This window comes from Oryctolagus cuniculus, chromosome 12 (assembly GCF_051225735.1).
Source record: "Oryctolagus cuniculus isolate XC-2025 breed Fujian yellow rabbit chromosome 12, ASM5122573v1, whole genome shotgun sequence".
NCBI classification, from domain to species: domain Eukaryota; kingdom Metazoa; phylum Chordata; class Mammalia; order Lagomorpha; family Leporidae; genus Oryctolagus; species Oryctolagus cuniculus.
In genome coordinates, this window is record NC_142878.1 from 10,345,516 (window position 1) to 10,912,943 (window position 567,428).

General features: G+C 54.4%; 6 protein-coding genes and 8 long non-coding RNA genes across 39 annotated transcripts; 5 read left to right on the forward strand and 9 right to left on the reverse strand.

Moving 5' to 3' along the window:
* Window positions 1-56,020: 56,020 nt before the first annotated feature.
* On the reverse strand, window positions 56,021-117,447 carry CHSY1 (chondroitin sulfate synthase 1). Its single transcript, XM_051822270.2, has 3 exons — window positions 116,668-117,447; window positions 101,903-102,398; window positions 56,021-58,886 (listed from the first exon to the last, which is right to left on the reverse strand). Exons 1-3 carry the CDS (start codon window positions 116,985-116,987, stop codon window positions 57,294-57,296), a joined length of 2,409 nt encoding a protein of 802 aa, XP_051678230.1. The 5' UTR covers window positions 116,988-117,447; the 3' UTR covers window positions 56,021-57,293.
* Window positions 117,448-118,540: 1,093 nt separating this feature from the next.
* On the forward strand, window positions 118,541-123,614 carry LOC138844529 (uncharacterized). Of its 3 annotated transcripts, XR_011380436.2 has the most exons (7): window positions 118,541-118,992; window positions 119,098-119,301; window positions 119,401-119,527; window positions 120,502-120,816; window positions 121,054-121,536; window positions 121,681-121,995; window positions 122,893-123,614. It is a non-coding gene; the product is annotated as an uncharacterized LOC138844529 (long non-coding RNA). The 3 variants fall into 3 exon arrangements; XR_011380435.2 differs by having other exon boundaries at window positions 118,573-118,992; window positions 119,442-119,527; window positions 121,681-122,938; XR_011380434.1 differs by having other exon boundaries at window positions 118,854-118,992; window positions 121,681-122,938.
* On the reverse strand, window positions 122,604-135,919 carry SELENOS (selenoprotein S). Of its 3 annotated transcripts, XM_070053318.2 has the most exons (7): window positions 135,785-135,919; window positions 135,319-135,453; window positions 134,298-134,404; window positions 131,271-131,360; window positions 131,095-131,173; window positions 122,875-122,937; window positions 122,604-122,650 (listed from the first exon to the last, which is right to left on the reverse strand). In XM_070053318.2, exons 1-7 carry the CDS (start codon window positions 135,858-135,860, stop codon window positions 122,646-122,648), a joined length of 555 nt encoding a protein of 184 aa, XP_069909419.1. In that variant the 5' UTR covers window positions 135,861-135,919; the 3' UTR covers window positions 122,604-122,645. The 3 variants fall into 3 exon arrangements, with proteins under 3 accessions (XP_069909419.1, XP_069909418.1, XP_051678237.2); XM_070053317.2 differs by lacking the exon at window positions 122,604-122,650 and having other exon boundaries at window positions 122,822-122,937; XM_051822277.3 differs by lacking the exons at window positions 122,604-122,650; window positions 122,875-122,937 and adding an exon at window positions 128,903-129,482.
* Window positions 135,920-141,786: 5,867 nt separating this feature from the next.
* SNRPA1 (small nuclear ribonucleoprotein polypeptide A') lies at window positions 141,787-154,946 on the reverse strand. 4 transcript variants are annotated; one of them, XM_070053320.2, is made up of 9 exons: window positions 154,775-154,944; window positions 152,785-152,932; window positions 151,584-151,662; window positions 149,439-149,485; window positions 147,722-147,824; window positions 147,099-147,178; window positions 146,638-146,713; window positions 146,000-146,093; window positions 141,787-142,053 (listed from the first exon to the last, which is right to left on the reverse strand). In XM_070053320.2, exons 1-9 carry the CDS (start codon window positions 154,854-154,856, stop codon window positions 141,995-141,997), a joined length of 768 nt encoding a protein of 255 aa, XP_069909421.1. In that variant the 5' UTR covers window positions 154,857-154,944; the 3' UTR covers window positions 141,787-141,994. The 4 variants fall into 4 exon arrangements, 2 of the variants coding, with proteins under 2 accessions (XP_069909421.1, XP_089167298.1); XM_089311172.1 differs by lacking the exon at window positions 154,775-154,944 and adding an exon at window positions 153,046-153,669; XR_016218745.1 differs by lacking the exon at window positions 147,099-147,178 and having other exon boundaries at window positions 154,775-154,941.
* Window positions 154,947-158,452: 3,506 nt separating this feature from the next.
* On the reverse strand, window positions 158,453-327,892 carry PCSK6 (proprotein convertase subtilisin/kexin type 6). 2 transcript variants are annotated; one of them, XM_008269785.4, is made up of 22 exons: window positions 327,297-327,892; window positions 286,641-286,745; window positions 271,441-271,551; window positions 270,868-271,011; window positions 269,112-269,188; window positions 267,209-267,297; window positions 237,948-238,120; window positions 232,692-232,904; window positions 229,333-229,433; window positions 227,667-227,770; window positions 226,100-226,217; window positions 215,077-215,265; window positions 210,702-210,838; window positions 185,871-186,050; window positions 185,671-185,709; window positions 181,566-181,668; window positions 178,894-179,090; window positions 177,120-177,207; window positions 174,769-174,872; window positions 166,009-166,138; window positions 161,170-161,282; window positions 158,453-159,818 (listed from the first exon to the last, which is right to left on the reverse strand). In XM_008269785.4, exons 1-22 carry the CDS (start codon window positions 327,585-327,587, stop codon window positions 159,721-159,723), a joined length of 2,904 nt encoding a protein of 967 aa, XP_008268007.2. In that variant the 5' UTR covers window positions 327,588-327,892; the 3' UTR covers window positions 158,453-159,720. The 2 variants fall into 2 exon arrangements, with proteins under 2 accessions (XP_008268007.2, XP_051678229.1); XM_051822269.3 differs by lacking the exon at window positions 185,671-185,709 and having other exon boundaries at window positions 327,297-327,721.
* On the forward strand, window positions 327,825-332,225 carry LOC127483734 (uncharacterized). The gene is made up of 4 exons (XR_016218746.1): window positions 327,825-327,964; window positions 328,506-328,968; window positions 329,222-329,454; window positions 331,000-332,225. It is a non-coding gene; the product is annotated as an uncharacterized LOC127483734 (long non-coding RNA).
* A 1,462-nt stretch (window positions 332,226-333,687) lies between these two features.
* LOC138844531 (uncharacterized) lies at window positions 333,688-335,647 on the forward strand. Its single transcript, XR_011380438.2, has 2 exons — window positions 333,688-334,291; window positions 334,526-335,647. It is a non-coding gene; the product is annotated as an uncharacterized LOC138844531 (long non-coding RNA).
* Window positions 335,648-353,395: 17,748 nt separating this feature from the next.
* On the reverse strand, window positions 353,396-370,741 carry LOC138844532 (uncharacterized). Its single transcript, XR_011380439.2, has 3 exons — window positions 370,304-370,741; window positions 367,051-367,220; window positions 353,396-353,992 (listed from the first exon to the last, which is right to left on the reverse strand). It is a non-coding gene; the product is annotated as an uncharacterized LOC138844532 (long non-coding RNA).
* An 11,029-nt stretch (window positions 370,742-381,770) lies between these two features.
* Window positions 381,771-387,222, reverse strand: LOC149122935 (uncharacterized). The gene is made up of 2 exons (XR_016218747.1): window positions 382,323-387,222; window positions 381,771-382,169 (listed from the first exon to the last, which is right to left on the reverse strand). It is a non-coding gene; the product is annotated as an uncharacterized LOC149122935 (long non-coding RNA).
* Window positions 387,223-387,800: 578 nt separating this feature from the next.
* Window positions 387,801-404,481, forward strand: LOC149122936 (uncharacterized). The gene is made up of 3 exons (XR_016218748.1): window positions 387,801-392,647; window positions 394,104-395,443; window positions 401,572-404,481. It is a non-coding gene; the product is annotated as an uncharacterized LOC149122936 (long non-coding RNA).
* A 31,986-nt stretch (window positions 404,482-436,467) lies between these two features.
* TM2D3 (TM2 domain containing 3) lies at window positions 436,468-447,599 on the reverse strand. 15 transcript variants are annotated; one of them, XR_016218749.1, is made up of 8 exons: window positions 447,496-447,599; window positions 447,095-447,172; window positions 446,235-446,392; window positions 444,653-444,830; window positions 443,222-443,297; window positions 441,049-441,324; window positions 439,565-440,074; window positions 438,503-439,013 (listed from the first exon to the last, which is right to left on the reverse strand). XR_016218749.1 is itself a non-coding variant. In XM_008269784.5 (6 exons), exons 1-6 carry the CDS (start codon window positions 447,584-447,586, stop codon window positions 441,159-441,161), a joined length of 744 nt encoding a protein of 247 aa, XP_008268006.3. In that variant the 5' UTR covers window positions 447,587-447,599; the 3' UTR covers window positions 441,013-441,158. The 15 variants fall into 15 exon arrangements, 5 of the variants coding, with proteins under 5 accessions (XP_008268006.3, XP_051678239.2, XP_089167300.1 ...); XR_011380442.2 differs by having other exon boundaries at window positions 436,468-440,074; window positions 444,653-444,827; XR_007910364.3 differs by having other exon boundaries at window positions 437,468-440,074.
* A 959-nt stretch (window positions 447,600-448,558) lies between these two features.
* TARS3 (threonyl-tRNA synthetase 3) lies at window positions 448,559-501,079 on the reverse strand. Its single transcript, XM_051822271.3, has 19 exons — window positions 500,655-501,079; window positions 498,997-499,065; window positions 496,870-497,063; window positions 491,646-491,769; window positions 488,651-488,772; window positions 486,522-486,639; window positions 484,717-484,781; window positions 482,492-482,570; window positions 481,798-481,944; window positions 479,959-480,057; window positions 476,219-476,385; window positions 472,870-473,032; window positions 468,303-468,440; window positions 464,560-464,637; window positions 464,376-464,476; window positions 455,639-455,743; window positions 451,924-451,996; window positions 450,292-450,406; window positions 448,559-449,069 (listed from the first exon to the last, which is right to left on the reverse strand). The coding sequence occupies exons 1-19, from the start codon at window positions 500,922-500,924 to the stop codon at window positions 448,921-448,923; spliced, it is 2,376 nt and encodes a 791-aa protein (XP_051678231.2). The 5' UTR covers window positions 500,925-501,079; the 3' UTR covers window positions 448,559-448,920.
* A 375-nt stretch (window positions 501,080-501,454) lies between these two features.
* On the forward strand, window positions 501,455-523,464 carry LOC138844599 (uncharacterized). 4 transcript variants are annotated; one of them, XR_011380559.2, is made up of 6 exons: window positions 501,455-501,886; window positions 505,771-505,925; window positions 506,204-506,301; window positions 507,096-508,461; window positions 513,231-513,345; window positions 522,910-523,464. It is a non-coding gene; the product is annotated as an uncharacterized LOC138844599 (long non-coding RNA). The 4 variants fall into 4 exon arrangements; XR_011380560.2 differs by having other exon boundaries at window positions 507,229-508,461; XR_016218755.1 differs by lacking the exon at window positions 501,455-501,886 and having other exon boundaries at window positions 501,900-505,925.
* Window positions 523,465-527,648: 4,184 nt separating this feature from the next.
* On the reverse strand, window positions 527,649-534,898 carry LOC103351286 (uncharacterized). The gene is made up of 3 exons (XR_011380558.2): window positions 534,780-534,898; window positions 529,290-529,433; window positions 527,649-528,620 (listed from the first exon to the last, which is right to left on the reverse strand). It is a non-coding gene; the product is annotated as an uncharacterized LOC103351286 (long non-coding RNA).
* Between the last annotated feature and the right edge of the window lie 32,530 nt (window positions 534,899-567,428).

The following is a 567,428-nucleotide window of genomic DNA, read 5'->3' on the forward strand; positions in this document are numbered from 1 at the left end:
CCGGGACCACTGTGATGACCACCGTCAACTCCCAGCTGCCTGCTCCTCTGCTCCCTCCCTGCCCAGAACTGGGTCAGGGTCTTCCTGAGAGAGGAAGAGGGAAAAGAGAGGGCGCCCCGCCACCCCTCCCCCACCCCAGCACTATGGCTGAACAGGTGCAGCACTACGGGGATGAGCGCTCGTTTCCCCTCCCCCCCCCCCCCCGGCAGCCTCCGGTCTCACAGAAGGCAGCAGAACGTGCCGAGGGGCTGGCTTGTGTCCGAGGCTTTGGCGCGGGTCCCAGGGAGCGGCCTTGCTCTAGGTGGGTGCCGTCAGGACGGGGTGTTCTGTGATCGGGCGCCTCGATGATGAGCATCGTGCCTGCAGCAAGAGAAGAACACCCCCGCCCCCCACGCGGCCCCAGGAGGACGTTGGCAGCTGCGTGGCTGGATCAGACGCCGTCACGGGGTGGTCTTGCTCTGCCCACTCCCTTGTGGCCGGGGGTCCTCTTGCCTGATGCTGGTGCTCCGTGCAGGCATCGGTGTCCGTGGGACACCAAGGTGCGCCTGGGCGGGCAGGTGGCTCCTGACAACACAAGGCCGGGGCCAGGGGCCAGGACAGCTCCTGGAGGCCGGGTGGCTTTTCTCCTGGGCAGGGTGGCCCGTGAGGCCCTGTCCCGCGTGTCCCCTGAGCTCTGCACCCTCCAGCCTCTGTGCCTCCCACGCGCTCCTCCTCCCTCAGCCCCCAGCCCGCAGCGCCCAACTCCCACTCGGCCCCGTGTCCCCGGGAGCAGCTCTCCTGGCGCCAGCCCCTGTCTGTCCACTGGTGTGACTATGCCCCCCTCAGGCCATAGTCGCCCCCAGAGCCAAGACATCTTCCCTGGGGCTCAGCACTACACAAGGAGGGGTCTCCCAAAAGTTCATGGAAAATGAATTTTAGGAAAATACTGAGTGGATTTCAAGGTTTTGTTTTTTTTTTTTTTTTTCATAAAACAAAATACGCTGATTTTGTAATTGCCTTCTTTTCTTTTTTTTTTTTTTTCTTTTTGACAGGCAGACAATGAGAGAGAGAGACAGAGAGAAAGGTCTTCCTTTGCCGTTGGTTCACTCCCCAATGGCTGCTGCACTGCGCTGATCCGAAGTCAGGAGCCAGGTGCCTCCTCTGGTCTCCCATGGGGTGCAGGGCCCAAGAACCTGGGCCATCCTCCACTGCACTCCTGGGTCACAGCAGAGAGCTGGCCTGGAAGAGGAGCAACCGGGACAGAATCCGGTGCCCCGACCGGGACTAGAACCCGGGGTGCCAGTGCCACAGGCGGAGGATTAGCCTAGTGAGCCGCCAGCCTGTAATTGCATTCTTACACAGAGTGTTTGAAGGCCTATCATCTTCCCAGCACCTATTTTGGTGCCTGGCATTGAATGACTACTAAATAACACTACTGAAGAGAGAACTGGGCCACCAGCTTCCCTGGGAGCACTGTCGGCAGAGCGGTGTGCGAGGGTGTGTGGGAGTCGGGGTAGAGACGTTGATAGATTAGTGATGTCTGCCCTGGGCATGGAGCTGGTGGTAAGTGGGACAGGTACCCACACCAGGAGACACCCTCTCCAAATCCAGCCTGGATCATTCTCCCCAGTGGCACACAGAAGAGCTGCCCCTATCCCCACAAATTGCATTTGAATGTTTGAGAGATCCTCTGATAAAGTTAACAAAAGCATTGTCACTTTTCTCCTAAACGGGCCTGGAGCAGAAACCCCAGGCTGATTCTGCCTGGACAGCAGGGTTTTGCTTGGAACGGCCATCCGAGTTAGACCCCTGGCCTCTTGCCAACATCAGGGAATTGTTTTTAGTTCTCTTCAAAGCCCTGTGCCCTCATCGGGCCTCAGTGTCGCTCCCCCTCTTCGTGGAGGAACGACACAGGACCCTGCGTTGTTCTTTCGTCTGCTCGGCCCTCCCCGGGTTTGCTGCTGGTTCTTCCCGGGTTGGCTACCGACCCTTCCACCTCCGTGGAAGGGCGGTTCCCCCTGCCACTTTCCCCACTTCCGCGGGGGAGCGGCACACCGCCGGCCGGCTCTCTCGGGGGCTGCACAGGTGTTCCTTCAGATGTTCCTGGTGCATGTTGTCTCTCTCCTCCTTTATAGTCCTCTTCCACCAATCCCAACTCTGCTACCCACACGCCGAGTACTCTGCTCTCCTCCATTCAGGAGCAGGTCCTGCTGTTCATTGGTTGAACTGGAGGCAGCTGTGTAGAAACTGTTTCCTCCTCTCCCAGCGCCATATTGTGGGAGAGCAGATGCATAGAATAAGTCTTAATTCCAGTAACAGTCTAGTCCGAGTTGCTCCCCACACCTCAGTAGGCAAACTCCACCAATTTCCAATTCCAGGCAGCTTCACCCTTAGATGCATTTGGAGTCATTGCCAGTTTGAAGCCGAGTGAGCAAGCGGTGACGCGGAGCAGGCCGAGGGCTGCGGCACTGGGGACGGCCCCTGCCAACCTGTAGGCAACAAATAAGAGCGTGTGGGTATCCCAGTCTGCCCTTCTGTCGGCACCTGGAAGCCAGGCAGCCCCGGGTACACTGGCCTCACTTGAGAACCTGTGCCTGCAGCACACACGCCCTCCTCTGCCCAGGGTCACGGAATCACCCCCTGAGCAGCACGGACAGTGCCTCCCCATGGGGCCAGTTATCGGTGGGCCCAGCAGGGCCCCCGCTTCCAGGCAAACTCTCCAGCTGGTGGGCTCAGCCACCCTGCGTGGGGGTCCACACACACCTCAGTGCTGGCCCCTCGGCAGGTGCTCCAGGAGGCAGCAGCCGGCATCCAGGCAAGGGCCGGGATGCTCAGACCTGTGGCGTGGAGGACGCTACCCAGGGGCGGAGTCTCTCCTGTAACCACACAGCCCCTTACGGAGTCAACCGCAGCCACCATCGGCCCTCCTAGCGGGGTAGAGTCTTCCCCTGAGCCACTGACTGCCAAAGTGTCCCACGCCCACAGAGCTGACGCCAGCACTTAGATGGCTTGGCATCGGATGCCACTTTGATGGCGTCTCCCCAGGAGGCCGCAGGGTGGCCCGGGTCCTGCCCGTGTGTCACGACTGGGAGATGTCGGAAGCTGACTCACAGGGTTACGCTCACAGCAGACCCGCAATGGAAAGCAGTCAGCAGTGAGCAGGGCTCTTCTCCAGAGGCTGAGCGGAGCTGATTCCCTGGGAGGGAAGGGGGCTGCAAGGCCAGAAAGCCAAGTGATCGGTGCCTGGGGAGCAGCTCAAAGAGTGGGGAGTCGGCCGAGGCCCCATCTCCAGTCCAAGTGGAGCCCCCTGGACCTGCCGGATAATCTAAGCCACTCCTAACTGCCCCCTGCCCCGGCCAGGGGCCGCCTCTTCCATGCCAGCTTCCCAGGTTTGCGTTCAATAGCGACCCCCTTCCCGACCGACGTCCTGCACCTGCAGCTAGTGTGTGAGCCCATAAAGCAGACACATGGGGAGGCAGCCTCCCGGGCACCCGCACCCCTCCCCTGCAGGCTGCCCCCCACACCTTCCCCTCCTCCTCCTCCTCGCCACCCTCCTGCCCATGAGATGCCGCCTGGTCCCAGAGTCCCCTGCAATCCCATCAGCCCCTCTGTGTTCAAGGCTTCCTGGGCCTGCCCTGATTAGTGCCGCAAGCCTGGTGGCTTAACCTGTAGCTGCTGGGGCTCGAGGTGCGCTCATGCAGGCACTGCCCCGGGCACGCCCCCAGGGTCTCAGGGGCTTCTGTTCTGTATACCGTGGCCCCTGCCCTGTCCTGTGAAGGCCTCGGCCCTGGACTTGGAGCCCACCGAGATCTTGTCTTGAGGTCCCTCACCCTGCCTCCAAATAAGGTCCCCTTCGCAGGTCCCAGGGCCGTGCCACCATGCAGCCCAGTGGAGGGGCCGACCTTCCTCCTGATTGTATCGGAAGCAGCTGATCGATTCCCTGGCAGGCAGGAGTGCCTGATCAAAGGGCCCATTCCCAGGGTACCTCCGACAGGGGCCGCAGCACATGGAGGAAATAACTGTTTTCCATTTCGAGTTGACTGCATTCTAGCAAATGGCTATTTTTTCAAAACCAATCTTGTCATTTAGTGTCACGTGGCCAGCTGGCTGATTGGCTTCTACCAACGCTAATCAAAGTCCTTATCCACTCACGAACACTGGGTTTGACCTCTCTAAGGCTCCCTGACCCCAGTGCCCAAGCGTCAGTGCCCCCCCGTCCCATCCAGACCCAGCGCCCCTCCCTTCCTGTCCACGCTGGACGCCAGCAGAAGTCACGCCCATCATGGGAGCCAGGACTTGAGGCCACCCAAAGCAACCCTCGAGGGGGCCAAAGCCAGTGCTGGGATTGTCGGGAGGCACACGGAGGGCTGGGGCCCGTATCTCCTGTTAGGGTCTAAATTCATGAGCTGAAGTTTCAGCACCCAGCACCCCGGCATGTGACTGCCTCTGGGGGTGAAGTCTTTGGGGAGGAAATGAAGTCGTGGGGGCCCTAGTCCAGTGTGACTACTCCCTTTCAGAAGAGATTACGGCACAGACTCAGACGGAAGGAGACAGACATGCACCTGCCAAGGAGACAGGCCTCCAGGAAGCCCCTGGCCAACACGCCGGTCTCCAGCTGAGCTCCTTGATCTGTGAGGGAACACACGTGTGTTGTTGGGGCCACACCAGGCTGCCGTGGACAAGAGTCTGTGCCCCTCAAAGCCCCCGTGTCCCAGTCACAGCCCCCTGTGCGACAGCAAAGGCAGATGGGGTGGAGTCCTTGGGAGAATGAAGACACTTGGCTCATTTTCTATTTTTTTTTTTAAGATTCGTTTATTTATTTGAAAGCCATAGTTACAGAGAGAGAGACAGGAGAGACAGAGAGATCTTCCACCTGCTGGTTTGCCACCCAAATGGCCAGAATGGCTGGAACTGGGCCAGGATAAAGCCAGGAGCCAGGAGCTTCTTCCGGGTCTCCCACATGGGTGCCCAAGGACTTGGTCATCCTTTGCTGCTTTCCCAGGTGCATTAGCAGGGAGCCGGAACAGAAACAGAGCAGCCAGGACTAGCACTGCCCCCATATGGGACGCCAGCCCTGCAGATGGTGGATCGACCCACTGTGCCACACACTGGCCCCTGGCTCACGTTCAGAGTCAGGCGTTTGCTGTGCAGACACCTGATCCGCCGCCGCCTTGCTCGGGAACTCCAGGGCTGTGAGAAGGGACTTGGATGAAGCCGCCCAGTCTGGTGTGATGTGTCCACACAGCAGCCCCAGCTGTCACCGTGTCAGGACGCTCATGTGATCAAGGCAAAGGCCCAGGGTTATGGGAGCACACCAGGGTGATGGGAGGACACCAGGGTGATGGGAGGACACCAGGGTGATGGGAGCACCAGGGTGATGGTAGCACACAAGGGTGATGGGAGCACCAGGGTGATGGACACACCAGGTGATGGGAGCACACCAGGGTGATGGACACACCAGGGTGATGGGAGCACACCAGGGTGATGGGAGCACCAGGGTGATGGGAGCACACCAGGGTGATGGGAGCACCAGGGTGATGGGAGCACACCAGGGTGATGGGCACACCAGGGTGATGGGAGCACACCAGGGTGATGGGAGCACCAGGGTGATGGGAGCACACCAGGGTGATGGACACACCAGGGTGATGGGAGCACACCAGGGTGATGGACACACCAGGGTGATGGGAGCACACCAGCGTGATGGGAGCACCAGGGTGATGGGAGCACCAGGGTGATGGGAGCACACCAGGGTGATGGACACACCAGGGTGATGGGAGCACACCAGCGTGATGGGAGCACCAGGGTGATGGGAGCACCAGGGTGATGGGAGCACACCAGGGTGATGGACACACCAGGGTGATGAGAGCACCAGGGTGATGGGAGGATACCAGGGTGATGGACATACCAGGGTGATGAGAGGACACTGGGGTGATGGACACATCAGGGTCATGGGAGGACACCAGGGTGATGGGAGCACCAGGGTGATGGACACACCAGGGTGATGGGAGGACACCAGGGTGATGGGACCACCAGGGTGATGGACACACCAGGGTGATGGGAGCACCAGGGTGATGGGAGCACACCAAGGTGATGGACACACCAGGGTGATGGGAGCACACCAGGGTGATGGGAGCACACCAGGGTGATGGACACACCAGGGTGATGGGAGCACCAGGGTGACGGGAGCACACCAGGGTGATGGGAGCACACCAGGGTGATGGGAGCACACCAGTTCCTCACGCCCTGGGGAAGATGGGGCTTCTACACGGTGGAGACTGCAGGCCTGGAGCTCCTGGTGGGCAGGTGGTCCTGAGTGTAGCCCACACAGCACTGAGGGTGGGGCTCGCCCCTCTGCACCGGCTCTGACTCACCCCAGGGCCTCGCGGTGAGCAGGCAGCAAATCGCCCTTGCTGGAGGGGGGGGGCTGAGTTTCTGTCCCTTCCCGCCAACAGGGCCCCGAGGAGATCAGAGGGCCCCACGCCAGGCCTCTCACGCCGAGCAGAGCCCAGCGGGGCCAGCTCAGCTGCGGGGCCAGCCCGCCGCCGGGCCCGTGCACACAACCGCTGCGTGTCGCTCCGCCTCACTGCCCCGGCCGGTGCAGCCCCCTCTGTCTCGCACCTCCTGCCCCCCAACGAGGCCCCTGCTGCTGGTCCTTAGTGCCCCGCCACACCAGCACCACCTCAGCCCTGCGCCCACACCGGCGGCCACCCTGCCTTCCTGGCTCCAGCCCAGAAACCGCCCCAGGTCCTCCACCCTCAGCCTTATCCTTTCGCACCAGGGTGAGGCTTGGAGTCTGCCATGTTCAGGGGCCAGGGGCAGGAATCAGAGTTCTTCCTCCGTCCCCCTTGCACAGGCCCCACCCCCATATTCTCCCCAACCTGTGGACCCCCCCAGGGGCCACAGTAACACCTGTGTGTGCTACCTGCCCCACGGGACACAGAGCTGTTTCCACGGGCCCTTAGTGGGGCCCCAGTGGCACATGGCTGCCCTGAAGGGTCAGCCCCACCCGCTCCAGGAATCCCTGCCCACTGTTGCTATTCTGGAAGGTTCAGAACCTGAGGGAGGAGCAGAGATCCGGGGGTCCCTGGATGTGTGCCTGGATGGAGGTCCCACCCTCTGGTCCCAGCCTCCTGTCTAACACCAGCCCTCGGGGGCTCATGTCCTCCCAACCCAGCCCCTGCCGCCCCTGACAGTCCGGCCCTGATGGTGCTGCCGCCCCCACCACCACCACCACACACAGGTATGGGAGCCCCTCCTGGGCTCCGACCTCCCCACCTGGGAGTGGAAGAACCGTCTTCATTCCCTCCCCCGCCCCACCCCGGCCTTTCTTGGAGCATTGGAGGCACCTGGATGGAAGGGGGTGCCTGTCTCTTGGGGTCCAGGGAACCAAGGCTCCCAGGGCACAGGAGGCCGCTGTCTCCGCTCAGCTCCGGCCAGCAAGCAGTGAACAGCAGCGGTGTGGGGACCACAGCACCTGTCTTGGAAGCTCAGCCCACTCGGCCTGGGCCTGCAGCCAGCTCCGCCCTCCTCCAGCTGGGCCAGGAGGCATGGGGCCAGGCAGACAGCGCACCCAAAGCCCCTGCCCCAGGGTCCACAATCCCCACCCAAACAACACTGGCCTGTCCTCCCTGGGGAAGCCACCCCCTGTGGCGTTCATTGAGAAGTGGCCGTGGAGAGCTGGGTGGAGCCGAACCTGTGGCCTCGAGGCCTCTCCCAGTGGCAGGTGGAGTGTGGGGTGAGAGGAGATGGGACAGCCCCGGGCTGGGCACCCACACGCTCCCACCAAAATTCCTCATCTGAACCAGGCCTTCCACGTCTTCACAAAAATGTATTTATTAAGGAAGGAGGAAAGAAAGCATGGGTTAAAAATAGCTTGGGCTATAATTTGCGAATATTTTTGCATACAGTGTGTGAGGGCGCCTTTGTACCCACACCGTGGGTGTGAAGGTGTGGGGGGCCGCATGCAACACCTCACTGCTGCGACCCCGGGGCACCCCGAGCCCATCGGGACAGGGCCTGCCTCTCTCTCCAGCTACTGGGCACATTCGGGAGGCTCACATCAGTCAGAGCCGTTTATTGAAGGTGATTGGTAAATCCTGGGTGACGAGATGCCCAGAGAAAGAGGAAGCCAGCCGGGGGGGTCCAGGAGGGGAGAGCATGAACCAGGCGGGGCTCTGGGGTCCCTGCCCGTTGCAGATGCGTCACAAGGGCTCCATGAGGAGTGAGCAGGCAGCGGTGGCAGTGGGGACGGGATCCAACTAAGCCTTGGACAGGCTGAATGTATGTGGCCCCCCCCAAACCAGACGCCGAAGCCCAGCCCCCACGGGATGGTGTCGGGGGTGGGGCCTCCGGTAGCTCTCCGTCCCGGGTACAGCGTCGAGTGCCTGTCTCGCAATGGGAGACAGGGAGTAAGCCTCCGTGTGTCCCCTGGTGGAACAGTCACGCAGAGAGGCCACAACCCGGAAAAGCACAGAATGGGAACCGATGGTAGCGTGAGGGTTCCGGAACCGTGGCTGCCTTTCTTTGTCTCTTGATAGTTTCTGCACAAACAGCAGCTTGACAATGGTGACAAACATGTGAGAGTCGCTCACGGGGGCTGGTGTCATGGCCCCGTGGGTTGAGATGCTGCTTGCACCACTGGCATCCCATATCTGAGTGCAGGTTCAAGTCCTGACCCAGCTCCCTGCAAATGCACCTGGGAAAAGCAGTGCAAGATAGCCTACGTGCTTGGGCCCTTACACCCACGGGGGAGACCTGGAAGACACTCCTGGCTCCTGGCTTCGGCCTGAACCAGAGCTGGCTTTTGTGACTATCTGGGGAGTGAACCAGCAGATGGAAGATCTCTCTCTCTCTCTCTCTCTCTCTCTCTCTCTCTCTCTCCCCCCTCTCTCCCCCACCCCCCATCACCCTGCCATTCAAATACATGCAATTTTCTTTTTAAAAAGTCACTTAGGGCCGGCGCCGTGGCTCAATAGGCTAATCCTCCACCTTGCGGCGCCGGCACACCCGGTTCTAGTCCCGGTCGGGGCGCCGGATTCTGTCCCGGTTGCCCCTCTTCCAGGCCAGCTCTCTGCTATGGCCAGGGAGTGCAGTGGAGGATGGCCCAGGTGCTTGGGCCCTGCACCCCATGGGAGACCAGGAGAAGCACCTGGATCCTGGCTCCTGCCATCGGATCAGCGCGGTGCGCCGGCTGCAGCGGCGGCCATTGGAGGGTGAACCAACGGCAAGGGAAGACCTTTCTCTCTCTGTCTCTCTCACTGTCCACTCTGCCTGTCAAAAAACAAAAAACAAAACAAAAAAAAAAAAAAAGTCACTTAGTGTCCCAAGGACACATTGTTTTGCATCGTGTACACGATTTTCAAATCTTGCTACGTTGCTTTTGGCTGGGAGAAGTCAGAGATGAAGGCATTGGTTCCGTGGTCCCAGGAAACAGTGTTGGAGGCAGCGCCGAGGGGGCCTTGGACAATCACCGAGTCCAAGCACCTGCAGAGCACGTGGGTGCCCTCCGCGAAGATGCCTCGGAACTTCATGACTTACTAACTGATGCCCCAAACCTTGCAAAATCCTCCACCCCAAAAACAAGCTGTCACTCAACATTTGGAAAAGCGAGGCCCTGGTACCCAAGGCCTTGTCTCCGTCAGCAAGCTCAGCCGTTCTCCCAATGGCCTCGTGCACAGATCCTGAGGCTGCCCCTCCTCGGCCAGGGGCAGGGTCCTGGCACACAGGCCCAGGCTGACCAAGGGCTGTGGCTCCGGGCAGGTGTCTTGGGTGGTTGATTTATATTTGGTCCAGCCCAGATCACTGAGCGAGAGCCAGAGGTACAAGAACAGCTTGGAGCTGCCAGGGAGGTGCCAGGGCCATCAGCAGCTGCCCCTGGGTCTCCCAGGTCCTGTGGGAGCCATGAAAGGTGGCCAGTGTCAGGCGCCACTCACCCACTGGGTGCTGGAGGAAGTGACCTGTTGACAATAGCCCGCCGACCTCGGGCTCTTAACCTTTGGGACATGGGCTGGGTCCCAGCCATGGGGACACGGTCACTGATACTTTTCCTGCCACCCAAAATCCCCACTCCTTAATGCAGCATCCAGGCTCCCCAGGGTGTGACCTGTCCCCAACTCACTCTGCTCTGGTGCCCCCTCTGCACCTGCCTGCAATGCACCCCGGTTCTTTCTCCCTTCTAGAGCCTGCTCACCCCAACTCGGCTTGATCGCCGCCCCCCGTCTTGAGCACCCCAAGCCCCTCTCACCTGCTCCCCAGAGGACTCCCCACCTCCCACTCACAGCCCTCGCCTTTCCCAGGGGATGACTAGACCTGCTGGCTTCTAGACCTGGGGGCTGGACGTGCGCCTGTGGCCCAGCCGGACCTGCACCTGCCAGGAGCATTAGAAGAGGAGGGGAGTTAGTGTCAGCCCAGGCCGTGGCTGTCCGTTGCTGGCAGGAGCTCCCTGTTCGGGGCCCAGGTGCCCCTGTAAATGGGGGGTGTGCAGCTGGGGACAACAGCACACTACCTTGTTCTAGGGCACAGCTTAAAGAGCCCAGAGTGAAAAGCTCAGGTTGGCCCAGGGAGTGTCTATCAGTCCCTCACCCTGCCTCCCAGGAAAGTAGTCTGGGGCAGTTTTAGGGTGCAGGGCTGGGCTGGGCAACGCAGGTATCCCAGATCCAGCCCAGGCCAGTCTGGGGTCTGCGGGCCCCACCCACCCCTGTCCTAGGCAGTGCGGGTCCCAGCAAAGCCTGGGCCCGGGGAGCTGAGGAGGACAATGCCGGAAGAAAGGCCGCACTTCCAGGCCCGGGGCCAGGGCTTCTGAGAGCTCAGGGCAGCCCCTCCCTATGCATTCGTTTGCTCCACACTTGCAGGGCGTGTCCAATGTGCAGCGGAGAGACGGGCAGCTGGAGGAGGTGGCCCGAGTCCAGCATGTTCACCAGAAACAGGATTTCACCAGGAGGGGCAGCCCAAGTCCAAGGGCAATGTCAAGGAGGCCGGTAGTGAACCAGGCTGGACTCCCCGTCCCGCAGGGCATGTGTGGCCTCAGCTCCCGGCCATGCTCTCCTGGAGAGGTCGGGGCCAGAGACTGTCGGGCCTCCGAGGCTCATGACGCACCCTTTCCAGCTGTGATGTTCAGCTGGGCTGCTGCGGAAGCCCCAGGGAGCTCCGAGAGGCGCCGACCGCGCTCCAGCTGGAGGACCGGCTCCATGGGGCTGGGGCGCAGACACAGGAGGGCAGCAGAGCGGGGTTGAGGCCAGCACGTGAGATCTTTGGGGTGGAGCAGGTCTGAGTTCGGGAGATTTTTTTTTTTTTTTTTGACATGCAGAGTGGACAGTGAAAGAGAGAGAGACAGAGAGAAAGGTCTTCCTTTGCCGTTGGTTCACCCTCCAGTGGCCGCCGCGGTCAGCGCGCTGCGGCCGGCGCACCGCGCTGATCCGATGGCAGGAGCCAGGAGCCAGGTGCTTCTCCTGGTCTCCCATGGGGTGCAGGGCCCAAGCACTTGGGCCATCCTCCACTGCACTCCCGGGCCACAGCAGAGAGCTGGCCTGGAAGAGGGGCAACCGGGACAGAATCCGGCGCCCCGACCGGGACTAGAACCGGGTGTGCCGGCGCCGCAAGGCGGAGGATTAGCCTAGTGAGCCGCGGCGCCGGCCTCGGGAGATTTTTTAATACAAAATTTTTTTTCAGATTTTTCATGGATATACACTCTCTGTACCCACGTATGGGGTTCCGTAGGATACTCCTCAACGTGTACAGCGCGCATAATGATCCAGTCAGCGTGGTTAGCATCTCCAGCTCCTGCGACGTGCTGGAAACCTTCGGCCTCTTCTGGTTATTTTGAAGTGCGTCGTGGAGAACTGCAGACCTACTGTGTGCAGGGCGCCAGACCTCATGCCTCCTCACTCCCTGTTTCCTCTGCACGTCTACACGATCCACAACCCCAGCTCCCACCCACGAGTGAGGCCCTATCACCTTTGTCCAAAGGAGGCCCCAGAAGAAACCCCAGCTCTGGTCCTCAGTGTCTGTCTGCACAGTAGGCTGACATGGACCATCCAGGCAGGGTGTGAGGCTGGACCAGGAGACAGGAGTAACGTGCCTGGCACGCAGCGGGCTCCCACTGAGTGGGTAGGAACTGTGCACGCCTTCCCCTCTCCCGCGCCCTGCAGCAAAGGGTGTCCAGAATTGGAGGCAGCAGGACCAAGCATGACCCGCAACCCCGTCCTAACCTGGACGGGTTTTGCGAGCCTCGGCTTCCCCGTCTGTAACATGGGGGCAGTCAGGTCCGTGCCGAGGTGCTGGGGGCAGCAGCAGCCCAGCGCCCTCCCCAGTGGACCTGCCAGAGGCAGCGCCTCCCGCAGAGCGGCGCGCCAACGGGTGCACAGCGCAGGCTTGCAGAGGTGACCTGCCACCACACTGGTGGTCTTCCCAGGGAGGTGGAAGCCGTTATTGTAGAAATAGCCGCTTTCATGTCCCACGGTGTGGGCCAGGAGGCCACCCCTGAGCTGTGGTTTCAGCCGCTTCTGCAGGGCCCCTGGTGGCTCAACCCCGTGCTGATGTTTATCGGTGAATTCAACGGCAGCGATGGGGAGGCAAGGCCTCGACTCCAGCATTCGCCCACACCCTGGCAATGCCGGGAAGGGCCATTTCTGAGCACCCCGGGGGCGGGGCCACAGTGTCGGCCGCCGTCTGGGCCAAGCTCTGGAGAGATCCGGATCCTGAGCCACACCAGGAGGCACTCCCAGGCGCTCCCGCTCCTCCCAGCTGCCCAGGAGCCATCCCCTCCTGCTCCGCGCTTTTCCCTTTTCCCCGGCCCCCAGCGCAGGCAGCCCCAAGGAGCACGCGGAAGGCGAAGGTCTTGCCAAGGCCCCCCACCCCACCCGGGGAGCCCCTGCCCGCCCCAGTGCCTCTCTGGCCCTCCCTGTACCGCTCTGACTCCTTGAGAGGAGAGCCGGTACCCGCCCTCCCGCCTCCAGCGCCTGCCTGGGGAAGACCCTCAGGGCAGCTCCCCTGCTCCAGCCCTCGGGCCCCAGGCTGTGAGGGGAGGAGCTAGGAGGTCACAGATCCGGGGTCAGGTGGCCAGGCCTGCAGGGGCTCAGCAGGGGAAAGAGGGACGAGAGCTACCGGGCGCCTGCGCGGCGGAGACCAGGGCTGCTGTCTCCAGGACTCCCCATCAGACGGGGGCCCAGGACGCCAGCACATCTCCACCGGGGCCCCCTTCAGCTCGAGGCCACCATGGGGAGCGGAGGCCACACTGAACGGAGCTCCCTGTGCCCTCTGCAGCCTCAGAGCTGGGCGTCCTTTGTGGCTCGGAGCGGGGGTCTCAGCCTGGGGGCTGACTGCGGCACTCACGCGCACCTGGTCTCAAGCAGGCTTCCCAGTCTACCTAAGGCGAGTGCCAGCAAGCAGTGCATGCCAGGAGCGGGGGGCAGCCTGAGCCTCTGCACCTCTGAGCACCACAGGCCCCCATCCCTGGCCCAGCATCCGTCAGACAGCTGACTCCACTCTGCGGAAGGAAGAGGGGCCCCAGAGAGGCTTAGCCACCCTCCTGGGGGTTGCACAGGATCGCCCAGCCGTGAGCCGCTGGTCCTCACGTCTCCCCCAGGCTAACACTTTGCAAACTTTTGCTTACAAACTTTTTCTTAAATACAGTAGAGTGCTGGCCCTGCAGTGCGACACGGGCATCCCATATGGGCGCCGGTTCAAGTCCCAGCTGCCTCACTTCCGATCCAGCTCCCTGCTAATGGCCTGGGAAAGCAGCGGAAGATGGCCCAAGTGCTTGGGTCCCTGCACCCGTGTGGGAGACCGGATGAAGCTGCTGGCTCCTGGCTTCAGCTTGGCCCAGCCCCAGCCAATGCAGCCAACTGGGGAGTGAACCTGTGAACAGAAGATCTCTCTCGATCTCTCCATCTCTCCCTCTCTTTGTTAACTCTGCCTTCCAAAAAAATAATCTTTAAGAAAAATAAATAAAATCGAACACGGACATTCCCCCTGTCGACCTTCAGCAGGCTTGGGGTACGCCTGAGCCTGGCCCGCTGTGCTTGAGAGCTGTTCTGGGTCCAGTATCCTGGGGGCCAGGCGCCAAGGCCGACGGGCGCTGCTCCCCACACTGCCCAGCTCGCCCACGCCCCGCAGCCTGCAGCCCGCTGGCCCCGATGAGCAGTGCATTCCTGGTCTGACAGCGGCCGGGGGACAAACGGAGCCTCCTCTTGTAATCGCCCATGAGTTTCCCCTTGGAGGAGCTGACCTTGAACTTACAGGGAACAAAGACCCCTTTGTGACGGGCTCTTGGGAAGGGAGATGGGGGTAGGCCGGGGGCGGGGACTGCATAAATAATATGAGAGGCAGCAACCCCAATTCTATTCTGTAAGCTCTCTTGTGAATATGAAATAAAAACCACTTTCTTTCGAAAGCGGCTCTGGGGCCAAGTTTCCCCAGCCGGGATGTGGAGGCCCAGGGTCCCCAGGACAGTCGCTGCGGTGTGGGGGCAGCTGGGCTGCGGGGAGCATGTGGGGCTGCTCTGCCAGGCCCCCACCCCCGGCCCAGGCGAGACATCAGCAAACCTGGCATGAGTCAGGTTTTCTCCAGCTGTGGGAAGCCCAAGTGTGCAGGAGAAACAGCTGTCACTTCTGCACGGCTTGGAGCTCTCTCCCCTCCCTCCCTCGCCAATCTCGGCCCTGCACGTCGCCCGCGCGCCCCTCCAGCCACTTCCTGCCAAGGCTCCCAGCAGAAAGGCCGGCCCTGAGGCCCCTGCAGGAGCTGGGCAGAGCGGGCGGCAGGGAGGCGGCTACAGCCGTCTTCCCCACCTCTGCAAGGGAGGACCGGCCTGGCCCGCTGCTGGCAACTGCTTCCCAGGCTGTATGTCCGTCAGCCACGGGGGCTGCTCGCTTCCGCCTCTGGCAGACCCCACCCTTTCCTTGAGTGACGGCATGTGTCACCTCCTTGGGGAAGCCCTCCCAGACTCAGTCGCTCAGCACTCTGATACTCAACACAAGGCCCTGTGGCTTTGCCCCTTCTCTGCGCTGAAGTCGACTTTGGCCCTCACGGAGGACGTCATTCAGCCCTGTGCCCCAGCCCAGCACGAGGGCAGGGGTGGGGGGCCGGGTGAGCACAGGCCTCAGGGCTTCTCACCAAGTACGTACACTTGCAGGGGACAGCCCTCTTTCAGCAGCAAGCCACCTTCTCTAAGACAACGGGTAAGTGGGGGACTTATAGAATCCTGTATCTGAGCCAGCTGAGTAGACAGCTTCAGGCACGGCTCGATCCAGGGCCTCTCTCTCCCTTGGCCTTGGCAGGCCACCCCACAGGGGAGGATCTAGAGATGTACATGCTGCCGGCCCAGCAACCGGTTGAAGGACAGTCCGTCTGTCCCCAGAGCTGGCAAGCACCCACACACACCTCACCAAGGCAGGGCACCCAAAGATAAATCTCCCCTGGGAACACGAATTCTCTGGCAAGTCTTGGGAGGCAGAGGTCAGAAAAGGGGCGCTCAGGAGGTGCTGGGACTTCTGCCTCCACTGCCCGGACACCCCAGGGTGGCCCTGGGCCTGAGCTCCCTAATCCCCCCCGGATGACTGCTCTGGACACCGTCGGCTTCCGGAAGCGGTGAGCGCTCACAGCACAGCCCTGGCCTGGGCCCAGACCCTAGCTCGACTCTGGTGGCTGCTGGCGTCCCCTCCACGTGCTGGGGTGTGACAGAGTGCTCTGAGCCCTGGATAACGGGGTGGGGGGTGACCCACAGACCAGGGGCCTGCGCCCAAAGGGGCCAGCGCCGAAGCCGACACTGTCCTGCACCCAGCAGGGCCGTCGGCCTCACAGCGGTCACGTGGTCCCCAGGACGCCCGCCCCCTTCCGTTTTGCTCGCAGTGTGGGTGGGGCTGCGTGTCAGGAGGAGGGTACGCCTGCTTGTGTTTCAATCTTGGTGTAATGAAATGACCTCAACCAACACTAGGAGACCAAGATGATCTTTTTCTTTTTAATTTTTTTTATTTGACAGGTAGAGTTATAGACAGTGAGAGAGAGAGACGGAGAGAGAGAGAGAGAAAGAAAGGTCTTCCCTCCGTTGGTTCACTTCCCAAATGACCGCTATGGTCGGCACTGTGCCAATCCAAAGCCAGAAGCCAGGTGCCTCTTCCTGGTCTCCCATGGGGTGCAGGGCCCAAGCACTTGGGCCATCCTCCACTGCCCTCCCGGGCCACAGCAGAGAGCTGGACTGGAAGAAGAGCAACTAGGACTAGAACCTGGGCTGTCGGCGCCGCAGGCGGAGGATTAGCCAAGTGAGCCACGGTGCTGGCCTGATCTTTTTTTTTTTTTTCTTTTTTAAATATTTATTTATTTGAGAGGCAGAGTTACAGACAGAGTTAGGGAGAGAGAGGTCTTCCATCCACTGGCTCACTCCCCAAATGGCAGCAATGGCCAGGGCTGGGCCAGGCCAAAGGCCAGCGCCTGGGACTCAGACCTCCTGTGCTGCTTTCCCAGGCGCCTCAGCAGGGAGCTGGATGAGAAGTGGTGCAGCCAGCGCTGCAGGCGGCAGCTTAACGCTCTGTGCCACAGTGCCGGGCCCCAAGCCAGCCTGTCCCTCCGGAACGGGCACAGAGGGGCCGCCCTCATTCTGTGATGACGTAACCAGTGCCTCTGAGAGCCAGCAGGTGAGTTAGTGGCTGGACTGGCCCAGAAGGTGCAGCTGGGGCACGGGGTCTGAGCCAGGATTCACTTCCCAGCAGATCTGACCCTAGAAAGCCCTTCTCCAGGGCCTATGACAACAGGACAGGACAAGGCTTGGGTGGGGGCTTGGGGGGCAGGGTCCCCCATTCCACTCGGCGGAGGTTGCCCCCACCCAACACCTGTGAATGGGGCCCAAGAATGAGTTTCTGCTGCTATGACCTTGAACGCTAATGGGGGATGGGGGGTTGAAGGAGTGAGAGAGGGGAGGAGGGGACCGCTCCACCCTCCCCGTCAGGGCCAGCTTAGCTGGAGCCAGCAGAGGGACAGACTCCAGGGAGCCACACACACCTCCGAGCGCAGGCAGGGGCTGTTGTCCTGAGGCCTGAGCCAGCGCCCAGGTAAAGCCGACTCCTCAGCCTGGCCAGCCGCAGGTGGGCCCGTGGGAGGTGGGTGGGGCGGGGCTGTGGCCTTCTTAGCAAGGAGCTGTGGCCACAGGCTGGCCTGGCCCTCAAGTCGCCGGCCTCCCCGCTCGCCCTGGACACGTGGGGCACAGGGCCCGGTGCCCGGCCAGCAGGAGGGCAGGATCTACTGACCAGCAAAGACCGCATTTATTTTATTTTATTTTTTTACTTTTCAGGGTTGTCCCCACCAAAATGAAGGCTGCTATTTAGCCAGCAGCCACTAAAAATAAATAGTTAAACACCACATGTGTGCAGCCCAGCCAGGCCAGCCACAGCCTGAGGCACGCTGCGTCCCGCAGCCGGACGGGCACAGCACCCGCACGCCCCAGCAGCACCCTGCTGTGCAGCAACTGGGGAGACAGCCACTGCCCAGAGAGGAAGGGCCGAAGGCGACGCGAGGGGAGGCTCAGGGTCACCCTGGCCGTGCTGTGTGTCGCAGGGCAGCTACAGCCACGCGGGCTCCACAGCCACCCCAGACAGCACGGCCCTGGCCACGGCCGAGGTCAGAAGCCGCAGGCAGCAGGGGTCCACTGTGCAGGGGAGGCCTGGCTCCCAGCTGGGCGAGGGCCAGCCTGGACAGGAGAAAACCCCCACCCTGGAAGCCACCCTCTGCTGTGTCCCAGCCCCATACTCCCAGGCTCAGCTGTGTCCCGAGGGAACCGGGAATCAGAGCCTAGGGGCAGGGACTGGGAGAGACAGACAGAGGAGGGAGAAAGAGAAGGACTGGGAGAGACAGAGACAGAGAGAGAAATAGGAGAGAAAGAGCGTCAGAGAGAGGAGAGACAGGGAGCAGGAGAGAGAGGCGGGAGGGCACTGGCCCCCGGCCCAGACAGAGCCCGGGACAGCCAGGAACAAGGGAGCCCGGGGCTCCTGCCTGCCCAGCGTCTCCCTCTCCAGCTCCTACAGCACCCGTGGCCCCCGCTGACCACACTCTGGGGCTGCCTGGACGACCTTCTGGCCGAGAGAGTAGGGCCTAGAGTCACCCAGCCCTCCTGGGTGGGCTTGGAAGGAGCTCCTCTGGCCGGGCTTCTGCCAGCCTGGGGCGCCGGCGATGCGGTTCCCAGTGCGCCCGCGGCGGTTCTGTGAATAGCACCACTGTCTTCCACTGTGTTTTCGGGGACTAAAATACTATCGATCTGTGAGGCGTGAATGTTGGAAGCACGCCTCAAGGTGTGTGAGCCCGCTTTGTCCCCTGTTTTCCTTTCAGAAGTGTGACGAAAGGGTCACGCAGCCCACGTGGCCAGGACCCACCTGCACCTGCGGCTCCTGAGGGCCCCTGGGGGCTCCGTGGGTGCCCTGCTTGGAACACAGCCGGGCTCTCGTGGACTCTGGCACAGACCCCAGGGCCCAGAGGCAGCGCCTGCAGCTCTCAGAGTGAGACCTGGGGCTCTGCTGCCCCGTGGGAGTCGCTGAGCCCAGGGCCCTGAGCACCAGTGTAGGCTAGCACAGGAGGGGACAGCCGAGCTGGGCTGAGCAGCCCGGGGCAGGTGCTCAGCCCCGGAAGGACTGGCTGGGATCCCAGCAGCAGGGCCAGCTTGGGGCAGTAGGAGCCGGTAGCACTGAGAGACGTGGTAAGTGAGGCTGATCCCGATCCCTGATCCCGATCCCTGATCCCTGACCCCTTATCCCTGATCCCTGGCTAAGGGTCGTTTTTTGAAAGGCAGAGAGAAAAAGAAAGAGAAACAGAGATAGACAGAGGGAGATCTTTTTATCCGCTGGTTCGCTCCCCTGCAAGCCTGCTATAGCCAGAAGCCAGAAACTCCATCCAGGTCTCCTATGGGATACTGCTTTCCCAGGCCATGGCAAAGAGCTGGATGGGAAGTGGAGCAGCCAGGGCTCGAACCGGCGCCCATATGGGATGCCAGCACAGCAGGCAACGGCTTTATCCGCTACGCCACAGCGCCGGCCCCAGGGAGGTTTCTTAGGGAGGAATGGCTACCTGGAACAGGAGTCAAAGTCGGCAGCCCTAAATTTGAAGAACAAATGGAAATGGGAGGAAAAACAGCAGCCAAACCCCAGGTAGTGACGTCACGGTCAGGCGGTCTCCAGCAAGGCACCAGGACAAGCCCAGAGAGGAAGAAGCCTCTTCAAGCAACAGTGTTGGGTGTGCACCTGCAGGAGAACGAACTTGGACCCCTACCGCACATCGTACACAGCAGCGATCCAAAATGGGGCAAAGGAGCTGGCGCCATGGCTCACTTGGCTAATCCTCCGCCTGCAGCACCGGCATCCCATATGGGCGCCGGGTTCTAGTCTCGGTTGCTCCTCTTCCAGTCCAGCTCTCTGCTGCGGCCCGGGAAGGCAGTGGAGGATGGCCCAAGTGCTTCGGCCCTGTACCCGCATGGGAGACCAGGAAGAGGCACCTGGCTCCTGGCTTTGGATTGGCACAGCACTGGCACTAACAGCCATTTGGGGAGTGAACCAACGGAGGGAAGACCTTGCTCTCTGTCTCTCTCTCTCACTGTCTATAACTCTACCTGCCAAATGAATAAATAAAAAAAAAAATGGGGCAAAGACCTAAATGTAAGAGCTAAAACTAAAAGCCTCTTAGAAGCCACAGGCACGAGCCTCCTTGACCTTCTGGAGTAGGCACTGGCTGGGGACAGGTGCTTCCACAGCAGCAGAAGGGGAAGACCAAGCGCCACCCTCAGAGTGAAGCACTTTTGTGTTCCAAGACGCCATCAGGAGGTGGAATGGTTTAAGTGGCCAGGCGCTACCGTGTGTTTTCAGACCATGCATTGCACGAGGGATTCACTTCTAGAATATATAAAGAATTTTTAAAACTCAACAATAAAGAGACTAATCACCAAGTATAAAAATGGCCAGGGCCGGAAGTGGGCACTTAACCCAGCAGTTAGCCTCTGTGTCCCAGCCCGGAGCTCCGAGGTCCAGCTCTCATTCTGGCTTCTGACTCAGCTGCCGCTAACGCAGACCCCGGGAGGCTCGAGCTAGTGGGTTCCCGCCACCCACGTGGAGGACCTGGCTGCTGCTCCTGGCTCTTGGCCCAACCTCAACCGTTGCAAGCATTTGGAGAATGAACTAGTGGATGGAAGAGTTCTCTCTTTCTGTCTCTTTCTTCCTCCTCCATCCTTCCTCCCTCTTTCTCAAATAAATAAGCAAATGGCCAGAGGATTTGAATAGACGTTTCTCTAAAAAAAAAAAAAAAAAAAGATATTTGAATGACCAGTAAACACCTGACAAATCGTTAGAGAAAAGACATCAAACCCACAATGAAGACTACCAAAACGACCACAATGCTTAAGGCCAGCTGACAGGTGCTGGTGAGAATCTGGAGAAGCTGCAACCCTGGAGGAATGCAAAAGAGGCCAACTACCTGGAAAAGCAGGTGGTACCCCTCAGGAGGAGTCTCCACAGGACCAGCAACTTCATGCCCAGGGAAAAGTTACAACGTTCACTCATGCAAAGTCGCACACCTGAATCGGCACAGCAGAATTAGTCACAATAGCCCAGAGGTGAAAACAACCCAAATGCCACTCCGCTGATGAATGGACCCTTGAAAGCCTGGCAAACTCATACAGCGAGCTGTTACTCAGGTATAAAAAGGAAGCAGCTCTGGCCTGCTGCAGTACAAACGAATGGGCCTTGATGGGAGAAACCAGACACAAAAGCCCCGTACTGTAAGGTGCCTTTATATGAAATGCCCACGACAGGCAGGTGCTTGGTGACACGGGCCAGGACTGCCCTGGGCTGGGAGGACTGAGAGCTGACGGTGGCAGGTGTGTTTCTCAGATGGTGAAGTCCCATAGAAGTGGACAGAGGGACACGGCCGGATGGCGGCTACCAGGGCGTCTCTCTGAGCAGCCATTCATGACCCCGCTACCTGCATAAGAGCGAAGGCAGCCAGGTGAGCAACCACACGGTCCGATCTTAGTGCAGAATTCGGTCACAGTGACGCCTGCGCAGCCTGGTGTATCTCCTAAAAACCACTGCATTTATGACTGCAAATGGTGAATTTTACAGACTATGAATTGCATCTCAGTAAAAAAAAAAAAAAAAAAAAAAAAAAAGCCCAAGCATCTGCAAAAAATAAAACTTGGGCAACTACAAGATTTTCCGTGACATTCAGTTTCTTGATTTGTCCTTTAATGACTTAAAATTAAAAAAATTTTTTTTAAAGGCAAAGAGACAGACCTACAGACAGGCAGAAATCTCCCATCGGCTGGTTCACTCCCCGAACACTGGCCTGGACCGGGAGCTTGGGGTCCCAGTGCTTGGGCCATCACCTGTGCCTTCCGCAGTGCCCGTCAGCAGGAAGCTGGAATTGGGAGTAGAGCAGGACTCGAACCAGGCACCCCCACACGGTCCGCAGGCGTTCCCGGCTGTGGCTTACCTGCTGCAGCAAATAGCCCTGAAATTAGTGATTCTGAAAGAACACGCTTCGGTTTTTGAAGACGCTATTTCAGGTTAGTACAATATTCCCCAAACTACAATCTGCGCCCACCTGGAGGTTTGCACCCCCGAGAAGCCGTGCGCTTCAAACACAGGCAGACACTGCGGCAGGTGCACAGGGCGAAGTGACTGGTCTTGCTCCCGCCACTGCGCCATGGGTGCTTCGTCAAACCCGCAGGCTGAACGGAGGACTCTGCGGTGCCCAGAGCTCGGAGACAGGAACTGTGCCCAAAGCAGCTCCCTGTCCCCCACCACCGACTTCAGAAAGCGCATTTCTGAGCCAATTGGATACCTGGGAGTTCTCCAAATCGAGTTTTGTGTCAGATGCAAAGTCTATTAAAGGAAAAGAACTAAAATCCCATTCATTTGTAGCACATGCAACACTCACAGGAGCCCTACCAGTGGTTTAGGATTTAAGACCACGAGTTTTTCCATGGGTGGAGTATTTTATCCTGGTGCTCTCACACACGCACACGTACACACACACACATGCACACGTACACACACACACACACGCACACATGCACGCACACACACTCACTCATCCAACTGGGTCGGTTTCGTTATTGTTGGATTCCTTCGCATGCGTTGTCTTATAGCCTGGAGCCAGGCAGGCGGCTCGCTCTGCCCAGCCCTTCCTCTCTATTTCCCTCGAGCTTCTGGACTTTTCCTTTTGTTCCTTTCTCCGGACACCCTAATGAGGTCAGTGCTGCAGTCCCCATTTTGCAACTCAGAAGAAGAGAGGCCCAAAGAGGGGCGAGACTCGTCAGAGTGCCAGCAGCAGGGGACGCAGCCTGGAAGCCAGTCCTGCTGAGCCCCAGTTCTCAGCGCCCCACTCAGGGCCCCAGGAAGGCCCCGGCTGCCAGCCTCTCTCCCTGGAACTGCTCTGCACGGGGGCCGGGGCCCAGCTCAGGAAGAAGCCGGAAACTCCGTCCCACGGAGGTGCTGAGAGCCGCACCAGCCTCCCCTCCCGAGTGCTGGACAGGGTGTGCTCCTCAGGCGGCTGCCACTGTCTGCACTCACAGCCCTGCACCCCCACATCACCGCGGGAGGCTCCCCAGACAGGAGCTGGGGCCAGCACAGCCTCAAGGTCCATTGGAGCAGCCGATGCGTAGGGAAACCCCAGCGCCCGGGCAGCTGGGAGCAGCCTCCTTCCACCTGGCCTCTGCCTGGCCGGGGCCCGGGCAGGGAGCAAGGCCTCTCGCAGACTCCAGAGTCTTCCTTGGACTGGACCGACCGGGTTTAACACAAGGGGACCCCAGAGAGTTCCTGCACAAATGGAATTCAAAGATCATTTTGGTGCAAAAAAATCTTGAATCCACGCATAGTTCTCCCGTAACACCCTTTCCCCATGAATTTCCAGAAGAGCCGAGTTTCTCGTTCTTGTCCTCCGGGGTGTCCCAACTCATCAGGATCCTTCTGCACACAGAGCCCTGAGGAAGGGGCCATCTGACCAAAACAAAAACAGAAGGGGGGTGGTCTCAGCTTCCACTTCAGCTCAGCCGGGGTGTGGGCACAGGAAGCGACGTCGGCGTAACAGGACGAAGCAATAAAAGGGGCTTCGGCAGGAAACAAGGGGCTCGCCATTCTGCAGGCGCGACCCTTGGAGTGGCGCCTGGAACAGGGCCCGGGGCCCGTGCGCAGCAGGAATGGACGGTGGGATGCCGGCGCGAGGCGGACAAAGCCCCGGTACTGGGTGCCAGCAGAGAGAGACGAGCACAGCAGGAGGACAGCCCCAGCCTCCACCACGCGGTGCCGTGCAAGGGTTGGGGCTGGCGCCGGGCACCCCAGCTAGAGCCAGTGGTGCACAGGACAGGGTTGTAGCTCTGTATCAGCGGCTCCGAGTGAACAGCTCGCTGGCTGTCCCCGTGATGGGAGCGTTTAAGGGGGCGCCACCAGCCCAGGGCGCCTTTTCTGTGTCTTCCTCCTTGAGAGCCGCTTGTTAATAATGCTTAGCATCCAGACCCCTAGCGGCAAGGGAGGCAGGAAATGCACCTTTGAAAGGAACACCCCACGGGAGGGCCCCAGGGATGCCAGCGGCCCCCGCCAGCCTCCTCCGCCCGTGCTTCTAGAAGGTTCCCCACAGAAACCCACACACGAGGCCTGCCTGGGGCGCTGCAGGACTGTTAGCGACTGAGCCCCGGTGGATCCCGAGTGGGAGTCAGGGAGCTAGCAAACTGACAAGAGGGTGGGCTGGCCCCCAGAGGGCCTGGAAATTGCTGATTTGTAGCTGCAAGAGGGGGAAGAATGCCTGCCTAAGTGGTTAATTAGGAAAAGAAGTGGCTAATAAGGCCAAGATTACAGTTTCCTTGAGCGCGACCATTAAGGCGCTGATTCACTATCAGCTGGAACGAGGGAGACTCGAGGCCCAGCAGCCTTGGAGGCAATTTCTTGAAAGGCTAACTGTTCATCAGAAATAACAAGAAACACATCCAAGATACGCCAGCTACATCTGTGGCTGCTAATTAGACAGACAAAGCTGTGCACTTTCACGCCCCAGCAGAGCTGGACGGGCGCCCGCCGGCTCCAAGCAGCCAGCGCGGCAGGCGGAGGCTGAAGCAAAGCATCACGGGACCAGGGCCTGCTCGGCCCCTGCAGCTGCTCCGGCGTCTGGCGCGGAGTGCAGGGCATGCAGGTCACCTGAGCCCCGTTCCTATTTCCCAGTGGCCACCTATGGCACAAGCTGCTGCAGACAGAGCGTGTCCCCCGCCCCAGCCACACACACCCCTCCGTACGCTGCAACCTGAGCTGCAGGTGTGGCTGCACGAGACAGGGCCTTTGCAGAAGGTAGTTACGGCTAGAGGAGGTCCCAGAGTGTGGCCTTGATCCTCCAGGACCAGTGTCTTTGGAAGAGAGAGGCCTCTCTCTCTGCCTCGTGAGGACACAGCAGGAGCCAGCCCTGACAGCGCCTCCAGCCTGCACGCCAGCCTCCAGGACTGTGGGACAAGAAATGTCGGCTGTGTAAGCCACCGCCCGCTCTGTGGTCTTCGGACAGACAAAGCGGACTAACAGACAAGCTAAATGGCCATTCAGGTGGCAGTGGGCAGCGTGAAGAGCCCTTCTGTGTGGCCCTGTGCCCCAGCTGGGTCTCTTCCAGCCCCCACGGCCACACTCTAAAGGCCCCAGGCTTGCTCCTCGGGCAGGGTTAGACAAGGGCACTGGGAGTGAGGCACGCTGGCCGCTGCCCAGGGGCCCCATCATAGTCCCGGGGGAGCCGGAGCCAGGGCTGGGGGGACAGGGCTGGGCTTTGCTGCGGGGGGCACCTGAACCCCCGGCTCATCTGCAACAGGGGTCCACTCTGCACCTGGGTGGTGCCCACTGCTGCGTGTAGGTCAGGGCTGTCCCCAAGGAAGGGCAGGTGCAGCTCACGACCCTGTCACCTGTAGCAAGGCACTAAGAGGGTGGAGACTTGATTCAGTTGGGGTGCTGAGGGGGCGGGGCCCTTGGGAGGTGAGCAGGAGGAGATGAGGTCATCAGGGCGGCGCCTCCTAGGATTGACTCCTGGTGACCTTGCAGAAAGAGGAGGAGAGACCGGAAGACACACGCGTGTACTCGCCACACACAGGGAGGTAGGGCCCCTCCAAGCTTGGACTGGAACCATAGCCAAAACAAACCTCTTCATAAAGCAGCCTGCTTCCGGAATGTCATCACGGTAATGGCAAAGGGACCAAGACAGAGCCCCCGGGCTACAGGGGGCCTGGCTGGGGGTTGGGGGGAGTGACTCGACCTCTGACCTCTCCATGGCCTCAAGTCCAAGGTTAATCCCTGCAGGGAAGCAGGCTTACAGAATACAGACAGAATTCCCAACATTCAACAGCAAAAAAACAAACAACAACAACAAAAAACAAACAAACAAAAAAAAAAAAAAACAAAAAACAAGCAATCCAACTCAAACACGGGCCAGGATTTGAATAGAGGTTTCCCCAAAGAAGATAAATGAACGATCAAGTAGATTAAAAGCCGTTCAATGCCACCTAACATTAGGGACTGCACATCAAAGTGACAGTGAGGCCGCCTCATCCCTGTCAGGGTGGCTACTACCGAAACTGAACAGGAAGCAGCGAGTGTGGGCACGGTCGTGGGAAAACCAGAATCCTTGTGTAAACGTAAAACGGTGCAGTCAGGCCGGCGCCGCGGCTCACTAGGCTAATCCTCCGACTTGCGGTGCCGGCACACCGGGTTCTAGTCCTGGTCGGGGCGCCGGATTCTGTCCCAGTTGCCCCTCTTCCAGGCCAGCTCTCTGCTGTGGCCAGGGAGTGCAGTGGAGGATGGCCCAAGTGCTTGGGCCCTGCACCCCATGGGAGACCAGGAGAAGCACCTGGCTCCTGCCTTAGGATCGGCACGGTGCGCCGGCCGTGGCGGCCATTGGAGGGTGAACCAACGGCAAAAGGAAGACCTTTCTCTCTGTCTCTCTCTCTCTCACTGTCCACTCTGCCTGTCAAAAAAAAAAAAAAAAAAAAAACAAAAAAAAAAAAACAACGGTGCAGTCAAAGCTAGGAGAGTGGGTCAGCAGCCCTGCACGCCAGAGGACTGCGAGGGACATGTACGCCACCGTTCTAGCTGACAGCCGTCAAGGTCATCTACAAGTGCGCCTGCCTGGCGAGGAGTCTGTCTCCCGAGAGGCACCCAGCAAGGCGTCCCAAGGAGGAGGGTGCTACCCTAAGGCTGGCCACTTTGTGGCTCCAGGCAGGCAGGGCCCTCTTGGGGAGTGTCCTGGGCCCAGGGAGGGAGGGGCCACTCAGCGACAGCCCCACCCCAGCCCCTCGTTCCCACAGGGAACCGCCCTTGTCCCCTGGCAGGCCCTCAGGGCACACCCAGGGAGGGGGCTCCCTCGATGCCAACCTCTGTCTGCCTGATGGGGCGAGACCTGAAGGAGCCTTGCTTTCCTCCTCTGTGGAATGGGCCGACAGTCACAAGCCAGCATGCCCAGGAGGGGTGCTGGGGCCAAGTGGCCCAGAGGCATGGGCCTGCTGCACAAACAGGGGGGCTGTGTCTGCAGCAGGGGGTGCACACTGGGGGGCACTGACGGGGCCCTGGGAGCAGGATGCGTGGGGCCGAGAGGACAGGCACACCCGGCCTCCTTGCCCTGCACAGCCCATGGCCGGGGCGACTCCTGGCCACACTCACACTGGCTGTCACACCTGCCCTTTGGGCAGAAGGCAAGGACTGATCACACCGTGTGTGTGTGTGTGTGTGTGTGCGCGCGCACCCCCACCCACCACCGTGCGCAGATGCTCAGCACCCTGAGAGTGCATGGCTGTGTGCTTCTCTGCATTGTATGCGTGTGCTGTGTGCATCTGTGTACATGTTGTGTTCATTTTGTGCACTGTGCCGTGTGCATATGCTGTGTGCCTGTGTGAGGCATACACGCCTGTGTTGTGGGCATGTACGCTTGCACATGTGTGCAGTGTATGATGTGTGTGTGCACCCTCTGTGCCTGAGTGAATGGCTTCTTTTTTTTTTTTATTTTTTGACAGGCAGAGTGGACAGTGAGAGAGAGAGACAGAGAGAGAAAGGTCTTCCTTTGCCGTTGGTTCACCCTCCAATGGCCGCTGCGGCTGGTGCACCACGCTGATCCGAAGGCAGGAGCCAGGTACTTCTCCTGGTCTCCCATGGGGTGCAGGGCCCAAGCACTTGGGCCATCCTCCACTGCCTTCCCGGGCCACAGCAGAGAGCTGGCCTGGAAGAGGGGCAACCGGGACTAGAACCCGGTGTGACGGCGCCGCAAGGCAGAGGATTAGCCTAGTGAGCCGCGGCGCCGGCCTGTGAATGGCTTCTTTAGCACACATGTTGTTTCCACTTGATCTGGCCACTTAACCCCGGGGCCTGGGGGACATCGCTCCTGCTGGCTATCGTGCCCATCCCCTGGGGCCAGCACAGCAGTGACCATCGTCATCATCTCAGGGCCGGCAGGACCAGCACCCCGGAGCCCCAGTTTTCCAGGGGAGCAGGGACAGGTTCAGTGGCCACAGAGGTCCCCTGAGGAGGGCTCGGCCGGGCTCCCAGCGCCTGACCGGCCAGCTCGGAGGGAACACCTCTGCTCAGAGCTCTTGTCTTATCACATGGGCCGTGGACTCGGCCACCTGACCCTACTGGCCTTGTGAGGGTCCAGCTGTCCCGGAAGTCTCTGTGTGCGTCCTTGATTTGTGGCATCAGCTGTCCCGGAGCAGACCCCGAGCCAGCCTCCCTGCCCAAGAGCCCCGGGGTCCTGGGGGTCGGGGCCTGAGTCCTGGTGTGCTCCTGGCGGCCAGGTGATTTGTGTCCCCCCAACCGAAGATCTGACAGCCGACACGGGCTGGGTTCTGCCCTGTCACACGGGCAGTCAAACTCCGGGACTCTGCTCTGGCGCTTTGGGGTGAGAGAGGTTTCCAGGTTGGTCGTTTCTGGCTCGTGGTTCCTCTAAACAGGCTCCTTTTCATAGACTTGATCCGACCTCAGGGCCTTGACCTCAGATCGTGAGTAATTTCACGGGCAGATGCAGAAATAGGGCAGCTCACCCAGGAGCCAATGCCTGACGTCCCAGCACTCGTTCCTCAACACGGAGACGGCTCTCCCAGGGGTCCACTCCACGAGAGCAGCCACGGCCGAGGTACCGATGTGGCCCTGGGGGCGCTGGGCCTGAGCTGGAGGAGGGGCCACCCTGACTTGACTAAGAGCCGGGGACCTGCACAGGGCGAGGTGACTTCATCAGCATGGTCACAGTCTGGCAGCTCCAGCCCCCTGCCCACCCCCTGCTGTAGGAAAAATGACCTCACCCTGCGCGGGCTCGGGGGGCTGCTGGCGCTGGCTGCCAGGGCACAGGGGGCTTTTACGACAGCCGGGCACTGAGCACTGAGCTGGCCAATGAGGAAACACACACACTCCCGGCGCTGCCAGCCCCTGCCGTCTCCAGGGCCTAACAAGGTACAGATGGAAAAACAGCAAGCCAGCCAAGAGCGGCGTCGGCGGAGTGCGTGGCGTGACGTGGTGTGTGTGTTCTGTGTGTATTGTCTCTGTGTGTGTACATGTATTGTGTGTATATATTGCTATGTATGTGCGTGTTATGTGTATGCATGTTGTGTGTGCTGTGCTAGGTGTGTATATGTGTGTGTTGTGTATATGTGTGTTGTGCTGTGTTCAGTGTGTGTGCACTGGGGGCCGCGCTTGGCTCGAGTCTGCTTGAGGCTATGGGTCCCAAGGTCTCAAAGGGGCTTCGACCTTTCAGACTGGTTCCCCTGCACCCCGCTGTCCCCACGGGATCCCGACACCCTCCGGGCGGAGCTGTCTGTCCCCGTGAGCAGAACAGCTCCACCTCGGAGCTGAGCCCACCCCCCGGGCCCTTTCTGTCTGCGGCAGGATAACTCAGGGCTCTCCCAAGGTGGCAGCCCCCTGAGGTCCACCGTGGCCTGAAAATATATCATGGACAATTCCAGAAATAGACAATTCCTCAGTTTCAAATGGCATGCTGCTCCGGGAGGTGGGGTGAGATCTGGGGCTGTGCCACCCAGGACGAGCCCCACGCGCCCGCACGGTGTCGCCACACCCACGAGACTCGCAGGAGCCGGCCGGCGGTCAGACCAGCCTTCCAGCAAGGCAGAGCTGGCGTCCAGCCTCTGTGGCCCCCCAGTGCTGCTGGGCACCACCCACTGTTTCAGGCATCCCTGGGGGTCCTGGAATGTGTCCCCACACACGAGGGGGACCCTGTGCCTCAGCATAGTACAAAGTGTTTGGTTAGTGTGTGTGTGTGTGTGTGTGTATATAAATATAATATTTGCATGTGAAGTGAAAATGGCAAAATGTTCAAAATCATTAATAAAAACAACCAGGTGCTTTGTTTTCTTTCCCTTTTTTAATGATTTATTTATTTGAAAAGTACACAGAGAGAGGGAGAGAGAGAGATCTTCCATCCGCTGGTTCACTTCCCAGATGGCCACAGTGCCCAGGGCTGGGCCAGGCTGAAGTCAGGACCCCGGGTGGGCGCAGGGGCTGAGCGCCTGGGTCACCCTTCACTGCTTTCCCAGGCACATTAGCAGGGAGCTGGGCCGGAAGTGGAGTGGCAGGGACTCGCTGCGCTGCCACGCTGGCCCCCGGCTTTGCTTTCTGACTGGGCGATTCCGTGTGCTCAATGGCAGCCCTGGGCCGGGTGTTTCAGGCTCGCTATGCATGATGGGACAGGTGCAGAAGAGAGCGCGCACCTGCGCTGCTGACGTCCAGGGGAGCTGCCAGACTCAGGAGAAAACAGCCTGGCGAGCCACGGCCGCAAGTGGCAAGAGCCGGGCTTCCTGAGAGAGGGGCGCTTCTGTTTTGTATTGTTTTTTTTTTTTTTTAATTCTGTATGTTCTTTTTTCTTTTTTTTAAGATTTTTTTGTTTATTTATTTGAAAGGCAGAGTTACAGAGGGTGAGAGAGAGAGAGAGGGAGGTCTTCCATCCTCTGGTTCACTTCCCAAATGGCCAAAACAGCCGGAGCTGCACCAATCCGAAGCCAGGAGCCAGGAGCTTCCTCCAGGTCTCCCTTATGGGTGCAGGGGGCCCAAGGACTTGGGCCATCTTCTACTGCTTTCCCAGGCCACAGCAGAGAGCTGGATGGGAAGTGGAGCACCTGGGACTCGAACCGGGGCCCGTATGGGATGCCGCTGCTGTAGGCGGGAGCTTAGCCCACTGCGCCACAGCCCTGGCCCCAGGAGATGACAGCTCTTGCTTTTATGCATTGGTGCCGCAGGTTCAGCCACCGCTTGGGACATCTGCATCCCACACTGGAGTGCCTTGTTCCAGTCCTGGCTGCTCTGCGCTTCCAACCCTCTCCCTGCTAACGCCCCTGGGAGGCAGTAGAGGATGGCCCAAGCACTTGGGCTCCTGTCACCCACGTGGGAGGCCCGGATGGAGTTCCTGGCTCCAGGCTTCAGCTTGGTCCAGTACTGGATGTTGCAGGCATTGAGGAAGTGAACCAACAGATGGAAGATCTCCTCTCTCTCTCTCTCTCTCTCTCTCTCTCTCTCTCTGCCTCTCCCTCTGTCACTCTGCCTTTCAAATTCATAAATCAATTTCTGAAAAAAAGTAAAAAAGGCTCAGGGGACACAGCTGGGTCCACAAACAACAAGGTTGGACAGGAAGTGCACAAGGCCCAGTCATCCGTACAAGGTGTGTCCACCGTGGGAGCAGGGGCTGGCAGAGGGGAGGCGAGTGGACGCTGAGACCCTGGCCCTGGTCCCTCTGCCCTGCCCTAGCCCAGGCGATGGGGAAGACCACCTGGGACCACTGGAATCAGGAGAGGAGAGAGTTGGCCCTGCAGCCTCATCCTGCTGGGGTGGCCAGCATGGCCGCTGAGCTGGCTGTCTCCACGCTGCCCCTCCAGCGTCCCCCCGGGTGTCCCTGGTCCCAGTGGCAGTCCAAGCAGCGGGTAGGGGGCAGGGAGCGAGGGCGAAGGCTGGGCCCTGATGGGACTTGGGGCTATTTCCCCACGGCAGCCTCACCAGCAGGAAGTCCCGCGGTGACATCGCACGGTGACATCCCGCGGTGACATCCCGCGGTGAGGGAGACAGCTGCGGTCTGCAATCCCAGAGCCCAGGCTTTGCTCCAAGTCAGTTCTGGGAGCCCAGGAGGGACACGGGGTGGGTGACCAGCGTTCCTGGTCTTGACCTGATTTGTAACGCCTGATGTATTCGTTTCCAACTTGAACACCAGGTCATGAGGGCACAGAACACCCCTGGAATATTCCCTGATTAAAAAAAGTGGGTTGAGTAGGCCTTCCTGAAAGAAATGGCTTGGGAATTATTTGACTCTCTCCCCCTTGGACCTAGCCCACACCTGGGGCTCCCGAAATCTGTATGGACATCTGTGGGGAACGCTGGAGCGAATGGGTTCTGTAGCATCGTTGTGTGGGCAAGCAATGGCTTTGCCAACCCCGCAGCCCGCTCAGCTTCCAAGCTGCAGTTCCAACTCCTCGGTCCGGCCCTACACCTTAGACTAAACAGCAGCGGAAGGCAGCCAGGCAGCTCCTGCTCGGCTGTGCAAAGCCCCGGGCCCACCACCGGGAGCTGGGGTTCTGTGGCCTTTGCCTGCCTGTACAGGGCAGCTCCCTGGAGGCCCCACACCCCCTGGCAACCTGGCACCTTGACACAGGTCACGAAAATCCTCCGGAGATGTCAGATGGAGCGTGTGGGGAACCCGTCTGCCAGGCCGGTGCGAGGCGGTTTGATTTACGACGTGCGGCCCTGTCCTCTGAGAACAAGCCAGAGCGCGGGTACAAGATGGTTTTGTTCAGGCCTGGGATTTAGGGGACTGACCCTGCGCACCGCAAGCATCCACTGTACAGCGTCAGGGCCTGCAGCCCAACCCCCGCCCTCCAGCACCCTGCCCAGGGCCCCTGGGGGAGGCTGCAGCCCCGCCCCTGCTTTCCAGCACCCTGCCCAGGGCCCCTGGGGGAGGCTGCAGCCCTGCCCCCGCCCTCCAGCACCCTGCCCAGGGCCTCTCGGGGGAGGCTGATTCTCACTGGCTCTTCTGCAGGTGAGGGGAGTCTTATTCCTGCTGGGGTGGAGACTTGGCAGCCTGGGGGTGTGGGGCCGGGGCAGGCAGGTGGAGGCAGACCACCTTGACTGAGCAGCCTGGCTGGCGAAGGGCCTGGGGAATCGCTCTGCCTCTCACCTGCCTCTGTCGGGGGCTGTGGGTGAGACCGACGACATCAGCCACATGGGAAGCTTGGCCTCTAAGGGGCTGGGCACTGGCCGGCAGTGTCTCCACGGGCACTCGCGCCAGGTCACCCCACCGTGCCGACCGCTGTCGCAGCTGTGACTGTCCCTCTGCTGGCTTCCTACTAACGTAGAAGGGTGTGGCTCCTCCCCTTTTACACTTAGAGTGCAAGGGAAGCAGGGACATGGAGCGAATGAGAGCAGATTCCCTGGTGTCTGGTGGGGGGATGGGTGAAAGATGCACGGGTATACAGACGAGTGGATGGGTAGATAGTGGTTGGATGAGTGGATGGCGGATGGATGGGTAGATGGTGGCTGGCCGGGTAGGTGGGTGTGTAGATGGGTTAGTGGATAGGTAGAAGGAGGATGAGGCCGGCGCCGTGGCTCACTAAGCTAATCCTCCGCCTTGCGGTGCTGGCACACCGGGTTCTAGTCCCGGTCGGGGCGCCAGATTCTGTCCCGGTTGCCCCTCTTCCAGGCCAGCTCTCTGCTGTGGCCCAGGAGTGCAGTGGAGGATGGCCCAGGTGCTTGGGCCCTGCACCCCATGGGAGACCAGGATAAGCACCTGGCTCCTGCCATCGGATCAGCGCGGTGCGCCGGCCGCGGCGGCCATTGGAGGGTGAACCAACAGCAAAGAAAAACCTTTCTCTCTGTCTCTCACTGTCCACTCTGCCTGTCAAAAAAAAAAAAGGAGGATGAATAAGTGGGTAGTGGATGGATGAGTGGGTAACAGATGGTTGATGGATGGGCAGATGGGCGGGTAGGTGGTAGATGGTGGGTAGAAGGATGGATGGTAGATGGATAGGTGGATGGGTAGGTGGGTGGATGGTAGATAGATGGGTGTGTGGGTGGGTAGATGGGTGGCAGGTGGATGGGTAGGTGGGTGGGTAAGTAGAGGGTAGATGGTGGGTGAATGGGTATATAGGCAGATGGCGGATGGGTGGTGGGTGGATGGATAGGTGGGTGGATGGGTAGGTGGGTGGGTGATGGGTGGATGGATGGGTGGGTGATGGGTGAGTATAGGGTGGGTGGTGGGTGAATGGGTATATAGGTAGATGGATGGGTGGTGGGTGGATGGGTAGGTGGGTGGTGGGTGGGCGGGTGTATAGGCAGATGGCAGATGGGTGGTGGGCGAGTATAGGGTGGATGGTGGGTAGAAGCCAAGTGCAGAAGGAAGACTTGCCTCCACCTGTCCGCCATCACAGGGGCAGGCAGCACCCAGTCCGAATCCTCAGTTCCCGGTCTTCTTTCTTGTCCCTGGCCCTCCTTGCTGGTCTCGCCAGTCACACTGGAGGCACGTGACCCAGACAGTCTCTGGGCCCCAGGGTCAGGGAATGTCCATCCTAGCCATCACAGTGGAGGGGCGGGGCAGGGCGGGGCGTGGCCAGCAAAGCAGCAGGGTGCGGGGAGTCTCTCCCCAGCCCCCAGCAGGAGCCTCCGACCCCTCAGTGTCCTCCCACCTGCAGTGCCGGAGGCAGAACTGAGAAAACGCACTTCCCAGCCTCCTTTGCAGCCACAGGGCCTGACTCCACCCATCAGGTTCAACCTCCTGAGCCATCCCGCTCCCTCCCCAGCCCCCTGCGCAGCCTGCGCACAGCAGGGTCAGGGGAGCAGGCTCCATCCCGAGGAGGCTCCCAGGGCAGGGCTGCCCACACAGGGACCTCAGGTGGCAGCGAAGCCGAGCTCTGGGCGCAGGCACCCGGTGACACCTGGGCTCCGTGGGTGACAGCGGTTTCCTCCCTGCAGTCTGGGGGGCCCTACAGAGTCAGACTGACTTGTGACCTGCTACTGAAGCTTTCCATTATAATGGAAATGATGTTAAGAATGCGCCTGATTTCTAAGACCCCAGAACAGAGAGGAAGGAAGGGCCAGACCCAGACTCCCGCTGGTGAGGCCCATAAATCCGTCCCCATCAGCCTGCTCGCCTTTCCTTTTTTTTAAGATTTATGTATTTATTCGAAGGCAGAATTACAGACAGAGAAGGCGAGACAGAGAGTTAGAGATCTTCCATCTACTGATTCACTACCCAAACGGCTGCCATGGCCAGGGCTGGGCCAGGTCAAAGCCAGGAGCCTACAGCTCCATCTGGGTCTCCCATGTGGAAGGCAGGGGCCCGAGTCCCTGGACCATCCTCCACTTGCTTCCCCAGGTGCATTAGCAGGGAGCTGGGTTGCAAGTGGAGCAGCCGGGACTCGAACCGGCACTCATATAGGATGCTGGCGACACAGGTGGCGGCCTGCCCCACTGAGCAGCAACGCCGATCCCGGCTTTTCTGCTGCTTACTGTCAGATGCAACCTAACCAGCCTGGATCGGGTGGCTGGCGGTGGGGAGCTGCAGGAACGGACTGAGAGGAGCAGGCAGGGCAGATGGTGAGGATGCTAGGGGGCAGACCTGCTACGCGGTGGCAAAGCAGTTGCCCAAGTCGTCACGGGCTGCATTAAAGTGATACTGATAATAGAGCTATCCTGTGTAGGGCTGGGCCAGAGGGCTTTAGCTATGGTTTATCTCAACTAGAACTGAAGGAGGGAGGGAAGGAGGGAGGGCGGGCACAGACCGGAGGCTGATCCAGTCTTTGCTGTAACAGCCAAGGTGTCAACCGGGGCCCCAGACTCCCACCAGCAGGAAGCAGGAAGCAGGAAGCAGGGAGCTGGGTCGGAGGAGCAGCTGAGACCCGAGCTGGTGCTAACTGGCTGCACCCTGACAAAGGCCCCTGTTGCTGCAGCCTCTTATTCCCGCCCCAGTAATGCGACTGTGGGTGGGAGTGCAGGGCACACAGCCACAGGGAGCCCTGTGGGGGCCTTGGCGGAGCAGCAGGGTGGGCCTTGGGCTGCCTGTGCTGGGGGACACAATCCTGGGTGAGTGTCTTGAACCCCGCGCGGCTCGCCTGTGAAATGAGGGCGCGGAGTCTGCCCCTGCTGGGACGCGAGACCCCACACGCGTGTCCGCTGTTGTCACAGATGTTGCTTCGGGAAGGGGTGAGGAGCCCGTGAAACTGCACAACCAAGGGGAGGGGCGGTGAGGGGTGGGACTCTCCTGACCTAAGAAGCACCCCCACCTTGCGCCCGGCACTGTTTGTTCGAGGGCGAGCCAGTTCCCAGGAAGCGGTTTGGGTTTGGTCTGACATTTGTTCTGAGTGATCACACATAGGCTCCCACCCTGCGCCCAAGGGGAAATGAAACTGTGCCCCTCATCACGTCCTGCGTAGGCCTCTGCTGCGGCCATGACCTCCCACTGAGGCGGCCAAAGTACAGGACCCGGGTTCCGGACGAGGCCCTGCAGCCGGCCACGGTGGGGACGCTTGCCCGGGGAGGGCCCAGAGCCCCCTGCCCCTGAGACTGCCCCCTGGACTTGGTGCCCCTGGTCCTTTGTCCCTGTGGTGTCCCTGGGGGGCTCACTGCACCTGAGCTGCGCCCAGCACACCCCTCCCCTGCAGGGGCTGGCCACCCTGGCTAGGCCACGGGTCTGGGCCCAGATGCCACTTCTCAGGGCCACTTCCGGGGCCTGGCCACAGCCAGCTCCGCCCACCTCGTCCCCTGAGAGGCAGCTGAGGGTTCCTGACATGGGGCAGCAGCCCCGGCTGCGGTAGTCCCCACCGAACGTGCAGGCTTGGAGACAAGAGAGACCCCCGCTGGCCCTGGCCCACACCACAGCCACTTGATCTGGCCAGAAACAGCACCCAGATAACCTTATCAGTGAGATAGCCGTGCAGCCTTCCCGTCTGCCCCAGCCCCACCCACAGCGATGGAACCTTCCAGAAACACTAAGGCTGGCGCCGTCCGGGCTGTCCGAGGGCTGGGAGCATTTCCTGCCCATTCTCTTTGTAAGAAGTACAAGAAACATGTCTCAGAAGATACATCTGCCACTCTAAGCCACAGCAAAGCGATCCACCCTCTCACTGGGAAATCTCGTCTCCAGGGTCTTAAGGCAATAGTTAAAAGAAAGAGGAAAAGCTAATAAAGCTACCCACTGGGGGCTCGTCTCACGTGCCCGGCCTGGCCCTGGGCACAACCCTCTGTCCAGCAACAGGAGGGAGGAGAGCGTGGCCGTCCTCGGTAGCTGGCAAAGGTGCACAAAGCAGCCGCCCAGCTATGGTGAACACGCCCATGAGTGCCCTGCCCCCCACCCCTGCCCTGCCCCTCCTCCCTCCCTCTTTCCTTTTCTTCAGCTCTCTCTCTCCTCTCTCTGTCTCTCTCCTCTCTCTGTCTCTCTCCTTTCTCTCTCCTGTCTCTCTCTCTCTCCTCTCTCTCTCGTCTCTCTCTCCTTTCTCTCTCCTCTCTCTCTATCCTCTCTCCTGTCTCTCTCTCTCTTCTCTCCTCTCTCTCTCCTGTCTCTCTCTCCTTTCTCTCTCCTCTCTCTCTCTCTCCTCTCTCCCCTCTCTCGCCTCTCTCTGTCCTCTCTCCCTTGCTCACTCTCCTCTCTCTCTCTCCTCTCTCTTACCTCTCTCTCTTCTCTCTCTTACCTCTCTCTCTTCTCTTTATCTCCCTCCCTCCCTCTCTCCTCTCTCTCCTCTCTCTCTCTCCCTGCCCACCCCCTTTCCCTAGACCAAGGCCTTCGGGATTCCCATCTGGCCTCAAGAGGCAAGGAGGACGCGTCCAGAGTGCCCCCCTCCCCGGTGCGCGGAGCTGGGTAAATGCACCGAGCCCGCCTCCCAGCCTTCCTCCCTGCTGTGGCCTGGGAAGGCAGTGGAGGATGGTCCCAGTGCTTGGCCCCTGCACCCACGTGGGAGACCTGAAGGAAGCTCCAGGCTCCTGGCTTCATATCAGTGCAGCTCTGTTGTGGCCATTTGGGGAGTGAACCAGTGGATGGAAGACTTTCCTCTCTGTCTCTCCATCTCTCTCTCTGTAACTGTACCTCTCAAATAAATGAAAATTAAAAAAAATAATAAACTCAAAACTGGCCTCTCCCCTACCCATCCCCCGAAGACTGCCTCAGGATCAAAGTCTTTCTGTAGGGGTTTCCAAATGTTTAACTCACCTATCAGAGCAAGAAGCCCGTATCTCATTGGCTCACAGGACCTTTAATTAGATGACACCAGGATTATAACAGGTGCAACTGGCAGACATGAGTCTGGGGACAAACGCACAGTCTTGGGGTGGCTCGGCATGCTTTATGGGGTGCACGGGCTAGGAGGGCCCGCTCACAGCCTCTGCACAGGTGCACAGCTTACCTAACGGGGATCATTCTTCATGACAACTTCTGGAAGAACTAAAACTCACTATTGGATTTTTGAAAAGCAGTGTCATGCAGCCTGTGTATAGTATCACAGATTTTCAACACACAGCACGACACCATGTTTTCACTGGACTTTTTTTAAAGATTTATTTATTTATTTGAAATGCAGAGATACAGAGAGACAAAGGCAGAGAGGGAGAGGAGAGAGATCTTCCATCCGCTGGTTCACTCTCCAATTGGCCACAATGGCCGGAGCTGCGCCAGTCCGAAGCCAGGAGCCAGGAGCTTCTTCCAGGTCTCCCACGTGGGTGCAGGGGTCCAAGGACTTGAGCCATCTTCCACTGCTTTCCCAGGCCACAGCAGAGACCTGGATCGGAAGTGGAGCAGCTGGGACTCACTCTAACCGGTGCCCATAAGGGATGCCAGCGCGCAGACCAGAACTTTAGCTCAATGTGCCACAGCGCTGCCCCTCAACATTTTATTGTGAACGTCTTCCCCACAGCAGGGTCCCGGGCTGGGGGGCTGGGAGGAGAGGGTGTGGCAGCGTTTTGCTTCCTGTTCCTCGTGGAGATCCCCAGGGGTCCCACGCACACCTCCAGCGCCCTGTTGGCATCTGGTGTCCTGTGCCCCAGTATGAGACCGGGAGCCCTGGTCTTACCCATCTTTGCTCCCCAGTGTGGGGCACAGAGAAGCTGCCTAGAAGGGTGGAATTGAAGGGAGCTGGGCAGGTGGGTAGCAGGGGGCTCAGTCTCCTGGTTCCCAGTGCCATGTATGGGCCAGCGCCTGGCACAGTGGGGCCTCGGCCAAGGCCTCCAGGTCTTCTGATCCCACTCCCCACAGCAGAGGGAGAGGGAAGGGCTCTGATGTGGCCCAAACTGAAAGCGGTGACAGCGGTGACACCCAGCTGCAAGGCCCTCTGTCCCAAGGACCTTGTTCATTCAGACTGTAAAGTACTAACTCTCCCCATTTCACAGATGGGATAACTGAGGCTTGGAGCTATGAGGTGCTTGCTTCCCGGACCTGACTCAGGCCTGCCTGGAGCGCATATCCCCCCTCCCACCCCAGGGAACCAACAAAGGGGCCCCAGGCCCCTGCGGGGGGGATGTGGTCACAGTCACAGCTGAGAGGCAGCCACAGGCAGCCTGGGCCCCGGGCTTGTGCCTCCACCACTGCCTCCGCCCACACTGCGGCTCAGAGCCTGCCTGGACCGCTGGGTCCCACGGCGAAAGGAGGGGCCCTCTGTTCTCACCCACAGAGCAGGCCCAGCGGCGGTCTAAGCCACACTAGAGATGGGGGCTCCGAGCACTGAGGGCACCCGGCTCCCCCAGGTCCTCCGTGGGCGTCCTGCCCGCTCAGCTCTCAGGAGCTCCAGCCACGGGCAACACACGACTCCCCGTCTTTCTTTGCTTTGCGACTAAACATTCCCCAGCTTTCAAAAAAACCTTGTCTTCGAGCCAGTGATGCAGGCACATGCCCCAGGCACAAGCCCAGCTCCCCAGTGTGGGGGAACCCCCCCCAGGGGCTCCATTTCCACGAACACCCCTCCCCCCACTAGCCTCTGTCAGCTGTGGGGTCGCCCAGGAACTGGGCCCAGCTTCCAGTGAAATCTGGGAAGGACCGGGGTCTTTGTCCCCCGCAGCCGCCACCCAGGCTGTGCCACAGGCGAGGGGTGCAGCCTCCACGTGCGTGCATCAGGCCTGCGTCCCCTCACCCAGTACAGGACTCCATCGCCATCCTCCAGGCGGGTCCCCTCCCCACATCTCCCCCCAGCTCCCAGCTCCCACCTTGTTCCTTCCAAGGATCCAGCCCCCCCATCCCACTGCTGCTGCCCCCCACCCCGGGACCGAATCCCCAAAGCCAGCACTCCCCCCCCCGGAAAGGCCAGCGCTGCTTCCGATGCCGGGAGGCGGCTTCCCCTTCCTGGCTGGGGGTGAGAGCCCCCCAGGGAGGGCACCACACAGCAAACCAACAGCAGGCGGCCTCCAGCTCACTTTTTCCGTGGTCACCCACCTTTCCACCTCCTCCACTGGAGGCCCCCTGCAGCCCCCAGGGCTCCTCCGCCGGCCCCCCAGGGGTGTGGATGGAACATGCGGTCCTGGGCAGGGCAGGGGTTTCCGGTGTGGCCCCGGTGGGCTCACATCACACAGGCACAGCCAGCAGGCATGTGTGACGCAGGCTCAGGGGGAGGGCGGTAGGGGTGGAGGTCGGGGCTTGGAAACCAGACACCTGGAAAATGAGCTCCCCGCTGCACCCCGGGGAACCCTGAATCGTGGGGTTCCCTAGAGGGAGCGGCCCCCAGGCCAGTGAGAGAGAGAAGACAGCACATGGAGCTGAGTGTGTGAACCCATTAGGCCACTGAGCCCAGAACTGGGACGCAGATAGAGAACCTAAGGGCTGGAGGAATGTTTATTGCTTCGGAAAGTCCACACTTGGCACATTCCAAACTAAGACAACGCATTGACAGGTTCACCAAGGGGCCATCCTGCACACACACACACGAACGCACACATATGCACACACACTCAAGCACACACGCACACGCACACGCACACTACCAGGGTCCCTGTGGCGCTCTGCATCTCCCCCAACAGGGGCCCTGCCCGCTGTTCAGACAGAAGGAAGCCTGGCTTGACCCCAGCTCCCACTCGCTTTCCCCCCCACCTTGCTGTCCCCCCTAACCAGTGGCCTCCTCGTCTTCTTCGAACCCTAAAACCTAACACAGTGGCGCTGAACTCCAGGATGCAGGCGAACCCAAGGCCACGCACCTTCGAGGACGCCCATCTCTCTCCCTCCCCGTCCGTGGTTGACCATGGCTCGCCCCTACTCCCGCCCACGTGGGCAGCTCCCGCCCACAGCTGCCCCTCACGGCCTCCTCCACAACCTTTGAGGTCATTCGGCTCAGCCGCAGCCTCCTCCGACTCTCCCGCACTTGCACAGCCTCGTCAGTCCTAGTGGAAAACGGCCGGAGGTTCCCTGTGTGCAGGCGCTTCTACGGAGCTAGCCGCCTCCCCGCCTTCTTGGAACCCTAAAACCCTAAGAGCCGAACCCTGGGTATCCGTGAAGTGTGGAAAGGCGGGAAGGGGCGCCTGAATCACGTTGCCAGCGACAGAAACCCCAGTCAGAGCAGGCAGCAGCAGAGGCAGTGAGTCTGCCGGCTCATGCAGCTGCCGCAGCCAGGGGGCGCCGCCTCCAGGTACAGCTGCATCCAGGAACCCAGGCGTGGAGGAAGAGGCCACCACAGCCCGGGCTGATCTCAGACCAGCTGGGCAGGCCAGGCACAAAGACACATTTCTGCAGAGCAGTGTCAGGGTCTGGTTGGCTGGGGTCACACGCCCACGCCGTGGGCCGACCCCTGACCCCCGTGGTGGGGTGAGCTGCTTCCAGATACAGCTGCATCCACCCCTTGGCGGGGGGCGCCAGCGAGGAGCAAGCCGGGGTCACAGGCACTGACGTGGCTGCGTCCGGGACAGCTCCCAGCAGAACCCCCTGTGCAGGTGGAGGAGGGCAGCCCCTGCCTAGAGCCATCTGCGGCTACGACAGTGGGGGCTGCAGCCATGGCATCCGCGAGGCTGGGAGAAGCAGGGGTGATGGGGGAGCGGCTGCTGGCTCAAAGCACTCCTGCAGGGAGAGGCAGGGATGGCGTGCAGTGGGTGGGCGCCACCCCACAGACCGCCTGGGGAGCCCCCCGGGCTCCTCCCCTCCAGCATTGGCCTCTCTCTTTGCCTTCCATCAAAGGCCCTCATTTAAGGGGGGCAGGGTGGGGACGGGTGGGCATCTGGCAGAGTGGTTAAGCTGCCACTTGAACACCTGCGTCCCACACTGGAGCGCCCAGGTTCAAGTCCCAGATCTGTCGCTGATCCCAGCCTCCTGCGAACACACCCCCTGGGAAGCAGCAGGTGGTGTCCCAAGTGCTTGGCTGCCTGCTGCCTTCCTGGAGACCTGGGCTGAGTTCTAGGCCCCTGGCTTCAGCCTGGCCCATTCTGGACTGTGGCGGGCATTAGGGGAATGAACCTGCAGATGGAAGATTGATCTCTCTGTCTTTCTGCCTTCCAAATAAATTAAAAAAAAATAAATTAAATAAAAAGTTATTTATTATTTGTTTAAATAACAAATTTTTAAAAAATAAATTAAAATAACAAGTGTGGCAGAGGACGAGGAGAGCCGGGGTGTGCACAGCCTCGGCAGAAATGCTTACAATCACCGTGAGAAACAGCACTTGTTCCTCAAAGAAGTCAAAACAGAGTTACCAGAAGATCCAGCAATCCCACGTCTGGGGACACAGCCCAGACCGCTGGCAGCAGCGTCCCAGAGAGGTCTCTGTGCACCCACGCTCACAGCAATCTCACTCACACTATCCCACGGGCAGAAGCCACGCAAGTGTCCACAGGCCGAAGCCACACGAATGTCCACGGGTGGAAGCCACGCAGGTGTCCACGGGCGGAAGCCATGCGAGTGAGTGGCTGAGCAAAACGTCCACGCGATGGAATGTTACCCAGTCTCCAAAAGGGACAGAATTCTGAGTCCGCCACAACCTGAAGCAGCCTGAGCCCCCTGGGCCGGGTGCCACCGTGTGCAGGAGCCGCGGTGTGAGAGGCGGCGCTGCAGGCAAGCGGGAGCCACGCGAGGTTCCTGAGTGGGCTTGCGGCAGGGTGAGCCCGTGGTTCTCCAAGGTTTCTGAGCGTGTGGCTAAGACGGGAAGGGGGGAAGGGAGGGGGCTGCTCGTGGGAGGCACAGGGTGCACGACCTCTGAGGCAGGTGCTGAGCCCGCCGGCCTCGGGGCCATTTCCAGCTACCAGCAGCCCCCTGAGCGAGAGGGGACGTCTCCTACTTCCTGCCTGCTCCCCAGAGCCCGGGGCGGGGACCCAGGTGTCCTGTGGCAGACCAGCTACAGATACAAAGACGAACTTCTTCTGCAGGAGGAAACCGGCCAGAGGCCAGGCCAGAGGGAGCAGCAGGGACAAAGGCAGCACCTGCAGGGAGGGAAACAGGACACCTCCTGGGAGCCCCCGGGCTCTGCCCGTCCAGCGGCCGCAGATGACCGCCAGAGCACAGGGCCTGCTCTGGCTGGGACACTGCCCGGCCCCGGAGGAGCAGGACAGGGGCGTGTCCCAGCTCTGAGGCCAGTCCTCGCCAGGCCTCTCTCTCCGCTCTGAGGATGCTTTCCAAGGCCCCAGTCCAGCTGTCCCAACGCTAAGGAGGTGCCGAAACCTCAAGCCCCAGAGACTGGCTGCAGCCAGGTGGCACAGCACTGGGCCAGAGAGTGGGAGAGGGCAGGGGACGGAGCAGGGGGCTCTCCTCCACCACAAGGAAGAAGGGTCTTGATGGTGGTGGGGGGTGGGCCTCTTCCAGGTCTCCCACATCGGGGCCATCCTCTGCTGCTTTCCCAGGCCATCCACAGGAAGCTGGACCAGAAGTGGAACAGCCGCAGCCGGGACTTGAACCGGCGCCCAGACGTCCCCCGCTTCTGCGCTGTTCTTATTGGCTTCCTCTTAATGGCTCCCAGTGCTTTACACGTTCTTAATGTAAAACCTTTGTCAGTTACACACGTGGCGAATACTTCCCCCAACCTCTGCCTTGTTTTTCTTCCTGTATGCTGTCTTCTGATGTAGAGAGCGAGGTCACATCCTGACGCAGCCGCGTTAGGGAGGAAATAGTGAGGTCAGAGCAGGTGTTCCGACCAGCAGGTGAGACAGCTGCAGCCACACTGGAGGAGCTGGGTTTGACCCCTGGCTCCAGCTTCCCGCCAGTGCGGGAGGTGGTGGTGATGGCTCAGGTAACGGCTCCCCCTACCCACGAGAGAGGCCTGCATCATGCTCCTGGCGTCCAGGTCTGCCTCTGGCTCCCCCTTGGCCATTGTAGCCAGGTAGGGGAGTGGCCCCGTGGATGGGAGCTCTTGTCTGTCTGTCTCTCAGCCTCTCAAAAAATATAATCAAAGTAGGAAGATATTGTTTTCAAATGCATTATTTTTTAAAATTTTTTGACAGGCAGAGTGGACAGTGAGAGACAGAGAGACAGAGAGAAAGGCCTTCCTTTGCCGTTGGTTCACCCTCCAATGGCTGCTGCGGCCGGCGCACTGCGCTGATCTGAAGCCAGGAGCCAGGTGCTTCCTCCTGGTCTCCCATGGGGTGCAGGGCCCAAGCACTTGGGCCATCCTCCACTGCACTCCCTGGCCACAGCAGAGAGCTGGCCTGGAAGAGGAGCAACCGGGACAGAATCCGGCGCCCCAACCGGGACTAGAACCTGGTGTGCTGGTGCCGCTAGGCAGAGGATTAGCCTAGTGAGCCGCAGCGCCGGCCTCAAATGCATTTTTAATGCCCCTAATAATCACACTGTAAAGTTGAAAAATCCTAAGCTGGGGCCCATCTGAACACACAGGTATTGGTCTGTTCCTTTGTGATTAGCAGGTGTTTGGAGTTTGGCTTAAGAAACCTTTCCTTATCCCAGAGTTGAGAAGGTATCTACTGTGCACCTTCCTGCCTGCAAGCTTCATCGCCTCACCGTCACAGATCCCTCACCCACCTGTACTTGTTTTTTTAAAGATGTATTCACTTGAAAGGCAGAACTGGTGGGGTGGGGGAGAGAGAGGAGAGAGGAGAGGGAGAGAGAGAGAATCTTCCAGCCACTTGGTCACTCCCCAAATGGCCACAATGGCCAGAGCTGGGCCAGGCTAAAGCTGGGATCCAGAAGCTTCATCCGGCTCTCCCAGGTGGGTGGCGGGGGCCTAAGTTCTTGGAGCATCATGCACTGCTTTCTCAGGTGCATGAACAGGGAGCGGGATCAGAAGTGAGCAGCCAGGACTGGACCCAGCGCCCATATGGGATGCCAGCATTGCAGGTGGCAGCTTAACTTGGTGTGTCACAACACTAGCCCCCTATAACTAATTAAAAGAAGAGATTTCTTTATTCATTTGAAAGCAGAGAGAAATAGAGAGAGGTCTTCCATCCACTGGTTCACTCCCCAAATGGCCACAACAGCCAGGGTTGGGCCAGACTGAAGCCAGGAGCCAGGGGCTTCTTCCAGGCCTCCCACATGGGTACAGGGGCCTGAGCACTTGGGCCATCCTCTGCTGCTTTCCCAGGCCATAGCAGAGAGCTGGATCGGAAGTGGAGCATCTGGGGCATGAACTGACACCCATATAGGATGTCAGTGTCACGGGCAGGCAGTAACAGAACCCACTGTGCCACAGCGCCAACCCCGTGTAGCTACTTCTGTAGCTGGTGTAAGGTGGGGGTCATTACAATTGTCCCAGCACCACCTGCTGACCCTGCCACACACCAGGACGCCACCTGTCACACTTGGTACCCACAGACACAGGTGTCTCGGCTCTCCAGGCTGCCGCGTGCACCTGCCTGCCTGTCCCAGGTTTTGTTCCAGAGCAAAGCACACTCCCCCTCATTGCCCGTTGCTCCCTCCCTGAGGCCGCCGGCTAAGAGACGCCAGTGATCTCAGAGCCGGTCCCCGCAAGGCACGATGGTCACTGTGGATACAGGTGGGAAAGCCACACATCCGAGACAAGACAGGGAAGTCAGCTAGTGCGTGGCGGCCGTAACATGAGATAAAGGCTCGCACGGGAAGATGACAGCGATGCACTGGGCTTCCCGCGCCTGGCGCCCTCCTGGGGTGCTGGGGGGGTCTTGGGAGCTGCAGGGACATCAGCCAGACTCCACACGCGCCGGTGTGCCTGGCAGGCCCAGAAGGCGGCAAATGAACATGGCACAGGGCCCCTGCAGCCTGCGCAAGGACAGGCCTCGGCCCGGCGAAGCAAGGGCAGGAGCCACCGCCCGGCTCCCAGTGTCGGGACGGGTGAGCAGTTACTTGCCATTGGCAGGTCACCTGCTGGCCACGGAAGGGGTAAATGGCGGGGACGGACTCCCTGCCTGGCGCCGGGGAGGGGGGAGGAGCTGACAGCGTGGGGGAGGGGCGGGTTTCATCACCCGCTCTTCCGGCATAGCTGGGATGAGCCTGTGGCTTCCTCTCTGTTAACGTGATGAATCCTGACTCGTGTTTGAAGGGTGTGGCCACCCCACATTCCTGCCACAGGCCCCACAAGCTGCTGGACCCCACAGCTCCTGTGTTGTAGAGGGTTTTCTGTCTGTGCTCCTAAAAGATGGGGATCTTTTCCTGGGCTGTTTTTGTCAATTATTGGAGTGAAACCAGCCTTCCGAACATTCGAGATGTAGTCACTCCTCCATTTCCTAGCAGGGTCTCTGCAGCATTGGTGTTATCTCTTTATCGAATATTTTTTGTTAAATATTTATTTATTTAAAAGGCAGAGTTACAGAGAGAGAGAGAGAGAGAGAGAGAGAGAGGTCTTCCATCTGCTGGTTCACTACCCAATTAGCTGCAATGGCTAGAACTACACTAATCTGAAGCCAGGAGCCAGGAGCTTCTTCCAGGTCTCCCATGTGGGAACAGGAGCCCAAGGTCTTGGGACATCTTCTACTGCTTTCCCAGGCCATAGCAGAGAGCTGGATTGGAAGTGGAGCAGCCAGGACTTGAACCAGTGCCCATATGGGATGTTGGCACTGCAGGTGGTGGCTTTACCTGCTACGCCACAACGCCAGCCCCGTAGCTGCTGTGAGTTCAGCTCAGGGTCTGCTTCTATCGCTGGGTTTCTCTCTGCACTACAGGTCTCACTTCCTCACATGTCCACTTGGCGAAGGTTAAGAGTCTCACGTGGCAGGCGGGCCACGGTGGACCCACACAGGAAGCTCCGGGCAGGTGCTGCAGCCCACAGGACGTGGGGCAGCGAAGCCCCAGCCAGGGGCTGGAGCTGTGACCAAAACCCTGTCTAGGGCGCCAAGGAGGTCTTGACCGAGAGGGATACCGCGCACCAGGCTCTGTTTTTTTTTTCTGTAGTCCTTTGTGGAGCTTCGCTTTTGGTTTCGGCCTTGAACTTGAATAGGTGACAAGTCTCTGCTCCTAACAGAAGGCCCGGTCGGGGTATCCACGGAGATCCCAAGGTGTCTGTGAAGCCTCCCTAAGGTGAGTGGGTCTCCACCGCCAAACCCGCCGGCCCTGGCTCCGCCGCCGGAGCATCCGGGACTCTGAGGAGCTTTTCCCAGCCCCCGCCCTCCCTGCTGGCTCCCTTAGAGTTTCCCAGACACGAACTCGGCAGGGAGCCAGTGGAGACTGGGCTGGGGTTAGTGTGCACCTGGCGAGCGGCAGCCTCAGGCACCGTTCACTTCCAGCTGCTGGGAGAGCTCGCAGCCCCACCCGGGACAGCGCACACCCGAAGCCAGCAGCACGGGGCTCCCTGAGCACTGAGCCCCCCACCCCCACCCCCACCCCGGGGAAAGGGCAGACTCCCCGATGCAGTGCCATCCTCCCACGAGTCCAGTTCCCCCAGTTCTGCCTGACCCTGGTTATGCTCCGGGCCCTTCACCAGTGCTGCCAGTGTGTGCTACAGCTGTCACTGGGTCCATGTGGTCGCCATCTGTGCGAGGCTGAGCCCGACACCAGCTACTCCGCCACCCTGGAGCTGGAGCCTTCTGAGTACTGCGTGTTTTGAAAAATCATGTTCTCAGGGGCCGGCGCAGTGGCGTAGCGGGTAAAGCCACCGCCTGCAGTGCCGGCATCCCATATGGGCGCTGGTTCGGGTCCCAGCTGCTCCTCTTCCCATCTAGCTCTCTGCTATGGCCTGGGAAAGCAGTGGAGGATGGCCCAAGTCCTTGGGCCCCTGCACCCACGTGGGAGACGTGGAGGAAACTCCTGGCTCCTGGTTTTGGATCGGCACAGCTCCAGCCATCGCAGCCATCTGAGGAGTGAACCAGTGGATGGAGGAGCTCTCTCTTTCTCTGCCTCTCCTTCTCTCTCTGTGTTACTCTGACTTCCAAATAAAAAAAAAAAAAAAGGCACAGACAAGTTTCAAAGACAGGCCGAGTGCCCGGGTGCTTGGGTTCTCCTACAGTTCTGAAGACACCCCGCCCGTGACACAGGCCTGCCACTGCCACTGCCCCGCCCTCTGCGAGACGTCACTGGCTCACGGCTGAGCTCCCCCTATGCACACGCACCGTGCTCCCCCCACTCCCACACTTACCATGCTCCCCCTGCCCCCCATGAACAAGTACCATCATCCCCCACCCCCACACGCACATGTTCTGTGCTCCCCCCAACCCCTAGGCACATGCACTGTGCTCCCCCCAACCCCTAGGCACATGCACTGTGCTCCCCCACGCACTGTGCTCCCCTAGCCCCCCCACATGCACCATGCTCCCCCCACCCCCACACATGCCGTGCTCCCTCTGCCCCCCATGCACAAGTACCATCATCCCCCCACTCCCACATGCACTGTGCTCCTCCCTGCCCCCATGCACAGATACTGTGCTCCCCACCATGCACATGCACCATGCTCCCCCCAACCCCACACATACCGTGCTCCCTCTGCCCTCCATGCACATGCACCATGTTCCCCCCACCCCCACATGCACTGTGCTCCTCCCTGCCCCCCACGCACAGGTACTGTGCTCCCCCGCCCTCCACGCACATGCACCGTGTTCCCCTCACCCCTACATGCACCATGTTCCCCCTGCCCCCCCTGCACAGTGTTCCCCCAGCCCCTGCTCCTGACACGCACTGTGCTCCCCAACCCCCCACTCTGAGACAAGGTCGATCTGGTGTGGATTTCTGATCTGTAATTTATCAGCCTGTGACTTCGGCTGTGTCACCCAAGCTCACCCAAGGGGCTTCCTCCCCTTGACGGTGAACCGAGGTCAAGGACACGCATCCGCAGAGACTGAGCCGCAGTGAACGGAGGCACCCGCGCGAGGGGCCCGGCGGTGAATGGAGGCACCCGCGCGAGGGGCCGGGCGGTGAACGGAGGCACCCGTGCGAGGTGCCTGGCACCCAGAACTGCTTCCTAAAGGTGAACTTCGGGGTCCCAGAGGAAGGCGCTCCCGTCTGTGGAGCAAGATGCTTGTTCTCACACTGAACCATTTGACAGTTCTCACCCAAAAACCGGACGTCCCGAACTGTCTATCAAGGCCTTCCAACTGAGCTCTAATCCCCCACTGGCCGCACACCCTGAGCTACCAGCCCCCCGGAGGGGCACGAAGATGAGACAGCCTTGGCATGGCTGGTGTGGCAGCCGGGGACCTGGCAGGCGGAAACACAAAGTCCCCGTGGAGACCCGGAACCTGCAGCAGGAGAGGAAGGGGCTGGGCTGGGGGAGGGGCTGCCGACCCTTGATGCTGCTGAGATGCCCAGAGGGCGGGCGTGAGTGGAACGGTGGCTGCCCCCGCTGGGGCTGTGCCCAGGGCGCCAGGGGCTCTTCCAGGCTCAGCACACACGGGCAGATCTCTGTCTGCCAGGGCCTTCCTGGTCTCCTCCTCAGGCCGGGAGAGGGTGTGCCGAGGAGGTGGCAGAGGCGGGAGGCTGGGCAGGCAGAGGCGGAGGGCGGCCAGCCAGGCAGGAAGCCTGGGCTTGAACCAGCGTCTGAGCAGTGGGACTGGGCAGATGTTTTTGCTTTTTAAGGAAGAGGCTCAGCGGAGAGGCAGGAAGCGGGCAGGACGTGGCCCTGATGGTGCGGCTTTCTTGACGGGTGACGGGGTAGGAGGAGGGGCCGACCCTGGACGTTAGCTACGAGGGATCCGTGGGGTCTGATGACTCACCGCATGTGGGTTTGCAGTTGTGAGCAGCCGGCATTGCGGGCTGCGGCGGCACAGCGGCGAGTGACACCATCACTCAAATGGAGGCATGGCAGAGGGCTCATCAGTCTCGGGCATGAGGGTACCTGTGCCCATTTCACAGAGGAGCGAGCCCCACTCCTGCACGCGAGAGTTGTTCGCCCACAGCCACGCAGCTGCAGGCTGGCTGGCGCGGCGCCCGGCCGGCATCTGGGCAGCTGAGCAGAACCAGGGCTGTGCCGGTGAACCCGCCTTGGAGAAAGCCTACTTTGAAGACTTTGCCATTTCCTGCGGTGTAAATACCGCCCCTCTGCCAATTTCGGGTCAGCAGCCTGATGTCACCGAGTTCGATCTCCGGGCCAGGCTCTGTGCGCCAGTCCCGGCTGGCTCCGCCCACCACCGACTCAGCCGGCCTGGGTTCTGAGTCCTTTCTGCTGCCATGGCGCCGAGCCCGCCAGCCACAGGCAGCCCCGGGGCTGGGGATCTTTATTCCCAGCCCTTCGTCCCAGACTTCCTGGGTTTACATAACCACAGCTTGGGGTTTTAAATGGGACACAACGTGGGGACATTCACAGGCCGGGAAATTCCCTGTCCCTCCTTGGGTCCCCAAGCCCCAGCAGCTGCCGCTCTGGGATGGCCACTGGAGTTAACTGTCCTGAGCCGCCCAGCCAGGTGGACGGACAATCTGCACACAGGAAACCCGGCGGCTGCCTGGCACCTGCAGGTAGGGCCCGCCCAGGGAGCCGCAGCCGGGCAGAGCGCCTGAACTAGCAGTAACAGGTACCTGCGGCCGGCTCAGAACCCCAGCACCACGATGTCTCGTTCCCAGTAGCAGCTGCGCTCCCTTAGGGCACCGTCTGCGAGCAGACTGGGTTTGCAGAGCACCGTCTTCACAGAGACGAGCCACTGGAGGACACCTGGCGCGTGTTCCTGCCAGCCCTGAGATGCCTGCGTGGCCCCAGTCTTGTGGCTTAGGGCACTTTCCTGCTCACTTGAAGCAAGCAGCCAGGACACGAGGGCAGTGGAGACTTGGGGACGAGGCACCGGGGTGGAACGCAGCCATGCCGTGACACACTCACCGCCCCCAACGCCCCGGGGGCGGCTGGCTGTGGCAGCAGGGACTGGCAGGGAAAGGCCACAGCAGCTGGCCCTCCGCCAGGGCTGAGTGGACAAGTGGCGCCCCAGGTCATTAGTTCAGGGCCATTAGCTACAGGGAGGTTCCGAATCTGGCAGGAGGTGGAAGCCAGTGTCTTTGCTCTGGGACAGACCTGGCCACAGGGAGCCAGGCTCTGGGCAGGCAGAGCGGCCAGGCTGTCCAGCAACTGCTGGCGCACCCACGGGAAACCAGCTGGGGCTGGACAGGGCCTTGTAGTCCGCCCAGCTGACGGAACATTCGTGTCACCTCCTCCCGAGGACGTGGCCCAGACAGCGACAGCGCTGACGAGCTGCGGGGAACCCGGGCCTGGCTGGGGTTTGCTGGAAGGCTCGTGAATCCTGTCGCAAACCGCTCGTGACCCAGCGGCTCCGTGGACACAGCTCCCACACACAGGACAGGGCCTCCCCTCGCCCCTTCCTGCCATCAAATGCACCACCTTCCCATGATCACCTGCTCCTCTTGTAACAGAGTCCCCAAACCCACCCACAGCCAAACACTTGGGACCGGCACCAAGCCTCCCAAGCAACGTGAAAGCCAGCTCATCACACACCGCACCGGGCCCGCCTGGAGCCCACGCGTGCGGTCAGTGGCTTCGTCTTTTGTACCAAATCCCATTCCCATCTGTGTGCAGACGCACACGTCTTTTCCCACCAGAACCCCCTCCTGGCTGTGCGGAGCGACGCCGTTGCCCCCAGCGGCCCCCTCTCGCCCAGGCTGGAAGGAGCCGCTCTTATCTGGAGCCGGCCACTTCCAGGCTGCCCTGCGACGCTGGCCTGGGAGCGGCGTGCACCTCAGTGCTCCAGAGGCCGTCTGTCTGGAACTCGCCTCTTCGCGCACCCTGAGTCATCGGCACGTCTGTCTGCCCTCTTCCTCACTTTGTCGTGACTCAAGGTTTGCAGCCGCGGAGCTGGCCCCCGGGGAGGTGGCGGGGAAAACCGCGTGCTGTGTCCCAGCAGCACGGCTAGAAAGCCATGCACTGCTCACGCTCATTTTTATAAGGGTGTATTTTTAACAGGGTTTATTAGAACGGCTGGGGGTTACGAAATGTCAGTGTCCACCAAATAAAACACCAGACGACTTCTCATGTAGAAAAGGCCAAACCCCAAGTGGAAAGGTGACTCTGGAAGTCTACCAGATGGCCCAAAGCCTGAGCCGGGCCCTGCTCATGGGCAGCTGCCTGAGGTGTCCTTCAGGACGGGCTGGGGGTGGGAGAGGAGGCTCGGTCCTCACGGAGCAGGCAGCCGGCAGGGGTGGTCTTACACGTCTCACAACGCCTTTTACCAGGAAGGGGAAGAAACGCAAGACGCCAAGTGGCTTTGCACCATCCACCTACAAATTTGTGCCGCGGCCCCTGTAGGAATCGGCCAGGGTGGCAGCAGACTGGCCGCAGGGGAAGGCATTGTGGGTCTTTCTTCTCCATCTCCCACACAGTCGTCCCTTGGTGTCACTGGCCACTGCCAGCTCTAGGAGCCGCCGTGGATGACAAAACCTGTGGACGCTCCAGTCCCGTGCCTACAGCGGCACAGTATTGGCACAGGACCCTCGCCAGGTGTTAGAGTGGTGTGGTTACCCTGTCACTTACAGTGGGAGGACTGCATTCATTCAGGAACCCAAAATGCTCCCTTCATGGCACTGATGGCGATCAACTCTCCTGTGAGGTCAGGAAGGGTTCCCCCGGGCTGCGCTGGGCTGCGCTGGCAGCTCCCGACCCTGGCTGGGGCAAGATGCCGCCGCCACCCCTCACTCAGAACTCAGCCTTCCCCGGCCTGGCACGGCTTCCTTTCTTCTCCCGGAGAAGCTGGGATGCCCCCAGTGACTTTTTGTTTATTTAACAGATTTATGTATTTGAAGCTGGCGCCGCAGCTCACTAGGCTAATCTTCCGCCTTGCGGCACCGGCACACCGGGTTCTAGTCCCGGTCGGGGCGCCGGATTCTGTCCCGGTTGCCCCTCTTCCAGGCCAGCTCTCTGCTGTGGCCAGGGAGTGCAGTGGAGGATGGCCCAAGTGCTTGGGCCCTGCACCCCATGGGAGACCAGGAGAAGTACCTGCCTCCTGCCATCGGATCAGCGCGGTGTACCGGCCGCAGCGCACTGGCCGCGGTGGCCATTGGAGGGTGAACCAACGGCAAAAGGAAGACCTCTCTCTCTGTCTCTCTCTCTTTCACTGTCCACTCTGCCTGTCAAAAAAAAAAAAAAAAAGATTTATGTATTTGAAATGCAGAGTGAGAGAGAGAGAGACTTTTTTACACGCAGGTTCACTCCCCCAAACAGCTGCAGGCGCCAGACCAAAGCCAGGAGCCAGGAACTCCATCCGGGCCTCCCCACGCGGGCGCAGGGGCCCAAGCACTTGGGCCATCCTCTCTCTGCGGCTTCAACAAGCGGGTTAGCAGGAAGCTGGATTGGAAGCGGAGCAGCTGGGGCTGAAACCAGTGCTTCCATACATCCGGGGTGTCAGCACCGCAGGTCACTGCAGGCCACAGCTTAGCCCGCTGCGCCCCGGGTGCTAAGTCGTGACAAATCAGAAGGGCGGCTCAGGAGCCCACCGACTTCGCCTCTCGTGGGTCTGCGTCACGGAGACCAAGTCATCACAGCCAGGCCAGCTTCTTTTCCCTCGACTCCCCAGCAGGCCTACTTTGCACTATTAGGTGATTCGATCAATTTCTTTCTACATCTTCTCATTAAAAATAGGCAGTCAGGTGTAACGGACTCCTCTTTCCATTAAGTGCAGCCGGAATGGTCTTTCAAGGACAAAACCTCACCTCTGTCTGTATTAATAGGAGACAAAGACCTTTACCCCTGCCGGATAACTAAGTTTACGGTAAATGCGACCCACTACAAAACCCCTGACAATGGGTAGGGAGTGGCCGCGGGTCACCAAAGCCCCGGACCCTGCCCGGTGGGCTCTGGCCCTGCCCGGTAGGCCCTGGCCCTGCCCGGTGGGCCCTGGGGCTCCTGGCTGCAGATTTACACCCCTCACCGCTACACAAGACCACACAAAATGCTGTGGCACAGAGACGCGTGCAGGAGCCCACGCGGGGAGCTGCCGCAACTCCATCACTGCACATGCCCTGGACAGTCACTGCTTCAACAGGTGTGGGGCGAGGACTCCCAGGGCAGGACAGGAGGTGACTGGACAGCAGGCCGAGAAAGCGCTGTGGGGCCCCTGGAGGCAGGTGGCAGCCCTGTACGGCCACCTCAGCCGCACGCCCCGCAGCTGGCTGCTGGCTGGAAGCACAAGCTGCTGGAGGCAGATTACAGGGCAGGGGGCAGCCTCACCCGCAGGGCATGGGCAGGGACCTCCGCGGGTGGCCACAGCCCTGCAGGGGCCCTGCCCACCTGGAGGCGGGGTCTCCACACAGCCCCCAGCAGCAGGAAGCCTGCCACGCCCTCTGAGCCACGTGCTGTCCTTGAGGGAGGTGGGGTGACTTGGACTCACTGGAACGCACATGACCCCTGATCGTGGAGCAACAAACAGCAGGTGACAGGAGACCCCGGTGCCCAGGTGAGCACAGGAAGGGGCTGGCACAGTGGGTTAAGCCACTGTCTGCAATGCCAGCATCCCATACGGGTGCCAGTTTGAGACCCGGCTGCTTCTCTTCGGATCCAGCTCCCTGCTGATGTGTCTGGGAAAGCAGTAGAAGCCCAAGCGCTTGGATCCCTGCCCCCACGTGGGAGACCCGGAGGAGCTCCTGGCTTCTGGTTCCGGCCTGGCCCAGCCCCAGACGTTGCAGCCATCTGGGGAGTGACCCAGTGCATGGAAGGCCTCTCTCCCTCTCTCCCTCCCCCCTCAAAATGCTAATGGCACAGGAAAAAGGTGAACTGTGTTTCCCTCAGCGTGAGGCAACAGCCGGACTCATGGCGAGGGAGCGTCCCGGGCCTGCAGGGGGTGAGGGCGTGTTCACCGCATCCGCCATCCAGGAAAGGGACTCGCATGTCCACCCCGGGCTGAGGCGCGGCCCAGATCTGGGGGCTTTTGTGAAACAGGCTGTGGTCAGACTGGGTGGGAAGGTGGCTGAGCCGCCCTGAGCCCTCGATGGCTGGGGCCTGGCAGAGGCGCTGAGGGGCGGGGAAGGCACGGGCTCCGACCCCGCAGGCTTCCTCGGTCCCCCTCGTGCGGGGTGAGCTGCTCCCCGCTTTTCAGTCACAGTCACAATCAAGTCCTAACGCTGAAATGCGGCGAACAGGTTTCCTGGTGTGTGGGATTGTGGGCCAAGCCACTGTCTTTTAACATCTGTACTAAAAGGCAGGAGAAACAAAGCAGGAAGCAGCAGATACACGAAGCGGAGGGACAGAGCTGTCTGAACTTAAGGGCAAGAGAGGACTTGTTCCAGGCCTGGAGCTGGGGCCACAGGTCTTCGCCCGCCCGATGGCCGTGGACTGCATGGGAGGCTGGGGGAATTCCCTCAGGAGGGACACAAGTGAGGACAGCACCCAGCGGTGTAAGCACTCCTGCTCCCGACAGCCAGGGGCCTGCTGGGAACCAGACCCCGGAGACCCAGGAGACCCAGGAGACCCCGGAGACCCAGGCCTGCCCTCCAGGGCTCTCGTGAGGAAGACACCCCCACACGGCCCCAGGATTGCATCCGAATGACCGCACGTACACAGAGTCCAGGGTGGCGTCCAGGAGAAGAGATCTGGCCAGAGGGCGAGTGTGTGACATGGCAGAGGTGTGTGGCGGAGGCGCCCTGCCGAGCGGGGACAACAGATGAGGGGGAGGGGACGGGGCTCAGGCTCGGGAGCCAGAGGGACTGAGTCCCAGTTGTGGCCAGAGTGAGGACACGGAGCGACCACAACGCCACTGGGAAGAGTGGAACCCATAGGCCAACAAGCAGCTGCCAGGCTCGGCGTGGCGGGGGGCGGGCCATTCCTGCAGACACAGCCCGGGTGGGAGGCCACGTCTCCACAGGTGCCAACAGTGACATCAGCGAGAGCAGGCACAGGGCAGTGACCGCTGAGCTGACCAGCGTCCCCAGGACACACCCCATCCCGGATCCCTGGCTGGCGAGACAGTAACTGGATATACCTTGTGCCCGACGCCCCTGCTGCTTTCTACCAAGAAAGAACTCAAGACTCCCACCAAGTAAACGGCAATTGGGCTGCGTGGGGGCTGTTCCCTCTGTGAGCATGACGTCACTGGGCCCTAACCATCGGGCTGCAGGAGGACCGTCCCCTCCGTGTGACGTCACTGGGCCCTAACCATAGGGCTGCAGGAGGGCCATCCCCTCTGTGAGCGTGACGTCACTGGGCCCTAACCATCGGGCTGTGTGAGGGCCGTTCCTTCCGTGAGCGTGACGTCACTGGGCCCTAACCATCGGGCTACAGGAGGGCCGTCCTCCCTCCGTGAGCGTGACGTCACTGGGCCCTAACCATCGGGCTGCAGGAGGGCCATCCCCTCTGTGAGCGTGACGTCACCGGGCCCTCATCACCCATCCCAGGGGTGCAGGAGGGCTGTCCCCCCTCCACCGTGAGCGTGACGTCACCGGGCCCTCATCACCCATCCCAGGGGTGCGGTTTCTGTCCCCCAAACCTGACGACCTCGGCATCCAAGGTCTCGCTGTTCTGGACTCCTGGGTTACATACACAGCAGCTGCGTGCAACTCCTCCTCTAGACCACATGGCCCCAAGAGCGTCACGAGAGGCGCTTGCCGAATGCTGGCGTCTCGGTGCCCGGGCAGCGGGACGGGGCCTGGTGCTGGTCTGCAGCCCTCTGCTGCAGGGAACACGGAGCCCGCAAACTGAGGCGGAGCAAACGAGGACCAGTTCACCCGGACACAGGAGGAAGCCACAGGCTGCCCGCCCCGCCCCGCCCCGCCAGCTCCGTGAACCTGCGCTTGCGCGTGTAACACGCGTCTGCGGCTCAGAGCGAGTAAGGACTAAGGAGACAAGACGGCTCTTCAAAGTACCACAGAAAAATACTGTTCACTGGTTTATTCGTCCCAATGAGCAAGTGGCTATGTACAAATAAGCGGATCTCCAATGGTGTGTATTAAAATGGCAAGCCGATCACCGTTTGGAACCTATGTGAAAAACAGAAATTTATTAAGGCACATTTGATCTGTGAGTGTCAAACAAACGAGCTTTCCGGTGCGATGACAGAGTCGTTTCACTTTTGTCCCCGAAACACGTGAGCACCAAAATTGTCGAAGAACACTTCACGTTTAGTGGAACAGCGAGGAAGGCCAGAGCGCGGGAGGGAGGCTCCGGAGATGGGTTTACGCCGTAAGACGCGCCGCCCACCCGCCGGCACATAAATACTACGGACTAACAGACACTCGGCAAGGCGGAGCTCCAGCCCACGGGTATTAAATAAATTAAAGGTATCGGAGAGACAAAGGAGACAACAAAACAGTCATGGAGAGTGGAACCATCGCCACCGTCAGGTGCAGACAGGATGCAGTGAACAAAGCCGGACATTTCCCCACATGTTCATTAGGGCTTCTTTTTAAGCTTGCGTAAGTTAGGTTTATTACAATAATTCTTCTCTGTCATCCTAAATATTAATATTTTAACCCTTTACACAGAAGGGTCAGGAAGAAGGGAAAAAAACCACCAAATCCTTCTTGAAGCCGCACGCTGGGCTCGTGGCAGCCGGCAGGGCCGCCGGCCACTGTGCCCGCTGCGCTCCCGCGGACACCGGATTCTGGCAAAGCTCTCCTGGAGACGGCGGCACAGCCACAGTCGCATTTCCTCATCTCACGACTGCAACACGAGATGGCTTTAAGAAAACAAAACAAAACTGCTGTAAAAAAAAAAAATCAAAAAACAGAAAAACAAAAAAACACAAAAGGTAGAATCTGTGCAATTTTAAGTCACAACAGAACATTTGCGAGTTACAGTGTCGTGTTGCGATAATACTCTGCAGGAATGGTCACGTTTTCTGCCATCGACCAGTAGCGAGGAGGCTGAAAAGGAAGTGTAAAACAAAAACAGAAACAAAACCCAGTTTCGCTCAGCAGGTGCACTTCAAGTCAGGGTTAAGCAGGCGGCTACGTAACGTTCAGCAAGAAGACGTGTTCAAAGGCAAACACTGATCACATTGTTTTGTTCCAAAAGCTCAATCATAAAGGAGTCCTATGTAAGAAAAACACTTGTAAAATATATCCTTGTATGGACTTCAAAAACTGATCATACAAAAACGTCTGAAAAATAAATTAGATAATTAAAACGCCCTCCCGCAGAGCGGCCGTCAGGCTGTCCTCCAAGAGCCGCTGTTATTGCTGCTTTTACTGTAGCTCGGGTCGTTTTTCTCCAGCCACATCTCGGCCAGCTGCTGTGTGGACCCATACGTCGATGCTTTGGACCCCAAGCACATCTTGTACTGTTTGGGGTCCAGGTTGGGGTCGCAGAAGACAGGGTGGTGGACGTGCACGACGCCGACTTCCTGGCTCCGGAACGTCTTCAGACCTGCCTGGACCACCTTGTTGAAAAGGTCCACGTCCTCCAGCCCCCAGCCTTGGATGGAGACGTCGAAGCCGCCCACGCGCACGAGGTCCCCCTTATAGATACAGGTGATGCCAAACCCGTAGTTCCTCCAGAAGCCGGTCTTCTGCGTGAAGGCAAAATGGTTGTCGCTGGGAACTTTCCCGTTATAAACAATCTTTGGGTCGTACTGGCTGAAGATGATCGGGAAGTAGATCTGCTGGCCCAGAACTGTGTTGGCGCGGCACCGCTGCAGGAACTCCGCGGTGAACACGAGGTCCACGTCGCAGAAGAAGAGCAGCGATTCGTTGCTGAACTGGGAGGACCCCACTTCCAGGGCCAGCGCGCGGGAGAACTCGCCGGCCACGGGCAGGACCTGCATGTCGGCCTTCGGGTACTTGGCGCGGTAGTCCCGCATCAGCTCCACCTGCTTGGCCTTGTCGGGGTTGGAGTCGGAGTTGAAGAGCAGAACCACCAGCTTCACGTTCTGGTTGGGAATGAGACACGTCTTCTCGAAGTTGCCCATGAACCTCACGAACATGTCGAAGCGGCCCGACAGCGGGATCAGGATGTTGATCTTGGTCTCTCTGGGCTCCCTGTGCTCCGCCTTCGAGCCGGGCAGCTGGAAGGGCACGAGCCTCTTGAGGGAGTTGGAGAGGAAGGACAGGGAGCCGGACTCCTGGTTGATCTTGTCGGCCAGCTCCCTGGCGTCCAGCTCCTCGTGCTCCACGAACTGCAGCCGGCTGAAGGTCTGCTGCAGGTAGGCGTGCCTCCTCACGGGCACCGTCATCTTCTTGCCCTTGTGCTTCTTGTACAGCAGCAGCAGGTCCAGGATGTACTCGGCCCCGTAGGTGGGGTGCACGCGCCGGTAGCCGTACTGGATCTCCTTGAAGTCGATGATGCGCCCGCGGGTCTTGGCGTTGGCGTTGATCATCTCCATCACCTGCATGACGATGTCGTCCAGGGCCTCCCTCTGCGCCGAGTCCATGCCTCTCCGAGGGGGCTGGCCGTCGGCGGCCGAGTACAGGTACTTGCCCGTCAGGAACTCCCACTCCAGGATCTCCTCGCGCTGGCGGGCCTGGAAGCGCATGAAGGACGGCGGCATGCCCAGCTGCAGGTCCTCCTTGTGGACCTCGGTGTTGCTGTAGCGGCTCATCAGCACCACCTCCCGGTGCAGCTGGATGGTGCGGTGGCGCAGCTCGGCGATCTTGCGGCTGAGCAGGTAGCTGTGCAGTCTGTACTGGTAGGGGGGGTTCTTGTTGGGGTGCAGCGTGATGGCTCGGTGGATTTTGCTGTTATGGAGGTCTCTGATGTACCCCTTCTTGTTCTGCTCGTAATTCTCATAAAAAAGCTGCTGCATCTGTTGAGGGAGAAAAACAAAAACAACGATTTCAGTCGCACACGGCAGGGCGTCCCCTACACTGCCGAACGCTGCAAGCAGAACCGGAGCACCAGAACGCCTTCTGAAGCAGCCAGGGCATGCCAAGGGCCCTCGATAAAGCCACGATCACAGCCTGGCGGGAGGAGGGCAGACGTTAGTGCTGAATGGGACTTCGAGGGCCAGAGCTGGCCAGTGTGACCCTGCAGGCAAACAGGTGCGAGGAGGCTTCCCATCAAGGAAACGCTGAAGACGGGAAACCCGAGTGACAGCACAGCAGGTGAGACAGGGTGCGCAGGGCCAGGGCTGGCACGGCTCCCTGTCCTCCATGCACTCCCTCCGAGGCAGCCGTGTCGGCTCGGGGAGCGCGGCCCAAGCCAAGGCGCTCAGCAGAAGCCAGCACTGTCAGGGTGAAGTGGGGCTCCACAGACCCGCGCCTCCCCGCAGACGACAGTGCGGTGACGTGTCACCCACCCGGGGCCTCTGCGCAGCCAGGGCTGGGCCTACTGGCTCAGCCCGGGGCCCCAGCACCCACCCGGGGCCTGCTTCCTGGGGATGCTGAGCGGGAGGGTGCAGGAAGAATGGGCTCCGATTCCAGCCACGCCTCCCCTGTGCTGTGACACAGGCGGGATCAGCGGCCCACAGGGTCAGAGACGCAGAGCGTCTGCACAGCCTTCCTCCGTGAGGAATCCGCACGGCAAAATCCACCGGACAACGGCGTCTGATCAGCCCTGGGCCTTTCCTCTGTGGTCTGTGGTTTTGGATTTTATTCCTATTGTTAAATGCTAACTCTCTGTGAGCGAGCTGGATTTGGGCTATTTATCTGCCTTTGGACAGACATATGTTTGATAGCCCCCAATTATTGCAATTACAACGGAAAAACAGATCAGCTAGTACACCCGCTTTCCTAATTCTACACAATAAGCTACCAATAAATAAAAGCTCCACGAGTGGAGAAGGGAAACGCTCCCAAAGCAGAGCTTAAAAGAAAACAGGGAGCCAGGCTGACCACCGCCGGCCGGCTCCCGCTGGACCCGTCAGGGCTCGCCTGCGTAGGAACTGGGTGGAGCCCCAGTGCCCTCGTTAGAGTCTCATCTCTGATGGTCACATGGGAGGCACAGGTGTGAATTAGCCACCAAAATCAGTGCCAGATCTCACAACCAATTAGAAAGTGAGGTCAGTTTTATTTTTGCTCTTTTTTTAAAAAAAAAAAATTATTTATTTGAAAGGCAGAGTTACAGAGAGGGAGAAATGAGAGAGAGATTAGAGAGAGAGAGAGGAAGAGAGAGGGAGAGGAAGAAGGAGGGAGAGAGAGAGGCGGGGGGGGCGGAGATTGACTGATCTTCCATCTGCTGGTTCACTCCCCAAATGGCTACAATGGCTGGGACTGGGCCAGGCTGACACCAGGAGCCAGGTGTTTCATCTGGGTCTCCCACATGTGTGCAGGGGCCCAAGCACTTGGGTCATTGTCTGCTGCTTTCCCAGGCGCATTAGCAGGAAGCTGGATTGGAAGTGGAGCAGCTGGGACTGAAACCAGCACCCATATGGGATCCGGTGCTGCAGGCCGCAGCTTAACCCAGTACACCACAGTGCCGGCCTGGTTTCTGTTCTGGTTTGGTTTGGTTTTTAAACACAGCATACCCAAGCTGGGGGATGCACACCAACGCTGACTCTCACACGTGCTAAGAGGAACCAGGGCGCTGCGGGACCACGTGTGGCGGGAACTGTGCACCTCCCCACAGGGAAGCCAAGCTCAAACCTGCACTGGCAGGGGCCTTGGAAGAGGGGACCTGGGGCTTCCTGGGAGGGCGGGAGTGGCCGGCGACAATGCCAGCATGGGACAGAACTCCTGCCACAGGCCTACACGACCACCTGACTCGTCTTTTCACATGAAAGGAATTTCATGAAGTTCCCGCCCGAAGCACCTCTGCTGTCCGGTTTCCAGCTGGGCTGGTTCTTGGGTACAAACTGCACGCTACAAGGTGACAAGCGAGGACGACCACGCTCCCGATCTGGCTTCGGCCTGGCCCAGCCCTGACTTGTGGGCATGGGAGGGATGAGCCAGCAAATGGGAGACCGTCTGCCTTTCAAACTACTCACAACACGTCCCACACACAGACACAAATCCAGTGAAACAGGGAGGTCCTCCGCGGATGCAGAACGCCTGACACTCGGGCCAGGGCGTGGTCTGCAGACCCTGCTCGCTGCCCCTGACGGCGCCACACCCTGCCCTCGAGCCTCAGAACCTGCTCCCAGGTGCCGAGAAGGCGCCTCCTGTGTCACGGCGCTCGGCCTCAGAGCTCTGACCAGCCAACTGTGGGTGCCACGGGACCCTGCAGGGTGTCTGGTGACACCTACTCAGGGCCTGCCACGGACCGAGATGCTCACGAGGCGCCCGAGGAACCAGCGACAAGGGCCATGAGGCAGTGCAGTGCAGGACGCCCAGCCGAGGGCAGCTGACAAGGACCGACGGGCACGGGCAGCCGGCCCAGGGAACCGCGTGCCTGACAACTAAGGACAGGGGCACCTTCCAGACAGGTGTGCAGCCGCCCTGCTTCTCTCCCCAGGAGACCACCAAGATGGCGGCCCTTGATCCTCGGCTGTCCGCACCAGGCTCCTAGTGGGGGCCCCAGACTTCCTGTGAGCTTCAGCACTTCTCAGGAATGTGTCTCTCAGAGTATCTTGGAGGCCGCCCAGGGCCACCACTCATGGCGAGGGACGGTGGTCAGGCTCCACCCTGGGCATGCAGCACCATGCCAAGGACGCCAGGGCGGAGCGGTCCCCTGGCACGGGGCTGTCGCAGGGGCTCTGGCTCAGCTACAGAAGGGTGACTAAAAGGGCCACCATGCTGCCAGCCATGGCTTTATACAGAGATGCACCGGGGGACAGGTGCACCATGGTGCTGTAGCCATGTCTTATACAGAGATGCACTGGGGTCAGGTGCACCACGGTGCTGTAGCCATGTCTTATACAGAGATGCACTGGGGACAGGTGCACCACGGTGCTGCAGCCGTGTCCTATACAGAGATGCACTGGGGTCAGGTGCACCACGGTGCTGTAGCCGTGGTCTTAATCAGAGATGCACTGGGGACAGGTGCACCACGGTGCTGTAGCCGTGGTCTTAATCAGAGATGCACTGGGGTCAGGTGCACCACGGTGCTGTAGCCGTGGTCTTATACAGAGATGCACTGGGGACAGGTGCACCACGGTGCTGTAGCCGTGGTCTTATACAGAGATGCACTGGGGACAGGTGCACCACGGTGCTGTAGCCGTGGTCTTAATCAGAGATGCACTGGGGACAGGTGCACCACGGTGCTGTAGCCGTGGTCTTAATCAGAGACGCACTGGGGTCAGGTGCACCATGGTGCTGTAGCCGTGGTCTTATACAGAGATGCACCGGGGGACAGGTGCGCCACGGTGCTGCAGCCGTGTCTTATACAGAGATGCACTGGGGACAGGTGCACCACGGTGCTGTAGCCGTGGTCTTATACAGAGATGCACTGGGGGACTGGTGCGTAGGGGTGGGGAGGGGGAATGTGGGAGAATGTGGACAGAAAGTTCAGGCCGAGCCTGGGCCTGGGTCTGAGTGCCCCCAACAGTCACTTCCTAGGCCTCCCAGCGGGACCACAACATGAGCACTTCACACAGAGCAGCTGCCCATCGGACACCCTGGATGCAATACAAGTAACCTGTGATGATTCCAAGAAAAGCCTAAGGACACGTCACGGAAGTAGTTCCCTTCCCGAAGGAGCCACCTGGACTTCAGGAACAGGTGAGCAGATCCCCGGGACGGGGAGTAGAAGCGCTACACGCACTCCAGCCATGCCCTGGTGCTGGCGTGCCCACCAGCGTCAGGAGGTCAACAACTCTTCCATAAAATAAATAGGTAAGAAGATGAGAGTCCTAACGGTCTGTTTTCCTTTTTCTTTTTAAATTTAGGCAGAGACAGATAGATGCAGGAGGGTGGTGGGAGCGGTGCCAGCACCCCTATACCTGGTGGTTCACTCCAGCGCTGCAACAGCCAGGGCTGGGCCAGGTCAAGGCCAGGAGTCCAATCTGGTCTTCCACGTCATGGCAGGGACCCAGTCACTTGCGCTATCACCTGCTGCCTCCCAGGGTGCATTTCAGCAGGAAGCTGGCAGCAGGGGTGGAGCCGGGACTTGGACCCACACACTCTGATTTGGCGTGCAGGTGTCTCAAGCAGCGTCTGGAGCAACGTGCCAAACGCCCACCCCATGGCAGTTCATTTAGAACTCCAGGAGCCACAAACATGTAGTGAATTCTGTATCACAGAAAACAGTCTGAGTAGTATCAAGCTGAGATACATCACCACAGGCCTCTCAGTGCTGATGTGGCGCATTATTCAACAGGAGCTCCGCAGGGCACGCACTCGGCTTAGCAGTTAAAGCGCCCGAGTTCCAGTCCAGCGTCGCCCTCATCCTAGCCCCTCTGGCTTCAAGGAAGAGGTGACGGCTCAAGTGGGGCCCCAGACTGAGGCCCCGCTCCTGGGCTCAGCCTTGGCCACTGCAGGCACTGAGGGGAGTAAACCAGCAGACGGAGGAGTTCTCTCTCTCTCTCTCTCTCTCTCTCTGCTTCTCAGGCAAATGTTACCAGTACCGTGCTCACAGTCACACGCTGCACCCACTCACACTGCTCGGTGCCGGGCAGGCCGCCCATGGAGAAGCGGGAGGCAGAGTCAGTGCGCACAGGCTGTTTCACGGTCACAAGGCTAGGCCTCGTTTTCTACAAGCCGCACTGAAGGACCTCTAGGGTGTAGGGCGCACACGGCAGCGCCGGCTTTCTCCCCAGTGTCCATCGAGCCAGCCTTTGACCTTGGCTCCACAAAGAATCTCCGTGACCTTCGACTCTGGCGAAGCCACCTCACCTACACGCGATGTGTCAGGACCCTGCGTCACTGCCCGGTGAATCTGAGAGGGGCTGACACCAGGTCAGCCTATTCCCAGGAACTTCCAGCCCAGCTGGGAATCACCCTCAACGGGCACATCGGATCTTCCCCCCCCTCATTAGCAAACATCCGCTGGAACAAAGGCAGGCTTTCTTCTCTGCTGGCTGTGCCGGGCGGGCGGGCTGTCCCTCACGGAGTCCGCAGTCCGGCCATCAGCTGGCCACCACGCTGCTCGAGAGCCTCACCGAGATACACGCAGCGCTCCCCTCGCTACGTGATGCCGAGTCCCTCGTCCTGCTGTCTGAAGACTTTTTCAAAGAAAATACGGCTTCACTAACGTCCAGACGCCATCACCGCCGGCCGTTCCCACAGCGTTTCTGAGTCTTTACAGCGACGTTAACGTGGCCACAGGCAGCGTTCCCAGGTAGCTGAGAGGAGTCTGTTTACAATTAAGCCAGGATCACCCTCCTCTACGGTTACCCTACGTGCCCCTCCCAGGTCGCCCCTAATTAGTTTCCTGTAGGCTCTGCCAGATTTCATCTAATTAAGTGCAAAGATTAGGTGCTCTGCATTTTAAAGACTCCATTCATAAAACTAAGTGTTTCAGGAGAATGAGGCTGGGACGCTAGTGGTGAAAAATCAAAGCGTATCAATGAGTTTAACGGCTGGTGTCCAATTCTGGAATCTACACACCCGTCAGAGAAGTCTGACCCCTTTCAAAATGATGGAGAATGAAGCTTGGCAGAGTCAGGCACACATGGCCAGGGGTCAGTGAAGGCTTCTGCGTCAGGCCGAGTGACCCGGCTGAAGCACCTGATTCCGCACGTGAGCTCTCCTGGTTGGAGCAATCACAGCTCCAGGGGAGGACGCAAACCTGCCCCCAGCGAGGCCCACGCCTGGCTCTGCGCGCAGCTCTCCAGCCACCACCTTCCCTTAAAGGTGGGGGGGGGGGAGGGCATCACGCTGAACTGGTCCATGCGAAACAGCCTTTCAATGAACAGGGTCCAGTGTAAATGTGGCCCCAAATGTTGCCTGAACACTGGTGAAAGGCACTGCTCCAGGTAGTGCAAACTCAAAGGCCACCTGCAGAGGAGAAGCACAAAGCCAACCAGGGCAGCTGGGCGGCGAGGGCGGCAGGGAGCTGTCTGCCCGCGGAAGGCAAGCCCAGGGTCCAAGCCCCTGCTGGTCTGCTCACAGCAACACAACATGGGCCAGGAACCAATGTCGCACTTGACCGAAAAAACCTCCACATGATTAAATAATTCAAGCTTTGGTCTGCCGGGACTGCCAAAAAGCAAACCAAGACAAAAATAAAACCAAAAACAAACTCCCAGCACCCAGGTGGGTACCCGCCGGGAAGGGGAAGTGGGGGGAACGCGGGCCCTGGGCGGTCACGGCGCAGCTGGACCTGGCTCCTCTGTGGAAAGTCTCCCAGTTTTCCCTGTGTTAGCAAGGAGCTCAAATGATGTGGGGCAGGGGGAGGGCAGGGAGACAGCGAATGAGAACTACGAGTTCATCTCCTTCTAGGACTTTTTCTCTCATCTGCACTCCTTCACTGTAGCCCCCAAGTCTACATAAAGATACTTTAGGCCACTGTAATTCCCAGCACAGGCCCAGGGGTCTTCCCAATACAACCCCCCTCCCCCACCCACCCAGCACTAGAGATTCAAGCAGCTTTGGAGTTAAGGCCTGAGGACGACGCATAGGACAAGCCACAGGCACTCTAAGGCTGCGTAGGGAGGGAGCAAGGCCCAGGAGGGAGCGGAACAAGAGCCCCCCCACCCCTCAGCCCTGTGCCCTGGCCCTGAGCCTTCCAGAAAACAGCACCCGTTTTAAGTGGGGCTCAAGCTTCATTCCATGCATTAAAAATCAGAACCATCGATAGCTGGGGTTGAGCACCTACAGGGGTGTTTGTAGTAAGTATCACAGTTTTGGGCAGGAGCCCTGTGGCACCCAGGTCTCCCGTCAGTCCCATCCAGGGTGTCCAGGGCGGGGGTGGGTCCTCACTTCACAGCACACAATGGGATGGCTCTCAGTCCTCCTTCACAAAGATCAGAGGGGACTGGGGAAGGGAGGCAGGGAGTGGTCTCCTGGGAGTGAGCGGAACCATACAGCTTTAAATTCCACAGGGTCAGATTCCCAGAGAAGTAAAACAGAACACAGGCAACCAACAAAGGCACAAAGGCAATCAACACAGCGCAGGAAAGCTAGGCTTTCCCACATACTGCTGGAGGAACTGGACGTCACGGGGGAGAAACAGAAATGCAGACACACATAAAACACATATAAGGCACATAGCAATATGTACGTATGGATGCACGTTTTCCACAGCCAGACTGTACCAAACTATCTCAACATGGATCACAGACCTAAACACAACGTGCAAAACATGAAACTGGGGAAAGCGCAGATGACCCTGGGTTTGGGGATGGCTTTTTCGATGCAATGCCAAGAACACGATCCATGAAAGAAAGAACTGACGAACTGGAGCTCACTAAGACTTAAACGTTCTGTCTTGTAGAAGACAACGTGAAGAGATGGAGGAGGTAAGTCACACACTGGTAGCAAATAGTCACAAACACCAGATAAAAGACGTGGCCAAAATATACGCAGACCTGCTAGAACTCAGAAACAACCCAATTAAGAAGCAGCAGGAGCCAGCACTGTGACAGGGGGTTAAGCTGCCATCTGCAGTGCCGGCATCCCATATGGGCGCTGGTTCAAGTCCTGGCTGCTCCACTTCTGATCCACCTCCCTGATAACGCGCCTGGGAAAGCAGTGGAAGATGACCCTGGTGCTTGGATGGCCGTACCCACATGGGAGACCCAAATGAAGCTCCGGGCTTCGGCTCAGTCCAGCCCCGGCCACCGGTTACTCACAACACTGAACATTTGGTGCAGTGGGTTACACCACCACGTGCAATGCCGGCGTCCCATGTTGCAGCGTCAGTTTGAAGCCCAGCTCCTCCACTTCTGGTCCAGCTCCCTGCTAATGTGCCTGGCAAAGAAACGGATGATGGCTCAAGTACTTCAGTCCCTGTCACCTACGTGGGCGGAATTCCTAGCTCCTGGCTTTGGCCTGGCCCTGCTCCAGCTGTTGTGGCCGTTCAGGGAGTGACCCAGTGGACGGAGTATCTCTCTGTCACTCTGCTGTCCAAATTAATTAATTATTTAAAAAACATACCCTTACCACACAATGCAGCAATTGTGTTCCTTGTTATTCACCCAAAGGAGCTGAAAATTTATCTCCACACAAAAACCTGCACACAGACACAGTAGCAGCCTTGTTCATACTTTCCAAAACTCAGAGGGAACCAGGACGTCCTCCAGCAGGTGACTGGGAAAGTGAGCTGGGGACACTCAGGTACTGGAACATTGTGCAGCACAGCACAAAGACACGGTGGAAACTGACGTGCACGTTTCTAAGTGAAAGCAGCCGTGAAAGGCTGCTCACGGCAAGACCCCAACTCACAACATCTGGAGAAGGCAACACTGTGCAGACACAAGACCAGGGCTGTCGGGGGTTAGGGGCCGAGACAGAGGGAACAGGCCGTGGGGCACAGCGGTGGAAACTGTCATCACGCACTGTCATCACAGCGGACGCTGCAGCCACCACGTGAGCATGCGCCGTCCACACTGCTCGGACTGCCCCACCGGGGCGGCTGGACCTGCACCTGTCATCACACACCGTCCAGGTCCACAGCGTGCACGGCATCAGGAGTGAGCCCTGCACGGCATCAGGAGTGAGCCCTGCGGTCACAGTGGACGCTGCAGCCACCAGGTGAGCATGCGCCGTCCACGCTGCTCGGACTGCCCCCACCGGGGCGGCTGGACCTGCACGGGAATCTGGACTTCTCACTGTTTTGCAGTGAACCTAAAACTGCTCCAACAAAATCTTTTGTAAAACCAAACCTATTAGAAAAAAAAATCCTCAAATTATTTAAGTACATTCTAGGGAAAACTATTAGTTAATCCTTTTCCCCTGGCTCCTTATTTATAATCAGTCCTGTTGTTCCTTCCTTCATCCGCGCATCCACTCACTCGCTGCTCTTACTAAACAAGCCTTTGGGTCACACAGAATACGTTAAATTTCCGATTCCTTGTGGAAGTGCAAGTAAGTGACAATCCACGGAATGATCTTCTGTCTGAGAGACAACAGACCAAACCATAAAGCCTGAAAAAGAAGGAGAACTGAAGCGTCACTTTGGGACACCTTGCTACTCTGCCTCTATACACACACACACACACACACACATACACACACACACACACACACACTCATTTCAAACTCACGATGGCAAACATTGTTTCAGGTGCCTGACCCAAGCAATTGCCCTGGTCCCGCTGAGCAGATGAACTCACAGACATTACCTCTCATCTACAGACAAGGACAAGACTGATCACAGGTAACAATGCAAGCAGTTCCAGCCAAAACTTAAATAGTATAACCAAAAAGAAGCACAACGCTCAACAAACAGAAGAGCTCAGACTTCAGAGAACACACACGGCTCCCCTGAGCCCGCCAGACCCCAACAGCCCATCAGCAGTCGGGGCAGCCCAGCCAGAGGCAATGCAGATTCACCGGCCAACCTCCACCTCCGACAAACATGGCCACAACTACAAGAACAAGACTTAAAATATGGACGACTGAAGCTGGGGTGTGGCATAGCTGGCTAAGCCACTGTCTGTGGCGCCAGCATCCCATATAGGTGCAGGTTCGTGTCCCACTTCTGGTCCAGCTCTGCTAATGGCCCGGGAAGAGCAGCAGTAGATGGCTAAAGTGTTTTGGCCTCTGCCACCCACACGAGAGACTCAGATGAAGGTCCTGGCTCCTGGCTTTGGTCAGTCTCCTTCTCCCTCTCTCTCAACTCTGACCTCCAAATAAACAAATAAATCTTAAAAAAATATACAAATGATCAACATCCAAAGGTGCAAGAAGAAAAAGCATGCTTTTAAAAGAGGGACCTGGGGCCGGCGCTGCGGCATGGCGGGTGAAGCCTCTGCCTGCAGTGCCAGCATCCCATATGGGCACTGGTTCTAGTCCCGGCTGCTCCACTTCCGACCCAGCTCTCTGCTGTGGCCTGGGAAAGCAGTAGAAGAGGGCCCAAGGACTTGGGCCCCGGCACCCAGGTGGGAGACCCGGAAGAAGCTCCTGGCTCCTGGCTTTGGATTGGCGCAGCTCTGACTGTTGCAGCCAACTGGAGAGTGAACCAGCGGATGTAAGACCTCTCTCTCTCTGCCTCTCCTTCTGTTTGTATGTAACTCTGACTTTCAAATAAATAAATAAATCTTAAAAAAAAAAAAAAAAAAAAAAAAAAGAGGGTCCGTGAGAATTCCCGGCAACTTACAGATTACACCTTAACAGTGCGGCTAGGCTGGGGGCAGGTCTCAGGTGGAGCGCGCAGCACAGCCTGGCACGTCACATGCCCTCCAACAGCCATTACCCCCAGGATAAAATGTTCACGCTGAGAATCTGGTATGAGGAATGGAATGTCATCCTACATTTCCAAAATAACCCGCCGCCCTTCCTTTAGCCAGCGGCAGGCGTCCTGTCTGGAGCTAACCCTCCGGGGCTCGGGCGGAGCTCAGTGGCAAGCTGCAGCCCCACAGCAATCTCTCCGCCTGGGCGCAAGGCAAAGTACACGCATGTGCACTTTCACAGCCCACTGGGTAAGGGAGTTTCGACGTGAGAACTCTGAACTAGCACGCTAGCCCCGTGGAGCCGAATCTCCGCACACAGAGCTGGGGAGCTGTCCCCTATTCAACCCACAAGCACAACACAACCCAGCCCCACTGTGCTAGAGAAGACGGTCTGGGGACAGCACCATCTCCACACTGGGCTGGTGTGTACCTTCAGGAACCTTCCCTCCTGAGAAAACCCACTCGGGGCTGCAGGTGAGCAGGTGCGGGCGATGGGGCCCGGAAAGGCAGGGCCAGCACCTGGGGTTTCCAGCACCGAGCTGGCTGCGTCCTTCCTTCCCACGCCCACAGCACTTCCGGGCAGTCGGCCGCCCCAACTCGGCCCAGTACCAAGACAGACTGGGGTCCCAAGGCCGCCTGGCAACCTGCAAGTGGAAGTGACTCAAAGTGACTCTGGGGGCCAGTGCTGTGGCGAAGCGGGTAAAGCCACTGCCTGCAGTGCTGGCATCCCATGTGGGCGTCAGTTCTAGTCTCGGCTGCTCCACTTCCAGTCCAGCTCTCTGCTGTGGCCTGGGGAAGCAGTAGAAGATGGCCCAAGTCCTTGGGCCTCTGCACCCAGGTGGGAGACCTGGAAGAAGCTCCTGGCTCCTGGCTTCAGATCGGCATAGCTCTGGCTATTGCGGCCATCTGGGGAGTGAGCCAGCGGATGGAAGAACCTTTCACTGCTCTGCTTCTCTCTCTGCCTCTCCTCTCTCTGGGTGTAACTCTTTCAAATAAATAAAACACCTTTATAAAAAAAAAAAAAAGTGACCCTGCATGTGGTTGAGTCTCTGGAAAGTCATCACAGGTAACAGCAGAGCTAAGTGATCTTCAAGTTGGAAACATGAAAACAGTTCCCAAAATTAAGGCCGGGTTTCTGTTTTATTAGTAACATTAACACGCGGACTGCCAGGTACTATAAACGGAAAGAAAACGGAATAAAAGCTTCATTCAAAGTGAACCGATCTCAGCACATCCCCTCCTGTCTCTCTCAGGCGTCCACACTGCCCGCGTCCCGCCTGGGCACCACGGCGGACACTCTCCTTGATGGGCGAGGCAGCCGTGCCCGGCAGTGTTTCAACGACACCGCACAGCTGCGTTTCATATCCTAACTCCTGAACCAGATCGAGCTCTGGCCGTCCTCTGCTCACCGATCTTCCCTCGGAGCCCATGTTTCCCTTTGATGTTCTGCTCCACAAAGTGAAGGGGCATCACCATCACCCTCCAGTGGCGCCAGCTCCGAGAGAACACCACTGCAGGGGACTGGACGGATGGCGACCAGGGCCGCGGCCTGCGCGGGACGAACCTTGGACATCCAGGGTTATCTCCAAGTCCCTGCACAAACATGTTCTGATCTTGCCTCAATTTCCAAGTTAAAGTACAAACTGGAACTCTGTGTACTGTGAGTGTGTGTATCTGTGTGTGTATACGAGTGCATGGATGTGTGTGCATGTGTGTGTGCACTGGGGAGAAGGGAGACAGCGAGAGCTGTGAAGGGTGGGCAGAGAAACAGTCCTGGTCTAGAAAGTCAAAATTCTGCACTCTAGGATCCACGTCTGCAACAGCTGCAAACCGAGCACCGCAGGAACAGACCCAGACGCGTCTTCCCATGCAGACTGCTGCCACGCAATAGAGGCCCCACGTGAGCACGGCGCTCTCAGGCGCATCCGGGAAGCCTGCCCCACGTGACTCTCCGAAGGCTGCCGTGACGAAATGGTGACGGCACCTATGCCTGCTATTTTAAATCCCTTTTTATTTTATTTTTTTAAATTTTTTTATTTGACAGGTCGAGTTATAGGCAGAGAGAGAGAGAGAGAGAGAGAGAGAGAGAGAGAGAGAGAGAGAGAGAAAGGTCTTCCTTCGTTGGTTCACTCCCCAAATAGCTGCTATGGCCAGCGCTGCGCCGATCCAAAGCCAGGAGCCAGGTGCTTCTCCTGGTCTCCCATGGGGTGCAGGGCCCAAGCACCTGGGCCATCCTCCACTGCACTCCTGGGCCACAGCAGAGAGCTGGCCTGGAAGAGGGGCAACCGGGACAGAATCTGGTGCCCCAACCAGGATTAGAACCCGGTGTGCCAGCACCGCAGGTGGAGGATTAGCCAAGTGTGCCACGGCGCTGGCCCCCATCCCTTTTTATTATTACAGAACAATATACATTCATTATAAAATACAGAAAAGGGAGAACTGCTCTTAGTCCCACTTTGCCATTGGGAAAACATTCATTCCAACGCACCTACACACAGACACACACAGGCAGCAAAACTAATTTCACTCCACAATGCCACCGGGCACTCACAGGTGTGCCCACCAGGACCTCAGGCCCGAGGGATGATTCCAGTTCTGGTCTATGTTCCCGACACGGTCAGTAACAACTGCTAAATAAAATCAAACTATTCTATGGCCAATCAGGACTTCAATCAAAAGGGAAAAAAACAAAAGACTAAAACTACAAGCTACAAGAACAAAAATCTCACGTGAGAAAAGGCCAAGGCTGACAGTGAACGAGTAGTTATGTCATCAACCAAAAGCTCCAAGTATAATTTTTTTTTTCTTAAAAAGTTGGGGCTGGGGGGAGGGGAGCAGCAGCAGAGATAATCATAGATTCAGACTGCCAGTATAAATTATGTGTGAATGCAAAAAGTCGATGACATTTATGTAAAATAAGCACGCTTACATGTGTAGCAGTCGTAAGCCCCATACGTGTGAATTATACTGGAAGAAATGAAAACCTCATTCTCTCCAGTCTCATTCTCTTAGGGCCAAGTGTCGCACGGCACTGTGCCCTCGCAAAAACAGTCACTATCTCACGGTCCACTGGTAGCAACATAGCCCAGCAAAGCCACTGACCCTCCTGTCACCCAGCAGTACCACATCCTGAGGTGCAGGACTGAGATGGCAAATCACAGGACTGGCCAACACAGCAACCCAGCCGCGATTTACATACGACCGCTCCGGTTTCTTTCCAGATGCATCCCTCCAAGGCGCAGGATGCTGCACTGAGGGTATGAGACCCAGCAGCTCCTAGAACAGTGCCTCACTCACAAGCACGCACCCACGCAACAGCAAGTGCACGTTCTGCTAAACTGTGCATAAATCTGACAGCAAGCCCATCAGAACAGCCTTCTTTCAGGGATCAAATTAAACTGATTGAACTGTGATAACTAACAAGACATTTCAATGTCCCCCCAGATGTGAGATTTTTTAAAAAGATTTATTTATGTAAAAGGAACAGTGGCAGAGAGCGAAGGAGGGGGAAGGGAGAGGAGAGGGAGAGGAGATGAGAGGAGATCTTCCCTCTGCTGCTTCACTCCCCAAATGGCTGTAACAGCCGGGGCTGGGCCAAGCCGAAGCCAAGAGCCGGGAACACCATTCGAGTCTCCTACATGGTGAGGGAGGCCCAAGTATTTGGGCCGTCCTCTGCTGCCTTCCCAGGAGCATTGGCAGGGGCTGGATTAGAAGCAGAGCAGCTGAGACACGAACTGATGCTCGGATATGGGAGGCCAGCGCTGTCACAGGTGGCAGCTTAACCCACCGCACGGCAACACCGGCCCCCAAACGCAACTTTAATCACAGCTGCGTTCCCGAACTCAGTGTTATGCCAGGGATAAAGCTCAAAGCCACGCAACAGAAACGTAAACGGAGGCACCCTAAGAGAAGTGTCCCCAACTGGACTGATCTGGAGTTTGTAGTGTATTTTGAGACTAACCCCAAGTCTTCATTATATCTCCTATTATAGTCAGAATGATTTTCCAGGAGAAAAATTTAGATCAAGCCTCAGGATACCCCCAATTTGGCATTTATATAATGTGAAATTATGAATTTATATAATGTTGAACTATAACACAGTGAACATAAAACCAAAACTGCAAATAGAATATCTTAATGACCGGTTGCCAACCACCAAGAATTCTTGCCAGTGGAAACGTTTGTTAGAAGTCTATTCCCATCTCAAATTAGGGGCTGTTTAACCTAAAAGTCCATTAAATTGCACTGTGCAATTGTATTTTTTAAACATCTGATCTCGGTCGCTACCATGAATTCAGATGCCCTCGCTTGCAAGCTGGGAAACGAAACTCAAAGCATGGGAGAGAGGAAAGCTGACGCCACCAGACTGCGGTCATGGCCAGTGTCTGTCCTCCCTCCCCATGCTGACCGATCGTGGCCTGGCTCCGGGAGTCCAGCCTCCTGCCTGCTTAGACACAACCACACCCCCTGGTCCCCCCCAGTGGCTTGTGAGCTGAAATGTGTGCCCCTGAAGACCAGCTTTGGGCTCTGCCTCCATGGCTCTCCCCCAGCACAGTACCCATACACCCACCTCCACCTAGGGCTAAGCTGCAGGAGATGTGGGGGTGGGAAGCCAAACCGCAGAGCCTGAGGCCCCTCTGGGCACAAGGAACAGAGTCCCCTGCCGTCCAGGGACCCCTGACAGCCATCCTAGATTGTTCCTCTGCCGGCACATTAACATTTACACGCTGGGTACCGCTCAGCGGCCCGCTGGAGCGGGTTACCTTTTGGCACGTCACACACATTAGACATTTCCCTGCTGTGGTAAACACGTGAGCTTGTGAGCAGTCTGTGACTCCAACGCCGGCTCTCGGTCTCACAGAAAGAGCACGGGCAACCTCTACTCTGAGCAGCATCCCACACAGCACTTCACACAGCAGCAGGCAGCCCTCGTGAAAAGCCGGCTTTGAGGAACTGGGCCACTTGTCCACGAAACGCTGAGCATCAGGCCCAGGCTCTAACAGCCCGGCTGTGGCCTAGAGCAGGGGTCAGCACACTAGGCCCAAGTTCAGCACTGGCTGGCCGGAATTGGCACTGTGGCACAGTGGGTAAAGTTGCTGCCTGCGACACCGGCATCCCACATGGGCGCCAGTTTCATGTCCCATCTGCTCCATTTTCAATCCAGCCCCTCGCCCCGGCCAATATCTGAGTGCTGGCTCAAGTCCTGGCTGCTCCCCTTCTGATCCAACTATCTGCTTATGTGCCTGGGAGACAGTGAAAGATGCCCCAGGTACTTAAGATCCTGCCACCCGTGTGGGAGACCAGGATGGAGTTCCCGGCTCCTGGCTTCAATCTGGCCCAGCTGTGGCTATTGCAGCCATTTGGGAAGTTACATCCGTGGAGAACAGATCTCTCTCTGCTCTTTCAAATAAATAAATCACTTAAAAATTAGCCAATCATTTCAAAATGAAACTCTTATTAAGTTCTCTGAGAAAATACACAGGGATGGGCATTTGGTACGGTGGTTAAGGTGCCACTGGGACACACCATCACCGTATCAGGGTGCCTGGTCTGGGACCAGGTTCTAACTCCTTTCCCAGCTCCTGCTATGCGCACCCCAGGAGACAACGACCACGACAAGTAATTGGGTCCCTGCCAGCACTCGGGACACTGAGTGCCTGTCGCTGGCCAGCCCAGCCGTGGCTGTTGTGGGTGCAAACCAGCAGACTGGAGAGCTCTGCTTCTCCCTCTGCCCTTACAGATAAATAAAAGGAAGTAAGTTTTTTAAAGATATGTCTGGGGTAATCACAGCCTCAGGACTATCACCTTTTGTACGTTCAATGCATCGATGCCTCTCCTCCCATAACAAACAAGATGCTAAGTTAAACGGAAACTCGGAACACAGCACCAAGCTCGGCGTGGCCTCACTCTTCGTGGCCTGTACCCATTTCATTTCACTTTGGTTTTGTGCGTAAAAGGCAGTTCCGAGAAACTAAAAGCAGACATGGCGCTCCCCAAAATAGAACCCACAGAGACCACGCAGAGCCAAGTGTGTGCATTGCATCGCTGCTTCTGACCGGGATGCCAGCTGCTCGGCGCCTGGACGTCCTGAGTCACAGAGCCCGCGGAAGCCCTGCTCTGGGTGAGGCGCAGGTGAGAACGGCTTCCCGCACACAGCTCCTTCCACGCCGCACACGCTTGCCGACGCCAAGCACAAGTGCACAGGTTTCCCGCAGTCTCGGGAAGGCCGCTTTCGCTTCTAACTGACATGTGGTAGCCGTGCGTGTTGGGGTACACACAGTGTGACAATCTGACACACGCATACAACCTCTGATGGCCAAATCAGGCCAGCTGGCGTCTTGGCGTCCGGTTGGGAGCCTGACTCCTCTCCCCTAGTTCTCAGACACAAACTAAGCACCTGCGCGTGCAGTCAGAACGCTGCGCTCACAGTCCCCCCCCCCCAAACACCTCTCACCATCCTGTGCCAGGACGGCCGTCCAGGCCGAGGGAGCAGAACGGGGTGGCCACGGGCAGTCACGCACGAGCCAGCTGACGTGCGGGGTTACTTTACGGAGCTTCCCTTTCCTGAGCCTCAAGGAACAAAGTAACAGAAGTCTTCACACAGAAACGGCGCGAGTGCGACGTCTTCACACAGAAACGGCGCGAGTGCGACGTCTTCACACAGAAACGCCGCGAGTGCGACGCCGTCACACGGAGGGCGACAGGCTCAAGCCTGCTGGCCTCTCACAGGCTGTGTGACGCAAGTCTGCTGGGCTGACAGTCGTCCAAGACTGATCCCGTGTGCGATAAAAAAATGGCACTAACGGAGGGTCTTGGCTGCTCTCCCCATCAGGTTGGGGGACCCAGGCCAGGATGCAGCTCCTGAATCTTCCCAACACACCCACCAGCTGGGCCCCTGGCTCTGGCTTCTCCTCACACCTCGCCTGCCCGTCCTGGCTGCCTCTCAGCCTGGGGCGTGTCGGTCAATGTGGAACTCGGGCCCCTCGCTGGGACCAGCTCAATCCCCCAGACTGCTCCGTGGAGCTCCTGGGTCCCCTGCTTCCCCCACCAGGTCAACTGCAGCAACTCGGGGCAGGGGTGGCGGGTGGGCAGCAGGTCCGCCCACACCACACACACGCCACTTTGGCCTCCCTGGGGCACTCCCGCCCACCTGAGACTCAGACCTTCCTGCCTCACCCAGCCCTGGGCCACCCTGGAGCACACCCCTGGCAAAAATCCCCTCTATGAAGAAAGTTACAGGGCTGGTGGTTGGAGAGAGCCGCCCACTGCTCCCACACCCCAGCTGTCCACGACCAGGACGTGATGGCACTGGGCAGCAGGAGCCGCACGGCTCCCGAGCAGCGAGGTGGGGGCGAGGGAGGAGAGAGAGGAGGCACAGACTGATGCCTGAGCGTGGGCTGGTGTGCAGGCCCAGCCTGGCTCCTTCCTGTCCTAACCCACTTGCTCAGCAGGGAAGTGGGCTCCTCCTCCAGCAGGGCTCCAGGCGGGGGCGGGGCAGGAAGTGGGAGGAGCTAGGTCTTAGGAGGCTGCAGGAGGATGACCTGAGGTCAGCAGCGCCAGCAGTGAGATGGCAGGCAGGTGTTCCCTAGGCAAGTTATTCTCAGAGGCAACCTTCAGGGGGCAGCAGGCCAGCCAGGGACAGACCGTGGCCTAGGCTCACCACTACCCTCCGGCCTCTGGACACCCTCCGGCTTTCAGCATAGGCAGACTGCCTGGTGTGGCGGAGGCTGCAGCAAAGGCGGACATGCAGGGCTGAGGGTCCTCGGGTCTGCTGGCAGCATTGGGGTGTAGACGGCATAAGGGACTACAAGGGAGGCATCTTTAAAAAAACAAAACAAAACACTTTAAAAGGGTTGATTCAGGGGCTGGCGTTGTGGCACAGAGGGTTAAGCTGCCAGGTGCCAATGGCAGCATCCCACATGGGCACTGGTTCAAGTCCCAGCTGTTCCACTTCTGATCCAACTCCCTGCTAATATACTTGGGAAAGCAGAGGAAGATGGTGCAAGTGCTTGGGCCCCTGCCCCCACCTGGGAGACGTGAATCGAGTTCCAGGCGCTTTAGCCTGGCCCAGCCCCTGGCATTGTGGCCATTTGGACAGTGAACCAGTGAATGGGAACTCTCTCTTTCCCTCCCTCCGTCCTCCTCCTCTGTAACTCTGCCTTTCAAATAAATAAATAATAAATCCTTTTGAAAAGGTATATTCATTAATCATACTTTGTGCTGTCAGAGATAAAGGTTACAAAACCAGGACAAACAATGTAAAAGCCCTATTTAACAGAAACTATATGCAAGGGAAAAAAAGATATTGGTGAGATAAATTGCTTTTGCATTTTAGAGAGCTTTTTTAAAAAAATTATTTATTTAGAAGAGTTACACAGAGATGGAGAGACAGAGAAAAAGAGATGAATTCCATCCAAGGATTCAATCCCCAGATGGCTAAAACAGCCAGGGCTAAACCAGGCTAAAGCCAGAAGCCAGGAGCTTCATCCAGGTCTCCCATGTGGCTGGCCAGGGACCAAACACTTGGGCCGTCTTCCGCTGCTTTTCCCAGGCCATTAGCAGGGAGGAGGATCGGAAGTGGAGCAGCTGGGACACGAACTAGTGCCCACACAGGATGCTGGCGTCAGAGGCCACGGCTTACCCCACGGTAGCACGCAGCCCTCCAGGTAACTTTTTGTAAACACACCACGAATCAGCTGTCATCGGGACATACGCGGTCTTGGGGCTAGCGTCCATCCTTCGAACGTCCACTTCGCACTATTAAAAGCTACTTGTTCACGGAAGAAAACATCTCTAGTGCTGGTCAGCATATAAAAACGGGAATCTGACAGCGGGTAGAGCAGCAGCTGCTTTCAAGTAAACAGAAGGAGTGCACAGATCCGTTCTGTCAACAGTCGTTTACACCTAAATCCAAGCTGTAAAGGAGGACGTGCAGGGTCCCAGGGGCTGCACCTGCCTGGGCAGGGCGGGCGGCCGCAGGGCAGCCTCCCACCCACAGCCAAACCCCCAGGTGACGGACGAGACAGACACCACCTACCTTCAGTACAAACACTTCCCACCCGCACTCAGGCTACGTCCGAGAAACGAATGGTTAATTCAAGTAACAATCACCAGTGGGTGCTAAAATGAGTGGATGAAGGCCAGAGGAGGAACAGGTTATCTCACAGTCTCAAAACATCTCCCTTTAAGAGACTGTATCCATCACAGACTAGGAAAGCCGCCACGGAGCAGAGAAACCCAGCAGTGGTCAGGTAACACGGCCAGCAGGGAGCCGCTAAACGCTGTGCCAGCGAAGGGCACAGCACCAGGCTGCGCGGCACCGGGCCACGCAACTGCCTGCACTTTCTAACGGCAAAGACAAGGCCAAGGCAAGAGCACACCAAGTGTGTCGACTACACACTGCACCCTGCACACCCGAGGCATCAGCTCTCTGCCAGGGAGACGTCACTGGGACAGCTGCTACGCCGTGAGGTCAGCGTCAGTCATTCCCCACCTTGACCGCTGTGCGGTGTTCAGGAAACCGAACGCTTTGGTTCTGAGAGAGCGCCCGCTGAGTGTTGTGGGCAAAAACGAACATGACGGTTCAGGAAACACTAGAGTGCGCGTGCAGAGAACAGGACAAGGCTGACGCCGCGTGTTAATCAGGGCTCGGGGCTCAGGGCAGTTGCTTTCTGTTATGTTTAAAATGATTTCAAGGAGCCGGCGTTGCGGCTTCCCGGGTAAAGCCACCACGGTGCTGGCATCCCACATGGGCTCCGGTTTAAGTCCTGGCCACTCTACTTCGATCCAGTCCCTGCTAATGCTCCTGGGAAAGCAGTAGAAGATGCTCCAAGTCCTTGGGCCCCCGCACCCACAAGGGAGACTCAGAAGCAGCTCTGGCCGTTGCAGCCACGTGGGGAGTGAACCAGCAGATGGAAGATCGCTCTCTCTCTGCCTCTCTGTAACTCTGCCTTTCAAATAAAGTTTAAAATTCTCAAAAATCAGGAGCTTGATTTGACAGTAAGAAGAGGTGAAACTACAATAAGAAATGCATTTAAAAATTCAAGAAAATAAAATGATTTCAAGATTTTAAAAAATTCATTTGAAAAAGAGCAGTTAAAAATGACCATCTGGAGGAGGGATGAACACTGCCACTTGGCAAGCATCACGGTAATTAATTTCTGCAAAACTGTGTACTCCATTCACCAACAAATAAATCATGTAATTATGGAAAGAAACTTTTTTAATGTCCTTTCCTCGGAGATTCTGAGAAATGTAAAGCAAGAAGCTTTTGATCTGCAATCTGTTTCATTAAGACTAAAGTTTCAATATTTTGTCTTTTGGATTTTTTTTCCTTTTTTTAAAAAGTAATCAATATGCCAGTGCCGCAGCTCAACAGGCTAATCTCCGCCTAGCGGCGCCAGCACACTGGGTTCCAGTCCCGGTCGGGGCACCAGATTCTGTCCCGGTTGCCCCTCTTCCAGGCCAGCTCTCTGCTGTGGCCCAGGAGTGCAGTGGAGGATGGCCCAAGTGCTTGGGCCCTGCACCTGCATGGGAGACCAGGAGAAGCACCTGGCTCCTGCCTTCAGATCAGTGTGGTGCGCCGGCCGCGGCGGCCATTGGAGGGTGAACCAACGGCAAAAGGAACACCTTTCTGTCTCTCTCTCTCACTGTCCACTCTGTCAAAAAAAAAAAAAAAAAAAAGTAATCAATATGGCAATGCCTCATTACATGCTCTGAGGCTTCCTAGACAAAAACCTGCTACTATTTCTGTCTCAGTTCACCCTTTTTGCTGCCTGTGCTGTGGGCGTGACACCCATTTATTATAGCCAACAATTTACAGTGCCCCTTAGTTACCAAATTACCACCATCCACACGGATGATTCAGGGAAAACCAAGACACACCTCTCACACCAGCACCCTCACGGCTCTTCAGGAACAGCGGCCTCTTCCACTTCCCTTCACTAAACAAGCTGCTTATCGATCCAGACTGCCCCAGCCCTGACCACGAGGGAAACACACGGCGCCAGCAGACGCGGACGTGCCGGGAACCGCGGCGCCAACACGGCCGTGAGCCTGCCGTTCACGAAGCCCGAGTCTGCACTCCGACGTGTCGGCACACAGCCCGCGCAGGCCTGTCCTGCTCGCCGGCAAGCACCTTGGTCCTAGACACGGCTTCGGGACTCGCCCGGCCCCCCCTGCCCTGCCCCGGCCCCGTTCTCTCTCGAGCACTTCTGGCCAGGAACGCGCTCCATGCTGGACGCCTCTGCAAGGGCGTGCTGCTTCTCGTCCACGCTTCAGAGCAGCTGCGTGACGAAGGCGGAGGCTGAATTTCAAACCCAAACCCGTGTGTGCTCTCCCTTCCTGCCCTCCCAGGGCAGTCCCTCCTCCCAGGCAGGAGGGACGGTGCAGCAGACAGGGCCGAGGCCACACAGGCTGCGATGGCTCCCGAGCCACGGGGTGACATTAGAGCATGTATAAAATGAAGTCTCAGGTCAGCTGCGGGCCAAATCCAGGAGTTTGTTTTTAAAGACTCCTGCGATCCACTCCTGATGGCGGGGCGGGGCGGGTGCTCCCAGCAGGCAGGCGCGGCTCCTGTTGCCCGGTGGGTGCGGCACCCAGGGGGCGTGAAGCCGGCGCGTGTCAGTGTGTGGTCACTGCTGCCGCGTGCTCCCCGTGGAAAGGACTGAGAGGAGCACCCGGGGATGGACCTGACAGCCCCTCGGGAGGGAAACGGACAGTGCAGGCTAGGCAGCTGGCGCAGACGGCGGTGCTGGCCCACGGCGCACACTGGCTGCGAGCAAACGGGGCGGATGAAACAGACTCTGTAACTCGTGAGAACTGCGGGCGGCATCCTCACTTTCTCCCCAACATATGCAGACCCCAGGGCTGCAGGCAGTGGACAAGGGCCCCCTTGGCTTGGGGTACAGCTGGAAGCAGTTCTCTGGTGCGTATTACGTTTCTTTTCTCATTATGAATCCTAAAAACTCACAGAGGCTGGCACTGTGGAGTCACGGGTAAAGCTGCCGGCTGCAGAGCTGCCATTCCATATGGGTGCCCGTTTGAGTCCCGGCTGCTCCACTTCCAAGCCAGCTCCCTGCGAATGCTCCTGAGAAAGCAGCGCAAGAAGTCCAAGTCGCTGGACCCCGGCACCTGCGTGGGAGACTTGGAAGAAGCTCCTGGCTCCAGATCGGCCCAGCTATGGCTGTTGTGGCCATTTGGGAAGTATACCAGTGGATGGAAGACCTCTGTCTCCTCTCTTTCTTTCTCTTCCTCTCTGTAACTCTGCCTTTCAAACAAATAAATCTTAAAAAAAATAAAAAGATCTCACAGACGTACGCAATGCTCTCTCGTCATGCACACAGGGAAACACGCTTCACTCCCTCTCCCAAACCTCAGGTAAAAGCAACCGCAGCTCACGCCCCGCTTCTCCACGGTCCACCGCAGCCAAGCTGCTCCCTGCCACCCCAGGGGAGCCTGGCTCCAGCGTCACACTAAAGAGAAACAGGGCCAGACGCCGCAGCACATGAAGCAGCGACACCTGCCGCAGGTGAGGCCTCCCAAGCTCCCTGAGACAGCGCGGGTTTCTCAGTTCTCTCCTGACGGATGCTTTTTACATTAACAGCATTTTTGGACAAGAAGGAAAATAACTACTCACCACCTAAAATGGGACTAAAAGGCTTTTCTCCTGTAACTCATTTTTGGCTGAGAGGAGAGGAAGGCAAACCTTCGCTGTGGAAGTGGAGCCGCTGCGTGCCCCGGGCTCAGCCACCCACGGCGGTGTCAACAGCAATGTCCCTCCACCCCCAGTGCCTTACACAGCATTCCACGTCCACGCTAGCAGGACACGCTTCATACTTACGTGCTCTCTGTACGTGTCCACATAACAAACTTGTGTACGCTACTGTATTAACCTCAAAACGACCTAGATGACTGGCACACAGGAAACAGATCTTCAAAGACAAGACTACCAAGTGGAAATACTGTCGGATTCACCGACAGGTTTTTTAAGCACTTTTGAAACGAAGGCTGTGCTGCCCTGTGGTGCAGCTGGACATCACCTGGGCCGAGCAACTGGAATTCAAAGCCCCCTACGAGATGTATTTCGGCTTCCTAACCTCCCGCCCCAACCACTTTCTTGAAGAAAAATGGCACCATGGGGTCGAGCCAGGCAGGGTCCTGTAACGGGGTGAGGACAGGCACCATCCTCCAGTGTGCGTGTCAGAGCCTGCAAAGAGCGAGGGGGTAGCACAGTGGGGCCCAATGGAGGCCTCAGGGCCGGAGTCCATCAGACAAGCGCGGGGTGGGGTGGGGGTGGCGGGCACCACAGAGCAGGAGATTGCTCACCAGGAGAGGAAACTGACGCAACTCCTCCTCTGCAGGCAGTGGACGCTGCTTTCTCAACCCTCAAGAGAGCTCCACGGGGCCGGGCTGTGGCGCAGTGGGTTAACGCCCTGGCCTGAAGCGCCGGCATCCCATATGGCGCCGGTTCTCGTCCCAGCTGCTCCTCTTCCAATCCAGCTCTCTGCTGTAGTCTGGGATAGCAGTGGAGGATGGCCCAACTCCTTGGGCCCTTGCACCCACGTGGGAGACGTGGAGGAAGCTCCTGGCTCCTAGCTTCGGATGGGCGCAGCTCCAGCCGTTGCAGCCATGTGGGGAGTAAACCAGCAGATGGAAGACCTCTCTGTCTCTACCTCTCTCTGTAACTCTGTCTTTCAAATGAATAAAAATCTTTGAAAAGAGAGGGAGAGAGCTCCAAACACAGAAGGCGATAACAGAACTCTTTGGTGTTGACGTGGATTTGGGGGTTTAGCCTGACTTCAGATACACACTCACATTTCCCCTGCTCAGGTCACTGAACAGGCCGGGGCACAGCGACACCCCAGGGGCCATGAGCACACCGGGGGACTAGATCCTGGCTTCTACATAATTCCACTGAAAGGAACCAGAGATGGCGGTCTGCAGGGCTGGGGCGAGGTGGAGGAAGAAGCACCCACGCCGGAGAGGAAGAAAGTGCCCAAGGAAAGGCGTGGACAGAGCACAAAGGCAGAGGCCAGCCAGCAAGGGATGACTAGACACAGAGCAGCGACGTCTGAGATGGAAACCCCGACGTCCACGCACGTGCACGCTTGTGCACGCACACACGCGTGGACAGAAACGGGAGCCACATTCACCTCACCAAACAGAAGGAGCACCCAGGTCTGGCGACCATCAGGGCATGAACTGACTGAGACAAGAGACAAGGACGGGTGCAGCAGGTGCGTGCAGCAGGTGCGTGCGAGCGAGAGGGGGGACAGAACACTCACGGTCTCTACGCACCTCCCCACAGCGACGCTCATTTATTGCAGAGGGCAGAAACCGAACAGATGCAAACCGTGGCTGTCAGAATGGAACCCGGCATCACTTCTGTGACACTTCTGGCCCAAATGCGCACTCTGAATCCAACCATGAGGAACAGGAGGTCCAAACTGGTGACCATCCACTGGTCCGGAATCTGCAACAGTATTATGCTCACCAAAGAACAAGTCCAAAGACCTGCTGCAGACTGAGAAGAACAGAGATCTAACACTGAGATTTAAAATGCCGCCATTTTTAAAAAAGATTTATTTTATTTATTTAAAAGGCAGAGTTAGAGAGAGAGAGGGAGGGAGGGAGGGAGGGATTCTTCCATTCTTTGGTTCACTCCCCAAACTGCTACAACAGCCAGGGCTGAGCCAGGCTGAGCCAGAAGCCAGGAGCTTCTCCGAGGTCTCCCAGGTGGGTGCAGGGGCCCACACACTTGGACCATCCTGCGTTGCTTTCCCAGGTGCATTAGCAGGGACCTGGATTGGAAGTGGAGCAGACAGGACTTGAACTGGTGCCCATATGGGATGCTGGTGCTGCAGGCAGTGGCTTATCCCACTCCACCACAATGACGGCCCCCAAAATGCTGTCCATTTCAAGAGAACTTCATCTTTCACACAGGTTTACAGAAAAATAACACACACACATATACCTGTAAGCCATGAAGCTTTTTCTATTTTAAGGAGCAAGAGCTGAGCAAAACTTTCATCACTGACGCGCAGTGGACTGGAAAACGTTACCTCAGCTCAGTGTGCCCCAGGAAGAAAACTGCTAAACAAAAATAGCAAACATGCAGTCGGCTGCTGTGCGACAGGAGACGTGTTTACATGAGGTGACCAAGGGGGACAAGACAGCAGACACTAAGTCTGCCGGACTTCCAAGTCCCCGAGTGGGATCACAGTCAAATCAGAAGCTGCTCCGCGCACGGGCAATTTCAGAGACCACAGACGATGTTCATCAGCGGGGTGGGGGGCGGGGAATGTGGGCCTATCAGTGCTGAAGACAGCTCCACGGGCGGGCGCTCTGGTGCAGCTGGGACCCCACGTCCCACCCGGGAGTGCCACTCCGAGTCCCGGCTCCCCTGCTGCCGGACCAGGTTCCTGCTGAAGCTCTTGGAAAGGCAGAGGACGACAGTCCAGGAGGGTGACAAGAAAAAACTCCTGGTTCCCTGTCCCTCACACAGAGGCCTGGACGGAGCTCCTGCTTCCTGGCCCAGGCCTGGCCCAGCCTGGCTGCTGTAGCCACCGGGGGAGTGAGCTCACCTATAGAAGATCTCTCTCTCTCCTTGTGACTCTGCCTGTCAAAAATCTTTTTAAAAAGTCAACAGACTATCTGAATACTCCAAGCAGACAATTCTAGGGCAGGCGTTTGGCACAAAGGTTAGGCTGCCACTTGGGTCGCCGTGTCTCATCCTGCAGGGCCTCGATTCGAATCCCAGCTCTGCATCCGATCCCAGCTTCCTGCTAATGCACACCCTGGGCGGCGCTGATGGCTTGAGTACTTGGTTCCTGCTGCCCACACAGGAGACCCGGATGGAGTTCCAGGCTCTCGGCTTCAGCCTGGCCCAGCTCTGGCTGTTGTGCACGTTTCGGGAGTGAACCAGTGGATGAAAGGTTTCCTCTCTCACTTTCTCGCTGCTTTTCAAATAAATAAAATGGGGTAATAAAAATGTTAAAAAGAACCCTAAAATAAAATGGCATCTGGTCTCAGGACAAGGAGTCCCTGTTCCACAGGCCACATCTGCTCTGGGGACAGACAGCAGGGCAGCGTGTCCATCTGCTGTTGTGAGTGGTGTTTAAAAACATGGCACATCGTACCCACCCCCACAGCACACAGGGCACCTACTCCACGCGTACAGGCGCCATGCGCCCCTTGTTCCAGAGAGCATTGGGCAGAGCAAGGTCGCACCAGCCTCACCACACAGGTGTCTCCCTCTGCCATCTCGAAACAAAACTATCGTGTGTTCTGAACTGGGAGCGTGCTGTAACTTGAATACAAGCCCCTAAACTTTACCACGTGAACGATGTAGAGAGACTTGAAAATGCCAGGTGAAGACAATTAGGAGACAGAGCTCAGCGCTTACAGAGTTCCCCAGAGCACACGACCCACACAGACCCACGGTGCCAGGACAGCGACCTGGCACTCGAGAGACCGCAGGAAGACGGAGGGCGACGCACGGTGCCAGGACAGTGACCTGGCGCTCGGGAGACCGCAGGAAGACGGAGGGCGACGCACGGTGCCAGGACAGCGACCTGGCGCTCGAGAGACCGCAGGAAGACGGAGGGTGACGCGCAGAGTTCAGCGGAGCTGCCAGGGCGGAGTCTTCTGCAGCTTCAAAATCAGACGAAAGTACGTTCGTTCAACGTAAGTTTTTGTAATCAAAATAATTGTCAACAGTAAACAGAATTAGAACATGCTTATGACACGTTTGTAAGTCACTGCCATGCAAGCTTGGGCCTGTCTTCTCATCCCTTGCGTGTGACCCTGCTATTTGTCACATCCCACATAGGTGCCTGGGTCCCTTCTCACACACCTGTAAGTCTGGGACAGTCCCTTTCACACGGCTCTAGGTAACGGTGACCACGCACGTGAACCTCCGCCTGCCACCTGGCTGGGTTTCCTGTGACACTCTCCTCCTGGCCTGCTGAGGCTCCCCTGAGATGTACTACGGCACACGTGCTCTCCCGAGATGTATGATGTCACAGTGCTCTCCTGGTACGTATGACGTCACACTGCTCACGGGGATGTATGATGTCACACTGCTCTCCTGAGATGTATGACGTCACACTGCTCTCCCGAGATGTATGACGTCACACTGCTCTCCTGAGATGTATGAAGTCACACCACTCTCCTGGTGTGTATGATGTCACAGTGCTCTCCCGAGATGTATGACGTCACACCGCTCTCCTGGTGTGTATGATGTCACACTGCTCTCCTGGGATGTATGACGTGACACTGCTCTCCTGGGATGTATGACGTGACACTGCTCTCCCGAGATGTATGACGTCACAGTGCTCTCCCGAGATGTATGATGTCACAGTGCTCTCCTGCTATGTATGACATCACAGTGCTCTCCTGCTATGAATGACATCACACTGCTCTCCTGGTATGTATGACGTCACAGTGCTCTCCTGAGATGTATGACGTCACAGTGCTCTCCTGAGATGTATGACATCACAGAGCTCGTCCGAGATGTATGACGTCACACTGCTCTCCTGGTATGTATGACGTCACACTGCTCTCCTGGTATGTATGACGTCACACTGCTCTCCTGAGATGTTCTATGTTACACTGCTCTCCTGGGATGTATGACGTCACACTGCTCTCCTGGTATGTATGACGTCACACTGCTCTCCTGAGATGTTCTATGTTACACTGCTCTCCTGGGATGTATGACGTCACACTGCTCTCCTGGTATGTATGACGTCACACTGCTCTCCTGAGATGTATGATGTCACACTGCTCTCCCGGGATGTATGACGTCACAGTGCTCTCCTGGGATGTATAACGTGACACTGCTCTCCTGGGATGTATGATGTCACATGCTCTCCTGGTGTGTATGACGTCACACTGCTCTCCTGGTGTGTATGACGTCACACTGCTCTCCTGAGATGTTCTATGTTACACTGCTCTCCTGGGATGTATGATGTCACACGCTCTCCTGGGATGTATGACGTCAAAGTGCTCTTCTGAGATGTTCTATGTTACACTGCTCTCCTGTTGGCAACAAGTCCCATGGAAGAAGGAGATCCTCATCTTACTCATTTTGGATCCTCTCTGGCTAAAAGAAGGGGAGTATTTTTTATTTTACATTTGTCTGCACTGTTTCTATTTTATGATGATAAAAACATATTCTCCCAAGTATCCATTCTCTGCAAGAATACACCTAAATACACCTAATTACACCACAGCATTCTATTAAACTGAGAAGGGGAGGGAGTGGGAATGTCCACAAGAAAGCGAGGGGCCAGGATGTTCACAGGCTCTGCTATGTGACCACAGCCCACTCAGCCACTGATTCTGGCCACACCCCTCCACGCACCCCGGCCCCTCAGGCCCTCCCTGGAGCCTGTGTAACCCCGACCCCGGCTTCCACACCAGTCCAGGAGCTCTGCATGGGGTCACCCTGAGCTGCCGGCCCAGAAGGCCCATGCTCATGGCTCTGGGTGCTGTCTCCATGGAGAATAAGGAAATAGCCCATCGTGCACAGGCATACACCCCACAAGGGCAGGGGCCCCGTCTGGGGTTCACCTCCCAGCTCTCCGGTGCTGACCTCAGCGCCTGGCACACGTATTCACTGAAAATCTACTGTGGTGAGTGTTGAATGAATCACAGAAATACATAAATATAGGGCTGTGGCACAGCAGGTTAAGCTACTGCCTGTGACACCAGCATCCCATATGGGCGCCAGTTCAAGTCCTGGCTGTTCCACTCCTGATCCAGCTCCCTGCTAATGTGCTTGGGCCCCTGAACCCACATGGGAGACCTGGACAGAGATCCAGGACCCCGCCTTCAGCTTGGCCTAGCCCCAGCTGTGGCAGCCATTTGGGGAGTGAACCAGCAGACGGAAAAGAACTCTACCTCTGCCTTTCCAGTAAGTAAATCTTAACAAAAATGCACAATACACACGTCCGTCATCTGATAAGGTCCGCAATGGCGAGGCTGAGCCTGTGCACCCTCCTGGGGCCCCTGCCACAGCCCCAGCCGCACACAGCAGGCACTGTCACCTGTGGGGTGGGCCCGTGGATGAGCAGGTCATGCACACCTCTCCACGCTCTTTCTCGGCTGAAGTCCTCTGCACGAAACATTGAACATGATCATCTCCAAGCTGCTCAGGCGTGTCTCACAGACTTCTGCGTGACAGTTAAGGTCAAGCACTACGTGTCAATGCTCCAGGTGCCAAGGCACATGAACAGTCATAAAAAGAACAGAAAGAGAGGCGGAAAAATCAAACCCAACCTCAAAGATCAGTACAACTATTCTCCATACCCTCAGGATACCGCATAAACATGACCAAGCTTAATACTTTTAAAACACCAAAATGGAAGAACCACTTGTCCAAATTACAAAGTTAGAAACATTGTACCAAATAAACACGCCTGCATCAGGAGTCTCTTCCGAAGACAGAAATGAGATGCCAGTAGGTAACCAGGACCCAGGGCACTGACAACGCCGGCTGCTGCTGGGAGGCTGTGGAGCCCCTGGAACTCTCGGCCACTGCTGCTGGGAGCGCGCAAGGGTGCACCCGCGCTGGACGACCGACCGCCTGGCCGCTTCCTGCAGAGCCAGATGGTCTCACAGACGGTCCAGCGACCGCACTCCTAGATGTTTACCCAACTGATTTACAAGCTTATGTCCACACAAATACACACATGCGGGTGTTTACAGCAGCTCCGGTCACAGTCGCCCCACACTGAAGCAGCCACGGTGCTCTTCAGTAGCCGAGCAAATACGGCCAGCTGCACCGCGCACCATCACTCAGTGACAGGAGAGAAATAAACGGGGCGTGGATAAGTAAATGCACATTCCCAAGTGAAAGGAGCCAGTCTGGAAAAAGCCGTGTGATTCCAATTACATGACACTCCAGAAAAGGCAAACCTAAGAGGCAATAAAACCTTAATGGTGCCAAGGGCTCAGGGGGTGGTGTGCGTGTGTGCGTGTGTGTGTGTGTGTGTGTGGCGGTGAGCACTGTAGGAGGGAACCACAGAGATTTCTCAGGCTGCAAAATTATTCTGTGTGCAATCGGAATGGTGGCTACATGACAGAGGACTTCACAGTACAGAGTCAGCCCTAACATATACGCAAGTTATTTAAAAAAAAAAAAAAACACTGGGGAAGCCTGGGATCCCAGGACGGAACAGACAGGGACAAAACCATCTGAGTCGCAGTGAAACGCCCCAGTGCAGGGGCTGGGAGAGGAGGCTGCAGGACCCGAGCAGAGACTACGAGACGAAAGGCAAGCTAGTCCACGTGGGCACAGCACTGCGTTTCCCATGGCAACGCACGTGAACAACCCCGAAGCCGCAAATCACACTGGACCGAAGAATTAAGTCAATGCAGGCAGGCGGTGAAGCCGGCGTGTCCGGAGGGTGGAGCAGCCGGACTGTCCACGTGGTGACGATAGCGCTGCAGCAGCGTCGAGTCGTGTTTACCTCCATGCAGGCCGGGCCACGTAAATATTTACAGGTACGTGCAGACGCCCGGCTCAGGACAGACGCACTCCCCTGCCCTGCCCCTGAGGAGGCCTGGAAGCAAACAGCACCCCAACAGCGACGAGCACACGCAGCACCGGAGCCTGGTCTCACACGGAGCCTGTGTTCTGTGAAGATTCCAGCCGGGGGCAGGGAACACACAGGGTGAGCCCACAGCATCTTCTGGCGCCAGAAAACAGGACGTGTGGAGAAAAGAAGGCAGGTGCAGCTGACAGAGTTCCCAACAACCAGAGCTGGGGGAACTTTCGCAACAAAATACGGCACTGTACAGCCAAGTAAGTATGTGCAGCTCCACACTGAGCAAACCACTGAACGGACAGACGGGGGTAACGGACGAGTCTCCCGGAGAGCAACTCTGAACTGAACAGCTGTCCCAGGCCCGAGGGCTGCAGACAGCGCCCTCTGCGCGGGCTGCACCAGAGACTCCCTTCCCCAGGGCAGCCTATGCAGAACAGGGAGCAACCTCCAACAGCAGGGTACCAGGGGCTCAAGGCCAACGCCCACAGCAATGAATCCCGTCCCAGCTCCTACCCGAAAATGGCGTTTTATCTCTGTGGTCTTCCTCCCCACACCCAGTAATTCCAGGGTAGGCACAAGGAAGCATCAGACACGTCCCAGTAGAGGGGCATTTCACAGAACACCTGACCAGCACGCCTCGAAACTGCCAAGGTCACCCTCACGGAAAGCCTAAGAAACTGCCACAGGCGAGGGGCAGCAGGAGCAGACGGCAGGTCAACGCGCAGATCATCGGAACAAAGCAGACCTTACCTGCGCGATTCTGCAAATCCACAGCTTCTCCCGCGGGTCAGCAAGCCTTGGACCAGTGGTCTCAGAGTGTGGTCCCGGGCCCGTGGCACCAGCACTCGGGCTCCTCCCAGGCCTGCTGAACCAGACCCACTGGGGCAGGGCCAGGCCTCAGGTGACTGTCTGAGTGCACGGTGGCGCTGACTCCTGACAGGGATGGTGGGACCCCAGAGGCAGGTGGTGCAGAGGCCGCTGGCCCAGGGACCACAGCTGCAGAATCCCTGCTTCAGACAGACCAGCGAGAACGGCCGTGACGCAGTGCTTACCGCACACCAGCTACTCGCACAACTGAGCGTGGGAAGTTTCTCGTGTCCCACACCAGTGACAGGAGTGTTGCTTGGGCCACACAGCTCCAGGGCGGGACTTGGAGACTCCGCCTGGCACTCCCGGAGGCTGTGTTCTGGGGAGCACACCGCATCCATCGCCAGCCAGGGACTCGGGAAACAGCAATGTCTCCTCTCACAGCTCAGGAGACGACGAGTCTGAGACCCAGATCCAGCCCTGGCTGCTCCGGCTCCCTGAGGCCAGTGGAGTCCTGGGCTTGCAGCCACACCCTCTGCCTCTGCAGCTCTCCTAAGAGCACTCGTGACAGCCTTCAGAGCCCACTTGGATGGCCCGGAGGAGGAGCCTCCCCCCTAGACCCTCAGTTTCAATACATCTGAAAGACCCTTTGCTAATAAGCCGGTAACATCTACCAACGTCCAGATTAGCATTTGCTATCTCTGGGTGGCCATCATTCAACCGGCCACCTAGAAGTCAAAATGATGGCAGAGAATTAAGACTTCTTAACAGGGACATGTCAGGCTATTTTTCTGTCTTAGGGTCGCCACAGAATCCCACAGAAATTTAACTATACATGGAATCTTTTCATCCCCTGCTACCTCAAATCCAATCACACAGCTAACAGACACCACTGTCAAGGCCAGAGAACCCAGAGGCTTCTCCTAGAAGACCCCAGCTAGCATCTTTAAAGAGACTCTGGAGGGATTTTAGGACTAGGCTGAAGACTTTTTTTCCTTTCTGGTAATTTATTTGAGAGACAGGCAAAGAGTAAGAGAGTGCTCCCATACACATACAGGACCCCACATGCCTGCAATGACTGGCGCTTTGCCAGGCCGAAGTCAGGAGCCAGGAGTGCGATTCAGGTCTCCCATATCAGTGTCAGGGACCCAAGTCCTTCAGCCATCACTGCTGTCCTCTAGGGTCTGCACTGGAGGGACGGCTGGGAACTGAAAGCCAGGTTCTCTGACGTGAGACAGGCGCATCTTAACCGCTAGGCCTAACACCCAGGCCTGAAGATTTCTGGAGAAACTGATTCAGAACACGAAGGCTTCCTAAGAGAAAGCCTGGGAACCGGAGACCAAAACATCTCTCATCCGTCCTTAGGTTACAATGCACTACCTTTAACCCAGCTGAACCACGGCTTGGCAAGACTCCAACAAACACCGGCCAAGTACATGAGCTCCAACTGTTATCACCTGAACATTATCTTAAACATATGAGCACAGTACAACTACCCCACCAAACCCAGAAACGCAAGAACCACAGGAAGTCTCCCTTTGGCTAAAATTGTCCACAACCGAACTTCACCGGTTCTTTTCAAGTGAATACCAGCAATATTTACAATAAAGATTTGCTCTTAGAGTCTACTGCACTAATACCTAAGAAGAGAGGGTGGCCACGGCAGCGACTCCCAGGCCCTGTGGTCTCACCCCTACACTCAAGTCTGAAGCTCCGTCGTCACAAGCAGCGCTGCCCTGCTGGACAAACTGAGCCGAGAAGAGCAAACAGGCTCGTGAGAACACAGTTCAGACGGGTTTTCTCGCTACACCAAAAGCAAACAGATCCTTTGAGATGGCTCAAAAGCAATTTTTTTACTAGAAAGCTGAATCAACGTTCGGCTGTCCCGGCCTCCTGGGATTCAGCGACTCCTGTCTTCCCGGTGTCCGTTCGGAAAAGCCAGTGATCCACTCTCACAGTCAGAAAGTGGCCCCGAGTGCCTGGGGGAGGCCGAGCCTTCCGTCTCGCAGGAGGCTTACAGACAACGCTGACGAAAAGGCCGAGTGCCAGGAACAGCCCGCCAGCTCCCGCTAAGGCTGGAGAGGGGTGTCTGGGGGTGCGTGCCGCTCTGAAGGGAAGGCGACAGCTCCCGCTAAGGCTGGAGAGGGGTGTCTGGGGGTGCGTGCCGCTCTGAAGAGAAGGCCGCTTTGCTTTTTAGAAGAATCAAACACATGCCACTGTCGATCGATAAGTGAACATGGAACTGTGCAAGTACAACCTCCAGCACAGGGCCCAGATCCCAGGATCCAGATCCTGCTCCAACCAGCCGCACTCGGCTTCCGCCCCGGAGCCTGGCGTCCTGGGCTCAGCCTGCTCCGGTGCTGTCCCCCAGCCCTCGCTCCTCCAAGGTAACATCCACTCTGCTAACACCCCCACGCCACCACCTCCCACGGCCACTGTGACGAGCCCCCGGCCTGTTCTGGCTGCTCTGACACAATGCCACAGATCGGTCATTTCCACAGTTCGTCCCTCCTGCCCCTGCAGTCGGTTAGTCCAGGGTCGGAGGCTGAGGACCTTCCTGCCACGGCAGCCACGGCAGAAAACGGGGGCAGGGGCGGGCAGAGGGGGCTGCTCTCATGTCAACTACTCATCTGCTCCGAGGGCATAACTGAGAGGACACAATCACCTCTTACAAGGACCCATCTTGCAGCACTGTCACGCTGTTCCCAGCACGTGAGCCTCGGGGACACATTCAACCCAGAGCCGCGAGGGTTCAAACACTGCGCATTCCACTTAGATGACCGTCAGTCATGCGGCTCTCCCGTCTCACCAGCCTCCAGGGCTCAGCCCTAGGACCTTCCTTCCCTCAATCCCTCCTCTCCCTGAGTGACATCACCTGTCTCTGGCCTTCACCACACCCGTGTGCTGATAACTCCCACTCGATCCCTAGTCTCCCTCTGCCCTGGCGATGCCACCCCTCCAGCTGCTCCAGCAACTTGTGTCCTCGGCCTGCAACTCACCCAGTCACCTGGTCCCAGCCACCCTCCCTGCACTCACTCTGCTCCCCGGGCGGTTCCGCTCTATGACCAGCCTGAGGGGGCCCTTACTGCAAACGCTCAGCTCCCCACTAGCTCTGTCCTGACCCCAGAGCCTTCCTGGCTCCCTCAGCCTCACCCAAAGCCCACATCGTGGACACACCTCACAAGCCCTGGCGGCCTCGCTCCTGCACTTTGGTCGCCAGCCTCCTGATACTGACCCTGCCCATCCAGTACCTCTGCCTGCCTGGCCCCAAATGGTCCCTCCCACATGGGACCAAGGCTCGCCCTTGCGCTCTCAGCTGGACTGGCCGCCTCCACTCCCCGTCACGCTACCCCACAGCATGCTGGCGTCTGCAGAGGACACAGTACACCTGCCATGAAACGTTCTTCTCCTGATTTCCTGACATCCCCACGGAGAAGCAGACACACGGGGGGAGCAGGAGAGCTGCTGTAGTCTCCAGCCCGGGGCAGGGCCTGCATCCAGCAGACACACAGCTTCATTCTTAAAGAGTGATGGTTTGTTTTATGTGGGGTATTTCAATGTCCACGCTCATCTCTCCCTAATAAAACACGCAGAATTCTAAATTAGTACAGGGTCAATTTATAAACACCTCGACAGCAAACAGGCATTCCTTAAACGCCTTGAATAAACCACATCGCTGTAACCAAGAGTGAGTCTGTGTCTCTGAACTCCGCGCTCCTGGTGTGGGAGAACACACTGATATACCAGAGGATGCCTCCGGTACCTTCCCAAGTCAGGGGTATTTTTTAGAAAGGGAAAAGCTTCAGAACTAAGTGCCAGACATCAAAGAAAATAATTAGTGCCGATTTCTCTACCCCTTCTCGGAGAAAACAGCAGAATGTGGTTGTGGCAGCCAGACACTGCGGGGTTAACTGCCGGTGCCGGGGGGCGCGCTATTACCATTAAATTGCTAAGCAAATGCTGAAAGGTCCTTCCAGCCAGGGAAAAGGGCCCTGGAACAGGAGCATTACGAATTTCTGTAGTCATAACACGGTGCATTATAAGCTTGCTCAAATGCTAAGCTCTTTATGAGGGCGAGAAGTCCGCAGCGCTGCCAAACAAAGGCCTTTCTGTCTGCGGTTTCCTCGAAGTCACCAAGTGCACATCACATCCTGCACAATGTCCACTGACAGCCACAGAGGGCCCAGTCTTGCACGGCGCTGCCCAGCTTCCCCCGAGCCAGCAGCCGGCACGACACAGCGGCTGGCCTGGTGACATCACTTCTGTGTCCAGGAGGTCATCTCTGGGTTCTAACGGCTTTGAATCTGCAATCATCTTAGGTTTCCAGAAGAGCTGTGGAGGCAGCAGACAGGTGTGCCCTCCTCCCCTTCCTCTAGCGTTGGAGTCACAGGAAAACGAACACATGGGGACAGCTTCACTCCCACGTGGCCAGCTTCCCCACCACCATCCCCCCACCTCCCGGCCATCACGATGTCGCCTCGGCCTCCACTGGACTCTCCCCGCTTCCCAGGATCTTGGGACTTTTGAGGGCCCCTGGCCAGGTATCTTCTAGAATGCCCCACACCTCAGGTTTCTCTCAAGTTCTGTCCTGCGTGGACCGGGTGGTGGGCTGGGGAAGGGCCCTCCCCCACCCAGCGGGGAGTCTGCAGTCACAGGCCTTATTGAGTGCTCAGGGTGTGGGTTCCAACGGCAGCCAGGTTTCTCAGATACTCGAGGATCACCCTTCTGACCCCTGCTGTAACCCCTGGGGGCTCACCCTGCCTGGCACTCGCTATAACAGGGTCACAGGTTCCTGAAACCATTCAGCAACACTGGTAGTTCCTACCTGTGTCCCACTTTTAAGAGAACAGGCCCGAGGATTTAGGTAACCTGCGTGAAGCTGAATGAACACTGACTCAAGGCCAGGCCTACTGGAGCCACACAAGCAGCCAGGCCACCCCTGGCCCACCCACAACGTGTGTGTCACTGGGACCCGTCTCTCACGGCTGACACCTTGTTACTCCACCCAGGCACACTCATCCCCGAGCTGTCAACACGCCCCACACTTCCTCCACCTTCTGTCTCTGCAGCCCACCAAGCTCCATGAGACCGGAAGACGGCAGACTTTGCTTCCTGCACTGCTGCGGCCCCGACTAGACCAAGTGCTGCTAAATAAACATATTTGATAAATGGACATGTTGTAACCACCTGGCTGGAAGTCTTTCTAAGTTTTTTTTTTTTTTAAAGATTTATTTATTTATTGAAAGGCAGAGTTAGAGAGAGACTGAGATCTTCCATCCACTGTTCACTCCCCAAATGGCCACAACAGCCAGGGCTGGGCCAGGCTGAAGCCAGGAGCTTCTTCTGGCTCTCCCACATGAGTGCAGGGGCCCAAGCCCTTGGCCCATCTTCCACTCCTTTCCCAGGTGCATTAGCAGAGAGCTGGATTGGAAGTGGAGCAGCTGGGACTTGAACTGGTGCCCTTATGGGATGCCGGCACTGCAGACGGTGGCTCTACCATTTATGCCACAGCACCGGCCTCATCTGTCTGATTTTTAAAGCACAACACTCTGACTTCTTAAACAGAATCTTATAAGGGGACACTCAGGAGTAATCACCTAACCACAAAGGATGGACTCAGGTGACGTCAATGAAAGTGGCAGAGTTTTAAAGACCTCCACACATCCTGTCTTCCAGAAGAGTAAGGACAACAGTGGCAAACACTGTCAGAGGCGACCATCTCCGACTCCGGATTGTAGGTAACAGTCTGAATGATCCGGAGCACACCCAGGCAAGAAAAACGGCAGAATGATCAACACTGAGCCTTGTGCCGTTTTTAACTTGCTCTATCCCATCCCCCGTTTTCCTCATCTGCCCTGGCTGTGAAAACCCAAGTCGGGATCACAATGAGAGAGGACGGCGCAGAAGCCGTGAGAAGGGTTACAGGGGCCTGGAGCTCCTCCCAAGTCCATTCCCAGACTGACTCTGAGAGCTCCCTGGAAGCCCTCACCTGCAGGGCTGCCCCAACTGACCCGACTCAGTCTCCTGCTGCGTCTCTGGGGGCGCGGACAGAAAGCTGTCTGCCAAAGCCCATCACAGGCAACTGCTGAACACTGCACTGCTCCAGAGGACGGCTAACAGAGCAAAGAGGCTAGAGAAGGCTTCAGAAGGAAAGCGGGGTGAGCTGTGCATGTGGGAGAGAAGGCTTCAGAAGGAAAGCGGGGTGAGCTGTGCATGTGGGAGAGAAGGCTTCAGAAGGAAAGCAGGGTGAGCTGTGCATGTGGGACTCTGCAAAGCTCCAAGACATTCCTGAGACCCTGGAAGGTCGCAGGTGAGCGCGGGGTGGTCAGCAGGCTCAGGGTTGGGAAGACCCTAAGCCCCCACCTGACTTTGAGGCGCAGCTAAAGCAGGAAGTGACGGCGAAGGCGCAGCGTCCTCCACCCCGCAAGTGTGGAGGGCATGAGCCAGCAGGCACAGGGTTCCTCTGCCAAAACCAGGAGGCATCTCGCTTCCAGGCAACTAAGGAGGCCTCTGAGCACGAAGCAAAGCCAGTGGAAACTTTGGACACCACACACACAGGGGAAGAACGAAGTCGGAGAAGTCACCCACAGACGGCTCCACCACCAAACCCTGGGCAAGGGACAGAATCTCACTTCCAGAGGTAGCGCCACATCAACTCCCGGCTCCCAACTAAAACTTGAGACAGCAAAGAAACAAGAATGTACGGCTCACTCACAGGGGGAAAAAGAAACCAATAAAGAATCAGGAATTATTACTTATTTATTTTAAAGAATCCAAAAGAAACTATGCAGCTGAAAAGTGTGACTTCTGAAAGAAAACCTCACAAAGGATTTAAGCAGATAGAACATCGGTGCCCCTGCGGAAGTCAACTGAGATGATCCAGTCTCAGGAACAGAAAGGAAGGAGGAGGAGGAGGTAACAGAGCGGGCACACCAGGATGGCATTCCGGAAGGAGGCGGGGCGGCGGAGAGAGAGAAGGGTGGAAGCAGTATCTAAAGCAACAGTAGCTGAGGCTTTCTCCACACTAAGGAAAGCAAGCAAGCTATACCCCTGAGAAGCTCAACAAACTCCAAGAATGACAGACTCCAAGACACACCGCAGCACAGCGAGAATCTGAAAGCAGCGAGAGTCCGGCAATCACACCCGAGGGAGCCCAGTGAGTTAACAACTGACTGGCTGTCAGAAACTATGGGTGGGCACGGGGCACGGGTGTTCCGCCCAGCACTTCAGCCATCGAGGGTCTGAGCAATCCTGGGGTATGGGTCGAGATGCCGGGGTCACTCAGGGCCACCAGGCCACTTCTGAGCAGCGCACAGGAAGGCAAAGAGCCCTGCCCTGAGGTCTCTGTGGAGGTGTGACCCCACCTGCTGCTGACTGTTGTCCTAACAAAGTGGACTCCAGGTCTCTGACCCTCCAGGTGGCCTTGAGGGCCGAGGCAGGCCTGCAGGTGGCGACTCCCACACCTGTGCCTCCAGGTGTTTGCTGCCTGCCAAAGAAAGGCTCCCCACCGCCAGCCACCTGCCCGTGGTCCTGGCTCTGCTCCTGACCCCAGCTTCCTGTTAACGCATGGTTGCCACGGCTCAAACACTTGGGTCCCTGCCACCCACATGGGAGACTTGAACTCAGTGCCAGGCTCCCATGGGGGGTGCACTAGTGGATGGCAGCTCTTTTCTGTCTTTCAAATAAATAAAAAACAAGTGAAACCAAGGATGCCAAAAAGCCTCCGTTCAAAGTGCTAATAGAAAATGACTATTAACCACAAATTCCATATCCAAAAAACTAACTTTAAAAGTGAAAATCAGCGAGATGTGGATAGCACATATCGTATGCTACCATTCGTGCACAAGAGAAAGCACACAACTTCACTGCGTGTACATGGTGCTGCACCCCACACGGTCCCTCTGCAGGGACACACACATGGTGACTGACTACAGATTTACCCTTGTAGACCCTTTGCACTTTCCAGTTTTTTAAAAAGATTTTATTTATTTGAAAGGAGAAGTTAACAGAGAGAGAGAGACAGACAGATCTTCTATCCACTGGTTTATTTCTCAGATGGCTGCAACAGCCAGGGCTGGGCCAGACCAAAGCCAGGTGCCAGGAGCTTCTTCCAGGTCTCCCACGTGGGTGTGGGGGCCCAAGTACTTGGACCATCTTTCACTGCTTTTCCAGGCACCTTAGCAGGGAGGTGGATTGAAGTGGAGCAGCCAGATCTCAAACTGGCATCATATGGGATACCAGTGCTACAGGCGGTGGCTTAACCCATTACACCACAACCTGCCCCTGCACTTGTGAATTTTGAACCGTATGATGGCATTAGCTATTAGAGACAACAACTTCTTTAAAGGTGTCAAATCCACCTTTGGCATCTCCGGATTTCATTAGTAATATGTAGTGCTGGCTGTTCAACTGTCCAGTTTGTGAAAACCCGATCAACTCCACATTTACTGTCCATGTGCCTTTCTGTAGACACAGTATATACCAGTAAGAGTTAAAATAAACAGGGGCAGGCATTTGGCCAGTAGTTAAGATGCCCACATTTCACTCTGGGGTGCCTGGGTTCGAGTCCCAGTTCCAGCTCCCAACTCCAGCTTCCTGCCAGTGCAGACACTGGGAAGCAGCAGGTGATGGCTCAATTGATTAGGTCCCTGCTACCCAAAAGGGCGACTTGGAGTGATTAGCTCCTGGCCCAGCCCTGGCTGCTGCGGACATCTCAGAAGTGAACTCACAAATGGGAGTTCATTCTCTCTCTAAAATTTTATTAATAATAATGTTTAAAATAAAATGAATAGAATACTTAGGTGACATTTTCATCATCTTTTATTAACAGGGTAGTGTAGTATTTCATATGTTTGCCCAAACAGAACAAATTACTGCTTCAATTATTTTTCTTTTTTTTTTTAAGATTTATTTATTTATTTATTTATTTGAAAGACAAGAGTTACAGAGAGGCAAAGAGAGAGAGAGAGGTTTTCCATCCGCTGGCTCACTCCCCAAATGGCCACAATGGCTGGAACTGGGTCTCCTATGTGGGTGCGGGGGCCCAAGATCTTGGGCCATCTTCTACCGCTTTCCAAAGCCACAGCAGAGAGCTGGATCAGAAGTGGAGCAGCTGGGAGTTGAACTGGTGCCCATATGGAATGCCACACCGCAGACGGTGGCTTTACCCGCTATGCCATGGCGCCAGCCCCAAGGCAAAACTTAAATACGCAGAAAACACACAGACAAAATCTTTGTGGGCCAGAGAAGGAAGAACGTCTTTTCAACCAGGCACACTGAGTACAAGCCCTAAGGAAAGAAGGACCAATAAGACCACACTCGGAGTGTGGTGTGCACAGAATAGAACCCCACAATGCAGAACGGTAAATGACACCAGGCCTGGATTCACAGAGGAACAGAAATCCCACGACGGCAGCGAAAAGACAAGACGCTGCCTGGGTTAGACACTGCACCCAGAACAAGGCACTCTGACAAAGCCATCAGTCAACGTCGTAAGTGGACACGGGGCCAAGACTGACAGCAGGCAGCCCACCGCAGCAGGGAGACACCCCCACAGCGGGCGGCCACCGGGCACAGCCCCTGGAGAGCGAGTTGCAGGACCCAGGGAAGACTCTGTCATCAAAGGCACTCAGGAGGACCACAAAGCAGCCGGGACCCCCGACTGCCACAGCCCCATTAGCGCCTGGCTGCTGCTGTCCCTGACACAGCCCCCAAGGCAGGGAGACAGAACCACCAGGGCTGGTCGCCTCAGCCACGAGGCCATTACAGGGAGCACCAAGCACCCAGACAAGATGACGCCAGGCGGCCCACGCAGAGCGTCACAAACCCTTGGGGATGACTCTGTAACGGAAGGCAGCCTCCAACCCTCGCAGCCCCTGGTCGACACTTTCTAACTACATCTGGGCACGGATCCTGCGTCAAAGTTCTTGATAAAACAAGATCCTGGCTCTGCTGATGTCTACCCAGTGGTGCCCGAGTTATAACAACGCGACTGCACTAAGGTCTTACCCTCTGCAGTTCCAGCAAGGCTAGCTTCTCTCGATCAGGGTCGGGGACAGCACTCCAAAATACACAAAGCATTACGTAACTTCGCCATAATGAACTATGTTAATGCGGTAACTGCTTAATTAAGAATGGGGACAAGGCAGGGATACTGCCAGCTGCATTCTGCACAACACGGCACAAAACCCCCAACGGCTGCCTCTGCTGCACAGGCCTCACCCGCGGCCTCCTGGCTGGGGCGGCCATCCGTGCGGGCGTGGAGGCTGAGACACAGCGAGTTTAGGGCTCCCTCGGATCAACATGCTGGCCTTTGACTGTGGCTTGGCGAATTTATGATTTTAAATAACATGAAAACGTACACTTGACAAAGCATACACCTCCCTCAACGTTCCCACAAGAGAAACAGCCATTAAGAGACGTTCACAAGCCCATGTTGGGGAGAGGCAGGTGCAGGTGCGCAAACTCGCTCCACACTCCGGCGCTTCAGAAACGCAACCCAGGAAAAGCCAACCGCTCTCCCGCGAAGGGCATGGTTTCTCGGGGAAAGGCCTGGGGACCCTGCGACGCTCACGAGGACCCGTCTGTCGCCCTCCACACAGCACAGCCCCAGGACTCTCACTGCTGCTGGATCCTGCCACTGCAGGTAAGGGGTGCGTAGCTGCCAGCAGACACGGGGGGCGTCCTGCGCTCGCCCACCCTCCCGCAGCTGATGAGGACAGAGGTCTCCTGGGGCTTCCGGGAGGCGCCATGCTTTGTCTACCACGTGACTCGGAGAGTGCCCGTCGTCCACTCCGAGAGGGACAGCTGACCCGCACAGCCAGAGGTGACGACTGTCTCCAGTCAAGGCCCACGGCACACGCAAAGCCAGAGGCTGCCGGCTTCTTGACATCACTACTCGTTTTGGACATTCAAAACACGCGCGTTTCCACTCTGTGTGGGTCAGCACGAGCGGAAAATGGTCAGGGGTTGGGGGCTGAGAGGAGGGGACGTCCTACACTCTCCTGCAGAAGTCCGGGCAGACAGCTTTCTGGGTAACCACGAAAACATGGCCGTGGGCAGCAGCAGAGCGCCCCTCTTCCTTAGGCGCTCAACGCTACTACTCATTGTCGTACCGAGACGACGTAGGGCAGGCAAGCGCTAGCCAGGAAAAGGCAGTAACAGGAATTCACACTTAGAGAAATTAAGAACGCACAGAAATTCAGCACCCACTTTAAGCCCTGACCGTGATCTTGCCCCCAGCTCTCCATGACCGATGCGAAGGCCTTGTCAAAGTCGGCAGTTTGTTCCCATAATGGAGAATTCTGTTCTTACCTCGTAGGACCAGACGCACTGCACCCCTGCGAACCTCCGCACACACCGGCCCACCTCCACGTCCTCGTGGGTGGTGTACATCTCGCGGAGACACTTGCCGACGTGGGGCACCACCCTGCGCAGCACCTCCCGGCTCAGGATCACGCCGGGGCCCCCCATGCAGAAGTTCTCCCCCGGCTCCAGGGCCAGCTTCCCCAGCTCGTCCGTGGTGCCCAGGCCCGTCTGCCCCAGGAACAGGGGCTCGCTGCTGTTCAGGCTCCGCAGGAAGCTCTCCAGGCGGTCTCCCTTGATGTAGACGTCGTCATCCGCCCTCATGAACCACTCATACTTGTCCAGGTAGTGGTCGTGCATGTACTTGAGCATCATGAAGGACTTCTTCTGGGGCGGGTAGGAGTCGTCCACGCCCCGCAGTGGCACCACCGGGATCGGCACAGAGGTGTCTGAGCCCTCACTGGAGAAGAACTCGACTTTCCCAGGAATTGTCTTGGACCACGTCCTGGAATTGAAATAAGCACTGGTTAGAGAGCAGCTTACGTCGAGCCTCTTACTTCCAGAAACTCACGTTGGCTCATTCTGAATCGCGGTGCGAGAGCTTCACCTACCCGATCTACCTGCTTCCTCCTGACAGCACCCCAGGCTACCAGGCAAAGCCCAGCTGCAAAGTCCAGTTTTAAAAGAATCCCAACCAAAGGCTTAGTTAAAGGCAAAACCCAAATTGCCAGGGCAGTAAGAGCTAGTTAGGCAGGTTCATGATACCATCAACTCCCTACCCACAAAGCCCCTCGGCTCTGTAAAGCCAGCACCACCACCACCACCACCACCAACAACAACAACAAAAAGCAAGCTGTTCATTCAACATTTCCTCTGAAAGCTCGTTAAGTGCCAAGTGTGCACTAAGAGGGGCGCAGAGAACACAAACATGACCCCAACACACACGCAGCTGACACCAGGTCGTTAGAAGACGCACACTCGCGGACATGTGGCAATGAACGGAGACAAGTTCTCCAAGGGAGAAGGACACGGGGCAAACCACGCCCACGGCTGTGGGAACGTCTCCACAGCAGGGTGCGGGTTGGTCCACAACGCAGGGGTGGGGCGAGGTAACACAGAGATGGAGGTGAACTCTGCAGGGCCCGTGAGTCCTGATGCCACTGAAGCCACAGGACCACAAGACGGGTGGAGGAGCTGGGATGCAGTGATGTGCACTCTGAGGACCCAGGACTGAACCGGGGGCTGCAGGGCCAGAGTGAAGAGAGCGGGGGAGAGGCGTGAGCTGCTGCCGGCGCCCAGCCCAGGGTGGGGGGAGCTCCGGCCGCCGAGGGAGCACACAGAGGAAAGCCCCTAGCACCTCCTGCTGAACACCGGGAGGCAGGGGTGCTGCACCCTCCCTGCACTCTCTGCAGCCTGCGTGTTACCAGCTGCAACACTCCATCCGCACACGCTGCTCCCAGGGGGAAAAGGAAGGAGCAGTAAACTTGGCTTTAAGGAAGTCACAAATGGGGCCGGTGTTGTGGCACAGCAGGTAAAGCTGCCACCTGCAACACCAGAATCCCATGTGGGTGCCGGTTCGAGTCCCGGCTGTTCCACTGCCAATCCAGCTCCCTGCTAATGTGCCTGGGAAAGCAGCTGAGGATGGCCCAAGTCCTAGGGCCCCTGTACCCAGTGGGAGACCCAGAAGAAGCTCCTGGCTCCTGGCTTCGGCAAGGCCCAACCCTGGCTGTTGCCGTCACTTGGGGAGTAAATCAGCAAACGAAGATCTCTCTCTCTGTCACTCTGATTTTCAAATAAATAAATAAATCTTTTTTAAAAAATCACAAACGTATGGTTCTCATCATCCCAAATGATGCTCTCCTCAATGTATTTTTATTTTACTTAACTGTCACAATTGTATTTATTATGGTGCAAAAGTGATTTGAAGGACCAACTCACACCTACTTATGTTTTAAGGGAAGAAGGAGAGCATGCCCGTCTGTTGGTTCAAGTGGCCAGGCTGCAGCCAGAGCCAGGAATGCCACCAGCTCTCCCAGCGGGGCGGCTGGAACTCAATTCCAGGAGCTATCACCAGTCCTCCAAGGCTCTGACTGGCAGGAAGCTGGAGTCAGGGCCAGCGCCAGGAATTCCAGGCACCCTAAGGGCTGGGATAAGAACTCGCCCTCACTGTCTCTTCAGTGGAAAATCTGGGAAGAGGCACATTAGGGAGGTGGGTGGAAAAAGATAACTGCCAATTTTTACTCTTACATCTCTATATTGAGGAAAATTAATAAGCACCATATTGCTTGTTTTTCAAAAAAATTGCAACTGTCATCAAATATATCTAACATGAAATGTACCATCCCAAGCACTGTAAGGGTTCAGCTCAGTGTTGCCACGTACACACACACTGCTGGAGGCGTCACTACAGTCTAGCCACGGATCCGCTCTCCACCTTGCGAAACTGACATTCTAAAACAGCGGGCCACTTCAGTGCTGTCTGTACTCACACTGTGCAGACTTCATTTTTTTTTTTCTAAAGATTTACTTATTTGAAAGAGTTACGGGGGTGGGGAGGGAGAGAGAGCGAGAGAGCAGCCTTCTATCCGTTGGTTCACTTTCCAAATGGCTGCAATGGCCGGAGCTGAGCCAATCTAAAGCCAGGAGCCAAGAGCTTCTGCCAGGTCTCCCACGTGGGTGCAGGGGCCCAAGCACTTGGGCCATCTTCTACTGCTTTCCCAGATGCATTAGCAGGGAGCCGGCTCAGAACTGGAGCAGCCAGACTCGAACCGGCGCCCATATGGGATGCTGGCACTGCAGGCTGGGGCTTTAACCCACTGCGCCATAACACTGGCCCCACACTGTATTACTTTTGTAAGTAATTTTGTAAGTATTAATTGTAAGTTAAAAACAACTTACAATGGTGTATTTGGAGAATAAATGCCTTTTATTTCTCTTCCTAAGCCAAATATAAGGAACACAATGCAACTGCAAACTCACTCGAGCAGAGGGCAAGCTTCATGGGCTTCAACCTTCTGCCAAATGGACTTCCCAGAAAGCCCCAGGTCGCACACGAATCCTCACCACACCTAGGGTGTTGGCTGGAAGACGTCTCATTGTTTCTTCCACCAATAACAAAGTAAAAGAAAAAAGAGAACCGGGAAAATGCGTCCTGTGAGCTGCGGAGGGAGAAACCCTCGCCTCAGGACGAACGTGTTACTGCTTTCCCACGGTGTCTGCGGACCTTAAATGGACCCGTATATTCTTAGGGCACTGAGAGAGCTCCTTAACCAAGAAACCGGAAGCACTGGCACGCCCAGAGCCCTGTGCTCTGCCACCCAACCCTCCGGAGACCTGGCCCCCTCAAGGCCAGGAACCCCAGTTCCCCTCGCTTCTTGTGAAATGTTTGTGTTTGGCAGTCACAACAATTCTTTGGAAATGTAAATAAGTTCAATGCTTGGCCAATCAATGCGTGGAATGAACACTGCCCACTCATGGGCAGGGGCCTGGAGGTGGCCTGCGTGTGACTACGCAAGGGCAGAAACCCCGTCTCTTCTTTTTTGGCAAATTCCCAGACAAGCTCCTCACCGCCTTCCATCCGCCGCAGTAATACTTCCTGCTAGTCCGCCGTGTAGCAACCAGCTTCCCGCACGAGAAAACAACGACCAAGAAACAGAACTGACAGGCACCCTGGAGCGGTGCTTCTGAGCTGCAGTTCAAAGCTGAAGGGGCCATTACCTTACGATTTTAAAAGGTGGTGGATACATCAACTTAACTTCGGCCTATCGCAAGTTCACACCACGTTTCTGAACTTACAGGTGAACGATTAAACAGACCGTGTCAGAGCGGTACTAAAATAGCCAACTGAGAAGCCACAAAAGCACTGAAGCGCCCGGCGTCTGGGCCTGCAGCAGGTGAGGCGGTGCTGGCCTTCGCAGCCTCGCAGGAGGTGGGGGGAGCGTGGCTCCAGACTCAGGCTGCTTCGGGGAGAACCCTCGTCCCCCGTGGTGGGGCTCCGGGCTGCAGGAGCCTTTCCGTGAACGGGGGACGACAGCGCCCACCTCACTGGGTGGCCAGGACCAGACCAGCCACTCCCTGTCAGGGCTCGAAGGCCTGCCCGGCACAGAGGACTGGAGTTTGCAGATAAATACGGTAGTGAAAGAAGGGGCTGCGAGAGGGAGAGCCCCACAGGACAGCTGGCCTGCGACTGCTCACGGAGTGAAGGGCCTGTGAGTGTCTCTCACACGTCTGGCCGACAGCCTGACCCCAAGCTTCGCGCCGTTACAGTTTTCGGGCAGTACCGCAGGGTGCAAGGCTAACAAGACCTTACATTTCAGAGAAAGTGCTTTCACTTCTAACAGCAGACTCTTTCGTACCCAACTGAGGACTAAGGTTCACTTAGGCCAGGCCCTAGGCCCAGCCACAGACACAGGCGCAGAGGGACACATCAGCAGCACGGCCGCGGTGGACACAGGCGAGGCTGCAGCCGGGACTCGCGATGCTGCAATGGGTCTGAGAAGAGACGCCAATCACCTTAGAAACAGACAAACTCCCCTCAGAAAGCCTTAGGATTCTGAGTTCGACGGCGATTCCACCCAGCTACCATGTGCTGCCTTCCAAGCAACCCAGGGGACCTCATGCTGCCCGTCTGTTCTGCACGACTGGTGGTTCGATAGAAATCTCTGGATAAAGTCACCGCCTGCAGTGCCAGCATCCCATATGGACGCTGGTTTGAGTCCCAGGTGCTCCACTTCCCATCCAGCTCTCTGCTGTGGCCTGGGAAAGCCCAAGTCCTTGGGCCCCTGCACCCGCGTGGGAGACCTGGAAGAAGCTCCTGGCTCGTGGCTTCAGACTTGTGCAGCTCTGGCCGTTGCAGCCAACTGGGGAGAGAACCAGTGGATGGAAGACCTTTCTCTCTCTCTCTCTCTCTCTCTCTCTCTGCCTCTCCTCGCTCTGTGTAACTCTGACTTTCAAATAAATAAATAAACCCTTAAAAAACAAAAAGAAATTATGATCTTTTCAATTATGGTAGCTTCAGCTCACCCGGCTGCACAAATGGAGCACGTTCTGGAACGTGAGCCATACCTGGTTCCTCTGCTAGGGAGCGGGATGCGGTAGACGCACTGCCGAGGGAGCGGGCTGCTCCGGCTCCTGCGATGGACGCAGGTTGGGTTCCCTGATTTTCGTAAGCAAACGGCGACTTTGCTTACCAGAAACCATAGCACCCGTGCAGGGAAGCTCCCTTTCTAACAGCCTGAGAGCCGGATAAGACACCCCAACAGGAGGCAGCTGTGCCGAGCTCCGCCGCTGCAGGGTCCGAGAGCCAGGCCTGCCCCACGAGACACGAGGGTGCAGGCACCAGCAGGCAGTCACTGGCCTGGTGAGCAGGCCCATGGTGGGAGGTGGGGGGCTCAGCTGCAGCCTGCATTTCTCTACTCGGTCACTCCAGGAAAAACCACACAGAACACTCTTCTGTACAAGACCCCATCATCCATATCACGAATGTCTATCACTTATGGGTAAGTTTTAAAAGCAGGGAGCAGGGGCCAGTGCTATGGAGTAGCAGGCTAAGCCTCCGCCTATAGCGCCGGCATCCCACATGGGCACTGGTTCATGTCCAGGCTGCTCCTCTTCCAATCCAGCTCTCTGCTAATGGCCTAGGAAAGCAGAAAAAGATGGCCCAAGTGCTTGGGTACCTGCACCCGTGTGGGAGACCCAGAGGAAGCTCCGGGCTTTGGTTCGGCCCAGAGCAGTAAAGACTTGTGGCTGGATTACTGAGGAGGCAACGTGACACAAACAAAAATAAAATAACCTCCCATTGCACCCGAAGCACTCACTGTCATCCTTTGTGTTTTCCACATTTCCTGCCAGGGAGGGGTGTATTTAGAGCTAGAAAAAAGCTACCTGGGGGAAACAAGCAACCAAACAATACAAATATTAACGAGATTTTACTTTCGCAAAAAAAATAAATAACAGAACTGCTTTATGCAACAGGCACAAAACTGAAAGAAACACAGAGTAGATGGAGCTTCCTGGTTTTGAGTGTCCCTGCGTACACTAACTTTTCTCAGTGAGTTTCCCCACGGCACTGCACTCGTGTCAGACGGTCCCAGGATGAAAAGGTGCACCACTCAGAAGGTGGAACCAGGGAACGGAACACATGGTTTTGCCTTTGTAGAACTGACTGTATTTCTATTCTCCCTATACAGAAAGGATTTAAGGCTACTTAGTGGAAATGCATCCAGGTTGAGAAGATAAGAAAACAGGTCTAAGAGAAACAACCCCAGAGCAAGGCACACAGGACAGCATCACAGGGGGCGCTGCCCCATCCCACTGCACACGCAGGGCAGGCGCGCTCGGCAGGTGCCCCTCGAACTGGAGGCACTCGTCTGCCACCGGGTGACCACATCTGTGCTCAGGGTGCCTCGCAAGCGACCAGGGAGAATCACAGGACCTGGGCCTGCCGCTCAGCCCCAGATGTGAACACGTCACTGTTCCTGCCACTCGAGGAACTCCCACTGCCCCCACACCAGGGCTCAGCACACAGAACTCGGCAGGCTCCTTGCAGGAAGCGGCCTCAGCTCATTCCCCAAACATGGCGCGCAGGGTGCCATCCTGCTGCCCGTCGGAGCAGCCCTGGCAGCTCCTGGCCGGCCGGCAGGATGTGGCCAGCGTCGCTCAGCCCATCAGCCCGGTGCTTTGCCTCAGTACCAACCAGGAGCCGGGCAGTGTGTTCAGTACAGCCCTCCTGAGAGTGTGGTTTCTGGCTAAGCGGTTTCCTCTTTCGAAACCTTTAACTGTCTCCCTGTGTATGTCCTTAGGACATGAACGATCCCAAGTACTTTTTGCAAGCAGGAGGGAAAGCAGAGATCCTGAAATCCACCACACTACTGCCAGTCCCGGAACACAGGCGCGAGGGGTCGGCAAGCCTTACAGAGCGCCCACCTTCCCCACCAAGCAGCTGCTGGGCGGTTACTGCTTCCCACAACGGCGGCCTGGCCACTAGCCCACAAAGCACTTCCAGGGCATTGCGACCTAAGAGGCACCTGCCCTGGGAGCCCAGGTTCCCAGCAAACAATGGGATACTGAACCGCAGAGACCACAGACCCGCCCACCCTGAAAGTGACAATGAACAGTGCAGGGTCAGTGACAGCCGGCTCCCAGGGCGCCAGGTGTGGGGAGCTACCTCTCATCACCTGCACGTGGCGGCTGCACACGCTAGCATGGAATAAACATGCAACGAATTCTCAGCGACAGACACCAACAAAATCGAATTCTAAGAGGGAAAAAATCGGAGTTGTTTGAACAACAGAACTTCCCTGGACTTAGCCTGGCCTACCCCTCTGCAAATCACTTCCGGGTGGAGGCACTACCTGGTGTGAATCCGGCTAAACACCGGCCAACGGCTGCCCTGGACCGGACACTGAATGCGTTGCTGTGTGAGGAATCATTATCCACACTGTGCAGAGGAAACGAGGCTACCAGGCTTGGGGCCATAAAGCGAACTAAGGAGCTCGGGAGCCTGGATGCCGATGGCTGAGTCTAACTGGGCTTTTCCATCCCACACTTGTCCCTGGGTTATCACCCACATTTCTTTGCCAGTCTCTCAGCCACTGCTGATAAGGCTGCGGAAGTGTGGCTGATAAGGCTGGCAGCCTGACAGGCACTTCAACCACTTCCACAGGGCCTTTGTCTGCCTGGCCTGCACGAAAACCCGGGCAAGGCTGGCCAGTCAAGGACCTCCTCAGTGTCTGGGCCCGATGGACCTGAAGGCCAGATGCAGACGCTGGCTTCCGTCACCCTAAGTCAGCATCTGCGTCGCTGTCCCAGAGCACATCTGCCCCCTGCCCGTGGCCACCATCACAAAGACATGCCACCGCCCACGGCCTTTCCAGCGCCGGCCAACTCACAGAGCCACTCCCTCCAGGGCACTGGCGCCCACGATTTCAATCACCCCCGGCTTTCTGGCTCGTAAGAACCAAATGGTGGACAGCAAATCAGAGCAAAGTGCACCTCACTTTAAATCATCCACAAACACATTTGTCTGTAGAATAAATGCTGTGGCTATCTGTCCACACTTCAGAAATGACACTCAATCAAGGTAAGCAGACAGCTTCTAGGACTTTTACATTATAACCCGGTGTCTGGGTCCTCAGCTGCTGTCTAGAACCAATGGCCAACGACGGGCGGAGACACTTTCACACTGGGAGCAGTGACAGCAGGGGCAGTGCCACTCCAGGGCCGGAGGCACATGCACCCGCGAGGGCTGGCCCTCCTGGGAAGGCGGCGGCCCGTCTGGTTCTGGGGTCTCCAGGGCCCACGCTACTGCCGTGCATAGCCCTGGAGCCAAGATGCACCCTGAGGAAGCCAGGAAGCAGGCCACAGGAGTCAGCCTCTGGGCCGGTGAGAGGACGTCCAGCCCATGGGCCGTAGAAGCCCCATGAAAGCATTTGGTCTGGAACCACAGGCGGAACTCGAAATTCAACCAATCTACAGCAGGCGGATTTTTAGGTTGTTAATTTTGTAGAGCCCGTGAATGATGCTATAAGTGGCCATCTGCAGAGAAAAGACTCCCCACCCCTGCGTGATAATGCTGTTGGCTGATCCTCCAAACACAAATCCTGCCCCATCGCTCTCCTGCGGGAATGCGTGACAGCCAGGTTCCGCGGCCTGGCCCCCAGCATCCCTGCCTGCCACCGCCCACCGCCCACTGCCCACCGCCCAGGCCCCATGAGCGGTGTTTCTTGCTTGCTCCCATCCACACAGAGTGCGCCTTCTTTCTTCTGCACCCCCACAGGTACTGCACAGCCCCATCTTCCAGGGACGATGCACTCGGCGGCAACGGGGGCCTGGTGTCAGTCATCTACTTTCCGTAACGAGCATGTTAATCAACAAGACGGGGGGAAGTAAAACGGCCGGTGTGACGGGAACACGCCAGTGCGATCTGTGCACAACCATGGCTGCCCTGGAACGTTCCGCGTGAGGCCACCGAAGTCCGGAACCACGGCCACGCGCATCGAGACCTCGGTTCCACTCTTCATCTTCCACGGGACACGCGCAGCCTGGAATGGGCCGTGTTCCACAAGTTCTCCCGCAGGTTGCTTGGCTGGACTTTCCACGTCGAAGCTGTCTACGCAGATGTGTGCCAAGCTGCATTCCATCCAGGAAAGTGAGTACCACTCTGAACTGTTTCAAGATAAACACGGTTTACTTAGCCAAGCAACAGGAAGTGGAGCTGAGGCTGATAAGGCAGCCAGCAGGAGCTCATTCAGGTCGGTAAAAGGAAGAGTCTGGAAGCCTGGGGAGGGGGCAGCATCCTGAAACAGGGCTCCTGCGTCTGCGGCGCGGGTCTCTCAGCTGGCCTCCCACAGGTCCCTGCAGGCCGACGCTGACCCCAGCGCTGCCCTGCGACCCTCCCGGGCAGACGGAAACCATCACCTGCTCCCAAGAAAGGGCAAATCCTTCCCATTCCCAGCCCAGCAGAGGTAAGAACCAAAACCAGTCGCAGGGGCCGGATGAGCTCAGGGCTCTGCGTACAGATGTGGGCTAAGAAGCCAAGTATGCAGGCTTTTTCAATTTTATTAAAATGTTGATTATTTTTAAAATCTAAATAGCATCAAAACTCTCCTGGCAAAAACAGGTTAAGTGTGGCCAAGAAACATTCGAGATAGAGGAAAAACAAAAAGGAACTTGTCTACCGGATATTAAAGTATTATTCAACCTCCAATAATTCCAATGGGTGGTACTGGCACAAGAACAGACAGAAAGCTCAATGGGACGTAACAGGAAGTCCAAAGGCATACCCAGGAATTCGGACCATGAAGATGGCGTTTCGAAATGGTAGGGAAATGACAGCTTAGTCAGCAGATGCTGCTCAGACAGTGCGCTCCCTGGGGTAGGGGTGAGGCTGAGTCCTCCCCTTTCTAAAAGGACAAATGCTACCTTCAGACCTCTCCCGAGGCAGTGACCTTGTGAGTGAGGTGGGGGTGAGGGGAGCTAAACCAGACAGGGAAAGCCACGCACGGCCCGAGTTACACAGATGTTTAACCGCTGAGAACAAACATTCTAAATGGGGGGAAATATGAATTGCAACTAGTAACTCGAAACACAACCAACTCCAGGGTCTTCACTCCTTGCCCCTGCCTGGCGTAAAAAAATACTTCTGCAGGAGCGTGGTGCCATCCCAAAGGAAAATCAGCTAAGCTACAAGCGGAGGGGTCACAACGATTTATTTTGTGTTTACCGGTAGAACCCCAGCCACTACCTCCCTTTCCCACGTCAAACCCTCTGCGGCTCTTCTCGTTCTTAGACTAACACTGCCTGGCGGGGACACCACCAGGCCGCCCTTTCTCGGACTGGGCTTCCCGGAGCTCCCTTCCAAGCTGGCTCCTGCCCTGTAACTTGCCAGCTCCACCCTTCAGCCCTGCGAGCTCACCAGTGACGGTCCCAACTGGCCGCTGGCTGTCAGACCTCAGCCCCAGTGCCATGGTCTCCGCCGCCCTTGTGAACACCCAGCACCAGGAGGACGCCGCCCTGCCCTGCCGCTGTCCTATTTTCTCCACAGCACCCGTCAGCAGCCAAAACCCTCTTTCTCGTGGCTCCCCCCACCCCCCCAAGAAAGCAGCTCCAGTGTTGTTCTGTCCCCGGCACTCGGGGTCTGGACCCAAAGGGGCCTGAGCATGAACCTGCTGTACACAGTGCATCCTAACGAGCCGGGGTCGCTCCTGCGGCCCCACAGCTGTGGGGCCCACCCACTCTGCAGAACCCGTGCGGTGAGGCGGACCTGGCTGGCCTCTGACCACCCTCCAGTTCTGTTTTGCTTGCTTTGTAAAATCTGTTTCTTGTCCCCAAACAGCTATCACTGCCCTATCTCCCAGTGGCCCCTCTCCCCTCGCTGAGGACAGAAAGCGGAAGTGGGCAATGGTGGGGCTGTGACGTAGAGGGAAAGTCAAACACACACAGGCGTCTCCTGGGTGACTGAGAGCAGGGACTGTCATACACACACACACACAGGCGTCTCCTGGGTGACTGAGAGCAGGGACTGTCATACACACACACACACAGGCGTCTCCTGGGTGACTGAGAGCAGGGACTGTCATACACACACACACACAGGCATCTCCTGGGTGACTGAGAGCAGGGACTGTCATATACACACACACACAGGCGTCTCCTGGGTGAGTGTGAGAGCAGGGACTGCCATACACACACACACACACACACAGGCGTCTCCTGGGTGACTGAGAGCAGGGACTGTCACACACACACAGGCGTCTCCTGGGTGACTGAGAGCAGGGACTGTCATATACACACACACACACAGGCGTCTCCTGGGTGACTGAGAGCAGGGACTGTCATACACACACACACACACAAGCGTCTCCTGGGTGACTGAGAGAGCAGGGACTGTCACACACACACACAGGCGTCTCCTGGGTGAGTGTGAGAGCAGGGACTATCACATACACAAGCGTCTCCTGGGTGACTGAGAGCAGGGACTGTCACACACACACACACACACACAGGCGTCTCCTGGGTGAGTGTGAGAGCAGGGACTGTCACATACACAAGGCCGTCTCCTGGGTGACTGAGAGCAGGGACTGTCACACACACACAGAGGCGTCTCCTGGGTGACTGAGAGCAGGGACTGTCACACACACAGGCGTCTCCTGGGTGACTGAGAACAGGGACTGTCACACACAAGGTCGTCTCCTGGGTGAGTGTGAGAGCAGGGACTGTCACACACACACACAGGCCGTCTCCTGGGTGACTGTGAGCAGGGACTGTCACACACACACACACACACAGGCATCTCCTGGGTGACTGAGAGCAGGGACTGTCACACACACACACACAGGCGTCTCCTGGGTGACTGAGAGCAGGGACTGTCACACACACACAGGCGTCTCCTGGGTGACTGAGAGCAGGGACTGCCATATACACACACACACAGGCGTCTCCTGGGTGACTGAGAGCAGGGACTGTCACACACACACACAGGCGTCTCCTGGGTGACTGAGAGCAGGGACTGTCACACACACAGGCGTCTCCTGGGTGACTGAGAGCAGGGACTGTCACACACACACAGGCGTCTCCTGGGTGACTGAGAGCAGGGACTGTCACATACACAGGCGTCTCCTGGGTGACTGAGAGCAGGGACTGTCACACACACACACAGGCGTCTCCTGGGTGACTGAGAGCAGGGACTGTCACATACACAGGCGTCTCCTGGGTGACTGAGAGCAGGGACTGTCATACACACACACACACACACACACAGGCGTCTCCTGGGTGACTGAGAGAGCAGGGACTGTCACACACACACACAGGCGTCTCCTGGGTGAGTGTGAGAGCAGGGACTGTCACATACACAAGCGTCTCCTGGGTGACTGAGAGCAGGGACTGTCACACACACACACACAGGCGTCTCCTGGGTGACTGAGAGCAGGGACTGTCACACACAAGGCCGTCTCCTGGGTGAGTGTGAGAGCAGGGACTGACACACACACACAGGCCGTCTCCTGGGTGACTGTGAGCAGGGACTGTCACACACACACAGAGGCATCTCCTGGGTGACTGAGAGCAGGGACTGTCACACACACACAGGCGTCTCCTGGGTGACTGAGAGCAGGGACTGTCACACACACACAGGCGTCTCCTGGGTGACTGAGAGCAGGGACTGTCATATACACACACACACAGGCGTCTCCTGGGTGACTGAGAGCAGGGACTGTCACACACACAGGCCACCATCTCGGGTCCGTGTCAGTCAGGGACAGTACTATCTTACTAAAAGCAAGATGGCATGTCCTTCATCCATAAGCCAAGCAGTAGTTTGAAAGAAAGAAACTAGAGGATTTTCTCAGATTAGCACTGCATTTGCTGCTATGGGAAATGTACATCAAGTACGCCCTGTCCCCAACTAGAGCTCAGCCTTGGACCTGGACACTCAAACCTCTCTTTATCTGAACTGTGCACGGGATTTCCAATTTCGGAGCGCAGTGTGGACTTCTGGCCCAGTCTGCAAAGCGCAGCAAAACTGTAATCATAAGTTACAGCCTACAACCTCCATCCGATCCAGGCTTTCTGTAAGAGTTCCTCGGGCTAAACTCGGCCGTGCCACCTCCTGCAGCCAGTCTAAACACAGGGCCGACAGGCTGGGAGGCAGGGCGGTCTCCCCCCAGGGCTCCAAGGACCAGGCCCCGGAGAGAAAGGGAGGTATGTGAGAAAGCTGCCCAGGGCCTGGACAGGAGGCAGTACTGGCCGGCGGGAGTTCTCCCTTCTCACAAACCTCCCGACCACCTGAAAGAAAGCACACAGCGAGACAGAATCTCTCACCCCGACACGGATGAGGGCGGCGCCGTGGAGCCCGGGCCCTGGAAAACCACCTCTACGTGTGGAAGAGCAACGCGGGCTTGCACCACGTTCTCTGAGCCCTGCGGGGCTCACACGGCCCCTACTGCTTCTGAGGCACTCCGTCGCCATGAAGATGTGTTTGCTGGGGCTAAAGGACAGGAGTCATACAACCCACAGCCTGAACAGACCCCTTCGGTGGCTGTCCCCATAAGCCATGAGTTCACGGGCCAGCACCAAACCCCAGCCACGTGGCTTCCCCGCGGCACCAGGGCACGCGGCTCATCCCGTGCCTTGGCCGTTCCTCTGGTCACAACGCGCGGTCACGTAAAATCCCTGGGCGTCGTGGTGTGTCCGGCTCCTGCTTGGTGCACCAGGCGCGCTACCTGCCTTCCGGGCTTCTTAGCCGATCTTCCTGGCAGAAGGCGGGCCCTGGACCAGAAACCTGCAGGAGCAGGGGCCGATGCCCTCAGGAGGCATTCCTGGCTGCTCCTCCGCCTTCTTTCTCAATCTCACTTCCTCCCTTCAAGGCAAAGAAGATCCAACATCCGGCGCTGAAATGCCAAACTGAAGACGGTGCCGGCTACAGTGAAGAGCAGACAGTAACCGGCGAGCCTTGCTCAGCACTCCTGGTGCTCCCGGCTCGCTGCCCGAACACTCGCGCTCTCGGGCTGGCCGCAGCCCAAGCTGCAGCACACAGCCCCGTCCCTGTGCCACACGCACAGGGCGGCTTCCACACCACCTCTCCACCGAGTCTCCACTTCCCTCCCACTCCGGATTCACCCCAACACAAACCGCGCCCGCCGTCCCCAAAGCATCTCCCCGCTAACGACTTCTCTGACTAATCCCTGTTAATCCTGCAGTCACTTTTCCTGACTCACTTGGCCACCGAGGGCCCAGCGACTGGGTAACACGCACACCCCACTCGCAGGACACAGGCAGGCAAGCAAGAAGTCTCCCCCGGGTCTCCCCCGGCGTCGCGCAGCTCTGCCCCAGGGTTCTCCGTGGCTCTACTTGGCAGTGGGCACCCCCCTTCCGTCCACAGGCGCGCCTCCCACAGGGTCACTGAGAAGCTGATAAGCAAAAAGCTCTCACTGGACTAACTTACACGCGGGCTCGGGCTTTGCGCGGGTAGAGGTGGGCATTTTGGAGCAGCCACTAACCCCACCGCCACCCCGGCCACAGGCGCGTGCTGCGCGTCTTGCACAACCCTAGGAGCACGCAGGCGGTCTCAAGAAGACCGGAGAGATGCTGTCTTGCAGGTCAGCGTGAGGGGCGCACCCAAGGGGCCACCCTCGTCCACCCCACCCCCGAGCCCGTGCTCCCGGCTGCCACGCGCTCGCCACGCCCCGTCCCGCCCAGGGGGCACCCCGATCCCCCAGGAAGCCCCGGCACGCGGGGACGCTGCGCGCAGGAGGCGGTGCCCGCCTAGTGGGGCTCACCTGTATGCGGCCACGGCGCGGGTCTGCAGGTACTTCTGCGCGGTCATGACTCCCACGAAGAGAAAGTTCCTGTCGCGCGGACCGCCCTCCGGGGCCGAGCCGTGCGGCCAGAGCTGCGCCCCGCGCGCATCGCCGCGCGCCCCGCCGGCCTGGGACGCCGCCGCCTGCCCGGGCCGGCAGCCCTCGGGGCTGGCGCGGCGCCGCGGGCCCGCTCGCTTCAGCTCGGAGGCGCGCGGCAGGACGAGTCGCGAGGCCAGCACGAAGCCCACCACGAGCCCGAGCAGCACGCTGAGCCAGGCGCGCCGGCCGCGCGCGGCCATGCCCGCACCGCTCCGCCCGCCGGGCCGCCGCCGCCGCAGGCTCCGCGCGCCCTCAGCCCGCCGCCCCCGGCCGCGGAGGCCAGCCCGCCCTAGCGCCGCGAGGCCCGGCCCGGGCAGCGCCGCGGCCGCCGCGGGCCCGCCGCGCCCATCGCGGCCCCCGAGCCGCCCGCAGGCCCCGCGCCGGCGCTTTGTTCCGCACGCCCGCCCCCGCCGCCGCGGCCTGCGCCTTTAAGAGCGGACCATGCCCGGCGCGCGCTGGCGGCGGCTCGGGCGCGACGCGGCGGCGGCGGCGGCGGCGGCGGCGGCGGCTCCTCCCGCTCGCGCGCGGGGGCGCGGGGCCAGCGCGATGGCGACGGCTGTGGCAGCCGGGCCCGGACCCCTGTCCCGCCCCGCTCGCGGCCCGCGGCTGGCTCGGCTCGGCTCGCGCTGCGCCCGCCCCCGTCCTCTGCGTGGCCGGCGCCGCCGCGCGTTATGAAGCGGCCGGCGGCGGCGGCGGGCCGTGGCCCCTCTCGGGATCCGTCCGCGCCGCGCGATTGGCGCAAAAGTGAATGGGGGGCGGCTCACGTGGCCAAAGTTTGACCCAAAAAAAAAAAAAAATCCCCGCGCGCCCCGCCCACCGAGCGGCCGGGCGGAGGGGGCGCGAGGCCGCGTCGCGAGGGGCGTCCGCGGCCGGCGAGCGAGCGCCCTGGGTGCCCGCGGCCCCGACCCCGCGGTCGCGTCCCGGCCGCCTGCGCGAGGCGCGCCCCCGAGGACGCGCAGGGCCCGGAGCGCGCGCCGCGGCGCACGGGCGGGAGCGTGGTCCGCAGAGGGGGCTTCCTGGGCACCGGACGGTCCACGGAGCGCACGTTGCCCCGGCCGGGGCTGTCCTCAGATAAACCCCGCCGCCACGCCCTCGCCTGCCGCCGGGCCGACCTCCCGGCTCGGGCGCCGCGCTCCGTCCACACTGCAGCTTTGTTCCCGCCGGGCGGCCGAGCAGGCCGCCGCCTCTGGAGCTCCGGAGCGGCCCCAGGGCGGAGAGCGAGCCGGTGCACGCGGTGTGGAGCGCGGTCCGTGCGAGCAGGCGGCCGGCCGGAGGCCATCTGGAAAAAGGCCATGCCGGGGGCTACAGACAGTACAGACAGGGTTGGGATTCCGGCTTCTAGAAACTCGGCGAGGGCAGTGGAAGCTGAGAGGGGTGCATAGGGCCCGGGCGCGTGTGTAATCAGGGGGGCTTGCTACTTAGTAGCCTAAGGAAACTTGGAGAGCAGGATAGTGCCCCGCGCCGGGCAGACGAACCCAAGTTCGGGGGTGGAGAGCAGGCGTGGGTATCCCTGTCCGTGTGGCCCCGTGCTGCGCCCTTTACACACTTGACCGAGCTGTGGGAGATGGCGATGCCTTCCCGGCCACTCAGGGGTGGTCATCTTGTTCATTCTTGGGGCAATACTGCTCTCTTGGACATTTGTGACTTGCATCAAAAAATAGTCCATTACTCACCTTCCCACAGACGCCCTAAGAGGTGACCCACGTCTAAAAATAAAATACTCATTATGCAGTGAGTATAGGATCGCAGCAGTGGTCTTGGGAAAAATACAGAACATACAACCGTGAATTACAGGCTGGGAAACCGTTGGAGGAGGTCTCCAGTGGGAGCAGAGACCGCAAACGCCCAGAGCCGCCACCAGATGCCCCCGCTCAGCGACAGCCCCCCGGTTCACGGTGGTTTACAGAAAGCGCCCGGCCTGCTGGCGAGATGCAGCTTTCAGTTTCGTTACCTCCTGGGCGGCTTTGCTGTTTCCCAACCTGCTCTACACGCGTCTCCATTCTCTCTGCAGACCCCACCGGGAAGGGTGCAGGGGTGACGGGGACATGGCAGATGCCAAAGGCTTTGTCCTGATTCCTCGTGGCCGTCCCTCGGCTCCTGGGCGCAGGCTCCGTGGGGTTTTCTCTCCCGGTGTGGAAGGGTAAGCTTTTCGCCATCGCGGCTGAGCCTGACGGAGCCCCCAGGAGCAGCAGAGGAACCCATAAGGCAAGTCCTTGCAGGAAGAGCAGGCGTGGGTCAGGCTGCTTCCTGGTGGCTGGGAGAGAAGCCCTGCCCAGAGCAGCTGGTGGCTGAGCCAAAGCGGTTCCCTAGGGGACAGATCCAGATTGTTCCACGAGGGACCTGGGTCAGGAGACAGCCGGAGCAAATCCAGGGCACCAGAGACTTCCGTGGCAGTAACCCCAGGATGGCTTCGCCTCCAGAGACAGCCCGAGCTGCCAGGACCTGCAGGCCTCCTGACGCCCACCCCCAGTGCACCCACAGCCCCCTCCGTCCCTCCCTCCTTCATTTGTAAAGGTGAGGAGGAGGCGGGCTGGTTAGACTGTGGGCGCCGCACCGAGGTAAACTGAGGACTTCGGTGACTGGTGACGCTGGGGTCTTGACTGGCTGCACCAGAAACCTCTGCCACTGCCCATCTTCCTCGTGGTGTTAAGCAGCATCGTGGCTGGAAGGGGAACCAGACCAGAGCTGTGCCGGGCAGACTCCTGGCGACACACACCTCGGCCGTGCTGCGGGGCTCCAGGTCTGTGCCCTCCTGTCGGTAAACCAGATCCTGGCCCGGGCTCCTCCCTGGTGACTCCAGACTATTTAGAAATTCACTCAAAACTGCCAGAGCCACCATCTGACTTCCTCTCTCTTTTCCTGTGTGGGTCCCAAGGACACATAATTAAAACCCATCTCTACCCACTTTCTGAACATTTCCTCACGACTGCAACTTTGTCCCTACACAAGTTACTGGTTTTTTTCTTTTTTTTTTTTCTTTCCTGTTGGAGATTCACTGAGTGCCATTTACAGATATAGCATTTTGGATAATTCGCAGCGATTTCTTGGAAAGCCCTGCTAAAACCTCAATTGTTTGTGGGCAGCATGCCTCCAACGGCTGGCAGAATTTCCTGGAATCGCGCCCCAAACAGGGGTCCCTGGAAAAATGGGAATAGTTTTCTAAAACCATTCAGCGACGCCTCTTTTTTTTTTTTTTAAGATTTATTTAATTACTTGAAAGAGTTACAGAGAAAGAAAGAAGCAGAGAAAGAGAGAGAGAGAGAGAGAGAGAGGTCTTCCATTCGCTGGTTCACTCTGCAATTGGCCACAACGGCCAGAGTTGCGCCAATCTGACGCCAGGAGCCAGGAGCTTCTTCCGGGTCTCCCATGTGGGTACAGGGGCCCAAGGACTTGGGCCATCTTCTGCTGCTTTCCCAGGCCATAGCAGAGAGCTGGATCAGAAGTGGAGCAGCCGGGACTCAAACTGGCGCCCATATGGGATGCTGGCTCTGCAGGCGGTGGCTTTTACCTGCTACACCACAGTGCCGGCCCTGTCAGTGTCACCTCTTTTGAGAAAGTTATAACGACTCCTTCTTTCGGAAGCTTTTGTCCACTGCCTGCTAACACCATCTCTGGCGAGCCCTTCCTAATCCTACCCCTGACCACTAGAAAACTGACCATAAGGGCCTCGCTGACCTCCCGATTTTGCTCAGTTCTGTTTTTTTCTCTTTGCAGCATTTCCTGTGGTCAGACGCCAGGAAGGGCAAGTGACCGTGGCTTTCGGACATGCGTGGGCTTGGCACTGCTTATGCTTATTCTGTCCACTGAAGCTGTGCGTGTGTGGGGGGGTGTGTATGAGAGGGACAGAGACAAAGGGGAGAGGACACTGAGCACGAGTCTGGGTGCTGGCCGGATGGGGTGTCATTTTTCCAGAAACCCTTGGCTGCCTCGGGCGCAGGCACTCTGGGGAAGCAGCCCGAGTGGTGTTGGGAGGTGACCACCGCAGAGATCAAGGTCAAGCTTGCGTCTGAGGTCAGCCCGGACCCTAGGGTAAGCAGGGAAGCTGGCTTTTCCCATCCGTGGTGGGGAAACTGTTCATGCTTGAAGCAGTCAGCGCGAAGCCCAGCTTGCAGCCCCAGGAGCCAACCCTGCTTGGCATCAGAGCCCGGTGCTGGTCAGCTGGCTGGCAGCCGGCCCCCTGAGGGCTCGCCACAGCTGGGGACCGCGCCGGGCGCCTTGGGAGGCCCGCCAGGTGTGTGGCTCAAATGCCCTTTGCGTTTGCTCCAGGTCCAATGTAGTGAGAAATGGCTCGGGGGACACATTCGGGCTCCAAGAGGTTTAAGCTCCTGAGGGAGGCAGCAGAAATTCAGACCGATGCTGCCTCCCCGACCTCCGACGACGTGGGGACGGGAACAGTTCACACCTCGACAGCCGCAGCCGGATGCGCCCACTTCAGCCGCGGCTCACGCGCTCTCAGAAGGCTGTCACTGGGCAAGCCTCGTCCCGCGGGACAGCTTCCCCAGTGACGTCAACTGCAAGTGCGTGTCCCGCGTACCCAGCAGCCCCGCTTCTGAGCATTTGCCTTCTGAGCACGGCTGTCGTCTGCTGTGCCGTGTGTGGCAGTGCACAGTTAGCCCAAGTGTGCGCGGATAGGAGGATGGCGCAGTAAACAAGGGTGCAGCCGTCCGAGAATGAACCTCGGAGCAGCCGCAAAGCGGAGCCAGGAGGCTCTCGGCGCTGGAGTGGAAAGGGCACAGCAGACACGGCATGGTGAGGATGTGCCACAACCTACAGGGGCTGCCCAGGGAGTGGGCAGGATCCAAGGGAGGACGGAGTGGGGCTCCCCACCGCCCCAGCACTTGCAAGGATCCGACTTCTTTTTTTTGTTTGTTTTGTTTTGTTTTGTTTTGACAGGCAGAGTGGACAGTGAGAGAGAGAGAGAGAGAGAGACAGAGAGAAAGGTCTTCCTTTGCCGTTGGTTCACCAGCAGCCGGTGCATCGCGCTGATCTGAAGGTGCTTCTCCTGGTCTCCCACATGGGTGCAGGACCCAAGGACCTGGGCCATCCTCCACTGCACACCTGGGCCACAGCAGAGAGTTGGCCTGGAAGAGGGGCAACTGGGACAGAATCCGGCGCCCCAACAGGGACTAGAACCCGGTGTGCCGGTGCCACAGGCAGAGGATCAGCCTATTGAGCCACGGCGCCGGCCAGGATCTGACTTCTTATTAGGTACTTGCAGGGCCAAACGGCAGGCTTTTCCTCACATGGGAGTATCAGTGAGCAGAACACAAGGTCCCTGGGTCCTCCCACAGCTTAGCCCACTGCTCTTGGACAAACGTGGGCCCAGGGTCCATGGGTCAGAACCCAAGCCCAAAGTGCCTCTGTTCCTCTTTGCTTTGATTTAATTCTGTTCATCTGAAAGGCACGCACACACACAATTTTCCATCTGCAAGTTCACTCCCCGAATGCCCACAACAGCTGGGCTGGGCCTGTCCAAAGCCAGGAGCCTGGAACTCCATCCGGGTCTCTCCCAGGAGCGGCAGGGAACTCAGCACTCGAGCCATCCCTGCTGCCTCCCAGAGTGCACGTTAATGGGAAGCCGGAATTAAAGCAGAGCCTGCACTTGAACCCTGGCATTGGATATGGGCATCTGAACCACGGAGCCAGACGCCCGCTCCCGCCCCACTTGCTACGCACGAATCCCCAGCACTTTTTCTTTCCCATTTTGTCTCTCTCACCTTAGCGGCTGCTGATGGGGATCTGGGAGAGGCAACTGGCCAGGGCTCTGGGTACCACAACCCACCCCGTGCGTGTTCTGCCAGCGTGGGCCGTCATGATCTCTTCCTCCAGTGATGTTTATTCTTGGGCTATGTCATCCTTTACCCTTAAACACACAAAAGGGAGAATCTGTCCAGGTTTTCTCAGCTGCTTGCCGGGCGCCTTGACTGCTGCACAGGGCTGCCGCGGGCTGGGCTAGAACTTTGTGACAATGGCGCCCTCTCGAGGTTGTAGCCAGTCCCCTTTCAGTGAGAACTTCATGGACTCAGAGAACAAGGATGGTCAGACATCTTATTTTCTGATCGACCGTAGCCTATTTCTAATTTTTACCCATTCCGGCATTTCCAGAGGTGACATCCTGGTCCCGGACGTGTGGTTCGCTGGCTGCTGGCTCTGTAAGACGAGAGGAGTTGATGTGAAAAACGTCTATTTAGCATCTGCCTCTTGCCTCACGAAACTAAGGGAGAAATTCTGGGCGAGGTGGGGCTGGCGTCTGCAGGTTAGGGAGGTGCCCCCAGGTGGGCTAGGGAGCCACGGGTCTCTGCTTTCACGTGGGAGATGGGCCACTGGACCCAGAACACCAGCACTGTGAGGTTGTCTGGGGTCCTTCGAGCTGCGCGAGAGGCTTTTGTCTTCCTGCCCCTGCCTGGGGCCCCGGGCTGCAGAGGAGCTCGGCAGGCCCTGCCTGCAGGAGTTTGAGGGTCTGAAGAAGCGTGGTATGGCTGTGAAAACTGGAATCGGGGGCTGGTGTTGTGACGTAGTAGGTAAAGCCGCCGTCTACAGTGCTGCCATCCCACACGAGTGCCGATTCGAGTCCTGGCTGCTCCACTTCCCATCCGGCTCCCTGCTAATGCACTTAGGATAGCAGCGGAGGATGGCCCGAGTACTTGGGCTCCTGAACCCACGTGGGAGACCCTGAAGAAGCTCCTGGCTTGGGTCTGGCCCAGCCTCGATCACTGTGGCCATTTGGGGAGTGAACCAGCACATGGAAGAGCTCGCCCCACCCCCGCCCTGCCCCCATAACTGTGCCTTCCAAATAAATTAAAATAAATCTTAAAAAAAAAAAAAAAGGAAAACTAGGAGCCATCCAGGACACCGTCCTGTGCACACTGCCTCCGACAGCATCAAATGTGCACGCGACCCAGTGTGTTCTCCCAGCCTGGCAAATCCTCGTGTCTCACAGGGGCTGGGTGAGCATGGAGTTAGGGTGCAGTGGGAGAGGGGAGGGGGGTAAAGATCCGAGAGGTTGTTCACATCATGGGGCTTTGCTCAGCCTCCCCAAGGGCAGCGTAGAGGCACGGAGCCCACCTCTCCCCTGCGAGGGGCTGCTGACCTCCTGGAGATGTCTGTTGCCCTTTGCAATGTTCCTGAAGAGGCCACTGTCTGTGTTTGCTGGGCTGGACTTATGCACACTGTTTTCCTTGGTTACGCCCCCAGGTCCCGCCCACACCTGAGCGCAGAGGGCCCCTGAACACGGGTCCTCCTGCCTGGTGAAGGGAAAGGTGTCTCAAAAGTGACACACATGGGGCCGGTGCTGTGGCACGGCGGGTGAAGCTTCCTTCCACCTGCGATGCCAGCGTCCCCTACAGGCAGTAGTTTATATCCCGGCTGCTCCACTTCTGACCCAGCTCCCTGCTAATGGCCTGGGAGAGCAGCAGCAGATGACCCAAGTGCTTGGGCCCCTGCCACCCCCCCTCAGAGAGCTGGATGAAACTCCTGGCTCCTGGCTGTAGCCTGGCTCAGCCTTGGCCATTGTGGCTACTTGGGGGCTGATCCGGTAAATGGAAGAGCTCTCTCTCTCTCTTGCTCTGTCTCTCCCTCTCTGTAACTCTTTCAAATAAATAAATAAGTAAATCTTCAAAGTAAGAAAAGGTAACATACCTGTACTATCACAAACACCAACAGCCTGCAGACAGGCTGAGTGTCTCAACACCATTTCAGTGATACTGAAAATAACAGGAGGAAATTAAAAAAAAAATAATAATGTGTTTTCCTCCCTACATTTTCTGAATTTTGTGACATTTTCCAATTAATGCTTTATGTGGTTAAAATGAACACTTGGAGCAGGCATTTGTCGCGATGGCTAAGGCTCCACTCGGGACTCCTGCACCCACGCTACGGTGCCTGTGTTTGACTCTGCTCCACCTCCCAGCCAGTGATGGCTCGAGTGTCAGCTCACTGCCACCCACACAGGAGGCCTGGACGGAGTTCTCAGCTCCTGGGCCAGCCTCAACTGATGTAGACACTTGGGGAATAAATCAGAAGTTTTTTTTTTTTTTTTTTAAAGGACATTCATGCCACTTAACATTTGTTAAAACAAAGACATTTATGCAGCTGCAAAACATTTAATTTTGGGGGCAGGCGCTGTGGCACAGTGGGTTAAAGCCTTGGCCTACAGTTCTGGCATCCCATATGGGCGCTGGTTCAAGTCCTGGCTGCTCCTCTTCTGATCCAGCTCTGCTACGGCCTGGGAAAGCAGTAGAGGATGGCCCAGGTCCTTGGGCCCCTGCACCCATGTGGGAGACCCGGAAGAAGCTCCTGGCTCCTGGCTTTGGATCAGCACAGCTCCAGCCATAGTGGCTATTTGGAGAGTGAACCAGCAGATGGAAAATCTGTCTGTCTCTAACTCTCTGTGTAACTCTGACTTTTAAATAAATAAAATAAGTCTTTAAAAACACTTAGTTTTTAAGTAGTTAGGGGTAATGAAGCCCAGCGCTTTGCCCATGAGAGTGCAAACATCAGAAGCAAGGCTGAGATGCATCACTAGGGCGGTGCATGAGCTGGCCTGGAAGCGATCCCAGGCCAACGCCACTTCCGCTTCCCTCCTTTGTCAACGCTGGTGATGTCAAGGGAGCAAAGGTCATGGACTCCAGGATCCCACCAGCGTCACCTGTGTCATAGCCCTGGCAGGGGACAGAAACCTTGCCAGTTATTTGCTGAGATATAACTGAGATGCCATAAGCTGCACGGCTTAAAAGGTGCATTTAGGTTGCCAGCATGGTGGGACCATGGTGAGAGTCTTCTGGGTGCAGACAGTCGGCTCTTTCCACACTGGGAGGGATGTCACAGCCTGCAAGAGGTGCACTGAGGCTGCCTGCGCACGCAGTTCTTGGAATGGAACCACTCTGTCAGCGAGCCTGGGCCGGCCTGCTGGAGACGGGAAACACGCGGGACAGCCACTAGCTGCCTGCCATGAGGGAGGCCCCTGGGCCCAGCCTCCTCCAGCTGAGCCATCAACAGACCACAGAGGCAGGGTGAGGGCAGCCAAGATCAACTGCGCCCAGCCCAGCAGAATCTGGCTTGCTGCAAGTTTCTCAGAGTGGCGTGGGATGCTGGGACAGCTGACACGTCTTCCCAACCAGGGGTAGCTCCTCTCGCATGCTCATCACCAGCCCTTTTCTCTGGTGGGGTTTGCAGATTTCTCTTTTTAAAGATTTTACGTGTTTGTTTAAGTGGTAGAGTTACAGAGAGAGGGAGAGACAGACAGGAAGGTCCTCTATCCACTGGTTCACTCCCCAAATGGCTACAATGGCTGGAGCTGGGCCAGTCTGAACCCAGGAGCCAGGAGTTTCTTCCAGGTCTCCCAAGGAAGTGCAGGGGTCCAAGGACTTGGGCCACCCTCTACTGCTTTCCCAGGCCATAGCAGAGAGCTGGATCAGAAGAGGAGCAGCCGGGACTTGAACTGGCGCCCATATGGGATGCTGATGGCGCAGGCAGAAGCCCAGCCCACCACACCACAGCACCCGCCCCTTGCAGGTTTTTTTTTTTTATGATAGCGAGGAGGGGCCTGAAGTGAACTCTGAGGACGCAGCTATGGGTGTTTTTCAGGACCTGGAACAAGAACCACACACTACAGCCTATCCCTGTGGCTCAAACTGAGCATCTGCATTCCCGCAAAACCCGCATGTTACAATCCTAGCCCTGATGTGATGGTATCAGGAGGCGGGGCCTTGGGGCGGGGGTTCAGCTAAGAGTGGAGCCCTCCTAAGTGGGTTTAGTGCCCTCATAAAGGAGACCCCAGGAGCCCTCTCACTGCCGCGTGAGGATTCGAGGGAAGAGGACCCACACCAGAACCCCACCTCGCTGGCACCCCGACCTGGACTTCCATCCTCCAGAGGTAAGAAAGAAATGTCTGCAACGGAGGCACCCAGGCCGCGGTGCGTGGTCACGGCAGCGCAGGGACGGCTTTTTCGTCTCTCAATTACGTCCTAACGTCTCCACTCCTACCGTTTACAGAAGTGGCATCTGTGGCCACAGAACAAACATCAGCGAGGTCCCCCTAAGTCAAAGCACGCACCGGGGTCTGTGCCCCTTGTCCCCTGACACGGCAAGACCGCAGGGCAGGGCCCGCGTCTGGGCAGCTGACCGCCTGCCTGGAGGTCGCCAAGAATCAGAGCACACCGTCTTTCCTCCCACGCGAGTTCTCGGAGACAGCGTGGGATGGGGTATGGTTTATGCTGACATTCTCTCAAGCTGCGTGACCCCTTGGAGAGGCATTTGTTCATTCTCTGGAATCCACAGGGCCACCAACCTCTGCTGATATCAGAGTGATGGTTACCTTCTCGCTTTTTCTTCTTAAAAAAAAAAAAAAAAAAGCTATTTGAAAGGCAGGGAGAGATCTTCCATACTGATTCACTCCTCCAAATGCCGAGAGCTAGCGCTGGGCCGGGCAGAAGCCAGGAGCCTGGAACTCCATCTGGGTCTCCCAAGTGGGTGGCAGGGTTTTAAGTCCTTGGAACATCTCCTGCTGCCTTCCCAGGCGCATTAGCAGGGAGATGGCTCGGAAGTGGAGGAGCTGGGACTCGAACTACAACTCCGTTATGGAATGCCAGCATCAAAAGCAGCGGCTTGCTCTTCGTGAGACTTAACCCGGCCATTTATACACCTGAGGAGGAGGAAGCAGAGAGATGGCAAAAGGGAGAGGGGAGGAAGGGATGGCGTTGTGCGGCGCCCCTGAGGGGGAGGGAGGAACGCTCCCGGCAGCGGTGGCCAAGGGCACGCAGCCACCTACTGGACGTTCGAGTGTTCTGCCCCGTGTACCACCGCTGCTCCATGACTAGGGTGGGAGTGGGCCACACGCTCATCAGTTACAACCTAAGAGTTCAGGTCCAAGCTCTGGGCCCACGCAGCCTCTGCAAATGGCCAAGGCAGGCAATACAGCCTGGGTCTGAACTGGAGCTCATGGCTCCGGCCAGTCCCTGTGTCCCCAGAGGCCTCGGGACCCGGCCTCGCTGCTTTTGCCCGATTCCTTTTCCGCACTGGGCAGGACCCAGCCGCCCCGGCCACCTCAGTGCTTTGCTGAAAGGCACTTTCTGGACACAGCTCCCAGCTCGCTGCTCATCCCACACGGCGGTGGGCGGTGGATTCAGTGGCGAGATTACCTCCACACACCTGGGTCATCTGAGGCCCTGGGCTGACGGAAACACAAGGACTAAACAGACGGTGGTGATTAGGGCCCTGGGCCGGTGACTTAACTCCTCTAAGCTTCGCTTCCTGAACACCCTGCGAGATTGGAGTGAGGATTAAATGTAACTGTGCGTACCTGCCACGTGGGAACTCTCCTGATGCTAACCATTACACGCGAGAACAAGCTTCCCTCTGCCCGCCACTGCCTGCTCAGCTCTCCATAGCACAGCCTCCCGCCCAACACACAGCACCAGAGGAGAGCGCCTGAGGCGAGGACGTTCTGAGCCCAGGCAGCTTCTTCCCATGTGGTCACGGCCTGTGCTCTGCAGATTTACGGGGAGAATGAGGCATCCTTCGACCTTCTCCGTTTTTCTAATTTACTTTGCTTCATCACAAACTCCGGCACTGAGATTGCAATAGGGGAGCGGCTCTACGGAGTGCAAAACCCTGACCCGAGCCCCTGCTTCTAAACAGATGGAGCCACTGAACACGGGCTTTCAGCTACTGAAAATTTTTATTGGAACATCAGAGTTACTGAGATAGCCCATCTGCTGGTTCACTCTCCAAATGCCCCCAATAGCCAGCGCTGGGCCAAAAGACAGGAGCCTCATCCTGGTCTCCCACTCGGGTGGCAGGGGTCCAAACACCTGGGCCATCTGCTGCTGCTTTCCCCACGCCATGAGCAGGAAGCTGGATCAGAAGAGGAGCAGCCGGGACTTCTATCGGTGCCCATGTGGGATGCTGGTGTCACCGGTGGTGGTGTTACCTGCCACGCCACGATGCCAGCCCGTGTCCTATTTTAACAGCAACTGAACCCCAAAGGCTGGCTCCTGCAAACCCCGAGGAGTCTGCCACTGCCACCCTCACCCATTTTTGGTGAGGAGGAGCAAGAGGAAGACGTAATAATAGCTCAAGATGTTAAAGAAGGAAAAGCTATTTAGTGTCAGACAGATTCAAGTTCATAAACGGATTTAATAAGGATGCTAAAAATGTTATTCATAATTTTTAATATAGTTTTTACAAAGCTCTGTACATGAAACAAATATACAGAAATGAACCCCGTCAACTGTCTGCATCAGTAATCCTCACTGGTGGGCTCACCATTTATAAGGAAGACATCATTCAGCACAACCTGTCACAGGGACTGTCCTTCAGCAAGGACCTCGGGCGGGGGAGATCATTCCTAGGCCTCGCTTACCAGCTCTGCTGTCCAGCTAACCAGGGAATCGATGAGTGTGTCACTGTCTTCAAGTGGACTGTGACCAACGCCTGGTCCTAATGTCTACAGCCCATGACCAAGGCCCTCAAACCCACAGGTGTAACTAAGAGCAGAAATAATCCCACCTCCCCTCGGCTAGTCACTGTGAAAAGCTTGTGTAAGGCAATTGAGTTGAGGGTCAAGGAGTCACCTTGCTAATGTCAAAAGTGACACTAACAAGGTTCTTAGCCTCATCCACCAGGTGATGGGCCGCCCCTGCGTCCAGGTCTCCAGGAACAGGCTCCGCCTCCTTCGCCAGTCAAAGGGTTATAACCTGGGGTGAGAGAAAGGAAGCAGAGTGGTATTGATGGCTGGAAACCTGGGAACATTTTCTATCCAAAATAAAACCATGTGTACCAGCAGGTGCAAAGGTAAACATTAAAACCCTGCAAGAGCCCAGCAGCAGACTGCAGATGCGGATCGACTCCCATGGCCGCCTCAAGGCCCTTTACCACCGCGTTACGGAAATGCTCCAGCCTGTGTAGTGGGTGAAGTCGCCACCTGTGGGGCTGGGACCCTGTACTGGGTGCAGGTTTGAGTCCTTCCTGCTCCACTTCCGATCCAGCTCCCTGCTAATGGCCTGGGAAAAGCAGTGGAAGATGGCCCGGGTGCTGGGGACCCTGCACCCATGTAGGAGACCTGGAAGAAGCTCCTGGCTTTGGCCTGACCCAGCCCTGGACTCTGCAGCCATCTGGCGAGTAAGCCAGTGGATGGAAGATCTCTCTGTGTGTGTCTCTCCCTCTCTGTGTAACGCTGACTTCCAAAATAAAGAAATAAATGTTTTTAAATACTCCATATTGTAATTTACTTGAATTGAACTGATTTCTGGTGGGAAAACAAAACAAAACAGCCATTGGGCTTTGTGGTCCTAACACCCTGAAACACTCAGAAAACTCTGCCCCAAGCCCTCTGCAGGCACGGATTCACGTCTACGAAGACTCCTGCCACAGTGCTCAATAAAACACACACGTTCTAACGTGCTCGGTACTGGGCCATCTACACCCCTACCCAAAGTCGATGGACAACGGTGACTGGGCTGAGCGCTGCGCTCAGAGCCAGCCAGAGGGAGTTGGTTTTCTTCCTTACTCGCTGTGGAATCTTTGAGCAATAAATGGGTTTCCTCATCTGTGAAACCCAGCTAGCCCAGGACTGTGGGGAAACAGTCACGCACACAGGCATGTCACACGCGTGGCGCTTCGTACCACTCCTACTGCCCTCCCACACGTCCCCTCGTGTGCTCTGGAAACGGGCCTCCACACAGGAAGTTCTAAGGCATCCTCTGCAGACCCCTAGAGCGAGCCGGACTGCGTCCTGACAGAGCGGACCCCGCACGGCCGGCCACGTTTGTGCTGTGCTGCCTTGGGCCCGCCCCTCCCCCCAGCCTCCCCTCCGTACCAGAAGACGCTGCTCGGCCCGGCCTCGATGCTCGCTTTCTAGGGTGTTGCTCTGTTTCCTAGCCTTAACTCAGAACTCCCAGCCAGTCACAGAGGGTTGCTGATTTCTGTTTCCTGTGCAAGTCCCATCTTCCCAGACAGGAGGCTCAAGGCTGGGACGGAGACAGCGCCAGGGTACACACAGAACAGGCTCCGAGCGAACACCGGCTCACACCCTGAGCAAGCTGCCTGCGAGAAGCAAAGTGGCCCTGGCTAGGAAGCCCCAGGCCACTGCGCGCCAGCCCCATGCACTCACCCTCCTGGGCCGCGCCGGGAGGAGCCAAGGGCACGGCACCAAGGGCAGACAGACCTGGTCTCCAGGGAGGGCCCAGGAGGTCCTGCGCATCTTTTCCCTTTATCTCCCTGTACAGTCTAGCACGTGATGACCCTCAGAGACAGACCGTGTGCTTAGACGCGTGAGCGTCCCTGGCGTCTGCCAGCTCGAGCGCTTACCACCACCCCGCAGAGGCTTTTTGTCAGACTTCCGCTTCGGGACGGCCGATGAAGTGGAGGGCCCAGGGCCATCTTCCTCCTGTGGGGACAAACACGGGCGCAGCACTCATTAACCTTCTGCTCGGAACCCTGCGTCCACTGGGAGAGGGCGGCGAGGCGGGGGTGGCGGGCGCTACCTGAGGCCTCCGCGCGCTGCCTTTGTAACTTCTGCCCTCTTGCATGCTGTCCCACATCTCAATCTTCTGTCTCCTCCTCTCCTCTTCCAGCTGAGAAGGAACCAAAGTCGGAGCGTGAGAGCTCAGCCTCCAGCGTCCCCAGAGAAATTGCCCACTCTGCCCACTCGGTGACACTGTCCTGCAGACGCGTCTCCACCTGCTTCTCCCTCCCTAACTGCAGTCTGGCAGGGCGAGTGAACTCACAGACAGACCTCTGGTGTGGGGACACTACCACGGAAAGCAGCAAGTGCCATGCAACAAGGAATACTGATCCAGGCTTCTGAAACCTGGGAAGTCGTTCTCGGCAGACGCGTCGCCACCTGCTGCAGCACCTCAGGCCGTGAGCGGAGGCGTGCAGGCCTGAGTGCTGGGGAAAGACGAGCACCATGGCAACAGCGGGCCGCGTCCCAGCCGAAGACTGCGCCCGGAAGAGGTGTGCGGCAGCTGCGGACGGCCTCCCAGCACACAGCCGCGGGCCGGCCGTCCGCCCCTGCTCCCGACTCCTCCGAGTTCCCGCCAGCAGGCGTGGACTGCGACTCACGTCCACACCAGGCTCACTTAAATTTCTCATTTCCGACGGAACCCAGACCAAGCTGCAGTTGCTTCTGGATCCGACTGAAGCAAGAAGTCCCAGGGTGCGTGAAAAGACGCCTTGAAAAGCGCACACCCAGGAAATGGCTCGGTGGAGTTTCACTGCTACCCCCAGAGGCCTGAATCATGCTTCCACCAAGTGCAGGCACAGGCGGTCAGGGCGCTGCCTTGACACGCAGGTCACTGCGCTCTCCTGGCCGGCCAGCGGGAACGCCAGGCCGGAGCCACAGCCGGCTCTGGAAATGACAGGGCTGGCTGACCCGCGGGCCAGCAGGCTCGATCAGAACCACCGAGCCAGACAACCGTAAAACCTGAACTCAGCTTTTCAATTTTAGGAGGCCCACACCACAATTTCAAAGTTCTCCTTGCAAAGACTTTTCAGCTACACCAGCAAGCGGAAAGATGAAGCTGTGCTACCAACACCAAAGCCAACCCCCACCCCTGAAATCACCGAATTCCCACCCAGGCATCCCATGACTGCATGCACAGCCCAGAAAGCAAACGGCCAGTCACTGGCTGGAAACCAGAGGGGAAAAGGACTAAAACAGGACAGCTCAGAAGGCATGTCTGTTCCGCTTCCGCCACACACGGGTTAGCAGCAGATACAAGATGTCTGGAGCACCTCGGAACCTCCAGGACATGTCCGGGCAGTGGGTGGCAAGGGAGCACGGGGACAGACTTTATTTCCAGGGCACAGATGCATGTTTTTTAAGCCTCACGTGTGACTTTAAGAAGTTCAACGAATGAGGGACATTTGAAGTCAGTGAGTAAGGGGAAGGCGGCTGCCGAGGCGCGGCAACCAAGGGCCTGGTGCGCGTGGTCTTGCTCCGGCCTTTCCAGCCCGAGCAGACGGCCGTGCAGAAGCAGCACCAGCCGCCAGCAGTGGCAGAGGGGCATGGGGCCCTGGAGACTCCAGAGGGGCACCAGCAAGTCCAGAGTCCGGTCAGACGCTCTGCTGCCAAGCAGCTTCCTTCTGAAGGGACAAAGAGGGCCCGGCAACACCTGGACCCAACCGGGAAGTAGGAGTCCACACGTGGCCGTTTCAACGGCACAGACCGGGGCATGGCGGGCAGGCACCCCCCTCCCTGAGAATGCACCGCCTCTCCATCCCTCCATCTCTCCTCCTTCCCTCCACCCCACAATCCTCTCCTTCCCCCATCCCTCCATTCCCCATCCCTCCTCCCCTCCACCCTTCCATGCCTCCATCCTCTCCACCCCTCCACTCCCCATCCCTCCATCCTTCCATCCCTCCTCCCCTCCATCCTCTCCACCCCTCCACTCCCCATCCCTCTATCCTTCCATCCCTCCTCCCCTCCATCCCTCCACCCCCCACCCTCTATCCCTCCATCCTCTCCTTCCCTCCATCCTCTCCACCCCCCACCTCTCCTTCCCTCCACCCCTTCACCCCTCCACTCCCCATCCCTCCATCCTTCCATCCCTCCATCCCTTCACCCCCACCCTCCTTCCCTCCATCCTCTCCACCCCTCCACTCCCCATCCCTCCATCCTTCCATCCCTCCTCCCCTCCATCCCTCCACCCCTCCATCTCCCACCCCTCCATCCTCTCCACCCCTCCATCCTCCACCCTTCCACTCCCCATCCCTCCATCCTTCCATCCCTCCACCCTTCCATCCCCTCCACCCTCCACCCCTCCATCTCTCCATCCCTTCACCCTCCACCCCTCCATCCTCTCCACCCCTCCATCTCTCCTCCCCTCCATCCCTCCAGCTGCCTGCAGCGTCCCCTGGTTCTTCCTCGGCTTCTCTGCTGACCTCCTCTTCCAATCAAATCCTGCATCCTAAAAAATCTTCCAAAACTGTATCCTCTGCTCCCACCTGCACCTGTTAGCACGACCCTTGCTTGAGCCGTCTGCTGTCCTCCAGGGCACCCCACCTCAGGGCCCTGTGACACCAGCTCACAGGGGCTACGGGGCGAGAGGCACAGCGTGTCTGTGTGTTCTGCAGCCCGAGACCCGGCCAGGATGCTGTGGGGTGACCAGCTCTGCGGAATGCACCAAGCAGGAAACACTGGAACAAAAGCCTCCTGTCTTTAAGAGTGCACACTGCACAACCAATGCACGCTGAGCCGCACCCAGCTCGGTGGGAGGGACTGCCACAGGGACTGCTCCCAACAGGCACGGGCGAGGGGACAACCTGCTCCTGCACTGTGGCAGCCACACAGCCGTCCCTCCACGCCACAGCACGTCTGCCTTGACGGCACCTGGATTTGCAAGTGGGCCCAAAATACCCACTGCACCTGATGGAATAGGCCCCTGTCCTGAAGCTTACAAACAACAACACAGATACACTCACACACTCACACACTCACACACACACACACACACACAGAGCTGTCATGAAGCCTCAGTTTCAGACGACAGAGCAAAACCAGCTCATACCTGTCTTAGCTTTTCCTTATGCTTTTCAACTTGCGCATTGAGTTCCTCTTGCATTTTCAGGCGAGCGGCTGCTAAAGCCTCCTGCCGTCTAACGACAACATCGGGTTCTAAAACGGCAGAAAAGACTTGAGGTTCAGCACCAGGTACAATTAAGATGGAAACCCGCATGCACATAGTAGAAGCAGAAAAGGTTTTCCCACAAGCAGCTCCGTCCTCTGCGTGTATTCTGCAGCTGAGGGGCAGGGGACTGGACCATCGCCCTACACTGCATCTGCAAGCGCAGGTCTCTGAGCCCCTCCCGGCAATGCCAACTACAGGGCTGTGGGGCAGTGGCCCCGCGAGCAACACGCAGGCGGTCTGCTGGCCGCAGTGAGACTCCGTTACACAATGGGGAGTCCTCCCTAGCAGGGTGGCCCGAATCCAGCTGTCAATCAAGGACAGAGTTTTCAGAATCCTCTTCCATCGTCTCAGCAGGTCAGGCCTGCGACAGACAGAGGTGAGGGCACTCTGGGGTTCCTTGACTAGAAGTGACCACCCCCGACGAAGCCCTCTCCTCTCTGGTCTGTATGTAGCCTGCACCTTCCCCTCCGGACCAACGACAGCTGGCTCTGCACAACCGCACCGCTGGCCGACGCGACCACGACCTCCGGGCCTGGCCGGCAGGTCTGGGACGCAGTGCCTAACCAGTGCAAGCGTCACCACTCAGGGGAACTAGAAATCGGGTCTGATGGGCGATGTCGTGACAATCAAAATGTGGCGCTCCATGCTCCTTGGCATAACTCGAGTTAGGAGGCAAACCCATCAAGGGTTCATTTTAACCCGTGCCGTAAACGAACCACCACTAACAGGCGCCGCCCTGAGTGCTGTGCGTACCATCCGGCCGATTTAAAATCCCAGAAATTAAAAAAAAAAAAAAAAGAAAAAAAAAAATACACCTCCCATGCCCCCGAAATCAAGTCCAGGCTCCCACGCCCCTAACAAGGACTAACTGGTGCAGGCTAACACGGGATCGCGCACTGACCCAGCGCGGCCTCGGCGCCGGCCAGCTGCCTCTGCCGCAGGCCCCGCAGGCGGGTGGACAGCTTCTGCAGGACGGCGTAGAGGACGATGCCGCTGAACAGGATGTACCAGCCGTAGCTCGCCAGCACCGAGCCCACTGCAAGGAAGAAGACAGCCTTCAGAATCGAGAGCCGCGCCCCCGCCCGTCCGCGGACCTCGGCGGGCCAGCCCGCAGGCTACAGCGCCGGGACCCCCGAGGAGCGAGGCCTCTCAGCCCCCTGGCAGGTGACAGCGCCGGGCGTCGGAGGCCCAGGACGGACCCGAGCGGGGCCCGGGGACAGACACCCGAGGGGCTCGCCCGCCGCGCCGGGTCCCCGCCGGCGTCAGCGCCCGGCCGCCGGTTAGGCCTCCCGGGGCCAGGGCCGCGGCAGCACCGGGCCACCCACCGAACATGGCGGCGCGCTGGGCCGCGGCCCGCGGCGACTCACCCGTGACGTGCAGGAAGCGCAGCCCCTCGGTCTCCAGCGCCGGCCGCGCGGACAGCAGCTCGCCTTCTCCCTCCATGACAGCCGCCGCCGCCCGGCCGGGACGCGTCGCCTCCAGCGGGCCGCTTCCGGCTCGTCGCTGCGTACACGTGGCGCGCCGGGACGCGACCGCGATCTCGTCCAATCGCGGCTCAGCTTGTGGCAGAGGGGGCGTGGTCGGGGGCGTGGTCAGCCCCGGAGCGGCGGAAACCCGCCCAACACGTCCCGGGCGGGGCCGGGCCCGCGGTGGGTGCGAGTGGCGACTGACCCCTTTTCCCTGATTTTTTTGCTGCATGCGTGCTTTCTTCCTGCTTGGACCCTGAGGCCCAGGAAGTGAGGATGCGCGCGGAGGTGGGATTTGCGTCCGTGTCCTTGGCCCGGGCGCACTGGGCAGCGGGACTCAGGGGCTGGCGACCCCCAGCCACCGAGGGCAGCCGCCTGCTGCCGGGCAAAAAAAAACCCCGCCGACCCTCGGGGTTCTCTGGATCAGTACCACGTGGGCCAGAGTCTTCTGCACGGTCTGGCTCTTAGCAGGTGTCCTGGGGCGTCATCCACGGCTCACGTGACACCGCTCATGCCCACCGTATCCACCGATTTGGAAATTTGACCTCAAGCCGTATTTATTTTTATTTCAGAGACTTGAGCACCCCCATCCCTGGGTCGCTGCCCACATGCCCGCAGTGTCCAGGGCTTGGCCGCGGAACTCCATCCAGGTCTCCTACGTGAACGGCGGGGATCCAGCCACTTCAGCTTCCACGGGCTGCTTCCCAGGGTTCCCGAGGGCAGGAAGCTGGGCTCGGGGACCCAGGGCTGGAACCTGCGCACTGCCACGTGAGATGCAGGTGTCTTGACCACTAGGCCACACCTGCACCCCGAGGGTTTCTTTGAGAAGCAGTTGAAGCACACATACCGACTTGTATTTCAAAAGAGTCGAGGTTCAGGAGCATAACGAATTGAGAAACTAGGGAACAGGTGGTAACATCAGAGTTTGCCACCTGTCGTCACCAGGGTGACTGCAGTACAGTGAGATGAGGCACAGACCCACTGCTCTTCCTTGCTGGTGTGCAGAGTCGTTGCCCGTCCCAGCATGCCCCGGGGGCTGGGAAGCAGATTCCCACTGTGGCACTGGAGGTCACGGGCCACATCAAGTCCAGGGCCCCTTCACCTGACAGCCACCTTGAAAATGGCCTGACACCGGGAGACGGAGGGCTCTGGATGTGGGAGCAGGCCTGGGAGGCTGGCCGAGTCTGGGGAGACTGGGAAGGGGTTTACTTGGTGCCTTGATGCCTTCCTCCCACTTGCAAAGCGATGAACCTTCACTCTGCTCCAGAGTCTTCTCACTTGGCATCTTGCTGGAACTCTGATTACTCCTTGGGGTTATGGTTGCGGTGTGGAGCCCTGGGTATCCTGCATGCAGACAACAGATCAGAGTGCCTGGCCTGTTATGCTGGGAAGGACATTAGGTGTGGGGTCACTGTTCACGGAAGCCACTGGTCAAGGCCTCTCTTCTCCCCGGAAGTTTTTGCTCAGAGAAGGGCTCACAGCACCGAAGTCGGAATCAATGCTTGGGAGCACAGTTTCATTTTTCCTTGGTGACTTGGCAGGACTGGCAGCCTGGGCTCACCCTTACAGTGTAGCTGGGAAACTAAGATACTCGGAGTAGCTGCGGAGGACAGGCCCAGTGCAGACACTGGCTACTGCCGGCCTGCCCCCACCCAGTGAATTCAGTCAGCCTGCACATCACGAAGCGCGGGTGTAAGTGCTTTGTTTCCTTGTTGACCCACATGCTCGTCTGTGATGTCCGTCATCTGTGATGTCACTTGTGGGGAAAAAGTGAACGATTCTTTCACTCAGGGTTTGCAAAGTAAGATGGAAACCAACACCAACTCGTGAAAATATTTCAGATATATAAAATTACCTTTGTATATTGAGAACTGTAGCGTGTATACTTAGATACTTAGTATAATAATAGGAGTAGATTGGGTGGGTGAGGGATAAAGTTTTGTTTCAGTTCCTAACATGTTTTTCTTTTTTATTTTTATTTAGTAGAAAGGCAGAGAGAGATCTTCCATCCCTGGTTCACTCCCCAAATACCTACAACATCTGGGATAGGCAAGGCTGAAGCCAGGTGCCTGGAGCTTCGATCCAGTCTCCTGTGTGGATGGTGGAGACCCAAGAGGCTGAGCCCATTACCTGCTGCCTCCCAGGAGCACTTAGCAGGAAGCGGGGCACTAAGCCAAGCTCTCCAGCATGGGATGGGGACAGCTTCTTTGCTGCTACGCCAACACCCCGTCCTGCCAGCACTGTTCTGGGTCCCAGTGACGAAGTGACACCTTCTTCCTAGCCTTGCCCTGTGCCTGGGTGTGTCACCTCACCAAGCTTGTCCACAGCGTACGGTGACCTCAGCAAAGTTTGCTCAGTGCTAACTGCTCAGGAGTTGTTTGCAAAGGAGGACAAGCGCAGATGGCCACCAGGCCAGCGACCGCGGCAGCCTCGTGACTGGCCTCCCTTCGTCCTTCCTGGCGCCACTGCCTTGCCATGGCCTCCAGGAGCGGGGAAGGCCGTTCTCCAGCCTCCGACTCGCGCTGGGCCACGTGGCTTGCTTTGCTTAACAGCAGTGGGCAGAAGAAAGTGTGTCAGTTTGGAGGCCTTACAAAGCCTCTGGTGTTTACTTCGTGTGCCTTTGTGAGGTTGGCTCACCTGTCCAAGGAGGAGGCAGATAGAGCTGAGCCAGGCCTGCAGTGAACAGAGCCAGCTGTGAGACTGAACCTGACAGCTGGCTCTGTGTGCATAACAGGGCGTACCAGCCCCGAGCACCGTGGCGGCCTCCCACACAGCACTGTTGTGGCAGCAGCTAACCAATAAATTGCCAAACCTCACCTTTCCACAGAAGTAAACAAATGAGGTGTGGGAGCTGAGGAAGACCGCAGAGGGCCATCGAACAACGGCGTTTCTCAAACCCAACAAAGGACCCACCTCATCCAACAACACTCTCGTAGACTCCCCATGTGGCCTCTAAGTTATGCTCATTAGGTGTGCGTGTAACACCTGGTAGCTATTTCCAACATTTATAGTTCATGGGCCCACAACACTCACAATATTTTTTTTTTTGACAGGCAGAGTAGACAGTGAGAGAGTGAGAGAGAGACAGAGAGAAAGGTCTTCCTTTGCCGTTGGTTCACACTCCAATGGCCGCCGCGGCCAGCGCGCTGCAGCCGGCGCACGGCACTGATCCGATGGCAGGAGCCAGGTGCTTCTCCTGGTCTCCCATGGGGTGCAGGGCCCAAGCACTTGGGCCACCCTCCACTGCACTTCCCGGGCCACAGCAGAGAGCTGGCCTGGAAGAGGGGCAACCGGGACAGAATCCGGCGCCCCGACCGGGACTAGAACCTGGTGTGCCGGCGCCACAAGGCGGAGGATTAGCCTAGTGAGCCGCGGCGCCGGCCACTCACAATATTCTAATCAACGGAACACAGTTCCACAGAAACCAAGTTCTCCTGGACGTGGCGCGACTGTGTCCTTGTACAAGTTTCTCCTACAACTGACAGAGCCGCAGGTTCACAGCGTTCTGGGGGAAGTTGGGTTGCAGTAAACCCAATTTTTCTGGTTCTGAGTTATGCCTGGGGGCTGAGCTCTGGGCACAGCAGCCCTCATTTTTCCCTGGTCTGTCTCGCAAAACCTCAGTTGGGACGATGGCACACACAATGCCACCAGGGGGCTTGTGGGTTTTTCCTCACCAGGTCAAACTGCTCAGTCCAGATCTATTCAGGAAACAGCACCCGCGCCTCGGTCGTTGCCAAGTGACGGGGGGCAGTCGAGGCCAGGGACCCACGGTGCACTACTCCTTAGAGGTTAAGGAGTGTGAGCAGGAGGTCTCAGGACACCCACGCCTAACAGCAGGCAAGTTGTCATCATTGGGCCTGACAGCAGCGAGTCCCACTCGGCTAAGACAGCTCACAGGTGACGGAACAGACTCGGGCACCCGGCAGAGATGGCCTCCCTGCCATCTCTAACTGTGGAGAAGGGTGGGGTCATTTTTGTTGTCCTGTCAGAAGCAATAGGGAACAAGGAATGCATTAATCAGAGTTGCCACGTCCTCCCAAAAGCATTCTGGGATGCTTGGCAGGCTGTCTTCCTGGCCAGAAGCTAGGCTCCTGAAGGCCCAGTCCCTCACGTCTCGGGCGCCCCGACTGCTCCTGTAAGAGCGATCAGCTGACTGGCAATCACCAAAACCCGTTCAGCGCCGTTTACAGCAGTGCTGCCACACTTGCCATCACCCAGAGCTTGACAAAGTCCAAGGAAGTCAGAATCCCTGGCGGAGAGCCTGAGGCACCTTCCCAGAGGCCTCAGGTTCAGTCCGGGTTAAAGAACCATTCACTGGTGGACAGTGACAGTGGGGGCAGCGGCTGGCGTGGACACCTGCGGCTGCAGGAAGCATGCCAGAGAAGCCTCGATCCTCCCCGCCGTGACCCAGCGCTGGAAAACGCTGCTCCTCTGCTCACACGCGTCAGCTGATGAGCACAGCTCACCGTGCCAACAGTGTGCAAACCAACACTCATGCATGAACCTGTAGGAAGTACAGCAGCGCCCCCAGGTCTGGGGGGTGCCTGACACGCTGGATAATGCCGCTCCGCCCAAGGGCCTTCACAGCCTGTGGAGGAGGTGGGCACTTGTTGCAGCAGGCAACGTGACACTTGAGACCCGGATGTCTGTCCCACGGGAGTGCCGAAGTTCAAGGTGCAGTCCCACTTCCCATTCCAGCTTCCTGCTAATGTGTACCCTAAAAGGCAACAGTGATGGCTCAAGTGCTTGTGACCCTGCCGTCCGCTTGGGGGTCCAGGTTCCAGGAGTCGGACTGCACCAGCCTTGGCTGTGGCAGGTGTTTGGAAGGGGTGAACCAAGAGATGGAAAGATCCCTCCGAGTCGGCCTCTCTCTCTCTGCCTTTAAAATAAATTTAAAAATTATAAAGTTCATGGAAAATGCATATTCTTGGATTTCAAAAAAATTTTTGCACCAAAATAAACTTTTAATTCCATTTTCCCACAAACTTTTTGAAATGCTCTCATATAGCTTATTTTTTCCTACAAAGTCAAGAACTTTCTCCTTTTCTCTTAAAGACAGCACTTTATGGCTTCTCTCTAGCATCACTCTTGTGTTTTGGGACCTTGAGTAAAATCAAGGCTACTGGAGCACAAGCACTAAGCTACTGCAACAGCCCATCTGATAACCGAGACGGCCACTAAGCAACTAGTAGGCAGGCAGTGTACGCAACGTGGATAAGCTGGACCAAGGCTGACTCATGGCCCAGGTGCAGGACTGCTGAGATTTAACTTCGTTTATTTGAGATTTGAATTTTACGGTTATTTCTGGATTTGTCCATTTACTATTTTTGGACTGCAGTTGGCCACTGAAACTGGCTGCAGTTTGATTGTAGCTGAACCATGCAAAGCAAAACCACAGGTAACAGAGGATTCCTGAGTATAGATAAAATTTTTTCTAAATTTTTATTTGAAAGGCAGAGTTGCAGAGAGAGAGGGAGAGAAAGAGCTAGATCTTCCATCTACTGCTTCACTCCCCAAATGGCCACAATGGCCAGGGCTGGGCCAGGCCAAAGTCAGGAGCCAGGAACTCCATCCAGGCCTCTCATGTGGGTGGCAGAGGACCAAGTCCCTGGGCCATCTTCCATTTCTTTCCCAGGCGCTTAGCAGGAAGCTGGATTGGAAATGGAACAGCCGGGACTCGAACCAGTGCCCACAGGGGATGAGGACAACCCAGGCAGCAGCTTAACCTGCTGCACCACAACGCCAGCCCCAGGGATCCTGATTCGTAAGTCCCGCAGTGAGGTTGCATTTTATAAAGAATCTGGAAAAGTGAACATTTTACAGACGACAAGGAAGCCTGTCCAGGAATCCTGCCCCGTGCCAGAGCCCTTGTGCTTCACTGCAAACAAACCACAACAGGCGACTCGGCAGCACAATCAGTGGCCTTTACTTTATGATCTGTAGAAAACCGACATTCAGGCTTCAAAATTTAATTACAAAACCAGCAGCAGCAGTTTCAAGCATCAACAAAGCTGACCGGTTCCACTCTGCCGACAAACAAGGTTCTTACTCCATGTTCACCAAGCAAGACCTGGCCGGAGAGAGCCTCATCGTCATCCCACGCCGCTCTGCTCAGGATCCGTTTGTGACCGTGTCTTCCTCCATCTCTTCTTCAGCATCATCAGCGGGCCCTGAAGAAAACCATAAACCAGAAGTCACGCTAAGGCACGCTAAGTCACAGCTTCTGCACCTGACATGTGAGAGCCAGGCACGGACATGGGCAGACAGACGAGGCAGCCCTGCCTCTCGAGGCGCTCAGGCAGGGTGTCTCCTGGACAGGCACTGGGAGGCACGGCCACCTTCTAAGGAGAGGGCACAAGGGTGTCTTACAGAAGTCCAAACCTTCGTCTCTCAGCGCAGCTGACACACGTTTGTACATGGACAGAGAAAGGTCACACCTGAGTTTTATTCTTGCCACCACCACGGGCAAACAAACCGCAGCAAGCACTACAAGCCCGCTTCACTTGTTCAACAGTTACGGCCAGCGTGCGGCCAGTCACTCCTGTCCACTGCTGGGGAGATCGCGCGGTAACGGGCGCTGCTTCTACGGCTAGACCCAAAGACCCAAACCTCACTTCTAGTTGGAAACTACCAAGAAGCAAGCCCGCAAGGAAGCGCTGCTCGGCCCAGGCCTGAGACCCAGCAGTGGGCAGCAGGAGCGACTTCCCAGTCTCTTCTCCCTCCTGTGCTCCGGTTCCTATTGCAGCCCCAGCTGCCGCGTTCTGCGGGAAATCATTACGTCAGGAACCAGTCACACCACTGTCACAAAGCGCCGCTCTCAAACGGCCCCTCCCAGCTTCTGTCACCACGGAGCCCTGCGAGCCTCGCCCCATCCCACGGCTGTGGTGCGCTGCGTGGGCGCCCTCTGCCGTCCGTCTCATCTGGCCGCGTTCTCCCCGAGCGTCATTCACTACGGCCCCTTTCAAGCTCAGCTGCGCCTCATTTTTACCATGGGGCTTTTGGTCGTGCAGTTCCCTGTTCAGAAGTGTCTCTCTACCTTCGCCTAGACCAGCAGTTCTCAAACTTTTTAGTGTTAGGCCCTAGGGGCTTTTGTTTATGCATACCAGATTTATGGACACTGTTAGAAATGAAAACTGTGATCTTTTTCTTTAAAAAAAAAAAAAAAACACACTGAAACAATCTACTACATATTTTCATTAAAAATGTTATTTTCCAAAACACTGTGTGAGAAGACAAGACTATCTCAGACCCTGCACAGCTCTGTAACAGCTGACCTAACAGCACTCCAATGGGCTCTCGTGGTCCACCGGCTGTGATAGAAGCCACCCAGACATACAGCCCGAAAAGGGGGGAGCATTTTGGTAACCTTTACAGGTAATTACAGATACTCTTTTTAGACATTACACCAAAACTTGACAAACAGCAGTTTCTTCTTCTAAGATTTATTTACTTGTTTGAAAGTCAGAGCTAGAGAGGGAGAGACACAGAGACAGATCTTCCATTTGCTGGTTCACTTCCCAGATGGCCACAATGGCCAGCACTGGGCCAGGCCGAAGCCAGGAGCTTCATCTGTGTCTCCCACGTGGGTGGCAAAGGCCCAACATGGGATGCCGGCATCAAAAGCAGCAGCTTAACCCACTGCACCACACACTGGCCCAAATAGTAGTTTCTTAAAGGTCAGTTACAACGTGAAGCCCGAGGGAGCTTTGCCAACTGTCTTGCTTGAAAATGCATTCGTGTACCAGTACTGAGTAGAACTTTTACGCATGCACGGTTTTATAACATCACTTGGAAAACAGTGCTTCACTGTCTTTGCAAATACTTCCAAATACTTGGCCATTTCATCACGCAATATCAAAAAAGTCATACTGATTAATATTAGCGCTGGATTCCCCAGAAAATTCTTTAAGTGCAGTTGTCAAGGTTACAGCAGTGCACACAAGCTTTCCAAGTTTTCATTTTCGCTGGAAATCTTCAAAGCTATCATTGGCAGTAAACAGCGTAAGCGGTTTTCCGTCCTGTCTTTTTGAAGACCCTTGCTTCCCTGCTCCCACAAACGCACCAGTAGATGAAGATGTTCATCCACCCTGGGGCTGGAGCAATGTTTCATGGGTACCCAGCATGCCTGTCACCCAGTGTCCAAAGAGGGACACTCATCAAATAACTTGCATCGTTCCATGCAGGGGAAATGACAAGGCACGCCATACGTGCCCAGCAGGGAAGAACGGAGTAGCTACACCCCCATGGGCTGCTCAGGCTGAGGCATCAGTACTAATGTTAATCCACACACAAGTAACACCGCAGTGTTCTCACAGAGGTGGCGGTGACCTTGCAGACCCCTCGGGCCCAGGGATCACACAGTGAGAAGCACTGGGCTTAACAAGTGTCATTCATCATCTCGTAGTACAAACATTTATTTTCCCAGGACTTGGTCCTCAGTTTAACATTCATATCAATACTTTATGTACAAGGCCAACGCTGTGGTGCAGCGGGTAAAGCTGCCGCCTGCTGTGCTGGCATCCCATATGGGCGCTGGCTCGAGACCCAGCTGCTCCACTTCCATACAGCTCTCTGCTAAGGTGTACTAAAGCAGTAGAAGATGGCCCGAGTCCTTGGGCGCCTGCTCCCATGTGGGAGACCCAGAAGAAGCTCCTGGCTTCTGGCCTTGGATCGGCCCAGCTCTGGCTGCTGCAGCCATTGGGGGAGTGTACCAGCAATTTCTGGAAGACCTCTTTCTTTTTCTTTTTTGTTTTTGACAGACAAAGTTAGACAGTGAGAGAGAGAGAGACAGAGAGAAAGGTCTTCCTTCTGTTGGTTCAACCCCCAAATGGCTGCTACAGCTGGTGCGCTGCGCCGATCCGAAGCCAGGAGCCAGGTGCTTCCTCCTGGTCTCCCATGCGGATGCAGAGCCCAAGTACTTGGGCCGTCCTCCACTGCACTCCCGGGCCACAGCAGAGAGCTGGCCTGGAAGAGGGGCAACCAGGACAGAATCCGGCACCCTGACTGGGACTAGAACCCGGTGTGCCGGCGCCGCAAGGCGGAGGATTAGCCTAGTGAGCCGTGGCGCCGGCCTGGAAGACCTCTTTCTTTCTCTCTCTGTCTCTGCCTTTCAAATAAATAAGTAAATCTTAAAAAAAAAAAAAAAAAAAAGATACTAAGTGTCAATCAAAACAATTTTTAAGACCTGTCACAGGCGTGTACTTCTTACCTTTATGTCCCCGTGTGCAGTCTGCTGTCCGCCACACGGTAGGCGTTCGAGTGTCTGAACGGCTAACCCTCCTCAGAAACTTGTGCTGAAGCCAGGCCCGTGCTCAGCGCTCAGCGCCAGCCCTTAGCTTTGCACCCCTCCCGAGGTCGGCAGGACTGTGCCCGACTTCAGGACGAGGAAACGGGCTTGAAGACACTTGCCTAGGACGCGGCTGCCGAGGCTAAGACCTGAGCGCGGCTGCGTGGCTCAGGAGCTGTGTCCCCGACTACTGAGCGATCACCTCCGGGGGCTTCAAAAAGTTGATGGGCAATGCAGTCACCTTTTAATCCGCATTTTCCCTGTGCTTGGAGGTCCACGTTCCCACAGGTAAAGGGCCACATGGTTACCTCTACAGTTTGATTCCCTCCATGGCTATGAAATAATGCTTGCTTAAACTTGATGCAAAAAAGAATCCCCATTGTTGGGGCTGGCGTTGTGTCACAGCGAGTAAAGAGGGCCATGGTTCAAGTCCTGGCTGCTCCACTTCCGATCCACCTCCCTGCTAATAATGCTCCTGGGAACGCAGGGGAGGATGGCCCAAGTGCTTGGGTCCCGCACCCACGTGGGAGACTGGATGAAGCTCCTGGCTCCTGGTTTTGGCCTGGCCCAGCCCAGACAACTGTAGTCATGTGGGGAGTAAACCAGGAAATGGAAGATCTCTCTGTCTCTCCTTCTCTCTGTAATTCTTTCAAATAAATCAGTCTTAAATAAATAGAAAAAAAATCCCCACTGTCCTACCACTTAGCTTCCTTCTTTAGTGAGATTTCCAGGGATTTCGGACATGAGGTGACAGAGCGTCCTCGGAGGGAGCACCGCCCTGGCCGGTGCGCACTGTCTGTGGCCACACAAGGACGGAGCAGTCTTCTCACCTGGTCTGCGTTCTCTGCCAGGGATCTGCCCGGACTGCAGCAGCCCTTTCAGCCTCTCCACTTCGGCCAGGGTGGATGCGTTGGCTATAGCATTCTGGGACAGAGGACAACGGAGACAGACGGCGGGTTACAACTGACTGTCAATCACCCAGAAGACAGCTACAGAAATTCACAGCAACTTCTCAAGTTGGAACATTAAACAAATTGTATGCACACTGCAAACAACCTAGAAGCCGAGTCATACATTTCTAAAATTGGTGAATTCCTGGCTAAGTAGAGTGTCCACCTGGAATTCTATTACTGAGTAACTTAGGTGGCAACATAGAATTACGAATTCCCACTCATCACCAACAGGATTTGGTAGAAGCGGCACAGCTTTGAAAGTTAGGAAGCAAACACTGAGAGGATACCGAGGTGAAGAGCAGGTGAGCTGCCTCCACTTCGACTGGCTCATGTAGTAGTTCAAGGTAGAGTGCGGCCACATGCATGTAAGCTAGTTTTCCCTACCTAGAAATTGAGTGGAATCTCTCAGTCATGGGAAAATGCAATCTGCGACATTCAGAATGAGGTTTCTGACAGAGTTCTGGGTCCTGGTCCGCCTCGGCTCTCCCCACCCAGGCATCCCAACACTTTCTCACCTTGATTGCCTCGACATCCCCTGGAGACGGCCCACCTTTCTTTTTGTCAGCCGGCAAACCAGCCCCTGGATTAAAACTTGGGAGAGGAGAGAATGTAATTGTTAAATCCAGACCCAAAGAAGTTGCTTCTCTTACTTTCAAAAGCTTTTGAAAGTAATTCAACCAGTGTAGTATCTTATCTTTGTTAACAAGCTGATACAAGGACCCTCTCCTTCAGAAACACCACCCAGGGCATCTTCCTGGAGAAGCCAGGACGCAGGCAATCCAGGCGAGCCTGCACACTGAAACATCTGCCCGCCGGCCTGGTGGGAGTCTCGTGGTTGCACCACCAAGGGCCGTGCACTATCCGCACTCAAATGAACACCCTCTCGGCCACAGCTCTCGTTTCAGTTGGAGGAGGCAGGTGCCGGACAGAGTGTTTCTGAAGGGGAGGGAGGTGAAGTTGGACATCCGTATCTTACGTTTTGCTTCTCCTGGCAATATCCTTTGCAAGCTGTGCACCCCGTTTGCCCTTGAACATTTTCTCTGCTTCCTGACGCTCCTACAGCGACACCACACACAGAGTAATGGAATTAGCAATACCACATGCATGTAGATGCATTCCTCAGAAAACACACAAGGCAATTTTCCCGCAGCAGTCGGGGCTGGTAAAAACACCAAAAAGCCAATTTCAAATTAAAAGGACACATACTGGTCTTTTCTTCTCTGGTGAAGGTCCCTCTCCTAGTTTCAAAGAGGGGCTCACAAGGAACTAAGAAGGTTTAAAACAAACACACACACCCCCCAAAAAGAGAGAAAAATCGCCCAATGCCAGCTGCTGCAAAGTGGATCCTATCAAGGTTCCCCACTGAGACCGTGCAGCCTGTGCACCAGGTGCCCGACACTCCGCCCACTTTTCATGATCATAAAAGAGCATCAGTTCAAAGTCCTTCCATAAACACTGTTAGGAGGAAAAAGAAAACCAAACATGTTCCTCCTCCGGCTTTTTTCTTCCTTTTAATTTACAGTAATAGTAAAATGTACTGGCTTAGGCAACTTAAAAAATCAGAAACAAAGTATAGACAGACAGCTCACAACCACTTACTTTTAGCTTTACTTTCTGGAAATCCAGTACTCTGACTTGTGGAACTTTGTAAATGACATACAGTCTGTAATGCTTCTTGTTTGTTACAGGATTCCGCAGAATACTGGAGAACAGGAATAACGACACTCAGATCTCATCGCACAGCGTCCCGGAGGTCCCCGCCCCATGGAGCCTGACAGCACGGGAAAGCTCCCCACTCACACCTCAAAGCCGCACCATGGGAGTAACACTGCTGAAGGAAACGCCTTCTGCATTTGTTGTTGAAAGGTCCTTGTGACTGACTGACTGCTTAAGACCAATACAGACGCTATCGGAAAAGACTTCCTTAGTCTTAACAAATCATTTCACACCTAGAAAACATGGTACTGAGCCATAAAAAAGGATTAAGCTCTCTCTTCTGCAGAAACATAGGTGGGACTGAAGGTCTTTGTGTTAAGAGAAATAAGCCAAGCACAAAAGACAATTAGGAGACCTCACACATCATCTAAAGATCAAGTCAGTCTCAAAGAAGCTGAGCGCAGAATGAGGGCTGCCAGGGACTGGGATGGTGGCAGTGAAGGAGGGCTGGGGAGAAGCTGATGGACAACACCACACTGGGCCAGCCGGTAAATCACAGCCTGCGGCACTGGCATCCCATATGGGCACCGGTTCCCGGATGCGCCATTTCTATTTTTTAAAGATTTATTTATTTATTTGAAAGAGTTACAGAGAGAGAGAGAGAAGGAGAGGCAGAGAGAGAGAGAGAGAGACAGAGAGAGAGATCTCTTCCATACTCTGGTTCACTCCTCAAATGGCTACAATGGCTGGACCTGAGCCAATCCAAAGCCAGGAGCCAGGAGCTTCTTCCGGGTCTCCTACACGGGTGCAGGGGCCCAAGGTCTTGCGTCATCTTTCACTGCTTTCCCAGGCCACAGCAGAAAGCTGGATCCAAAGTGCAGCAGGCAGGATACGAACTGGCACCCATATGGGATGCCGGCACTACAGATGGCGGCTTTACCTGGTATGCCACGGCGCTGGGTCCCAGGGTGCTCCATTTCTGATCCAGCTTGCTGCTGATGCATCTGGGAAAGCAGCAGAAGACAGCCCAAGTGCTTGGGCCCTTGCACATATGTGGCAGACCAGGATGAAGCTCCTGGCTTTGACCTGGCCCAGCCCTGGCTGTTATGGCCATTTGAGGAGTAAACCAGAAGATAGAAGACCTCTCTCTCTCCCTCCCTTTCAAATAAACAAATATTTAAAAACAAAAACAAAAAAACCCCAAGTACTATGTTATAGTTACACAGTACAAAAAGTCAGGTATTCTATTACTGCATCAGGGTGGCTGTAGATAATACTACTAATGCACTATCTTTTTCTTAGGTTGAGAGGACAAATTTTTTGGATGTTTTCACCATAAAGAAATAATAGATGTTTGAGTATATCGAAGTGTTTGCTCTGATTTGAGCATTATACAATGTATATGTATATAAAAACATTACACAGCACCCCAGAAATATGTACAATTTTTTGTATCAGTTAAAATTTTTAAAGTATTTAAAAGAAAATATATCAAATGTAACATCTCTTGATTAGTGTAACTGTCATTCCATTCTAAATTATTTCTTTGAATTAATCAAGTGCTGTGAAATAAATTTTAAAAAATACCCCTATGATACTACCAATTTAATATGACATTTTAATAAATAATAGAATGAATTAAAAAACATCCTTCCCATACCTTAGGTACGTCAGCGATCTGAGGGAGGCCAAGGGGTCCAGGTCACCCTGTGGGGTGGAGAGCAAAGGTAAGGACAGCACGCATGCTCCCAGTGTTCTGCCGTGGGCAGGGCAGGCAGAGCGAGCAGCCGCATCGTCTTTCAGACTGCTACTGCACTAGTCCTGACCCAAAACCAGGACGTCACAGGCACTTCAGTAACTCCTACAGAATACGCCGAGTACATCTGAGCTTCTTCCTTTAAATCCAGCATCAACAGCTCTGTCTCCACGGCAGAAGAGGCCATGAAAGGTGATTTCCTACAGCAAACTCCAATGACTCAGGAGAGAAACCGCCAAAGGTGAGGTAACCCTGAGCAAGAGATTCGCACAGGGTAGTACAGCCATCTGTCTTCTAGCGCCTCCAGACGCCTGGGACCCACACAGGCCTATCACTGTGGAGGAGCGCCTTTCACCTCCGCAGTACCCCCTGCCCCCACCAAGCTCTTCAAAGAATTTCCAAGGACACGAAGCTGTACAGCTGGGGAAACAGGACCAAATTATGGGCAGAAGGCAGGGCAGTTTTTAGATCTTCCCAAACTGTCTCATAACGCAGTACCGTAAGGACAGCAAAACAAAAACCCCTATGGTCCATACCTACAAGCAACCCAGATGACAGATAGTTCTCCAAGAACCCTAACACAGGAGTGAGGGGCAGCAGCACCGCGAGCTACAAGGCCTGCGTGGCGACCACATTTGCGCAGGAAGCAGCAGAGAAGGTGAGGAGGGGGCGGCCGTGAACTTGATCGCTCCAGGACAGCCCACAGGCACTCAGCTTCACAGCAGCAGCTGCAAGACCCGCGGCCCCGTGAGCACAGGGTCTGGACCAGCCAGATGCTGGGTCCCTGCGAGACCTGCGCGGCGCGTGAGCACAGGGTCTGGACCAGCCAGATGCTGGGTCCCTGCGAGACCTGCGCGGCGCGTGAGCACAGGGTCTGGACCAGCCAGATGCTGGGTCCCTGCGAGACCTGCGCGGCGCGTGAGCACAGGGTCTGGACCAGCCAGATGCTGGGTGCCTGCAGGACAGCGCTCTCCTGAGGAGAAACTGCAGGAGGAGATCCGAGCCGAGCAAACCGGGCACGAGAGAATGAGGAACAAGGTACGGATGCAAGAGGGAGGGGAACAGAGCAGATTTCAGAGCGCAGCCTGGCAGGAAGCACGTCACAGACACCATCAGACAGCTCTCCAGCTCGGACTGGCAACCCACTGAAACAGACCCAGGAAGCAATGACGTAAGAGTGGCAACTTTCATGTCTCTCTCTAACACACACACACATCATATGAAACAGAATGACTAGGGACTGATGGGCTAAAAACACACACAAGTAGGCCAGCACTGTGGACAGCGGGTAAAGCCGCTGCCTGCAGTGCAGGCATCCCATATGGGCGCTGCATTCTCACTGCGGGGTCACGTACTCTAGAGAGAATGTCCAGGATGTGATGGGCCCGCCACGCACCAGCAAAGGCACACACAGTCCATTCCACTCCAGGAGACAGGCAAGGGAGGCAAAGGCAGGATAACCGCAAATCAAGTTAGACAACATGGACTCAGACATCCAGTGTTCAAGTGGGAAATTTAGGTTACAACGAGAACATATATGGTATCAGTTCAATTATGTAAAAGTGAAGCACACGGAGTAAGTTTTGAAAACATAAAACAGGCGGAAATCACCATGTCCGCATTCTCTCTCTCCTGCTCTCTTGGTTTCCACGTCCTTGAGGCCCGGTGTGCAGGCCACGTTCCAGCACACCTCCACGCAGAGGCCACCTGGTCAGCGCCACCACACTGGGACTACAGTTCCAGAAAATGATACAGGCTCCTCTACAACCCAGGGAGGGTAAGAGAAGCCTCCCTGGACATCAAAAGCACTAGCAATACAGAAAAAAGGTCATAAATTGGCCTACACTTGCTTTAGGCACGTCTGTCAGGGCGCCCTAACAGAATCAAAGGGAAGCCAGGGCGAGGAAAGACCCCTGCAACACTGACACCCAGAAAGGCCCAGGCACTGAATTAATTAAGCAAAGGAGGATAAGGAGAAATATTCTAGACTTCGCAAATGTTCTCTAAGAAGTATGCAGCCCTTAAACCCCTCCCCAAGATACAACTTACCAGTTCCATAAGGCTGTTGTTGGTGAGAATGAGTTCTGTGAGACAGGGCAGAGCCTGATCAAGCCCCTCACCTATACGGCTAAACAGACAGACACACTCTTAGTAAAGTGAACAACTCTACACACACCCCTGATCACAGGGTCTGACTGCAGAAGCTCCGAGACCCCTCTTGCCCTACCCCAGCTACCACTGTGGGAGAGGCGACCGAAGAGGGGACAATTCAGGCAGCTCCCTGGACTCTGCCTGGGACCCTTTCTGCTGCCACACCGGCTAGCGGAACCTGAGAAAAGGTGAGACCCCCGGGTAGGGCCTCAGCTCACTTCACTACTTCTGTGAGCAGGTGGCACAGAAACCCAAGTGCTTCTGCATTCACAGTGCAGGTACAAGACATACAACCACCCCACCAGGAAATGGCTAACCCAATAGCAGGAGGCTGGACTGGAAGTGGAGCAGGACTTGAATTCAGGCATCCTGATACGGGGTGTGTGTGTCCCAAGCAGTGCCTTAACCCGGTGCCAAGCACCCCACCACTAGTACTCTTACTGACATTCTCTACAAGTAGCCAATAAATTTTTTCCAATAAAATTTACACAGAGCTTAAGGGCTAAAACGATCCCAATTTCAGCAAATCTTCTAGAAACCAGTTTAACTGAAGAAAAGTAAAGCAGAAGGCAGGAGGTAGACATGTGATAAAAACACAATTACTGAGCTTTATAAAGCTTTTTATACAATCCCTTTGATAACTATTTTAGAAGCCAAAACATGTACAAAACAGCACACTTTTAATTAGAAATTATGAATATGTAAATATTTCTGAACATATGCAAATACGCCTAGGCCAATGTCAAAGTAACCCCTGGATCCCTGGAAAGCTGCACCCCATCTCTCATTCGAAGAAGACTGGCTCACAGGTGTGAGCCAGGCAGTTAGACACTGCGCTCCACACTCGAGCGCCCGGGTTAAACGCCCAGCTGTGGCGCCAATGCCAGCTCTGCTGCTGCTGCAGGCCCCAGGGGCTGGTGACAGCGCACGCACCCACAGCAGCCATCCGGCCGGCTCCAGCTCCCAGCTCCGGCTGGCCAGGCCTCCTGCTGCAGGAGGTGCCCGCAGAACCCTGGAATCAAGTAGGTCTACCCGGCCTCACTACAGCTTCTCAGGAGCGAGCAGCGGAGAAAAGGCCACGCTGTTCCGGCGCACTCACCATATCCTGTTGTTGTTCACCAACAACGTTTTCAGTCTTCTCAGCAGAGGAAACCCATCCAGCTTCCTGATCTCATTGTCGGAAAAATCGATAGCATCAAACTGGTCCAAGGTAGCACCCAGGTTTTCAATGACAGGAATTTTATACCCTGCGGACAGAAGGGCGGGGCGGGAGAGGCATGAACAGGACCCGAAGGGCCCTCGGGCCGCCGGCGGTGTCCAGCACCCACACCTGCCAGTGAGGAACACTGCGCGCACCCACCGCACACGAGAGCGGGCGGTCTCGAGTCCCCGGCGCCGCGAGGCTCGGCTCCAGCTGCGGACGCGCGAGGCTGACGGCAAGGACGTGCGTGAGGGGCGCCTGACGAGGCTCCGAAGAACGCTGGCGGGGCCGCCCAACGGTTCGCCTTCCGCTGCAGTAGGCCCAGGCCCTACTGTCAACGGTCCCCAACCTCTCCCACAGGCTCCCCGGACACGCTCGTGACGTCACCACAGTCCACATGCTCCCGGGGACGCTCATGACGCCACCAGAGCCCACATGCTCCCGGGGACGCTCATGACGTCACCAGTCTACAGGCTCCCCGGGACGCTCATGACGTCACCAGAGTCCACAGGCTCTCCGGACACCCTCATGACGCCACTACAGCCCTTAGGCTCCCGGGACGCGCTCATGCCGTCACCACAGCCCTTTATTTCACCTCCCCAGCGCCAATCCAGACCTGAAGGCGACGCCCTGTGAACAATTCGCCCGAAAGCCCACCGCTCTAACCGGGGCCTACTGCTGCGCTCGGTGCCCAGCGGAGGAGGGAAGGGCCGCGGCCAGGCCGTTTCCAATCCAGAGCTGCTCAGCACGGCGCGCCCACCAGACCTGGGAGCGGCCCAAGGGGCGGCTTGCTCTCGGACCGAGCCTTTCGCTACAAAATAGCAGCTCCGGGGCTTCCCCCGAAGGTCAGCGGGGAGTCCAGGCCGCGAGCACAGCCAACGGGCGCCCGCGGGCAACCTCCGGCCAGCGCCGCAGTCTCACCCCCGGGAAGCCGAGTCCGGGGCCCCCGCCCCCCATCCCCGGGAAGCCGAGTCCGGGGCCCCCGCCCCCAGAGCCCGGCCCCCGCCTCCCATCCCCGGGAAGCCGAGTCCGGGGCCCCCGCCCCCAGAGCCCGGCCCCCATCCCCTGGAAGCCGAGTCCGGGGCCCCCGTCCCCAGAGCCCGGCCCCCGCCTCCCATCCCCGGGAAGCCGAGTCCGGGCCGACGCCCCCAGAGCCCGGGAAGCCGAGCCCGGAGCCCCCGCCCCCAGAGCCCGGCCCCCATCCCCGGGAAGCAGAGTCCGGGCCCCCGCCCCCAGAGCCCGGAGCCCCCGCCCCCAGAGCCCGGCCCCCGCCTCCCATCCCCGGGAAGCCGAGTCTGAGGCCCCCGCCTCCCATCCCCGGGAAGCCGAGTCCGGGGCCCCCGCCCCCCATCCCCGGGAAGCCGAGTCCGGGGCCCCCGCCCCCAGAGCCCGGCCCCGCCCCGGGAAACCGAGCCCGGCCCCCATCCCCGGGAAGCAGAGTCTAGGCCGACGCCCCCAGAGCCCGACCTCATCCCCGGGAAGTCGAGTCCGGGGCCCCCGCCCCCCATCCCCGGGAAGCCGAGTCCGGGCCGACGCCCCCAGAGCCCGGCCCCCATCCCCGGGAAGCCGAGCCCGGCCCCCATCCCCGGGAAGCCGAGTCCGGGCCGACGCCTCTAGAGCGCCCCACGCGCCCAGGCTCGGCGAGACGGCTCCACCTCAAGGCCGCTTCCCGGAAGGGAACGATCGGGTGAGAAACCATCGGGGCCCCGCCTCCTCCCGCCCGGATCCCAGCCCAGCAGCTCCCGCCCGCCGGGGCCGCCTTCCCGCCCGCCGGGGCCGCCTTCCCGCCCGCGAGGCCCGCGCGACGCTACGCGCCGGGCCGGAAGCCAGCTCGAGGCTCCGCCGGCGGGACGGCCGCGAGGCCGCGGCGCGCGCCCCCCGCACTCACCGCGGAGGTCCAGCTCGCGGTCCCGCACGGCGTTGGTGTACTGCGCCGCCTGCTCGATCAGCTCCGCCGTCAGCTTCACCATGCTGCCGCCGCCAGCCGCCCCGCGCCGCCGCCGCCCCCGCCTGCCGCTGCCGCCGCGCGCGGAGCACACGTCCCGGCATGCCCCGCGCCGCCGCCAGGCCGCACCAATCGCAGATCGACCGCCAGCCCGAAGCAATCGAAGAGCCACGCCTCCCCGGGAGGTCGTCTCGGCCGGCGCTCCGTGCTGGCGTTGGGGACGGGCCGGGCGCGGGGTTCTCCGCCCGGGGCTTTCTGGAGTCGGGTCGGGTGGGGTGGGGTGGGGGTGGGGGGCCCCGCTTCTAGACGTCTGGGTCCGAAAGTTAGGAAAACCGGGGGAAGAGCCCCGCGGACCTCTCTCACACTAGGGCATCGCGCAGTGGGAGCGAGGGTGTGCGTGGCCGCTTGGCGCCGGCGGGGCCGGCCCCGGGAGTCAAGCCCGGGTCTGGTGGGGTTGCGGTAGGCCCGCGGGGGTCTCCCGACCTTGAGAGACTGGAAGCGTGCGTCCTGCAGCCTGCCCCGTGACGCGCGTGGCCGCCGCCGCCCTCTCCCCGCAGGCTCGGCCCGCGCCTGCAGCTCTAGATATTTGTAGTTTTTTGGATGGTACTGTAAAGGCCATTTACAGAAATTCCATTTTTAACTAACTTTTTTTTATATATATAAAAAGATTTATTTATTTGAGAGAGTCACCGAGACAGCATGAGACCTCCCATCCACTGGGTCACTCCCCAAGTGTCGGCAACGGCTGGGGCTGGTCCCATCGGAGCCAGGAGCTCCATCCAGGTCTCCCACGCGGGTGCAGGGGCCCAGGCACTGGGCCATCTTCCACTGCTTTCCCAGGCCAGAGCAGAGAGCTGGGTCGGAAGTGGAGCAGCCGGGGCTTCAGACAGCGGCTCTACCTGCTACGCCACAGTGCCAGACCCTATCTTTTTGTTCGTTTTGTTAAGATTTATTTATTTGAAAGGGAGAGACAGAGAAGGAGAGAATCTTCCATCCACTGATTCACTCCCCAAATGGCCAGAACGGCTGGGGATGGCCCAGGCCCGAGCCAGGAGCCAGGAGCTTCTTCCAGGACTCCCCCACTGGTGCAGGGAACAAGCTCTTGGCCCATCCTCTGCTGCTCTCCCAGGTGCGTTAGCAGGGAGCTGGATCGGAAGTGGAGCAGCTGGGACTCCAACCAGAGCCCACATGGGATGCAGGCGGCAGTGAAACCCACGGGACACAGCCAGCCCCTTGTATTTTACTTGCTCTTTCTTTGGCTTTTTCTTTTTGGATCCCTGTTCACACTGGCTGGGACCTGCAGCACGGCATGGAGCAGTGGTGACAGTGGACCCTCTTTGGCAGGCACCGTTTCTCAGCCAACCAAGGGGAAAGGCCCTAATCAGGCGATCGAGGGTAATGTCGCCAGGCACAGAACAAAACACAGTCGGGTAGCCCCTGCTAGGATGCCGTGAGGAGGACACAGCCACTTCCTGTGAGATTCCTGAGTCGAAACACAAGGGAACCTGACAAATCCGAATGGAGGGACTGCCCGCACACCTGGCCCCTAGCCTTGGACGCCTCCAGGTGGTGGGAGTCAAGGATCAGCGAGGGAAGGACCTTAAAGGTTCAGGGTGACTCAGTGCAACGTGTTTCCTCCCCGCAGCGTTGGCAGGGAATCACTGGGCCAAGGGTGGATGGCGGGAACACCATCTGATGGTGTCGGGGACCTTTATTTATAGGAAGCGCCCACTGAGTGTTCAGGCTCATGGGGTGTCATGTCAATGATATCGACTCAAACTGTTCAGGAAAAAGAATGTGTGCTATACTTGCAATCTTTTTATAATCTTGACTTGTGATTGTTAAAAAAAAAATAGTTCAGAGTATCCAAACTTCACTTCTAGAAAGAACCGCCAGATGGCGCTGCAGGCCACAGAGCTATTTTATTTAGCTTTTCCCCTGGTGGGTTATTTCACGTGTCTCCCTTGCTTCAGCACCCTGACAGGGGCTGAAATGAAACCATGGGTGGTTTTGTTCAGTTTGGGTATCTCTTATGAAGTTGCAAACTGAATTTTTCTTTCTGATCCATTTCTTCTGGCCAGTTTCTCAGCCTCAGCAGACTGGCGTTCCAGGCCGTCGCGTGCGTCAGCAGCAGTCTGGGAGGACAAGGATGCACATATGGGGGCCACGGGGAGGTGCCAAAGCCTCTGGGGACAAGGTCAGAAAAGCATCACCCTCTGGAACTAAAGCCAGTTTAACAGGAACACATGGTGGCTGCCACTGGCCCCGTGCAGAACCGGCTCCTGTAGCAAGCCCAGGAGGGGAGCAACCTGGCCTGTGTAGCCCAAGGCAAGCCGCGGGGCCTCCGTGAGCCAGGGTCCTGTCTGGGAAGGAATAGATCTAGGTGGTGCCCGGTCCTGACCCTTAAAATCCGTAGGCACACGCTGCCCAGCCGAGCCCTATCCCTGCCAGTCACAACAGCCCCTGTCTGTGGTCAGTCCGTCTAAACAAGGGGGTGTCCACTGTTTGGGCTTTGAGGGCAGTCATTCAGCCCAGGGCAGATTGGTCCAGCCATGGCGAAACGTTGCTCCCGAGATGGCCGTCTGGGGGCTTCTTGTAGTTGTTGCCATCTGGGACAAAAGGGGAGGTCACGTCTGACTCAGCGCCACACATGCTGGGCTGCGAGCACTCAGGGGGCAAAGCGCTCCTGTTTATCCTCGTCCGGGTCTTAGATGGTGAAGTGGTGCCCTGTGCTGGGGTCCTTAACAAGCTGCTGGGCTTTATTTCATCAGTCTCCTGGGGGAGGCTGACCCCTTCTGGCTGTTGCTCTGTCTGGGCTGCGGCACCCCGGACATGCTCACTCTCCCCTCCCTGCTCACGGTGCTGCTGGTAGACGGCTGGTGGGGCATCCGCTGACCTCTCTGCTGGTGCAGGCGTCCCTGCAGCCACATTCGGCTGCACAAGCCCAGCTACGGCGCCAGGGGAGCACCGACACAGGCAGGCTAACCGGAGTTAGCCCCGGGGGGAAGAAAGCAAGGCACAGCCAGAGCCATGAGGTCGGTGCAAGGGGTGAGGCTGGTGCCAGTTCCATGCGGGAGAGTGGTGGTCTTGTCACTCGTGTCATCACCCGCAGGTGCAGGCTATGCCAAGTGAGAAGGGCCTGCTGCAGGGCCAAGGGGGTCCAGGTGAGATTCACTGCTGGCCCCACCGCCCCTCCCCGGATCCCCAGAACAATGCCCCCCAGCCACCTCAGCAGTCCTAATTGGTGCGCTTCCTTTAGGCGCAAAGGATTTTGAGCTTCTAACCTCGCAGAGAGGCAGCCCGTGGCCCAAACAGCAGCACCTAACCCACGGGGGCAGGGGCTTCAAGCACTGTGCAGACGGCAGGCCGTGACCTGACCAATGACGCTTGGTGGCTACGGTGACAGGCTCACGGTTTGGGCCGTGGGCAGTGGCCCCGTCTCTGGGGATGGTCTAGCCCCTTCTTCCAAACTCTTCTTTGCCAAACTCGTGCCGGAACTCTGGGTTCTCCCGTTACTTTATTACATCAACACTTGCTACAACTCAGAAGACCTTCAGCGTAATGACATCAAATAAAGCCATGTCCACTTTACCTTTCTATGTGAGGGAAGAAACAGGCTCCTTTGCCACGGATGTTAACTCTTTTATTAATTTAAGGTTAACACTGTATTTGCTTTGTTGATTTCTGTTCCGGAGTTGTGGATTCAATGAACCACAGCTGGAATCCCCCCTCCCCAGCTCACAGGTGACGAGGCAAATGCACTGTGGTCCAAGGGGGAGCAGGACGAGACGGAGAAAGACGAGGCCGAAAAAATTTAAGGCAAATGTTACTCCCCTATTCAAGGGAACTGATCGAGCAGATCTGTGCATTTCAATGAAAATATATGAAATATTTGTCAAAATAATTAACATCGGTAAAAATTAGGACATGTAGCTTATAAAATACCTACATAGGTTTGGCAGCAATAAAGCCAACCGGGTCACGTAGGCAGGTAATAGACAAAGACACAGGTGCGCCCACCTTGACAACGAGTCTCCTAGGAGCAGCCAAAGGTGTTTTAAAAACGAGCCCATAAAACAGGAAGTGACGGATGACTGACAACTGAGGGGCTGCCTTGGCGTTTCGCCAAGAGGAATGGCGCGGTCGGGGCACCTGCTGGCTGGCCCCGGCTGCCTCCTTTGGCTCCTCCTCGGAAGGCTCTGCACCAGGGACAGGTGGTTGTCCAGGGCCACGAGACTCCCAGAGGCACCGGGAGAACGCGGGGAGAACACTGCAGACTGGAACCATCTCCTGATCCACGTGTGCAATTGGACTCTAAGCCACGGCCGCGGTTTCTGAAGGAGCTGACTGTGCAGAAAGACACACGCCATCTCCAGTGGTCACAGATTTTATGCCCCCAAACCAATTTTATTTACAGTCTGACCAAACCGCCCCCAGGCTCAGCAGCAGGTGTGGAGCAGTGCCCACGGGCAGCCAGGGCTCTGCGGTTGCTGGCCGGACAGCTCACCACCAAGCCGCACGGAAGCCCACGCGGGACAGGACGACCTGTGAGGCCGGGCATCTTTTCGTTCTGCTTTGGTCTTGAAGGTTCGGTAAACAGGATCCCAGAAGTGGCTGCAGAGTAGCCGGAGCTGTTTATTCCTGGAATTCCTTCTGTTCCCGTTCCGAGCTGGCCAGAAGGGGAGCCGGGAGGACACAGCCCTCCTTGAGCACCGCCGCCCACCTGATCTGGGTGCCCAGTGACGCTGCAAAGACCCGGCTCCTGGGGAGATAAAGCTGTGAGGGCAGGGCGCCGCCTTGCCACAGGCTCTGGCCGACAGTCTGGAGGAGGGTGGACGGACAGACGGCTGGCCGGCCGGGGGCCCACCCTCTGCGGCAGCCAGCACCCCCTAGCCGGCCAGGAGGCACGTGCGGCAGCAGAACTGAATGAAAAGCTTCCGCTCACACAGCCGGTTGGACTTCACCATCTCACAGAAGGTCTCGTCGGCTGGGACCCGGGAAAGGAAAGGAGGGAGAGGTCAGACGCTGGGGCTGTAATGGTTTCCACCGCTGCATGTTTGCTGGGCACCCAGGACCCACCAGGCAGGGGGACGCAGAGGGAGGCAGGCGGCCGCTTCGAGGCTCCCCTCCCATGATGCACTTGGCTGTGTGAGCCCAGCGTGGCGGCGGTGGCGCCTGGGGTAGAGGGGCTCTTGCCAAGTCTGGGGACTCACACGGACACATCTGGGGGATGGCGCAGGCTGGGCCAGAGGGGCCCTCGATGCACAGGTACATGCACCAGTCATTCAGGACAACCGCGCTGGGGGAGGCTAGGGAGAAGACTGTAGGGACGGGCATGGAGGCTGCAGCCACAGTCCAGGGGACACCCCAAATGGCGAAGGGGATGGGAGGAAGACAGCCATTAAGGCAGACGGACAAGGCTCAGTGACTAAAAACACCGTGGCTGAGGCAAAGAGGCGGGCCCTGGGCCGCTGGTTTTTGAGGATGCCGCGCCATTCACGGAGCTCGGAGTCCCTCTGGGGCCCCCCTTTCCTAGGCTGCATGCATAGCCTCAGCAGGTGACTTCCTCGCCAGGACGCTGCCTGGCCTTGCAGGGACACGATTCTGCAAGCCAGAATAAAAAGCCAGCAAGGCACGGAGGCCACCGCTGGGTCTGCGGGGCAGCCCCAAGGATCTCTGTGGGCTCCGTGCTCTGCCAGAGGAGAGGAGGGCAGTGGCAGCTCATGCCCTCGGATGCTGTGGCACAGCAGGGGTGGTGCCCAGCACTGGCCCCAGGCAGCCCCTCCCTGCTGCTGGCTGAGCCAGGATCCTCCACCTGGCCTGCAGGCCAGGTCCCTGCTCAGACCCTCCAGCTGGGCACCGTCTGTGGTCCCCTTCTGAGTTTGTTTATAACTAGCCTTGTCCCCCAGACTCCTGGAGAAGCAGGCCTCCCTGGGGACAGGGCTGAGCAGGGCCTGGACTCCGGGCTCTGTCCCCCCAGTCCCGGGGAGATGACACCCCGGGTCTCTGGCTGTGACTTCCGAGGCTGGGCCTCCTCTGGGGAAGCTGCCACACCCGGCCACACCTATGGCCTGTGGCACACGAGGGGACAGGACAAGAACAGACTACTCTGTAAGGGTCACTCAATAAACTAAGCAGCTCTGGCTGGGCTGGCGGTCAGATGCCTCAGGTCCGTGTAAGAGAGGCCTGCAGGGGAGTTAGGAAAGAGGGCAGCTGTCTTTCACAGTAGCCAGAGGCGCCGCGACGGGTGACAGGACCAGGTGCGTGCATGCCCGGGGCGTCCCTCCTCTTTCGACCCTGGGCCCGGCACCCTGGGGCCCGGCACCCTGGGGCCTCACCGTTGCTGCACGTGTGGTTGCTGATGCAGGAGCTCCCCAGCTGCGTGAAGCCGGCCTTGCACCTGCTGCAGTTCCTGCTGGAGCCCGCGCAGCTCAAGCAGTTCTCGTCACACCTGCGGGAAGAGGCGGCTCCTGCTGGCGTCTGGGGAAGAGGCCCCCACCCAGGCTTCCCCCAAAGCCCGCCTGCCCTCACTGGACCCTCTGTAACATGGGCCCAGTGTCTGCAGGTCCCTCCCACTGTGTGACCTCACCATGGGCCAGGAAGGGCCCGTGGCAAGAGCAAGGCTGAGAGCGGAGGCCAGGCCTGGGTCAGAGACTCCCTGTGGGTCAGCTGGAGGCCCCGAGAGCACTGGCGCTCGCCCCCCGCGTGACTCCCATGGCCTCTCCAGCAGCCGCCTGCTGCGACACCTGTGGGCTGTGGCCGGACTCCGCTCTGGAACGTGACCGGTGACGCCACTGCTGCCCCACTGAGCTTCCTCTGGAGCCACACGGGCCTACCATGCAGGGAAGGGCAGGGGCGGTGCCCTTCTCCTTCCCACCCCGCCTCCCTGCCCAGAGCCAGGCCCGAGGATTTTTCTGGGACCCAGGGCACGCTCATGCTCAGCCTTGTCACGTGGGGTGGCTGGGGCGCTGTGGGGCAAGTGGAGCCGCTGTGACAGAGACAAGGTGGAGCCTGACAGAAACACTGGGCCCTCGGCCGAGACTTGCAGGTTTCCTCCCACACTCCCACAGCCCCGTGCACACCGCGCTGGACCTGCTGCCTTGGCTGAGTTCAGCACCGGGGACTCGGGCTCCACAGTGCTCCTGCATGCTGCCCGCCTTCCCTGCTGCGGCCAGCAGGGGGCACAACCGGCACCACGGGTGGAGCTCTGAGAAGGGAGGCAGGGCTTGTGCCTCCGCTGTGTGAGGCTCGCAGCCAGCGATGAGCCTCTGGGCCCCGCTTCCAAAGCTGGCTCTGATCGAAAGACTGAGCTGGCCTCTCCAGGCCCCCCCCCCCCCAACATCCCCAGCCAGGATGCAGCGGGTTTTCGCTTGCAGTCTTGTAAATGTGGAAATCCCAGGGGACAACCTGTGTCTGGGAGCCTTTGCAACTTCTTCCTCCTGCAGCGAGAGCCTGCTGCCAGCCCCGCCAGGCTGCCCGGAGGGGAGGCCAGGGTCCGGGGACTCACCAGGGGTGGCTGGGGGACCCTGTCCTCATGCTCTTTTCGGGAGCACTGGGGCCCCCAACACGCTGCCCCTTCACCTTGCGGGGGCCCAGCCACAGGGGGAGACATTCCCCCAGGGGCCCCCCCAGGGTCTCTCCCAGATGGTGCCCAGCAGTGAGATGGGAGCTGGGCTGGTGAGCCACGCAGCAGGCCCTCAGTCACCTGGGACGCACTGTAACCACGGACGACACTGTGGAGGAGCTGTGTGGTCTCGGTAGGATATGGCTTACTGTCCAACAGTTCATGGAACATGTAAACAGGATGCATTTTGGTGCAAAGAAATGTAATCCATGCACAGAACGGGAGGGCGGTGGAGGATGGCCCAGGTGCTTGGGCCCTGCACCCGCCACCGTGGGAGCCCAGGAGGAACACCTGGCTCCTGGCTTCGGATAGGCGCAGTGCTGGCTGTAGCGGCCATTTTGGGGGGTGAACCAACAGAAGAAAGACCTTTCTCTCTGTCTCTAACTCTGCCTGAAAAAAAAAAAAAAAAAAAAAAAAAAAAAAAAAAAAAGAAGGGGTCTTCAAAAAGTTCCTGGACAATGCATATCATGAAGAAACTACGCATGGATTTCAAAAAATTTTTTAAAGATGTATTTATTTAAAAGTTGGAGTTACAGAGAGAGCGAGCGAGCGAGCGCATGCCAGTCCATCTACTGGCTCACTCCCCAAATGGCTGCAACAGCCAGGGCTGGGCCAGGCCAAGGCAGGAGCCCGGAACTCATCGGGTCTCCCATGTGAGTGGCAGGCGTCCAAGCATTGGGGCCTTCATCTGCTGCTCTCCCAGGTTCTCTAGCAGGGAGCTGGACAGAAAGGGCAGCAGCCAGGACTTGACCTGGTGCTCATATGGGATGCCGGCATGGCATGGATTTCAAAATTTTTTGCACCAAAGTAGAGTTATCTCTTAGCTCCATTTTCTGTAGACTTTTTTTTTTAATTTTTTAATTTTTTTATTTTTGACAGGCAGAGTGGACAGTGAGAGAGAGAGACAGAGAGAAAGGTCTTCCTTTTGCCGTTGGTTCACCCTCCAATGGCCGCTGCGGCCGGCGCGCTGCGGCCGGTGCATCGCGCTGATCCAAAGCCAGGAGCCAGGTGCTTCTCCTGGTCTCCCATGGGGTGCAGGGCCCAAGCACTTGGGCCATCCTCCACTGCACTCCCGGGCCACAGCAGAGAGGTGGCCTGGAAGAGGGGCAACCGGGACAGAATCTGGCGCCCCAACCAGGATTACAACCCGGCGTGCTGGAGCCGCAGGTGGAGGATTAGCCTAGTGAGCCACAGCGCTGGCCTTCTGTAGACTTTTGAAGTTGTGTAGTGCAAGCTCCCAGAGCTTAGTGGGGCGGCAGGTGTCCTGATTTTCTATTGCCGTAAACAAATGGCCACAAACACAGCAGCTTCCAACATCTGTCCCGGGCTCCCGCTTGTGTAGCAGAGGTCCAGGTGGGCGCAGCGAGCTGTCAGCTCGGGGTCTCACAGGGCCCGGGTGGCGGCTGGCCTGAGTGCTCATCTGGAGGCTGGGGGAGAGACCCCAGGGTCCTGGCTCCCCGGGAGAGGGATGATATCCCCCCGTAGATCCCCAGCTGCCTGGGGCTCCCGCTGCCTTCTGTCTGGGTCGTAGGCTGGCAGGGGCTCCCGAGATGCCTCTGGTTCTGCCACTTCTCCTGCACCTCCCTCACCCCAGGACATCGTGGCTGCCGTGCCCTGCCCAATTTGCGAAGGGCGGCTGTGTGCACTGCAGTGGGGCCACCTGCCCTTGGGCTGATCCAGGTGAGAGCCAGACACAGGGAGCCCCGGATCACAGGCTGTGTGGGCTTCAGGAACCCTCAGCTCGCTCCAGTCAGGGTGCAGAATGAGGCAGCAGGTGTGCTCCCCAGGGATTCTGGCCCCCCTGAGCATGGAGAGAGTGGGGCGGGATGGGGGGAGGCTGGGGCCTGAGCAGTGAGGCCAGCACCGCACAGTCACTCATTTCTCCCATGTCACCCCGGCTCGCTCTTGCAGTCACCTTCTAAGTCTTAGGGGTTCCTGCTCCTCCCCCGAGATACTGCACAGGGACTCTTCTCTGCCCAAGGCCTCAGATCCACCTGCCTTCTGCACTCCAGGCTGCTGACACAGCAGGCCTACGTGCCGGCCAGGTGCTTCCTCAGAGCTGCCAGCCTGTCTCGGGGACAGACACAGCGTCAGCCAGCATCCTAGGGCCTCTCTACCTGCGTCGGGAGAGATGCCGTGGAACCAAGCAGACCAGGCCCTTGTCATCGGGACAAGTGCACGCTGATCGTCTGTAGGGCCAGGGGACTCTGAATGACGGAAGCTTCCTGAAACACAGATGTGTCCTCCCTGTGGCGGTGGGCTGGGCTTTTCCTAGTGCTGTTTGGCCGCAGCACTGGAGCCTCCTCCAGGCTGAAGGCTTCCCCTACGTGGAAGCGAGTACCCAGGAAATGCCTGGCCGCTAATGCCCACGGAAGCGCTTATGGAGGCCAGCTACCTCCTGCTTCCCTCCTGGGGACACCACAGCTGTTGGGTGCCTGTGGGATTCCAGCTGCCATAGCTGTGGCATCCCCGAGAATCCAGGCATTTGCCATATGAGAATGACGATCTTGGTCTCTGAGTTCTCCCTTAATTCCGCACGGACCAGCAGGCTGGTTAGAATGAAAGGCTTCCTTCAGACGACTGTGCACGGGGCCCTGGGCAGGACTCTGCGAGCTGGCGCAGGGAGCAGGACGCCCCTGACCTGGCACAGGCACGTGTCCCCGACCCTCTCTGTGGGTGGCCTGAGAACAAGGACTCGGCGGCTCCTTGCTGGCTGCTGCAGGGCTGTGTTGCAGTTTTCTGTTCTGATTGTTTTAAGGAGACGGGTGCCAATCACTCGTTCTCAGAGCCAGCCTGGGCGGAGTCTATCTGCCAACGCTCAAAGGGTCGCCTCCCAGGGTGCCGGGGCTTTGAGCCTGTTTCACATAGAAGCCCCCTCGCTGGCTGCCCGCCCACCTTTGTGTCGTCTCTGTCTCGGTCACCCTGCTGCTCTTACCCTAACAAAGTCCTGGCACAATTTCCATGCAAGACAAGAGGGACCCAAAAGGAGTGGCTTCTTTCCTAACAGCAAGAGGGAACATGACACGGCCAGTCCAGGACACTGGACGGTGCGGGCGCACAGGGAGCAGTGGCCCAGGGCAGGCGAGGGTGCAGACGCCTGTGTGTGGGCTGCGGGGGCTGGGGTGGGGAGTGGCCGGGATCTTGGCACGTCCCCTGAAGACTTACATTCTTCACAGACTCTCAACGTGCCTTCCTTGATTACCAACTGTGCAAAGCAGTCCCGAGCTGGGCACAGCTGGGGTCACCAGGTGGGGTCTGTTGCTGTGTGAGTGCCACAGGGGGCACCTTGTCATTCTGCTTCCTGCCCCCCCCCCAGCTGCCACCCAGGGCCAGGCACACAGCAGGCCCTCAGCAAGTAAATATGCGCTACATGACCAAGCCCGGAGGCCACCGATGAGCTCTGTGCACAGCTTTCCCCCGCCCAGGGCACCCACGGCACTGGGGTGATTGGCACGCCCACCCCCCAGCCCCCAGTGCTCCCCTGGCCACTGCTTGGCCGGACACCGCTGAGCACCATGCCCTGGCAGTCTGGGCCTCCGCCCGGAGCCTGTACCTGCGACACACTTTGTGGGGCAAGCCCGGCATCTCCTCTGGGTAGAAGCCCTCGCCACAGGCTGGCACACATTTCCAGTCTTGGAAGTGGAAGTGTTGCGCACAGTGAATGCACTCTTCTCTGCTGGGCCCTGGGAGGTACAGGAAAAGGAGGTGTCAGGGGCAGGACCTGGGATGCTGTTCAGCCGGCCCCGCAGCTGATACCTTCCCAGGTGTCCTGCAGGGCTGGCCGGCCCCCGCCCACTCCCAGGAGCTGAGTGGTACCACCCTCCTTGCTCAGAGTGGGCATACAAGGCATGAGCCCATCCCAGGGATTGGCCCCGATCCCAAACGCTTCCTTCCTAATGGGACGGGACCCTCCTCGGCTAACGCCAGCGTGGCGGCCACTTCCCAGCCTCGGTGACCCGAGACGTGCTGTGGGCACAGAAAGCACACTGGGCGTAAGGGAGGAAGGCAAAAGCCGTGTTCCCTTTTATACGACAAGTGTTGGAAGGATCTCTTAGACACCTGGGTTAAATAGGACAGGTCAGCAAAATTATTTCCCTTCTTTTTACTTCCCAAGCTGTGGCTGCTCTGCACGCGTGTCTCCCACGTGTCAGAACACTGTGGAAGATGACCCAGAATGTGAACCAGAGGTCCTTGGGAATGGTGCTGGCAGGCATTTGGTGTGGATGCCCGGGGCCTGTTCAGCCGTGGAGGACAAGTGGCTAAGGGCAGCCCGAGGAGAGGGTCCTCCTCTGAACATAAGACCAAGGGGCATGGGGAGGAGACCTCGGCCCCAGAGTCAGGCAAGGACCTGCAGACAGGCAGCGGGGCTGCTGGCTGGTAGCGTGAGAGTTGTCTCAGGTGCTCCCTGGTCATCACAGTCCCCAGATGAGCCTCTCCCACCCTCCTCTTTGCTCTGATGGTGTCGCAGGTAGAGGTTTGGCGGCTAAGGCGGCGACAGCCCCTCTTCCTGGAGGAAAGCTGGGCTGGGCGGGGCCTCTCTGTGGCATGCAGATCCCTTGCAGAGCATCCCAAGTACTGAGGGGCACAGGACTCGGGGCCCCCGGGGCTGGCTCCGTGCCTCAGGGGCACAGCTCAGCTGTGCAGAGGATTCTGGGCTCTGCCTTTGTTGGGAAGCCCAGAAGGCCTGGGGTCTTTGAGCAGAGGGCAGAAGTGAGACCCTCTGGGGTGGCGGGCCTCTGTCACAGACCCGTCTCCCAAAGGAGGGGTGCCCTGCCTCTCTTCCTGCAGCGTGGATGACAAGCTGCCCCACACGCGGGCTTCTGTCTGGCTCATGCTGTCCTAGGGGGTCAGCTGCTCTCATGCCTTGTCCAGTCTGCCCCTTCCCCCCACTGCTAATCTCCAAGGAGCGTCCACTAGCAAGTGGGGCTGTCATTCCAGGTCTGGCCTCCGGTACCCACCACGGTCCCTCTCCTGTGCCTCACCTACTGACCCCGCCACCCTCTCTGTCTCTCCTCCGACACTAGGGGCCTTATGGCTGAGGGGCCTGTGGGGAGGGCTGGAACGCAGGCTGGTGTCTGCGCTTAGTCTAACGCTCTGTTGATTACATTTCAGTGGTCACACGTTGAGCTGGGGGGAGGGGGGGGGACAAAGGACCCTGGAGAAGGCTGGTGGCGATGGCTGCACAGCAGTGGCAGAATCCTGACAGTGCCTGCACTGCTCCCCTAAAATGGTCAGGACAGTGCACTTTATGTTATGTGCATTTTACCACAATAATTTTAAAAAGCTGATTAAACATACCTTTCCCAAGCAAACTATTTTCTCAATTACAAAAAGTTATGTTTCTAACAAAGTCTCTTCAGGAGTCTATTACATTACAAGTCTTTTTAGGCTCCAAATGCTTTAAACACATCCGTGGTCAGAAGAATAACAGCAAACCAGGCAGTGCTTATGCAGGGACAGACGCATCATTCATGGGCCAATCAACAACATGGGGCCTGGGCCAGCATCCTAGTGAATGGGGAAAAGTTGGAAGCATTCCCACTGAGATCTGGTCCCAGACAGGAATGCCCACTCTCACCATTGCGATTCAATATGGTCCTGGAAGATTTAGCTAGAGCCATTAGGCAAGAAAAAGAAATCAAAAGGATACAAATTGGGAAGGAGGAAGTCAAACTATCCCTATATGCAGATGACGTGGTTCCTTATATAGAGGATCCAAAAGATTCCACTAAGAGACTATTGGAACTCATAGAAGAGTTTGGTAAAGTAACAGGATATAAAATCAATACACAAAAATCAACAGCCTTTGTATACACAGACAATGCCATGGCTGAGAAGAACTTCTAAGATCAACCATTCACAATAGCTACAAAAAAATAAAATATGTCGGAATACATTTAACCAAGGATGTCGAAGATCTATATGATGAGAATTACAAAATATTAAAGAAAGAAATAGAAGATACAAAAATGGAAAAATCTTCTATGTTCATGGATTGGAAGAATCAATATCATCAAAATGTCCATTCTTCCAAAAGCAATTTACAGATTCAATGCAATACCATTCAAGATACCAAAGACATTCTTCTCAGATCTAGAAAACATGATGCTGAAATTCATACAGAGGCACAGGAGACCTCAAATAGCTAAAGCAATTTTGTACAACAAAAAACAAAGCCAGAGGCATCACAATATCAGATTTCAAGACATACTACAAGGCAGTTATAATCAAAACAGCCTGTTACTGGTACAAAAACAGATGGACAGACCAATGGAAAACAGAAACACCAGAAATCAATCCAAACTTCTACAACCAACTTATATTTGACCAAGGGGCTAAAACCAATCCCTGGAGCAAGAACAGTCTCTTCAACAAATGGCGATGGGAAAACTGGATTTCCACATGCAGAAGTATAAAGCAAGACCCCTACCTTACACCTTACACTCAACATGGATTAAAAATCTAAATCTATGACCCGACTCCATCAAATTATTAGAGAACATTGGAGAAACCCTGCAAGACATTGGCACAGGCAAAGAGTTCTTGGAAAAGACCCAGAGGTACATGCAGTCAAAGCCAAAATTAACAAATGGGATTACATCAACAGTCAGGGAGGCAAAAAGGCAGCTGACACAATGGGAGAAATTACAAACTATGCAATTGATAAAGGATTAATAACCAGAATCTACAAAGAGATCAAGAAACTCCACAACAACAGAACAAACAACCCAGTTAAGAGATGGGCCAAGGACTTAAGCATTTTTCAAAAGGGGAAATCCACATGGCCAACAGACACAGGAAAAAAGGTTCAGGATCAGCAGCCATCAGGGAAATGCAAATCAAAACCACAATGAGGTTTCACCTCACCCCGGTGAGAATGGCTTTCACACAGAAACCAACAGACAACAAGTGCTGGCGAGGATGGGGGGAAAAGGTACCCTAATCCACCGTTGGTGGGCATGCAAACTGGTAAAACCACTATGGAAGGTAGTTTGGAGATACCTCAGAAATCTAAATATAGACCTCAGAAATCTGAAAATAGACCTACCTACAACCCAGCCATCCCACTCCTGGGAATTTACCCAAGGGAAATGACATCGGCAAATAAAAAAGTTATATGCACCTCCATGTTTAATGCAGCTCAATTCACAATAGTGAAGACATGGAATCAACCTAAATGCCTGTCAACAGAAGACTAGATAAAGAAATTATGGGATATATACTCTATGGAATACTGCACAGTGGTAAAAAAAAAAAAAAAAAGAAATCTGGTCATTTGCAACAAAATGGATGAATTTGGAAAACATCATACTTAGTGAAATAAGCCAGTCCCAAAGGGACAAATACAACTTGTTCTCTCTGATCTCTGACAACTAACAGAGCACCTAAAAGGAAACCTGTAGAAGTGAAATTGACACTACGAGAAGCAATGACTTGAACAGCCTTTGTCTTGACTGTTGAGGAACCATTTATTATTTTATTATTTTTTACTTCTTTTTCTTTTATTCCTAATACCATTGGTTGAACTCTTTACTTAACATAGAATTAAGTGTATAAAGTCAATTGGAAATAGATCCTTGTGAAAAATATAAAGTGGGAATAAGAGAGGGAGGAGACATACAGTTCAGCACACACTCCTACGGACTTACCCCTAAGGGTAAAGCTAAAAACTTGCCATGGGACTCCAAACCCCATTAAGCTAGGTGGTACTAATGCCATCTTATGTGTTAAAGTGATCATATTAAATGTGCAATTGATCATATAGATAGCATTAAGTGTCAAAGGAATCACATAAATAAGACGAAGTGTCTGGTAATAACAATAGATAGAATTAAAAAGGAAACAATGATCCAGCAAGGGCAGCGGGCCACATAGCACTCATAGAATGACAAACGCCCTAAACAGCACTCTGGCCTCAGAATCAGCCCTTATGGCATTGAGATCTGGCTGGAAAGCCCAGGAGCACATTTCAGGCATGCAAAGCTAAGACACTGTGGCAAAATATGTTCTATATGAAAGATCTCAGTGGAAAGAAGGGGCATCAAAGAAGGAGGTACCTTTCTCTGAAGGGAGGAGAGAACTTCCACTTTGATTATGGCCCTGTCTAAATAATGTCAGAGTTTATGGACTCAAAAGGCTTCCATAGCCTTGGCAGCTCATGACAAAAGCTTTGGATAATCACTGACATTATAAATAAGAGTGTCAATTGTTAAATCAACAACAGGAGTCACTGTGCACTTGCTCCCCATGTAGGACCTCTGTCCTTAATGAGTTGTATTATGAGAATTAACTGTAAAACTTGTTCTCAAACAGTACTTTATGTGTTATGTGTGCAGGTGCAAACTATTGAAATCTATACTTAGTATCTAGTTGGTCTTCTGTATATAAAGATAATTAAAAATGAATCTTAATGAAGAATGGGATGGGAGAGGGAGTAGGAGGTGGGAAGGCAGGTATGGGGGGAAGAACCACTATCTTCCTAAATCTGTACCTATGAAATCTGTATTTATTAAATAAAAGCTTTCTTCAAAAAAAAAAAAAAAAAAAAAAGAAGAAGAAGAAGAAGAAGAACACGGGGCCCTTGATCAGAAAACAGAAGAGGGGTGGGTGTTTGGCGCAGCAGTGAAGTCGCCACCTGGGACGCCCGTGTCCCACGTTAGAGGGTCTGTGTTCAATGCCCCGCTCCGCCCCTGTCATGCTAACGTGTGCCCTGCAAAGCAGCAGGAAAAGCTTCCTGCCACGCAGATGGGAGACCAAGACTGAGCTCCAGCTCCCAGCTGCTGCTGGCCTTTGGGGAGTAAGCCAGCGAGGCGAGCTCCTGTCTCTCCCTTTCTGTCTCTCTAACTCTCAAATAAAGAAATATATATATTTTTAAAAAGCAGGAGAAACATGTTGGTTTAGGAGTCCTAAGACCAACAGCATTTTCTTGAGCAATCTGCCTCTACCTGCCACGGTGTTCTTACTTCCAGTTCACGTGGTGCTCTCTCAGGCACAGGAAGTTCACGGGCAAGGGATGACCCTCACAGGTGCCTGGGATGCTGCCCCTTGATGTGCTGTGCGTGGGCCCCCCATACCTGGAGGCCAGCTCCTAAGCAAAGCAGGTAGCTGAGAACAGGAACTTCTGAGACCCAGACCGGACAGGGAGCAAGAAGCCTGTGGGTGACTCACGGAAGGAAGTGGGGGCTCTCTCCAGGGGCTGCCTGGAGTAGACATCAGGCCCCCAGGAGGAAACGGGGAGGTAGGAGAGCTCCCCTTGCCCTGAGACCTGCAGACCGCCAGTTTATATTCCTGAAGTGATGGAGAAGTCACTGGACTGAGATGAGAAAACCTACAAGCGATAAAGCTGTGGCCATCAGACTGGGGACTAGAGAATGGATTTACTGAAATCAGGAGTTCACAGCTGCACGCCTGAATCACAGGGAGTCGAGGGACCATGTGGGGCAGGTGCTGCGGTACAGGGGGCGAAGCTGGCATTCAGGAGGCCTGCATCCCATATCCGAGGGCCTCCTCCACTTCCCTGCTAACAGGCACCCTTCCAGGCAGCAGACGGCTCAAATTCTTGGGTCCCCATCACCCACACGGGATGGATCCAAATGGAGATCCAGCTCCTGGCTTCAGCCTGGCCCAGGCCTGGCTGTTGTGGGCATTTGGGGACTGAACCAGTAGATGGAAGATAGCTCCCTCTTTCTCTCACTCTGCATTTTAAATGAATGAATGAATGAATGAATGAATTACCATAGGTAATTTTTTTAAACTAACCTGGGCTACACAGTGAGTCAAGAAATAAAGAATAAAAGCGACAGATGAAAAGAGGGCAGGTTAACTGCTAGGAAAGACTACTGAGCTGCCCGTGGCGGGACCCCAGACCCAGCTCCCTCTTGGCTTGTCCGAGGAGGGCCTGAGGAGGGCATACCTCCCACAGCGGCTGAGGGCCAGCCCGGGCCACCGCTGTGCATGCCACTTGGCCGCAGCCTTGGTGGCTCTGGCACATCCACTCCTGGACTGCACAGCTGATGGCTATGTGGGCTACAGAGCCACCTGGGGAAGGTCATGCATATCCTGTGGCATTTCCAACCAGCAGGACTGTGGCAACTGCAACTTAGCAGAGACCTACTCTTTAGATTGCTACTGAGGCCAAAGCTCAACCTAACACAGGTTTGTTAGAATGGACCAATGTGCCAGGGGCAGGACGGAGGGCTGAGAGGAAGAAACCTAACTCAAACCACACACAGCCCACATGCGTATGCTGTGCTTTAACTTCCTTGTGAACATAACTGTAAGACAAAGCCCAAAAAACAAACAACTTCTCCACTATTCTGCATAAAAACTGCTCTGGGAGGCTGGTGCTGTGGCACAGCGGGTTAAACTGCTGCACGCTGGCATTTCATATCAGAGTGCCAGTTTGAGCCCCAGCTGCTCCAATTTCCTGCTATGTGCCTGGGTGGGTACAAGTACCTGGGCCCTGCAATGCCTGTGGGAGACCCAGATGGAGTTCCTGGCTCCTGGCTTCACCTAGCCCAGCTCTGGCTATTGCAGTCATTCAGGGAGTGAACTAGTGGATGCAAGATCTTTCTCTGTCGCTCCCTCTCTTTGGTGCTCTGCCTTTCAAATAAATAATGTATTTGAATAAATAAATATATATTTGAAAGGCAGAGTTAGAGAGAGACAGGGCAGATAGAGAGAGGTCTTCCATCTGCTGGTTCACTCCCCAGATGGTTGCAATGGCTGGAGCTGTGCCAATCCGAAGCCAGGAGCCAGGAGCCTCCCCCAGGTCTCCCACCCGGGTGCAGGGCCCAAGGACCTGTGCCAGCTTCTGCTGCTTTCCAAAGCAACAGCAGAGATCCGGATCCAAAGAGGAGCAGCTGGGCCTGAACTGGAACCCACATGGGATGCCGGTACTGCAAGCTGTGGCCTGACCCACTATGCCACAGCACTGGCCCCACAATATATATTTTTAAAAATATATTTAAAAAATAAGTAATTTAGGGGCCGGCGCCGCGGCTCACTAGGCTAATCCTCTGCCTAGCGGCGCCAGCACACCGGGTTCTAGTCCCGGTCGGGGCGCCGGATTCTGTCCCGGTTGCCCCTCTTCCAGGTGAGCTCTCTGCTGTGGCCAGGGAGTGCAGTGGAGGATGGCCCAGGTGCTTGGGCCCTGCACCCCATGGGAGACCAGGAAAAGCACCTGGCTCCTGGCTCCTGCCATCGGATCAGCGCGGTGCGCCGGCCGCAGCGCGCCGACCGCGGCGGCCATTGGAGGGTGAACCAACGGCAAAGGAAGACCTTTCTCTCTGTCTCTCTCTCTCACTGTCCACTCTGCCTGTCAAAAAAAAAATAATAAAAAAATAAAAAAATAAGTAATTTAGGGCTGGGCCAAGCCAAAGTCAGGTGCCTAGAACTCCATCTGGGTCTCCCATGTGGGTACAGAGGCCCCAGAACTTGGGCCATCTTGTGCTGCTTTCCCAGGCGCGCTAGCAGGGAGTTGGATCAAAAGTGGAGAAGCCGGGACTTGAACTGGTGCCCATATGGGACGCTGGTCTCACATGCTGTGGCTTAACCTGCTGTGCCACAACACTGGCCCCAATAAAGAGCTTCAAAAAGTTGTGCTTGGGAAATATCTGTGCTATGATCTTTGTTGGGATTTAAAATACAGGTAAAGTTGTCGACAGAAGTCTTTCTTCTTTGAACAGAATGTTCACAACAGTCAAGGCAGGCGGGCAGTGTTCTAAAGCCATGCCCACCTGACCTGCTCAGCTCTCGGGATCATCAGGCTGTGTCTCAGGCAGCGCCACACCACACAGCATGGAGCTCCAAGCAACCAACTTATGGGTGATAGACACGGTCATATCCTCCAGAGCTGGGCAGCACCCACTGCTTGGCTGGGTTCCTAACAGTGGGGAACATAGGCTGCTTGCTCAGAATGGGTCTTTGCATCGTTTAGGGTTAGGGTTTTGTTTAGTTTTTGAAAGCTTGTGAACTGTGGGGAAAATGGACATCACATAAAATTTACCAGTTCAGGGACATTAACTCCATCCAGTGTTGTACAACCATCGCCACCATCCATCCACAGATCTCTTCACCTTGCAGAATTGAAACTCTGTGTCCATTAAACAGTAACTTCTCTTCCCCCTCTTCCACCAGCCCCTGGTAGGGCCTTTGTGTTTTCTTCTTGTGTTGTGTTGCCTTTGTGTTTTAACACTGCAAGCCCGTGAAGGCCCAGGGGTTTGTTTCAAGATAGCTGGCCTGCCTACCCTGGCAACCGTGGTTCTATCTGATTATCTGGCAAAATAAAGGCCTCTGTGGACAGTGAACTCACCCACGCAGGTTCGGCAGGTGTGGTGGCATTCCCCACACTGGATCAGCTCAGAATCAAAGTAGGTGCCTGGTTCACAGTCGGGAATGCAGCTGCCCCGTGCGAGGCTGTTAAAGAGAAGCGGCAGGTTTCCACATCTGTTCCAAAGCCCTAATTACATTATGATTTGCATCAAAGGCCTCTCCCCAGAAGAAATGAGTTACTGAAGGTTCCAAGCTAAGGAACGCTGGAGAAGCTGTCCTGAAGCCAGCTAGAGGCCTGGGCCTGGGCAGCAGAGCCTGCATGGAGAGGGCTAAGGCCTCCCAACCCCTCCTGCTCTGTGCTGGCTTCTCTTCTCCACTGCTGCGCCAACCTGAATCTGTACCCTAGTGGGAGAGCTAGAGCACACGGGGCATCTCCACTGCTGGCTGTCTCTGTCCAGGGCCTCCTTGAAATGTCAACAGTTACAACGTGGGAGGCCGTGTGGGCTGCAAGGGTGACCCTGCTGATGCCTCTCCCTTGCTTGAAAGCATCTGTGATTTCACAATGAACTTGAAATAAAATCCCCACTTGGGAGCTGCCCGATGTGGCTCCCATCTTCCCTTTCCTCCAGCCAGACTGCCCAGCACCCAAGCACAGACACAGACTGAGCTAGACCGCCCAGGCTGGATCTGGCCTGTGTCTGGCATGTGGCTCTAAGCCCACGTCACCCACTATGACTTCTTCATCTCCTGAGAGTTCCGGTGCCCGATGCCCACGCTCTGAACGCAGCCACTGCACACACTGCGCAAGTGCCCTGCACTGCATCTGTCGGGTCCAGAGGATCCTGCTGGGATACTGGGATTTGTCATTAGAAATATGGCTTTGCTGTCTGTCCTGGCACTCAGCTCCTAATACCCTTGGAGTATGACACATGCCTTTCTCTATGCTAATGAGATGACTGCAAGCTGAGGGCTTCCCAGGGGCCTCAGGATGGGAGCTGGTTGCCAGGGGAACCCATCTGGTTAAACTCTCAGCCCTACCACCCAGACCTGCAGGGAGCAGAGAGGAGCTGAAGGCTAAACCGACCATCCAAGGCTGATGGTGTAATCAAACGTGTTACATCATGAAACTTCCATCAAGTCCAAGGACAGGGCTCTACGAGCTTCTGGGCTGGTGCACACAGCACACCCATGTGCCAGGGGGTGGCGCCCCAGAATCCGCACAAGCGAATTCCTGACCCATCTGAACTGTGCCCTGCCTCTCTTCTCCTGGGCTGTTTACCTGTGTCCTCTGTAGCATTCTTTATAACAAGTGGGTAACTGAAGTGAAGAGCTGCCCGACTTCCATGAGCTGCTGCAGATCAACCAAACCTCTGGGCGGGCGGGTGGGTGGATGGGGGCTGCGGGAATGCTAACAACTGTGGGACAGAAGTGCAGGTGGCAGCCTGAGACTTGTGATTGGCACCTTCAGGCGGTTGGGAGGTGTGGTCTTATGGGGCTGAGTCTTTAACCTGCGGGACTTGACAACCCTTAGGGAGTGTCAGGACTGAGTGAAATTACGGGCTCCCCGGCTGGCATGTACCAGGGAATGGCTAGCCCAGTTCGATGCGTGGGGGTGAAGTGTGTGGTGCAGGGAGCAGGAGAACACCCTGGAATTCTGGTATTTCCTATCTCCTACGCCTGCATCGCAGGGAGGCGTTGGCTTGGATAGCAGGTGCCCACCCAGGGCTCTTCCTCATCAGGGCTCTGAGGGCACTGTGTGCGGCAGCTTGGTCGTGGCTTTGTGGCTGACATTCTCCTGCGAACCTGTCCTGCGTTTATCCCTCCACACAAAGTAGTGGCTGGGACTCTTGTGGTTGTAACGTGGTGGTGATGACCTTGAAGTCAGAGCTTAAAAGGATGTCAGGCAATAACAGGAAGCTCCCTGTGGACTGCAGCTGACCACATTCCCAGGGCTGCAGGCCCTCTGCATCCTGTCACTGCTGGACCCACTGCCCTTCCTACCAGGCTGGTCTTGAGCTGGGTATCTGACTCCCCTGCCCAGGGGACACACCCTGCACTCCTCTCTGCTGGGAGACAGGTCCCGAGGAGCTGCCGCCACAACGCCTTCCCTCCTTCCATGCCCAGGATCACAGAAGGAGGTGCTGACTGCTCCCAGCTGCCCCGCCAACAGGGCCAGGACAGCAGCACTGGCCTCTCCCCGGCGCCCCAGCCATAGCCCCCAGCTGAGCGCCTCCTCTCCAACAACCGGCTCGAATCAGACACAGGATTGAACAGACTTGGACTCTTTGCCCTGAAGAAAAGGTCTGGGGCCTGTGACACCACAGCTTCTAGGAGAAGCCACAACCAACCCGGCCCCGGCCCTGGCACCCCCAGGCCTCAAGGGGGCCTCACCTGAACCCGTCCTTGCACACGGTGCACTTCTCAGGCTCATCCACGCACTTCTTACAGCTCGGGTGGCATTTCAGGCAATTTTTCTGACCTGGAGAAAAACAGCATGAGGAGGAGAAGGGGAGGGGCTGTGTGGAAGGAATCCCGCCCAGCCGGCGAGCCTCCAGCGCAGGGCTGGCCGCACGCCACTTCCCGCCGTTACCAACGGCAGCACAGCCACAGCCTCTGCCCTCCCGCAAGGCCCTCAAGCAAACGCGAGGCTGGGGAGGCCGTCCTGCGCCTGGGCAGATGTGTCCTGGTCCTGCTTGGAACTGGGCCCAGTTTCCGGCTGGCTTAGTCAGGGGCAAAGCCTTAGAAAGGCGATGGGGAAGTGGACTGACACCACTGACGAGGGGTCCGTACTGAAGACCGCAGCTACACACAGTCAGACGGGAGCCTGTGCCGAGCCGTTAAAACACTGGGAAACAGGGTCACCCACTTCCCACCTGCACTTGGGGAAGCTGTCACCTGGGCTCTTCTGTTGGCACATCCATCATCAAACGCCACCCTGCACCCTCACTAAGTGGTTGGGGTGTTCCGAGTCTGAAGCTGACAGCTGCTTGCTCCCCTCTGCACAGCCCCTGCGCCCCACAGATGGGTTACACACAGCAACGGGCGCTCGGCAAGGACGCACTGGGCAAACCAGGGTTCCTGCTCTGACGAAGGAGAATCCCCGCCCTAAAGCAGGTCTGGTTAGCAGCCCAGGGTGTGAAATGCGTCCTCGTGACTTTTGGTCTCCCCAGCTTTGCATGTCTTTAAGCACGTCCTGGCTCCTTCCCCGCAGGTTAACAGTGATGCCAGGTACAGCAGGGTCCCGAGAGACCTGCCACCTGCCACCCGTCAGAGCACAAACATCAGAATGGCAGCTGCTTTTACTTGCTGGAGGACAAGCCCTCCTCAGCTTCACCCAAGCCCTTTCTATCTCTCCTGGGGTGAGGCGATTGCTGAGACAGGGCTGTGGTCCTGGCCCAGAGCCACGGCCTGTCCCACCCACTTTCCTGGGACACATGGGACGGCAGGACATCTGGCTTTGTTGTGCTGAGTTCAAGTCCTACCTCCGTCATTACCAGCTACGGGCCACTCCCTCTCGCAGCTGCAAGAGGTGGAGAACACTTCCCACCCCTCAGGACTGTGGTCCCCCCGAAGCCCAACCTGTCCCTTGTGAGCCCAATGTCCATCGGCCACAGCCCCCTGCCACTTCTGGAGGACTTCACGCCTTCTGCCTGCTCCTCAGTCCCCGTTTCAGCTCAGATGCTGGGCAGGTGCTTTCCCCCCGTGTTGACTGCCAACGCTAACAACTCAGGCCGAGTCCCCGACTCCTGCCCAGAGCCCCCAGGTCACAGAGAAGCTGAGGGCATGGTGTCTCCTGGAGACAAAACTACAGGGCATCCTCTTCTGGGGCCTGCAGAGTGAGCCCTCCTGCCAGTCACGTGTCGGCCCATCCTCCACGGCGGGCACTGACCGCAGACGCCTGCAACCCCTGGACTGCTGGGACCCAGTGAGCATCACTGCGAACTGCCCCGGCCAGGGAGTGGGCGGCAGGAGCTACAGGGGCTGAGTGCTCGGATTTCATCACCATCTCTCCCCTACCCCACTCCCCCACCATGAAAGGTTTCTACCTAAAACAACACAGCATGCAGGAAGCACAGGGCCCAGAAAACTCTCCCGGTAGAGGCGACATCAGCCCAGACCAGGCTGCTGACTCGCTGACCCTGGCGCCCAAGCACGTGTCACTTACTTTCATCAGCGTAAAACCCAGCAGGACAGAGGGTCACACAGGTGTTCATCTCCTGGTGGTGATAGAAGCCGCGCCGGCAAGACAGGCACTGCGTGGGGCTCCTGCCCGAGCACGTCTCACATCCCTTGTGGCAGCGGCGACAGCGTCTCGCTGCGGTGTCCCCAAAGTAGCCCAAAGGGCATGCGCTGACGCACTTCCTGTGGGAGCAAGGGCAGAGCAGGGCCTTTTCCACGCTGGCCCAGGCCCAGCGCTGGGGGGCCTCCCCAGCCTCAGCCGCCCCTCCGAGTAGGTGAAACTGAGGATGCAGCAGTCTGCGGGTGAAGGCTACACCAAGGGCGCCCTCAGCCTTGCGTGCCGCTGAGGGCTTCCCAGGTGCACAGCGGAGCTCTGAGGGCTCGAGCAGAATCAGGGGCCCTTCCTTCCTGAGCGGCCCCAGCGGGGCATCCTGAGGCTGCGGGGCTTCCCCCGGGCACTATAAAGCTGCTCCTTGACTTAGGAGTTTTGGGCTCTGGCAAAACCCCGTGGCAGGAGTCTCCCGGGCAGCGGGAAGAGCCAGCAGGATGAGCATCTCTGCACAGTGGCGGCCTGAGTGCAGCCATCAGCGCTCCCCAGGACACCATCAGGGCCAGGCCTGCACCCCTCCCCTCCCTGCCACACCCCCCAGCACACCACTGCACCCCTCCCCTCCCTGCCATGCCCCCCAGCACACCACTGCACCCCTCCCCTCCCTGCCACACCCCCCAGCACACCACTGCACCCCTCCCCTCCCTGCCACACCCCCCAGCACACCACTGCACCCCTCCCCTCCCTGCCACACCCCCCAGCACACCACTGCACCCCTCCCCTCCCTGCCATGCCCCCCAGCACACCACTTCACCCCTGCCCCTCCCTGCCATGCCCCCCAGCACACCACTGCACCCCTCCCCTCCCTGCCACACCCCCAGCACACCACTGCACCCCTCCCCTCCCTGTCACACCCTACTCCCAGCACACCACTGCACCCCTCCCCTCCCTGCCATGCCCCCCAGCACACCACTGCACCCCTGCCCCTCCCTGCCATGCCCCCCAGCACACCACTGCACCCCTGCCCCCCCGCCAACCCCACCCCCAGCACACCACTGCACCCCTGCCCCTCCCTGCTACGCCCCACCCCAGCGCACCACTGCACCCCTGCCCCTCCCTGTCACGCCCCACCCCCAGCACACCACTGCACCCCTGCCCCTCCCTGCCATGCCCCACCCCCAGCACACCACTGCACCCCTGCCACACCCCACCCCCAGCACACCACTGCGCCCCTGCCCCTCACTGTCACGCCCTACCCCCAGCACACCACTGCACCCCTGCCCCTCCCTGCCACGCCCACCACCCTCAGCACACCACTGCACTCCTGCCCCTTCCTGCCACGCCCCATCCCCAGCACACCACTGCGCCCCTGCCCCTCACTGTCACGCCCTACCCCCAGCACACCACTGCACCCCTCCCCTCCCTGCCACGCCCACCACCCTCAGCACACCACTGCACCCCTGCCCCTCCCCACCCCCAGCACACCACTGCACCCCTGCCTCTCCCTGCCATGCCCCCCAGCACACCACTGCACCCCTGCCCCTCCCTGCCATGCCCCCCAGCACACCACTGCACCCCTGCCCCTCCCTGCCATGCCCCCCAGCACACCACTGCACCCCTGCCCCTCCCTGCCACGCCCCCCAGCACACCACTGCACCCCTGCCCCTCCCTGTCACGCCCCACCCCCAGCACACCACTGCACCCCTGCCCCTCCCTGCCACGCCCCCCAGCACACCACTGTACCCCTGCCTCTCCCTGCCACACCCCCCAGCATACCACTGCACCCCTGCCTCTTCCTGCCATGCACTCTCCAGCACACCATTGTACCCCTGCCCCTCCCTGCCACACCCTACCCCCAGCACACCACTGCACCCCTGCTGGGGCCCTCATGGTGTGCTGCAGTGGTTCATGGGTGTGCCTGTCACCTTGGCCTCCTGGGCCAGCATGTATCGCCCCCAGAAGATGCTTGGGAAGGTCTGAAAGGAACAAATCCGTGACAGAGTGGCTGTGAAGCTGGCAGGGACAGGAATCTGAGCAGGTGACTCTGCTACAGGAGCTCGGGAGGCAGAGCGCGGGCCGGGCTGCAGGGACACCTGCCTGAGGCCCAGGCCTCCTGACGCCCTCGCTCGGGACACTCGGGGTCACGGGCTGTCTGGGGCATGGCCAGGAGAAGGCCTGTGGAGGCCACACACACACAGTCACCAGCCTGCGGGAGAGTGAGGCCCCCACAGCTGGCCCGGCTAGGCCAACAGTACTGGGCCCTGGAGTCACATCTGCCCTAAATTCCCAGGTGGGCAGCCCTGGCACGCTCAGTAACACAACGGGTAGAGGGAGGGTTATCAGCACAGGACCAAAGTGCCACAGCTCGAGCTCTCCAGATGCACACGTATGGCTTATGTGATGAGAACAGTCATGGACCCCGATGTCATCTCCCTCCCGGGATGTCACACTGATTCCTGACTGGGGCATAGGTGAGGAGAGGCTCAGAGCACCCCGATGGTGTCCTGGGGATCCCTGATGGCTGCTCTGAGCCTCTGGTCCTTTGGAGGGACCACTCAGCGGGGCACCCTGGGACCCAGGAGAGGCCAGCGGCCATGCCAGTCCGTTACCTGCTGGTCTTGAAGTTGCCCAGGCTGAAGTGCACGCAGTTCAGGCATTGGTCTGCACCGGGGCCGTCGCAGCCCTTGTTGCCGCACTCCGGATGGCACACACCTTAAAGAAAGAAGCATTTCCTTTCATCCAGAGATGCTTTCCCAGCCGAGTGCAGTCCCCCGTATCCGTGTCAGGACACTGTAACTTGGTGGGGCAGGACATGCTCCCCTTAGGTATGGTGGGTGCTGGGGCTAGAAGGCCAGGCCACAAGGTGTAGCAGCCACTCCCACAGGACCGGGTGCCAGCCCAGGGCTGAGCCTAGCCTGGCTTTGGGGTCAGAGTCTGGACAGTCTAGACAGGGGCTTCATGGGAACAGGTGAGCTAGCCAGCGAGGGTGGGCGACCAAGCCCACTGACAAGATCAGACTGTGACGTCTAGGAGAGGCCGAGCAGGGGAGGGGCGTGCAGGGCCCTGCGTCAGTCATGCTGGGACTGCCCGCGCTTCGACGTCCACTGGGACAATCAGAGCAATGCCATGTGGGGTACAATGCCATGTGGGGTGATTAGCGAAGCCACCACCAAGCCGAGCGGATCCAACATGAATCAGGCAGGGAGGGTGGATTTCATGTATTCAGGACCACTGGGCAGGTGTGCGGTGGGAAAGACAGCACCCAGCAGCAGGACGCTGGGGTGGGTGGGTGTGCACATCCTTCCAGAGAATTCCTTTTGGTTCCCCTCGCTCTAGTCCTCAGGGCTGGGTGGCCAACATCTTCCTGCAAGTCCTTACAGACCTACAGATTCTAGCGGGGGCCTGGGTGTGGCTGGAGAAGAGACAGGGATGTGTAGCAAGCCTCCCCCTTCCAGGTGCCTCCCCAGCTACGGCACAGGGCAGAGCCCTCTGCACTGGGGAAACGGGTCAGGAAAACCTTTCAAATGGATCTAAGGAGACCCAGGAAGGCTGGGCAGGGCACAATGAAGGCTCTTGAGCAGGCAACACCCAACACACCCATCACACACACACACACACACACACACATTCTGGGGGCACTGGGCTGAGGGAGACACAAGTCCTCACTCCCTGCTGCCCCAGAGGGTCTCTGCTGAGCACACACGGCCCTCCTCCTCGGCCCCTTCAGAGTCTCCAGGACCTCTCAGCATGAGGCCTGCTTATTTTGCTTCCCTCCTGGAAGCACCCCTCTGGCTGACAGCCCCAGGTCTGCACCGTGGACCCCTCCTGCCTGCCTCTGCCGCTGGTGCTCTGTGTCCCAGACACACCCGCTGCTTCCAAGCCCTTCCAGAAGCCGGGGCGCCCTCCCCGGCCTCCCAGCTCCACCGTTTCTCTCATCTGGAGTCACCTCTTGTCTCCGTGAATCTTTGTCGGTGTCACCTGGGGTCACTTACAGGGGCAGCCTCAGCGACCTGTAATCCCCGGGCCCCGGTTTTCAAGCCCCACCAAGCCTGGCCACGGGGCTCGGCCTCCCCACCCAGCGTGGCGAGGGCCTACAGCGGCTTCAGTGACGCAGTGACTTAAGGATGTCCATCCCTGTTCTCCTGCAGGATTTCCCCAAGGCTGAGGGAGGCAGCAGGCCTCTGCTGGATACACTGGACACTTCCCTTCGTGTAAAGGAGATCAGCCACAGGCTCCACACTCATCCCACGTGCGGGAGACAGGGGCTCCCTGCAGGCCACCACGTCCCAGCACCCAGAACTCACATGGCACGGGCCAGGTACGCAGGGAAAGGGCAGGTGCAGGTATCCTCACCCTACACAGGCAGAGTATTTTCTAGAAGATGCCCACAAGGGGACGGTCCTGTGGAGGCCTGGAATGGGGTTTCTAGCCCTTGGTCTCTGGGATGTGGACTTCAACCCGTCAGTCATCCTGGGGAGCTCCTTGTGAGGCTGGGTCTACCCAGCAGCCAGGGCCCTGACCCTGACCCTGACACGCAGCCAGGCTGTGGCTGCACAGGCCACATGTGGAGGGTGCCAGCAAAGCCTCCCAGCTCACAGCTCTGCACCTGAATGTCTGGAGATCAAGTCCTGTCTCCCATGAAGCCCGGGATCCAATCCAGCAGGCAGGCCTCTGGCCCAGCTGTCACTCACTCGGGGCAGCGCACGTCAGTGGCGGTGCGGTTTCTACTTGCTATTGCTTTCCCACTTCCCTCAACTCACGGGCAAGCTCCTTGAGGGCCGCTGACTTCCTGTGCCTGGCAGGAAGCTCCCAGGACATGGGGCGGCCGACAGCGGGGCCTCCTCTACACGGGGCTTCCTGGGGAACTGCACCCGAAGTCCTTTGTGGAGTGAGTTGAGGGGGTTTTAGATACACAAACAGGCAAACAAGAGAAAGCAGTGAGAATTCTGGCCGGGCTGCATCATGCCGTGCCTAGGCCGAGCTGTGGAGAGGCCAGGAGGAGGTGGTAGGTGGGCACCATCTTCGTCCACAGTCACCCCATCCGGGGGAAAGCACACTGGAACCTCAACCTAACGCTGTTAGGCCCAGTGTGGATGCAAGAGTTGGGCTGGCTGACTGGAGACAAGAAGTGCTGGCTGGAACAAGAGACCACTGTCCTCACAATGCTGGCCGCCGCCTCTGCTCCCACTCCTGGGAGTGACCCTGGCGTAGAATGCCTGATGCTGTCAGCTTCCTCAGGGTGGCTCCCTTCGCCGGGCGGCAGTTCAGCCGGGCCCTGGTGGCCCTGCAGCTGGGAGCCCCTCCCTCGCAGTGCATGACCTGGCCGGCCGCTGTCCATTCCACTGTCCACGCACACCCCCCGGCCCTCCCTCACTTCCTCTCATTCTCGTCCCTCCTGTCTGCCCTCTTCCTTGTGCTGTTTGCCCCCTCCCCGCCCCCCTGACCCACTGCTCCCTGAGACAGCCTTCTATGCTTGGGTGTAGGTGGAGCCTCTGCTGGCCTGGGCCCACGGCCCTCAGTGCGCCTTTGGCTCCTGGCGGCGCTCTGCGTCCTGGATGCCCTCGACCTTGCCTTGGCCTCTACGTGACTGCTCCCACTCCTCCTCCTGTGCCTCCCTCGCCATGGTTCTGGCTCCCTCTGTCTGAGAGGTGGGGTGCTCCCTGCTGTCACTCTCCTACCCACCCCACTTGCTGCAGACTTCAAGGGCTTCCCAAGAGCCTAGAGGGTGTCTCAGTCCCTTGGGGACCCTGTTGCTGCAGCCAGGCCGTGCTAGGCAGAGACCAGGTACACAGAGCCGCGGGACAGTGTCCTGGTGAGTTTCCAGTGTGCAAGGCTAAAGTCAGTAGCAGATTTTATACGGAAAAACCTAGTCCTTTATTAATAATTACTGAATCTTGCCAAGGCTTATAAATCACGGGGGGAAACGCAGCAGATTAATCCATACATAATTCAATGCCCTGAGTTAAAGGAATGGTAGAAGAAATTTAAAATGGAATTGACCATAATTTATGCTTGATATGTATTGGTAGATTTGTCTGTTATTATTTTTTTCAGAAGATACTAGACAACTCAAAGCATCAATTTTCTTAGCAAGCACTCATCATTTATCAAGAAGCCGCAACACTCCGCGAAGGAGAACACGTCCAACTAGAAACATCCAGTGTGGCACAAAGTGCTACAGGATGGCTGAGAGAGAGGGGAGCAGTTTTTGACCAAAAATGCTAATAAAAACTGTGCCTGGCTCTGTGGCCGGCAGTGTCCAATGCCGTTTCTGGGCTCTGTGGCTATTGAGTGCGTTGGTGGAGGAAGCTGGTGGCCCAGAGCCAGGAGCCGTTCTGGCAAGGGGACAGTGGGAGGAGGATGCGCACGTGGCATTTCTGCACCGCGTCAGCATCTTCTGCCATCAGCTCCTGGGTGCCAGCCCTCAGGCAGGTCAGATCTCTCCTGCCAGCTCCTTTCCTGGCTGTGCTCACAGAGTCTAACCCTCCAGGGCTCTCATTAGTGACCTTGTCCCTCTCAGGTTCTGGCCATGGAGAGGGTTTGGTTGGGAGAGTCAGGAGGCTGAGCCATGAGATGGGGCTCTTTGGGGGAAAGGGGGTGCCCTGGAGGTGGCCAGTTAACCAGGGGGCAAGTCCAGTCCTGGCTGGGCATACATAGGCTTGGACTCCCCACTGGGAAGACGGGAGGATACTTACTGGTCTGCAGCATACTTACTGGTCTGTAAAATATTAGGAGAGCCTTGGGTGGAAGGAGCTGTGTGAGTGCAAATTTACCATCATTATTACAACTTCCAAGCAAGAGGAGGCACAACCATACCCCCGCCTTCTGCCAGGAACAGCCCCACATCTGAAGAGCCAGAGAGGGAAACCAGAACTCCAGGAGGCTAGCCGTCTCCTCCCACTCCGGGCTGTCACCTGTGTAGTCCTCTTCGTCCTCAGGGCCCTCGGCCTGCGATGGTGACACGGCAGCCTTGGGGGGCTCCAGCTCCGGGGCTGAGAGCTCCAGCATCCGCGAGCGGGACTGATGGGCGCTGAAGGTGTGGTACGGGTGCTCGGCTGTGCCGTACAAAATGAGGCTCCATTCTTTCAACTTCCCTGGAAGACACCAAACCCGGTTACCTGCAAGAGCTCCCCGGCGCGTGCAAAGACCTCTGCCACCCACAGTAAGAAGTGTCAGGAGCTGCTGGCTCTTCCTCCCAGAGCTGGGTTCTGGTCCACTGCCTGCACTTCCTGGTTACCTGTTCACCAGGTGTGCGCGCCTACTGCCCAGGGCCACGGCGTTTTCCCCAGAAGTCTCCTTCCTGCAAGCTGGTGCTCCTGAAGCGCCTACGCTTCCTGTGTGCACCCCTCCCCCAGTCACTCAATGTGATAACCAGGCCGCACCAAGGAGCCCTGCGGGTGGCTCCTGCACCTTGGGCTCTACCTGTGCAGCCAGCCCAGGGCTGCTCAGACCCAGCTGTCCACAGGCTGGGTGCAGGGCCAACATCCTTGTGAGCAGCAGGGTAAACGGCACACGTCAGGCTCTGCGGGTGAGGACAGCACCTGGTGGAGAGCACCCAGTCTGTGCTGGGGTGGCAGGGACCCCGCCCCACTGGCTGCTTCCATGTGGGAACAAAGCCCACGCAGCTAGGTCTTCTCAGGATAAGAAGTGGGAATCCTGGCCTGCAGTTTCCAGACGAATTCTGGATGCCTAGAACACTGAGGTGCATCTGAGCGCTGGCTCACTTGCAGGCCACTGCTTTGGGGTTCCCTTCCCTAGTGTAGCGTCCTGGGCACTCAGCAAGGTGACTGTTCAGGAACCATTCCTGCGCAGATGGCACCACGGTCCTAGGACACAGTGACAGGACCCACAGCCGCCCAGCCTCGCAGGGTTTGTCTGCATCTGCATCGGCCCAACACGATACACACTCAGCCCTGTGCAGACCCCTCAGTGAGCCCGCAGGAATGACGGCTGCACCAGCTGGGGACGGGGTCTGTGTCGCTTCCTCATTCTGTCATCAGGTGTCTTGGCACCAGGATGCTTTAGGCAAGAAAAGCGCCGCTCTGACTCTTTGCTAACGGGTGTGCTTTCACGGTCACCTCTCGCTCATACTAACGACTCCACACTTTGTTCTGAACTGCAAGCCATTCGCTTGCCTGAAAACTGTTTCTGCATCGTGGGCAGCTCTGCCCGGACAACTTCACTTTCTGCTCCAATTCTTGGGCTCATCTGAGACTCCACATCCCAGAACAGAGGGCACCGGCTTGACCACATCCCACAAGCCTGTGGGCTCTCACCCCTAAGACCCAGAGTGGGCGGGATTCAGGCAGGACTGGCTCTGCATCTCACCAAGCCAGACTGTTGCAAATGGTGCTGCTGCAAACGGTGCTGGACTTGACCCAGTTACACAACGTAGCACAGAGCACCACTGCTTTGCTTTCACCATCCCCCTCGCCAACGACGGTACCAGGTCCCCAAAGCTTGCAACCGTCCGGAAGTGTCTCCCAATGTTAATGTCCTCGAAACTCAAACCCCAAATTCAAACGCTGATGGCACTTGGAGGCAGAGCCTTTGGGAAGGGATTAGGATTCAATGAGGTCACAGGGTGGGGCCCCTGTGACGGCATGAGGGGCTGTGAACCGAGAGGAGAGACCTGAGCTCGCAGGCCTGCCCCTCTCACCTCGTGACGGCCCCGCCCTGCTGGGGTGCAGACTGGGACCAGACTGGGGCCCTGCTCTTAGTGTGACAGCCAAACTGCTCCTACAAGTCACCCACGGACATCCCAAGTCGGGCCCTGTTTGCCACAGCCTCTCCTGGTAGACGAAGTCCTCCCCCAACGTGGGAAACACCTTCCTGGGCGGATGGCCTCCTAGCCTGCTTCCATTACACACACAGTGCTCATGTCTCCAACACGTTTCCACACACAGCTTCTCTGGACATCTGACAATGGCAGGATGAGGAGTGCTTTGCAGGCACACGTGTGGAAGACACAGTCCCTCGGGGGGAGCCTTCTTCCAGCCCCAGCTCCTCGGGATCCAATTTCAGCTGCATTTCAAAGCCACCACAGAATCTGGGCATGGAAATACCGAGTGATGAACTGTGATTAAGGCGGGGGTATAATGACTGCAGGACAGGGACCAGAGGCTCTGCAAACTGTCATTTGAGCTGAAATTTATTTCACCCCTGTGGAATGTCTCCACGAACACCCACAAAGGCCCGGTCACTGGAATTAGCTTCTTATTTTTAGATATAGCTTTGGGAAGACAAATAACAGGCACCACTCCAACCTCAGCATCAATGCTATGTCCTGTATGGAGGGACATACAGAATTCCCACGAGACTCACAGCAGGGTGGCCTTGGAAAGGACATGCTTGACAGTTGCCTGGCAGAGAGACAAAAAGACAGAGACAGAGAAACGTCCACCTGTTGGCTCATTCCCCACATGCCCACAACAGCCAGGGCTGGGTGAGGCTGAATTCAGGGGCCTGGAACTCCATCTAGGTCTTCCAGAGGCTCAAGCACTCGGGCCATCGTCTGCTGCCTCCCACGCATGTTAGCATAAAGTTGGACTGGAAGCAGAGCAGCCAGGACTGGAACCAGCACTCCCATACGGGATGTGGGCATCTCAAGTGATAGCATAACCTCGGTGCCACAACATCCACCCTTGTTTTTTGTTTTGTTTTGCTTATTTATTTATTTGAAAGTGAGAGTGAGAGTGAGAGTGAGAGAGAATGAGAATGAGAATGAGAATGAGAATGAGAATGAGAATGAGAATGAGAATGAGAGAGAGAGAGAGAGATCTTCCATCTGGTGGCTCACTTTCCAGCTTGCTACCATGGCCCGGGCTGGGCCAGACCAGGCTGAAGCCAGGAGCTGGGAGCTTCATCCAGGCCTCCCACATGGGTGTGGCAGGGGCCCAAGCCCTTGGGCCATCCTCAGTTGCTTTCTGAGGTGTATTAGCAGGGAGCAGCCAGGACACAAATGGGATGCCAGTGTCACACAGGCAATGGCTTTACCGGCTACACCACAGCACTGGCCCCTACCCTGGTTGTTTTTCATTCCACAAGCATGTATTACTCACATATATAAACTTAAAGATATTTGATTGGCTGGCGCCACGGCTCACTAGCCTAATCCTCTGCCTGCGGCACCAGTACTCTGAGTTCTAGCCTCGGTTGGGGCGCCGGTTCTGTCTCAGTTGCTCCTCTTCCAGTCCCATTCTCTGCTGTGGCCCGGGAAGGCAGTGGAGGTTGGCCCAAATCCTTGGGCCCTGCACCTGCATAGGAAACCAGGAGGAAGCACCTGGCTCCTGGCTTTGGATCGGCGCTGCATGCCAGCCGTAGCAGCCATTTGTGGGTGAACCAACGGAAGGAAGACCTTTCCCTCTATCTCTCTCTCTCTCTCTCACTAACTCTGTCAAAAATAATTAAATAAATAAATGAAAGAAAAAAATATATTTGATTTTGGATATCCATGAACAAAGTAGTTATGGAGTCAGAGAAAAAAACTTTTAAAAGCAGTGGGATGCAGATCTTTTGCTTAATGTTGCAGAATAAGTGATGTCCACGGATGGCTCCAATCCTGATGTGTAAGAGAGAATGCAACAAAGGTTCTGCCCACAGCCCTGGGGCCCCTGGGAGCTGTTTCTTGTGTGTTTTCCCACAGCTGTTTTACTCTTATCCAAGGGCCCCTGTGCCCCTGGATTTTCTTTTCTTTTCTTTTCTTTTCTTTTCTTTTCTTTTTTTTTTTTTTTTTTTTTTTTGACAGGCAGAGTGGACAGTGAGAGAGAGAGAGAAAGGTCTTCCTTTTCCGTTGGTTCACCCTCCAATGGCCGCTGTGGCCGGCACACTGCGCTAATCTGAAGCCAGGAGCCAGGTGCTTTTCCTGTTCTCCCATGCGGGGGCAGGGCCCAAGGACTTGGGCCATCCTCCACTGCCTTCCCGGGCCACAGCAGAGAGCTGGACTGGAAGAGGAGTAGCTGGGACAGAATCCGGTGCCCCCACCAGGACTAGAACCCGGGGTGCCGGCGCCGCAGGCGGAGGATTAGCCTAGTGAGCCGTGGTGCCGGCCGCCCCTGGTGGTGGCTTTCTCCTGCTGCGGGGGAGAAAACACTCTCTCCTGACGGGCACTCGGGGTGCTGCACGATTATGTTCTGCGATCACAAAAACTGCCACCATGGAGCCTGCGCTGCAAACTCGGCCACACAAGGAGGGACTTGGTGACGGCCACAGAGCGAGGGCCGGGGCAGCACGTGTGAATCCTGGCCCCACAGCCGACCTAGCTGTGACCCTTCGGTCTCTGCATCTATAAAGCAAGAGTGACAGGGCCAGCCAGCCCACCGAGCCGACGGGGAGACAGCACCGGCACAGCGCTGGGCACACGGGGGCTGCCCCCACCCGCGTTCCAGGATCAGGTCCTTCCCACGCTCAAGCCTGCCCATCTACAGGCAGCCAGGACTGGGGCTGGGACTGACAGCTCAGGCTAGTTTTGTATTTCTCCGATCATGCGAGAAGCTAAGCATCATTCCATGTGAATTAGAGCTGGATACCCTTCTAATGAAATGAAACATGAAGCCATTTATAAACTTGGAGATTTACCAAAAGTATTGGCTGGGAATAAGTAATGAGTTGCTAGAGACACTGAGAAGCACGCTTTCGCTGTGTTCGTAGGAGGGCGATACGGCTGGGATGAGGAGGTGTTTTGTCCAAACCTGGCTTATGTCTTTGCTCCTCACCACCTGCAAGATATTCTCGAGAACCTCCAGGGGCAGGCCAGTGCTGAGGGGGAGGGTAGGCAGGTGCCGAGTGGGGGAGGGGGGTAGGCAGGTGCCGGCTGAGGGGAGGGAGTGGGCAGGTGCTAGACTGCCTGCCTTCATGAAACACCTTCCAGTGAAGCCATCAATTTGAAATGAGACTCTGCGTTAAGTCACTCTTTCTCTAGTGATAAAGAAAAGAAACATTATTAAATACTGGAACGTGAAAAGAAGAAAATGGAAGTCCCCCAGAGTTCCGTGGGTGGTTCCCCAGGCACGTGCGTCACCGTGCCCCACCCCGAGTGTGAGGTCACACGCAGCCCATTGGAAGCTGCCTCACTTTTCCAGCTCATGTTTTCCCTGCCTGCATCAGACCGGCGGCGTCTGGCGCCTGCGCAGAGCTGTGTCTTTCTCACCCCGTGCATTAGCTTTGGTGGGAAGAAGCTTCTGCCATGCAGTACATGCTCAGTAAGTATTTGCTTAGCAAAAGAATTAGACCTTAAAACATCATTTTGGACAGGAAAATATTTCACATGAATGAAACTCTAGCGAACCAATCTCCTCTGACAGATCATGACAGACACTTGTTTTGGTTCCCTCTTCTTTAATAATAATAAACTTGCCAGACACATCACTGGCTGCAGTATGGACTGGTTTCCCCTACTAGATTTCCTGACTGAGGAACCACTGGTCAGTGAGGCACTGCCACGACTCTTCACGCATCTGGCCAAGGGACCACACCCGGTCGCCTGAGGCTTGGTTCCAAAATTGCAGGCCGCCTGGGAGAACGAGTGTCCTTCTAGGATCACACCCTGTATTCAGCCCCAGCTTGCTGGTGACTCCAGGAAGCAGACGGAGGCCGGGCACAGGACGAGCTGCAGTGACTCCTTCTGTTGCCAACAACAGGACACGTCAGGCCCAGCATCTGGCACACACGTGCCAGGCACGCTCCCCAGGGCCTTCACATCGGTCATTGCAGACTGCGAGGACAAGACACACGGGTGATGGACCAACGGCGAGAAGCAGCACGTCAGCTCGAGAGCTGCCCCAGGCCATACAGGATTCACACTCGATTCCTGCCCAGACTCAGCAAACTGCAGAACGTGGGCCCCCAGTCACCGCACTCACCAGTGAGGAGAATGCACTATGCGCTCAGCAAGCCTGCCTGAGTCTGCCGTGACCAAAACCCAGCCAGTGCCACCAACTCCTTCAGTTCCCAAGAGGCTGCTTCCAAGATGCTAAACATCAAATCCTTTGCCTTTCTTGCCATTAGATCCCCAAACCAGAGAAGAAAGAACCGCAAATCCACCTGCTTCAACATCCTGGGCCGGCACTGCCGGCACGCTGCCTGCAGATGTCAACAGCCAAGCCCTGGGGACCGCCACGGAGGATAATCTGCCATAATGCCATGGGAGGCGGCATCATTCACACGCTTCAATCCATACCACCCCTCGGTGAGTTAACGTCCTAATGAACAAACAGGATTATTTCTGGTCTTCAAAGAAAGACCACAAAGGAAGGTAAGACCAAGGATGAATTTGCCAACAGGAATGCACCAGCAATAATAAGGCTTTTCTCTGCCCAGCATTTTGAGCTAAGCCCTAAAAAGAGGGGAACTGACAGCCAGACGCCAATCTGGTGGTGGTGGGGGGTGGCAAAGGTTTTGCGAGATTAAGGACTCTGAGCTAATGCTCTGGAATTCCTTGGCTTCCTTGTCCTTAGGAGAAGTTATTAACAATGAAGAATTCATTAATCTTTCCCTTCACCTCCCACCCTTAAAATATGCAGGAAGACATGTTTAGTTGAAACACAGAAGAGAAGGGCAGGCCTAGGAAGGCAGGGTTGGTGCACATTCCAGGCCAACACTCCAGTGGCAGCTTTCCCCTGCTGAGGCCCAGGGACCTGGTCCTCTGAGGGCTGCATTCAAGTCACAAAGCTGAACACAGAGGTTGGGTGGAGGGAATGGGAAGTGAGTGCCTCCATCTACTTATAAAACAGACGGTCACACTGCAAAAGGGTGAATCATATCTCAATAAAGCATTTACTAAAAATGGTATTTATAAAATACATATACTAACTTTTATTCAATAAATTTAACACATAATTAAAAACTCGGAGGAAGGCATTTGGTGCAGAGTACGCCAACACTTGAGATGCCCGCATCCCACACCGGAATGCCTGGCTTGAGTCCCAGCTACTCCGTGCTTCTGATCCAGGGTCTTGCTACAGCACCTGGGAGGCACTGGATGATGGCTCAAGTATTTGGGTTCCTGCCACCCACGCGGGAGACCCAGATGGAGTTCTCGGCTCCTAACTTAGCCTGGCCCAGCCCTGGCTGTTGCGGGCATTTGGGGAGTGAGCCAGCAGATGGAAGCTCTCTGTCACTCCGTTTCTCAAATCATCCTTCTTATTTTTTTTTTTAATGCACCGAGTTCACATCATAGCAAGCCACAGGGAGGAGGGTGAAGGAGATGCAGGAATCGGCCTGGAAACCAGGACAAGGCAGAGGGCACAGGTGCACACGTGTGGGGTGCACATACACAGATGCCCCGCACCCTCGAGCAGATGTAGGAGAGACATGCAGAGTTGTCTCTGTGCTCTGTCAAGTGCCAGGAATAGGATCTAAGAACCCTTAGCTCCAACTGTTATTTTGGTGAAACACAGAAACAACTCTAGTAGCCTTGTCTGTCCTCAAGCGATGCATTCCAAGACCCCAGTGGCAGTAAACATGAATTTTTCTTCTTCTTTGTAACTTGATGGACAGTTTTTTGTCACCATAGGTCTTAGAAAACTCAGAACACAACTCCTGTTCTCTTAGGGAGACCTTTCACCTTTTCACTTAAAGCAAGCTCTGTATGGCTTCTCTTCGCCATGTCCGGATCACCAGGGACACCACCCTTGGCTCTGGGGCCACTGTTAGGTGAGACGGGTTCCTCAAGAGCACACGCAGCGTGCTGTGGGGAAGCACACCAAGTGGCTGAGGGCAGCTGGTGCGTTCAGTTCAGATCTGCTGGACCAAGAGAGGCGCGTGTGCTGGGAAGCGCGGAGTGACTGCACCCGCTGCAACGATGCGGTGCCACTGAGCGCCTACGCCACTGTCTACAGCACTTCCCTGTGACATCTGCAGACAGAGGCTCACTGGGTAACCCAAACCGCGGACACTGTGGACAGTCAGTAAAGCGCGATCACCTCGCCAGTACAACAATGCACACCATCCTTCTCTAAGCTCATCGGTAAGGTTAGACAGGAAACACCAGACGCCGCCTTTCAGATTCTTCAAATAAAGAGCATTCTCAACAGCCAAACGCCACAGCACGGTGATAACCAAGAGCAGTCCTCCGCCTCACTCTCCCTCAGAGCTCCCCAAGCCTTCTAGAACACCGGGAGCTGACCTGCCCAGCGTTTCCCACCGCACCGACAAACACGCTCGCAGCCACATCTAGTTTCTCAATTGCAGGCATCGCCAGTGCCTTCTCTTACACCAGGGCTGGGGACCGTCCGGCCAGTGGGCCATGGGAAACCCGCAGAACCACGAGGTGGCCCTGTCAAGGCAACCACGGGCTAATTTTTAGGCTGGTAACTGGGTATGGCCTGTGAATGACTCATCGATATCCGAAAGGGCCTGGGCAGAAGAGGCTCCCCAGCGCCGGGGAACAGGGTTCTCGCCCCACAGCACCTGCACATCTTCCCGCACCCCAGGTCTCTTCACCACAGTTCCTGCTGGGCCAGTGTTCAGCATTTCTGTTCAACCTTATTCACTGTCTGGGCGATTTCCTCAACTTTACCCTCTAAATCGTCTGTAGAATTTAAATATTTTTTTTTTACCTCATATTAAAATTTTAAAGCATTTATCTGGCTCTCCCAATGTTTTTTTTTTTTTAGAAAAGACATTTATTTATTTGAAAGACAGAGTGTCAGACACATAGAGGGAGAGAGAGGCAAAGACCTTCCACGTGCTGGCTGACTGCACAAACCAGCACTGGGCCCAGCCCAAGTCAGGAGCTTGGAACCCCATCAGGGTCTCCCACAGGGGTGGCAGCAGCCCAGGGACTCGGCCCGTCCTCCACTGCTTTCCCAGGTGCATTAGCAGGGCACTGGATCAGACGCGGAGCAGCTGGGACTTGAACCAGCATTCTGACACGGGATGCCAGCGCTACAAACGGCAGCGTAACCTGCTGTGCTGTTTTCTCACCTGCAGCGCCCTGCTCCATCTCACAGAGAAGCACTTCCTCTTCCTGGAGGCCCCCCGGCTTTCTCTGACTGACAAACTGCCCCTTTGCCTCCGAGTTCATTCTGCACTATGTTTGATTCACATTGACACTCGGAAACACTCGGATGTCTGGCGATTCTTGAGGAGGGAGGTACTAGAAGCTTTGGCTTCAGGTTCTGTGTATTCCTGGAGCAGGAATGCATTTTTGTGTGTTTCTTTCTTTCACATAAGCAAATTCAATAGCTTACACAGGAAAGGCAATGTTTCAGTACACCAGTTGGTTCCAATACAAATAATATTTACATGGTAAATGTAAAATGCCTCCCTTCTGAAACAAGAGGTCAAAAGAAAATGTAGTATCTTTGAAGTGCTGAAATTTTAAAATACCATTCAAAAATGGTTGAAATTAAGACATTTTCAAATAAATCAAGGCTGAGCAAATTTGCCACCAGCAGAGAGCGTGAAAAGAACTGGTCAGAGAAGTTCTTCAGGTGGAGGGAAATGGTCCGGGATAAAGATTCAGATCTACAGAGGAGGAAAAAGAGCGCTAGGAAGATAAATGCGTAGATAACACAGAGGTGTGGTGTTTGCTCTTGGCTCAGTTTGCTTAAGAGACAAAATACTGCTTACAGCAAGAGATACTATCCCTGTAGCACTGAGTTAATAAGCAGACAGACAAAAACACACACCACCGCCACAGCACCAAGCAAGGAAGGAGGAGGGAGGGAGACTGGAGACGGGAGGTTGAAAGTCACCCTATTACTAGTCTCTCACCTTTGTCAAGTGTCAAATCACTACAACGACTTCTCAGTAAACTGTACTCGATTAAGGATGCCTACTGAAATTCCTGGACCAACCAAAGTATGGCTAAAAAAGCAAAAGAGGAAATAAAATGGAATACTAAAAAATATTTAATTGACCCAGGGCTGGCACTGTGGCGCAGTGGGTTAATGCCCTGGCCTGAAGCGCCGGCATCCCATATGGGCACCAGTTCAAGACCCAGCTATTCCACTTCCAATCCAGCTCTCTGCTATGGCCTGGGAAAGCAGTAGAAGATGGCCCAAGTCTTTGGGCCCCTGCACCCGCATGGGAGACCCAGAAGAAGCTGCTGGTTCCTGGCTTCAGATCGGCGCAGCTCTGGCCATTGCGGCCATCTGGGGAGTGAACCAGCAGATGGAAGACCTCTTTCTTTCTCTCTGCCTCTCCTCTCTCTGTGTAACTCTGACTTTCAAATAAGTAAATAAATCTTTAAAAAATATTTAATTAACCCAAATAAGTTAGGGAAAGAGGAACAGAGTATATTATCTTTTTCGTAACAATGTCGGATTGAGTTTGTTGACACTGGGCTCAAGAGTTTTCCTAGTTATGTTCTTGAGTGAGATGTTGCAAATTCTCCATTCTCAGAGCGTGTTGTTGGGATTTGGTCCCAAGGACGTACTGGCTTCACTGGACCAGCTGGGACTGTGTCTCTTTCTGTTGTCCAGAACGTCTATGCAACACTGCCACTACTTCATCCACTTGAGAGCTTAGCATCTGCCAGTGAATCTACCTGGCACTGAATTTTCTTTTAAATCATAGAACCAATTTCATTAATTGGACCATTATAATTTTTATTTCAACATTTCAACTACATCAATTTTAAATGGTTACATTTTTCTTGGAATTTGTTGATCTCACTTTAAGATTTCAGATTTTTTTTTTTTTAATTTGAGAGGCAGAGTCACAGAGAGAGGGAGAGACAGAGAGAAAGGTCTTCCATTTGTTAGTTCACTCCCCAAATGGCCACTACAGCAGAGCTGGGCCAATCCAAAGCCAGGAGCTTCCTTGAGTCTCCCACCCAAGCACTTGGACCCCCTTCCACTGCTTTCCCAGGCCATTAGCAGGGAGCTGGATTGGAAGAGGAGCAGCCGGGACAAGAACCAGCACCCACATGGGACGTCAGTGCTGTGGGCAGAAGCTTAGCCTACCACACCACAGTGCCAGCCTCTATTGCTTTTGTTTTTGTTACAAAGTTGTTTACAGTAGCCGCACAATAATGTCAACATTTGCAGGATCTACACTAATATTCCCCAGCTCATTTCTGGAATCATATAGTGCTCTTTAGTTTTTCCCTTAATTGGTCTTCCTAGAGGTTTATCAGTTTTATCTGTTTCTTCAAAAAAATCAACTTTGCAGATGTTTTTCTATATACTTGTATGTTTATTTTCTATTTCATTACCTTCTGCTATCTTAAAAATTCTTCTTCCTGCATTCTTTGGGTTTATTTGTTGGTCTTTTTACAACATTGTAAGTTGGATGCTTGGGGCACTGAGTCTTTCCTCTTTTCTAGTATGTGCAGTGAGGGTCATGAAATTTCTCTCACCACGACTTTAGCTGCATTCTCTTTGCTTAGACATGTAATATTTTCATTATCATCCTGGTCAAAATATTTTCTAATATGAATTATGATTTTCTTCCTTTGATTCATGAGTGACATAGAATGCTTTCCAATTTTCAAATACTTTCAAAGTAAAAGGGAGGCAAAGAGACTGACTATAACATTAATGCAAATTGGGTTAAAAATGGAATTTTTGGACCACCACGGCATGGGGGCTGTCTGGCAACTACCGGTTCCTCCCCACTGTTTCCATGGGAGCGGGAATGGCATTCTGTCCGTGATCGCATTTTCAGAAATGAAGAGTTCAGTGACAAACATTAAAGTCTGCCCAGAAGGCCTGTACGCTAAACCTGTCTTCCTTCCCAGCATCAGCCACAAGATGGATTGAGCCATTGAGGGCACACTGCGAAATCTCAGCTCTGATCTGGAAATGAAGATTAGCGCAGAACAGATGTCAATAAAACAGAGGTCCATAAAACTTGCAGTAAAATGAGAACAGTTATGCTCCTAGGAAAAAGACATGAAGGAGTCACCGAACTCATGGACCACTTTATGAGGGGAAAAAGGGGATAAACAGTCACACAGGAGAGGCCAATTTCTTCCCCTTTTATCTGATTATTAAACATTTTGCTGAGTACACATAGCTGAAATTAGAGCTGATTAAAGTCATATGAGCTCTTGATTTTCAACCAGGCTCATGCTTGTGCGCACGTTCATTTACGCAGTCCTTCAACAACTACTGATTAAGCAGGTGCTGAGCTCTGGGCTCTGGGGAGAGAGGGACAAGAGACCCAGCCCGACCTGCACAGGTGACACAGAAGCACACAGCCTCGCTCTCCACAGGATGCCTTTCATCACCTACCCCCCTGCAGTGCGAAGCTCACACTTGGCTTCCCCAGGAAGCAGTCTGCAGCCAGGCTCCCGGATGGACGGAGGCTTTCCTGGGAGGTGCAATCCCAGGGCAACAAGCGGAGCCAGGCTGGGCAGGGAGGGAAGCGGAGAGGCCGTGAGAAGGTGTGTGTTCCTAACTGGCCCCAGCTTAACCCAAGAGGTGACGTCCTCCAAATGGCCCTGCGGCGCCATCGCACCTCAGACTGGCTGCTGGGAGTCTGGCTCCTGCCTCTCGCTGGGCTAACCTGGGTTATGTCACCTGCCCCCTCCAAGGAGCTATGCACCAGGGAAGACAGGTGCCAAGGCTCACCTGGGAGTGAGGAGAAAAGCCATAGACAGACCCCGTGGAGCCATTGCAGGTCTTACCTGGGGGGTGGGGGGGGGGGCAGCCATGTCAGAGCCCAGCCTTCACCTGCAGGAGGCCAGGGGAGGAGAGAAGCAGCTCGGGCCAGAGCTCGCCAGGGGGCAGGAGGCAAGGCCCGGGTCCAGCGTGGCACTTATGGACTGGTCAGTCATAGGTGCTGCAAGGGATGAAGCAGACTGCCGCCAAGGTCTGAAAAGAACCCGCTTCCCCTTCCGCAGTAGTCCACTCGAGCGGGCGCAGCGCCGTCCGGAGACGCGCGGCACAGCTGCGGGATGCAGTGCTTAACTGACACGTGGACTGGATGCCACGGAAACCTGCTGTCAAGAGATGGTTACTGCAGCTTTGGACATGGGAAAAGACAGCGACTGTGCGCGTAGACTCTCCTGCACCTGAACCTCACGCAGGCCCAGGGTAGTGGATTACACCATCTCCACCCAGCACACAAAGAAAGGGAGGCTGAGAGAGAGGTGACCAGACCAGCAGATGCTGCGGGATCACCGCAGACAGGTTCTCAAGGCCCAGGCCCAGGGTGGCGACTCCCGTGCACGTCACAGCCTGGTTTCCCATCCGCCAGCCACCTGCTGGCTCATTCAAGCTGACCAGAACGTGGGTCAGGCTTGGTCTTCATGGCTTCTCTGTGCTGCCCCAGTTTCCTCGGCAAGTTTTGGCAAAAGCCTAACAGTTCTGACCGGGCCTCTTTGATCTCGCCCCTGCTTTGACTTTCAGGTTCGTGGGAAGGAGCGAACCAAAAACGCGACGCCACGGAAGTGAAGAGGTGGAGTTGGGAGTACCGGGCTGAGCTCCAAGGAAAGCCAAGATGTGTGGGAACCTCTTTAATGGCTCTGATGCTGGGGAGTGTGCCCGGTGCACAGGCCCTGAGCAGCCAATGCAATCTGCGGCTTGCTATCTCCTTGCGGCGGTTTCGAAACAAAGCCATTGGTTAGCAAGGTTTTGTTTGGCTTGCCTGGAAAAAGCGTGGTGTAAGAAGACAGGACTCAGAGAAACGCACCTGTGGAGTTCAAGACTGGGAAGAGTTTTCCCCTGGGCCAGCTGGCAGGAAGGCAACACAGCCGCCTTCCACGCACACCCCTGGACTGCGCCATGCCAAATTGCTGGGTTCTCCAGAAGTCACTGCCAGTTTCAGCTTCCTCAAAGGGCATCTCTGGGCTAGAACTTTCCCACAAGGCAAACAGACCAGGCCTTAAGGGCTGTGGGAAAGCCTGTCCTGGTAGCAGGCAGGAAGAGGGGACACACAGGGACCGAAGCTTCCATGACCACCTAGGACAAGTCACGTTAGAAACGGTTCCCTCGGCAAGGTGGTCACAGCATGCTTAGGAGGGAGTGACCCGTCCTCACAAGACCCGCCAGACAGGAAGCAGTGCGGCCGGTGGGGGACCCCCCTCCCCAAACACAGCCAAGCGCAGAATGCCATGCATGCGCTCCTGTTCATTTTGGGGTCCCCAGAGCTTCTGTTTGTAGGCTTGCTACCCGGATACCCACCGTCCTGAACCTTCATTTCTATTTTCTCTAATTAGCACAGAGGTTAGCTAACTTTTGCTTGCTGGCTTTTGTATTTCTTTATCAACTGTCCTTGCATGTGCTGTAGTGACCTGTAGATACTCAGTATGTAGTAAGGTCACAACGCGGCACAAAGCTCTGCAGGCATCGGACACGGGGAGAAACGCTGGCAATAAAGAAGCTGTGTGCCCGTGGACGAGATTTTTAATACCAACTGTTGCTTTAATTGCTTCCCTTGACTCTTTGGCATGTTGAGAATTCAAACGATGACTGTTCACTGATTAGCAAGATTTAGTAGGGAAAACAGCTTGATTTATTAAAGAAGCAGCTAAACCCATGGCAATGAGACCTCCAATCCTCTGAGTGGGCCCTGGAAAGAAACCAACCAACGAGAGGAGAGCACCTGGTCCTTGGCGGGGATCAAGGGTACAGAGACTGAGCTCCACCACACACTGAAAGGCCCCCAGAGGACACTGCTCCCGACAGCCCGTCCAATCCCTGTGCACGTCTCATTCTGCACGACTGTGCTGGGGCTGCTCAGTCGCATGTAAGAACCGAGCACTGACATCTTCAGGAACTCTGTGACCTCGATGTTCAATACAATAGTTACTTAAAATTAAATACTATAAGCTCAGAATTAAACATGTTATATTGAAAACAAAGGTAACAAGTACATTAAAAAAAAAAAAAAAAAAAAACCCTGTCCTGGGGCCGGCACTGTGGCATAGCGGGTAAAGCTGCCGTCTGCAGTGCCGGCATCCCATATGGGAGTCCTGGCTGCTCCATTTCCGATTCAGCTCTCTGTTTTGGCCTAGGAAAGCACTGGAGGATGGCCCAAGTCCTTGGGCCCCTGCACCCACGTGGGAGACCCAGAAGAAGCTCCTGGCTTCAGATCTGCACAGCTCCGGCTGTTGCAGCCAATTGAGGAGTGAACCAGCGGATGGAAGACCTCTCTCTCTCTGCCTCTCCTTCTCTCTCTGTGTAACTCTCAAATGAATAAATATAAATAATAATAATAATAAAAAACCAACCCTGTCCTCGCTACTTTAGGAATTGCTGCCGTTATCTGCGCTTTAGGGACTGACGAGCACCTACCCTGTCTGTGCAGTGGAAGCGCTATCTACGGTGGCCACCAGGTACTTCTTTGCAACTCTGCTTTCAGTGAGGTCATGTTGGAAACTCATATTAAAGTAACTAAGTGGGAAGTCACTACACTGAGGTGTCTCTAACACCCAGTTTTCCTATATAAGCAAACCAAAAACCAATTCAGACTCATTTCCTTTAAGTGGTTAATTTAAAAGAAAACAAAACATAAGTAAAACTAATCACAGGCAGTCAACTGGGCATTAATTTTATTGTCTTAAACTTCTTTCCAAGATAGTTGAAATAAGGCAACTGCCCAAACTTTAACCAAATGACTGCTTTACTATCCTGTAAAAGCTTTCCCTTCTACCTCCAGTGTTGAGACGCCGTGGTCTGGTGCTGCCCAATCCACGAACAGCTGTTTGCTGAAATAAATTTTAAATTTTAACGTGCCTTATTTATGTTTTCACACTTGGAATCAGCCATGCTGGGACATCAACATGTGGAAATTGACAAATGCCACAAATAAGGACTTGATTTATTGTTGATCTTCTGGACTTAGAAGGCAATGAAGAACATGTTAACAGCGCAGATTAAACTCCACAGCATGTGGCATCTGCAGCCGTGGTCTGTGAACAGCATAGAAAGTGGAGGAAGCGGTCTCCCTGCGTTTGAAAACTCACGTCCAGTTCAGCAAAGAAGTTGCTCACATCTCTGGTGAACAAAGGGAGCTCCTTACACATCTTTGTTGTTTTTCTGACAAAAAACGTCAACCAATCTTTACCCGGGGTCAAGAATTGCAACTAGAGATTGGCTATGGGTACTAGAGTTTGGTAAAGCCAATGAAAGTATGAGAATCAACTGGCTATACAGAATTTACAAAACGAGTAGGCATATTTGATTGTGAATTATACACTACACACTACTTATATCAGTCAATTTATAATGAAGTCACATGACATCCATCTGTTTGCACATGGACATGGACATGGACATAATTTCCCTCCAGAACGCTGGTTAGGACAACATGGGTCTATGAACAGGAACAGGGGATGGACTACCTCAAATCACACCCAAATACACAGGCACCGTAATTACTAAGAAATGGTGCTAAGCTGAACTCCCACTTGTAACAGGGGTGGAGCAGGAGGCCACTATGGCCACAAAGCTGCCATCAGTCTGTAAGTCATGTTGGACACAGCACACCACTCTGTACGTGTTCTTGGGACCTGTTTTGGTGCCATAGTGACAGAGGTGAGCAGCTGTCAGAGAACAGAAAACCTAATACAGTTCCTATCTGGCCCTTTACAGAAAGTCTGCCAACCCCTGGGCTGGGCAGAAGTGGAAAAGGTCATCTATGAACTACTCAGGTTTGTCCAGAATATTCTAACCAGTTAAATTTGTTTGAAAGGAAGAGATAGACATGGAGAAGGAGGGAGCTCTTGTCTGCTGGTTCACTCCCCACACGCCCAACAGGCAGGGCCAGGCAGGGCCAAAGCCAGGAGCCCGGAACTCAATCCAGGGGGGTAGCAGTGGCAGGGACCAAGTACTGGAGCCATAACCTTCTGCCTCCCAGGGGGAGCGCGAGCAGGACGCTGGAATCAGGGGCAGAGCCAGGGCTCAAACCACGACACTGATGGAGGACACCGGGATTTTAAGTGGCTTCTTAACTACTACACCAAATGCCTGCCCTTAAAGTATTTTATAAATATGTTTCTAATTTTAATTTTATGGTTTTTGCCATTTTTGTTTTGCCAAACAAAAGTTTCTAATTTTATGTGGGAGCATCTATCAAGATAATTACTTCCTTCCCCTGCGGCTGGCCAGTGGTCAATGGCTTCTGCGCCACACTTGCTTCTTCCCCACCAATCTGAAAGGCTGCACTGGAAATGGAGAATTCAAGTAAGGACTGCTGTGTTGCCACATGCGGGCCTGAGAGAAGGCAGCCTGCTGGGCTAGAGTATTACATAATGCGTACATGCGTGCACACCCATGGTACATGTATGCACACAGTCACAAACACACACACCTGCACGTACATGTGTGTGCCACCCGCACCCCACACTGCTGTGGTTAGTTCCCCCAAAGGCCTAGGTGTTAAGGTTTGTTTGCTGTTAATGGCATGAGAGGGTAGAACAGGACCCACCTGTGGTATCCGAGGTGGGACCCTGGGAGGTGACTGGATTGGGTTAGGCTGTTCCAGTGGGGTCCCCATGACCAAATCGTGGTGGATTTATCAGAGACATAGGCAGACAGCCCCGTGCACTCTGTCCTGGGCTGCCTCAGGACTCTGCCAGCAAGACGGCCACCACCAGGCGTCAGATGAGCGGACTGAGCACAAACAAGACACTCTTGCCTTCCTAAGCAGCTTGTCTCAAGTATTTCATAGCAGTAACAAAGAGCTAACGATGTACATATCCACATATACACATGCATACATATCCACACACATACACATGTACACACCCACATGTATGCATATCACACATGCGCACACACGTACACATCATATACACACATATATCCACACATGTGTACATATACACACATATACAAATCCACACATGTATACATATCCATACACACGTGTACATGTCCACATATACAAACATGTATGCATATCCAACATACACACGTGTGCACACATATACATATCCACATATACACACATGTGTATATATCTGCATATACACACACACATACAGACCCGTCACACACACACACGTACACAGTGTGGGACCCTGCCTTACTCCTAGACAGATTTCCAACTGACTTCCTGTGAGTGAGAAAGTCCAAACATAAAGAAATGAAACTAGTTCTCCAGGCACACGGAGTGTTTTTCTCACACACACATGGAGAGTCGAGGACAATTTTCCCCCTCGCAGCTGACACAGAGCAACCCCTCTTTATGCTATTCAATCGACTGTGCTGTCTCAGTCTCTCTGACAGACCTTCCTTCCGACCACCGTGGAAGAAACACTCCCCAAACCTGGGGCTTTAGCAAACTTCATCAAGGACATTCTCCAATACAAAACGGAAGAAAGAGCACACCGACTCCACATCCCCACCACACTGCCCTGACAACAGCCGCATTTTCCAATCTCGCTTCCTCTACCCCCTCTCCATCCTCCATCCCCACGCCCCTGGAGTATTTTAAGGCAAATCCAAGACACTACAGTGTGCAACAACCTCATTCCTTACCACCTGCTGTCCTGATTTACAATAAAGAGAGAAGATTCTATCCATGCCTAAGGAAACACACAAGCACCAAACATCAGTCTAACCCAGTCTTGTTCCTTTGACTAATTTGCCCTCTTCCCTGAAAAGCGGAGGGAGGCCAGCAGCTTCAGCCCCAGGCCTGTCTGGTCCTGAAGCACGTGTCTGCGGACAAGTGAAGCTTCCTGCACTCAGTATCAAACTGCGACTTTCTGGGCACCCGGATGGGGACGCTCTGCTGTGCAGCCAAACTTCCCCGGGACGCGTTCTGCAGGCGGGGACCTCAGCCCACTGCCTCCACTGCTGCCCGGCCTTGCGGGCTCGCATGGCGACAGCTGCCGGGTGGGCTCGGCTCCCCCTCCCCCACTCTGCACAAAGTCAGACTGCACAGGCCTTGCCCTGGGCGTGCTCCTAGGGCTCACAGACCCAGTGCTGAGCAGAGCTCCACAGAGGTGTGGAACGGATGAAGGTGGGAACGATGAACAAAAAGCAACTGCACACGCAGCAGGGATGCAGAGCGGGACCTGCACCTGCTTTCATTCCAGAATCGCCTCCCAGAGGAGCGTGAGCCTGGGAACAGACACACCCTTCCCTTGGCCTAGGAACTGAGAGGGAGAGTGAATGACTAAGCTGCTACTCAGCTCTAGAAAATGGTTTTAAAACTAATTACAGAAGTCAAGTTCCAGTTCAGTCTGACAGGCACTGGGTATTACTGAAGCCAGCCTATCACTCAGATCACTTAATTACTTAATAATCCCCAGGCCTCCTTTGGGATTTTCAACCACTTTCACACAGCACACCATCAAACAGAGGGGTTTTTCTTTTCCTTTTTTTCTAAGCACTTAAGTTGCAGAGACTTGAGCGAGACCGAAACGAACAGCACAGAAATGAAGCCGCTCACGGCAGGAACGGGCTCTTGGCATCCTAGGACTGGCACTGCCCTTCTGCGCACGGTGCCTGTGTCTTCGGAACATAGAGGGGCCCTCACACTCACAGGCTGCCCTGACCACACAACCAGGAGGCCAGAGACCACGCCTGTTTCGGATCAGTGCTCACCTCAGGCCAGCTGGGCAGGCAATGCCGACGAGGCCTGCATTTCTCCTGGGCTCCAGAATCCAGGCTCTGGAATCTGGTGTTATTTGGAGTCGCCATCTGCTGAGGTCTCAGTATGATCTGTCCCTCAAAGCCAGGCAGCAGTTTGGTCTCCCAAGTCTCCTGTTCATGGCATCAGGAGGGTGGTGTTCAGAGGCGGGGCCCTTGGCAAGCGATGAGATGTGGTCATTAGGGTGGAGCCCCCAGGATAGAACCGTGGTGGCTTCATAGCGAGCGGGGGCAACCACACAGACATGCGCTCCGCCCCCTGTGGTGGGATGTAGGGCACTGTCATGGCTCTGCTAGCAGCAGGGTGGCCTGCACCCCACGAGGCTCCAAGACCTTGACCCACGGCACCATCAGCCCAAAAGGACCTCTTGATGAGTTTGCTGTCTCTGCTGACCATCTGCAGCGATGCAGAGCTGAGTGACCCTTCCTAGCCTGGGTGCCCAGCAGGCACCCCGGGGCTGACCTGGACATTGCACAGCCTGCCCTTCCCTCAGCATCACCACACCCCACCCCCACTCCCCAGTAGAACAATGTGCACTTGGAGCTCAGGTCCCCTCTCAGCCCAAAGGCCAGTTCTAGACCCCTGCAGGAAGCTGTCTCACCTCCCCAGCGTGGCCTCTCGGGGTGCTCTCGGCCACTCAGTCACTGGCTGACCAGTGACTGCACCAGGACAGCGCAGCCAGCGCCTCAGTGGGCTCTGAGTGGGTGCCCAGTACTTGGTCCTTAGAGCACCTTTCACCCAAGCATCCTGAGTCTCACCCGCTCCGCGACACTTCCTGGCACCACGGCCATTTCCAGAGCGCAGACTCCCCGCCAATGTCTCAACGTCCCCTGCCCTGGGCGACCTGTGGGCAAGCAAGGCCCTCCGCGGGACAGCCCTGTCCCTCAGGCTGCCTCGGCCGGAAGCCCTGCCCTGGCCTGCAGTGCGGAAGGCCCCAGCACATCTGGGCACAGTGCACTGGGGAGACTTGGCTGCAACTGCAGTGCCCCAGGGGGACTTGGAGATGCGGATGGAACCACGGTTGACCCCGGCTGTGTTCCCGAGGACGCACCAGTGCCTGGGGGGCTGAGCTGGCCCAGAAAAAGGCAGCTCTCCCCAGGGACACACGGAAGGATGCACTCACTGGGCCTCAACAGGGGCAGGGCACTGGGCCGCCCTTGCTCAGGCGTGCACAGCTCTCTGCAGGATAAAACTTGCGATGAATGAAATGACCCCGAGACCACTGCAGGGACGTGCAGGCTCCGAGAGGGCACCGGGGCCTGTGTCCCCACCCCCAAGGTCCAGTCGGCCGCAGAAGTCAGAGCTAGCAGGTTGCACGGGGTTTATTCTGCTCCCATCAGCTTTCTACAAAGACCCCGCTTCCGGCTGTGCCTGAGGACAGAGGCTGCTCAGGAAGGGACTTCATCTGGGCCACGCCCAGGAAGTCTCCCTGTTCCAACTCCACGTCCTCTGCAGCAAACTGAGCCTCCGGCCATGTGGTGCTGGTGGACAGTTCCCACTGTGCCAATGCCCTTGCCAGCATCTACGCCACACCTACATGAGCCAGCAGCAGGAGGCCCCAGGGCACAGCCAGCGCCAGAAGACCAGGCTCCATGGCAATCTGGCAGCAACAAAAGCCAGAGATGCTGTGCAGGCAGGAAGCAGGGAGCTGACGCAGCAGCACCTGGCTAGGCAGCAGAGGGTGGGCAGGTGCACAGGTGTGCAAGGGACGCAATTCTGTGCTGTGCACACTACAACCCCCAAGCTGGCTGTCTAGGCTCCAAACACTGTTTGTCGTTGTTATGTAAATGGGTCTCCCATGGCCCCTTTGCCCTGGATAAGGACCCGCTTGGTGTGTATTCCTAGCCCAGCCCTCCACTGGACTCTAGGTGGACTTGTCGCTACCTGGACTTGTCACAGCCTCTCCAACTGAACCCACTGGGACCATGCCCCTGATCTTTCCAGCCCCTGCTCCACTTGCAGTCACACGCCCAGGAAACTGTGACCATGTTCTTTGGTTGCACAGACAAAAGCTCCAGAATGGTCGACGCCCGGCTCCTCTCACGGCCCACGTCTGACGTGTCAGTAGTTCTCGACGCTGCTTTCGGAACCTGACGGCTCCTCACACCTCCAGTGCTCACAGCTCACCGCAGTGACGGCTGGCTGGCTATGCTCCCCGCCCTGTCCCTTCCCCACCCTACTCCATGCGACTCCAGCCAAGCTGTCAGGGAGCCTGCTAATACAGAAGAGCAGATCCTCTTCTCTGCTGAAAATCAGTCCCACCAAGCCCTCGCAACGGCCCACAAACCCTGTGTGATCCGGCCCACGTTCCTTCCACGAATGACCTTCTCTGCTGTGCAGCCTTGCGGGCCTTCATCTTCTGCCAGGAGCGCACCAGTAGGCTGCTGCCCCAGGGCCTCTGCGCTTGCGGAGCCCTCTGTCCTTTCTCCAGGTGTCTGCATGGCTGCTCGCTCCCTCATCTTTGACCCTTACTCAGTTGTCTCTTCCAGGGGTCGGAGCTGTGGCACAGCAGGTTAAACCGTCACCTACACTGCAGGCATCCCATATGGGCACCGGTTCGAGTCCCGGCTGCCCCTTTTCTGATCCAGCTCCCTGCTAATGTGCCTGGGAGAAGCAGATGCAAAGGCCCTGTGGTGGGTAACACCCAGGGGGAGCAAACCCTGGGGAGACTCCTCCGTGGGAAAGCAAGACGCAAGCATGGTCTGTGCCCTTTCCTATGAGCCCACGGGGCGGGGGTAGGGGTGGGGGTGGTGGACCGACCTCTGGGGGCTGCCAAAGGATACGAAGTGATGATTATTCTGGTTTCCTTTCCTGGTTGCATCGCCACCACCAGTGCCTGTCCACAGCAGGCAAGGGGCAAGAATTACCTGAGAGATACACAATCTGAAAACTATTCCACTTACAGTAACCACCAAATGAGCACACTCAGGAACAACTAACCACGGAGGCAAAGGACTGCACGCTAAAGAATCGTTGTTAAATGGGAAGGAATCCCGTGGCCACGAATTAGAAAACTCGATTTTGTTAAGATGGCAATATTCCCGCATCTACAGATTTAGTCTCCACCAACGTTTCAACTACTTTTTCTCTTTAATAAGAAATACGCAAGTTTATCCTGAAAGGCGTCAATTTGTAAGGGACCTAGAATAGCCAAAATAATCTTGAACCAGAACAAAGTTTGAGGATGCAACTTTCTGATTTCAGAATTTACTGTAAAGCTACCGCAATCAAAAGCACTGTGGTATCAGCCAAAGGACAGACACAGATGCCGGAACACAACTGGGACCCAAGGCTGCTCATTTCCCAGAGGGCACGAAGGTCACCCGAGGGGAAGAGCGGTCCTCCGGAAGGTGGTGCTGGGGTGACTCAGCCGCTTTGTGTGAGAGTGAACTTGAACCTTTACCTCACACATGTATGGAAGTGAATTCAAAACCGCATCAAAGACCTGAGGAGAAGAGCTAAAACTAATACATTCTTAGAAGGAAACGCAGGAGCGAATCTCTGTGGTCTTGGGCTAGCAATGGTTTCTTAAATTTTACCCCAAAAACACGAGCAGCAACAACAGAAAAGATAAAACTAAAAACTTTTGTGCAACGGAGGGTACCAGCATGAAAGTGAAAGCAGAAATCCACAAACAAAAACAGGAATTTGTGAGAAAAACTTACACAACTGGTAAGTACTCTTACAGCTCAACAACAAAGAAAGACCTAATTTTTTTTTTTTATTATTTGCAGGTGGAGTTATTGACAGTGAGAGAGAGACAGAGAGAAAGGTCTTCCTTCCGTTGGTTCACCCTCCAAATGGCTGCCACGGCTGGCGCTGTGCCGATCCAAAGCCAGGAGCCGATGCTTCTCCTGGTCTCCCATGCAGGTGCAGGGACTCAAGTACTTGGGCCATCCTCCACTGCCTTCCTGGGCCACAGCAGAGAGCTGGACTGGAAGAGCAGCAACCGGGACTAGAACCTGGCACCCCAACCAGGACTAGAACCCGGGGTGCCGGCGCCGCAGGCGAAGGATTAGCCAAGTGAGCCATGGTGCCAGCCCTAATTTTTTTTTAAGATTTATTTATTTATTTGAAAGAGTTATACAGAAAGAGGAGGCAGGGAGAGAGAGAGAGAGAGAGAAGAGAGAGGTCCTCCACCTGTTGTTCATTCCCCAACTGGCCCCAATGGCCGGAGCTGTGCCGATCCAAAGCCAGGAGCCAGAAGCCTCCTCTGGGTCTCCCATGTGGGAGCAGGGGGCCAAGCATGTGGGCCATCTTCTACTGCTTTTCCAGGCCATCGCTGAGAGCTGGATGGGAAGTGGAGCAGCCAGGTCTCGAACCAGCGCCCACTGCGGGTGGTGGCTTTACCTGCTATGCCACAGTGGCGGCCCCAAAATGATCTAATTTTACAACTGGCAGAACATTTGCACTGACCTCTCTCCAAAGAAGACACACGAGTAACAAGCACATGGGAAGACGCTCCGCATCACCCATCAGGAAAACGCGAATCAAAGCACAAATACCACTGCAAACCCACTACCTCGGCTGCAGCAGCAACAGTACTCAGAAACCCTCAGACAGCAAGGCGCGTCCGCGAGGACCTGGCGGGCAGGAGTGCCCACCCACTGCTCACGGGAATGAAGACAGCACAGCTGCCGCAGTCAGACTGCTGCTCCAATGTTAGAGTGACCACAGGAGCCCGCCCCTCCATTCCCTAGGCACCACGGGAAGTGAAAGCAGATGTTTACCCAAAAACACGTGTATGCACCTCCACATAAGTACCAGTCCAGACAGCTAACAGGCACGACCAACCCCGACGTCCGCCAACAGACAAAGCACAGACGACATGCCATGGTCTACCCAGGCAACAGAGACTGTGAGGCTACCACAGTCACAGGGCTGACGGCTGCTCCACGGCTGATCTGCGAAACACCGTGCCAAGGAAAGAAGCAGGCCCATCAAGTACAATGTCCCAAACAGACAAACGGTAGAGACAAGAGGTAGTCCAGGGGCTGGGAGGGGGCAGGCACAGGGCTGTGATTGTGTCATGGGTGTGGGGTCTCACTGCCGGGGATGAAAACGTTCAGGACACTGCGACTACACCAAAAGCCACAGGACTGTACAGTTTAAAATCATGGCAATGGTGAACTCTGTATCCATTCTACTTCCATAAAACAAAACAAAGACTTACCAGAGATGCTGCAAACAAAGTGGCAGAGTGGGAAGGGTTGGAATATCAAAGGCCGCGTGGAGTCCCCGGGACCACTGACCTTGCTTCTCCGGGTTGCGGACCTGGGACGGCATGTCTTGGATCTCCAAGGTCCATTCCCCATCAGCCTTTTCTCCCCAGCAGTGGACGGTCATGAACTCCCAGTTTGTGAACCCTTCGTTGGAATGATCCAGCAGCCTGCAGCAGGAGACGCAGGATTAGAAACTAGTGGGTGTGACGCCAGGTGGCAGCCCGGGGAGGGCTCTCTCCTGCCCCTCTGGCATCTGTGTGGTTCAGACAGGGTGCACCTGGGGGGGCAGCAGAGCAAGAGGAGGGGAGGCAGGGGTGCAGGTAAAACGCTGACGGTTCTTAAACTCTCCCAGCAGTTTCTCTCCTGGCATCGCACGGGGCTCACACTGCCCATAAAAGATGGGGACAGGGTGCTGTGGTCTCCTCCCTCTCACCCTAACTTAGAGACCCCAGGAGCACTGGGATGCTGCAGGCTCAGGTGCCCATAACCAGCCAAGCAGGGCTGACTTCCCTTCTGAGTTCTTCCAACCACCAGCAGGTGTTCACAGGGTCAGCACCAAACGCCCTCTGTCCCATCACCCCTCTGAGCAAAGCGTCCAGGCCCTTCCCACCGCAGGTAACCAGACCTTTACGGAGGCAGATGGAGGCTGGGCCACATCACCCTCTGGGAGTTCATGGAGAAGCCTTTCTACAGTAGGGGGTTGTGGAATGAATGACCTAGGGCCAGCTCTGGACACCTCTCTCCAGAAGCTACAGACAAGAACCAAAGAAGCGACTGCTCAGACTTGCAGGGGATAGTGTGGTCCCTCCAGGGCTTGGCCAGTTTCATTGGTCACCTCTGGGGATGAAGCTGATGCTAGTCCTGGTTGTGCTCCGACGTGGGTGGGAGGCACCCTTGGGCAAGGCATGAGAGGAGCAGGAAGAGAAGGCTCCTTCTCCTGCCTGCTGTTAGGCACCCTTGCAGGTTGTGATGAGCCCCCCAGCTGTGGTCTGAATACGGCCTGTTGTCACCAAAACTCATGCTGCACGCGGTCCTGATGTAACAGCCTGGGCAATGTGGAGCAGCCCTCATGAACAGACTGATGCCTCCTAAGTCCTTGCTCTCACAGGACTGAATTAACCACTGTTGCTACAAAGCAAGGTCCCCCAGGCTGCATCTCCTCTGCACCTGCCCTGCCTGTCCACTTCCAGCCATGAGCTGAGACATCAGAGGTCCAGCACACGTCTTTCTCCAGAGGCAGGAGCTGAAACGTCAGATGTCCTAGACAGAGCTGCAGCACGATCTTGAACTTCCAGCCTCCAGGACAGGGAGCCAGAGTAAACGTCTTTCCCCCTTAAGTACCAAGTGTGCCAGGTGTTCCCTTAGAGCCACAGAAAATGCATGGAGGCGCTTCCTTTGTCTTTGCTTTGAGGCTGGAAGGTCTTTCTTGACTGTCCCCGCCAGTCCCTGGGCCTCCAGCCTCAGTCCACATTGCATGTCTGGTTTCGGTAGAAGCAGGAAGCAGGCACTGGCACCATCTCTTCCCACACCCAGGCTCCTCCTCCATGTTCTCGCCTGAGATGCAACAAATCCAGGTTCTTCTCACCTCCTCTTTCTTCACAGCCTAATTCTCCACCTCCTGTTTGGAATTCGTTGTTAACATAGGGCTCCTAACTGTTCACCAGAAATTCAAACAGGTAAGTTGTGAGATGTGAGATTCCACATCCAACGTCGTGGAACCTGGGAACGTTCCTGCAGGGAGAACACTGGGAGTGCTTTCCCTCAGGAGCCAGCCAAGGCCAAGGCTGGGGGTCACGAGATCCCACACTGACCCCGATGCAGCCGGGACACACTGTTTTGTAAATGCCAAGCTTCTTAAGGAAGTCAACTTCCTCTTTGCGGCAAAGTGGCAGCCTGAAAGACTGCCACACTCGGTGAGGTGTGACGTGGAAAGTAACAGATCCCAGCAGAACTTCTGGATCTAACTGAGAAATCTGCCTTAGAAGAAAACAACTCCCAAGGCTCAGATGACAACCAGGTGGCCTCAGGGCACTCTTGCAAGTGCTCAGGCCTGGGCGCAGCGTGGCCTAGCCAACAGGCAGGGGCAGAGGGAGGGAAGGCAAAGCCGGCTCGGGAGGGATGCGAGGGCCCGGAGAGGTCTGTGGACCAGGCGGCTGCATCACAACAGAACAGGAGGACAGCCAGGCGGGGGCCAGGGACACTGCCGAGCACGGGTATTTACGTGATATCACGACTCCTACAGTATGCCCAACGTTTACAAATAAGTGACATGACACTCCAGACATGAGGAATAAGCCGAGGCCGAGTGGCCGGCCCCTGGGGGGCTGGCCCTGAGCTCGAGGCTCCCAGCCCACATCCTCTGGACACCACCGGCCTCCATGCCCGCCTGTCACCTGCCATCTCAGCCACGCGCCTCAGCACAGGCTCCTGGGCTCCCCACGCCACCACTGTGCCAGCTCCTAGCCTGCCTGCCATCAGGGGTCACCACCTTGGGTCTGCTGGGTGTAACTGCAGCCGGGAGAGAACGGGTACCGGAGCAGGATGCTCTGGAGAGCCCGTCGGCACCTGTGCTGGCACCAGGTCAGGGAGCGCAGGCTGCAGGGACGCAGGCTGGCCCGCCCGCCCGGCTCGAGGCCAGTGTGCACGGGGAAGGTGGGCCCAGGGCTGCAGAGCCTCCAGATCTTGAAGAAAGGCTGCAAATGTGGAATTCCTTACAACTTCAAACACAAAGAACTTCTAGGAGCCAAATGGCATCACGTTCCGGCTTGCAGCTGCACCTGCAAACTGTGCGTGCCCACGCTGGGCTCTGCTGGGCTGGGGCAGGGCAGGCCGTGCCCACATTTATGGGGGGAACAACCTTGTGCTGCTCTTGTGCCAGAAGAAGCGAACCTGGTAGGGACGGCTGTGGGGACCAAGCTCTTTTTTTCTTTTTCTTTTTTAAGGTTTAAAAGCAAGATTTATTAGAGTCAGAGACCTCCAGCCAGAGTGCCATTAGAGGGGCGGTCCAAGGGAGGAAAGACCCCGGGACCAAGCTCCTGACCCCACAAAAGCAGTGTCTGGTCTCAGGGCTGACTCCAGGCCCCCCGTGTTCTGCCAGCAGCAGAGAGGCCGGGCAGCTGGGCAGAGGCCCAGAGGCTGCGCTGCCTGTCCATTGCTCCGCCTTACATAAAGCAGCCGGGGAGAGGGGAGGCCTGTTCCAGAGTCCTGCTAATCCCTGAGGCCAACTGCGGACCAGAGCCCAGGCAAGCAAGCCAGACGGGTCCTGGGAGCCTGGGTCAGCACATGCAGTGGAGGCCATGGCCCAGCGGACAAGGCAGCCCCTGGTCTCGGGTGCTTCCTGTGGGGATGGGATCCAGTCATCAGTTCTGGTTTCCAGAAGCTGGAAATGCTGCCTTGTCTCCCTCTGTGTCTTAGTTAGCAAGAGACAAAAGGACACCCTAGTGCTCCCCTGGCCCCAACCTCCCACAGATGCCCAATTACATAAAGGCACTGAAGCACCATGGGAAACGACCCCACGGCCTTCCACAGCAACGTGGTAAGCGTCAGAGCTCAGAGTTTGTGTCTGAGCACTGGCATCTGGGGGAGAAGGCCTCAGAGGGCCTCCTGGGAGCCCCTTCCTGCACCCTGCCCAAGCCTGGATTTTCCATGGGGCACACTCCTGGCCACTGCGGAGCCCACGAACCAGTGGGGGCAGCTTCAGGAGATGCATTGTGCTCCTGTGACATGCACTCTCACCCATGTGTCTACTGCAGAGGATAAAGGTGACCCTCAAGGGGCCGGCACTGTGACGTTGGCAGGTTAAGCTGCCACCTTATATGGGTACTGGTTCAAGTCCCAGCTGCTCCATTTCCTATCTAGCTCCCTGCTCATGCGCCTGGGAAAGCAGTGGAAGACGGCCCAAGTCCTTGGCCCTCTCACCCATGTGGGAGACCTGGATGAAGCTCCTGGTTCCTGACTTTGGCCTAGCCTAGCCTCGTCATTGTGGCCACCTGGGGAGTGAACCAGCAGACAGATGTCTCCTGCTGTCTCTCCCTAGCTCTGCCTTTCAAATAAATAAAATACATCTTAAAAATTAAAAAAAAAAATAAAGATGACTCTCAACAGATGTATAAGAGCAACGAGGGCGCAGCCAGAACTCCATCAGCCTCTGCACCACACAAGAAACGAGGTGAGCAGGGCCTCTGCGGCTGCTTCCAGAACACGCGAACTTTCCAGGGCTGCTCGACACCAGGGTCCAGGGTATCCCCTTTCCGTGAGAGAGGGGGCTGCTGGCTGCTGGTAGACCCCCAAGACCCTCCCCCCACGTGCAGGGGGCCTTCCGGGACACTGTGGGCTGGACTGGATGGCACTGGTACACCCCGAATCCCATGGTGAGTCCCAGCCCGCCCAGCCCGCCCAGCCTTACCTCTTGGCCAGGAGCTGAGACTTGGTTCCTGAGGGAGAGATCAGGTGGATCTGAAGGTCTCCCCGGCGCGGGTGCGAGATGGAGATGCGAGCCACCACGTGTTCCAGGTAGACCACGCGCTGGTCCGAGTGGTCGGCGCAGGCACTGGTCAGGGCCGTGCTGCGTAGCACCTGCACTACCGGGATGCTCCTGGGGAGGAAGGGGCAGCTTAGGACGCAGCCGAGTGTCACGCACGCCGCAGCCTCCTCCTCACGCTTCCCGGTCAGATGCCCCACCTGGAGCTGCGTCACCCACCAGAAGTTGCTTACAGCTCTGCAACCTGTCCAGGGATTTCAGTAACTGGTTCTGGTGCCGGCTCAGGGCCAAGCAGACAGCTTCTAAGCAGCATTTGGCCCGCTTACTTCCGCCAAGGTTGTGGTCTACAAGGCTGTACTGTCCCACTACTTCCTTTCAGGCTGGCCTTGACTACGGAAGCACAGTGCTGAGTAATAGCAGCGGCAAACATCGGAGCAGATGTGCTGGGCTCTGGTCTCGGCGATCAGAGGCGGCACTGGGGTTGGTGGCTGGAATCCAGTGCCTCTACCTCCACGCCTTGCAAATGTGCCCATGGGGACCCCATGCAAGGATGGGGGGCCACAGTCTACTCTTCTGTGCTGACCACCCAGGTCCAGGCTGTTGCAGATGGGCCAGTCCCCAGAGCTGACCAGAGCTGGCCAGCCCCTTCCTCTCTTGTCCTGGGGTGGACACACATCCCATGATGATGGCCACAGGGGATGGAATCAAGCCCCAGTCACTCAACAAATTATTTCTACCAGGATTCCCTGACACACTCCTCACCCAAACAGGAAGAAAGTCTGTCCCCAGATGCTGCTCACATGTCCAGGCTAAGCCGTCACCTGCCTCTTGCGGGCCACGTCGCCTCTGCCCCCAACCCCAGGAGCTCCCAGTGAAGAAAGATGGCATTCTTCGGGGCAGACCTCACTGCCGCCCACAGCCTGTCAGTAACGCCCCCCCACCCCCATCCGGCTGGCGCTCAGTTTATTACAGGGCGCACGTTTCCCATTAAGCCCTGACTCGCCTCCCAGGAGGCTGCGAGTGCCCCGAGCCTCTCAGGGATGACATCGCCTGGCTCTCGTGTGCCTGAGTCATAAAAAGCAATGCAAACAGTTAGAGCAGTGATGTCATTCCCGCAGAGACTCTGTAAATATTTGCAAACATGGTTTGCACGCACCGTAAACTGATGTGGGGACGTTGCCTTCTTTCATTGCCTTCTCCCGAGTTTTACTGTCTGTGTTTATCAGTCAGCAGGACCTCAGCATGGCGGCAGATGCAGAACACAACAGAAAGCTCTAGAGAGTTCCAGGCCCTGCAGGTCCCACATACAACTCCAGGTGAAGTACGCACTGGCAGCACTAAAAATGCAAGGTGGCTGCTTCTGGTAGGGGTCTCGTGAGGGCGCAGAAACTGTAAGTCCACGCACTCAGCAATCGCTTCTCTGGCTGCCTGTCAAGACCCCAGGCCCAGGAACAAGCCCACATGCTTAGACTTCTCAGACTGGATGAGCAAGATCAGGCCAACAGAAGCAGAAGCCAAACAAAGTTGAGAGAGCGTCCTCCATGGGAGACCTGGAAGAAGCACCTGGCTCCTGGCTTCGGATCGGCGCAGCGCCAGCCGTGGCAGCCATTTGGGGAGTGAACCAACGGAGGGAAGACCTTTCTCTCTGTCTCTCTCTCTCACTGTCTATAACGCTACCTGTCCAAAAAAAAAAAAAAAAAAAAAGAGAGAGAGAGGGAGAGAGAGAGCGTGTCCTCACCCATCACACCATCACGATGTGCTAACTGGCAGGGGGGAGCAACAGACCTGGAGTCCCAGGGAAGAAACCTGTGTTGACAGGACAGGGGCTTAAGAAAGCAGAAGCAGGGTAAAGACAAGACAGGAAGACCCACCCCTCACCTGCTCTCCTCTGCACCCAGCCCAGAGCACGAGGCACAGAGAAGAAAGACCTCAATGTCTCTCCCATCTGGCTTCACGGGGGCCGACTCCCACCAAGGACTCCAGCCGGGTTCGGTCTGAGCCGCAGGGAGACTTGTTGCTGTAGCCTGCAGGGGCCGCAGTGGGCAGCACTCAGCTCCTTCAGGAGTCAACCGCTGGGCTTTCAAAGCCCAGACCTCCCCTTACCCGGGGGCGAGGAGCGGAGTGGCTTTTGGAACAAGGCTACATGTAACAGTTTTTACATGGACGGTGTAGTTCAGGTCACCAGGACTCCTCATTTCTGCCAAGTTCTAGGGGACCTGGCGGGGGGACAGAACGGACAGAAGAGCTAGCACCAGACAGTGAGGTATTCTCCTCCTCATGTGCATGACTCCCCTTCCCCCGATTTTATTTCTGCTCTTGCTGTTGAAGCCAATAAACGCCAACACAGCACATCGGGGGCTTCTAAATTTCCTTACAAAAAGCAGCAGGGGCTGCTGCCTGTAACACCAGAAGTCCGCATGGGCTGCTCCACTTCCTGTCCAGCTCCCTGCTAATGTGCTTGGGCAAGCAGCAGAGGAAGGCCCAGGTGCTTGGGCCCTGCACCCATGTGGGAGACCCGGATGAAGACCTTGGCTCCTGGCTTGGCTCTGGCAAGCCATCGCCATTGCAAGCCACTTGGGGATGAACCAGCAGGTTGAAGATCTCTCTGTAACCCTGCCTTTCAAATAAATAAATAAATCTTTAAAAAATGAAATAAAGAAAGGAAGGAAGGAAGGAGAAAGAAAGACAAACAGCAAAAGAGGAGGCAGCTTTAAAATGTTTTAAGACAGCGAGCTCAAGTTTTGCTGGTTCAGGTGGAAACTCCAGGTAGGAGGCAGGTGCTGGTGCGGGGGTTGGGATGCTACTTAGGACACCCACGTCACACCCACGCCCAGTATCAGAAGGTGGGGGCTGGAGCCCCGGATGTTTCTCATTCCAGCGTCCTGCTAACACGCACCCCGGGAGACAGTAGTGATGGCTCAAGGAATTGGATTCTTGCCACCTATGTTTGGAGACCTGCATTGAGGGCCTGGCCCAGCCTTGACTGCTGTGGGCATTTGTGGAATGAACCAAGAAATGAAGATTGCTCTGTTTCTCTCAACAGATAAATACACACACACACACACACACACACACACACACACGTATGTATATATTTTAAAGGAAAGAAACTCCAAGTAGGGACGTCAAATATCAAAAGTCCTCAGCTTAAGGATTAATTTAACTCCGAGGCAGGAAGTGAGATACTCTACGAGAACAATGGAAATTATTTCCTGTGCTACAGTCATGTCATGGTTAGACAATGTAAAGTGATCCTTTGTCACACAGATACAATGACATTATACTTTAACCATGAAAATTGATTTAGAAACATCTTAAAATTCCCAGGAAAACTGAAAACGTTCTTATGCTATTAACTTTTGCAAGAGTGCACAAAGCCATCTTTCCAGGGCTCTAAAGGAACCTGAGGGTTTCAGTGTGCCCATTGTGGGCCGAGGGAGCACTGTTCAAGCCAGGGAGACGGTGATCTGGAAAGTTCATGGAGGACAGAGACGCCGCTGCCCGCCAAGGCACATTCCAGAACTCACGACTCTGGTCCTGCAGCCGCTCTCCATTCTTCCGAACCCCTCTGGACCAGGAGCCCCTGGGAAGGCAGAGCCATTGCGACAGGCGCCGAGCACCCCAGACCACGGGCACGATAGCCGCCTCCTAGGTTTCCCCGTGGAGATATAGAAAGCTGTGAATCTACTAAGATCACCCAGTCTTGAGGGGTCAGAGTCACATGCAGAGACAGATACACATGTGCACGTGCCCGGGGGGGGGGGGGCAGGGAAGGCTGGGAGACCTCTGCTTCCCACAGCCCCTAGGCTCCCGACTGGCCACGCTGCTGTCCTGGGACGCTGCTTCAAGTCCGTGAGTCACCCTGAGACCGCTCTCCAGCTCAGCTTCCTGAACTGACCTGCACCTGTGGCAATGCTGCCCTGCCAGGCTGTAGGGAACAGCAGGGTGCCCACTCCTTACTGGACAACCCCAGCTCATGGGGGCTCAGCTGGGAAGCCTCTCTGGCTTCTAAGGGCATGAGCAGAGCATAGGGCAAAACTGGAACAGGATTTTCTTTTTTTAGGGTTTAAGGTGTTGTTTTTTAAATTTAATTGTCCTATCAATTGTACATATTTATGGGGTACAGTGTGACATTTTGATGCATGTAAACAATGTATAATGACCAAGCTAGGATAATTAGCATATCCATCATTCAAGTCTTTATTGTTCCTTTAAGCTTCTGGTCACCAATTTTCTTCAACCGATCAATACAGAACCTTGATTTACATATCCTATAATCTAATTATTTTGAGACGTCTAAGAAATGAGTGGTAACCAGTCACCCTCCTGTGCCCCAGAATGAGAACGCAGTCCCCCTAGCTACTGGTATTTTGCACCAACCTTTGCTGGCCCCTCTGCCTTCCCAGCCCCTGGTAAGTACTACTCCTCCCGCACGCTCAGTGGGACAGAACGGTGACAGCACCAAGAAGCCACAGGAGGATCTGCACGGCCGCAGCCCGAGGCTTCAGTGCCTCCTAGAGCACTGCTCTCACACGAACCTCTCAGCACGTGGTCTCAGGGTCGGAAGTAGACCGAGGACCTCACTACTCTGTGGGCCTTCTTGTCTACAATTAGTTCGCAATTACGATTATCAAATCCACAGTGCATCAATGAAGCTAGAAAAAAACTCAAAAAAAAAAAAAAAAGATAATGCAGTACATTAATTAAGACAATGCTGTCTGTGAGAGATGGGCTGTGAAGTGTGTAATACACAATATTTAAGTTTATGGCACACATTCCTTCTTGTCTGTGAAATGCCTGGGCTGTCTGTGCTGGCTTTAAACACTCCTTCCCGTTCCAGAGGTCTGACATTCAATCGGGTGGGGAGTGAAAAAGGCAATGGGATCTACAGTCAACCTCGTAATTTTTCAAGGATTCTGTATTTGCATACTCATGGACTCACTGAAGTTTTATTTGTATGCCCCAAGTCAATACTTGTGGCGCTCTCTGGTCATGTAACAGAAACGCACAGAGCGGTCCAGTGTTGGAGCTGCACACGGCACGCCCCAGCTGAGCTCAGCCAAGGTTGCGCCCTGCACCAACAAGCATTCCTTTTGCCATCAACGTGGTGCTACGCTTTGCATACATGTGTGCTGTCTGTCCAGGAGCTCACTGTTTGAAATGGCCCCCGCCTGGCACCGGAGTGCTGTCCGATGCTCCTACGTGCCAGAGGCTGGGATGTGCCTTCGGAGAAGATGAGTTCAGGCTGAGTCACAAGGCCGTGGGCTGCAGGATCAATGCTAATGAAACAACACATGGAACAGTAGGCGTCCTTAAGCACAAGCCGATAAAACAAGGGTCTGCATCGGTCAGTTGAAGAAAATGTGACCAGAGGCTTAAAGGAGGCTGACCTTGTATCTCCACGCTGGGGCCCAGGATATGACCCCCGCAGAGCGAAGGCCACAGAAGCAAAGTCCTTCTCTGTCTCCTGCTCCCCTTTCTCGTCCCCAAGGCCAGCCACAGAACTGAATTCCTCTTCCCCACACCAAGCCGCAAAGTCCAAAAACAGTTTGTCTTCCTCGCCTTTCTTTCTCGGAGCTGGCCGTGAAGACATTCTCTGGTCTACCTTGTCTGACAGGTCCTAAGACCCCCGGTCCTGCAGCACACGGGGGAAGAAGGACCCAGGAGAATCTAGACGGACAGGACTTAGTTTCTGACCAACTGCCTCACTACACAGCTGCTCCTGCTTCATCAAAGGGAAGCGTAACACAGACAGCTCACCCTGGGACTTGAGTTTTCAGCTGAAGGCTCCAGCATCACTGTAACTCGGATAGAACAAATGTGCTGTGCGTTTCTCTTTTCAACCTGTCCTGGGTGTGGGTGTGTGGCCAGTGATTCAGCAGTCACTCACTCCGTGGTGGCGATGGCTCTGGAGCTACTCGGAGTAACGTGAGCCATCGACATTACTCAAATTCAAACATTAATTTGAGAAGCAAGCAGCCTTTACCATTAGGGGTGGGGTTAACTTAGCCAGGAGGGCAAGAGCTGCTTGTTCAGCTATCCAGGGCCTGGAAGGGGTACCGAGAAGCAGAAGAAACACGGAGTCCAGTGCAGGGCTGTACAGCCTGGTCCAAGCGTTCTGGGGATTAGTAGTGGCTCAACAGGAAAAAGCAGGCAGCGGTCTCTGGGGTAGCCAGAGACGCAGAGACCAGACGTCCTAGAGGGAGGCCTGGGAAGGGCGGGAGGGAGATGGGAGAGTTGGGGCAGGCGCGTTCCTGCATAGAACAGAGGGAGCCCAAAAAAACAGTGGCTTTTAGCTTCTAAGCAGATGTCAAACCAGGCTGTGTACCTGTTCTCAACAGGCAGTCAGGTGGACATGAGTCCAATCCAACAGGTCATAAATAAGGGATCTTTAGACACAAGCCTAAAAACAAGGCTCTGTGTTCACAGGTCATCTGCAGAAAACGCAGCTGCAGCTGTTTCCTGGCTCACCTGCTGCGAACAGCTGCCAGGAGCTTCCCGTCCCCACTGGGACAAGGGCCCAGCCACGGCTGGGGGACCTCTGGGTGGCTGGGGCCAAGATGCCCTCCCATTCTGGGAGGCAGTGTGCTCATCCAGAAGGGGACATGCAGAGTGCGAGGTGGGGTACGGGTTCCTGTCCTTGGCTCAGCACTGCCTGAGTTCATGGAGGCTTGAGACAGGAGCCTGGGGTGGAAGCCCAGCCCCGGGGCAAAGTTCTGAACTTCTTTGTGCCTCAGTTTGTTCATCCATAAAATGGGGATAAAAATAGCACCTCATGCCCCACTGGGGGTCTTGAATGTGATACTCCATGGAAGACGCTTGGATCTCACTGGTGTATGGTGAGTGCCTTTATAATCATTGTCTGCTCATCAGCCACAGCCATCTACCACTATCTGTGGAGCTGGTAACTCCAGCCACCACAGGGCCAGCATCGCGGAGCAGCGAGTTAAGCTACCACCTGCAACACCAGCATCCCACACGGGTGCCAGTTGGAGTCCCAGCTGCTCCACTTCCCATCCAGCTCCCTGCTAACATGCCTGGGAAAGCAACGGAAGATGACCCAAGTACCTGGGCCCCTGCCCCCATGTGGGAGACCTGGTGGAAGCTCCTGGCTTCAGCTGGGCCCAGCCCTAGCTGGTGCGGCTACTCGGGAAGTGAACAGCAGATGTAGGCTCTTCTCCATCTCACTGTTAACTCTGCCTTTCAAATAAGCACATCATAAACACACACACACACACACACATATAAATCTATCCTGTGCAGTCTGATTTGTTGAGGTGCCAGGCCAACAGGGTGTGGGGCTACCCTGGAGTCGGGCCGTGAGCACACGTGTACTCTCTGCACCTCATGCTTGTTCACAGCACCCCTGCTGAAGCGGCGCGGGCCGCGTGCTCTTTAGTAACACACCCCCTGAGCCGGGACCTGCCACACCAGCGAGGCTTCAGACGTGCGGCTGCTGCCTTCTGTGGGCGTCACTGCTGTCCTCCAGCACCTGGCCAGGGTCTCAGGCACCGTCAGCTGCTCCGCAGCAGCCTGGGTTAAAGAAGCGGGGAAGCACCAGCCAGCAGAGCAGGAAGGGTCAAACAGGAAGCTGAATTAGCCCGGCTTCCTTTCGATTCACAGCATTAGGCCGAGCCTGGTTTTTCTTTTCACTTAAGAGGAGCTTTGAGAAAGTCCATTCATCCTCCTCTACTGACTACACACAGATTTCTAACGGCCTGGCATGGCGCTGTCGCTGGTCGTGATCCCATCTCCTGCCCTTCAGCCGCGGAAAGGTTCTGAATAAATGAGAGCCGCTGTGCCGGGGAGTTGGGTGGGGGGGAGGGGGTCTTTGATCTTCCGTGTGGGTCTGGCTGGACGCGGCAGCAGAGAGCCAGGCACCGCCTGCAGTTTCTTCCAGTGCTGTCTGCAGGACTCCCAGCGAGTCTTTCTCTTGTGCAAAAAGCTCCTGTCATCCAGTTCAAGTGGCTTCCCCTCGCACGGTGCGGTGGACCCTGCCTGTGGGGTCTCCTGCTGAGGGGCTCAGACCTCTGTTCTGGGCTGGGGGGACAAGAGGCTACCGGATCTGGGGGGCCTCAGAGCAGGGGCCCAGCCCCTCAATCTACGCCCCCACGCACCTCTACCCAGGTGGGCTCCCTGCCCTTCTCTGCACTCTGGGAGATCCAGATGGGAACAGGCCCATGCTCAACCCCTCCCAGTCTCGACATGGGCAATGTCCTGGCTCGCAGTGCACAAGGCTCCGGCTGGTCCTCAGTCACAGCACATACGGCCTCTGCTTGCATTACAGAGTGAGTGACAGCTTCCTGCTGGGGGGGACGGTCACAGCCCTGCTCCTGCCACAGCAGCCCTCCCTGCGCTGCGCTGTTGGCCTTTCTACCCCTTTGGGCCTTAGTGAGACTTGGGGTCTGCACAGCAGAGAGAGCAGCTCCGTGGACGGACTGCGTGGATGGCCGAGCGCCGATGCGGTGTAGTCACCTGGGGCGCAGTGCCTGCCATGCAGCTGCTGAGTGCAGGCAGGTACGCAGGACGGATGTGCAGCCAGGGGCCCGTGGCTCCTGTCGTCACTGCCTGGCAGGACCCATCTCGAGCCACAGCTGTGTCCCAGGAGAGGGACGCATCGCGGCTCAGGGCTGGGGCTGGAGAGAGGAGCCCCGCCTTCACCCTGCACGTGACCAGAGGGTGGACGGAGCCCCAGCCCCTCTACCATGCACATGGCAGGGCTGGCCCCAAAGCCTTCTAGGATTCCTGGACCGGATGTCGGTGAGCTCAGCTCTCTGCCTTTGGCACTGCCAGGGCACTGTTTCCCTTCCACTCAGTAAAGAGGAAAGGCACCAGGTGTACACAGGCTGTGCAGTGTACACACAGCTGCCCATGGATGGGAACAGAAAGACCCCTCCCCCGCCCCGTGCATCCTCGCTATTGCTTACTCGGCTACTCACAAGGGGCAGCAGCTGGGCCACACCTGGGCCATTCCAGAGAGGAAGCACCGGACTGGGGCTGTGACAGTGGACAGCTGGACCATGTATGTGGAGAGAGAGAGGCCAGGAGGGTAGGACACGCAGTTGTATGTGCACCCAGCCTTTCTAAGTCAAGCGATCCCAGTGGCTGGGACAAAGCTGGGTGACAACCTTGAGGGTAACTGACTACAACTATGGGGACACTCAGAAGCCGGGATTTGAATGACCACTCCCAGGCAGGCAGGGCCCATACCCTCCTCACAGCAACACTCTTCTCTCTGCAGGAACAACTGCTTTGCGGAGCTAAGCAAGTGGCTTGAGACAGAATATTCCAGAAAGTCTGAGCCTGGCCAGGGTAGAGGGGATTTTTCTTTAGAAACAGGAGTCTGATTCTTGCTTCCCCTTGGAATCTGCAGAGTCCTGATTTTCCTCAAAGGAGAGGAACAATGTCACACTGTGTGTTACCCTCAACCTGCTGTCTAGACCCTGTGTGCTTTCACTTAAAAAGCAAAATAAAATAAAAATAAAAACAGCCACTCGCCACCTAGGCACCACTCGACCATCTTAAAACGGCTTCTGGCAGGAGAAGAATGCTTCATTCAGGAGCCGCCCTGCCGGGCAGTCTGGTGGGAGGGGACAGGGCAGCCCCACAGGGTGGGAACCAGACCCGGGAGCCGGCATCGCCTTACCTGATGGCTGATTATCTGTGTTCCCTGCGTTTTCCAACAAACAAAGCCAAGGCAGGCAAAGCCTCCTTTATCTCAGAAATCCCCCCACGCCCCGCCCGACCCTGCTTCCCTCCAGATTTGCCAGTCTCTGGCCCCTCAAGGAAAACAAGGGTAAGAGGTCAAGGCTGACACTGGCCCAGTGGTAGATGTGCATGATTAGCAACAAACAAAAACACGGTGATTTTTGGAAAGGCCCTCCTTGGGGCGCTATCCAGGCATCATTCACCAGACTTTCTGAGCTCCTCCGTGGGCAAGGCGTGCATGAAACACCTGCTCAGCATTCAGTGCCAGAAGCGCCCACGAGAGAAGAGGCCGTCCGTCTATGTTTAGAGATAAGAGCGACGCCGAGCTTGGCGTCACCTCCCGCATCGTCTCTCTTGTACACACATTTTCCGAGGGTAGCAAACAGGTGCAGCCAGAAAGGCACCCCCTCTGGTCAGATGCCAAGGCCTAGGGGGCTCTCCTCTCCCTATGGCGGGGCAGCTGCAGCCACAGAATCGAGGAGGATCTCCTGGTTTCCATCGCCTCCCCTGATCCGCAGCGGGGAGCAGCTCTGAGCATCCGACTTTCTTTACGGCAGATTCTTTTTTTTTCTTTTTTTTTTTTTTAATAAAAATTTCACTGAGCAAATGTAACTGGCAGTGCCAGGGAGTGCACTAACATGGAAGAGATAAAATCAGGGCCCAGTGCCTGCTGCTCAAAAGTCTTGTTAAAAAACAACAAAACCCAGCACTCGAACTTTGAAGGCCACAGAGGACAGATAACAGTGGAGCAGAGCTGGAAATTAAGCCCCGCAGTGCCACAGAGAAGGCTCTTGGCCAGCCCTGAAAGGCCACACCGCACGCAGGTCGCCTCTGGGTGGGCACAGAGAGGACACCTGGGGCTGCTCCTCATCACACCCTGCGAGGCAGGGCAAATCTCCAGTCTGGTCAGTTGTGCTAAACATTAGGGACAGGAATTTCAAACGCAGGCCAAGGGATTTGTACTGTGATTGGCTCCCTGCCACGGATCCATCTGCCACAAAAGGGGAGGAGGCCTTGAAACGACTGTGGCTTCAGGAGCAACTTATCCCAGCTGCACCAAAGGCAGCAATGCAGACAACACAAGCGACACACGCACAGACACACACCGCCATGCACACGCACACCTGCCTCCCGCCTGTGCACATGGCACCATGTGTGTCAACACGGCCAGCCACACCACAGAACAGCAGAGTTGGGTCCAACATGTGTGACAAGTCACTGTGCAGGAACGGAGCCTCACCTGGGCCTCTTGTCCACGGTGGCCACACACATGTGCTGGGAGGGCACTGCTGTCCACTTCTTGGCTTCGAGAACCAGAGCTTCTGCATCCACCAAGCCGAATCCATAGAGATGGCTAACTGAAAAGACAGGGCCATCAGCGCCAGGCCCCCTGCCTCCTCCAGCCCCAGCTGTAGGACAGGCCCTTGGAGGGCTGCCGGGGACTCCACAAGCTCCATTCCCTCGCTCCTGAACCCCTTCGTGTAAGACGGGGCCACACACGCCCTGTTCAATTGCGCAGTGCGATGGAGAGGGCCTAGGACTCTTCGGCTGAGACCAGACAGATCTCTTTACAACAAAGGAGTTGCTGGCATGTGTACTCCCCAAATCCGAGACCAGGCAGGAGAAACCAGCCCTGGGATCCACAGCGTGCCATGCACGGACACAGTCAAGCAAGGCTGCCATGCTCATCTTGTGTGCTGTTTTCTTTGCTTGCTGAATTCTCAGGGCGTTTGGGACACGTGGTGACACACAGCACGAAGAGAGGGTGCCTGCGGACTGGCCTGACCTGGTGTTTAATTTGGCGAAGACAGGAGGGCTTCAAAGTTTAATTTACAAGGCAAGGTCGGGAAGCAGATACGATCTGTTTTCCTATTTAATTAGGCCAAAATTGAAATGTGGGGCAGCTCTTGTTACAGCATACCACTACCGCCAACATTCCTGCAGAACAAAGATGTGGCGAGGCTAGAGCAACGGCCTCCTTATTGAAAGGAATGTCCCTGCGCCCATGAAGGTAAAAATGACACTTGACCTCCACCTGACAGGTCACAATATCAGGCTGGGGGTCCTAATAGCTGGACTTGGGCTTCAGAAAAGGAGCCTTTTTTGAGTACCGCTGGTCGATTCGTCAAATCCAGCAGCCCAGTCCCGTAACTGCCTGCTCCCGAGGCTCCCCATATCTGGGATAATTAAGTTGTGACCAGGCACTGATGTCACGGTACCTGGGTCTGCGTGTCCCAGGGCAGACTGGGGCCAGAGGCCCTGTTGCCCTGCGAGTTACCTAAACAACACAGGAGTTGGCCACCAGAAGTTTCACAGTTGGAAAGTAACTTGCACAACCGTGTCAATGTCTTCTTTGTACAGATGAGGAAAACCACAAATCTACTCAGGGCTAAGAATGCAAGTTGCCCTAAGGTGGCAAACAAACATCATCTATCCTAATAATCATGGATCTGTCTTAATGTACCTTAAAAAATATAATTACCACTCACACCCATGATTAACCAGATGGAATAATGTGTCCTTTAAAACACATTCCTGATGTTGAGAGAAAGGGCGTCACCTTGAAGAGAGTCAACCGACGTCTCAGCTCTCGCAGCTCGGGGACCCACCTGCTGACGACCTTGGGGTCCTCCCTGATGCCAGTGTGAGCACCCAGGGTGCTTCTCTAAATCCCTGAGTGTGTGTGTTTAGTTCTCACAATGCACACCTAATGCTGACGGCTGCTGCTATCTGGGGATCTTGCTAAGCGATTCAAGGGAATTCACATGGCCCCTGAGCCGCGTTCCAAGGGCGCGCGGCAGCCGCACCTTTGTGCCCGGCACCGTTGACCTTCCAGTCGCTTGCCTTGAGGTGGGCCGGCCGGGAGGTCTTCACTAGCAGGTGCTGGACATCCCTCCAGGTCAGCTGGCTGCTGCAATGACACAACAACAGAGCGCTGGCCACACCGACCAGCTGAGAGGTGGTGGGTCAGCGCTGGCCGCAGGCTAGCGACTGCGTTCGCAGGGGTCTACGCCTCCAGCTCTCGGAGAGAACAGTTTCCAGCAATGAAATCCCAAGGTAAAAAAAGCCCAACCGTGAGCCGACATCCACAAGCACGGATGCCCAGCCCTGCTGCCAGGCCCTCCTGGGGTCCGTACGGGACCGACAGGCAATTTTGGAAGCAGAGAAGAAAGACTGTAATGTCATGGTAAATTGTGATTAAGTATTCGGGGCCATTCTGAGCATGATGCGTATCCTAGTAAAGCAGACTCACATCTGTACTGAATGTATGCAGTTTTTCAGTATCATTATTTCCTATGCAATTCCAGATGATACCGTTTGTGTAGTATTTTCTAGAAATGACCTAAGTATCGGGGTGCACTGTGGTAGTGACAGACCACGCATGGGGTCACGAGTCAGAGTTTTCATTTGGTTCACGGCAATCAAACTGTCTTATTGTCAATTTCTGGGCTAAAGTCCCTAGAGGAAGCTGTGGCAGCGGAACGTGTGATTTTGGTACAAATGGGAGCAAGGCTTAGGGCTCTGCTCTGCCCATTCCCAGCCCCCAGCCAGGGCAGGAGATGGCGGGGCCCTGGAGGGAGAGAGGCACTTCTCACCCATGTCGATGGCCTGAAGAGGAAGGGGACTGACACCACGGAGTGCCCTTGATCCGAAATGTGGGGGACCAGAAGGACTTCAGACTGAGGGCTTTTTAAATTTTGGAATATCTGCACAGGCCTTACTGGTTGAGCAACCTTAATGTGAAAATCAGAAAAATGAAAAAAAAAAAAAAAAAAAACAAAAAAAACAAAAAAAAACAATAAAACCTGAAGCTCACAAGGTTTTGGATTTTGGAGCACTTCAGGGCTTTGGACTAGGGATGCTCAGGCAGTACAGTGTGAATCCACTTACATGAGCAGTCCATTTCACACGGGCAGGAAGTCCAAGGGTGGCCTGGGGCAGGGTGCGATGAGTGCGAAGGCTGGAACGGTGTCTCCCTAACATTGGTCTGCTGGGGTCCTAAGCTCCAGTGCCTCAGAGTATGACTACATTTGGAGAACCTTTGGAGGGTCTTCAACAGAGTGATTAAGGGAAAAATGATGTACGAGAGTGGGCACCCATCCAGGATGGTCACTGTCCTCACATGCAATCTGGACACAGATAAGTGCAGAGGGAGGGCCATGTGAGGACTGGGAGAAGGCGGTCACCTGCAAGCCACAAAGACCAACCCTGCCGAGACCTTGACCTTGGAGTGGCAGCCTCCAGAGCTCACAGCAAACAAGGGCCTGCTGCAGAGACACCCAGGCTGAGCAGCCTGAGTGACCACAGTCAGGTTCTAACGTGGTCAAGGCTTCGATTTGGGAAGGTGCAGCAGTTCTGAAGGTGGACGGTGACAACACCGCACAGTACTAATGCCACAGACCTGTACAGCAGCAATGGTGAGTCCTACGCCACGCGTGTCTTACGTGAGACAGAAGGGCAGTGGGGACTTACTTTGCTTCTAGAGCCAGGGCAATGATGCCTGCCACCATGGGGGCCGAGACGGAGGTCCCAGTGTGGCCATCTGTGCAGCGCTGGCGCAGATCCGTGGTGACCTGGACGAGAGGGCCACAGGATGAGGTGAGGATGCAGAGGCTCATCCACTCCCAGCAGACGTCAAGGCTACGCGCTGCCAATGGGGTGGGGCCCTGGACCCCAGGAAGAGAAGGGGCCTCTGGCCGGCCACAGGCTCCTGCGGCTCTACTCTCGGTACACACGGCACAGACCTGCCATGGGTGGGAACAGGCTAACCTCAGGGAGAGCAGCAGGGGGAGGCCCAGCAGCTGCGAGCCACGCCCTGGCAGCGCTGATGAGCGACTCATTCCGTCACTGCTCAGGAGGGTGGGCAGAGAGGGGCAAGGCCAAAGGAACCCAGAGGGAGCCTCCACACGCCCTTTCCTTGCAGTGCTTGGTATCATGCCGCTGCCACTAACACGAGAGGCCCCCTGGCAAGACCACCTGCCATAGCCAACCCCCAAGTCACCCCTGACTTCAAGGCAGCTGAAAATCCCCCATCCAGGTACAGGCGCCCAGGGGGCTGTTTCTGCCTTTAGCCACAAGGTCACAGATGGGGTTCCCACCCAGACATCCTCCTCAGATAACTGACAGGTGCCACACGCCTTGCAGCTGGCCCCACTGCAGAGACAGGCAGACCTGGAGCACTCTTGACCTCATAGGGCCTGTTGAGCAGGAGGTGGCCAGCCATTCAATTTGGGGAGGGGAGGCTGTTCTGCTGGGGAGGCGGGTGACTCTGCCTTGGGGAGGGGGAGCTGTGCTGGCCCTCGCCTAGGGTGCTGACGCCAGCGGCGTGGACGAGGTGTTTTATACCTCCCTGCAGAACTGAGCCGGGGAGACTGACTCTGGGCTTAGCTATGCGAGACGGGACTGTGGCCCCAGGATCTCGGCCCTGGTGTTAACCTGGGAGAATATCCTGGGTCATGAAGGTGGGCCTGGTATGATCGCAGGACTCTTACAGGTGGAAGGAAGGCAGCAAAGCCTGACGGGGTGACGCGGGCCCTGAAGAGGGAGCCGGGGGACACAGCCAAGGCACATGTGCCCCGGAGCCAAGAACAGGCCTCAGCTGACCGCCCATGAGGAAACAGGAACCTCAGTCCTATAACCGCAGGGAACTGAATGCTGCCAGCAACCTGAAGGAGCCAACGCAGCTCCCCAGGGCCTCCAGAAGGGAACTTGGCACCGTCGGCACCTTGGTTTCTGCTCCGGGAGACTCAACGGAGAGGCCCCGCGGACGCTGCTGGGCCCGACTGCGGAGCTCTGGGCTGCAGGTCTGTGCGTTGGCTGTGTCTGTGACGCTCAGCTCTGGCAGGAATGGAAAAGTAACACCCCACCCACCCACTCTGCATCACCCCGGGGCATGAATTCTTCCAGGATAACAATCCACACCCACTCCCAAACGCAACTCCTTCCCTGGGCTTCAGTGGCTGAGTTAACCAGTGGAGAGGCTGAGCCTGCGTCACCCGGCCACAGGAAGACTGGAGCCAGAGCCCCACCCCTCCCCCTAGCCCGGTCAGCAGGGCTGAGGCACTGGGCGTGCAGGGAGCCACTAAGGGCAGGGGAACGGGGCAAGGATGCGAGCTCGCTGTCCCCAGCATCCCCCTCTGCAAACAGCACAAGGGCACGCCCTTCATGGGCACCTACAGGGCCTTGTGCTTGGTAATGGCAGTCAGCGAGAGAAAGTGGGGTGACTGGGCCAGAGCCCAGCTCCCAAGAGGCCTGAATCAACATCCTGCATCCTGGTGCTGAGCCTGGAATGTGGCTCCTGCCCAGTGGACGAGCAAACTCTCTTCTTCTAGGGGACTGGTGATAGGCCTCACAGGGGCCAGCAGTACAAGGGGTCCACTGCGAACACGGGCTCTGGTGCAACAGAGAAGCCGCCATCCTCACTGCCAGCCGAGTCCCGGACAATGACTGTACTACGGGCATCCATCCAACTACAAGCTTCTGACCCTCATGTTAGCACTTGAAGAATTTTTTAAAAAATTCTTTTCAAAAAGAGTATTTTGTAGCTATGGGGTGCACACCCACAGACACCTGCAAACAGGCACACCCTGGCATGAAGAATTAAGCAAACACAGCCTCAGGCCCGGCCTCCAGAGTTGGGAGACACGGTGCTCCCAGCACACCGTGTCTGTCCGCATGCCCTGACTTGCGTGACCAGTGGGGCGACAGGCCCCTGTCAGGCTTGGGCCCAAGCATCTGTTAAATGAGACGTGGGTATGTCCGTGTTCACGCGAGCTGGATTCCCGAGTGAGCAGGACACCCGTCAGAATCTCGGCTGCCCACCCCAGGGTGTGTGCTCCGGTGGAAAAGGAAAAGAACTTACATTAATCCTCAGTGAAGCAGCCTGGGCCACTGCCAGGCCATGGGCAGGACGATGGCGGCTGACCCCTGGCTGGCACAGAGCAAAGCAGGGGGCAGGAAGCCTGCCTGCTTCTTCCAAAAAATGTAAACCTGCAAGTAATTTCTAAAGACGTGGCTCAGGGGCCAGAGGAATGGAAAAACAACGTGAGCTATAAGACTAAAGCTTGTCTGACCAGCGCCATCGTCTCATGTTTGTTTGTTTGTTTTTTTAAAAAAAGTCTAAAATCCAGTTAGTGACTGTGCAATTAAATTCTGCATTAATTTGGGCTAGAAACCCTGCATTTCTTTTTTTTTTTTAAAGTAGGAAAATGTGTAGGGAAAAAAGCAGCACACAGTCCTCACACATACTACAACAGTTACTGTTTAAAAGATAAATCACTCTTGTTGTAACCCATGAGTCGTACTTTGGAAATTTATATTCATTAAATAAAAGATAAAAAAAAAAAAATCACTCTTGTATTCACCCAAGCAGGTGGCAGACAGAAAACTACTGCTCGAGGTAAAAGTGACCAGGGTACGGCCTGTGCGAGCAATGCAATGACTAGAAGAACATTTCTAGAATGTTCCAGAATGAAACCAAGACTTTCTCTTATGCAGTTTTACAGGTTGGAACTGCACCGGTCAGTTGGATTCCATAGGACGTGACCATGGAATTCCAGAGAACTAGAATGAGATGTGATGAGAATGGACCCCATTCTTAAATGCTATTTTTAGATCTCTGAAGCCAAAGAGGGTTTTCATGGGTTTTTGGGCAGGGAGCAGAGTGCCAGGACACAGGGGTTTACATCCAGGCCCTCACGGTTCTCTAGGGCCCTGAGATCTGGAACAATCTGGCCTCAACCTCACTCATCTTTCTGTGAAAGGCAAAAGGGGCCCCTCCCAGAGGGCTGAGGCTTGTGTTACAAACCCTCAAACTTGGCAGGAGAACTTACGATTTTCCGCTCATAAAAGGCCCCGCTGCTATAGGTGGTGGCCAGGGTGGAGGCGCACTCTTCCAGGTACCAGGGCTTGTACCCGTTCTCGGTGGTGCTGCTCACAGAGATGGTGTAGATGCTGTTGGTGTAGCCGTCACAGGAGCAGTAGTCCCCTTCTCTCCCGCCATTCCCAGACGCCCAGACAAAAATGGAGCCCAGGCCCTGCCGGCCCTAGAGGGAACAAGGACCAGGTAGTAACTCTAGCAGCCAGAACCTCACCGGCCAGGTGTCAACATGGCCAGAATCTCACCTTCTGAACGTCCATTCACAGAGGAGGACAAGGAACTGCTCAGAGTACCCAGCTGCCAGCCTCCAACAGCTTGGCTCTTTTTTTTCTTTTTTAAGATTTATTTATTTACTCAAAAGGCAGAGTTGCAGAGAGAGGCCTTCCATCTTCTAGCTCACACTGGCCAGGCTAGGCCAAAGCCAGGAGCTTCATCCAGGTCTTTCCCATGGGTGCAGGGGCCCAGAGAGTACCTGGCCCACCTTCCACTGCTGTCCCAGGTGCATCAGCAGGGAGCTGGGTCAGAAGAGGAGCAGCCGGGACTCAAACAGGTGCTCCTAGGGGGTGGCAGTGGTGCAGGTGGTGGCTTAACTTGCTGCCCTACAACACCAGCGCCGGGGGGCTGGTTTGAAGGACTCTGTCCTGGTTTTAATGACGTACCTCTGCCTGTGGCATCGGCCGTAGAAGTGGAGAGGCACGGGACTGTGGGGGACAGGGCAGGAGAGTCTGGGGGTTCCTTCTGGAAAACTCGGGTGCCAGCAGAAGCTGCTCTCCTGCAGGGCAGGCAGAACAGACCCCGTCATGACGGCGGGGGTCAAAGAGACCCAGCAGTGCCGCGGTAGCACCGAGGTTACAGATGGCGCTCAATTTCTCCAGGCTGAAAGAGCCGGTCTTGTAGGGAGAACACATTTCTGTGAAAACACAGCCGAGGAGGGAACCCTTCTTGGGGAGCAAGCTCAGCCTGCAGCAGTGGAAACGGGTCTTGGTGCAGAATGCTGGTGGCTGCACTCGGCAGTCTGATTCACACTCCTGGAGTCTCCACTTTGGACGGGTGTTGGCGTGGTCAGATATCAATGCCTGCCCAGGACACTGGCCTCACTTCTGTGCAGGCTTCTAAGCACGCATGCGTGAAAGCCAGGGTCTGAAAGACAGCAGCCAGTCAGGACAGGTTCTTCCAGGATCAATGACTTCTGATCAGACCAAGAGCCATCAACACACAAACACCTGCAAAGCGTTGGCTGGACTGGATTCACTGATGCAGCCCCTGTAGCTGGGCCTGCTGGTGGTGCTCAGGCAGCCCCAGAGCGCAGTGCCGGCATTTGTCTCCATCTGAAACCAGATCCGTGCGGTTCTTACCCAGGCCTCTGCTTTCCAAACTCCCAGGAGGCAACTAATGCTCATACCCAGCAACTGGCCATCGCAAGGCCACTCGAACCACACCCTGCAATCCTTACAGTCAGCTTGAGGGCCCGCTGTGCCCTGGACACAGCACGCTCACCTCAGAGTGTGGGTCCCCCTTCGCAGAGCACAGCCACCTGCTTAGTAGCCCAGGGGACTCCAGTGGGGACCCAAGGTTCCCGACTGTCTGCTTACTCGGCTCAGCTGCTGCACGCTGCTTCGCTCACTGCCTGCTGCATCTCTCAGAGGTCTCACCTGAGCAGGCAGCAGCTCTACAGAAAGGTCATTCACGTTCGGTCAAACAGTCCACTTTCTGGGGCCAGCACTGTGGCGCTGCCTGTGGTACCAGCATCCCATGTGAACACCAGTTTGAGTCCCAGCTGTCCCACTTCCAATCCAGCTCCCTGCTAATGTGCTTGGGAAAGTGCAGAAGATGGTCCAAGTGTTTAGACCTCACCAACCTCATGGGAAATCTGGGTGGCATTCCAGGCTCCTGGCTTTGGCCTGGCCCAGCCTGGCTATTGCGGCCATCTAGGGAGTGAATCAGCAGATGGAGGATCTCTGGTCACTCTGCCTTTCAAAATAAATTTTAAAAATTCTTTAAAAATATTTATTTATTTAATTTGAAAGGCAGAGAGAGACAGTGAAGGAGGGAAAGAGTGAGAGACTGATCTTCCATCTGCTGGTTTACTTCCCAGATGGCTGGCGCCCATATGGGATGCCAGCACTATAGATGGAGGCTTAACCTGCTACACCACAGCACTGATCCCAGTAAATATTCTTTTTTAAAAAAAGTTAATATTGGGGCCAGCGTTGTGGTGTAGCAGTAAAGCCGCCACCTGCAGTGCCAGCATCCCATATGGGCGCTGGTTTGAGTCCCGACCGCTCCACTTTTGATCCAGCTCTCTGCTATGGCCTGGGAAAGCAGTAGAAGATGGCCCAAGTTCTTGGGCCCCTTGGGCACCTGCATGGGAGACCTGGAAGAAGCTCCTGGTTTTGGATTGGCCCAACTCTGGCTGTTACAGCCATTTGAGGAGTGAACCAGCAGATGGAAGACTTCTCTCTCTGCCTCTGCCTCTGAGTAACTCTGCCTTTTCAATAAATAAATCTTTTTTTTTTTTAAGTTAATCTTCTGGAAGAAAGGCACAAAATACTATGGAAAAGGTGTGTCTGCATTTAGCTACCTGGAAGAACAGAAGCCACTTTAAAGGAACCAACATCCAGTGAAAAGGCACTTGGCCCAGCAGAGGCTGATTTCATTCCATGTGAGACTCACCCCTAGACACTGTCACTCTCAAGCCCCCTCCCCTTCAAAGTTACTTACAAACGTTGTCACTTTGCAGGGAGGAGCGGGCAGTCTTACTGCTCCAAGATGACGGCCTGCAAGGGTGCTCCCAAAACACGAGCCACCGGGAATCCTGATCCCACGTGGAGCCTGCTTGGCTCCCAGGTGATGCCCTGCCTTGAACACCCAGGGCCTTACACTGGGCACCATCTGGACAATCCCTTCTCACATGCATCACAGTACCAACAGCCTCTCTGCTTGCTTAAATGATTCCTTGAATAAAGCGAACATGGGAATGACACGGCGGGGGTGGGGGCAGAGAAAGCACCCGGATCTGAGGTGTAAGGAGATGTCCACTTTTCAGAACTCCCTCTGGTTCCTCCTGGAAGCCACAGGACAGCAGCAGCTACAGGGACGCTGCAACCTGACTACGAACCTGCGTTCTGTTCAGTGAGGCCACAACCTCCGCCTGACCAACTCGCAGCCTCAGGAGCTCCCCAGGACGCGGAGAGTCTATCCCTGAGCTCAGAAGCACGACTCGTGCCGGCTAGCGCCTGCCAGCGCCTGGACAGCCCAGAGCTCTTAGCTGCTGTGAGGTCTGAGCTCCGCTCCTGCACCACAAGCCCCGGGAGGAGCCGGGCCTCGCAAGTACCGACATTCAGCCAGGTCTCCGTGCCAAGTTATGGCTTCCAAAGGCTCCACCACCAGGCTGCACCATCCACCAGATGAAGTCAGATCTTACTGAAAACGACTACAGGTGACAAACGGGGTGGCAAGGAGGAAAAACAGATGGGGGGACGTGGCTGGCTTTGAGATCATCCAATTTCCAGGAGGATTTTCCGTGACAGCCCCAGACAGCTGCGATTTAAGGCTCCCTGTATGACATATTTTACTTCAGAATGACTAAAAAAAATTAAATGACCTCAGTATTTCAAGAAACCGTGACAAGGAGGAGGGGGACCACATGGCCCTCCTGCAACTTCCGCGCTCCCCTGACGGCCGGTCTGAAGTCAGAAGGCAAAGCTCCCCTCTCTGCACTCGCCCCAGGGAGACAGACAACCCTGAACACAACCCTAGTGCCGCAGGAAACGGGCGGGCGTCTCCTCCTGAGAGCTCACAGCCCCAGAAGGCATCTCAGGGAATCCAGTCGGGTCATCTCCTCACCAGGACGGGGTCCTGAGTGATGCGGGGTGGGAGGGGAGCGGAATAACAGAAGGATGTAAGCTGTATGTTTGGTGGCTCCCGTGGCCAGGGGCTGAGCCGAATCAGCCAAGTTCACCCTGCCCCAGCTCAGGGGCTCAGCAGCCTGCCTGAAGCCCCCATTGTGTTTTCCTGGGGCCCGGGAGGATAAAAGGAAGCTTCCAGGCATCCCAAGCTGGAGCACGGGCCACGCGGTGTGCATGCGCCGTGTGTGTCTACACCATCTCTCTTCCTTCACGGAATTTATTCGCGCATGGACTACCTGAGCGAGGACCGAGCTCCGAGGGACACAAGAGTGGATGCCCCTACTTCTGGTCACCTATTCACCTATTTCTCAGGCACACAAGCCCTGAGTGGTCAGAGGGAGACAGCAGGGAGGGGCGGCCTCCGCAGCACCGGTACTGGGGCAGGTGCGAGCGAGCAGGTGCACCTCAGCTGCTCTGGCAAGAGGCAGAGATTCCTGCGAGCCCCAACCCAGGAAGCGCCGGGAAAAGGGCAACTCGGGGCTTGGAGGAAAACCACTCGATCCCACAAAAGGAAACGGATGAACAGTGATGGAACAACGCACACAAGAAAGCAGCACACCCCGTTACTTAGAAAACAGAATCCCACACAAGACTTCAGAGGCTGTTTTTGGTACAATCCTTGCTTGATGACTTTTTTAACCATGTTTCACTCACTGTGTGTGGATTACAATATAATAAAACCTTTGAAAAATATTTTATAAATAAGAAAATGGGCACAGCCCCCCCCCCAACATGAGAGATGCCTGCCCTCCCGCAGTGGCCCTGGCCCTGCTGGCAGTCGCTGGCCACGCCTCATGTTCTGGGCTGGGCCTTGCTGGCCACCCAGGGCTGCCTGGACACTGACCGCAGCGCCGTCTGCCTGCTCCAAGAACCGTCTGTGCTCAGGGCTCCGCCTCGCCACCCACTGCTAAGAGCTCGTTCACCTCCAGCCACTTCTTCACATCCTTGTGGCTGGGCGGCAGCCAGCCATGCTGCGAGGGGCCCTGGAGTCGCACACACCCGTGGGTGGTGCACAACGTTCCACTCCGGGTATTTCTCTGGACAGGTGAGCCAAGGGCCAGCACACCCTTTCCACCTGCGGAGCCCACACAGGGACCCCTCCCACCCTCCGACACGTCACTGGCAGGACCAGGCAGATCCCAGACCCGCGTCCGGCTGCTCCCACTGGAGCAGGAGGAACCCGCCTCCCTCCCTCCCTCCAGCCCTGGCCGTGTCTGTTCTGCTTCAGGGCTCCCTCCGACCAGCGCGCCGCGGACTCCTGAGCGTTAACACTGCGCCCCCGCGGCCCTGGTTACGCACACCTTTTTAATGCCGTACTCGAAAGCCTGCTTAGCCAGGCGGCCAGGCCCGTCCACCGTCTTCCCGTCGTCGTCCGGGCCCCAGCTGGCGCTGTAGATGTCGATGTAGTTGGGGCGGATGCCCAGCGACTTGGCCTCCACCACGTCCGTGACGTCGCCGTCCAGCATGCGGATGCCTGCAAGCACAGGAGGGGCCGTCGGCGCTGGGAGGGGCGCGGCAGCCCGCACAAGAGCCTGCGCAAGGAGCTCTTCCCCGCACGGAAGCTTTGGAACGCTGGCTTCCCGCCCCAGGCTGGCTGACGTGAAGGAGCTAAAACGAGGCACAGGCTACGCCACGAAGCGCTGCCATGGTGCGGAGGCAGAAAAGGAAGCCAACGCGCCACTTCCAGAACAAACGTGCCACTTCCGGAAGGGAAGGAACAAACGGGCCACTTCCGGAAACGAAGGAAGGCGCCATTTCCAGAAGAAACGCGCCACTTCCGGAAGGGAAGGAGCAAACGGGCCACTTCCGGAAGAGAGGAAACGCGCCACTTCCGGAAGGGAAGGAACAAACACGCCACTTCCGGATACGAAGGAACAAATTAACCACTTCTGGAAGGGAACAAATGCACCACTTCCGGAAGGGAAGGAACCAACGCACTACTTCCGGAAGGGAAGGAACGCATTAGCCACTTCCGGAAGACAGGAAACGCGCCACTTCCGGAACGGAAGGAACACAGTAGCCACTTCGGGAAGAGAGGAAATGGGAGGGGAGGAAACACAGCCCCTGCGGAAGGGCCGTTCCCAGTCGCTGTTCAGTCTCCGTTCCCTTGCCGGTTCTGGTCGTGGTGTGTAAGTCACCACGAGCCTGACGGTGAGCCTTTGACTTGGTCGGCGGAAGCGCATCTGGCCTGTGGCTGAAGGGCTGGGGTCTTGATCTCAGCTCCATCTGGACTCAAGTTCCTTACAAGTGGGTGCTCCCTCATGAGCACCACAAAAGGAGAGGGGGGCTGGGTTCCCATGGGCCCCCCTGGATGCCCACCAGGGGCCGCGCCTCCTCGCCACCCCCACCCCACCAGCCAGAGGGGTCGGTAACGCTGGCGCTGACAGTGCCCAGCGCGCCCCTCCTGGGTCCTCCTGGGTGGGGAAGGCAGAAGTGATGCCCAGAAAACCCGCTGTCCCCTCAGAGGTCCCCGGGGGCCCCTCGGACACCAGGCCCAGGCCTGGGTACAGCACAATCGTCCTCTCATCAAAGCTAATCCGAAGGCTTGGAGTTCCTGAAGGCACAATGGGAAAGTGTCCTTTTTCTAAGAATAACATGTTTGTATGCTTTCTGCCCTGAATTTGGGAAACACACACCAGAGGTGAGATGTTTGCCACTTTCTTCTAGTATTTTCTCTGCTTACATAGCACAGACTTATTTCCAAACACTTTTTTCGCCACTAAACTTTATGCAGAACATTTCCCTGTGCCATTTAAAACTCTCTCCCCAAGACATGGTTGCTAACAGGTGCAGCCCCCATGCCCCACACTCCATCCAGGTAACTTTCTCTTTGGCTCACCTCACCTGCACTGGCCTACATCAACACGTGGTAGGTACTCAAAACAGGAACCTCGAATATAACAACACACCCTTGACAAACGTCCTAAAGGCTGCCTCCATAGTCTACTTCACCAGAAACCAGGAGGAAAAGAGCAAGTGTGAAGATAGGTGGCAGGCCAATCAATAACAGCTTTGCACAGCGATCTGCCAGTCCACCCCTAAAGGGTACCGGTTTTCAGTGTGGTAGGCCAAGGCTTTGTACAGATAGTAGTCATGACAGAAGCCAGCTGCAAAGAGCCCTGTCAGCTCTGCCAAGAGCTGGGCCACTAGTAATGGAACTGTCCTGGGGCTGAAGGACACCCAGGTCAGAGCTGCAGACCCTGTTGGCTCTCCCTAAGCTGAAAAAGCCCTTCACTCTACCCAGCTTCCAAATAACCATCGCTATTGAGGGCATGGCCAAGGATCAGTCACGGTGCAGGCAGGACTTTTAGAGATGCCATCTGTTCTGTACTGACCTCCTCCCAGGCCAGCTGGGTCATGGGAGTCAAGTGGCTGAGTTACTAATGAGCTCCACGCCTCCTTCATAATGTCTCTTCCAGTACTCCATGTGGAGAGAAAGGTAAGTCTGAACCTCATGAAGACCTGGCCAGGCCTTAACACCCACCTGGCTATTATGAAGCCACTCCTGTCCGTTTCTAGTTGCCTCTCAATGGGAAAACTTCCTCCTAAGTCCTTTAGTAATGATTCTGTCCTTTGTCTCAGACCCAGTGTATTTAATATGCTTGTTAGAGTTGTTGCCTCCAGACTTAACGACCATGCACGTGAAATCTCAAATAGAGACGGTTTCTACAAGCTGGCATGGTGGCCCCGAGAACCCTGCTGGAACCCTGTCTTGACCACAGGTCCCTACTTCACCCCTACCTAGCCTGAAGAAGTCAGACCAGTCATTGTGCTAACCCTGGTCAGCAGCCAGGGTTTCCATAAGCAGAGGGAAGGAATGAGGGAGCCTGGGACGCGAAGTAAGACTAAGATCTTCCCACAGCTCCCTGCTGGCATGTACAGACTAAGCAAAGCAGGAGTGTTCGTTCTTTGTGCTAAGCAGGCATGTACCTGTCTTCCCACTAGCTGGACAGGGACACGTACTCTCATATTCTTACTTCTTCCTTCGTCCTGGACTCTAGGCCAAACATTATTCCCTTTCTCCCGAACCAGATGTGTGATGAGGGACACTCAACTTAGCCTTAATTACACTGGTTTGGCCAGTGCCGCGGCTCACTAGGCTAATTCTCCACCTGTGGCGCTGGTACCCCAGATTCTGTCCCGGTTACTTCCTCTTCCAGTCCAGCTCTCTGCTGTGGCCCAGGAAGGCAGTGGAGGATGGCCCAAGTGCTTGGGCCCTGCACCCGCATGGGAGACCAGGAGGAAGCAAGCACCTGGCTCCTGGCTTTGGATTGGCGCAGCACCGGCCATAGTGGCCATTTGGGGGGTGAATCAATGGAAGGAAGACCTTTCTCTCTGTCTCTCTCTCTCATTGTCTAGCTTTGCCTGTCCAAAATAAAATAAAATAAAATAAAATAAAATAAAATAAAATGAGCAAGCTAATGAAATCTGTTTGCAAAATAGCTCCTTCTCATCATTTTGGCTGTGGCCATCTTTCCCACCATGGCTGATGTCTCCACTTTACCCATTCCTCCTCACAGTCCCAGTGCTTTTATTCCTACCATGTGTAATTAACAAATTTCAAAAGTTTCTACACGAATGGGTAACCACTGTGTCCCGAGTCATCACACAGGAACACAAGACTGCTCTTCTCCAATCAATCTGATCCAGAGTAGAGACCTTGTCCCGTGACAACGCCACACACAAGCAGGAAGTAGCCAGAAAGAAACCGGCGCCCCTTCCCCCATCTATATTCAGAGTCAGGATTGATGGAGCAAGGACCAAAGCCTCAGCTCTGCTTTGGCCTCTCACTTGCGTGACAAGCAGCCCGCCCTTGCCTGCACTCTCCTCCTGCCGGCTCAGCTCCGTCCTGCCTTGACCAGCCCTGCCCTGCCTCAGCTGCTAGACATACCACCATCTAAAGAGTCTGGCCATCAGCCTGAGCTCCCCACGCCCTCCCAAGCCACCCCACCCCAAGGTCTCCTCACTCTCGGCATCCCAGCCTTAGTCTAGACCCCCAAGCCCTTCCCAACTGCTTTGTGATACATAAGCCACTACTTTGTAAGGGCAGGTGCGCTCTCTGCTGAACATTCACCAGGAGCGGGCCCCTCCCAGGTGTATTCTTTGAATAAACCTGGTCTGGTTGTGAGTTCCTGTTCTGCCTCTTCTTTGTCTTTCTCTCCTGTCCTTACCCTAATAGCCTTACGAGACAAAAGAGGGACTCTTCCCTGAAGTTAGGGGAAGGACAGGACTCAAGGTCGGCCAGGGAGGCGAGGACAAACATCTCCCGTGAATTAAACCCTCCCATCCCATCCCTTTAATCACAGGGCCGATGCTGTGGTGCCGGGAGCTCCAGTTTGAGTCCTGGCTGCTGTGCTTCTGATCCAGTTCCCTGCTGATGTGGCTGGGACAGCAGTGCAGGACAGTCTGAGTGCGTGGGCCCCTGCCACTCATGTGGGAAACCCAGATGGAGTTCCTGGCTCCTGGCTTCGGGAGCGGCCATTCAGGGAGTGAGCCAGTAGATGGATGATCTCTTGCTCTCCTGTCTCTCCCTCTCCATGTCCCTGTGCATTTCCAATAAATACATCTTTTAAAAAATAATGACTAGGTGTGCATCTTCCCAAGTAGTATAAAAATAAATAAATAAATAAATAAATAAATGGCAATTGGGGGCTCTGTGCTGTCACTTCCAATGGATAATTGATGGGCAGAGGTCTCCAACGCCCAGCAGTGGCTCTGGCCCAGCCCACACGGATCATAAACAACCGCACCCCATGGCCGGCCAGGGTGAGGGCCTGTCTGCCTACAGGGGGTGTGAGGACTTGCTGCAGTCAGTTCTTCTCTCCTGCCAATCCATCTGACCCCGCTCTGAAGGCCCAGGTTCTCCCCATCAACGGTGGCCCTGAAACTGTGCAGCCCTGAGCCACGGAATTCACGAGTCACCGCAGGGGCCGGCGCTGTTGTGCAACGGTGAAGCCGCCACCTGTGACACCAGCATCCCATATGGGTACCGCCTCAAGTCTCAGCTGCTCCAATCCAGCTCCCTGCTAATGCACCTGGGAAAGCAGTGGAAGATGGCCCAAGTGCTTGAGCCCCTGTACCCAGATGGGAGACCGAGATAAAGCCCCTGGCTCCTGGCTTCAATCTGGCCCAACTATGGCCATTATGGTCATTTGGTGGGTGAACCAGAAGATGGAAGATCTCTCTCTCTCTGTAACTCTGCCTTTCAAATAAATAAATAAGTCTACAAAAACTGGGGGGAATGATAATTACTTCCCCCTTTGTTTAAACAAAACACTATTTGCTATGTACTAAGGATTCTACGTCACACACACTGGTTATAAAGCCTAGTAAATGAGGCCTCTACTCAACACAGAATGCGGATGTGACTCCCGCCCCGTGTCCTGCCGCCCTGGCCTCAGAGGGAGGGCTCAGGATTTTGGATGACTCACTCCCTCACCTTTCTGGTGATGCTTTCATAGCACAGCATCCTATCTTCATGTATGGGGACCTCACTCTGTGCTGGTTCTACAGGTTGTAAAAGCCCTCTCCCAGTTTAAACCCTGACTTCTCACATTGTTTGTGGTGTCTCTCAATACACAGGGGCTCGTCTTTCCAATTCAGCGAGCGCTCACGCCCCCTCTCAGGTCAGGGAGCCACAGAGGCACCAAGCTGCTCCCGGGTTTGTCGGCATCTAGCCTGAGGCTCCTTCCTTCCACAGGCTGGGCAGAGCCCTCAAGGGCTGTGACGTCAGTTCAGTGTACTCTCCCCATTGTGAATCCCAAGAGGAGAGGAAACGGGGTAACTGTGATTGCTGGCCCCCTCCAGGGCTCGGATCCAGGTACCCAGCCCCGTCCATCTCCATGACAGGGACGCTGGGCCAGGTGCCTCCAGGAGAGGGACCACAGCTGGTGCAGGATGTTGGAGGTGTGGCCAAGGGCAGCCCCTCCGAAATTCACAGCAGCTCACGTCCCGGGTAGAATCCTGGCTTCGTGTGCCCCAGGCCATGGCTCAACCATGTTTTCTGTACCTTTCTCCTGGTGAGGTGGTTGAGTTGATCCATGAAAACAGAAGTCAAGGTCCTGGCTTTTGGTGCTGCCCAATAAATGGTAGCAGCATCCTCCCCACCCTCTGTAGTGGTCAGTTTCTGTCACTACAATGAAATGCCTGAGACAAGGGATACAACAGAGGCTTATTCTGGCTCAAAGTTCTGGAGGGTCAAGTCTGCTGGTTTGGCTTCTGTGAGGGTAGTGGAGTGTGTGTGATGGACAGACCACAGGACGAGCCAAGAAGCAGAGTGAGGCTGGGCCCAGCTCCAGCTTTGCGGAAAAACCATTCAACAAGAGCCACTTCCAGGGCACGCCCCCAGGGACCCAAGGCCTCCACGGTGAGACCCACCTCCCACGCACCATAACTGGAGTCAGCCTCTAGCCTCACCCTCACTTTACCATAAGCTTATGTCTGTGGGGTTTAACAGTCTGTCTGAGTGCAGGAACCAATTCTTCTGCAAACCATAGCACCGCTGCATTCGGCGATGCACTCTTCAGGGCTGGAGACCCTGCAGCCACACAGGCGGCCAGAGCCAACTCCAATCATATAGAGGTGAAATGCAACCTGCTGTTCCAGGCCTTCTCCACACAAGTCATAAGAGCTGAACCGCTCCTTTTTGGACAAGACGAACAGGAAGCCAGAAGGCACCCAAAAATACAGAAAGACATAAAACCAAATGGATTTCCCGACACCTCTCACAATACTTCAACTTGGAAGATGACTGACGGATGTGTGGGGAAGCGAGCGTCGTGTATTTATACTTTAACGGAACATCTATTTTCCCCAACACTGACAAGTTGCCAACAGAGAAAAGGTAAATATTTTCAGTAGAAGCCTGCTGTTCCAACATTAGCTTTAAATGTGAATGGTTCTCTGGAAGTGCCAAGGAGAAGAAAAACAGTAATCGCTTCTCTAATGAAAAAAGAAAGACCCATTTGCTATAAATTGCTGGGTACAAAAATAATTCGGACAGACCATTTTGACGGCAAATTAACTCCCCATTGTCAGCAAGCTAATGGGTAGCTGTTCTGCACGCTGGCTTCAGAGCTCGGCTGGATAAACACACTTGACCTGTCTGCCGTGAGGACGAGGCTGCAGGCACGAGGAGGACGCAGCGTGGACAGGAGGAAGATGGCGGCTACGTGCTGGGGTGCGTGACCCGAGCACTCTCTGCAGCTCCGTCCCCAGCCACCGAGTCCCAGGAGTCCCTCAGGAAACACTCATACAAGGCTTGCCTCGCTCTCCGTGACGTATGCACGCCAACAAGATTCCTAAACCCAAGACTTTGTTTAAAATGCCCTGGTAGGACTTGCTGAAATGAATGATTTTAGAAGTCTCTTTATAAACACCACCACCAAAAAAAATATGCAACTCTTCTTCCCAGTGACCCATCTTTTCTCCCTTTCTCTTGCTTCTTAGTTCAACTTTCCACATAACAGGCCCACGGACGCGAGGCAGAACCATCCACCTGCAGTCGGCCCTAGGGAACAGCACGAGAGACAGCAGTTCCCCTGCACATTCTGCGGTAGCTCAACACTGACAGGCAAGGAGAGAAGAACTCACACCCACATACACACGTGCCCACACACCCATGTGCACACACACCCATGTACACATGTGCACTCACACCCACGGACACATGTGCACACACCCACCCACATACACACGTGCACTCACACCCACGTACACAAGTGCACACACCCATGTACACACATGCACACACCCACATACACACGTGCCCACACATCCATGTACACACGTGCCCACACTCACATACACATGTGCACTCACACCCACGTACAGAAGTACACACACCCACATGCACACGTGCCCACACATCCACATACACACATCCACGTACACACATGCACACACACCCACATATACACATGCACACCCACATACACATGTGCACACCCATGTACACACGTGTCCACACCCACACACACACATGCACACATACCCAGGCACACGGGTATGTGCATAAGCATACGTGAACATGCACACGCACACACAAGAACTCAGCCATCCTGTCCCGGCTGCAAACCCAGTCCACAGGAAGGCAGAGGAACGGGGTAGCTGGGCCCACTGTGTCATGGAGAAGCAATAACTTGCCTTCAGCAAATGAGTGGCAATGCGAAAGCAATGACAGTGGCAAGCAAAATTAGACTGTGGCTCCCAGAGTGTGACAAATGGGTCTCCCAGACACATTTTGCTCATTAATCCTGAGCCTATTTTAGTAAATCCACAGAGAATTCTGTTTCTAGTAAAATGACAGCATGTTCTGTGCTCTGAGCGGCTGTTCTGGGCCGAGAAAGGTCTTGGCAGCTGTTTAGAAACGCCACAGACCCAGAGGCTGTCTCAACCCTTGTTAGCACTCGAGACAGGACCCCCAGATACCCAATATGCCCCTGCAAAGAGCCTTCCCCAGCAGCCTCAGGGAGCCGTGGCTGCCCGGCTGTCAGGGCACCTCTCCAGCCACACTGCCACGTGGAGACCGGCAGTGAGTTACACGCCACATCTCTCCTGGCCTCCCTGCTCTGCCCCTCGTCTCCTGACAGAGCCACTGCTTCCCCTTCCAGGTGGAAAGGCAGCTGCGGCCAGCGATGTAGGCCATGAGCGTGTGTGCCGTGGGCTGTGGCCCTGTGATGCAGCAGTGAGCTCAGGGCGTGTGTGCCGTGGGCTGCGGCCCCGTGATGCAGCAGTGAGCTCAGGGCATGTGTGCTCTGGGCTGTGGCCCCGTGATGTAGCACTGAGCTCGCGGGCGTGTGTGCTGTGGGCTGCGGCCCCGTGATGCAGCAGTGAGCTCACGGGCGTGTGTGCTGTGGGCTGTGGCCCCGTGATGTAGCACTGAGCTCGCGGGCGTGTGTGCTGTGGGCTGTGGCCCTGTGATGTGGCAGTGAGCTCAGGGATGTGTGTGCCATGGGCTGTGGCCCTGTGATGTGGCAGTGAGCTCACAGACGTATGTGCCGCGGGCTGTGGCCCTGTGATGTGGCAGTGAGCTCAAGGGTATGTGTGTCATGGGCTGCGCCCTCAGTAGTGTAGCAGTGAGCTCGCGGGTGTGTGTGCTGTGGGCTGCGCCCTCAGTAGTGTAGCAGTGAGCTCAGGGCGTGTGTGCCATGGGCTGCGCCCTCAGTAGTGTAGCAGTGAGCTCAGGGCGTGTGTGCCATGGGCTGTGGCCCCGTGATGTAGCACTGAGCTCGCGGGTGTGTGTGCCGTGGGCTGTGGCCCCGTGATGTAGCACTGAGCTCAGGGCGTGTGTGCCGTGGGCTGTGGCCCCGTGATGTAGCACTGAGCTCGCGGGTGTGTGTGCCGTGGGCTGTGGCCTCGTGATGCGGCAGTGAGCTCATGGCCTTGTCCCAGTGAAGCCGTGGGTCATGAGCTGATGCTGGTATGAGGTGGGGTTTGTGTTAAGTTTGTCTTCTCATTTTGTATATTCTAATGCTTGGCAACTGGGGCCTGGCTGACCCTTCTAAGGCTGGCTAACTGCTAGGGATGGTAAAGAATCTGCCCAGGAGTGTGCCCTTCACATGCAAATCTGCCCACCCAGGGCCACACCCCACCACCTCCCTGGGCACACACATTCCAGGCCACTCTCCAGCTGCCCTCCTCACCCCAGGCCAGGGGCCAGACAACCAGGGACAGCCCGCTGGAACCACGGCCCCGGGCCCGCCTACCCCGCCTCTCTGGCTCTTTCCCATGGAAACACTCTAACAGCTCTCGCCCACATCTTCCTCTCACCGCCTCTGCCTCCTGACCCTACCCGGGCACGTCCCCCCAGGGCCCTGCGTGGTGTTCTGTGCCCTTGCCTCTTGGGAGTTGTGAGCAACAAGCCACCTTTGCCATCAGTGGCAGACACCTCCGCAGCTGACCGCCTTGCCAAACCTAACAACAAAAACTCTGTTCAAACCGGCCTCTTTCATCAGCAGGTCCCGTAAGTTCTTCAAAGAAGGGTAAAAACCCAAGGTGTCCAGAGACCTGGTGTCTCCCTGCTAGGAGAAGGGGGCCAGAACACAGGACACTGCCCAGGACAGCCAGTGGCAGCTTGTGACCCAGGACGGGACAGCAGGCTTCTGAGCCAGGATGGGGGCACAGGTCCCCACAGCACAGACGGACAGGGAACCCCAAGCGGATGTGCACCTATGACAGAGAAGGCAAACCCACACACTGAGGTGCCCTCTGGGGCCGACTGTGAGAAGAACACGGGACCTCGTCCCTGAGACTTGGATGGGCTTGCTTTGCTCCGCTCCTGTCTGTCTGTCTGTCTGTCTCCCACAACGACCCCTCCTCTGTATCTGCGAGGTACCCAGAGCCAGGCTCCCCTGTCCTACAGGGTGGCTGCAGCATGGGGGCCTCAGGAGGGTGTGGCCATCAGAGACCTCCAGTGCACAGGGACTGGGGCCACCGTTGTCCATTTCTGCCTTCCCTCTTTGCCTAGGGAAGCCGTGAGCCAGCACGCAGGGGCTTTTGGGGACACACTGGAGGAGGATGAAGGAGGGGGGCACCCTGGTTGCCTAATGACACGAGGTCCCCATGTTCACAACTCCCCCAAGCCCCCCGACCCATCTGGAGCCCTTCGGCCGTGGAGACGCGCCCACAGCCCAGACCGCTTCACGAGAGATGGAATTCTGCGACTCAGAATTAGCACAATTAACCCCTTTATGGGCGTGCATTACTTTCTCTGCGAGGTACTTAACGTTTTCATGTTTATGACAGGACAAACATGATTCAGTTCCCCAAGCAAAATACGGGGCCAAACACCAGCAGAGACTTGGCCGTTGCTATTTACTCTTCCTTCCCAGAAAGAAGTGCCGTAAACAGCCTGACAAGACGCGAGGGCCGTGTGGGGCCCAGGCAGGGTGCTCCTCCCCTTCCAAGCATTTGTCACGCCCCAGGGGTCCTGGCCCAGAAGTCGCCTGCCCCTGCTGACTCAGCCATGAGCCTCCTTCTGTCCCTCCAGTCGATGTTGCTTGCCCCAAGAACAGGGGGTCCCTAGAATGCCCCTCCTGCCCCAGGAAAACATGACCAATCTTGTTAAGCAACAGGTGAGAACCTTGCCAAAGACTGAGCTCCTCTTAAAGTTACAGGAGTGGGGCTGGCACAGCCGGCATCCCACATCTGAGCTCCAGTAGCAATCCGGGCTGCTCCACTTCCGATCCAGCTCTCTGCCAATGCGCCTGGGAAGGCAGCAGAAGATGGCCCAGCTACGTGGGTCCCTGCCACTCACGTGGAAAGCCCCAGTGGTGTTTTAGGCTCCTGGCTTCAGCCTGGTCTAGCACCAGCCCATGTGGCCACTTGGGGACTGAACCAGCAGATGGAGGCTCTCTGTCTGTCTCACTCTCTCTTCTCTGTCACTCTGCCTTTCAAATAAATAAAATAAACCTTTAAGAAAAAGTTACACGGGCAAGGGCATCCATGGTTGCACACTCTACTCAGGCTGAGGAAGAGGCGCACCTGGCTCCCCAGAGTCCAGCTCAGGGTGAGGCTGGGTGCCCTCAGCCTGCAGTCCTGAGCGGCCTTCACCCCCTGCAGGCGCCAGCAGGAAGGGCTCCCCAGGGAGCTCACCTCCGGGGTGAGCCTGTGATGACGATGGGAACACCAGGCAGAAGCAGACGGGATGAGAGAGCAGCAACGTCACACAGAGTAAGGAAGGAACGTGAGTGCACGCCACAGTGCTCGCAGAACACGGAGTTAAAGCTCAGAGCAGGCGCCTGGTCTGGCGGCTGGGATACCCACGTCCAGCGGCAGGGGCCCACTTCTGAAGCTCCTGACCCCAGCCTCTCACCAGTGCAGACCAAGGAGGCAGCAGGTGATGGCCCCAGTGACTGGGGTCCCAGCCACCCACAGAGAGACCTGGACTGGGTTCCCGCCTTCCAGCTCTGGGCCCAATACAGCCTGGTTGTCATGGGCATCTGGGAAGTGACCCACTGGGTGGAAACTCCTCTCTCTGTCTCTGTAATAATAAAATACAGTAAGTTTATTTGGGTGCAAAATACTTTTGAAATCCATGCATATTAGGGGAATCTTCAAAAAATGTATATTATGAAAATACTTGTACAATTTCAATTCTTTTTGCACCAAAATAAACCTATCTCTTAATTCCATTTTCCTACGACCTTACCTTGAATTTTGGTACCAAAGAGTTCCAAAGTTGTATATAGGTATGTGTAGGATCAAAATTTTTAATAAAAGGCTCAGAGCTTGACAGAGCAGAGACAGGTTCAATAAGCAGAGAGGTGAGGAAAGAAGACAGCCACTCTCCGACACAATTCCCATTGTCACTCATTTTTAGGTGAGGAGGAAGGCAAGGCCAAGTTACGCCAGAAGGAACATGGCCTTTGGTCAATAAAACAATGTACTTACACCCCACAGAGGCTTCCTTTCGGGGTGTGTGGGGCCCCTGGGCTCAGGGGCTGCTGTCCCCACCTTGTCACTGCCACATCTTAGCATCAGAGAACTACAACTGCAGGGCAGAAATCCAGGGGCCAGGTCCACAGTCCTGAGTTCACATCTCTGCTTTGCCTTCTGACAGCTGTGTGAACCTGGACGTAGCATTCAGCTCTGATTGGTGGTTTCCCTGGTATAAAATGTCACAATAATATCCAGCCCACCAAGGGTTCGGAGGGCCAGTGTTGTGGCAAGAAGGTTAAGCTGCCACCTGCAACATTAGAATCCCAGTGGGCACTGGTTCAAGCCCCGGCAGCTCCACTTCTGATCCGCCTCCCTGCTACAATATTTGGGAAAGCAGTGGAAGATGGCCCAAGTGCTCGGGTTCCTACCACCCATGTGGGAGACCCTGACGGAGTTCCAGGCCCCTGGCTTTGGTCTGGCCCAGCCATGTCTGTTGTGGTCATTTGGGGAGTGAACCAGAAGATGGAAGCGCGCACTCTCTCGCTTGCTCTCTCTCTCTCTCATTCGCTCTCTCTCTCTGTCACTCCCTCTCTTTCTATAACTTTGCCTTTCAGATAAATAATATAAAAGTTAAAAAAAAAAAAAAACCTGGAAGGTCCTGAGGATTCGCTGCTCAGAATGACCGAGTTCCTGGTGTAGCACTGGCAGCCAGCAGCAAGCTGCAATGGCCACCAACCACCATCATAATAAAGACACTAAGACGACCACACCAAGAAGGAGGGCTGAGCACGCAGCCCAGCTCTCCACAGGGACCAAATTCCTAGAAATGAAATTCGAAAGAAAAGAAAAGAACAAACCGGTCATTGGCAAGCACAACGTTCCAAGATGTGTGGGAAGCAAAAGCAGATGGCACTGGCCGGCAGCAGCAGGCAGTGCCCTGCAGGGAGACCTCTCCTGGGCAGGAGCAGTCACGGAGGTGCCGGTGCGCCGGACAGGAAGGGTCCCAAGCAGGTATCAGCGTGAGCAGTGGGGCACAGCAAGTCAGCTGCCTACTGCTCTACGCTGTAAGTGGCGGCCAGAGCCAGCCAGAGCCTCACGGTCAAACAGAGTGCTGAGGCCAGCGGCTGGGACAGTGCCCTAGGAACAGCGAGCCCACCCACCACCCTCCCAGGAGAGAAAGGCCTCCCTGCCCCACAGCACAGAAAGGCTCCTGCCGTCAGACTGGACAGCCCCCCCCACACACACACAGGGGTCTGTGGGCACAGACACGAGTGGACAACTGAGAATCAGAGCAAATATTTGAGGAGAAGCATCCAGAGAGAAGCAGATTCCAAAGCAACAGACACAAATCAGAGGAACCAGAGAGACAGGGCTGTAGAAGGAACAGAACAGACCTTCAGAGTTACGTGCCACACGTGTGCTCACAAGAGCATGAGGAGTACAGCGTCTGCAGACATCAATGGGAGGCCCCTGTTTCCTGGCGGATGGAGGAGAACCTCCTCATTCTGCCTGTGACAAAACGCCAAACTCGGGCCGGCGCCGCGGCTCACTAGGCTAATGCTCTGCCTGCGGCACCGGCACACCGGGTTCTAGTCCCGGTTGGGGTGCTGGATTCTGTCCCGGTTGCTCCTCTTCTAGTCCAGCTCTCTGCTGTGACCTGGGAAGGCAGTGGAGGATGGCCAAGGTGCTTGGGCCCTGCACCCCCATGGGAGACCAGGAAGAGGCACCTGGCTCTTGGCTTTGGATAGGCGCAGCGCGCCGGCCATGGTGGCCATCTGGGGGGTGAACCAACGGAAGGAAATCCTTTCTCTCTGTCTTTCTCTCTCACTAACTCTGCCTGTCAAAAAAAAAAAAAAAAAAAAAAAAAGCCAAACTCAGATACCATACAGGAAACACCTGCGAGAAAACTCTCAAGGGGGAGAGAGGGCTGGCTGGCTAGGACCGTGGGACAAAGTGACACAGTGACGGGTTCTCTTCCCCTTCTTTTTGTCTCATGCATCCCAGAGCTGAAGATGAAGATGCCGGCCACCCAGGAACACCCAGGGGAGCAGACAAAAAAGCCACAACAAAAGACTACTTTCTCCAGTGCAAACACCAGAGGAGGGCCAGCGCCAGGACAGAAATGGCCACATAATAACTGCTCTCCTCCTGCCAAGCACCACAGGAAAAACTGTGTACCCATCGCTATCTATGGAGGCTCCCTGGGAGGTCTACACCTCCACCCTTGGGAGGAAGCACCAGGGCGCCCTACCCGCTCTGCTGGGTGATGCCAACGTGGGTCAGAGCGAAGGGGAGCTTTAATCACCTCCAACCAAGAGGCTCCGTCTCATGGTGTCGTGGACAGCAGCCCGTGGGCCTGGTCTACCCACTGGGAACCAGGTGTCCCTCCTCCTCCCTAGACTTGCATCACGAGGCCCCACAGAGGGTCTGGATTTTTACGGTTGCCTGGAGAAAGGAGGTGACCTCCACTGGGGTGTCACTAGAGGCAGCTGGCCAGCTGGAGCCCCCCTCTCCCCGTGCTCAGCAGTCAGGAGGAACCCTGTGGCCAGCTGGAGTCCCCCTCTCCCCGTGCTTAGCAGCCAGGAGGAACCCTGTGGCCAGCTGGAGCCCCCTTCTCCCCGTGCTCAGTGGCCAGGAGGAACCCTGTGGCCAGCAGGCATCAGCAGAGGACGCACAGTGGGCCTGGAAGTCACGACGCGCTGCTCCCCACCTCGCCGTGGCAGCACGAGATGAAGCCAGCCGACACCGAAGATGTCAAGTAAGTTCCAGACGCTGCGAACCTGCCCCAGAAATGTACAGGTTTCAGGTGAAAATCATGTATCCTACCAAGAACAACTAGGAAGATCTCAATTGCATGAAAAAAGAATCAGTCATGCAGTGAGTGACGGGGTGTTCACCCGAGCTGACAAAGACTAAAGCAGCCAGGATAGAAGACTTCAGTGAGAAGTGATAAATACGCTTGAAACAAATGAGAAGACAGCTTCCACAAGCAGCAGGAGATACACGAAGAACCAAATAGAGCTATGGTGACTGAAAATACGATAATCAAAAAAGCTCAGTGGAGTCTCAATAACAGAAAGTAGGAGACAATGAGAAAAAAAGAGTGAACTGGGAAACAGAACAATGGAAACTACTCCGTCTAGGGGCTGCTGCTGCGGCGCAGAAGATCAAGCTTCCACCTGCGGTGCCCGCACCCTATATGGGTGCTGGTTCCACTCCCGGCTGCTCCACTTCCCATCCAGCTCTCTGCTATGGCCTGGGAAAGCAGCAGAAGATGGCCCATGTGCTTGGGCCTCTATGCCCATGTGAGAGACCCAGAATAAGTTCCTGGCTCCTGGCTTTGGATGGGTCCAGCTCCAGTTGTTGTAGCCATTTGGGGAGTAAACCAGCGGAAGGAAGGCCCCTCTCTCTCCCTCCTTCCTTACCTCTCTGTCTGCCTTTGCCTCTCTGTAACTCTCTGCCTTTCAAATAAATAAATTAAATAAATAAATAAATCTTTAAAAAAAAAAAAACATAATACCAACGGAAACCCCAAAAACACCATGGATAAATCAAAGTGAAGTTCCGAAAAGTGTTCAGGTAACTCACATGAGGGCAGAAAAAAAGTAAATACAGTTAACAAAAGGCAGAGAAAACAGAGTATAAAAGGGCAGACCTAAGCCCTAACATATCAATAATTACATTAAACATAAATGGGCTAAATACAGCAATGAAAAGAAAGAGATTGGTAAATATTTGGCCCAATTCAAATATAACAGCATAGGCAAGCTGAAAGTTAGAGGACGGGAAATGATATAACCATGCAGCCCCTAACCAAAGGGAAACAGGAACAACCACATTAATATCAGACAAAATAAACTTCAGAGCAAAGAAATTATCAAAGGCAGAGAGGGACCCTTAGAAGAATACTGTCATGGGATGGTATTTTTAAAGTTATTTTGAACTTAATATCTAAACCTAGCCAAATTTGTAGGGAGAAAATTAAAATGTTTTTAGCTTTCAAAGACTCAAAAAGCTTACTATCGCTTACTATATAACCATCCATATGTATAGCAACCACTCAAAAATGTCTTGAAAACATGATCTGATAGATGAGAAAATCCAGTAAAATTAAAAATCAATATAAAAGAAAGATGTGAGAAATCTGGAACTGGTCAACCTTATGGGTAAGCACAATATTTGTTGACAGATGACACAAAACTGTTGAAAAGAGCATGGAGTACTGATCCTGGATGATCTCTGCCCAGGGAGATGCCGAGAGAGCAGAGATGCACAGAGAAGCCCAAGGGTGTGAGGCTGCGGTTCTACTCAGGAGCGGGGCCAGTGCTGATCAGTGCTAGACGCTGTAGAGAAATGCTCATATATATGTATTCTTTCCAGGGTAACAAAACAGATTCAGAATGTAAAAATTTCAAGCCATTAGACCGAATGGAAACAAAGAGAGAAGAAACTCTATCAGGCAAAGGCAGGTAAGACATGTACATCTGCACTCACAAACAGGTTTTACACACACACACACATGCACAGCCAAAATACAAAGCAGGAATAAATCCAAACACATCTGAAATCTGCACCTGGGTGAATACTTTTATGAAATTTCTGCTTTAAAGAAATTCTTCAATTGTGTTAAATAAATGCAGACACATGCTGCTGACAAAACCAAGGTTAAAAATAAGGAAAAGGAAACTGATGATAAATTAACTCTGCAGATGTGACAATATTCATATGAGACAAAGTGCAAATAAAGAAACAAAAAGAACAAGACAAAGAGAAGGCTACCACACTGATGAGAGACTCATCTCACCAGGAAGAGAACCCTTCCAGGTACCTTGTAACACAGCTGTGAAGCCTACAAAGCAAAGCGAAAGACGCTGACAAAGCTGCAGCCATCACAGAATGACACCCTGTCTCAGAAACAGAGCGGTGATCGAAAGTAAGAACGATTCCAGGACTTCCGGATCAGTTTGGTCAAACGCCCAATGTGACAGATGCAGAAGCCTCCAGGTAGGCGGGGCAGAAGCTGCGGATCCCAGCCTAGCAGCGAGGTCGAGGCAAGGAAATGGGGACTGCTCTTGGAGGCAGAAGCAGCCCTGTGGGGCCTCAGGACACAGTTGCCGTGAAGGACTGAAGTCACAGCATGGACCAAGCTTTTGATTTTCCAAGAGAAACCCCGAGTTCAAATTTGTACATAAAATCTCATAATTTGTCAATGTGTTTAAAAAAAAAAAAAACCCATATAGGCCAAACAAAGCATCTGCAGGCTTAGGGCAGCCTGTGGTCCACCAGATGCAGTCGCTAATCTAACATCTACACAGCTTGTATGCTGGTGCTCACAGAATATTCGGCACAGTAGACATGATTGTGCTCAAGGTATAGAATGAAAATACTCTTCAAATAGCTAGTGGGAGGCCGGCGCTGCGGCTCACTAGGCTAATCCTCCGCCTACCGGCGCCGGCACACCGGGTTCTAGTCCCGGTCGGGGCACCGGATTCTGTGCCGGTTGCCCCTCTTCCAGGCCAGCTCTCTGCTGTGGCCAGGGAGTGCAGTGGAGGATGGCCCAGGTGCTTGGGCCCCGCACCCCATGGGAGACCAGAAAAAGCACCTGGCTCCTGGCTCCTGCCATCGGATCAGCGCGGTGCGCCAGCTGCAGCGCGCCAGCCGCGGCGGCCATTGGAGGGTGAACCAACGGCAAGAGGAAGACCTTTCTCTCTGTCTCTCTCTCTCACTGTCCACTCTGCCTGTCAAAAAAAAAAAATAAATAAATAAAATTAAAAAAAAAATAGCTAGTGGGATATTTACAAACAATGAATGTGTGTCAGGCCACAAAGAGATTTTCAATCAATCCCAAAAGGCAGATATTACATGGGATAGTCTCTGATCCTAATGCAATAAATGTTCAAATTAGCAACAACAGGAACACCACAAAAACATTTTCCATTGAAAAATTCTGTAAGTCTCTTCTAGCGGGCTGGCGCTGTGACACAGCAGGTTAAGCTGCTGCCTGTGATGCCCACATCCCATCTGGATGCAGGTTCAGGTCCCAGCTGCTCCACTTCCAATCCAGCTCCCTGTTATGTGCCTGGGAAAGCAGCAGAAGATGGCCAAAGTGCTTGGGCCCCTGCACCCACGTGGGAGACCTGGATTGTGTTCCCAGCTTCGTGCTGGCCCAGCTCTCACCTTTGCAGCCATCTGGGGAGTGAACCAGAGGATAGAAAATACCTCTCCCTCTCTCTCTCTCTTTTTCCTCTTTCTATATTTCAAATAAGTAAACAAAACATTAAAAAAAAAGGTCTGTTCTAAATAAACCTTGAGTTACAGAGAAAAATCCAAGCTGAAACTAAACCAGTGATAGGTGTTGAAAGGAAAATCTAGAAAACATTTATTTGTTTATTTATTAGAACACATATAAACCTAGAAGAACTAAACAAGCATTCCATGCAAAGAGCTAGGAAAAACCAGCAACCTTAAACGTTAAAAAGCCGAAGGAATTCCAAAACAAATAGGAATGCATGAAGCAGAAAATAAAGGAACTTAAAAAAACCTATTTCACAGGAAATAACAGATTTTCATTAATTCAGGGAAAAAGAAGAGCCCATCACAAGTAAGATTAGGAACCATTATAAATATGGAGAATGTATTTTAAAATTATGAGCATATTAATTTTATGTTATATATTTTAAAGTCTGCCGAAATGGATGAGTGTCTGGGAAGACTTAATTACTAAAATTTCCTCAGGAAAAATAAAAAAAAATATATGAATAGACCCAATCCTTTGAAAAGTCTCCAGATCCAATCAGAGTGACTGCTGAGGTCTAACACTTCCCCAACCAGGCACATCCACAACACAGGAAGTGCTTCAGAGTGCACCTGGGAAACTTCCCAGCTTCTCAAGGACAGCCGTGGTACCCAACCGGAGAGACAACACAAAAACAGGAACCAGAGTTCAGTCCATCTTACAGAGACCGCAGCCGCACGTGAAATATTAGCAGTCGAATGCACATCTGTGTACTAAAAGGACACTACTTGGGATCCAATGGAGTTTAATCCAAGAATGAAAGAAACCGCAAAGTTATAAAACCTACTGAGGCAGGGCGGGGCTGGCATTTAGTGTAGCGGTAAAGATGCAGCTCGGGAAACCTGGGTTCAAATCCCAGCTCCACTCCCAATGCCAGCTTCCTGCTACTGTGCACCCTGGGAGACAGGAGGTGGCTCAAAAGCGCAGGTCTGTGCACCCACGTGGGAGACCCGTATTGAATCTCTGGTCCCAGGTTCAGCCTTCCTCAGCCGTAGCTGTTGCAGGCATTTGGGAAGGAACGAGCAGATAAGAGGCTTCTCTCTCTTCCTCACTCTCCCTCCCTCCTTCCCATCTCTCTGCCTTTCAAATAGATAAAAATAAATACATTTTGCGAGTTAAAAAGGAAAATCTTTTAATATGATTTACTACATTAAACAGACCAAATGGTAAAACTGAAAAATAATGACCTCAACAGACTTATTTAAAAAAAAAAAAAAGAGCATGTAATAAAATTCAATTTTCATTGCTGACTGAATCTCTTGGAAAATTAGAAATATAATAAAATTTCCTTAACTTGATAAAGGGTAACTATAGAAGACCTACATAAGGTAGCCACTATTAGTATAAAACTAGAAGCATTCCTATATAAGCAAGAAATAAAACAGAACCTATAAATCTACAAACCATTGTTCAGTATTCACCAGGAGTCCCTGTATGTTGAAATAAGGTAAGAAAAAGAGAATTATCCATATTGCAAAGACAGAGCCACCTGTACCTTTACAGATAGCTAAGACTCACATCCATCTAGAAAAGCCAAGAGAATCCAGGGAACATCATTGCTCCTGTAGAGCTCAACAGGGTGGCCAGAAACAAAAACCAACCCACAGAATCAACACCTTCCCGGAACGCGCTCTAATAACCACTACTAGAGATACAATTTTGAAAGAAAAAAAAAAAAAACTAAACTAAAAACCTAGGTATAAAGCTAATCAGAGCTGCATAAGATCCACATTGAGAAAGTGCTCCAACTTTTTAAAATGATGCACAAGCCTGAATAAATGACAACACACCATGTTCCTGGGTGGGAAGGCTGCCATTGCTCCCCCAATTAATCTATAATTTCCATGCAATCCCATGCAAAATCCCAACAGGATTTTTTATGGAACTTGACAAGCAGATTCTCAAGTTCATCTGAAAGAGAAAATGTGCAACAATAGCCAAGAAATTTTTGAAAAAGAACGACAAGAGAAAATTTGTGCTGTCACTTATCAAAAAATTCTCAAAATCCAAAATTCTCCTAAATTATAATAATTCAGGGAGTGATATTGTTCAGACTTAGAAAAAAAAGGCCAATGAAACAAAAAGGATGAGCCAGCATACACAGGAATCTAGGATGTGCTAAGGTGGAAGCAGGATCACTGAGCACTAATTGGTATAGAGAACAGTCAGGTTTCTCTCCCCCATTAGTCACAGGAAAAATCCCATATGGATTATAAAGCTTAAAATGGGCGTAGCATCGCGGAGTGACAGGTTGGGCTGCCACCTGCAGTACCAGGATCCCATATGGACACCAGTTCAGGTCCCAGCTGCTCTACTTCCAATCCAGCTCCCTGCTAATGTGCCTGGGAAAGCAGCAGAAGATGGCCCAAGTCCTTGGGGCCCTGCACCCATATGTGAGACCTGGAAGAAGTTCCTGGCTCCCAGCCCCTAGTTGTGGCCATTTGGGGAGTGAACAGCAGGTGGAAGATCTCTTTCTCTCTGTCTCTACCTCTCTCTGTAACTCTGTCTTTCAAATAAATAAAATAAATCTTAAAAAAAAAAAAAAAGCTAAACATAGAAGACAAAACCATTAAGCTTTTAAGATAAACTATTGTTCCAAAATTCAGTTTCTAGAAAAAACACTTTCTTTTCTTCTTCTTTTTATTTTTTTTGACAGGCAGAGTGGACAGTGAGAGAGAGAGAGACAGAGAGAAAGGTCTTCCTTTGCCATTGGTTCACCCTCCAATGGCCGCTGCGGCTGGCGCGCTGCGGCCGGCACACCATACTGATCCGAAGGCAGGAGCCAGGTGCTTCTCCTGGTCTCCCATGGGGTGCAGGGCCCAAGTACTTGGGCCATCCTCCACTGCACTCCCGGGCCACAGCAGAGAGCTGGCCTGGAAGAGGGGCAACCGGGACAGAATCCGGCACCCTGACCGGGACTAGAACCCGGTGTGCCGGCGCCACAAGGTGGAGGATTAGTCTATTGAGCCGCGGTGCCGGCCAATCTTGGGCTTTTCTAAGCTAGATCTCAAACCCCAGACAGAAAGAAAAATTAACAAGTTTGACAGCATAAAAACGTTAACCAGATTTTTAACAAAATATTACACGTAGGAAAAAAGGGCAGAAATGAGTATGCAGCTTGGCAATTTAATAAAAATTTAAAATTTCTCTAAAATACAATTCATCAGGGATACCCCACTCTTCTCTCTGAAAGCAATGAAGATAATGCACACATCTGGATTCCTGGGGACGCATATTTCCTGATGCGGGTGCCACCAGAGGGCGTGGGGCCTGGGGAGTTTACTCTGGAGGTTATCAGGACAGTTCCACTACGTCTCTCATTGAAGTATTTGTATATGACACAACGTGTAAGAAACATGTACAGTGTTCCAAAGAAAGGCGGTTAAAGTTATTGCACTGTGTAAACATGTAGTCCACAATTTAGGCATTTGAAAATACATCCACAGATTCTTCAACACCTTTTCAGTCAGAAGATGTAGCCCACCTTCCTGCCTTGAGTGCATGGGAGACTTGTGTCTGCTTCTAACGGACAGAGGGTGGCAGAAGAGAAGGGGTGTGATTCCAGGACCAGGCCATGGCTGACGCTGCTGCTTCCTCCTGCCTTCTCTCTGGGACTGTCTGCGACGTGGAAGGCCGGCTCTTGTGCAGGCAGACGCTCAGACAGTGCAAGGAGAAAGCCACGCGTGGCGAGAATCAGAGCCTCCTGCCAACCAGCAACCAGCAAGGGTACCAAGGATGCCAGCTAACGGCCGCGTCAGGGACCTGACTTGGGAGTGGACGCTCCAGCCCCCATCAAGCTTTCTCAGTATTGTCACAGCCAACAGCCTGACTTCCATGTTGTCCGTGACCCTGAGCCACAGCCACTGAGCAGGACCAAGGTCTGTGCTGGAACAAACGTTACAAACATCTGTTAAACAGCTACATTTTGGAATGACCGACATGTAGCCATGGAGAACCAATGCACAACCAAACCGGTAAAGAAACAAACCACAAGCTTTAGTTTCAACAACAGCAGAGTTGCTCCTATCAGACTAATTCTTCTAAAGATAATCATTACAAACGCTGAAAAAATATTTATTTTAAAGAATCCAAGCTTTTAAGGGCACTGGGGAGTAACCAAAAGAAGGCAGAGCACACGGGGGTTCTGGGAAGAAGGGATGTCACCAGACTTTTCCCGAGGGAGCTCCCATTCCTCTCAGCACAGAGGGTAGAACCCAGGAAAGTGTAACGTTATCCCCCTGGGGAATCGCAGACGCTGGAAACCAAGGGAGAACTCGGACAGGAGAGGAGGACATGCAAACCGCCCGAAACCACTCAGCTGCCCCTAAACGGTCCACGTGTGGGCAAAAGCGAACAAGTCCAGGAGGAAAACAACAGCTGAAAGACAGAAGGAGCCGAGCAGAGATTCCAGCTGCTGCCCATTGCAGGGACCCAGTATGGGGTGTGTGCTGCTAGGTCAAAGGTCTTGGTAAACATTCCACTGAAATACCAAGGGATCATGGTATAGGAGTAAAGATTCTGCGCCTGGGCTAAGGGATATTCCTTAAGGCTAAGGGGAAATCGAAAGAAACCAACTGTAAAAAAAAAAAAAAAAAAAAAAAAAAAAAAACCAGAACAAATTCCAATGTAACTATTAGAACAAAATTCAACCATATTCAAAGAAACAGAATCCAAAGATTACACAATGTAACATAACAATGCCAAATGTATAATAAAAAATTACTAGACCCGTGCAAAGGAACAGGAATATGTACCCCATTGTAAAGAGCAGAATCAATCATCAGAAACCTAGTTACTGTGATCAGTACAAAAGACTTTATGTCTTACAGGCGTGCTAAAGAGTTTAAAATAAAAGATAGATACAACAGGTGAAGAGATGGGGAAATTCAGGAGAGATTGGAAACAGTAAAAAAGAGAAAAAAGAGCCAAATGTAAATCATAAGACAGCAAAGTGCCATCTGTGAGATCTTAAAGAATCTTGGGATGGAATTAAGGATGGACTTGACTGAAGAATGTGTTAGTGAACCTGAAGAAAGTCTGATATCAATCATCTAATTTGAAGCACACAGAGAAACAAAAGATTCTTTTTTCAAAGATTTATTTACTTATTTGAAAGTCAGAATTATAGAGATAGGGAGAGATGGGGGAGAGAGAGAGAGAGAGAGAGAGAGAACAAACTTCCACCAGTTGGTTCACTCCCCAAATAGCTGCAATGGCTGGGGCTGGGCCAGGCTGAAGCCAGGAGTCAAGAGCTTCTTCTGGGTCTCCCACATAAGTGCAGGGGCCCAAGCACCTGGGCTATCTTCCTCTGCTTTTCCAGGCCACTGTAGCAGGAAACTGGATGGGAAGTGGAACAGCAGGGTCTCAAACTGATGCTCATATGGGATGCTGGCACTGCAGGTGGTGGCTTTACCCACTGCACCACAATGCTGGCCCAGAAACAAAAGATTTAAAAAAATAGACACGTGAGGTGTCAAGCAGTCTAACAACTAACTGGTTCCGAGGGAAATGAGAGGAAAATGGAATGAAAAAAATCTGTGAAGGAATATTGACAAAAATGTTTCCAAATTCAAGGGAAAGAGAGCCCACTAAGAAACACAGCAAACCCCAAGAATCATATTCAGAGAAGTACACAAAAGGACATTGTAGTCAAAGGCACAAATAAAAGAAAGAAAAAAATAACATTATAAAAGCTGTTCATAAAAAAGAAGAAAAGGAAACCCAAATGCCATTACATAAAAGAAATGAGGATAATGGCTGACTTGGCACAAGACACAATGCTCCCCAGTAGACGATGGAGCAGCAACTTTAAAACATGCTCAGCAAAAATTCTTCCAGAAATGAAGAAAAAGCAAAGACAATTATAAACAAACCTGAGAGAATTTTTTCACCAGGATATCTGCACTTCAAAAACCACTGAACGGAATTCTTCAGGCTGAAGAAAAATGGAAACAGGATGGAAACCTGAAGCTGGGGAAATTCAGAGTGGAACATAGGTGGGAACGTGTGTTTCCTTTCACGACTAAGTTAAAGTTACCTGAGTATTTAAAGCAAGAATAACAGCAAGGCACTACGGTTTTATAACATATGACGTACAGTGTTACAGGACACAGTAAGTGTGAATTGAAATCATCTGTTTGAGATTCATATATTGTACATAAAATAATATACAGGGTGAACATCTGTGATACGAAAATCTGAAATCTGGGTCCGGCACTGTGGCGCAATAGGTTAATCCTCCTTCTGTGGCTCTGTCATCCCATAGGGGCGCCTGTTCTAGTCCCGGCTGCTCCTCTTCTGATCCAGCTCTCTACTATGGCTGGGGAAGGCAGTAGAAGATGGCCCAAGCCCTTGGGCCCCTGCTCCCTCATGAGAGACCCAGAGGAAGCTCTTGGCTCCTGGCTCTTGATCAGTTCAGCTCCGGCCATGGCAGCCATTGGGGAAGTGAATCAGCAGGTGGAAGACCTCTTTCTCTCTGTCTCTCCCTCTCACTGTCTGTAACTCTACTTCTGGACATGCAAACAGGGAAGAGGAGGGGAGGGAAAAGGAGGGGAAGGGAGGAGAGTTAAGGGGAAGGGGAAGGGAGGGGAGGGGAGGGGAAGGGGGGGAGGGGAGGGGAGGAGAGGGAAAGGAATCTGAAATACTCTGGAATCCAAAACTTTCTTGAGTGCTGCTGTTATGCTACAATCGGGAACTTCCACATCTGCTCTCCTGTGATGGGTCACACGCAAAAGGCAGGTGCTGTGGTGTAGCAGGGTAAGCCACTGCCTGCGGTGCTGGTATCCATATGGGTGCTAGTTCAAGTCCGTCTCTTCCACTTCCAATCCAGTTCCCTGTTAATGGCCTGGGAAAGCAGTGGAAGATGGCCCAAGTACTTGGGTCCCTGAACCCATGTGGGAGACCTGGAAGACGCTCCTGGCTTTGGCATCACCCAGCCCTGGGTGCTGTGGCCATTTGGGAAATGAAACAGTGGATGGAAAACCTCTCTGTGTGTGTTGCTTTCTCTCTCTCTCTGTCACACACACACACACACACACACTCTGTAACTCTACATTTCAAAATAAATAAATCTTTTAAAAACAAGGGCAGGCGCGCTAAAAATGTATAAAATTACCTTAATTCTATGTGTATAACTTATATGTGAAGCAAAATGGAATTTTGTGTTTAGATTTGAGTCTAATTCCCAAGATATTTTATTATACATACGAAAATATTCCAAAAATCTGAAAGAAAGCTCAAATCTGAAATACTTCTTGCTCCCAAGAATTTTGGACAAGGGATAGTCAACTATTAATCCCAGAAAAACTGGGAAAAATCAGGATAAACATTATAGCCTCTTGAGCAAAAAAGTAAAAGGAAAAAAATGACAGAAAGAAGTTAGCTCCAAGGCCAGCTCCAGGGGCATTCAGAGGGATTCCCTGCCTGCGCTAGCACACTGGAAGGGAGGCCATGCCATGCTGCCCCCCCCAGCCCCCAAAGGCTGCCTCACACAGGGGTGGGCTTAGAAGGCGTGGCAGGAGGGAGGGGTGGCTGCCTGCGTGCAGAGACTAAAGCCATGTCCAGCAGCTTTGAGGCCACACACTATCTATCGGTCCTTGAGTCAAAGCCAGCCTCCACATCACACCTGCGTTCCTGCGTCATGGCCTCAGCCCCAGGCTCCCTTTGCCCCCAGCTCCATGTTCCACAGCCTGCTGATTTCTCCACATCCTGTCCCGACAGTGGAATCCTTCCGTGCAGAGCTCGGGCAGGCCCTGTGTGTCTGCCTTCACGGAGCGCCTGCCTTGAGGCTCCTGGGTTCCCTATCTGCCCCTCTCATTTCAGACTTTGTTCCCCTACGGTCTTCCCCAAGACACACGCGGAGTTCCTGGAGGCCCCGACTGCGTCTGTCATCTTTCTTTCCTCCCTCAGTGTATCCGCAAAGAATATGCTCAAAGGGCACGTGGACACATTCAGTGTATTAATTTAAAACATTCCTGTTGGGGCCAGTGTTGTGGCTCAGCAGTTCAAGCTGCCACCTGTGACGCCAGCACCCTGTCAGAGCACCTGTTTGAGTCCCAGCTACTCTGCTTCCAATCCAGTTTCCTGTAAATGTGCCTGGAAGGAAGATGGCCTGAGTACTTGGGCACCTGCCACCCATGTGGGACACCCGGCTGGAATTCCTGGCTTTGGCCTGGCCATCTGGGGAGTGAGCCAGCCCATGGATGGTCTCGGTGTCTGTCTGTCTGTCTGTCTCTCTCGATTTGCCTTTTTTTGGTGTTTAAATCCCTGTTCCCAAGCCCAGCAAGGGGAGGTGCTCGCCACAGACTCCGGGAAGCCTGGGTCTCCACTCCTGAGTGGAGGTGGAGCTGCCCGATGAGCAGTTCTCTGGGAGGTTCTGCAGTGCGTCTCTTCCCTGGACCGCCTCACTCTTCCCTGCCTGCATCACCCCGAGTCCTGCCACTAATGCTCCTCCAATGCCACCTGCAGGCACAGCCTCTGGGGGTCTGTCACTCTGAAGACAACATCTGCAAGGTCCGAGACGGGGGCTAGGAGTCTGCTTCGAACAGTGTCCAGCTGATGTCCTGGCTGCCAGCCAGGGGCACATCTAGGACTGCCAGGATTTGGAGGAGCAAAGCTCACACAACCCCATTATGGACCGAACACAACTTGGTTCCCCCAACTCAGGGAGACATTTAAACCCCAAAGTCTTATGTTAACCGTTAATGGATTGGGAGCAGTGTTGGGGTGCCGTAGGTTAAGCTGCCACCTGTGACACTGGTGTTCCCTATCCCCTATGAGGTCAGTTCAAGTCCTGGCTGCTCTGCTTCCAATCCAGCTCCCTGCTAATGCACCTGGGAAAGCAGCAGAAGATGGACCATCTACGTGGGCCCCTGCCACTCACGTGGAGTCCCAGGTGGAGCTCCTGGCTCCTGGCTTCAGCCTGGTCCAGCGCCGGCTGTTGCAGCCATTTGAGGAGTAAACCAGCAGAAAGATCTCTCCCTATCTCTCCATCTCTGTCACTGTGTTTCAAGTACATAAAAATAAATGTTTAAGAAGCCAGCTAGAGGGCCGGTGTTGCGGCTAACTAGGCTAATCCTCCGACTTGCGGCGCCGGCACACCGGGTTCTAGTCCCGGTCAGGGCGCCGGATTCTGTCCTGGTTGCCCCTCTTCCAGGCCAGCTCTCTGCTATGGCCCGGGAGTGCAGTGGAGGATGGCCCAGGTGCTTGGGCCCTGCACCCGCATGGGAGACCAGGAGAAGCACCTGGCTCCTGCCATCAGATCAGCGCGGTGCGCCGGCCGCGGCGGCCATTGGAGGGCAAAAGGAAGACCTTTCTCTCTGTCTCTGTCTCTCTCACTGTCCACTCTGCCTGTCAAAAAAAAAAAAAAAAAAAAAAAAAAAAAAGCCAGCTAGTGGGTTAATGCTTTAACAGTGGATTAGAGTCAAGTCATAATCTAAATTTGACAGCTGGGAGGTGGGCCCAGGGGTAGGTCTTTTGGTCCTGGGGGCTTATCCTTGGCAGGTAGCTCTCGAGAGAGGACTGGGTATTCCAGCTGAGTTTCCTGGGTTGCCATGGGACGGCCCCTCTGCACCTGCTCTGCCACCATCAGCATCCATCAGCCAGACCATGGAGCCAGCTGATCTTGAACACTGAACTTCCAAACCACTGACAGAAGTAAGCCTTGTCCTCAGGAAGATCTCAGGTACTCTCATTAAAGTAACGAAAAGCTAACCAACGGAAGCCCAAAGCTGGGCTCCACCCCTCACTCAAAGCAACACGAACATCTTCGTTCTCTCTCCTGCGGGTTCCTGCATCAGGGAGCGAGGAGGCCAGCGGCTCCCTGCAGGCCAGGCTCCGAGTCCACGCTCACACACGTGGTGTCCGACTTCAGCGCCACAAGAAAGCCATGTCACTGCCACTTTCCCCAAAAATGCAGAAAGCTTATGCAGAGCTAGTTTGTGTATCGTCCAAGGGCACACAGCCGGGGTGGTGGGAATGGGGAAGGGGAGTGGTGCTCAGGTCAGCCTGATTCCACCGCACATGGGAAGGCTTCTTAGGGTTTCTCGCTCATCATCAAGGCTCCAGGGAGCACCCCTACATCTCCAGAGGACTGAGGCCATCAGCTGAGACTCCTGATTTGAACCCAGACTCAAGGACACGCCCTTGGGGCTGACACCTGTCACAAAGAACCACAGATCCTGGCTCCTTCAAAGATCACCCAGGGAAAAGTAAGTAAAAGCCTGGGACCCTCTTTCTAAACACAACTAAAGAAATCCCCCAAGGACTGAATGGCCCAGCAACCCCCGGGCCCAACCCCCAGCCTTGTGCTGCTTGTGAGCAGAGCTGAGAGGCGGCAGCCCAGCTGTCCCTGGAGTGTGTATGAGAGCGGCCACGCCTCTCAGGTGAGGTCAGCAAGCGCTGGGCTCCCTGGCATCTCAGCCCCTCCCTACAGAGCTTCTGGCTAAAGCAGAGGGGCAGGGACAGAAGAAGTAGGTCAGCAGGTTCAAGTGGGAGTCGGGACTTAGAAAGAAAGGAAGACTGTAAATCTATAGGGGAAGAGACAGAGGGCCAGCCAAGGGCTAGGAGCAGGAGAGAACCATCACGGCCATTTAGGGGGGTATCTGACAGTCAAGAGGCCAGGCTAGCAGACCCAGAGGAGAAAAAGAGGGGGCCTTTCTCAGGGGAGCTGTGATGGCTTTGCAGGCAAAGCTGTGAGAAACTCCTTTCTCTGGGCCCCAGCACGTGTGCTGCCTGGGCCCCAGCACATGTGGCCTTGCTGCTGCTGGTCCAGGGGTTTGGCATGGCCATGGCTGAAGGACATGAGGCTGCTGAGCCTGCAAGAAGGGCACTCTATGGCCCCCGGGGCCCCAGGCCGCTCAGCTCCCAGGCTGCACGCCCCAGCCTTACCTCCGATTTTCGCGTTGTACGCTATGCCCACGATGCAGTACGAGTTGTTGGCTGAAGCAGCGACTTCTCCCGCACAGCGAGTGCCGTGTCTAAAGCAAAGGAGCAAACACGGTGAGGACCCAGCCCAGCAAATCCTAGAAAACTGCATGCATTGGCAACAAGAGTCAGCTGTCCCCAGATCCCACTGCCTTTCTCGTCGCCACCCTCAGCTGGGAGGGAGCATCAGGCCGTGCTGTGCGAGCTGCACACACCTGTGCATGGGCTGTCTCTTGCAGGACGCCTCCCCTCGCCCTTCAGTCGGGAGCAGGGCACCTGCTCTCATACTCTTGGCCCTGGACTTGTCCCCTGCCTCTCGTCACTTCTGCTCATGGGGCAGGGACCGTGCTCCGTCAGCTCTGTGTCTCTTGGGACTGACAACATGACATTTGGCACACGCAGGTGTAGCATCAATGCCTGCCTACCTGATGGCATGAAAGAACAAACCAGCACTGATGTCTCAGGTCTCGCCGCTGTGTACCTAGGGCGCCCCTCATCCCCCAGGACGGTCCCCTCAGCACTCCTACTGCCGTGTAAGCAGGAGCTAAGGAACCATGGACACTCCATAGCAGGGAAGAAATTACCAGAATAACCTATCGCTGTGCTCAGTAATGACTCCATTCTCAATGTGCCACCTTGGGTCAATTTCTCCCATGGAGGCCGAAAAATGGGTAAATTCAAACAGCACGTCTCTGAGAAGAGTCCACGGGGACCGAATCATTGATTCAAGTTTAAAGCCGCCTTTAAAAACGGGTCCCCGTCTGGCCCTCTGGAGGGTCTCAGCTGTCATTCCCTTCAACTTGCTTGGCCCTGGAGCTAGGGCCGGACACAGGGCACACGGCTCCATTCGATCCCGCCCTTCAAGGGTCACTGCGTAGGCGCCGGATCACTCCTCCCTGCTCCTGCGGCCCCAGGCGGCCTCCCGGTGGGAGGGCAAGGGCACCCTGAGACGTGAGGCAGGCAGGCAGCCCTGGCAGTGGCCTATGCGGGCCCACACGGTGTCACGCAGGCCTGAGTCAGATCAACCTCGGCTAAGGGACGCTGGTGGGAGGGCCGGGCTAGCACCTGCTCCAGAACTGGGGGAAGAATGCAAGGGCGCTTGGGATTTTCCTCTAAACATTTTCAGAAGAACGCTAAGGGCTCAGGGCTTGGGGTCTACTGGCAGAGAAAGAACAAGCTAGCTGCACACGTGCGCATCCAGGGCTGGGGCTGCCCAAGTCCCTTTACAAAAGGACGGGCCCGCAACGACCCCCACAGCGCCCTGGGCAGCCGCTGCGCGGATCCCTCACCTGCCCTCTCCCCAAACCTCACACCAGTCCCAGGAAAGAGGGCGGCAGCTCCTGGGACAGCCTCTAAGACACAGAGTCCCAGCAACGTCCCCCAGTGGGCAGGAGGCCCCGGCCAGTGAGTGACAGAGCTGGGGTTGGTCCAGCATCACTCAGGGACCCTCTACCTGGCTCAAGAGGTCCAGGATGGTGTCACCAACACTCAGGCCCGTGACCCGTGTGCTCCAACACACCACGGCTGTCTTACCCCAGCCAGCCATGGAGACCTCCTCGACCTCCACGTTATTCTTTCTTGAACTACTTCAACACGGTTGGAAACAAGAAACAACCTCCATTTCTAGCTGAGCAGCAGAGGCTGCACCCCTGCAGGAAGAGGCCGGCTCCGCAGAAGCCTCAGTGGCCTGAAGGCTGGTGTGGATGTGGCTTCCAGCTCCCGGATAAAACCCCACCGGACAGCGCCCAGGCAGGTGGAGATGCGCCCTCCGCCCCAGCCCAAGCTGTCTCTGGGACCGCCCTGTGCAAGGTGTAGCCTGCAGGGAGAGCGGCGGGGAAGCAAGGGGAGAGGGCACAGAACGACGTACTTATTCTCATTGCTGGCGTCGTACCGCGGGGACGGGTCATAATCGTTCCCGTTGACGTCATAGCTTGCATAGGAGTCCTAGAGAGAAGACACAAAGAGGGTGAGCCAATGGCACAGCCCTTCCACAGCTCCGTCGCAGGCCTCTCTTGGGAAAGAGAGGAAACCACACACAGGGCTTTCCTCGAACTACCCTCGTCCGTGGCTTTTCTACGGTGGTAAAGCAGACACCATACGAAACTCCTCATCTCAGCGGGTGCACAGCTCGACAGCACTGCGTACACCCTGCTGTGCAACCCTCACCTCGCCCCTCTCCAGAGCTCCTCAACCTGCAAAACGGAAACCGTCCCCACACCTCCTTCCCAGGCCCTGGAGGTCACCGTTCTGTGTACATGACAGCTCTGTGTGTCTCCAGTCACTGGAATCCCACAGTGTTCGTCCTCTGTGACGAATCTGCGTCACTTAGCATGTCCCTGAGGCCCGTGCCCATGGCGGCAGGTGTCAGGCTTTCCTTCATTTTATATTTTCAATATGTATGCTTTTGTCTACATACTTTTAACAGCAGTAGCTCACATAATTTTGTATCATAGGGGCCGGCGCTGTGGCACAGCGGGTTAACGCCCTGGCCTGAAGTGCCAGCAACCCATATGGGCGCTGGTTCTAGTCCCGGCTGCTCCTCTTCTGATCCAGCTCTCTGCTGTGGCCTGGGAAAGCAATAGAAGTGCACCCACGTAGGAGACCAGGAAGAAGCTCCTGGCTTTGGATTGGCGCAGCTCCGGCTGTTGCAGCCATCTGGGGATTAAAGCAGTGGATGGACGACCTCTCTCTCTGTCTCTACCTCTCTTTGTAACTCTGTCTTTCAAATAAATAAAATAAATCTTTTAAAAAATATATCATAAAAGCTTTCTGGCTTTATTGACATAGTCTCCAAAACTCATTTTTTTTTTTAAGAATTTATGTATTTATTTGAGTCAGAGTGAGAGAGAGAGAGAGTCAGAGACAGAGAGAGACAGAGAGAGTCTTCTATCTGCTGATTCACTCCCCAAATGGATGCAATGGCCAGGGCTGGGCCAGACCAGGATGAAGCCAGGAGTTGGGAGGTGCACGTCGGGTCTCCCACTTGAGTGTAGGGGCCCTATGATGCTTTCGCAGGCACATTAGCAGGGAGCTGGATTGGAAGTAGAACACCTGGGACTCGAACCAGCTTCCGTACAGGCTGCCAGTATCACAGGTGGCAGCTTTACCCACTACACCACAGCACCAGCTATCAGATGGACACAATGTGGCTGACTACACCACCTCCGGTACCAGGCTCTTCAGAGTATCGAAGGACTTGATAATATTTACTCTCTACTGGGTTCTCTCCGTCACCCTTATGAACCCACTGAATCCACAGTGATGCTATGAGGTAGCCCCCTTTCTTGGCCCCATTTTACACCCAGCTTCCTCGGGGTCTCAGAGTGGTGCCAGGGGCTCACGTGCTAATCCTGTAACTGCTCCTATCGTTAAAGTCCACACAGTGACGGGCTCTGTGACGCGTTTAATTCCGTAAGCTCCATTCTGAGCAGTGGGTGACTCCTCAAACCCATGCTGGCTCCCTCGGCAAACCCTCTCTCCTCGGCACCTGGCCAAGCAGCTGGCAGCCTAGCGCTCGCCTGAGGAGTGGGAGGCAGACGGGCACTGGCTGCTTTCTCCAGTTGACTGCGTCTCAATGGCCCGCACAGCCGAGCCTCCAGGCATCCGCTGCATGGTGAACTTACATAGTTGGGGGCCAGGTCAGGGTGATTGCGCTCTATGCCATCATCCAGGATGGTGACCACCACGTTCTTCCCCGTGTAGCCCCTCTTCCAGGCTGCCTGCACGTTCATTTCCGACCGGCAGCGGCTGTTCCTGTCGCCACAGTGCTGCGTGTACAGAAGACACAAAGCCCCCCGACATGGACCCTCCGGATGCGGAATGGACACCCAGGGCAAACCCACAGCTTGTGCTTGCAAATAAACAGGAGCCGCCCCGGGTCCCACCTCTTCCTCCCTGGAAGCACAAACGTGGAGGGGCCCCTCCCTTTCTCTGCACCTGGCACCTGCCTGTCATCCCCCCTCCCTTCAGGGGCTCAGCCCAAGGTCTGGGGTTCCCCAGTTAGCCCTACAGACTGCATTAAGAGACCCCCCGGACTTCCACCACTTTGGAGAGAATTCACAAGGTGGCTCTCGTGCTGCCCCGCCTCGAAGGAGGGGTTTTGCACTCAAGCTGCAGCGTGACCGCCTGGAGCTGTCATGCAAAGTCAGCTGTGTTAGGGGAAGCGACCCGCGCCAGGCCAGGGCACCGCCACTCACCATGTACCACATGTTGGACCAGATGGGGTCGTTGAAGTAGAGTGCCTGCGAGTCGCTCCGCACCTGCCTCTTCACCCGGCGCTTCACTTCCTGCTGCTGCAGCCACTTCACCTGCCAGGAAGAAACGAGGGGACGGTCTGCTAGGGTCTGTGTGTGGGCCGAGCACGTCCCCAGAGGTTCACGTGCCGGAAGCCCGGTTCCCAGCGGGGCAGGTACAGGCAGCAGGACCTAGAAGAGGCGGGTGATTCCGGAAGGTAACTGGGTCACAGAGACTCCACCCTGGGGAGGATCAGTGCTCATGGAGCAAGTGAGTCTCTCGTGACTGTGGGCTGTCGCAAAGCAAGGCCACCCAGGCGCTGGGCCCCTCCTGCACGCGGCCGTTTCTCTTTCTGCTTCTTGACCACACTGGGATGCAGCCAACCAGAGACCACGCAGAAGGGCCACCTAGTCTCGGACTTTCAGCATCCAGAGCTGTGAACCAAATGGACCTTTTCTTCATCAATACCAGCTTCAGGTTTCTGTATCACGACAGAAAACGGAGTCACAGAGGCCAGCATTGTGGTGCAGCAGGTTGATCCACTGCCTGGTAACGTGCATGGGAAAGCAGTAGAAGACGCCCAAGTGCTTGGGCCCCTGCACCCACGTGGAGACCCTGATGGAGTTTCAGGCTCCTGGTTTCAGTCTGGCCCAACTCTGGCTATTGAGGCCATTTGGGGACTGAATCAATGGATGGAAGTTCTTTAACTCTGCCTTTCAGATAAAATAAACAAACCTTTTTCAAAGAGGAGGAAAATGGATTAAATCTGTTTTTAAAACAATCTCCTGATTTTCTATAGCTGTCTAAGGTGTTGTATAGCTGTGTCCTAGTAGTGTTTTGTAGCTAGTAGGGTAGGGTGCATTGTAGGGTGGAATATCTGTGTCATAATAGTGTTTTGGATGGTGAGTTCCAAGGGGACATTTTTACTTCATTTCTTAAAAAGATTTATTTATTTATTTGAAAGTCAGAGTTATAGAGAAAGCGGGAGAAACAGACAGGGATCCTATATCCTCTGGTTCACTCCCCAAATGACTACAATGGCCAGGGCTGAGCCAGGCTGAAGCCAGGAACCAGGATCTCCCACATGGGTGGCAGGGGCCCAAGCCCTTGGGCCATCCTCCGCTGTTTTTCTCAGGCCATTAGCAGGGAGCTGGACTGGAAATGGAGCCGTTGGGACACAAAGCAGTGCCCATACAGGATGCTGGCCTTACCCACTACTCCACACGCTGGCCTCCCACTTGTACTTTAGAGTGACCATATTTGAAAAGTGAGAACTTGCATGCCTTTGTAGAAGGAGAAATACCACCACTCTGTAGATTATAAAGTCATTCTACCAGCGGAAGGTGGGGGAGGAGGACTCGTGAAATTGCCAATAAACTATCTGATGACCCTTGTCCCCTCCCCCAAAGGAAATGCAGGTTTGGAGAGAGAGGGAGTGAAGGGAGGGAAGACACTGTGGCCGAACTGTCATTGGACGACGTCTCACAGTGAGGGCTTGAGCAACTAAATGCTGGAAATCCATTCATTGGAATTGCTGGCAGCCACTAGAAACGAGGTACTGAAGCATGCACAGAGAAAAATCTAGAACGGATACAGCAAACTATTAAAAGCAGCAATGCCTGGATGCTGACATTATGACAAATTCAAACATTTCTAACTGCTCTTGGGATTTTACACAATTCTTTCGACTGTCATAATCTGCCTTCACAACCAAGAGATGAAGTCTGAGAGGTGGCACAAAAGATATTTAAGAGAGGGACCAGGGGCCAGGGTGTCTGGGTCAAAACCCAGGGCCACGTTCCTGGGAAGCAGTCGGCTCTCCTCCCTGGCCTCCGTTTGTCAACCACAGACTAGGGATCATCCCTTGTTGCCAAAAGGGGTAGTATAGCCAGAGCCCAGTATTAGTGCTTGGCACACAGCCAGCATCATTGTCAGATGTCGATTTATTTATGTGTTTATCTGAAAGGTGGAGACAGGGGCCAGCGCTGTGGTCTAGCGGGTAAAGCCGCCATCTGCAGCGTCGGCATCCCATACGGGTGCCAGTTTGAGTCCCCACTGCTCCACTTCTGATCCAGCTCTCTGCTGTGGCTGGGCAAGCAGTAGAAGATGGCCCAAGTCCTTGGGCCCCTGCACCCACGTGGGAGACCCAGAAGAAGCTCCTGGCTCCTGGCTTCGGATCAGCCCAGCTCCGGCCATTGCGGCCATTTGGGGAGTGAACCAGCAGATGGAAGACCTCTATCTCTCTCTCTCTATGCCTCTGCCTCAATGTAACTCTGCCTTTCAAATAAATTTTTAAAATAAAAAAAGGCAGATATAGAGATATAGACACAGAGAAAGAGATCTCCCATCTGCTAGCTTCTTGCCCCCAAATCCACAAAAGCTCAGACGGGGCCAGGCCAAAGCCAGGAGCTGAGAACTCAGTCCAGCTTTTCCCACGGGCCTGCCACCCAAGGTGTGCATTAGAAGAAAGACGCAACTGGGGGTGGAGCTGGGACTTGAACCTCGGTACTGATGTGGGGTGCAGCCGTCCCGAGCAGTGTCTCAGTCACTAGGCCCAACACCTGTCCCCCAAAGACTGCAGAAAGGGAAGACTGCAGCCCATCTTGGAGGGCCTGGGATCAAGGCCCAGCCCCTCTGCTTTCCATCCGGCTTCCCGTTAGTGCACCTGGGAGGCAGCAGATGATGGCTCAAGTACTTGGCTTTCTGCCACCTATGTGGGAGATCAGGATGGGGCTGCTGGCTGCTGGCTCCTGCCTGGCCTAATCCTGGCTGTTGAGGCCATTTGGGGACTAAGCCAGCAGGTGGAAGATCTCGCTGTCTCTCCCTCTCTTGTCACTCTGCTTTTCCAAGGTGGAAGGAGGAGGAGCCCAAGGTGATTCAGAGTCTAGGCCAAGGCAGGGGACTTGAGGCTGGTCCCAGAAGCTAGGACAGGTGTCAGGGTAAGGAGCCACCTGAGGCCGAGAGGGCAGGGGGCTCCCCAGGAGCACTGCCAGCTCAGGACTGATGGTGGGTTGGTCGCTTCACAAAGCCTCTGCGCCAAGTCTGAGATCATTTATAATGCCCCTGGCAGGTATCTCCAGGGAACACAAAACCAGGAGAGCCTCTGTTCACAGTGGCTGCTGAGGGCAACTTGCAACTGCCCCAACTAGAGAGCTCTGACCTTGTGTAAAATACCGAGGCCTGTATCTCACAGCCTGTCCACCGTCCTGTCATAAAACCACAGGACTGCATCCCTCTTCCCAGGCTGGGCCCAGCACCCCCAGCCAGCCCCACTCGTAGGGCTGCCCACCAGGCAGAGAAGCAGGTGAGAGGGTGGCTCACCCTTACCCTCCACCCCCAATCATCTGGCATTGGCCAGAGGGCACGAGATATTCCCTGGTGGGATGGCAGAGCCCCCGGCCCCTCACTGTTGCTGGGCTCAGGTTAAGTGCCCCCCCCCCACATCCATACAGTGCTCTGAGGGGCTGTGACAGCACCAGGTCTGCAGCACGGTGCTGGGGGGTTCTTGCTGGCTTGGTTTCAGGGGCAGCCTGCTCAGTCGAAGTCTCTGGCCAAGGAAGACTCTGCCAGGCCAAGGGGGCTGAGAGATTATGTGCCAGGGATGGGGGGTTCTGGACCCCGACTCTGTGGAGGTGGAATCCAGGGGGCCAGTGCAGTCACGGAGGCGGGGTCAGTCAGTGGGCATGCGGCTTCCTTGTCCAGGCTCTTTGCCCATGCCCAGGAAAGTGCTAGGGGATCCCACACCCGACTTGCTGTGCTAGGGGATCCCACACCCGACTTCCTGCCCAGCACAAAGAATGCGGTTTCCCCGTGTCCTCCTTCCCTGATTTCTCTGGACAATGGGCATTCTGTGCGTTGTCTACCCAGCTGCTCACTCAGCTACAATGTACTGGGTATTCCTGAGTGTCTGGCACAAGGTACCTGGAATACACCTGGTCCGGTCCAGGGCCAAGGTGCCTGGCCCTGCTTCCCCAGCTCCGGCTGAACCCAAAGTCCCCCAGCCACTCTGGGGAAGGTCAGCCGTGTGCCGATGACCCAAGTCACTGCAAGTTGAACTCTCATCCAACAGAATCAGAACCTGCCCACGAGCGAGGGGCACCCTTGACAGACCCTTCAGGGTTCTCGTTTTGTGAGTGGTAATGCAGCGTGTGATGGAGGGCTATGGCCAGAGTGCAGGCGGAGAAGGACACGCATACCTTGCACGGTCAGCTCTCCGTGCGGGGAGCAGTGGCCATGCTTCCCTGTCACTCCATGTGCAAGCTGCCATCAGGGTCTCTTCACCGGGCCCCTCCCAAGCTCCCTGCGGCTCAGACCTCCTCTTAGCGGAGGAGGCATGGGGGGAGTCAGTGGTGCGCACTGATCCATGTTTCAAAGCCCCAACACCTGGGAAGCAAAGCCCTACACACGAGTTACCTATGACCGAGAGCCTGCAGCAACACAAAACGACATTGTTGTGGCTGAGGACAGACAGCAGGAGCCGGGGTTGTGCGTGGGGGCTGCCATCTTCTCGTGTGGAGACTGCTCCCTTTCCAAAGCCCTGAGACCACGGGATCGTGGGAAGGGGAGCTACTGCTAGCAAGGAAGCTCCTGCGCATTCTAGCCGATTCCCTGCGGGTTTAGGGAAAGCGTCATTAAGACATGGATTGTGGCCAGCGCCGCAGCTCACTAGGCTAATCCTCCACCTAGTGGCGCCGGCACACCGGGTTCTAGTCCCGGTCGGGGTGCCGGATTCTGTCCCAGTTGCCCCTCTTCCAGGCCAGCTCTCTGCTGTGGCCAGGGAGTGCAGTGGAGGATGGCCCAAGTGCTTGGGCCCTGCACCCGCATGGGAGACCAGGAGAAGCACCTGGCTCCCGGCTTCAGATCAGCGTGGTGCGCTGGCTGCAGCGCGCGGGCCACAGCGGCCATTGGAGGGTGAACCAATGGTAAAGGAAGACCTTTCTTTCTGTCTCTCTCTCACTGTCCACTCTGCCTGTCAAAAAAAAAAAAAAAAAAAAAGACATGGATCGTGAGAGGCACACATCTTGGATTCTCTGGGTGCGCTTGCCACACAGTAAGATGTTAGGGTGGCCAGGGGGATAGAGACACGGGAGGAGACAGAGGCAGAGGCTGGAACAGTGCAGCTGCCACAGACCGAGGCGGCTTCTCTGGCACCCTCTCCAGGAGCCTGGGAAGGACACGGCTGCCGACAGAGCAGCCCCGACTCGTGCTCGCTCACCAGGACCGTGAGATGGTCAGTTTCAGCTATGCTAAGCCCCACAGTTTGCAGTATTCATTATGGTAACCCTAGATGACCGACAGGGGTTCCAGGCACTGCCTGAATCCTGGCTGAGGCCACAGCCTGGGGGGGGAGTGTCCCCAGCCTGTGGGGGGTGTTTCCAGCCTGGGGGGGGTGTTCCCAGCCTGTGTCGGGGTGTTCCAAGCCTATGTGGGGGGTGTTCCCAGCCTGGGGGGGAGTGTCCCCAGCCTGTGGGGGGGTGTTCCCAGCCTGTGGGGGGTGTTCCCAGCCTGTGGGGGGTGTCCCCAGCCTGTGGGGGGAGTGTCCCCAGCCTGTGGGGGGTGTTCCCAGCCTATGTGGGGGGTGTTCCTCTCTTGCTGCTACTGACTGAGGAGGAGGCTGGGGCCTCCTGAGAGGGGTGGGTCCAGGTGGCCAAGGCTACAGCAGGTGCCCCGGGCTGGGGAGGGGGCTGCAGGCAGAGGCTTTTTACTGCTATTGAAAACTGGGAGCAGCAGTCCCGGTGTACTCAGGGGTGCCCCTCTCCAGCCAGAAACACCACCCATACCAAAGGCCTCCCAGACCACACCTCTCAACCTGACCACTTCTCTCCCCTGCACTCTGCTGGGCACAGGATCCCAAACCTGCTGGCATCTCCAATTAAAGCCGCCCCAAAGGGAATCTTCACTCACATCCTGCTCCTACTGGCCTTACAATGCCTCTGCTCTCCAAGTCAGAACAACCTGGAATCCCCTCTAATGACCGGGTCTCACAGAATCCCCTTGCAGTGTCAGGGTCCAGGCCCTCCACGGGTTGCCATGGCTACCATCCCCTGTATCAGGACAGTCACAGTGGCCTCTGACAGGTGCCCCTGCCTCCATCCTGCACGTGACGCCACGTGACAGATACCTGGTGTAAACTGGACCTCCTGCACCTCACAGCCCCCAGGCCACCCACAGTGCCCGGGGCCTCCTTCGCCTGCTCTGCCTCCTGGTGCGGCATCGCGGGGCAGCAGCCTCGGCTGTTTCTCCAGTCTGGGCCTTGCAATGGGAAAGCCTTTCTCTCCTCACTGGGCCGACCTGGATCTAAACTTCAGCCCTCACCATCTGGAAGCCTCCGGCGCCCAGGCTGGACAAGGCAGGCCCTCCCTCTCAGGCTCCTGGCTTTGACTGGCCCAGCCCCAGTCATTGTGGCCATTTGGGGAGTGAACCAGCAGGTGGAAGATTTCTCTCTCTCTCTCTGTTTCTCTTCTCCTCTCTCTAACTCTGCCTGCCAAGCAAATAAAAAATAAATCTAAAAAGAAAACCCTGCTCCCTGTTATGGGGTATTGAGAAGAAACTTAACCTGCTGTGGTGTTTAGAGATGGGGGCGCTGGGAGGTGACAAGGACTAGACAAGGTCATGGGGCGGCCCCTGGTCCTGGGGATGCCTCCAGCCTCCTAGGGACTGGGCGCTTGACCTTGCACCTCCGGAACCCGGAGCCAGAACGTTTAGAACTCTTCAGAATTTGTCCATCTGCTGCACTGCTCATTAGCCACAGAAAGGAGCCTGAGACACGCCCAGCAGCCCCTGCGGTGCGGGAGGCTGCGTCCCTGCGGAGACCCTCCCCCACCCCACCAGGCACTCCCATCAACACTGAGTGCACTCCCCCACAGGCAGGAGCCACTCAGCGTATGCAGGTCCCTCTCCACTGCCGGGCCCTGGCTAACGTCACACCGGGGATGTGGGGGACCGAGCTGAGCTCTCGGCCGGGGCCGTGGTCCCTGAATGAACGAAGGGTAGCCAAAGTGCTGGAAATGCCAGGAGCTGCGTGGAAAACGGTGTGGGCAGGGGTGCATAACCTCTCTCTGGTCTGGAGAGAGAGAGAGAAAACAAGCCCACTAGCCCACAACCTTCGCCAGCTCCTCCAAGGGGCCTGTATCCCCAAATGCTTACGAACCATCAAGCTACGCTGGTCTCACGGAGGAGGGAAGAGCAGACGTGACAAATGTCACTTCTGGAGGGCAGTGGGGACCAGCACCGAGAGCCAGCACTGGCTAAAGGGCTCCACTGGGCCCCTGGGGCGGGGGAGGGGGCTGTCAGGCTCCTACCTAACCCCACAACCCCTCAGTCCAAGGGCAACAGAGGAGGAAGAGAAGGTGGAGGGACCAAAGCAAAAAGAGAGATTCTAACAGCCTGAGACCCTCCCAATCACCATGGCAACTGGGAACCCAGCCCTTCCTGTCCCTCCCCCTTCCACACCTGCAGCCCAGAGAGAGAGAGAAACAGGCTGCAGACCATTTAGGGACCACCCTGTGGGAGAGCCCGGATTTGCAGTCTTTGGAAATGACAGCCCTGGTTCCCCTGGAGCTGGAGACAGGGGAGCGGGTGAGACACACCTTGGGGAAGGTCTCTTCTCTCCTCTGCCTATCACTGGCCTCCACCCACGGACACCAGGCCCAGCAGCCAGAGTCCCACTCTGCTTGCTGTGAGCCCCCTAAGTGCTTATGCTGAACGCCCAGGACCTCAGAATGGGACTGCATTTGGAGACAATTTTGGTTAAGATACCATAAGGCCACGAGGGTGGACCCCAGCCCCTCTGAGCGGTACTGGCCTCAGCAGAGGAGGTCAGCACAGACACACACAGCGGGAGGAACACGGGCGGACCCAGCGCATACACGGCCACCTTCCGTCATCTCTCCTGACCTTGGACCCCTAGCACCTGTACTCGGGAGACGACGTTTCTGTTGCGCAAACCACCACCGGGCACTGGTCAAGGCCGCCCTGGCAAATGAACACCCCTGCGAAGCCAGACCCAGCCAACACGCCCTCGTGCAGCCTCGGCCAGCACCTCCCTCGGCGTGGCTGTAGCCGCACAGAGCGCGGCTTTGTTCACACAGGCTCCCGGTCTGCTTTAACCAAGGTGGCCCACTATGTTCTTTTGAAGCATTCCTACGGAAGGCAGCTGACAGGTGACATAGCCACAGACAGAACTTGCGCACATGAACCTAATCTGTGCAAACTGAGACACAGTTCAATAAACCCTCATAAGCATCCACCTACTATTGACTCTATAGCTGCCGAGCCTGCAGGGGACTGAAAACAACCCAGACGTGCAGCGCGTTTCATTGCATCAGTGAGAGAGGGCTTGCATGTGCCTAACCAGGAGCCAAGTCAGTTCGCTTCTCACAGCCCCTCCCCACCCTGCCGCCCCAAGCCTCCCAGCGCAATCTGCAGATCCCCTGCCAGCCCTGTCTCTGTCACTCTGTCACCAGCTCCCAGACACACACCAGCCATCACTCCCACCAAACACTGCCCCGTGTGCCCTCTCTAAACCCACAACTGCTAGGGAGAGCAGACAAGCCGGAGGACTCTCCCCGGGAGCTGCAGGGGGGCTGGGGAGGAGAGTGGGGTGCAAAAAGGAGGCGTGAGGGCCATTCCAGAGGAACTTAAAAGCCAGGGCTCAGAGGCTGCAGGAGGCCAGACCAAGGAGGGTGTGGGCGGGGCCCTGTACTTCACATCACCCCTCGGGAGCAGGGCCAGCAGATTGACAGGGGCCAAGGGCGCTTGGGAGACCAGCAGTGCAATGGTCCGGGTGAGAGATGACAGATGCCTCCCTGGGTTAGGGGTGCAGGCCATGAGGGCAGGCTAGAGCCAGGCAGCTCATGGAAGCCTCCAACGGAGGGAACCATGCTGGAGGCTTCAGGCTGGCCTCGGAATTCAGAGAATGGTCTCTGAGACACAGCCGGGGTCCCTGTCGCTGATCTGGGTTTGGGACAGAACAACTTGGAGACATTCTGGAGACATCTCAGGGGACGTGCTAGGCACACAGGTAAGCTAGGAAAACAGCATCTTTTAAGGTGTATTTTAAGACTCAAAACTTTGTTGCCAACTTCTGCCAGCCACTAGGACCGGCTGGGTTGTGCTGAACACGTGAAAGGACAGCTTGTTACTTCTTCATCCCAGACACCAGGGACAGGAGTGACCGTGTCTGTGACCACTGGTTAGGACACCTGAGGTTCCCCGTCTCCCTGTGGCAGCAGCCGCCCCCGCCCAGCTCACTACAGTTCATCGCCCCCTGTGGCCCAGTCTGCTCACTTGCTGTCTCTGTGACTTTATTTGCCAGGAACTTTTTGTTTGTTTGCAGTTTGAGTGGCTCTAGCACACACAACTATCAGATAAAATTCCATCTGTGGCCGATGGAAACATCGGCTCTTTGCGTTGCATCACCGCTGGAAGAAACCTGAGCTCCGATTACACTCTGGGGGCAAAGTCCCAGCCTACAGAACAGAAGGCTCGCTCCAGTCTCGAAACCGTTTTTTGCAATTTGGGAGCTTTCAACTATGAATGGGAAGCATGGAACCAGAGGCTCCCACTGCCCCCGGAAGGAGACCCCGGGGGCCTCCCTAATCACATCTTGATCCTTCCATTCTGGCCACCAAACTGGCTGAGGAGGGAAGAGAGGAGAGGGCTGAGCCCAAGTCATCCTGCTGAAATGTAAGGTTTGGAAGACGCAGGCAGCAGCAGCTAACTATAAGCCAGCTTGGAGCAGGACCAGAACGAGTAATTTAAAAAAAATTTGTGAGCCCTTTCAGCTATTGGCTGATGCGTTGGTAGCACCCACCCTTCTCCAGACTTTTGGCAAAACAGCAAGTTAAAAACAAATGCTTTCAGTTTGGTGAAATGACAGCCCTTGGAAAACCCAGGGACTGATACAGACCTCGGAGAACACTTGAGCCGTTCTCGCCAGGATGGGCCGAGCAACCACACAATCAGCAGAATGGCCCTTTTCAAAGATGGTTAAAAAAAAAAAAAAAAAAAAAGGCACAACATTTCAAGGTAATTGGGAGTGCAAGGAGAACTATGGCAGAATTCTGGGACATGATCAGTGCCTAAATGTGTAGGCGTGAGTGTGTGTGCGCACACGTGGAAGAGTGTAGTGTGCGTGTGTGCACACGCAGAGGAGTGTCGTGTGCATGTGTGTGCACACGTGGAGGAGTGTAGTGTGTGTGTGTGTGATTAAATAAGAAAATCCTGCCTTGCCTCCTCTCCCCCAGCCCGCCCCTGTGTGTTTCGTTTTGTTTTAACAAACGCACACTCAGTTTTTAGTTGACTATGGGGAGGATCGTAAATTCTATCAGTTATTGGAGCACTCTTATACAATAGTGACTGGAGCTAATTAAAACAAAGAGCCATCTGTATTCAATCGAACTTTATCCTAAGCCCTATAACATTCATTTCCAGTTTGGTCATTCAAAGGCAATGGTAACTTTGCATTCCAATGTCCCTGAATCACGTTAACCCATCTTCGCCTTTTGTTAATAATACTAATGACAGGGCTCTCTGCAGACGTCAAGGTGCCGCACAAGCGCTCTGCTAAGGAGAGGAGACCGTTCCGATGCACTGCAATGCGAGATAACCTCCAACACCGATCGCAAACCGTTCGTTTGGACAAACGTTGAATCAGAGTGACCAGGCGCAGTAAACATTAGTCAGACTGATGGCTAATTGATTTGGTTTGCCTTAAAACTAGACTAATTTTCACCGAGGTATTTCAGTTGCAATTCTGAGTTCTTAATTGGTTCTGATGTCTATTTGCATTTCATGGGGCTACAGCTTTAATGCTTTAATGAGAACTTGGAGAAACAATCAGCCAATCCGTGGGGGCCCAGGCGGGGCTGGGCTAGCTGGGCTGTTTACCTCCCCCCATTTTTCCTGACTGGCAGAGCGCTTTGATAGCAGTCCTGCCAGGAGCTTATTAGGAAACCGCACAAAAGGGGATTTTATTCAAAGACATTTAACTGCCCCAGCCTCTGCCTAGGAAACCTACCCTTCCCTCCGTTGCCTTTCTGGGAACGCCCTGCCCACAGACCCAAGCTCACACACCCAAAACCAAGCCGGTCCGCAGCTGCAGGGGTGGGCAGGTCTGGGGCACGGTGGCACTCAAGCTTTGCCTGGAATCTGCCTCTGCTGCCTGGGCATACGTTCCTCACGCACGCACGGGTCTCTGGTCCTGCTTCTCTGGGTGCTCCCCCGTGCACAGGCCTGCTGGGCTGCTCCCCATCCCCCGCAAGGCCTTGGACCCCGCAGGTGCACAGCTGGTATTTTGAGAAGGCAAGGAAGAGCAGTAGAGTTGAGTCCCTTGGAAAGTTTTGTGGTTCAGTCACCAAGAACAGAGGATGTCGCTACAGCAGATGAAGCCACTGTATCTACTCTAGACCAGGCTGAGGACTCCAGACGCGGGAGGGGCGGGCTGCCTACACCCGGCAGATCACCTACGTGTGTGAAGACAGTGCTGCAGCGACTTCTCTCCCAGCTCAGCATTTTCCCCAGGACGACAGAGCATGGCCACTTTGGACCTCACAGAACCCAGGCCCCTCCATGATCACGCCGCACTCCTTGCCCGGATCACACGTGGATCACACGTGGCGCTCAGCCACGTGCCAGGTCTGCTTGTCCCTCTCCACTTGCCCCACTCTGTGGCAAAGAGCAACTACAATTTGTCTTTGCTCTCCAGAGGAAGAAAACGTACCAGCCCATAGGAAAAACATTTCTTCAAGTCCCATGGTGCAGGCTCAAGTACATATAATCATAACTCTTTATGATTAGATGAGTGATACATTAAAATGCCTAATAAGCACATGGTAATCCCTAAATAAACATTAAATTCCTCTTCCTTGGTATTAAGGAAAAATGCAATTAGCATAATTGGATATCTATCTCTTTGCATCTGTATGTCCATCTATCCATTCCTCACCCACCCATCCCATCCATCCATGTTTCCATCTACCAATCATCCATCCATTCAACTACCCACCCATCCATCCACCCATCCACTCACCACCCATCCATCCATTCAACTACCCACCCATCCATCCACCCATCCACTCACCACCTAGCCATCCATTCAACTACCCACCCATCCATCCACCCATCCACTCACCACCCATCCATCCATTCAACTACCCACCCATCCATCCACCCATCCACTCACCACCCATCCATCCATTCAACTACCCACCCATCCATCCACCCATCCACTCACCACCTAGCCATCCATTCAACTACCCACCCATCCATCCACCCATCCACTCACCACCCATCCATCCATTCAACTACCCACCCATCCATCCACCCATCCATCCATTCAACTACCCACCCATCCATCCACCCATCCACTCACCATCCATCCATCCATTCAACTCCCACCCATCCATCCACCCATCCACTCACCACCCATCCATAACTCATCCACCCACTCATCCATCCATCCATACCTCATCCATCCATCCATCACTCATCCATCCATCCATACCTCATCCATCCATCCATACCTCATCCATCCATCACTCATCCATCCATCCATACCTCATCCATCCATCACTCATCCACCCATCCATCCATCACTCATCCATCCATCACTCATCCACCCATCCATCCATCCATCCATCCATCCCTCATCCATCCATCCATCACTCATCCATCCATCACTCATCCACCCATCCATCACTCATCCATCCATCACTCATCCACCCATCCATCCCTCCATCACTCATCCATCCATCCCTCATCCATCCATCCTTCATCCATCCATCCCTCATCCATCCATCCACCCACCAATTCGCTCTTTCATTCATCCATTCCTCATTCGCCCACCCATCTGTCCACCTTTAAAATGAATTTAGAAACACATTCCAGCCATGTCCGCCTTTTCACAGCCCACTGCCATGAACAAGCTCCCCTGGGACCCATGGAACAATGACCCGGAGGGCGGCAAGGCAAGCAGAGTGCCCTGGGATAAACTTTTCTCCCATCCCCCGGCTTGACCAATGCAGAGGGAGCCATGACTGTCAGTGGAGTATACAAGGGACACCAAGAACCCCTTTTCCATGGAAACCTTACTACAAATGCTCTCTGGGAATAGCTGAAATGGTGTCATGTGCCAGCCAGGGAGCCCAATCTAGCACTGAGCACGTTGCTATCGAGAGAAGATAACTTCTGGGGAGGCACAGTGAGGCTATAGGCTAGGCTACTGCTTGGGATGCCGGAATCTCATACCAGAGCGCCGGCTGCTCCACTTCCAATCCAGCTCTCTGCTAATGCACCTGGAAAGCGGCAGATGAGGGCCCAAGTACCTGAGTCCCCCGCCACCCCAGTGGGAGACCCAGAGGGAGATCCTGGCTCCTGGCTTCAGCTCTGGGCGTTTGGGGAGTGAACCAAAAGAAGGAAATCTCCCTCTCCCTCTCCCCTCTACCTCTGTCACTCTGCCTTTCAACTAACTAAATTAAAAAGTGTTTTTTAAAAGAAAAGATAACTTCCACGCTGTGCTCTAAAACCACGATCTACCAAAGGCCGCCTGATGCGCGAGGGCTGCTACTGCTCCGGACGTGACCTTTGCTTTCTCTCGGGGCAGTCATCCCCTCTGTGACTGTCACATGCTTTTCTCTGGTCTGCTTAATCGTCACCCCCCCCTGTCAGCTCCACTAGCCTTGCTGTGGACAGAGCCAGCCACAAGGCAGATATTCCACAAATACCCATTGAATAGAGGAACTTACTGAAGGCTCACTGGAGCACCTTAATTTTTTAATATTTAAATTTTTAATATTAACCAACCATCTGTTGACTGATAGGTGTCAAACACTAATTTCAAACTTATGTAAGATGTATAATTAACCACTTAACAGATGTGAATTACATTAAACCTTCAAAGGTTAGCATCTGGGGGTGGGGAGGCAGCATTATGATGTAGCAGGTAAAGCTGGTTCAAGTCCCGGCTGCTCCACTTCCAATCCAGCTCCCTGCTAATGTGCCTGGGCAAGCAGCAGAAGATGGCCCAAGTGCTTGGGCCCTTGCACCCACAAGGGAGAGGTCTTCCATCTTCTGGTTCACTCCCCTAATGGCTGTAACTGCTGGAGCTGGGCCGATCTGAAGCCAGGAGCCAGGAGCTTCTTCTGGGTCTCCCACATGCATGCAGGGATCCAAGGACTTGGGCCATCTTCCGCTGTGTTCCCAGGAGTATCTCAGGGAGCTGAATGGGAAATGGAGCAGCCAGGACTAGAACCAGCACCCATATGGGAAGCTGGCATTATAGGCGGTAGCTTTACCCGCTACGCCAGAGTGCCAGCACCTAAAATAAATTTTTGAAACAAACAAACAAAAGATTAGCTTCTTTGCGAGAGTAGGGGTGGAGGTTCAGCCTAGTGGTTAAGATGCCTCTGTCCCAAATCAGAGTACCTGCGTTAGACACCTGGCTCTGGTTCCCGACTCCAACTTCCCGCTAATGCAGGCCCTGTAGGCCGCTGCGATGGCCCAGCTGTCGGGTGCCCGCCACCCATGGAGGAGCCTTGGATTGAGCTCCCAGATCCTGCTTCGATGTGGCCAGCCCCTGCCACTGCAGGCACTTGGAAACACTCAGAGGGTGGGCACTCTATTGTCTCTCTTCTGTCCTCAAATAAATATTTTTTTTAAAAAGGTTAGCCTCTTTTCAAATTTCTGTTTTACATCTCAAAGAGCACATGCATTTTAATGCAAAATAGTTACATTTACTTCCCTGGTTTAAAATGTGCAGCAACTTTTAAGATATGTGTTAAAACAACCACAAAAACATCTGTCTGATTTTGAATTTCATTACTGAAATATTTGCTAGAATTGCCTAGTGTTTTTACTTTATGGATAAGATTCACATATACACCTCTCATAATTACAGTGTATTTTGTTGGTTTTTTAAATATTGCTAGTGCTACCCTAGCATGATTGCTACTCCCAACTAGAGTGAGGAATTCAAACTCTCAATGTGACAAGGGATCTAATATTTGGAGGATGAAGGATTTGGATGGTTTGGTGCATAGCTGCACACCTGCCTTGTCTTATTCAGAGTGGGCAGTGAAAACAAACGTCCATCTCGTACCGCATTAACGTCCACCCTCAGCCATCGGTTGGACCACCAACCCACCCGCTGCGGCCCCGCGGGTACCTGGGGGTCCATTCTGAGGAAGGTGTGAGGGCCTCTGCTACTCAGGGTCGATCTCTTAAAGGTTTTGCTGTGGTAGAAATGGTAGTAGTCCTCCAGGTTGCCAATCTGGAAAAGAAGAAAAATCCATCAGCGACAGCGGGCTGACGGACAGCCTCCTGCACCCCACAGAACGGGCCCGTGCCTTTGAGGTTTAACTTGTCCGGAGAGGAAATACAACCTCCCCGCCCCACCCCCGCCATGCTTCCCACTCAGAGCCCTGCCTGGTTCAGGGTTTATGAATGGGGAAGCCGATCCAGAGCCCCGCCCCCTTGTAGATAAACAGCACGAAGCAACATTTCGCACGAAGAACATTCTTCACCAAACCCTGGGCTGAGTGCGTAACACTCAGAGCCTGGACCACACTGGCCAGGATGCTTCAGACGCGAATTAGTGTTCATTTAGGGACAAGCATCCCCAAAGTAGCTAAGTTAGTGTCAAGTCAGGTCCACACCAAAATATTCCCTTATAAACAAACCCCGTCCTCTCCACCCCATGGGTAAACTGAAATATCTAAGAATGAACACTCGGTCTCAAGTGCAACACGGGAGCCAAAGAAAACACACAGACCCATCTGCTCGGGATTGTGGGACGGTCAGGAGAGAATGGCCCAAGCGCCTGGGGCAAGGGGGAGGGGCGTCCCGCTTTCCCGCCAGGGCCAGTTTGGGGGGACTGGAGGGGAGACTGCAGGGAACCCTGAGAAGCCAGGGGGCCCAGGTGCCAGCCTTCAAGGACCTCGTCGGCTCTGCTGTGGCGCTGACTCGCCCACGTGTCTGAGACACGGCTCCCAGGGGGCTGCTTCTCATGCTAACTCGCACTGGTTGGCAGTCACCATCCTTGAACGTTTTAAGCAAAGATGGGCTCAGTGGGTTTAGTTCTTGTTCATCTGACTGTGCCCACAACCTTATCACGGGCATGCATGTAGAGGAGCAAACGGCACCCGGAGGGCCCGCTACCCTCCCAGAAACATCAGAAATAGCCCCACAGACAAGCAGAGATGACTTGTCCTGGACAGCAGGCACGTGTGCAAACTGCACACATGTGAGATGCACTTCACTCAAACCGTCCACGCCCTCATTTACTACCATTAGTCGTGTGACCATGAGCCAGGATATTCAATCCCTGTGGATCTTGATGCCTTAGCTGTGACAGAGGGGAGACCCTCCTGGAGCTATTTAAGGGCACGCTCCCAACAAGCCCTCGCCTGCCCCCCTCACTCACAGCCATTCTGTCTGCCAGGGTTGACCCAGTAGACCTGACTGGTCCAACAGAGACCTGGATGCTGCTAGAGAAGATACAGCAGGGGCACGGCCGCGTGGGTACCCTGTAGCTCTCCTTCCCAGCAACGCTGGCAACCTGCCTGCCTCCTGGTTTGGGGTTAGAAGACACCCCTGTGTCCGTGAAATAAAGAACCTCTTTTTTCACTTAGGCTGGCCCTAGTGTGTTTCTAATACAACCACAGAGCATCCAATACTGGGACAGCCAGGAGACTCCAAATAGCTATCATCTGTATAATGCCTCTAACCCGCCAGGAGCTCAACAAACAGAGCAGGCATTGGGAGCTGGGACTGTCTCTCGGCCCCTCTCTAAGCTCTCCCATTCCCCTCCCAAGATGATCTGGGTTTTGGCCAAATCTGGGTCTTCACCTAATTCAACCCTTCCCTGCTGGGTGAGCCGGTTTCGCCCTCTCTGGGTCTCAGTTTTCTCCCGACACCGAAGACCATGCTTCCAAGGATCATTTCTATAGTTCGCTCCTGAGACCAACAACGACCACCTTGCAGGGTTGCTCCAAGCTTCAGATGAGACAGACACGTGTGCGAGCCAGCAGGGCACCGGGGAGGTGAAGCCCCTGACAGCTGGGTTTCTGCAACTCAGTCTCAGTTCATTTTCTGCCATCACGAACCTCCTAAGATCGGTCCTCTTTTGCATGGGGCATTTTGATTTCTCCCCTACAGATAAGTCACCTTGCTCATTTCTTCAGCAAAGTTAATTGCCACCTACGCCCAAAGGCTCTGGTCATGGCACAGAGCTGTGTCTCATCACGTGTCTGCCTACAAGCTGCCACCCCCGTCCCTGGGAGACATTACATAAGCTTCGGTCATTCTGGGCGTTCAAGTCAATTCCTAGTCCGAGACACGGAGAACCCAGGAGCTGAATGAAATTTCCTGGCAAAGGAATCGAATTAATTGCAGAGCAGCTGACACTGGGAAGGCCCGTGTCAGGGCGGCCCCTGGAAGCCACCCAAGGAGGCATCGGGCCTTTGGGTGGCTGAGCCAGGCCAGAGGCGGCCACCCTTCCCCTGGAAGCCGATCCCAACGCTGTCCAGCCCCTGGATCGGGACAGCCAGGACCATTCTCAGAAATGGCTCACGGGGTCTGAGCTGAAGGGAGCCGTTCTTCCCCTTAAACAATCCAGGAAAGGAACAGATGGTCTCGTCCCCAGAGAGTGAACCAGGCAAACCGCATCTGGGGACAGGACTGGCCAGCTCCACATCTGTCGGGATGTACGTCCGGCCCAGGGCAGAGCTGAGGGTCTGGGGAGGGGAGGAGCTGCCCTCCTGCCTTGCAGAGCCCGCTGCTGAAGAAGCTGCAATCATCGCATTACTCTCCTGGAATCACACGGTGGTTGTCCTTCTGTGATTATCCCACATATTTTACTGTTTTCACTGATTCCAATCAGCCCAGTTTCCCCATGCCTCCTCCACGTGTGCAAACTTCCCTCCTGGTTTAAGGCTGAATGCTGCCCCACCCCATGCACGTACACTGACTTAGCCACACCCCACCAAGGGGCACATGGGTAACTTCCACCTGCTGGACGCCGCGTAACACTGCCATGATCGCAGCCCACAATATTCGTACAAGACTCTCCCTTCATCTCTTGAGTAAATTCTCACCTCTGGTTTTGTAAGTTCTACTGGAACACGGCCACACCCACCCACTCACCTGTGCAGCCCCTTCCGGTCTCTCCTCCCCAGTGCTCCCAGTCCCCCGGGCTTCTCACCGACCATCAAATCCAGAGACGCCCTCCCCCAATCTGGGAAGCAGCTCCCTCAGATCTGAGTGCTTTCAAGAGGAAAGAGGAGTCGCCGGGCTTGGCCAGGGTCACCTGGGGGATGTGGCCGCTGGCCTGGGAAACGAGGGATACCTGTCCGCCCTCTGGCCCTGACTCACAGGTTGGTATTTATGGGAAAGAGCCACAGAGACGGCCCCATACCACGGATGAGGAGACTGAGGCCAGGTTCAGTTCAAAGTCACAAGGTACAAGCCAGTAGTCTCCTCACTGTGCCTGCAGAAGAGCGAGTGACAACATTCGATACCACACGACATACAGGGGCACAAAATAGTCTGAGATGATTGCTATACTTCTGGTATGTATATACACACACACACACACACACACTTCGAGGTCAGAATGGCAGGGGCTGGACTCCTAAGGCAGCCCACCCCTACCTCTGTGTGTGTGTTCCAACACCCACAGTGGGTCCTGGGACCTTCCCACAGTCCCAGCCCTGGGTGTCCTGGGCTTACTTCTATGCATACACACCCATGGTAGAGTTTAGCTTAAATCAGGTGCAATAATAAAATGGAACCATTGTAACACTACGCCGTAATAAAAGTCTGTTGGCGTTTTTACATTATTTCTCTCTGGAACTTTCCACTTCATATTTTCAGACTGTGACCGGCCTCACATAACGAGACCATGGAAGGAACGAAACCATCACAGTAGCTGCTCCTCCCAGCTCGGCCGCCGTCCCCCGGCTGTGGCTTGGAGTGGCGTCTACACAGGTGGCGGCCGCTGCTCTGCATCCCACTTCTCAAACCAGGGTCTGAGCAGCCTACTAGCTTCCAGGGGACACCGCTGCTGGCCACCATGGTGGCCCCCATCTCCCTGGACGCTGCCTGGCCCTGCCCCACCCCCCCTTCCCAGACCCCCATCTGCTCCTCGTCAATGAATCCGGTCTAGGAGGCATTGTTTGTCAAAGTTACAACATGAAGTTCCAATATGCACTTCTGCTCTGTCGTGCCCAGGGTTAATTGGAGCCAGCCTCTTTGTGCTTTGTCAACAAACCACTCGCTCAGCATGGGATGTTCACGTCTCTCCCCGCTGATACGTCATCGTACACACTGCTTGGTAAGGCCGGTATCATCATTAAGGTCACCTTGAAAAGCCTCGGCAATTGTTCTCAAGCAGAACTTGGAAGAATCGACATGGAAGCACCCAGAGTCGAAGGTGGTTTAATGCCCTTGAACCGGACATTCAGATGACGGGGATACTGCAGAAAGTTTGTGATAAACGGAATTAAAAGGAGTTTATTTTGGTGCAAAACTCCATGCACATGCATTTTCATGAACTTTCTGAAGACCACACGGTATCCAACGTGGAAGGCACAGACCGGTGTCGAGTTGGCGAGAAACAGAACGCGCCCCCTTCCTCTCCTGTGCCCGCTGAAGTCCCCAGCCTCCACTGAGCGCGCCCAGCTCCCAGCTCCCAGAGCTGCTGACGCTCTTCCCCATGCCGAGTCCAGCTACGGGGCGCACCCTCACAACAGCCTCAGAGACAGCTACTGTGATGGACACAGGCGGTGCTCAGTGCCCGGGTCCCAGACGGGTGCTGCTGGATCAAACCCATACCCCTGGAGGGTGCGGACACCCACAGCTCGAAGCTATAGCTCGGTCACTGCCGTGGGCTCTCGACAGTCAGCACACACAGTGAACACAGGCTGTCCGAGGCTGCTTGCTGCTGCCATTTTTACAGTAAACTCGTTTTTAGGGTCGGAGGAGCACACCCTAAATAAGGATGAAAAGTCGAGTAGGGCAAACCCAGCAGCAGAAACACGGGCGCCTGTGGTCACGCGTTGCGTTTACACCAGTGTCTCCCATGCCGGACTCAACAGCGTCACCATCACTAGGCGACAGCAAGTTCTCATCATATACGCACTTGGTGGCTGAAATGCCATGACATGACATGGCAGTGTGTGTATTCAGGCGTGTGTGTGCACACATATGTACATGTGCTGGTATATATAGGCATGTATGTATGTATTCAGATGTGTGTGAGTATAAAACAGCCATGAGGACACGTATATGGTCATGTATGTACATACAGGTATGAGTATATGTATCCAGAGGTGTGCGTGTGTGAGAAACATGTACACATATGGTTGTGTGTGTGTACAGACATGCATGTGTTTATATATACATGCATATATACTAAGGTGTGTGTGTGAGAGAGAGAGGGCGTGAGTCTGGATATATGGCTGGCTCTGTGTGTGCACGTGAGTGTACAGACACGCAGGTGTTTGTATATACAGGCATGGATATATGTACTCAGGTGTGTGTGTGTGTGAGTGTACACACAGGTGTTTGCACATACATCCATGAGGATATGTACTCAGTTATGTGTGTTTGAGTCGATGTATGGCTGAGTGTGTAATGTGTGTGCATGTGAGTGTACAGACACGCAGGTGTTTGCATACACAGGCATGAGTGTATGTACTCAGGTGTGTGTGTGTGTGAGTGTACACACAGGTGTTTGCACATACATCCATGAGGATATGTACTCAGTTATGTGTGTTTGAGTCGATGTATGGCTGAGTGTGTAATGTGTGTGCATGTGAGTGTACAGACACGCAGGTGTTTGCATACACAGCCATGGGTATACGTACTCAGGTGTGTGTGTGTGTGTGTGTGTGAGTGCGGTATATGTCTGGGTGTATGTGCGTGTACTTTCACAAAGCCGTAAACCGACGGCTCTGAAGCACCACCAGGCAAGTCCTTGGTTCTCCCACCGCCCTCAGGCACAAGCTAACTCCTCCCGGGGCCACTGCCAGGCTCCACTCCTCAGAGCGCTTGGATCCGGGGCTCCCCACCTCAGAGCAGGTCAGAACGCAGGGCGGGCCTGACCGCTGAGGTCTGGGCGGCAGCTGGGACGTGGATTCGCAGCCTTTCCCCAGGAGGGGCTGAGCCAGCCCAGGGCGGAGGCGGCAGAGCACTGGCCTCTCTCAGGAGTCGGCTCTTCTGGACCAGCACAAGGCCCATCCTCCCGCCTGGGCTCTGGCCATCGTAGGCAGAAAGCATGGGCACACCAAGGTCTCCACAGCTGGCGCAGGCCTTCCTCACCCGCACTGCTCTCCTGTGGGGATGGTAAGTGAGGGACGTACCCCTCGCTCACTGTTTCTGACCCCAGCAGCACTGATGCCTCTATTCTCTCTTTAACCATCACTTTGGCTTTCACCGCCTCCACGAAGCCCTCAGAGAGCGCTTCCCAAGTGGTAACTGTACTCTCCTCCCAGAGGACATAAGTCATCTGTTAGTCCTCAGAGCCTGGCAGCCTGCAGTACTCAGGACCTCTCAAAACTGGTGAAAGCAACAGAGTTCTGGCCCCCAGCACCACTGGATGGACACAGGTGCCTTTCCCACTCCGCTCGCACACAGGGCCCAGTGCTGCGTTAGTCTTGCCTGTCGGCCTTCTGGTCCCTATCCCAGGACAGTTCAGAGGCCACGGGCAGACCACCCCCTCCCCCGTTGTGTGGGACCCCATCTCCAGCCTCTCTGAAGATATAAGGCAGGCAGCACAGGGCTCTGCACTGCACCCTTGGCCAGCACGCCCGGCCGGCCACAGAGAGGAAGGCACTGGGGCCCGCAGGTGGGGATGGACGAGAGTAAACAACTCGCAAAGCCAAACAAGGCCGAGGGGAAGCCCAGGCCAGGTGTCCACAGGAGGAGCCATTCTTGTCATGTTTTCTCTTTAAAGGGAGAGAGTAGCCGGCTTCTGCCCTCCATGCTGCTTTCTGCAGAGCAGGTGCGGGGGTGACGGATCTGGGCGGGGGCTGTCCGAGGGGCTCACGCTGCCTTCTTGAGCAGAAAGCAAACAATCAGCATTAGGCTGGAGGAGGAGCCCGCAGGCACGCGGCCCTGCGTCCACCCCAAGTGACAATCAGAGGGTTCCAAGGGCCCGCCCATGAGCGCTCCAGTGGACATGACTCCAGATGCAGGTGCAAGCCTGTCGGGCCTCGAGCTGGCAAGTGGGGCTTGGGCGGAGGCAGGGCTGGCTACGCGTGCACTCTGGAACGCAGGCTCGGAACACGACAGCCTGCCTCCCCAGGCCAGGGCGGCGAAATCCTGACGAGCAGCCACAGAACGTCACAGTTCAAGGTCTGCTCCCAGTCCATGCACTCAGTAGCTGCGCCCGCCAGTCTTCTAAGGGCCTCCACATCGGAGAGGCACGCTCGCTTGAGCTCTGTTATATAATGTGATCGACCCCAGTTGGTCTGCTTAAGGAAAACATAACTAATTAGAGCCTATAAAAACCTACACACCAAATTAGTTCTGTATTGCTCCAGTGAGTTCCGCCCCCCAAAAAAGTCTTAAACCTCGATGGCCACCAAGCCTATATTTAGCCAGCGCTGGGTTACCTGGTATTTATAATTAAGGAAGCCCAGAGAGAGAGGGAGAGAGAATGGACATTTTGTTGTTATTTTTTTTCAAGCAGGTTTTAAAAAGTGCTTCCTATTTCGGTCACATACACACACAGCAACATTCGGTTACTGCAGTAATTGCGATGCTGACCCCGGCGAGGATGACTGCACAACTGCCCGGTCTCTTAAAATTACTTTCTTCATCACGTACCCACCCGAACGGTGCAATTAAGCAGCTCGACTTCCTACAAATTCCTGAAAGTCATTAATTTTTACTTAGTAGACTTCATCCCCTCTTCCCATAAGTCACCCAACCTAGCGGCGTGACCTCTGCTGAGGGTGCCTGCCTTACCCACACAGCGTCAGCCGAGACGTCCGACGTCCACAAAAATCCAGCCATCTTACTTTGAAGATCTCTATTTTAAATCACTTACTAGGTAAAGGTTTCTTTGCAGCTGTCTGGAGTGAGACATCTCACCAGATTCCTAAATCCAATACCCCTAATCCTCCGCCTTGTGGCGCCGGCACACCGGTTCTAGTCCCGGTCGGGGCGCCGGATTCTGTCCCGGTTGCCCCTCTTCCAGGCCAGCTCTCTGCTGTGGCCAGGGAGTGCAGTGGAGGATGGCCCAAGTCCTTGGGCCCTGCACCCCATGGGAGACCAGGATAAGCACCTGGCTCCTGCCATCGGATCAGCGTGGTGCGCCGGCCGCAGCGCCGGCCGGCCATTGGAGGGTGAACCAACGGCAAAGGAAGACCTTTCTCTCTGTCTCTCTCTCTCACTGTCCACTCTGCCTGTCAAAAAAAAAAAAAAAAAAAAGAATTCGTTCATTCATGCTTTGCCTGTTTACACATAAAGTATAGGGTGGGTGTTAAACTGCTACTGGGGATGCCCACATCCCATACTCAAGGGCCTGGTTCAAGGTCCAGCTGCTCTGCTTCCAATCCAGCTTCCCGCTGATGTGCCTGGGAAGCAGCAGGTGACAGTCCAAGCGCTTGGGTTCCTACCACCCACAGGGATACCTGGATAGAGTTTGGGGCTCTATCAGCTTTGTGAGCATTTGGGGAGTGAATCAGTAGATAAACGCTCACTCCTGCTCGCTCTCTCTCTCTCTCTCTCTCTCTCTCTGCCTTTGAAATAAACAAGTAACTTTTTTTAAGAAAAAAGAGTATGAAAACCTCCTCTTATGAAAAATACCACTCTAAAGGCACCACAAAGGGCAGAGGGTGGCATGTGTGGGAAGGGACAAGCAGGGGACCTGGAGTGGCCCAGAAGAGAGCATCACTGGAGCCAGCCCACTCTGGGAGTCAGAATGCAAGCAGATGGGGAGGGAGCTCGCCGGGGGCAGGTGCAGCCGGAGGCAGGGCGGGCCAGTGACCCGCAGGGAGGCTGCTCAGTGCGCTCACACACCAGGAGCACCCGGAACAGGCTCCTCACTGTAGAGAAGACAGGGCTACAGGGAAGGCGGCACCCAGAAAGGACCTGGTGGAGTCAGAAGAATCAGGAATCCGGGTCCAACCACAGTTTTCAACCGCGAGTGTGCATGCATGTGTCTGCATGTGTGCATGCGTGTGTGCGCATGTGTGTCTCAAACGCGGTGGGGGTACAGACACACAGTCCCCCTCTCCCCTCCCAAGCAGTCCTGGAAGCAGCAAAATCCCCACAGTGATGAGCCCGAGAGCCCACATCTTGGCCTCCGAAACACCCTTTGCGGTACTGAACAGAACCAAACCCGGCATGAGGGCAGGGACACTGCAAAAGGAACCTGTAAGACTGCGTTAGGGCAGAAAGCAGGAAACTGCTCAGAGAACATGGAGACAGCTTCCAAAAGACACAGGAGCCCGGCTGGCGGGGACAAGGTGAACATCAAAACAAATACCTGTGCTAGTAGGACCATCCATCGACTTAAAGAGGAAGCCATGGTTCCTGAGCAGTGTAACTGGACCAACAAGAAACCCAAAGTTTTATAGGAGTATTTGGGTATTTCTAGAGTTTCAACGTAACTCTCCACAAAAATACTAATTATAAAAGCAAAAAACAAACAAACAAAACCACAGTGCACATCCCAGCAAGCAAAGGGACCGGCTTTGTGGCACAGCAGGTTAAGCTGCTGCCTGCAGTGCTGGCATCCCACATGGACTCTGGTTCGAGTCCCGGCTGCTCCACGCCCGAGAAAGCAGTGGAAGATGGCCCAAGTGCTCGGCCCCTGGGGACCCAGGTGGAGTTCTAGGCTCTAGGCTTCCACCTGCTCAGCCCTGGTCATCAGAGCCTTTTGGGAGGTGAACCAGCAGATGGAAGACCCTCTGTCTCTCCCTCTCTCCCTCTCTGTAACTCTGCCTTTCAAAAATACTTATAAGAACCTGGTAAAAAAAAAAAAAAAAAGTCACTTTAATCAAGCCATCAGGATGAACATCCCCAGTGAGGGAACGAACTGAAGCTGAGGTCACAGGTCGGGTGCCGCAGGAACAGAGCACTGCCTTGGGTGAGGCTCGCATCAGGGTGCACCACCCAGCCTCGCGGACAAGCCCCACACAAGAACACCGAGGTCCCAGAAGTCACGGCAAGGCTGCAGAAGCCTCCAGACCCAAGCAACCTCCCTCCTGAAGCCACACCCGTGCCTGGGGCTGAGCCTGGGGCTTGATGTGTTCTTCCTGGTGGATCTTGTGCATTCATTTTTAGTTTAGGAAACATCGCACTCACAAGCTGTTCATCTTGATTACTGAGTCTCTGGCATCCCATTCTACTTTATACTCAACGTGTGCACAAGCCTTGCCTTACACAGACACACGCCCACTAAAGAGACCTGCAGACCCAATGGAACCTGACTCTGAACACGCCCCTGCCCTGCCAACGCCACTGCTGGGCACCCCGGGAAAGCGCATGGGTGAGGCCGGGAGGGTGGGGAACAGCTGGCGGCCACACCCTGGGTTCTGTGGAGCTGCACCTCCAGATGGCCAGGGCTGCTGGGGCCAGGCCAGCAACACTCGCTCCAGGGCTCAGAGCCCGTACTGTGCTTTTCTGTAAGTTTGTGGTTGCTTTAAGAACTTCTGCAAAAAACTGTAACAGCAAAAACATAAGACCACCAGACTTCCCAGTGCCCTTTCCCAAATAAAGCTTAAACAGTCCACGATCTAGAATCATAAACCCCGTGTCGCATCGGCTCCCGGAGCCACTGCGAGAGCATCTTCCTCCAACTCCATGTTGCAAACCACCGACGGGTTTTAGGCTCATCCCACCTCTCCTTCCTGCCGTCAAGGCAGACCCTCGGAGGCCCAGGAACTGGTTTGCAGGAGAGCCAGAAGCAGGTGGGGTTGATTCCTGGAGCAGGTGACCTCAGAGGTAGGGACACAGCTGGAGGCAGGGCAGGGACCTCCGCCCCGAGGCTCCCCGCCACGTGGCTGATTGGATGGTAAGGGCAGGGGCTGGTGTCGTAGTGCAGCAGCTTAAGGTGCCCCACCACCACCATTGCTAGCATCCTGTGTGAGTGCTGGTTCAAGTCCCAGCTGCTTACTTCTGATCCAGCTCCATGCCAAAGTGCCTGGGAAGGCAGCCTGCCACCCACAGGGGAGACCTGGATGGAATTCTAGGCTCCTGGCTTTGGCCATCTGCGGAGTGTACCAGCAGATAGAAGATCTCTCTCTCTGTCTCACTCTCTCTCTCCAACTCTGCCTTTCAAATAAATTTTATATACATATATATATAAATGACGGTAAGGATATGTTTGTGCTATGTGTCCCTGCTAACTCCCCTGTGAGAGAGCAATCCCAATGCCTGCATCCTGGACAGGGACCCCACAGTGGGGAAGAAGGGGGCCAGGAACCCAGACAGCTGGACCTCCTGAAGTCTGCCACAGAATCTGGTGCTCAGGCATTGCAGGAGTTCTTATACAGGGGCCCATGGACTTGGGCCATCTAACACTGCTTTCCCAGGCCACAGCAGAGAGCTGGACCGGAAGTGGAGCAGCCAGGATTTGAACCGGTACCCATATGGGATGCTGGCACTGCAGGCAGTGGCCTTACCCGCTATGCCACAGCGCCAGCCCCAAGAGGAGCTCTTATTTTAAATGCTACCAGTGATGTGCAGCCTGCCCAAAACACACCCACAGGTTGCAGGTGGCTTGTTGTCCTTGGACCGGGAATGTAGACGCTGGGTTCAGACTGTCCTGATCCAGGAGGCCGGCTGGGTATGGAAGGAGGAGGAGGACACCTTAGCCTCAAAAAGTCTCATCTGAAAAACTCGCCAGGGAGGAGATGCTACAGCCGAGGCCAGATCTGCTCTCAGGAAGACAAAGTGAGTCTGTGATGCCAGCAGCAATGGCCACCCCCAGCCCACCTGGCCAGGCTGGCTGCGCCTTGGACCAAGAGTAAGCCCACCCTGAGTACCCTAGGGGGTGGGGTGGGGCCCAGCGGCTGCTCTCTGGGGCTGTGAGGCACAGGAAGGTCATATTGGAGGAGGCTGCAAGGTTTAAAAAAAAAAGGCAAAACACAAAAACCAGGATTTTGTTTTTATGAAAGAAATATTGGAAATTTAAACTTTAATATCTAAGACATTCTCACTGAAGAGCAGTTATCCTAAGGGAAATTAAACTGTATTTTAAAGAAATTAATTCCCCAAATTTTCACTTTCAAAATAAATCCCTGTGGCCAGCATGGTGGTGCAATGAGTAAGCTACTGCTTACAACGCCTGCATCCCATTATCAGAGCGCCAGTTTGAGTCCTGGCTGCTCCACTTCCAATGCAGCTCCCTGCTAAGGCACCTGGGAAGGCAGCAGGTGATGGGCCAAGTGCTTGGGCCCCAGACACATGTGGGACACCAGGATGAAGCTCCTGGCTCCTTGCTTCTGGCTTCGGCCTGGCCCAGCCCTGGCTGGTGCAGAGAGAACCGGTGGATGGAAGATCTCCCTCTCTGTGTCACTCTGCCTTTCAAAGAAATAAATAAACACTTGCTATAAATAGCAAAAGTGAAAGCAGCGATGAGACACCTGTGCACCCATGCTCATCACTGTGTTATTCACAGCTGCCCGGGGGGAAAAGCCACGCTAGGCTTCAGTGATGGCTGGGTGGATGCAATGGTTTTATTTTATCTACCCCGAAACTCACCTGGACTTTGATGCCATTGGGGCGGGGCTGGGAGGTGAAGCTTCTAGGGATGCACCCATCTCTGCAGGCTTCTCACTCACTCCAAGAGCAGGCTGTGCAAAGCCAAGTCCACCCCGGCACCCTGCCTCCTCCCCAGGCGCCCGCCTGCCCGCCTGCTTTCTGCCACGCGCTGGTGCTACCAGAGGCCCCCCTCCACACAGCAGCCCCCCAGTCCCAGATTTCCCAGCCTCTGGTGTTCTGTGATGGCAGCAGGAGGTGGGCGAGCCGGCGCATAAGCGACAGGTGATCTGTGAGTGGAATACCACCGAGCCTGACAAAGCAAGCGACAGTGACGCCTGCTGTGACACAGAGGAGCCCTGAGGATGTCTGGAAGGAAGCCAGCCATGAGACAAACCTTTTTTTTTTTTTTTTTTTTTTTTTTTTTGACAGGCAGAGTTAGACAGTGAGAGAGAGAGAGAGACAGAGAGAAAGGTCTTCCTTTTGCCATTGGTTCACCCCCAAGATGGCCGCTGCGGCCGGTGCACTGCGCTGATCCAAAGCCAGGAACCAGGTGCTTCTTCCTGGTCTCCCGTGGGGTGCAGGGCCCAAGCACTTGGGCCATCCTCCACTGCCTTCCCACGCCACAGCAGAGAGCTGGCTTGGAAGAGGGGCAACCGGGACAGAATCTGGCGCCCCAACCGGGCTAGAACCCGGGGTGCCGGCACCACAGGCAGAGGATTAGCCAAGTGAGCCGCGGCGCCGGCCCTAGACAAACTTGTGATTCCACTCAAGTATGCAGTCACATTCACAAAAGACAGAAAGTAGCACAGGCTTGGGTGCAGGCCAGGAGGGAGACACCTGTGCCCTCCATTGCAACTACTGGGCTTGATCCTGTGTTCGGGCTCCTGGCTCCAACTTCCTGCCAAGGCAGACCCTGCAGGCCAGGCGATGGCTCAAGTCCCTGGGAGACCTGGATTCCGGTGCCAGCCCACAGGCAGCCATGGTAGGCAGTTGGGAGTGGAGCTCTGGCAGTCTCCTCCGATCTCTGATCTTCACTTCTCTCTGCCCCTCAAATAAACAAGAAACCATGAAAAGAGCTCTGCTGGCCAACGGGACCCTCGCTGCAAGCCGCCGAGCTGGAGTCGGCGCACGGGGTGGAGTCGGCGCACGCGCAGTCGCCTCTGCCCCGGAGGCTTCTACTCTCTCGGGGTAGAAGCTGCCGCAGCTTTCTCCCCAGCTCTTTCACGGTGACATTCACAGTTCATAGAACGCTTGCCAATAAATGATTGACAGAGCTGCCACAAACAAAGGAACAGACTTAGACATGAGAAGGAAGCCCCGGGAGGAAACAGGAGGAAACAGAGCAGCCCCATCCCACTGCCCTCTCCCGGCCACCCACGATGTGCCAAGACAATGCACGCACGGCCACCTGCAGAGCAGGCACCCGGGCAGACCCAGCCAAGGGCCCTCGCCCGCGGGAGCCTCCTCCCTGACCGCTGGGCGACTCCGGCCCTGTCCTGCCCAGAGCCACCGCAGGTCCTGCAAGCAGGTGTTTCAGCCAGGGACGGGTCTCCACATGGGAGATCCCGCACTCCGAGGGCACAGCCGGGAGCAACAATCTGCCCTAAACACATCCTGAGATCAAGACAGGGGCCCGCATTCCTGGGCTTGCAAGAACGGCAGGGCGGGGCCCGGGTGAGGGCACAGGAGGGGGCAGGGGCAGCGAGGAGGGGACACCTGGCCTCACCTCGCATGGACCGCACAGGAAACTCCTGGCAGCCAGACTGCTCAGACCTGAATCCAGCTCCTCTGGGGTTTAATCAAAGAGGCACTGTGGCACGATCTCTAATGTCCCTTTGCATGCAACGGAATAACTGGACCCCACGACCAAGGCTGCTGCAGGAGGACTGAGGCGGGACATGGGTGGACTGCCCAGCTCAGGGCCGCGTGCACAGAGGCTGCTCCTCACGTGGCTTTCCTTGTGTTATTTCTTCAAGAAAGGGACAAGGGTGCCTGTCACTTCAGGACTATAATAGAGTTAGCTACAAAGTTAGATAACATCTCATTTGCCTTCAGGTTTCAATTAAAAGCCAGTGGGCTTCCTTATCTGTGGTTCCTGGAGAAATAATGGCACCTAGACCAAGGCAGGAAGGGAGGAGCCTGCCGGCCAGGCCTGCACTGGGGGGCGGGTCGTGCAGGGTGGGGGGGAGCAGAGCTTGTCCCGGCGCATGAAGGGGTGGGGGTGGCAATGCTGCACCCACCTAGGGGGCAGGCCCGGCCCCACGTCTGGCACTCAGCTGCGTTTCCCAGTTCCCCGGAGCCCACTTATTTCTCATCCATTTATTTTCACAAACTCTCCTGAGGGGAGCTTGCAGGGTATGTCTGGTCCCAGGCTGGAGCGTTTCTGAAGCCCCAGACTTGATTCTGCACGATGCATCCCTTGCCTGCCTCAGCTCTTGGCTCACAAGTCCGGAGAGACAGATTCAATCCAACCAGAGACGTGCTCCCTGGCTGCTGCCCTCCAGGTCCTACCTGACGCCCGCGCACCACCTCCTTGGCTGACAGCTGCCGTCTCCAATGTCCTCACTGACCAAGGCTCACGGTGCAGGCTGCCCTGCCCCGGAGTCGAAGACCCCAGGGCCACCTTCCTCGCAGCCCCGGGGTTTGGACCGGCCTGTGCATCACAGCACCATGCCAAGGACCCCTTGTATGCCTCCTGCTCACTGGGCCATCTGTCCTCACTGCCTTCCACTCTAAGAGCCCTGCCTCCCCTGGCCCAGTGCCCATGGAACCCCCAGATGTAGCCCCCATCTGCTCCTGACTCCCCAGTCCTCACCCAGCCTCCCCACTGGCTACTCCTATCACACCCTCAGGAATCCCCTGGGGTGGGGGTGGGGAAGAAAGCCACAGACAGAGAAAGAAAACCCTCCCTGACAACGCTTTGATAAACAGCCCCTGTCTGGCTTTCTCAGGCCTGCTGCCCAGGTGAGATTCCGTGGTCTCCCCTTCACCCTTAGAAAGTCCGGGGCTGTGCAGCAAGGCCCTGCCAGGCCCCCACGGCTCTCAGATCTCCCCTGAGGCTCCTGCTCCCATGTGCACACTGCCTGCTGCGGTCACTCGAACCCCTCCCCATGCTCCTCAGTGCCATTGTCAACAAATCCACCTCGGCCAATGCCACTTTGCAAGGGCTGGCGTTATGGTGCAGCGGGTTAAGTCTCCACTTGCAGTGCCGGCATCCCATACTGGAGCGCCGTTTCAAGGCCTGACCTCTCTACTTCTGATCCAGCTTCCTGCCCGGGAAAGCAGCAGAAGATGGCCCACATACCTGGGCTTCTGCCACCCACATGGAAGACCTAGCTAGAACTCCTGGCCCACCAGGGATGGCGCTGTAGTGCAGCAGGTTAAAGCCCCAGCCTGGGGCGCCGGCATCCCATATGGGCACCGGTTTGAGTCCCAGCTGCTCCTCTTCCAATCCAGCTCTCTGCTATGGACTGGGAAAGCAGTAGAAGATGGCCCAAGTCCTTGGGCCCCTGCAGCTGTGTGGGAGACCTGGAAGAAGCTCCTGGCTCCTGGTTTGGATCAGCTCAGCTCTGGCCACCGCGGTCATCTGGGGAGTGAACCAGCAGAATGGAAGACCTCTCTCTCTCTGCCTCTTACTTCTCTGTAACTCCTCTTTCAAACTAAATAAGATAATTTAAAAAAAAAAAAAAAAAAAAAACCTCCTGGCCCAGCCCTGGCTGTTGCAACCATTTCAGGAGTGAACCAGAGGATGGAAGATCCTCTCTGTGTCTCTCCCTCTCTATCACTCTCAAATAAATAAATCCTAAAAGAAAAAAAATACTACTTTGCCACCAAAGTAATGACCCTCCCGATACCTTGATTTTCTCCCCACCCCCTCCTATGCCAGTTGCCATGATCACCTACTCAGCCAAGCCCCCCACACCAAAGCCCCACCACCACCAGGTCTCATGGCAGCCTTGTCAGCACCTGCCCCTTGGTCCATCCCACTCCACCTGCTCCTTCAGTTCAGCGTGGTCCCTTTTGGGAGCTGTGTCAATCAGCTTCTCCTAACGCCCTCCCCTCTGCACCCTTGCTTTCCTGGTCCTCCCATAATGGGCCATCCTGAGACACAGCGACACTGGCTCCCTCTCAGCGGCCACACAGAGCCCTCACAGCCCAGCCCCTCAGCAGCCTCCTCTGTGGATCTTGCCTCATCACCTCTCAGACAACTCTCTCCTGTGCCCTCCCAAGAGGGGCCTCCCCCCTGGGCAGCCTAACCTCCCTCTGCGCTCTCCCCAGAGGCTGCTCCACTCCTCCCACCCTCCTCCTGCTGTGTTAATGCTGCTCCCTCCGCCCAGGCCCTTCCCTGCCTTTACCACGTCCTCACGCACCAGGGCCAGCCCAGTACTTGCTCCTCCTAACCAGTACCCTGATCCCAGGGCCCACAGGGCTACCTCAACAACAGGGGGTCACCAGGACCACAGCCAAGGGCAGGGACGGGACGGGAGCCGCTCCGTCCAGGCCTGCTGTGCACCCAGGACAGGGAACAGCATCCTCCCCCGAGGACACAGGCTTGGTTTCCAAAGACCGAGCCAGCACCAGGATTCCAGGCAAACGCCCCAAAAGCCAAAGAACTGATGTCTGAGGCAGCGATGCAATTAAGCTACAGGTCATGCACACAAAGAGAACTGTAAATGCCACACTTCTGAGCAAATGCAGTCACTAACATAACTCGTAACTCAGGGTCCAAGATAATAGCACAGAGGGTTTCAAAACAGGACCGGGGTATCACAGAAACGCTCCTCAGGACAGCTCAGGGTAGGGGGGACCCAGACCCCAGGGCTTCCATCAGAAGGGGCAGTGCTGGCCAGCCAGGAGATTAAGCGGCCAACGAAAAAGTGACAGGGATGGGCAAAGGGGATGGCAGAGTGAGGAGCGGGGTTCTACAAAACAGAAAGTAAATCTGCACCAATAGAGAAAACAAAGTTAAGATTTATATATTTATTTGAAAGGCAGAGAGAGAGAGAAAGAGAGAGAGAGAGAGAGAGAGAGAGAGAGAGATCATCTGCTGGTTTACTTCTTAAATGGTTGTAATGGCCAGGGCTGGGCCAGGCTGAAGCCAGGAGTCAGGAGCTCCATCCAGGTCTCCCACATAGGTGACAAGGACCCAAGGACTTAGGCCATCTTGCACTGCTCTCCCAGGCATGTTAGCAGGGAGCTGGATTGCAATTAGAATAGCCAGGACTCCAACCTAGGCTCATGGGATACTGGCATTGAAGACGGCAGCTTAACCAGCCGTGCCACAATGCCAGCCCTAGGAGAGAAACTTTAGAAGCCAGAAGCAGTTCTTCAAGAATCTAGCCAGAGGGGCAGGGATTTCATGCCGTGGTTAAGATGCCACTTGGGCCACCTGCCTCCAACAGCAGAGTGCCTGGCTCTGAGCCACAGCTCTGCTCCCAGTTCCAGCCTCCAGAGAATGTGTACCCTGCGAGGCAGCAGGTGACAGCTCAAGTAGTCGAGTCCCTGACCCCATCTGTTCACTCCACTGGGCTCCTGGTTTTTCCCTGACCCAGCATCTGACGTTGTGATCATCTGGAGAGTGAACCTGCAGTTGGGAGACCTGTGTCTGCTGTCTCTCTGCCTTTCAAACAAATAACTGAAATAAAAAGCATTAAAAAAAAAAATCTCATCCTAGTTGAAAAAAATAAAAACCAACAAGAGAAAAAACCCCATCGCAACATTGATAAAAACAGAGAAAGCAGAGAAGTAAAATTTTAAGTCAAGAGAGAGGTAACCACAGATAACACAGAGATTTAAAGAATAAGTTGCCATTGCCAACAGTAATATATTTGAAAACTTAGACAACATGAGCAAATTCCTAGAAAATTCTTACTTGTGAAAATGAAGAAAAAATACTTATAGGACTAGTCAGACTTTCTCCTAAGGAAACCGAAGCAGTAGTTAAATGCCTCTCTCTCACACAAATCAGGCCTAGACAGTTTTACAAGTAAGCACTACCTAAATTTCAAAGAGTAGCTCATTCTCACCTTGTACAAACTCTTCCATAGAAAAGTAAAATTTTATGAAGCTATAATAACTTCAACATTAAAATAGACACGGATGCAGTAAGAAGGGAAAATGACAGGTTCACCTTAGCAATGAATATCGAAACTGGACTCCCAACTAGAATATTAGAAAACCAAACTCAGCAATGAATAAAAAAGATAATCTACAAAGACTGAGGTAAGTTTATTCCAGAAATGAATAATAGTTTAACATTAGAAAATCAACCAATATAATTCATTCCTTGAACAGACTAAAGATGAGGCAGGGGTCGCCGCCTGCAGTGCCGGCATCCCATACGGGCGCAGATTTGAGTCCTGGCTGCTCCACTTCTGATCCAGCTCTCTGCTATGGCCTGAGAAAGCAGTAGAAGATGGCCCAGGCACTTGGGCCCCTACATCCACATGGGAGACCTGGAAGAAGTTCTTGGCTCCTGGCTTGGGATCCGCATAGCTCCGGCCATTGTGGCCACTTAGGGAGTGAATCAGCAGATGGAAGACCTTTCTCTCTGTCTCTCCCTCTCACTGTCTGTAACTCTACTTGTCAAATAAATAAATAAAATCTTTTGTAAAAGGGGAGGGGGAGTTTATAACAAGGAAGCTGGATATGAGGTCAATATTTTTTAAATTGCATTTCTGTCTACTATTAAAAACTGTTAGAAAGATTAAGATATTTCTAGAGTTAACAAAAGATGTATATGTCATATATAGAGAAAACTTCAAATCCTTTATTAATAATTCAAGGAAACTTAAATAAAAAAGAGCTATACCATGTTCATGGATTGGAAGATTCCCCATCTCATAAAGAGATGTCAAATAGATTTATGTATTAAGGAAAACTTCAGTCAAAATCTCAAGGGTTTTTGTGTGTCTGCTTGTTTTATGGAATTTGCCAAATCAATTCAAAGTCAACATGGAAGAACAAAGGGTCAAGAATAGTCTTCGAACACCTACAAAAGAACAAGATTTGCTCAATCAGATTTCAAGGTTGATTATAAAGCCATTGCTAAACCAAAAACTCTAGAGACCCTGGGATGGCTTAAATAAAAAGGTTTATTGAGCCATTACAGATGCTAGCCAGCAAAGTTCCCACAAAGTCCAGCAATAAGGCCAGGTAGCAGTTGACAAAGTGTGTGCCAGACCCTGAGCTAAGAGTACTTTGGGTAAGGAAAGCATAATTTGTTGACACTGAACCTATGCTGGCTACAGATAAGAGGGTTAGATAACACCCAGCAGCCCATAGAAGCACTTCCGGATTGCTGGGGGTTAGAAGTCTGGAAGGTGTGGCCATGATGGGATTACTCCTGATGAAAACTCCGGAATGTTTCCCAGGCTGTTAACTGATTAACTTCTCTTATCTTTCCCCCTCCACCCTGCAGCCTTTGTAATTAAATTTAGGACATGTGAGAATTTCTTCTTTATCACTGCACCACTGCAGTCTGTGAGGCACTGGGTCAGAGACAGACCCATTTAACTCAGGGAACAGAGAAGAGACAGAGCCCAGCAAACACAGCCTTTGGTGGATGACAGCGTCGCGGTGAAAGGCAGCGCTGATTAGCTGACGGTGTGGGAAAGGTAGCTATTCACCGGTGAACAGAAGAGCTAAGTCCCTCCCACACATCCACACACACCCATCTGAGGGAGATGGAGCAGGCAAGGGTGAGAATCAGACTGAAGCCTGCAGAGGAGCAGACAGCAGTGGGCTGGGGCTCCCCTCTTCACGCCTCTTAGTCAACGTTCCAACTTCCTCCACCTGGCTCTGGGCCCCAGGTATCTGAATCACCCCTGCTGGGCTCCTGTTCCCTCCTGCTGTGGGCCGGTTTGGTAAGAGAGGAAGGTGGGGCTGGCCTATTTCCTTCCCTGGCCCCTCCCTACGGGGTCATTCCAGGCCAGGCCAGCTGAGTTTCATCCTGAAGACCCCTGCGCTCTGGGTCCCACAACATTCCTCTCCCCCTTCCTTTCAAAACAAGAGGTAGAAGCAACTGTGCTGTTAACCGACCCATTGACTTCTCTGAACCCTGCACAGGCCTTCGGGAAAAGTCCATCTGCAAACCTCTCTCACAGTGCCCAGGTTGGAGCCTGCACTCTCTTTCTTGCTGAGAGCTTGACTAACAAGTTCCTGCCCCTGCAAGTGTAGAGAGAGAGAGACAGACAGACAGGGACCCACCAGGAGAGAGTCAGGGTAACCACAACAGTTTGGACTATATGGGAATCCACAGCATTCGTGATTAGGCACAGTGATTGAAGCAGCCACTTGGGGAGTCTTGCGGGGGGTGGGAGGCCTTGGCAGGCTGGGAGACCAGCGTGGCGACAGCGCTTACAAAAGTTGTAAGGTCACGTAGATTCTTCACATTGCCCTAGACAATGACTTAAACAATTCAAAATGGAATTAGAAGATACATTTATTTTGATGCAAACACACAAGGGATCCTCCTAATGTTCATGAAAAATGTATATGATGGAAAAATCATGCATGGGCAAGGGGAGGCATCCTCTCTATCCTGCCGATGATCAAGGGAGACTCCCATGCCTGGGTTCCCCAATCGCACGGGAACTGGGGCATCCTCAGTACCAGAGAGGCTGGGCAGGGCTCGGAGCAGCAAAGGTCAGCAGCCTGGTCAAAAGTTGGCTGACACACAGAAGCTGGGAGCCACTGCCTGCTGGGCACAGCCACAGCAGGGCCTCACAAAGCCGGACGCGGTGCCCACGGCCAGAGGGAGGGTGAGGTCCCTCCAGGGATGGCCCCGCAAGGGCCATAGTGCATGCAAGGAGCCTTCCCTCACATTTCTCTCGGAGACCTCAGTAGCCACTTCGCAGGCAGGCCCACCGGTGGCCCCTGGACAGGAGTCCTGACCCTGCATTGCTCCTCTACACCAGACCTGACAACAGACAGAATCCTTCTGACCTTGGGGGTCAGGGGATTTCTTACACAAGATCAGAGGAAGCACCCCCATGAGAAAAGACACTGGTGCCCTCCAGGGTTGGGCAGGGAGGGGGTGGGCTCGAGGACCCTTACTCTAAGACATTCCCACCACAAGAGAGCAGCATGGTGTTACTGGCAAGTGTGCATATGGTACGCTCTAAGGGAGCCATCCAACTTCTAAAAATAAGTATCATTTCTGATATCCTAAGTGAGGAGATAAAGTGGAATTCTTTGAAATTAAAACCAGAGAAGGCATGGGTGGAATAAAGAACAAATAGAAAACAGGTACAACTACAGTGGACGGAGACCCCCGAAGCCAGCAGTCACTGCGAATGCGAGTGTCTAGATCAGGTACAAGAGGACGCCATAGCCCACTGGAGAAAAGCAGGACTCTTGGCTGAAAAGGACACCATGGAGAAAGCGGAAAACAACCCCCAGGGTGGGAGAAAGTCTTTGCAGACCATCATTGCTAAGGGAGTCAAATCTAGGATACACAACAGTAAAAGCCAGAGAGCCCAACTGACAGTGGGTGAGAGAGCTGAACAGACTTCTCTCTTAAAAAGATACACAAATGACCAATAAGAGCATGAAAAAAGAGAGGCTCGGCACCATTAGCAACCAGGAAATACAAGTCCAGACCACGCAGAGCTGCCATTTCACACTCACCGGGATGGGCTCAATGATAACAACTGAGATGAGGGGTGAGGGCCTGGAGAAGCCAGAGCCGCCCTGGGATCCACCCTGGGATCCGCCCTGGGATCCACCCTGGCAGCAGCTAACCCTTTAAACCTACAGTTGCCACACGACCCAGCAACCCCACTAAAAGAAGACCACACATTCACACAGCAGCTGGCCCGCGGATGTCCCCAGCAGTGTTATACGCCGCTACCAAAAAGGCAGAGACAGCAGAAATAGTCATCCATCGGCGAACAGACAAACAAGATACTCACACACCAGCCTGTTTAGACAGCAGAAGATTATTTGGCAACAAAACAAAAACTACTAGTAAATGCACTTCACACGGATGAACCTCGCACACCTGCTAAGTGAAAGACATCAGTCACAAAAAGGCCACATGTTATATGATCTATGTATGCAATGGTCAGATTTAGAATAAGCAAATCCGGAGACAGCAAGTAGATGAGCGGTTGCCCCGGGCTGAGGGAGAGGGACGGCTAATGGGCTGGGTGTTTCTTTTGGGGGTGAGGAAAAAAGTCCCCAAATTCATCATAGTTATGGTCACACAACTCTGTGGATACCCCAGAAATCACTGGATTGTATCACACCTACAAAAGAACAAGATTTGCTCTATCAGATTTCAAGGTTTATTATAAAGCCTTGTGCTGGCTGCTGGGACCAAGCAGGCAAACTATGGCTATTTACATATTTTATTATCTTTAATACATTTTATTTTGCCTCTTAAAGCACATTAAGTATTTAATTAGCATTATCTGCTTTTCCAACAACGACATTCTATTTGTCTTTATAATTTAATTAGTATAATCTCTGTATTTGTTTGCCCCTTCAGTCAGTTTAACACTTTCTCCTTTTCATTACGAAATATTTTGTTTCCTTCCAAGGTTTCCCCTCACTGGGTCCTTATTTTAACTCAGGCTCACTGTCCTGGGTGCTTTAAGATGATTTTATTTCAGAAAAATGTCCCATCTTCCTTTTAGAACTCAGCCCCTCTTCTCACTTTACCGTTGTCCCCTATTTGAGCCGATCGTCTTTTCATTTCTATGATGCGTTGTGTTCCAAGTTTCATATCCCTCCGGCACTCATTTTAATAGAATTAGGAGAATCTATAAATAAAAGCAGCTTCTTAGAATACTGCCTTCATTCTCCTCCCCCTCTCCTGCCTGAAACTGACCAGCGGCCCCTGGCGAGGAGCCCCCTCCTCCAAGGAGGGGGGCCAGTGTGGCTCCAGGGCATCTGGGCTGGCGCAGCCCCTGGCTGACCCAGGGACCCAGCTCCAACTCGGGACACCGTCCATCCGCCGGGGCACTGGCAAGAATGGCTGCTGGTCCCTCCCTTCAGTTTGACAACTCAAGAGAGTCTGAAATCCTACAGAAAATCAATACTAATTCAGATCCTGACACTAGAGAAACCCCACAGAGCAAGACCAAGGAGACAATTAACAGGCAGGCCGCCCAGACACCCGGGTACCTGCAGACCCGCCTCTGCTCCCCTCCTTGGGGGGGGTCTGGGAACCCCGGGACTCTGCCCTGTTCTTCACCAGGTCAGCTGCCCCCTGGGGCCGGAACTCTACTCAGGGACACACAGAGATCCTTCCAGAGGCCCGTGGGACCCACAACACAGCTGGCAAGAGAAGATGCGCCCTAACCCTGATCCCACTTCTTCAATGACATCATTCGCCCCCACTGAACCCCTAAGGCACTGAATCCTCAGCACGGGACCCCTTCCCCACCCATCCCACCCCCAACAGCTCTGACTCCCGACTCCTTACTAGGAAAACCGTGGAACACGCGGTGAGCCTGGAGGATGCCATAACCAGGGACCTGCTCACTAAGACCCCCCTCCCTCCCCCCACTCCTCACCTGTCAATCTTGGGCTTGGTGATTTCCAGTAGGAACTGCGCATCAGCGCATGCCCCTCTAAATACGTCATTCTCAAGACTCCATATATGCGCTTTTGAGGTCAAATTTACGCGCAATGAACTGAGCAAACACACGAACTGGTGTGGCCCAGGTCACTCCCAAGATCCAGAAGGCAGCTCCCTGTCATCCCAGTCAACCCTCTCCCCCATCCACAGTTAGTTTCTACTCTGCACAGATCGGTTCTGCCTGTTCTAGAACTCCTGCAGATGGAACCATCAAGCTCTTGCGTGAGGCTCCCTTCATCGGGCATCGTGTGTGAGATTCATCCACCTGACCCTCTTTACTGCTGAATAAGGGACACGCTCACTGGACCACTCGCATCTGGCCCCTGGACAGACCTCAGAAACTTACAATGTGATAAACAAGCTCAATTACCCAAGGAACCCCATAATCCTCTGGGAAAAAGAATGTCACAGAGGCAGCAGCCAGGTTCTCAGATCCCAGCAGGGGACAGCAGCCTGGTTCGTGCTCTGATCTGATCGATAGGAGCACTTGTTGGCTTCATTCCCTCATCAAAGCCTCACACCCAGGCAGGGCGGCCGCAGCCCCAGCTCCTGCTGGCCAGGGGGAGGCCCGGTCACATCGGTCAGCACACCATCTTCTGCTGTGAGAGGCTGCCGCAGCCATCACACGGGGCTCAAAGACCTTGGGACGAAAGGATCAGGTAGGTGCACTGTTCCCAGTGATCTCTGCAGCATCCGTTTCACGCCCATGCTGTGTGCAGACACATGGCCCGGCAATCTCATTCCCGCAGCCTGGTGGCACAACCCAAGTAAAACTCAGACACCACGGGAAGAGGAGCCCCTGCTCCAAGCGTCCTCGGCTTCGAGGGACAGAAAGACCCCTTGAGGGCAGTGCCTGGCTATGGAAAGGTGCTCCCCGCCCCAGAGGAGGTCAGTGCTTGGGGGAGACCCAGGAGGAGGCTGAGCAGCCGCCTGGCACCAAGACAAGCCCCGGCTGGCACAGCTGTCGGCACAGAGCAAGCACAAAGTGCCATGAGCAACGGACTTCAGGAAAGGGAGCGCTTGCTAGAAAGGAGAAGCCACTTGAATAAGAAAAATAAATCGGCCTTACACAGGATTTTCTGTAGCTCTCTGCAGCCATGGAGGGAAGACACATCCAGGGCCCTTTGAGGGTGGGAAGCAGAGTGGAAAGGGGGCGGGCCTCCAGCCCCGGGTCCTGGAAATGCATTCACACTCAGCTCGGGCTGGACCGCCGCCCAGAGGGTTCCTCCATCCTGGTTCCCCCAGCACGGTCTTTTCGAGCACGTGTCTCCACGCGACACAGCGTGAGAAGGAATCAGTTTGCTTTCACTGTTCCCACTGTGAGCAGATTATCAGAACAAGCTAGAAAACCGCGTTCCTCTAGACACCCCAGCAGCGAGGAAGTACTGACAAGTTCATCTGGCACAAGGACACGAAACTCTGCAGGCACGAGAGCTCCCACAAACGGGCTTGTACGTCTTGTGCTGAGATGAAGGGCCGTGAGAGCACAGAACTGGCCAAGCGGGGCCACGTGCATGTGTCCGAGCCACAGACCGCAGCCTGGCTTCGTGCTGGGGCTGACGCTGCCCCACGTCTGAAATGAGAAACGGAGAGATGTGCACACGGAGAATGCCTCAGCTCAGTCAGAAAGGGGTAATCTGAGAGCTGGATAGAAACACAGCTTCTTTTCCTTATTTTCAGTAGACACTGGACTTAGGGGGACACACATCGGGACTTTGTTTGCCTAAGTTAAAAAATACTGCAGAGGATCAAGATGTGGGTTAGTCGAGTGCACTCATGGCCAAAAATGGACTTATTTTTCTGTGTTCAAATCTGTCCCCAGACAGACACACCTAAATAAACTGCAACTGGGACAAGGAGGCCCGGACCTGGGCACGTGGGTCTCACAGGCACAAAACCACAGTTTCAGCTGTGTGCTGGTGGAAAGCTGACCCCGCTCCGTGGCCGGCATCCCTGGGTGCGCGGCCCCCCGCCGCCTGGCCCAACTTTCTAACTCAGTGCCTGCACCGTGCCCCGCTTCACACTGGCTTTCGATAAATATTTGTGCATCAGAGCCCCAGCCAAGGAGTGCCCCTGCCGCTGACACCCTCAGGGCTGAGATCTGCACGTCCTGACGCTCCCAGCACTGTCCCTCCCCTGACTGGGCTGACTCTCCCACTGCCCCGGTCCTGTACCCTGCAAGGCTGGACCTCCGGCCACAGCACGGGAGGCACCAGAAGGAAGCCGCATCTGCCACCGCTCCGGCTCCCGTGGGCCTCTGCCAACACTCGCTCATCCCCTTGTCCCTGCAGCACAGGGTGGGCCAGCAGCGCCCTGTCCCTGGTAGACCCCTGGGTAGACCCCTGGTACCTCGCGCCCCCTTTGGGGACTCCCTCACCTCTGCTCGCTCCTCTGTAAGCAGCGCTTCTGTGAGACTCTCACTCAGGGTCCCTCTGCCCAAACACCAGCTCCCTTCCTGTTCCTGTCTCCAGAAACCCTGGCACCCATCAGGCCTGGTCACACAGGCTTCCTGTACCTCCCAGCGGAAAGTCGGCCCCTCTCCCCTCTGATGTCCTAAAGCGCTGGAATCCCATCTCCTTCATCATGATTTCTCTGGCGATGCTCACTTAACTTCTCATCTGCCGTAGGGAGGACCCTGTCATTCCTCTCTGAGTGACACAGTGACAAGTCCAAAGCCTTGCACACAAATGGCACTGCAGTTTTTACTTAAAAAAAAAAAATAACAAAAACCAGCAGGCAAGCAGACCCTCTAACAGAGTTCAAAGCAAAGTGACAGATGGGAGATCTGTAACATACTCTAAAACAAGGGATTAACACCCATAACACCCACAATAGAGACAAGTACCTACAAATCAAGATAAAGGACAAACAGTCCAACTGGAGAAAATGGGCACAGAATATAAATCAGCAACTCAAAGAAGAATTAAAAGGGCTATTAAATACAAGAGACATTCAACTTTCATAGTGATCAGAATAAAAGCAAATCAAACAACCATCTGATCTGACTCTTTTTCACCTAAATCAATAACCATCAATAACCTCCACCCGACGTTGGGTACCCCGTCCCCATCACACAGTGACAGCGGCAGCCTGGAGAGCCACACTCACTCACACTCACACTCACGACGTCCTGGGCGTGCACATGCTCTACCTCCGTGGCTGCCCAACCTGTGGAGCTAGACCGTCCCAGTTCAAATACTGGCCCTGCACTGAGAAGCTGCATGACCATGGACAGGTCACCCAACCCGTCTGCTTCGGCTTCCTCGTAATCACTGGCACCCACTTCACAGGGCTTCTAAGAAGGTTAATGAGTCGATACAAGGAATGCACCGGGAAAATTACCCGGGAGCTGGCAAGGCCCAGAGAGGTTACCTGTGAGCGCCACTCATCACTGTTTTTGCTACTGTTTCTCCTACAGAAATTCTAATCCATGTGCACTGAGAGGCCGAAGGAGGATGATCGCTGGAACATTGCTACTAATATGAAACAAACTGCAGGCAAATCAAAGGAACATTCATAAACCATGTAACAAAATGTCGCATCCATAAAAAGGCTATAAAACTATTTAAAGCTGTTTAAAAAGAATGAAGTAGATCTCTATGCACCAGCAAGGAAGGATGGGAGGAGGGGACGAAGGAGATCGGGGGTTTTTCCTCCTTAATATCTGCCTGAGTTCTTTACATTGGGGGGCGCATTTGTAGAAGACGTGTCACTTTACAAAATAAAACTGCTCAATAAAATCCTTACAAATTAAACTGAACCAACATTATCAAATCATGGACCTCTTCGAGACCAGTGATACAGGATGAAGAGCCACAGAAAAGTGGGTCGGGCGTGTCACCCGGGGCGCAGGGCGTGTCAGGGCAACGCCGCATCACCTTCCTGCACAGGCCTGACCATCCAGCCCAGAGGCAACACCTCCGCCTCCCCAGGAAGTCACAAAGAATCCGTGACCTAAATGTCAGGGACAGAGTAGGTCGGTCAGGGACCAGCCGTGCAATGACATACAGAGCAGCCATTAAAAATTACACCATAAATAGTTAGCAACTTGGGAGGAATGAATCGCAAAGTTGTACAATCCTATTTGCATATGGCATCTGTGTTTGTGTATGCTTGCATGTATATGAGCAGGAGCGCGCGCGTGCACACACACACACACACACACACCAACAAAAACCAAAAGATGCACAGGGCTGATCACTGGGTGGTGGATAGTGGATGGTTTTTGTAGTTTTCTCTATTTTACGCATCCCGAATTTTCTGTACACACAGCGTTTCTGTATTATGCCGAGAAAAATCAAGTAAGGTCATCAGTTTCATTCCGTGGCTGTGCCACCTCCGTGCAGCCTGGCTCCCCGCTGGGCCCTCCCGCTCCTCTGAGGCCCTACCTTCTGCTCTGATGCTCGGGTCCATGAGTTCTAGCTCCTCCCTGGGCGGGGAAGCACACACACAGGCTCTGGTAGGCTAGGGAGGGGCAACAAGCAAGACCCCTGCCCTTGTGAGTCTCAGATGCCAACGTCAAGAACGCTGGCTGAGAGCCCTCAGCAAGTCACCCCCACTCTAGCTGGTGGCACAGGGACCTGGCCCAGCCAGTCAGAAACCCCACTCAAGCTCCCCGGCCGCTCCCTTCCCGAAAGGCGGTGGACTTGGGCTACAAGGAAGGCCTGTTGGCTCATCTGCTTAATGAGGTTAATTCTAGTGATGGGCAGTGACCATCAGCAGTGCCTAGCAGATAAATACAGACGACACAGGAGCAGCTGGGCAGCATTCGTGGAGGGGATGCTGGCATTCTTTATATTATTTTTCAAGAGACAGAAGAACAGACAAAAACAGACAGAGACATCCTCTGGTTCACTTTCCAAATGCCTACAACGTAGGAGCTGGAGCTGGGAGCTGGGAGCTGAGTCCAGGTCTCCCTGGTGGTGGCAGGGACCCAGTCATTTGAGCCATCACCTGCTGCCTCCCAGCATGCACATGGGCAGGAAGCTGGGATTGGGAGCCAGGGTCAGGAACGAAGCCCACAGATTCCGGTAGAGGAGTCCCTAACCACTAGGCCACACACCCAGGAAACACAGTCCCAAGTGGGGCAGAGAGACCTGGGCTTTTTTTATTTTTTATTTTTTTGAGAGGCAAATTTATAGAGAGGGAGAGACAGAGACAGAGAGAGAGAGAGATCTTCCATTCGCTGATTCACTCCGCAAACGGCCAGAGCTGGGCTGATCCAAAGCCAGGAGTTTCTTCTGGGTCTCCCACATGGCTGCAGGGGCCCAAGGACTTGGGCCATCTTCCATTGCTTTCCCAGGCCATAGCAGAGAGCTGGATCGGAAATGGAGCAGCTGGGACTTGAACTGGTACCCACTTGGGATGCTGGTGCCACAGGCGGAGGCATAGCCTACTGCACCACACGCCAGCCCCGGACCTGGACTTCTTCACACAGGCAGAGCCTGACACGGGCAGACTGCACCTGAGACCCTGGGTGTGCCCACACCTGCCACGGGGTCATCTCCCCATCCCCTGGGGCTTCCCCAGTCCCCCGTCTCGTTCTTTATTTGACTTTCTTTCTCCTTCTTCTGCCCACCCAGGGGCCGGGAGCCGACCCCTGACTTCACCGAATGCCACCAGGATTCGGCACGCAGCCAGATTTGCAGGTTCTGCCACAGAGCAGCCCTGTGGTGCGGGAGACCCTGAAACCACTAAGTAAGAATCGGTCCCACGGACCATGTGGCTCAACTTCAAGGTGCCAAAGATGCCACAGAGTGGGAACCTTAATTGGTATCTAGCCATAGAAAAGCACCACAAACGTGTGTACCCACCAACCCAGGGGTCAGCAAGAGAGGCAAGAATAAAATCAACATTCGCCCCTCGCTCATGCTCTGAGGATCACTGAGTAGAATTACAAAATCACAGGGATAAAAAACCTGGAGGTTTCTAACTCGCTAAACCTGCCAAGGCCGGCGCTGTGGCACAGCGGGTTAAACTGCCGCCTGTAGTGCCAGTATCCTATATGGGTGCCGGTTTGAGTCCTGGCTGCTCCACTTCCAATCCAGCTCCCTGCTAATTTGCCTGGGAAAGCAGTGGAAGATGGCCCAAGTCCTTGAACCCCTGCACCCAAGTGGGAGACCCGGAAGAAGCTCCTGGCTCCTGGATTTGGATCAGCTCAGCTCTGGCCACTGTGGCCATTTAGGGAGTAAACCAGCAAATGGAGGACCTCTCTCTCTTTCTCTCTCTCTCTGCCTCTCCTTCTCTCTGTGTATAACTCTTTCAAATAATAAACAGATCTTTTAAAAAATATAAAAAATAAACCTTCCGTGCATCAGAATCGTGTTGGGCCCAAGGAAACACAAAGGAACAAGGCATACGCTGACCACGAGGTGCTGTGGCTGATGGGGAGACAGACACTGTCACGCGCCACAGCCCAGCCCCTCGGAGGGGCTCCCGGGCCAGTGCTCAGCCCTGCTGGGCAGCACACAAATACAAACGCTCCATCTCCCCTAATCCCAGAAGAGAACAAAATTCTCTAGACAGACCACCCAGGGGAACAGCACCCAGGTCAGAACAGAGCTACAAAAGGCCAAAAGCAGATGGCAAGAGTCCAGAACCGCCAGGTCTGGCTTTGCTGGAGACGTGACCAAGGTGAGGGTTCCGGGCTGAGGACAGAACAGGAAGGTACAGATGGAGCATCCTTCGCTCTGCCCGAGCCCCTGCCGACTTCAATGTGGAGAACGCACAGCACTGGGGCTTGGGGCTCTGCACAACCATGGCCAGCAGTGCAGGGACGGTCTGCAAGGGCAGCCAGAGGCCATCACAAGAGGGTGCGAGCAAGAAGGTGCAGCCGGGGCCAGAGGAGCTGGACGCAGGCCGGCCAGGACTTGTGGCAGGGAGACGTGGGCTGAGGGGAGAGAGAGTCCACGGTAACAACCCTGTTCCCAGCCTGGACGACAGGGGATGGGGGTAGGACTCCTTCCCCTGCAGTCCTCTCCTACCAGGCCTGGTCGGCAGACACGGGACCCTTATGGGACTAGAGGGCAGCACCCTCCCCACCCCTAACCACCCTCCCAGCTTGTGCCCCGGGAGAGCCTGCAGTGGGCAAGGCGGCTCGTTTGACGACGGCTGCTGGGCTCCTGCAGGGGGACAGTCTGGGAGGCAGGGTGGTCGTGGGTGTGGTCATGGACTGGGACATGCAGCCCAACACTTCGCCTTGACCCAAGGCCTGCGTTAATGCTCATGCTTCCGTGAGCGCCTTCTTGGGGTGGCTGACGTGGGCAAGGGACGTGAGGCATACGGGGTGACTGTGATGGGACGGGGGCGCGGGGAGTCCTGCCCCACTGCCAGGCGAGGAGGAGCTGGCTGAGTGAACCAAGGAGACCACCCCAGAGCTCTCGCCAGGGCATCTGGAAACCAGAGCCAGGATCGCTGACCTCCAACCCCGACTTCCCCACCCTGTGGCGACAGCAGCATGGCCAATGCTCACAGCTCCAGGAGGCTGATCCGTGCAGGTCATGCCTTCCCATGGGGAAGACGAGGACCCCATAGTGCCTCCATGGGCCACAGGCAAACGGCAGAGGCTCAGGGAGGGCAGAGGGCTGGCACGGTCAGCCCTGGCCTGACCCAAGCCAGCAGGTGGGTCTGTGCACAGCCAGGCAGGGCAGCACGTCGCTCCGGGCTGTGGGTCCCTGTGGAACGCAGTTTGTTTGTGCCCAAGCGACTCAGGGGGAGACAATGAGACTGTTTCTTCCTCTCCACGGTGCCACCGACTCGACACTGAGGGCATTGATGGGCTGGTTACCATGGAAACCCGAGGCTGCCAATCCCATCCCACGGAGCATGAGGCTCCCGACAACTGACGGCCATTCATCCCTGTCCTCGAGACCGGCCTGCGGGCCTGGGCCTGCCAGCGGGGCACCAGAGCCCGACTCGGAGAACAGGAGCTCTAGGAGGTCAGGGGCACCCGGTCCCACTGGGGTGACGGGGCCCACGAGGTCTGGAGCTGAGCGGATCCAGTCCCAGAGAGGGTGCCCTCCCACACAAGCACACCCGCAGGAAGGGCCCACGGAGGGGGCCCCCCGAAAGGCAAGGCGTTCAGGTCAGAAGGCAGCGGGTGGAGGGGCGCGGTCACTGACGCCAGCGTGCAGGAGCTCACCAAGGGGCTCTGGGGAGGCAGGGCCACACCCTTCTTATTGCTGAGGGCCAGCGGGAGCGAGAGCACGTGACAAACTTGCTCAGGGAACAAATGCACGTCCCCCAGCTGCAGGCTGACCCGGTGTGGTGGCCTGGCTCCCTGGAACCGACCCGAGGCAGCGGCCAGAAGGCCACCTTGGGACAGACTCGCCCAGGAACCCAGAGCCCGGGGCCAACACAGGCCGCCGGCGATGGCTGTCCGAGGGACAGCAGAGGGGCTGCAGCGGCCTGGGCAGGCCCACGTGGAGCCAGCCATGGGGCAGAGCCGAGGATGAGGGGCCCACCCCGCGGATCAGGGAAAGCCATCCTGGGGGAAAGAGCAGCATAAGAAAGCCTAGCAGAGAACAAGAGAGTGAAGAGGCTCAGCAGAGCTGCAGCTGGTACCGGAGCAGAGGTGGCAGAGCAGAGGCACGAGGGGCCCCAGCGCGCTGGTGGGCAGTGGCAGGGAGAAGCAGGGGCACCTGTCGGCCACCTGAAAGCCAAGGGGATGGGCGTGGCTACCGACCAACAGCTGGGGAGATGGGAACAGGCGGAGGTGAGGGTGGCTCCCAGCCTCTGCTTGGCACCAGGGGAACACAGAGGTCCCTCTCTGCAGACAGGGGCCCACGTGAGGAGGGATCCACAGCGAGAAATGAGTCCGGGGGCTGCCATTCTGATGCAGCAATCAAGCCATCACCTGCGATGCCAGCATCCCACCTGAGCACAGGTTAAAGTCCCAGTGCTCCACGGCCAAACCCTAGCTCTCTGCTACTGCACCGGGGAAAGTAGCAGCAAACGGTCCAGGGGATTGAGCCCCTGCTACCCTCTGGCTCCTGGCTCCGGCCTGGCCCACATGGCCATTTGAAGAGTGAACCAACGTATGGAAGATCTCCCTCTGTCCTTCTTTCTATGCAAATCTGCCCTTCAAATAAATATTTTTAAAAAAATGATTAGCCCTGTAGATGATGAATGGTTTGAGCAGTTGGGAGAACTGGAGGATGCTGGGGAGTTTTCTTCCTCTTGGAGAAGAGAGATTAAGTTTCGACACTGATGAAGTGTCTGAGTATCCCCAGCAGAGAATCGCTGGAGAGTGGGCACCAGCGGCCGGGGCGGGTCCACACAGGTTCATCTGTCAATCAACTGCTCATCTCAGAATGGAAAGGTTCACCTGTGTCTGAGGACCAGGAACGAGTGCCACCTGCCAACGGTGACAGCTGTGAACTGGAGGATGGGTTAACGTCCCTGGCTTGTCCCAGCCCAACTGCACCTGAGGCCTCACCACCCCTCAGTGGGCTGGACACGAGGGTCCGTGAGCAAGAGCCCTCACACAAGAAGCAGTGGCTAGGCTGAGGAGTGCTATGGCCAAGAGGGAGACAGGCACCCGGGGCAGCACAGTGTGGACACTGCGTGGGTGCCAGGTGCTGGGAGACAGGCACCCGGGGCAGCACAGTGTGGACACTGCGTGGGTGCCAGGTGCTGGGAGACAGGCACCCGGGGCAGCACAGTGTGGACACTGCGTGGGTGCCAGGTGCTGGGAGACAGGCACCCGGGGCAGCACAGTGTGGACACTGCGTGGGTGCCAGGTGTTGGGAGACAGGCACCCGGGGCAGCACAGTGTGGACACTGCGTGGATGCCAGGTGCTGGGAGACAGGTGCCTGGGGCAGCACAGTGTGGACACTGCGTGGGTGCCAGGTGCTGGGAGACAGGAACCGGGGGCAGCAGTGTGGACACTGTGTGGGTGCCAGGTGCTGGGAGACAGGCACCCGGGGCAGCACAGTGTGGACACTGCGTGGGTGCCAGGTGCTGGGAGACAGGAACCAGGGGCAGCAGTGTGGACACTACGTGGGTGCCAGGTGCTGGGAGACAGGCACCTGGGGCAGCACAATGTGGACACTGCGTGGGTGCCAGGTGCTGGGAGACAGGCACCCGGGGCAGCACAGTGTGGACACTGCGTGGGTGCCAGGTGCTGGGAGACAGGCACCCGGGGCAGCACAGTGTGGACACTGCGTGGGTGCCAGGTGCTGGGAGACAGGCACCCGGGGCAGCACAGCGTGGACATTGCGTGGGTGCCAGGTGCTGGGAGAGGGCAAGGAGGGTGTATACAGCCTGGGCTGCGCCAAGGAGGGTCAGAGGAACCACTTTTCAGACAGTAAAATCCTTGCAGAGGCTCTAAGTCCCCCAGGAACTCAGAGCTGGCAGACCCGGAGCACGGGAGCAGCCCATGGACAAAGCCTGGCTCCACCCACTACAGCCCTTGACTCAAGAGGGCCGGCCACTCAGTTAAAACCCTGTCCACTTAAAGCTGTGATCTCGGCACAGATGCCACATGGGAGGGTCGGGGCCAACAAGCCTCACCAGCCCACTCTCGTCTGTGTCCCCAGGTCCCACAGGGGGCCACTCCAGGTCACCTGTGCACAGCATTGGCCAGAAATCGCCGAGACCCAGGACGCGGGGGTCACTAGTCTGGGCTCCCTCTTGTCCCTAGCAAGCCCCCAACCCTCTGGCGGATCCATTTCTGGCCCGTGAGTTAACACCCGGTGAAGGCCCCAGCGTGCTGCGCGCCGTAGGAACTGGCTGTCTTTAGCAGGGAAGACGGGAAGTCTCCCGGGCTGACAAATGAATTCCACAGACCCACCTGAAACGCCGGGCCAGGTCCGTCCCACTCCGCAGCTATTTTAAGTACAACTATTTAAGGCAAGTTCAACATCGTTTAAGGCTCTTAGATCTTTTAGGGCCCTGGCAGCTGGCCCACCTTTTTATGTTCAGACGCAGAACCAACAAATTAGCTCAATACCCCAGGCAAAGCAAAAATGCAAGGGGAAGTATGGTGTCTAAGTGCCACCCTCAAGGTAAACATCACTCCCAGGAGCTGCTGCGCACACGGGGCCTCACTGCCATTCTCGTACATACACAGCTTGTCTTGTCCCAGAGGCATCAGGGCCCCTTCTGCCGAGAGATGACTCCATGGAGAGATGGGCAGAGCAGCGGGGAGGGCAACGAGCAGGAGCCACGGGTCCAGCTCTGTCCGAAGAGCCGTGCGATCTGCAGCCACGCACTGCTTCTCAAGGCCACCATTTCCTTGACAAGTGGATCCGCGCAGCCTGGGAGGTCCAGGGCTTGCTCAGCCAGGGCCCAGAGGCGCTTGTGTATCTAGATGCAGGCTTCGGGTGGTCCAGGACCACCGAGGGGGGTGTGTGTGTGTACAATGTCCATTTCCTCTTTTTCTCCTTGAACACCTGATACACATTGGTATAAACGTGTGTATACAAATCCATGCATGTATATGAATGTACATATGCTTCTGTGTATGCACACGTATCTATAGCCATATGCCACACACACTGACACAAATAAAAAATGCACAGTGCCTAAATATAATCTTATATATACTCTACATATATTCATATTCATATAGGAATACATATATAGTTGTTCCTTGGAATCTGAGAGAAACAACGCAGATACCAAGACCCGGGGGTGATCAAGCCTCCTATTAAAATGGTGCAGTATTTGCATAGAACGTATGCACACACTTCAAACCTCCTCGAGATGATCTGTAAGACCTGGTCCAGTGAAAAGGCTGTGTCAACAGCTGTTAACGCCGGGCTGTTCAGGAAGAGCCACAAGAAAGCGTCTGTGTATTTTCAGTCCTGCCGCATTTTATTTTTTAACGTTTCTGATCTATGGTTGGCTGAAGGGGAGGCTGGGGAACCCGCGGATAAGGAGGGCTGATATACACACCAACACACGAGGGGCTTCCGAAAGTCCACGGGACACAGAATTAAAGGGTACATTCATTTTGGAGCAAAGAAAACTCCCGAAGTCCACGGGCAGTTCTCCCACTGTGTATGTGTTTCGTGACCTTTTTGAAGAGCCCTCGTAGGCACGGACTTCAAATTTTTCACCCCAAAATTAGCTCACCTTTTAATTCCACAGTCCATGAAAGTTCTGGCCTCCCTGTACGTGTGTCTGTTGTGAATAAGAACAGTGCAGTTCAAGTTCTCCTCCCAGTCTCTGCCTCTCATTCCCCCCTCAGAGGTGTGCAGGAGACTCGCTGGGGCCGAGGTGGCTGCCCCACCAACTCCCAGGGCAGCTCGCTGTCACCTCTCAGGGTTTCCTCTTCACTAAACTCCCCACCCATATACTTCTCCATTTTTCTACCAGGCATTTATATTTTTCTTAATGATATATAGTTTTTAAAATAATCTATATACTAATCTGTACAAATCTTTCTTCAGTATTACTTTTTAATACAGATTTGTTTATTTGAAAGACAGAAAGCGGGAGAAGGAGAGAGGTAAGGGAGGGGGAGAGGGAGAGAGAAAAAGAGAGAAGGAGAGAGGAGGAGAGAGAAGGAGAGAGAAGGAGAGAGAGGGAGAGAGATGTTCCATCCACTGGTTTACTCCCCAAAGAGCCACAACAGCCGGGATTGGGCCAGGCCAAAGCCAGGAGCTTGGGTCTCCCATGTGGGTGCAGGGACCCAAGCACTTCAGCCATCTTCCACTTCTTCCCCAGGTGCATTAGCAGGGAGCTAGAATGGAAGCGGAGCAGCTGGGACTGGAACTGGTGCTCAGATGGGATGCTGGCACTGCAGGCAGTGGCTTAACCTGCTACACCACAGCGCCAGCCCCTATTTCTTGCTTTTTAACTTTGTTACAATACCTTTGTTTATATAAAACTTCTAAAAGCATCAATTGTTTCCTTTGTTTATTTGTTTCCTCTGGTACCTTTTCTTTCCTAATGTCATAAAGGTATCCCACACGGAGATTTAACCCTCGCTGGAATTTACTGCGAACAGTTCATTCTCCCAGTACAACTTATTAAGCAGTCTACCCTCCCCCGTCCATCTGCAATGATTCTGCCCAGGCGTCCCCATTCACGCTTGGGCGGGCATCAAGTCCCCTGAGGACTAGACTGGGCCCGTGCCCAGTGACTGTGACCACAACTTCATTCCTATTTCTGTATTTATTTCCAAGGCAGAGAGACAGAGAGCTCCGATCTGCTGGTTTACTCCCCACATGCTTACAACAACTGGGGCTGGGCCAGGCCAAAGCCAGGTCCCAGGAGCTCCATCCAGGTCTCTCCCGTGGGTGACAGAGACTCAATGACTTGAGCCATCACCTGCTGCCTCCCAGAGCCTACATCAGCAGGAAAGTAGCGCAGAGGCAGAGCCCAGACACGGACACAGCCATCACAAGTAGCATCGTAACCCCTACGCCCAACACCCACCTCTCCTCTTTTTTTTTTTTTTTTTTTTTTTGACAGGCAAAGTTAGACAGTGAGAGAGAGAGTTATAGACAGTGTGAGAGAGAAAGGTCTTCCTTCCATTGGTTCACTCCCCTAATGGCTGCCATGGCCGGCGCTGCGCCAATCCGAAGCCAGGAGCCAGGTGCTTCTCCTGGTCTCCCATGTGGGTGCAGGGATCCAAGCACTTGGACCATCCTCCACTGCCCTCCCAGGCCACAGCAGAGAGCTGGACTGGAAGAGGAGCAACTGGGACTAGAACCCGGGGTGCCAGCGCCACAGGCGGAGGATTAGCCAAGTGAGCCGCGGCACCTCTCTTCTTTTTTAGACCTGCCCAGACATTATTCTTGAACCTTACTCTTGAACCTTACTCCTCCTTGCAAATTCTAAAATTCATTTGTGCAATTTTATATTCCACATAAAATCCTGCAACTGAATTCCATTGAATTCACACAGTAAGTAATGATTATATTCTTGAACATAATATCTCTCTCCATTTTCCAGACTTCCTCCTTTCAATCCTCCCTTTAAAAAAATCTCAAAATCTTCTCCACACACATTTCAGTGTTTTCAGATTTATTCCAAAGTATCTCAGAGCTTTTATGCTAGGATGGATTATAACATCTTTTATTCCCTCGGATGTTGCTGCTGTACAGGTAGCTACGGGTGGCCAAGTAATCCACTAACTCATCTCTCTTCCTTGTTCCAATTCTCACTCTCTAGCTACACTCAGATCATCTGCGTAGTTATGTCATCTGTTAATAATGACATTTGATGCTTCCAAACTTCCGTTGTATTATCTGGAATGAGATACAGAGGAGTAAGAGGATGCAATCTTATCTTGTGCCTGGGGACGTGCATTTTTTCCATCGAGAAAGGCCCAGAGCCTTTCTTAATTCAAGAAAGATGAACAACAAGAAAGGCGAATAACCCAGAGGGTGAACTGCATCAGGTAATCCGTTGTGTGATAGAAAGAAAAACAGTGAAGCCAGCCGGAGCGCACGGATCCCGGAGAAAGCAGGGCTCTGACTCGGCAGCGACTCACACTAGCTGCCCCTTCCAAGAGGGGGAAGAGACACGGCCAGAGGACACGGCAGGAGACAGCAGGCAGGGGCACACTGCCGGCGCTGACACACGCTTGCCCTGTGCAGGCGAACGGCCGTCCCCCCTTGTTTCACTTCCAGGCGCTCACCTGCAAACCAAGGCTAGTCTGATACGCCTATGTCTCGTAGGATTCACAAAGTCTCCTGGGTGTAAAAAGGCAGTGAGGCTTCCAAAGAGTTCTTACTGAGCCGGCTGAGTCTTCCACACGGGCAGTGCTCTGAGAGGTGGGAGGGACGGCTGGGTTTGGAACAGTCTCAGGTGCTCCTGGAGTGATCACAAACCAACCTTGCAGACAGCACCTTTCCCCATCCAACTCATTCCTGGGTCTGTGGAAGTGGCCAGGCACGGGGTCCACCCTGACTGCACCCAGGCCAGCCGGGGCAGGGAGGAATCTTCTCTCCCCCAGGCAAAACCAGGCGTGCGCTTCCGGCACCCGGCATGTTCATTCCCAGGGCCCAGAACCAGGGTGGGGTGGGGTGGAGGTGGGAGGGTAACCACTCCTCTGCCTCTCACTGGCCACGTCCAGGCACCCACAGCCCAACTTTAGCTCCTTCCTGCTCGTTTAATTATAGGAGCCAGAAACGCAGCCCTTTGTAATTTCCCGTGCACTGGGAGAGTCGCTTTCAGCTGAAGACAAATTTCTGGGCCACCTGGGCAGAGCAGGGACGTGTGGCAGGAGCCAGGGGCCCCAAGCCAACACCAGCAGCACCCACCTCCCTCTGGACCATCAGCCAGGGCAATTTAGGAGAACAGAGAGAAACAAAGGCAGAGTGGCCCAGAGGCCACATCTTGGCCCACAGCCCGTCTGGGGAGAGTAAGTGTGTACCCACACATTTCACCTCACTCACTGTATTTCACACAGTGGCACAAAGTATGATCACATTCTCCCGCCCGGGGCAGGACTGCGCCTTCCAGAGGGCACGGCGCCCATGGGCTCATCCCCATGGGGCCTGGCTGCAGAGGGCTTGTCACTCACGGCAGCGCGCGGCACGCTCCGCAGGCTTTGCCAGAAGTGATGATGAAACTGAATTTAACGCGGTCTGGCACTGGTGCTGGAGTCCGCAGGCGCCTCCTCCCCCCGCCACTTCACTGAGCGCCCCGAGTGCAGGTTGGTTGGACCCCTGCGCTGGGCGCTCTCCTTGTGGGAAGCACACTCCACCATCCATCCGGACCCGGACCCAGACCCGCGCCTTGGCGGGGCTGTGGACTGGAAAGCGCACCTGCCAGTGCCCAGGACTGGTCCCTGGCTCAGGGGCAGCACTGGGGCGAGGTTGGGGGTGGGAGTCTGGCCCTGGTTCTTCACGGAGGGTCAGGTCCAGTAGCGGCCACACGGAATTTGGCATTCCACTGTCACCGGCGCTACGGACCAGCAATCCGGCAACTGACTTGTCCAAGGCCACACAGCTCAGAGGCAGGGGGCTGTCCCCCATCCTCGGCAGAACCCCAGAAACAAAGCAATCTCCCTGAGTGCTCCGAGCGGTTTTAAACGCAGGGTGCCTGTCCCCAGCCAAGGGGGCGGCTGCTGGGACCTGCGCTGCGCCGGGAGCACCGACGTCCCAGGGGCCGAGCCCCGCGCACGTCGCCCGGAGCGAGCGGCTGCCGGAGCGCACACGGGGCCCAGAGCCCCGCGCCGCCCGTCGAGGACAGAGGGGTTGGCGGGGTTGGGGCTGGGGCCGGGAGCGGTGCGGCGCAGGGAGTGCGCCAAGGACCGAGCCTCGGGCAGCCGCCGTGCCCGAGACGCTCCCACTCGCGCGCGGCCCGGCAGGTGTGCGCGCCTGCCCCTGCTTCCGCGGCCACTCTCCCGAATGCCCTGCCCGGGGACTGCGGCCCGCGCGCCAGGCCTGCGTGGGCGCCCACGCTGGCCCCAGGTCGCCCCGCCAAAGCCCGCGCTCCCCAGCGACCGCCCGCGGGGGGCCCCCGAACGTGCGGGCCGAGCCGTCCCGGATGCCTTCCCACGCGCGTGCCCGCCGGCGCCGGGAAAGTTTGCGGCGCGCGGGGCCGGCCGCACTCACCTGGCCCAAGTTGAGGTAGCCGTGCGCCGCGGCCACGCGGTCCGCCGCGGCCGGGCCGCCCAGCACTTGCACTGCCCAGTGGTTGGTGTAGACGGGGCGCGGCGGCGGCGGCGCGGAGCAGGCGGCGGGCAGCGCGAGCAGCAGCAGCCAGCGCCAGGGACGCGGCGCGAGTGGCCGGAACCCGCGCCCGCCGGCGCCCCCCTCGCCCCGTGCGCCCGCGGCGGCGGCGGCGGCGGCGGCGGCCCGGGGCGGCGGCCGGGGCCGGGGCGCAGGCGGCGCGCGCGGAGGCATGGCAGCGGCAGCTCGCGCGGCGCCCGGGCGGCGAGTGCGCCGGGGGGTGGGGAGCCGCCTTTTAAAGCCGCTCCGCGCCGGGAAGCGCCGCCGCCGCGGGCGGGAGCGAGGGAGGAGGAAGCGGCCGCGGCGCGTTCCCGCCTGCGCGGCCGGCGGCGCCCCTGGGCCCGCGCTCGTGCGCCGGGTACCGGCTGCGCCGACCGCGGCGGGGGAGGCCCAGAACGGTCCCCGCCGGGGTGGCCTCCCCGCCGACTTCTGGGACCTTCTGGCGCAGGACAGCCCCGGGGGTTCTGCCAGGAGCTCAAAGGCCCCGGGGGCATCTCAGGTGCGTCCCGCGTTCCCCAGAGCAAATGCCAGAGGTCGGCGCCACCCCACAGGTAAGGCACCTGGGAGGCCGCACTCACCTGGTGGGGCTCCCAGGCCCAGTGGCCTGCCCACGTCGGTAGCCGACCCGATGGAAGGCGCCCCGCGGACTGGGGCGGAGGCACCTGGCAGGTTACCTGGGTGTGGGGAGTCCCTGGGGAAGCTGGCTGTGCGGGAGTCCCCGGCCCTCCCCTTGGCGGCTGTGTGATCCTGGCTAGTGCCTGGCCTTGTGGGGCGCGGGCGCTTCACCTGTAAAGTGGGGGTGACGGTGGCATATACCCCACAGGCCGTCAGGATGACGTCAGAGGCCGCTGGCGGTGAAGGAGTGTTTTGATGGGGCCAGGCCTGCCGCGTGCTGGGTGTTCACGCACCCAAAGCGCTGGGGAAAGGAGTTGCCTCGTGGCTACCCCTGCTGGCTGGAGCAGCCCGGTATCTGGTAGATATTTATCCGAGTGCACGCAGGAGAGCGGTGGCAACGTCCCCGTGGTGAAGAAGCCCGCACCATGGAGAGACGGAGAACCCCAAGAGTTAGCTTTCTTCTCTTGTCCCTCCCAGACCTACTGCTGCCAGCAGGCCCGGTGCGGGAAGGGAGCCTCCAGCCTCAGTGCACTACGAAAGCCGAAAGCCGAAGGAAGCTCCGTACCCAGGAGCAGACTTGTTCTGAGCGCTTGCAGAGGCACTGCTCTGGGTGGGCATTGGCCTGGCCGTTAAGCTGCGGCTTGGGAGTCCTGCGTCCCAGATCAGAGCCTGGGTTGGAGTCCCCACTCGGCTTCCACTTCCTGCTTCCAGCTAAGGTGCACCCGGGAAGGCTCAAGTAGGCGGATTCCTGTCACCCACGAGGGAGACTTGGGTGGACCTCTCCGCTCCTGACTTCAGCCTGACCCAAGCCCAGCTGCTGTGGGCATTGGGGGGAGCAAACCAACAGATGGAAGATTCCTCCTCCCCACTATCTTTCAATCAATAAATGAATTAAAAAGAAAAAGGATTCACGCTGGATAGTGCGGCTTGGCAGGTGGAGGTGAGGGGCCTGGAGCAGGGGTGGGGATGGGACGGGACGGCAGAGCCAGGGTTCCTGAGGCCCTTCCCAGCCTCCCTCTCAGGAGCCCTGGGGTTTCGTAACCCACATGACTCATCTTTTCAGCAAGTGTGAGTCATTCTAATGGAGGTAGGGGAGCAGGGGGTGTGGTGGGAGGCCCCACCCAGATGAACCCTCCTCCACAAGGGCTCCCTTGGGCAAGCGGAGTCTACCCCCTGGTCCCTCACCCCTGCAGGGCGCAGGCACCCCTGTGGTCCAACATACAGCCCGGATGCCTGCAGTCCCTGCCCATCTGGGAGCCACGTGGCCCCAACTCAAACAGGTCGGCCTTGCAGAGGAATGTGCCACACCTGTTGAGCAAAAGTACCAGAACCTTCAACCCATCTGCCGGTGTCGCCTGGAGTGCCCGGCCAGCTTCCTCTTCCGCTGGGAGGAAGGACCCACTGTCACTTTCAGTGATCCACTGGGGTGAGTCCTGCCGCCTGCCCATCTGCTGGCCACGCTGTGCCTGGAACTCATCCTGTCTTGTACTCCTTCCAGTAGGGGGTACTTCAGAAAGTCTGTGGCAAACAGAATTAAAAGATCAGTTGACTGTGGTGCAAAACTCTGTTGAAACCCCTGCCTGATCTTTTTCATAATGCGCATTTTCGTGAGTGTTTTGAAGGCCCCACGTGAGGCCTGCTTCAAGATAATGCGCGCTGCACACCATCTAAGTGATTAAGGCTCGCTCGTGCTTCCCAGGGAACACCCCCACAACAACGGTGGCTTTGACAGGCAGAGATAAGGGTTTTTCCATCATCATCTGGAAGATTAAGGGATCAGCCTGCCGAGCCGAGAGGAGGCCAAAGCCCATCTGGGTTTTCATTTGGAGGGATCTGAGTTTATCGTGTTATGGAGTCTGGTCCTTTGAAGCTCAACTTTGCACTCGTCATAGAAATGCTAGGGCCATCTCGGGGCCCCGGCGCTGTGGGAAGACCAGGATCCCAAAATGAACAAATGTCCTAACCCGGATCGCCCCCTGTGGCTTTCCAGTTGATTCCTACAGTGACAGGAGTAGCTCGGTCCCAGGAGCAGCAGCCCTGTGCGTTGACAAAGGACCTGCAATAAAACGTGGCTTGTCCTCCTGTCACCCTCGGGATGGCCCTGGAGGGCCGCACGGCTCTGGGGAGGGGTCCTGCTGCCTCCCTAGACCTGCTACCGGTTCAGAGATTGTAGAGAACACGAATAAGGAAAGGTAATATTTATGCTAACTTCTTCCCCAGACAACAAGGAGCTGGAAGAGGCTCCAAGAAGAAGTTACTGAGCTGTGTGTGGTTGCCATGCCCATGGCTGGCTCCTTTACAGCAAGTTAGGGCGACCCAGCTGGGGCCCAGGACAGCACTGACACAGACTCTGATCCAGAGATTACCTCCATGGAGGCAGTAGCCACTTGATGGGAAGACTATATTTTTGAGATCGTGCTGGGTTTGGCAGGCCAGGGTGGCGTCCCTTGGAGAATGTTCCACGGGCACCACCTTTGGGATCCCAGAGCGGAACACGTACAGCGTCAGGCTCTGGCTGACCGTGGCAGGAATGTAGCTGCCCCCTTGCCTGGTGCATTGCACTGAATCAGCACTCCCCGGTGGGGTGGGGTGGGGTGCGCAGAGCTGCGTGCTCTGTCTGCTGGGCTCACGGGTGCGTGCGTGTGCGTCTGTCCTCCATGCTGCCCTAGTAACTCTCAGGAAGCAACTCACCATGGCTGCTTTGCACTTACCACTGCCTGGACTGAACCAAGTTCTTCCAGCGAGGCTTTGTAGTTGCATCTGCCGGTGCCTGGGGGACACCAGCTCCTGGTACCCCTGGGGACATCTGGGTAGTGTCCCTCCAGACTGGGAACCAACTTACAGCCCCATGGTCAGTCCAGGGCCTTTCTCCCTATGTCTCTCTCCCTCTAAGAGGGCCAAGGCAGGAACCAGGCAGCTCCTGTGGGCCCTGTCTGTGCCCTGGGTTCATGTTTCATTTTCTCCTACACAGACGGTGTGGCCTCTCGTTGTTCCAGCTCTAGAGACAGGCACCTTCCACCGTGGAAGCTTCTCTTGGTAAAACCCAGAATAAGCACGCGTCGTCCAGGCAAAGGTGTCTTAGATCTGATGGAAACTGGCGGCCGCCCAGGCAGGTTGCTATAAAGACACCTGTTGAACACTGTCCCACGCACTTGCCTCCGTGCCCCTCGTGGCTGCATTGACATCCCACAGAAAAGAGAGAGCAGAGTTGGTGTGTTTGTTTCTTTCCATGAAAGTCTGTTGTGACTCTTCGGGTACGCAAAGCCTCTTTCTAAAGCAATCCCCTGGCTGGTTTGCATTCTCAAACATGATGTTTCTATCCGGAGAACCTTGGATGCTCCAGGCTGCCCAGCACTCAAAGGTGACATACCTGATGCAACTTGGCGAGCCACTCCTTAGGGCTGCCTGTGCCACCCACGGCCCGAGACACACCTCAGCGACAGGAGACGCTGACACAGACCTCTTGCTCAGCAAGTGGGCCCGAGACAGGGAGGGCCGGGGACAGACAGGCTCTGCCTTCCCATCCCTCACCTTACCCTCCTGTTCCAGAGAACTCTTATCAGGCTCAGCACTCTACAAGCCGGGGGGACCCCAGCCAGGCCCACTTTTCCTCTCCTTTTCACCCCCTCCCCACCCAGATCCCCCTCTGCTTCGAATGTGATTTGCCCCCTGAGCATTCAGCATGTAGGAGCTTAGCCCCCAGGGTCTTAGACTGAGGGACTCCAGCCGCGGTTCTCGGCCATGGACCCTTTAGAAAGAGATCGGACTCGGGCAGGTACCTGGTGTGGAGTCAGCAGCACTGAATCCCGGTAGCTTTAGAAGGAGAGCGACAGACACAACACCCATGCCTGCTGCCTGTCTTTTCTCAGCCAGCAAGAGGCTGGACCAGGGAGGCCGCCTGGCCTTGGACTGCAGAACTGAGAGCCGAAATATCTCCCTGCTATTGCTCCTGGGAAAGCAGCAGAAGATGGCCCAAGTGCCTGGGCCCTAGAGCCACTGGGAGACCCGGAAGAAGCTCCTGACTCCTGGCTTTGATTAGTCCAGCTCTAGCCGATGCGACCATTTGGAGACTGAACCCACAGATGGAAGATTCTCTCTCTCTCTCTCTCTCTCTCTCTCTCTCTCTCTCTCTCTCTCGTTCTATCGCTCTCTCTTTCCTTCTCTCTGTATTTCTGCCTTTAAAATAAAAAAATAAAATCTTGGGGCCAGTGCTGTGGCGCAGCGGGTTAAAGCCCTGGCCTGAAGCACCGGCATCCCATATGGGCACCGGTTCTAGTCCCAGCTGCTCCTCTTCCTATCTAGCTCTCTGCTATGGCCTGGGAACACAGTAGAAGATGGCCCAAGTCCTTGGGCCCCTGCACCCACGCATGAGACCTGGAAGAAGCTCCTGGCTCCTGGCTTCGAATCGGCGCAGCTCCGGCCGTTGTGGCCATCTGGGGAGTGAACCAGCAGATGGAAGACCTCTCTCTCTCTCTCTCTCTGCCTCTCCTATCTCTGTGTAACTCTGACTTTCAAATAAATAAATATTTAAAAAATAAATAAAATCTTAAAAAAAAAAAGCCTGTGAAAACTGCTTCTCTTGCTAAACAGTTATCCTGGAAGTTGTAACTATCAATGTTTTCCTCATAAATTCCCACATGGAATTTAGTGTCAAGCAGGGAATTTAGGGGCAAAAGCAAACAAACAATAAAAACCTGAAGCTTCCTGAAAACGAGAGCTTTGCGGTTTATCTGCTTCCCCTTTTTGCTTTGGCTTCCAGGATGCGCAAAGCTGCAAGTACTGGAAAACCCACAGTGTTTATTTCTTCCTTGCAGCAGCAGCCCTTGGTTACAGAATACTAAGACGCCCAGCGAAAGGGAGCACAAACAGTAGACACAGCTCGTTGTTTCGGGGAGAGGAATTTGCGGAAAGGTGGATCCGGGGTTGTTAATTCCGCTGCTGGTGACACTAGGCCCCCAGAGAGCTCTTCGCTCCGTAGCCTGGCTTCCCCTGCACGTTCCGGGATGCCTGCCACAGATGGAGCCTGGGATCCCGCAAGACGCCTCCAAAGCGGGAGGGCTGGGAGCACCCTTCTAGGTCCCTTAGGAGGGAGACGCCTTGAACCCCCAACCCATTCCCTCTGGGCTCCAGCACTGGGGCGCAGACACAGCCCCTGCTGCCAGGGCATCCTGGAGGACAAACTGGGCTCCCGGGGGCTTCACCTGCTCTGGGCTCCCCCCCCCCCCACAGCCCCTGAGCACCTGCTGCCCCGGGTTGGGCACAGCCAGGATTCTGTTAGCACCAGGAGCCCCCCCCCCGGGGCAGGGGCAGGGGGGCTGCCACCTCCCCCTCTCTGTGACTTTTCTGGGGCGCTCATACAGGTTGTGCTGGGCTCCAAACACATGTTTATGGAAAGGACGGAGGAAGGAAGGGAGGAAGGGGTGGGGAGGGAAGAACACAGGAAAGTGAGGGGGACAAAGGAAGGGGTGCAGGGAAGGAGGCTGCCGTGCTGTTCAGTAAAGGACACAAATCCGCCACCATGAACAGCTGAACTTGGACCCCTCCCCCACGCTCCACCCCCGCCCCCGCCCCAATGAGGGTCAAGTCACATCCACCCAAGCACAACCTCCTACTCCCACAGGGCGGCTCTGGGGTCCCTTGCCCAAGAATCTTGTCTGGCGGGAGTTGGAACTTGGGCTGCCTCCCTGGTCAGGAGCTGGCAAGGCAGAGAGGGGGTGGGTGTGCCCAGCTCTGGAGAGAAGGGCTGCAGTGGCGTCCAAGGAGCTGAGCACCTCCCGAGAGCCCCGGGAAAGCCGCGTGGGTTCTTCCTGGCAGTTCCTATGGCTGCCTCTCTGCTTCTGCGCCCAACCCAGGGAGCATCGGGCACAAACACCATCGCTGCCCTGCCTCGGTGCCCTGCTGCCCTCCTGACCCTCACATCCTCCCCTTCTCCTGGCCCCTTGCCCTCAGCTCCCCTACCTGGCTTCCTTCCTGCCCTCCCTGCCTCTTCTTCATTCCACTTTCTCTCTCTCTCTCTCTCTCTCCTCTCCTCTCCTCTCCTCTCCTCTCCTCTCCTCTCCTCTCCTCTCCTCTCCTCTCCTGTCCTCTCCCCCAGCCCCGCCCCTGCACAGCCAAGTTTCTGGAGACTGCATCCCTCAACTCCCCATCAGCTCAGCGCCTGCACCTGTGCTGCACAGAGGTGATGGAGAAGCACACCACCCAGCTGGCCTCGCGCCACTGCTCGGCGCACGCCTCTCCTCCCAGCGATGCCTCCTCCAGCCCAGGTGGGTCCTCACTCTCACCCACAGCCTGGCTTCCTTCTTTATTTCTTTCTCAGAGAGAACATTCCCCACCCCTCCCCCCTGCACCTGGCCCTGGCCCTCATCCTAATGGAGACCCAGTCTTCATCCCAACCCGGTGGCAGGCAAGGGCGCTGTACACCACCTCCACACTCCACTTCCTCTGCTGAAACCGTGACGCCCTGTACGGCTCCCACCACTCGCTGTTCTTCCCTTTAGAGCAAAACAAAACTCAAAGGATCTGCCACCGCCAGCGGCCTCAGTTTCTCTCATCTGTTGCCTACAAACCCGCTTCTGCAGAGACGTCCCCATGCAGCCCCCACCCAGCTCTCGTGCCCGGCACCCGCAGCCTGCAAGGTGCTGAATCCAGGCGTTGGTTCTCAGTGGGTCTTGGGAGACCTGCCTGCGGTGTTTGACCTCAGGGTCTGGTCCCCTGTGACTTCCGGCCCCGCCTCCTGGTTCTCCTCCCTCGGGCTCTGTTGCTACTTCCTTCCCAGGTGCAGGGAGCCCCAGCTTGGTCCTGGCTTCTCCACATCCCCCCCCCCCCCCCCCGATGGTCTCAGTCTTTGTAGCTTTACCTGCCCGTGACCTGCCGCTCACTCCCACGTGTGCTGCTGCTGGCTTGGACCTGGACAGCCGACACCTCCACGGGGACGTCTAAGGCGCTTCACAAACACTGAGCTCCTGACTGGATGCCCCAGCCCACCCCAAAGCTCCCCTGCCTCCTCCTGTCCCCAGCTCCGCCCGTCACAGCCAGGGCCAACTGTGGCCTGAGGCCATCTGTACTTCCCACACACCCAATGCCCAGGCTGCTGGTGAATCAGGGGCATTCTGCCTTGGAGTCCATCCAGAGCCTGGCCGCTGCTCACTGGGCCCACAGGCCGAGCCTCCTCTGCCCTCAACAGCCTCTTCTTTGGCTTCCCTGTCCGCCCTCGCCCCTTCATCAGCACGCATCACAGAGGAGTGTGTGAAAACAGACAACCGGGCCAGTGCTGTGGCGCAGTGGGTTAATCCTCTGCCTGCGGCACTGGAGTCCTATATGGGCGCGGGTTCAAGTCCTGGCTGCTCCACTTCGGATCCAGCTCTCTGCTATGGCCTGGGAAAGCAGTGGAGGATGGCCCAAGTGCTTGGGCCCCTGCACCCACGTGGGAGACCTGGAGGAAGCTCCTGGCTCCTGTCTTCGGATTTGTGCAGCTCCAGCCGTTGCAGCCATTTGGGGAGTGAACCAGCAGAGGGAAGAAGACCTCTCTCTCTCTCTCTCTCTCCTCTCTTAATCTCACTGTCTGTAATTTTACTACTCAAATAAATAAATCTAAAAAAAAAAAAAAAAGAAAAAGAAAACAGATGCCAGCTCGGGCTGTTCCTTGGCTAAAAATTCTTCCGTGACTTCCAGGCTCATGCAGAGAACGATCCCAAGCCCTTCCAGGTCCCACAATCCCACATGATTTACCCCCACCCCAAACACACAGACACACACACAGATGCATGCACACACAGTACACACACGGGTACACGCATGCACAACACATGGGTGCACACATGCACACACAGTACACGCATGCATGCACGATACACACAGTACAAACAGGTACACATATGCATACACAATATACATGGGTACACGCATGCGTGTACACACATGCACACACACGCACACACACTCAGTGGCGCCTGCCAGATGCTAGAACATTGAACAGGATGGCCAGGGCTTCCCAGAGGAAGTGCCTTTTAAGCTAAGTTTGAAGAAATAAACAGGAAATGGCCTCCGAGTGGACCATCCGTCAGGTGTCAGCCAGAGAGCAGAAGCCGCCCTCAGTGTTCTCCGTGGAAGGGGCAGGGGACTCGCTGGGGGGCGGAGGAGCAGCCCAGGCGCCGCCTCTCCCGGGTGGAAGCATCCACACAGGGCACCCAGGTGGGCCAGCTCGTGCAAAGGCCCGAGGCAGGAGGAAGCTTGCTGGTGGACCAGGACACAAGCGAGGTGGCCAGAGGCCAGGCCGGGACAGCTTTGTCAGCCTCGGCGGGAGTCTGGACCGAATCCCAAGAGGAATGGAACGCAGAGGCGGGACACTCCCATGCCCCGGCCAGCCTGGCCTCGGCGGCTGCAACCTAAGTGTACAGCAGCCTCGCTCTGTCTGCAGAAGGCCACACCCCGGTTCCTCTCTGTCTCTTGGCCTCCCCAACCCAGACCACCTGCGCCAACTCCCTCACCCCAGGCCCCAGCCCCAGGGGTTCCCTGTGAAGCTCACGGAAGTGACCCAGCCCCGTCCGGACTCTCCACCCCTCCTGCAGCTCCTGTCCAGCTGAGATCCTGCTTGTGCTTGGACAGTCACTGTAGCTTCCCCAGAGCAACCCCTCTGGCTTTGGCCACTGCCCCCACCCCCCAACCTGCTGATGGCTGTCCAGCCCCACAGCGCGTTTCCTGCCCGCGGGGGTGGAGACAGAACCTGGGGCCTGGCCCACAGCAGTTAGCACTGTCTTTGTTGCTCTTCCTGCCCCACCACAGGGCCGCTGGCTCTTCCCAGGCGGACTGGCCATGCAGGCCTGGGCGCCTCGGCTCTTGCTGTCTCCTCCCTGGGCATAGCTTTCTCGGCCCCCTCCTGCGCGCTCACCTGCTCCTGGCAGGCTCACGCTGTAGGCGCCCTCCGTGCAGCCTCCTTAGCTGCAAGTCCGCCTTGGGGGTGGTGGAAGCCCTCGTGGTCAGCTCAGTGCCCGCAGACCCCGGGGTCGGGTCTCAGCTGCTCTGCAGCTCTAGGGGCTGCCTGCGCTCTGCGGGTGCTTCACTTAGAAGATGAAGCCTCACCCCGGGGAGCTCGCCCCACCCGGTCCTCAGGCAGAGACTCTGACCGATCTCTCCCTGCAGCGTCTCTCAGGGCCTGGCTTCTCCCTCCGCTGGGCAGAGCAGTCCAGGGAGAGTGCTCAGCAGTGGGACCACCAGGGCGTTGGTAGTGAAGGGAGGGTCGGGGCAGAGAGGGCTGGGATGCTGTCAGCTGGTTTTTCAAAATCCAGTAGATCCCCGAATTTTTCCTAGAAATGTGATGGCCAGGGGCTAGTGAGGCATAAAGAGTTAAGAGCGCATGGGACATCAGCATCAAGTCTCGGTTGCCCACTTCCTATCCAACTCCCTGCTAGTGGCCTGGGAAAGCAGTGGAACATGGCCACGTTCTTGGACTCCTGCACCAACAGCGAAACCCAGATGAAGCTCCTGGCTCCTGGCTTTGGCCCAGCCCTGCCCAGGCCATTGTGGCCATTTGGAGAGTAAACCAGCAAATAGAAGCTCGCTCTCTCTCTCTCTCTCTCTCTCTGGTGTGTGTGTGTGTGTGTGCACGCGTGTGTGCCTCTTTCTCTCTCTGTAACTGTGCCTTTCAAATAAATAAGTAAATCTTAGATGAACTCTATAATAAGTAAAGCGTCAATTTCACTTCTTTAGATGACCTTTCAGGTGCTCTACAGTTATCACAGATCAGGGAGAACATATGGGATTTGTCCTTTTGGGACTGGCTTATTTCACTAGGTATGATGTTTTCCAATTGCATTCATTTTGTTGCAAATGACTGGATTTCATTTTTTTAACCACTGTGTAGTATTCCATGCTGTCTATTCCCCATAATTTCTTTAACCAGTCTTCAGTTGATGGACATTTGAGTTGATTCCATATCTTAGCTATTGTGAGTTGAGCTGCAATAAACATGGGGGTGCAGATAAATCTTTCATATGCTGATTTTATTTCCCTTGAGTAAATTCCCAGGAGTGGGATGGCTGGGTCGTATGGTAGGTCTATACCCAGATTTCTGGGGTATTACCATACTGTCTTCCACAGCGGCTATGCCAGTTTACATTCCCACCAACAGTGGACTAGGGTACCTTTTCCCCACATCCTCGCCAGCATTTGTTGTTGTTGATTTCTGTATGAAGCTATTCTGACTGGGGTGGGGTGAAACCTCATTGTAGTTTTGATTTGCATTTCCCTGATGGCTGGTGATCATGAGCATTTTTTTCATGGGTCTGTTGGCCATGTGGGTTTCCTCTTTTGAAAAATGTTTGAGCCCTTGGCCCATCTCTTAACTGAGCTGTTTGTTTTGTCATTGTTGAGTTTCCTGAACTCTTTATATATTCTGGATAGTAATGCTTTATCAGTTGCATAGTTTGCAAATAATTTAGTTTTTTACATACTATTTGTTGAACTCTTTACTTGGTATAGACTTAATTTTATGTGTATAAAGTTAGTTGAAAATAAATCTTAGTAAAAAATAAGAATGGGAATAGGAGAGGGAGGAGGAAGAAGGGTGGAAGGGTGGGTATGATGAGAAGAATCACTATGTTCTTAAAGTTGTATTTATAAAATGCATGAAGTTTGTATACTTTAAATAAAATGTTTCTGAGTAAAAAAATCTAGAAAGGAAGGAAGGAGGGAAGGAGGGAAGGAGGGATAGAGGGAGGAAGGGAGGGAGGGAAGGAGGGAGAGAGGGAGGGAGGGAGGGAAGTGATGGCCAGCTTGAATCCTAAGCATCACCCCTCTGAGTTATTGTTCCTCAACAGTTTCCTAAAAGGGCAAAGAACAGAAGCTCTGTTTGTAGGTATCCGGGAGCTGGCAGAAGCCTCTGGGGACAAGCCCTGGGTCTCAGCTTATTCTGAGCACCCCTGTGGCCAGGGTGAGCGTCCAGCTTCCTGAGCGCCAAGGGGTTTCAAGACAATCAGTGCATTAAGTGAAACGGAGGGCATGGACGAGGCAAGGCTGGGGACCCCAAGTCTCCCGGAAGCAAGACACGGAGCAGGCAGGCTCCTCCGCACCCGCTGCAGGGGTCTTCTGCCGAATTTAGCCTTGCTTCCTGGCCGATTTCCTGGCCGATTGCCTTCGGGGTGGCCTCGAGTGAAAGTGGAACCCGCCCATCAGCTTGGACGGGGCTCCTCCACAGTGGGTGAGACTCCCACAGCCCTTACTGGCGCCCGTGAGTGAGGCCAGCCTGGGCCGAGGCAGGCCGACGGCAGGACTTCCCAGAGGGCGGGAGTGTCAGGTGGAGGGGGTGGCAGAGGGTGGTCCCACACCCAGCTCCATTTATAGCTTGCAAAAACCCCAGCCGTTCCTTATCTTGCTTGGATCTATGTGGCGAATGTAAAGCTTCCCCAAATCCTCCGAGGCTTTTTATATACTCCTCGCTATTTATAGTCTAAGCTTCCAGTATCTCCAGCCCAGCTCAAGTCGCTCCCAATATGCTTGCTGTCCACGCCAGACTCTCCCTGCAGTGCGACAAGCCCCTCTCCTGCTCCAACAGGGTCACCTGCCACGGCGTCCGGTGCCACTCACTCATGGGGGCCTCAGCAGCCCCTCCCACTCCTGCCTTCCAGGACTGCCATTTCTCAAAAGCTGGGCATGTGGCGACCAAATGATGCTGTGACTGGGGCCAGTTCCTTTAATTTTTCTCTTTCTCCCCTCTGAGCACTCTCTCCCTCCCTCCTGGCAAAGGGAGCTTAAGTTAGAAGCCAGCAGAACAACAGGGCAGCGTGCACAACCACGGCGGGCCACAGATGGTCACCAGCATCCAGAAGCAAGTCTAACTCAGGCCTCCCCTTCGGTGGGTGGCAAGTCTAGAACCTTCTCACGGTCTTTCAGTGCAGTGATCAGTTCTTGCCATGGTGCAGGGCAGGGAAAGACCTAGCAGGCAGTGACACGCCAGTCCTGTCCCACGGAACAGGCAGGGAAGGGTCCAAGCAGGAAACTTGCCTGGGCAGGAAGATCAGGGCAGAGTAGCCCAGTGGTTAGGGCAGAGGTTCTGGAGCTGAACCTCTGGGCTCTCATTCCAGACCTGCTACTTCCTAGCTGTGTGACCTCAGGTGAGTTCTGAGCAAGAACTGGACATGATGTTCACGTCTACCTCCAATGGATTGGTAGGGATAAATGTTCCTCTTGTGCTAGGTATCAAAAGGCAAAAGCTGGGGCCAGCACCGTGGCTCACTGGGTTAATCCTCAGCCTGCGGCGCCGGCATCCCATATGGGCGCTGGGTTCTAGTCCAGTTGCTCCTCTTCCAGTCCAGCTCTCTGCTGTGGCCCGGGAGTGCAGTGGAGGATGGCCCAGGTGCTTGGGCCCTGCACCCGCATGGAGACCCAGAGGAAGTACCTGGCTCCTGGTTTCGGATCGGCACAGCGCGCCGGCCGTAGCGGCCATTTGGGGAGGGTGAACCAACAGAAGGAAGACCTTTCTCTCTGTCTCTCTCTCTGTATCTGTAACTCTACCTGTCAAATAAATAAATAAATAAATCTTAAAAAAAAAAAAAAAAAGGCAAAAGCCTGGGCAACAGGGCCAGCGTCGGGCTCAGTGGATTAAGCCACCACTTGAGACACCAGCATCCCATATCAGAGCGCTGGTTTGAGTCCCAGCTGTTCTGCTCCGATCCAGCTCCCTGCTAATGCACCTGGGAAGGCAGCAGAAGATGGTCCAAGTGCTTGGGTTTCCCGGCCACCCACATGGGAGACCCAGACGGAATTCCCGGCTTCAGCATGGTCCAGTCCTGGCCATTTCGGTCACTCGGGGGGTGAACCAGAAGATGGAAGATCTTTCAATCTTGATCTCGACCTCTGTCTCTGTTTCTACTCTCACACTACCTTTCAAATAATTGAATAAAATTTTTTAAGGCTTTGGCAAGATCTGATTGCTTCCTGTCTATGTAAATGGTTCTGGAGGTCTCTGTGTGTGTGTGCCCTGGCTGGCCAGCCCCAGGGGGAAGCAGCCTTGCATCTCCCTCCAAGGAGACCCTCTGGCAGCTACCCCCCCCCCCATCTCCCAGACCCAGAAGGGCCACACGGCGCCGGGAGCCTCAGCTCCTTCCTGGAGGTGCCAGCCCAGAAGGGGGCACCAGGCAAGGAAGAGTGGGCGGAGGACGTCACAGGGTCCCCATTGTCGTTTCTAAAGCACCTTGTGCCACAGCTCTCCTCCTCCCATTTGACAGACAAGAGAACCCAGGCCCAGAGGGTGGCAGGGCCTGGCCCAAGGCCTCCACCTGCTCGACCTGTCAGGGGTAGGGTTAAGGGTCAGGGCTGCGGCAGGCCGAGGTGGAGGAAGGCCCAGAGGTTCCCACCGCCTCCTGTGGAGCAGGAAGACCAGGAGGGGAGGGGAGGCAGCACTCTCCTGGGTCCAGCCCCAGGGCAGGAGGACCAGGGCCCAGGCCAGGGAGATCAGAGGCCGCCTGCAGTATCCCCATCCAGGGCTGGGTTCTGTCCCAGGCGCTCCCTGGCTGGGGAAAAGACCTGCTCCCTGGGGATCAGCAGGCCGCACTGTTGCCAAATCGAGGAGACAGTGGCCAGCCCGTGAGCCCGGCTGGGAGCCACCTGTCCAGCTGCATACCTGAGCTGCCTTGACCTGTCTGGGGGCTCAAGGCAGTGAGTCCCTGGGGTGCCAGTGGAACTGGGCTTTAAGGTGGAAAGACCCCAAAAGGCAGAGTGTGGCCATCTGAGGAGGCAGATGGGTGCTTTTGATGAAGGGCAGGTCCCTGTGTGTGCCAAGGGTCTGCCCCAGGGTGCATTTAGAAGGCGCCGAGCCCTGGCCAGTGGCCTCCGCAGTTGGTTACGGCTCTTTTCACAAAGAGGCCGGGAGCCCCCTCTGCAGAGCTGCAGCCACGTGCCCGCCAGCTTGGCCATCACATATGAATATTCTCTTCAAAATAAAAATTATGGTGCACTTAAGACGGAGCATGTTATGTCAGCACCGGTGATAAGACAATTTATTACTGTCTACAAAAGAAGGCGCTCACGGTGTGCTGGGAGCTGGCTCAGCGGGCTGTAAATTAGGAGCCATTCACTCCCCGGCAGGAATAAATCCCCCTGTCAGTCACAGCTCTCCCCGTGGCAGGCTGGCCGCAGCAGGGGGCAGGCAGAGCCCTGAAGGACAAGTCCATTACCAGAGCAAGCCCAGCAGAGCCGCCCGCCCTGCTGCCCGGTGTACCCTCCCACGTGCACGCCTCGCCCACGGAGGCTGCCAGCCACGGCTTTGAGACGCGTGTCCTTTCTGACAGGAGGACATCACAGCTGTCTGTGGCCTGCTCTCAGGCCAGACGGAAAGGAGGGAGGAGTCCCGAGAGACAGGGGCGGCATCGCAGAGGGGAACCCCCGACGTGAGGACAGCTCTCTGCACCCCTCCTGGGCTGCCTTTCCCACGCCTGGATGCGCCCACAGGTAGAGCTGCTCTCCCCGGGAGGTGGGGGCTTCCCGTGCAGGGAGGGGTCCAAGCAGGTGCCGGGAGGGCGCCTTGCCTGCTCCAGGGCCATTCAGTGGGCCTGGAAGTCAGGGAAAACAGGGCCAGCCCGCCCACCTGCTCCCATCCTGCCTTCTTCCTTCTGGGAGTCTCAACACCTTCCAGAAGCATCCTGTGCAATTCTTCCGTGAGGGCGGCACTCAGAGGCATGGCTTCCTGTGGCTCTCAGTGCCCGGGACCCCCTGGTGCACGCCGTCAGCACACAACGGGAACAGGCCCCTGTGTCTGTGGTGTGTGAGGTGGACTTCGTTGTCTTTACGGCAGAAGGCTTAGCCGGCAGCATTAGCAGAGAAATACTAGATGCCCAGGTACATCTGACTTTTGTTCAAGAATGAGAAATCTTTAGCATAAGGATATCCCACACAATTTGTGGGATGTACTTGCACTGACGAAGTTACTTACCTGTTACTTGTCTGAAACTCACACTGACTTGGGTGACCTATATTTTTATTTGCTAAATCCGGCAACCCCAGTTGGAGGGTGTCAAACGCCCAAGTTGGCATTGGGTAGGGAAATGCATCACTAACATATTACAAATGAGTGACAGGCTGTGGTTTTGGTTTAAGCTACTGTTGTGGCCAAGAGTCGAAGCAACTCATGCCATTAAAAGTGTCTGGTTGGGCTCAGATAGAGCCCACTGGGCATCCAAGCAGATCAAAATAAAAAAAATAAATAAATAAAGGGGGGGGAGAGAGAGAGAGAGAGAGAGAGAGAGAGAGAGAGGCCGAATGGAGCAGGTGGGAGGCCCGAACTCTTATGACTTCAGGCAGCCATGTTCCTGGGTGGGGCTGGTTTTCCCTCCACGCACATGAGGGAAGCTTCGTGAGCTGGTACTGCAGGAAGGGTTGGGGACCTGGGGAGGAGCCCCTTTGCCTGCCATTCCCTCTCATCCTGGTCTCACTGGGCTCCGGGCCTGGGAAGGACAGCGCTGCGAAGGGCTTGCTCCCTAGAACAGGGGTGCCCAGGCATCCCGTCCCCCAACACTCCTGATGGCTTCTGTTTCATCTTCGTATTCCCAGCTAACTTGTCCTCGTTGAGTTTTCCTTTGGGTCTTTCCTCCACGTTCTTGCTACTTATCCCCCCCACCCCGCCCCATCCAGGTTTTCCTGGGGGTCCGTGTGGTCTGTGTTCTATGGGGGGGCATGAGAGCCCCATAAACAACCCACCACGAATTCCCAGTCTGCCCCAAGAGCCCAGGTGCCCACCAACCTTGCCAGCATTGTGTGCAGCGAGCAGGTGGGAACGGTGGTGAGATGCACTTGGCACGGGAGACATGGATACAGGCCGTGGGGGCAGAGAGGAGTCCAGCCCGTGAAGGAAACATCAGCACCCCTGTCTTCCGGCTCTGAATGCTAGAGTGTTGAGATAAAGGGGTGAGGACGGGGAGGAGGGCCTGTTTTGCTCAATAACCTGTGAACTGTAGTTCAACATTAACCAGCCCCTCTGAGGGTCTACGAACCATGGCAGTGCTCCGCCAGGGGTTAAATTGTACCCGCAGCAGAATACTTCACCAAAGTGTTTTCTGATTATTTAAAAGTTGATTATTCATGGCAGCCGCATATGGTCGTGTTGTACCAGCTTACCAGCTACAGGGGTTTTTTTAAATATTTATTTATTTTTTGAAAGAGTTACACAGAGACAGAAGGAGAGGGAGAGGGGGAGAAAGAGGTCTTCCACCCACTGGTTCACTCCCCAGATGGCTGCAACTGCCAGAGCTGCACCAATCAGAAGCCAGGAGCTGGGAGCTTCCTCTAGGTCTCCTATGCAGGTGCAGGGGCCCAGGGTCTTGGGCCATCTTCTACTGCTTTCCCAGGCCGTAGCAGAGAGCTGGATCGGAAGTGGAGCAGCCAGGACTCAAACCGGCACCCATACAGGATGCCAGTGCCACAGGCAGAGGCTTTACCTGCTACCCACAGCGCTAGCCCCAAGCTACAGGTTTTGACCAAGGACCGTTTCTCTTGGTTGAGAGTGGGCTGCCCCCGCGGCCTCTGGACCTTGAGTTCTGTTCTGTCTGATTTTGTGCTTTGGGCCAGAAGAAAAGGATGGATCAGGACAGAGAAGCAGGTAACAGGCTGCGCCCAAACAAACATGTTAAAAGGCAAAGAGCTATGGACATGTCACCACCTTCTGCTGGCAGCCCATAATCAGAGCACTTTTCCAGCCGGGTGGGCCTGCAGCGGCATCGTCCCCACTCCCTGCTCCACTGGGCAAGAGGAGCTGCTGCTGCCGCACGGGCACGCGGACAGTACTCCGTCACGGGCTTGCTCCCAGGTTGTGGCAGTGGGCGTCTGGCACCGTCTGGACAGCACAGAGGCGGCCCGTCCAGGCCCAGAGCAGGACCGCTCTGCTCTGTTCTCTTCCGCGCATGCAGCGTGTGAGTCCGTGCAGCTTGTTATAAACGCGCTCCAGATGGACACCGCCCACCGCAGAACGCCTTCCTGGGAGGGAGGGCCAGGCAGAGGGCTCCACCTGCCACCCCGAAAGGAAAGACGGCCAGAAGGCCAGGGAGCGGGCAGCAGAGCGGCTGTGGTGAAACTGGCCGGGTCTGGTGGAGAGGATGATAACGAAGAGACTTGAAGAGTCAGGGGAGGGCGGGACCAGATTGAGGGACACGCAGGGGCCTGGGGAGTACGGGGTGTTTACAGAGGACACTCATGGGACCCGGTGGGCCGAGGGGAGGCTCTGTCCTCAGCGTGGGCAGCGCCTTCCGGTGGCCTGAGGCCAGGAGGACCAGTCCTGGATCAAGGAGGCATTCCTCTCCACACCCCCACCCCGCCCGGAGCCGTGGCACCCCAGCCCCTCTGGACCTAGGACTGACAGCAGCAGCACATCCACTCCCCACCCGCAATGCCAGGTTCCCAGGCCTTTTGGACACACCAAGACTCACAGTGTCAGCTTCCCGGGTTCCGGGACTTAAGACTTGGACTGAGCCGGGCTCCTGGAGGGTCTCCAGTTCACAGGAGGCTTGTCCAGGGCTCCTTGGCCTCCTGAGTTGTGTGAGTGGATTCCAAGTCATCCCTCAAACCTCTATCTTTCTGTATCTGTATCTATCTAACTACCCACCAATCTGTACTGTCCATCTATCATCTATCAATATCAATCAGCCATCTCTATCATCTACCATGTATATCTATCTATCTATCTATCTATCTATCTATCATCTCTTTCTCTCTCTCTCTCTCATTGGCTCCCTGGAGAACTCTGGTAAATACAGATGGCTGCATGCCTGGCCATACAAGTAAGTGATCTGTAGGCATCTGCCACTGCCCTGAAATACAGATCTGGTCCAGGGGGGAGCACTCCCCTTCACTGATGCTGAAAGCCAGGGGAGCCCGGGCTGCCCGTGGTGTCCCTGCACTGCACGGCCATCGGGGTGGGCTGTGAGTGTGTGCTCTGAGATCACACACAGCCATCGGGGTGGGCCCGTGAGTGTGTGCTCTGAGATCACCCACAGCCATCGTGGTGGGCCCGTGAGTGTGTGCTCTGAGATCACTGATGGCCATCGGGGTGGGCCCGTGAGTGTGTGCTCTGAGATCACCCATACCAGGGGCTTCCTTCCACCGTGGTAGGGGGCAGAGAAGGGGAGGTGCCAGGTGGACGTCAGAGGACCCACAGAGCAGTGGCTGGCTGTTTACACATGCACACACGCCATAGGCGAAACAACACCTCGTGCCCACTGTAAATGTTTCCTTAATTTGGAGGCTGGAAGTGCTAATGAGGAAGGGGCTGCTCCCACCCCCTGGCCAGGCCACCACCCAGGAGCCTGAGAACAAATGATTGACAGACGCTGAATACGCCCAGGTCTGAAGGTCTAAGAAACGGCTGTCACTCTCCAGGTTTTGGAAGACACATTTTATATTGTTTGTGTGAAGCATTTCAGGATGTATTTGAGAATCCACGTGGTAGGAAAGGGTATTCTCCCATTCCTTTCCCTTTTTTATTTTTTAAAATTTATTTATTTATTTAATTTTTTTGACAGGCAGAGTTAGTGAGAGAGAGAGAGACAGAGAGGAGGTTTTCCTTTTTCCGTTGGTTCACCCGCCAAGCGGCCGCTACGGCCAGTGCGTTGCTGCCGGCGTGCTGCACCGATCCGAAGCCAGGAGCAGGTGCTTCTCCTGGTCTCCCATGGGGTGCAGGGCCCAAGGACTTGGGCCATCCTCCACTGCCTTCCCGGGCCACAGCAGAGAGCTGGACTGGAAGAGGGGCAACTGGGACAGAATCTGGCGCCCCAACCGGGACTAGAACCCGGGGTATCGGTGCTGCAGGCGGAGGATTAGCCTAGTGAGCCATGGTGCTGGCCTCCATTCCGTTTCAACAGCCTCCACCGTTAACCATGATGCATTTGTTTTTCTGGACTTTGCTATCCTAACTCTAAATGGCTAACTCATACCTCTATCTTGGTAGTCAACCTAGGCACTGTCTGTTGACTCCTTCGTTTATTTATTTAACTTATTTGAAAGGCGCTGGGGAGAGAGATCTTCCATCTGCTGGTTTACTCCCCAGTGACTACAAAATACGTGGCTGCGCCCAAGTGAAGCCAGGAATCAGAGCTCCGTCTGGGTCTCCAGTGTGGGTGGCAGGAACTCAGCTACCTGAGCCATCATCTGCTGCCTCCCAGGGTCTCGTTAGCAGGAAGCTGGAGCCGGGAGCGGAGCTGGACTCAGACCCGTTCACTTCCCGAATGGGACGTGGGCATCCCAAGTGGCGTCTTAGCCGCTGTGCCAAACACCACGAGGCCTCAGCTGGTCTGCAGCACAGCTGCGCCTGTATGTTCAGGCACGTTGTTCTTCTTAGCGTTTCAGTTGTTTATCTTTTTTGCTTTCAATCTCATACCTAAATCTTATTTCTTCTACTGTTTTCAAATAACACAGCGATTTCTCTCCGCTACATTTTGGCCGTTACACTGTCACAGCTCCTAGTTTTATGTACTGTCGCTCATGTTTTGTCCACAGCTTGAGCCTAAAGATCCAAAAATCCTTCAAAGTCCATCATTATGTTAGAGTTGTATTTGTTTTATCTGTAATACAATGTTATTTGCTATAAATCACCTGAAAAGTCAGCTATGGAATTCATGTCATATTTGTTCCCTCTGCATTTAGACATAAATACAGATCTCTTACATAGCTTTTGTTTTCTTGGAATTTTTATCTTTTTTATTTACTTTTTTTAAGGATTTTTTAAAATTTCTTATTTGAAAAGCAGAGTTACAGAGAGGCAGAGGCAGAGAGAGAGAAAGGTCTTCCATCTGCTGGTTCACTTCCCAAATGGCTGCAACTGGCGAGTTGGGCAGATCTGAGGCCAGGAGCCAGGAGCTTCTTCCAGGTCTCCCACATGGGTGCAGGGGTCCAAGGACTTGGACCATCTTCTACTGCTTTCTCAGGCCACAACAGAGAGCTGGATCAGAAGTGGAGCAGCCAGAACTCAAACCAGTGTCTATATGGGATGCTGGCACTGCAGGTGGACGCTTTACCTGCTATGTCACAGCACCGGCCCCTATATTTTATTTACTTACTTATTTTTAAGATTTTATTGGGGCCAGCACCACGCTCACTAGGCTAATCCTCCACCTGCGGCGCCGGCACCCCAGGTTCTAGTCCCGGTTGGGGCACTGGATTCTGTCCCGGTTGCTCCTCTTCCAGTCCAGCTCTCTGCTGTGGCCCTGGAGTGCAGTGGAGGATGGCCCAGGTCCTTGGGCCCTGCACCCGCATGGGAGACCCGGAGGAAGCACCTGGCTGCAAAGGAAGACCTTTCTTTCTTTCTTTCTTTTTTTTTTTTTTTTTTTTTTTTTTTTTTTTTTTTTTTTTTTACAGGCAGAGTGGACAGTGAGAGAGAGAGAGAGACAAGGAAAAAGGTCTTCCTTTGCCATTGGTTCACTCTCCAATGGCCGCCGCGGCCACCGCACCGCGCTGATCCTATGGCAGGAGCCAGGTGCTTCTCCTGGTCTCCCATGGGGTGCAGGGCCCAAGTACCTGGGCCATCCTCCACTGCAGTCCCGGGCCACAGCAGAGAGCTGGCCTGGAAGAGGGGCAACCGGGACAGAATCCGGCGCCCCGACCGGGACTAGAACCCGGTGTGCCAGCGCCGCAAGGCGGAGGATTAGCTTAGTGAGCCGCAGCGCCAGCCATGGAAAACCTTTCTCTCTGTCTCTCTCTCCCTCACTGTCTAAGGCTGCCTGTCAAAAAAAAAAAAAAAAAAAAAAAAAAAACGATTTCATTGGGCCGGCACTGTGGCGCAGTGGGTTAACACCCTGGCCTGAGGTGCTAGCATCCCAGACAGGCATTGGTTCGAGACCCAGCTGCTCCACTTGCAATTCAGCTCTTTGCTATGGCCTGGGAAAGCAGTGGAGGATGGCCCAGGTCCTTGGGCCCCTACACCCGTGTGGGAGACATGGAAGAAGTTTCTGGCTCCTGGCTTCAGATCAGTGCAGCTCCAGCCGTTGTGGCCAATTGGGGAGTGAACCATTGGATGGAAGACCTCGCTCTCTCTCTGCCTCTCCTCTCTCTGTGTAACTCTGACTTACAAATAAATAAATAAATCTTTAAAAAATATTTTATTTTTTGAGAAGTAGAGTGAGGGAGAGACAGAGAAAGGTCTTCCATCTTCTGGTTCACTCCCTAAAAGGGCTGCAATGGTGGAGCTAGGCTGATCCGAAGCCAGGAGCCAGGAGCGTTCCCTGGGTCTCCCAAGTGAGTTCAGGGGTCCAAGCACTTGGGCCATCTTTCCCACGGCTTTTGCAGGTCATCAGCATGGAGCTGGATTGGAAGAGGAGCAGCCAGAATTTGAACTAGCGCCCACACAGGATGCTGGAGTCTCAGGCAGATGCTTAACCTACTATGCCACAGCGCCGGTCCTGTTTCTTGGAATTTTTGATTGCCATACTTTTTCTTCAATAAAAAAAAAAACATACTTTGTCAGATCCTCATCATTAGTGAGCCTCTTAATCACACTGTCTCTTGAAGCTTTTGTTGGCCTGAATCCTGCAGTGGCAGAATGAGCGCTGGGGAGCTGAATTCTGAGTACCTGAGAAAAAAGCCCTGATTTGCTCATCTGCTTCGCAATTCTCTGAGCATAGCGTCCTGGTTTTTTAAATTCTGTTTTCCAGAACTTTCTCTTCTAGTATCCCACGTGACTGATACTGATGTCTGAGAACTGTTCTTTTTGCTCTTTTGAGAATGACTTTTTCTTGTTTTCCTGGAAGCTTTTGGGAATTTCTCTTTGTATCTGATGTTCTGGGAGACCTTGAGTCTGCGTTGAGGCGTCAGGCTCTGATTCTTCCTCCTGCTTAGGACATGGAGCTCTTGTACTCGAGAGAGACCATCCCACCTTTCTGGGAAGCTTGCTTCCAGCACGTCTTTATCCTTTTACTTTTGATTTTAAAAGCGGTACATTTACATGGCTCAAGAATTTAAGAGTTCTAGGGACTAGAACCTGGTGTGTCGGCGCCGCAAGGTAGAGGCTTAGCCTAGTGAGCCGCGGCGCCAGCCCCCTGCACTCTTAAATTCATTTCTTTTCCCTCTGATCTTCTAATAGCATGCTGTTATAATTTTTGGACAAATCAATATTTATCATTCATATTATTATGATTATGGAAATACTATTTGAAGCTATAACCATGTAGTATATTTGGCTTCTTACACACTTTTTGTTCTCACAAGAGTCTGTATTTTTCCATCTGTTTAATTTTCTGTGCACCCTCACCAATCCATCCATAAACTGAGGACTTGAACAATTTGAATGACTTGAGACACTGCACGTCTCCCAGTGTGCGGTCATCTGTTTGATGCTAACAGCACCTTGATTGTCAGCTGAGGATGCGGGGTTCTCAGCGAGAAAGCGTGCTCAATGCAAACGCGGGAGTCCTGCTCTGCCATCACTTAGCTCTCACACTGCTGCTGGGGAGCCCAGCGCAGCACGAAGCCCAGACCTCTCGAATATGACCCTTTCTTCCTCTCTCCGAGTGTTCGCGGCTGCTCCTTCTCCCTGGTATTTTGAGGTTTCTGACCGATGTGGTTTGTCTTCATTCATTGTGCTTGGCTCTTGGTCTCCAAATCCGTGTTCTTTGTGTCCAGGAAATTTTCTTGAATTGTTTCTTCTGTAAATTGTTCCCCCCACTTTTTTTTTTTAAAGATTTATTTACTTATTTGAGAGACTGAGTTACAGAGACAGGGAGAGATGGAGAGAGAGGTCTTCCATCTGCTGATTCACTCCCCAAATGGCCACAACGGTCAGAGCTGGGCTAATCGAAAGCCAGGAGTCAGGAGCCAGGAGCTTCTTTCAGGTCTCCCACATGGGTGCAGAGGCCCCAACACTTGGGCCTTCTTTCCCAGGCACATTAGCAGGGAGCTGGGTCAGAAGTGGAGCAGCTGGACTTGAACCAGAACCCTTATGGGATGCTGGCACTGCAGGCCAAGGCTTTACCTGCTACGCCACAGCTCCAGCCCCTTTCTTTTCTTCTTTATTTTTGAATGTCCCATTATTGAGGTTGTTATACTCTCTTTTTAGTTTAATTTTCTTACTTTTTAGCTTCTTCGCTGTAGTTCTAATTATTGGAAAATTTCCTCAATTTTATGAGTTTTTCACTAAGTTTTCATTAAAAAATTTCTTTTTGTTTATTTGCGAGGTATAGTTACAGAGAGAGAGGGAGAGAGAGAGAGAGAGAGAAAGTTCTCCCATCTGCTGGTTCACTCTCCAAATGACTGCTACAGCAGAGCTGGGCCTGTCGCTCCCTGTCTTCGTGGAGGAATGACACAGGACCCTGCGCTGTTCTTTCGTCTGCTCGGCCCTTCCTGGGTTTGCTGCTGGTCCTTCCCGGGTTGGCTACCGTCCCTTCCACCTCCGTGGAAGGGCAGTTCCCCCTGCCACATTCCCCACTTCCGCGGGGGAGCGGCACACCGCCGGCCGGCTCTCTCAGGGGCTGCACAGGTGTTCCTTCAGATGTTCCCCTTAGATGTTCCTGGTGCATGTTGTCTCTCTCCTCCTTTATAGTCCTCTTCCACCAATCCCAACTCTGCTACCCACACGCCGAGTACGCTGCTCTCCTCCAATCAGGAGCAGGTCCCACAGTTTATTGGTTGAACTGGAGGCAGCTGTGTAGAAGCTGGTTCCCTTCTCAGCGCCATATTGTGGGAAAGCAGATGCATAGAATGAGTCTTAATTCCAGTAACTTAGTCTAGTCCGAGTTGCTCCCAGTTGCTCCCCACAGGGCCTATCTGAAGCCAGGAGCCAGGAGCTTCTTCTGGGTCTCCCATGTGGGTGCAGGAGCCCAAGCACTTGGGCCATCTTCTGCTGCTTTCCCAGGCCATAGCAAGAGCTGGATCTAATAAAGAGGAGCAGCCAGGACTAGAACCGGCGCCCACATGGGATGGCAGTGATGCAGCCGGAGGCTTAGCCTCCTGCGCCACAGCACCGGCCCTCATTTTTGTGTTTCCAAATTCCAAAATCACTTTTGTTTTCTAACTGCTCTTTTCTACGACAATATTGTTTTTCAGGCTCCTTGGGGGATAACTCAGACCTCAACTGCCCATGTTTGAAGACCACACTTTGGGGCGGGCATTGTGGCATAGCAGACTAAGCCCCCACTTGGGATGCCTGCGTCCTGTGCCGAGGGCCCGCCGAGTTCTGCCTGCCCTGAGCTTCCAGTCCAGCTTTTTGTTAATGTGCTTTGGAGCCAGCAAAGACGCTCCAAGTTGCTGCTCCTCCGCACGCGGAGGAGCCGCACCGGACCGGACGCTTGTTGTTCCCTTTTTTTTACAAGTCCTTTCTATAGTAAAGTAAGAATAAGTAAACAGCAAACTCCCAAAGCAAGAATGAGTAGAGAGAAGTGAGAAAGAACGAAGTAACGAACTTCCCCGCGAACTCTCCAACGCACTCTCCAACCAACCCACACCACCATGCCGTCTCTCTCCTCCTATATAGTCCTCTTCCACCAATCCCAACTCTGTTACCCACACGCCGAGTACGCTGCTCTCCTCCAATCAGGAGCAGGTCCCACAGTTTATTGGTTGAACTGGAGGCAGCTGTGTAGAAGCTGGTTCCCTTCTCAGCGCCATATTGTGGGAAAGCAGATGCATAGAATAAGTCTTAATTCCAGTAACTTAGTCTAGTCCGGGTTGCTCCCCACACAAGTATTTGGGTTCCTGCCACACATGTGGGAGACATCGGTGGAGTTGTTGGCTCCTGGCTTTGGCTGTGGGCATTAGGGAGTGAATCAACAGATGGACAATCTCTCTCTGTCACTGTCTCTGTCTCTGTTTCTCCCTCTCTCTCTCTGTCACTCTATCTTTCAAATAAATACATACAACTTGGTACGTTCTCATGCGTATGTCCGTGAAATCATCCCCACTGTCAACTTAGTACACAAATCCATCACCATCTGAAGTTGTCTCATGCTTTTTTGTAATCTCCCCACCTTCCCTCTCCCAGAATCCCAGATATCTGCCTCAGATGACGGCCGATCGCCTGTTTCTGTCACTGCAGATTATTCTGCATTTTATAGAACTTTGCATAAATGGAATAGAAAGGAATCTGCTCTTTATTGCACACATGTTCCACACATTCCATTCTTTTTTGTTCTACATCGTATTTCACTGCATATTGTGTATAATGCAGTTTGTTTATCCATTTGCCTACTCATTGACTTTTGGCTTATTTCCAACTTTGGGCTAATACAAATAAAGCTGCCATGAGTATCCTTATATGGGCAGATTCCTTCATTTCTTTGGGTAAATACCAAGAGTAAAATGATTATATCATATGGTAGGTGTTTAACTTTTAGAGAAATTACATGCATTGGTTATCTACTATCGGGTAACCAATATTCCAAAACTTTACCAGCTGAAAACAAGTGTTTTTTTTTTTTTAATTTAATTAATTTATTTGAAAGGCAGAGTTACAGAGAGGCAGAGGTAGATAGACAGAGAGCAAGGTCTTCCATCCATTGGTTCACTCCCCAGACGGCCGCAGTGGCTGGAGTTGAGCTGATCTGAATCCAGGATCCAGAAGCTTCCTCCTGGTCTTCCTATGCGGGTGCAGGGGCCCAAGGACTTGGGCCATCTAACACTGCTTTCCCAGGTCACAGGAGGGAGCTGGATCAGAAGTGGAGCAGTCAGGATTCGAACCAGCACCCATATGGGATGCCGGCACTGCAGTCGGGGTCTTTACCCAATACTCCACAACACCGAACCCCAGCACATGTATTTTAATCTTGGACTTTCTATGGGTCAGGAATGCAGGCATAGCTTGGCTGTGAGTGGTCAAGGTGTCGGCCAGCCCAGAGGTCTCACCAGAAGACACCACTGAGGAAGAATCTGCTTCCCAACCCACTTATGTGGTGGTTGGTAGATTCGGTTCCTTTGAAGATGGCTGGGCCTCATTGGCTGGAGGTCTCTCAGTCCTCTCCAGTATGGTAACATGATTCCATGGAGCCAGGAGCTGGGAGGGGCCGCTGCAAGAGAGAGCCACACTCTTGTGACCCGGGGGTGGAGGTGGCAACCCCTGCACGTTGTGTGGGTCAGTGCAAGATTTCTCAAGGGGAGGGGGTGCACAAAGCCACAGACACTGGGAGGTGGGAGGTGCTGGGGCAGGGGGCTGTGTCAGAAGATACCTGCCACCCTGCCCCACAGCTTTCCAGAGTAATCGCATCATTTTATGTGCACACCAGCCTTCAGGACCCGAACAGGTTCCCATATGGGATGCCAGGTTCCTATATGGGATGGCGGCACTGCAGGCGGCAGCTTTACCTGCTATGCCACAGCGCCACCCCCGCTTTGTATATTCTGAATATAAACCTTTATCAGATACAAATTTGCAAATACCATCTCCAAGTCTGTGACTTTGCCTATTTATTTTCAACATCTTTCAGATAAAAGAAATTTTTAACATCAATGCAGTACAAATTATCTTTTTTTCTCATTGTGTTTTTCTATGTACTTTTGTGTTGTGCTTTTGATGCCCTACCTGAGAAATTTCTTTCTGACTCAAGCTCACAAGGATTTTCTGTTTGCTTTGTTGTGCTTTTTCTTTCATCTAGTAAATGTGTAGCTCTAGGTTTTACATTTATAATCTATGACCCAATATAAACCAATAATCCAGGGTTGTTATTTTTTCATGCATATTTGTCTAATTGTTCCAACATTGCTTTTTTTTTTAAGATTTATTTATTTATAGGAGGCAGGGTTACAGACAGAGAAAGGGCGAGACAGAGAGAGAGAGGTCTTCCATCCACTGGTTCGCTCCCCAAATGGCCACAACAGCTGGAGCTGGGCCAATCCGAAGCCAGGAGCCAGGAGCTTCTTCAGGTTCTCCCATATGCATGTGGGGGCCCAAGGACTTGGGCCATCTTCTGCTGCTTTCCCAGGTGCATTAGCAAGGATATGGAATGGAAGTGGAGCAGCCGGGACTAGAACCGGCACCCATATGGGATTCCGGCACTGCAGGCGGAGGCTTAACCTGCTGTGCCACAGCGCCGGCAGGTGCGCTATAGGTGTGACTCTAACCTGGCCTCCCTGCTCTCCTCCACTGATCTGGTCTAAGTCTACCCCCGTAGCCACACTGCTTGGTTACTGTAGCTGTACAGTAAGTCATGAAATTAGTAGAGAAAGACCTCTAAATGTGCTCTTTTTTCCCCAAGATGTTTTAGCTACTCTAGACCTTTTGCATTTCCATAAATTTTGGAAATAGCAGGTCAATGGCTGTGAAACCGTGTGCTGGGAGTTTGGTTGAGAGTCTACTAAATGCATACGTCAGTTTGGAAAGCGTGGTCACCTTGATACTACGGAGGCTCCTGACCCGTGCACATGCGTGTCTGTTTATTTAGATCTTTCTTAATTTTTCTCAGCTCTATTTTGTAGTTCTCAGTGGAACATCTTCCACATCTTTTGTCAAATTTACCCCTAATTACTCGATAGTTTGGTACTATTGTAAATCATGTTGTTTTGTAATTTTATTTCTAATTATTCATTGTTAATATGCAGAAACCCATTTGGTTTTCTTTTGTGCGCTGATGCTGTGTCCTGTGATCTTGCTGCACTTACTTCTTAGTTTTAGGAATTCTTTGCAGATTCTGTAAGGATTTTGTTGTTTTTTTTTTTTTTTTGTTTTTTTTTTTTTTTTTAATTTTTGATAGGCAGAGTGGACAGTGAGAGAGAGAGACAGAGAGAGAAAGGTCTTCCTTTTGCCGTTGGTTCACCCTCCAATGGCCGCCGCTGCAGCCGGCGCACCGCGCTGATCCGATGGCAGGAGCCAGGTGCTTCTCCTGGTCTCCCATGGGGTGCAGGGCCCAAGCACCTGGGCCATCCTCCACTGCACTCCCTGGCCATAGCAGAGAGCTGGCCTGGAAGAGGGGCAACCGGGACAGAATCCGGCGCCCCAACCGGGACTAGAACCCGGTGTGCCGGCGCCGCAAGGTGGAGGATTAGCCTATTGAGCCACGGCGCCGGCTCTCTGTAAGGATTTTGTATGCGGATGGTCAGGCCTGCAGATGAGGGAGTTTCTTCTATGAGGGAACAGCTTTCTCTCCCCTGCTACCCGTCTCAATCTCTCTTTCCTGGCTTTACTGAAGGGGCCAGAACCTCCAGGACAAAGGTGAAAGCGAGTCACAAGAGCCAACATTTAGGCTTCCTCCTAATCTGAGAGGAAGGGAATTCTATTTTCTTCCCCCTCCCTTTTTTAAAGACCATTTTAATAAAGGTACAAAGACAAAATCATAAAAGAAACCTTTTGAATGAAGCGGATTCTTTGGATTCGGCACAGGCGCTGAAACACTGTTGCTGCTGCTTTTTAATAGACTTTATTTGTAAGGACAGCTTCAGGTTCGCAGCAAGACTGAGCAGACAATAGCGAGCGTTCTCAGGCACCTGCTCCCCTGCGCTCACCGACAGCCTGTCTCATCAGCAGTGCGTGTGCCGCGCTCCGTGAACTCACCCGGACGCATCACTGTCACCCAAAGCCCACAGTGCGTTAGAGTTCACTCTCAGTGTCGTGTGCTCTGCGGATTTAGACAAATCTATGGCATGGATTCGCCACTGTGGCATCCCATAGAGTTGCCTCATGGCGCTGGAAGTCCTGTTTTCCTCTTGTTCATCCCTGCCTTCCTCGAATGTTTGCTGGCCGTTGATCTTTCCACTGTCTCCACGTTTGGACTTTTCTAGAAAGTCCTAGAGTGGGATCACACGCCATTCAGATTGGCTTCTTTCACTTAGTAATGTGCACTCAAGTTTTCTCTCTATCTTTTTACAACTCGATGGCCTCTTTGCAAAAATGTTTCTATTTATTTGAAAGGCAGTTACAGAGAGAGAGAGAGAGAGAGAGAGAGAGAGAGACCCAAGCACTTTGGTCATCTCCTCCACTGCTTTCCCAGGCTCCTTAGCAGGAAACCAGATTAGAATGGAGCAGCCAGGACTCAAACCAGTGTCTACATGGGATGCCGGCACTGCCCGCTGGGGTTTAACCCGCTGCACCACAGCGTTGGCCCCAAGATGTACATTTTTCACAGCTTCCTTCTGTCTGGAGGAGGAAACTCTTTTATTTCTAGTTTGCTGAGAGTGAAAACACTTGATCAGGAATGGATGTTGGATTTTGTTAAGTACGTTTTTGCATCTGCTGAGATGGTTATGTGATTTTCCCCCTTTTAGTTTGCTAACACGGTGAACTGCATCATCCGATTTTTGAATGCGAAATCAACCTTGAATTTCTGAGTTAAACCCCACTTGGTACTGGTGTATCATCATTTTTATTTACTATTGGATTAACCTCGCTAAAGTTCATTAAGTATTTTTGCATCCATGCTCATGAAAGATATCTGTTTGTAGTTTTATTTTCTTCTAACTCTTCAGCCAACTTTGGTATCAGGATAACGCCGGCCCCACAGATTCGGTTAGGAAGGACTTCCTCTTGTTCGGTGTCCTGGCAGTTCCTGTGGACTTGGCTGTGTCTATCCTTTAAATGCGCCTCAGAACGCACCAGCGCGGTCACTGAGGCTGGGGCTGTCTTTTGAGGGAGGATTTTACTAACAAGCCCAATCTCTTTAATAGATATAAGTCTATCCGGAGTCTGGCTTTCTTTTTTGCTTTTTATTGTGCTACAACATTCATGATACAAAAGTTATCATTTTAAAAGTACAGTTCAGTGGCATAGAATACATTTGCAATGTTCTGTAACCATCACTACTATCTTTTTCCAGAACTTAAGAAAAATCATTTCAAACTAAACTCTGTTCCTGTCAAATATTAACTCTCCTTTCCCCATCTCCTTTGCCCTGACTACCCCTGTTCCTCTCCATGAATTTTCCGATCCCAGACGCCTTATAGAGACGCCAGTATGCAGCATTTCTCTGCGTCGGGCTTGTCCACTTGGCGTAACATCTCTAAGGTTCCTCCATGGTGTTGCATCTATTGGAATTTTACTTCTTTTTTATCACTGCCTGTTTCTTTCTGTCTTTAAAGTCATTTGTCTACATTTTAAATTTTATTGGAACAAAGTTGTTCGTCCTGTCTTTTAATCTTTCTTCCACATCTATGGAGTCTCTAGCTCTGTCATGATTCTCATTCCTGATTGGTAATCTGTGTCTTTTTTTTTTTTTCCTGATCTTTCCGGCAGACACTTTATCAAGTCTATCTAATGATTTTATCAAAGAATAAAGTTTTGATTTCATTGATTTTTCTGATTTGTTTTCTATTTCATTTATTTATACTCTCAACTTGTTTGCTTTTCTTCTGCTGTCTGTGAACATGACTTGCTCCTCTTTTCCTTATTTCATATTCTGGAAGCTGAAGTAATTGTTACTAAACTTTTCTTTTTTTCTAATATATGCATTTGGTGCTATAGATTTCCCTCTGCACACTGCTTTAGCTGCATCTCACAAATTTGGGGAGGTAGACTTTTCATTTTGATTCAGTTCTTCTTTGATTTATTCTTTGATTCATGTGTTATTTAAAAATACATTTGATTTCCAGATATTTGGGGGTATTCCAGGTACCTTTTCAGTTATTAATTTTTAAATTATTTCTGCTGTGGTCAGAGAAGTGACTTTGATTTAAATGCTTATACATTCGTAGAGCTGTGTCTTTTTTCACCTGAAGAATAAAGTCCACCTCAGTCAACGTTTCACATACACTGAAAAGCGCACATTCCGCTGTGGTCGGGCGGCCTTTTCTAGAAACACCCACTCGATCATGTCGGCTGAAAGGGCTGTGTAAGCCTCCTATTTGCTAACCCATTTCCACCTGCCTGTCCTATAAATTATTGAGAGTGGGATGTTGAAATCGCTAACTACAAGTTGGATTTTTCCATTTCTTCCTTCAGTTCTATTTGCCTTGATTCATGAATTTGAAGCTCTACTGTTATGTGTAAAAAGACTTAGGTTTGTTCTGTGTGTTCTCAGTGAGTTACATTCTGTATCACTATGAAATCACCTTCTTTGTCCCTGGTGACATTCGTAGCTCCGGAGTTCATCTGTTAGCATCTCCCGCTTTCTTTGAACTGATGTCAGAATGACATATCTTTTCAAATATGTTTTTCAATTTTCCCTATGCCATTTTCCAACTTTGACTTTTAACCTGTTTGTATCTTTTTATGTTTATAAAAGTACATGTTTGTTGAGAGAGAGAGAGAGCGAGAGAGAGAGAGAGAGAGAGAGTGAGCGCTCCATCTGTTGGTTCCCTCCCCAGTGCCTACAATGGCTGGACCAGGCCAGGGGGGAATGAGAGCTGGGAAATCCATCACATGAGCAACAGGAACCCAGGTATGTGAGCCGCCGCGTGCTGCCTGCAGGGTCTGCGTTAGAAGGAAGCTGGAATTCGGAGTGGAGCACGTACTGAACCCAGCGTGGGACGTGAGCATCCAACCAGCGCCTCACCCGCTGGGCTACACAGCCGCTCCCATCTTTTTGTTTTAATAGTCTTACTGCAGGTGATCCAGGGAGGTCTCCCCACCTCCGGTGTAGACTTCACCCAGCCTTCCTCTGGGAGACTCACCCAATACCTTTGCTGCCAACCCTGAGTGTTTTTAGGGTTCTTCAGGCTCTGGGCTTTCTCCAGAGCCAGAGAAGGTTGGCTTTCCTGGGCTGTTAGCAGTCACCACTGGTCAGCTGCTTCCCAGCTTCCATCCCCCCCACCCCCCGGCCCCAGTCTGCCCCTCCAGCTGCGCTCTCCTGTCCTCACTACAGTGGAGCTTCGAGGAAGCAGCCGTGCCTCCCGGTGTTGTCACCGCCTTGCTAACCAGCACCTGTCTTTCTAGGACATCTCCACCTTTATTTGATGATACCCTTCTCCCCGTTGTCTGTTTCTAGAACTCCGAGATGGATGTCCGCTCCCCTGGGCACAGTCCTCTGGCAGGCTCCTGGTTTTCCTTATAGTGGTGATCTCTCCGTATTTCATGTGTGGGTGATCTCCCCCACTTAGCTCTCAGCCCTCCTATTGAACTTTTAGTTCCCAAGAACTTCCTATCCTCTTTTCATAATGTCCACTTCTGATTTTATGGGTGCAAAATCCCCCCAAATCTCTCTGAAGAAATTAATTAAATTTCTCAAGTTCTCTCTACTCCTTGGCTTATCTTCTTTTTTTTTTTTTTTAAAGATTTATTTATTTATTCAAAAGACAGAGTTACAGAGAGCCAGAGGCAGAGAGAGAGAGAGAGAGAGAGAGAGAGAGAGAGGTCTTCCATTCTCTGGTTCACTCCTCAAATGGTGACAATGGCCAGAGCTGGGCTGATCCCAAGCCAGGAGCCAGCAGCTTCCTCCAGGTCTCCCATGTGGGTGCAAGGGCCCAAGGATCATCTTCTTCTCTTTTTCCTAGGCCATAGCAGAGAGCTGGATCGGAAGTGGAGCAGCCGGGATTCGAACCGGTGCCCATATGGGATGCCAGCACTGCAGGCAGCAGTTTTGCCTGCCTAACTTCTTTACAGTGGAGCCAGCTCTTCTGTTCAGTATGCGTCTGGGGCCCTTGGCTGGAGGATGCAGGGCCACATTAACAATGGTTGGCAGGAGCCTCACCCTTGAGTAAGTGAAAGGTCTGAATGGGAGAGCCTGTGCGGTGGGCTCTTGTGTATCAGCACCTTCGTAGGGTTTTAATGTCGTGCAGCCCTCCTTTGATGTTAGAATAGGTGGGCCCTGACACCCATGCTAGAACCTTAGGTTTCCATGGTTCGATGTGTTTAGCGGAGAGTTGATTGGAGAAAGCATCTGTCATCTCTTCCTGTGGCGTGCAGAGGGGTCAGGAAGGCACTGACTGGCACGAGGGCTCCGTTGACAAACCTTCAGCAGACGTCCTTACAGACGCCGTCTTCGCTTCCCGCTGGGAAGCCGCATCCTCCTCCCGCTGCCCAGTCCCTGAGCCCCGCCTCCATGCCCTCCGCTCGCCGGCTCCCCGTACCACGTCCATGCCCTGCTCGCGTATAACCCTCCTCCCACCCTCCTTCCTGTTTGGGAAGATTATTTCATTTTGTTCTTCTTTATTGGGATTTGTAAGGAAAAGGAAAAATCCATGTGCAAAATCCACCATCTTAAACCGAAAGTCTGTTTTCCTCTAGTTTTACGAGCCCTTAAGCTTCTGCAGAATAAACACATAATTGGCTTTCTCCTAAACTAGAGAAATGCCTGAGAGGAGTCCACAGACCTTCTGAGTTCCCCAGCTCGCCTGTGCCATGTGTCAGCCGTGCACGGAACGTGTGTGCCCTAGTGTGTGTGTGCACGCGCATGTGTGTGTGTGCACGTGTGTTGCGGGGGATGGATCTCAAGCCAGAGTTGCTATCGTGAGATCTGTGATTCCAGTGGACTGCAAGAACCGAATCACTGCAGTGTGGACAAGACCAGCAGCCTGAAGCTGCTCGTGGAATTAAACTGAGTTGGCACCTGAGTGGGTTGCTCCTCGGGTGATCCTGTGAACAGTGCGTTGTCCCGAGCCTGGTGCTGGAGACGGACCCCTAAAGCCCACAGCCCAGGGACCTGTCACTCAGGGCATGCACTGCTCATTGTCATCTGGGGGCAGCTGGTTTATGGATGCCAGAGACCCACAGCCGGGGGAGATGACCCTTCAGATCCACCCTCCGATTAAAAAAGAAACCCTGATTTGCTGAGTATCCCCGAGCCTCCACAGAGTCCAAGATGGGTCAGCATTCGGAGTGTCACCAGCCCCTGAACATGGTGCTTCTGAATACCCAGTTTCGCCATGACACAGATGTCATTTCCAGTGCAGAATAGGAAACAGTCCCACACCTTCAGCCATTCTGACTTCGGCTATTTGCAGATACGTTTTGAAAACACAGCATTTAAATATGGACAGCAACTTCCTGTTAAACTTTGGGTACAGCAACCGACAAGAAATATGGCCCTTGGTGGTGAGGGAGGGAAAAATAGTTTCTGTATACAAAGCCCTAACATAATAAACAAGCAGAAGCACTTCCTGATAAATAGCGCCAAGCAAACATTCATATCCTTGCCTCTGCTGTATTCAAAATATTTTTACTAAACCAAGTGCAAAGTATTATTATCATTAATATTAAGTTTATCCTGGTTGGAAGGGATCCAGGCTCCAGTTCTACCAGAAAGTCTGGTAGGAGCCCAGGGTAAGGACGTTAATTGTGGCAGTGTCTTTGACCTTAATTCTCTTCATAGAAACGCCGCAGAGCTGGGCACGGATGGAGACATCACCGGCTCCCTGCAACCCCCGCCCCACCGCCCCAGACCCGCCGCACCCACCCCACAAACCCATCCAAACGGAAATTCCAGAGCAGGAAGCAGACCCAGTCCTGGTCCCCGGGGGCAGCCTGGGGAACAGAGGCCAGCACAGCGGTGAAGGCAGCTGGGTGTCCACGGGCTCCCCCAGGCACCCCCTCGGGGAGCGGCCAGGGCGCAGGCGTGGGTCCCTGTGGGAACGGGCCGGGGAGACACGTCTGTGTGTGTTCTTCACTGCCCAAAGCAAGATGCCAACTTGGGTGTCCCCTTTATCTAAACAGTAACCCCCACCGACCTCCTTAACAGAGGGCCAAGACTGCAGGCATCCTGAGTGCATTTTGGTGAATCGTCCCCAGCTGAACCCGGCAGTGTGAAAGGCGCCCAGAACGTCAGCAGCCCCCAGCAGGTGGCCTTGGGTCCCTTTGCAGTCAGCCCTGCCCGTCACCCACACGCCCTGCCCGTGGCATCCTTATCTGCACATCTTCCTGGGCGGGACCAGAGCACCAGAGAGGAAATGGAGTCGATCAAGCGGCTTCGTCCCGGTGCATTGCCACAGAGCTGCAAGGCTCACACGCGACAAGCCGTGGCTTCCCCAGGGTCCCCCTCGGCATTCCCCACAGGAGCTAAAGGAGGCTCCGCGGCAGGGGGACGAGTGGGGAGGAGAATGAGAGAACCCGCGTGGGAGAGGCCGGAGTCCTCACAGCTCGTCAAGGTCCTGTGGGACCAGGCAGAGGGACAGGGACACCACAGTGACATCTGTCACAGCCACGCGGGCTCTGCCGAGCTGCTGGGCAGGCCAGGATCGCTGTTCCCAGCAGGGGCGGGGGGGGCTTGGAGACCCCACCTAGGCTCCATCTCCCTTTCATAGGCCACAGCGGGGGAAGACAGCCAGGTGTCACACGGTGTGGAGGGGGGGAGACGCAGGGCCCACCCTTGGGCGTGTCCCCAGGTGTCACCCCAGCCTTTCAGCTGTGGCACACAGCGCCTCTTCTGTTTGCTGGAAGCATCTGGGAGGCGCTGACAGCCAGCTGGAGTGACGTATGACGCGGGGTCCCACCCCGGACCCTCCCTGAGGACTGCTGGGCTGACAGCGTGCTCCGGGGCACTGCGGGCAGGCGGAGGCCCAGGCGTGCAGCTGACAAGGAATGAGTTCAGGTTAGCATTTCCCCCAGGATCCGGGGAGGCTTTGTACAGACAACGTGGGGCGGGGAATGAACGGCGGCACCGAGGCCCCCTGTTGGTCCTACTCTGTCCCCTCAGCATGGGAGCCACCTCCCTCTGTGGCTGTCACTGGGTGGCTGCCCTGGCTCAACACCCCAGGGAGACACTGGCCCAAGCGTGATCACCCAGCCCATGGGGAGGTTGAGAAGGGAGTCTGTTGCGCTAGAATTTGCTGGAAGCCTCTCTTCCCAGATCTCTGCCGGAGCAAGGGACGCAGCTGGCATCAGCACACGGGAGGGCCCCTCTGTACCCTGCCTCCAAGAACCAGGAGGAGCCAGGAGCCCGCGGGCTGGGGCTCGCCGAGTGACAGCGGGCAAGTGCCAAGCGATTCCAATCTCCCGGCTGCAATGATGCAGAACTGGATAGGGTGTCCCAGCCGCTCCGCCTGCCTGGTGAGAGGCCCCCCACGTGACTGCATGAACGTGACTCACACAGGAAAACCTTGGGAGCGAAAGAGTTTGTTGGAGGAAGCCTCCGTGTGACAATTGTGTTGGTGAGCACAGTCCAAAGAGACTGTGGCTGCCGGCTGAGCTGTGCCCCCCTGAGACCTAGGATCAGGTCGTAACCAGCCACCAGAGCCCTTGCCATTCCTAGGAGAGAGAAGACAGACATGGACACACAGGAGGCTCGCCCGGTGGTGCTGGAGGCCGGCCCTGAAATGCTGCAGCCGCCAGCCACGAGTGCCCGGGTGACCAGAGGCTGGGAACGGCAGGGAAGCAGCCTCCCCTGGAGGCATCCGGGCAACACCGCCTTGCTACCCCTTGATTTCAGACTTCTGGCTTCCAAGACTGGGAGACAGTAGATTTTTTGCTGTGTAGACCACTCCGTTTGTGGTCCTTTCGAAGAGCAGCCTCGGGCACTGACACAGATGATACGCTGAACCTGCAGTGTCTGTGTGCTCCTCCCACTTCCGGCACGAGGCAGGAGAGGAATGCAGTAGAGATCGCCTTTGCCCTCAGTCAAGGTTGTCACGTCCCTAGGGAGAGGCTGGACAGCATGGGGTTAACAGCCTGGACTCTGCTCTGCCCCTTCCCGGCCTGTGTGACCTTGGGCAGCTTATTTAACCTCTCTGGAAGAGCAGTGAGTGAACAAGCACCAAACTCCCCCGGGGCATAGCTGGAGCGCAGGAGGTGCCTCTGATCTGTGGCTGTCCCCTGGACAGCAGGGGGTCACCTCGTGGCTGCACAGAAGCAAAGTGGACAGAGGCGAGGCAGGAGGGATCGCGTCCGCACGTGGAGTCAGTGCAAGGTTGGCTGGAAGAGCCGACAGCTAAGAGTGTCCGGGGTGAGGACCAGGACACACAATATGTGGGGTCCCTCACAGGACCAGACAGCTGTCTGAGAAGCCTGGCAGCCAGCCCCCGCAAAGAGGGCAAAGCAGAGGGCATTCTATGACGGAGGCCCTTGGAGCAGGCAAGGGTCTTAGGGAACCCCACAAGCAAGGGGTGCGGGGGGCCACTGCCCACTCGGCACATGGCAAAGTGGACACCCGGCTCTGGAGGGTGTTGCAGTGCCAGGCAGTGGCCGGCCGGTCCCCAGACTGGTGCACTCCGACTCTGAACAGCTGTGATGACCGCCCCAATTTGCCGTCTCTGGACTCAGCCAGACACGGCACAGCGCCTCCCGGAGGCACGCTGACCCCGGTTGTGTAGAGCCCCCGTAGCCAGCTTGAAGCTCTCCGGGCAGCCAAAGCATACCCAGGCTCACGCCGCTGCCCTGAGCAAGCCAGAAAGAGACGTCTAACTGTGAAGACACACTCACTCGCCCTCCCTGGGGTCCTGGGTGAAACCCTCCCTCTACCCCGCCCCAGGGGGCAGCCATGCAGCCCCCCACCTTGCTTCCCTTCTGGGGAACCCTCTGTTCATCGTCATAATTCTGGGTAGTGCGATTGCGCCTTCCTTCTTCCTTTGTCACTGGTAGGCAATATTCACTGATTCTGCACATTTAAAAAAAATGAGAATTTTTTCTGTTCCCTCAACCCACCTCCTCCAAATCGCAGTTTGTGGCTTCCTCGAGTATTCACAGCATCGGTGCAGACCCCAGCCCATCCGCTTTTCTGTCTGGAGACGACGCTGAATCTTCACCACGCCCTTCCCTGCGCCCCTCTCCTTCAGCGGGGCTCTCCCTCCCCAACACCACGATTGGACCGTAATTAAGTTTTCTGCTCTTTGTGAGGTTTTATCTGTGTGCGGAAACAAGTGACAATTGTGCTTTGACGACTCCGTAAGTCGTAGCTCTTGGTAGCAGCGAAGCGGCTCCCTCCTCTGCAGAGCTGGTGGGCTGTCCCTGGGCCCCGCTCGAAGGAGATTCCATCGTCAAAACCAGGTGGGCTCTTTCCTTGCGCACCTCCCTGTGGCTTAACACCACAGCACATGTTCCGGTTGTTTGTGATTAGCTCGTGACCTCCGTGGACGACTGTTCGAGTCTCCACCCCCCTCGTGTGCTAATTGCCTTTCTTTTTTCTCCTTGACCCGGAAGAACTGTCTCCTGGTTCTGCAGCTTGTCAGCCTTGCCGTCTGTGCTCGCTTCTGTCTGCTGCCGCAGCTCCAGACCTGCCGTGGTAGCTCCCATGTGTGCTGCAAGCCGGCGAGAGGCCCTGGGGGCTGGGAGGCAGGGGCACGGAGAAGGCATCCCGCCCCCCTCTGGCTCGGGCAGCATCAGCCAGGGCCGCTGTATGGGTAGAGGGAGCGGCAGTAGCCGTGGGGCCGCTGGTTGCCGGTCTCGTAGCAGCAGCCAGAGGCTGGATCCTCGTTTCTGGTGCCTGCAAGCTCTGGACTCCTCCCTTCCACTTCGTTCCTGCAGTCCTACTGGAAGTTACTGGCCTGCTGTATTAGGGGTTGCATGTTTCATGTGTTGAAAGACCTAACCCCTAACGTGACTGCGTTTGGAGGAAGGGCCGTTAGGAAGTAGTTAAGGTGAAATAAAGTCATAAAGGGGGGCCTTCACCTTACAGACCAGAAGATCTCTCTCTCTCTCTCTCTCTCTCTCTCAGCACGTGTCTGTCAACAGGAGGTCGGATGAGGGCAGCAGGGAGGTGCCAGATGCAACTCCCAGCCCTGACCCTGCACTTCCAGCCCCGGGACTGTGAGGACGTGGCTGCTCTGTAGCGAGTTCAAGCAGACTAAGACGCTGGCTGACACCAGCTTCCCCCGGCCCCTGTCCTCTCAGTACCTGGCTTTCTCTGCGTTTCAGATTGGTGGTCCCACGGCTGACTCCCAAAGCTCGCCGCTGCGCCCCGTCTGTTGGTGAACCCATCGATGCCCTTTTCCATTTCAGTCATGGTGCTGTTTTTTGGCAGCACGCTCTGATGAGTCTGTCCTAGCGTCTCCATAGCTCCACTCCCACTGCATCTAGTGCTGCGCTTTGCCCATCCCAGTCCTTAGCGATCACTGCTGCTTAGATTTCCACTCTGATGCTTCTAGATCTTTCCATACCTGATGTTGGTTCTGATGCTTGCTCTGCCTCTGCCTCTTCAAACTACATGGTTTTTTGGTTTTTGTTTTTTTGTTTTTGTCTCTTATTACGCCTTGTAGCTTCTTGTTGAAAGCCAGACATGATGTATCAGGTAGGGGGAAAGAAAGGAATTAGGTTGTTGGTGTGACGTTTCATGCTTACCTGTGTAGAGGTTCAGCTGTTTGCTGCTTACTACAGCTGCCGGGGTTGGAGGCGACAACGTCCCTGGGTGTCCTTGTTGCCACTCCTCTGCTGTCTCCGGAGAATTCTTCTTAGGTAATGTCTGAGCGCCCCCGTTCTCCCCGCTGCGACCCGTCGGCTGTACGGGAGCCCTACAGAGAGACGAGGGAGGGGACATTCTGCAGCCTCGGCCCAGGTGTTTGCAGCGGCAGCTTTTCCCCTGCCTGCGCTGTGGCCTTCAGGAATGCTTCTCAGCTGTGCTGGTTTCCTCGTCCGAGGGGACAGGGAGGCTGGAGGGGGCTCACTTGGCTAACCCTCCACCTGCGGCGCCGGCATCCCATGTGGGTGCCGCGTTCTAGTCCCAGTTGCTCCTCTTCCAGTCCAGCTCTCTGCTGTGGCCCGGGAGTGCAGTGGAGGATGGCCCAGGTGCTTGGGCCCTGCACCCGCATGGGAGACCAGGAGGAAGCACCTGGCTCCTGGCTTCAGATTGGCGCAGTGCGCCGGCCGCAGTGGCCATTTTGAGGGTGAACCAACGGAAGGAAAACCTTTCTCTCTCTCTCTCACTGCCTGTAACTCTACCTGTCAAATAAATAAAAATAAAATAAAATAAACCCTCTGCTTGAATTGTCTGGAGTTTCGGTTTTCCTGACTGGGCGCTGATGTGCTTGGAGGCTGGCGCTGGGAACCACAGCTGGGCACGGAGCCCAGGTCCAGGGTGGGACCTCAGGCCCAGCTGGCGTCTTTAGCACCAGGCCAAATGCTCTCCACATGGACGCTTCATTGTCGACCTACAGTGGCACAGGGTAGCTTTTGCAGCCAGAGGATTTGTCTTCGATTGCATCTTAGATGATTTCTGCTCGCTCTGGAACGGTGGTAAATCAAACGCCGAGCACCCTGATTTACTATGCCGAGCATCCTGATTGATTCACTATGCCTGTTTTCCCCTCCTGCTTTCAGTCTCTCTCTCCTTTTCACTCTGTGCTCTGGGATACTTCCCGGCTTTAGTGTGTGAACAATTTCTGAATGTTTACTTACTTTTTTTGAATATTTAAGCAATCATATTTTTAATTACTAAGCTTCCTTATGAGCTAATTGTTTCTTCTTCATAGTACCCAGTTTTTGTTTTATAGATTTAAAAACTTCCCATAACCCTCTGAAGATACTGTTGAACCCAGGAGGAATCCTCTTCCGACACTGGACTAGGCTTTCCCTAAGGGTTGGTTGTTCACATCCTTGGTGTTTGTCTCCCATCGTCTGCTGTCTCTTGGTCCCTCCCTGCCGAGAGTGACGCCCCAGGCCGAGTGCTCTGGGTGTCCTGTGTGCTGTGTGCCTGTGGTTGGAATAGACCCCCCCAGGACCCCTCCGTGAGTGGGGACGGTGACAGGGAGCATGCAGACTGGGAGCGTGGTTTGGGGATGAGCAGGGGGAGAAGGCCGGTGCACGCCGAATGAGAAAGGCCTTGCTCTGCGCCCGTGGTTCCTCCGTCCTGGCTGGGCCTGGCAGACTGCTGAAAATCCCGATTCCCGGGCCACACGCAGAACCAAGTGAGACGAAATCCCCGGGGGATGGGAGTCCAGAGTTCCCCGGGACTGTGTGAGAAATGCGATTCTTAGGCCCAGCCGCGCTTTCTGGACCAGGAGCCCTGCGGGCTGGACCGATCCGTCCTCATCGACACAGGTCCTCCGGGAGGTTCCGGGTGCTGCTGCCGGCCTGGGAGCGTATTTTGAGCCATTTCTTTAGAACAGCTCTACCCACGTTGGAAGCCCGCCCTTCTCGGGAGGTTTGTGCAATCTCTCTCCACCAGAGCCTTTCCTGGTGGGGGGAGGGGTGCCGAGGCTGGCGGGGAGCAAGAGAGGACCTGCTGGGAGTCCGGCCGCCTCTGCAGCTCACCCACCGCCTGTGCCCCCTGGGGTTCCGGAGGGAGCCGGCGCCCCCACTCCCAGCCTCTGCTGGCGATGTTCTGAGCGGCGGGCGCTGTCTCTCTTTCTCCTCAGCCCTCACCTGTCTGCTCTCCGGGCATCACTGAGCTGGTTCTTCCAGACCTTTCCCCCGCTAAGGACCCCTTCCCAGGCCAGCAGGCGCGAAGCCCCTCTTCTCCCACCGCCGACATCTCTGCGCACCTAGGAGGCTTTCCTGGTCTCCGCAGACTGCTGCTGGCTCGCTGTGTGCAGGCCCCGTGTTTCACTGACAGGGCCACAGTCGACTCTCTCACAACACTATTCCCCCACTTAGGAACCAGAGGCTGTGCGGCTGGGGCCCAGGAGTCCCGGCTGGGGGTGCGAGCTGGGCCACACCTCCCCCAGGAAGCTGCCCAGACCGCACGCAGCGCCCCACCTGGCCCACACGGGAACTGCAATCTTGCACCCACCACCTCTTCTCCCTGGTTAAAAAAAATTTTTTTTTTAAAAAGAATATGTCTTTTAAAAATTAAAGTGAATTGGAGATGATTTTATTCTGAGAGCTTCACAGTAGCTCTTGAGATAAACTAAAGTGACTTTAAATTAGTTTAGTTTTGAGATGCTCTCAATAGCTCTTAGGATATGCATAATTATCTTGGAGCCTCACAAAGCCAGGCTAGAAATCTCCGGCTCAGACTGGAGGAAGATAATCCTGTGCGTGCACATGAGACCTTGCTGAGGCTCCCGCAGGAAGGGAAAGGCGTGGGTGGGAGGGAGAGCCTGCCCCTCCCTCTGCACGAACTGCGGCTGTGCCCCACCCCACCCCACGGGTCACCCAGGAGGGAGGTTTTAAGTGGCAGGTTGTCAAGTCAAGTCAGCCCCTTGTGATGTAGGCAGGCAGAGAGGACAACAATTGATTAGATTTGTGAGCTGGAAGACCCCTACCTGGCCCCGCCTGCATGCCCACCTGCCAATCAGGCTACATGACCACGCCCCTTTGGAAGTGGACAAAAGACCTGAAACATGGCAGGTCCAGCCCCTTTGTCCCTTTTTTTCCCCCTTTGCCCTTTTCCACCATTATGGACCTTGGTTGCCCTTGCTGCCCCGCGCCTTCGGGCCACCGCGTCCTCTGGCCCTCGCTCTCTGCCTTCGCTTTGCTGCCCGTGCTAAGCTGCTTGTAACTGCTCTTAACCAAATGCTCGCTGCATGTGGCTCTAGGCCTGCTCTCTGCTCATTATGGACTCCAGCTTAATTTCCGGACTTTTCTTTCAGCCTTAGATTAAAGCCCTCACTCTCCCATGCATTTCTCTCACTCAATAAAAAGCTTAAAAACTTACCATGCTGCCTGGTCTATGTGAGCCCAAATTCAGAATTCTTCTCTGGATACGTGGCAAGCACCCACACAGCTTGCTAATTTCGGGAAATATTAATAAGCAAATCAGTATCACTTGCTCCGCCCATCCTGCTTGGGGGCGGCCGCTGAGCACCTGCGCTGGGCTGAGCCCGCCCGGCCTTGTGGGGTTCCGCTGCCAAGGGAGCTCTTTCTCTGAGCTTTGTGAGCAGGTGTGGGTGTAAGAGAGCCACCTGCTCCCGGGGCATCCCACCAGGGCAGACAAGCCTGGGACTGAACGTGCCCCTCCGTGTGCCGGGAGGCGGGAGAGGCCCCTGTTCACACTTCTGTGTGATCCACTACGCTGAAGGGGGCGATATGGAGACCGATGGGAGAGGCAGGGGAAAGGGAGCGGAGATGCTGGGCCTTTCCCTCAACTCTAACCAGCGGGGCAGGAGCGGCTGTGGCTTCCTTCCAGCCGAGTGGCTCTGGGCCGGAATCAGCAATTACTTACACATTTAAAGCAGACGCCCTGTGCGTGGAGGCTGCTCTTTGTTAATATTTACGCCGAGCCCATCGGTCGCAGGAAAAACAAGTGTTTATACCAGCGAGGCCAACAAAACACCCAGAGTGCTCAAAGCTGTGTGGCGCCCCCGGGGACGCCCCGCTGCTCGGCTCCCGGCCTCCCGCAGCTGGAGTGGGGCCCACGCCTCTGCCAGGCCACAGGGTGGGGGGGCCACGGCTGTCCCTGGGGTGCAGAGAAAGCTGTAAACATGCAGCTCGGGGTCAGCTGCCCTGCTCCAGGCTCGCGGTTTGCAGGAAACCCAGCCCTGCAGCTGAGCCTGGGCGGTGGCCGCTGACCGGCTGGCTCCTCACTCAGGCAGCTGCTCCCCATGGCCCCTGGCTGGGCTGTCCCCCTAGAAGACATTCTGAGAAACCGAGGCAGGTGCTCCCGGGCAGGACTCTAACCCATGCAGAAACCACGAGCCTGCCTGGTGGTCTTCCAGCTCTGGGGTGCCAGGCTGGACCATCGCCCAGGGGTGACAGGCTAGCCTATTTTCAGAGGCACTAGTGCAGGAGTCTTTTAACAACAACATTCATCCCGGGCCAGGGCCAAGGCCAAATGCACATACTTTAGGCCTTACTGCCCAGAGCCTACTCCCAGCCATCCCATCATCCTCAACACCGTCCCCCAGAGGCCTCCTGGGGCCACACAAGAGACGCTTGGGGCTGCACTGGGTGTGAGATCCCAGGTCAGGACCAGCAACGCTGCGACCTTGAATTCCGATGCTGTCTCACGTGAGGCCGAGAAGCCTGCTTTTTATTGCACCCTCCAGGGCGTTGACTGCGAAGCTGCCCAACCCAAACCCATAACCCTGGCCTCTTCCTGGAATGGCCTGCCCACGCTATGGGTGACCCTGACCCACTGACCACTCTCCAAACCGTTGTTTGCACACCTGGCCATTTATTATAAAGGATGGAATGCTGAGCAGGGATTCCTGCCCTCAGAAACCTGTACAAGCACCTGGCCCTTGTGAAAGTAAGTTTCAGTTTGTTAGAGCCAATGCTTGGGCAGATGTTCAGCCCTGGGTTGTGCAGCATAAATGCGTTTTTATATTACACTGGGCACCAGGATGCTTCGGGTACCAGAGTAGTCCCTTTTTTTTAAGTTTATCCATCTTAAATATTTCAATAGCAGTTTTTTTTTTTTAAGATTGATTCACTTATATGAAAGGCAGAGTTACAGAGAGGCAGAGGCAGAAAGACAGAGAGAGAGAGACGTCTTCCATCCGATGGTTCACTCCCCAATTGGCCACAATGGCTGGAGCTGCGCCGATCCAAAGCCAGGAGCCAGGAGCTTCTTCCAGGTCTCCCATGCGGGTGCAGGGGCCCAAGCACTAGGGCCATCTTCCACTGCTTTCCCAGGCCACAGCAGAGAGCTGGATTGGAAGTGGAACAGCTGGGTCTCGACGGCACCCAAATGGGATGCCGGCACTGCAGGCAGCGGCCTCACCCACTGCACCGCGGCGCCGGCCCCACCGCAGTAGCCCTCGGCCTCTGAGTCTGCAGCACCGTTGTGAAGAGTGGGCACAGGTAGGAGCACCTGCAGGAGTCACAGCGAATGTGAGTGTTCGAGAGCCCCCAGGGCGGTCCCTCGGGCATTCTCACGGGCCGCTGTCATGGCTGTTGCTGCGGTTCACCTGGGCTTTGTCTCCTCACAGGCTCACGTTGGAGTTCAAACCCCACTGCGAGATGGAAGAGGGCGGAAACGTGATCCCCCACGGTGTCAGCGCTGGGGCCCTTGGGCTGTAATAGGGCTGATAAAGCCATCAGGTAGCAGGGCTCATGCGGAATTCTGATGGCTTCAAAAGCAGAGGGAAGGACACACAAACACAGTCGGGCACACGCGCCCCAGTCCCTGGCCACGTGGTGCCTGGGGCCACCTCGGGCCTCTGGCAGCAAGAAGACCCCCAGCAGACTGCACCTCCAGAATCAGGAGCCAAACTAACCTCTCTGCCTTCCAGCCCCGCAGGCTGCGCCATTGTGTTCTTATCAAGTGGGCGAATCCAGTGTCCAGCACTGGACCCGCACCAGGACCCTAAAGGGTCCAGAATATCTCATCCTCACCGTGCAGGGAGAAATCCTCACCCCAGCAAGCACAGCGGCTTCAGGTTCACCTTCCACTCCGCAGCGGCCAGGCAGGGGCCGGCAGGTGCCCACAGCAGCACAGACCATGCCCCGGCCACACATTCTGGGGTCAGCACCTCTGGGGTCCTGGCCATTTCCCCAGAGTGATTCTGCAGCCAGTCACCCACTGGTCACTTGATCTCTTTTAATGCATTTGTCTTCCTGTGATTCACTGGCTTGCTTTGACAGGCACAGCTCCAGGGTGTGACCCTGGTTGCACAGTCTGGGGGCCGCCTCCTGTCCCCACGGTGCTCTCAATGCAACCCTGGCCAACTCGGAGTGATGCTCAATGTCCAGCAGCTGTACCCAGGTCAGGCACTGCAAGCCCTGCCCTCCCGAACCCCTCCTTCCTCTTGTACATTCTGATGACCTCAAGTGTCCCCAAATCACACACGGCAATCGAGAGCCGGCAGCAGGTGCTCCTGCCCTCCTGCTGTCAGTCACAGTGGCCAGAACAGGTCAGCAAGTCTGGGGTGCAGAATAACGCAGGGCTTTCTCCCTTTCCTTTCCCAGAGGTCATGGAGGGCACGCACAGCTTCCCTGCATCAGGAGCCGCAAGCTCACCTGAGCGACTGCACACTCTCGGTGTCCACGGGGTGACGATGCCCCTGGCCGAGCCTCGTGCAACAAGGAATTGTGGCAAGGACAGGGCAGCCTCGGGAGGGCCAGGTTGGTCCAAAAGCTGGAGGCCCGGGTTGACTGCACCCCTGGGACCACTCTGGGAGCTCACAAGTTCACAAATCACTCCTGTGCCAAGCCAAGGACGGAGCCACCACTGCGCTCATATGGAGGTGTCCCCTGCTGGGATGTGGCTTCTCCATGCCCGGCAGGGGACAGTGAGACAATGACCAGGCAGCATGGCAAGTGGCAGAGGGACCATGGCCCTGTGGCCCTGCTCTGTATCAGGTGGCACAGGGACCGTGGGACCTGTCCCCCGGCACTGTGGTCCTGTTGTCTATCAGGCTCCCTGAGGGACAGTGGCTCCGTGAGCAGGCAGTGCCCGCCCCCCCGCGGCAGGCTGGCGGCTCCTGAAGGCATCGCAAAGGCATTTCCCCTGCTGCTACTCCTGTCCCCAGAAGGTCCCTGGGATCAACTGATCACTGTGCCAAATCTGCGGGGGCCAGATTCAGTCCTGCCTGCCAGCTGCTGCCTCGTGGGCTCCCCTGGCCAGCGAGGGAGGCCTTCCTGTCCCGTCCTGGGGCCGTCTTCGGGCTTCCCTCTAGCGCTGGCCCTGCCAGTGCCCCAAAGACAGCACCCCTTGGTCTGTGCCCTCCACCCCCGCCGCCCTGCGGTAGCCAGGGGAGCTGCCGGGGCTCCCAGGGCGGCCCTGCCGGCACTGGAGGTGGAGGGGCCTCCTCGGCGCCGCTCTCCCGTCCCGCTCAGCCGGCGCTCTCCAGCGTCTCTCCGATCTTGGCTTCGGCTGTGGTTGGAGCGCTTCCGCTCCTATTTAAACCTTTACAACGGGAGTCCAACTCAACATACAGATGAGGAATGTGGCTAAAAGTGGAGACGTGAGGAGCAGCTTTTTTTTTTTTTTTTAAGGCAGTGCAAACATTTTTGGAATTTAATTTTCCTTAGAAAAAAAACACAAGTTGCAGACAGAGCGTCTGCATCCTGTGTTGGAGCCCCTGGGGCCTCTGGTGTCTTTATTTGTAAACCCAGCATGGTGATATATGACCCCACACACCCACCCACGTGCCCCTCCTGGCGAGCCGGGACCACGGCCCCCGCCCCTCCTCCCCCCTCCCCTCCCCTCCCTTTCGTCTTCTTGCATAATTGTGGGCATAGAGGATGACATCCTTAGGGCTCCAGACACAGGCAGCGTAGAAAGCAAGCCAGCCACTGCCACCAGGGTACAGGCTCCGTTACACTGGGCGCACTCTGAAAGGGGTGCAGACAGGTGGCAGAGCCACCGTGCACGGTGAGAAGGCAGAGGCCGGGGGGAGCAGAGCAGAATGGGGACAGCAGGGGACAGCGACCGTGCGCACTCAGCCCCTAGAAAGGGGGGCTCACGCTTGGTAGGCGCTAAAGCGGTGGCCATGAGAGAAAGAAACCCCTCACATGGCTCCCCAGCCCCAAATGGCCAGTCTGTGCTGCCCTGGTCGGGGGGGGGCCCTTGGCACGCCTTCCCCAGCGCTGTCGGCTCAGCAGCTTGCCCCCACTGTGGTCCCCAGGGAGTCCAGGTCGGGGGTGAAGGCGCCAAGCGTGTTCACACAGCCGGTGATGGTAACAGGGCATCTGGTCAGGCGCACTCACGTTTCCCTAGTGGAGACTGGCAAATCCCCACAGCTCCAGCCCCGGTTATTGATTAAATAAACTACAAATGTCCACACACCTGCGGGTCATGCAGCCACTGAAAGTGAAGACGGGCATGGGAAACAGGCTGACAAAAGTTGGGTGCATATGCGTGTGCGTGTACGCGTGTGCACATGCGTGTGTATATGTGTGCAAGTGTATATGTGAGTGCATGCATGTATGTGTGTGTGTGCGAGTGTATATGATGAGAGTGTATGTGTGTGCATGTGTGTGTGTACGTGTGGATATGTGTGCAAGTGTATATGATGTGAGTGTATGTGAGTGCATGCATGTATGTGCGTGTGTGTGCGAGTGTATAGGATGTGAGTGTATGTGTGTGCATGCGTGTGTGTACGTGTGGATGTGTGTGCAAGTGTATATGATGTGAGTGTATGTGTGTGCATGCGTGTGTGCACATGTGGATGTGTGTGTCAGCAGGTGTATGTGTGTGCATGTGTGTGTGTACGTGTGGATGTGTGTGAGCAGGTGTATGTGTGTGCATGCGTGTGTGTACGTGTGTGTGCGAGTGTATAGGATGTGAGTGTATGTGTGTGCATGCGTGTGTGTACATGTGGATGTGTGTGAGCAGGTGTGTGTGTGTGCATGCATGGGTATATATGCATGTGTGTGCATGTGTGTACACATTTCCACACTCCTAATGTTTCTATAATAAACTGGTATTATTCATGCTATAAAAGTAGGGCTTAAAACTATGAATGAATGAATTTCTGCATGGACACAGGACTGCAGAGTGTATTCAAGTTCCCTGTGCAGGTCAGCGTGTGCCGTGGTGGGGGCCTGGCCCTGGGCAAGTCTGGGGGAGTGGGGAGTGGGGCACTGTGAGCTCCACGGGGGCGTGCCACTGTGCGCAGCCTGCGGCCGGCAGCGCCCGCACCTGCGCCTGTTGGACCTCGGGCAGCCCTGGTGCAGGCGAGGTGGGTGCATTGCAGCTACGTGCAGAGGGGACTCCTGACGGCCAGCGACGCACTTCTAGCGAGACTTTCGGTCCAAACACCCGGCAAAAGCCAAATTAAGGGTCGTAGCCTTGAACGCTGCATCCAAGAGCAGTATCAAAAGATCCCCACAAGCACCCACACCCGTAAGCCTTTCAGACCACAGACCTCAACACAAAATAGCGTGGTCGGTGGCAGCTCCACGACACGCGAGCTCTGGAGGGGCTGGGAGGCGGGTGGACGCCCAGCACGTTTTTTCCCTAAACCAGGGCAGGATCTCAGGATCTCAGATGTCCCCTTTCTTATTCCTGTCCCTGCTGCCTGGTTCCTAACCCTCCCAAGAACACCCCACCATTTCCAACCCACAAGGACCAAAACAGCTGCTCATGAAAGTCCCCGAGGGAGGCCTCTTTGCTGAGGACCCAGCTTGCAGCAGAAAGACTTGAGCCCTTCTTCCCTGTCCACTCTGCCCTTCATTGTTTAACAAAGTCTGGATTTTAAAGAACCTGAACCATTTCAAGGTGTTTGGGGTTCTTGAGCTACACACCTGGTACAGTGCACTTGGTACTCTGCACTAGGTACAACCTATCCAGTACTGTGCACTAGGTACTACATACCTGGCACTGTGCGCTAGGTGTGATGTACTTGGTACAAAGTACTCAGTACTACAGACTTGGTACTACATACTTGGTACTGTGTACTAGGTATGATGTACTGGGTACAAAGTACTCAGTACTACACACTTGGTACTACATACCTGGCACTGTGCACTAAATATGACACACCTGGTATGATGCACCAGGTGCTTCACACTTGATACACGCACTAGGTGTAAGTTGCTGGTTCCACCAGGGATGCTGTGAGCGGTTGAGGAGTAAACCATCAAACAGGAGCATTTTTTCTCTCTCTCTCTCTCTTAAAAAAATGAAAACAAAAACAGACAACAGAAAAGAGAAGGGGGAAGGCGGCCAAGGCTGCTGCCGGGAGTCGGAGGCCACGCAGCAGGGGCAGGGAGCTGGGAGGGAGGGCCAGGCGGGGCCAGGCACAGCCTGCTGGGGCTCAGCAGGGAAGAGCCGGGAGCTGGCGCTGGCTGTGAGCCCGGAGCCAGTGCTGGCCGTCCGGTTCTAGCGGCCTGGCCCAGGGACCGGGGAGCCGGAGGGCACCCGGCTGGTTAGGGCTGCTGGCGCGGAGGGCTCTGGGGGCAGCTGAGGGGAACCTGGCAACCACCCAGCCATCACGGAGTCCCATGTCCCAGGGCACCCTGGGGCCCTGGGGGAGACAGGAAGGGGAGCAGTCTGCGGAAAGGGCATCTCCCCTGGCTCAGAGAGACCACCAGGACCCCCAGGGGCCTCAAAGCTTCTCCCCAGGGGGCGGGGATCCATGCCAAGGCAGGCACCTGTGGAAACTGCCAGCCCCTCCAGTGGGCGCGGCTGGGACCCTGAGCTCCTGGTGGGGTCAACACCTCGCTCTTGGATTCTCTCCTCCCTGTCGGCACATACTGGGGTCCCCACTGATGACCGTGGAGAGATGAGGCCTGCCTACGTCCATGCTGCCTGGCTCTGGCTCACCTGGGCCTCCGCCTGCCCCTGCACAGCTGCAGGTCCCCTTCTTACTTCTCCTGGGACCCTCACTGTCCCTCCTGGCCCCCTGAGCTCTGACACAACAGAGTGAGCTCCAAGCAGCCACGCGAGAAGACCTCGCAGCCATACCCCCAGGGGTGCAGGGAGAGCCCGGGGGTTCCCATCACCACTGCTGTCCCCACACATGGCCCAGGCCCTCCTGTGTGCCCCTGTCCCCCATTCTCGTCTCCCCGCTCTTCCCCTGCCCTGCCCTGCCCAGCACCTCAAACCACATCCTGGGCTGAGGAGTGGAACCTGGCCCAGTAGCTGTTTTGGTGGCTGCTGTCTGTAGCCAGGACGGGCAGGGGTGTGTGTGGGCGGGGAGGGGGAGGCAGGGGTGGTTCCCAGGCACCGCCCTGTGTCCCCTCGGGGTGGCCACAGTCTTTCCAGTGCGCAGGCCAAGGACTACAGCAGCCCGTTACCTACGGAGGAGACATTGTCCCAAGACCCCCGGAGGATGCCTGAAACCGCGGTCTCCCACCTGTGCTCGAATGTCCTGGTTGCCCCATACACACACCTAGGGCACAGTTTCATTTATACACTGGACACAGTAAGAAGCTAACAGTAACTAATAATAACATACGGCAGCTATAGCAATACACTGCAGCAGAAGCTACTTTGCAAATCCGTAAATTGTTTCTTCTGGAATATTCCATGCACTATTTCAGACTCTGGTTGACCGGGATAACTAAAAGGGCAGAAAGCGAAACCAGCGATGGGGCAGGATGTGGGGCCTCCATCTGGGGTGCGTTGGGAGGGGTCCTTCAAGGACACAGATCTGACCTCAAGGAGCAGTGGTGTGGACGCCTGCACCCCTGCCTCCCAGCCTCCCAGCTCGGGACCAAGGTCCTGGCCCTGCACAGGAGGCCCCAGGTCTGCCACAGACAGAGCTGGGGGGGGGGGCAAGTGACCGAAAGGCTTTCAGAGTGGGTTCTGGAAGGTTCCATGCACAAGAGCGAAAGGTGTCAGGGGTCAGCCTTGCCCCTCCCAGGCAGGGCTGGGCCTGAGTAGGGCTCTGGAACCAGCCAGGCAGGAAGGACTGGCTCTGCCCGGGCGCCTGCTCCTGTGTTGGGCCAGCCTCCCCAGGGCCTCTCTTCCACCTCCTGCACAGCCCGGCCCCCTGCCTCGGACGCTCCGAGGGCTCTGCTCCTGTCCCAGGGCAGCAGCTCAGCCACCACGTACTGAGCCCACGCTGTCCTTTCACAGGTGAGGAATTGGAGGCCGGGGAAGGCGAGGGACTTGGTTAGCGCAGGGAGGCCAGGGACCCAGCAGGCCGGCCCCGGGCCCCGTGCACCCAGCCAAGACCCCAAGCTGCTGACGAGTCTTATTTTTCCTTTTTAAGACTTATTTATTTGAAAGGCAGAAATACAGAGAGAGAGAGAGAGAGAGAGAGAGAGAGCGAGCTTCTATTCATTGCTTCATTCCCCAAATGGCCACAATGGCTGGGGCTGGACCAGGCCAAAGCCAGGAGCTTCTTCTAGGTCTCCCACGTGGATGCAGGGACCCAAGCACTTGGGCCATTCTCCACTGCTTTCCCAGGTGCATTAGCAGAGAGCTGGATTGGAAGTGGAGCAGCCGGGACTTGAACCAGCGCCCATATGGCATGCCGGCACTGCAGGTGGAGGCTTAACCTTCTGTACCACAGCGCCGGCCCCAACATGTCTTATTCTACTCAGGAGAGCTCTAGAGGTCATAGCAAGTAGCCTTTCTGTTTGCATGGGGTCCTGAGTGGACTTTGCTCCCAGCTGGAGACCACAGCAAGGGACAAAGATGCTACCTGAGACCTGGAGCCCCGAGAGCCCGGTTCACGCCCTCATCCCTGGAGCTGGGAAGGCACTCAGGGCGCATTTCCCACAGCAGCGGCGTGCAAAGCCAGGAGGGCTCCCGAGGACTTTCTCAGTTAATACTAAACTGGCAGCCCCCGGGGACCCACGGCTTCCTCCCTGTGCCGCCTCCCCCAGGCCTGCCAGTGCTTCTGAGGTCAGGGCAGAGCTTTGCTGCACAGCCGTCCCTGGGGGTCCCAGCCTCCCTCCTCGCACCCGTGCCATGCCTCCCGCTCACGGCTCCGGGGGACTCAGCTGCCCCACCCGTTACCCAGCCTCTGTCCCCAGTGCCCCACTGCCGACCACGACGGTCTGGATGCCAAGCCCAGCGGCCACGTGTGTACGTGGATAGGACTCTGTGGAGAGGGCCAGCTCCAAACAACAATGTGGAAAAAATGTTCAAGAGACGAAGGCGAACACGGGATTGCTGCAAGTCTCATTCATTAAGAGAAAAAGCAAGGAAATTGGCACCAGAGTCAGGAAAATACCGGGTATTTCCTGCAAGGACTGTATGGGACATCCTTGGAAATTTCTTGAGGCATAATACGTTTGCTGTTCTTCTTCATTAAAAAAAAAAAAAAATCTTGCTGTGGCTCACCTGTGCCCCTCCCCCAAGGATAGAAAAACGGTTATTTATGGGCGTAAAATACCGCCTGTTTCCAGCAGCTTCCGAGAACAAACACTGCTGTGAGTGTCCCCAGCACTGAAGAATTTGGCACAGGGTCAGGATCTGAGGCTGGGTATTTGCTTGCAGCCATTAACTGCTGCATAAAGCCTTTGAAAAAAAGCCTTGTACCTGGGAGTCCCCGCTATAAAAGCCCATTGAGAGCCGGTGGGAAGCTGGTCTTTGTGTTCTCGTCCACAGAGACTGCAGTATGCAGGCAGGAACTCTCAATTACCTGTTTATGGGACAAAGGTAGAGGGGCTACCTGGGAGGGGGTGGGGAGGGCAATTACCTGTGAAAATCCCCCTTTGAGCCTGCCATTGTGGGATGCCCAGACCTGCCCCCTCCCCCCTCAACAGCGGCCTTTGTCACCGCGAAGGCTCCCCAAGAGAACTGCCGGGGGATTGGAGAGAATGGAAGGGTTCCTTTCTCCCCCTCCTCTGCTAAGAGGCCTCTGAGCTCTCCGATTTTGAAGATCTCCCAACTAAACGCCCAAGTGCAGCTGCTCTGGCGCACACCTGGGGAGTTATTTAGAAAGCAAACACCTGCCACGAGCCCAGGCGCAAACTCACTGCGCTCAAGAAGACACTGCCAGCGCATGCCCCGTGCGCCCCGGGCGGCGAGAGAGCGGCTTCTGGGACCGCGCGTCCCAGCTGGGCTGCGTGGCACGGGAGGCAGTGATGGTCAGAACCGTGGCCTGGCCCGCAGCGCCGGAGTCTGAGAGGGGCGGAGGTGGCCGCCACAGCCTCTGCCTTCTCCGCAGGGCGTGAGAGTCGCCCTCACTGCCGCCCTCTCGTCACCAGCAGCCTGCCGTCCTGTTTCTGCCCATCTGAGCTGTATGTTCAGTGCGGAGGGCCCGTGTGGTGTGTGCGCTAAGGACAATCTGCAGAGTCAGTGCAAATGCCCATAAGCACGTGGCACAAGTCTCCGCCTTCCCAGGGCAGGCAGAGACAGGTAAGAATAAAGCTCCATCCGTTCTGAAAGTGGCAAAGGTAGTGGCTGGTGTTGGCTCGGTCCGCGCTGTGTTACCATACCGGGAGTTCACAGGCTGGGACTCCGTACAGAACAGGGGTTTGTTTTGTACAGTTCCAGAGGTTGGGCAGTTCAAACCGGAGCGGCCACATCTGGCGAGGGGCCTCTTGCTGCAGCGTAACGTGAGGGAGAGCACCCAGTGGGTGAGGGGCAGGGAGAGCGTGGCAGAGAGAGCGCTCCCTGTCCCTGCGCCAAAGCAGGATATCAGGGACTAGGTCTCGGGTGGAGGAGAGAACATTTGCTCTCTGGACAGGAGGGAGCTGGCCAACCTCAGGGTCTCAGGACCACCTCTCCGCGGGATGGGGGCACTTAGGGGTTCTTAAAGAGGGCTATGTGGAAGGGGGTGTTGGTGCGGCACTTCACGAGTGTCAGGCACTGAGCTGGTCCTTAGATGAGTGGCAGTGGTTGCTTTTCTTTTCTTTTTTAAAGATTTATTTATCTCCTTGAGAGGCATAGTTACAGACAGAGAGAGGGAGAGACAGAGAGAGAGGTCTTCCACCTGCTGCTTCACTCCCCAAATGGCCGCAACAGCTGCGTGAGCTGATCTGAAGCCAGGAGCTTCTTCTGGGTCTCCCACGTGGGTGCAGGGGCCCAAGGACTTGGGCCATCTTCTACTGCTTTCCCAGGCCGTAGCAGAGAGCTGGATTGGAAGTGGAGCAGCCAGGACTCCAGCCAGGACTGGGTGTTTAACCTTCTACACCACAGCACCGGGCTCTCCTGTGGCAGCTTTTCGGCTTCATTGTGGTCCCTGAGGGCCACGGATGGAGACAGTAGATCTGCCTGAGCAGGTCCTCCTGCTCTGCAAAAGTAGCGGAGATAAGGCGCAGGACAGTTTGTCCCTCAGGACGTGGGCACGCGGACAGCCAGCAGCCCAGCCCCGGAGCATCAACTTTCCGGTTCAGTAGTTAGCATCGTTTGCGTATGGTTACAAAGGCACAGGGGCTCGACTCACCTTCACAGCAGCCTGCTCTTGAGATAAGCCACTCACCCCTGTGATGGGAACACTCATCGCCTCTTCTCCGGCTCCTCCTCCCAACACTGGTGTACTGGGATGAAGTTCCAACACACGCATCGGGGACACACTGGCCGCATCAGGTGTGGACAGCGCACCTGGTGTTGGTGCTACGTTGAGAAACAGACTTTCTTGCCACAAGGAACAGCCGAGATGCCGACAGCCTTTCTAGAGGGCACGCAGGCAATGCTAGCCAAAGCGTCAAAAACACGCAAAACAATTTTTACTTCCTCCAGTGTTTGGTGACCTTATTTCAGAGCAACCCTTTCACCAGGAACAAAGGAGCACAAACCGGCTACTTGAAGATGGAGGGGTAGCCCTGGGCAGTGACGGCTTGCCTGGACAAGTCCTGGGGATATGACAAACGCAGAGGACGAGCCTGGAACGCGGTGCCTCTGCCATCCATCATCATCTGTGATGTATCTATCATCTACCTACCTAGTACTCATCTGTATCACCTGTCTCCCTTCCTACCTATCACCTATCTGGAGCTGTCTATCATCTGTATCTATCACCTATCTGTCTACCCCTGGGCATTTGCCAATTCTCACGCTGTGGCTGAGAGGCTGAGCCATAACCACAGAGGGACTGGGAAGCTGACAAAGTGGGCGGAGCTGTTGGCATCATGGGACGGGGACAGAATTTAGGGCTGGGGATGTGCAAAAGAGTACTCATGATAGGCGCCCCAGGGCTTTCATCTGGAGCCCAAAGGCTCCCAAGGGCGACCTGTTTGTCCTGGGCTGTCCTGATTTACCACTGAAAATCCCCATGTCCCAAGAAACCCCGTAATCCAGGGTGAATCGATGGGACGGCCATCCTGGATACACCCTAGGACTAGTGCTGACACCCAGCTTCGAACCATCTCCGGGGCTGAGTTAAGGGATCATTCTTTCCCCCACACCTTCCAGAAGCAAAGGCAAATCCACAGAAAGATCCCACACACAGCCTCAGATCTTCTCTAAAATTCTCGTATACTATGTCTGACATTCGATCGATCATAGCTGGATATGAAAAATCACAAAGTTGGAACAAGGGGGAACAATGAACAATAGACACAGATCCACTGGACATTCTGATATTGGTATTATCAGGCTTTAAAAAGCTTTAAAGCAAGAGCGATTGATTTGTCCCTCAATTTAACAGCAGGATGCATTTTCCACAGTATTCTAGAAGCAGGGAGTGGAATGAGCCAGGCGCAGGCTTTGCTGAGGCTCCCCATGTCCAACATGGCTGCCCTTGTCTAGTGGGCACGACCAACCTCAGGCTGTTGCTGGAGCTGCAGCCTGGGGCAGAGAGAGGCCACATGGAGGAAGGGGAAGCTGAACTCGCTTTCTAACAACCCATCCTCACAAGGAGTCCATTCCCGTGAGAGCTAACCCAGTCCCGAGAGAGACATTAATCTCTCTTAAAAGCCTTCTCCTAACATTGCTATATTGGCAATCAGATTTCAACAAGAGCCTTCGTGGGAACAAACCGCATCCAAACCGTGGCAATCTCTGTGGCTGAGCCCGGGGCCAGGTGAGTGGCAGCAGACCAGTACCTGACATGGGTTGGGTAGTGACCCAGAGCAGCCCCACCCAGACGCCCTGGGGCCCAATTGTGGGGGTGGGCCATCTGGGGTGACCCGCCCTCCTTCCTGCACTGAGGAGACAAGTTGTTGTACCTGTCGGGGGCACCGAACTCAAGTTGAAGCAACGCATTCTGCATCTTCAGAATAGAGATTTGACTTCGTACCACTGAGCTCTGCTCCCAGGGATAACAGCATCCCAGGGGTGCCACATGGACCCTCGGAAACCAGGAGTGAAGGGGGGCCAGCCCTACACAACGCTGGCCCCCCGGGGGGACCTTTAGGAGATGCAGCCGGTGGGAGGTGACTGGGTCATGGGACACCACCCTGGAGAGGTGAAAGGATTAAGGTGGTCCTCCCAGGACCAGGGCAGTTCCCAGGAGAGCAGATGGTTTTGGAAGAGGGAGCTTGGCCCCTCCCTATCTCCTGCTTCCAGTCCCCACGTGACAGCTCTGTCTCACACACACTCCCGCAGCACAATGCGGCTGCCACGAGGCCCTCGCCACCGCTGGTAGATGCTGATGCCAGGCTCATAGACCTGCGAAACTGCGATCTGCAGAAACCTCTCGATGAAGCACCGAGCTCACGGCCACAGGGCATGGACTAACCACGGGCCTCCTGGCACACTCCTCCCCTCTGGGGTGGGGGCTGGTCCCGCCCTTTCCATCGGCCTTGTCGGAGCACCTGGTCCCTGCTGATGAACGTCTCCTTCCGTTACAAGATCATGGTGGCCACACTTGCGATGCGGGGGAAGCAACAATGCGAAGACTACGCTCCTGCTATTTCTCCCTGCGGTCTGGGTTTCAGGGGTAACTCCCTGCAGAGACTTTTTGATATATAGATGCGATACACCCACACTTTTCCTCTGCTTTTTGCTTTAGAACAATGCGCCTACTCCCTACGGAGAACTGCGTGCATTTAGCTTCCTTCACTCCGTAGCATGAAAATTCCATGTTATTAAATATTCAGCTTCAATGCTTCTGACGGCACGGGTTTCTGGTTTCTGGGTGGTTGCCATTGAGCTGGCACCTATTATGGGATATCTAAGTTGGAAATTACTCTGCAAACACCTCTGCCGTTGGCGCTCAGTATTCTGTTCTTTCCTGTAATATTTCTAAAAATTCTCTTGTGAGCGCTCGGTTCTTTCATGACTTCTCTGGAGCCAGCAGAGTCCCAGCCGCGGTGCCAGGAGTTTTCCTCCTTCAGACAAGCGTTTGCCGCAGGAAGAGCCCGCTCCTACCGACGGTGAGTCTGATTCGATTTGCCCCTCACTCACGCTGAGTGGCTGAAAACAGCCCACATCTGCTAGTTTACATTTCTGCAGGTCCCAAGCTGGATGTGGGTCTTCCTGGACTGGGAGCAGTCTCGGCGAGTGGCGTCTTTCTCCAGGGATGCCGGGGCCAGGCCCCAGAAGCTGCCCTCAGCCCTTGGCTCGCGGCCCCGCCTTGACCTGCAGGGTCCCTCTGGGCCTCTCTCCCTCCCCATCTTCCTCTGACCACAGTTTTCCGGGTTCGCGTGACCAGAGTGGGTCCCCCTAGGAAGCCCAGCATCATCTCCCAATCTCAGCCTCCACTGTCCCTTTTGCCTTGTGACACCCCACATCCGCAGGGCCTGGGGATGAAGCCGGGGCATTATTCTGCCTGCCACAATGCTGATAACCGCCATTCGTTGGCCAGTAACTCTTACCGGCGTTGGTCTCATTTAACCCAATCCCGGCTGTGACCGTGCTCACGGGCCGGATGGGGAAAACAGAGGCTGCTACGGTAACGTAGACACCAAGCCACAGGAGTCAGCGCGAACTCCGAGCCTGCTTGCTCTATTTATTTAAAGATGGCCTTGAAAGCTCAGAACAGATCCGGAAGTTTCTGGGAACTGCTGTTTATAAATGCTGTGTCGGTGAATTACGTGTTTTTATTAATTTTTTTTTAAAGGCAGAGAGACACAGAGACAGAGATCTTTCATTTGCTGATTCACTCCCCAGATGTCTACGACAGCCAGGGATAGGCCCCGTCAAAGCCGAGAGCTCAGAATTTACTGCAGGTCTCCCGTGTGAGTGGCACAGGCCCAAGCACTTGAGCCATCGTCTGCATGGGCAGGAAGCTGGTTGGGAAGCCGAGCAGCCGGGACTCAAACCGGGCACTTGGATACAGGATGTGGCGTCTCAAGTCCATCAACACTGCAGCAATCGCTCGTCCCGTGGTCAACTCTGATTTCAACCCTCCATGATGGCTCAGCGTCATGGAATCAGCGGGTAGAAGCTGGCAAGCCAGGCTGGGCACGGCTGTCTCCGGTCACTGAAGCGCTGCCTTGAGCCGCTGCTGTCACTGTGCCTCTTTGGTGGGGTCAGACGTGGCTCTGTGGGACTTGCAGATCCCAAACAGCACCCGTGAGAGCTGTCAGGTGAGCACTTGGGCCCTCATAGAAAACGTTCTGGTAAAAAAAAAATCTTTTAAAACATTGATTGATTTACTTGACAGGCAGAGTGACACAGAGAGGGAGAGCCTGCAATATTCCACCTGCTGGTTCACTCCCCAGATGACCACAAATGGCCAGGGCTGGGCCAGGGCAGAAGCCAGGAGCCTGGAGCTCCCTCTGGGTCTCCCGTGCGGCTGGCAGAAGCCCGAGCACTGGGGTCACCCCTGCTGTTTTCTGAGGGGCATTAGTAGGGAGCTGGATCAGAAGTGGAGCAGCCAGTTCTGGAACTGACACTCACGTGGGATGCTGGCATCACAAGGGGTGCCTTAGCCTGATGTACCATGATGCCTGTCCATACACATTTTTTTTTAACTTTTATTTAATGAATATAAATTTCCAAAGTACAACTTATGGATTACAATGGCTTCCCCCCCATACCGTCCCTCCCACCCACAACCCTCCCCTCTCCCACCCCCTCTCCCCTTCCATTCACATCAAGATTCATTTTCGATTCTCTTTATCTACAGAAGATCAGCTTAGTATACATTAAGTAAGGATTTCAACAGTTTGCTCCCACACAGAAACATAAAGTGAAAAATAATAGATGATTTTTTTTTAATGATGATGAAATCAGATCAGACCTATTGTCATGTTTAATCCCAGTGAGAGTCAAGTTGGGAATTGATTATTTCTTTTTTCTTTTTTTTTTTTTACAGAAGATCAGTTTAGTATGCATTAAGTAAAGATTTCAACAGTTTGCACCCCTATAGAAACACAAAGTGAAATATATTGTTTGAGTACTCGTTATAGCATTAAATCTCAATGTACAGCACATTAAGGACAGAGATCCTACATGAGGAGTAAGTGCACAGTGACTCCTGTTGTTGACTTTACAAATTGACACTCCTGTCTATGGCATCAGTAATCTCCCTATGCTCCAGTCATGAGTTTCCAAGGCTATGGAAGCCCTCTGAGTTCTCCGATTCTTATCTTGTTTAGACAAGGTCATAGTCAAAGTGGAGGTTCTCTCCTCCCTTCAGAGAAAGGTACCTCCTTCTTTGAAGACCTGTTCTTTCCACTGGGATCTCACTCACAGAGATCTTTTTGCCAGAGTGTCTTGGCTTTCCATGCCTGAAATACTCTCATGGGCTTTTCAGCCAGATCCGAATGCCTTTAGGGCTGATTCTGAGGCCAGAGTGCTATTTAGGACATCTGCCATTCTATGAGTCTGCTGAGTATCTCACTTCCCATGTTGGATCACTCTCCCCTTTATTTATTCTATCGGTTAGTGTTAGCAGGTACTAGACTTGTTTATGTGCTCCCTTTGACTCTTAGTCCTTTCATTATGATCAATTGTGAACTGAAATTGATCACTTGGAATAGTGAGATGGCATTGGTACATGCCACCTTGATGGGATTGAATTGGAATCCCCTGGTATGTTTCTAACTCTACCATTTGGGGCAAGTCAGCTTGAGCATGTCCCAAATTATACATCTCTTCCCTCTCTTATTCTCACTCTTATGTTTAACAGGGATCACATTTCAGTTAATTTTCAACACTTAAGAATAACTGTGTGATAATTACAGAATTAAACCTGTCCATACACATTTTTTAAAAATATTTACTTATTTACTTTGAAAGAGTTAGAGAGAGAGAGAGAGAGAATCTTCCATTCGCTGTTGTAATTCCCAGATGTCCACAACAGCCAGAACTGGACCAGGCCAAAGCCAGGAGCAGGAGCCTCTTCCCAGTCTCCCACATGGGTGCAGGGCCCCAAGCACTTGGGCCATCTTCCACTGCCATCTCAGGCTATAGTGGGGAGCTGGATTGGAAGTGGAGCAGCCAGGACATGAACCAGTGCCCATATGGAATGCTAGCATCATAGACTATACCCACTATGCCACCATGCTGGCCCCATAAAAATTTTTAAAAAATCGTTTTCAAAGTCCTGAGGGATGCGGCTGCCCCTTGCTGGAGCAAGACAGTGACATTCAGCTTCAGAAAAGACCTCGCAGCTGGCTCTGTGCTGTGGCCGTGGGAGTGAGCACATGGCCCTGGCCGCAGGACAGCAGAGCAGCACACGGGCTCCACAAAGAGCTGCTTATGTCCTCGGCTGCTGGGGGGAGGGCACCCTCCAAAGGTCAAGTTGGCTCTGGGGGCCATCTGGGGCCTCCGGGGCAGGTGGACGATCTCTCCCAGAGGAACTAAAACGAGGTGACCTTGGCACTGCTGACGGGGAGGGCTGCCAGCCATAGCGGGGGAAACCAGGACGCACAGTCCAGCTGGGCTTGGATTGCATTGTAGATGAACAGTGAGCAGTTTTTGAGCGCAAGTAGCTTCCCGAAAATGCATGGCTCCATACTTGCACAAAAAGTCACTTGTTGTTTGTCTGAAATTCAGATTTAACCGGGCACTCTGTATTTTATCTGGCAGCCCGGCTCGGGAGGAAGGACGCACTTCTAATTCAGGCACCGGGTTCCGTGAATCCCAGCCTTGTGGCTTCGGCCTCCCTGACTCACGGGGAACCGGTTCCACCCTCCAGGAAGTCTCCCCTGAGGCCTCCTGTGTCCCCAGGGTTGTGCACTGCCCCAGGCTTACGGTAGCCGGGGCACGGTGTGAGCAGAAACCTTCAAAGAACGGAACACGGTGCTGGAAGAGAAGCAGCCGGAGATGCGACTAAGGAGGAAACAGTTACTTCAAAGCCCAGTGACCCCGTCCCCTTACCTCTTTGGTGGGGAGTGGTGTCCTCTACCTGTTCAGTTCCAACCAGGGTGGGAGGAACCAGGAACCAGGAACCAGCTGCGGCACAGCTGCCTGCTATACCAGGAATCTCCTGCAGGGGGCGCCCTGACTTTAGCTGAGTTTCTAGCAGAGATTTGGACACACAAGGGTGGGTTCAGTATGGGCTCAGTATGGAGTGAGGGTAAAACTGCTGCCTCCACTAGCCAGGAGGCTCAGTGCCTGGGAGGCTGGAGAGCGGGGTGAAGTCGGAGGAGAGGAAGGCAGTACGCTGAGTGACGGTGTGGAGGCAGAGTGAGGTTCCAGGCAGCAAGGCCACCAGGGTCCCAGGGCATGGCCCCTTCTCAGCCCATGGCCTCAGCAAGGAAAGCCCAGGGCAGCCCAGTAGGGGAGGCTGGTTCCCCCGCGGGGCCTGGCACCACAGAGGCAAGAACAGGTCTTGAAAGTGACCGGGGGAGTCGGGCTCAGGACAAGGACGTGAGACCTGCAAGAAATTGGGTGGAGGCAGACGCCTTGGGCCAGCACCCAATATGATAGAGTGTGGGGGGAGCACAGGCCGATGTCCATGAAGCTCAGTGGACAGGTGGGTTCGGCTGGAGGTCCCCCAGAATATGCTAGAAGCTCTAGGCCAAGACGAGCAAAACTCTACAAACAAGGGGGTCAATATGGCTGCTTCCAGAGTGGGGTACAGAAGAGCTGAGGGGGTTCAGGGAGGGACTGGCAGAGTGGGGAACACCTGAAGCTCTGGGGGCGAGGATGTGGGCAGGGTGTGGGTGCTCTTGTGAGAGTGGGAATGCCTTCGGGACCCTTGGGTGTTGTGCTGAGGCGTGGGTGAGAGAGGCAGTGCTGTGATTAGACCCGTGACTACGGCAGCAAAGCAGCCCAGAGCACCGTGCCCTTGGAGCGCGGGCCGCGCGGAGGCGTGGCTGTCCCAGTGCGGCTTTACTGCCCGGTCCTTTCTTCCCCACTTTTGGAAGCTAAAAGGAGCAGAAACGGACTGTGGACTAAATACAGGCCACGTGTCACCGAGCCCCTAGCTCAGGCCCTTCCTGACAAGGGACTTGTTAGCCTTTGTCACTGTGCCGACATGGCGTGTTCTTCCTCAAAGCCCGAAGGTGTGGCCTACGCATTCTGCATCAAGGCTGTGTGGCTCCCAGGGTCACGATGAAGACAGCAGCTAGATATCCAAGCAGGCACAAGGGGAAATGACGTCACCAAAAGACACCATAAGGGCCTGGCTCTGTGGCGTGGTAGGCTAAGCCTCCGTCTGCAGTGCCGGCATCCCGGTCTCTGCTAATGACCTGGGAAAAGCAGTAGGAAATAGCCCAAGTCCTTGGACCCCTGCACCCACATGGGAGACCTGGAAGATGCTCCTGGCTCCTGGCTCCAGCCTGTCCCAGCCCTGGCCATCGCAGCCATCTGGGGAGTGAACCAGTAGATGGAAGATCTCTCCCTCTCCCTCTCCCTCTCCCTCTCCCTCTCCCTCGCCCTCGCCCTCGCCCTCGCCCTCTCTCCTCCTCCTCCTCTCTCTCTCTGAGTTTCAATATAAATAATCTGAAAGAAAGTGAGGGTGCTGCAGGCACCGAGAAGGCGTCCTGCCCAGAAAGAACCAGACAGGGACTACAGGGGTTCCCAGTCGGTGGTGCCCGGGCCCGGAAGTCGGGGGCACTCATGACAGAGCATCCTCTTGGTGGGCACAGTGGGGGCTGTCTCCCAGGTTCTCCAGGCGGCTGAGTGCCCGGCCCATGCATCCTTCTGGGAGAGCGTTCACGACTCCCTGAGATTTAGGCCTGCTGCCCACCCCTGCCACGCCCCTCGGGGGCCACACCTGTGCCCAGCCTGCTGCCTGCCACGCCCCTCGGGGGCCACACCTGTGCCCAGCCTGCTGCCCACCCCTGCCACGCCCCTCGAGGGCCACACCTGTGCCCAGCCTGCTGCCTGCCACGCCCCTCAAGGGCCACGCCTGTGCCCAGCCTGCTGCCCACCCCTGCCACGCCCCTCAGGGGCCACACCTGTGCCCAGCCTGCTGCCTGCCACGCCCCTCGGGGGCCACACCTGTGCCCAGCCCACTGCCTGGCTCCGGCTCCATCTCTGAGGCCGCGAGCAGAATCCAGACATTGCAGCTGTCCTAGAGAAAACTTTCATCCTGCTAGGACGGCAGGGCTCCTCCCCTCTTGAGTGCCAGGGGCCGGCCTGGGGCAGCTTCTCTCTGTCCAGCTCCCGTTAGGAGCTGCAGCGGCTCTGACTGCAGAACAGCTTCTCAGGCTGGTGACAACGTCTTTTGCTTTAAAAATGTTCCTCCTCCCCCGAATGGTGCAGAGGCACAACCACCCGTCTCCTCCGGGCTTACACTGCTGCCACACGCAAATACTCCCAGGGTGTGGGGAGCAACCCGGACTAGACTAAGTTGCTCGAATTAGGACTTATTCTGTGCATCTGCTCTCCCACAATATGGCGCTGGGAGAGAAGTAAACAGCTTCCGCACAGCTGCCTCCAGTTCAACCAATTAACTGTAGGACTTGCTCCTGATTGGAGAGCAGCGTACTCAGCCGAGTTGGGATTGGCGGAGGAGGACTATAAAGGAGGAGAGAGACGGCATGCACCAGGAACATCTATGGGGAACATCTAAGGGAACCCGTGCAGCCCCCGAGAAGAGCCGGCCGGCGGTGTGCCACTCCCCTGCGGAAGTGGGGAATGCGGCCGGGGGGAACTGCCCTTCCATGGAGGTGGAAGGGATAGTAGCCAACCCGGGAAGAACCAGCAGCAAACCCGGGGAGGGCCGAGCAGACAAGAGAACAGCGCAGGGTCCTGTGTTGCTCCTCCACGAAGAAGGGGAGCGACACCAGGGGAGTGTTTTCTGCACGAACCTTGGGTCTGTCCCTCGTGGGTGCATTAGGGAGTGGAAAACACAAACTCCCGAGTCCGCGCAGGGCCCTGCAGGCTGGGCAGGAAACGGTGGTTATTTATGCACGGCAAGCCTCCAAAGACGGTTTTCTGGTCTAATTCAACCAAGCAGCCACTTTTGAAAACTGCATAATAATTGATGATGTGTCATGAGTTCCCGTGGACGCACCAAACATGGAGTCAACAAGGGCACAGGACCAGCTAGCGTTGAAACGTGTCCCGGAACGTGTGGGTCATGCCCAAGACCCCAGCGTGGAGGACAATCCCAAATACCCTGCCATGATGTCCATAGAGCACCACGCTGCGGAACTACTGGAAGTCCACGCTCAGCGTGCTACGAGGGCTAAGCTGCTTTCTCTACACTCTACGTGGCTGCGCAGCTGAGTGAGGAGTTGTGGCACGGGGCCAAGGAGGGGGGCGAGAGGGGCCATGGCTGTCACCCAGTGGGGAGCCTGCACAGTGTCCCTCCAGCCAAGTGAGGTGGTGCCAAGAGGACCCTGCGAGAGACCAGGGCCCGTGCCAAGGGCAGGAGGGATGGCATTTCCTGGTCGCCCATTTGTCCAGCCTGTGCGGCTGAATGGTTTCCTGGCGGATACTTGGTGGGTGTTTCAAAGTGGAAACGAGCAGAAACTGCTGAAGGTAGGAGCCTGAGTGGGAGCAGCCGGGGGCCGAGGGCTGCACGCTGGTCACTGATGGTGGCTGGCACCGCTGCAGCCACGGAAAGCGACTGGCTAGAGCCATCTCAACTGTGCTGTGTCCCAGAGTGTGGACTGCTGGGCTGAGGGGACGCCCACTGCTGCCCTGGGGAGGGGGCTGCCAGGCTCAGAAGGGAAGGGAAGCCCCAGTCCAGATCCCACCAGCAACGCATGCCAGATGGCTAAAATGAAGCGATGCTTCTCATTTGAGTTTGCTGACCTAAGTTATATAAAATGAAATTCATCCTTTTGAGTTTGGCCCGATGCTTACGGTTGCCTAACCACCACCACAAGCCAGATAGAGTACATTCGTGCTACCCTAACGAGTTCCCTGGTGCTCTGGCAGTGGAAACGAGCGAGCCATTGTTTGGTTAACCTTTCATTGGCTGGAGGGACACTGTGCAGGCTCCCCACTGGGTGACAGCCCATGGCCCCTCTCGCCCCCCTCTGTCCCTGCTGCTCCCCCCATGCTAGGCTACCGCTGGCGAGTGCTGTGTCTTCCAGGGGCTTGGAATCCCAGGGCAGGCTCCCCTTTGCACCTGGATTCTTTCACTTTGCTAGGTAAGGAGCCGTTACAGGCTGCGGTAAGTTCCTGTCTGTAGGCTAGGCAGTGTTCCATTGTATGGGTGTACCACTGTTTGGTTAACCTTTCACCCACTGATGGACATTTTGATTGCTTCTATTTTTTGGTGGTTAGGAATAAGCCTGCCATACGTATCCACGTACAAGTCTTTGTGTATACATGTTTGCATTTCTCTCCAGTAAGTGTAGGAGTAGCAATCTGGATCACATTGTAAGTGTGTGTTTAACCTTGGAAGAAACTAACGATTTCCCACAGTGTCGGAAGCATTTTGCATTCTTGCCATGAGTGCAGAGTTCTAGTTCCTCTGTGTTCTTGCCAGCACTTGCTATTGTCCCTCATTTGAATTTTGGCCGTTCTAGTAGGTATGTCGTGGCATTGCATGAGGCTAATCTGTATGTGCCTAATGACCAGTGATGCTGAGTTTATTTACCAGGGATGTATCTTGTCTGATGAAGTGTCTATTCAAATTTCTTGCTAGTATTTTTTTTTCTGAAGTTGTTTGTTTTCTTCTGCTTCCTTTAAAATTTATTTATTTATTTGAAAGACAGAGTTATATAGACAGAGGGGGTAGAGAGCCTCCATCTACTGGTTTGCTCCCCAAATGGCTGCAGTGGCTGGGGCTGGGCCAGGCTGAAGTCAGGAGCCTGGAACTTCATCCAGGTCTCCTATGTAGGTGGCAGGGACCCAAGGACTTGGGCCATCTTCTACTTTCCCAGGCACATTGGCAGGAAGCTAGATCAGAAACAGAACAGCTAAGACTTGAGCTGCCACTCACATGGGTTTGAAATAACTCCTCTCCCTCTTTATTTCTTGGCAGGTGTAGGGGGAACACGCTTCCTTGCGTTGTCCTGTGGACTTCTACAATCACCCTGTGGTTCAGTTCCTTTACTATCCTTGTTTTCCAGTTGGGGAAACTGAGGCACGGGGCAGTTAAGCAACTTGTCTGAGGCCATATCAACCTGGTTTTCAGACCAGAAAATCTGATTATAGGGCCTGAACTAATCATTTGTTTGAGAAGCAGAGAGACAAAGAGACACACTAGGGGCTGGCGCTGTGGTGTAGCAGCCTGTGATGTCAATGTCCCAGAGGAGCATCCGTGCAAGTCCCGGCTGCTCCACTTCAGATCCAGCTCCCTGCTGATGACCTGGGAAGGCCGTGGACGATGGCCCAAGTGCTTGGGCCCCTGCACTCATGTGGGAGACCTGGAAGAAGCTCCTGGCTCCTGGCTTTGGACTGGCCAAGCTCCAGCTGTTGTGACCATTTGGGGAGTGAACCACTGGATGGAGGACCTCCCTCTCTTTCTTTGTCTCTCCCCACCACCCCATAATTCTGCCTTTCAAATAAATAAATAAATAAATAAGTCTTAATAAAAATAAGAAAGAAAAAGGACATGGCATTAACATCCTTCATGGAAGCTGGTTGCTTAAAGAGAGACGGAAAGAGAGGCAGAGAGGGAAAGAGAAGGAAGACAGATGTTTCCCGGCCACTGATTCACTCCCCAGATGCCCACAACAGCTGGGACTTGGCTGGGGCTGAAGCCAGAGCCGGAATGCAGTCCTCGTGCCCTACTGCTGTAGGCAGGGGGGTGACCACGAGGAGGAGTCGAGGCTGCCGGCGCCTCCCTGCAGCCCTGCCTGGCTGTCCCTACCCCCCACTTCTGTGCAGTAGAAAACCACAGCTTCTGGTGGCTTTGGCACTTAGGACCGGCACCAGCTAAAAATACTTGAGCTGGCTGCTGGACGGCATCCTTGCCACGATCTTTAGCTCATCAGAATGTCGTTAGGATAAGATTACCGCGGCAGAAACTCACTCCCAGCACGCACCTGATGCCACGGCGCTTTGCAGATTCCCAACAAAGGCAAAGAAATGGGTGGCACTCAAGCCCCGCCCCAAATACCACCCTCTTTGCGTATTCAGGGAACCCCACCCCCTATGCCTCTAGAGCATATAAAGGGATGGCCCTGAGCCCTGCTGAGCGTAGCTCTCTAGAACAAGCCCACGCCCCTTTATGAGAGTGCTCCTCCACTTTGCATGTAAATGAGTTGTGCTTCTCTGCTGGTCTTTATCTCTGTCTCAGCCTTGCGTTCTTCCTTGCATCAGAGAAAAGAGCCTGGGCCAAGCACCATCACTGCCGCTTCTGTGTCTCATGGTACATGGGTGAGTAATTATATATTTGAGAGGCAGACTGTAGACAGAGAGAGTCAGAGACAGAGAGAAAGGTCTTCCAGCCACTGGTTCACTCCCCAAATGGCCGCCAATCCAAAGCCAGGAGCCAGAAGTTTCTTCTGGGTCTCCCATGCGGGTGCAGAGGCCCAAACACTTGGGCCATCTTCTGCTGTTTTCCCAAGCTCATTAGCGTGGAGCTGGATTGGAAGTGGAGCAACCAGGACTCGAACTGGCGCCCATATGGGGTGTTGGCATTGCAGGTGGCGGCTTTACCTGCTACGGCCCCCAGGCCCCCAGGCTCAGCACAGTCTCTCTGGAGTTAAAGACTGTAGAGTGTGTGACTTGGCCAGAAACAGCAAAGGAATAAAGGAACTCAGGGTTGTCACATCCTTTGTATTTATGGCCCTGCTGGCAGAGTTAGAAGTCAGGAGAACGGGCAGTGAAGGATCTATTTGGCTGCATCCCTGTGTGTTGTCCCTTTTGTCCCGGGAGCTATCCATTCCGAGGGGAGCGCGCGTTCCCAGCCTGCTCTGCGTCCTCGCTCAGCACCAGCCTTTCCAGCCCCGGATGAGCTGTGCCTCGGTTCCTCCCACCCTGCCGCTGCACACAGACCGGTGACCCACGTGTCTCAGAGGAGTTGCCACCAAAGGAAGCGTTGCTTCTTCCCAAAGGCACTGCCTCCAATGAAGGACTGCCGCCTAAGCACAGCCCCGGGCTCAGCGATGATGGTAAACGGAGCCGTCTCGAAGGCAGGGCAGGGTGCCACCAAAACGGAAGCGGTGCTGACACGGGGAGGGGTCTTCACTGGAGTAGGAGAAAGGCAGGGCGGTCCCTGTCCTGGGCGAGTCGGGGGAAGCGAGATGGGCTGCTTGCTGCCCCGGGTCTCTCCTGGAGATGGACCGCATCTCGCAGAGTCAACCAAACAGCAAATGACGCGTGTTCGAGAGAGCAGCAGCCCCGAGCGAGTTTCTCATTCTCTCCGGACTCACAAGAGCGACGCCAGCACCCAGGAGAGGAAAGTTCTCGGTGGTGTTTATAGGCGTTCACGAGCCTGTCAGAGAAATCTCGGAATTGGGTGTTTTAGAAGCAACGGATGTCGCGTACCCTTAACCACCTGTTTATCCTGGTCCGAAGGACCCAGAGAGGCAGGAGTTAAGAGCTGTGCTTTGAACGTCCTTTCTCAGATGGACGCTGGGCCACTCAAGTTGCTTTGCAGAAGTGAAAGGAGGGGGACATCACGCAGACCTCCCCCTCCATGGGTGGAGCTGCATCCCTTAGGATGCGACCCCCTCAGCCCAGAGGCTGGGAAGGAACGTACTTAGGGGTCTGCCAGGCAGGAGGGCTGGGGCATGGCCACCAGCAGTGTCCCGGTGATACCCAGCGACCACCAGTGCTATTTCGTGGGGCGGGCGGGGCCTGAGGTCGGTCCGAGCAGGTAGGAAGGGCACAGCTTAGCGGGATGAGCGGCACAAAGAACCCAAGAACTGAAGGCAGAGCACGAGGCAGCGAGGGGCATCCCGGGGAAGGGGAAGAGGCAGAGCAGAGCTGCCAGGGCTCGGCGGCCCGTGCCTTCAGCTGTCCTGCCGAGGAACAGCACAGGGGCCAGCCAGCGAAGGCTCTCACGTCACACTCGCATTGGGAGAATTTAGCACGGACAGCGAGAAGCCGGAACCGGAGGTGGAGGCTGACTCACCTAGGACAGAGCCAGGCAGGGTGGGAGGCCCTGGGCCGCTCTGTATTCACAAAGCCAGCTCCGCCTGCTGCCGGGGTCGCCCCTTCCCACCTCCCCCACCCCCCGGCAGTGTGGTCGGGAGGACCAGACGTGAAGATGGGAAAGGGGCTCAGCGGACAGAAGGTGCTGGAGCGAACACACTTGCCTTACCAGGGACACTGGCTGAGTGAACTGGACCAGGCAGGAGCTGGCTGGTGTCCACTGAGCAGGCCACTCTGCGTGCTGGGCAACCAAGGGCCGGATATGGCACTGTGCTGCCTCGACAAAACACCACGAAGTGGGTGGCAGGGACGGCAGACGCTAACTGCTCCTGGCTCTGAGGGCTCGATGTTCAAGGTCAAGGTGCCAGCCGGCTGGGCTCCTTTTACAAGGGAAGGCTCTGTCCCAGGCAGAATCACAAGGCTCTTAACACAAGGGATTACCACAGACACAAGAAGCTGCTCCCAGAAACCACAAGCATCGTCGTGGAAACTTAGGGTGCAACAAAAGGCCTGAAAGATCAACTTGAGAGATTCCAAAAGGAGTAAAATACAAAGGTGTAAAAAAGAGAGAGGGGTCGGCGTTGTGGTGTGGTTGGCTCAGCCTCAGCCTGTGGTGCTGGCGTCCCATAGGGGTGCTTGTTCATGTTTCAGCTGCTCCTCTTCTTCTTCTTTTTTTAAAAAAGATTTATTTATTATTTATTTGAAAGTCGGAGTTACACAAAGAGAGAAGGAGAGGCAGAGAGAGAGAGAGAGAGAGAGGTCTTCCATCTGATGGTTCACTCCCCATTTGGCTGCAATGGCCGGAGCCATACTGATTCGAAGCCAAGAGCCAGGAACTTCTTCCGGGTCTCCCACACAGGTGCAGGGGCCCAAGCACTTGGACCATCTTCTACTGCTTTCCCAGGCCACAGCAGAGAGCTGGATCGGAAGAGGAGCAGCTGGGACTCAAACTGGTGCCCATAGGGGATGCCCACACTGCAGGCCTCCACACAGGATGCCACAGCACTGGCCCCAACTGCTCCTCTTCCCATCCAGCTCTCTGCTGTGGCCTGGGAAAGCAGTGCAAGATGGCCAAGTGCTTGGGCCCCTGCACCCACGTGGGGGACCCGGAAGAAGCTCCTGGTTCCTGGCTTCAGATTGGCCCAGGTCCGGCCACTGGGGCCATTTGGGGTGTGAACCAGCAGATGGAAGACCCCCTCTCTCTCTGTCTCTCCTTTCTGTCTGTAACTCTGCCTCTCAAATAAATAAGCAAAATCTTTTTTAAAAAGACAGAGAAAAAGAAGCAAATTGGAGTAGTTGATTTCAAAGTGGCCGCAATTCTCTGCCGGTCCCTCTACTCACTCTATCTTGCTCAGTTTTGCTTCTGTAATACTGTAGGCTGGGGGGCTTAAATAACAAAAGATAGAGCTTTTCTCATGGTCTGGAGGCTGGAAGTTCAAAGTCAGGGTCCTGGCAGGACCAAGGTCGGTGCGGAACAGCTTCCTGGTCTACAGACGGCTGACTTCTCACTCCAACATCAGGTAGGAAGAGGTTCTCTGGAATCTGTTCTTAATCTCACACAGCGGCTCTACCTTCAGGGACTAGCCGCCTCCCAAAGGCTCCATGTCCAAATACCATCAGGCGTTAGAACTAACCACCAGGCGTTAGAACTTCCTAGGAAATTGTGCAGGGACACGTTCAGTCCATAGCACAAGCCCATTGCCATGCAACTCAGCAGCTCCCTCCTACGAAAGCTGGAGTTTGTTTCTCCGCCCTTGAACCTGGGCTCATTAGCTGCTTCAGCCAAAAGACTATGGCAGAAGTGAAGTGCAAGCTATGAGCCGGGGCTTGGAGACCTTGTACAGATGGGCTTGCAGTGCTGGAGTCCTACCCAGCTGCCACACACGTGGACCCAGAGTAGTCCTGCCGGAACGTGGGAGCGCCTGCTAGGGGAGACCAGCCACCTTAGTGGAGGCCATCTGGTTCCAGCCACCCACCAGCAAGGCAGCAGCTGACCACTGGTGCGTGGATGAGTTCAGCCAAGAGGAGAACGCTGCCCGGCTGAGCCCAGTCCGAATTCCCACTCTGGAATCTCTAGCTCTGTGAGTGCTTGTTGTTTAAAGACGCATTTGGGGGTAGCGAGTTACACAGCGACAGCCAATCGGCACACTGCATCGGTCTGGGGAGTCTAATTCTCAGTTAGCGGAAGTCCGAACAAGAGAGAAGGAGGAAGGGAGGAGGAAGTCGCCAAAGACACGGAACAAGGAAGTCTCCCAGGCTTGAAAGTCTCCAGGTTAGACGGTGCCTAACTTTCCAAAGTAACGAATGGAAAAATCCATTCCAGACTACCAGGGGAAAGAGACATTCCTGTGAAATCCCAGAGACCAAAGGCTTCGTACTGGAGTAAAGTGGCATTGGATGTCCAGCTGGCAACCCTGGGAGTTAAAAGACAATGGAGGGGCCGGCGCCGCAGCTCACTTGGTTAATCCTCCGCCTGAGATGCCGGCATCCCATATGGGCACCGGGTTCTAGTCCCGGCTGCCCCTCTTCCAGGCCAGCTCTCTGCTGTGGCCCGGGAGTGCAGTGGAGGATGGCCCAAGTGCTTGGGTCCCTGCACCCGCATGGGAGACCAGGAAGAAGCTACTGGCTCCTGGCTTCGGATTGGCGCAGCGTGCCGGCTATAGCGGCCATCTGGGGGGTGAACCAACGGAAGGAAGACCTTTCTCTCTGTTTCTCTCTCACACTGTCTGTAACTCTACCTCTTAAATAAATAAATAAAAATATTAACGAAAAAGACAATGGAGAAACTGCCTTCAGAATCCTCAGGGACGAGCTCCCACCTGATGGGTGGAACCAAGCGTGAGGGTACAGCACCGGCCCCTCCTATTCTCATTTCTAAGGATCCCTCGTTCGGACTCATGCTTTCTCTCTACCTCCTTTTAATCAAGTTCGTGTGTAGTGCTTTTCAAACTCTAAGAGAATTTCCTGAATTAAGAAGACAATTATTCAGGTTGAAATGGGTGAGCGGGTACTGCGCTGTTTCATTTATGTGAGTATGACCACATATATTTTGTAACCCAGTTTAGCAAAGTGCAGTGAAAAGGCCTATGGGTATTGCACCTGTTGGAGAGTCTGCCAAATTTTCCAGATGGAAGCAGTTTAACCACAGGTAACCGGAGGAACACGCACCTCCGACCTGCAAGTGTTCACGTATGACCAGACCTTTCTCTTGGAAGGGCCTCAGAGGCATGGAGGCACCGTGTGGGGTTGAGTTCCGTTTGTGTAGTTCCTCCAGATGTCCCCGCGGTCAAGCTTTTCGAATCTGAACAGAAAACAACCAGCAGTGAGATGTGGCACACCCATCATGGACAGTTAAGACTTGTGCAAGCAGAGCACGAATTTACGTCCTGCATGGTTGGTAAAACGGGAAGGTTTACCCTTTGGGCAGGCGCCACGCTCTTAGACTACAGAGCTGTGGGCCTGGCTTTGTGGTGCAGCAGGTTAAGATGCTGCTGGCAACCCAGCATCCCTAGCGGAGGGCTGCTCTGAGTGCTGGCTGCTCTGCTTCTGATCCAGCTTCCTGCTAACGTGCCTAGCAAAGCCGTGGAAGACGGTGCAAGTACTGAAGCCCCCATCACCCGTGTGGGAGACCAGGATGGAGTTCCTGGATGCTGGTTTCGGCCTGGCCTGGTCTGGCCCAGCCTTCAGATAAATAAATACCTAAAAAAAGTGCAGAGTTAGGGCCGGAGGCATTGACATGGACACAGACTCGCGACGTGGTCCTGGCTCTCTGGTGAGTGTCCGCCTGTCTCTCCACGGCCTCATCCTCAGGGAGCCGTGTCTGTTGCCCACAACTCTACTTAGAGGAGCGGGGCTGCAGGGAAACCCTGGCGAGCCGTCTGAGCCGCTCTGCAGAGCTCCGAGATGCCTGGTGACTGCAATTTGGCTGTTGTATATTGGAAAGCATGACATGAAAATGAAATTTTTGTTTAACAAGAAGGGAATGTCCTGGTTCTCAACAGCCCTTCTCTCCTCCCTCCTCCCTGTGACGGGTCCTTGGCTGTCCCAGGTCTCTGTGGCCTGCCAGGATTGCAGGTCAAGTCACAAACACAACAAGAGGTGTGTGACCCAGTTCTAGTGGGCGGGATGTGGGTCAGGTCTCCCCGGAGGGAGTCTGGGGCAGATCTCGTCGCTCCCAAAATCAGATAAGGGTAAGACAGCTCCCTCCTTTGCTCTGGACACGGCGAGGCAGGAACACGATACCTGGAGTCACGGCAGCCCCCTGTGCCCACTGACATGTGCGGTCTGCAGACAGAGGGGAGAGGAGGTGGGCGGGGGGCTGCCCCACCCCGGGACTTATTCTCTGAGCCACCCCTCCCCCCGCCCGTCTCTCTGGCTGCCCTGACTGGCTGTTCTCTCGCTTACAGCCGAAAGCATCCCGAATGAGACAGAGATCCGCATCTACACGCACGTGATGCATCCGCAGAGTAGCCAGCATAAATCTTACAAAGAAAAGAATAGCCTAAAGAAGCTTCCAGAAGTGAACAAGGAGAGATGGACCTCAAGAGTGAGAGCCAGACAAGCAGAGGACCGACAGCACCACCAGGAGACACGATGCTGCGGGGGCGTCTTCAGAAAGGAAATGAAGGAAGGAACAGGCTTCCCGCTAAAGGAGCAGCAACGTGAGCGCAGGTGAGGGAAGTGCCAGGAGCTGCCGGGAACCTGTGTGCGCTCGCCGGCAGCCTCGCACGCATGTGTCTCGGGGAGGAACCGAGAGAACACCCCAGCTGGGGCTGGCCTTTGGCGCAGCGGGTAAGGCCACCACCTGCAACACCAGCGTCCCACATGGGTGCCGGTTCCTGTCTCCACTGCTCCACTTGCCATCCAGCTCCCTGCTAATGCGCCTGGGAAAGCAGTGGAAGATGGCCCACGTCCTTGGGCTCCTGTTACCCACCTGGGAGCCCAGAAGAAGCTCCTGGCTCTTGGCTTCAGTCTGGCCAGCTGCAGCCATCTGGGGAGTGAAGCAGATGCAAGATCTCTCTCTACATGTCTCCCTCTCTCATTGTAACTCTTTCTTTCAAAGAAATAAAATAAATCTTTTTTTTTTTTTTTGACAGGCAGAGTTAGACAGTGAGAGAGAGAGACAGAGAGTAAGGTCTTCCTTCCGTTGGTTCACCCCCCAAATGGCAACCATAGCCGGTACGCTGCGCTGATCCAAAGCCAGGAGCCAGATGCGTCTCCTGGTCTCCCATGCGGGTGCAGGGCCCAACCACTTGGGCCATCCTCCACTGCACTCCCTGGCCACAGCAGAGAGCTGGACTGGAAGAGGGTCAACCAGGACAGAATTCAGCGCCCCAACTGGGACTAGAACCCGGGGTTCCGGCGCCTCAGGCAGAGGATTAGCCAAGTGAGCCACGAGGCCGGCCATAAAATAAATCTTTTAAAGAATACTCCAGCTATTCTCATCCCTCCTGGCTGCTACAACACAATACCTTGTCCTGGGTAAGTTACAATGGAAGCTTCCTTTTTACCGTTCCAGCACCTGGGCTGGCCAGGATCACAGCGGGTGCAGGTGTGGCAGCCGGTGAGAACCGGTTCTGTCGGTGGTGCCTCGTGGAGGAAGCTCTCGTGGTGTCCTAGGTGCTGGAAAGGGATGCAAGGGCGAGGGGCTCCCTTCATTCCTCTTTCTTAAAGTGCTAACTCGACTCACCAGAGTGGATCCCTCGTGACCCACTGGTGAAACCAGGCAGCACTTGGTGAAACCGTTGCGCAGGGTGGATTTGGGAGGGGCGGGTGGCTGAAGCCGCAGCCCCAGGGAGTGACTGAGAAAGGGAAAGCAGAAGCCCCAGGAAGCCGTGACTCCACGTGTGGCAGAGCCGTCAGGAGGAGCCCCGGCTCGAGGTCTGGCGGCCTGGATGCCGCCAGTCTCACGTGGGAGGCCACGAGGCCCCAGGAGGAAGGCTCGAGACGCTGGATGGACAGAGGGCTGGCACAAAGGCACAGCATGCAAGAGGGAAGGCGCACTGGGGTGCTCCCTGAAAACCATCAGGATGCAGCCTCACGTCGTGACTACAAGTGACGCACCTGCGCCACGTTAGCCTAGGCTGGGGTTGGGATTCCAGAATAGACGCCCAATGGATCCTGAGCCATGTGGAGTCACAGGAAGCGGGAAACAGGCGGGCATGGATTGAACAAGGCCTGTGTTCCCTCTCTGCAAAAGAGAGACAGACGGAACGGACCTGGTGCCATCTGGTTTTGGAAGCAACCAAAGGTATCATGGTTTTGGGCGACGGCGAGCTGAAGCGCCAGCTGGAAGCCCTTGCTGGAGGCTAACCCGCAAGGTGGGGAGCTGGGAGGGTGGAAACGGGCCCGACTGTGGTGCTGAGAGGTGCGGGCTGTGAGAGGTCACTAGGATCAGATAAGGTCATGGGGGGATGGCGCCCATGACGGAGGAACTGTGACTTCAGAAGAACACACATGTGCGCACACACATACACACATGCACACACGCATGCACATGTGCACACGCACACACGCACGCACGCGCATGCTCCCTGTCTCTTTTTGTGCAATGCTCCGGCCACCTCCTGACTCAGCAGCAAGAAGGCCGTCACCAGCACAGCCCCTTGACCTGGAATTCCAGAACTGTGAGCCGAAACAAACCCTTCTTCAAGGCTCACCCAGCCTGTGCTGTCGCTGTCTAGTTAATTGCAGAAAACAGACTCAGACAACTGTCTGTCTGCCATCTTTTAACGACCCTAGGGTCCTGACAGATGCGTAGTTCCAGCTCACGGCTTGGCTCAGCAGTGGACGGGACTTACAAAGCTACAATCACTTTTTTGGGGCTTATCTGTTGGTTTCCATCTTTGAGAAGCAATCTACAAACAGAGCTGTGGGGAGACGTTTTCGATCTGGACAATGTAAGGGTAGACGTGCGTGGGCAGAAGGGGAGGCTGGGAGCGAGTCACGAAGGACTCAAGGAGCAGAGCGCAGCTGTTAGAACGAGCGGTGATGCAGACAAGACACTGCTGTCATTTGAAAGTCTTGTTCTGACTTTAATGAGGATGTTTGCAAAGTTTCACCAGGAACTATCACATGTGCTTTTGATTTTTGAATAGTCCTGGGCTTACAGAAAAAACTGAGCGAAAAGCACAGAGTTCCCACAAACCTCTCGCCTCCCTGTCTTTGTCGTCTCCCCTTTGTGTAGGATGGTTTGCTACAATGGATGAGCAGCCACTGGGACTGTGGCTTGGTTCTGTAGGTTGAGAAAGTAGCTTATTGCGGATTTGAATCAGGCTGGGTGTCAGATATTTAAATTAAAGAAATTTATCAAATGACTATATCTCCCGTTAATATGCTGGCAATTTACATTGATAGATTTCCAAGTTTGAAAAATATCGAAATAGTGAGACAAATGGACTTACGAATAAGTTGTAGTTGAATGTCTTAAAGAAAAAAATGTTGATCCCTACTTCATACCCCACATGGAATGGAAGTTCTAAATATAAAATCAAAACAATGAAGGAATCAGAAGAAAACTTGACAAATAGTTCTATCAGCTTGGGACTGGGAAGGACTTCCTACCTGTCGGTTCCCCTCTTCGTGGAGGAACGACACTAAACCCTGCCTAGGCTTCCTATCCGAGTCACGGTACCATTATGTCGCTCCCCCTCTTCATGGAGGAACGACACTAAACCCTGCCTAGGCTTCATATCCGAGTCACGGCCCCATTATGTCGCTCCCCCTCTTTGTGGAGGTGTCGCTCCCCCTCTTCGTGGAGGAGCAACACAGGACCCTGCGCTGTTCTTTCGTCTGCTCGGCCCTCCCCGGGTTTGCTGCTGGTTCTTCCCGGGTTGGCTACTATCCCTTCCACCTCCGTGGAAGGGCAGTTCCCCCTGGCCACATTCCCCACTTCTGCAGGGGAGCGGCACACCGCCGGCCGGCTTTCTCGGGGGCTGCACGGGTTCCCTTAGATGTTCCCCATAGATGTTCCCCGTGCATGCCGTCTCTCTCCTCCTTTATAGTCCTCCTCCGCCAATCCTAACTCGGCTGCCCACACGCCGAGTACGCTGCTCTCCTCCAATCAGGAGCAAGTCCTACAGTTTATTAGTTGAACTGGAGGCAGCTGTGCGGAAGCTGTTTACTTCTCTCCCAGCGCCATATTGTGGGAGAGCAGATGCATAGAATAAGTCTTAATTCCAGTAACTTAGTCTAGTCCGGATTGCTCCCCACAGGAGGAACGACACAGGACCCTGCGCTGTTCTTTTGTCTGCTCGGGCCTCCCCGGGTTTGCTGCTGGTTCTTCCCGGGTTGGCTACTGACCCTTCCACCTCCGTGGAAGGGCGGTTCCCCCTGCCACCTTCCCCACTTCCGCGGGGGAGTGGCACACCACCGGCCGGCTCTCTCGGGGGCTGCACAGGTGTTCCTTCAGATAGATGTTCCTGGTGCATGTTGTCTCTCTCCTCCTTTATAGTCCTCTTCCACCAATCCCAACTCTGCTACCCACACGCCGAGTACACTGCTCTCCCCCAATCAGGAGCAGGTCCTACAGTTTATTGGTTGAACTGGAGGCAGCTGTGTAGAAGCTGTTTTCTCCTCTCCCAGCGCCATATTGTGGGAGAGCAGATGCATAGAATAAGTCTTAATTCCAGTAACTTAGTCTAGTCCGAGTTGCTCCCAGTTGCTCCCCACACTACCCAAGAACCAGACTCGAGATTACTAAAAGGAAAGGAGGGAGAATTTCAATGCCATAAAACTCTGTTGACAATCCTCACCCTTAACAAAAAGGAGGAAAAAAGAGAAGACCTAAAGATGAGTGATTTCTTGGAGCTGGGGAGGGAGGGACGAACAGGTGGAACACAGGATTTTTAGGATTGTGAGGTTACTCTGTCTGGTGTCGTGGTGGGCACCTGTCATTGGTACCCATCACCCAAAACCTGTAGAAAGCACAACACCAAGAGTGAGCACTACCAAACACGAAGGGGTGGACATCGTGGTGCTGCGGGTTAAGCCGCCTCTTGTAGCGCCCACATCCCACACGGGTGTGCTGGCTCCAGTCCCAGCACCTCTGCTTCCAGTCCAGCTCCCTGCTGATGCACCTGGAAAAGCAATGGAAGATGCCCGAGTACCTGGGCCCCTGCACCCACGTGGGAGATGTGTGTTCCCCGTTAAGCCGCAACGCCCATGTCGCATTGGAGCACCAGTTCAATTCCTGACTGCTCTACTTCCAATCCAGCTCTCTGCTGGTGTACCCGGGAACCAGCACAATAAAGCTCAAGTACTTAAGTTTCTGCCTTGTGGCTTTGACCTGACTCAGCCCCAGTTGTTGCAACCATTAGGGGAGTGAACCAGCCAATGGAAAATCAATCCCTCTCTCTCTCTCTGCCCTTTTGCTCGTCTCTCCCTCTCCCTCTAGGTCTTTCAAATAAGTACATTTTAAAAAACGTAAACGATGGACATTACTGGTTATGCTGTGTCATGGTAGGCTCACCAGTTGTAGCAAATTCACCACTGCTGTGGGTGGGGACTGTGGATAAGGGAGGAGGCTATGCATGTGTCGGGGAAGTCTGTGTGCTCTCTGCTCAATCTTAGCTGTGAACCTGAAACTCCTCCATAAAGAGAGTCTATTTAAAAAGGATGAGACAGGGGCCAGTGCTGTGGCGCAATGGGTTAAAGCCCTGGCCTGCAGTGCCGGCATCCCATATGGGCGCTGGTTCTAGTCCCGGCGGCTCCTCTTCCAATCCAGCTCTCTGCTATGGCCTGGGAAAGCAATAGAAGATGGCCCAAGTCCCTGGGCCCCTGCACCCATGTGGGAGACCTGGAAGTAGCTCCTGGCTCCTGGCTTCGGATTGGCGCAGCTCTGGCTGTTTCGGCCATCTGGGGAGTGAACCAGCGCATGGAAAACCTCTCTCTCTGTCTCTACCTCTGTCTGTAACTCTGTCTTCCAAATAAATAAAATAAATCTTAAAAAAAAAAAAAAAATGAGACAGCAGAGATAAATCGCTCACTGTGCATAGCAGATCAAGGATTAATATGCATATTACAGAAAGAGATGTTACATGTTGGGGAAGGAAGAGAACTCACTGGAAAATGAATGAGGGCGACAAGCAGGCTGTTGGCAAACACACGCAGAGAGGCCCAACGTCGGGACGATGTGAGCAAATCACTGAGCCACCCATCAACGTGGTCCAAATAAAGACAGGTAGAGCGGCTGCAGGTGCACAAATGGGCGGTGCCTGGGCAGAGAGCCCCCTGGGATTCGAGGGGGCTGATGGGCTTGCCTCGCCGCTCTGCAGGTCAGCACCAGGCTGTGGAGTGGACAGGGGCAGGGGCGGGTCGTGCCGCTCTGAGTCTTCCAGCCAGGATGGCGGGAGGAACTTCAAGGTGGCAGGACCAAGGCTGAGCTGCCCATGGTAACTGGTGGGGGCCCAGCATTGGACATGATGGAGGCGTCAGCCTGAAGAACACACAGGGAGACAGGAGAGGGAGTGGGTGGGGGATGGGGTGGTGGGAGGAGAGGCACGCCCTGGGACACGCGTGCTGGGACAGATGGCAGCCAGGGAGGTGGCAGCAAACGCAAACTTTAAAGGGGAAAAGAAGTCCACGGGTGTGTGTCAAAGCCCCAGTCCCAGGAGGCTCCTTGCAGGAGCTGGCGTTTGCTGCCTGGTGGCCCAGCTGTTACCAGGGAGATGTGGTCCTGGAGACGACCCTGGCTGCGCCTAGCAAGGTTTCTCCCAAGGATGGGTCAGGACGGGCTGCCACTGAGAAGTCGGCCCGTGGAAGCAGCCTTGACCACAGGAGCGAGGTTTGGCTGTGTCCTTCGCAATAGTTCAAGTATGTGTGAGGGCCTCCGGCCGAGGTAGTTTGGTCTGGACATAATGGAGTCCATTCCAGCACTGTATACCGGCCCTCCCAGGCGGCTGCCCCTCATGGTCTGGTCCTCCTGCCTCTCCACCCTCCCACACAGTCCAGAAGCAAGGAGCCCCACCCCCACCTCTGCCAGAGCAGCTGCTGGTGGAGAAGAGAGCGAGGGGAATGGGAGTTCAATGTCACCCCCCCCCCCATTTTGTCTGAATGAAGGCTATTTGTTTAAAACCAGTGTAAATTCATCAGGAAAAAAAAAAAAAAAAAGACAAGTGGAAAATGGTTGGCTAATTTAATAATCTATAATTCATCATAGGAATACAGCAAGTGCTTTGATTTCATTTTACCGAGAGCTTATTTACTCAAATTAGGGCTGGCCGGCCTTCCCCAGCGCCAGAGTGAACCTGGGTCCCAGCAGTGAGGAGCCAGGGCTAAGGACCCTTCGTCCTCCTGCCGCACCTGCGGCTGCACCCTGCGGGTGCCCAGCCCTAACTCCATCTCCTCCAGGCCCTCTCCGGATCCCCCACGGCCTCGTCCTCTTTGGCCTGTGCGTGACTGTTCTAAGGTGAATAACCTCCCTCTGACTTCGTCTCCTCTCCCAAGGCCCTGGGTCTACACAGCCCCGCTGGGCTCTGCTGGGTGGTGCTGCTGTCTGTCCCCAGTTCCGGGGCAGGGGGAGGTGTCTCCACGTCCCAGTGCCGCATCCAGAGCTGTTGGCCACCATCTCATCATCTCCCCAGCGCCAGGGAAGCCTGCGCCGTCCGCCAGCCTCCCTCCCCTGCCTGCATCACCGAGGACGATGCCAGACCCAGTCTAGTTCTTCCACACACCACGCCCCTCAGGGCACGAGGCCCTCGGAATATCGCTTTCTTTGCACCTAGTTGTGGGGAGCAACTCGGACTAGACTAAGTTACTGGAATTAAGACTTATTCTATGCATCTGCTCTCCCACAATATGGCGCTGAGAAGGGAAACAGCTTCTACACAGCTGCCTCCAGTTCAACCAATAAACTGTAGGACCTGCTCCTGATTGGAGGAGAGCAGCGTACTCGGCGTGTGGGTAGCAGAGTTGGGATTGGTGGAAAAGGACTATAAAGGAGGAGAGAGACAACATGCATGAGGAACATCTAAGGGGAACATCTATCTGAAGGAACACCTGTGCAGCCCCCAAGAGAGCCGGCCAGCGGAGTGCCGCTCCCCTGCGGAAGTGGGGAAAGTGGCCAGGGGGAACTGCCCTTCCATGGAGGTGGAAGGGATGGTAGCCAACCCGGGAAGAACCAGCAGCAAACCCGGGGAAGGCTGAGCAGACAAAAGAACAGCGCAGGGTCCTGTGTCGTTCCTCCGCGAAGAGGGGGAGCGACACTAGTGACTTCTGCATCACCCTTCACAGGCCCTGGTGAGGGCCAGGGCTCAGGTGCAAGCCCAGAAATGGGTCTTGCAGGGGTACACAGAAGTGGGGGTGCTGTGATACCCAATGGTGTCCCCTGAAGTTTGTGTGCTGGACACCTGGTCTGCAGTGCAGCAGGGCCTAGAGGAGTGGCCTTAAGAGGTGATGAGGAGAAGCCAGCAGCGGGCGGAGGCTGTTACCCCGGGCGTAGTTCAGTTACTGAGGGTGTGGGTTCCTGACAAGGCGATGCACTGTGCCCTCCCGCCTTCGCCCTGGGATGAGGCAGCACAAAGGCCTTGCCAGATGTGGGCCCCTCAACCTCGCAGTTTCCAGCTGCAGAACCGTAGGAAATGAATCTCTGCTCTGCACACAAGAGCCACATTCGGGTCTTCTTTATCGGCAGCAAAAATGGACTGAGAGACGAGACTAGCCAGGGAACTGGGCAGGCCCAGAGTCACCTGGGCTGGGGGTCAGGGCTCTCACGCTGCAGGATGGGAGCTGCCACCTTCCAGCACGGTCAGGAAGTAGGGGAGGGGGCGGGCGGCCACTGGCTCCCCACCCACAGCACCCCTGCTACGGAAGTGCACCCACTTCCCACCCTGACCCACAGCAGTCACACAGACACCCTCTGCCTGGCTCTCACAACCTTGTAGCCACTGCTCCCGCAGCCACAGGAAACCCTGGTGCCTCCTCCTCTGTCCCTGCCCGCGGACCAGAGTGGAAGCGGCAGAAGGGTGGTCTCAGCCTCACCTCCCTTCCAGGTACCACGCACCCGTCATGTCTCTGCAGTAACCCAGGGGAAGCTGGAGTGAAGATGAGGTGGCCAAGTGACACCTGCTGCAGCCACCCCTGTCCTCACAGGGCTGCCCACTCCCTCCTTGTGTTGCATCAACAACTTTGTCCCACCGCCTGCCCCTCCCAGGAGTGTGTGCATGCACTGTGGTGCAGCGTGTGTGTCCATCAGAGTGAGAGGAGGCCCACCTTGAAGACACAGACAGGGCTGGACTGGCTTTCCTTGTTCAGAGCGTGGTGCTTGGTCACTTCTGCTGAGCGATGCAGAAGCCAAGGGGATGAGGGTGACATTAAGTGTGTGCAGGAACAGATCCATTAATTCTTGGGGGAAACCCAAGACCCTAAACCCAAAGCCAGGGAGGGGGCCGCTTTCCCACGTGGTGGCAGCAGCGGGCCATTTGCTTGGGTGGAGGCAGGCTTTGGCCCCGACGAGAGCTGGGACAACCATGCCATCTCTGAGCTCTGTGGGGCTGGGAAGTATTGACTCTTGCGCCATCGCTGGCTTCCCATTCACTTCTCCCAGGTCTCTAAGGTGGGTCCCTCATTGCATAGAAGAGACTGTGGCTGGGGCGGGAAGGGTAGGCCTGGGATGACCCAGGCAGGTGTGCAGGAGACACAGGCCGTGAAGGGGGCCGCCGAGCACCTCCTCTGACACTTCAAAGACCATGGCGTGGAGACAGGACAGGGAGTGGGGACCCGTGCTGATGGCCCGGGGGCACCCACTGCACTCCCCAGCCTCAGTGTGCAAAGGATCCGTCTACTATTCATGAATCAGAATAACGGACAGGGACAGAACTCCAAGTATTCCTAAGTTTAAGAAGGGCAAGTGAGATGGGCCGGCATCATGGCTCACTTGGTCAACCTCCGCCTGCGGCGCTGGCATCCCATATGGGCGCCAGGTTCTAGTCCTGGTTGCTCCTCATCCGGTCCAGCTCTCTGCTGTGGCCTGGGTAGGCAGTGGAGGATGGCCCAAGTGCTTGAGCCCTGCACCCCATGGGAGACCAGGAGAAGCACCTGGCTCCTGGCTTTGGATCAGCACAACACTGGCCGTGGCGGCCATTTGGGGGGTGAACCAACAGAAGGAAGACCTTTCTCTCCGTCTCTCTCTCACTGTCTTTAACTCTACCTGTCAAATAAAAAAAGAGGGGCAAGTGGGAGACTCCTCAGCTTGTGTAACGGGGACTTCCAGGGAAGCAGCTGGCTCCAGGCAGAGTGAGACCCAGCGGATGGGCAACCTGCTGCCCAGCTGCTCCAATGAAGGCTATGATTGGCCCAGCTTCAGTTGTCCCTCCCCATTCCAAGAGTGTGGAGTCTTCTGATTGACAGGGTCTGAGTTACAAGTCAAACCCTATAGCCAAGAGGGTGGGGTGGGCCCCGACAGAAAAAAGGAAGTGGGGGTAATCTGCCTTAGAGAGCTGGCCAGACGAAATGCACGCACTCTCAACCCAACACTGCCCACTAATTAGAACCGACTTGGTCTGACACCCACACAGGGAGGCAAGGACTCTTGGCTGGAAACCCATCCACAGGGTGGAGAACTCCTCTCTACCCCCCATTTCTCCTTAATCTGAACATCAGGCTCCGTGAGTCTGCAGGGGCATATTAAAGTAGAAAAGCCATAGAAACAAAATTGAAAATAAAATTTATGACCCCCTTTCAAGCCAATATCCTGAAGCTGACCGAGACAACCAACCAGATCTGGCCTGCTAAACTGCAGGGGAAATTTAACGGGCACTTGTATTAAACCATCCGCACGTAGGGGGAGTCTGTTCATTTCCCAGCTCCCCAGGGGAGGGATGAAGAATGTCTCCGGGATTTTGCTTGCAATGGAGAGATCGGTGCAGGTGACAGCAAGCGGCTCATCTCGTCACTCTCTCTGCTAACTTTGTTCAGGCTCATCCGCTACAGGGTCCTCGGCCGGGGAGGCGCACAGGCCCATGTTACAGGGTCCTCGGCCGGGGAGGCGCACAGGCCCATGTTACAGGGTCCTCAGCCGGGGAGGCGCACAGGCCCACGTTTGTTGCAGAGAAATCCTCAGGAAGCTAGAGGACTGCTGCTCGGGGGTAGAGATGTACGTCGTGGGGCAACTATCTGGATAGGCCAGATTTCTGATCACGGATGACCCATTCAGTCTTTTTTTAATTTTTTTTTTTTATTTTGACAGGCAGAGTGGACAGTGAGAGAGAGAGACAGAGAGAAAGGTCTTCCTTTGCTGTTGGTTCACCCTCCAATGGCCACCGCGGCCAGCGCGCCGCACTGATCCGATGGCAGGAGCCAGTTGCTTCTCCTGGTCTCCCATGGGGTGCAGGGCCCAAGCACTTGGGCCATCCTCCACTGCACTCCCTGGCCACAGCAGAGAGCTGGCCTGGAAGAGGGGCAACTGGGACAGAATCCGGTGCCCCGACCGGGACTAGAACCTGGTGTGCCAGCGCCACAAGGCGGAGGATTAGCCTAGTGAGCCGCAGCGCCGGCCTCCATTCAGTCTTGATATAACTGCTGTCCATTGGCTTGATGGGGCAGGGCCACGGTCAGGGCTGCCCCCAGGACCTGGCAATGCACATAAGCATGTACACACACACACACACACACACACACTGGGAAATGGAGACTCTCCCAAGGCAGCCAAAGGGAGACCACCAACACAGACCCATCGAGCAGGAGGCTTGGAATCTTTCACGAGGCGGTAGCTGGCTGTCTACCTGCAGGCCTGGTGCGTCCTCTCCCAACAGCTCTTCTCCATTCATCCTTGCTAACAGAACTCCAGCTGTGTCTGGGCAGCCACGAGGCAGCTGGAAACGAATCGTGTGTCCTGCCCCTGTGAGCGAGGGTACAGGTGAGCATGCGACCAGGTCTGGCCAATGACACGCAGGACAAGTATGTCTGCTGGGAAAAGGTGGCTCATTTTTCTTTCCAACTAGAAAGGTACGTGGGAGGCAAGACTTCCTCTTTGCTGTCACCTGTTCTCCAGCCTTGTGTGCGTAGCAGGGGCAGTGCTGATGGGAGTTGCTGTGTCCTTAGACCAGAAGGCCAACTTAGAGCCGTGGATCCACCATGCACTGCCCACCCCCTGTTTCTATAAATAGCACTTGTAATGTATGAGACGGTCTTGGGTATCCATCCACTTCTATAAATAGTACTTGTACTGTAAGAGATGGTGTTGGTATCCATCTGTTTCTATAAATAGTACTTATAATATATGAGATTTTCTGGGTTATCCATTCTGTTTCTATAAATAGTACTTGTACTGTATGTAATGGTCTTGAGTATCTATCCTGTTTCTATAAATAGTACGTGTACTGTATGAGATGGTCTTGGGTTATCCATCCAGTTTCTATAAATAGTACTTGTACTGTATAAGATGGTCTTGGGTATCTATCCAGTGTCTGTTGCTACAGGAAAATATCTGAGGCCAGTTACTTTATAAAGAAAAGTGATTGATTTGTCACATTTTTAAAAAAAGATTTACTTTATTTACTTGAAAGATGGAGTTACAGAGAGAGGTAGAGATGGAGAGAGAGGTCTTCCATCCACTGTTCACTCCCCAAATGGCTGTAATGGCCGGAACTGAGCTGATCTGAAGCCAGGAGCCAGGAGTTTCTTCTGGGTCTCCCATGTGGGTTCAGGGACCCATGCACCTGAACCGTCTTCAACTGCCTTCCCAGACAGGTAAGCAGGGAGCTGGGTTGGAAGTGGAGCAGCTGGGACTTGAAACAGCGCCCATCTGGGATGCCAGCGTTACAGGCTGGGGCTTTAACCCCCACTGCGCCACAGCACCGGCCCCTGATTTGGTACAGTTTTGGAGGTTAAAAGGCCAAGGTTGGGCAGCTTCATCTGTTCAGCCTCTGGAGAGGGCCTCACGGCAGATGGCATAGCAATGGTGGGAGCAGGTGCAGGAAGCCTGGTTCTCTTCATGACCCCCGCTCGTGGGAACCAACCAGGACCCTTCCAAGGGTGGTGGCATTGATACAGATACATTGATACTTCCATCCCCACGAGGATCTCTCCTGCTGCGCTTTCACAACCAGACCTGCGTCCCCCACGCCCACCTCTCATGCCCTCACCTGCATCTTTAACTCCCAGCAACTGCTAATCCGTTACATGTTCTCCATGTGTCTAATTTGGTCATTTCAAGAATGTTATGTAAACTGTCGCTCCCCGTCTTTGTGGAGGAACGACACAAGACCCTGTGCTGTTCTTTTGTCTGCTCGGCCCTCCCCGGGTTTACTGCTGGTTCTTCCCGGGTTGGCTACTGTCCCTTCCACCTCCATGGAAGGGCGGTTCCCCCTGCCACATTCCCCACTTCCGCGGGGGAGCGGCACACCTCCGGCCGGCTCTCTCGGGGGCTGCACAGGTGTTCCTTCAGATAGATGTTCCCCTTAGATGTTCCTGGTGCATGTTGTCTCTCTCCTCCTTTATAGTCCTCTTCCGCCAATCCCAACTCTGCTAGCCGAGTACGCTGCTCTCCTCCAATCAGGAGTAGGTCCTGCTGTTTATTGGTTGAACTGGAGGCAGCTGTGTAGAAGCTGTTTCCCTTCTCAGCGCCATATTGTGGGAGAGCAGATGCATAGAATAAGTCTTAATTCCAGTAACTTAGTCTAGTCCGAGTTGCTCCCCACATAAACGATCTGATACAATTGTTAACATTTTGGTTTTTTTTAGCCCAGCATTATTCCCTGAGTTGCATCCCAGTTGCGACAAACATCAGTTCTTCAATTTTTTAAAAATATTTCATTTATTTATTTGAAAGGTGGAGTTACAGAGGGGAGAGGCAGAATCAGGGAGAGTGAGATCTTCCATCTGCTGGTTCACTCCCCAAATGGCTGTGATGGGTGGAACAGAGCCGGTCGGAAACCAGCAGCCAAGACCTTCTTCTGGGTCTCCCACATGGATGCAGGGGCCCCTCTTCCACTGCATTCCCAGGTGCATTAGCAGGGAGCTAGATTGGAAGCAGAGCAGCTGAGTCTCGAACTGGCTTCCATACGGGATGCCGGTGCTGCAGGCTGCAGCTTAACCTGCTGTGCCACAGTGCCAGCCCCTGGGACTTCAATTTTTCTTGGTGCCGAGTCATACTTCATGACAGGGACCCACCATAATCTGAGGAGCCCGTCCCTGGGTGGTGTCCAGTTTGGGACTGTTATGAGCAGAGTTGCTCTGGGCAGTTGCATATGAGATCCCATGAATGTGTGTTGATTTCTCCAGATAAACACCCTGGAGTCCCACAGCAGGAAGCACGCTCGCTGCGTGTTCCTTTCTCAAGAAGTTGCTTCTTCTGGCAATGTTTAAGTGGTCGGTTGCTCTGAATTCGTGCCAGCATTTGGTGTCTTCGTCACTATTTTTCACTTTAGTCGTCTGAGAAGTAGGCAGCAGCATCTCACCGCGTCTGGCTCACTCAGGACTAGCGGCGTTGGACATCTTAATGTACGTGTGCTCGCCGCTGCACAGCCTCTGGTGAGAAACATCTGTTCATGTCTTTTGCTCATTTTGCATTAGAGTGTTTTTTTTTACTGTTGATTATCAAAAGTTCTTTGTATATTATTGATACTAGTCTTTCGTCACTTACATGGTTTGCAATATTTTCTCCCAGCCTGCAGCAGTTTCTTTCTATTTTTTTAAGATTTTATCTATTTATTTATTTGAAAGGCAGACTTACAGAGAGGCAGAGGCAGAGGCAGAGAGGGAGAGAGAGAGAGAGAGAGAGAGAGGTCTTCCATCCACTGGTTCACTCCCCAGATGGCCACAACAGTTGGAGCTGCACTGATCCGAAGTCAGGAGCCAGGAGCTTCCTCCAGGTCTCCCACACGGGTGCAGGGGCCCAAGGACTTGGGCCATCTTCTACTGCTTTCCCAGGCCATAGGGGAGAGCTGGATCGGAAGTGGAGCAGCCGGGACTTGAATGGGCGCCCATATGGGATGGCAGCACTGCAGACAGTGGCCTTACCTGCTATGCCACAGCATCGGCTCCTCTCTTTCCATTTCTTCACAGGTTTTTTTTTTTAAAGAGCAAAAAAAAATTTTGATTATTTATAGTCCAGTTTATTAATTTTCCCTTTATGGTTTTGTTAGGTAGGAAGTCAGATATGAGCTTATGTGTGTGTGACAAAGGCCTAAAGAGTTGACATCCATGTCCAGCATATGCATCTCAGAGTCATCCCGATAACCTGCCAGGGGCGGCCCAGCATCTGCACTTCAAACGCCCTCCCTGCCCCTTCTACCCGATAACCATCCTTCCTCTAAGGCAGGGCGACGCCAGCCAGGCTTCCCCCTGTCTAGTAACTTCAGGGGGAAAACTCAGGAGTTTTTAGTATTTACATCCAGAAAGTCCTTTGTTCCAGGAGAGGAGGTGAAGGCAAGGCCCATCCCCTTAAAAACCCCCAGCCTCAACTGGACTTCACGCTCAGCCCTCTGCCTCTATGATGAGCCACCCGCCTGGCCTGCCCAGGTGTACTCTCTCCACTCAACCGTATAACCTCACTCTCCCCCAGTCTGGGCAGCTGGGCACTCTCGCTCAGGTTCTGTCTGGAGAGGTGCCCATCTGTTCTTATGGATGTCCCTGCCCTAATAAACCTTGCTATTTTACTTTCCACTTACTCTCTGTCTCACGCCTGAATTCTTTCTTGTGCGAAGACAAGGACCCTGCCATTCTCCAGTAACAGTTTGTGTTAAAAACTATTTGCTTAATTCTACCTCCCAAAGATTTTCTCCTATGATTTTTCTCCCAAATTTAACTTTTGTAGTTCCCATGTATATCTGCAATCCATTTTAACTTATTTTTTAAAAATATAAGTTATGAGGTTTAGGTCAAGATTGATATTTTTTTCCCTGAGTTCCTGCTCTCTCTGGCACCATTTATCAAAATGACTATCCTCTCTCTGTTGAGTTATTTTGTCAAAAGTCAGGTGGGAGGGCTGGCGTTGTGGTGCCCGGTCACTCCTCCCCCGGGGTGACAGGCCAACGCATACAGGGTGCGGCTGAGATCAGCTTGTTCCTTCCGCAGCCTGGCAGGAAGGGGAGGATGATCGACTGACTGCTGGAAACGGAGCAGGACAGTAAGAGAGGAACTTCAGGAGGCCCCGCGGTTCCCTGAGTTTCACCTCCAGGAGTCTGGCCGTCCGCTCGGTGTGAGAATTGGACAATCTCTCCAAATGTCTGGAAACTGAACGGCACACTTCTTAGTACTGTGTGGGTCGATGAAGTGTCTGAAGAATTTTAAGGTTCTTTGCACTAATGAAAATAAAAACTCAAGTTATCGAAATCTGTAGCATACAATGAAAACAGTGCTTAGAGGGAAATTTATAGCATTGAAGGCAAATATGAGAAGAAAGATCCAAAAGCAGTATTCTAAACTTTTACCCTAGAAAAATAGAGAAGAAAAGCAAATCAAATAGAAAGTAAGGAGAATAAAAGAATAACAAAAGTTAGAGCAGAAACCAATTAAATAAAAAAAAAAAGAGCAGAGAAAATCAACAAAATCGAAAGCTGTTTCTTGGAAAAGATCAATAAAATTGATCAGGGCCCAACCAGCTAACCAAGAGAAACCTCGAGAAGGTGCAAAATCACCAGTATCTAAAGTTCAAGGGGGCGGGTGTGGTGACACAGCAGCTAAGCCACATTCTGCGCTGCTGGCATCCCGTATGGGCGCTGCGAGTTCAACTTCTGGCTGCTCCACTTTCCATCCAGCTCCCTCCTGATGCACTTGGGAGAGCAGCAGCAGACAGCCCAAGCCCTTGTCTCCTGCGTCCATGTTGGAGACCTGTATGGAGTCCAAGGCTCCTGGCTTTGTCCTGGCCCAGCCCAGCTGTTGTGACCATTTGGGAAGTGAACCAGCGGGTGGAAGATCTGTCCTCTCCCTGCCCCCTTCTTTCTCTCTGCCTTTCAAATAAGTGAATAAATCTCAAAAAAGAAAAAAAAATGAGAGAAGGACCATCACTGCAGAGCCTAGCCTGTGGACCCTGGAAGATAATAAAGGAATATTAGGGACAATGCCATGCTTACAAATATCATAACTTCAATAAAATGGATTGAAAAGCTTCCCGGAAGACAACCTACCGAAACTCATGCAAGGCAAAACAGTCTCAGTAAGTCCAGATCCACCCAAGAAACTGACTCAGTGACTAAGAACCCTCTGGGCTAGGGGTCACCAGGTCCATCGAGCTTAATGGTGACTTCCACCAAAGTTTTGAGGAAGAGAAGATTCCACTTCTCCACAATCTCCTCCATAAAACAGCAACAGAGGAAATGCTTTCTAACTCATCCTATGTGGCCATTACTCTCACCCCAAAATGAGGAGAGACAACAAAAGAAACAAAATCTATAGATCAATATCTTATGTAGCCATAGGTGTGAAATCTTCCATAAAATATTAGCAAATGGGGGCAGGTGCTGTGGTGCAATAGGTTAATCCTCCGCCTGTGGCACTGGCATCCCATGTGGGCGCTGGTCCAGTTCCTGGCTGCTCCTCTTCTGATCCAGCTCTCTGCTGTGGCCTGGGAAAGCAGTGGAAGATGGCCCAAGTGCTTGGGCCCCTGCACTCACATGGGAAGCCCAGATGAAGCGTCTGGCTCCTGCCTTCAGATCAGCTCAGCTCCTGCTGTTGCGGCCTTTTGGGGAGTGAACCGACGGATGGAAGACCTTTCTCTCTGTCTCCCCTCCTCACTCTCTGTAACTCTGCCTCTCAAATAAATAAATAAAATCTTTATCAAAAAATATTAGCAAATGGAATCCAACAAAGAATGTTGCATTACAACATGATTTTTAAAAACTCTTAGCAAGTGAGAGAGATAGGAGGACTTCTTCAGCTTGATTTAAACAAACTATTAAAAATCTGCTGCTAATATTCTACTTTATGGTGAGAAACTAGATGCCTTTCACCCAAGATAACGGCAAGGTAAGGACGTCCCTTCTCACAACTCCTATTTAGCACACTTTTTCGAGACATAGCTGATGCAGTAAGATTTTTTAGAGGAAATAAAAGGTATACAGAGCCGGCGCCGCGGCTCACTAGGCTAATCCTCCGCCTAGCGGCGCTGGCACACCGGGTTCTAGTCCCGGTCGGGGCGCCGGATTCTGTCCCGGTTGCCCCTCTTCCAGGCCAGCCCTCTGCTGTGGCCAGGGAGTGCAGTGGAGGATGGCCCAGGTGCTTGGGCCCTGCACCCCATGGGAGACCAGGAAAAGCACCTGGCTCCTGGCTCCTGCCATCGGATCAGCGCGGTGTGCCGGCCGCAGCGCGCCGGCCGCGGCGGCCATTGGAGGGTGAACCAACGGCAAAGGAAGACCTTTCTCTCTGTCTCTCTCTCTCACTGTCCACTCTGCCTGTCAAAAAAAAAAAAAAAAAAAAAAAAAAAAAAAAAAAGGTATACAGCTTGGTAAGGAAGAACCAAAACTGTCCACAGCATGATTGTCGATGCTGAAAATGTCGAGGAATCAACAGCACTGCTCCCGGAACTCAGGGGTCAGAGGGGGACACAAGGTTCATGCACAAAACAGACACATGCAGCTGCCTTACTCTCCAGCAATTACCAACGGGGATCTAACATCAGAAACACACCACCCCACTGGGCAGGCACTCGACCTGGTGGCTCAGACGCTGGCTCAGGTACCCACACCCCACATCCGAGTGCCTGGGTTCAAGTCCCGGCTCTGCCCTCGACTCCGGTTTCCTGCTGACGTGGACCCCGGGAGGCAGTGATAGTGGGTGCTTGCCAGCCGTGCAAGGACCTGGACTGAGTGTCCTGCTCCTGGCTCTGATCTGGCCCGGCTCTGGCTGTTGCAGGCATCTGGGAGAACTCTCCTCAACCCCCATCTTTTTCTCTGTCTCCAAAATAAATACAAATTTTTAAAAAACTACATACAACATCTCTTACATTAGCAACATAAAAACAAACTCCTTTGGTAGAAATCTAACATAATCTGAATAAGACACATGTGAGGAAAGCTTCCACGTTCTGGTGAAAGAAATTAAAGACTGAACACATCCAGAGGAATTCCAAGTTCATGGACAGGAATATTCAATACTGCTGAGACGTTACTCCTTCCTATGATAGGTTATCTGTAAGTTCAGTAGCCCCAGAGAAAATCCCAGCAAATTATTTTGTGGAAATAGGCAAACTGACCCTAAAATGGATATGGAATGGCAAAAGAGATAAAACAGTCAACATAATATTGAGGAAAAAGAACAGCATCCAAGGACTGGCACTAACTTCAAGATCTACTGTAACAGTTCAAGGATGAGACTGCGCGGCAGTGTTGAAAGAGAGGCAGCGAGAACAATGGAACAGAATAGAGAACTCAGAGATAAACCCGGGCACGGGCCAACCATTCTAGGAAGAGGCTCATCGGCGCTGCACACGTGACTCCCTGAACAGAGCGACTGCTTCCGCGGGGTTGGGAGCTGCCAGCCCTCTGGAGATGATGTCGAGCACACAGCTTGCGTGCAGACCCCACGCCATTCTGTAGGAGGCTCTTGAGCGCCTGTGGTTTCGGAACCTGGCAGGTGAGCCCGGGGTCCTGGAACTGATCCCCTGTGGATTCCAAGGGATGGTGTACAGTGCACTGATCTTTGACAAAAGGATAAGAAGTGCAGCAGAGAATGGAGAGTCTTTCCAACAAATGGTGCTGGGAAAAACCGTATGCACACTCAACAGGGACATGGTGACACAGAGGTTAGACTGTTTGCAAAACTCCCCATAAACAGGATCATCCACCTGGGAGGAAACATAAAACCATGTACTTTCTAGAATACAAGATAGGAACAAATCTAAGTGACTCTGGATTTGGCAATGACTTTTTAGATACAGCATCGAAAGTAAAATCTGTGAATGAAAATATCGATAACATGGATTTCATTAAGAAATTCTGCTCTGTGAGTGACACTGCTAAGAGGATGACGGGATAAGCCACAGGCAGTGAGGAAATATTTGCAAAATGTAACTGATAGAAGACTCCCGCCCTAAACACCCAGAGAACTCCTGAAGCTCAACAATAAGACAGCAAACAACCCCGTGAAAAAGTGGGCAAGAAATCTGAACCCACACCTCCCCGAGCAGAGCTGCAGATGGCAAATATGCATATGAAAAGCGACTCCAGGGAACTGCAAATTAAAACAACAGTGAGGTGCCAGCAGACACCCAGGGGAATGGCCAGCGTCCAAAACACCAGTCCCTTCAAATCCCAGCGCGGCTGGAGGGTGATTGGAACTCTGATTCACTGCCGGTGAAAATGCCAAAAGTCACAACCGCAGAACACGCTGTCCTGCTCTTTGGTATTTATCCAAACGAGGAAAAAATGTTTGTCTACACAAAATCCTACACACTGATATCTACAGCAACTTTATTCATAATTGCCGAGACTCGTGGCAGCCAAGCTGTCCTTCGGTGGGTGAACGGACAAACAATACCACAAAATATGATTCAGCACTAGAAAACAATGAGCTATCAAGCCGTGAAAAGACCTTAGAGGGTATTACCACACGAAGAAAGCCATTCTGGAAATGGTAAATGCTGTGTACTCCCAACTACAAAACATCCCAGAAAAGGCAAAACCAAGTAAATCGCAAAAAAGAGTTTTGTTTTGTTTTAAAACAGAGGGATCAGAAGCAGATGGACAAAGTTCTCTCTCTCTCCGTCTCCCCTTTTCAAATAAATAAATAAATTTAAAAAAAAAAAAAGGTAAGAAAAGCAGAGAGAGAGAGAGAATCTTCCATCTGCTAGTTCACCTCCCAGACGGCTGCAATGGCCAGGGCTGGGCCAGGCCAAGCCTCGAACCTGAAACTGTATCAAGTGCAGAGTGGCTGCCTTTTAACCAGCTCTCCAGGCTGCATTGCACATCTTTGCGTCTGAGGAAGCCCTGCAGCACAGACACAACTCTGACACTGCAGCCTGCGACCAGCGGGAAGTCCTGGAAGAGAGAACAGGACGCAGCGAGGACTTCAGGACCCTGAGCAGCTGTGTGGCTCGGCTCTTACACAGATGTGTAGACCCAGTTGCTCTACTATTTATTGCCACTACTATGGTTTGGGGGGCAGAGGTAGAATCAGAGTGATGTAGCTGCCCTGCTTTCAGAACCCTGGCGGTCATGGTCTCGTCTGAGCCTGTGGGAAGGACCCGCCCGGTATGGCTCATGTGGTCGCACATTTTCTAGGATGTGCAGGAATAATCGATTTAACTCTCTGACCACTCTCTGACCCCTCTCTGTCTCTACTCCCCCTTGGGTTCTTCTGCATGGATTTGAGCGGGTGAGGACATTTGGGGCAACCTGCTAAAAAGAAGTGAGCTGGGGGTGCATCTGTGTGACTTAGTCCCTTCCGTGGATAGTCACATTATTGGAAGTCATCTGGCACAGGGATGGTGTCCAAAAACGTGCTGGCTGCACGCTGCGCTGACTGGGATGGCAACGTGACAAGAAAACATTGAGGACGAACTGGAGAAAGTGTCACCCATTCGAAGAACACCTCAGATCGGCCACTGCACAAGAAAACCCGGATCGCCCTGAAACCCCACAGCTCACACAGGACAGGAACCGGATACAGCTTTCCCCAGATGTGAAGGAATCCGAGACTTTGCACGGCCTTTCCCTAGCGACGGAGTCCAAGCTGAAAGTCACTTTTCTAAACTATCAATACGAAAATCAAATATTAACCAACAGTGCTAATATAAAGTTTCATTTATTTTTTGATTCTCTCTCTAGGGAATGTCATCACAATATTGCCATCAAAACACACAGGAAGGAAGTGCCCCAGAGGTAACTTAGGGTAGAAAGTGAATTTTTAAAGCACTGCTATTTTTCAGGATGTTGTGATGTTTGTGGTTTAGGTTTTGTAATGTCTTGTGATTTCCGTTTTTCATTAAATATTTGCCTTTGTGTGTAGTTCTGTTGGCATCATTTTATACCCTTTATTAGAAGGGCCTGCCAGTTGCATAAGCTGGGAGTCCTACACACCTGGGTCTGCCCGTGGGGAGGCCGCTCTCGTCAGTGGTCACCATGGCACCTGCCCGGGGCCCGGGAACAGCTAACAGAATCCAGTTGATTGGTTTCAGCAGAAGGAAATTCATTGACTAGTATGAGTGACCTCGCGGCCGGGTCAGGGAGATGGAAAGACTGGGCTCCGGGCCGGCACCGCGGCTCACTAGGCTAATCCTCCGCCTGCGGCGCCGGCACACCGGGTTCTAGTCCCGGTCGGGGCGCTGGATTCTGTCCCGGTTGCCCCTCTTCCAGGCCAGCTCTCTGCTGTGGCCCAGGAGTGCAGTGGAGGGTGGCCCAAGTGCTTAGGCTCTGCACCCCATGGGAGACCAGGAGAAGCACCTGGCTCCTGGTTTCTGATCAGCGCGGTGCGCCGGCCGTAGCGGCCATTTGGGATGTGAACCAACGTAAGGAAGACCTTTCTAAAAAAATAAATATTAAAAAAAAAAAAAAAGACTGGGCTCTGGTCTGGGCCCCCAGGCCCATGGCGCCAGCCTTGCTGACCTCCACGCCCAGGGGAGGAGCCCCTGCGGCCCCTGACGGCCTCACTGCCCTGGGCATCCTCTCTGGGGTGGGGGTGGGGCTGCCATCCCTGATGCTTGCCTGGCCCCAGGCTGAGCTACAGAGCCAGACCCCGCAGGCTGGGACAGGCGAGGCAAGGGCTGTGCAAGTGCCGACAGGACGTCCGTGCAGAGGTTACAGGCACCCCTGGTGCCCAGCGTCCCCTGAGCCCACTGCAGTACAAGAGGCCACCAGGTTCCAGGTACAGACAAGGCAGGCTAGAGTGGGGGGCACCCAGCACCCCAAAGGAGAGCGTGCTGATCCCGCTTCAGGCGCCCGCGGCCACTGATCCTCAGACTGACCATGGGCTAGGTAGCTCCAGGTGAGGTCACCGAGCCCAGAGCCGGCCCTGCGGGCACCCGGAGGCCGGGCCCGAGCTCCGAGCAGCCGCCGTGGGTGTTGTGACAGCCTCGGGCCCCGGGTGCCTGTGAATGTCCCATCTTGATCCCAAAAGAGACGGGGAGACTGAAACCCAAAACCCTTCCGTGTATCAGGCTCGTCTGCTCCCTCCTGCGCGGAAGTCACAGAGGGACAGGAAGGTTTGCTTTCTGAGGTTCTGAATTTGTGTCTATCTATGGGATCAAAAGTGTCTGGGAAACCTAACCCCTCAGCAAGCGAGAGGTAGACCGGGGCTTCTGTGAGTCAGGAGGGGAACAGAGTGTCCCCCACAGGCCACCATGAGAGCCCCCAACAGAGAGGCCACAAGCTCACAGCATGGGGAAGCCCTGGCTGCTCTGGTGTTCAGAGCGCCCCCTGCAGGACACCCCGCCATCCGCGCTGGGAGCGTGGGAAGACCGGGCATGCGCAGTGATACCCACAACGGGTATGACCACAGGGATGAGAAGGTGAGGCAAGTTTTCTATTTCTGCTCCATCCATAGCCACGCAATCCTTTTCTTGTGCAAGCCCTGCACCCAGCTGACTCCGGGTGCTCTTCAGAGCAGAGAAGTACAGTCAGGGCGGCAGCCAAGGCCTCCTCACCCCGGAAGACGTCCCCCTGATCTGTCCCTGTCTGTCCAGTGGGGATTGACTGTGACCTCCTGAGCCTAAGAAGGGAAAGGTAGGGTGGACTGGACGAAGGCAGCCGAGCATGAAGCTGAGCGGCCGTGTTAGGCACAGTGCAACTCAGCGCGGGAGCCAGCCTGACAGCAGATGGGTCCAAGTCCACCTACACCCACCGAGAGAGAGAGAGAGAGAGAGAGAGAGGTCTCCATCCACTGACTCACTTCCAAATGCCTGCAACAACCATGGGGACCCACGTACCCGGCATCACTGTTGCTGCCCGTGGTGCACATCCGCAGGAAGCTGGGGCAGAGGCAGAGGCGAGACGACCCAGGCCCTTCAATACGACTAAGGGCAGCGGAAGCGGCGGCTTAACCTCTGCGCCACCACACCCCCGTTCTTCCACACACTGCAAATCACCCTGGATCACGCACAACACCTGTGACGAGCGCAGCCACTTGGTACTCTGTATTGTTTGGGGAAAAGAAACAAGAAAAAGTGTGTGCTTCTTCAGCACCGATGTCATTTTTTTCTGAAGTTTTTTGACCCACAGGTATTGAACCCACAGATACGGAGGGCTGGCTGTGTGGGTGTGGAGAGGGGGATTTTATCACGAATTGTACTGATGTGAAGAGTGTGTAGCTCACAAAAATAACAGTGAGGCATGTTACATGCCTTATTATGAGCCACACAGCCAGTCGATTCTCACGAATGCCTTTGTTGAGTTTTGCCAAACCCTTGCGTCTGTAGCCAACCCCCATGCGTCTGCTGAACGAGGGTCCTCAGATACTTGGGACCATGAAAGCGAGACAATGGAGACAGATGTTGGACCTTCACCGTGCGTCAGTGTCCCGAGTGGCTTCTTTGTTGGACTGGACCACAGTTCTCAGAGCCTGGTAGAGTTTGTCCTGTGTTTTGTGCGAGACACAGAATAATCATACACCGGTGTAGTGGGATACATGATATCCCCAGAGACCAGAGGTCCCTGTAACAAAACGCAGAGGAGCCTGGCCCTTCCCAGGGACAAACCCCTGCCCTGACTCCTGTCCCCTGCAGCCCCTAGGGCAAGGCTGGCGGGGTTGGCAGGGAGCCGCCAGAGCCTTCCAGCAGGGGAGGGGTGCGCCGGGGACAGAACTGGCTGGAGCGCCATTAGTGAAGAACAAAGTCACCATCTGCCCGGGGGCACACTTGGAGGAGGGGGATGTCCTGGGTTGGGGGCCCACATCTTCACGGTACAGTGCGCCTTAGCAATGAGCTAACTCACATGCGCATGCTCAGAGGGTGCAGGGCGTACTGCTAACTGAACACGCATGAGCTCAGACGCTGCAGGGCCCACAGAGCCCCAAGGCAGAGACGGGAGATGGGTGAGGATCCCTTAGTCCTGGCCCGGATGACAGAGTGCATGGCCTGTGAACAGGGCAGGAGGCCAGAGGGCAAGGACTCCAAGGAAACCCGCTGGAGCTCACACCCCACGCTGTCATTCAAAGGGCAAACGGCCTAACTTTTTCAGCCTGGACATGTGGCTGGGACCACCTAGCAAAGACTTGTATAAGGCACTCAGGGACAAAATAAAGGTTGTAGGGGCCGGCACTGTCGTAGCGGGAAAAGTGGCCACCTGCAGTGCCGGCATCCCATACAGGCGCCAGTTCGAATCCCAGCTGCTCCAGTTCTGATCCAGCTCTCTGCTATGGCCTGGGAAAGCAGTAGAAAATGGCCCAAGCCCTTGGGCCCCTGCACCCATGTGGGAGACGTGGAAGAAGTTCCTGGCTCCTGGCTTCAGATCGGCACAGCTCTGGTAGTTGCAGCCAACTGGGGAGTGAACCAGCAGATGAAGACCTCTCTCTCTCTCTCTCTCTCTCTCTCTCTCTCTGCCTCTTCTCCTCTCTCTGTATAACTCCGACTTTCAAATAAATAAATTAAAAAATAAATAAATGTTGTAAGTAGAGCTCCCTAGGTATATAAATTAAAGTACTTAGAGTTTTTGAAGCAGAATCCCCGACTCCCCAGAACCTTCTTCTTCTTCTTCTTCTTTTTTTTTTTTTTTTAAAGATCTGTTTATTTGAAAGGCAGAACAACAGATAGGGACACACACACACACACACACATACAAAATCTCCCATTTGCTGGCTCACTCCTCAAATGCCTGCAACAGCCAGGGCTGGGCCAGGCTGAAGCCAGGAGCCAGGAACTCCATCCAGGCCTCCCACATGAGTGGTGGGGGCTCAAGTACTTGGGCCATCTTCTGTTACCTTCCCAGGCACATCGGCAGGGAGCTGGGTTGGAAGTGGAGAAGCCAGGACTTGAACCAGCACTCGGCTATGGGATGCATATCCACACCCTCCCAAGCGGTAGCTTAATCTGCTGCACCATGACCCCTGCCCAGGAAGCCAGATTTTGAGCAGACATGCACCAACTGTGGCATGATCGTCCAGCAAGTTGGGGTACATACAGCAAAGCAGCCTCAGAATATGTCCCGTGTCATACAGAGCACTGGGCCCAGCGTCATACATGTGACACGCTTGGGCCACTTGGAAAAAACTTGGAGCCTGAAATGCCATGAAGAACTGGTCCTTTCCTGCTTCATAACCTAGCCACACAGAGATGGCTCGACCAACAGACGGGGCCTCAGAGCCCACACCCACTGCACGACACTGCCAGCCAAATGGGCACTGTCAGACTCATGAAATAAAACCCGAATCACCACCCAGGGCAGGCACGGTATGTGAGTGTGTGTGCCCGTGTGTGAGCGTGGGACGGCAGTGACACAGGACACGTGAGAGTGCGTGCCCATGTGTGAGTGTGGGACGGCGGTGACACAGGACGTGTGCGTGTGTACATGTGTGTGATCATGGGACGACATATGAGTGTGCATGCCCGTGTGTGAGCGTGGGACGGTGGTGACACAGGACATGTGAGAGTGCGTGCCCATGAGTGTGGGATGGCAGTGACACAGGACGACGTGTGCGTGTGCATGTGTGTGAGCGTGGGACGGCAGTGACACAGGACGTGTGCGTGTACGTGCCCGTGTGTGAGCGTGGGACGGTGGTGACACAGGACGACATGTGCGTGTGTGCATGTGTGTGAGCGTGGGACGGCAGTGACACAGGACGACGTGTGCGTGTGTGCATGTGTGTGATCATGGGATGGTGGTGACACAGGACGACATGTGAGAGTGCGTGCCCATGTGTGAGTGTGGGACGGTGGTGACACGGGATACAACAATGCCCCCCCCCCACCGTGTCTGAGAAGCTGCAGGCTTTGTGGAAACACAGACATCGCCCCCAGGCCGTAAAGGAGACCCTGATAGAGCCAGGTTCCTGCCGCATCATCTCACCGATTCTACCACAGCAGGGAGAAGTGAAATCTAATTGTTTCGGGTACTTGGGCTACTCCTGCAATCACGCAAACTTACAAATCAGCATTTTATTGGAAACTTTTTTAATCCTTAATCAAAGTATTCAAAGCACAATTTAATTTTCCTTTGCTGACCCCGGGGTCCTCCCACTGGAAGACAGGTCACTCCATGGGGCTACCGACGGGATGAATCCAGCAGTCACCGTGGCGTCTGGTCCCTGCAGAAAAGGACTCTGGGTCACTGGGCCTTCCAGCCCCTCTCCTCCTCCCAGAGGTCACTCGTAAGAGTGGCCCGGGGATCAAGTCCAGCAAAGTGGCCAGCATGGACGTCCTCATCAATGAGAGGCTGTGGCTCTCATTGACACAAAATCGATCGCGTCAGCATTTGTCCAGTGCATTCGTAGAGGGAGGAGCGCGGGCTGGGGCCGGGGCCCAGGGAGGCGGGACACGCCCCGCCTGTCACCCGGCTGGCTGCAGGCCTGCACAGTTGGGCTGCATCTCCGAGCCCTGGCTGAGTTCACACCCAAGGCCCTCCCAACCTCTGGAATCACTGCTGGGCTCTTACCCCACCCATTCTGCGGAAGACTCGGGCTGGCAGACACTGTCACCTGCCACCTGTGCTCGGAGCCGCTGCCCACCCAGCGGCCTTACAAGCCCTGCCTGCCACCTGTCGGGGGGCCTGCAGCAGGTGGGCCGTTCTTGCCTGTGGGTGCCAGCATTACCTCATGCTCTGCTTCTGCAGCTGTCTTTGGAGCTGGCGTGACTCAGCCCTCAGTCCCTGGCTCCCTTTTAGGGGCCCACAGTAAACGGAGAGCCGGAAGCTGCAAAGCCGAAGCCCAGACCTCGGCTCTCGGTGACTGTCACCATGCGGGGCACCACAGCCATGAGGACAGGAGCAAGCTGGGAGCAGAGAAGCACAGAAGCTGGCAATGTACTTGTTTATTCCTACAGGGGCAGAGAAACGCTACACGGCGAGAGTTCCCATCCCCTGGTTCCCAGTGTCCACCAGCAGCCAGGGCTGCGCTGGACACAAAGCTGGGAGCTGGGACCTCACTTCAGGTCCTGGTCAGTGGCAAGAACCCAACCACCTGAGCTATCATGGCCACCTCCCAGCACCTGCGTTAGCAGGAAGCCAGAAGCCGGAGCTGGGAATCGAACCCAGGCACTCTGACATGGGATGCCGGTGTCTGATCCCATGAGAGTGGCTACATGCCCACTCGCGGCAATTCTTCTGTTTGTCAATCAGAGTAGCATGGCTATGTAAGGAGCTCGCCCACTGTGCTGACTGCTATACACAAATTGTCTCATTTGGTGTCCTCATCAACCTTATGAGGGAGTTATTAATCATACTCTCATTTTACAGATTAAGAAACTGAGGCCTGAAGTGGTCACAGATGGCAGAGACGTATCTGGAGCTCTCTGGTGCCTCAGCTTTTCTCTGCTTTGCTTTCCGCCTCCTGGTCAAGGCAGAGACCCCTCCCACTGTGCCTCTCGCCTCCCTGGCCTCGTGCGGGGAAGAAGGGACAGTTAGAGCTGGCCCACCAAGCCCGCTCCGTAATCTGCAGCCTCTCTATCCGTGCAGACCAGAGAGATGGTGAGCGGACTGCGTGATCCCGTCATGGCTGTGTCAGGAGCGAGCTCGGCTCTCTGCTTCCTGGGAGAATTCCCTTCTTCCGTGGCCGGACATCAGCTGTGCCCGCGCCCCAGCACTCTGTGGCCGCGACGCGGGACCGGCACTTGGCTGCCAGGAAAAGACTGGCTGAAACAAGACAGAATTGTGCTTCCCCACCCCCACCCCCGTGGAGAAGGCGGAGCCGGGGTGGAAGCCGCGCCCCGGGCTCAGGCATTGTCTGTCTGTCTGCTCTGCCTCCCAGGGGTGCGGCTCTGTGACAGAAGTCATCGCACACCCACGGCAGCCGGGAGGAGGAAGGACAGAGGACACATCCTGCTGCTTCAGGCCAAGGCTGCGTCCAGACCCCGCACTGGGCATCTGAGCAAGAGGAGTTCGAGCCCCCTCATCCCAAATGCTGGGGACACTCGCATAAACTTCATCAGTTGAGCAAATCTAATCTGAAAACCCAAGATCTGAAATGTTTTTGAGCATCACGTCGACACCCAGGAAATCTAGGGTCCTGGGGCATTTCAGGTGTTCGGATTAGTAACTCAGCCTCTCTGAGGGCGTCTTTAAAAAATTCATGGAAAATGTGTGTTGTGACAAAAAAGCGTGCATGGATTTCAAAATGTTTTACATCAAAACAAATTCATCTTTTAATCCCAGTTTCCATTTTTTTGAAGTCCTCTCCTACAGAGCTGGGAGACCACAGAGGAAAAAGCAAATGTGGGTGCCGCGGTGGCCTAAGAACTGCATCTCCAGGAAGCAGCTGTGACCCCTTGGGCTCACAAGGGATCGTGGCCAGGCCATCGTCTTGGTCCAGATCCGTCTCCCTCTCAGGCCCAAACCTGCAGGCTCTGTATCTTCATGGACCACCTTACCGCGTGCAAGTGATGTGGCTCCACCAAGGATAATCTGAAGTCAGAGTGGCCATGTGGGGCGGCCTGCGGCATAGACAGGACTGTTACTCGGAGAGTCAATCGCAGAACGTTGGGGAAAAGTGTCTCGACTCTCCGCAGCTCCATGTTCTTTGGGTGGCACAAGGGGACCGCTAGCTCAACTCAGATTCTAAAATTATCTACCTAAAACTTTTCCAAATCCAAGGTCACAGCGGGGACAGATGTGTGCTGGGCCCCTGTGGGTCCTTCCTCCCAGACCGTCTCATGGTAGGGCCCCGGGATACAAACCCTTGGCTGATGAGAGCTAAGTGGTAGGGCCTAAAAGGGATGTGAGGTTAACAGATGCTTGAAAACACAAAGAACAAAACAGAAACTCTTTTGACGGGGGACCCCTGTCCATAGAGCAGTTTAAAGAACCGCTGGACACTATGGGATCCTGGTTACAGGGAACCGAGACCCAGAGAGCGCTTCATCCAGTGTGTGGTTCCAGGCATGGCGCTGGTCTCTCGGCTCATGGAAGGTGGCATCGCGTGGTAGGAACTTGCGTGGAGGGAGAGGTCCCACAGCGAGACAGGAAGCCAGGGAGCAGCTCAGTGCCCAGCCTCGCTCTGTTATGAGTCAGGGTGTCACCAGGCCTGCTCTGACCCCTCCCAAGGGCAGCAGCCCTGACCACCTGGTCAGCTTGCTCGAGGCCCGCCTCTTACAGGTCCCACCAACGTCGCTGACCAGGGCACCCAGCTTCCAACCTGTGAACTCTTAGGGGACGAACTCTGTCCGAACCAAAGCAAAACCCAAACGGCACCCCAGAGAGACCTCCTCGAGAGGCCTGCGTGGAGAGGAGGCTCCAGGCGCGTGGCCCGAGAGCTTTCCCGCGGTGCCAGCCCAGCCTGGGTCCTGCGGCTGGGGCTCAGGCATCACAGGGCCCTGGTGCTGGGCTCACTGCATGTCCCATCCCCAGGGTCTGTGAAAATAAGTGACTGTTGTAAGTCACTGAGCTTTGGGTGATTTGTTAGTCATAGAATTAGAACATTAAGTAATCACAAAAATGTTCTGTTGTTACACGCACACTCCAGAACTAACTGGCTCAGATAAACAAATTCAACATAAAAGGAAAATAAAACACATTATAAGGTCTCTTAAAGTCCATGGGGGATGCTGTCCTAATTGGCTACAGAGAGCTTGTACAAATTTAAAGTAATTGAAGGATTTTCAAAGGAAAGAGAAAAAAATTAGCTTCTGATTATATGTTGACCCTTTAATGTTTTTTGAAGGATAAAAGTTTAACTGTGACTCCCATTGATGACCTTGGTTACCAGGCTACAAAACGTGATGAAAAGCAGGTCATTCCAGCTTTTAAACGGGACTGGAAAACCATGATGGAGAGAGCCGAGGGTGCAAGGCGGCCAGAAAGCCGAGATCCACAGGGGGCGCAGGCCTCCTGGGAGGGGGGAGGAGGAGGCGGGGCAGGGGACAAGCACGTGGCCGCCACGGGGCAGGAAGCTACCAGCCACATTCTGGCAGATCCCTAGAGGCCACGTGTGGGCTGGGTCACGTCTGGAATAGTGGGGGCACCCGGACTTCAGGGAGTTCGCGTCCAGGGACCATCTCTGAATTCCCAGGAGAGGTGCGCACAGCAGGCAGGAGCCAGGGAGCGCTCCTGCGGGGCTGCGCGGTGAAGGCTGCTACCCACAGGCACAGCAGCACCCACTGCTTTGCAAGGAAGCACGGAGCAAAGCCCACCCCACCCCACCCCGGGCGGGGCTGGGTAACCCCGAGCCCCAGGGGCACAGGGCAAGACCCGCTCGCCACTGTGCAAGGGGTCCACACAGAAACCTCCTGTCGCCGGGAGAAGGACCAGGGTGCGGGAACCCAACCCACAAAGCGGGAGGCCTGCCCGGCACCACCCACGGGACGGGGCTGGGGGGATTCAGCTACTGTGGGACAGGGAAGGCCAGGAACACTGAGACAGCCTCAAGCTGAGGCCTCGGATCTCAGAACGAGGCTGGGCCAGGACCACCGGGAAAGACCCCTGGCTCTCAGGCTCAGCACTGGGGGGCGAGTGAGGACGCTGCTCTCTTGGGGAGGGGCACAGAGGGAGCCCCCAGGCCGCAGAGGCAGGCAGCGCGGTTGAAAGGGGAGGACCCCCGAGGACCACAGCTCCGCTCGGCTCAGGCAGGGGCTCCCCAGTGCAGGGAGGCTGAGGCCTTGGCTGCGCTGAAGGCTGCATTCGCGGCCACAAAGCCCAGCCGACTCAGCTCCCGGCTCAGTGGACTCGGCCTGGCCAACTAACAGCCAGACACAAGAGGCGTGGTAATTTGCAGGTGTACATGTTAATTACCTCACTCCACGCTGTTCCTGTTTCTTTTTTTTTAAGATTTATTAATTATTTGAAAGGTAGTTAGTGAAGGACAGAAAGAGATCACCCATCTACAGGTTCACCCCCTAAATGGCTGCCACAGCTGGAGCTGGACCAGGCCAAAGCCAGGAGCCAGGAGCTTTTGGGTTTCCCTTGTGGGTGCAGCGGTCCAAGGACTTGGATCATCTCTCACTGCTTCCTCAGGAGCATTAGCAGGGAGCTGGATCGAAGTGGAGCAGCTGGGACTTGAACCGGCGCCCATATGGCAGCTTTACCCTCTACATCACAACATATGGCCCCAAGAAATGAAATCTTGAAAGCAGGAATTAGAACAGATATTTGCATGTCAGGGTTCATAGCAGCATTACTCACAATAGCTACAAGGTAGAAACATTGCTAATGTCCATCATCAATGAATAAACAAAACGTGGTATATTCATGTAATTATATATTTACATACAATCTAGAATATTATTTACTCTTAGGAAGGAATAAAATTCTGACACATGCTACAATATGGATGAACCCTGAAGACATTACGGGAAGTGACACAAAGGGACAAACACTAGATGGCTCTACTATTGCGAGAAAACTGGAACAAATTCACAGAGGTAGAAAATACAACGGTAGTCGCAAGGATCTGAGGGTAGAGGATTGGGAGTTACGCTTTAATGATATAGAGTTTCATTCTCGGAAGACAAAACATTTCGAGACTGATGTTGAGAGTTGTGCAACGACATGACACTGAACTGTATACCTAAAATTGGTTACAGTGGTGTTATGAGGGCCAGTGCTGTGGCCTAGCGGGTAAAATAGTCGGCTGCAGTGCCAGCATCCCCTATGGGCGCTGGTTGGAGTCTCGGCTGCTCTACTTCTGGTCCAGCTCTCGGCTATGGCCTGGGAAAGCAGTGGAAGGTGGCCAAGTGCTTGGGACCCCACATCCATGTGGGAGACCCGAAAGAAGCTTCTGGCTCCTGGCTTTGGATCGGCCCAGCTCTGGCCACTGTGGCCATTTGGGGAGTGAACCAGCAGATGGAGGATCTCTCTCTCTCTCTCTCTCTCACTCTCTCTCTCTCTGCCTCTCTGTAACTTTGTCTTTCAAATGAATAAACAAAATGGTGTTATGGGTATTTTACCACAATAAAAAGGGAAACATCAGAATCCTAAAAGCATATGCCTACAAAAGATTCTCAAAATACATTAATAAAAGTTAACAGAACTGAAAAGACCAACACACAGACCCACTATTATGGTTGGAAACTACAACAGTCCCCCATCAGTCACTGCTAGACTGTGGAGACAGAGATTGGCGGGGAGGTAGGGATCCTAAAAGATACTCTCGACCAGCCTGGCCCGTTGGTTTCCCTGGGGCTGCGGAGCGCGTTCAAGTGCATGCTAGGCCATACTTGACTCAGCAAGTAGACCGACATGTTTGAAAGACTTGGAATAACACAAATTTTATTCTCTAACCACAATGAAATTCATTACAAAAAGAAACTTGACAATCCCCATATATTTGGAAATCAAAAGGTACATTTAAAAATAATCCTGGAGTCAAAGAGGTAGTTAAAAGTGGAATTAGGAAACTTTTTTTCCTATGACAAAATTTGTAAGATTATTCAGGTTAGAGGGGTCCGGCGCCGTGGCTCACTTGGTTGGTCCTCCACCTGCGGTGCCGGCATCCCATATGTTCTAGTCCCGGTTGCTCTTCTTCCAGTCCAGCTCTCTGCTGTGGCCCGGGAGGGCAGTGGAGGATGGCCCAAGTGCTTGGGCCCCTGCACCTGCGTGGGAGACCAGGAAGAGGCACCTGGCTCCTGGCTTCGGATTGGTGCAGTGCCGGCCATGGCGACCATTTGGGGGGGTGAATCAACGGAAGGAAGACCTTTCTCTCTGTCTCTCTCACTGTCTATAACTCTACCTGTCAAATAAATAAGTAAATAAATAAAATCTAAAAAAAAAAAATCTAAAAAAAAAAAAAAACAGATTCAGGTTAGAGGGAAACTTATAGCATTGCTTATACTAAGAATGAGAAATTTCTCAACCCAGGATTCTATGTTACTACACTGGGAGGTGGGGGTAGGCAGCAGCACTGTGGCACAGCGGGCAAAGCTGTGGCCCAGCCCTGGCTGCAATGGTGACGACAAGGGTGAACCAGTGGATAGATCTCGCTGTCTCTCCTTCTCTCTCTGTAACTCTTTCAACTAAATAAATCTAAAAAAAGAAAGAACCGGCTGTGGGGAGTACTGTTTGCATCCTGTGAGTTTTCTTGGTATTTATGATTAAAATCACAGCCTGGCTATCAAAAGCCATTTTCCATTTTCTCAGCATGAAGTCACACTTGGTGCCGCGTTTCTTTTTCTGTGAAAAATGAGCTCTTTGATCAGAAGCAGCAAATAAGCCTTGGGAGGCACATCCACACCCAGAAGCCATATCCACTACAGTGAGCGCAAGTCCACGTGCTCCCCGGACGGCGGGCGTGCAAGGCTCAGTACCGCGGTGCCTGTGTCTGTGCACAGAGAACGGGAGCTCCCAGAAAGGAGAGCTTGCTCACTGCTGCCCCTCCAGATGCCGAGGGAGGTGCCGGCCCTGAGTACAGGCTCGGTGTCTTGGCCGAACAAAGGGCGCCCGAGAGCAGCCCATGGCACAAGGGCTCTGCAGGGACTTGTCTTCTGTTTCTTAGGTGAGATCTTCAAGATGAGCGCTTCCCCTCTGCTGTGCACACTGCCCCTCCGCCCCCTGTGTTCTCGCGTGCCCTCTGCCGTACGGGTGCTGAGTCCTTTCTTAGCACTGTTTTCAGGTTTAGCATGTAAGAGTATCTCTTTTTAAAATAAATCTTTTCCCCCGCCGAGATTTATTTATTTATTTGAAAGGCAGACTTAAGAGAGGTAGAGGCAGAGAGAGAGAGAGAGAGAGAGAGAGAGAGAGAGAGACTTCCATCCGATGGTTCACTCCCCAAATGGCTGCAATGGCTGGAGCTGGGCTGATCCAAAGCAAGGAGCCAGGAGCTTCTTCCAAGTCTCCCACATGGATGCCGGGGCCCAAGGACTTGGGCCATCTTCTACTGCTTTCCCAGGCCATCAGCAGAGAGCTGGATTGGAAGTGGAGCAGCTGGGACTCGAACCAGTGCCCATATGGGATGCCAGCCCTGCAGGCGGTGGCTTTACCCGCTAAGCCACAGCGCCGGCCCCAGTACCTCATTTTTATGATAGAATACTATTCCATTGTATGGATTTACCACATCTTGTTCATAGCATTATTCACTGCCTGGACATCTGGGTGCTTTCCAGATTTTTACTGTAATGCTGCTGCAAATCTGAGTCCACATATATCTTTATTTCTCTAGGCAGACGTCAGAAGTGGAGCTGCTGAGTCATGTGGTAACTCGTTTCACAGTTTTAAGAACTGCAAGACTGCTTTCCAAGGTGGCCACGCCACTGCATGCTTCCACCAGCCACATATGGGGGTTCCAATTTCTCCACATCCTCCCAACCCTAGTTATTGTCGTTTTTATTATAGGTCGCTCTGGTGGGTGTGAATGTCATTTCATTTTGTTCTTGTGTAACGTGGAAACTTCATGACCTCATGTGAGTAATTCCTGGGCGCTCTGGAAGCTGTATTTTGTGTTCTGTTCAGTGCTCTGTGGCCTGTTGGCTGTGGTGAGGCAGGAAGAGCTAAGACAGTTTTTTTGCTACAGTATCTGGTTTCTGGTCTTTACTAAGATTTTCAACATACCCAGAAGGAAGGTTATCTTGGCCTGGCTGGGGACTGTTTCATGGCCCAAGGGGTCATCCCGGGCTTTGATCTTTTCTTTGGCTCTGCATGGAAGCCCCATGTTCATCAGAGTACCTCCTGCTTGCTCAGCAGCCCTCGCTCATGGCTCTCTTCCCAGCAGCCTTTGCACTACCCCCGGTGGGAACAGGGAAAGGACAGGATACCCCAATTTCCTCTGGCCACTTGACCACCTGACCAATTTCCTCTGCAACCTGTTTCTCTCTTGCCAGTGCGGGTTCCTGGATCTTGCCGGAGCAGCCTTGCACACCTGAGCCACGCATTTCTCCCTCCCGACTCACCACTTTCGGACCTTTTGGCCACTTGGCTGTCGCCTCTGGCTTGCTGCTGTGTTTTTGTTTCTTTGCTGTTTACAGGAAGGAGATGCTGGCTTTTCTACATTGTTTGTGCTGTTGAGTATTTGATTGTGCCACTGTCAAAGAATTCTCACCAGTGCTTCTAGGCGTCCACCTCACCCCTGGAGTACCTGCCGTGTGCCAGGCGGGGCTCTCGAACTGGGCGACCGCAGAGGACCAGAGCCCTGCCTTCAGGGGCCTGTCCCAAGCAACACTTCTGTATTCTGCACAGAAGTGGGGCGTCTACAGAAGGCAATCTCAATCCTTCACATCCAAGAATTCCTACCAAGGTCACCAAGTTAAACTTAGAAATCTGAAGTACAGCATGAAGGCTACACTTAGTGTATTGAATACTAGAAATTTGGAAATTTGCTAGGAGAGTAAATTTTAAGTGCTCTTACCACACAAAAAGGCTACCTATGTGACATGATGTACATGTTAATTTGCTTGACTGGAGGAGCCATTTCACTTTACACCAAAAAAATCACATTTACACTGTAAGCACATACAACAAAAATGAAATATATATGCCCGTTATGTACTAGCGACACTCACAACCACAAGTGCTGGCAGGGGCAGGCATCTGGCTTAGTGGTCAAGTGGTCAGCGCCCCCCACCCCCCACCCCGCAGTACCTGGGTTCAAGTGGGAAGCCCAGGATTCCTAGTTCCTGCTAAGGCACACTCCAGGGGCAGCAGGAGATGGCTCTAGCTGGGTCCCTGCTGCCCACGTGGGACAGCTGGATGGCTCCTGGCTCTGGTCTGGCCCAGCCCCAGCTGTTACGGGCATTGAGTGTGAACCAGCAGATGGGAGCTCTGTCGCTCCCCTTCTACCTCTCAAAAAAAGAAAAACTGAAATTTTCAGAACTGCCTTCATCAAATACGCCCATGGACAGCAGGAGAGAAGGAATCTGTATCCACTTTTTCAGTTTTCTTGATGTTGTATGTGAAAGGCTGCAGCAGAGAAAGCTCATTTTCCATTCACTGCTTATGGGATAAAATCATTTGCAAATTCCTTAACTGATGGTGCACCAAAAATAAATGCAATTCTGGCATATGATATAAAAAAAATTTAAGAAAGTTATGTGGCATAAAGAGGACATTTTTAAATCTTGAAGCGTACGATCTCTGAAAAGTATCTTTTACAAGCACCACAGAGCAGACCCGCTCCTTAGTAATTTGCAGAAATCTCATCAACATGGTGCTGGCGACAAATATTTACTCGAAGCCAATTTCTCTCTCTTTTCTCCCGGCAGCCACCTCAACCACCAGTCCCTGGAATTCCACACAACCGCTTCGAAACCTCCAAGACTCCCCTGGCATTAGTCACTTGGAAAATATATGAGCCTGTGTGTGCGCAACATTGTGCTGGGGATAATAGGTGAAACAAACCCGGCACCTTCCCACGAGGATCCACCGGGTGAAGGGAAGAGTGCTGACAATGCGAGGGAGATTCTTAGGACAAAATGACGACAGATGGTACGATGCTCTGATAAACCCCAAGCACCCAGAGAGCCATCGGCAGAGGCTGGCTGGCTGCTAGGGTTCCCAGGCTGGTAAACACATGTACGGGGGGTGGGGTGGGGTGGGATTCCTGTGTTGAAATCCTCAACCACCTGGCGATGCACTAGGAGGTGGGGCCGTTGGGAGGTGGCCAGGTGGTGGGGGTGGAATCTTCATGAATAGGATGCACGCCCTTATTAAAGAAGCCCAGAGGCGCCCCCACTCCCACCATGTGAGGACACGCAGGGGGTGCTGGCTGCCAGGAAGCAGGCCTTGACCGGCAGCTTGACCTGCTGGTGCCTGGACTTCGCACTCCCCGAGCCTCCAAGCCCTGAGAAAGTTCACCCGAGCCACAGCATGGACGGCACGTGTTACCGCAGCCCCCAAGTGGACGAGGACCACGCTGGGACAGGGAAGGCCAGCCTGCTGCCAGCAGAAGCCCATGGGATTTGCTCCAGAGCTCGAACCTGTCACTCCCCCTCTTCGTGGAGGAGCAACACTGAACCCTGCCTAGGCTTCATATCCGAGTCACGGCACCATTATGTCGCTCCCCCTCTTCATGGAGGAACAACACAAGACCCTGCGCTGTTCTTTCGTCTGCTCGGCCCTCCCCGGGTTTGCTGCTGGTTCTTCCCGGGTTGGCTACTATCCCTTCCACCTCCGTGGAAGGGCAGTTCCCCCTGGCCACATTCCCCACTTCCGCAGGGGAGCGGCACACCGCCGGCCGGCTTTCTCGGGGGCTGCACGGGTTCCCTTAGATGTTCCCCATAGATGTTCCTGGTGCATGCCGTCTCTCTCCTCCTTTATAGTCCTCCTCCGCCAATCCCAACTCGGCTGCCCACACGCCGAGTACGCTGCTCTCCAATCAGGAGCAAGTCCTACAGTTAATTGGTTGAACTGGAGGCAGCTGTGCGGAAGCTGTTTACTTCTCTCCCAGCGCCATATTGTGGGAGAGCAGATGCATAGAATAAGTCTTAATTCCAGTAACTCAGTCTAGTCCGGTTGCTCCCCACAGAACCTACCGTCCTTGGTGCCCTTGGAATCTGTAGTTTTGTTCTGTAGCTTCCTTAGGGCCACGGGTGAGGCCATCTTTCATAAACCGGTTTGAAGTCTGCATGTTTCCTGCGATTGTCTCACAGGCCATTGGCCCTGCCCAGGCCTCCACACAAAGCACCCTGACTGGTTCCCATCCAGCAGGTTCCCAGGCTAGCCCTCGTGCAGACATTCTAGGATTCGGGAACAAGTCACTCACTCGCCTCCTAGACTTGGGCTTTGAGCTTTCGCCAGACACTGCAGCCTCACGATGGACCCCAGGCTCCGAGGCCGTGGAGACGGGTGGTGCTACGTTATCTCCTCCAGGGGCCAAGGGACTCCGGGGCTCCACCTCGCGTGGCTGCTCAACAGGAACTGTGAAAGAGACTCTCTTCTGCACAGAGCTGAACGCGGAGCAGGCTTGGAGGAAAGCGCGTTCATCGGCTACTTGCAGGGGCAGCTCCTCTTCTAGTTATCGCCTGCTCATCCACGTCTCCTGGATGAGACAAAGTGTGTGTCTGCTCCTGCAGAGAGGGGTCCAGCCCTTCCCGCAGCACTGCCCCTGCCCCGTGACAACTTCCTAGGGAAAAAGGGTTTAGCATCTGCTATTTCGGAAATGAGAACAGGAAAGCAAATGTGATGTGGAGGCGCCACCTACAGCCCAGGACTGGAACTGTTACCGGATTGCACTAAAGAAAGGACAGCAGATGTGTCGCCCAGTCCTCAGGACAAGTCATCACCCTACGGACTGACTGTGCGCCCCTTTCAGGCAACCTGAGTCGCAGTACTCAGTCCTCAGACACCCTAACTGGAAAGCAAGACCACCAAGACATTTGTTCCAGAAACAACCCGAGAGCAAACCATTTTGAATGAATAACTGCTCTGCTCTCCAATGAAGACGACAGCTCCACCGCATGCTAACGTCTAACACTGCGACAACGGCGACTGCAGGAACAGCCCAGGTGCTGCAGGGATGAAGCGAAGCGCAGAAGAAACATTAACTCAGGATGCTGCCGACACAGAACACACAGAAACAGGCTCCTGGTATTTCCTGAGGTCACACTTTTATTCACACTCCAGCATTCTTGCAACCTTCCGTATTACTGCCGAATAGGACCCACATTTCTGTAGTTACTCCACAAAGTCACATACAAGGACGCTGCACGGCTGGGACCCTGCAGAACGTACAGAGAAGCTGAGCGGGTCTCTTTCCCGAGCTCACAGAAGACCCCCCACCCACCCACCCATTCCCTGCAACCACCGGGGCTCCAGGCAGAGCACACCAGACAGGAGACGCAGTGACACAGGCAGCTCAAGCACGAGACAAAGGCACTGCGTTCTCTCACTGCAGAATGTGTTCTTCCGGTTTAAATAAGTTCACGCTTTTTCACAGAAAAAAAAATATACTTCAGGCAAATAAAAGCAAATCCCGGGTTAGCACGCTTCAGTGTTCCGTTTCCTCTTTATTACCTTCATCAAGGCAAGCAAAGTACAGATGCTGTACGTAGAACAGACCGACGTCCCTCCCGCCCATCCATCCAGGGGACACAGGGCGCGCTCCCTCGAAGCACGCGCCGCAGCTAGATGTACAGGGAGCCATCTGCGGGGCCCACGTAGCCGACCCCGATCAGCAAGACGTCGATGAGCGTCCAGATGCCCAGGCCCCCGAAGCTGAAGAGCTTGCCGAGGCCTTCCCGCCACTGGCCCAGGTAGAAGCGATCCGCTCCGAAGCCGCCCAGGGTGATGCTGCAACAGCAGTGGGCAGTGTGAGACCCGGTGCCCCTGCAGCCCGCGGGGCTCACCAACCACCCCCGGCTGCGCGCGAAGAGGCGCAAACGGTCAGAGCCCTCAGTAAGAACACAGATGGCACCAGCACCGAACGACCGGGGTAGAGACGGCTTGGACGTTAGCAGTAAACACACCATTTTAAGTACACTGGGACCTCCTATGTTCCCTCGTACAGATAAGCAGTTCATCTTGCTTTTCAGCATCAAAACCCAGCAGAGGCCAACCCAGCAGAAAGTGCACTGACGGGGCCAGGAGCTGACCCAGACCACTCCTCTCCTAAGGTCCTTTCAAACCCTAGGACCTAACAACAACGGAAAAACTCACAGCAGCAGAGAGAGCAGTGGTCGTGAGGCAGTTCCAGCAATGCCCACCCTAAGGCCAGCCCTGCTGGATGGGTGCCTGTCCCACCCCCCCAATCCCGCATGCTCAGCCCTCTGTATCCAGACGACATGTACTTCAGAAGAAAAAAACTGTGTGTGTGAACACACACAGACTTTTCCTCCTGCCATTATCCCCTAAGGAACACAGCGTGACAGCTAAGTAGGAAGCCTTTATATTGTATCAGGGATTATTCACAATCTAAGCACACAGCGGTATGTGTGCGCCTGTGCAAACACTACGCTGCTGTAGACGAGGGACCTTGGCACCCGTCGGCGGGGATCGGGGACTCAATGCCGTCGGGTGCCGCAGGCCGGCCGCACCTCCCGCAAACCCGGAGACCTCGGCATCCGACGGTGGGAATCGGGACTCAACACTGTAGGATGCACAGGCCGGCCGCACCTCCCAAAACCCTGAGCATCACCTCCGGTGAGGCCTTCGAGCTCTGAGAAACGACTCTGAATCTTAGGAGTGGCTGTTAAGCGTTTTTGGTGATGTAAGTCATTAACAGTACTGGGGAAACCAGGTGAGGGGTACACAGAACTCTGTAAGTTTCCTATAAATCTAAAATGACCCTACATTAAAGTTGTTTTTTTTTAAGTCAGTCAGCTGTCAGTCCACACCTGAACTGCGGCAAAGACTGAGGCCAGATATCCGGCCTCACCATCACGGCCCATTTCCCAGCGAGGCCCTGCCCCATCCTTCCTGCTCCCTGGCCTAACCCGGCTGCAGTGGATCTCGACAGACAGGGGCCACCTCAGGCCCTGGGGGGATACCTGGCCACATCTGGAGACGCTCTCACCGTCACCACTGGCAGCGGTATCTGTGACTGACAGCTAGTAGCAGAGAGTGGCTGGGGTGCTGCTAACATCCTACTGTATACACAGGTAAAGAATGACTTTGCCCAAACTGTAACCAGTGTGAGGTCAAGAAACTCTGCCCTGTGCCACCGTGCAGGCCTCGGTGTGTCCAGCTCGCACCCTGAGACTGCAACTGGACACAGTGCAACTAACCAGACTGTCACGGCCAGACCCCACCTGCAGAGACCTGTTTAAACACTGAAGGCTTCAGCAAATGCAAGCCCATTGTTAGGTGGGGATCACAGGTCTACAACCTCTGAAGGGTGAAATCACAGGTGATTCTCATGCTTTTATTCTTATTTTCTCTGGTTTTTGATACTGAGCATTGTGTCACTTTTATAAAGTGTTAAAAATGTATCATAAACCTATTTTAAAACTCTGTAGCATTTTACTTACCCCAGGCATGTTCAGGACAGAAAACTGTACCTGGTTTTTAATTGCTCAGTTAAGCCAGCCTCCCACTGAACTCCAGAAAGGCGCTGGTCTGATGGCCTACACTCTCCAGAGTCTATGACATGGGGCAGACGCGAGCGCAGGAGGGACACACAGCTCAGTGTCTGAGAGCGCACTGACGCCAGGTGTGCGACACACATTTAACTCAGCAGACAGGAGTTTACCTGAGCGCGAGAGCGGTAGACCACTTGTAGCCTCCGGTCCAATTGCAGTAGAGCATCTTGGGAAATGTACGGTTCCCTTAAAGAAAAAAATAAAGAAAACACTCCACTGAGAACCAAGGACATAAACATACTCTCACAGGGATCCTGCACTGTACGTAATGGCCTTCCAAGTTAGAATTTTAAAGCAAGTCAGCTCTCTTTACAGTACAGTAAGAAGTGTGCCCCACGGTGGACAGCACAGTGGACCTTTTCCTTTGCGAGCACCGACTCCATCCTGTCAGGGAGGGGAGTTACCGCCCGCTCTCAGGACCGCAGGGTAGCCTAAGAGAGGACAGACAGACACACCCCCACAGCAACAGCAAGCCAGAGCGATGACCACGCTTCAACGCCCCATGTCCCGCACTCGTCGCCCTGGGACAACGGGCGGGCCATAGGGAAAACCTGTCAAGCTGAGTCTACCTCACCCCTGCCGCATACCCCTGCACACGTGCAACCAGGAGCTGGGACAGAAATGTCGACAGCAAATAATCCAATTCCCAGGCGAATGGAGAGACTGACACAGTCTTAGGTCAAAAAAGAGAAATTCCTACAAGAATCTGAGCTGTATGTGGACAGGAAAAAGGAAGTTCCATTACCACAGCCTGGTGTCACTGTCTAAACACCTAAAATGTGCACTAAAGAGCATGGGTTTGTTTGCTTTTAGATTTACTTATTTGAAAGGCAGAGTTACAGACAGAAAGATCTTCCATCCGCTCGTTCCCTCCCCAAGTGGTTGCAACAGCTCAGGCTGGACCAAGCAAAAATCAGGAGCCTGGAACTTCATCCGGGTCTCCCACATGAGTGCTGGGGCACAAGTACTTGGGCCATCTTCCACCGCCTTCCCAGGTACATTAGCAGGGAGCTGGATCGGAAGTGGAGCGGCCAGGACTGGAACTGGTGCCCACGTGGGATGCCGGTGTCACAGGCAGAGCCCAACCAGCTATGCCAAGACTGTCCCCTGAAGAGTGTCTCATTCGCTATTACGCACACAACAGAACTCTAGGCAATTCTGAAAAGGAAGTAGGATGGTAAAGACAGAAGTGCGTGGGTCTCCGAGGACGGGGAGGAGCGAGTGGACGGAGGTGACACACACAGGCAGCTGCACGCATCGGGGCTGTTTCAGCTCCTCTGGCTACGGCTGTGTTTATGTTACACTTTATACCTCACATCCCTCTTCTTGTTTTATCGAATTTTAAATTTAAAGAGAACTGCACAGATCTGAATGCTTGTTTTCGGTTCACTGAGTTTATTATCGAGGCTAGGCAACCCTCCACATCTGCTGTTTCTGATCGAATAGTTCAAATTCATTTCTCAGCACTGTGGCTAAAGCCCCTTGAGGACACACAGAGGACAACACACTCTGCTCCCAGACTGCCCTGGACGCCGGCTCACCCAAGCAATGGATGTGGTCCCGCACGGTGCAGTTGGCGGCGTAGCGCTGCCGTGGACACGACACGGCCATGCAGCTGGTGGAGCTGGTGCACTCGTAGTCTGTTTCGGGCAGCTGCCAGCAGAACCGGCACGTCATGTTGATGACGAAGCTCTCCTGGGCCCGCAGCTCTCGATCCTGCTTCCAAAGGACAGGAACTCGTCAGGCAGGGGCTGTGGCCAGTGCCAGGCCACACGATCGCAGGGCGCATTTCCAAAGCCCCAGACGTGCGCTGCAGCAGTAAGTGGCAGGCAAACGGATACCAAAACACGCGTGCACAGCAAATGCACAGTACGATGCCGTCACCACAAAAACACACGCCCAGCGTATGCGGCGTGCAGTCCAAACGCAAGGCTGTCTGTGGTGATGAGATCCTGACATCTCTTTTGCTTAACTCAATCTGTCACAAAGAGAAAAACCTGTCCAGTCCCAGTCCCAGACGGCTGGAAGGGACTGACGAGTACATTCACTGACGGGCACCGAGAGGCCAGGAAGAAGCAGAACGCGGCCCCCGAGCCCGGCCTGCTGCTTCCTACGTCTAACGCGCTGTCTTGCTTCTGAGTTCCACATCTCCCCGGCATCTCAGGGGAACCGCCTGACATGAAAGCCCCAAGCCCCCGTGCCAGCGGTGCCCCTGCACTGGGCTGCCTACTGGTCCACCAAGTGCCTGTGGAGGCGCACCGACGGCCGAGCTGCAGAGCGCCAGGGGAGACGCCGGAGGAGGGCTGCAAGGCAGAGGGGCTCCCCGCAGCAGCACGGGCAGGGTCGGCGAACCTGGATTTGATTCCTGATGTGCAGCTCAGTGACCTTCAACAGAGGCACATCTGCTTCTACCTGGAATCCACTGTAGACAAGACGGGGCACCAGGCAGCCACCCGGCACTGCAGCGGTTACTGAACCCATCTTCTCTGCAGAGGACGGAGCCCTTCGAACGCTCAGCCTTGGTAAAAAGACACTCCCAGGCCCCTGCACACGTCGAGGAGCCCGACACCCACCAGCAGGACCCACACCTGCCCCAGATCCGCCAGCAGGCTGAATGCAGGCACCCAGTGCGGGGGCACCGCTGGCACGGGGGGCTGGGGCGCTCCTCCAACCCTAAAGCAACACTCTGGTCATGCACACTCCAGCGGAAACAACAGATCACAGTTACCGGGTAACTGCAACAGCAGCAATCTGACACGGAGAGGAACGCAGGGCTTTAAATTTCATTTCTATTTATATATTTCTCAGAGCAGTTAAAAATACAGGCGTGGGCACTGTGGCACAGCAGGTTAAAGCCACCACTTGGGATGCCTGCATTCCATACTGGAGGCAGCAGAGGATGGCCCAAGTGCCTGGGTTCCCGCCTCCCATGTGGGAGGCCTAGAGGGAGCCCCTGGCTCCTGACTGCAGCCTTGCCTAGCTCTGGCTGTGGCGGGCATTTGGGGAACGCGCCAGCGGTGGATGGAAGATCCATCTCTCCTCTCTCCCTGCAGAAGTCTACACTGCACTTTGAAGATGAGGCTTCCGGCACACAGACCGCTGAGAGTAAGCTGCAGCACTTACGACACAGGTCACAGACGGCTTCACGGCACAGTCGAAAGTGGCAGGCTTCCCGTAGACGCAGGAGAAGTTGGTGGCGCAGTCTATGCAGTCCGCAGGGAGTCTGCTGCACAGACCGTTGCTAGGACACTTGGTCACGTAGGGTGGGATTTCGGTAGTCTCTGTGAGAGGCGACAGGAAGCTCACTCTCTCCCCAACAGGCGCACGGGACCCCGAGAGGCACGGGGCTCGGTGCGGTTCTGCCGCTCCTGCCTCGCAAGAGGCACACACACGAAAGGGTCTCACGTACACACAACGTACAGAAAATGCCAGGCAGGGTCAGGGGCGCGAAAAAACATCTCCCACTTTATAAGATGAAAAACTAACGCTGAGAGATGTAGGACCTGGGAAAATCAGCCGTGGCCAAAGTGGAACCAGCTATTCTTGAGAGCGACTTTGGGAAACAGGATTTCTTGTGCTTTCTCTAAAAAAAAAAATACTCTGCGTTTTAGACGCGAGCACAGTGTTGTTGCTGACACTGCAGCACCGCCACCCGGGTCATTTCACGGAGACCACGGGGCCGGGCGGGGACGGGCCCGCAGAGCCCAGGGCTGCCCGCTCAGCCCCGGGTGCTCACGCCGCCGTGCGCGCAGGTTCCTCCCCTACCCGACTCCAGGTCCCCGCAGGCCCTGCGCGGTCCTCCCACGTCACACAGCCCGCGGAGGGTGGCGTGCGGGGCTCGCGCGCAACCTCGGGGGCCGGGCGACGGGATGGAGGGCGCGGGGAACGAGGACGGGAGAGAGAGAGACGAGGAGCGTGAGCCCGCGGCCACGGCAGCCAAACGAGCGACGACGACGACGACACGAGCAAGGAAGCGTGGGTACCTGGCGCCCTGGGGGCCGCGGTGAACGCACGCGTGGGGGCCGCATCCTTCACCGGCTGCGCCAGCGGCTGCGAGTGCTCTAAACGCAAAGACACCGCGGTCAGAGACGGGGCCGCACCCGGGCCCGCGCGGGCACACGCGGGACGCCCCAGGCCACCGACCCGCGCGGCCGCAGCGCCGGCTGCGGGCACCCAGGGACCGAGCGCGGCCTCGGGATCCGGTTCCGCGCTCGCCATCGCAGAGCGCTGGGGCGAGCCCGGGAGCGGCGGCCCGGACGCGCCAGACCCCGGCTGCAGCGGCAGCGACCGCGCCGCCTCCGTCTCGGCCCGGCAGCTTCCCGCAGCTCCCGGGGCACCACTTGCCTCGCGCCCTCCTCGGTGCGGGCCCCGGCCTCTCACTCACCACCGCCAGACAGAACGCAGAACTGAGAGAGGAAGAGCAGCAAGCGCCACAGGCGGCCGAGGCCCAGCAGCGCGCCCGCTGCGGCCGCCATCTTGCGGATGCCCGCGCACTTCCGGGCCGGGGGCGGGGCTCCGCGAGGGCGGCCCGGGGCGCCGGCGGCGCGTGCGCACTGTGGCACTGCTCTGAGGGCCGGTGCGCGCCTGCGCGGCTCCCTGCTCGGGCCGGGGTTCCTCTCCGGCTGTGCACCTGCCCGGCTGTCCCCGGGAGGGAGCGGATAGCGGGCCTCTCTCCGCGCCGCTTTCCACTGCACCCCGGGGCCGCAGTGCGCAGCGAGCTGCCAGGAAGCAGGGGCGGCCGACTTGGGAAGCACGCGGGGCGGTGCGGGGTCCCTGGCGACGCCGTCCCCCTAAAACATCCGCATCCGCGGGTGGGCGGCCCGGGAGTGGCCGGGAGGCACGGGAGCCCTGATGGGGTCTGCTCAGCGAACCGAGCCCGCGAGTTCACCGCAGCCTGCACCTCGCGCCAGCGCTGCTGGCTGCCTCACTGCCCACATCCCGCAGGACGCGGGAAAGGTTTCTTTAGGCCTGTTTCAATCCTACAACACCTGGCCGAAAAACCAAAACCACCACCAGTAAACGCTAAATGTCCCTTGATGGATCGCTAATCTCTAGTGCTATAAATTTTAGTTCAGTTCTGAGCAGTCAGGGCCTCCTTCCGGTTAAAATCTGAAATCCACGCGCCTGCGGGGTCGGTGCGACACAGCCCATCCGAGCTGGGGAAGCACGCACGGCGGGCGCCCGCGATGCACTTGATTTGGGGATTTATCTTTTCTAACGGTGAACAGAGCAATCAGGAATTGGAAGCACTAGAACTGCCACTTGTGAGCGACAGTGTAAACAGAGTCCACAACACTGGGTTCTCTGTCAGTAATCCGGTGTGGAGTACCGGCCGCTGCTTCCACAATGACTTCAGTTCTAGAGAGAAAGTTTCACCGGGCCCTTTAGGAAAAACAGTCGTAAAAACACCTGAGACATGATATCACTGGAAAATAAGATTCCCCACATGCAGGAAGCTCTGCAGACTTTTATTAGACGGCTGTCTTTGAAAACCACACATCTCAGCAATGCATTTCACAATCCTCATTCCCTAGTTCTTTCAGTGAATAACACTTCTGCACTTAAGACTTTCAACACACCGCCTACTTCAAGATTTCCCAGGTGTGCCCTTTGGTGTCGTCCGGGCACAGCAGTGAGCTTAGCTCGGGACACAGCAGCTGCCCATCTGCTCCTCCCTTCTCAACGGCGGCCATTGGGGGACCCAGCAGCCGCCCAGGGTTCTCGGACGCGCACTGACAGCCCAGCTGGTGAGGGGAGACATCTCAGGGAGGAAACAAAGCCACACCGAAGCCAGGACGAGGGGCGAACTTCAGAACTCCTCCTCAGCATTCAGTGTGCGGCATTTCTTGAGATTCTTCAACTTTTCAATGGCAGAAATGACTGAAATTTCCCCATGAATTTTGTTGTCTCTTGTTCGAACGTTTACAGCATTATTCGCCATTTCCTTTTCTCCAACCACTGCAGAAAAGGAAAACAAACATGAAGTCAACACCCACGTGACACATCCTGAGCTTTTCCTCAGTGTTCATCACTGAACGCTCAATATAATGACCATCAGGTTCCTCCTCCGGTGGCGAGTTTCCTGAGGAGGGAGACTCGTAAACCTGTCCCGTGGATGTGAGAGCAGGACTGTGGTCTCGGGGCACAGATGGAAGCAGGGACTCTCTCAGACCGACCCTGACTCCACCCCAAGTACCTGATGCTGAGGGGTGGACAAGCAGGCCCATGCTGGCCAGCAGAGTCCTCTGCACTGGGGTAACACCTTGTCCTCTCTAGTGACCTATACCGAGACGGTGCAAGAACTGGCAGCCATGTGGAAGGAAGAAATTGGTCACAGGAAAGCAGAATAAAGTAGAGGTTGACAGAGCAGAGCAAGACACCAGAAATGCGGAGGAAGGATCCTGGCGAGGGTTAAGCTCCTGGTCCCCCTTCTCATGGTGTGGCCGTTTAATTCCACCTTTCATGTCACCGGAGGGCCCAGTGCCTGTCCAATCAGTCCCCGCTGTGTCTGAGCCAATCTGAGGTTTCTGTCACCAAAAGCAGCCTGATTGAAATACCACAAGTGACTACAGAGTCAAACCGTGCTAATGGAAAGCTGCCAAGACAGCCCTGGGTTTGGTTTGCTTGCTACAGACTTCTGCAGCTTACGTGAGACATCATTACAATGCCTGCGGGCATGTCAGTATCAGTTTCTCTTGGTTTCAGAATCACTTTTTAAGACAGAATTCTCCATTCTGCATCCAAATTATCCATGTGCCTCAGGGACATTGTATTTTTTCATCTGAATCATTTTCTTATGATCATTTTACATTTGGAATCCTTCCCATCCATTAGGTTAACCCCAAAGGTTTCTAATAAACCAGGAAAGCAAGAGAGTATTGAAGGCCTGCCACGTGCTGGAAGGTGAGTCAATTCTTGTGATGAGATCACTTTCCCATTATTCTCCTTGCTGGTCTGATACACTATTGCTAGTAATACTAGAGTTCTTGATACTTTGTAACTCTCCTTCCGGCAAGTAACAGGGTGCCTACGAACAGCGACCCCAGGAACACCACAATTCCTTGTGTGTATAAATACTAAACAAATTATGATCATCAAATAGTTTAACATATCCAATTTTGGGGGGATTGAAGTGAAAAGAAAACAGGGATTTGGAGAAATACATGCAAACTTAAATTACCCAAAATAAAGTTATACTGAGCCAGCTGTGCATTTCGTATCTTCTTGTTTAGTGTACAACTATGATCTAAATCAACGTCGGCCATGAATCCTTCTTCAAAAAACTCATTATATACCTAGGAGAAAACAAAATGCCTTCATTATGCCGTTGTTTACGACAGCCAGACTCCAAGAAAACCATCTGTGTTCCCCTAGAGCAGGCCCCAGGGCGCTCCAGCAGAGGTGGCCTGTGTGACATGGAGGACAGCAGAAGGGATGACACACTGCTTCTGGGCCTAGCCCCTGAAAGACCGGCTTCCACGCCCGCGCTGACCGCTTGCTCGGGGGGAGCCAGATGCGGCAGTGTGAGGTTGTTCAGGCAGCCTGACCAGCCCAGCTGTGGGGGTGTGAGGACGCCCAGGCCGCCTGACCAGCCCAGCTGTGGGGGTGTGAGGACGCCCAGGCCGCCTGACCAGCCCAGCTGTGGGGGTGTGAGGACGCCCAGGCCGCCTGACCAGCCCAGCTGTGGGGGTGTGAGGACGCCCAGGCCGCCTGACCAGCCCAGCTGTGGGGGTGTGAGGACGCCCAGGCCGCCTGACCAGCCCAGCTGTGGGAGTGTGAGGACGCCCAGGCCGCCTGACCAGCCCAGCTGTGGGGGTGTGAGGACGCCCAGGCCGCCCGACCAGCCCAGCTGTGGGAGTGTGAGGACGCCCAGGCCGCCCGACCAGCCCAGCTGTGGGGGTGTGAGGACGCCCAGGCTGCCTGACCAGCCCAGCTGTGGGGGTGTGAGGACGCCCAGGCCGCCTGACCAGCCCAGCTGTGGGGGTGTGAGGACGCCCAGGCCGCCCGACCAGCCCAGCTGTGGGGGTGTGAGGACGCCCAGGCCGCCCGACCAGCCCAGCTGTGGGGGTGTGAGGACGCCCAGGCCGCCTGACCAGCCCAGCTGTGGGAGTGTGAGGACGCCCAGGCCGCCTGACCAGCCCAGCTGTGGGGGTGTGAGGACGCCCAGGCCGCCTGACCAGCCCAGCTGTGGGGGTGTGAGGACGCCCAGGCCGCCTGACCAGCCCAGCTGTGGGGGTGTGAGGACGCCCAGGCCGCCTGACCAGCCCAGCTGTGGGAGTGTGAGGACGCCCAGGCCGCCTGACCAGCCCAGCTGTGGGGGTGTGAGGACGCCCAGGCCGCCCGACCAGCCCAGCTGTGGGAGTGTGAGGACGCCCAGGCCGCCTGACCAGCCCAGCTGTGGGGGTGTGAGGACGCCCAGGCTGCCTGACCAGCCCAGCACTTGTGGGGGCGAGCCTGGGCAGCAGTCCTGCAAGGCAGCTGCACCAGATGTGCCTAGGGCCCTGGCTTGCAGAAACAGGGATAATACATGTTGCTTTAAACTGCTATATTTTGGGGTGATTTGATACATGGTTAACAGATAAAACAGTTTCTTTACCCAAAGAGAGCCTCATGGAAAATAATTGAGGTGTCTAAAAATACCGGCTTCTCAAGAACACTAAGAAATTATAGTTCTGATGTCGCCACATATTTATAATTCATGTGTTACTCTCAATCACTGAAACACAGATCGTTAAAAATCAACGTGTTAGTTACTTAGAATCTGAAGTCCCTGGCCTACATGGAATGCGGAGCAAGGTTAGGAAGATGTTACCTGAAGTGCGTATTTCTCACAGGTGGGCCCCACAGGGATGACCATGACCTGACGAGGAGACAGCCACAGAGGCCTAAAAAGTAAACAAACTAGGCATTTTCAGTATCATTTCAGAATGATCAATTACATGATTTTAAAATAACCAAAGTTTTTTTTGTTTAAAAGACAAACTTCATAAGACTACAATTTCAGTAGAGTGGTATAGAAGTGAACCAGACTTTTCAAAGAGGTTTTTCAAAGCAGAGCCGAAAAAGAGGAAATCTGGAATTTTGTCAGAGGGAAGAATGGGTTGGCAGATGAGTGCCAGGGCTAAACGTGCATTCTGCGTGGGACCCAGAGTTGTGCTCCGAGCATTTATCCCAGAGAGAGGAAGACTCAGGCCCACACGGTATCCTTCATGCTAACCGGACAGCAGCCTCATCTGTAGTAACCTGCTGTGGCATGAACAGCATCTGGCTCCCCAACTCATGCAGATGTTTCAACCCCAAGATCATGGTTGGTGGGCTAGGAGGGCAGAAGCTTGATCCGATTAAGGTGTTCAGGCTGTGAGCCCAGGGGAAGCCCTTAGATCACTGGGGGCGTGCCCTTGGAAGGAAGTTGGTGCAAGAGGGCTGGTTCCGTAAGCTGAGTTGTGCCTGGCCAGTCTCTGCCTCCCAGCTTATCAGGTGATCACTTGTTCTCCACACATCGCTACCTTTGCCATCTTTGGCCTTTCCAATGGGGACTGCATGATCTTGTACTGTGAACCTCCACAACTATGAGCCAAAATAAATCACCTTCACACACAGCTTGCCTTAGGTATTCAGTTGTAGTAATAAAGGCTAACACACAACGCCAAACTGTAAATGCCCCAACGTCTCCAACAGGTGAATGGTCAAACTGTGGTATAGCCACACCACCAGCAACAAAAAGGAACCAACTACTGACACTAACAAAACATGGATGGATCACAAAGGAATTCCACAGTAAAAACAGCAGTCTCAAAAGGTCACAGAATATTCTATGCTTTCACTATGTAATGCTCTTGAAATGACAAAATTGTGGGTGGAGAACAGATTTCATGGTTGCCAGCTGAGTGGACAGGAGTGGGGTAGGACGGTGCACGAGGGAACTTCAGTAAGTGATGGAACTGCTCTGTATCTTACTGGTGGTGGGTGTGTGATCAGCTGATGTGATAAAATCTTACACAGTGAACACACACACTCACACACTCAAACGCAGGTAAACTGGTGAAACCTGAACAAGGTTGGTGGATTCTATCGATGCCCACTTCCGGTTGTGACACTGTATATAGGTTTGCAAGAAGTACCACTGGGGCAGACTGGGTAATGGTCTTGTCTCCACCCCTTTCTGTTATTTCTTACAAACACACATGAATCCACAATTTCCTCAATCAAAAAAAGGTGGGGGGTGATGTAAGCAGTGTTTGATATGGGGGCATGTTTACTGTCATTTCTGCCATGATGATGATGGCGAGAGAAAGAAGAAGGCAATGCAATGGGGACTACTCCCAGGTCATGCTTCAGGAATGTACAGGTTAACATATTCACCCTAAAATTATAAAAACACAACAATACATGTGATAAAATTAACAGTGCATCTGATAAAACGCAGCAACACCCCGTATAAAAAGGAAGTAAGCATTTCCTTTTGACCCCGGCCTCACCCTGTGCCCTGACTTCTCCAAGGGAGCCACGCTTCAACTCCTTCTGCTTCCACTCTGGGAGACTCCCACCTTGAGTCTGGAAGTGTCTGACGTCTTGGTGTGTGCAATGTGGAGAGTACGCCCAAGTCCCGTGATGAAGGACTGCGCCCCGTGCACTGCCACACCTCCTGTGTCCCACTCCACCTCATCTACTAATTCCCTGCGGCTTTTGCCTCTTTCACTACTGCTGTTCCACTGCAAGAGGCCACCATCTCTCACCCATGTTAAACTATTTCAATGGGACCAACTGGAAAGAAATATAAACACGCTCATTCACACTTAGGTAGCATAGGCATTTGCACTTCTCCTGGGATCTAAACACTGCTGCTACCGAGGACCCTTGGAAGGCCTGTTTGGGAAACTTCCCATCTTAATGTTCCTGTGTCTCCCCAGACACGGACGTGGGAAAGCACCCATTTGATCCTGGTTCTGCCAATCAGATGCGCAAGTGTGGCATGCTGACTTGGGGCACAGTGGCACACCGCAGGAGGTGTCACATGGGATCCGTCTCCAAGAGAATTCTTGGAGAAATCCGTGGCAGTGACCTGGTGGTGGCCATCTGGTACCTGGTGCCACTGTGGGGTCCCAGGTGAGCCTCGCGATGGGGGCAGCAGACCATGAACACAGAGCTGAGCAGCACGGGCAGGCGCTCGGCTCATTTCTTAGAGACGGGACAAGAGGCCAACATGTCACCAGCGGCTGCTGGTTTGCAGCACTACTGCACGCTGTGGGAGGCACCATCACCAGATGTGCTGTTAGCTGCTCCTGAGTGGAGGTGTCATGAGCCTCAATGCTGGTTCAGTACCTACTTTGATATACAATTACTCCCAGGCCGGTGCTGTAGCTCAGCAGGTTAAGCTGCCATCTGCAGTGCCGGCATCCCATACGGGCGCCAGTTCATGTCCCAGCTGCGCCACTTCAGATCCACTCCCTAATGTGCCTGTGAAGGCAACAGAGGATGGCCCAAGTACTTGGATCCCTGCACCCACATGAAGTTCCGGGCTCCTGGCTCCTGGCTTCAGCCTGGCCCAGCCTTGGTGGTCGTGGCCATTTGGGGAGTGAACCAGAGGATGGAAGACCTGTCTCTCCCTCTTTCTCTCTGTAACTGCCTTTCAAATAAACAAACACATGTTAAAAACGATTCCAGAAGCACTGTGTCTCTGGAAGTGAATATGGCTTAGCAAGTGCATACATGGCGCTGCTGGCAAAAGCAGGGCAGGAAAGAGCAAAGCCAAATCCACAGCCACCGTCTGTCCTAGTAGACGTCGCTGGTCCTTTCATGATGAAAGGGCTCCGCTGCCACACTGAGCAAGCTCTCTGATCACCACTGTGGCGGTGAAGCTGGCCATGGCCACTGCTGAGCTCTGCGAATCCTCTCCTCCCAATCTGTCATCTGTTTTCCAATCTAATTACTTCCGAGTTTCTGACCTCGAGTGGTCAAAGCAGCAAGCAGGGCATGGCATCAGTGCGACTCGACACCTCTGGCCACGTTTCCTGCCAGGCAGAGAGGGCCCCGAGATGCACCACTGGAGATCCTGCACCCCAGCACACCTCCTTTGCCCCATCACCCCACATGCGGCTGTGCCACTGTGGCTGTCCTCTTTGGGTTTGGACCAGTGCACCGTTCAGGTCACTTGTGGGTTTTGCTCCTCAGTCAATAGCCACAGGCAACACCCAAAGGTAAATGACAGGGGCTGAAGAGGCGATGGCAGTGCCCAGGGGGGTGGCCCCTGTGTTTCCCAGATGGCAACTGGGTCTCTGAAGGGCTGGAGGCTGGTGAAAGCTCTCTAATTCACCTGAGTGCCTTAAAGGGTAAATGGTGGTTTTATGCCGCTCTGGTTGTTTTTTTTTTTTTTTTTTTTTTTCAGTTTTGTTTTCTGATCTGGAAAATTGAACCAGAATTCTTTATTTGCCACGTGGGTACTTGCCAATTACAAAGCAGGAGCCACCCATTTTCCCTGCCGACTCTATCTTGTTAGCCCTGGAGCGTTCCTCTCCCACACCACTTACCACTTCCCCCCGCAGTTCTCTGAGAGAATGGCGACCATCCTTTCCACGGACCCCAGAGTGGCTCGATGGATGATCACAGGTCTCTTCTTGTCATCCCCGTCCTTACTGCAGAAAGAAATTATACCTTAAGTGTTTCATCAGGGTTACGTAATACGTTCGCCTTCCTACTTTATATCTGACTACAGACTTCAGGTTCGTGTTTTGGAGATCTCTATTCACATCATTTGTTTTGCTGTCCTGTTTTCTCAAAAGACTGCCTTATTTGCTCATTATTTTTACTTTCCTTTTAAAGACATTTTACGGACAGCATGGAAAACAGATCCAAAGCCTAGACTCATGTAATGAGCTCCCAGGTACTTTTCTTTCTGCCAGCTTCACACAGTGTCAACTGAGAGCCAATCAAACAAGAGACAAATGCACCCCGTTCCTGCCTCTATCTGCAGCTCCCACTGTAAACCTCATTTTTCAACAAGTCCGTGGCATCTGTTCTGGAAGCTCACTGGTCAAATTCCCTTAACAGACCTGAAACCCACATGACATTCTCCTCACATTTAATAGTTCCCTCCTCCCATCTGGAAAAAAGTAGAGCAAGCAGACCACATCTGTTAACCACAACAAGGTGAGCCACTCTAGATCTGTATACCTGTATTTCAGCAGATAAGTTTCACTTTATTACAACAAATATGACACTTACAAAATTCTTATGAGAAATTTCTATATAAAACTTGTGCCAGCTAGCTACCACTAACACACATACACACAGACCCCAAACAAAGACAGAGAGACCCACTGGTAACCCACTTGTGGTCAGTTATAATTGGTCTCATCACTGCCAATCACTCTGCCAAGGGCAGGTCCAGACTAAATGCGAGCACAGTCTTCCATCTCCATCCCACTGAAAGCTCTGGGGGAGGGCGGGGAGCCTGTGTCAGTCCTCCACAAACACAGAGGATTCACTATCCCACAACTGAAGCCACTATGGAACACTCCTGAACGTTACTTGTTGTTTTTGTGTAGGGAATGAAAGCAAAGCAGGATGACCCTTGCGCAGGCTCCTGGACTATTCCAAAATTTTTAAAATTTTAAACAGGTATAACCTTAAGAAGGGCACATAGTTACACAAACTATGCTCAACATCATGCTGATCAAATATTATAATCAATGTCAAGTTCCCCCAAAATAATCTCAGCTGCTGTGGTTACAATTACACTTGATTTATAGAGAAATGTGGTGGGAACAGCTTCACAATAGCAATTCTTCCCGTTCCAAGAGTGTGGTATGAATCTTCATTCAAACTACTCATTTTTTTATGGCTTTTGATAAAGTTTCATGGTGCACATTTCATATAAACTTATATATTTATACTTCTTGTTAAATTTATTCCTAGATATTGTATATTTTGATGCTGCTTCTGAAATGTCTTTCCCCATCACATTTCTTAAAATTGCTAGGGGCTGGCGCTGTTGTGTAGTGGGTAAAGCCACCGCCTGTGGTGCCTGCACCCCATATGGGTAGTCGGTTCCAGACCCACTTCCACTCCAGGTCTCTGGTATGGCCTGAGAAAGCAGTGGAATATGGTCCAAGTGACTGAGTCCCTGTACCCATGTGGGAGACCCAGAAGAAGTTCCTGGCTCCTGGCTTTGGATAGGCACAGCTCCATCCACTGCAGCCATTTGGGGAATGAACCAGTGGATGGAAGGTATCTCTCTCTCTCTCTGCCCTGTTTCTCTGTAACTCTGCCTTTCAAATAAATAAATAAATATCTTCTAAAAAAGTTATTGCTTATATGAAAGCAAATTGATTTTTGTAGTTCTACCTTATATAGTTCCAGTTTTTCTCATTTGATTCTGTTAATTTTCTAGGTATTTTAACAATTACACCTGATGAACAATTTATCTCTTTCAAATATTTGCACTCCCAGAAAGTGATTTTTAGTCATAGTTCAATGGTAGGTTTATTCACTTTCCCAGCTACGTGATGTTCCTGTAATTTTCTGATAAACGTTTTTTATTGAATAAGGAGATTTCTTCCTCTTTACCTCACAGGAATGAATGCTAAATTTTATCCAATGCCTTTCTGAATTGTTGATTGTAATAAACAACAACACACACATCTCTCTGTTAAATGGTCCTGGCTTTCTATTTTTTTTTTTTTTTTTTTTTTTTTTTGTGACAGGCAGAGTGGACAGTGAGAGAGAGAGACAGAGAGAAAGGTCTTCCTTTGCCGTTGGTTCACCCTCCAATGGCCGCCGCGGCCGGCGCACCGCGCTGATCCGATGGCAGGAGCCAGGAGCCAGGTGCTTTTCCTGGTCTCCCGTGGGGTGCAGGGCCCAAGCACCTGGGCCATCCTCCACTGCACTCCCTGGCCACAGCAGAGGGCTGGCCTGGAAGAGGGGCAACCGGGACAGAATCCGGCGCCCCGACCGGGACTAGAACCTGGTGTGCCGGCGCCGCTAGGCGGAGGATTAGCCTAGTGAGCCTCGGCGCCGGCCGGCTTTCTATTCTTAAATTGTGATTATCTAAGAAGGGAAGGAATGGGGTGGAGGAGAGGAGAGGGAGGGGTAGGGGAAGGCGGAGGGGGGAGAAAAGGAGGGAGAGTGAGGGAAAGAGATCTCTCCACTGCCGGGCCAGGCTGAAGCCAGGAGCCAGGAACTCAATCCAGGTCTCCGCCATGGGTGGCAGGGCCCAAGTACTTGAGCCATCACTGGCTGCCTCCCAGGGTGTGCATGAGCAGGAAAACATGGAGTGGAGCTAGGACTTGAACCTGTGCACTCCAACACCGAATGTGGGCATCCTATCCCTAGGCTACACACCTGGCTCCCTTACTTTCTTGGGAGAGTCCTTACTTGATCACGGTGATGGCCTTGATGCCTGGTTTGGTTCCTGTTATGATGGTGTAAGCCTGGTCCGCTTGTCTCTCTCACTGAATGAAACAGCTGCGGAGGTGGGGGGTGGGGATGCACGGGGCAGCTACATGGGAACCTCGAGAATGCCATGGTAACAAGCAGTTGCAGGAGAAGACCAGAAATGGAAGGACCACCAAACCAGCAGAGAATTTCCTGTAATTTTGCCTTCCAGTTTCCTGTGGTCTACATTCAAAGGCCAGCCCAGGAAAAGCTTCCGGGGAACCCTCATTTTCTGACCGAGGGATCAGAAAGGTAACTCCTCTAAGTTATAGAAACAACGGGAGAGCAGGGGTCCTGGATGTCTTCTGTTCTCCCCAACTCACGTGCCCCCACAGCAGAGAATAAACAGGCACCTAAGATTCCGAGAACAGGGGTCCGTTCCCGGTCCCGGGGCCGTGGGGTTTTTCCCGACTGCTTCTTCCCCATCTCCAGCCTCCCGAGCCCGCTCTCTGCCACACAGGCAGTCATGGAAACAGCCTGGTGGAGTGAGGGCATAAGTCCCAGCTTTCTGGTCCCAGCGAAACCAAATGTGTCAGGAGAATCAACAAAAGCAGGAGCTCAAAAGAGCTACCGTGAACTCACTCGGCCTCACCTCCGAGCTGCACAGGCAGAGCTTTGAACTGCACACAAAAGGCCTATGTTACTGAATTTTGGGAGCTGACCACTGGGTGGCGTGCAAACAGGACAGAGCTACCCATCAGTACTACTGACCTGACATGCGAACCACAGCCCACAGAAGGGAGGTTGGAAACCAGAACCTAACTGGGCAGTCTGATGCTACCACAGAGAAACCAATACTTTCATTAGGAAATATCATAATCAAAATTTCCAGGATTCAATTCACAATTACTTGGCATAGGAACCACGAGGAAAATCTCAATTTGCAAAGACATCCCTAACCTCCCCCTAACAACAGCACAGTCCAGCAGTGAGAGGACGCCAATGAGGGCGTTAACCAGGACCAGGAAGTCAGGGTGGACACAGGGTGAAGTGGACAGGGAGATTAAAATCTCAGAAACAGAAAACATGAAGGACAGGAATTTTAGAACCGAAGAATACGACGACAGATTTAGAGAAAGTCACTGACTGGACAAAGGAAATGACAGGGTGGTATCAGTGAACTCAGAGACAGAAGAACAGAAAGTGTCCAATCTGAAACGCTGAATGAAACACAAACAGAACCTCAGAACACTGAAACTAAAGCTAAGGGTCAGGTATTCATGTCAGCTGAGTCTCAGCAGAGAAGAAAAAGTACAGTCCCACCAAAATCAGGAAAAAGCAATGGCTGAGAACTATTCGATTTTGGCAAAATATGTCACTTACAGACTTAAGCAGCCCAGCACACCCCCAAGCCAGTCCACAGTCACACCTATCACAATCAAACTGCAGAACACCAAGACAAAGAGCAAGAGGACAATGACACATGACATAGAAGGAGAAACGGTGCAGGCTCGTCATCAAAACCATGAGGACGGAAGGACATGGAGCAACGGTTTTGAAGTGCTGAAAGTACACCGACTACCATCTCAGAATTCTCCAAGTATCCTTTCAGAACACAAGTAAAACGAGACATTCTCACATAAAGGAAAACTAAGACAATTCACTGCCAGCAGTTCAGCTTTCAATGAATTGTTCAGTCCTACTTTCAATGAATTGTTCAAGTATTTTAGATGTAAAAGAAAGGATTCTATGGATAAAATGAATTATCCTCTCTTTATTACATAAAATAAACTCAAAGTTTAAAATCTTCCAATAGGAAGCCTGTAATACTAGAGCTTCAATGGCAAATTCTACCAAACACCCAAAAAAGAAGTTACACCAATTCTAGTAATGTTTTCCATAAAACCAAAAAGAAGAGAACACTTCCTAACTTGTTTTATGAGGCCAGTATCGCTCAGATACTGAAACCAGTCAAAGATAATACGAGAAAACTACAGCTCAATATCCCACATGAACATATATTCAAACATCCTCAACAAATAATTAGGAGACTGAATCTAGCAACAGTGATACTCCATAACCAAATGAGTTCATCCCAGCCATGCAAGGCTGGTTCAGTATTCTAAATCAATGCAATCCACCATATTGGCATGTTAAAGAAGAAACCTCACAAGATCGTATCAATTTATACTGAAAAATAATTTAACAAAACTCAATACCTACTTCACATAATAATAACATAAAAACTCCTAGAAAACTAGAAATATTGGAGGAACTTCTTCAACTTCAGAAAGAGTACGAAACACCCATACCTAATGCTATATTTAATGGCAAAACACTGTATGCTTTTCTCCTAAGACTGAGAACAAAGTAAGCGTGTCCCTTTCATCCCTCTTATTTTAGCACAGCACTAGGTCACCATTCAGAAATCCAGCTATTACTAACCTACTTGTTCAGCTAGAAGTTCTAGCCAGTGCAATATGGCCAGGGAGGGCAATCAGAAATGAAGAGTTAAGCTGTCCTCAGTTGCAGAGGGTATGACTAGTTACAGGAAATTCTGCAAAAAAAACAAAACAAAACAAAACAAAAAAAAAAAAACACAACTTTTCTAGAACTAATACAAGCAGTGAAAACATGGATAAACAATTAGGACTACAATAACATTTACGCTCATTCCCCAAAGTGACATACTTGGATATTTCTACACATACAACCGCTGCTACATCTAACAAGATATTCCTAGGACTTCCATGCTGAAATCTAGAAAAACTGAGGAACAAAACCGAAGGAGGTCATGGGCTGGAATTCTCCAAGTAGTTATCAGTTCTGGCCAAACTGCCCTCCTGAAGTCATGTGATTCAAATCAAAATTCTCACCACTATGTTTGGTAAATTACAAAAACAAGCAAAACAAACAAAAAAGCAAAACAATCCAAATAGAAACAATTCTGAAGAAGAATAAAGAATTCACATTCCCTCATTTGAAGACTTACTACACGAAGCTACAATCATCAAGGCAGTACAGATGGATAAAAGGATAGTCAGTGGATCATAACAGAACTGAAAATCTAGAAACAGACCCAGATAAGTACATCAAACTGGTTTTTCAAAAAGACAAGACATCAAGGGGTCAGCATTGTTCTGCAGCAGGTTAAGCCTCTGCCTGCAATGCCAGCATCCCTTACAAGGACTGGTTCGAGTCCAGGCTGTTCCACTTCCAGTCCCACTCACTGCTAATGCACCTGGGAAAGCAGCAGAAAATGGTCCAAGTGCTTGGGTCCTACACCCACGTGGGAGAACCAGATGGAGCTCAATGGAGCTCCTGGCTTTGGCTTAGTCCAGCCCCAGCCACTGTGGCCACTGCATCCACTTGGGGAGTGAACCAGGGAATGAAAGCTCCCTCTCTCTGCCTCTCCCTCTCTCTAACTCTGCCTTTCAAATACATAAGTAAATCTTCAAAAAAAAAAAAAAAAAGATAAAGACATCAAATGAATGGCAAAAGAACAGTCATTTCAACAATGGTATTAGAACAATTAGATTTCTAAATACAATGAACCCTAACTCAAACTTGACATTATACACAACAATTAACTCTAAGCATATGTTAGATCCATTTTCTAGATATTTATTCTAAAATTTAAAAGCAGAACATCTTGGGGCCGGTGCTGTGGTGTGGCAGGTAAAGCCGCCGCCTGCAGCACCAGCATCCCCTATCTGTGCAAGTTCATGTCCCTCCTTTTCCACCTCTGATCCAGCTCCCCGTTGATGCGCCTGGGAAGGCAGTGGAAGACGGCCCAAGTGCTTGGGCCCCTCTACCCACTGGGAGACCCAGAGGAAGCTCCCAGCTCCTGGCTTTGGATCAGCCTAGCTCTGGCCATTGCAGCCATTTGGGGAGACAATCAGTGGATGGAAGATCCCTCTCTCCCCCTCTGTAACTCTGCCTTTCAAATAAATAAATCTTAAAAAATAAATAAAAGTAGAAAATTTCAAAGATAAAATGCAGGAAAATCTTCACAACCAGTGCTTAGGTAAAGCTTTGCAGTCACGACGCCAAAAACAGGGTCCACAAAAGGAAGCATTTACAAAGTAAATTTCACTGGTGTGAAAACCTAGATGAATGGCAAAATTAAGATGCAAGAAATGAAGAAGCAAGCTACAGATTAGAATATTTGCAAATCACATGTCTATCAAAGGCTTGTACTGAGAATATATAACAAACACTCAAAACTCAACACTAAGAAAATGAATAACCGAATTTTTAAAATGGGCAAAAGATCTGAACTAAAGAGAACATATGAATGGCAAATAAATACATAAAAGATGTTAACACATTAGCCACTAACGGTACACAAAACACAATGAATACTACTCCACCCCTATCGAATGCTCAGTAAACAAACTGGACAAGACAAGTCTGGAACTCTCACGCACTGCAGAATGCTACAGCTACTAAGCAAAATGGTTTGGCAGTTTCTCAAAAAGTTAAACATACACTTACATGACCCGTTTCTAGGTGCTGAGCCTAAAGAAACAGTAACTTCCATTCACATGAAAACCTACACACCTATGTTTACAGTAGCTCTACTCATGATCACCACAAACTGGAAACAAGCCAAATGCCCTTGAATGAACGACTAGGTAAGCACATCTTGATGCATTCACACAGCAGCACACCAGGATCAAAGGACAGAGACGTGCAAGGACATGGGTGGGTCTCCGAGGCCTGATGCTACGTGAAGAAGCCAGTCTTGTGGCTCCATCTATGTGATGCTCCAGAGAGGACAAAACAATTACGATGAGGACCATATTAATGGATACTAAGTTGATTGGGCTGAATCCCAATTGAGGAGGCGGGCGTTCCATCTATACATGTTAAAACTCAATGACTTGCACACACACACACACACACACACACACACAGAGCCAACGTCAGTGTATGCTAAGAGACTTTTTAAAACAGAAGTCACTGGTTTGCAGTGATGACGTGGCCTCTTTCCCCTGCTTTCTCCGGGAGATTACTTACTCATCCTAGAGACACAGACCCAGTGCCAGCTCTTCATCACCTCTCCCCAGCTGTCTCCAGGGAGTTCAGAGCTTGGGCAGTGTTTTGTGTAACATTGTTGAGGTCATTGATGCTATGGGAACTTGTCTTCCTTCCCGCACCTGACCATGGCCTCAGGAAATTCAAGCTGTTCCCCAACCAGATCACCAGCAGATAAACAAGTGTGTGAGGTACTTCAACAAGTTTATGGGAAATGGAATTAAAAGAGTTTTATTTTGGTGCAAAGTTGATAGCTTCAGTTTTTTCCACAAACTTTTGGAAGGCTCCTTATATGCATGAATTCCAAAATTTTTGTTAAATAAACATCTTTATTTTTTTAATTTATTTTTATTTTTTGACAGGCAGAGTGGACAGTGAGAGAGAGAGAGACAGAGAGAGAAAGGTCTTCCTTTTGCCGTTGGTTCACCCTCCAATGGCCGCCACGGCTGGCGCGCTGCGGCTGGCGCACCGTGCTGATCTGAAGCCAGGAGCCAGGTGCTTCTCCTGGTCTCCCCTGGGGTGCAGGGCCCAAGCACTTGGGCCATCCTCCACTGCACTCCGTGGCCACAGCAGAGAGCTGGCCTGGAAGAGGGGCAACCGGGAAAGAATCCGGCGCCCTGACAGGGACTAGAACCCGGTGTGCCGGTGCCGCAAGGTGGAGGATTAGCCTAGTGAGCCGCGGCGCCGGCCTAAATAAACATCTTTTAATTTTTCCATGAACTTCTTAAAGCACTACTGTATGCTGAGTATACAGTAGGCTAGACATTCACTAAGACTTCTGTATTTATAATACTCAAATGACAAACTACTCAAGTATTAGTACTCTATTATTTATCACATTCAGTAACTCACCTAACATATGTGAGATTAAATCGAATAGGCAGTTGGAAGTCCAGCTGAATTGTTGCACATTGATGGTATCTGCCAATAGCATCTTTGATTTTTATATCAATCTGGAAATTAAACAATGTTTGTTAGAGACAGGTTTTACTTTTCTTATAAGTATAGTCATTTTCAAAGCATATGATCTACTTACTTTAGGGCCATAAAATGCTCCATCTCCTGGGTTCAATTTCCATGGTTTTCCAAATTCCACCAAGCTATTCTGCAGTTGCTATTTTTTGGAAGAAGAGAACATTTATAACTTCTCCATCAATGTATTTTTTTTGACAGGCAGAGTTACAGACAGTGAGGGAGAGAGACAGAAAAGTCTTCCTTTTCCATTGGTTCACCCCCCAAATGGCCACTACGCCAGTGCGCTGCGCTGATCTGAAGCCAGGAGCCAGGTGCTTCCTCCTGGTCTCCTGTGCCGGTGCAGGGCCCAAGCACCCGGGCCATCCTCCACTGCCTTCCCGGGCCACAGCAGAGAGCTGGACTGGAAGAGGAGCAAGTGGGACAGAATCTGGTGCCCCAAAGGGGACTAGAACCCAGGGTGCCGGTGCCGCAGGCGGAGGATTAACCTAGTGAGCCATGGCGCCGGCCCATCAGTGTAATTTTACCTTTTTGTCATGTAACTCACAAAAGTAAACTAAACAGAATAATTGAGTTATCATAAATCTTAATTACGCAATATTCAATTCAATAGACATTCACTGGGCATCTTTTACGTTCAGTGAAGTTGAGCTGGGACAACATGACAATCAGGAGACACGTGCCGTCAAGAAGCACCTGTCCACTTGGAGGAGGAAGTAGTTTTCCAGTGAATTCCAGGTCCGAGTTCAGAGAAGGGACCCTGGGCCTTCTTCCAAGGCTGCCTCTGCCTTACACACTAACCAGCGTCTGCCTCCCCCACCAGTTCCGAGGCCTGCTGCTCCTCCTCCAGAAACGGGCACCAGAGCCTGTCTCTCCCACGCTGCACACAGTGGAGACAAGGCCAAGACACAGGCCTTCCCCCTTCTCTCCTGCTTTTCCTCTCCTCTGTACAGCTGAGGGCGGCAGCTACTGAGGGCTTCGATGCTCAGGGGGCAGGAGCGGGAGGCCCCACGCTGGGCTTTGCCTAACTCACCGGGAGCTTCAGCTGAGCCTGCGGAGAGGCAGCCTGCTCTGCAGGGAGTGGCTGCCCACACGGGCGTTAGTCTAAGGAGCCGCTGAGCCTTCTGGCCCTCCTGTGATCACAGCTCTCTGGGAAGCACGGGGCCATGTCCTGCGTCCTGGCCAGAACGCGGTCAGACCAGCACCCCAGTGCAGGTCAGCATCCCAGCTCCTGGCGCCTCATGGGGCTGCAGCTGGCCCTCCCTGGGGACGGCGTGGCTCCCCAGGTCCCCTCGGGAGCAGTCTGGAGACAGGAGCTCATTCCTGAGATCCACCCGCCAGGAGCAGCTTCCTCTCTCCTTCAGACCAAGGGCAGCCCCCTCCAGAGAGGCAGCCGCCCTGCTCTGCTCGGTTCTTGGGGAGAGGAGGAGGCCCTGCCTCTGCAGGTCGCTAGTGACACCCGGAAGGCGGGGTCTCCTGGGGAATCCACAAGCCCAAGAAAGGCCACATTCAGGCAAGAGTGTAAAGCAGAGGCCACTGCCAGTGACGGGGCCTATAGGCACAGAGGGAGAGGAAGGCCAACAGGAGCAGCCACGGTTAAGAAGCCAAAGCTAAGGACACCTGAGCTGTACGCCAGGGACATCTCTGATGCCACTTCAGAGACGCTGAAGACAGGGGCCACATGCCCGTCTCCTTGACTCCCGGAGCGGTGGTCTTTACCGGGTAGGAAATGCCCTTCCCTTGGTGCACGGTACAGTCCTTGGTGAGCTGGGCATGGCTGCGGCACTGCTGAATGCATCCGATCAAATGGAGCACGAGCGGGGAGACGCCCGGCCCACACCGCCCAGCCCTCTTTCAGCTCCCCACACCCAGCCAGCTCCAAACGGTGGGAGCGAGGGCGTGGCTGGACAGTAACTGACACCAACACCTGCTGGACACTTACGTGTGCGCAGTACTGAGTACTGTGCCCAATACTTCATGAAAATGGTTTCACTGCAGCCCATGTAACCTTCCGAAGCAGGAGCTTCCCCTAAGACACTCACCAGGCCACCACCATCACCACTCCACACTTGGTCCTGACACGCAGCAGCCACCTCCACTGCACTCACAGAGCCCACGCCTGAACGCAGGAACACAGGCTCCGGAGCCAAGCCCAGTCCTCGTTCCTCTTCCTGCTCCCACGGGGCTGGCAGGTAAACTGACCCTGTGTCCCTCCTGGGGTGGGGACATTAGACCTTCTTCCTCCATGCAGTGGACATGGAAGAAAAACCTGGGACGGGCATGGAGGAACAGGCCCCATTCAGATCTCAGGTCTACATGGCCTCTAGGCAGCCTCTGCAGGCCTCTGTAACTCCTTGTATCATAAACATAACTCAGGTTAGTAACACCGCACTTCTCAGGTTTTACGCCACGAAAGCAGCATTTCTCTGTTACTCCTGCTGGTGTGTGTTCAGCTCCCTGAGTATTACAGAGGAGAACCGATGGGCAGGCAGGGAGCCTGGCCATAATGCCATCCTCGTTTCTAGCAAAAGCCAACATGGGAGACACACTACACCCAGTTCATGTTGAGTAAGACAAAGGCGGCAGCATGAGGAGCTCCTTCCTCTCAGTTTTTCAAAGCTGTGAGGCGACACCTGCGCCTGGGGGTCTTCAGACAGAGGGCGGCACTGTGGGTGCTGCCTGTGAGTGGGACCCAAGCACCAGACGTGTGTGTCTGCACTTAGAATGCACAACCCTGGGACGCCACGAGGCAGACCAAGATGACTCTACGGACGATGGCTTAAAACATCTGCAGAAGACTCCTAGAATGACATTTGCTGTATATAACACTCTGACCTCAGAATCAGCCCTTAAGGCTTCCTGGTCGGGCTGAAAGGCCTGTGAGAGCATCTCAGGCATGGGAAACCAAGACTCTGCAGCAAAAAATCTACACGAAGGATCTCAGTGAGACCTCAGTGGAAAGAAGGGGCCATCGAAGAAGGATGTACTTTTCTCTGAAGGGAGGAGAGAACTTCCACTTTGCCTATGGCTGAGTCCAAACACTGATGGAGTCTATGGTCACAAAAGGCTTCCACGGCCTTGGCAGCCATGGCAAGAGCCTTGGGTGATCACTGAGGTCATAACTAAGAGTGTCAATTGTTAAAATAACGACAGAGGTCAGTGCGCACCTGCTCCTCATGTAAGACCTCTGTCCTTAATGAGTTGTACTATGAGAGTTAACTTCAAATTTTGTTCTCAAACCGTACTCTATATGTTGTGTGTGTGGGGGGGTGGGTGGGTGTGGGTACAAACTGTTAAAATCTGTGCTTAACATGGAGTTGGTCCTCTGTATATAAAATTGAACTAAAAATGGACCATAATGAAGAAGGGGATGGGAGAGGGAGAGGGAGGTGGGATGGGAATCAGGGTGGAAGTGGGGGTATGGGGGAAAGAACCACTATATTCCTAAAGTTGTACCTATGAAAAATGCATTCATTAAATAAAAACTTAAAAAAAAACATAGAATAACTTATGCTGCCAAAAAAAATCTGCAGAAACCAAAAGTTCCTGCAAATCAGAATTCTTCTAAAACCTCATGCTGGGTATTAGTGATTGGCACTAAAAAAAATATGAATGAAAGCTTGACAGAACTTGAAAGTGTGAAACAAATGTAAAGTATTACTATTATCGTTAGTTAGGAAGCTACCCGGATAACCGCATTCTACCACCTGCACACTTATCTCGTCACTTCCAAAATTTCAATGACAAAGTATCGCTCCCCTGGCAAGGGAGGGGAGAAGGAAAGGTGAGTGCTGTGTCTGTCCTCACCTTCTCAGCTTCAGCCCACATCTCGCTCTCTCCCAGGAAGTTCTCAGGCCTTGTGGACAGGTTTAATTGGAAAGTGAAGCCAAATGTTGAGTAAACGGATTGCAAAAACTGCAGACACCCCTTGATTTCTTCTTCAATCTGAAATTAGAGCAAAAGAAATATTCAAATGGAATTCATTATGGCACTCTGCAAATACAATGATTCTTCTCAGTCAGAGGCAGGCCTGTTTTACCGGGGCCCTGGGGGTCGCTGTGGAGACCGCCCTCCAATGCCCACTCCACCCTTCCTGTGCGTGCCGGGCACGTGCAGCTGCCGAGGCTCCTGTCGTTGCAGCAGCAGCAATGGCATCGCAGGTGAAGGACACTGCCGGTGCACAGGAGCAGCAGAAGCGCCAGAGGACGAGGGTTCCCGTGGAGCGGCAGGGCAGCGCTCTCAGAGCAGGGAAGTACTGAGGGTGGAGGCCCGGGACCCGAGAGGCGGACTGCACGGGCAGGGGAGGGAGGGCAGCAGGTGGTCAGGCGGAAGCCAGCAGGGGCCAGAGGAAGGGAAAGGCTTCAAAGTAGGCAACGGGGAGCCGATGGACGGAAGCTCGGGAAGGGGCAGGGGCAGGAGGAACTGCAGGGACTCCATACTGCCCCATGGCCCCATGTTCACCGCCCGCTCTCCCCATCTCCACTGTGACCAGGGACTTCTCAAAACCCAGGTGTGGCTCAGCGCCTTCAACAGTTCTGAACAGCACCTGCAGTTGTTCTGTAAAACAGTAACGGGCAAATGCTACTCCCCAGTACCTTGTTCCCATTTGTTCTTCCCCAGATGCAACTGTGGTTTTCAGCTTTAAAAGCCTGAGCCTTGTCTATGCTCGGGGTGGGGTGGGGTGGGGTGGGATGGGGTGGGGTGGGGTTGGGTTGGGGGTGGCAGAGATCTTGCGTCTCCTCTGGGCCACCAGCTAGTGAAGGACTCATTCCAAATTCTCAGTGTGTGGCCTTCTCAGGGACTGGCTTCAGGTACAACAAAGGGATGAACTTGGCCGGGTCTGTTCTTTCCCAGAACAGGAAATGGATTAGCAAGACTGAAGGTCCCTCAGGAAGCTGCAGGGTAAAAGCCGAGGAATGAGAGGATGGTGACCTGAACCGGAAAGCGATGCCTAACCCCAGATCACAAAGATTTTCCCCAATTTTTCTTCTGGAAATTTTGTTATTTTCAGGTTTTACATCTAGGCCATTTTACATTTCCATTTGCATAGTGGAAGGAGTTAAGAATCTAAATAAAAACCAGTTATCTATATAAATGTAGACCTACTTCTGGGTTCTATTCTGTACTATTGACCTATTTATCTTGATGACAATACTACGCTGTTATAATCACTGTAGCTTCACAATAATTCTTGAAACCAAGCACAGTGAGCCTTCTAATGTTCTTACTTTTTATTGTTTCTTTTTCCACAGCTTTTTTTTTTTAACCTTTTCTAGCTTCTTTTGAGTTCCATACAAATTTTAGAATCGGCTTGTCAATTTCTACAAAGAAGTCTGAGCATTGCTTGGGACTGCACTAACTCTACAGATCAATCTGGGGAGAACTGACATTTTAGTAGTATTTAGTTTAGACTTCCAGTCCAAGAACAAGGTTATTTCTCCGTTTATTCGGGCTTTCTCTTGTAGTTTCCACTGTGTACGTCCCCCACCTTTGTAACAGTCAGCTTGAGATGACACAGTAGTTAGTTTTTATATACTGATAACTCATATTACAATTTTCCTAAACTCACTCACTAGTTCTAATAACCTTTTTGTCGTTCCCATCTGATTTCTGCATAGGCGGCCACGATGCCCAGTAGCTCCATCCTGACCACACTAATGGGATCCCCAGCCGTTAGTAACAGGAGGAGAGGATTTCGCTTCCTTGTTCCTGGTCCATGGAGAAAGCATTTGAGCAGCACAGTGAGAGGTTCTTCACAGATGCAAAGTTCTCTGTCATCTCTAGTTTCTGAGAGTTTTTTTATTTGTTTGTTTTTTAATGAGAAATGGGCATCGGATTTTGCCAAATGCCTTTTCAGGAATCTACTGAAATCATGTTTTCTCTTTTTCAGCTTGTTAACTGGTGAATTACAATAGTTTATTTTCTAATGTTAAGCTAATCTTCCATTCCTTGGATACAGCCCACTTGATCAAGATATATTATCATGTTTTAAATATTATTGAATTTGGCTGGTGCCGTGGCTCTCTTGGTTAATCCTTCCAAAGAAGCTCCTGGCTCCCAATCGGTCTAGCTCTGACCACTGCAGCCATGTGGAGGGTGAGATGGAAGATCTCTCTAACTCTGCCTTTCAAATAAACAAACTTCTTTTTTTTTTTTAAGAATTACATCTTCCTTAATTATTGGCAGAATTCACTAGTGAAGTTACCTGGGCCTGCAGCTTTCTCTGTAGGCAGGTTAGCTATTAATTCAAAATTTCTATAGTACATACAGGACTACTCAGACTACCTATTTCTTCCCAAGTGGAGTTTGATAATCTGTATTTTTTAAAGATTTGTTCACTTCAGCTGAGAGATGTTAAATTTATTGGGATAAAGTTGTTCATAACATCGCCTTATTAGCTCTTTAACATCTACAGAGTCTGGGCCGGGTGCTGTGGCATAGCCGATAAGACCGCCACCTGCAGTGCTAGCATCTCGTATGGGTGCCTGTTCGAGTTCCAGCTGCCCCACTTCTAATTTCAGTTCTCTGCTATGGCCCGAGTCCTTGGGCCCCTGCACCCATGTGGGAGACCCAGAGGAGGTTCCTGGCTCCTGACTTCAGATAGGCACAGCTCTGGCCATTGTGGCCATCTGGGGAGTGAACCATGGAAGACCCCTTCCCCCCTCTCTCTCTCTCTCTCTCTTTCTCTCTTTCTCTCTCTCTGCTTCTGCCTCTCTGTAGCTCTTTAAAATAAATAATCTTAAAAAAATAAAGTAATATCTATAGAGTCTGTAATGACATCTCTCTCATGACTAGTATTTTAAATTTATACCCTTTTTTTCTCTGTATGCCTAAATAAAGGTTTATCAATTTTAGCGATATTCTCAAAGAATCAGTTTCTGGATTTTTTTTTTCTAGTTCAATGATTTTTGCTCTGTTCTTCCATCATTTTCTTGGGCTTACACTGGCTCTGATTTTCTCTTCTGGTTCCTTAAGCAGAAACTGAGGGGGTTTATCCGAAATCTTTCTTCTTTCCCAGTAGGTACTCAGTACCAAAAATGCCCCAAGCAAACACCATCTTGATAGCATTCCACAAATTTTGTCATGTTCCAACTTTGTTCATTATATAATATATTCTAATTTCCCTTTGGGTTTCTTCTTTGATCTATGAGGTATTTAAAAGTGCGTTATTTATTTTTTGCATATTTGGGGTCTTCCAAATCTCAGCTTTTTTGTTATTTTCTACTTTAATTCCAAAAGATCAGATAACGTTTTAACTAAAGTCCCTTTAAATTTCTTAAAACTTGTTTTATGGCCCAGAATGTCATGGTAAATATCCTATGTGTACTTTCAAAATGTATATTCTGCTTCTGTTCTATAATTATCAATGTGGTCAAACTTTTTGATCGTGACTCCCTTACTTTTTAAAAAAGATTTATTTATTTATTTATTTAGACAGGCAGAGTTAGACAGTGAGAGAGAGAGAGACAGAGAGAAAGGTCTTCCTTCCATTGGTTCACCCCCCCCCCCCAAAATGGCCACCATGGCCGGCGCACTGTGCTGATCCAAAGCCAGGAGCCAGGTTTCTCCTCCTGGTCTCCTATACAGGTGCAGGGCTCAAACACTTGGGCCATCCTCCACTGCACTCCCGGGCCACCGTAGAGAGCTGGACTGGAAGAGGAGCAGCCGGGACAGAATCCGGTCCCCCAATCGGGACTAGAACCTGGGGTGCCGGCGCCACAGGCAAAGGATTAGCCAAGTGAGCAGCAGCGCCAGCCAAAAAAGATTTATTTATTTGAAAGGCAGAGTTACAGAGAGAGAGACAGAGACAGAGACAGAGAAAGAGAGAGAGAGAGAGATTTTCCATCCACTGGTTCACTCTCCAAATGGCTACAACTGCTTCGGATGGGCCAGATGAAAGCGGGAGCCAGGAACTCTATCTGGGTCTCCCACAGGAGTAGCAGGGACCCAAAGAGTTGGACATCTGCTGCTGCTTTCCCAGGAGCACGAGCAGGGAGCCGGACTGGAAGTGGTGGAACTGGTGCTCACATGGGATGCTGGCATCACAGGTGGCAGCTGCCCCACAATGCCAGCTCCTACAGTGACTCTTTGCACGACAATCTTTGTACTAAAAAGTAAACTATGTTCTAGGCAATACTGAACAAAAAACACACCGAATCCCTTAAAGTATTCCACTTAATGGAATTTAAGTTAATAAAATAGAGGATGCCACATGAAAAAATATGTTTCATGTCAGGAGATCATATTGACCCAGCTCAGAGTCGCAGATGTCAGAGATGAATGGATCCTCAGCCCGAGACCAGCACAATGGAGCACTGTGTCCAGGGCCGCACAGTGACACCGTGACAGCCACGCCCACCCCGTGTTGCCGCACCTGCTCCACGGTGCAGAAGATGTGAGCGTCGTCCTGCTGGAAGCGCCTGACGCGGGTCAGGCCGCTCAGAGTCCCCGACAGCTCGTTTCTGTGAAGAACTCCAAAGTCAGCAAACCTAACAGGCATTTCCCTCCAGGACCGTGGACGATGGGCAAACATCAGACTAGAAAAGATGAAACAGCACAGCTTTTACAGAGGAGAAGAGGGCTCATCCACACAGCTGGACATTACAATTAGGCCTTGCCATGGTTTGGAAGTGGTTCAGTGGCTCCGTGTGATGAAATGTAATCCGCATGGGGAGGTACTGAGAGGGTGGACCTTAATCCAGCTATGGTGTTTACCAGAGGGGCCTGTGGGAGGTGATCAGGGTTAGACAGTGTCACTAGGGCACAGCCCCCATGACTGAATCCTGTTGCTTTCAAAGAGGCAGAGGGACCACACACACACACACACACACACACTGACATACACATATTCACATCCTTTCATACTCACACATACATACTCTCACCTACTTTCTCACACACATACTCTCTCACACACACACACACACACTCCCTGTCTACAGCCACAGGGCACATGGCGCTGCCTTCTGACTCCACCAGCAAGAAGGCCATCACCAGACACAGAGCCCTGAACCTCCAGAACTGTAAGCTAAACAAACCTCTTCTCTTTCCATGTCAGCCTGCCTCAGGTATTTTGTTATAGTGACGAAAACAGACTAATCCAAGCCTCAAGATTTTTTTTTTTTTTTTGACAGGCAGAGTGGACAGTGAGAGAGCGAGAGACAGAGAGAAAGGTCTTCCTTTTTGCCGTTGGTTCACCCTCCAATGGCCGCTGTGGCCGGCGCACCGCGCTGATCTGATGGCAGGAGCCAGGTACCTATCCTGGTCTCCCATGGGGTGCAGGGCCCAAGGACTTGGGCCATCCTCCACTGCACTCCTGGGCCACAGCAGAGAGCTGGCCTGGAAGAGGGGCGACCGGGACAGAATCTAGCGCCCCGACCGGGACTAGAACCCGGTGTGCCAGCGCCGCAAGGCGGAGGATTAGCCTAGTGAGCCACGGCGCCGGCCCCAAGCCTCAAGCTTTACACACTCCTTACTCTGGTTCACAGATGGCTGAGTTAAAGCTGCTCCGTGACTTACTGAGCTCTGACGTCACATCGCGCTAGAACTCTGAGAAACAACCTTGTCTGGCTCTTCTTCTCTGCTGCTGCTCCCTGTGAAGTTCATTTCTAGTCCTCACAACGGCTCCTCAGTGAAGCCCTGGGGACCTGTCCTCCCACAGGGCTCGCAGAGCAGCCCGGACGCGCCTCTGCCCCAGCACTGCTGCGCATTTTACAACTGAGGGCATCAGCACGTCCCTGCCCCTCTGCTCACGAGCCCCAGGGTGCCGCACACTGTGTTGAAGCACTCGAAGCACACGAAGCACTCCACAAACATTCACTTTGGCTGAAGACTTGTCACCTGCGGAAAGCACTCCCGGCTCCCACTCCCATCACCACAAGTCCCCCATGCTGTCCTCCCTCATTCTGAGCACAGAAACATAAAACTGCGGTCCGGTCTTGTTCAGCCCTGCTCCCAGGTAAAACTGCAGGCCACAGCTTAAAGTGGCACCTAATGGGAAGGTGGGCTGGGTTTAAAGTGGGAGGCAGTGGCTTAGGCTCCATTTGTCTACAAAGAGAGGTGGGAGGGGCCGTCACTATGGCACCCTAGGTTAATCCTCCGCCTGTGGCGCCAGCATCCCATATGGGTGCCAGATTCTGCCCTGGCTGCTCCTCTTCCAGTTCAGCTCTCTGCTGTGGCCCGGGAGAGCAGTGGAGGATGGCCCAGGTGTTTGGGCCCTGCACCCGCATGGGAGACCAGGAGGAAGCACCTGGCTCCTGGCTTCGGATAGGCATGGCGCCATCCGTAGCAGCCATTTGGAGAGTGAACCAATGGAAGGAAGACCTCTCTCCCTCCCTCCCTCCCTCCCTCCCTCTCCCTTTCTCCCTCTCCCTCTCTCCCTCTCTCTCTCTCTCTCTCTCTGTAACTCTACTTGTCAAATAAATAAAATAAATCTTAAAAAAAAGAGAGGTGAGAGATTATTGGCCCATTGGTTTACATAATATTAAAGTTTTAAGTACATCACCTTGAAGTCGAAATTCTTTAAATCTTTACTGAGGAAAGCAAAGAACTTTGTTCACTATTCAGAGATTGAACACTCAGCTTCTGAGGTCACTTACAGACACCTGTGTACTGATGGGACAAAGCCGTAACAGCTGGATCTGTGTGTGTGCAGAATTCTGTTCATTCACTTCCAGCTGTAAAATGCACTCGTCTTACAAGGTTTGCAGACCACCCTCTGATAACTGCAGTTTTTCATGGACATACCTTTGGTTCACATACCACTAAGCAGGAAAAGCAGCCTATTAATTGAATTGTGACATAATGGTAAGATGCATCTAGGTCTTAGAGAGATGCTGAATATGGGGGAAAGGTGACTCCAGGAACTCATCGATTACGACCTCACTGACCTTGCTACAATCAACCCACACAGTACCTAAGAACTCAATGTCTGCAAATATGTACGTCTGAAGTGTATTACTATTAGGAAGACAGATGTTATAATGACATAAAATTGATATACAAAATTATCCTCTAAGAAGCACAAAAAACCTCAATGGTTTCAAGCTAACGTTCCAGGTCTGCCAAGGATCAAACGTGTTTTCAAGGATAAACTTAATTTCCAGCATGAAAGAACTTGGTAATGATGACTGGCAAGTACTTTTCAGATTAAAGCAACCCCCTGACTGCAAAAAGCAAAATAATAACACAAGGGGTCTTCAAAAAGCCCATGGAAAATGTATATCATGTAAAACTACGAGAGGACTTAAAAAAATCTTTGGCACCAAAATATACTTATCTTTTTAAATTAAAAAGTGTGTATTTTCATCTACTTGAAAGGCACAGCAATAGATATGGACAGAGAGAGATTTTCCAGTCACCTGTGCACTCCCCAAATGCCTGCAATAGCCAGAAGTGGGCCGGGCTGAAGCCAGGAGCCAGGAACTCCATTTGGGTCTCCTACATGGATGGCAAGGTCCCAGTTACCGGGCCATCACCCACTGCCTCCCAGAACACATAGCAGAAAACTGAACTGCAAGTAGAGCAGCTGGGCCCCAAACCACTCCAAAATGGGACGTGGGCATCCCAAGTGGCAGCTTACCTCCCTGTGCCGTAACACCTGCCCCTAAACTTCTTCTATTTCATTTTTCCACAAACTTTTTGAAGCCCCCTTGTATTAAAAGCGAACTATGAGGAAGTGAGCTATGGACTGCTAGGCAAGGACCTGATTCTGTCATACTCACCAGTGTCCTGGACAGTTCATGGGTTTGAGGGCGAAAGTCTCCTTCTCAACACGGAAGGTGAACATGTTCTCGCTGTAATGCTGCCAGTGGCCCGAGGTCTCCCAGAGCTTGCTGTTGTACACGTTGGGGGAGAGCACTTCCAGGAAGTCCCGCTTGTGATACTCCTCCTTTAAGACGAAGGCCTTAACGTTAAAACCTGCTGGGACACATCACAGTCTCACGCAAAGTAACACCCTGGGCGAGTGTTTTTAAACCTGTTATGGTGTCTCGAGTTAATTTGTGCATCCTCAGCGTTAGGTGCGGTGGTTTCTGGACCACAGGAACAGCTTTCTGTGGGCTCAGGGCCATTCCCCCGAGGCACAGCTGTTTTACACTGTGTAACACCACGCAGCACGCAGTGACCCAATTCTTCAAAAATCAGTCACTGAAATAAGAAATGTAGAGACAAACCTGCTGTACTGCAAATTCTAAAACTCCACATCCTCGAGGAACAGAGGGCAGTTTCCCTATGACGTGGGAGGCCATTTTCTCCCTTAATCAGCCCGAATGCACGTTGTATTCATAGCTTTAACCGATTTAATTTTAAACAAAGTTGGAAACTGAACTTGTCACACTGGAGCCATTGCTCTCTGTGCAGGCGTGAGCAGGCTCTTCTCCCTCCCAACCCATTACCAGCTTCCCTAATGAGTCACCGGGGACAGCAGAAGACAATTTTCTCAAGGGAAGCTCTTAGTTATATTACCCTGTTTTCTTCTTCAAGGTACCAGTTTGGGAAAGTTAAAAAAAAATAAAGATTTCCCAGGATTAGGACACAAAGAGGCAACTGCAACCTCCCGCACTGGCAGGGGCCGGCTCTGCTGCTCCTCCGCAGGGCGAGGCCTCAGTCCGTGGTGGAGAGCCTGGGTCTCAGCCGCCAGGAGGCCGCTGTATCTGCCCTTTGTTTGCACTAAATTAGAAAACTTCAACAGACTTCTAGACCTTAGGACTGGCAGTCCGTTCTGAGCAGCTACGTCAGCTGGTTCTAGAGACTGGATTCAACGAGACCCTGTGTCCATTTCTGCCGCAGACCACTCTCCAAGCCTCTCACCCCCTCCACGCTGCCAGTGGTTTCCAACCACTCGGAACACAGTCACGCCGGGAACGGACGCTCTGCTGAGGCGTTCAGAGATCATTTTAAGCCACCCCTGCACCAGGCTGGACGTTCCCTCCCCCAGAGTGCTGGCATGAGGAGGCTGGGCCTTCGGCAGGTGACGCAGTCACAACGGGATGGCCCTCATGCATGGGACCGGTGCCCATGTAAAAAGGCCCTCAGCCTCCTTCAGCCGCGCCAGGGCCCAAGTCGGCAGTGCGCACCTGGGAGAGCGTCTCCCCAGAACCCAGTCGTGCTGCACTCCCAACCCAGACCTGCAACGTGTACAACTGGGCTGCAGAAGCCACCTGGGCTGCAGGTCCCACCACAAGGCCCCGCCCCTGTGAGTCTATCCTGTCTGTCAGAATTCCCCCTTCCCAGGATGCCCTGCTTTCACCGGGGACCTGGGGAAGGGCTGCCATGAGAACATGCTGTGAAGCTCCACACGGAATTTTCTGGAGGAGCCACACACCTCCCAGGGGACCACATCACCTCTGGGACTTCTCACTGCCGCTGGGGACGAGGACCAGAGAGGTGCCGAGTGTCTCCCTCTCCACTTCCCTTCCCCCACCCCCTTCTCTCTCTGGCTGACTCCCAACTTCACCCACATGTGTGTGTCTGGTTTATCACTCTGAGCACCATATGTGTGTCTGTGCTTAAACTGCCTTTTAAGGAAAAGGCAAGGACCTGGGTTATAATTAAACCCCACTCTCCCTCAACGCTAGCATTTGTCACAGTAGCCCAAACTGACTGGACAACCCACTGTGAGTGAAGGGGCAGCGGCTGCATTTCTCTACCCAACACACGCATACTATGTGGGCTGCCTTAACTCTCAGTAAAAACGCATGTGGGTTTGTCTCTACACACGCACACACATACACACCAGAGAGAGAGAAAGCAAAATGGCTACGGGGTACCAGTTGATGACTCCAGGTACAGGAAATATGGATGGATGTTCACTGCACTCTAATCACTTTTCCACAGAACTGAACTCCTCAAAGGTTTGGAGTGGGGGAGATACAGCTGACCGCCTGCCACCAACTTCTGTCTCTGAAGCACAATGGAAACCCAGCTCTGGGAGACGGGGCTCTCGCCCTGAGGCCGAGCAGTCCCCTGAGGAAACCCTGACCACTCGCTCTGCACCTGCAGGAAGCGCTCAAGGGAAGCCGCACGTGAACCTGTGAGCCGGCCCTTGGCGGCTCTTACATAGCTCCTTAGCATCAGCTAACCAAGGAGATGTCTCCATCATTTCTCATTCTAAAAACTACAGCAATTCACAGAAATGGCCCCTTCCCAAGCCGTGAAGACAGTTTTTACAAAACTACCACTACAAAAAGACGAAGAGGAGAGGAAAGGAGATGACGGCATAGTGCTTCAGAATACGGCAGCAGGTGGACGAGTGCCAATGGCCTGGGAGGCCCGGGGAGGCTGCAGCCACGCCAGGGCACGGGACTCCCAGCAGTCACCTTGCCTTGGCAGGGCGTGGGATTCTAGGCTTTCTGCTTTTAGGGCATTGTTGGCTGTCTGACATTTTCTATTATGTCACTGAGAATCTCCAGGCCACTCTGATACCTAGTCCTCTATCCATGGCATTTTTCTGTCTGGAAACCTCTAGGATCCTTTCCTTACCCTTGGAGTTTTAGAATCTCTTAGGAATGCATCTTGGTACTCAAGGAAACGAGTGCTCTGTTGGAGCTGAGACAGCCTTGGCCACGTGGGGCTCGCCGTGCTGTAGAACAAACAGGCAGACCATGGCTAGCCCTGCCCAGGAAGACTGACGGCCACTGCTGGGGGAAACTGTAAAGCAAGGACCGCTAGGTCTGCAGGAATTCAGTGTTTCCGTGATAAAACATGGCAACCTTAGACAGATGAGATTTCTAAGAACTTGGCTCCCACGGGAAACTCTGGGCCATCCACTGTAACAGGTCCAGCTGTGTCCAGCTAAACGGGTATCTGAAGTTCCAACTCCCAGTTCTTCAGAACGTGGCCTCTGAGGCTGGCGCTGTGGCCTAGTGGGAAAAGCTGCTGCCTGCAGTGCCGACATCCCCCATGGGTGCCGGTTCGAGTCCTGGTACTTATGAGGTACAGGAAGTAACAGCACGAGAAGGAACATGACGCTGGGAGTCCCCGCGGGTCACCCCGAATGACAGGCTTACAGCACTGAAGACTCCAGTCCGTGAACCTGTGCTACGTACAGGTCGGCATCTCACACAGCGGCGTCCTCACTCTCTCCTCTGGCACTGTCAAGTCCCTGAGTCATGCCCTGGACAGCAGGGAGCCCCGGCGTCTGGGGACAAGGCTGGGAAGGTGACACCTGCACTTCAGCACTGAGCGCCGCCGCAGACATGCCCTCCCGACCCCCGCTGGCCTGACGCGTCATCTTTATAGTCTGCGTGCTTTAGACTCAGGCACACAACAGGAGCATCCTCTGAAACCCAAGAACACACTTAGGAAAACTGAAACTATCTCCACGTTTTTATTAGGAAGCACGATTCAGCATTTCACGTTCAGGCTCAAAGTTCGCATTAATGCTGTAAAATAGAATTCATGGAAATGCCTGAGCAGTGTGTCCTGAGGGGAAATGGCGCAGGGATTTCCTGAACAGACTTACTCGTATGAGGTCCATGAGTGTGCTGTAAACGAAGGCTCCTCTGGGAAGGAAGAAACAGCTTCCAGGGCTGACATCGTGGAAGAAGAAAAGCTCCTGCTCCTACGGGGAGACAATCGCTGCCTTTCAAACACACGGTACTCACTGCACACACGTGACATGCATGGGCACGACACACAGTCATCCTTTCCACCTTCTAATAACAGACATTCCAGGGGGCTCAAGACCACCTACCCCTAACTACACTTAAGAGCACACATAAAATGACAACGCACACTGATGGGTACCAAGCCTGGAACTCGGCGTTTATGGATCTTTTGTTATCTCCTGCTAATCTCCTTGCTTGGCATGCATGGGATGTGGACATCAGGGAGAGGCCACACACAAAAGACCAGAGAAGCTCACCGCAGGGGTGGGCTTTAAGTGATGCCCCAGTAGCTCATGCCTGCCACTTACTGAGGCCGCCCAGAGCCAGGCACCGCCACCCATGCCCGTACTCACGCCAGCCCAGCAAAGCCATCGGCAAGAGAGACAAGGACAGGAGTTCCACGAGGGACTGAGCACAGCTACCATCTAACACAGCTCTGAGTGACAGAGCTGATGAAAACCAGGTCTGTCTCTGTCAGACCTCACGTCTCTGCACACTGCTCTCTCAAAGGCCAAGGCTGCCATCAACTGTGCACAGTTAAAAAAAAAAAAAAAAACAACACTTTCTATTAGATACAAACAAGCAAAGGGGCAGGTATTTTGGTGCAGCAGTTCAACTGCTACTCAGGATGGCCACAGCCATAGCACAGTGTCTGCTTACACTGCCGGCCGCTCCACTTCTGAGCCAATCTCCTGCTAACGCGCACCCTGGGAGACAGCCGCCGACGGCCAAATGCCTCCATGTGGAAGGCCTAGACGGAGTTACAGGTTTCTGGCTTCAGCCTGGTCTAGGCCTGGCTATTTGAGGAGTGAGCCAGTGAATGAAAAATCTCTTTGTGTCTATTTACCTATCTTTCAAAAAATAAAATAAAATAAAATAAATAGAACCTTTTTAAAAAAATAAGAGAAGAATACAAGTTTTAAAAGCTAATAAAAGATATGAGAAGGAAAGAGGTTAAAAGATATTTGGGGTATTATCATGCAAGAGTTCAATGGCAGACTACAAGAGCCAGAAAAATAGAAGACAGAAGAGAGAAGGAAAAACAAAATATTTTTCAAAAATTTCACTTCATGGTGCATAACCGGAAGCCGGCAGGCAGATTCCCACCAGCAGGGACGTGGACAGGGCATGATGGGAAGCCGGCAGGCAGCTTCCCACCAGCAGTGACGAGGACGGGGCATGATGGGAAGCCAGCAGGCAGGTTCCCACCAGCAGTGACGAGGACGGGGCATGATGGGAAGCCAGCAGGCAGGTTCCCACCAGCAGTGACGTGGACAGGGCATGATGGGAAGCCGGCAGGCAGGTTCCCACCAGCAGGGACGTGGACAGGGCATGATGGGAAGCCGGCAGGCACGTTCCCACCAGCAGGGACGTGGACAGGGCATGATGGGAAGCCGGCAGGCAGGTTCCCAGCAGCAGTGATGAGGACGGGGCATGATGGGAAGCCGGCAGGCAGGTTCCCAGCAGCAGTGATGAGGACGGGGCATGATGGGAAGCCGGCAGGCAGGTTCCCAGCAGCAGTGACGAGGACGGGGCATGATGGGAAGCCGGCAGGCACGTTCCCACCAGCAGTGATGAGGACGGGGCATGATGGGAAGCCGGCAGGCAGGTTCCCACCAGCAGTGACGAGGACAGGGCATGATGGGAAGCTGGCAGGCAGGTTCCCACCCAGCAGCAATGAGGAGGGGGCGTACCTTCCCGATTTTCCTGTGATCTCGGTTCTTGGCCTCCTCCTGGACCTGCTCCCAGGTTTTCATCATCTTGTTATCGGGAAAGGAGATCCCGTAGATCCTCTGCAGGGTCTCCATCTCAGGACTGCCCTCCCAGTAAGTTGAAGAATTCTAAGCATCACACAAGATCTTGGTAAGCACATACGCACCTCTGCCACCAGCTCGTCAGGATAACTGACTTTGGGAAGGCACCTGTGCCAGAAGACCCTGACGCTGATTCTAGCCAGTCTGGGGATGCTACTGTCCAGGCCTGCATGGAGCTGTCAGAGGCTGGGACCGCACAGTCAGCCCACCCCTCTCGACTCCCAGGGCAGCACCCAGCCCACCGCACCCTCATACGCCCTGTTCTTCTTCCTGGAGCAGACCTTTCTCCCATGCAAACAGCTGGTCTGGCTCACATTAGGTGACTCCAGACAACCACTGCACAGAATTAAAAATACACGAAAAAGAAATGTACTTAACACTTACAATAAGGTTAAATGATAAACGTCATATATGGCGTTCTAACTGTCAAAATTCACAAAAGTATTATTTTTAGACAAGTAAGAATGAAGTATTTTAAAACATCATGATGTTCAGGCTATAAAAGATAGGACTAAAATGCCTTACGATCTAGGTTACATAAGTTTGCTACATTGATAAACAAGTCAAGCCTCACCTTGAAAATTTTGATGGCTTTGATCTTCCCAGTGTGTCTCACGTGGGGCCCTTTACAAAGGTCAACCAGTGGACCGCACCTGCAGGGACATTGCAGCCATGCCCAGCAGTTACAGCAACCGACTATCCATCATCAACCACATTCTCACGGCTGACGTGGGGGCTTTCACTGACTTACGTCTTGGGCCATTTTTCATCTGGGGTCGGGGAGTGAAGCAATGCATCCAGCTAGGGTCCCAGCCTACTCTCCTTTGCTCAAATTCAAAATCCAAAGACCATCTTCCGAAAGAAACCGTGCATGTTAACCACCACAGCCCAAGGCTCTCAAGAACCTCCAGAGCCATGGAATCAGGGAGCTACGAATCCGTCCGACATCCACTACAGCACATTAGCTGCATATTCCAAAGTCATGCAGCAGGGTGCGTGTTTGAGGACGTCTGGTTTTATGACGAAGCGACGGGGTGTTTCTGTTTATTAAACCGGGATTAAAACACACGAGGCTGGGCCAGCGCCGTGGCTCACTAGGCTAATCCTCCACCTTGCAGCGCCGGCACACCGGGTTCTAGTCCCGGTCGGGGCTCCGGATTCTGTCCCGGTTGCCCCTCTTCCAGGCCAGCTCTCTGTTGTGGCCTGGGAGTGCAGTGGAGGATGGCCCAAGTCCTTGGGCCCTGCACCCCATGGGAGACCAGGAGAAGTACCTGGCTCCTGCCATCGGATCAGCGCGGTGCACCGGCCGCGGCGGCCATTGGAGGGTGAACCAATGGCAACAGGAAGACCTTTCTCTCTGTCCCTCTCTCTCTCTCTCACTGTCCACTCTTTCAAAAAATAAATAAATAAATAACACACACAAGGCTGTAGCTGGGGCTTCCCTTGCACACAGAATGAACCAGAACCCCAGTGTCGTAAGCAGTACAGATACTAACCGAGTCAAAATGTGAAGCCCTATCAGAGGCAGGGTCACTTAACATCACTGACTCAAGGAAAAATAGTGAAGGAAGCACTGCCTTCACGATTTCCGCCCGTTTCAAGTAGGAGTGAACGCCATGACGGGCAGACAGAGGGTCTGGCTCCCAGACAAGCAAACACAATGCAGCTCTAGACAGGGAACGCCGGTTCTCTGCAAGACCAGGCTTCACGCACGCTCCTGTCCACGAGGAAGGTCAGCACGCAGGCAAAGGGCTGCCTGCTGGCACGAAAGCTTTCAAAGCTCCTATCCTTCAACACTCACAGGGAAAAGCTCTTTTTTCCTTCAAGAATTAAATATAAGCTGTACAAATTGGATATAAAAATGGTCAAAACTGACCTGGGAAATATTCTTTTACAACACCAAAAGAAGCCAGGAATTTGAAACTGAGCACACCTTTTCCATATCTGCATTTATTTTTAACCTTAAAACGGTTACACAAACATTTACTTGACTCAAGTAATAAATAAAAACGTTATCAGGTCATCAAAGAGTAGCAAAAATAAGATAAACGTGGTATTCCAACTCAGGGTCAAATCAGCTTTGCACAAAGGGGATCCACCTTTAATTATAATTAAACCAGAGAACCATAAAGCCCTGATGTGGGATGTACGTGTCCCTGGTAGGGGTATCCGTGAGCGTACCTATACACATCAGGGCTCCCAAGATGGGGCCGTGACAGCCGCACTCGTCCAGCTGGTGGGCAGAGAAGGACAGCAGGACCCAGAGGGCAGCTCCGAAACTGGGCGGATGAAAGGCGCCGGGAGCCCAGTGCTAGGCTAAGCGATTCCGGCACTGAAGGCACTTGGCTTTTTTGCCTTTGTGTCTATAGTTTGTTTCTGTGCCACGTGAAACCCTACTACAGTGGGAGGCTGGCACATCTGGGCCGTGGGCCGTGGGGAGTGCAGTGTAAGCAGAGACCACGGCGAGAGGAGCGGCCACGGCCTTGTTAACAGAAGTGTGGCTGCATGGAACAGAAGCGCTCTTCTCTCTCAGCTCCCCGGGAGGTAAGGTGTCGGGCGAACACAATCTTACCCACAGGGAGAGAGAGCCCATCACAGCTGACGCCCAGAAATAAAATTTGTGTCAGTGCCAAGGAGGAGACAGGCATTTCCCCTAGGTCCTAAACTTCCGGAGCTGCTCACTGCAGTGCGCTGACCACGGGACATTGGACAGACTGTCCAGTAGAAACCAGCCCTGTTCCTGCCCCTGCCCTCACCTCCACCAGAGAGCAGTGTTGAAAACCATGCACACACACCCACCTGTAAACCGTGGTTGTCGGAGTGTCAACCTTCTCATTCAGAATGCGGCACTTAAATTTATTGTACTACAAAGAGAAACATTTACACACTAATACACAAACTGTTTAAGTGAAAAACACAACTCTACTTTTTCAATAAAAACTGCAAGGTAGCCTGTGATGTTCTTAGGAGCTGAGCCACGAGAGACACGGACAGCTGCACTTCCAGCCCAGGGGCCACAAGAGGGCAGTGTTGTGGGCAGCTGCCCACAATGCGGGCATCCCACAAGGCGCAGGTGTGAATCCCAGCTGCTCCACGTCTGATCCAGCTCCCTGCTAATGCTCCTGGGAAAGCAGAAGATGGCCCAAGTATTTGGGTCTCGGCACCTGGATGAAGCTCCTGGCTCCCTGCTTTGGCCTGGCCCAGCCCCGCCATTTTAGCCATTTTGGGAGTGAACCAGCAGGTGGAAGATCTGTCTCTCCCTCTCTCTCTGTAACTCTGCCTTTCAAATAAGTACATAAATCGTTAAAAATAAGAAGACTCAACTGAAATGAGATGTGCTGGGAGTGCAGAACAGACTGCGTGTTAGAGTGTGGTGTGGGAAGAAAGAATATAAAACAGACTGTTGGGGTGGGTGTTGGGGGCAGTGGCTGAGACACTGCTTGAGACGCCTGCATCCATCCCATACTGGAGCCCTGGCTGCTCTGCTTCCGGGCCAGCTCCCTGCCGACGTGCGCCCCGAGAGGCAGCAGGTGACGGCTCAATCACCCGGCTCCCTGCCACCCACACAGGAGACCGAGACTGAACGCCCAGCTCCTGGCTTCAGTTTGGTCCGGTTCTGAATGTCGCAGGCATCTGGGGAGTGCACCAGTCGATGGGGGATCTCTGCCCGCCCCTCCCCCCCCCCTTTCAAATAAAAGTTTTAAAAAATTGCTCATTATTTTTATAATGGCTACATGTTGAAATGGAATTTTTGGTATCTTAATAATCTCACCTTTCTTTTACTTCTAAATCATAGTTTCCAGAATTTTTTTTTCAGTCCGCGCTGCCCCCAGAAATTTAACATTGTGCACACGGCTCAGATCTGCAGGCTGCATGACATTTCTGCCAAACAGCACTGTTCTAGAATATCTGATTTTAACTACATGAAATAAATAAAATTCTGAGGACACAGCTACATTTTTAATTTGTGTAAAAACAAAATTATGCTAACTGATGATATAATTACATTTTGAAAACTTCTACACAGAACAGGCAAGGTGCCCACATCTGGAGCTGGCACTGGCACAGTGGGTTAAGCTGCCGCCTGCAATGCCAGCATCCCAAATGAGCACCGGGTTGAGGCCCTGCTACTTCACTCCCAATGCAGCTTCCTGCTAATGTGCCTGGGAAGGCAGTGTAAGATGGCCAAGAACTTGGGCCCCTGCTACCATGTGGGAGACCAGATGGAGTTCCAGGCTCCTGACTTTGGCCCTGGCTCCAGCTCCCGACCCCAGCTTCCCGCTAATGCAGGCCCTAGAAAGGGTCGTGGGAACAGCAGTCCGACACCAGCAACACTCAGAATTAATCAGAGTTGTAAACACACACATGAAGAGCATCCACCTGCCCCTGATCCACCTCCGTCTGCCTTAGTGTCTAGTGTCTAGTGTCAGGCACTAGAGAAAGAAGGGAAATGTCACGGCAAGTGGCCAGCACCGTGACAAGGGCTCCAGACTCTGGGACATTCTGGCGAGCAGTCGGTTCCTCGGGGGAGAAAGGACCACCTCCAGGAACTGCTTTCAACATTCCTGGTAGAGGTCTTCATTCTGGGAGTGTCTCCACCTCACCTTAAACATCTCCAGGAGGACTTCCTTGCTGACTTCCAGTCTTTCAAAAGGCTGCCTTTCTTTGATGATAGCTTTGCACATGTTCTCCAGGGCCGGCAGCTCCGTGCTGGACACGGCTCTGAAAAGAGCAGGCAGGACTCAGCACAGACCCTTCCTGCCCTTGCTCCCGCGGCTCTGGGCGCTGCGGACACACTTTCTAAATTGGTCTGGTGTCCCACTGCCCTGGGGCTGAAGAAAGTCAGGCATCTGCACACTCTCCCACTGCTTGGAGAGCAGACAGAGGCCTCAATGAAGGCTGACCTGCGCCTTCAACCCACAGGGAACCGTTAGGGGATCTTGCAGCAAATCCTGAAGGGCTCCGAGGACTCTGCTCCCAGAGGGTCTGCCTCATCCTGAACCCACCGGGACGCTGCTGGGCACAGTACACTAGTGCTCACCCGGTCCCTGGCCTCCTGGCTGTGGTCCAGGCTGGGAGGAGCTGTTCCCTGGTTGAGGCCCCCAAACCCTTACAGCTGGGAGGTTGTCTTCACACAAGGCTGGCTGACCCCCACACCAGGGCAGGCCCACCGGGCCTGAAACAGTCTCCCTGCAGATGTCTACAACTTACCCCCCGCATCCTCAGGGCTTGCTCCCCCTCCATTCTGGCCTCTGCTTCAATGTCCCCTTAGCCTTCCCGGACCACTGGCCCAGCCTGGCTCGAACTTCAGCTCCTACTCCCAACCTCTGTGGAGTGGGGAGGGGCTGGAGATCGAGCGCAACGTCACAGGCCAATGACTTAACCAACGGTGCCTACGCAGCAAAACGGCCACTCAACTCCCCTAAGCAGCCTGCATGTGAAGAAACAAAACCCTAAGCAATGGGGTTGAGGAAGCGTCGGGTAACACAGCCAGGGTACAGGGGAAGAGAAGCCCCTCACTGCCTGCCACTCTCCACCCCGGTCAGCTGGGGCAGTGTTGTGAAACTGCGCCCACTACCTGTGGGGTCCGTGCCAGTTTTGGGTAATGACAGAACTTAACTGAATTGCTGGATACCTAAATGGTGTCCAGAGTTAGACTCCACTGTTGGTATAGCAAAAAAAAAACAAAAACAAAACCCACACTTGGGTTCAGAAGCACTGTGTACAGGAGCCAGCCTTGTGGCCTAGCAGGTAAAGCCGCTGCCTGTGCCACCCATATGGGCTCCAGTTCATGTTCTGGCTGCTCCACTTCAGATCCAGCTCCCTGCTAATGGCTTAGACAAAGCAGCGGAGGATGGCCCAACCCATGTGGGAGACCTGGAGGAAGCTCCTGGCTCCTGGCACCAGCCTCGTCGGGTGCTGGCAGTTATAGCCATGTGGGGAGTGAATCAGAGAATGGAAACCTCTGTTTTTCTCTAATTCTGACTTTCAAATAAATAAATCCTTAAAAAAAAAAGTACCGTAGACAAAAACGGTGCTGTGAGTGCAACAGTGCAGACGGAACAAGTCTGTCGGCAGCAGTGACGTGGTGCTGACGCTTGGGCAGGGGGTCATGAGGCAGGAGTGGGGGTGACAGCAAAGGTGAGTTACACTGCACTGTCCAGCACGAGGGGCAGGGTCTGAACTGAGGCAGAAGTCAGAGCAGGAGGGACAGACAGGAAAACCACTTAGAAAAGTGGCAGACGTGCACCAACAGCAGGATGGGGACGCCGAGGGGCCGGGAGGAACGGGAAGGGCCCTGGGATTTCAGTTGTGCAGCTGCGGACATCCTGCAGGGTGGTGGGCAGTGCAGGGCAGGGGGTGCACTGGGGCTGGGCCTGCTGCCTAGGGAGTCCCAGCTTCTCTGCAGGCTGCCCGGCCTGGCATTCCACACAGCAAGACGTCTGCTGAGGGTGACCGTACCCTCGCAGAACTGAACTAACTGCTCTCCAGGAGCCAAGCCTGTGGTCTGGTCTAAGTGAGCACTGCTAGATTACACAGCATACAGCCTCCTTCTAGGCGAAAAAAAAAAAAAAAAACCAGCTTGAGAAGTTACCCTTGAATCTAAACTCACTGTTCCAAAAATGCCCATCCAATCTGTAATCACAATCTGCAGTACGTAGTGACTGAGCTAAGACGTAGCCACCGCAGAACACCAAATCCCATGTGCACGAGTCAGCCTCAGCGGGGTTACCTGTCTTCAATGAACATGTCATAATAAAATCCGTTCTCGATGGGCGGACCGTAGCACAGGTGGCCTCCGTAGTAGAGTTCCATGGCCTCCCCGAGAACGTGAGCGCTGGAGTGCCAGTACACCTGCACGCACAGGACACACAGCCCGTCAGCTACCAAACGGCGTCACAGAAATCTGCAGCAAACCGGCGTGAGGAAGCAGGGGATGAAGTTCAAGGGGACAAGCACCACGACACGAGGGCAGCATCGATTTGAAGAGAGACTCCTCAGTGCCCACGGGACAGGATGTTGTCTGAGCTCTCCTGCGGTCCGCCAGAGCTCTCTGCTCAGCTCTGGAGTAAACCTCTGCCACAGTGCAGCCGGGTCTCAGCTCCTCCATCATCTGCTTCCCTGTGCACTGACTCCGGGGAACGGGACCAGCCACCTGGGACACCCAGCAGGGCCCAGCAGAGCAGCCCACACAAAGGCGCCCCAGGCCCCGAGTGAGGGGACAGCCAGGAAGTGCCAGATCCTAGTGCCCTTCCTGTACCCAGGGGCAGCCTCCCTGAGCTGGGTGCAGACAGCTGCAGGGCCTGCTGCAGACGGCACCGCCCTTAGGGGACCTGCCTCTCCACGGCAGGAAAGAAAAGCTACCAGGGAACCCCTGCTGGCCGCCAGGGACCCCCGAGCAGTGTGGACGCGGCCATTAACCGGCTCGTTGGCTCTACACGTTCAGAGAGTGGACTGGGTTTGAATTCCCAAAGAATTCATCTAGAAACCCAAACTAACCAGAGACACCAAGAAATATGAGGATGCCTCAAAAAGTTGGAGAAAAATGGAATTGGAAGTTTATTTTGGTTCAACAAATTTTTGTAACCCATGCATATTTTTCTCAAACCCCTTGTCTGGGGCTGACAGAGCCCTGTTAAGCAGGTGCCAGTCACAACCAGAAAGCTGCCTGACACATGCACTCAGAGCCAAGAGGACAGTGGCCCCAGGGCAGGGGGCTGGGTGTGGTCTGCCAGGCTGCCGAGGACAGCCCAAAGCTCCTCTCTGGGGCTCGGTCCACACCTTGGTATCTGCTGAGCCACGTACTCTCGGGTGCAGGAGGCACAACCGTGAATGAAACAGACCCACTGCCCTCACACAGTAACAGCTGATGGAGGAGACGGAGAGAGAGCTCTAGGATATCATCTCCCAACAACGAAGACCCCTTCCCCACCCCCGCCCCGCCCCACCCCAGCGAGCCAGGGAGGGCCCGCGGCAGCCATAGGCAGGCCCTGGGGAGGAGTCTGGGTTTTACTCCAGATTTAATGGGATACACAGAGGGGTTTAAGAGAAATGCTTCCATTTCCATTCTAAAAAAAGCATTTCACAGCCGTAGAGGAATGGACTCCAGGGATCAAAATAGCAAGCAGGCAGTCCCTGGACGCAGCCGTGAGAGAACGAACACAGGTCAGTGGAGAAGGGGCCAGCTTCAGAGTCATCTGGACAGTGTCGTCTCCTGCTCTGGTCCACCCACAAACCAGCGGATACAGCTGGCGGGGGGCAGTGAGGTAACCACACAGATCCTCACGGTGTGCACTCGGGCAGCACACTGAGGAGGGCAAACAGAGACAAGAAGCCCGCGGTGAACGCACTGAGGATTCCTGCACCTCGGCCAAGTGGAGGCCGCACACGGGCAGCACTGGTACGCAGCTGGGCAGGCCTGGCTGAGGCAGGCGTCAGCAGTTTAGAGAACTGTATTTTCAGAGTCACTTTTAACCATGGGTTGCTCCCACTGTATTGTTTAACCGTTTGATGGTTATACTTCACATATTTTACACAGAAATTACAATGAGGTTCTTATATTTTGGAATAAGAAATTAAGGAATTTAGCACAGCTTCACAATCAGTGTAAGCTAAGCTAATCATACACTAGGTTTTCACGGGAGATCATGGAGTTGAAGAGAAACTGCTTGAAGGGAGACAGCAAAGTTACAGTGACAATGACATCAGAAACCTACATGAAAACGTGGTCTTTTATAAAAATGTACATTAATAAGTACTTGAAGGATATTTGAGTTTTGATGATCTTTTCCAATTCTCCGCACACATCAAACTTTAAAGTAGGGGCAGACATTTGTCACAGCATTAGGATGCCAGCTGGGACACCTCCTTCCTCCGCCCTGCTCCTGGCCCAGCTCCCTACAGTGCAGATCCTGGAAGGCAGCAGGATGGCTCAAGGAGCTGGGTCCCAGCCCCCTCATGGGAGCGTGGTCTGAGCTCCTGGCTTCAGCCTCACCCAGCCACGGAGGGCATCTGGGGCAAGAACCAGTGGACAGGGGCTTTCTTGTCTCTCTCTGCCTCCCGAGTAACTTTTTAAATTAAAAATTATTAAATCCATGTTTAAAATCTATTAATCATTTCTAATACACATTGATTCAATAAATGAAACATTCTAACTTTAAGAAACAATCATGTTGGGGCTGGTGCTGTGGTGCAGCAGGTTAAAGCCCAAGCCTGCAGCACCAGCATCTCATACGGGTGCTGGTTTGAGTCCAGGCTGCTCCACTTCCAATCCAGCTCCCTGCTAACGCACCTGGGAGAGCACCAGAGGCTGGCCCAAGTCCTTGGGCCCCTGCACCCAGATGGGAGACCAGGAAAGAACTCCCGGGTCCTGGCTTCGGATCAGCTCAGCTCCAGCCATTGCAGCCATTTGGTCAGTGGACCACCAGATGGAAGGCCAGGCCTCTTTCTGTCTCTGTCTCTACCTTTCTCTGTAACTCTTTCAAATAAATAAAATAAATCTCAAAAAAATCATTTAAAAATGATAAATATGAACTTCCTAAAAATTGATGTATTTGTATGTATTCCTTCCACAAGGAACACTGTATTCAATGTTTATGGAACTCTGGTATTCAGATTCTAAATCTCAGAAGGCCAGAAGTGTCCCCCCTGACGTCAACCCATGGCCTCTCGCATCAGGCGGCTCACGGCGTCAGCAGCCCCCTCACAGCTGGATGTGGCACACTCACAGCCTGGGCTTCCTCGCTGTGGAACGTGAGCAGCTCCAGGGTGCAGTCCCCCTGCAGAGGGCGGTCCAGGTCCCACAGCTCCCCGTCCACCTTGGCGACCACAGCGCTCTCCGCCAGCTCTCGGCTAGTGAGAGAGAGAGAAGCCACCTGGGGTTAATCTTACCGCGTATTAAATGAGTCCTTAAAAGGGAAAAATAATTTCTAGGTTTTATATAAAGTACAAATGTAAAATAATAGGACAGATTTTTATTTAAATTTTGTGACAATTATTTTATGTACAAAAGTAATACACCTTCACTGTAGCAACTTGGAAAACAAAGGACAAAGACAACATTAGAAATGACTCAGGCATCTTACATCCAGAAACAACCACACTCGGGAGGTTCTGTACCTGAGGGACTCATGTTTTTCCTACCCCACCCCCATACACTTTTCACAGAAACATAGCTGCCAACATAACTGTATGGCCTGCTCTCTCCATGCCAGCAGGTGGACTTCCAAAGCTGGAAGAACACTGGGAGAACACTTATCACAGGGGCCATGACTCCGGCACACCGAGGTCACCTTCACACTCACACGGCACAGACATCCACACGCACACCCATGTCTCCTGCCTTGCTTTCTGGAAACCAGTCCACACAAGTGCAACTGCTGGGTCAGGGGCCTCCTGCCTTTAAAGATTTCTGGTAGACATCACACTACCCGAAGGAGTTCTTGACCTTTGTCAACGTGGGGTTGAAAATGGCTTTAATTTGATTATTAATTTTAGCAAGTATTTACAAGCTTTTTTACTTGTATAAAGCATTTCCTTTGCCTGCTTTTCATTAAGGCGTTGATCTTTTTCTTTCTCTTATGGTATCTTTTAAAGAACTTTTAGTGTTTGAAAATTACTGACAATAACAAGAGAAGAAACCTAGAAAGTACAGAAAAGCAGAGAAAAAAGAAATCACCCACAATCCCCAACCCAGAAATTTCTGTTAACATTTTGTTGTATGTTCTTCTATATGTTTTAAGATGTTTTTATTCCTTTATCTTCATTTCATTTGAAAGTCAGAGGCACAGAGGGAGGAAGTGTCAGAGAGACATACGGGAGATCTTCCATCTGCTGGCTCACTTGACGTACACATCAATATAAAACTGGAATAGTACTATTTTGCATGTGTTATTTAGTCATTTTTAAATGATCTATTCATTTGCTGTGAAGGGAGGGAGGGGGGAGAGGGAGAGAGAGAGGGATCAATCTTTCATCTTCTGGTTCACTTCCCAAATTGCCACAACAGCTGGGATTGGGCTAGGCCCCACCAGGAGCCAGGAACTCCATCCAGGTCTCCCCTGTGCTTGGCAAGGGCACAAGCAGTTGGTGTATCTTCCACTGCTTTCCCAGGTGCCCTAGCAGGGAGCTGGACTGGAAGTGGAGCAGCCGGGAAACAAACCAGTGCTCACACTGGATGCCGGCTTATCACACTGGATAAGCGGCTGTCCTACAATGCCAGGCCCCTGGTAACCTCCTTCTTAAACTTAACAATAAATCACAGCATTTTCCTTAACAGGAGACAGACTTCTATAGCATGCTATTTAAGAGTTGCAGAGGAACCAAGATTTGTTAAATATTTTGGTTCTTTTCTTTGAGAGGCAGAGTTACAGACAGAGAGGAAGGTTGTCTCCCACCTGCGGGTTCACCCCCCAAATGGCTGCAATGGCTGGAACTGAACAGATCTGAAGCCAGGAGCCAGGAGCCTCCTCTGGGTCTCCCATGCAGCTACAGGTGCCCAAGCACTTGAGCCATCCTCCACTACTTTCCCATACAACAAGCAGAGAGCTGGACTGGAAGAGGAGCAGCCGGGACCCAATCCGGTGCCCATATGGGATGCCAGCACTGCAGGTGGTAGCTTTACCCACTACGCCACAGCGCCAGCCCCAAGTTACTGAGTTTTTGTGGTGCTTTTGTTGTAGCAGCTCAGCCTAGACTTTAAAATTATGGCAATAAAAACCCAAAAATAATTCTAAAAATAACCAAAATATGTGGTACTTGTTTAGTAGTCGGTTACAAGGCAACAGACACTAAGGTGTGGAAGCCAGAACCCTTGTTATGGCCTAGCAAAATACCTGCGAGAACTTGCAGGCACAGCACAGTCATGGTGCTCGGTGGTCACGGCGCCCGAGCACGTGAGGGAGCAGCTGTACGAGCCAGAAGCTGCTGCGCGGTCGGTAAGTGCTGCTTTGAGCAGCGTGACTGACGGCTCCCAACCTGCAAGCAGAGAGGGACGGGGCTCCACAAGCCCAGGCTCTCTCCAATCGTGGCCTCTAATTCCGGTGGACTAAGAACCCAGAAATCCGGGGCCCTGCGAGACTAGAGAGACAACCTGCTGTCCTGAAAAGCCAGGGGGATGGGCACGGACAGGGCTTCCCCAGGGGTCGGGGGCTGCGGTGTCAGAGAGGGAGGGCGCTCCTCTCCCACGGGCCTGGGTTCCCGTGCCCTCAGTGCAATCAACTGAGGGAGAGAGGAACGAGCCAGGCGCGGACGCCACGAAACAAAAAGGCCGAGCCTCGTCCAGAAGGTGTACTGCAGAGGGAGGCCTTTCACGTGGCGCTGATCCGCGCAAACAGACCAGGTGCCTGCTCCGGATATGAGGCCGAGGGCAGCCGATGACCCACCACACTCTGCGCCCAGCTCACACACAACTGGGGCTGCCTGATCCTTCGGAGACACCCCAGCCCCCCAGAGTGCATCGGCAACAACTGGGCTGAGCGCACTGCACAGCCCCAGAGCACAAACTCCTGCACCTCAAATGGGACGAACCAGGGTTAAGACGGCAATGAACTTCCCAAAGAGCAAAACTGGGGCCCCAGAGCCATGGCCGAGAGCCGCTTCCACACAGCCGAGTGTGGGGAGCAACCCGGACTGGACTGAGTTACTGGAATTAAGACTTATTCTATGCATCTGCTCTCCCACAATATGGCGCTGGGAGAGGAGGCAACAGCTTCTACCCAGCTGCCTCTTGCCAACTTGAGTGCTGACCTCCAGGAGCTGATCCTGCTCCTGATTGGAGGAGAGCAGCGTACTCGGCGTGTGGGCAGCCGAGTTGGGATTGGCGGAGGAGGACTATAAAGGAGGAGAGAGACAGCATGCACCAGGAACATCTAAGGGGAACATCTGAAGGAACACCTGTGCAGCCCCCGAGAGAGCCGGCCAGCGGTGTGCCGCTCCCCCGCGGAAGTGGGGAATGTGGCTAGGGGGAACCGCCCTTCCACGGAGGTGGAAGGGACGGTAGCCAACCCGGGAAGAACCAGCAGCAAACCCGGGGAGGGCCGAGCAGACGAAAGAACAGAGCAGGGTCCTGTGTCGTTCCTCCACGAAGAGGGGGAGCGACACCGAGGGCGGCTGATGGGTGGACGCTGCACAGAGGCTGCAGGCCTCATAAGGGCCACAGAACCCCCGAGCTCCCCGCAGCTCTGTCGGCTGCTTTCCTCCCCGTCTGAGACGGACATGCTGAGACTGTCTCACGCTGACCGCACACGTGTGGTGAGAGCAGACTTGCCTCCGAGTCTGCTGCTGGGATGCAGTGGTCAGCCTGGAGGGGAGGGGCGCGCCGCACATCACGCCAGAGTCCCAGGCTCTGAGGTGTGGACCCGCGCTGTCTCCCCAGGGAGGGCGGGGTGCTGGATACTGAGTGCCCACCTGCAGGTGTCTGGGTGTTGGAGGGGGGCCGGCAGACGGTCTACTGACCCCTACACCATTCTTCTCGTCCAGGGCAAGAATGCTCCAGCTGGCCTGTGGCTGGCTGCAGGAACACACTTCCACTCTCTCACAGCTGGGCACGGCCACGGACTAACGTGAGCTGCCACAGGCGGGACTGCAGTGGGCTACTCCAGGGTCCTTGCTTCAAGGCATCGCTGGTCAGCCTCTCTGTGGCTGGGCCCCAGCTTCCACTCCTGGACCCCAACAAACCCTACCATGGGCGGGCAGGTCACCAGAGTGGAAAGAAGCTGAATCCGTGAACGACTGCACGGACCAGGGATGTCCACCAGCTGAGACTGCTCACCTCCAGGCCACGGAGGAGAGTGTCTGAAGTCGACCTACTTAAACCACCGTCTTCAAGGGTCTCTGGGACTGCACACCTGCAGCCCCTGGAGGGCTCCAAACAACACAGACAGCCGAATGGCTCGGCAGGCAAGAGGGGAGGCCCCAGGACCTGCTTTTCTACCACGTTTCCAGACGGTGCCGATCCTGCTGGTCCGGGGACCACACCCTGCAAACCACTGACCTAACACTAACACGCAACCTGCTTCTCCACGAAAAAACAGAAACTTATTTGCCTCAAAACCCATTTCCCCCCAGCATATCCCCTCTCCTGGAAAACATCACACGGGGCAGGGAGGGCCTCGAGGGCCCCGGTGAGGTCAGGGTGAACAGAGCAGCAGGCCTGGCCTGAGGATTTCAACTGTCTCTGCCTTCCGGAGCAGTCAAAGTTAACCTACACGCAAGTTTTGTGCTATAGCGCCCACAGAGCTGTACTGAATGCCAGGAGTGAACATTAATGAAAACGCACACCTTCACGAATGTGTGTGATTTCTGGAAAGCTCGAAGTCCTGGTCCAGAACGGATAACATGTCTAACACATACACTCTCAACCTACAATCAACAGGTCTACAAAAACTCAAGGAGGGAAGGCATGTGGCCTAGTGGTTACCATGCCAGTCACGGTCTCTGCACCCCGTGTCAGAAAGCCTGGATTCGATTCCCATCTCCAGCCCGATTCCAGCTTCCTGGTAGTCTGGACCCCAGGATGGCTCAAGTCCTGGCTCTTGCCGCCCACATGGGAGATCCGAATTGCACTCCTGGTTCCTGGCGTCAGCCAGCCCTGGCCAGGACAGCCTTTGGAGAGTGAGAGCTCTTTCCCTTCCTCTAATATAACAACAATAGTAATAATAATAATAAAATTTTAAACTCATAGATGTTACTTGATTGATGAATAAGTCAGCATAAAATGTTCTATCAAGGATTATAAATTTTTTCACCATTTTTACTGGACCATTAGAACTTGGATCTTTTGAAGAGAAAAACACTGTGTTTTGACATTCAATTAATTACTTATCCAAATGGCCCTTTTAGAAGCCAGACGATAAAAACTGTTTAGTTTATTCACTGGATGAGTAGGAAGCACTGCCCCCAGGCTTTGGCACAGTTACGTAGTGCTGAGCACTGTCTCCCGACTATGGTTACCTAATCGCAGCAGCCACCTGATACGGCGTTGTCCTCCCACGGGCCCCTTCCACCGTCTCGCCACCAGCCACCCTCACTGTGAGTGCACTGCCGGCGTCCTCCTGTTCACCGACCGGAAGCAGGGCCTGTGAATCTTCCTTCAACGCTTGGAAGAGCTCCAACCTTTCTTTTATGAAATGTGGCCGGCGCTGCACCTGAGGAGCGTCGGAACACCACGGAGTCAGCACACGCCCTGTCCCCCAGCGGCTCCCTCCCTGTCAGTGCCCTGCCCACTCCCCCCTCAGCACCCGCAGGTCTGCGCCTCACACTGCTTCCTGGCTCCAGCACTCTCTGCTCCACTGACCAAACCCCTTCTTAGCGCTCAGGGTCCAGCTCAAAGCCACCTCCCCTTCCCACTGCGGAAGCAGCTGTATGCAGAGCCCCGCCACACAGCACTCACTGTGCATCACACAGTCACCCCTTGGCGTCTGCGGGGGTGGTTCCGGGACCCCAGGGACACCAAAGCCCACTGGTGCTCAAGTCCCTCCCAGGAAATGGTGCAGTGTGTGCATACAGCCTGCACACATCCTCCGTGTGCTCTCACTCGCCAACGTGAGTGCTGGGTCCACAGCTGTCGCACTGGACTGCTCAAGGAATGAGGGCAAGAAATAAAGTCTGCCCGTGCTCGGGACAGAGATAAACATTCTCCTGAGCAGCTCCATCGGAGGTGGCCGATCCCTGCAGTGGAACCCGTGGAGACGGAGGGCCGCCTGCACCTGCTCGCTCCACTGTCAGCCGTTCCCGCGTCTGTCTGAACTCCCCAGACTGACCCCCCCCCCCCCCCAGGGCCAGGAACTGTCCTTTGTTCCCACCAAAAGCTGACGCTCAGCACATACGTCTCGTTTGGTTGAGTGATTTACTTTTTTGTTTTGTTTTGTTTTTGACAGGCAGAGTGGACAGTGAGAGAGAGAGACAGAGAGAAAGGTCTTCCTGTGCCGTTGGTTCACCCTCCAATGGCCGCCGTGGCTGGCGCGCTGTGGCCGGCGCACTGCGCCAATCCGATGGCAGGAGCCAGGTGCTTCTCCTGGTCTCCCATGGGGTACAGGGCCCAAGCACTTGGGCCATCCTCCACTGCACTCCCTGGCCACAGCAGAGAGCTGGCCTGGAAGAGGGGCAACCAGGACAGAATCCGGTGCCCTGATTGGGACTAGAACCAGTTTTTAGTTTCCCTAACACAAGAGAAGAGTTCTACTATCTTACCTTAAACAGACTAAGGGGCACTTAAATATTAAATACAGTTGTGTAGTTAGTTCACTTTTAAGTTAAAACGTCTTATACATAAGACTTACAAAATTTTAAAACATGAATGGAGCACAAAAATAATTTAATCTGTAATTAAGTTTTTATTAAAAATCATAGGTAATTTACTGTGGACATACTTAAATTACAGGTAATATTTTATATTTTAAACTTGTTCTTTTTTTCTTTTTTTTTTTTTCTTTTTGACAGGCTGAGTTAGGCAGTGAAAGAGAGAGACAGAGAGAAAGGTCTTCCCTCAGTTGGTTCACCCCCCAAAATGGCCGCCACGGCCGGCGCTGCACTGATCTGAAGGCAGGAGCCAGGTGCTTCTCCTGGTCTCCCATGCGGTGCAGGGCCCAAACACTTGGGCCATCCTCCACTGCATAGCAGAGAGCTGGACTGGAAGAGGGGCAACCAGGACAGACCTGGCGCCCCAACCGGGACTAGAACCTGGGGTGCCAGCGCCGCAGGCGGAGGATTAGCCTAGTGAGCCGCGGCGCCGGCCTTATTTATTTATTTGAAAGGTAAACAGACAGCGAGCAGCAAGAGCGAGTGAGCGAGCGAGCGACCTCCCATCTGCTGTTTCACTCCCCAAAAGCCCACAGCAGCCAGGGCTGGACCAAAGCCAGAAGCCTGAACCCGATTCAGGAGTCCCCCATGAGTGGTAGCGACCCAGCTACTGGAACCACCCCACTGCTTCCTACAGTGTGCACCACCAGGAGGCCTGAGCCGGTGGCAGAGCTGGGACCCCGACCCCCACAACACCACAGCACGGACGTGGGCACCCAAGGCGGCATCTGGCCCCGGCCCCCAGGTAGCTTTCACAGGAGCTGCACAGCGGGGCCTTACCTCGCTGTCAGGCCCACTTTCCTTCATTTTCTTCTTGTCAGTGTCTTCGTCTTGGCTTTGACTGGGAGGCTGAAAGAGACATGATGAAGGGCTGGCATCCACAGAAAGAAAGAGCGACACTTCCGAAGCCCGAGGCAGGAGGGGGCCAGCAGGTGTCCAGGCGCACAGCTGGCCTCTCCCCATCACATCTACGACTCCATGGGCCATTTCCCAGGGTTCAGTGCTGCCTGTGCGTACATTTCATGCTCCTGCTATGCACATTCAATGTATTTTGCTCTTTAAAGTTTTCCCTTCTAAACTTTTTTTTAAAAATATATTTTATTTATTTAAAGGTAGAGTTACAGAGAGAGAGGTCCTCCATCTGCTGGTTCACTCCCCAAACGGCCTGGTATGGCAATGGCCACGGCTGGTCCAGGATGGAGCCAGGAGCCAGGAGCCCCTTCTGGGTCTCCCACAGGGTGCAGGGGCCCAAGCACGTGGACCATCCTCTGCTGCTTTGCCAGGCGCATTAGCAGGGAGCTGGATCAGTAGAGCAGCCGGGACTCAAACCAGCAACCACGTGGGATGCTGGCGCTGCAGGTGGTGGCTTAACCTGCCCCCTCCCCAAACTTTTAAGAACCAATGTCACTGAGAAATGTACGGTGCCACCAGAAACCTTAACTGCACCATTTCACGCAGACGTCGCCAGCACACCAATCATCGAAGAACACTTCTCAGTCCGAGGGTGCCTCAGAGAGTGACAAAGTTCTGATGTCACCTTGCCCTTTAATGAACTAAAATACACAAATACTGCACCGGGGGCCTGTGCCGTGGTGAAGCAGGTAAAGCCCCCATGAGGGCACAGGTCTGTGTCCAAGCTGCCTCGCTGCCAATCCAGCTCCCGGCTAAAGGCCTGGGAAAAGTAGCAGAGGACGGCCCAAGTGTTTGGGCCCTGTATACCCACTTAGGACACCCAGAGGAAGCTTCTGGCTCCCGGACTCCACCTGGCCCAGCACTGGCTATGGGGTATGGGGCTATGGGGCTATGGGGCTATGGGGCCATGGGGCTATGGGGCCATGGGGCTATGGGGCCATGGGGCTATGGGGCGGGGCCGGGGCCATTTGGGGAGCGAATCAACAAATGGAAGCTCTCTCCCTCCCTTTCTCTGTAACTCTTAAAAAAAAAATCAAATGCTGCATCCTTAATGCCTGTGATGTGGACTTTCATTCCATTATCAGCGATCACCACCTGTACAGCTAACACCTGCGGCTGGGGTCTGTGACTGCACCCCGCAGAGCCCAGGCCGACCCGGTGCCGTCGGAACACCAAGCCCGCCTCCGCTTCGCTGACCCCTGCAAGGCCGGCCCCGACCCTGCGGGCCAGAGCCCCGCGCCAGACCGGATCCTGCAGCCGCTGCAGGGGAGTCCGGGGAACGAGCGGCAGACGCGCCCCTCCGGGCTCCCACCACCCGGGGTCGGGGTCGCTCAGCCGGCCAGAGGGCCCACCCGGGATGCCGTTAGAAACACAGCCCCCTCCCCCGCAAACCACCTGCCCCAGCAGCCCAGAACCAGCCTCGAGAGGAAATGCGGGGTTTCTGCAACAGCGGAGAGCTAAGAAGGGACACCCGCGGTCAGGCGGGGCTGCGGGCGGGCGCGGGGTGGGGGCGCCCGCACCGTTACCTGCGCGTCGGCCGCCCCCGGCGCCCCGCGGCTCAGCTCCTCGGCGACGCTCAGCCGCAGGCGGCACAGGCGGCGGCGCAGGTCGCGGTTCTCCGCCCGCAGCTGCGCCACCTCCCGCGTCAGGCACGGCCCCTCGGCCGGGCAGCGGTCGGCCGCGCTCAGCTGCTCGTCCCTCAGGCGCCGGACCTCCGCCCACAGCCAGCGGATGTCCTCCTCCTGCCGCTGCAGGCGCGAAGCCACGGCCTCGGCCGCCAGCGCCTCCGCCGCCATGGCGCCCGCGCTCCTCAAGCCGCGGGGGCGGGGGCGGCCGGGGCGGCGGCTGCGGCGAACGCGGCGAACGCGGCGAACGCGGCGACCCGGCGCGGTGAACGCCACCGCCACCGAACGGCCGTGCGGGGCCGCGGTGCGGCGCGCCGCTGGGGGCGGGGCGGAGGCCGGGCACGCTGAGGGGGCGGGGCCACGGGGTGGGCGGGTCCACTGGGAGGGGCCGAGGCGGGGCACGCTGCAGGGGCGGGGCCACGGGCCGGGATGGGGCCGAGGCCGGGCACGGTTCAGGGGCGGGACCACGGGATGGGGCGGGGCTACTGGGAGGGGCCGAGGCGGGGCACGCTGCAGGGGCGGGGCCACGGGCCGGGGCGGGGCTACGGGGAGGGGCCAAGGCGGAGGCGGGATACACTGCAGGGGCGGGGCCACGGGCAGGGATGGGGCCGAGGCCGGGCACGGTTCAGGGGCGGGGCCGCGGGGCGGGGCCGCGGGGCGGGGCGGGGCGGAGGCTGGACACGCTGCAGGGGCGGGGCTGCAGGCCGGGGCGGGGCCGAGGCCGGGCACGCTGCAGGGGCCTGTTACACCCTGGAGAGAAATCGAGGCGCCAAGAAGCTACGTGACTTAGCCACTTAACTTGGCCCAGACTTGGAGACCGACATCTCCCTTCCCCAAGTGAACTCCCTTTCCCGAATGAGAGAGTCCTGCAGACATGCCCCACCCCCTGGCCCACTCCCCAGGAGCCCGCAACAGCCAGGCTGTCCCTAGGCTGCAGCACTCAGCCCAAGTCCCTCCTGGGTGGCAGGGACCCAGGGGCTTGAGCCATCGGCGGCTGCCCCCCAGGGTGTGCGTTAGCAGGAGGCTGGAAATAGGAGCAGGGCGCGGGTGCGGGCGTCCCGAGCAGTGACTTCAGCACTGGACCCAGCGCGGGCCCCACAGGCTGCTGTCGCCCGCACCTGTGGCCGTTCCAGGTGAGTCACTGCACAGTGCTTTGGGACCGGGGGAGGCGGGTGCGTGTCATTCTCCACAGATTCGTGTTTGGGAAGCAGCCATAGTGGAGATGGCATGCTTGGTTAACAGCCACCCAGTGACCGGGCTGCCCAGTTGCCCACCGCGAGCTGAGCGCTGTCTGACGCACCGCGGCCGCAGGGCTGGACCCGCAGGGCGGCGCCCGGGAGTCAGACACAGAGGCGTTGCCAGGTCAGGTGCAAACAGGCCATGCACGTGGCTCGTGGCTTCGTGGGGAATGGGACCAGCTGACTGAAGGGGACGAGCCTGCGCGCCGTAGAGACGGCTCTGCAGCCTCCCGTGTGGAAGCCTCTTTGTGGTGTCGGCTCGCTTCTCCCTCGCCTTCGGCTGTAATGAAAAGTCCCAGGCTCGTCTCGCACGCCTGGTTTACCTTGAGCTCTTAAACATGTAGAACACTCACGCACCTTCAAACGTTAGAACTGTTCCAAAGTACACCGGAGAGGCGGAGAGGCGGAGAGGCGCGTCCCCTCCCGCCCCAGTTCCTGTCTCCCCTGCCCTTTGACAGCAAACTGCCTTGCTTTCTGGCTGCTTCTGTTTCCTTTTGCGATAATGAGCAGATGCATGTACGCTTTTCTTATTTTCTCTTACACAACTGTCACGTCCTGTGTATATTATGGTGAACGCTGCTTTTTTCATTTCGTTGAATCACTCTGTGTCAGCTCACAGAGCTCCTCCCTTTTGGACAGCTGGCTAGTCCTCCATTGTGTTTGTGTACCATAGCTTATTGAACGGATCTACCACGTGGTACTTTACAATGACAAACAATCCCGCATGGAATTATGCATTTGAATTTTTCAATTCTTGGCAACAGATCTTCAGAATCAATACCTGGACCTGGGATTTCTGGGATGAAAGGAAAATGTATGTTCTTTTATTAGCTATTGTCATTGAGTTATTTTGCTAACCTTTTCCAAGACTTTTGAATTGAGATTTATTTATCTTCATTCTTTTTTTTTATCAATGTAGGTGTTAGAGTTGTGAATTTTCCTCTGATCTCTGATCTATATATCTCATAGGTTTGTAGATATTTAACATTACTCGAAAGAAATTCTGTACTTTCATTTTCCCTTTCAACAGTTTTATAATTGAGTTTTAAAATTTCCATGTGAAAGAACTTTTTTTTATTAAAAATATTTATTTACTTATTTATTTATTTGAAAAGCAGGGTCACAGAGAGAGAGGGAGTGACAGAGAGAAGGAGAGAGACCTCCATCCACTGGTTCACGCCACAATGGTCAGGGCTAGGCCAGACCAAAGCCAGGAGCCATGACCCTCCTCCAGGTCTCCCATGTGGGTGCAGGGGCTCAAGCACTTGGACTAGCCTCTGCTTTTTTCCCCAGGGGAATTAGCAAGGAGCTGGATCAGAAGTGGAGCATCCGGGTCTCTAACCAGTGCCCATATGGGATTCGGCTTAATCCCATATGTCCCAATGTCAGCCCCTGAATTCAATTTTAATTCAAATGGATGTCATAACCAAACTGATGGGGTTGGGAGGGGAAGAATGAGTGGCTGTATCCAGTCTCGTGCAGGATAGGGGCGGGTGGGAGAAGAATGATGGACAGATACTGAACCCTTTTCAGAGGTGTGTTTATTGTCATGGTATGGGTGGAAGAATTCCAACAAGAGGAAATGTGTTGAAGTTACTGAGAAGGGGGTTCTCATTGGAGATGGAAGATACAAACATGGAATGGGAGAAGGTGAACAACAGCCCTGTGGGGGTAGATTGGAATTGGAGGGCGCAGAATAAATTCCTAATGAATTAAACACTTGGGAATGGGCTTGGATTCGTGTGTGTGTGTGTGTGTGTCCATGTATGTATCTCTCTGCCGCCGAAAAATCAAGAAGCAGAGATCCAGAGCAAAAGGACTTTCACATGGAAATTTTAAAGCTCAATTATAAAACACTTCATTGAAGGGGGAAACAGAGAGTACAGATTTCTTTCTAGATGGACACCTAGACTTAAGATCTTGACCTCTAACACTTACCACCTACCATTAAAGGAAGGAAGGCTCCTGGGAGAAAAGGCTGGTCCAGGTTGGGGTATGGTTCAAGATAAGCTTGCGGCATCTCATTTGTTGGAGATTAAGGAAGTGCTCCCCCCAAAATTTATGGCAGCATGTCACTAGGAGAAAGGGATCAGCTTTGGGGGTGCCTGCTGGCCAAAGTAGACCCATTTGAGCCTCCCAAATAAGTATGTACAGTAATGAACATAAACCATTGGAAAAAATGTAAGGATTCATAAATCACGTGTGGCTGTACCACCCTGAACGCACCTGATCACACCTGATCCCAGAAGAATTAATAAGTCCAAACCAAAGATAGGTTAAACAAACAAACAACCAGGAGCAGAAGCTAAGCCTACAGTCGAATGCCAAAGGCTAACTGGCAAATGGAGAGGGCAGTGTGGAGTTAGGAAACCATCGCTCCGGCCCCATGATGGTAAAGAGTGGATCAGGCTTGAGAATCATCACGCTGAGTGTAGGTGGCAGTTTTGAAAGCAACAAGATCACAAACATGATCATAAAATTTCTTCCTACAAGCACTTGATTAGTTGCAAGGGAGAGAACAAAAAGTAGTCCTCCAGTGGCGTAATCAGGCAATCCTTAGACCAGGTGATCAAAATGGCCATCACCTGGGAGGGCAGGTGGGCTTTGTGTACCTCCCAGACAGGTCGTTCTGAAGAAGGGGTGATAGCCCCTCCGCACACCTGCAGTACACAAGCCCAATCTCTGACCACAGGGAGATGTCTCACAAACACTGAGTGAGGACGGTACTTTTAATGGTGGGGAGGAAGGAACTGTATTCTTAAAAATGTTGATACCGGGGTTGGCGCTGTGCCATAACGGGTAAAGCTACCACCTGCAGGGCTGGCATCCCATATGGGCACCAATTCGAGTCCCAGCTGCTCCACTTCCCATCCAGCTCTCTGCTGTGGCCCGGGAAAGCAGTGGAAGATGGCCCAAGTCCTTGGGCCTCTGCACCCATGTGGGAGACCCAGAGGAAGCTCCTGGCTTCGGATCAGCACAGCTCCAGCTGTTGGCGGCCATTTGGGAAGTGAATCAGCAGATGGAAGACTTCTCTCTCTCTCTGCCTCTCTGTAACTCAGCCTTTCAAATAAATAAATAAATCGATCGATCTTTTTAAAAATGTTGATATCATAAAAAACAACATTGGCACAAATGCTCCGGGTTAAAGGGAGCAGGAGGGTCATTTGCAGGACCCTGGGTTGGAGAGGAGAATGCCAGAAAAGACATTGTTAGAAACCAGCAAAACCAGTGTCCGGATGGCACGTTGGGTAAGGGCGGAACTCCAACGTAGATTTGTGAAGCTGATGGTTGTTCTAAAGCTAGAGGAGAGAACACCTCCACTCTTAGCAAAAATAAGCTGTTTAGTCACAGTGTTTGCCATTTAGGTGCAAATGGTTCAGGGGGAAAAGTGGTAGGGAAGAGAGAACAAACGTTCAGGCAGAGGGCGAAATGTCAGCCTCAAAGGAGTGTTCCGGAACACCTACCAGCTTATGTTCCACCCTGGCTGCGGTGCCTCCTACTGCCAACAGATGACATGCAAAGCCCTCGGCAGCCCCTGGCCAGCCAGCAAGACCCAGCCCCGGAACCCCCTTCTCGCTGGCACCCCACATGCTGGTTCACGGAGCTCGGCTGCTCACACACACCCTACTCCTTCCCGCCTCTGGGACTTTACACGCGTTACTGCCCCCCCCCCCCCTTTAGATTCGACTCCTTTTCAGCCTGGTGGTTCCAGCTCCGGTGTCACTTCCCATTCTGTACAAGGGGGCTCTGTCCCTTCGCGCTCTCTGCCTCTCTTTCAGCGGCATCATAATTATTTGTGAAAGTGACGTTCTTCTACCTCCGAGGCCTCTTCACCACATCTGTGCGGTGCACGCCAGCAGGAAGTGGGCAGCCGGGTTTATCCGGCAAAGCTTGGGGTCGAAGCGGCTACCGCGGTCGCTGTGGGCACAACGAGGTCAGGAGCGGCTGGAGGCTGGCGGGGAACGGGAGGGGAGGGACGAAACAGCCCAGCACAAGCTTTTCGGTCATGGTACACACCTGTCATGGATTTCCCCAGACAGGAGTGGTCCCTACTCTAAATTGTGATCGCAGCGCCATCACCGTGCAGCCGTGGAGGGTCACGGATTGTAACAAGGGACGGCTCTAGGGCAGGTGTCGGTGGTGGGGAGGCCGTGGGAACTCTGCGGGGCTGTGGTCCTGCCACGGATGTAAAACCTCACTTTTTTTTTTAAGGACTCGCAAGGTGGCTGACAATACCGCCGCTAGGTGGCGCTGCTTCTCGGCCTCGGCAGGTGGCAGGGGTTCCTCCCAGAAGTTCCAAGAGCCTGGCGGTATGGTGGGGTCCCCGCTCGGGGTTGTGCTTCCCGCGGGCGCTTGCACACGCGCGTTTCGTCGATCCAACAGGCCGGGAGAGCGCCGTGGGAGAGGGCGCTTGTTGCTCACCATTGCCAGGAAGCAGGGCGCAGGGTGGCTCGGGGGCAGAGTGGAGGGCTCAGGTGTGCCCTGGTGAGCCGCTGAGCACCGGCTGCTTGGAACTGCCTCGGGAGCGCGGGGGCGCTGGGGCTGCTCCGGGGGGATGAGGCCTGGGGTCATGGGGGAGGCGGCAGGGTGTGGGCAGGGGATTGGCTGGCCTGCGCAGGGAACAGGTTTCAGGCCAGGTGTTGCCACCTCTGGGAGCTGGCGATGCGGGAAGGGGCGTCTCCCCCAGGTGAGGCGGGCTCCACTGCCAGTGGCAGGTGGTGACAGAGTATGTGGTCAAGGTCACACACAAGGTCACAGCATAGCCAGGACAAGCCTTACCTCCCTGAGAAGGAAATCTTCCACACAGGTGCTATGGAAAACCTCTCACTTCTTTTATAAACAGAACTGGCAAGGATATTAGGACAACCGGCTCTCTTTCCTCTAATTTCCTAACTGGAAAAATGTTAAGAAGTACTTGAGCCCCTTTAGATCTATCTTGAGGTCTCTCTCTCTCTCTTACAACAAACTGAGCTGGTTCACTCCCAGCTGTCCATGATTGCCAGGGCTGGGCCTGGCCAAAGCTTGGAGCCAGAAGCTCAATCCAGGTCTCCAAGGTGGGTGGTGCGTCCCATGAATTTAAGCAGTTCCCGCTTGCCTCTCCCAGGTGCACATTAGCAGGAAGCTGGGGCCAGGAGCCAGGCCTGGGACTCAAGCCCGGGCACTTACGCTAACATTTAGAGGGATGACTTGCTCTGTGAGAGGAAGACTCCGTTGCCATAATTCGACTCTGTGGGCAGGTGGAGAGGACAGCACATCTGAGAAAAGAACCCATCACCTGCGGCCGTGGCGAGAGTGTCCCGAGATGACGCCGGGGCCAGGTTCCAGGCAGGTGTCAGCACGAAGCTGGCCTGGAGCGATCGTCTTATACCCGCGCAATCCGCGGTGGGGCATCGCTGGTGGCAGTGCCTCCCCGAGCAGCAATAATCCCCTCTTCTAATCTGGTTTCATTAAGTGGGCACCAGGCTCGGATCAGAGGAGAGGGCTCATCTTACGGGATTGCATTATTTAACCAAGCAAACGCTTGGAAATATTTAAACGTCTTTTTTTTTTTTTTTTAAAGAAGGAATAGAGGGATTCTGCTACTAAGAAATCGGATGCAGCAGGCAGCTCAATAAAACGGGAACACTGCTATGAAATTGCTCTCTCTCTGGCTCCATTGATTTCCCATCCACAGCGTCCCCGCAGCGGTGTCTAACCCCAAGCTGCCGTGGAGGGGAGTCAGGAGATGGTATGCCTGATCCAGCTTCCGGCCGTGCCACGAGACCACGAGCTGGTGACCACTGTACACGCAAAATGTTGAAAATACTCACCGGGCAGTGTGCGAGGCTGGGGGGGTGGGCAGGGGAGCCCGGGGAAATGATTATTGGGAGATGAAAGGAAGGATTTTAATTGCAACAGGGTTAGCCACCTGCATTTCTTGTCCGTCCCCCAGGGTTAGCCACCTGCATTTCTCGTCCATCCGTTGGAGTTTTATTGCTGCAGGGGGTTAATCGGTGCCGGGCAATCCTCTGGCCTTTAATCCGAGGCCATCCCTCGCCCTGCAGATCCACAATAATTCCAGGCGGCAGCGTGCGTCGCTGCCAGGGTCGGTGCTGTGTGGGCGTTACCTGTGGAGGCCCCCGAGCCGGCATGTTGGAGCGGGGAAGCGAGTCTTGGTTTTATTACTGCGAGACGGGGGCTCAGAGGGAAAAGGAGAAGAGGCGGAAGTGGCTGTCGGAAATCCGAGTGAGCTACAAAGCGAAGATCCTGAGGGACTTGAGTGTGAGCCGGGTGCTGCCGCGCCTGGCGTGCGACGGCGTGTTTTCGCTCCGCGAGTACCGGAAATCCCGTCCGAGGACCGCGGCCCCGGCAGGGTGGACTCCGTTCTCCTGATGCCTTTTCCAGAGGTCCGCGTGCTTTCTGCGCCCTCTGCTCTCAGCTGGAGGAATTCTGCCCTTACCTGCTCACCTGCTTCTTCCTTTATTACCAAGGTAAGAGCATGGATGACTCTGCACGGTAGGAAGCTTAGTGATGGACAAATCTCAATATCGGGCACCCACACCATGTGAGAGTGAGTTTCAACGGGGCACCACCCTTTGTTTTAATACAGTGTTTCTAAAATCTCAAGATATGGAAAAAAATGTGTGTGAAGTCAAATAAAACCTTGCAAACCCCTGATAGAACCTGCAGGGTGATTTCTGGTCATCTAATATAGAGATCTGTCCCTTCCTGGTTCTAATGAGGATTTTTAAGTGCAAGGCGTTAAGATATTAACGAGTTAAGGAAGCTGGACTCAGCTTTTGTTCTGTGCATGAAGGCATGAAAATGATCATGGTTCCTAAACAATGAGAGAGTCCCCATGAAACCCACCAATCCCTCTCCTGGGTTTAGAGCCAAGAGAAATGAAAAGCTATGTCCACACCAAAATTTGTGTGAGAATGTTCACGGCAGCGTTAGGCGAAACAGCCAAAAAGGAAACACAACCCAGATGTGCACCCACCGAACGGATAAAGGGGCTGTGGCATATCTAGCTGCACCGTGGAATATTATTCTGCATAGAAGGGCTGTAGTAATGACACCTGCCACAGTACTGAGGAAACTGAAAGGCCCATGCCAGGAGGAAGAGGCCAAGCACAAAACTCTGTGACATTCCATTCGTGTTCAGTGCCCAGCACAGGCACATCCACACAGAGAACAGATGCCTGGTGGCCACGGGCTGGAGACAGGGGACAGGAGTGACCGCGTAATGAATGCGACGTTTCTCCCCCGGATGATGGAAACGTTCTGAAATTAGACGGTTCCCACGGTTGCACCCGAAAGACCACTGACCTGTGCACTTTGAAAGGGTGAATGGGCCGGCTCCACGGCTCACGTGGCTAATCCTCTGCCTGTGGCGCCGGTACCCTGGGTTCTAGTCCCGGTTGGGGCGCCGAGTTCTGTCCCGGTTGCTCCTCTTCCAGTCCAGCTCTCTGCTGTGGCCCGGGAAGGCAGTGGAGGATGGCGCAGGTCCTTGGGCCCTGCACCCCATGGGAGACCAGGAGGAAGCACTTGGCTCCTGGCTTCGGAATGGCGCAGCACGCCGACCGCAACGCGCCGGCCGTAGCGGCCACTTGGGGGGTGAACCAACGGAAAAAAGGAAGACCTTTCTCTCTCTCTCTCTCTCTCTCTCTCTCTCTCTCTCTCACTGTCTAACTCTGCCTGTCAAAAAATAAAAAATAAATAAATAAAAGGGTGAATGTTTTTGCATGCGAATTCTATATCCATCAAGCTTTGCTTTCAAAAATCAGCGTGAAGTTTCTCAGCTGTTTCTCTTCTCCCAGCCTTCCACAGACAGACCTGTGATTGCCTGTCCTGATTTCCCAATCTCCTTCTTGCTGAGGCGAAATGATTCTTTCCTGCTAAGAGAGGGTGTGGGTTAGTCTGTATGATAAAGGATCAGAGAGCAGGGGGCAGGAGGAGGGGGTGGACGAACCACCGGGCAGAGCTGGACAGCAGGGGGGTCCGGGGAAAGAGCAGCAGGTGTTCTGGGGCAGGTGGCGAAACCATCTTTGCAACGCTGCAGCTGTGTGTGTGCATTCAAGTTTTGAGGACTTGCAGGAACTGCATCGGAGCTGAGTAGAAGTAGCGTTTAGTTGCTCACGCAGCTTCTCCAACACAGAACCCTAAGACCCCAGTTTTACAATGGGTCCGTGTGTATTTCAAGGGGGGGCAAAGTTATCCCTGGTTTTTGGGCCAGTTGTCGTGAATTACAGGCAAATGGCTCGTGTTCCTTTCCTGCAGCCCCATGACATTCAGTAGAATGGCCAATCCAGCGGCAAAAACCAGTGTTTATGGATGGAGCTTATGTTAAGCAGTAAAGTCACATCAATTATTTGTTCATTCATTCATTTATTAGTTTGGTAAACTTTTTTTATTTATTTATTTATTTATTTATTTGACAGGCAGAGTGGACAGTGAGAGAGAGAGACAGAGAGAAAGGTCTTCCTTTGCCGTTGGTTCACCCTCCAATGGCCGCCACGGCCGGCGCGCTGCGGCCGGCGCACGGCGCTGATCCGATGGCAGGAGCCAGGTGCTTCTCCTGGTCTCCCATGGGGTGCAGGGCCCAAGGACCTGGGCCATCCTCCACTGCACTCCCTGGCCACAGCAGAGAGCTGGCCTGGAAGAGGGGCAACCGGGACAGAATCCGGCGCCCCGACTGGGACTAGAACCCGGTGTGCCGGCGCCGCTAGGCGGAGGATTAGCCTAGTGAGCCGCGGCGCCGGCCGTAAACTTTTTTTAAGCATTTATTTGAAAGAGTTACAGAGAGAGAAGGAGAGGCAGAGAGAGATGTCTTTCAAACGCTGGTTCACTCCCCAATTGGCTGCAACAGCTGGAGCTGTGCAGATCTGAAGCCAGGAGCCAGGAGCTTCCTCTGGATCTCCCACACGAGTGCAGGGGCCCAAGGCCCAAGGACTTGGGCCATCTTCTCCTGCTTTCCCAGGCCATAGCAGAGAGCTGGATTGGAAGTGGAGCAGCTGGGACTCAAACTGGTACCCATATGGGATGCCGGCACTGTGGGAGGCAGCTTTACCTGCTACGCCACAGCATCGGCCCCTAGTTCAGTAAACTTTATTAAGTATCTGCTGTGCATGCTGCACTATGGCAAGCAATATCCATGTAATTCTTTATTTTACATTGTCAAGTCTTAATTGCTACCAAATATCTATCATACATTTTTAAAAACTGATGAATATTTTGCACAGCATTACCTAAAACACTGGCAAGTAAAAAAGTGGCCTGAATATCTACTGTAGTAACCACTGAGCTTTTTAGGTAGGAGATACTCACAGACTGAGTTTTGTGTTGGTTTTAAAAATATTCCTATTTTTGCTTTGTGAGGAAGTAATCCTGGCTGAGGAGGAGAAAGCAGAAAAGGAATTAGATGAAGTTTTCACCATATGTTTAATATTTTAGCTCTTTTTTAAAAGAAATATTTCCTTACTTGTTTGAAAGGCAGATTAGAGAGAGAGAGAGAGAGATTTTCCATCTGCTGGCTCACTCCCTCCATGGCTGCAATTGCTGGAGCTGGGCTCTTTATTTGAAAATGTTCCTAAGTAAAAATGAAAATATTTGATTTGGAAAAGAAACGATCTGGTTGTGGTACTGGGTAAACAAATCCATTCATGTGGTAACATTATAGAACTCTACAACCGCCATAAAAAACGAGCGCTTGTGTGAGCTGTGCAGGCCCAGTCGTGCCGGCGTTCCACGCTGTGCCAATGCTGGTTTCCTGGTTCTGTTCACTGTATGGGGATATGTAAAATGCTGTCACCGGCACAGCTGTGGGAACTGTCCGGAAGCTTTCTGTGCCATTTTTCAACTTCCATGTGAGTGAAAAACTCCTAAAAAAACAAGAAGTTATATAAAAATGATATAGCAGTGACAGGATCAAAATTTAACTGGAGAGCTTATTTTTGAGTTTCTTTTTTTAATAAAACCCTGCAATGCTGTTTTGCTACCACAATGTCCTATCAATGGTCAGAACTTAGAGTTTTAGACCACGTTTCGTGAGTGGTCCCTTAGGGGTGAGTCCAGGCTATGAAGCGAGTTCTTTGCAAAGCTTACATTCCTGCAGTGCTGGGTGACCTGGGGTGCTGGGGTGGGGGTGGGGGGCTCGTCTCATGGGAACCCTGGAAGGAACTGCCTCTTCCTGGGCTCTCACGGCACCCCCTTCCGTAGGAAATCCACTTCGTCCCACTGTAGGGGGTGGAACAGGCTCGCTGAACACCCAGAAGGAGCTATGCGGTTGTTGCCGCTCAGAAAGGGCCAGCAGCCATCATTAGAAATTAGCCCAGTAGCAAGAAGGGGTCCCGGTGAGCAGTTCCCCTGCACAGCACCCCAGCGGAGGCAGAAGCGGCAGCCTTCCGCGCCGTGTCACCAGCGAGTGAATTCATTCATGGGACCCAGAAATCTGTTTATGTCCACATTACTTTTGTCTGTGGGCAGTGCTGGTTGTTGAAACAGGCCACCTTGATACGGTAGGGATGAGACCAGGCAACAGCCCTGAGTCGGGGGAGGGGCTCATCTCTGCCTGGTTTCCACGCCTGCAGGCAGCCATTGCAAGTCTCTGGTTCCCATGCCCATCTCAGAGAGGAGAAGCAAGGGCTAAGCGGGCGTGTGAGGAGCGCTCTGGGAGAGCAGCGCCAAGCCATCTCCCCTGTGCTCAGCTCTGGACTGTGCCTTCCCGTAGTGTGGTGGCTCAGTGTGGCTGAAGGGTTGTGCGGCGTAATGGGCACACACAGACGGGGGGAGGCGGGGCAGTGCAGGCACAGGTGAGTGAAGGGGCTGACGGGACAGGCTTTGGATGTGGAAGGGACCCACAGCAGAGGGGTCTGGTGCCTCTTTTTCCTTCTGCCTTCATTTCCATGAAGCCCATTCAGTACATATTGCAAAGAAAATTGAGTGCTTCCTTCCAAGCCTTCATAACCAGAGAAATATCAGCATGAACTTTTGACAAATGCCCACTTGATTCCTAGCCTTTAGTAAAAGCAATTCTTTATTTTGAAGAACTGGTAATGATTCATTTTTCAATGAACCAATGGCTGTGTGCTCAGAAAAAACACATGAACTGAATACTGTTCATCCTTTTATGCATAATTCAAAACAGCCCAATCTCCAGCAACATACTGTTGTAACTTTAGAGAAGAAAAGAAAGACAGCAAGTAGCAAGCGAACTCACTTTCTTGCTGGAAAAGTAACACCCATCTCTGTTACAATGCAGAGCAGACACATGGGCTCTTACAAGACGGATCAGAAGGAGCAAGGTTCGGAACTCTGCAGGAACACAGCCACGCCCTCGATGCTGACGGTGAACAGAGCCTTCACTTACCAGACAAGTACGTTAGCATTCTCAGTGTGCACCCTTTAACAGGTCTTGTCTCATTCCCCTTCTCCCTCCCTGGTTCCCATGCCAGTTCTCAGAGGTAGTTTTTGCTGATGCTCCTATGTGCCCGGGACACTGTGTGTGTGTGCGGCTGCACAGTGTAAGAATGGTACTTGGACACTCACACCTGCTTGCGGGAAGTTCATGCTGTCAAAGTGTGTGCCTGATGATTGTTCTTAGTTCTTACTCTTTGTTCAAATGCAAAATGGGCCGATGATGCGCCTGGGAGTGCCCTGAACAGTGATGTGCTTCAGGAGTGTTTAAAAAAAAACACAAAGCTCAGCCCAAGCAGAGGGTTTACATTGAGCCATGGTCCTCTAAAGTGTGTGCCGATGCGTCTTCCAAAGGAAACGACACTCTTGCTTCCCTCTTTCCGGGAACGCGCCTGCATGTGCTCCACGTGCTCTTATGGCTCACAAACGACACGTTTCACGAGCTAGAATGAAATTGAACCGGGCTGAGACTTCATGGCCATTTCTTGCGGGTATAGACCCTATGACAGGACAGATTTGCATAAAATGAGACCTCAAGAAAACCATCGGAACAGCCCCTATTCCGTTCGACATCCTTCCACGTTGAAAGACGTGAAATGGGATTCATAGTTAGTATTGTTAAGCCATCAGTTCTCTTTAATTTACCTCTGGCTTGTAAGTGTTTAAGGTATGAAAATTAGTAAGTCGTGTAGAAAGACACATTGCATATGTGTTTAATCTTTTTTTAAAAGATTTATTTTATTTATTTGAAAGAGTTACAGAGAGAAGTAGAGAAGAGAGAGAGAGGTCTTTCATCTGCTGGTTTCACTCCCCAAATGGCTCTAGTGGCTGGAGCTGGGCTGATCTGAAGCCAGAAGCTTCCTCCAGGTCTCCCACATGGGTGCAGAGGCCCAATCACTTGGGCTATCCTCTGCTGCTTTCCCAGGTGCTTCATCAGGGAGCTGGATGGGAAGTGGAGCAGCCAGGACTTGAATCGTCACCCATATGGGATGCCGGTGCTGCAGGCCAGGTCTTTAACCCACCGCGCCACAGTGCCGGCCCCTGCATGTAATTACTCTTACCTTTCACCAGGCTTCATATTTTCAGTATGTCCCAGGGGTTCCCATCTTCACAGTCTATTCACTTTGAAAGGACACTTCCTGCTTTCTGCCTGTTCTCTTGTTGGTTAGAGAACCAGGTAGTCTGAGGACAAAGGTCCCAGAGGCTCCTGGGTGGTCTTGGGTTCCCTTAAAGGCTTTCCTGGGCTGGGGCTGGGCCGGTGGTCAGGGCTGGAGTCCTCCACGGCAATCATGACATCCTGCAGCCCTACCCAGGACCAGAGGCCGGCCCCTTTCACTCACTGCCCTTCCTAGGACAGAGTCCGGGACTGCAGGTGCCTTCTGGGATTTCTTACTTTCAGTTATGAGAAAGTGAAAGAGCTTCACTTATATAAAAACAATACACACACACACAGATACACAGATACACAAATGCACACACATGCACACACATACATACAGACACACACACATACACATACACACATGAATACACACATATATACACATGAACACACACACGCCCACACACAGATACACACATACATACACAGATGCACACACATACACACATGAATACACACACATATACACACAGGAACACACATACACACATATGCACACACATACATATACACACATACCGACATGCACATACACACACATACACATATGCACGCACACACACACATGCACACATACACACACACACACACACACACGGAGAGAGAATGAAAAGTCTGCAGGAAAGCCAGGAGGCTGGAAATCCAGCCAAGAGAGGATGCTGCCTTGAGTCAAATCCCGCAGGCTGCGGGCTGGCCGGGCAGGCCGAGTGCCACGAGCCGTCCTGAAGGGCAGCCCTCCTTTCCCAGGAAACATCAGCCTTTGCTCTTGGAGCCCCCAGCCCATGGGAGAAGCCCCCTGTGTGACAGAGGGCAGTGGCCCTTGCTGTCTCCAGTGTCATGGCAACGTCTAGACTGCGTCTGAGCAGACGATCGGGCATCAGGGATGAGCCGGGTCGGCACACAGAGCTCAGAGTCGCAACGCCTTGGGCGAGCTGTGTAGCTTCTCTGTGCCTCACAATCTTTATTTTTTTTAAAAAAAGATTTATTTATTTATTTGAAAGGCAGAGTTAGGAGAGGCAGAGGCAGAGAGAGAATCTTCCATCCGCTGGTTCACTCTCCAAATGACCACAACAGCTGGAACTGCGTTGATCCAAAGCCAGGAGTCAGGAGCTTCCTCCAAGTGTTCCCACGTGGGTTCAGGGGCCCAAGCACTTGGGCCATCTTCTACTGCTTTCCCAGGCCATAGTAGAGAGCTGGATCAGAAGTGGAGCAGCCGGGACTCAAACTGGCACCCACATGGGATGCTGGCATTGCAGGTGGCGGCTTTACCCACTACGCCATAGCTCCAGCCCCAAGTCCCTGTCTTCTAAAGTGCACAGAAGCATCCCCCATTCCTACGTCCCTTTCTGTGCCCCGGCCGCTCTACACCTGGTGAATCATTGTCACTTACAGCATGCTGAGGAGTGAGGAACTGAGCGGCCTGCACTCGCATTTTTCCGCTTAGAGCCTCTGTAGGAAGACAACAACACTCCAGTCCAGAGTCCAGCGTTTGCTCCATGCACCTGGTCCATGCACATCAGATGTCAGACTAAGCCCCTCCTACCACTGCTTCTGCAGTCCGTCTGCCTGGGCCTGGCCCCACCGCACCCCCAAGGGTACCTGGGACACAGGTGCTGAAGTGACAAACGCAGCAGATCTTCTGGGATTTTTTTTAATTATCAATTTTTTTAAAAAGATTGATTTTTTTATTTTAAAGGCAGAGTGAGAGAAAGAGAGGGAGAAAGAGAGGGAGAGAGATCTTCCATCTGCTGATTTGTTCCCCAAATGGCCACATCGGCTGGAGCTGGGCCGATCAGAAGTCAGGAGCCGGGGGCTTCTCCCGTGTCTCCCAAGTTGAGCCACAACAGCCCCTGGGTTTTGACTTTCTGTCCCATGTGGAAACATGGCATCTTGATTATTATTCCTTGATATATCCGCTGTATCCTTGGGTCCTATGAACCTCTCTCTTCTCCCTCTTATGCTTCTTAGTTCCCTACACAGGAATAACAGAAGGATGGCATGATGGTTGTGGTGCCTAGATAGCTGATCAAACAGCATTCTGGATGTTTCTGTCAGCTGGGTTTTGGATGAGACAGACATTTAAATTGCGGGACTTCTGTATGACGCGTTGCCCAAGCGCTGCAAAGGTTTAGCCCATTCCTTCCCGCACAGTGAGTGCGCGTTGCCCAAGCGCTGCAAAGGTTTAGCCCACTCCTTCCCGCACAGTGAGTGGCCTTAGAAGTCGGGCAGCTTCCCAAGCAGAGATGCCAGTGTCTCCATGTCGCCCTCTTGCAGAGCTGCCACCATTTACACAGTAGCATTCTCTCCCCATGTTCTTTTTCCGGAAATTAGGATTGGGATTTGAGAATTTATCGTAAGGAAATAAACTCGGGTATTTCCAGAAATTTAGCCACGAGGGCATTCATCAGAGCGTGGTTTATCACAGATAGGAAGCCTGGAAGCGACTCAAGAGCCCAACTTTACAGGACTGACTGAGAACATTGTTACACACTTGTACATGGGACATTAATTTGATGAAAGTATATTTTCTGGCATGCAAAGTCCTTTGTAGTTTATTATTAAGTGAGAGAAGTCAAGTGGCAGCTTAATTTGCTAGTTTTTAAAAATGTGTTCAGTGGCTGGCATTGTGGCATAGCGGGTTAAGCCACTTCCTGTGACGCCAGCATCCCATATGGGCGCTGGTTCATGTCCCAGCTCCTCCACTTCTGATCCAGCTCCCTGCTAATGGCCTGGGAAAAGCAGTGGGAGACGGCCCACATGCTTGAACCCCTGCACCCACGTGGGAGACCCAGAGGAAACCCCTGGCTCCTGGCTCAGTCCTGGCCCAGTCCAGGCTGTTGCAGTCACTTGGAGTGAACCAGCAGATTGGAAGACCTCTCTCTCTCTCTCTCTCTCTCTCTGTTTCTCAGCCAGCACTGTGGCATAGAGGGTAAAGCCACCACCTGCGATGTCATATGGGTAGTGGTTTGCGTCCTGCTAATGCTCCTGGGAAAGCAGCAGAAGATGGCCCAAGTGCTTACACCCCTGTACCCCTGGCTTCAGCCTGACCCAGCCCGGGCTATTGATGCTACTTAGGGAGTGAACCAGTGGACAGAAGATTCCCTGTCTCTCCCTCTAGCTCTTTTTCTGTCACTCTGTCTTTCAAATAAATTAATTAATTTAAATATATACATATACATATATATATCCCCCTCTGTCTTTCCTTCTCTCTCTGTAACTTTGACTTCTAAATAAATAAATAAATCTTTTATATGAAACGTATCCACTTGGGGAAAATCTTTTAAAAATGTTTTTAAAGATTTTATTTTATAAATTTGAAAGGCAGAGTTACAAAGAGAGGAGGAGAGACAGAAAGAGAGAGAGAGAGAGAGATCTTCTATCCACTGATTCACTCCCCAGATGGCCACAACGGCTGGACCTGCGCCGATCTGAAGCCAGGAGCCACGAGCTTCTTCTGGGTCTCCCACAAGGGTGCGGGGGCCCAAGGACTTGGCCATCCTCCACTGCTTTCCCAGGCCCGTTAGCAAGGAGCTGGATCAGAATTGGAGCAGCTTAATCTTTAACTGGCACCCGTGTGGGATGCTGGGGTCACAGGCAGTGGCTTAACCTCCTGTACCACAACGCTGGCCCCTTAAACAGCATTTTGAGTGCTGGGATTTCAGGTGAAATGTTTCATCTTTTTGTTGTTGTTTTCCTGTCTTCTTTATTTTCTTAAATGAATAGAAATCCATCATATAATAACAGGATATTTGTAAAGCCAAATGGTGAGTTCAAGCTATGGTATTTTGTCTGCAATAAGCATGAAAGTAAACCAAAGAGACATTTGGTCTTGATGTTGCTGCTCTTTTACAAAACTGTTTAAAGACTGTAACTTTTTCTGCCTTTTCTTTTTAAGGAAATTAAGATTGAGTGTGAGAATTTTTCTCACATTCAATAAATCATATCACCATATGGTTAGCTCACGTCACCATCATATACATGAAGGTTTTCTTTAAACAGCTGTTAATTGAGTGAGCAAAATAGAATAGATACATTATGAAATTTTAAAAAGGATGTTGCCTTAAACATTAACATTTCTTTTCCAGACCTCTTAGGGTTCAGAAATGATATCCAATGCCTTCAATTGTGAGGTCTACACAAGGCAAACAAATTGGTGCCAATTCTACCAAGCAGTGCTTGAAGCAAGAGAAAAAGTATACATTCACAATGCTTCTTGATGTTTAAACTAGAGTTAGACATATAAATCTGAAAATGCACTTTTAATTACAGATATATGTGTACCAATATATGCCGTTGTATATGTCTTCAATGTGCCTGAATTACCTGTGACTCTGTCCACTACATCGTCAGTCACAGAGGAGCACCTGTTCTTTTAAGAAAGTTCTTTTCTTCACACTCCACAAGTCTCTTTAGAAATAATTGTCAGGACAGGCTTTTAACCTAGGAGTTGACACACTTGCACCCGCACCCTCGAGTGCCTGCATTCCATTCTCAGCTCCCGCACCTGCAGACACTGGGAGGCAGCAGGCGATGGCTCAAGTCATTGGCTTCCTGCCACCTGTGTGGGAGAGCTGGGTTGTGTTTCCAATTCCTAGCGATGCCTCCAGCCCAGTCTCGGTGGTTGGGAGATTTGGGGAGGGAAGCAACAGATGGGAGTTCTCGCTCTCACTCTCTCTGCCTCTCAAATGAATTTTTAAAAAATTTAAAGAGAATTGCTTTGTAACACCTACCATATCAAAAGTGTTTGTTTTGTAGCTTGCATTTAATGAAAGAAATGCACAAACTACAATTCTTCAAGGTAAGAAAAGACAAGAATATTCAGAATTCTGGGGGTTGGTGTTGTGGCACAGTGGGTTAAAGCCCTGGCCTGTGGTGTTGGCATCCCATAAGGGTGCTGGTTCATATCCTGGCTGCTCCATTTCCAATCCAGATCTCTGCTGTGGCCTGGGAAAGCAGTGGAAGATGGCCCAAATCCTTGGGTCCCTGCACCCACGTGGGAGGGCTGGAAGAAGCTCTTGGCTTCTGGCTTTGGATTAGTTCAGCTCTGGCTGTTGCAGCCATTTGGGGAGTGAACCAGTGGACAGAAGACCTCTCTGTCTCTCTTTGGCTCTACCTCTCTCTGTAACTCTTTCAAATAAAATAAAATAAATCTTAAAAAAGAATTCTGTTATAGTAATCAAAACAAATTCCTGTAATTTCTGTGAAACATTAACCACAGTATATGTTAGTATTTAAAAATATGATTTTTCAATACAATTTATCAGATAAGTCCTGGGAGCATTTTAGAGTGTAATATTATGTCACACAACCTACTAATACTTTGCTTTACCTTTTCTATGTTAACTCATATCATCTTCTTAAATACATTTTGAATTCTGGAAGATACCATTCCCCTGTGACCCCGCTAACAGCTCCTAGTCACAGTCACCGTAGTAGACTATGACCAGGATTGGCTAGTTTCAGGCTAAAATAAACCTCAGTCCTCCTGTAGCACAGGAGGGACATCACCACTAGATGGCACCATGAAGTGGTTATTAAATGCCGCATTGTTCAAACTTGGCATTGACAGTGATTTTTGCGCGATAAATAAATCTGAATACATCCTTGCTCTTCCTATTAGCACTATCTGCTGTTCTCTTGCCTCTGACTTGCTAAATACCCCATTATGAAGGAATGACAGCCTTTGATCCATAAGGCAATCTCTTTAAATCAATTTCTTCAGGTTCAGTAGAATAGCGGCTTCTAAGGCTGAAACTCATTCTCTGTTTCTTTCAGTTGCCTTCAAGCTCACCAGTTATAAAGGAATGCGAACAGCAGTTTTCAAAGCCAACTAAGCAATGAAAATATCATGCTAACAAAAAACGGAACTGCCATTTTTCATGATGTAATTGACAGCTAAGTCATTCGTGTGTTTTCATTGCCAAGTCTGGCATGGAAAGGATGGTTTGGGTGGATAGGGTGAATTCTGTCTTTATCAGTGGGTTCGGGCAATCGGCCTGTGGCTCATACCCTGTTTAATCAAAGCATGATAATTCCAGCAGCTTCTCGACAGACATCAGAACGGGGCTCAGTCACCCAGGAAAACACGGTGGTTTCAGTCGAGGGAGCACTGGAACCCAGTGTCATTCTGCACTGCTAAATTTTGACGTTTTCCATTGACAAAATTTCAGACTATTTGTGTGTGGAAGCTGTTCTGATTGTGGTGCACACCGCACAGAGGCAGTTCCTGTCTGGTTGTGTGTGGACTATGTAGATGTGCTTCCTGTCTGCTTGCGCTGGGTGTTACGTAGATGCAGTTCCTGTCTGATTTGCACTCAGCTGATGAGGGTAAGGCTCCTCCAGGCCTGGGTCAGTTCCGCTCTCAGCAGCTCCATTAGAACAAACATGTCCCCTCCAACTAACCCAGCACCTGAGTGACTTGCAGGGGAGTCCCCAAACCTCCCTTGGATACCAAAATCCTCAGATTCTCAAGTCCCCTAGTAAAGTGAACTCAAACTTGCAGGTAATTTGTGCACATCCTGCCTTCTACTTAAAATCACCCTAGAGACATGATACCTACTAGAATTTACACTTCATTCTTCAGGGAAATAATGACAAGGAAAAGAGTCTGTACATATTCAGTACAAATGTAATGTTTTAAAATTTCTATTCAAAATCAGTTGAATCCACAGCTGTGGAACCCTCAGAGACGGAGGGCTGACTGTATGGGTAAGAGTCGGTAGAACAGGGCCGATGTGGTGCTGCAGCAGGTTAGGCCAACACCAGCATCACCGGCCTCCCATACGACAGTGCCCGTGTGAGCCCTGGCTGCTCTGTTTCTGATCCAGCCTGGGAGAACAGCGGAGAATGGCCCAAGTGCTGGGCTCTGACACCCATGTGGGAGACTAGGACGGAGCTCCTGGATTTTGGCTTTGGCCTGGCACAGCTCTGGCTGTTCTGGCCAATTAGGGAATGGACGAGTGTGATGAGCAATCTCTTTCTCTCTGTCTCTCCCTCTCTCTGTCACTCTGCCTTTCAAATAAATAAAATAAATCCTTCAAAAATTAATTGGTAAAATAGCAAATGCATTGAATTGGTAAATCCCAAAATTAAATGCTGGAAAAGTTATGTTGAAGATGCTACATCTTTGCATACTTTCCTCGTGGAGAAACTGATACCAGTAACAATTATTTAGTGTGGTATCTTAAGGAATTCTTGATACATCTATCAATAAGTATACGTGTATATATGTATTCCAGTGTTAAAACAGTCATCTTGTAATAAAGAAAAAGTCCCTTGTTACCTAAATAGAAACACTTAGCACATGACTGCCGGGCACTGTGAGGAACGCAGGGAAGTAAGGGATGAGCCCTGCTCACAAGAACGCCTACCTACGCTTCCTCGCTGAAGACACCAAGTACTGGGTGCTTCAAACAGGACAAAGCTGCAGATACCTAGAAACCAGACGGGCAGGGAGCAGTGAGGATGGAGCGGGAGGAGAGAGGCTCTCTGCGAGCCGGCAGGGAGGGCAGGGGACGAGAGAGGCTCTCTGCGAGCAGGCAGGGAGGGCAGGGGACGAGAGAGGCTCTCTGTGAGCAGGCAGGGAGGGCAGGGGACGAGAGAGGCTCTCTGCGAGCAGGCAGGGAGGGCAGGGGACGAGAGAGGCTCTCTGCGAGCAGGCAGGGAGGGCAGGGGACGAGAGAGGCTCTCTGTGAGCAGGCAGGGAGGGCAGGGGACGAGAGAGGCTCTCTGTGAGCAGGCAGGGAGGGCAGGGGACGAGAGAGGCTCTCTGCGAGCAGGCAGGGAGGGCAGGGGACGAGAGAGGTTCTCTGTGAGCCAGCAGGGAGGGAGGCTTTCCGGAAGGCAATGACCAAGGCAGCTCAGCAATGAGGCACTCTTGCCTGGCTGTGCGCATGATTGCATCAGACACTTGCAAACCACCGATCCCTGCCTGCAGGGATTCTGATTGGATTGATCTGGGTGCCCCCGGGGTGGACGTAATGAACTGTTGTGGTGTTGGCTGCGGGTCCAGGCGTGGGGCTTGATGCTGAGCGTAAATCAACCACACCGAGAGCACAGTGTGGGTCCTCCTGTCATTCTCAGGGCGCCGCATCCTCCGTGGAAGAGGCGGCTTCTGGGGGAAGCCCCCCCGACCCCAAGTCCACGTTTTGAGTAGCGGTGCTGATGCAAACTCTTCACATAGGTTAGGAGGACTGGATGAAGCAAGCATCCGGGGAACTGGCATAAACAGGTGTCTACAAATAGAAAGAAACAAAATCTTTCCAAATGACCATTGTCTATGAATCTGATGCCTGTAGACCACTAACATTCTATTTTTTTTCTTTTTCTTTTTCTTTTTCTTTTTTTTTTTTTTTTTTGACAGAGTTAGACAGTGAGAGAGAGAGGCAGAGAGAAAGGTCTTCCTTCCGTTGGTTTACCTCCGCAAATGGCTGCTATGGCCGGAACTACACCAATCCGAAGCCAGGAGCCAGGTGCTTCTCTTGGTCTTCCATGCGGTGCAGGGCCCAAGCACCTGGGCCATCCTCCACTGCCTTCCCAGGCCACAGCAGAGAGCTGGACCAGAAGAGGAGCAACCGGGACTAGAACCCGGCGCCCACATGGGATGCCGACACTGCAGGTGGAGGATTAACCAAGTGAGCCACGGCGCCAGTGCCTACATTCTATCTAAACTTACATATCCACGATAAACTACAGACATTGAGGGGTCCTCATCAGGGGATAACACTTGGAGGTGTACACGTGGCTAGTGTTTCTCCTCACCTGCTTCACATTCTCCCCTTTCCAATGCGTTAGATGTTTGTGAGTAAAAGTTACGTTTTTAACTTATTTCCTTCTGTATTCTGCAGCCTGTGTGGTGTCGTTCAGCACATAGTCCAGCACAAACTATATGTTCAATAAAAATGTTTTTGATGTTTGAATGTGGAAAATTTCAAACACTTACAAAGTGCACAGAAGGTCCATTCAGCCCTGGGTAGCACACAGCCCAGCTTCCGCAGCTACCGACACCGACACGCTGCCATTTCCACTTCTTGTCTCTTGCTCAACCGTAGTCCTATGGGAGCTGAAATCGACATACATCAGAATGCCCCAGTGACAAAGGAAACTAGCTGTGCGATTCTGACGGATGGACACGGCTCTCTCGGCCACATCTCAGCCCTTCTGCTCCAGGAAGCACCTCGTGTCCCTCTGCAGGGGTCCTTCACTGAGCATGGCCCCTTTTTTCATGTTAGAAAAGATTTGCCCGGTCTACAAGATCATCTAACACAAGCAAGTCTATTTGCTCTTTTGTGTCCAGATTCTTTCACTCCACTTAAAGACTGTGAGGTTCATCCAGTCAGCAGGTTTTGTTTTTTAACAGCAAAATGTTCTGAACTAGCAGGTGGCAGAGGGGCCAGAGGGGCCAGAGGGCTCGGGGGAGGAACGGATTGGGCAAGCAGGTTGGCATAGTCTGTGGGAGGCCTTTGGAAGCCGGGAAGAGGAACTTTTACTCTCTTGTGCTGGCTGCCTGTCAATGGCCTGCTTTGTACTTGCTGGGGAGGGTCCGGGAACTCTTCTGCACTGTTTTCGTGAGTCACTGCTGTGCCACTGAGTGGCGGTGCCTGTTGCCAGCGCTGCTTGGAGCGGGGGCATTCACATCTCCCCCAGAAGACCCGGTACATCTGCGAGGCCCATCCTATATCCTCTGGAAAGCGAGGAAAAAGGAGCTCAGAACTTGGCACCTGCCCTTGAGAGAACGCTCCCGCCTCCCAGGAAGGGGAGGTGTGGGAGCTGGAAGTGGGAAGGTCAGGAAGAGCAGTGAGGGAGCCCCAGGCCGGAGTGGGGCAGTGGGAGCTGGCTGGGGCCCAAATTTGGCAACTCAGGCCCTGGCTTTATATTGCGTGGGGGACAGAACTGGATTGTCTGCAGGGCTGCCAAGTCTGTTTTGACTCGTCAACAGGGCAGCCATCAAATGCAATAGCAATACAACATTTGCTGATGGGATTAGCTAAGACACCCAGCATTCGGGCACAGGACTAGGAATCCAGACCAGGACACAGAGGAAGCAGCCACTCCAATATGGGGAGCAGGTGTCCCGAGCAGAGGCTTAACCTTCTGCCCTACAACGCCCACCCCAGGCAACTGGCTGGAGGCTAGCTCCAGTTTCTTGCCAAGGGAGTCTCCCCAGCTGGCTTTGCTGACAAAGTCCGTGAGAGTCGTCAGAAGAAGAAAGTGTATGAAAAAGATGGCGGCCACTGACTTTTAGAACCTGCTCTCAAAAGTGACGCTCTTGGATTTTATTCATTGAATTCGAGTTGGCAGCCCGTCCACGCGAGGAGAGGGGACAAGGGCAGGAATCCTGAAAGGCAGAGCTCACTGAGAGCTGGGTGGGAAGCTGCCTACCCCACAAGGGGACAGGGACCAAAGTAGCCCCTTGGGCTGCAAGTCGGGACCCAGGCAGTGAGCTCAGTGTGGTCATGGTGAGTGTGAGGTGAGCTGTGCATCCAAGACCACACGCAGAGCCATTTCAGCCATGTGAGAGCTCGGGGAGGGTGGTCTGGGGACAGTAGGCAGCCCCTGTTGGCCTGTGCAGGACAAGTCGTCTTAACTCCCTTGCACACATTTGCACAATAACTGAGTCATCACTTAGACCACTGGCCACTGGGTGTGTCCTTGTGGGCTCCAGGGGACCCCTTCAGGTGGTTGCAGAAAATTCCAGAAGCACTGAGGAGACTGACCTTGAGCATGGGCTTGACCCTTGCAGGTGAAAGCAGTCACTTAAACTTCTTGTTTGTTTTGAGACAGAATAAGGTCTAAAAAATGGTTTGCTTTAACCCTAGAAATGGGTTATTTCTGTTTTGAACAAGGATGTAACATCTACCTGTTCTGCCTCACAGAGCCCTTGTGGGAGTCCAGTGAAACAATATTTATCAATGCATTTTCTTTTTTTTTAAGATTTTTTTATTTGACACATAGAGTTAGACAGTGAGAGAGAGAGAGAGAGAGAGAGAGAAAGGTCTTCCTTCTGTTGGTTCACCCCCCAAATGGCCGCTATGGCCAGCGCGTTGCGCCGATCCAAAGCCAGGAGACAGGTGCTTCCTCCTGGTCTCCCATGTGGGTGCGGGGGCCCAAGGACTTGGGCCATCTTCTACTGCTTTCCCAGGCCACAGCAGAGAGCTGGATCAGAAGTGGATCAGGCAGGGCTTGAACCAGCGCCCATATGGGATGCCAGCACTACAAGCCGGGGTTTTAACCCACTGCACCACGGTGCTGGCCCCTATATCTCCATCTTTACTCTTTGCGTCTTTTCCTGGATTCAGACCAGGGACACACGCTGTCCTCATGCTTGTCTCCACGCATCTCTTAGTTTGCCAGACCTTCCTTGTGAAACACTTCTTGTCACCATGTCACCCTCTGTGTAAAGCAGCTCTCAAGCCACTGTTGCGTCCTCCCACTGTTGCCCCATTGTCCCCCCCCAACCCTACCGGCCCCTGACCCCTCCGCCCAGCCCCACTGCCCTGCTGAGCACTGTCCTGAGGGCTTCTCCCATGGGTGTGGAAGCTGTGCCCAGCCCCCATCTCTGAGGCCTTGCGTCTACCGACACCACCTGCCGTAGAGTAGGCTCCGCTCTGGTGTGCATGGTATCGTTCACTCCCTCTCTCTGTAATGTTGACTTGAGACCATTGTGCCGTCACTTTTTAAAGTCACAGATGCCACTCCACTTGCTGAAGATGTGTTTGGTTTTTACAAGTGCTGCGTGGAGAGTTGCTTTGATGACGCCTGTCTTACGGCTGAGAAAACGGAGGCTTAAGGCAACGCAGTTAACACAGATCAGAGCCAACAGCCGAGGCCAGGCTCACAGGCTCCCTTCCACCCAGGGCTCGCCTGACATTCACTCCCGTGATGGGGAGACATCGTGTCCCCCAAGTCTTTTATTTTTATAAAAATATACTTATGATTTGAAAGGTAGAATGACAGAGACAGAGAGAGGGAGATCTTCCATCTGCTGGTTCACTCCTCAAATGGCTGTAACATCCAGGTCTGGGCAGACAGGAACCAGGAGCTCAGAACTCCATCTGGGTCTCCACATGGGTGCAGGGGCCCAAACACTTAGACCATCTTCTGCTGCTTTGAGAGGCGCATTAGCAGGGAGCTGGATCAGAAGCAGAGCAGTGGGGACTTGAACCGGCTCTCCAGTATGGGCTACCAGCACTCTAAGTGGTGGCTTAACCCACTGTACCACCATGTTGATGCCTTTCCAAGTCTTTTGAATTCTCCAAAATAACTGGAGATTTTCCTCAAGGATAGAAAATAAAATTAAAAAAACCCAGTGCTGTGGCGTAGTAGATGAAGCCTCCACCCATGGTGCCGGCATCCTGTATGGATGCTGGTTTGTGTCTTGGCGGCTCCTCTTCCAATCCAGCTCCCTGCTAGTTGCCTGGGAAAGAGTAGAAGACGGCCCAAGTCTTTGTAGGAAACCCACAAGAAGCTCCTGGCTCCTGGCTTCGAATGAGCCCAGCTCTAGCCATTGCAGCCATTTGGGGAGTGAACCAGCAGATGGAAGACCTCTTTCTCTGTCTCTCCCTCTCTCTATCTATAACTCTGCCTCTCAAATAAGTAAATAAATCTTTTTTAAAAATAAAAAAGTTAAAATGATGGATGCAACCTTCTGTCACTGTATATATATATATATGCATATGCCATAATTGATTAATTATTTAAAATATAAATTGATGAAAAAATGGTTAACTTGGATTTTGCAAGCATATTTAACAAAAATGTTATATTTCTGGGAATACTGCATATCTGTTTTGAATATAAATGCTGAAAACTTTCCATTTCTGGTCAGTTAGTCTGACTATTCCATTAGATATCTACATTAAATGGAGCACCATACTGTCTTAAGATTTATGCTTTTACACGGACAGATTCCAGGGTGTAGCACTTTAATCTATAAAAAGTACTAACTAAAAGTAACCGTTACCATGGCAACGCAGTGCCTGCCTTAGTGGCTTCCAGAGGCAAAGCACTTTGGAGATGAGCATTCACGGGTGCCCCAGACCAATCGAAACTCCGTGGGATGGATTTTCACTCACGGCTAACGCTTGGAGTTTCACTCCTAGGTTCAAAGCGGATCACGGGGCTTGCCGCATTCATTTACATTTTTCAGTTAAAGTGTTTTCTTAGTGAGAGCTGATTTCCTCTATGTGCTCAAAAAACAGATTTAAAATGCAGCTAGGGAAGTGAGGTCCAGGCAGAGCTAGGACGATTTGGCAAAAGAAAAGCAAGGGAGGGAAGCCTCCCCCCCGCACCGCCACGTGGCAGCACATCGCAGACCACAGCAGTCCACGACCTGGTTCTGGCAGAGGAGACACAGAGAGGTGGGTGCCACCTCGTGCGAGCCCCTGAGCTGCCCTACGCAGACTTGGGGTGGGGCCTAGCAGGTGGCAGCGTCCCAGAGCAGTGGGGAAAAGCGAGAGGTATAAGGCACTGTGGAACAGCTTGTCTCGGTCCAGTTTCCACTGCTATACCTGAAGACTGGAGACTGGGCCATCCACAGAGAACAGAGGCATATTTCCTCTCATTCCAGAGCGTGGCAGGTGCTGGCCAAGGTGCTGGTTCCTGCTGCTGGTCGGCTTGGGTGTCGTGACACGGTGGGAGGAGGGCGGATGAGCCAGCTCAGGTGTCTCCCCCTCTTATAAAGCTGCTAATCCCATCCTGGAGACGCCACTCTCCCGTCCTCATCCCTCTCAAAGGCCCCACTTCCAAATCCCAGCAGCGGATGGGTGTGAGGATGGAGTCCCCAGCACCCGAGGCATTGGGGACCACATTCTGGTAAGAGCACAGCACTGCACCCTGATCTCACAGGGCTTTTTTTCTTTGAAAGGCAAAGTCCTTTGGGATTCGATGTGAAGAGTGACACACAAAGCACCTACAGAGAGGTGAGGGGCAATGTCGTTGAGCCCTCAGGGAGATCTCTTATAACAGTCTCCCAAGCACGAATCGCAGGGAAAGCCGTGATGGGAGTGACCATTTCTATTCAGTGATGTCATCATAGTCAAGGTTAGCAGAAAGCGGCATTCTGTAAGAAGGTATCTGAAATGAATAAAGTTGACAAGGGATTAGGGAACTGAACAGAACTGAACAGAAGAGTATTGGCTGTGGTGATGGAAATGACAAAGCATGGACACTGGCCACACGTGGCTCCTGAGCCCCAGTAATGTGGCCAAGATGACAGAACTGGCTTTTTTTTTTTTTTTTGAAGATTTTATTTATTTATTTGAGAGGTAGAGTTACAGACAGTGAGAGGTAGAGAAAGAGAGAGAAAGGTCTTCCGTCCGCTGGTTCACTCCCCAGATGGCCACAATGGCTGGAGCTGCTCTGATCTGAAGCCAGGAACCAGATGCTTCTTTCCGGTCTCCCATGTGGGTGCAGGGGCCCAAGGACTTGGGCCATCCTCCACTGCTTTCCCAGGCCATAGCAGAGAGCTGGATTGGAAGAGGAACAGCTGGGACTGGAACCGGCACCCACATGAGATGTCGGCGCTGCAGGTGGAGGATTAACCTACTGCGCCACAGCTCCGGCCCCAAAGAAGAGCTGGTTTTTTAATTCTACTTAACTCGAATTTTAATGCTAGAAGCCACAGGGCCTTGTTGGCTAGTGTATTGCAGAACACAGACCTACCGTAGGTGAGGAGCTACTGCAACTCAGTAAGAAAAGACAGAAACTCCAAATACAAATAGGGGAAACGAAAAATGGACTCACCTTAACTTCTTCCTGTAATTCTTCTCTTCTATCCCCGTTTCTTTGCTCATTGTCTTCCTATTGTGTTGTACGTATGCATTTCTGGAACCCACGAATGTTCTCCAGGGTTCTTCGGAGAAACAGGACTAACAGGATCTGCGTGGTCTTGGAGACAGGTGGGAGGGGAATGACTCCCACCGCTGTGGGGGCTGGGACGCCCCGCGACAGGCCAGGTGCAGGCTGCAGAGCCAGCGTCTCAGACTGGGGACCAGATGGAGTGACTTTCCAAAGAGCAAAGGTTTATGCTGCTTTGTGATTCATGATTGTGAAGACCAACAAGGTCAAGACCAAGGGGCCACCTCTGCTGAGGTCATTCTTGTTGGGTGAGGATTCTCCGCAGAGTCTCAGGGCGGTGCGGGGCCTCATGTGTGGGACACCGAGTCCCAGCTCAGGCCTCTGCTCTTCTTACAACGCCACCATGTCCTTGGGTTAGGGCACAACCCTTATGGCTTGTTTCATCCTCATCACCTCTCCAAACACCACAGCTGGATGAAGTTTCTACCCTCTTTTTTTTTTTTTTTTTTAAAGAAATTTCATTTCTTTGAAAGGCAGAGTTTCAGACACACACACACACACAAACACACACACACAAGGAGATCTTCCACTGGCTGGTTCACTCCCCCAAATGGCTGCAATGGCCAGGGTTGGGCCAGGCCAAAATCAGAAGCCAGGACCCAGGAGCTTCTCCCAGGTCTCCCACAGGGAGGCAGGGGCCCAGGCACTTGAGCCGTCTTCTGCTGCCTTCCTTGCCACATTAACAGGGAGCTGGTCTGGAAGTGGGGCAGCTAGGACGCGACCTGGCACTCCTTTGGGCTGCTGGCACTGAAGGCGGCTTAACCGGCTCCACCAGGACACCGGCCCTCTGCCCTCTTAGACAGCCCCAGCTTTGGTGGGACATTCACACTGCAGCGCCCTAGGATAGGTGCATGGTAGCATGACTGTGTCTGAGTTTGAAGGCCTCAGACCAGGAAGCCAGCAGCCTAACTCTGTCCAAGGCCAAAGGCCCAGGGTGTGAGCGTGTTTGGAGCCGGGGGTGGGGAGTGGTGCTGGGGTGAATCCTGGAGTCTGAAGCCCAGTGCTTCGCCAGGTTTCTGGGTATTCCCCAGTCCAGTCGAGTCGGCCCTGAAATTGCCGATCACCCAGCCCTGGCCCAGCGCCTCCCTGCCAGTGAGAGGGAGCGCAAACCCCAGAACTCTCCCCGTGGGCTGGCTCCTCCGCCTGAGCTCAGCCGGTCTTGGAGCCTCTGCAAGCTGGGCCAGAACTGGTGAGGGGGAAGCGCCGCACGCTCATGCGATGTGCACAGCCCGTGTCTCTGGCAAACTGTTTGCTGCAGCTCATTATCAAGAAGAAGTGGTGGGGCTGGTGCTGTGGTGTAGCAGGTAAAGCTGCCGCCTGCAGTGCCGGCATCCCATATGGGTGCTGGTTTGAGTCCTGGCTGCTCCACTTCCAATCCAGCTCTCTGCTGTGGCCTGGGAAGGCAGTAGAAGATGGCCCAAGTCCTTGGGCCCCTGTACACCCCATAAGAGACGTGGAAGAAGCTCCTGGCTCCTGGCTTCGAATCAGCACAGCTCCGGCCGTTGCAGCCATCTGGGGAGTGAACCAGTGAATGGAAGACCTCTCTCTCTGCCTCTCTGTCACCCTGCCTTTCAAATAAATAAATAAATCTTAAAAAAAGAGAAAGAAATAAGAAGTGGATTCACCAGCAGAAACCCGAATGACTTCTGAGACAGTGAACAAAGTCCTCAGTCATCCCAGCTCCAGCAGGCTGTTTCCGGAGGACACAGCATTGCTCTCGCGGCTTTATGCAGCCAGGAAGAAGTTCTAACTTCACGGAAAGCTAGTACATCTTTTAGTAAGAGAAAATGGAGGGAATGGTAACTTATTACTTAACTGGGCAGGGAGGTGTTCCCTGTTCTTTGTGTCATTGTGCGCTCCGAGAAGCCCAGTTGAAGCAGAGAGACCCAGGGGCAGAATGAAGCTGAGAGGACGCGGGGCTGTCCAGGGGTGGCAGGAGTGTTCACTGTTCCATGCTGGGAAGACAGGACTGGGACTGTGCATTCCAGTGACCTGCGCATGTCACTGAGCAGTGGGTGTGACTGCGCCACGTGGGACTGAGCCATGCATGGTCTGGATTGTGCGTGACTGCGCCACGTGGGACTGAGCCATGCATGGTCTGGATTGTGCATGACTGCGCCACGTGGGACTGAGCCATGCATGGTCTGGATTGTGTGTGACTGCGCCACGTGGGACTGAGCCATGCATGGTCTGGATTGTGCATGACTGCGCCACGTGGGACTGAGCCATGCATGGTCTGGATTGTGTGTGACTGCGCCACGTGGGACTGAGCCATGCATGGTCTGGATTGTGTGTGACTGCGCCACGTGGGACTGAGCCATGCATGGTCTGGATTGTGTGTGACTGCGCCACGTGGGACTGAGCCATGCATGGTCTGGATTGTGCGTGACTGCGCCACGTGGGACTGAGCCATGCATGGTCTGGATTGTGCATGACTGCGCCACGTGGGACTGAGCCATGCATGGTCTGGATTGTGTGTGACTGCGCCACGTGGGACTGAGCCATGCATGGTCTGGATTGTGCATGACTGCGCCACGTGGGACTGAGCCATGCATGGTCTGGATTGTGTGTGACTGCGCCACGTGGGACTGAGCCATGCATGGTCTGGATTGTGCGTGACTGCGCCACGTGGGACTGAGCCATGCATGGTCTGGATTGTGCGTGACTGCGCCACGTGGGACTGAGCCATGCATGGTCTGGATTGTGTGACTGCGCCACGTGGGACTGAGCCATGCATGGTCTGGATTGTGCGTGACTGCGCCACGTGGGACTGAGCCATGCATGGTCTGGATTGTGTGTGACTGCGCCACGTGGGACTGAGCCATGCATGGTCTGGATTGTGCGTGACTGCGCCACGTGGGACTGAGCCATGCATGGTCTGGATTGTGTGTGACTGCGCCACGTGGGACTGAGCCATGCATGGTCTGGATTGTGTGTGACTGCGCCACGTGGGACTGAGCCATGCGTGTTTCTGAATTGTGTATCATGAGCCACATGTGACTGAGCCATGCATGGTCTGGATTGTGCGTGACTGTGCCACGTGGGACTGAGCCATGCGTGTTTCTGAATTGTGTATCATGAGCCACATGTGACTGAGCCATGCATGGTCTGGATTGTGCGTGACTGTGCCACGTGGGACTGAGCCATGCGTGTTTCTGAATTGTGTATCATGAGCCACATGTGACTGAGCCATGCATGGTCTGGATTGTGTGTGACTGCGCCACGTGGGACTGAGCCATGCATGGTCTGGATTGTGTGTGACTGCGCCACGTGGGACTGAGCCATGCATGGTCTGGATTGTGCGTGACTGCGCCACGTGGGACTGAGCCATGCGTGTTTCTGAATTGTGTGTCATGATCCACATGTGACTGAGCCATGCATGGTCTGGATTGTGCGTGTCATGAGCCACGTGTGACTGATCCGTGTGTGTTTCTGCAGGGTGGGAGTGTGAGTGGAGAGGGCAGATAGCATTTTGCTCAGGACAGCGTGCTTTGATGGAGGAATGATCTGCCCCCTCTGTTGGGCAACAAAGCAGGTTGTTTCTACACCAGTATTGAACTGGAGGGTATGAAATGGTCCTTTCCGGGACAAAGATGGATGCAGACACGGCCCCTCTTATGGTTCATCCTGCCCTGCAGCCCTCAGCTAGGAAAAGCCCTGGACCTGCCTGAGAGAGTCACAGGCAGGCAGCGAGGTCCTGAGGGCCCTGGCCTGGGCAGGAAAGGGGATTGGTTGCCTCCAGAACCGGAGACCAAGGTCCAGGTGACCCATGACACAGGCCAGAGTGCGACCTATGGCCACGAGTCTGCAGAGGGAGCGCAGCAAGCATAGCCCTCACCTGTCCCTAATGCTAGCAGGGCCCTCACCTGTCCCTAATGCTAGCAGGGCCCTCACCTGTCCCTAATGTTAACAGAGCCTCACCTGTCGCTAATGTTAGCAGAGCCTCACCTGTCGCTAATGTTAGCAGAGCCTCACCTGTCCCTAAAGTTAGCAGGGCCCTTGCCTGTCCCTAATGTTAACAGGGCCTCACCTGTCCCTAATGTTAGCTGGGCCTCGCCTGTCCCTAATGTTAGCAGGGCCCTCACCTGTCCCTAATGTTAGCAGAGCGTCATCTGTCCCTAATGGTAGCAGAGCCTCCCCTGTCCCTAATGTTAGCAGGGCCTCACCTGTCCCTAATGTTAGCAGGGCCTCACCTGTCCCTAATGTTAGCAGAGTGTCATATGTCCCTAATGGTAGCAGAGCCTCCCCTGTCCCTAATGCTAGCAGGGCCCTCACTTGTCCCTAATGTTAACAGGGCCCTCACCTGTCCCTAATGTTAGCAGAGCGTCATCTGTCCCTAATGTTAGCAGAGCGTCATCTGTCCCTAATGTTAGCAGGGTTTTACCAAAGGAGTTACACAGACCCATATGCCATGCAGCCAGCTGACACCATTGCTCTTTAAAATTCCAAGCCCAGGGACCGGCACTGTGGTATAGTAGGTTAAGCCTCCGCCTGCAGCACCGGCATTCCATATGGGCTCCTGTTCAAGTCCTGGCTGCTCCTCTTCCCATCCAGCTCTCTGCTATGGCCTGAGGAAGCAGTGCAAGATGGCCCAAGTGCTTGGGCCCCTGCACCCATGTGGGAGACCGGAATAAGCTCCTGGCTTCTGGCTTCAGATTGGCCCAGATCCAGCCATTGCGGCCATTTGGGGGAGTGAACCAGTGAATGGAAGACCTCTCTCTCTCTGTCTTCCTCCCTGTCTGTAAATCTACCTCTTAAATAAATAAATAAATATTTAAAACTCTAAGCCCAGCACTTGGGTTTAAATATCCTGTCAAAGGACAATATTATAGCAATTTAGTTATAAATTGGTCTTCTTTTTGATTCTAGAACTGGGCAACATTTCATTCCATAAAATAGAATAAGTATTTCACAGTGGTTTTTCTACTTACTACTTGCTCAATTCTTTATTTGGTGGAAGCCTAAGCTTGGGATTCTAAAATGAACCGAGAATATGTCATTGTGAAAATTTAAGGAAAAGGTAAGAAAGGAAAGAGGAGAGAGGGTGGGAGGAAGGATAGTGTGAGAAGAATCTTATGCTCTTAAATCTGTACATATGAAACACATGAAATTTGTTCAGCTAATATAAATAAAAATAAATCTAAATGAACAATTTAATAAGAAGAAGGAGAAACATTCCAGTGAGCTGAGCAGAGGAGTTTGGCTTTATAGACAGAAAGGAGCCTAAGGAAGCAGAAACAACAACGCAAAGAACAGATTGGTCATGACGATGTTTCTGATTTGTTAGAGAGACAAAACAACGGGAAAATAATTAGTTACATCAGCGGGTTATTTCGGGTTATGGTTTCCATGTAAGGTGAAGCAGAGAGGACTTACCGTGCCGGCTGAAACTGCCCTGCATGGTACACGCAGGGTCTCAGGGCCGTCCCCCATGCTGCAGCCCACCAGCGCCCTGAACAAGAAGTTCTAGAATGTTCTCTCTGGCAACCCCAGAGCTCTTCCTGTGTATCCTGGTTGTAGCAGTAACTAGAGAAACCGTGCTTTTCCTGGCCCACGTTTCAAGGCCCTGGAAAGCAGAGGGCGGGAAAGGCAGAGTTCTACCCTCATCTCTCCAGGGCTTTCCTGAGCGTCAAGGGAAGCATTATGCTTTCAAGTTATTGTGTAACAGTGGTGTTTATGTGCTTAGTCTTTTCGCCTGGGGGAAAAAGCATTTCTTCTAAAACCTGAAAATGTTTTTCTAGGTTTGTATCTCTGGATAATGATTTTCTTTAACACACAAAGCAATATAATGACACAGAAGCTGTTGATGCTCAGAGATCCAATAACCACTCATAATGTAGTGACTTTCCCCTGCAGCCCACTGTTTGCTTGGAGATAAAAATAGAGATTTCAACCTCAGAGCAGAGAGCCGCTTATTGTATTTATCTAGTGTGTTATAATTAAAACTGTTGTGAATTCTGCAGCTTCATCTTGCAGAGGTTGAGAAAACCTTTTTTCAGTTTGGTTCAAGTAAATTCACACTTCCTGAGTTCCATGTTGTGTTTTAGGGTCTAAAAATGAACCCAAGATTAGAACACAACATGACCGCGGCGTCATGGTATGCCCAGCCCCGAGAAGACAGAAAGAATGTGGGCAGTGCCCAGCGGATATGCAAATGGCACGTTCGTCAATGCCACTGAAGCGTTGTACATAAATTTAAACCCAAGGATGTTATTGTTCATGTTTTTTGGTTTTTTTTTCCCCCCTCAACTTTTAATTGAGGTCAACTCCTCACACCAACGTGAACTCTACACTCATCTTAGCAACTGAATTTTTTAGAAAAATCTGTTGGAAGCACGATAAGAAAAGTTCCCGGTGTGAAGAGGTCACTAATGGACATGTGCTGCCCAGAGTCTTCAGGGATAGCGGGAGCCTCAGACACTGGGGGTTTCTCCCTTTGGAGACGCTCAGGCTGTGGTTTGAATGTGCCACAAAGATCATGTGTCGGAGACTGAATCTTCTGTTGGTGGGATTTGGAGGCGGGGCCTTTGGGAGGGAGGTAGCGTTAGATGAAGTCATCAGGGTTGGACCCCCGTGACTGGGCTACTGACTTTCTAAGAGCCAGCACGCTTGCTCTGTCTCCCCCACCATGTGTGCCCTCCCTCATGCTACGATGCAGCAAGAAGGCCCTCACCAGAGGCCAGCATCGTGCCCTCGATGTCCCAGCAGCCCACTATGACAAGCTTGATCTCCGTCTTCAGGAATCTTCCCTTCCGGCCCCTGCACTGTCCAGATGCTGGCCAGTTAGTCACAGGAGGCTGATGTTTGGGCCAGTAGACTAGTGGGGTGGTCTGCTCTCTGCATAGTTGGGTACCATGCAGTGCACCATAGAGCAAACAGGCAGAGGGAAGGGCTGCCATTTTCTCTGTGGGGGCTGGAACGTGTTCTTCTCTGGTCCATGGACATCAGAACTCCCAGCTCTCTGGCCTTTGGATTCCAGGGCTTGCACCCAAGATCCCCTGGGTTCCCAGATTTTCAGCTTCCTGCTGAGAAGAAAACCGTTGGATCTCAGGCTTGGACAGAGACAAGCTCCCAGCAGCCGGAGTGTTCTGGGACCTCTCAACCTCCATAGCCACGTGTGCCAGGTCCCCTCATAAAGCTTCTCTTGTACACGTGTCTCCTGTTTGTCCCGTCTCTCTGGAGCACCCCCACTGACCGGAGAGACAGAAAAAGAAAGAGATTCCTTCTTTATTGAGAGCAGAAGCTTCAGAGGGAGGAAGCAGCTAAGAGGAAAACACAGAGAGAAACTGACTGGTGGAGAGTGAGTGCGACTCACTTGGGAGATTTTTGAAAACCCATTGGTCCTTAGCCTTCAAAGAGACCATAACGCATGAATTCTACTTCCAGGAGCCCCCTAGTGTCTCAGGATGAAGTTATGATAACAATGTCCTCATGCTTCTGGCAGAGAGAAGGAAAAAGTGGCCACGCCAGAATACGCTTAGCGCATCCTATTTCCCTTAACAAAGGGCGAACCTCGAGGGAAACCATCACATCAGAGCTTAACGGATATGGGTTTTACAAGAGCCTGACTGGTATGAGATACAGGAAAAGTCCAGTGCCAGTCCACTCTGGTCTTCCTTTCTCGCCTTAAGGAGTGAGGGAAACAGAAATACTTGTGATGTCACAGCCCAGGAAACAGATTTCTAGAAGAGCTACTCACAGGATAATAGAGTGAATGCGTCCCGCCCCGCTGCCCGTCGTCACCACATCCAGAGGGCTCCTGTCTAGGAACAGGGATTACCTCTGAGACAGCTGTCTATGAAGACGTCTCTACAGAGCCCCAGAGACAAGAGAGGAGATATGAACAGAAAGACTAGAAAAACATTTAGTCTCATCACTACAGCTACCATGAACAGTACACACAGCCCAATTATTAGCCGGATAAATAGGAACCCTCACACTAAATACCTAAGCACCTCGATTCCCTTTGCCTGATACATAATATTTCAGCTTTCAGCAAAAGCTGTAAGGCATGCTAAACTAAACAGTGGAAATAACTGTGTGAAGAGCCAATGCAAGCATAGAACGAGACTCAGAAGAGGCAGAAACGTTGGAGTCATCAGTCTGGGACTTACAACTATGATATGTTGAGGAGTCCAGCCCTATCAGATCAGGGATCGGACCCAGTGTTTTCTCTCTTTTAACATTACTTACCTCCATAAAGACCCTATCTTAAGCTGGCACCGTGGCTCAATAGGCTAATCCTCCACCTAGCGGCACCGGCACACCAGGTTCTAGTCCCGGTCGGGGCACCGGATTCTGTCCCGGTTGCCCCTCTTCCAGGCCAGCTCTCTGTTATGGCCCGGGAGTGCAGTGGAGGATGGCCCAGGTGCTTGGGCCCTGCACCCCATGGGAGACCAGGAGAAGCACCTGGCTCCTGCCTTCGGATCAGCGCGGTGCGCTGGCCACAGCGCACTGCCTGCGGCGGCCATTGGAGGGTGAACCAATGGCAAAGGAAGACCTTTCTCTCTGTCTCTCTCCCTCTCACTGTCCACTCTGCCTGTCAAAAAAAAAAAAAAAAAAAAAGACCCTATCTTTAAATATTCTCACATCAGGAGTTGAGGCTTCAACACATGAATTTTAGGGGTACACACTTGTTCAGTCCACAGAATTCTCCCAGAATACTATGGGCTCAAATAGTTTTAATAAGAAAGATAATTGGGAAATTCCAAAGTATTTGGAGATTAAACAATGAAATTCTAAATAATACATAGGTCATAGAAGAAATTTTAAGAAAATGCCAATAAGTAAATAAGTGAATGAAAATTCAAGTTCCAATATTTTGAACTAAATGAAAATAAAAATACAACTAATCAATATTTGAGGAAGACAGCAAAATTATGATTAGAGGGAAATGGATAAACTTGAGTGCATTTTTAGAAAAGAAATAAAGAGATGAGAAACCACTAATCTGAGATTCCACCAGAAAAGAAGACTAAATTAATTCCAAAGTAAGCAAAAGAAACAGAGCAGTAAATAACTGTGCGTAAACAATGAGGTTGAAAACAAATTTAATAAAGAAAATCAACAAAATCAAAAATTGTTATTTGAAAAGAATAATATAATTGATTAATCATTAGCCAAACTACCAATAAAAAAGATAAATTGCAAATTACTAATATTGTAAGTAAAAGAGGACGAAGTTGGACACTGTACACTGTTGTTGGGGATGTAAAATGGTTCAGCTGCTATGGAAAACAATGAGGAGATTCTCTAAAAAATTAAAAGTAGAAGTAGACTGTGATACAGCACTTCCACCCAAAGAGATATAGGCTCTCTCACGTTCACAGTGGCATTATTCAGAGCAGCCAAGATATGGAAGCAACCCCAATGTTCTAGATGCGTGAATGGATGAAGAAAGTATAGGATACGTCCACCAGGGAAGTACCGGTCAACCTTAAGAAAGAATCCTGTCATCGTGAACATATGGATGACCCTGGAGGACATGGTGTTAAATGAAATGATCCAGGCATAGAAAGACAAAGACCACATGATTCTTCCAACGGGAAGCATCGGTCGAAGGTGCAGAAGCAGACAACAGAATGGTGGTTATGAGGGGATGATGGACAGGAGGAAGCAAGAGAGTGCTGTTCAATGCCTGGGAGGTCTCAGGTAGAAGAGCATCCTTCAAGAGGAAGACGATGGAGGCCGAGGGGCCGATGGGGAGCCAGGGGCAGTCAGAGCCGGGGCATTTAGGCTGTGGTTTCTCTGTGGGGCTGTAACAGGGGTACACGACACTGGGTTACATGTAGGCATCCAGCCACAGTACTGTCCAAGTCAGAGAGGGAGTCCCTAATGTAAACTAGGCACTGACAATTCTTTGAAAAACTTCAGTCCCGGCTACTTTTTGGTCTTGATGTTTATTTTGTCTGGTATTAGCACAGCCACTCCAGTTCTTTTACTTCCAATCTCTGAATCTAACGTGTGTCTTTTGTAGACAGCATAGAGTTAGATCTGTTGTCTTAAATCCGGTCTGACAATCGCTACCTTTCATTTCGCTCACATCCATGTCGTTATGTATGAGGTTGAAATTGTGTCTGTCGTTCTGATGTTATTGCCTTTGTCTCATGATTTTTGGTTAGTTTCATGACAGTTTTTCCTTTACTGTCTTCTTTTGGACTAAGTAGCTATTTTCCAGTTTTAATTCTTCTGTTAGTTTTGGGGCTGCTTTGGTTTCGTTATTTTCTCAGCTGCTGCTCTGCTCTGACTCTGACCCCCGCAGGGAGGCAGAGCTGATGTCAGCAGGCAGTCGGAGTGACCGCGTGGACTCGAGCGGCTGGCTGTGCTCTCTCCCTCTCCCGCAGCCGCTGGCTTGCGGGCTGATGTTGCCTAGAGGGCCCTGCCAGCCCCCGCCGACCTCTTGCTCCTGCTTCAATCTGAGACAAGCGGCCGGTGCCGTGGCTCAATAGCCTAATCCTCCGCCTTGCGGCACTGGCACACCAGGTTCTAGTCCCGGTCGGGGCGCCAGATTCTGTCCTGGTTGCCCCTCTTCCAGGCCAGCTCTCTGCTGTGGCCAGGGAGTACAGTGGAGGATGGCCCAGGTGCTTGGGTCCTACACCCCATGGGAGACCAGGAGAAGCACCTGGCTCCTGCCATCATATCAGCGCGGTGCACCGGCCACAGCGCACCGGCCGCGGTGGCCATTGGAGGGTGAACCAATGGCAAAAGGAAGACCTTTCTTTCTGTCTCTCTCTCTCACTGTCCACTCTGCCTGTCAAAAAAAAAAAATCTGAGACAAGCAGGCACTCGTGGTTTGGCCTGGGGTCCCTCGTTGTCTCTCCACTGGTAACCTGCACGCTTCCAGGCCAGCAGCCCCACGCACCCCACGCACCTGCCACACATCAATCAGCAGCCTGTGTTCTAGACTTGGAAAGCAGGGCCTCAGTGGGACAGACTTGCAAGGTTCTTTCACACTCTGGTTCTCTGATGGCCTTGAAGTAGCACTGGCGAAACGTCTCAGCTTCAAGTGTCCCGAGTGTCATTTCATGAAGTATCAGCAGTGTGTTTACACACCTCCTTGTCTAATTTAAGACGAATTATTACCGAAATTGTAACTGTTTTAGGATGTGATTATTTGGCGTTAGATTTCCGTGCTGTAAAATTACAGACCATCTTACATATGTTTTCTGATAGATCTAGGGCAGTGAATCCCTTCCGGATATTTTTCTCTGAAATTACACTGAAAGAAATAAACAGCTGTCAGGAGTACGAAGGCGAAGCCAGTGGACTGCTGACTCAGAGCTCTGGGAGTTACAGTGTGGCCTAGAATGCGCGTCACATGCCCTGACACTCAGCTCCTCATTTTCTTTGTTGAGGGTCATCATAAATTGGTTGTGTGAGGGTGAAGAGAGGGCAGGAACACAAGGGGCCAATGCCAAAGCGTGTACAGCGACAGCCAGCCTTCTAGCTGTGCAGGCGTAGACAGCTAGGACTGTATGATGTAAGTGAAATAATGTGTATAACCGGTACAGCTAGGACTCAGTATGATGCCTACCTGATCTGGGGCTCAGTAGAAACTCTCCTTGTACTGGTTCTCTTTATCCGTTACAGCTACTCAATTACAGACAGTCACAATTGGCTGCTTATCCTGTTTTTGATTCCTAAGACTCTACAAAAACAGTTGAACGAAGGCATGAGTTTACAAATGCAGAAGCAGTGTGTTTTGCCTGCGAGCCACATGCAGCTTTTCCCATCTGGAAGCAGTCAGGGGATGTGTTTCCTGGGTCCGGACCCGGCCTGTGCCTCTTCGCCATCATAGAAGCTTGAAGTCTGTGCATTTGCTGGATTCGCTCAGCTGCCATTCGGAAGGCTGCCTCTCGGGTGATGACGGGAGTCCTTCCGTCCGTCTCTGCTGGGCCTTGGCCTTTTCTTCAATGGGGTGGGAGGACGATGTCCCGGGAGAGATGTAAAGAAAGGCCCGCCCCCTCGGGCTGGGAGGGCGGAGCTAAGAGCAGAGCGGGAGGAGCACCGGGGCTGCTCAGTGTCCCCAGGAAGCACAGGAAGGGAGGGGGCCCTGAAGCACTGGGCTGGCCCAGCTGAAGCAGCGTCACAGAGGCTCCTGCGGAGTCTCCAACAGGGGTCTCAGCCGGTGAGATGGAGGAGAAGCTGGGTCTGTTGGGGGCCTGGTCCCCCAGGAATGGTTCCCGAGCCTGCAGGTGTCGCCACGAGTCACCGGCCACAGAGCTCAGCTCAGAAGCAGGCAGGAAGCCCAGCACCCAGGCAGGAAAAGGCATTCCCAAGCCCCGAAGGAAGCCACCAGGCACGAGGATGGGCTGGAGGGCGTCCAAGTGCTGTTTACTGCGTCCCGTGCAACTGAAGGGTCAATCAGATGGGCCAGTGAGCTGGGTTCTTTTGGTTGGTTGGTTTTATTTTCCTGCTAGCAGTAAGGAGTACTTGAGGAAGGCAAGAATTTATATGAATAAAATAGGAAATGCCATTTGCTCTGCACATCCAAATCTTGGCAAGCAATATTGCAGGTGAATTACAGATAAGTAAATCAGAAGGGCACATGCGCGCACGTGCACACACACACACACCTGCCTGTGAGCCCTTGATTTGTATAGCTGAGAACAACTTAATGGAAATGAGTATGCAAGTGGGTAAGAGAGCATTCACAGATGTCCAACGGGATCCTGGTTCGTGAATCGTCGGCAGCTCCAGTGCAGCCGGTTCTCATCCAGGGACGGCAGTGTTACTTTTCCCCTGGGGCCCTGGAGCAGCTCCTGGCCTCCTGGCTTCCAGGAAGCCTGTTCAGCCTCCCCAGCGCCAGCATGGTCAGGTCTACATGTGATTATGAGTGTTATGTACACATTATTTCACTTACATAACTTTTTTTTAAAAAATCGGATTGCCCTTTTGCTTGTCTTTGAAGTTGTCACAATGCCTGAGCTGGTGTGGTGAGTGACAGCATTGCCTGGGGGTCACTGCAGCGCTGGAGGGGGGACTTGGAGACTTGGCCTTGTGCACCCCCTCTCCTGCGGTGCCGGAGGCATTTCCCGGCTTCCTGGCAGCCCCCGAGACCAAGCCAGCATGAGCACATCTTTTCCAGAAGAAATCACAGTGACCCTGCCAACCCTTCCGGGAGCTTCCTCTCTTTAACTTAATGTGGAGAGTCAAGAAGCCAAACCGTATTTTCCATTTATTGCATTGAATGTTTATCGGAGTACCTCTTATTCTATCTTTCAGTCATGTCTCAAACAACAGTTGGGAAGATTTCGTTTCCACCACGTTAGGTAGATTTGAGTCTCTCCTTATCTGCAAAAATCCAAGTGCATCGTCCTTTTCTAACACTAGCCTAAACCCACTTCTTTCCTCCTTTTTTTTTTTTTTTTTTTTTTTGACAGGCAGAGTTAGACAGTGAGAGAGAGAAAGAGACAGAGAGAAAGGTCTTCCTTCCGTTTGTTCACCCCCCCAAATGGTTGCTACGGCCAGCACGCTGTGCTGATCTAAAACCGGGAGCCAGGTGCTTCTCCTGGTCTGCCATGTGGGTGCAGGGCCCAAGCACTTGGACCATCCTCCACTGCACTCCCGGGCCACCACAGAGAGATGGACTGGAAGAGGGGCAACCGGGACAGAATCCGGCGCCCTGACTGGGACTAGAACCCAGGGTGCCAGTGCCACAGGTGGAGGATTAGCCTAGTGAGCTGCGGCACCGGCCCTTTCCTCCCTATTTTATCTCTCCTATCTGTCACCTATTTTTATCTCAGCTCACAGTTTCCATAAGAATTTCCAATATGATCCTTGCCAAGTTTGACACTCTGTGTTGGGGTCAGAGGTCAGTCTGACATCACGGCCATAACTACAGGCTCGGGGGGCTCTTCGTTTTGCGAAAAGGAGTGGGTGGAAGTTTGTAGTCCCGAAGCCTTGGAGCTGGTGTCTGGCACTGGCACAGGGCGCAGCACCGCTGTGGCGGGAGATGGGCACCAGTGGCATTCGAAGGTGCCACCTCATGCTGGCTCTGCACACCCCGTCTGCGGTGTTACACTCAGAATTGTCACCGCGCAGGCTCCTCCCGACACCTGTCCTTGGCACTCTGCCTCTGTGGGGAGAATTGATCTGGCTACGGTACTGCGCGTGGTGCCATTCTTCCCACTGGAAAATTCCAAAGGCAGCCACAATCCTAAAACGCTGAGCTACACACAGACAGGATCTGTTGCTCCAGACCACCCACTCGAAGAGATGCTGAGGACCGATCAGCCGAGGGTTTGGTCTCCATGGGGGTGGCTCAGCATCTCTCCGGGGGTTCTCCTGGCATTTGGGGTGTGACAACTGTTTGTTCCGCACTCACCCACACATTCCCAGATATTTGTCATCCTGGGTCTCCAGGCACCAACTAGCAGTAGCATAGGACAACCTGCAACACCATCTGCACTTCCAAATGCCCCACTGGAGGTGGCACGGCCTCCTAGGGAAACCCATAGCTCTAGCCCACGAGTAGGACTGACCAATCTCAGAGCACTCCGCTTGGTTAGTGTCGTGTTTGATCCTAGAGCAAAAATTACACGTTAAAGCTTCCAGTGACGGGGGGAGCTACTAGAGCCCCCAAGTAGCTTGTCGCCCTCTGCCCTTCAGAGCCTTGCCGCTTGCTGTGGTCCTCAGGCTGGCAGCACCAGCACCATGCAAAGCCTGCTGAATCGGAAACCGTGCTCCGAGGAGAGCCCCGTTTCATCCACGCACACGATGTGCGTTACAGTGTGAGATGCACTGCTTTCCAAGCCTATGGACAACCCTGCGGCGGCATCCTGTGCTTAGACCCCCTCCCAACCCTCCACGGCACACACGCGTGGTAACCCAACCCCCACTGGAGTAGACCCTTCCGGCTTACACTGTCCTGCGGTGGTGAGAGTGGAAACTTCTCTACCAAAGAACCATTACGTTCCTTCCCTGCCTGGGTTCCAATCCCATCAACTGGGCTACATGATAACCATGAAAAAGCAAGAAGAGCAGGCGATTTTAGCCCCTCCTGTTGACGAGTCTGATTGGTCAATATTGGTCAAAGGCTGCAGTAGTGCCCAGTTGCTTACATTTTTGGGTAAAATTGGAAGGATTTGCTCAGGGGCTACCCTGCCTGGCTTTGTCTACCTTTCCTATTTGCAGCTGTTGTTATGTGTAGCCAAGAATGTCTCTCTGAAGAAAACCCTGCTTGTAACACCCTCCCACCCGCATTTCCTGTCATCTGCAGCCACCCGGCTCAGAAAGGCCCATGAGCACAGATGTCCCAGGGGAACAGAGAAGGGGGGATTGTGCCAGGGTGCTGCCCGCAGGCTCCAGCCTGCATAAAGGACTGCTTGTGCTGCTCCCGTTCCTGCTCACGGTCAGCTGGCTCTGCAGGGCGCTGCACCAGCAGCTCTCGAAGCTGCCCGCTCCTGTCTGCAGCTGGCTCAGCCGTGAACTCAGACCAAATAAACGTCCAAAGACTCCGTGCCCGTCAGTCCGCCTGGGTCCAAGCGATCGCCCCTTCTCTGTAGATTGTGCCCACTGAACGCCTATGTGCCCAGAAATTAGCACACAGCTTGCAAACAGAGAGACGGGCAATCCCAGCAAGGTCGATGCAGGCGTCTCCTTTCTTCCTTCAAACCCCAGACTCTGGGTTCCTGGCGCGGGTTTTTCAGGCTCAGGGAGACGAGCCACGTGGAACATAAAATGCTTCATTCTGACCCCACGAAGTGTGCCATTCAGAGGCCCCTGTACATCCACACTGTGTGTGTGTTGACATCACCACTACCTGGAGTCAGAATCCATATCCAACAATCTTCTACCCTTCATTACATATTTGGGAAAATCGCATTATACGTTTTGTGTTCAACCAGGACACAGCTGGTTTACCTAATTTTTGAAGACCTTTGGTCATTTGTGCACTACAGAGGCCAACGTAGAGGAATGTCTTCAATTCCCTAATAATTCCCAAATAATCAACATGATTTCTTTCTTATTACGTATGCACATTGTTGTCTCCTAGCTGTAGCCTTTTTGCTAATGCTGAAAAATCTAAGCAAGTGCAATACAGAGGAAGAAAGTTGTTAATTATATGTGTGTTATTCTTCAAAAATTCAAAGCAACCATCCCACTTATTTTAATGTTTTCAAATTACTATACAACATCCCACCATAATGAATATTTTTAAAGGCCTTACTGCATGGTGAGATAAATACTTTGCTCTTTCATATATCCTCAAGTATATTTCTATTTATAGCATGTAAGCACGCACATACATTTTAAGCTGTCTGACCTTATCAGGGGCCCGGCACTTAGAGGCAAATGACCAAACAGTTGGCTCCAAAAAAATCGCTGTCAGGAAAATTTGGGGCTGTTGTCTTCATAGCATAAGACATGGTTAAAGCTCCTCTTGGCCCTTTGTCATGGGTTAATAAGGCTGTGATTAAATCTCGCTCTTTTTCTTGGTCATAGCTTTGCATCATTTTTTTCCTTTTTTTTTTAAAGATTTATTTATTTTACTTGAAAGTCACAGTTACACACAGAGAGAGGAAGAGGCAGAGAGGCCGGTGCCGCGGCTCAATAGGCTAATCCTCCGCCTAGTGGCGCTGGCACACCGGGTTCTAGTCCCGGTCGGAGCACCGGATTCTGTCCCGGTTGCCCCTCTTCCAGGCCAGCTCTCTGCTGTGGCCAGGGAGTGCCGTGGAGGATGGCCCAAGTGCTTGGGCCCTGCACCCCATGGGAGACCAGGAGAAGCACCTGGCTCCTGCCTTCGGATCAGCATGGTGCGCTGACCGCAGCGTGCCGGCCGTGGCGGCCATTGGAGGGTGAACCAACGGCAAAGGAAGACCTTTCTCTCTGTCTCTCTCTCTCACTGTCTACTCTGCCTGTCAAATAAATAAATAAATAAATAAATAAAGCTTTTAAAAAAAAGGAAGAGGTAGAGAGGTAGAGAGGTAGAGAGAGAGAGAGAGAGAGAGAGAGAGGTCTTCCATCCTCTGGTTCACTCCCTAGATGGCCACAACTGCTGGAGCTGTGCTGATCCAAAGCCAGGAGCCAGGAGCTTTGTCTGGGTCTCCCACGTGGGTGCAGGGGCCCAAGGACTTGGGCCATCTTCTACTGCTTTCCCAGGCCATAGCAGAGAGCTGGATTGGAAGGGGAGCAGCTGGGTCTCAAACCAGCACCCATATGGGATGCTGACCCTGCAGGCAGCAACTTTACCCGCTATGCCACAGCGCCAGCCCGCTTTGCATCATTCTTATCTTTTATAGCCACCTTCGCCAGCCAGTAAGACTTCCTAAGCTGGATTACATAAGCACCACCCATGAGGAGAAACGGGTCTCCAGCCAGTTATGGGTCCTTGTTCCCTGTCCCTTTTTGGCACACAAGACTCAAAGTTCATTGTTTGTATCTGGGCATTTGTTTTTGTTTTAACATGAGAGTAAACTGCCTTCCATTCTTCGCCACATGTGCGTATTCCTGATGGCTACTCACATCCCCCACTGGATGTCAACCACAGGGACACTGCACTCAGAAAACCACTTTGCTAAATAATGAATCAGTCAGGAGGAAGTTGGACGCGATAAAGTCCAGGCACTGAATTTCCGCAAGATCAAACCAGTGGTTAAGCCGGGTGAATGTTTAGGACATTAAATGATCCGGTGATTTTGCATCATCAGATATTTTTTAAATTTCTGTAACTGATTGCATACTTATGGCTCTTCTTCAACTCACTCTCCCAGACCACATTCATCCTGTGAATTAAATGCTACATAATTCCATTAAAAAACCACATGTTTCTGGAAATCATCATTTTATGTGATGGACAAGTAAAAATGTTGGGAGGTGCTGATCCTGGAATCAAGAACACAGTGCCCCCCCCTTTTTATAAAGATTTATCTATTTTTAAGGCAGAATTACAGAGGGAGAGAGAGAAAAAAAAATCTTCCATCTGCTGGTTCACCCCGCAAAGAGCCACCCCAGCGGACCCCACTGGAGATGGGATGAGCTGCTGCCATCAGCCCAAACCCGAGTCCTGACCCAGAGAATTGTGAGCCAAGAACTGGACACTGACTCAAGTCATTGAGTGCTGGGCTGGTCAATAACTGATACAGAAATTGGGTTCGGGAAGCAGAATGCTGCCGGAGCTTAAACCCAAAACCTTTGTCACTGGTCTGATCCTGGCCTGTTGGACTGCTACGAGTCTTAGGGACGCACATGTGGCACAAAGTAAAAAGCCCACCAGGAAAAGAATTACGGGTGTAGTCTTTGTGACGTGGTGTGATGTGCAATGAAATTCGGAAAGAACTAGAACGTTTCAAAAACAGTATGCTTGTGAAAACACCGCCAGCTTTGACCCAGGAGCAGAGACGTTTTCCACGGGAAGAGCTCTCCCCGCCCATGGCGAGAACTGCTGCTAGTGAACAGTCAGGACAGCGCCCGGCCCAGCCAGGAATCCAGAGATGAGCTCAAGGGCCGGGGAGGGGTGGCGGTGGGGCGGAGAAGGAAAGGCAGGAGGAAGGAATCTCTCCCAGAGGGCAGAGGTGGACGACCGTAACAGCCCAGTGACCTCTGTGTGCTTCCTGGTCTCTGCCTTGCTCTCGGATGGCAGGAGAGTCCGACGCCTGCTGCTGAGGGCGTGAGCTGCCTGGCACCTGTCCTCCCAGCTCTGTGCCTGGACTCCCGCCGCCCCCTGGTGTCGTCCCAGTCGCCCCCTGCCACACACAAGACCTCAGTTTGCTTTCTGCACGGAGGACAGACTGAGCCTTTGTTCTGAGGAGACCCGTGACCCTGGCTGTCCCCACAGGTCCGGCCTGCAGCCCCACTCGCCGGCTCCTCTTCCTCACTTGTTTCCTTCCTCGTCCTAAGCCCCGTCGGTTCCTTTGGAGAACTCGGCTCCGGGGCTCCTTGTGGATATCCGCGGGGTCTCACCCATCATATCCCCCTCTGCCTCCCACTGTCCTCTGTCGGGGGCATCGGTGAGAGTGCTGCTGTCTTCCTCCCAAGGGGCAGAGATCCTATGGACCCTTTGGGCTCCACGGTTTCCCATATTTGTCGATAGCAGGAAACAAGCAAACAAACAGAATGGGTTAAATAAGAGTTTGTGTAACGGTGCCGAGGGCTCGAGTAGGAAGCACCTAAGAAGGATACGGTGCCGGGCGTGAATCTGACGTCTCGTTCCACAGGAAATGTAATGCTATTTCGATCTTTTCAAGATTATGATTATAAAGAAAATTTTATTAAAATCTGAAATTGAGATAAATACCTGCTATTAAGGACAAAAATAGGATGGAACGGAAAAGGAGGCTGAGTTTTTCCAAGGCCACCACCCCAGCACAGACAGTTGTTTGCTTACGGCCAGTCACCTCAGTCGCTCTGGAGCTAAGGAAATACCAAACGGGCATGAAGCCTCTTTTTAAACCATTGATTTGCATATTTACTTTAATGATACAATTTTAATTATAATATTTAAAGCTAGTTGTAGCTGTATAATTTAGGCCTATTTATAATTTTGACATATTTGTGTATGTACATATAAAATGCATTGTGCCGTATAGGCAGAGCTGTTGAAAGTTTGCCAGAACGACTCTTAATATTAAGCACACACTCTAAAGGGGAAGATTAATCAATCGAACTACATGAAAATGTAAAACTTTTCCTGATCAAAAGACGCATTCGGCCAGCGCCGCGGCTCACCGGGCTAATCCTCCGCCTTGCGGCGCCGGCACACCGGGTTCTAGTCCCGGTCGGAGCACCGGATTCTGTCCCGGTTGCCCCTCTTCCAGGCCAGCTCTCTGCTGTGGCCCGGGAGTGCAGTGGAGGATGGCCCAGGTGCTTGGGCCCTGCACCCCATGGGAGACCAGGAGAAGCACCTGGCTCCTGCCATGGGATCAGTGCGGTGCACCGGCTGCAGCGCGCCAGCCGTGGCGGCCATTGGAGGGTGAACCAACGGCAAAAGGAAGACCTTTCTGTCTGTCTCTCTCTCTCACTGTCCACTCTGCCTGTCAAAAAAAAAAAAAAAAAAAAAAGACGCATTCAACCTGTGAGAAATTAGCATAAATGAGGAGAAAATATTTGCACTACACCTCGCTCCCCTGGACCAATCTGGACTGTATGTCTACCAGCAAGAAAAGACGACAGTAGGGAAGTTATGTGGAGCAGCAAGGAGGCAACTCGCGGCGAGAAAATGGGAAAGGCTCACTCCCACTAACCCACGAGGAACACACAGAATGAAACTACGTGGATATCATTGCGTCACCGTCCCTTTGGTGACGAGCCTGGTGCCGGTCAGCCGCCGAGCAGTGCGGGAGGGTTTGCTGTGGCAGGAGTGTGTTCAGAGCACTTTGGCACGCCCTGTCACCGTGGGAGATGTGCACACACCCCATGAGCCAGTACTTGGGCCATCTTCTACTGCTTTCCCAGGCCATTAGCAGGGAGCTGGATTGGAAGTGGAGCAGCTGGGACTCGAACCGGCACCCACATGAGATGCCGGCGCTGCAGGTGGAGGCTTAGCCCACTACCCCACAGCACCAGCCCCTCCTTCTCTATTCTGAAAACAGGGTGGGGCCCCTGTGCCATGCTGCCAGGCTCTTGGTTCACTCCCCTCTTCCTAGGAAGCTGCAGTACCCCAAGATCATTTTGGTGACAATTCAGTATCCAAACATAAGCACCCCTGGTTTAATTGTGTTATTTTTTTCTTCACTGGACAACATGTCTCAGTGCCTTCCAGTTCCCCTCAGCTAATAGGGACTGTACGGTACTTTTCCATGACCCATGTTGGCATGCTGCTCTTACTATTGTATTGTCACTCAACCCTAACTCCTCAACTGCACCAAGGGCTCAGAGCTGCTCACGAAAGCTTAGCAGTAGCACTAGAGCCAAAAAAGTATAAACCTTCAAAAGTGTACAGTTAGGGCTGGCGCTGTGGCGCTGTGGCGCAGCAGGTTAACGCCCTGGCCTGAAGCGCCGGCATCCCATATGGGCGCCTGTTTGAGACCCGGCTGCTCCACTTCCTACCCAGCTCTCTGCTACGGCCTGGGAAAGCAGTAGAAGATGGCCCAAGTCCTTGGGCCCCTGCACCGCCTGGGAGACCCGGAAGAAGCTCCTGGCTCCTGGCTTCAGATCGGTGCAGCTCTGGCCGTCGTGGCCAACTGGGGAGTGAACCCGTGGATGGACAACCTCTCTCTCTCTCTCTCTCTCTCTCTGCCTCTTCTCTGTCTGTGTAATTCTGACTTTCAAACAATATAATACATAAATAAATCTTTAAAAATGTACGGTTAAATGGTGAGCAGGATGCTGATACAGATTTAGAATATCAACCTGCATGTGCTGACTGGGTATCTGCCTGTGTGGTGAATTCAAATAGGCACCCAAAATTCATAAACACGTGATTGACAGGAGGTACAGAGAGGAGGTGCTTTGAAAGCTGGCATTCTGGGGAGACGGGCCTGGCCACCTACTTCTCTAATAGTCACCGGTCACAGAAATTTGACAACTAATGGCACGAGCCAGCCATGTGTTCCTATAATTTTCAAGCTCAGCACAGTGGGTTGCTGTGCGGTAGCGTGACGGAAGTTTTCTAAGACCAGTGATGCCTCCCAGCACCGGGTCGATGAATTCTGCTTATGAAGGAGAAGCAGAGAAACTAGAGGTCATTACTGCGGTCTTCAAACACAGGTGCAGGCCCACGGGGGAGACCGGGAGCTCCTGGCTTTGGTCTGGTTCAGTCCTGGCCATCGTGGCCATGTGGGGCGTGAACAAGCAGATGGAAAATCTCTCTTTCTCTCTGTCTCTCCCTCTCTCTTTGGAACTCTGCCTTTCAAATAAATAAAATAAATCTTTGAGAAAAAAAAGTGCAGGTCACTGTACTTGTGAGGGACTTTTGCAGATAGCCTTATAGTTAATGGCAACTATCATGCTCAGAGAACACACACACACACACACTCACACACACGCTATGGGCAAACCCAGCCTAGGATGACTGATGGTGGACGTGGAGGAGCTGCTGTGTCAGGACATGCATTCCAGCATGTGTTGCCCCTGAGAGGGGACCACACCACACATGGGAATTTTCTTCTAGGAATGTGCGCACACACACATGAGATTTCCAGCTTAAAACCCTTCCTACTCAGTAAGACTTTTTGTTTAACTGATTTTTTTTAAAGATTTATTTATTTATTTGGAAAGCAGCGTTACAGTGAGAAATGGAGACAGAGAGAGAGAGAGAGAGAGAGAGAGAGAGAGAGATCTTCAATCCACTGGTTCATTCCCCAAGTGGCCACAGCAGTGGGTCTGGGCCAGGCCAAAGCCAGGAGTCAGGAGCTTCATCCAGGGCTCCCGCAGGGGTGGCAGGGCCCAAGGACTTGCCCCATTTTCCGCTGCTTTCCCAAGCCCATTAGCAGGAGCTGGATTGGAAGTGAAGCAGGCGGGACTCATATGGGATGCTGTGGTTGCAGGCGGCACCTTAACCTGCTGTGCCACAGCACCGGCCACAGCACCGGCCCTTGTTTAATTAACATTGATGGGTCATGACATTAACAGAACAAATGCCTTGGAGATCCATCTTTCAGTGCAATGGAGCCACTGAGAGGATCCACAGACCGCAAATCCACACCCTGCTGTGTGCTCAGGGCTGGCAGCCAGCCACGCGCATCCAAAGGCAGACATCGCGTGGCTCTCTGCTCTGCACTGCCTACAGAACGACTGCTCCCCCACGGCGAAGCACACAGACTGTCTAGCACAAGAATGCTCTCCGGAGAGTCTCTGAAATGAGAAATTCAATTATATTATTTTTATCGCTGCTGTCATCATCACTCCATACGCCTTCCCGTTGGGAAGTTTGAGAGAGGGCAGACAGAGCGGTGCAGGAGAGAGGACGGAGGAGCGAACCCAGGGCCTTTTGTGATGCAGGCTCCAAAGAGGTGCCCCGTGGCTTCCGCTTTGTTCTCTTCCTTAGAAATAAGTCACTAAATGCAGCCAGCACTCCAGAGGAGGGAAACTAGGCTGTGCTTCTGGGAGCGGGAAGTGTAGCTCCCACCCCACAGCACACACCCCTAACCGAAGCAAGACTGTCAGGAAATAAGTCGGTTAATACTTTGAAAATAGGCGAGGTGCCCTAATAGCCCCAATTCTATTTTATTTTTATGTGTTATTGTAGCGTTCTTAAGTTGGCAGCGTGTGCTATGTTTTCATTCTGTTCTGTAGCCCCAATTGTCTATGGACTACTAAATGTCAACTAAGGAGTATTTATAATAGGATTAGTGATTATTGCAGCGATAAGTAGGGTGATTACTCCTGAATAAAAGGAGATGGAATTCTAAGTCACCAAACTTCCAGTGACCACAGAAAAGTGCTCCAAACACCCAGACTCTCCTGACTTCTGCCGTCTCTGCAGCCTGCCAGGCGTGTTCGGTCACCACTGCTCCAGTTCCCACACGCCCCTCTTTCTTGAGTTCTGTTTTCCTCTGGCTCACGCGCCACTCAGGGCCTGCGAACCAGCCCAGGGGAGCTCTCATGCACTGGGTGCGTGGGCAGCGGAGTATCCCTCGTGACCTCATGTCCGCCATGCTTGATTTAGTGCTGTCCTGAGGCTTCCGGGACATTGCTCTGGTGTCTTCTAGCAACAAGGGCGCTGATGAGCGATCTGATGTCTACTGATTCTCACTGCCGGTGACCTGCTTTGCTACTGAGAACTTTGCAGTCCCTTTTCTTTGGCCTTCTGGAGTTTCGCCAGGCTGACTCTGCCTGCTTCCTGGTCAGGTGGCGCGAACCCTGGCGGTCTGAAGCCTGTCTTCAGCTCAGAGAACTGTTCAGTTTATTTTTTCATTCTCTGTTTGTCCCTCCCCTCTGCTTCTAGAAGTTTCTATTTGGTGTCTCTTACTTTGCCTCTCCTATTTTCTCTGTTGTTTCCCATTTCACACATCTCTTCCCGCTTGATCTTCTGCTGACTGTCTCTTTGGCAGCCGTATTTTAATTTACAGCAAGCCTACCTGGTGCTCTTTTTTATAGCACCTGATCGTATTTTTGTTGGCGCAATATCCTATCTAATGTCTTAAGGATTCTAATTAGAATTTAAGTTATTATCTCTGAGTTCTTTTTCTCTGAGATTGGCTGTTTTGTTTAGTTGCCTTGGTCTTTTAAAAAATATATTTTTTAAATTTCACCATATTAACGATTTATAAGTATATAATTCAGTGGCACTAAGTACCTGGACAATCATTTTTATTTTTAAAACATGTATTTATTGACGCACAGAAAGACACAGGAAGAGAGAGAGACGTGCAGACACAGAGAGACCTCTATCTGCTGGCTCACCCCCCAGTGCCTGCAGCGGCCAGGGCGTGGCCAGGCCGGAGCTGGGGCTGGGACCTCAGTCCAGGTCTCTCACATCACGGAGTGATCACTGCTGCCCGGGGTCTGCGTCAGCAGGGGGCTAGAGTCACGAGCCGGAGCTAAGAATCAACCCCAGGTTCTCCGGCGGCGTGGGACTGCGGGCACCCTACCGGGCACCTTAACCGCTTGGACACCCACCGCCATGCCCACCGCTTGGCAGCCACCACCAAACCCCTTCCCCGGAACGTTCTCCGCTTCACCCCCTCCTACGCCCCTTTCCTTGTCCTTGTCCTCGGTCGAAGTGACCTCAGGTTAGGCACACACCACGCCGCTTCTCGGCTCCTCCTTTTACTTGTGGTTCGCCCGGCGAATTCACATAAGGGACTGATCATCCCAGAATTCGGAACCAAGTCATCTTCCCTCACTCGAGAGAGGTGACGCTCCGGAGACACCGTGTGGGCAGACGGCCTTGACCTAACGAGTCAAGGAAGTCCCCCACTAAGCACAGGACATACATATGATCGGATACACCACTGTCTGTGCGTCTAACGTAGGGAACCCCTGCAGAATGCCATCAGCCGCTGAGGTGCTAGGAATTTGCTTTGTTATGGCAGCAGTGCTGTGCGAGTCTTTCCTTTGGCTAGAGTTGGCATGGCGTGCAGCTCTTAAGCGCTCAAACATGGGAAAGATACCCCCCTCTCAGAATCCCGCGCAGATTATCAGATAGTGAATCTGTGAGTGATAAGGGCCTGACACTCCAGGTCCCTGCCTCACAGGCAACAGCTGATGACTTAGGGAGACAGAGCTCTGACAGTGTCAATGACATGACAGCAGACAATGCAGCAATGCCTGGTCAGCCACCCCCCAAATATCCGTGGGATTAACTTAGATGACCTCGAGGCGATAACTCATGCGCGGTCATCCCATCCGCACCCAGTGAGGATCCCCACATTTGTGGCAGTCCCCAGGCACCCCAGGCTCTCAGGGCAGCTGCTAGACCCCATCCCACCTGCATGTTTGCCGTTAATATAGGAGTGGACGCAGAATTCAGGCCCTGGATTCCAACGCCTATAAAAAGGCTTCTGCTAACCAAGGGTCTAGGACATGCTTGTGTCTTTCCAGAGAATGCGGGACAGCCCATTTGGGTACCAGCCAGAAACATCAAGCCTGCAACTGACAGCCAACCAGAACCAGCTGAACAACACTGAGAGTCCGCCTTGTTAATGGACGCACCTGGCCATCAGATCCCTCTCTGGGCAGGTTGTCTTTCTGTAGGGTGCTCTTAGCGGGGCAAGAAGGTATGAGCCCCACTGACTGCTGCTAGAAACCATAGCATTTCTCCTTTTTAAAGGCCAGATAGTATTCCATTGTGTGTGTGTGTGTGTGTGTGTGTGTTTAGATCATCCACTGATGGACACTTCATGTTGATTTCATAACTTGGCTATTGTGAACAGTGCTACCATGAATGCAAACATGCAAACATCTCTTCAACACACTGACCCCAAATCTGTTAGGTAAATACTCAGAGGTGGGGTTGCTGGCTCCTATGGTGATTCTATTTTTGTTTTTTTTTTTCTGGAACTTCTGATTTTCATTATAGTTGAACTAATTTCCATTCCCACTAACAGTGTAAAAAGTTCTCCTTTCTCCACATTCTCAACAAAACTTGCTGTCTGTCATCTTTTTATAATGGTCACTGTTATAGGTATGAAATCACAGCGCCCAGTTGTTTTAATTTGCATCTCCCTAATAATTAGTGATATCGACCATTTTTTAATCTGTTGTTAGCCACTTGCATGTTTTCTTTTGCTAAGGTCTGTGCAGGTTCATTGCCCATTTGTTTATCTGATTATTTGGATTTTTTTCATGGAGTTGTTTGAGCTCATTTTATACTTTGGATAGTAACCCTTTATCAGATGGTGCCATATAAATATTTTCTCCCACGCTATGGGCTATTTCTTCATTATGGTCATTGTGCCTTTGTTATACAGAAGCTTTTGATTTGGATGTGATCCCATTTGTCTATTTTGTTTTTGTTGCCTGGATGTTTGGAGTCAAAGCTAAATGACCCTTGCCCGGATCGATGCCATGGAGATTTTTCCCTTAAGTTTTCTTGCAGTAGTTTTACAGCGGAATTAAAACTTTCTACTAAGTGAAGTAAGCTGAATGCAGAAAGACAAATACCACCTGGTCTGCTTATATGTGGAGTCTGAAACCGTGGACTGCCAAGAAGCACACAGAATAGTGGCTGCTGGAAGAGTCAGGGAAGAGTGGGAGATGCCGGCTGAGGGTGCACACGGAATTTTCGGCAAGAGTGTGCTTCACGTTGTGCGATCCGCCCAGCACGGCAGATGCGGCTCCTAATTGAGCGCTGTGCATTTCAGTGTCGCTGGGGGGTTAAATCTCCAGCATTCTCATCACAGCACGGGTCACACGCGTGGGGTGATGGATGGGTTGGTTGGCTTGACTTTGTAATTCCGCATTGTATTCAAAATCAGCATCAGTGTGTACCGCACAGATGTGACAGCTGTGATTTATCGTACATAGCAAAGACGCGGGTGCTTTGGTAGTCCCCAAGACCGCCTGCAGCCCCACCCACTTTTGCTGTTGGCTCACGTTGAGCTTGGCGCTTTCCTTGGGGCTTTTGCTGTCTTGGGTGGGCTTCTGTGCTCAGAAACAAATCCTTACAATTACTTGTTTTAGCCCGGAGTACATTACTACAGTTATAAATGTAAAAAACCTTCTTTCCTTTAAACATTTAAGCTTAACCAACAGCTTTTACTTTACTTATAAATTTTATCACTTTAATCAAAATAAGGGCAATTCTTTTCACTTACTCTTTTTCAGTGAATCCATACCTCTGATGTTAACCGTCATTACTACATTTAGCCAAGCTTCCTGGACCGCGCGCAAGTCCAGCTCTAATACAGTTGAGCCTCTCAAACATTTCCAATATACCAAGGCAGGGCTGCGAAGTAGGCAGCTTCATAAGCATTGAAGCCACTGTGTCCATGCCCTGAGGCAGCCTTACAATGTGTGTTCAAAAACGCCCTTTAAAGCCTTTCAAACATCATTTAAAACATTAGCAGGATATGCACAGGACACAATGATGGTTATATTTAAACACAAGCTACTTAAGAGTACACTGAGTTTTTATTTCCAGAGAGATTATAAATTATTCATCCAGAAGCACAAGGTAAGCACGTCAGACCCACGGATGTTACAAGGTCAAAAGCACGGGACAGGGATCTGATCTCCCAGTCAAGCACTCTGGAGACCCCTGGGGCGGGGGTCCATGCAGCTTGGGGCTGGGCATCTGCTATGGACACGCTTTGACTGCCATGGTGTAGACAGTTGCCAAATTCATGGCTTCAAATGAACCAGTTTCAGTTTCTGATGATCCAGTGATCCCCCACCCTCACTCCCCCAAATGACCTATGCTTCATTTCCTGAGTGCTTCCCAGGTCTGGTTTTAAATTTCATTTCCTATAATTCCGCGTAAATTCCTGCATTAAAAAGCTTAAAATATTCTAATGGCATTTTAAGCCATTTACTCAGCTTTAATTGCATCCTTTTTTTTTTTAACCCTTTCTAGAATAACTGGCCACCCACACTTTATATCTAAGAGACTTATTCCTCCTCTTCTCTTGGTTTACTGAGATTGTCTAACTCATAGACATCAAAATCCATGTTCACAGTCTTTGCCTGAGTCATCTCAGAATTTCCAATTTAATTTTGTGTGGCTGAAGGAGAATGATTAAGTACCCTGGCTTAGTATCTGCTATTAATTCTCTGCGAGGCTTTTTTGGAATTATTTGGTCTGTAGAGCTGATTTCGGATTCTTTAACTCAGTTTCTGACTGTTCACTCTAACCTCTGACTGTATCTTTCACTTGGAAATGTCCTCCGTTTTTAAACTCCCAATCATATCTCTGGCATCTAGCACAATGCCTGACCAATAGCGTGTGGACGAATGACCGCATAGACCCCGTATCATCTTTATTCCTTGTACCTCAGCCATTCAAAGATTTCCAGGAGGAATCTAACATCTATAAAAGGTGGGCTAAGAACAAGCCCACGTAAATGCCTCTATAACTGCCCATGATGTTGGAATGTAATGCTTCTTAGCAAGCGCTGCATCAACCTGACGATTGGACTCACATTCTGCGTTTGCAACAGAATTTTATCAGAGCCCTGTAATGGATATTTTCCCGCGCAGGAAGCAATGTCCTAACCGAGGGGGTTTTTAATCCCTGAGTCACTGCGCCACCAGCCCACGCCCAACCTCTGAATACTCTCACGATGCCTCTGGTGACTTTGGCTCCAAAGCAGAAAACACCAGGTGGTGTCACATCACTTAGAAAAGAAAAACAAATGGAGCTCACTTGTCGGGGTGGGGCAGCACTGAGCAGACTGCACTGAAACCCCCGAATGTGGAGGCTGGCGTTGGGGTCAACGCCAACCACTCACCTGTAGACCACAAAGACAACGGTAAAAATCCGGAAGAAACATGCAGCAAGTAAACCAAAAAGGCTAACGCCGACGAACGGTGATGACCGTTTAAGGCAAAGACTGCGGACTGCTTACTCAGCATCCCGTCTCCCTGCTTTCCTGAGAAACATGGCTCAGAATTTACTCAGGGGGTAAGTGTGCCAAGCCAAACGGCTTTCCTCTCCAGCCTCCCTTGCAGTCAAGAGAATATAATCGAAGGTTTGGAGGGCCGATTCCTCCAACTCACTGTAAAGGGGGGTTGACTTGGGTGAGAGAAGAGCTTATTTGCTCCTTGTCTTTCCTTTCCTGTTCTCCTAATTGCAGACATGATGGCTGGAGCTCTGGCAGCCGTCTTGTGACTTTTCTTTTTTAACAGAAAGTCTTAGGTGATTTTAAATGCTCCAAAACAACACAGAAACTAAGCAAAATTTCAACTTAACAATTCAAGCATAAATATCCCATACCTTTTAGTTGCTATAGCAAAGCAAATCTCTTACTTCTAACAAGGTCTCTTTCCGTGTATTAAGGATGGAAAATACAAACTGCATAGATTCCATTTAGCAAATGGTAATGACCTGGGCTTGACCTCCTTAAACACACCTACCTTTTTTTTTTTTTTTTTTTTTTTTTTTTTTTTTTTTGACAGGCAGAGTGGACAGTGAGAGAGAGAGACAGAGAGAAAGGTCTTCCTTTGCCGTTGGTTCACCCTCCAATGGCCGCCGCGGCCGGCGCGCTGCGGCCGGCGCAGCGCGCTGATCCGATGGCAGGAGCCAGGAGCCAGGTGCTTTTCCTGGTCTCCCATGGGGTGCAGGGCCCAAGCACCTGGGCCATCCTCCACTGCACTCCCTGGCCACAGCAGAGGGCTGGCCTGGAAGAGGGGCAACCGGGACAGAATCCGGCGCCCCGACCGGGACTAGAACCCGGTGTGCCGGCGCCGCTAGGCGGAGGATTAGCCTAGTGAGCCGCGGCGCCGGCCTCACACCTACCTTTTGTTCTAAGGCCTCTGCTGTGAGAAGACGCCTACCTACCGGGGTACTGTGGAGGTTAGCTTCTTAGAAGCCTGAGGTTGCACAACCACCAGGCACTTTGGCTGGGCCGCTGTCGCGGTTCTGAAGGGACCTAGCGGCCTCCGAGACCCCTAGCGCAGGGCCTCCGGACTGCAAGAGGTGGTCAGCTCGCGTCCCCGGGCTTGCTGTCCCGCGGCACCTGACTGCACTTTCTCTCTAAGCCAGAGTTCACCTTAAAGCTCAAGCATAAATATTGAACACTGTTTAGTTAGCATGACAAAGCAAACCTGTAACTTCTAACAAATTCTCCTCTATGTGGTCAACGACTTACAAAGCAAAGTGTCTAGAACCCCAGTGCGGCTGCCCTGCACCCTGACTGGCGGGTGGCACCTTGCCTTAGTTCTGAAAACACGCAAAACCTCTTTCCCTCTATGCATGCTTTCTCTATGTGCTCCCTTTCTGGGTGGACCGTCACTCTAAGCTTTCAAGGAGAGCTGGCTGAAGGGCAGACTGCTCTCACGACTCGGGCGGGTACTTGCGATCCCCAAGCTTCTCGGGACAGACTCTGCTGCCTCGGCCTTGTCGCAGTGTCCTGTCCCCGGCTCCTCGTTCCTTCCTTCCCTCCCCCTCAGCATCAGCCTCCTGAGCCCAGGCCAGGCCGACGAGACGCCCACAGGATCCCAACCCCTTCTCCATTAATTCACATTCACTCCGCCCTAGGGGACGGGGCGGCTCTCCCCTCAGGAGAGAAGGCACGCTGGTTCTGTGTTCCCCCCGACACACAGACAACTGACTCCCCCCTTTCATCCTGGGTAAACTGTATGCTTGCTGAGAAGCAAAGAGATGGAAGAACAGGAACTAACTCTGGGCGTTTAAAGGGCACTAGGCAGTAAGTTAATTTTTTTTTTTTTTTTTTTTTTTTGACAGGCAGAGTACACAATGAGAGAAAGAGACAGAGAGAAAGGTCTTCCTTTTCTTTTGGTTCACCCCCGGCAATGGCCACTGCGGCCTGCATGCTGCGGCCGGCACACCACACTGATCTGAAGCCAGGAGCCAGGTGCAGGGCCCAAGCACCTGGGCCATCCTCCACTGCACTCCCGGGCCACAGCAGAGAGCTGGACTGGAAGAGGGGCAACTGGGACAGAATCCGGCGCCCTGACCGGGACTAGAACCTGGTGTGCCGACACCGCAGGTGGAGGATTAGTCTATTGAGCTGTGGCACTGGCCTCTGTTAATTTTTACTTGCGTTACCCCATTCATTCCCAATAGCCACACGAGGAGACCTATGAAGAAACCCAAGCTCAGAGACAGTAATTTGGCCATCTCGTTGTTAGGGAAAGGTGACACTAGACTGGGGCCAAAGATGATTTTACAAGGGCAGGGTCTTGAGCCAGGAACAGAGCCCAGGCTCCGGGTTTCCACCTGATCCCCAGGAGAACACAGGAAACGGGCAGGACACAGTGGCGGTGTGGAAAGAACACAGGTTTAGGGACGTGAACCTCAGTGTGAATGTAGGCGTAGTGAGCGTGGGCTGGACGCCATGGGCCTTCTCAGGCCCTCGTCTTGACGATTGCTTCCTACTACCCCCCTCCTGGTAGGGTCGCTGGACAGTGCATCTGTCAACAGCCCAGTGTGCGGGCGTTGGGTGACTGCAGGGAGTAGGCAGGTGGAGGAGCCTTCCCAGAGTGCTGGGCCCCGAGTCAGGAGTTGGTGGGTCACAGCCTCCAGGATGCTGGCCTGATACACTAGACCAACAGCTGACTAGTTAGCACTTTGACCTAATAGGGTACCGCAGTGAGCAAGAGAATCCGTCTAGAAGTTACGTGGCTGAGATTTTCGTCTTGACTTTGGAGATGGAAGGTGGAAGCAACATGCCAAAGAACATGGAGCAGAAAGAGGGAAGTGCCTGGGTCCCTCGCGACAGGTGGAGCTGCATTACCAACGCTAGAATGGCAGCTACTTCTTTTACAGAAGAGACACATGCTTTAATCTGTTTAGACTACTACGGTAGATTCCAAGTTACCAGCACCAACAGTTCCTAACTGTGGCATCTGACTTGGGCTGTTTATCACATAACAGATCAAAGATCAATTGACTCGTGAGACAAACATCTTATTAAGCACCACCATGTTCAAGGAACTCGAGAGGGATTGTGGGAAAACTGAAATGGATCAGAAAAGAATTCCTCTGTCTTCCGGAAGTTGCTGTCTCCTGCAGGAGATAAGATAAATACGCTTACAAGTAATACAGGACAGAAAGAAATACAACTGTGATTGTGGAGAGATAGAAAGTAAAAGGGTCTTGGGATGGCTGTCAACAAAACATCAGTTTAGGAGGTTGCTGGGAAGGTTGTAAACTGAGCCGATTTGAAAAAAAAAAAAAAAAGCCATCATACAGGATAGAAGACAAGAGGAAAGCGGTGCGTTTCCTAGATGGGCAGACAAGTCTCCCTTTCTAACTGCATTCTACAGAATTCGTCTGATTCATTTAAGAATTTGCGAGCTTCTAGAGGCCAAAAGTCAAGGCTGCCATTGGGAGTTTGGCCCATACTTGGCAGTGTTGGACTGTTCCCACGGAAGACATTCTCCATCGTGTGTCGAGGGGCCCAAACTATTAAAGCAAGAGAGCTCTTATCTCCACGGAGGGTGGCTGGGAAACTTAGTGCGAGGACTGACGAGAGCCAGCGTTAGCTGCCCTGACCCTCACTCCAGCCTACCCATGCCAGGGGGAAGCTGGGAGGCATCCCAACCTTCCCCAGAATTCTGGGCTGGTGCCGCTACATTCAATTCCTGTTTCTGGGACACAAAGACTATTTTTCTGCTGTAGTGTTCAAAAGCGGTCTCCCCAGCCTTCCGACACCATCCTCTGCTTGCACCAGCGCTTCACGGCAGGGAGTGCCACCAGACTCTCCGCCTTGTCTTCAAGCAGGTGCTAGAACCTCTTGACAGGGAAAGGTGACGTATCTGAAGTCAGCTCCCCAACCATCAGACCATGCGGGCTGTCGTGGGACTTGGCAGGGAAAGGTGACGTATCTGAAGTCAGCTCCCCAACCATCGGAACATGCAGGCTGTCGTGGGACTTGGCAGGGAAAGGTGACGTATCTGAAGTCAGCTCCCCAACCATCAGACCATGCAGGCTGTCGTGGGACTTGGCAGGGAAAGGTGACGTATCTGAAGTCAGCTCCCCAACCATCGGAACATGCGGGCTGTCGCGGGACTTGACAGGGAAGGGTGACGTATCTGAAGTCAGCTCCCCAACCATCGGACCATGCGGGCTGTCGCGGGACTTGGGTACTGCCTGGGACTTGGTTTACCTTCTGGAGCTGTGCTCTGCACAACTTTTGGTTAGGAGATCTCACCAAGTACACGTGTAAGACTCCTCTTACCTCCAAACTGTAAATTATCATGCACCCAAGGAATAATTTTTTTGGAGAGGGAGAGAAATGGAGAGAGAGAGAGAGAGAGAGAGGAAGACAGGGAGACACGCACACAGACACACAAACCCACACAGAGCTCCCACCTACTGGTTCACTCCCCAAATGCCTTCAACAACCAGGGCAGGGCCAGGCCAAAGCCAGGAGCCCAGAACACAGTCAGGCCTCCCACGTGCATGGTAGGAACACAGTGATTTGAGCCATCACTGCTGCTCCCAGAGGATGCACGAGCAGGGAGCTGGAGTGAGGAGCTGGAGCTGGGGATTGAACCCAGGTACTCCACTGTGGGGTGCAGGCAACTTAACCACGGCCACCCTCCTCCGCCCCACCCAGCAGTGGTTCAGATGTTATGATAGGCAGCTCCAAGGCAATAAAGGCTCCTTCGAGGCCCATGCCCTGCAAAACACCGGAAGACGTATTTAATTTTAGTGACCACTCTAACAAGGCGCTTCAGAAAGTTCATGGATAATGGGTATCATGAAAAACACTACGTGTGAATTTCTTGCTTCCTTCTTTCTTTCTTTTCTCTCTCTCTCTCTCTCTCTCTCTCTCTCTCTCTTTCTCTCTCTCTCTTTCTTTCTTTCACACCAAAATAAATTCATCTTTTAATTCCGTTTTTCAAGGACTTTTTAAAGGACCATGGACTTTCCTCTCTGGAAGTTCCGTCTGGTTCTTTTTCAAATCTACTTTGTCTTTCCTGATACTAAGTTCTCCTGTTAGTTGGTTCCTTGTTTTATGATTTGGATCTTTTATTAATATTTACTTATTATTCTCCCTGAAGTTCTTGCTGACTGTTGTGTCTGTTGACTCTTGGTCAGCAGAATTGTTCCTCGAGTCGCTGTGATTTCGGTTTGTGTTTACACTTGGTGGGCGCCTCATACGTCTGAGTGCAGTCATGCTTCTCCAAAGAGGTTCTGTGTGCCTTCTGCTGGGCGCCCGGCAGAATTATCCTCCTGGAATCACGAAGCCTAACGTTACTGTTCCTGCCATAGTGTTCCGCGTCCACGTGGCTAAGATAATTTCAAATATCAGGCTCGCGTGAGGTCCAGCCCTGTCATTCTGAAGCCTCTGGAAGATTTTGCCCCGTTTTTAATTCTAACGAGGATGGAAACTAAAACGCAAACTTTGTTTTTACCTCTCCACGCTAGGAGGTAGACAGTTTCCTGGTCTGCTTTGTCCTGGTGGAATACCTTCCTGCAGGGGCCCAGTTCCCAGTTCAAGCTTCCCACCTCGCACTGGCCAAAGCCTCTCTGCTGGCCAGTGACCTTAAAACCAAGCACAGCACTTCCCTCTGGCAGGCAGCCGCGGTGTCTTTCCCCAGGGCGCTACTTGTTGGTGATCGCTTTGTTAAACGTCTCGGGAATTCACCGCACTTTCCTGCCAATCAGACAATGCATTTAAAAAAATACTTGTCATATTTCATGCATTGTTTTGAGGTCTGTTCCAGCGAGGGGATTTTTAGATGATCTATTCCACACTGCTACCGGGAATGGTGGTAAAGAGATATTCGTTTAAAAAGTGAAATGCAAGCCAGAAAAGCCCATCCTACTGTCTCATATTAATCTATGTGATTCTGTGCTTCCCCACCCCCTTTTATAAAGGCAGGAGCTGTGTCTCTTTCTGTTCTGGTCAGCAATTTTTTTTTTCATAAAAAAATTGTGACGACCTTAACAGAATGCTTAAAACAGTTAACTTAAGGTTAAAAATAATCCAATACTTTGCAACCAACACCCAGGATACGAAAAAGAATATCAGCTCAAAATTGACATCCTGAAGGTGACCCCCAATCCCAACTTTTAAAACATTCACTCCTTGTCCTTTATATATATATATATTTTTTTTTGACAGGCAGAGTGGACAGTGAGAGAAAGGTCTTCCTTTTGCCGTTGGTTCACCCTCCAATGGCTGCCGCTGCAGCCGGCGCACCGCGCTGATCCGATGGCAGGAGCCAGGATCCAGGTGCTTTTTCCTGGTCTCCCATGGGGTGCAGGGCCCAAGCACCTGGGCCATCCTCCACTGCACTCCCTGGGCATAGCAGAGAGCTGGCCTGGAAGAGGGGCAACCGGGACAGAATCCGGCGCCCCGACCGGGACTAGAACCGGTGGAGGATTAGCCTATTGAGCCACGGCGCCGGCTTGTCCTTTATATTTTAACCAGCTCTCTATAGATGCTTACCCTAAAGCAACGTAGTTTAATTTTACCTGAAGTTGAACGTCGTATGAATGGGATCACGTGGTAAATACCATCTTGTACATCATCTTGTATCAGTGAACACTGGGCTTGTGCGATTCGCCCATTTTATTCCATCTGGTGGTAGCTCCCTGATTCTCAGGCCACGGATGGCAGTCACTCATCCTACTCTTGATGTGCATTGGAGTTACAATCGTTCCCATTTTCTAGGGCTTTGCTATCCATAGTTTCAGATACCCAGAGTCAAGTCTAGTTAGTACAGTACACATTCATATAACTTCATTACCTTATGTTGTTATAATTATTGATTTTTTTAGATTTTTTTTTTTTTGAAATAGAGAGAGGGAGAGACAGAGAAAGAGCTCTCTTATCTCTGGTTCACTCACCAAATGGCCGCAAAGCTTGGGGCTGGACCAGGCTGAAGCCGGAAGCCGGGAGTCAGGAACTCCATCCTGGCGTCTCACCTTAGGCCGTCTTCCATCGCCTTCCCAGGCACATTAGCAAGGAGCTGGATCAGAAGCAGAGCAGCGGGGGCTCAAATCATTGCTCCAAAATGGGACGCTGGCATTGCAGGTGCTGGCTTCACCCACTGTGCCACCATGGCAGCCACCCATTATTCTGTTTCACTATTAGTTATTGTTAATCTTTTCCCGTGCCTAAGTTATAAAGTAACCTGGTCGTCAGCGTGTGTATTTAAGAAACAGGAAGTACAGAGTTCCGCACTGCCGCAGTTGCAGGCATCCACTAGGGGTCTTGGAAGCACCTGCAGATGGCAGGGAACTATGCCATTTTCTTCAGATTTTGACCCTCAGGCAGATTGCTGCTATGAACACGCCCACTGAAGGGGATCAGTGAACTTGAGCAAAAGGCTCCGTAGAGAAGAGAATTCTGTATAGTCACAGGCACATCTTTCAACACTTAGCAGCCTGCAGAGATGGAAACCACAGAGTGATTTTAAACCACAAAGGGCAGCATAGTGTGAAGAACTATTAAACTATAGGAAATAAGAAAACCATGCCTGGTACCAAGAAAGAGTCACCCAAAGAAAAATACACTTGCAAGGGTCTCCCGCCCTAAAAGTGCATCCTGACTGTGGCTGAATCCAGGGGATGCAGAGAAAACAGGAGACGTCCCTTCCAGGGAGGGCTGGGTGGGTGAGCCATGGCTGGGGGCCGGTGTGGGGTGTGCAGCGGGCGCAGGTGCCTGGGGCGCGCAGTGACCATATCCAGAGGATCACAGTGGGCTCAGAGCCTTGAGGGACTGCACATCCTGAGCTAACGGAGGAAAGCCACGCACCTGACCCGTCCCCAGCCACACTGAGGACCACTGAGCCTCGGGGAGCGACTGCCAGAGCCCCTCCCCACCCCTGCAACACCCCAGCCCCAGCCCCAGGGCCCTGTCTTGGGAAAGCTCAGCTTCGGGGAATGGCACTCACTGCAGAGTGACCTTGAGCAGAGAGGGGCTGCACTGACCGCTGGCCACTGGGCCGCGAGGCCGCGCTGTTTCTGAAAGCTGTGTTACCTGTTTACACTCGCACCAGTCCTGCATTTGCACTCCCCTCCCTCCTCAGCCCTCCTCAGTTTGCTGGGTTAGATCTCATCGTGCAGGATGTACGTGTCTCGCAGTGGCTTTGGGGGCTTTTCCTGGAATACAAATGAAGCTCACACACCTTTCACAGGTTTACTGGACATTTGGAATTCCTCCATCCTGAGCTGTCTGTTTGAATTCTATGTATATTTTTCCTTTGAAAAATAGATTAATGGGCATTTAAAATATGTATTTTTTTCTTGATATAAATCTACTTCTAGTGACTTTTGATGATAGGATTCTATTAATTGTTTTTAATAATATCTTTTTTCTGTTATTTATTTGAAAGACAGAGTTATATATATAGAGAGAGAGACAGAGAGAGAGGAGAAAGAGAGAAACATTTTCCAACCTGCTGGTTCACTCCCCAAATGGCTGCAAGGTCCGGGGCTGGGCCAGGATAAAACCAGGAGCTAGGAGCTTCTTCCAGGTCTCCCATGCAGAGTGCATGGTGCAGGGTGCAGGGGCCCAAGCACTTGGGCCATCCTCCATTGCTTTCCCAGGCACATCAGCAGGGAGCTGGATCAGAAGGGGAGCAGCCGGACTGGCACCATATGGGATGCTGGCATTGTAGCCTGGTGCTTAATCCATTACCTATAACAACGCAGGCCCCGGAGCTCTTAGCTTTAAAGTCGGCTTCTTTATTACTCTTTTCCTTTATAACTAAATGCTTCTTATGTAGCGTTTAAGAAATCCTTCTTCAGTCTCAGTATTATCTTTTTATCTATTTTCTCTGTATATTCTCCATTATCTTCTAAAAATAGTTATATATTTGCTTTTCACATATAATTTGCCTAGAAGTGAGTTTTGTGTGCAATGTGAGGCATAGGATAATTTTTCGTTTTGGGGGGTTTAAAATAAGAGACCTCAACTGTTCCAGTACCATCTAACATAAAAATACCCCTGCTTTCATCATTTGTGGGCAATGCCATTCTGTTGTACATCCGGGATGCATACGTACAGAGGTTTATTTCTGGGAACTCACTCTGTTCCTTTGCCCTACTGCCTAACCCAA

Excerpts from the sequence above, each read along its gene's own strand:
- TARS3 (XM_051822271.3), bottom strand. The coding sequence starts at position 500,924 with ATGGCGGCGGAGGCGCTGGCGGCCGAGGCCGTGGCTTCGCGCCTGCAG. Across the intron at positions 480,058-481,797 it reads ATCACAGGAAAATCGGGAAG|GAGCAGGAGCTTTTCTTCTT; the intron begins GTACGCCCCCTC and ends GTCTCCCCGTAG. Across the intron at positions 451,997-455,638 it reads GAGAACTGCGGGGGGAAGTG|GCCTCTGTGGCTGTCTCCTC; the intron begins GTAAGTGGTGTG and ends TTTACTTTTTAG.
- SELENOS (XM_070053317.2), bottom strand. The coding sequence starts at position 135,860 with ATGGAGGGAGAAGGCGAGCTGCTGTCCGCGCGGCCGGCGCTGGAGACC. Across the intron at positions 134,405-135,318 it reads CGGCGCCGAGGCCGCGCTGG|AACCCGATGTTGTCGTTAGA; the intron begins GTCAGTGCGCGA and ends CTGCCGTTTTAG. Across the intron at positions 131,361-134,297 it reads ATAAGGAAAAGCTAAGACAG|CTGGAAGAGGAGAGGAGGAG; the intron begins GTATGAGCTGGT and ends GTTCCTTCTCAG.
- CHSY1 (XM_051822270.2), bottom strand. The coding sequence starts at position 116,987 with ATGGCCGCGCGCGGCCGGCGCGCCTGGCTCAGCGTGCTGCTCGGGCTC. Across the intron at positions 102,399-116,667 it reads CGCGCCGTGGCCGCATACAG|GACGTGGTCCAAGACAATTC; the intron begins GTGAGCCCCACT and ends TTTCAATTCCAG. Across the intron at positions 58,887-101,902 it reads AGTGCGTCTGGTCCTACGAG|ATGCAGCAGCTTTTTTATGA; the intron begins GTAAGAACAGAA and ends CTCCCTCAACAG.
- SNRPA1 (XM_070053320.2), bottom strand. The coding sequence starts at position 154,856 with ATGGTGAAGCTGACGGCGGAGCTGATCGAGCAGGCGGCGCAGTACACC. Across the intron at positions 149,486-151,583 it reads ACAACAGCCTTATGGAACTG|GGTGACCTGGACCCCTTGGC; the intron begins GTAAGTTGTATC and ends TCCACCCCACAG. Across the intron at positions 142,054-145,999 it reads TGGCAGAGAACGCAGACCAG|GGCCCGCTGATGATGCTGAA; the intron begins GTGAGAAGACTG and ends GGTTTTCTTCAG.
- PCSK6 (XM_008269785.4), bottom strand. The coding sequence starts at position 327,587 with ATGCCTCCGCGCGCGCCGCCTGCGCCCCGGCCCCGGCCGCCGCCCCGG. Across the intron at positions 227,771-229,332 it reads GCCCTGGCTCTAGAAGCAAA|CAGCCAGCTGACCTGGAGGG; the intron begins GTAAGTCCCCAC and ends GTGTCATTGCAG. Across the intron at positions 186,051-210,701 it reads CCGCAACCCGGAGAAGCAAG|GGAAGTTGAAAGAATGGAGC; the intron begins GTCAGTGGTCCC and ends GGTGTCTTCCAG.
- TM2D3 (XM_051822279.3), bottom strand. The coding sequence starts at position 447,586 with ATGGCGGCCGCAGCGGGCGCGCTGCTGGGCCTCGGCCGCCTGTGGCGC. Across the intron at positions 444,831-446,234 it reads AGCCGTCTGTGACCTGTGTC|CAGGATCGAGAGCTGCGGGC; the intron begins GTAAGTGCTGCA and ends GTCCTTTGGAAG. Across the intron at positions 443,298-444,652 it reads GGACCACATCCATTGCTTGG|GGAACCGTACATTTCCCAAG; the intron begins GTGAGCCGGCGT and ends TTTTTCTTTAAG.